The sequence below is a fragment of the Ambystoma mexicanum genome, chromosome 7p (genome assembly GCF_040938575.1).
Source record: "Ambystoma mexicanum isolate Mex_15411 chromosome 7p, UKY_AmexF1_1, whole genome shotgun sequence".
Taxonomy (NCBI): domain Eukaryota; kingdom Metazoa; phylum Chordata; class Amphibia; order Caudata; family Ambystomatidae; genus Ambystoma; species Ambystoma mexicanum.
The window spans coordinates 716,983,923-717,560,638 of record NC_090939.1 but is presented as its reverse complement, the minus strand read 5'-3'; positions in this window follow the sequence as shown (position 1 = coordinate 717,560,638).

The window sequence follows — 576,716 nt, the reverse complement described above, 5'->3', positions numbered from 1 at the left end:
TGCCCAAAACTCCCTGTGCTTAGACTCCTAGGAGACCTGAATGCACTCTGGCGTGATTGGCCGGCTAGCTGTCTGGCAAGGACAGCCACCCTGCTCTGTGAGTGACAGCCAGGATGGAATGAATGGGGGTAAACTGTTTAAAAGCAGATCGCACTCGTGGGAGTCCGTTAGAGTACTGCTTGGCTGCATATTCTTTGCTGTTCCTTGCTGTCTCCTGCTCCTTTGGAACCTTGGAGCATGATTCGTAAACTTTGGTGGACACTTGTATCACTTGGCAGTGAATTTGCCTGTTTGTGTTTTTATAGGGGCCGCTGTGGACACGCCCTTGATTTCCACGTCGCCAGGCTCACTCCCATATTATGCGCATGCACTCATGGGAGTACCGTTAGAGTACTGCTTGGCTGCTTAACCGAGCAGTCGTGCAGTCGCGGAGCTTAGCTTGGCTTTGCCGCACTTACTGCCTAGTCTTGCGGTTGGCTATTTCTTTTGGGCTCAAGGTACTTTTAATCTGCTGTTCCTTTTTTCATTTGGCTCTTGAATGGTGTATATGGTATAAAAACTGACCTCAAATATGCCTGCTAACGTCCCCCACATGCTCTCAATACCAAGCCATGATAGTCTCGCAATACCTTCCTCAACTTTTTACTCAGCCATCTCAATCATGCATATTTGTCCTTCATTATGACTTCGGTCAAAATTTCCTTTTGATGCATAACACAATGAGGTTGTTCTGTCTGTTCCCTCCCGGTCTCCGTCCACTATATCTAGCGGACGCACGTCCTCTCCCTTAGCCATTGGTAGTTCTCATGCTGCATTTCACACGCTGTTAGGTCGTGTGAATCCCCAGCCCCTTTCTGACCTCACTATCATAGCTTCTATTAAAAATTGCCCAGCGCTTCCTGAATTAGACATTGCCATCTCGCCAATTAGCTTCCCTCCCCTGAACCATGACTACTCTGGCCTATCCATTCATGCAAGCCAGTGTGAGTCGCCTATCTCTTTGAGGGAGGAGGAGGGCTCTCAGGGCCTGCAGACAATGTCTCTGCACTCTTCATCAGTTCACTCCAATCCAATGTTACAGTCCTTTATTCTCCCCACCCCTAGACCCATCAAATTACCTCCGTCTGATAACTCATTACATCCCTTGTTAATGATTCAACCTGCCCTAACAGCCATTAACACTACCATCACTAGTCTGTGTAAATTATTTGAATCACTTGACTCTAACCTAACCCAGCAAACCACTCAGTTTGATGAGTTAGTTAAATGGCTGCATTCTCACTATTTGCCTTTAATGGGCAACAGGAGACATGACACCTCTGCCTCTGATGTTCTGTGCCATTCTGTTGTGTGTATTGATGATCAAAATGTTCCTGAGCCTCTGTCACAGGCTCTATCACAGGCTTCTGCTGTAGAATGTGTTTCTGATACTGTTCCATGTTATTTACCGACCATCTCTGGCATCATTCACCCCATTAACCGCCTTGCTTCTTTGTAGGACTCAGCAAAAGGAACGCCAAGTATCATTCAGCCTGGTCCCAGTGGTCCGATGGAGGCCTCGGATGACTATGAGGCCATCGAATGCAAGGATTTATTATGCACTTGTAAAGGCCATTTACTATCGCTTAAGACCAGGAACCCCAAGTTTGCTCGAAAGAGACCACTTTCCCTTATAAAAAAACAAAGAATATGACGGGTGCCAAACACACCAAAAGCACACTTGACGCCTTTTTTAAGGCCCTTGGAAAGTCATCCACTTCTCACTTCGTTTCCGCCTCCTCGTCTGCTTCCATGCACACTCAAGCAGCCCCCTCTACGGTGGCAACGAATCTTTCACGATTAGTAAATCCTGCCATGCTTTCTCCTGATCCATCACAGCCAGGCGCTCCTCGTTCTCCTCTTACTCACCTGGTGCACTCCATCCAGCAGGCAAAGGACGCTGAACTAATGGCTAGACTGGCACCAGTGAATATAAAATCTCATGCCTCTACCCACCTTGCCCCCTCTCTCACCGCCTCAGACGAACTGCCCCACGGGCATGTAGGGCCCCCAAACCAGGAGGCGTAGAGGGCAACATCAGTGCTTTGTAAGGACCAAACAGCTAAAAGAACGGTCTCCTTTGGTCCTCAGGCCTCTTCAACTGCGCCCTTAGACTCCTCTATATCTCAAGTTACCTTGGCGGAATTGAAATTGAGAGTCGACGAATATCTGGCTGCGAGCCTGGCAAAGACTCTCATCAAGCCCGTAGATACTCAGGTTACACCCAGCGTTCCCTCTCGCTGTGTTTCTAATGCCATCTCCGAGCACACACCAGACACACTTTCTGGTGCCAAATTTAAGTCATGGGTAGAGGATAGTCGGGCGCATCCCATGTGAAGGATGCACTCAGAGTCATCTAGTCTGAAATGGACTCCACGTAAGCATGATGTGCACTCCTTTTCTAGACATTTGCATCCTCACCGATCCATCTTTCACTCTTTCATCTTGAAATGCAGGGAGGGTAACTTCCCATCTTATGACCTAAATTGTCAGAGTGCCTTGGATATTTTTGGTCATGCAGGGGAGCTGCAAGACATTTCTACAAATGATATTGATCAAATCGAGTTTGTTTCAGAATTTACACGCTCCATAGTCAGGCTATGGATTCCATCTGGGGTTGTGTGGAACACCATCTGGCGCTGCAAAATGCAGTTATTTAATATGGTCTTTCTCTTAGCTGAGGACCAAGAGCGCGAACCTGCCAGGGCTCAAATTTCTAAACCAAAACTCAATATCTATCAGGGCACACACACTAGAGAAGGCTGAGATGCACCTGTGAGTTCCATCCAGTGTAATTAACCATCAATCCATGATGAAACATCGATTTTAAAAATCGCACGCTGGAATGCCCGAGGTCATGCTTATTTACATTTATCCATCACAAATCTGCCCTGCCAAATCATGTCATAGCCTTACAAGAAACTTGGCTGACCACACCCCCGATATGGGACGGTTATGACCTTGTTTTGCTTCCAGCCATCCCTAGTGATGGAAGACCGTCCTCAGGCCTTCTTGTGGCTGTCAACACAAGAACGGGCTTCGCCATCTTGCCCTGGGCCTCTGTAGGTGCCTGCATTCAGCTAGTCAAAATCAGCAACAACGACCAGACAATACCTTTGGTTAATATATATCACAAAATCGCAGCCATGACAGATGATGCTTTCTATACTGGCCTAGCAACAATTCTTGACATGATATTAATGAACTCTGCAATTACACACACTGGGCCTCATTACAGGTTTGGCGGTAGCCGTGCCCTTATTAAGGACACGGCTACTGCCAAACTCGCTACCGGCCCGGCACCCACAAATGGGCCATTACCGGCCCATTATGAGATGAATGGGCCGGTAATTGCCCATTCGCGGATGCCGGTATGGCCTGCCTCCCAATCCCCATTAAGGCAGAATCGGGGTCAGGAGCATGGTTGCACTGGCACCGTTAATAACGGTGCCGGTGCAATCACGAGTTCTGCTCATGTGTGCCGGTCTGCACACCTGGTCAGACCACGCATGCAGTCTGGCACCGGCAAGCAGAACTCGTAATGTGGCGGAGAGGTAACAACGGCGCCGCTAGCACTGCCAGCGCCATTATTGCCTTTCCACCACATTCGTAATGAGGCCCACTGTCATTTTGTGGGATCTCAATTTAGATTGTTGGAACAAGAAGCGCAACAATCGAGATTTGTGCAAATGGACTGCCTTCATGGACGAGCGTAATTTCTATATGGTTAAAGGAGCAGTCGCAGGTGACTCTCCACCTCAACACACGTGGCATCATGGTTTAAGCTCGGGTATCATCGACTACATATATGTCAATCTCAGATTGTTTCAGAGTGTCAAACAATTGATTATTTGTGACCAAACTTTCAGTGATCATAGGCCCTACATCTCGTCTGGAATTTTTTTCCAGGTCAAAAAAACATTATTTTTATCTGAGCTTACTATCAATTCAGCAAGATCTCATCTGCGGTGGAATGGGACCTCGCTGGCCGCCTTCAAGAGCACATTACAGCAAAATGCCCTAATAGACTTTCCAGCACAGTATTCAGAATTATTACATCCCTTTGCTAAGATCATAACTATCCCTTGCCATAATAGATTACGACACCATCATAATTTTTTTGTTCCTGAAACTCAGCGCACTAGAGCTGAGTTCAAGAAAATAAAGAAGGACCTTTTAGCCTCCGATCACCTGTCTCGTTGGCAAGATCTCAAAACTGCTAAATGCAGGTATAAAAACTGGTTAAGATGTAGAAAAGCTTACTTAACCCAACAAGACAGTGAATCCATGGCAAGTGCATTGGCCAACAAAAACTCAGCAGGTATGTGTCACCTATTACACAACCACACCCGGATTTGTATGCCGATCCCGAATATGCTAAGCTTCAATACGATCCGGTGTCTACACTACCATGGCAGATTGATTTTTCACCTGGTTCTATCCAAGCTCTGATAATGAAGGCCAGCTCCTCAAGGGCCATGGGCCCAGATGGGTTATCAAACATCGTGTTCAAAGCAAATCCCTATGAATGGGCCTTCATCTTGGATAAACTCTTTTGTGAAATAGTAGGTCACGTGTAATTCCGCCTTCTTGGAAAATGTCCATTATCATCCCCATTTTCAAAAAGGGAGATCGCAGCATCCCTTCAAATTATTGTCCAATTGCAGTACTGGATGCACTGGGCAAGATATTTAGCAAAATGGTCTTGCGTGACTTTAATGCTTGGACTTTGAAATTCCATCTGCACGATCCCAATCAAACAGGCTTTGTGGCCAGCATGGGTACCAACATCAACCTGTTTGCCCTTAATGCCATCAAAGCACAATGTCAGATGCAAAAATAAGTTTTCTTTGCATTCGTGGACCTTCATGCTGCTTTTGACTCGGTTAGCCTCCTGATTCTACGGTCAAAGCTACACAGAGACCATTGTCTACCTGCGCTTTATGATGTGATCCATTCCCTGCACTTGAATACTTCCATCTGCATTCGTATTGCCATGGATGGCTTACTTTCAGATCATATCACCACTGCGCGAGGTCTGAAACACGGCTGCTTGTTGGCGTCCACCATGTCAGATGTTCCTTTGCTAGTGTTATGTCAGATTCCCCTAAATTCAACAATCACCCGTTTCAAACACTTATGTATGCAGACGACCTTGTTCTCATTTCTAAAACTCAGATGGGTCTTCGACGTTTATTGGATGCTTTTTATGGTTACAAGCTGAATGAACTGAAAATTAATATTGTAAAAACACAAATCATAGTCTACTCTCCTAGGCGATCTGGACCGTTAGCTAATGTATGGACCATCAACCAGTCTCTGGTGAAGGCAGTACCACACTATACCTACCTGGGGATGTTGTTTGAGGGCAACCTACAGTTGAGAGGCCACTTGGAGCGAGTGGAGGTTAGACTTGTCTCAGCTATTTCCCAAGCTTGTCTCATCATGTACAAGTATGGGAAATGCTCGGTCATGCCAATATGGCATTTCTGGAATATGAAGATAGTTCCATCATTGCTTTATGGTCTAGACACCCTGCATAGTGATTCTCCCTTTCAATTTGTGAAATGGGAAGCTAAATTCTGGTGGCAGCTATTACATTTGCCTCAATGCACGCCTGCTGCCTGGATCAGATATGAGCTGGGGCTAGTTTCCCTCCAGGCGCAGTATAATTGGCGAGTATGCGCTTTGTTTAGGAAATGTTTGCTCTCGACAGAGCTTGATGTTATTTTGAAAACACTAACCCATTACATGTTCTCAGTGAATCATGGTTTTGTAAACACTTGGCTTCTGAAAGTCTATCAAACTCTAGCCACTGCAGAGGTTTCCCTTGATTTATTGCTCAACAATCCTGATACAGCCAAGTTAAAAATATTTCAGGCTGACTGGATCAAAACAAGAGAAATATGCTTAACATATAGGGATGGAGATGTGACCCACTCCCCTCCTAAAAAAGTTCACACTTTGCCACCATATCTAGTGCGTTCGCCTTCACACAAGTATCGTGCTGGCATATTACATTTGCGTTTTAATCTATGGATCACCAATGATATCCAAGCCAAACTTAAACTCCTTCCTGCACATGGTAACTTTTGTCCATTTTGTTTGGATCATGTTACATGAGAAACCCTAGTTCATCTGATCACTGAATGTTGTGAACTTCGCCCTTTGAGAGAGACCCATTATGCAAGATACTGTAAATTCTTGGGTTCTCTAGAATCACATGAATGTTGGTCTATAATTCTAGGTTTGTTCAATATGTCATTACAAATTGCAACTATTAATTTCTTATGAAGCTTAAAATTGGAAGTTGTGGAAGATGAATTAGGTGCAAAACAGTTTAATTAAGAAATGTTTAATATTTTTTATCTGTTTTTGCCCATTATACCGTACATATCCATTCATTGACAATTTGGACACCACGTCATGCTGGCGCGATTCACTAAGAAGTTGAATCTAATCTGTCAGTTTCTTTCAATTATTAGCAAAGGTCTGATATGCCAGTTTTGTTGTGTAAATTTGTTACTTATGTCTTTACGTGGTTGTTTGTTTGTTTCGATATCTTTGTTTGTTTTAATAATTTTGTTTTAATATTTCTGTTGTAATATTTGTATATCAATATTTGGATTTTATGTACCTGTCAATTTGAAAGGTTGATTTAATTCAGCCAATACAATAAAGAAAATGTAAAAAGCCGGTCTCTGAGACTTGGAAAGCAGAGTCGACCACTGGAACGAAAGAACCGAAGAAAAGAGGAAGGAAGAGGATTGCTGCAGCTCCTGGATGACCGGTGAAGTCCTGCTGCAGGTCCGAATTGCCTGAAACTCCAATGACAGAGAAGCCCTTAAAGGTTAACTGCTTCCCTTGAGTTTTGTGGGAACAACCAACTCGCAAGCCACCTTGACACCATCCTATTCTGGTTGAATTTTCATCAGAGTGCTGTTGAAAACCAGATAGCCAGAGGGAAGGAAACCGGGGGGAATTTAAGCCACTCACACCTTAAACCAACGTCTTGCTACAGCTTTTGGCCTCTTTCCTGGGCAGTGCAGGAACCTCCCAACGCCCTCCATCTTGTCCCCATGACTGAAGCTCAGGAACAGCAAGATCTGCTCGAACTGCCAGGAACAACTGCCTCAGCTACAGCTTTCTTCATTGACAAGGTACTGTGAAAACGGGTCCGGAAATCTGTACGGCCATTGAGAAAGTGCGTGAAACTTTCCTCAACCACGAAGGCTTGTCCTTCCCTAAATATTCGTCAAACTATTCCCCTAGCCAAATCCTTTACAAATCTGTGGCAAAGACTTAACCGTCACTTACCAGAACTGTGCTATCCTATACAAAAGACTCTGAACCATTGACTTTGGGCCAAGCCTACTGAGAAGAATTGCTGGTTGTATTTAACTGAAACCCTTTGCCCTGCCTATGAATGTATTTGGACTGTCTATTTCTATAACCTTGTCTTTTCCCTCCTTTATTAAGTATCTGAAGTGCCATTTTGCTTCCACTTAATTTTGGAGCTGAACTTGTTCATTTACTTACCAGTTGGATGTTTGTGGTGTATTTGTATTTGTATTTGTATTTTATTTATTTGTATAGCGCACCAGGCCCAGGGGCAACCGGGCGCATCACTAAGTTACAACATAAGAAAAACAGACAGAACCATAATTACAAAGTTTACAAGTATAATACGGAATTTACAGGTATGATAATAGCAATGAGAGGACAAGCAGATTATATATACATGTACAAATTAAGCAGAGAACCCAGAGCTAAATGTCGTGGGCAGCCAGCCAGGTTTTCGTAAGGTGTTTGAATCTCAGGAATGAGGGTTCTGCTCTAAGCTCATTAGGAAACGTGTTCCAGAGTTTATCTGCCAAGATAGGGAAGCTAATTCCACCTGATCTTTGGAGATTGAAACGTGGAACCTCAAGGCAGTTTAAATGAGCCATTCTGCAGGGTCTAATGGAGTTGTGGAGGGCAAATCGGTTAGCCAGGTATCAGGGAGCTTGGTTATGAAGGCATTTGTGGGTAAGAGCCAGGGTTTTCAGGGAGATACGGTGTGGGACTGAGAGCCAGCGAATATTGCGCCTGGTGTCGGATATGTGTTGGCGCCTGGGAATGTTGAGGGCAGCTCTAATAGCATTGTTTTGGACAATTTGCAACTTGTTTAGGTTGCAGCAATTGGTGCGTAGGTACAGTGCATTGCAGTAATCAATCTTGGATAATACAAGAGTTCTAGCCAGGGTGACACAATTGGTTGCGGAGAGGAAAGGGCGACAGGCTGTAATAAGCTTGCAGGTATATGCCGCTGCGGAAGAGACTGAGTTAGTTTGTCTGGTCAGGGATAGGGTCGAGTCAATGTAGATCCCTAGGGTTTTTGAGTCCTTGGCGGTTGGGATAATATTCCCATCGATGATGAAGGACTTGAACGCAGGGTCGAGTTTGGTAAGTTTTTGTGGCGAACCAAGAATAAGGAGCTCAGTCTTTTCAGCATTAAGACAGAGTCCATGTTGAGCCATCCACGCCTGGATGACCTGGTAGATGACATTGATAGCGAGGGAGTCAGCCGTGTAGTCACCTGAGATAGGGATTAGTATCTGGGTGTCGTCGGCTTAGTTGGTGTAAGTGACACCCAGATAGTCCGAGATATCGAAGAGAGGTTTGGTGAACACGTTATACAATGTGGGTGAAACACAAAATCCTTGTGGCACACCACAGGAGACAGGTGCAGGTGGGGCGGCTGCTAGTGGAAAGAACACACGCATAGATCTATTGTCTAAAAAGGAGCTAATCCAGGTTGTAGCTTTATCAGAGAAGTGGGCAGCTGATTTAAGGTGGTGGCAGAGGATTTCATGATTGACGAGATCAAAGGCCGCCGAAAGGTCCAAGAGGAGTAAGAGAGCAAGTTTGCCTTTGTCTTTTAGATCTTCAATCTGTGTTTTTAAATCTATGAGGGCAGTTTCAGTGCCGTGACGTGGCCGGAACCCATATTGCCTAAGTCCCAAGAGTTTGTTAGATTCAAGGTAATCTTGAATTTGTAGATATGCTGCACTGTCGAGGATTTTTAGTAAAAACGGGGTCATGGCGATTGGCCTGTAATTTGTGGGTATACTAGCGTCCAGGGTAGGTTTTTTCAATAGGGGGATGACCCACGCGTCCTTTAGAATGTCAGGTACGATCCCAGAGCTAAAGGAAGAGTTGATGAGCGTAGTAATGAATGGCGCTAGGTCATGAGTTGCTTCCTTGATTATAGCTGCCGGGCAGAGGAAGCCTTGGCAATTGGTCGGTTTAAGGCTGGTGATGATCTTTTCCACTTCGGAAATGGAGAGTGGAGAGAAGCTAAAAGGAGTCGGAGAGTCTGGGATGGGGTGGTTTAGGGTGGGGATAGGGTTGGGTTGTGGGTTGGATTGTAGGCTTGATTGTTTATTATTGATTTTAATTTGGGTGGCAATCTTGCCGAGGAGAGCCTCTTGGATTTTGGTACACCAAGTGCTATCTTTGATGCAAGTGTCTGGTGCAGTGACAGGGGTTTCAAGTTCTTTTAGGATTCTAAACAATTCTTTGGTGTTGGATTTGGCCTGTTCGATACGTTTATTGTAAGTGTCTTTTTTAGCCTGGAATATGGCTTCCTTGTAGTTAAGGGTGGCCAGGAGGAGGCACGATTTGTTGGCTGCGGACTGGTTGCTTTTCCAATGTGATTCCGCAATTTGTTTTTCTTTGCGCAGGGTTCTGAGCTGGGGTGTGAACCAAGTGTTCAGGTGGGCTCGAGGTTTGGGTTTTCTGAATTTGGATGGGGCGATGATATCTAAGGCTTTTTGCTTTGCGAGGTTAAAGGTGTCAACCATACCCGTGGGGTCGGAGCATGAGCGAACCGGGTCATTGAGAGCCGGGAGGAGGAGGGGGAGGAGTCTGTCGCAAGTGATGTCACGTTTATTACGGGTGGCAGTAGCCGGTGCAATGGTAGGAGAGAGGCTGGCAGGTATGGACTGAATGTTAAATGTAATTAAGTTGTGGTCGGTCCATGCATACTGTTGGTTAGAGATGATATGCATAGGACAATTGTGGGAGGCTAGCCAGTCGAGGGTTCTGCCCTTAACGTGGGTAGGTTGGTTGATAAGCTGTATGAATCCTGCATTCATAAGCATATTATCAATAGTCATGGCAGCAGTGTCATTGGGATCAGTGAGGCCCAGGTTAAAGTCCCCTAATATCGAGGCTTGGGATTTGGTTTTGGTGTTATGAGTGATGATGTTGGAGAGGTCCTCAGCGAAGGTGGATAGCGGCCCAGGTGGCCGGTAAAGTAGATGGAAGGTGATAGAGTGGTTAGGAGTGACGGCTAGTTTGGCTGTCAGTGCTTCCATAGAGGAAAAGTGATGCACAGAGGAGAGGTGGAAGTTTAGAGCATTTTTATGGATGATGGCAATGCCACCACCTTTGTACTGGTTAGAGTTACGATCGTGTCTGATAATGTTGTAACCTGGAGGGATGGCAAGGGAGAGTAGTGGGCCAGAGGCTGCGTGAAGCCAAGTTTCGTTGATAGCCATAAAGTCGAGGTTGTGGGTAAGAATAAGGTCAGCCACTTCTAGAGCATGAGCCGTGAGTGATCTGACATTGATTAATGCACCCTTAATATTGCTAGTGTTAGGGAGGTTGGGGTGAGGTGTTGATGGGTTTATCAAGTGTCTGGTTGCGGTGGAGGTCAGAGGCTGTTTGTTAAGATGCACAGAGTGATGGGAGGCATGCGTGAGTCGCGAGCCAAGTCTGGTATTTCTCAGGGTGATGGAACATGTTATGTTTGGTGAAGGTCTGGAAGCAAAGTGTTGGAGCCATAAGGCTGGGTTGTTGAGGTAAGGGTTGGTGTGGTGAGCAGTGGACGGCATAGTCATGGTGTTGTGAAGATTGGGGTAGTGGAGGGAGGCGGTGGTGTAATTGGGTGCTGTGCCACCGGTGTGCCGTGTGAGGTAGAGTAGGGTGGGCAGTATTCTTGCAAACAGAGTAGTGAGGGTGGAGGGCATGTTGGCCTAATACAGTCTAGAAGCAGATGCCTGCCAGATCTACAAAAAGGGTGGTTGAGGTAGAGGTGCTGTTGTAGGCAATTGCACACAATGTTAAACAATAATAACAGTGACCACCGTAGATGCAGTGGCGTGCACAGAAAGTAAGGCAGCAGTAACCGCGGTAGCAGTGTATTAGGGTACATATACTTAGATCCCTAGATACCTAGATTCGATTTTAGCAGAGGGAGCCAAAAAGGTATTCGATTAAAATGCAGAAAGGCACAAGTTCAAATACATAATCCAAACATACCTAGATTCGATTTTAGCAGAGGGAGCCAAAAAGTAAGTCGATTAAAATGCAGAAATGCACAAGTTCAAATACATAATCCAAACATACCTAAATTCGAGTTTAGCAGAGGGAGGCAAAAATGCAGTCGATTAAGATGCAGAAGGCACAAGTTCAAATACATAATCCAAACATACCTAGATTCGATTCTAGCAGAGGGAGCCAAAAAGGCAGTCGATTAAAATGCAGAGAGGCACAAGTTCAAATGCATTAGTAACGAACACATAAATGTGATTTGTCTATGAGGAGAGTGGATAGTAGAGATGTCTACCAGAATGTAGAGTATATAGGTCCGACTAAAGGTGGCATACTGTTGCAAATGTTTTAAGCAACCTTATCGTCCAATGCACTGGCTGGGACACATAGCAGTTGCCGGTAAGGTAATAAAGGGAGCAGATTGAGTGGACAAGGTAAGGGGCGCAGGTGGAGTAGGTAAGACAAATATGGATTACTCACAACCTCATAAGGGCCTTTCCCGGAAGGGCCGGCTTGCGCCTCCCGGCGACTGATGGGTGGAGAAGTAGGGTGGGACCGCCAATCATCAGTCTTCTCAGGTCAGATGAAGGAAGCACAGTATTAGTGTGTGATATTGAGCTTCTTGTGCTAGTGTAATGTTTTATAACTGACTGAGTAAATAAATGTATATTCTTTTACCAAGAAACGTTGAGTAAGTGTTTACTTGAATCACTGTATTGGTTGGTCCTTTGTGTAATTTGTTCTACTGCTCACTCTTGAGATAAGTCTGGCTGCTCAGCCATCGCTACCACTTTACTGTGTAGTACAGGCTTGTACCAAAGGTGAAATTGTGCTTACACTTGTAGTCCTAATTGCCTGTAATGTTCCCAAAGGGTACTGCAGGTGATTGTGCCTAACAAAGGGACTCTCCCATTTATAGCGTGCAGGATATCAGGAGACATTGGGCAATGCCAGGCATTTTGAAACAGGTGGCAAAGCTCATTGCGGAGTAATTGGCCCCATCTACACGGAGGAGCTATGACCCAGCTTGGACTATATGGTCGGCCTGGTGCAGAGGAAAACATTTTCATCCTGTTTCTGCCCCTATAATAGCTGTCCTGAATGTCCTAGCGTCCCTTTAACAAAACGGTTAGGCCTTCAGGACCATTGGGGTCTATAGATCATCAATATCAGCAGGGCACCTACCCATTGAAGAGGTTCCGAAAGTAGAGAATCCAGCGGTTGTGTGCCTCAGAAGCCAGTTTCAGAGCTCCCCTGAACCAATATACTTACAACTGTGGTACGTAACGATAGTGTTGCCTATTCTGGCGAGTTGGCCAGTGAACAAGTACCTATCCTTGAAACAACTAGCAGGCAAATTAGCCATGCGATTATGTCTTGTGTGAGGCAGACGGGTTGCAGATGTCAGAGCACTAGAGGTGAACAGAATAACTTTCGGACCAGAAGGGGTGACTTTTACACTAGCCAAGAGAACAAAGACAAACTCCACATCTATACTTTACCCCTACTTACCTGAACACTCAAAATGGTGCATAGCAGCATGCATCACAGAGTAAGAGGGTAGGACAGCGGAGACAAAGCCAGCAGGCATCACCCAGCTCTCCTATTAGCGCATACAAAGCCTTATCAAGTGGTATCAACAGTCACCATTGCCAGATGGGTACGAGAGGTCATGCAATTAGCAGGTATTGACTTGAATAGATTTTGAGCGCATTCAATAAGAGGGGCAATGGCTTCGAAAGCATTCGTAGCAGGGGTCACACTGCAAGATATTCTGCAAGCAGCAGACTGGGCTACCGATAACGCGTTTAAAACCTTTTACTATAAGCAGATTCAAGGGATAGCGACAACAGTAATGGGAAGCTTTGAACAAGCATAATTCTAGCCTCCTGTCTTGACATAGAATGAAGTTTTATCCCTGCATACTAGCAGAGAGTCTTGATTCTATTAAAGACAAGGAGGCAAGCATTAATTTCCCACCCAGCACATGTACTGTACGAATCATAAAATGAGAAAGAGAATTATGACGTGAGAAACAGTACATTGACTCCACCCTAACACGGTTGCCTTCTATGTCACAGGGGAGATGACCAGAAGGCTACCTGAGCGACAAGGAAGACAGGTCGATGCAAGGCAGAGTGAGCAATAAGACACAGCAGATATGCAGCAGAACTACAGCAGTTGGAAGCCAGAAGTTTGTTGGGACTTTTGTTTGTTTAAAGTTACAGCGACGGATCAGTTCAGAGCATCCGAATAGGAGGAGGAGTTAGGGGACAGGAAGTGACATATGGGCTAATCAGGCACTGTCAAGGACTATAGTGACAGAGGGAAATGTAGTTTAAAAAGAAATAAATAATAAAATGATTAGTTGGAAATATTTCCAGTGTTTTTTCTCTTATTTTGTTGAATTTGCTGAAGAGTGGTATTAAAGAAGTTGAAGCATATTGCTCGCCTCCTTGTCTTTAATAGAATCAAGACTACCTGCACAGAATGCAGGGGTAATCTTCATTGTCCACCTTTGCTTTAATGTTGTTTGTGCTTGCAACCCAATCAGTCACAGTGTTACTGCTCCCACATACGGTGCTAACCAGATTAATGAAAATGTCCTCCCAAATCAAATCTGAGTCACCTTTATTCGGTGTAAGCAAAGCAAATAATGTGCTCGTAAGCTTGGGACCGAGACAGGCCAATGAGTTAGCGAGATCGTCTACCAGTTTATGACTCTCAACGTCACTTGATTTTGCTTAAAGGTACTCAGTAATTTTTGGTGGAGGAACCGTGGCAGAACTTGTACTTGTACCCTTATTTCCAGTCGTAGGAGTTTTTATTATTTTAGGAGGACATCTCTGTGGGTGTCTTAACATTTACACACCAGACAACTGTGTACAAGAAGGTTCAACACTAACAATGGATTCCTCAAAAATAAAAATGTCACTCACTAAGTTGTCTGCCGTTTTCAATTTCAAGCAGCACACCACAGCTTCCTCAACGATGGATTCACCAGACACCTTCATCATCTTTACACCTGATGGCGACCCGCTTAGTGTGCAACACGCGTTTCACATGCATCGTGGTGCACTACTGGCATGACACTACAGCGTCTGAAGCGCCTTATGAGCGGCTCAAATGTCACCGCTCAGGATTATGGTACCCGTAGTTCTTGGACAGCTTTCCGGATAGCAGATGATTCTGCACACCAGCCAGGTAAAGATCAAAACGCACTTCAACATCCAGAAGCATCTTATGAGTGGCTCAAAGGTCACAAGTGCCCCAGAGGCAATGCTCCGGATTGTTTTACCAGTAGTTCTTGAATAGCATTCCAGATAGTAGCAGATTCAGCACACCAGCCAGGTAAAGGTCAAAACCATACAACAGCCTCACAACACCTCCTCTTCTCTCTTCTGTGGTCCAACATTTATCTTCCCACCCCCAGACATCTTGCAAGTATTCTTCTTTCAAGCCATACCTGGTTTCTTTAATTTCTGGTTCTTCCTGTCCTGTACCTGACAACAGGGTTCCTTCAGCAGCTTGGCTGCCGGTCAACATCACGTTTGAGGCTTCCACTGTGGAATCTGGCAGTTCACGCATGGGACACCAATTGACTCAGTCAGGAACCGTGGAAAAAACCTATGGCGGAGCCACCATACCTATATTCTTGACTTCCAGCCTATTCATGACCTAGCTTCCACTCAAGCCTTATAAGTTGTGAAATTCGACAGTCTGATCTTCTCCTTCTTTGTATTCTCTATATTCTGAACTCTGGGGTCCCTGCTGTTTGGTTGCCGCTTGAAAGTTTCATCCTGAGTCCATTGTTCCTTCCATATAGCCAGGTTGACCCGTGAATGGGACTTTCAGGGAGTACCTCATTCTGCATGTCTGTTATTTTTTATTTCTATGGGTTATGGGCTCTCCTCAATTGCTCCTCTAACCCCCATCTTTAACACTAGGACTTCAACACATACCCTCCAAGTTCATTGTAGCTCCCCCTAGTTGCCAATTATTTTGAAGAGACCCATCCATTGACTTTTCCTTCTTCTCCTTCCATACTGTACTCCCTCCTGAGATCACCTCCATAACTTCTAACTACCAATTCCCTACCACATTCTCCACGGAACCTAATCAGTTGAGGACCCATCTAGACTCATTTATTTTCTCTGGTAGGGGAGGATTAGGATGTTCTTGTTCCTTGAAACATATTGTGCTACTTTCCCAGCTGAGATAAAGGGTCTCAAGATCTAGAGAACTAAGGGCATTCTAGCTCTTGAAGCCATTAAAACTATCAGACCTGTGCATCATCTCAAAAGATTTTCAGGATCATCCTGAGTGATTGGATAACTTTGAGAGGGGTTTAAAGGTGTTTATCTTGTCTGTGGATGGCAGTCCTCTCCTTCCACCACATTTAAGACTGAGTACAAACTTTAAATCTTTGCACTGAGTTTTTTGGGAGGGCGTAAAGCTGTTATCAGAAAATAAATGAGTATAGTAATATTTTCATGGTTGGGATCACTTTCGTTTTGACTTTTCACTGTTACTGGAATCGCTTGCCCCTGACTTTGTAGGGTATCCTAAACTGTGAGGTAAAACGTGTCAGGAACCATGGTTTTGTAGTGCAAATGGCCACCTCGTTCCCCAAGGTGGATTTCTATTGGAAGGTTTGGCAAATTTAGGGACAAAGAGATCAAACGACCTGGCTGTTCAGGATTTCACAGAAGCAATTGCACCTTATATCTCCCGAAATGATAAAGTAAAATCTTTTCTTTGCTGTGTAAAGTTTACTCTGGGGAATCACACAGATACCAGGGATTGCTCCGAGTTGGAACCAAAGCTGTAAAGTTAAAGGAAATGAAATCATGTGTCTCATGGTCCATTGACTAGACAAATCCTGCACTAACTCTGCATGAGGAAATCTGGTCATATCATGTGAACACAGGACGGTTGAGGAATCCTCAATCACAGCCTCATCCTTGTAAGTTCCCATCTTTGTTCCTAGAGGCAGTTCACTGGTCTTGAGTGTAAAAAGACTGATCTCTTTGGATGTGATTTATGGGAAGTAACCCTTTCACAATCTTTGGGTCTAACCTTCTCCTTGGTTCTGTGGGCCTCTCCTCCAGTTGTTCCTGTGACCCCTCTTTCAACAGGGACTTTTTCGCACTCCTCATTCACCTTTTTGTACAGTTTTCCTCAAAACATTGTTCCTTTGTAATTACAGATGCAGCTTCTGCCTGCTCAGTTTGGCGAACCTTCTCTACATTGAAGCTCTCCAGAGAGATGGAAGCACTGCAGGTAGAAGGCTTTTCGTTGATACCCAAAGGTCCATTTTATACATATGATTAACATTCTTGTACTTGGTGAACCTCAGGTTCATTACCAAGATTGTAGGTAGGTTCTAATCTGTTCTTCTTTCCTCACACAATGATGACATGGACATTCGTATTGTGGACTCCTTGCACCTCCACTCCATCCCCAAGACCATTTGGCTCCTGACCTTTCTCTCACTCCATTCTGCCATGCAGTTTCAATTACTTTTCCAGTGAGGGCAGCCAACTTCTTCGCGATAAAGAAATGAAACATGAATCATGTTAATCTCATAGGCCCGTGCAGATAGTAAAAACACCACAACACACAGTAGTGAACTCCCATGCAGTATAAAATCTTTCCAAAGAATATAGAAAACCAATGACACTCCACAAATGGGTGGAAGACAACACACACACTACTGTCCTCCATTTTGAAATCTTAAAGTGTCAATGGGCAATGTCTTAGTTTACTCTAGGGCAAACAACAAGATAGAGACACACCATACAGCACACTAATGTACCCTGGGCAATGAAGAGCACGTTGATCTACGTCAAAGGCGCTGACATTTTCTTGGGCATTGGGGGAACATTCTCCTTTGCCTTTTGAAGTCTCTTCCTTTCAATTTCAGGCACCTGAAACACTAGTCTGTTGATGATTGTGAACTATGCTCAAGTTGTGGTCCTCTTGCTTTTTAACAATGTATTTGTCTCCTTGTAGAGATTGGTGCTATCAACAGATTAGGTCTTGGTAAATATTGTGTTCAGACTTGAATCTGTGTGGCATCTTTATGTTGGTTTCTGACGCTGCAGACATCCTGTAACATCCACAGAAGGCCACTATACACATTCCTTGCGGGTTTCTGTTTGAAGTGCCACCATGCTATGCAAGTGGATCTCTTTGAGGGTATTGATTTACGCTTCGCAGGAAAGGCAATGTAGTTAAACTTGGGATACAACACAGTGCAACATACCCTATGTTACCCATGAAGGCCTGAAAACTGTTGCTCAGGGCAAACAGCTGCAGTAGGAAGGGTGCTTAAGAAGATAAGTAACTGCTGGTGTCACCTGTCCAGCTGTAGGGTCGGGTGGTTCATTGAGAAGGTCAGCCTCCTAGGGGTGAGGCTATAATTTGTCCCCAAAACTACTGTAGGACAATCAAGGGATTGACTTCTTCTGGATAATATTATACAACTGAAGTAAGACGCCACCAAATAACCATTTGCATTGCAGCTCTCATGCCATTGGCTATAAGCAGCCATGTTCACTATATCTGTAGGAGGTTAGTATTTAGTGGCATTCGGGCCTGTAATAGCTCCTATAGATCCTGTGGCTATTAGCAATGAAATGTTTCCACTTTCTCCTCTAACACAGTCTAATAAAGTCGAATCTACCATGCCTTTGCTGGAACCACATGCATCCAAAGTACCACAAACACAACCCCTTTCCCTTTCATCTTTTTCTGAACTCCTGCTGTTTGTCTTATCTGTAACCAGATCCCCTCTGTGACCTCTTTTCCCCTTTCCTCCACGGGCCACAGTTTCGACACCCCTGCTGGAGTCCCAATGCACTAATCTCTGGACAAGCCTTCGGACACCTACAGTAGTTAAGTGCACCATAAAATAAGTTTGTGTAGGTTTTCTTTTTTAAAACAGTGAATTCATATTTAACTACGGACACATGCATGACTCAGACGTTTAGATGTTAAATACTGTGCAAAGTGTGTGTAAATAGTCCCCTGCTGTGTATAAAACCCATGAAGCATGAGCTTGAAACGCACAGGTGACACAGTCAGTGGAATGGAGCCACGGTTTTACTTCTTATAGCCGGTCTGATAGCACAGCGAGTAGAGTGCTCGCTTAGACATCTGTGCAGAGCCTGCTGATGCAGGTTCCAATCCCAGCAGGGCCAAACTCAGCCTTTCATCCTCAAGCACATGAGCGTTCGTAGTGCTATATAAATGCTGAATTATTATTATTATTATCTTCTTGGGTTGCAAGAAAGAGTTGAATGCACCATAAAACGCCTCTGTGTAGTTAAAAAAGGGCACATTGGAATACTGTTTTCTGTGGGAAGGACTGGTAAAGGTTCCTGACCCCAAAAAGGTACAACATGAAAACAAAATGAGCTTAGTAAGGTCCACAGGGAAACAACTGCAGTGAAATGTAAGGATCATATCCCGGTTCCCTGTTGATTGAGGGGTTCAAACAGTTGATTGAGTGGTTCACTAACATCAAACCCTGCTTCCTAGTTGATTGAGAGATTTATAAAGCAAGCAGGTCCCCCAGCACTCTGAATATGACTCGTGCCAGAATGCCTATGTTCATGAATATGTCTATGTATTTATAATGAAAGCGCCAAAAATCGTGCAGGTTTGTGTTGCAAACAGGGCATTCAGGTGCGGGCGCTTTAACTCCTGTTGAATAGTGAATGAAAAGCAGGCACCTAGTGATGAAATGAAAGGCAGTGTTTTGCGTGGCTCTACTGGCTTTGCATCTGATAAGTGGCAAGATGTGTTCCTGAGATTGCCATTTTGGCCAATTAAAAAGAGCAATACGAATGCATAATTCAGGTATGGTAGGTAAAACACAGGAACAAGATATGGCATAGAAGGTGGAAAGAATATGTAGGAGGATTTATCAATTGTTCTGCTACTGCTAGCCTTTTTAGTCACAGGATTTACAGTCTCTCTCTGGAGGTCGAGCCATTTGGCCGCACACCTTCTATAATTCCTCAGAATTTTAAAGAATTTACATGTAATACTTAAGATGGGGCTTCATTTCCCATAACTATTGAAAATTAAATATCCAACTAGTGCATCTTATTTAATAATGACCTCTTTTATTCCATGTATCCCATACACAGCACCATAGCTGCTGTAGCTCTTGTACTTAACCTTGCCTGTGAATTCAATGATAATTTCACCTCAGAGACTTGACTGTTGCTTTCTGTCTACCTAACATTGCATATCTTATATTGAATGCTGCATCCCTTAGAGTGGCTGTTGCATCTCATTGATTGACTGCTGCATCCCATGTTTTCATTTCTCCATCCCATATGTTAGTTCTTGATTTTTGCAGACCAAAGAATTGATTGATACATCCTTTATACTGACTGGTATCAGACATGAACGAAAAAAACATTGAGTGATACAACCCATGTGCTGCCCCTCGACGATTACGCTTTTTTTCTGATCCCTGATCTCTTCACTCATGAATTCCTGATCGCTCTATAATCTGATGCTTCATCCATGGTGCTGTTGATTTCTGCCTCAAATATCAGGCTTGAGTAACAACTTGTCTAGTAATCCCACCTAGCATGCTTTCAAGTAATTCCTTCTCTTCTACCTACGTTTTATTTTTCAGGATAGCTTTGCACACCCTTAGACTCAGCCTCTCAAACAGCCTACACCACCATGATGAAGAACCATAAAGGCATCAGCACCTGATCAGTAGGGAAGCTCATTAAATCTGCCATCTCATAACAAACTAAGAGAATTTCTGATCTGATATGAGGCACCAATCAACTAACATATACGACTCACCAGCTCACACAGCTGAGACGCCCCTGCAAAACAACCCATCATGTACTTCTCAAGATACTGCATGAGATATGAGACACAACTTTGAGTAGAAAGACATTTGCCATGCCTTCACCCGTAGATGCAACACATCAGAAAAAAAAGACAGGATTCCTGTTCTAGGCACTCGACTCCCCACAATCTCATCACCAGAGTGCAATATAACATCCTAATCCTAGCAGACCCACATCCATGGGGCAAAGTGCCCCCAAGTAGCAGGCCTTTGTATGCACTATGACGTACTGCATATCATAATGTCCACACCTAAACACTGCACTCTTGTCAACTTATAATACAGCTAGGAAAACAATCAAAATCCTAAGGGGAACCTTTGTAGCCTATTGGAGGATGAATCCTATTCAAACGAGGCACCACACAAGGCCCAAATATCCATGCTAATAAACAATTCAGAACACCACCCCTAGACTCACCGACAGGACAGAAAAAACCACAGAACCAACTGTCTGCTCAATGCTTGCTCCATTTTTAAACCCAGCATGGTTATTTGTGACTATCTCCTTATGTGCAATACTTACTCTTCATTAGATGCTTGACAAAGAGACGATCTGTCAGAAGTCTTCATAGGGCCATCCAGTCAGACAAAAAGGTACATTTTATCAACCACACTACAGTAGAGGAGTAGAATCTCCCTCTTACACGGGGACTTTATTGACATCATGGCACCATTCCTGGTTGTGAACCTCTTAGTTGTGCTGTAAAGTGTCTCACATGTCTATGCTTACTTTTTGCCTAATCTTAAAACCATCTTTGGTGATTTTTTACTTGTGGCTGGAACAAACATTAAATATACAACCAAAATCCTTTCAGCAAACCTTGATCCCTTGCACCCCAAGCACTTATTGATGCACCCCCCACACAGCCAGGCACAGACTGGAAGGAATATTTTGCAATGTGAAGGGGGTGCCCACCTTGCGATTCCATTCGTCCTACTCACACCCTCCACCTTCAGCTACCAGACCATGAAAAGTCATCAAGATGGATGACTTCGTCTCAACCCTCAAAGCATCAAAATCTCATTCCAGCCCACCATTGGAACTCCAGGAACTTCACATGAGCCACATGAGATCATGAAGACGCAAAACGTTTTCCTAGATAAAGACCTGCAAATACTCCTAAGAAAAACACGCTGCTAGATGGCGCACCATCAACCTTGAAATTATCAGCAAAGAGTATAGAAGGGTGGCGGATATCTGAAGGAAAGTGGTTATGAATACGATGCATCTGATTCCTACTGTCAAATCCAGCTCTACAGGGCAGACATGGTCAAATCGATTAATAAATATGGGCTCCATTATAGAGTAGTGCTGTATGCTGAATACATTTTATGTGAGTATAAATGTACTACAAAAGCTTGCACTTGAATTTCAAATGGATACAAATGTTGATCGGCAGCCTCAGTAAAAGACACTAGCCAACAAGCAGTCCTTTCCTCTCATGTGTCCACATCAAAGGCACTGCTCATCTTTGAGCCGGATCCGGTATTGGAAGGTGCTCTCTTCTTTCACCTAGGTATTGTCAGCCAGAAGCTTCTTGGCATTTCATGTTGGGGTGTGGGAAGCAGAGACATTAACAGTATGGTGATAGAAAGGAATTTCTACTGGAGCCCTTCATCCTTGACTGCAGCTAAGGTATTATAGCAACGTGGGCTACAATTACTCCATCAGCTTCATAATGGCCAGCAGCAGTAGAAAATGTCAGTTTTCTGAGAGCTCTCTGCCCACCTGGCAACCCAAAGCTCCAGCATAGCGGATATGCAAGGACATAACCAGCATGACGGGTAACAAAAGTCAGCTGAGGACTCCCCCCAGAGCCCATCTGTAGATGATCTACTGCACAACTGGAAGAACGTACAAGGGAACCGTGCCAGACTGAAGGAAGTGGAGCACAACAAGATGAGGACGACTCCATCAGTAAAAAAAGAGGGGATGAACAATGGAAGCCATAGAACGAAACAGACAAAAAAGGGGGAATCCCAGAGACGTGGAAAGGAAAGCAGGCCCAGGGGGTTCTCAAACTGCATTTGGAACACATTGAATGATTATACCCAATCCCGGAAACTCTGATCAGAGCACTGTGACGAAAGGACTACTGTGCCACAGGAGTACAAGGATGTCTAGTGACTAAAGTGCTTAATCCTCCTCATGCGCCACTAACTCAGCAGTGATCCAGTTATCAAGATGAATAAGGCACAACACAGTAGTATAGCCCATTTACCACTTATGGTAGTGCAGCCCAAGGGCATGCTTTACTCTCAGAAGGGGAGTGAGCTGGCACAGTAGTGACCCAAACCACAATAGTACAATGGCCCAAAAAAAGATGCTCAATATAGAAACATAGAAACCTTTAATTGAACTGAACAAATAAAATATACTATTTTAGTAATAAAATTAAACTAGGTGCAGTCTGGGTCTTGTAGAATCAGTTGAGCAGGAATGTCTGAATGAAGAATATGTCTTTGGAAAAAGGTTGAGAGTGGGGTCTTTCAAGTCAATAGGACCCACGTTTTTGTGGTTCAATTGCATTAGTCCAGGCTTTAAGGTGCTTTCAGAGGCAGTGAATAATTGTTGAGTTGGTGGGCACTTTGGTCCAACACCCTACCGTTCACAAGCAGCAATGTCAGGTGGCACGAACAAGTTTGGGACAGGCAGGCAATGTCTCAGTCAATGTACCTCATGCACGGTTTAACATGGGGAGGCCCCAGGGCAGTTCCTTGACTTCTCGGTTGCTGGTACCCCCTGTCCAGAGCCTCAAGGTATAAGGTGAGGAATTATCTCTACTCTTCCGACCACTGCAGGCAAGTTGCTGAGTGCATCTGCAGGGCCCTTCACCTCCAAATACAGGTATCCCTGTTCCAGTGATAAGGTAAGAGAGGCCTTGGTTTATAGCCAGCATATCATCTCAAATAGCCGCTTCAGGGAGGTTGGGAAATAGCTTTCCACTTCCTCGGAAATCTCTGGTTTCAGCTTTCTGGCAGAGGACTTTAGAAAAGTCTGTACTCCCAAGCTTACAGTGAATCATATTTCATCTTCTGAGAGATGATTCAACTAAGAGGAGGGGGCTCCCACCCTCTTATATAGGCTAAATTCCACAGCTGATTGCCTCTATCAAGGATGCTGTAACACATGTTCTTTGTCCTGACATTTAATGCCTACAATGCTCAGTCTGCAGGAAGTGGGGAGTGCACAGTGAGGAGCCCAGCAATAATCAAGATGGTGAAACGTTTCTGTGGAATGTACCTCTCTCACAGGCTACTCAAAGTCTGCCTTCCTCCTCTCTCTGCCCACTTTAAATAGGCAACCTGGTGAGGATACCCATTGTGTCTGGTAGGTTGCCTTTGAATCCCAATTCCACACCTAACCCCCCCCCCCCAAGGAAACTGTTATCTAGAGGAAGGCAATAAACCCTCTCAAGGACGTCAAAGAAAAAACTTCCTGCAGCACCCAAATGGTTTATTATGGGTGAAACACATTCGAGGTGATCTGAACCCACAAATATCCCTGCCCTGGATGAGTAACTATTCACTAAGTTAATCATTAAAATACATCAAGGTCTTGTATCTGTATAACTTCATAATCTCAGAAGCCACCTTGTCAAACCAGAAGGCACTTATCTTTAGAGATGAATGTGCCACTAGGCCCCTAGAACACTCTCACCTAGATCCCCCTCCCCCTGTTGGTCCCCGGTGTGCATGTTTGATCCCCCTTCCCCCGTTGGTCCCCTGTGTTCATGTTTGATCCCCACCCCCTCGTTAGCCCCTGTGTGCATGATTGATCCCCCCCAAACCCCATTGTTCGCCCGTGTACATGTTTGATCCCCCACCCCCGTTAGCTCCTGTGTGCATGATTGATCCCCCACCCCTGTCGGTCCCCCGTGATCATGTTTGATCCCCCCACCCCCCATTAGCCCCTGTGTGCATGACTGATCCCCCCACCCCCGTTTGTCGCCTGTGTGCATGTTTGATCCCCCACCCACTCGTTGGTCCCTGTGTGCATGATTGATCCGCCCAACCCCCTTTGGTTGCCATGTGCATGCTTGTTCCCCCCACCCCCCATTAGCCCCTGTGTGCATGTTTGATTCCCCCACCCCGTTGGTTGCCTGTGTGGAGTGGTGTGTCCCCCATCGTTCTGTCCTCGTAACTGTGTGTCGCTGCCACCCTTAACTCGAGACTTGCACTACTTTACTGCCGCTGATCTGAACCATTGCACCTGTATGTACCTGCCACCATGTAATATGGGGTTGGCACCATGCTAATCCATGCAGATATGAACCATGTATTATTGTGCAGCCCACTTCCCTGTATTTTGTGGCTGGCACCATGCACTTACCCATGGATTTTGACTTTGCATCTGTGTGTAGCTGCCGCCATGCAACATGTAGCTGGCACCATGTATTTGCCTGCTGACTTTGACTATGCAATTGCATGTAGCTGCTGCCTTGCAACATGAAGCGGGCACCTTATACTTACCTTCTATTCCTCTGTATATATTGTAACTAATGCACTTAATGTAACTGTACCGTAACTGTATTCTTTGTCACAGCGGCTTGATACCCCAGGGTTATGGTGCGCTTTATAAATGTTAAATGTTAAAGGTATTTGTACCGCGCACCGTCACCAACGAAATTGGTCCCCAGGCGCTCTGGCGGATCTGCAAACGATAAGGTGGAATGGGTTAGTAAGGTGAAGAGGGAGTAGGATAGTGAGAGGAGTGGTGTTCTGTTGGCAGCTTCAACTCGGTATACACCAGGTGCTGAGCTTTGGTGCAGGTATTGGATCGGTGTCAGCCCACGTGTGCTGTTGCTCCGGCTTATGTGTTGTTGCAGTGTTGTGAAGTGCGTGCGGCTTGTGGTGCGAGAGATGGTTGTGTGAGTTTTTGGGTGAGATAGGTATGCAGAGTTTGAGGTTATATTGGTTAGTGGGTTACCTGACCTTTAGCATGCTAACATTCACAGTTTTGTCTAAGTGTGGCAATTGTTGGCCTTCACAATCCTGTCTAGATGCGGCGCCGGCTGGTGTTCACAGTTCTACGTGTGGCATATGTTAACATTCAAGTTTCATCTAGGTGTGGGCATGCTTTCCTTCAATAAAAGTCCTATCTAGCTGCGGCACAGGCTAATGTACAGACTTCACTCTAAGTGTGGACATGCCAATATTCACAATTCCATCTACATGCAACGCAGGCTAATGTTCACAATTCCACCTATGTGCGACGCAAGCTAATGTTCAGGATTCTATCTAAGTGTGGACATGCTAATATTTACAATTCTATCTAAGTGTGGACATGCTCATATTTACAATTCCATCTAAGTGTGGGCATGCTGAGATTTACAGTTCCATCTAGATGCGACGCAGGCTAATGTTCACAATTCTATCTAATAGTGGACATGCTAATGTTCACAATTCTATCTAAGTGTGGACATGCTAATATTTCAATTCTATCTAAGTGTGGACATGCTAATGTTCACAATTCTATCTAAGTGTGGACATGCTAATATTTCAATTAAATCTAAGTGTGGACATGCTAATATTTTCAATTCTATCTAAGTGTGGACAAGCTAAGATTTACAATTCCATCTAGATTCGATGCAGGCTAATGTTCACAATTCTATCTAAGTGTGGACATGCTAATGTTCACTGTTCCATCTACATGCGACGCAGGCTAATGTTCACAATTCTATCTAAGTGTGGACATGCTAATGTTCACTGTTCCATCTACATGCGACGCAGGATAAGGTTCACAATTCTATCTAAGTGTGGACATGCTAATGTTCACTGTTCCATCTACATGCGATGAAGGCTAATGTTCGCAATTCTATCTAAGTGTGGGCATGCTAATATTTACAATTCTATCTAAGTGTGGACATGCTAATATTTACAATTCTATCTAAGTGTGGACATGCTAAGATTTACAATTCCATCTAGATGCGACGCAGGCTAATCTTCACAATTCTATCTAAGTGTGGACATGCTAATGTTCACAATTCTATCTAAGTGTGGACATGCTAAGATTATGGCACTCTATGTTATTGGGAGGTAAGATAGAGTGGCAGTGGTTTTCTGGAGCCGAGTAATTGCTCTGCTCCCCACCCATGCCACACTCACAGTTTTTGTTGGTGTCTGTTAGCTGCTGGCTTCCTTGGCATCACATGCAGACATCTGCAGACACATCTTGGAGCCGCCAATGTTGGAGCGCCCTTGGCCTTGGAGCCCGTAGCCACAGGGGCTGCCGGGCAGAGGGCTGCCGTGAGATGTCCTTGATATATGGAATGTGGACCAATCCGGATGCAGTGGGCGGGTTGGGGGTGGGCAGAGTGACAACCAGGAAGCGGGTGGGCCGAGTGCGCAATGGTGCTTGTAAGCGCCATTTTTTTAAAAAAAATGGGCTTTTGGGAGGTAGGGGTCAGGAGACTCCTCACCTTGGTCTGTTAAATGTAAAAATAAAAAATAAAAATAAAAACACAAAGATATGACTTTGGCAGAGTACCTTCGATTACAAAGTCAACGACCCCCGCCCCTACCAGCTGGAACTTTGGGATCCAGCACACATGTTACATTTGGCCTGCCCTGTTGCCACTTCAAAGCTGTTGCTGGGGGTCGTGATGAAACCATACCTATCATGGTCATGTGTGTAAAATATTCTTTTTGGCAGGTAGCATTTCTGAAAAGGAATTTGATTAGGAAAGCTCCCTTTCAGAGGCAGAATTGCCAGTATTGTTTTATTAAAGAAAAATAAAATAGCTCAGGATATATTGCCCTAACAGATGGAATTCTGTCACAGTGATGCATTCCCAGAGGATGTCACAGGCCTGAACAGTGCATCCCAGACAGTTGGTGCTGGTGAGGGATAAGGGGCGGGAGGCCAGATGACGAGAAATTTAGCATATTCTTTCTGGAGGTGAGGAAGGAGGAAACAGGGTACACTTAGTTGAGCACCTATGGAGCTCAACTCTTTGCAGCTGATCACAACAACCATCAGCAATCATAAGGACACCGAACCGGACTAGTAAAAGAAGAGCACGGCAAGATGGTGGATGAGCTTCATAAGTTAACGGGATGGACATTGGAAGCCATTTGCTGAACTGACAACTGAGTGAGTTTCCCAGAGACAAGGCTAGAAATATGGGTCCAAAGGGTGCTAAAACTACATTCAGAGCACATTGAAAAGTTATACACAGTTTGCACCTGGCAACTCAGATCAGAGGTCGATACCCACAATATGTCCCACCTAGAATGGCGCATCTCTGACAGTAAGTGCTGGTGAGGGACGAGAGTCTGAGACCAGATGCTGAATAACTGAGGTGCTCCTGAGCTGAGGGTAGACCTCTGGGGAAATTGTGTAAAGCATTCAGGTCATGGTAAAGTATGTTGTGCCTCTTGCAAACAATAGCATACAAGCTGAAGCCGGGTTGGAGATGGTTTTGTACTACCTAAGGGTGAGTTAGGCACTAAATCCTGTACCACTGTACAACAGGAACACTAAACAGAGGGCCAGTGGCTAGAAGACCGTCCTACACAGGATGTCATTAGAGAAGAACCCTCCGGGATAAGCTTTATACTCACAATAGTAATAGGCTGGGCTACTGTTCATGCTCGATACACGCTTCCATATTCTGTGAGTTGCCTAAAGGACAGTGTATGCGCTGTGGGAAAATCTCAGTAACTACCATCTAATCTAAGGCACCATAGATGAGGAAACCAGTAAAGATAACACTACATGTGGTATGGACTTGTACCATTAATCACTTTGTCAACAGCCTAAACAACAACCGGAGATAGAGGTTGGTTCGACTGAGAAATTCTCTGACCATACCATAAATCACTTTTACTGAGGAAGAACATATCTCCTTTGTGAAGGAACTGTGCAACTCCTTGACAAACAAAGTTTCCTGCTTGAAGATAGAGGGGATGAAAAGCATTTGGTGAAATATGAGTGGACATCTGGTCTGACCAGGCATGCAGAGCGGCACCCGCAAGCAGAACTCGTAATGTGGCGGCATTGTAACAACAGCGCTGGTAGCGCTACCTGGGCTGTTGTTGTCTTGCTGCCACAATCGTAATGAGGCCCATTATACTATAAAGGACCATTCTCATCAAAAGGGAAATAAGCCTCAACAACATCCCATTCGTCATTTACAAAAAGTCAAATTTGTGAACCTGCAAAGTCGACCAAGCAAAATTGCAGTCCGCTTTGAAGAGATCGGCACCCAGCAGTGGACACATTCCTACATAAAGAACCAATTGAAACATTTGTATCACAGAATGAGTTCTGAAACTTGACGTCAGAGATTGACTTATTTTGGGATTTATCAGCATTATAGCCAAGTTATCTTGTGTGTTTTGGATCTGTACGTAGTGCACTGCCTTTTATAGTTTACTAATTTGGAGGCAGCTCCTCACCGGATGTATTCTACCTCATAGTTGCTGACTTGATCACAGATAGAGTAAATATGTTATACTTATTGATTATGGATTTCTAGGTAGGTAGTTTCTTCCAAGTAAGGGTAACTGGTGGGGGGGGGCAGGATGAGGACGGGCTGTTACAGACATCTTTTTTCTCCTGTATGGGTGCCTTACCTGCTCATACATATGTTTGAAGTGGTTTGAGCTGCACAATGAGGAATTTGCTTTCAATGTGATGATCCAGAAAAAGCAGAGAAGGAAACAAAAAGCCAATTAAGTTCAAAGTAGTCATGACAAAGATTAAAGTAATAACCATGAAAGTTAGAGGATTGAATTCTCCCAATAAACATTATTTTGTGTTAAGTTTTCTGAAAGCTGTAATTGCAGAAGTGTCGTTCATTAAAGATGTATCTTTTAAAGAAAGTTAAACATAGGCTAAAAAGGAAAGATTTTGCAATCTATGTTTTTGCCTCAGGACCTGCTGCGGTGGCAATCCTAAGTAAACAGCATTCAATGTTCAGTTAGAACAAACAATGGGGAGCAACCCTAGGCAATAGAAAAATTATCTTTTTTTAAATCACTTAAAAATAGCCACAGAACACTTTGCCATTGGTGGTGATACACGCCCAAAATGTTTCTTCCAACAAGGAGCTTTATTAAAGGTGGAAGACAATCAGACATTTTTAGTTGTATAACATCACTTCCAGTACCTTATATTCTCTTTTTAATTACCAATGTGGCAGACACTATATAATGCTGTTCAAATTTAGCTATCAAATTTGTTAAACATTAAGATTCAAAACACATATAGTTATAGTAACTTATTATTCAAAGTCATATTGCTTAAATGCATGGATAAATGCCTTTGATTCATATTGGAAACACATATTTGCCCTCCATGTTAGAATTTAGTGCATACACAGTTAACAATGCCACACTGAAAAAACTTTGATAGGGAAAACAATAAGGAAACCAGAATTCCAATTCATACAAAGAAAAATGAAGGAAAGAGCAAAGAGAGCAAAGAGAAACATTTTGGGCCTCTTTACGAGGTTGGAGGTAGTCATGGCGCTTTTAGCGCCATGACTACCTCCAATACCGGTACCATGTCCGCCTTCGTTCAATGAGGACTTACCAGTCTATTCCGACCTTTGCGGGACCGGTAAGTCCCCACTGAAAAAGCCATTCCCCATTCCCATTTCAGACCCCATAGGGCTCAATGGGAAGGCTCTAATAATTGTACCGCAAATTGCGGTACCGTTATTAGCTCTGAAGTCCCTTATCGGGCCCCATCCATAATGCCTGGTAAAACCAGGTGTTAAGGAAGGGACCCGCTAAGGGACCTCGGAATAGGGCGCAAAAGGATTACCGGCACCAATGTCCTTAACGGTGCCCGGTATCCCTTTGCGCCCACCTCGTAATGAGGCCCTTTATCTATACCTCTTATTCAAGTATATGCAAACCAGGATCTATGGGTTTTCATAGCCAGCTTTTTAAATGTGTGGCCTGGATGATGGTTGTATATTTGCAACTGGATTTTATATTTATTTTTAGTTTTGGGGAATTAGTCATGAGATATATATTTGTTTTGCCACTCAAAGGAAACTTTTTTAATATATATGTTTGACATAATGATTTGTGAAGATGTGTTGTACTTTTATGGCTTGTAGCCAAATAAAGTTATGAATAAATTACTTCTATAATAAGCTCCATGGACTGATGGTGAAAGAGGAGCTAAAACACTATGCAAATAAGCAGCACTGCCAAGAATTTCGGCTGAACAGAAAGAATTCCTAGAAACAGATCATGAGGAATTACTGAAGGCTATTACATTTTTTAAATTAAATCAATTTCAGTGTCCGGATTGGTTTCACGCCCCAATTATTTCAAGCACTTCACTGATGCATTGGTGGACCCTGTAGCAGAGATGATGAACTCTTTCCTAGGGTCAGGTAAGGTATTGCACTCTATGAACCAAGACAGTATTAATGTGATTGATAAGAAGGTAATGACCCCAACAACTGTGGTTTGTATAGATTCATCGTTAATTTAAACACAGACTATATATAGTTACTAAAATTGTGCTTTGTTTCCGGGTTTAATCTATCCAGTTGAGGCAGGATTTATTTTGGCCAGACAGACCTTTGATAATGTTAGGTGAATATTACACTTACTTGATCAAACAAATAGATTCCCCTGCCCATTCTATTGCTCTTAGACACTATACAAGCTTACAGGGCGATTGGGGTTTCCTCCAAGAATCCTTATGGTCCTATTTTCTTTTTAATTGGATTTCAGTTATATAGGGTGGCCCTTTGTTGAACGGGAGAATTAATAGGAACTGTTCAGTGATGATACCTTTCAAGAGGATAACGAGACTGGGTTGGCGCTATCTCTCCTTCTAATCATCATAATGATACTCTACTTGCAAAGGATTCTAAGAGCTAATACTGATAACCAGGGTATCCTATTGGAGGCTATTAAAACACACACTTTCAATGTTTTCAGACAACATCCTCATCCCCAATTCGAACCAAACCATTGTGTTTGCACACATTCTGAGAGAATTGGAAATGTACCATGTCTTGGCTTTTAAATCGAATTATGAGAAATCTAAAATACTCCCAATATCCCTTACAGAAATGGAGAGGACCTTGCTTCAATCCAAAGCATCTTTCAGATGGTAAAACATCATGCAACATTTCTGGGGATTAACCTTATCCCAAATATATCAAACCTGTACAAAGGCTAATTATCAAAGAATGTATGAATCGCTCCAAAAGGATTGCAACATCTAAGAAACATTATACAACTTCCAAGCACCCCTCCACTCCCTGCCACCTCCACACACACACAAGCCCCAGAGTTGACCTGGCTCAATTACAAAAAGAAGTTAAACATTTTATTTGGGTGGGTGGAAGTGCCAAGATTGTCCACAACATCCTTTTGGATTGCTAATAAATAAAGTAGAATCAATAAAAGATTGCTGTTCAATGGATGTGGAGGGGGGTGTCTTTGTAAGATTGTATGGTTGTCCAAATATTACGTCCCATCTTCTTACATATTAGCCCCAGGATAAAATCAGTTCTGGAATTTTGGGATAACTCACTATATCATTGGACCTTACATCCTTTCTATCACTGCACACTCCTATACATGGAAACTCTGAAGCCTTAGCAACCAATTACTTTCCAAAGTAGAGGGAAAACACGTTGGATACCAGATATGTTGAGACAAGGAGGGTCATTACGAGTTTGGAGGCAGCCATGGTGCTTATAGCACCATGGCTGCCAACCCGTGTCCGGGTCCGTGGTGTCGGAATGGGGACATACCGGGACATTCCGACCTTTGTGGACCCGGTAAGTCCCAATTCCGAAAACTATTCCCCATTCCCATTCGAGCCCCCATAGGGCTCAATGGGAATAGGGAAGAAGCTAATAACGGGCCTGCAAATAGCAGACCCGTTATTAGCTCCTTGGTCCCTTAGCGGCTCCAGCTAAGGGCGGCTGGTAAAACCAGCCACCCTTAGCGGGACCCGCTAAGGGACCTCGGAATGCGGTGGTAGGGGTTTAACGGCACAGGCATCCTTACTGGTGCTGTTAACCCCTTACCACCGCACTCGGAATGAGGCCCAAGGTCTTTCGAAGAATGCAAAATCGACTTTGACCTAATGGAAACAGATAGGTCCAAATACCTGCAAATAAGACACTGGGTACTACACTCTCCATTCAGAGAAGCAGCAAAACAGCACCTACACCCATTTGCGAGGTTTCCGGCAACAAACACTTTCCCCAAAGCCTCATGTCAGGAATTTCAAAGATCACAGGAGTGGCAAAGTGGAAAATATTGTGGATTTATATGGAGAAGTGGCAAGAAGACCTGACCGGTCAGGACTTCAAAAGTATATAGATTACAATTAATAATAGATGCTTTATGACCTCATTAGGGTAGGCAGAAATATTGCCACCAGCTCTGGGAATCTTATGTAGAGGATGTGGGGAACTAGGCCCTCTAAAACACACCTGGTGGTCATGTCCAAAGTAACATGTGTCCTGGCGGCGGTTATTGAGGTGAGCTCAGATGTGCTAGGTGTAGGTCTTCCAGGGGCCCCAAGCCTTGTTATTCTGGGATTACCAAGTAAACAAATATATCTGTTGCATTCCCTTTCTGCAAACATTAACATAGTGCATGCAGCAAGCTGTTGGTAGTCATTAGAGCTGCTTGACGTTAAGTAGACCCTCACCATTTTATCCTGTGATGGCATAACATTTGGTTTCTCTTAGCCATGGACTTCAAATATTCATGAGGTGCACATAGAATCTATGAACAATAGAAACTCACTATTGACATACTTAGTTAAAGACAACCGAGAGGTGCTGTGCCCAGTACCACTGAGTGCACTTAACCTTTTTAATTTGTATTAAATAGCACAGTGCAGTACATTTATTGGACCTTGGAGAATGCCTAATGACAACTTTGACATCTTTCATGTATTATGAATGCAGTTTCTATAAATTTGCTCATATCTCCCATGCCATTTGATATGCTCTTTCTAACAGAGTCGTGGTTTATCAATAGTTGTACTACTCATTTTCATCTTTTAGTACCTGATTTCTTCTTAAAAAATGGCATAATAGAGAGAATCAGAAAGGAGGTGGTGTGGCTATTTTGACCAGATCCTGCACCTACTATCCATCTCCTAATGAAGCCTATCGGCTGCTACTCTGTTACAGACCTCGTGGCCGAGCTGCCCTTTTTTGGATATCCTCAATGCTTATTTTTGGGTTAGAAGCATTCCATTACTCAAAAATGATTATTTTGGGAGATCTAATGATATGGTGCATTGTCTCTGAAGAAGGGAACTGCACATATCTTTATGGCAATCTGCAGACCCCTGACCTGCATCTTCTATCTATTTTACCGACCCACATTGGTGGCCACTGCTGGACCCTGTTTTTTTCAGGGGGGCAAAATTATGTCAGCATGAAAATACCCCAGTGTGTTGGTCAGATCACTTTTTGGTGAGTTTCTCAATACCTAACAGCCATGTATCTCGCAGTAACACTGTGAATACTACTGTGCAACTGCTTTGACGAAAGAAAGATCTAGATCTTATTTCAAGTACAGAGGTTTTGGGGGATTTAGCCCATTTTACGTCACATCTTCAAACCAACTGCAACAATATCACCCCTTTAAAAAGTGTAAAAAAATCCTTGAAGAAAATTAATCAGTGGTATAGTGAAAAACTAAAATACTTAAGAAAGGCAACCGGAAAAAATATGGCTTGAGACTAAAGAGATATCAGATCACCACAGGGCCAAACTGGCCTTGGAGGAATAGAAAAAGAGATTATACTTGCAAAATCCCCCTAATAGAAAAAGAGATTATACTTGCAAAATCCCCCTCCCTGCAAAAATAAATTAACCTCACAGATTACAGACCCAGAGCCCTTTTCATGGCTATTAGAAACTTCACTAACCCAGAATGTACCAATGTCAGCTTGCCAGCTTCAACTGAAGTGGCCAATGAGTTCAATATCTTTTTTTCTGGACAAATTTAAAATATCAGAGACGACATTGGCACTCAACTTATCATCCCTGATTCTAGTCCAGTCAATAAAAATACTCATCCTGGAATGGAAACTACTTGCCCCAAATTCATGTTCTCATCGGTAAGGATTGAGGATATTGAACATTTGCTGGGCAAACTAAAGCCCACCAATTTAGGAAATGATCCAATTCCAGCTTCTCTAGTCAAGCAGCATGCACATGCACCTGGTGAGGCTGTACACACCCTGGCCAAGGCCTCACTTGCTCAGCGTTGTGGTCCACCATATAAAAAAAAATCCTATCTCAAACCCTTGTCAAAAAAAAGAAGAAAACATTGGACAACAAAATCTTGTCTAATTATCACCGAATTGCTGGCCTTCTGTGGCCTGCTAACATTGTGGGAAAGACTGTAACCACTCAATGGCAGAGATTTTTGGAGGAACACAATCCCCTGGACTCCCATCTGTCAGGATTTAGACCAAGCCATGGTACCGAGACAGCACTTATGGCAGTCTGGGATGATCTGCTAGGGGCTGCCAATGAAGGGTTATCAGCATGTTGGTCATGCTGGACTTGTCGGCAGCCTTACATGGTTGATTCTGAGATTCTCATTTCCAGACTGTCATCAGTGGCACAGGTATCCGATGAAGGGCTGGAATGGTTTGTCTCCTTTCCGACCAACCAGAACCCAGCAGGTCAAAGTTGGTCAATATCTTGCAAACTCTTTGTCTGTTGACTGTGTGGTGCCTCAGGGATCTTCTTTGTCCCTGTTGTTGTTCAACGTTTATATTTGCCCACTGTTGAAGATCTTCTCTGAGTTTGGTTGGTGTTATCACTCATATGCTGATGACACCCACATTTATGTACGGCTCAAGCATCCATTGGAGGGAATGGATCAAGTACGAATACAATAAAAATCTGGATACATAATAATCTGCATGCTGGAAAGTAAGCTCTAACTAAACCCAATAAAAACTGAGATTATTGTATTCAGCACCAAAAGAAACTACTCCTTGTCCATCCTTGTTCGGGGCTCCTACAAAATGTTCTGATACAGTAAAGAATCTTGGTGTATCTGGCAGTCCTGCATGAACTGAACTCTACATGTCAATCAGACAATAAAATCTGTGTATTATCAACTTAAACTCATGAAGCCCCTACTGCCTCTTATTGCAGAAAAGAACCACTTGACAGTGCTGGGTATACTCACAAATTCAAAATTGGATTATTGCAACACCCTCCTCATGGGCGTCCAAAGGTTTCCAATACAAAGATTACAGGTTTGAAATCAGGTTAATCTTTGCACTACCAAGGAAGTCAGCTGTTTCACAGTATCTGAAAAATGTTCATTGGCTCCCAGTACAGCAGAGAATCCTGTTTAAGGTTCTGTGTCTGGTCGTCAAGTGTATCCATGGTCTAGCTCTGGAATATCTGAACTCAACAATCCCAACCCATCGTCCAAGTTGATCACTCCGATCTATGAGACAGAGCCTTTTGGTGGCCCCTTTAGTTAAAACTACAACATCGGGTGATAGACATTTTTCTTCATTTGGTCCTCACTCTTAGCACTCTTTACCAATGGCCCTCCAATGGATTGAATCTTTTTCCATCTTCAGGAAGCAACTAAAAACATACCCTTTCATGTAATTTGTTCTTACCAACCAATACAAGCATCGAGCTACAGCCCAGTAAAGCCTATGACTAGCTGCCAATTATTGACATAGAGATGTGATGGCGCACAGAAAGTTGTGCAGTTAGGCATGCCAGCACCTGGTGTATGCAGCGTGACGGTGTGGCCTGGGAGAAACCACCTACAATGTCAATGGTTCACTGGAAGGATCCAGTTGCCATGAAATGTAAGGCAGTGACCACTTTTTGTAGGAGGCTAAGGGCCTGGGAGCACATGGTGGGTTATGTTAGCCCATCTTCCCACTCCCTGACCAGGTCTTGGATGAAATGGGGAGGTCTGTAGTTGCCATAGACCTGGTCATCTGGCATTTCGAAAAGGGTGGTACAAAGGTTGAAGATCCGGGCCCTGGCCATCCTCCTCCTCCTGCGGTGTCCGTGCACGATCGCTCCAGCAAATGCTGGATTCATCGTGGCTGGATAAATTTGTTTGGTGTGTATAGCGTGCTTTATACGCATTTGTAAAGATGCTCGTTGACTTTTATGCCTGCTATTGGGTGGCGTGAATGTACTAGGATTTGCGTGTTCTTTTTCGTGACCCGATGTTCAGAGTTCAAATCCATGGATATGCACATATTTGCGCTAGTATGTTTGTGCGATTGCATGACTGGGGACCGTCCCTCAACACGTCCACATTTACACGTGGTATTCCTCATTCTGCATGTTCTGCCCCCTTTCTTGGTTGCTGCGTAGGCCAGGCCCACACTCTGCTTGGAGTCTCATGCAAGGCATTTCTCCATTTGCAGTGATGTGTCATCCCTGCATGGAATCCTCACAAGTCCTGGGTAAGCCTGCGCATTTGTTTCCATGAATCGCCAAAGGTGGACTTGCACAAGGTTTGGTGCGCAAGTCCCCGATTTTCCCTGCAAAAAATCCCATGAAGCGGGCTAATAATATTGAAGCATTAATTCAGATTCTTTCTGCACTAACTGGCTTTTTTAGATTCTTGACCAGTTCTTATAATTTAAAGTTTACTTTCCTCCAGTGAGTGGATACTTAAAGCATTCCGATATTACGACTCAGCTCACTTTTTTGCACCTTTATGTTTTTATCAAAACAGTTTTGTGAGGGTGCACTTTTGTAGATATTCCCTTGGTGGATTGCAGAAAATCTCCAAAGAACCCTGTAAAACTATTTGGAGACAATAAAGTTAGCAGGTCGAGGTGTGAATACCCTTTTATCAAGTAGGCCAAATGATCATTACAAATATTTACATTTCTGGGATTCCATGAAATACGATTTCCTCTGACACTTAGTTAGATGTTCTGCAATTGCCTCTAACTAGGCACTTTGGCTTTCATTATTTCCCTTTTAAGGCAAAGGGCAGAATGATCACTTCAATCTGTATGAATGACTAGTAAGGGCATGCAACTATCAATAGAAGAAGAAGCACACATGTAGTTAAGAACAGCTACCAATGTCCCCTTATGCCAAGTGTATTGTGAGGGGTCAACACTCTTGATATTTCCATTTAATTTTTCAAAACCCCAAGCATTCATTAGTTCTAACAATGACGTGCCACACTCAATTGAGCTTTTAATGTGGTAAGCAAAGCAACAAAGATTGCCATTGCGCCATCATTACAGATATAGTTCAAATCTCCTTATATAAACATACTGTTCCCTTGAAAAACTTCCCTACACTGCGACACTAGATTCAGAAGATCAAATAAAACTGAGCGAGGCATGAATTGTGGATTCTGGTACAGATTAATCAATAACAAATATTCTGTTAGAGGGTAAACTGAGTAGTCCCAGTCTACCTTAATGACTTGAACTTTAGATGAAGGTGCTGACGAATTAGCGGTTAAAAGACCTGTGTCATTACGGATAGCTACTAAGAGACCAACATAAGGTCTACCCTGCTGACATTTTAATGCCAGGTTTAGAATAACTGCATATTCATGTAACAGTGGTATATCTTTTAACCAAGCTTCATGAAATAGTAGTGTGTCAAAATTCTCCATCTGAAGTGGACCTGATTATTCTCTGAATAGGTAAGAAAACCCCATTGCATTCCATGATAGGATGGTTAAGTCTTGTTTTCCAAAGATGAGACCCAGAGCTAGGCTCAATAGCCGTAGGCCTATGCAATGCCTTAGCCAACCACTACCAGTCTTGGGATCCAGGTACCTTTATATTCTGAGTATTATTCATAAAGGTAACCTTACTCTGGGAAGCTGTATACATATCACAGCTTATTAATAAAGAAACAGTTGTTACGTGGGTATGTTCAAGTGTACTGATTTTCTTATCGAGTTGCTCATAAATCCCGATATGTTCTGTCCTTAATTTAAAACATGCCATAACCCATGGAAAGTAGAGTTGATACTGCTAACTGTAATGTATCGCCAATTATCCGGGACCACATATGCAAAATAACCCAATCAATTTTAACACTGTGAACAAACTCTATCTGGTCTATATCACTATACTTCAAAAATCTTAAACATGGGATGACATTGAATAACGATAACACGTTTGTCCCTGCTTAGAATTACCGCAGTATCCACCAGTATAATAAGTTCAAGACACAGATAGTTAGTCAGAATTTGAGAATTATGGTCTCGGTGAATATATGTGAAGGACCCTAAGAAAAAACGCCTAGAAGCCTTCACCAATTTCTCTCTCTTTTCTGGCAAAGTACAACATTCTTTTATATCTTTGGATCCAGAAATCATTATTTTATTTTCTGTGGGTTCATTCCTATTAGGTGGGAGTAAGATTTGATATCCTCTCTAGTGCAAGTTGAAAGGTCCTCAAGTATCTGGATTCAGTCAGACAGACCGCAACCTCCAGTTGTTTCCCTTGAGTAGTTGATTCTAAGGGTGATCTCATCGATATGGGAGAATTATGAGCCGCAAACACCATAGGATGCAATGCTGGGTTAGGTTCTTTCTTTTTCTTCTTGTCCTCAAGTTTCTTTTTCCTCGGTTGCAGCTGCTTTTCAGACACTAAGTTTGCTTCAAGAGATACAAACTGGATGTTACGCAAAAAATTCCTTGAACTGTTATTCTGATTTTGCAATGAGGTTTTCAAATTCTTAGTTGTGTTTTTAGTATGTGGCTGTGTTTGAGTTTGTCTCTTCTATTTTTTTGTCCAAAAATTGGGTAACTCTCTTTCGGCGGAAGATCTGACTGCACATTTGTACAATGACTAGCCTCCCTTTGCTCTAGGGAATGTGCTCAGTTTAGCAAAGTATTTCTGGATCTTTCAAACAGAGGAAAGCATGTTTTGTCAATCCCAACCTCAGCGGTCCTTTTCTGTTGGCGTAGAATCAATGAACAAGGAGCTATCTCTGCTCAACCCTCATCTTTAACCTCAGATATACATCTTGTCTACATCTTGTATGACTAAGTTTGCTTTGTGCTAACATAAATCCTTCTATAAAACAGATTTTTGAATGCATTGTAGATATCAATGACTTCTGTTCTTGCTGACTTTCATTCATGTCTTCGTTTATACTTACTAAAGAATTCTCCAAAGGAATTAAGGGCTGATAAAGTTGAGGGGCCTAGAGTGATTTGCTGTTAAAGGCATGGTCTAGTAAAAAATGTTATTGTCCTTACGGGTCGGCCATGTTTTTTTAAGCCTAAGTGGCTCGATTTTAGAAAACTTTCCTATGGACCTTACCCGAGTTTTCGTCCATTAAACGCACGCGAAAACAAGCACCAGGGAGCCGCCATTTTCTGATAATCCTATCTTTTCCCCCATCGCCCTGGCTGACCTGCTTTTGTGGCACTAAATCAATTCCCCCAACCCTGAGCCTGTCATCAGCAGACTCGTACCGCCCATTTCCCAACGCCAAAGCACGTCTTGTGTCAACATTTGCTGCGCTTCAGCTAATGACGTGTCGCCATGGAAATGGCAGGACGCCTCTTTCCTCAATAAGTATAAACAGACCGTTTCACAACACACAGCAGCAGATTTTCGATTCCATTCCTCTCCCTGTGTTACTTTGAGTATTCTGTGACTCGTTTCAGTGCTCTGGTCAGCTACCTTCGTCGCTTGTAGCCCGTGTGAACAGATACCAGTACCACCGCTATAAATAATTTTAGTTTGTTTAACACACAATGGCTACAATAATGCCCTACATGTACGAGCCCGAGTATACCGAGGAGGAACTACTGGAAAGGGAAGCAAGCGAAAACAATGGGGATTCGGACGGCAGTTGGCAGGACGAATCAACAGATGAAGAGCCTGGTCCTCGTCGAATGGACGGCGTCTCCACCTGGTGCACATGCAATCGGTGCAAGCTAATGCCAACTGAGGACGAGAACTGCTGCTGCCGAGAAAACTCGGGATGCCTGGCCTAGATTTCGGAAGGCGAGCTACGACCGCAATGCATCACCGAGCTGCCAGACTTCAGGGCAGCTTGCCTCACATGGGCCGTGTTGAGAATAATGATGGTGCTTATGCACGAACTTTGCGCAACTGTTCGTCCTCGTAATCCGAGTAACGAGTAAGTATACTCTGCTTGTCATGCCACTCCTATTTCATGTTCTTCTACTATATCCAAAATTACATCTACATATCATTGTAATGCATGTAAGTCATTAAATAGTGTGCATTGTCTAGATAGCATTTGTCCGTGCAGAATGCCATTAGTTACAAGAATTGTCATTGACAACAAACGTTTATTAAACTTATCTTGGTCATTTAAAAACAGTTTGTTTCATTCCTTTTCACAGGTGGTACAGGCTGGTGGCCTATCGTTCCTTTACATGGTGGCTCCACGGGAGGCTTGGGCACCGTGTTCGAAGAGTGATACCCGCCTGTGCCGTTCGTGCCATTAGAGAAACGTTCCCGAGTGACAGCGGTCAGTACAGGGGATTTTCTCTCGCTGTGCTGCAACCTGAACTGTACCATGTTTAAAGTCTTGTATTTTTGTGTTATCAAAATAAGATACAAAATAAAACACCACATATATTTTAACAACGGTTGTTTCGATTTTTTAAATGAATCAAGTGTGTCTCCATTCAAGGATGGATGTCAGACATCTGTGCTCCGAATGGGTGAAGGTCTGGTCGCTGTGAAGCAGGGTGGTCACTATCTATCTAAGCTAACATAACATATTCTCGATAATGCATGCACTAAATAACACTTGTTCAAAGTCTTTCAGTGGGTTATGTCTCTATAAAAGTCACACATATGTCTATACTAAGAATTACCATTGGATTATACAGGCCTTGGGTCTTCAACACTATAATACACCGGTTGAAGTGTGGGTCTGTGCTCACAAGAATCTCCGGTATGTGGCATTTGTTATTGATAAGCAACGATATAGTATCATTGATTTAAAGACGATATACTATATATTGATATAAAGGCGGTTCGCGCCAGTGGATGCGCGCTGGCATGGGGGGCTGTCAGGGGCGCGAAAGGCCAAGGTGCCAAACTACCTGTACACTTCAAAAGGTATCCCACGCCAAGGGGCCATCGGTCACATGGCCTCCTCAGACCCCATGTCTCCAGCCTGGCCTCCCCTTGAAGCAGGCCGCCCCCCTGCAATCCACATAAGTGTGTCTCCATTCAGCAGTCTTCCTGTGCCTTATCTGCACGCCCCAGGCCCATCCATCCCACCCCCCTGTATCAAAGGCGGTTCGCGCCGGTGGATGCGCGCTGGCATGGGGGGCTGTCAGGGGCGTGAAAGGCCAAGGTGCCAAACTACATGTACACTTCAAAAGGTATCCCACGCCAAGGGGCCATCGGTCACATGGCCTCCTCAGACCCCGTGTCTCCAGCCAGGCCTCCCCTTGAAGCAGGCCACCCCCCTGCAATCCACATAAGTGTGTCTCCATTCAGCAGTCTTCCTTTGCCTTATCTGCACGCCCCAGGCCCATTCATCCCACCCCCCTGTATCAAAGGCGGTTCGCGCCGGTGGATGCGCGCTGGCATGGGGGGCTGTCAGGGGCGCGAAAGGCCAAGGTGCCAAACTACATGTACACTTCAAAAGGTATCCCACGCCAAGGGGCCATCGGTCACATGGCCTCCTCAGACCCCGTGTCTCCAGCCAGCCCTCCCCTTGAAGCAGGCCGCCCCCCAAAACCACGACATACATACGTCATTCATTCACAAACACACCCCTGTTTCTAATACTTTATAAACCACTTGATATGTCTCATGAGAACATCTTTGTGCTTTGCAAGTCAACTCCTGAACGTGTTACTTGGCAACCACTGAGATCTACGCTAATCTGCTCGTCGTTGTGCTATCCGTGAACTTCTGTGACCGCTTAGAGCAAACCCATCAGTGTGCTACCTGTGGCCACCCTCCTATTCTCCTGCAACATACTGCTCTGCTTGCTGAATCCAACTGTTTGTTGGTCAAGGTAAGGCCATGTATCCTAGTCATATTTCGCAGATTTTTAAATTTCTATCTATTTGCGAGTTGAGTACACAATAGTGCTAGGTTCATTGGTCACATTGCTATTGACTTGAGTTTCCATTGCTATGCTATCAATAGATCTATTTATTTTCATCTGTGTCTATTGTCATCGAATTGCACCCTTCGGGGGTCCAGTCTATAATGTAAGCATGTTTCCTTCTCGTGCAATACAGAACATGTTCAGTTTTTAGTCACATCATTTATACATTTCTGCAACTTATGCAAATACTAAGCCGCACATAATGAACTGGTATAGTTCCTGCGACCAAAACAAACCTTGCATTGATCATTGTATGATTCATTTACTTTTGTATCAAATCTTTATTCTTGAAGATTGTATAATAATGTCGATATTTACTTTTCAGATTTATCAACAATGCCTGCCTGTTCGATTAGCGGTTGCCCTTCGAAGACCCATGCGCAATCTGAAGGCACTACAATGCATGTATTCCCGAAAACTGTTGATCGAATAAGAGAATGGGTCAGACATTGCGGATATCCACTGGATGAGCTGGAAAGTAGAGTCCAACAAGTCTTACAGGACAAGAGGGGTGATCGATACCGCATCTGCAGCCGACATGTACACAACATCTTGGGTAACAAAGAAGAATAAACGGCGAACGACACGGAAATTGCTCGAAAACGCTATTCCCACTTTATTCGTCCACATTCCACCACCGGTGAGTCAAGTGTCCGGATTTAGCTTAAGACCTTGCGGTAGTGTGTAGGTATCCGAACGGATTAATTGATATTGTAGGTGTTCTATCCCTTGTAATAATTTCGATATTGATATGAGTGTATAGTTTTTTGAATAATGACATTTACCAATATATTCTTTTTCGATTTCATAACCCACAAACACAATGTATATATATGGGAACAGGGAACTGTGCTGTATTGAGCATTTTACAAGTATTCTGTCGCCTTACATGGCTATTTTTAATATTGGCATTTCATTATCAATCATTAATTTACCTTTACAACTTCTTGACTATCCCTTGAATCTGAAGCAAGAACATTCTACATCCTTGACGTGGTCGCAGTTATCAACCACTTCTAGCGCGTATCAGGTAATCTTACTAGGCTAATCCGCTACAGACTTGTTTTATGCATGTCAAGTAATATTTTTATTTTATCGTGTAATCATTTTACCGAATGTTTGGTTAGTGCTTTCCAATTGATATACACCTTAGTTATCGTCCACTGGTGTTTGTTTTCAGTTATAATTAGTGTCATCCATACTAATGGAAGTACTGTCTTTCAGGGAGATGCTGAAGCGTCCGCCACATGTACAACATTTCTAGATGTTCTTCAACAGCAGGAGGTATGGATACTGACAGCTCCATCGAGCGTCATCATGAGAGCTGGAATTCTTGTCGTTTGATTGTTCTACACAATGTTTCATTTGTGGTTAGCCATTGATATGTACCTGTGCTGTCGACCCCAGGTGTGTTTTATGTTTTCACTATTGTAACCCTCACTAACGCAAGTACTATGTGTCAGGCAGTTGATGGAGCGTCAAGCCCTGCACTTGATGCAGAGCCTGACATTCAAGTAATTCCAGGGGAAGTGGAAGCGGGACCATGCGTATACGAATCGGCGCAACAGCTTTCGGAAGTGCGCACTACATTTGCAACATCCATAGATATTCTTCAGCAGCACGAGGTATGGATAATGACAGCTCCATCATGCGTGATCATATAACGTGATTCCATTTGCTATACTTTCTTCCCTATTAACGCAAGTGCTGTGTTTCAGGGAGATGACGAAGCTTCCACTACAATCACAACATCCAATTTAGATGATGCAGATGTAAATAAATCGGAGAAATAAGTTGATGAAATGTGATCATATTTAGATTTTCCTTGATTCTTTTGGACAATGCATCATTTGCGATTATCTCTTTATATGTACCTGTGCGTTCGACCCCAAGTGTGTGTTATGTTTCCAATATTGAAAACCATACTAATCCAAGTACTGTGTTTCAGGGAGACGATGGAGCTTCCACCACAATCACAACATCTCATTTAGATGATGCAGATGTAAGGAATCGTTGAAATAAGTCGATGAAATGTGATCATATTTGGATTTTCCTTGATTCTTTTGGACAATGCATCATTTGTGGTTATCTCTTTATATGTACCTGTGCCGTCGACCCCAAGTGTGTGTTGTGTTTCCAATATTTAAAAGCATACTAATGCAAGTACTGTGTTTCAGGGAGATGCGGATGCCTCCTCTCCAATACAACCATTCATGGCAGTCCTTGCAGAGCCAGAGGTATGGATACTGACAGTTCCATCTAAATAGATCATCACTGGTCGAATACTTGTCGTTTGATTGTTGCACACAATGTTTAAATCGTGTTTGGCTATTGAGATGTACCTGTGTGTTCGTCCTCACATGTGTTTTATGCTAACAATATTTTGATACATAGTAATGAAAGTACTATGTTTCAGGGAGACGATGGAGCCTCATTCCGTGCTGTCTATGCGGATACAGAAAATATAGTCGTTGCAGCGCAAGAGGAAGGGAGGACATGCGGAAACGAATCGGAGCTACAGTGTGCAGATGTTGAAGGTCGAGTCAAAAAAGTTGCAAAGAAAAAAAAACAAAAAAAGGTGTTACAAACAGTTCATAACTTTAAAAAAATGTTTGTGCTGGGGACTATTTTATGTTTTTTTCCAGTCAATTCTACTACACTCCATCTTGTTTTTAAACTGAACATCCCTTTTCCAATCTCTCCTCCAGTTACCCGTTGGTGTCAGAACTATACACACACAGACAGTGAAGCGAATGAGAGATGTGGCTTGCCAGACCGTGTACACTATGGAGGAACTATTAATTGAGGCGAGGCGTGTTGAGGCTCGAGATGCTCATGTCCAATGGCCAGAAAATGAATTAACTGTGTTTGGAGACTACAGCAAAGTTGCATTGGACCATAGCTACAGTGCGACCGCACCACCACAAGAAGATGTTATTGAATGTATTGAAGATAGCTCTGAAGTAGTTGCAGATCAATTTACACAATCTACACCCGCCAAAAATTTGCCACCAAAAAACCTGTCGACATTGTTGTGTTCTCCCATCAATGTTGAAGTAATAGATGTCGAAATGACAGAGAATGAACCAGCTGCAGCATCCATAGATGCATCAGAACTTGATATCAGCGATATTACTTTCCAATGTGTTGAAATCTCCACAACGTCACAGACCGAAACAACGTTGACGCAGGATGACAGTCTAATGAAAGAGAGCAAATGCATTGTATTCGACAGTTGTTTGATGGAAATTATAAGTATGCTGAAATGTGTGCATTCCATTAGAGGGAAAGTATGTGGAAAGCCATTGATTAATGTGACTCGTGAAATAAAAGGCAGTAATGTCAAAATAAATGCTGCCTGTAGATTAAATCATAGGTTTGGTAAAGTACAGGCCAAAGCGCTTGCATTTTAGCTTTCGGGGCATGAAACATCGCACTCTACTGGTGGTCTTGGTCCATAACAGCAATGTCGGACGTGAACAATCTAGGACTAGGGGTAAAGTAAGGATGCCTCGCTACACTAAGGTGTTTTCAAAAACGAAGTAAGCAATGGGTGATCAAACCAGTCTATGATGAAATGCAGTTCGACTTTGTGAAAGGCCTTATTGTTGCTGTGTTAGAGAAGCACAGATATGGAATTTTGGACGTTTCTATGCAGAGCAGTGATCCATTGCCACCGAACATTGCGACTGTGCCATGCCCACCCGAAGCACAGCTGATTGTGAAGTACAAATCCCGGTTTAAATAATTGCAATACGATTGTCTTTTTGTAAATAAATGGTATTGTACAGTGTACCTGTAAACCTAACCCCTACCTTCACCATCATGGGTGGCGAACAAACTGGGTGTCATCTTTGAATTCTCTCTATTCACCTCACATATGTGTATGTATATATTTTTCTCATGTCTCATCTCATGTAAATGTAAATGCTGCGCACTGTTTACGGAGGGGAGGCTTGCGTATTGCAAAAAATAAAACAAACAAACAAACAATAAATCTCACTTTTAACTCAACTCCTGTGGTACTTTATACTTTCCCTGACCTTCTGCCAAAAATTAAATGTCTCAATTTGGGCTGCAAAGCTCGCAGACAACGGGGACAAAGTTGGGGCACTTAGAACGCGCCAGCCAAGCGGGCCGTGGCATTTGGGAGAGAAGCCAGTTCGCATTTGCACATTGAGGCGCACTACATAGACGGATTCTAAACTTCAAGTTCTCACAGATGCCTATACTACGTGATGTTGCAAATAAAGAATGCGAAGGACAGCGCCCAGATGAGGCCCACAAGTCGCACTGGAAGTATAAGGGTCTATTGTTTTTTGACCTTGAAACAGGGACCATGCTGAAAGAACTACATTCGAAGGGGGTGCGCAATAACATAAGAGACGATAAGGCAGAAAATTCAGAAACTAGACCGAGTTTCATTTTAGTTCAGTATACGAAAAATCGTTGTCAAGAGCACGGTCCGTTTTACAGACTGCATTACGAAGAGACACAATGGAAATTTCAAATATAATGTAAGTAAATCTTTACACGTTTTTATACAGGAATGAAGATTTAATGAATGGATGCATGAATAAATGAATGAATGAAGAGCTAGGAAAAGCAAGTAAAACGTGTTCGTAGTGGGCACATGGGCATGCAGGTCCACTGGTCTCACCGATCTCGGTCCTTGGCCCAGCCACTTTTCCCTGCACTGCCTACCTGCACTACGGGACTGTCTCTGTATCCTTCAGATCCTTCTCCCGGCATTTACCTTGCACTTGCCACCAGCTGGCCCTATTATTTAATTTGTATTCAACTAACCATGTACAGCACTTTTACCCCCTCTGCCCCCCTCCCCATGCGCGATCAGAAAGACACCTGGCCTAGTAGGATCGTTGTCTGTCTGCCCTTGTTCCCCACCTGCCTCGTCGCGCCTAGAAACACTTGAGTGTAGGCGCGTTACAAATGCCATATCATATATCATATCATTCCTCACGCATGTAGACTAACTGCCATTTATCATTGTATGTTGGCCTCGATTTATTTCATTACTTTTCGCATTGATTTTAGAGCCGAACATACTCCATTGAACTATCCTTGCAAGCAAATAGTTTCTGATCGGCTGTAATAAATAACATAAGTAATATTAATGAAGATCGGCTGGCAAGACTAATTATAATTTTTTTGTTTTCATAACAGGTATTTGCTCCCCTTCTGCTACTGCCATCGGTTTGAGACACCAGCAGATGGCTTTTACAGTAGACACCTGCAGCTTCGTGTGACCAACTGGAGCACACTGACAATTTTATGGGACGATCGCCAAGGGCCCACATGCCCTTACGCTGTACAAGTGGCTAGAAGCAACATATCAACCTTTACGATGGACTAGTGCCTAGTTGATGGAACAGCCTTGCGGTTCACCGTGCTCCCAAAGAGCTTCTTTTAACGAAAAGCAACACCCTGTGTACTATGGCGGATACAGATAAAAGAAAATAAATGGCTTTCGGAGTTCATATGGCAATTGCTGAATATTCTCTAAACATTTAATGTAAAATAAATGTACTTTACCAAATGTACCGTGTTGCTGTTTGATTTTAAAGTACAGTTTCATATTCTGAATTGTGGCGCGCTGTGTTGTGAGATGGTCTGTGTTGGTTTCCGGGTTCTGTGTGGAGTCGCGTAGAAGACAACTAGGCGCGTTTGCCTACGCAGCACAGTAACGTCACGGAGAGAGGCGGGGAATATGAATGTTTTGATAATGTCAGGCTCAGGGGCGGGGGAATTGATTTAGTGCCGCAAAAGCAGGTCAGCCAGGGCGATCGGGGAAAAGATAGGATTATCAGAAAATGGCGGCTCCCTGGTGCTTGTTTTCGCGTGCGTTTAACGGACGAAAACTCGGGTAAGGTCCATAGGAAAGTTTTCTAAAATCGAGCTACTTATGCTTAAAAAAACATGGCCGACCCGTAGGGACAATAAACATTTTTACTAGACCATGCCTTTAAGGGAACTCAATCAAGTGGGGCAAAAAGAGTGGAGAAGGAGTAGGCTGATACAACAATCCCAAGTCATCCTCTTTAGAATCATTAAACATGTTTGGCGTTATTTTAAGAGATGCTTCGATATTAGCGAGCAAACAATTCTACTCTTGTCTATGGTGCTCAATTGATTTTTGTAATGTGCCAGGATCATTTAAAAGCAATTCTGTCATGTTTACATCTGATATTTCCGAATCTGGACCTTTACTTGTGAAAGGAGACAAAGCGGCTGGAGCAACAATTCCTGTGGAAACTTAATGGTATTAGCTTGCAACCTCTCCTTCTCCATGTTTGAATCCAAGTGAACATGAAGTGGAGCGTTAGTACATAGTGCTTCCCTCGATAGATTTACTTCACCATCAACAACCAAAGAAATAGGAGTCATGGGAGCACAAGGCAAAGACTGGACGTTACGCCAGCACACTAATTGCAAAACTCCTAATGTCATCTACGCAATCGAATGCCCTTGTGGCCTCCGTTACGTAGGCCAGACCAGCAGACCAATACACAAACGTATTGTGGAACATCGGTCCAGGATTAGATGCCGGACGCTCACAGCACCACTGGTCCCACACTTCCTAGAACTACAGCACAACCAGGACCAGCTCAAATGGTGGGTACTGGAAAAGATACAGAATTCGGGTAATGTAACCAGTGCCCTGAACTACAAAGAAGCGTGGTGGGTGTTCAAGTTACGTTCAATTGAAACAGGTCTCAATGAGGCAGCACCATTGGATAACCGGCACTACTAAGGGGCTGTCAAGGACTTTTTTGTCTCCCAACCCGCTTTATAACATGCCCACCCCGGTAGTCCTCCCATGCCGCATTTTGTTTTCTACCACCGCACCATCCTCCCTTCACTGTAGCTATTGAGGGGTTAGGCTGACCAAATGGTTCTCTGTCTCTCTGGTTGTGAATATATGTTTTTGACAATGTTTAATCTGTTTATAAATGTGTTTCACTTACCTAAATTGTTTTAGTTTTTTTCAATTGCATTTGTGTTGAGCCTATTATTTATTGTGAATTTATAGGTGCACCACTTCATCACACATTCACAGCTTACCATGTTTAGCTTTGTCGTTTCCTTCCCCTCCCCCCCTCCTCCTCCCTCAACCCCTTCTTTCGCTGGAAGCCCCTGTCTCCCTAGGACCCCTGGGTACCCGCCACCTCAGGCCCGTCTTTCATGAGCAGTTTTTCACACTGCTCACTGCCCTCTTCACCGACCACAAGCCTCCGGGACTGTTTGGGTCACTGACAGCATGGGCTTCATCTGTACTTCTGGGCGCTAGCACTGGCACTCATTCAGTACTTTATCTGCAGCACACATGCCTTGTTGCTCAGCCTGGCCTTCAACCTTCGTTTTTAGGAGAATTATTATTACTATTTTATTTATTTTTTAGGCTCCTCAATGCTTCTGGACCCCCATGCTCCCTTTACTTTACCTTACGACCGTGTCTCGCCAGGTAGCCTCCACTTGGTCCATTTCAATCCAGCTGCGACCTATGCACTAATTCAGGAGCAGCGTCATTTTGCGGTCCTGGACTGTGCATGTGCGCGGGAATAGTGCAGTTTCACACTATGCCAGTGCGCACGCACAGGGGATCAGTGCCAGTTTGCGCGATCCCTTCTACGCATGCGCACATGGGTAGTGTCTCATTGCACGGCTCGTACGTGCACTCTGCCCGTCAGCCTCACAGCTTTGACTACGGATAGCTGCTCGCAAACTTTGAGGTTAGAAGCCACCCCACAGGAGACCGCCCCCGCTCCTTTTTGCTCTCATGTACATTTTCCTGTGTGGATTCATTTTCCACACTAGCCCAGTACACAGGCTCGCTCCTTTATAATGGCATTATTTCTGCCTTTCTTTTCTGCCGTCCAATACAGGAATCACCGCCTGTCCATCTTTACAGGGGTTCTCTTTGGAACCACGGCCCCTCAACTCATCTGTGTTGGGTCTTCATTTCCTGCAGCCCTCTTCCTGCCCAGGGCACCAGTTGGGCCTCGATTTTTCTTGGTCCCTACTGAAAGGTTTTCAGTCAACACCATTTTCAGGTAGGAACTCAACACTCCTGCCTTTTTCTAATACAATTTTTTCAGGTTTTTTTGTCCTCAAGGGCCTTACCAGCTCTCACATACACACTGGTGTTTTTCAGAAATAAGGTGGGGACTTCTCCTCCACCCCACTGAGGGACCGCGGATCCCGCCGCCTTCTAGCCGATGATTTATTGCGGCTCTTCAAGACGGGAATGCTGTGCTCTCCCATCCGCCCTCTTCTTCTCCCTCCTCTTTTATACCCCCCCCCAGACTCAAGCTTCAGGTTGGCTATTTTCTTTGTTTTTAATGAGAGCCCCCTCTCTTTTAGGCATACAGGTTATCTATCTGTATGTAGCAAACTGTTACCACTTGCAGGTACAGGTTTTCTTTGTGAGTCACTAACACCTTTCCCCTCCCCGTGTTCTTGTTTATCACCTATAGGGAGATACAATCCTCTTTTGGCCCAGATGAAGGCACCCACACTGGAAGCCGAAACGCCCTAGGGTCCAGAACCACCGCTGTCGACCCAATATAGATCTTTGGGAATTTTTCTGTTTCCTGACATAGACCGACTGAGGATTGGTCAGTTATAGATCTGCATACTAGTGTACAACTATATAGGATCCACCATTGATATTTTGAGGAAAATTATTTCTCGCCTATATGTAAATGTACACTAATTTACCAACACTCACCACTCTGTCCTGCTTTATTTGTTTTACAGAGTTCCCCGATTGGGAAAACAATTTGTTTAACTTCTTTTCTAACTAAAACAAGTGTATCCCTATTGTTGCTGGTAAAGAATCCTACCATGCAAATAATGATGCTACAACCAACTCTGCTTTCTGGTTATTGTCTTTCTTTAGCATAAAGAACAGGTTTGAGACTTATGCTCTATTACTGTCTTAAATTTTGTTTGTTTCTCCATCACATCAGGGCACTGCATTTCTGTTTCTGTTGTTTTGATAAAGAAAATAGAGAGCAATACATTAAAAAAAACTGCACCATATAAAATTGGTTTCTTGTAATAGAATTTACCTATACAATACAATTCATATTGTCTTGTTCACCCCCCAGGGGATGTTAGATTACATCACTAGGATGAATCAAAGGTAAATCTCTGCATAGACCACCTATTTTTATAATATCTACCACATACACAAGTTATAGTATGGTGTAACTTTGTTAGGCGGCTACTCCCTTATGTGACACACAGCATATGGCACTTGGGCAGAGGGCCCAGCTTTGCATTCTTGATTTGGTTTTACTCTACTCTTCCTATTCCCTGGTCTAATCACTTTCTGGTACGACTCCTGGCTCCTCTGAAATCCTCTCTACCCATACCAACTTCTCTGACAGTTTTCAAGAGAAACTGGCAGAATGAGAATATTTCACATCTGGTATTAGTGCTCAGGATTAATTGTCTGCCCCAAGGTGCTATGGACCTGGTCGGCCTATCCCAGGCATTTCTCAAGGCTGCTGATCATTAGGTACCTCTTAAATTGGTAGAGCCATGCAACCGCCCCTCCCAACCCTGGTTCTCCACTGAACTTAGATTGGCCAAACTAGAGCTGCACAAGGTCGAACGCAAACGGAGCTTGACCTATTGTCCAGATGCTAAAGTGCTCTTTGTGTCCCAAGCCAAGCGATATCATCTGGCTATTAAAAGGGTGAGACAATGGTTCTTCACCTCCCAGATTGAAACTGCTCTCCATCGATCTAAAGAGCTTTTCTTAGTGGTTAATCCATTTGCATCCACTGCTCGCTTTCTTCATGTGGTGCCTGCCTCCCAGTTGCAGTGTGACGCTTTAGCCACCTTTTTCCACTCTAAAATTGAAAGCATTCGGGAGCACATCCAGCGTTCCCTGGTGTGCACAGTCCTACAGACCAAAGCCACTTCTGTGTCTGTTATGCCGGGCTGGTCTGCCTTTCCGGTGTTTACCGAGGAGGACATTTTGGCAACCACTTCCCGCTTAAAATCTGCTGCACTGTCTGATCCCATCCCTTTATTTGTTTTAAAGGATTTTACACCTGAGATTGCCCCTTTGGTGACCCAGGCTATTAATCTCTCTTGTAGTTATGGAGTTATTCCAATGGAATTTAAACAGACCATTGTAATCCCCCTCTTGAAGAAGCCATCACTGGATGTTCATGTCCTCTCCAGCTTTTGTCCTACCTCATTGCTACCTTTTCTCATGAAACTACTTGATTCTCTTATCTCACCTCTTCTATCTGCCTTTCTCGAGCACTCTGCTGTACTTGACCCCTTCCAGTATGGCTTCCGCCCCCGGGAGGGGAACCAAGAGTGTCTTAGTCTCCGTGATGGATGATTTGGCCAGTCTGGTTGATGGCGGGCGTGTTGGGGCCCTGGTTCTGCTGGATCTGTCTGCAGCTTTTTACACCGTGGACTACCCCCTGCTTCTCGCCCGCCTGGCCTCCATCAGCCTATCGGGCTCAGTCCTTGCATGGTTTACCTCCTTCCTGGCTGGCAGTGGCCAATCCGTCGCTCTCCGTTTCTCTCTGCTCTTCACTCACTTTTGTGTAGAGTCCCCTGCCCCTGATGTTATAAACATCTACTTTCAGCCATTGTTTGGCCTCATCCACTCCCTTGGTTTCAGGTGCTACTCATATGCCAACGATACGCAGATCCTGGTCCGCTTAGATCTCGACAGAGGAGGGGTATCAGTTTGTCTGCAAGAGTGCCTGCTGGCCGTGGGGGACTGGATGAGTGCCAACTGGCTGGCTAACGCTGAACGGGGACAATATGGAGGTTCTGGTGGTGGGTGCCACCTCTCGATCCTGCTCTTGGTCTCCTGACGTTTGGCCTCCCTCACTGGGTGACTTCCCGGTTCCAGTGATGGTAGTGAAGAACCTGTCTGTCTATTGGCATCTCTTTCTATGACTCCGCAAGTCATTGCTGTCTGCCAAACTGGACACTTTCTTCTGAGGGTTATACAGAAGGTTTTGCCCTTCCTACCCCCTCTTCTCCGGGCAAATGGTTGTTGCTTCTCTTATTTCCTGTAGGCTGGACTACTGCAATGCTCTCTATCTGTCCCAACCAGTTGGCCTAATCCATCGGCTTCAGCTGCTCCAAAATCTGGCTGCCTGGATAGCCACAGACACGCTGTGTGGCTCCCATATCAGCCTGGTATTACATTGTCTTCAATGGCTCCCGGTAAAATAGAGAATTGCTTTCAAATTCCTCTGCTTCGTGCATCGGGCCTACCATCAAGTTGGAGCGGATTTTCTCTAAGACAAATTTCAACCCTATAATCCTTTCTGTCTGTTGCGTTCTGGCAATGTTCTGTCGTTCAGGTCCCCAATTTTCACCTTCAGCCAACGGGTGGCCGGGCTTTTTCGGTGGCCACTAGTAAACTTTGGTATCTCCCCCTTCAACTCAGGCTAACTGAGAACCATCTGCTCTTTCGCCGTTTGTTAAAAACCAAACTTTTTGTTCAGTCTTGAAAGGCCGCTCATACTGTTCTGTTGTCTTCTACGCACCAAGATGCCCCTGGGTGAATGTGCGGGTTAAAAGTGATCATAACAGCAAATCAAATAATATGAAGGTCATATGATTGGTGAATGCACGTTAGCAGACAAATAACACGAGTGTCACAGAGTTTAATTGTACTCAACACAGCTGATCGAGGCAATAATTATATTTTTATTAATAATGATGTGTTATTTATATAGCACCTAAATCCAAAGCGCTTTACAGAGCACATATGTGCATACAATATCACCCAACCGAAATTGGTACTCATTTATAGACCTCAGAAGGATGAGTTGGCCTTGCCGGGATTTGAACCTGTGACCTGCAGATCACGCTCAGATCGCAGCAGCGAGTGCTCAACCTGCTGAGTTATCTTACCAGTTTACCATATTTCCACAGGCAGCAACAGGCAACAATTAGAGCTGTTAATCTTTCAGAACACAAAGCTTCCAGGAAAGTGCCCTGTGGGGCTTACAAATCCCCCGAGCAGCCGGCATCCATCTGTCACTGACTGTACTTGCCAGGACGAACTTCTGCACTGTGCTCCGCACTGGGAACCGTACTAGTTGGTGCTCCTCCTCCACCGGGTGCTCCTGCTTATGCAAGTCCTCCTGCAACAATCCTCTACAAGAAAGTGTCTGTGCAGATGAATGCACTTACCATGCCGCACTTCTTCTACTTTTGTTACTCCAATGTACACGGTTTATGGATAGAGTGAACAGACGGATCAACGTGTTCTTCTGTGTGGAATCCTTGTCTTCAATTGAACCACACCTGTGACTGTTAACAGACTGCAGTTGACTCCCGTACTTTACACTTGAATTTAGCAGTGGATTATGGTCACTGTGGTCTGGGCAAATAGTGGAGCTCAGGGGTGTTGCTAGGCCTGGAAAAGACCCGGCTATGCTGATGTCAGAACTGTCAGTACTAGGGGCTTGCTAGCCTTGCTAGCTATTCAAACTGTGGGTCGCGACCCCCTAGGGGTCCGCGGGTGCATCCCAGGGGGGCCCTGAGAGCTCAGCATGAAAAAAGATTTTTTTTTAATTTTTTTTAGATTGGAAGAAATGGGCAGGGGTGGCCCACATGGGCGGGCTGAAGCATGAAACTGTCTCAGGCAACAATGAAAAAGTGGCCCACAGTTGTAAATGGATATTCATTCCTTTAGTCACAGACTGGGCCTCATTACTACTATGGCGGACCAGTAACAACGGTGCTGGTAAGCTACCGGCACCGTTGCTACCGTTCCGCCATAGTAAGAGTTGTGCGCGTGGGTGCTTGACAGCCCCCGCCAGGTCTGACCTCAGCTCGTCGGATGCACCAGCACCGTTATTAACGGTGCCGGTGCATCCGAGCTCCCCATTCCCATTTGAGCCATATGGGGCTCAAATGGGAATGGGGATCTACCGGCACCTTCGAAAGGGCAATTATCATGTCCGCCTAACTCGGCATGACCTAGTAATTGCCCATTCGCGGGTGCCAGACCCGGATGCAACTCCAGTGGCAGACGTGCCGGTTTTACCGGCACAGCTACCGCCAGAGTAGTTATGAAGCCCACTGTTTCAATAGTACCCAAACGGGTGCTTTGTGTTAAAATGTAAGTAAATTGTGATATATTCAGCAACAATGGTCAACATTACTAACTGCATAGTTAAGTAACTCATCAAAATGGTCCACATTGGCCAAAATGGTGGCCCATTTTGATTGGCCCAAACTAGCATTTTACATTTTTGGTACAGGCATTGCCCTATAGGCCTGTCCGAGCCTGGCGGCTCATCCATACTGGCAAGAGGCGCCCACCCAGTGGCCCCTCACCCATTATGGTGGAGCTAAGGAGCCAGCCCAGTGAAACAGTGAGCACTCCCTCAGCTGCTTTATCCAGCTAATGGAGTGCTCCTGGGCTGGCTGAACTGTCAAAGGGAAACACTGTTTCCCTTTGACAGTTCAGTTTAGTTCCCCAGCCGCACATGCTCACTGAGCCATGCAAGTGCTGGGGAGTTTTGCTTTGCCAGCATTGCATAGCTCATTGGAAATGCTGGCTGGGGCACTGCATGTCTGTATGTCCGAGGGGGAGCTCCTGCGCCTCCTCGCACATACGGACAGAGCAGCTGGAGCAGGCCGTTTCAGCACCCACACACAGGCCAATGCAGAAGGTACGTTTATGTTCATTGTTTTTATTTAAACATGTGTATGGATGCGTTATGAGTGAGTGTATGGTGATGGATGCTCATGTGAATGATAGAGTGATTGCTGTATGAATGTGCAGCGCCTTGCATATACACATAATCATGTTCATTGTGTTAGGACCAGTGGGGCCCAGGGGACAGGGATGGTATCTTTTTACCGGACATCTATCATTCAAAACCCTCTGCCTTGTCCACAAGGCTTTCTGGGGCCTGGGTCCAAAATACCTTCAGCTATTCCTCCGCAAATACCTCCCCTCTCGAGCTCTTCACTCCTCTACCTCCAACTCCCTCAGGGTCAGTCGTTTATCAAAGAAACGAGCTGGGGGTAGATCTCCGTCTTCGGCTGGGGCCTCCCTCTGGAACAGCGCCCTGCCACTCTAAAACTTGAGGAGAACCATCTTTCTTCCTGCACTTATCAGACCTACCCTGTCTGCTGCCTTAAACGTAGCACTTCCAAATTGCTGGCTGCACTACCACTGTTTGTTGCCTTTATTATTTATTTATTGTTATTTATCTGTTTCTCCTCTGCTTCGCACTTTCCACTTCTCCCCCCTTCCATGCACTTTTCCCCTCACACTTGCGCGTTCTCAATGTCACTGGGCCTAGTAAGATCGCTGTTTTATTCTCCTCTGTTCCCCTCCCTTGCCTTGTCACGCTCTGAAACACTTGTGTACGAGCGCGATAGAAATAAAATATCAATGCCTGCCCCCTGGACTCCCAGCAACAATTGCAAACTGTTTGGCTATTTACCCATTTTTTGTTAAAAGTATGCTCTACAATGCAACATTTGAACCTATTATTTAAAAAAAAATTCACAGGGGGAAACCCCCCAGAACCTCCCCTTAATGCCCCTCCACTTAAAAAAGATTCACCAGCCGCCACTGGCCCTCAGACTGTGTTGGGAACGGGATGGGGGAACCGAGGGACTATGTTGGGAGCACAATGGGCGGGAACCATGGGATAGTGATGGGAGCAGAGTGGGGAGAGCCCTGGGTGTGTGATGGGGTGGGGAGAGACCAGCGACTGGGTAGGAGTGGGATGAGGGAGCCCGGCGACTTTGATGGGAGCAGGTGACGGCGCGCAATATATACTGTCCATTTGGCATTTCTGGGGGGTCCCGACCTGCCCAAATTTTGCTCAGGGGGGCCCTGGCCAAAAAAGTTTGAAGACCACTGGGTTATAGCCCCCTTAACCCCCCCCCCCCTCTCCCCTTAGCAACGCCTCTGGTGGAGCAGGAAAACTCTAAATGGTCCAACGCTGATAATCACAGACAAGCGTTCTCCAAGTGCCTGCTGCTGCTATGCTCGGAACAACTGGGCTCCACAAAGCTGCACCTCTCACTCGTCACAGGCCTGAACCAAACATCTTCCTCTGCCTCGGGCACCCCAAAAGGCGTTTGCGGTGTACGCACACGACTAGAAATTAACCAGAGGCAGCAGCTACGATGGCCGAAACAGTCACCAAGAATAACCCTATAGCCTGTGAAGGCCCACAGTCCCCAAAAAGGAGAACCTGAGGTGCTCAGCAGGGAAACAGCAGGGAACAGCCTGCACCAATAGCTGATCCGATCCCGTTTCAACATTCACGTTGCACAGTCTTTGGCATCCCCTATACCATCTCAACAAAGGGAAAGTAGCAGCATTTTCCAGATCTGAGTTGTGTTGCCTGGAGGGTGCAGCATATTGCCGCACCCATTTCAGAGCCACAATGCCCGCAGGTGAAAGCAAAAAAGAGATGTCAACATAAGTCTGTCTAGTCACTATACACTTTCATACCCACATGGCAGAAACACCTCTGTGACCAACAGTAAAGCTCAGGAGTATGCACAGTTGGCCAAAAGTGATCCCACTAAATTACTTCTAAGTATGTAAAAATAAAAATCTGTGACATTTCAAAATCATTTCTCCGTTTTGGAAGAAGTTGCTTTTACACTGGCACAGCCATTACAACGAGAGGCAGATTCAAATCTGAATAGGTTACACAAAACCACCCCTGTGTTTGCAAATCTTATTAATCACCAGAAGCAGAGCCACAAAAAGTTCCCCAAAATTAAAGGGGGCTCTGGTGAAGCGAAATAAGGAGCAAAAGCTGACAGAATTATGTGGACAGCATACCAAGGAGAATCTTGAAAGCGGACTAGCACTTGACAGAGGGCAACTAAAGCATACACAGGGGTTGAAGAAAATGACACCGGAGTGAGAAAGGAGAAAGCAACTGTGTGAATGCTTCAGATCAACTTTCCCAACGTATGCACCTCACAGAGACAATATTTATCACATTAGATCAACGTGTTTTATAGAAAAGGTTTTATTGGCTAATAAAAAAAACAGCCAACATTATTGGCAGAAGGGCACAATACGTAAGACTACTATACAGTACATTATGTAAAGCGCTCATTTGCTTCTCGGAGCTAGGTCTGCACTCAATAAATACAGTAAATACAACAATAATAATAATAATAATAATAAAGCTTACAACTACATCAGTCATGCATAATGAAATGCTGAAGTGGCTTTTGCTTTATGCAGAACGTTGCTTGACCACTTGGCCAATGGACAAGACCCGTTGAGACAGGTATAGACTACCATTGTATCAGTTTAATAACCGTTCAAGGATGAAATGATGCCCTTGGCAACATATGACATATATATGTGCCCTATGGCAAAAAAGCTAGGGGTAGCTAGTGAAGTGTCCTGCGACGCTTCTGCCCCTTACAAAAGGAGAATTACAAATTCTACAGGCAGTTTTCACAGGAGATCTCCATCTGAATACTAAGTGAATTTCTCCTTCCTGTCTCTTTTGCGCTTTACTTTCATTTATCTGTGCTTAAATCACATCCCACTGATGACTCCCATTGTAATTTCATTACTCTTCATTTTGTGGGTTGCTTAACGAGATTTAATTTCTTAAATGACTATTGAGAACTATAGCTCTATGCCCATCTGTCTTATGTTATCTGTATGCACCCCCAGCATACATGCATGGTAATAACCTCTGTGTGCGCATTTTAAAATAGGATTACAATTATTCTGCAGTGTGGACGTAATTTCAATTTTGATTTTACCTTTCTGTATTCCCTTGCTTAACATGTTTTTCTTTGAATACGCCCTTGCTACCAGAATGGAAATATATAAAGGGAATTATACTTATCAGAAAGTCAGGACTCGTATAATATTATTTTGTACAATGAATCATATCTGTGGTGATGAAGACGAAATAAATGTGGGTGCAGTTCCTCTCTGCGTGCACAGCCGACTTCATTTTGCCACTTGCTGATTCCTTCTTCACCTACAAGGTCATAACAAAGACAACATTTCGAAAAAAGAGCTGCCTACAACTTAAACATTCATTCATATGTATGTACGTATGTATGTATTTTGGTTTTGTATAGCGCCGGTAGCCCGCGGGCATCAGGGCGCTTTGTGACAAAAACACACAATGAACATAGCACAAACGCGGCCTAGCCTATCCCATGTGTAAAATGCGCCCTTAGCATCCTTACACGCTGTAAGAGAGGAGGTCCGAGAATTCCTACTGGACGATAAGTTAAGATAAGTATATGCAATAGATTATCCAGAATGTGCTGGTTCATGTGCAGTGAATAATTTAAAGTTATTCCTAAAATATTTATGCAAAATGGGCATTGATACTTAAAAACGCTAGGTAACACAAGCAGCCTCCTTTAAACATTGGTATTAGCAAAAACTGGCAAACAATTTGGGGTCTGTTTCGGTGTAAATTGCATGGACAAGAACGCCTCTGTGGAATCTTTTGTGTACGCAGTAACCTAGTGTTAGGGAGAATTCTCCAGAATGGCTAATTTCCCTTACCTTTTGAGTCCCTCAGCAGCTTTGCTTGATTTCTAGGGTTTGATAACTTTTACCTGGTAAGTGTGTGAGCCTTTTTTCACACTCTTAAATATGTTTTGCTGTGTGTTGTACATTTATATGCTCATGGACTATGGAGTCTCACCCACCTGATCTTTTTACTGTGTGTCACGCAGCACCCTTAGTGCAGTGACACAGGGTTGTCTTTTCAGACTTCCCACTTTAAACTCCATTTTCTGGGACTGACTACTGTCTCCCAGAAAATGTAAAGTTACCATTGACTTTGCTAGTCTTTTTATATTTAGTACACCCTATCTTCCAATAGAGTACTGGAGGTGTTAATAGTTATCCCCTTTTGTCTGATTCTCATGGAACATTGTTATGTTCCCCTTTCTCTAAGACTTGGCTGCTGGCAGTGTTATCTACCATTTTCCTTCTATCAGAGACTATGAAAATAGCCTTTGGTACCGTTAGAGGCTATGGTGGTAGCCTCAAACTCAAACCTGGTAGTCCACTTTTATTTTTTAGTTCCGGTCGAGTTTTTTTGCAATATCTTTTTGTAAAGGTCTTTTTAGTGTTTTACTCTGCGCGTAAAACCAGGTTTGGTTCCTTTGTTCACCGTCCTTTGGCTGGCTTCAACACAGAAGCCCTCCTTAGGCACCTGAGTGTCTGGGTGGACAGGATGTGAGGGAGGGGTTTGAGGTCCCCTGCACAGGGTCTCCTTGGAGACCCAAGTCGCACACTTCTTTGATTGGCTAGGTGGCTGCCCTGCCAGGACAGTCACCCTGCTGTGTGATTGACAGCCAGGCTGTGTGAATGGGGGATTTGGTGCATAAAAAGCCAGTCTCTGGGACTGGAAGGCAGAGTCGCCACTGGAACAAGAGAACCAAAGAGAAGCTGAAGGAAGACCACTGCTGCAACTACTGGACACCCGGTGAAGACCTGCTGCAGGTCCAAATCGCCTGAACTTTCACGACAGAGGAGATCTGCAAGGAATCTTCTTCCCTTGAGTTTGGTGGGACCAACCAGCTCGCCAAACACCAGACACCGGTGCTCACCCTGGTTGAATTTACTGTGCATCAAGGCAATAGATCGGATAGCCAGTGGGAAGAGAACCAGTTTGGGTTTTAAGGAGCAAACCTTTTATTCGTCGTTTTGCTCCGCTGCTGGCTTCTTCCCTGGGCAGTGCAGGGCCCTCCAGGTGTCCTCCTTCTTGTCACCATGACTGAAGCTTCAGGAATCTTGAGCCTGTAGGAACTAGGAACTGCCAGGGACAATTGCATCAGCTAAAGCATTCTTCGTCTTTAATGGTACTTTGCAAATGTGGTCGTTCTTTCCGTCCGACCGCGGTGAAAGTGCTGGAAATCTTTCGCCTCTCCGAAGGCTTGTCCTTCTCTTCTTTTTCAAATAACTTTTCCTACAACCAACTTCATTTTGAACTCTTGGCAAAGACTTAACCGCAAACTACTTTGAACTGTGTGTTCCTCTGCTAAACTCTGAACCATTAACATTGGCCCAGACCTATTGACTTGAATCCTAGTTGTAGTAGCCTTTTCTAGATTGCCCTGCATATAACTTGTTGGTGCTATTGATTTTGAATAACCTTGTCTTTTCTCCCTTTTAAATTGCTGGAGTGCCATTTTGCTCACACTTCATTTTTTAGCTTAACTTGTCCAGAATTGATTGGGTGTTATTGTAGTATATTAAGACTGTGATTTTCTGCTGCTTTATAATAGTGAACTGTTTTATAAATGATGGTGTAAATAAATGTATATTCTTGTACTCAGAAACTTTGAATCAGTGTTTGTTGGAACCATAGTAATTGTTGTCCTTTGTGTATCCTCTTGTACTGCTCACTTTACTCTTGAGTCTGGATGCTCAGCAACCGCTACCAAAAACTGTGTAGTTCAGGCTTGTACCAAAGGTGAATTTTTACTTGCACTTGTAGTATTAATTTTGTGTGGTGTTCCCAAAGGATACTGCATATGATTCTGCCAAAAACTTTGTGCAATTTTAATTGTGTGCTCTGTGAAGTGGAAACTGCGCGGAAATCTGGTAGGATCTGGGGTCTCTGCATGTTTACACATGCATGGCAGGGGGCATTAAGATGGGCTCCTGAAGTATATTTCGTTTTTTAGCAGCTGGTAAAAGGTGGTGGATTCCATAGGAATACAATGACTTTCCACTAGCATCAAAATCATACAGTGGCAGAAATGGGATTGGGAGGTTTCATCGCTGTAGATTTGGTTGCTAGTTGGACAGTGACCCATCTCTTGAACAGACGTCAAAAACGTTGTTTTGTGTTATATATGTTTTCCTTTGAAAGAGTCGGCTAAGAAGCTAAGGACAGTGTGCATGTTTTTGCTTTCCACTTAAGGCCTTGCCAGCAGAGAGGCTTAGATGGTGTCTGCTTTTCTAGCTGTTCAGAATAAAGGACCTGGGTAGGGCAGGAAGTGGGTGGTTTTCCGTTCAAGTTAGCTAGGCAGGAAGAGAAGCAAGGAACACAGTCCTCCTCTCTCTCCAGTTACCCAGGAAGAGACCAGGCAGGAAGGGTGATGAATGTGTCTGCCTTTTTTCGATGGAAGGACAAAGGCAGGCAGTTTAGGGCTCTATGGATTTCCTGGAGAAGGATGTATATGCAAAGTAAAGAAAGGCAGAGAAGGCAGATTCCCATATATTTTTGCTGCCCTGAGGATATAAAGTTGTGATATTCCATGCCTTTCTTCTTGCACAGAGTCTTAGCTTCAAGACCTTTCTTGTACAGCATTATTTGCACTTGGCTGAAGACATGCGCCATCTCTAGGTCCGCTGCTGGCGCACTAAATGCTTGTTTAAAGCTGCAAGAGAAACAGCATCTCATTGGCCAGCATCATTTTGAAAACGTGCATAAAATGTCCACTTGTTTTGTATTCTGCTGCAGCTTTGAATCATATGATGGACCCTGGTGAATGGCAAGCTATTTGAATCTACTCACATGGGGCCAGGGTATCATATAGTTACTCTTTCTTGGGACATCACCGTGGCAAACTTAAGACTTTGATTTTGTCCATTTGGACAGTTGTCCTTTTGCATTGTGGTCAAAGTCAGTGTTTGCCTCTTTGTTGTTGTGTGCTAGTAGGGCGAGCTGAGAATCCAAGGCAGAGCCCACGTCTTTGCTGAGCACATACGTTTGTCAGCTCAGATGTATGGTTTGTTTAGATGCTCAGAATAAGACTGCAAGGTTGTGAAAGAAGGAGAGAGTTCTCCTCTTGAGGTTGCCCAGCCAGGCGAAAGAGGCAGGCATAACGTCCTCTCCAGTTGCCCAGAATGTGACCAGACATGGAGGTTACTGAGTCTGCCTCTTTTTCCATGAAAGGGCAAGGACACGCAGCTCAGAACACTGTTGCTGTCCCAGAGAAGGACACCTATCTAAGGTAGACAAAGGCAGTCACATATCTTTGTGCTAACTATATGATGTAAATATTGTGATATTGCATGTCTTTCACTGCATTTTCTTCTTGTCCCAGGTCCTAGCTTCCAGACATTTCATGTGCAGCAATATTTCGCACTTGGTTGAGGAAATGCACCATTTCTACAGCTGCTGCGGGCATATCAACTATATGTTTAAAGCTGACAGGAAAACACAACGTCTCATTGGCCAGCATAATTTGAAACATGGCATGTCATTTTCTCCTTTCCTCCTCTGTGCTCTGCTGCTGTTATGAATCATCTGGTGGCCAACAGATGTTTAGCGAACTTTTGGGATCCACTTGTATGGGCTAAGCTAACCTAGTTACTCTTGATTGGAAGACAGCCTCGCTAACTTAGTTGATTGATTTTGTATAGCTGGACAGTGGCCCTTTTCATAATGAATCACAGGACAGTAGCTACATCAATATCTGGGGGAAAGTGAGAAAAGGTAGAGTACCTCTGAGGAGGAGAAGCTGATAGACTTTTTAGAGATGTATGAAATGTGAGAGGAGAAGGAGAGAGTGGAGTGAAAGATGGGTGCGGTGTGGTGTAGGGCCAAGGGAGGCCGGCCAGAGCGAAAGTGGGGAAGCGGAAGCTTATATAGATCTCGAGATGCCTAAACACCTTTTGTTTTCCCTATCTAAAATTAACATCCGCGGAATGGAAGACATCCTTTCTTCCATGAAGCCTACAGCCTGCTCAGACAATACTATTGCGCCCAAAATCATCTTGGAACATGCAGTGCTCTTCACCCCTTTTCTCACGAGGTTTGTTAATGCCTCCTTCCATGAAGGGAAGTGCCTAAATCCATAAAACCTGTCACTGTCACCCTGCTACCAAAAAAGCCCAACCTTGATCCAAAGGACCCCAATACCCTTAGACCTATCACTAATTGCAATTTCTTGCTCAAGGTCTTCGATAAGGCTGTCTATAAGCAGTTTCAAATCTTTAGTGAAGTAAGTAGTATTCTACACCCCAGCCAATCTGGCTTTAGACCACACTACATCACAGAGACTGCCCTAGTGGATCTTCAACCACACATGCCCCACATGTTAGAAGATGACAGAATAGGCATTCTGGCCTTGCTGAAGTTATCTGCGGCCTTCAATCTGCTGCATGATGGCACCTTGAAGCAGACTCTATGCCACCTTGGGAATGCTCAGACATCGCAGTCAAATGGTTTCTCTCCTTCTTATCAGACCGTGATTCTCGCATTCAGTGGGGCCAGCCATGCTCACCCACAAAATCTATCTGGTGTGGAGTACCGCAGGGAGGTAGCCGGTCACCTATTCTGTTCAATCTGTACATCTGGCCTCTTTGTACCCTTCTAAACAACCTGGGGGCATTTTTTACCAACTACCCAGCTGGTCCAAGAAGTTATGGGAGACTACCTGGCCGACTCCATAGCAGCACTGTCTACAATCTATCACCATATCGATGACTGGATGTCATCCAACTGGCTCTGTCTAAATTGTAACAAGACTGAATATGGTGTGGAGTTGTAAAGGGGATGACATTTGGAAGTATATTTGTGTGTTATCTGCATATTGGTGGAAACGTATGCTCTGTTTGCTAAGGGTCTGTCCAAGGGAGTCAACATATATGTTGAAAAGGAGTGGAGGCAGCCTTGCAAGATCTCATACTTGACAGAGGTGGGGTTTGATTGATAAGGGGGCATGGAGACAAAGTGAGTTCTGCCAGTGAGAAAGTATGTGAACCAGTCGAGTATGGTGCCAAAATAATTCATCCTGTGGGCTAGGATGTCTAATAGAATAATGTTGAAGACTGCAAAGGTTGAGGAGTCTCATTCATGTCTGTAATGCACAGCTGAGTCACCAAATATTATGCAAAGTCACACATGTTGGGTTACTTCTGCTGTATGCCAAGTCAGCCATCAAGTGCACCGCAATGCCACCTAATTACAGTTAATGCTTAATATGGACAACAGAGTGCTGACATCTAACATGCAGAATCACTCCTCCAATTTCTGCAATGATATGCCAAGTAATGCCATCCAATAGAAATTAATGCCTTGGACGCATCATACATTCGCCAAGTGAAGTGCAGCCTCAAATGTCCAGTTGCTGCCATAATATGCAACTGCAGTGTCAAGTCCCTCAGTAATTCAATGAATGTTAGGTTCTCTGTATTGTAATACAGACACTTTAATAGGCTGTGTAAACCAGCAGTAAATTCAGAACAACAGATATATCCAGCAGACATTTGCTAGTTGTGAATTTGTGCAGTGTCTACAAGGGTTCAGTCTACTCATTCTTTTCCGTAGGGATAAAGGATTATGAACATGTGTGCTGTATTTTCAGGCCTGCAGCCTGATTCATTTGAAAACATCATGGTGTCTGTCAAGCATTCATTTTGTATCAGACATTCTTTTTGAAAATGCCAATATAATCACATTTGTATTTTTTAAATTTACTATATCCCAGGGTTCGAAATTGAGAGGAGCTGGGAGCGATTTATCTCCTGTTTTTGGCGTAGTAGAGCTTATTTTGCTTGATACCACCAGCTACCAGGTGCTACTTTCGGCTCCTAGGGCCACTGGTGCCTTCCAAACATGTAAATGTTACATGAACTTTGAGTATTTGAGAATGTTAAAAAAAGAAGAATTAGAACACCTCTAATATACATTTAAACACAATGGCTCATACAAAATTGACAAAAAGTTAAAGGAGCATCTGTGGTAGCTCCTGGTTCCCCTGCGGTAGCTCCTGCTTACAGGGTGACGCCCGACACCCAGGTGCTGGTTTTAGCTCCTGTTCATTGAATCTCAAATTTTAACTCTGTATCTGGAATAGTCATTTAAACTGTACATGTTGGAATCCACCTGGCACAGTTCTGAGCACTCCTAGCTGCCATAATAAAAGTCCAGTTCATATTGTGTTCCAACAGCGGCAAACCACATATGTAATGTCGGCACTGCCAATTAATTGCAGGTTGTATACTAATTGACCTTTTCACAATTGACCTCGGGAGAATTGACCTCGGGAGAATCGACCTAATTTAGAAGGTCAATTAGGAGATACATGGGGGGGCACCCTGCAATCCCAGCACCCAATCAAAAACCCCCTGCAAACCCCCACCCAATACCCTTATATTATTTATAATCCAAAACCAACCCAACACTTATATAAAATAACTAAAATAACTAAAATAACTAAAATAATATAAGGTGAATTGTGCAGAAGGTCAAATAGGACAACTGTAATTAGGTCAATTGTGCAAAAGGTCAATTGTAAAAGGTAAATTTTGGTAATACCAAGTGCTCATTTTGATCTCAGCCATAAAGAACAGATGAATTCATATATTTGCCCCTCTGTGTGGTGTGATGTGGTGTGGAGCTCACAAATGAACTGTCTCTTCTACTTTTGAATTCAGCCCTTTTTCAGTCTACATTGGGAAAGGCATGTTTAGGCTTGATTTGTAGATGTAAGTGTATCACTATCAGACATAATCTCTGAATGCCCACTGGATATCACCTATGTCCAGGTTCATTGGACACTGTTGGCATGTTATCTGGTCCTGTGCAAGGCATGTGGTCTTGACTCTGGTACAGGACAAATAGAAACAGTGAACAATGGCATATGGCATGACTAACTTACACTCTGCATGGGTGAATGGCTTTCAGCCAAGCCCCAGGTAGTGTGAGCCTACATGTTGTGCCATCTGGGCATTGCATTCAACCACGCTCAGCAGCTATTTTGCCTCATTCATGGCATCCAGCAATACTCCAGGCCATCCACCCTACCTGGCAATGTCCCTTTTAAGTTTGATAACAATCTGTTCAGCAGATTGCACCACACTTTCACGGAACTGCACTTAGTGCAGTGCAAGTATAATCAAGGCATGGTAAGCATGTCTTCGGTCCATTCTTAGGGAGACTGAGGGGCATATGGTGAACGTAAAAAGAGTGTCCACTGGTTACGGCCATTGGGGACTGTTTATATGTTGACTGTACCCAGGGCGTAGGCAATGACCAGAGAACCATGTACTCAGGACAGGTTCTTCAGCTATGCTTGAGCCACTGTGGAGATGTGAACAGTTCCCACTGTGCTAGGCCTCGTGCCAAGCCCAAACGTCAATGCACCTTGGCTATGGCATTTAACCATGATCCATAACCTATGCACATGTCCATCAGGCACTGTTGGTATGTTCTCTTTTCCCAGGACAAAGAGGAACAGTGCCCAATGGGCATGGGGTGTTGGCATGCACAGAGAAAACTGTGCCTGGAAATGGACTGCAGCCATGCCCCAGCTACTGTGACCATAAGGGCCTCCATACACTGCCCACTGGCAATGGCATCCAGCCATGTCCAGTGTTCACTGTGGCTGAACCTTGCCAATTATCTATGATGTCAGCTTATGTGCAATGTTTGGTATCAATCGGTTCAGCGTTTCCATGCCATACGTCTGCAAAAAGTCTCTATGGACAATTGAAAGGGGCTTTTTATTTTGATCCCTCCATGGTTTGGCCCTCGCTGGATGGAACTTCAGGAGACCAAGAGTGCATGGGCACACACAATTTCATCCCTGATCCTCTCGTCATGGATGCAGTGTAACACATGCGACCCCACATCCTTCGTACTGCACTCAAAGTTCTCAAGGTTTCCAATGTGAGGCATGAGCAGTTCATGAATTCCTGGCTATTACTTGGCATTAGTACCCGGCGAGAGACAATCAGAGTGCAACAAGCATTCTGATTGACTCTCGCCGGGTCATCCAGCCGCCTTGTCCTCGGCGGGGGCGTGGCAGCCCCGCAGCCAATGAGGAGGCTCGAAGCGGGGCCATCCCCGCTCCGAGCCTCCACCACGACTGAGAAGCTGCCTTCGCCCCCTGCCGGGGACTCGGGTAAGCTTTTTCTTTTTCCTTCCCTCACTCCCTCCTCCCTACCCCACTTACCTTTTTGCTCCTGCGTCCCCGCTGGGCAACGATAGCAGGCTCCAGCAGTGTGGAGACTCGGAGCAGGCCATCCCCGCTCCACGCCTCCACACGGCTGGAGGCTTCCATCGTCCCCCAACGGGGATGCAGGTACCTTCCCCTCCCTCCCTTCCACCCTCCCAACCCCACTTACCTTCTGCTTCTTTTTTTTTCTTTTTTTTTGGGAGCAGACGCGCTGGGAACACTTGTGTTCCCAGCGCGTCTGCTCCCGATGGCTGCCATGGAAAGAGAAAACGGACTCTGTTTTCCCTTTCCCGGCGGCCATTTTTTTTTTTCTGTTTCGAAACGCGTCAAAACAGGAAAAAAAATGCCATTAGCACCCCGATCCAACGGGCCAGGGTGCTAATGGCAATAAGACCCTCGGCGGTGGGCCAATACCGCTGCAGGTAATGCCCGGGGCTTCGTTGCCTGGGGCTGTATTGGCCCGCCGCCTCGGGTTTTATTGCCACATTCCCGCACCCCCCCAATCTCACCTCTTGTGTGTGGGACATCCCTGCCACCCTGTAGCCCCCTCTATTCCAGCAACCTCCCAACTCCCTTCTCCTGTGTCTCCCCCGCAGTCCCCAATGCCTAACACTCCTGCTATTTCATGATAGATGCTATTAGCGGATAAAAGGACCCACAGGAAAAGGAGATTTGATTAACCCGCCCTGCAAACATTAATCATGGATCCCTGTAACACTCTGTGCTTAGTGTAGGATTGCTTCATTTTTGGGGGAAAAGTCTACACCCATTGGAGCTTTGATATGCCTCATGATCTAAGGAGTGTGACAAGGAAGAGCGACGTTGGGGTAATGCCTCTATTGCTTATGGGTAATCTGCATTATTCCTGCTTATCTTGTCCCAGTACACCCACTTGCCTCTCCTGGGGATTTATTTATTTCTTCCTAGTTGGTAGAATAACAGATGGGTTGTGGGAGCAAGGCTGGGCTGGGGGGGGCATTATGCCTCCAGAACTTGGAGGCGGGTATATATTTTTATATTTGTTAAGAAGAGAGTTTCTGGCTAAGAGTTGGAGAGCATCATGGTGAAAACACTGAGACAAGGAAGATTGAGGTGGTAGTAATGCCACCATTGAGGATACACAAAATGGCTGTTATCTGAATGTCAGCCACTTCCTGTTAACATCAGAATTTGTTGTTCATAAGAATATTAGGTCTTGTCTCAAAACAGCAACTACAGGTGTTATGTTTAATGTTGGTCTGTGCCATTTTGTCGTGACAAAAGAATCATGAAGTGACATATCATTAGGGAATGCATGCAGCTTTATTTTCATTCAGCTACTATTATAATGTACATTATCTGGTTTTGTATTCCATTCTAGTGGTCGACCTTCATGCTTTTCTGCAGCGAGCTTCAGTAAAGGACGGGCGTTGAGAGGTGTAAGGGGAGTACCTGTTAATTATGACAAGAATCTGACAAATGCAAAAGGACAAGTACAATTAAGCCCTAGAGCCAAGTATGTAAAGTCCTTCATAACGTCACAAGCAGTCAATTGACATCTTGCAAATATTCCCCTTCAAAGTGACTAATGATGACAGGCCATTCATAGAGGTTAAACGTAGTTGCCAATGGTTGATAAATGCATTGAAATAAACTATCATACACCATTTCTCGCAGAGGTCACACATAAGTATTCGTTGTAATGGGACTGATCTCCGGATGTGGAGATGAGGGAACCATGGAGCGATGTGTTCTATGCCCAAGCCTGGCTTTACTCTAAGGGGTGCATTTCGAGCAGCCTACGTGTGATTACTTGAGTGATGTGTAAGGAGCGGCCTAGGCAGTGATGTGAGATTCATTATGAAAACAATGGTGAACATTAGGCAGAGAGAATCATCTACTTAATTGACGTAAATGAGACTTTCTCTGCTACCGTATGACCTAAGTTGCGCATGTTAAAAACAGTGAGTTGTCAAAATGAACTTCTAAATATATCAGCACTGGTTCCAGTGACAGAGTTTGGTGCCTGCTCCCTGTTGCCTTAAAAGTGATTTCACCAAACATGAGATAATGTATTTGTCCCTTTCCTGGCTAGGGTCCCTAGTGCACCAAATATGTGCATGACACATTTTACCTTAATCTGGTGATTCAAAGTGCAGTATTTATCCAGTGTACGATATAGTATACTATAGGGTACTATAGTAAGTTGTATGTGTTGAACAAAGCCTAGAGGCATTTCACTCTATAGAGTAAACTTCATAAACGATCTCTCTCGCTGACTCACTTACTCACTGCCTCCCATTCACTTTGAAAATCTAATACGCCATTTGGCTGTTTCTTTTGACAGTATGGCATTAATTGCATTAGATATCCACTCTCTAACACAGTACATCAATTTCCAGTCACTTTGGAACTTTATATATCTTACAAATGTAAACAGATGAGGTGCACAGTGTGTAGCAGAAGCCCACTCCACACTGAGGGAAAGTACACACTGAATAAATTCGTGGCTCAATCAATCTGTGTGTGTCCGATTGTCCAAAAGGGCTGCGCTCAAATACTCCTGGGACAATTAGAAATTGATTTGTGATCCAATGTTGACGTCTTGGGTGGTCCAATTGGAATTACCTTCAGCTAGTGTTTACCTAATCTGCTGAGTGGCTGGCAGATTGTCTGGGGTGGGCCTGATCTGAGATTTCTGAGGGGACTGTCCTATCTTGGGGGGCAGTATGTGTATAAAGCCTGGATCCACTCTCCATATTACCCTGTGCAGGGAACATAGGATTTTGAAGTAGATTATCTGTTTCAGCAGGTGACTGTATGTCGGATTTCGCCGTCTTCAACACACTCTGTGGTTCCAATATGCCCTACACTGGAATCATCGTTAACCGTCTAGTGGTTGGACCGCTACCTGATACCCTGACATCAAGCATTGAGAACTAAGCTGGCTCTGGCAAAGTCAGTCCTCTGGTCACAACTTCCAGGTCAGCTGCTACAATGCTGTCCATAGTTCTGCAGTTCCTTGTTCTTTTCCCTTCATCTGCTTAACGCTCCATTTCTCCGATCTCACCTCCATTTTGTCCAATTCCTAGTCCCTAACATCCTTACTCTTTTCGGACCGTATCTTGCTACTGATGATTTAAGCATCCAGGAATCCTAGAAGAACTCTGCATGTTCCTCGGATCTTCCTTCTGCAAGCGGTTAATTCCCCAGAGGGTTCCCCTTGCACTCTGAGGACAGTACCACACGGAGGCAAACCAGCCACCTCATTTGTAAGGGGATGTAAGGCAGGCCTCTGCGAGGGACAGGCCTTGCTTGTCCGAACCACACCATCACCACAGACTTGGGATAAGCCCAGCAGAGCATTCAAAACGTGACAGCTTGCGACGCCTAACTATTCTGTCTCCTGATAAAGAAACCTACGTCTTGAGAATCAGATGCTATGACAAGTTATGGTGGCCCGGCAAGGTATTTATGTGGACGCACCTGGGAGCCATATCTCATCCAGAAAATTCGATGGTGCCCTGATGAAAATGAGGGAATTTATGCATTATTGCATGATGCAATTTTCTTTCTGCCCAAACCAGTTCCTGCCTGACAGCGCTGAGGTTGGTTACAATGTTACAAATATGGTGGGAAGTGCGCTGGCTTGGGCTATGCCTCTTGTAACCTTAAATAATCCAGCACTGGATAACTGCCCACATTTCTGGACATTCTTAGGAGCATAGTTGATATACCAGAGATGGACTAAACAGCCCAAGAAGAATTGCAGGATTTTTCTCAGTTTAACTCTGATGTCATGACTTGGATCTCTCGGTTCTGGCAACCAGCGAATGAGACCGATGGCAGAACGAAACAAGAGTTACCTTGTTTGGGAGCAGGCCCTCTGAGGAACTGAAGGACAATTTGGCCAGGGTTGCACGCCCTGATACTTTTCCTGACCTTGCAACCTTGATGCTACAGCTCGACTGCAGGTTACAGGAAAGGAACATGGAAAGAAAGAAACACTGAACCAGTCAGATTTTACCAACTTCTGTGATGTCCACTCCTGCCTCCGATACTGTGCCTGAACCGATGCAGATTGGCCAGGCCTGGGGATCGTTGACTGTTAAAGAAAGAAGGAGAAGGAGGATTCTAGACTTATGCGTGAACTGTGGAGCAAAAGGCCACTTGGTACATGAGTGTCCCTTTGCTCTGGGAAGGTGTAGGGAAATGCAAACTCCCGCTCCTAACCGGGGCACCGGATCAGGATAAAATGGCACATCACGCATTAATCTCTGGACTCAGGGCCGTAAATCAGGAGACCAAGTTGTTAGCTCTTAAGGTAAACCAGCATGTTGAAGAATGTGTGTTTACAGTACAAGCTTTGTTGGATTGTGGAGCTGCTGGGATTTTCTTGGAACAAGATTGCACAGTGAGAAACGACTTCCCCATCATACCTAAGCAATTGTCTCAACTAATAGAAGTCGTGGATGGGGTACCATTGAGATCAGGTCCTATAGTTTGGCAGACTCAAAAATTGAAATTTAGTATCAAAGCCCTCACCAAAAGCCTGTGTTTCGACCTGATAAAAGTAGTCAATTTCCCCATCATCTTGGGTTGCACAGGAATTCGCAGACATAACCATCGCATTGATTGGAGAGGCAGAACAGTGTCATTAGGCCCTGAAATCTGTGTGCATGAATGCTTGAAGGAAGACAACTTCAAGGGCTATTCTGAAACCCTGACTCTAGTCGAAGTAAACACACTTCCTCTCAAATATGACGACTTTTCAGATGTATTTCAGTAGGAAAAGGAGGCCACGTTACTTTCGCATAGAGCTGCAGATTGTGTCATATAACTAAACCCAAGCCAGACTATACATTTCAGATGCATGTTGGTATTATTAGAATACGAGAAGAGGGCCCTCAAAGAATACTTACCTAGGAACTTCCAGAATGGTCTCATCAATGACTCCAAAGCCCCCTGAGGACAGCCCTTTTCTTTGTGCCTAAGATGGAGACCACAGAATTGAGACTGTGTCTGGCTATCAGAGGTTTGAGTAAGAACACAGTGAAGGATTAATACCCTCTTCCTATGATAAAGGATATTCTGGAAGCAGTGCAGGGAGCCAAAGTATTATTAAACTCAATTTACACAGAGTATACCATCTGATCCAGTAAGTGGCGAATGGAAGGCGACCTTCCTAAAACCTTTTGTTACGTTTGAGTACTCCGTCATACCTTTCAGGTTGGCTAATGCTCCGCTGTGTTTCAACAATTTGTGGATTGTGTCTTCTGTGATTTATTGTACACCATTGTTATCGTCTTTCTAGACAACATTTTGTTTTTTTCCCCAAGACCCTTCCTTAAATGAACACTTCCGAAAAGTACTCTTACACTTCACGTCATTCACTTTAAGGCCATCTTGGAGGAATGCATCTTTAACGTTTCAGCAGTTGCCTACGTTATGTATACCTTTTCCAGAGAAGACATCGCTATGGATCCCTGAAAGATTGCAGCCATAAGGGAATGGGGTTCCCCCACAACTGTCAAACAAGTTCAAGAATTCCTTGGACTCACTAACATTTATCGTAAATTCATAGATCACTTCTCTGCACATGTTAAACCATTGACGGAACTCCGACGGAAGGAACATCGATTTGTATGAATAGCTCGGAGAGAAGAAGCCTTTCGGGACCTTACATCTGCCTTCACCCAAGTACCTATGCTGTGCCAACCTGATCCTGAGGTAGCTTTTGTGGTATAAGCTGATCCTTCCGAACATACCATAGGAACCATTCTATTATAGAATCAACTGAACGGAATGGAAAACCCCATTGCATATATGTCTCATTCTTTGATGTCCAGTGAACTCAATTATTCAGTCCTAGAAAAGGAACTTTTGTCTCTTAAGCATGTTTCCAAGGAATGGCAACGTCTTCTATTGAGCACTAAGCACCAGGTGGAATTTCCGACAGACCACAGCAACTAGCATGCCCTGCAGCAGTATGAATGCCATAAAAGTCGTCAGGTCCGCTGCACCTATTCTTTTGCCCAATATGACTTCTGGTTCACCTAAATCTGTGGTAATACCAACATCTTGTCCAGAAAATTAGAGAATAGCTGGCATTTTGAGATTCTACTGGAAAGGATACTGACCTACAAGACGTTTATCTTTCTTGTTAATCCTTTCTTTCAGTGGATAAGTCAGGAAAACTTTAAAAGCACCAGTAACCACGGACTTGATGGAGGCTTGTACTTCAGAGATGGCCTCCTGTAGAAGGAGAAGTGCACATAGAAGTGCACAGTCCGGTCATATAGCACAGCGAGCAGAGTGCTTGCTTTGACATCCGCACAGAGTCTGCCAATGCAGGTTCGTATCCCAGTATGGCGAAACTCAGCCTTTCATCCTTCCGAGGTCGATAAATGAGCACCATACACTGTGGGTAATAAGCAGCAATCACATGCATGAGGTTTCGTAGCGTTATATAAATGCAAAATAATTATTATTATATATGTTCCTACGTCCATACTGCTGCACCAGGTTTGACATCACCGGGCACTGTGGGCAATTGAAGTCTGCTACCTCTCGTCATTTTTGGTGGACCATATGGCAACTACGTCGGCTCAGTGCAAATGCTGCAATATTTGCCCTTATTGTGCTCTACAAACCATCTTGGTACCTACCAGACCGGGGAAGCTATCTATACAGACTTTATAACCAACTCACCTCTGTCTGAAAGAAGGCCGACAATCATGGTTATAGTGGACAATTTTTCCAAAAGGGTTCACTTCGTAGCCTTTTCCGGATTACCAACAGCCCTGGAGATGGCAAGGATTTTCTTGCAGGCAATGTTTCATTTGCATGGCCTGCCTTTATCTATTATTTTGGATTGAGGGTCACCATATGTCTCCACTTTCTGGAAACACATCTGTAAAACCTTGAGTATCGAGAGGTCACTCTCTTTTGGTCAACATCCTCAGCCGAATGGCCATACCGAATGGACCAATCCAGTCCTGGAGCAGTATCTTTGATGCTTCTCCACAGCCTCTAGTGCAACACTCCTCCTCATTACTGAACTTGCCTACAACACTGCCTTACACACTTCTATTGGAACCTCTCTGTTCTTTGTTTCTGGTGGTTATCACCCACAATATCTGCCTAATTTCCAACTGGACGAAACCCAGGTACCGACGATAGATCAGTGGATCAAAGAATTACAAGATACTCACATTGTAGCAAAGAAACAATTATATCTAACCCAAGAAAGCTTGAACAGGAATGCGAATAAACACAGGAGGGAAGCATCTTCTTTTTTCATGGGTGATATGGTTTGGTTGGCTGCAAGGCACTTCCCCAACACTCTGTGCCTTCCAAAATGACTCCACACTATTTCTGGCCATTGTGGAATCATTAAATGTATCAAACCTGTGGCATTTAATTTTCAACTACATGATGCCTGGAGGTGGACCCACCCAGTATTTCATGTGTCCTTGCTCTGATCTTGTGTACCGGATGCTTTTGGTTGACCACAAACTAATAAGTCCCCTCTCCATACCTGTGAATGGTTTGCAAAAATTTGAGGTGGCCAGCATTTGAGACTCACAATAGCACTTGGGCATTTTGTACTATTTGGTGGACTGGAGGGGGTATGCGCCCTTTGACAAGATGTGGGAACTGGCCCATCATGTGCATGCGCCAATGCTGATCTGAAGATTTCATAGGCTTCATCCATCTAAATCTTGTATCAAGTGCGTGAGAATGGGGTATATTGTCGGATCACCGTCTTCAACACATGCTGTGGTCCCGATATTCGATACGCTGGAATCATTGTTAACAGTCTAGTTGTTGGACAGCGATGTGATATCCTGATGTCACGCATCGAGAACTAAGCTGGCTGCGGAGAAGTCAGTCCTCGCGTCACAACTTCCTGGTAAGCTGCTATGATACAGTATGCAGTTCCTTCTTATCCACCTTTCCCTTCTTTTGCTTCCTGCTCCATTCCTCTGATCTCAGCCCCATTCTGTACTCTTCCTCGTCCACCCTGAATCTTTTCGAACCGTATCTTGCTACTGATGATTCAAGCACCCAGGAATCCTAGAAGGACTCTGCATCTTCCTTGGATCTATCTTCTGCAAGGGGTTTATTCACCAGAAGGTCCCCCTTGCACTCTGAGGACTTTACCCCTGGGAGGCAGACCAGCCACCGAGTTTATATGGGGGTCTGGGGCTGGCCTCCGCTAGGGACAGGCCTTACTTATTCGAACCACACCATCACCACAGACTGGGGTAAGTCCAGTAGATCATCCAAAATATGACAGTGAAATTTACTGTATGCCTGATATGGTTATACATATTTAAATTCAGGCTTAGTGTTGTGCTATTGATTGTCACCCCATGCAGCTGGAGCAGGTGTTTTTAGGAGAGTCTGGAATAGAATCAAATAGTCAATATGGGACATCATTTTGGACCGGGTTAACTTCACAAAGTGGTGGTTTGGATGAAGTGGTGAAGTAGAGTAGGGGTGGGAGAAGCAATTTCTGGAGAAACGTAAAAAGTGCCCTTAGCTTCCAATCATCAACAAATATTTAAAATATGCATGATGTTAGAGTTTCTTTTTCATGGTGCTACAACATTTTTCCGGGAATAGATAACTCATGCTACAATTTTCTATTAGTACCAATGGTATCATCCAAGCTGCTAAATATATTATGCAAGAAATAAAGGCCTTGAGCTACTATACACAGACCTTCATAGAAATGTATTCTGCTCAATTTCATGATGTCCAAGTTTGTACTCATGTTTAAGAAAGACGAGGATTCCGTATTTTGAACAATTACAATCATTAAATCTATCACTTCATAAATAACAAAGTGTCTTCAAATCACCCAGTACATGGTATTTGATCCTAAAAATGTACTATATTGTATTTGTTGCATATACATTTATATACACCTTTCACAGCGATATACGTGAAATTATTGTCATCTGTTCTCTGTAATTATATTTCATTCACAAATGCATTTCTTATACATTTACCACAACAATAGTGCATAACACATGAGAAATTCAGGTTAATGCTTATTTTGATGACAACTTTCTCTTTGTAGAATCATTATTTTACAATGTGTTTGATGCCAGTTTTCAAAATCTTGTTTTTTTTTGTGAGGGCGGTGGGGGGAGTTTAATCTCAAACCGACATGTTTCAACTATGCGGCTTTAATTACTCCATGTCTTCCTCCGGGTTTGTAAAATGGTTTCATCCTCATACAAGGGTCAATATTGTACAAATCTTGGTAATCGGCTGTAAAACAAATTAATATAGTATCTCTATATTCGCTTGATGTAACAGAAACTTGCATAGTTACCAAAGTTAGGTTTACATAGTTCCCGTCTTCTACTGCTTAAAATATGTATTCTTGTGACTGACACAAAAAGCATCTTTTCTCTGACGGAAACAGTTTGTAGTCTCTATGTTTGAAGCTGGTGACGCTAAGCATTGATCTGGGCTGGAATGCAATTGCTCTTCCATGCTAAGCCTCCAGATGTGTGTTATATTCTGGCCTGGCACATTCATGCAATGAGTGCAGACAAGGGGTACGTCTTAACTCGTTTATTCCTCCTACATACTGGCTTGCTTTCCGCTCTTTCCCTCCCTTCCCTCCTCCCCCACCTCTCCAGTTCCTAGTTTCACTTTCCCTTAAAGGGGCTTGTGCCCTTTACTTCACAACATCCCCTCCCTTACTTATCATGGAAGTTCAGGGCCTACATTTCTTCAATGAGGTGGGCAGCCTTCCTTGATAGTCACTCGGGTCGACTAGGCGGGTCGACGGGGCCACCGTCCAGCGCCTGTGGCGGAGGGTCCTCAGGCGTTCAGGGGGTGTCTCTGGGGTTTCCGGTTCTTCCTCTTCCAGGGGTGCACGTTCCCCCGGGATCTCCTGGACCATCTTTTGGACGAACAATGCATTCCTTTTTATTTCACCTTAGTCTCCCATGGCGGTGATCATCTGCCCTTTTACTTCTGTTACTACAAGGGGCTCCAGTCTGTACCGGGAATTGGTCTTTCTGTTCTGGGCTTGTCTGATGAGCACAATTTCACCTACGGGTATTTGTGGTTCTCTGACTCTCCGTTTCTGGTCGGCCCACTCTTTGGCTTTCTTTCTTTTCTCGGCTTTGCGCCTTCGCATTTCAGCATCTTCTGCTGGGGTGTAGTCTTCTAGCTGTGGCAGTCTGGTCCGTGGTTTGAATCGGATCATTAGTTCTGCTGGGGTCCGGCCAGTCACCTCGTGGTCAGCATTTGGGAGATGGCTTGGGGCATGGATGTTTGGTCCACTGCTGCTTTGTGGTGCATCCGCTTGAGGTTAGCCATAAAGCGCTTTACCATGCCATTCGCTTGCAGCCATAGTGGCGTGATCCTCTGGTGGTGGAACCCCAGGTGTGCTGCGAACCTCCCGAATGTCTGTCCTTGGAACGGGGGGCCATTGTCTGTTTTCACAATGTTGGGGACTCCCCATTTGCTGAACAGTTCGTCTGCCACCGCTACGACTTGATGGAATGCCGTTCATTGCACGTGCTTCACAAGGGGGAACCTTGTGTACTCGTCAATGGCTACTAGGATGACGCCTCCTTCTTCCAGTGGGCCGTAAAAGTCTAGTGCTACTCGTTGCCACTGTCCCTCGGGAAGGGGAACTGTCCGGAGTTGCTGTCTGGCACAGCATCCTATAGCTAGATTTTAGTGTGTGTGCTTTACTGTTTTTTTGGAATTGATATAATTTTCTTTTCTAGTTTTTCATTTGTTCCTGATTTGATCATTGAAATCAAACCTTTCTTTGGTTTTCTAGATTCAATATTGTTTGGATTGCGCTATTGATATATTTTCTACTGTTCATATATTTAGTCTGGTCAGAGCGATAGTAGGTTCCCCATCAGAGTGATCCCCTTCACTCGCTTGGGGCACCACTTACGGCATGCCCAGATTAATTTCTAGGATCTATGTGACCTATCTTTTTGTGACCTCTCGCAGCAGCAATATTTGAAACTAGCACTTTAAACAGTATGCACTTTTAGAGACAATTGTAAGATATATTTCTGTACACTGTACTAGAACTTTAGACAATTTAATACTCTCTTTTATGATTCTATTTGAAATAAATAAACATAATATTTTAGACTATTTCTTGTTTCATGTATGATGATCTGTGGGGCAGCCAAGGGGATTTTTTCATCTCTACATGGTTGAACGATGTCCTTTGAGTGAACTCTTTTTCTCTTTTCCGCTGGCTTGACCCCTGTTTATCATTGACCTGTCTGGAGTGGGCACGGGGGCGAGCTTGCCGCATTTATTTGGCATGGGTCACAGTGCTTCAGCGTGTCCTGCACTATGGTGTACATGTGTGGAAACCAGACCTGATTACGTAACACCTTTTTGGTGTTGGCTATGCCTCCGTGTCCCTCGTGCGTGATCATGACGAGGGTTTTCCTGAGGCTTTTAGGGACAAGTCTGTTTCCTCTCAGTAACTTTTGTGGCTTGTCGTGGCCAGTTCCCCATGTATCTTTGCCATTCTCAATAGCTCTCTCCTGTCTGCTTCCCCCCTCCTCCGGTTCAAAGTGTTCCGTGGCTACCTGTTACCACCTGTTGGTGTTTGTTAATTGAACAGCTGCCCTTGTTGTGGGGTCGGCATGGCTGCGTTCCATGAATTGTTTTGTTGTGACTGCTGGGGAAGGGCATTCAGGGACAGGTAGGCGATATATTCTTCAGCTTCATCTTGCATCTAGTTGTATGGTTTTTGTCTGGGTGTCTTGATAGGTAATCAGCCAGAATGGCTTCTCCTCCTAGTTTGTGGACGATGGTGTAGTCATATTTCTGGAGGCGAATGCCCCACCGTTCAATGCATGGCGGCATCTTGATTTTGGGGTTTCCGAACAGGGCCAGCAGGGCTTGGTGGTCGGTGACCAGCCCAAAGGTCCTGCCAATGACAAAATGGTGAAACTTTTCACACGCCCAGACTACTGCCAAGCTCTCACGTTCCGCCTGCGAGTAGGCCTGCTCTATGGGATTGAACGCTCGGCTGGCATATTCGACCACGTGCGTTTCCATGTTCTGTTGTAGATTGATCTGGGCCAAAAAGGCTCCTACGCCCACTGGGCTGGCGTCCACCGTTATTTCCGTGTCTCACTGTGGGTTGAAGTATGCCAGCTGGCGTTTGTTCGCTAGCTCTTGTTTGATCTTGGAGAATGCTTGTTGGCACTGTTCCTCTCATATGAATGTCAGGTCTTTCTTAAGTAGTTGTCGTAAAGGGTTGGTGAGTGTTGCGTAGTGGGGGAGATACCATGCGCAGTACCCTGCCATGCCCAAGAATGAGCGCAGTTCGGATACGTCTCTCGGGCTCGTTAGGTTAACAATGGCACTGATCTTGTCCGGGTCTGCTCTGATGCCTTGGTCCAAGAAGATGTGATCAAAGAAGCACAGACTGTGTTTGTTGACCTCACATTTGAGGCCGTTGTGTGCGAGGCCGGACTCCTGAAGAATGTGGCATACCTGCTTCAATGCTTCATCATGCTGGTCCTGTGTTACTCCAAAGACCAGGATGTTGTCACTGTAGTTAAAGGTGTTAGTCGCTGGGCTGATGAGTCTTCGAATGGTTTCCTGAAAGATTTTGATGAAATTCCGAAGTTTAACCTTTTGTAGCAGAAAAGGCCTTAATGCGTTGTGAATGTTGTTATCGGTCTGTACTCATGGTCAATCACCAACTGGTGATAGCCTTGGTTCAGGTCTAACTTCGCTTACCTGGTGGCCTGGTTGAGTCTCACCAGCATGTCCTCAATGTTTGGTCCCGGGTGTCTCTCTCGTTGGATGGCTGTGTTGGGGATTCTCATGTCCACGCAGAGGCGGAGGCGGCCATCCGCTTTGGGAACCACCACTAGTGGGGATACCAACAGGGTGGGTCCTTCTGCTCTCTCGATGATATTGTTGTCGAGTAATAGCTGCAGCTTGTGCGTTACCTTTGCTTGTAAGTGGAACCCGATTCTTCTGGGGTGTTGTGGAACGGGCCGTACCGAGGGGTCGATATGTAGTTTGATCACAGTGTCTTTCAACATGCCAACACCCTTGAACAAGCTGGGGAATGTGGCTCTCAATTCCTCAAGGTCAAGCACTTTCTGGGATATGGCCCGTATGGATTAGGCTGTTGGCAGGAATCCTTGGATTGTCTCCGACCGGTCTTAGCAGATGTCTATCAGGTGCAGCGCAACAGCTGTCTTGTAGCTTAGGAGGCATCTCCCTGATACCGGGCTGTGGATGACATGGATGGTCACTGATGCTCTTCTGCCCCTGTGTACTAGTTCACACAAGAACTGGCCTTAGGAAGTCAGCAGCATGTTTGCACCCCATTGGAAGATGTGAGCCTGGGATGGTCATAGTGGGTAGGCCTCGATGAGTGCCTCGTATGTTTTCTGATTCATTACATTGACCGTTGCACCTGTGTCAGTGAGAAATGATGTGTCGATCCCTCCCAGGTGGACTCTTACTTGGGGCGCCGTGCTGTCATCAGATAAATCAGCTATGAGTCGGACATACTCTCTGCTGTAGCGGTCATATTCCAGTTATTGTTCCGTCCCTGGCGGTTGCTCCTCAACCAGTGGTTTCTCGTATGGATCTCGGGCGTTGAATTCCCTTCTTGGATCTTCCTCAGGAGCAGACTGTACCTGGTATACTTGTTCCAGGTCATTGTATCCCTCGTTCGCTGGTTCCATTTCCAGGTTATCTACATCTCGGATGAATCCGGGGGGTGTGGTGTTTCTGGGGCCGTAGTTTCTGATGTTGTCCCTCTCAGGATATGGTCTTGCGTTGAATGACCTTTGAGGGTCATAGAATCTGTTTGGCGGAAGCTGGGCTGGGGGCCGGTAGGCTGGTAGTAAGGGTGCTCTCTCTCGACACATGCTCTGGAAATGGTTTTCCTGGCCGCATCTCATGCACATCTGGCCAATTGCCGGACATTGTCCTTTGTGGATGAATTCAAACTCGCAGCGGTAACATTGGCTTTCCGGTTGACTTCGATATGTCTGGTTCCACGAGTCTTGTTGGGGTGGGTTGCCTAGCGAGCGGGTCTGCCCGGGCGGGTTGTTGGCAATGGCTGCTACCGTGTCCAGTTTCTTCAGATTTTCGATGTTGGCAGCTTGGACATCGACATGCTCATATACCCTTGACAGTTCCACTATTTCCTGCAAGGGAAGGGGTTTCTTCAGCAGGTGTTTCCTGAACTGTGATGACAGGCACCCTTCTATTACTCTCAGCTGAATGGCTTGATCATCGTCGAAGTTTGAAAAGTCACAGTAGGTTATTTTCCTTTGAAGGCGTAATATGAACTGACCTATTGTTTCGTGGGGTGCCTGGGTGCACTGATTGAAGGTGTACTGTTCATAGTCTCTGTTGGGTACCACTACTAGACGTCCATTGATTGCTGTGATTAGAAGCGGGTAGGTCGTTCTCTCTTGGAGTGGAATGGTTTTTATGACGCTATTAATATCCTTGCCCACTAGGTTAGTGAAAATGTCCAGCTTGTTCGGTGCGTCTTGATTTCCAACAGCTCTCAGAATTCCTCGAATTTGTCCATCCATTCTTGCCATCTCTGGCATTGGTTTTCCTATGGCTCAAGTGTGAAGGGTGTCGGACGGCGTAGGAATGATATTGGGTTGGTGGGTGTTATCCCTGTAGCGGGTGGTGCTGCGTTGTCCGCTGGTGCACTTCCTGACTGTGATATTGTGAGGTTTGATCTGGTGTGCCACTGCTTTTGTGGTTGGTGGCGTCCGTGTCTTGAGCGTGCACTGGCGTGGAGGCTAGTGGCCTGTGGCGCCCTCTCAGCTTGTGCATGATCCTCGTGTTCCAGTGGTGGGTTCTCTTTGTCTCATGAACTGTGTCCTGTTCTGTGCTGGCACTCGTCCTTCCTCACTTTATGCTGTATTCTTTTATTCTTCGCTTTCAAGTGGCTTTCTTGGCACTTTATCACTGTGATCTCTCATTCCTCGCTTTCAAGTTGCCATATTAATGCTGTGGTCTTTTGTTCCTCGCTTTCAAGTGGCTTTATCAATATCTTATCACTGTGATCTCTCATTCCTCGCTTACAAGTGTCTTTATTGATATTTTATCACTGTGATCTTGCATTCCTTGCTTTCAAGTGGCGTATGACTCTCCTGGCCACTACTCTCTCCTCTCCGGTCACTGCCGTACCTCTTCCTGGTGGCCTGATGCTGCTCCACGTGGCTTTCGAGTTTCTCCACTGTTGCTTCGTGGGTCCACTGGGTGTCCTCCCCTCCGGGCTGGTCCTCTTCCTCCGGTGGGCATCTTCCTCCTCGTGGGCTGGTCGGTCCTCCATGCCTGTAGCTCCACAGGCCTCTTCTTGCTCCCCACGACGTGGTTCTCCTCACCGGCGGTTCTGCCGCGCACTCTGCTGGGCCTCTTCTTCTGCACGGGCTGGTCCGTCTTCGACGCTGGCAGCTCCGCTGGCTCCTCCTGGGTCACTTCAGCTGGTTCTCCTCACACGAGGCTCCTCTGATGCAGTCCGTCCTCCGACGCTGGTCGGTCTGCTTTGCTGGCTGCTATGCAGGGCTTCCTCCGTTCATTTGGGCGGCCTACTGGTGTGCTAGTCCTCCGCACCGGCAGCTCCGCAGGGCCTCCTCCCCTTCGGCAGGGCTGCGTTCTGCCTCCGCCACAAACTGCCTCCCGTGCTCCTCGTAGCATGCATCCTCTCCTCACAGGACACTGTCATTGGCCCTCCATCCTTCACGTCGTCAGTTGTTATATCTCTCCCTCCCCTCCCTAATTTCACTTTCCCTTAAAGGGGCAGGTGCCCTTTACTTCACAGCAATGTGCAACCCACCAAAGAACTCTATTCTTGCCTCTACGGAAACCGCAAACCAACTTGAGTAGTCTAAACCTTTCCTTAAAGCCTGCATTTTGAACCTCAAGAGATCCCTGTAGTGAGGAGGGAGGGGGAATTGGGAAGAGACAAATTACTTAATTGGATGAAGAGAGAACCCCTATGATCCTTGCTGAACATGATTGATGTCACTGATGAACCTGGGACTCTCTTTACCTCCTTCTTTATAGAGTTCACCTTGTCTCTGGGGATCCTCAATCTCGTTTTCACATTTCAGTAGAAATCACAGAAACTGCAGGATCTCTGATTTTCCACATGTCATGCTGAACTTCGGCAAATTGAAAGGGTCTACCATGAGATGAATGTCAACAGGCACTTCCACTTGACATTTGATCCATAAATAGAATTGTGTCCAAATAAACGAGCAGTCAAATCCCTCTTGCCCTCAGGAAGACAACCACAGAATGAATACGTTTTGTAAACACCAAGCAGCTGATGCCAGGCTGACAGTCAGAGCAGGACAGTGCTACAGACCTCCTTGCATTAAAAACGGAATACACCTTCGATAGTCTTTGTTGGGATCATTAAATTAACACCCTTCATGTCCAGTCATAGGAGCCAGTCGCCAGAATGCAACATGTCTATCAACTGAGCAACTGTCTCCATCTTGAAGTAGCTGGTAGTCGATAAATCTGCTGAGATCGCTGAGTTTCATCATTAGAGAGAACCCCTTGATATTACTGTCTACCAGTAATATACTGCTTACTATACCTACTCAATAAAAAGGTCTCCTCTGTATTTGTCGCCGTTTTCACTAGCAAAGCATTCATTTTTTGGGATGCCAGAAAACTGAGCTCTGAGGGAGCCCTGATGCCCCTTACAAAACCTTGCAATGTTTGTAAAACACATCTTGTGAAACATTGCACCAATTTTAAAAATATTTTCAAATCCTTCTCCTAAAAGGACGGTCTGTGTGAAACCATAGCCAAAATAATGGCCTGCGAGACATTTCTGCATCCTGCTTGTTCCTCTGAATCCGTTTTTGCATGTTTAACCCCTCTGGAGAAAAAGGTGGACTTGGGTGGTTGATACTCTTGTTGGCCACCCTGATGTCTGACGCTGATGCCTGATGCTCGGGTGGTTCATTCAGCCGAGTGACTGTTGCATAGTTCGCCTCTGGAAAAAACCCATAGCGAGAAGATTCTTTGTAATGATTTCTGGGCCTTGTTAATAGATGGGATTGTGGTCATGTATTTACACACACTTTTAACAAATACATTGCTTTTGTACTGCAAAGATTCTTTGGTACCTGCAAGAACCCTTTGTTTCGAACTGATATTAAGAAGAATGCCCTTTCATCTCATTCGCATCTCCAAGAAGCATAAAGCACTTTCGGCCTACTTACAAGTTTGGTCCTATTTCGGTGGTAAATCCACCAAAATACCTCAAAACAGATTTACTATTACCGCCACTTTGTCAGGTGGAACTATCACCAAGTTACAGGTGGAGGTAGGCTGTGTTAGTCCGCATTAATTGGAGTCCATTGAACTCCATAGGCATTTCGGTGGAATTACCGCCAGTGGTAACTCTGCCTATTCTGATTTTTTTCGGCAGTAAGGTAGAAGAACTTTTCGTCCACCTTTACTTATTTATTTATATATCACCAAAACCCACAGGCATCGAGGAGCACAAAAAGTCTAGAGACAAAACATGAAGCACAGGACAGTGCAGGGGACGCACGTTGTAATATTTGAGCAAACAGGATGGTCTTTTGTCGCTTGCGGAAGTGCAAGTGTTTGGCTTCCTGGTGAAGAGTAATGGGTAGCTTGTTCCAGACCTTGGGCGCTGTTGCAACAAAAGATCGTCCATTGCTTGGGTACGTCTTGCCTTGGTTCATGTGAGTAGTGTAGACCTGGTTGATCTTACGGTTCTACTAGGCTCGTATTTGATCAATTTCTCCATCAGATAAAATGGTCCCGTGCCATGTACACACTTGTGTGCCAGTGTGAGTATTTTGAAATGGATGCTGAAGGTAACTGGAAGCCAACACAGTTCTTTCCGTATTTCAGATACATAGTAGTGACCTGGCTGTTTTTTTACGATGCGAATGGCATCATTCTGGAGGACTTGTTGTTTTTTTAGACTAGATGCATCTGTGCCTCCCAGTAAGGCATTGCAGTAATCTGTTCTAGGAAGAATGGTGACATGTGCAAGGGAAAAACAATTTTCTTCTGAGAGAAACGGTCTTATCTGTCTCTATAAATTTAGGTGGTAATAGGTATTTTTTTTATGTCATTAACATGGGCCTCAACCCCTAAGGATGTTTCCAGGATGACTCTGAGGGTTTTGACCTTATTGAGGACTGAGATATCACAGTACTCCGTTTGAAAGGTGGAGTAGTCTGGTGCGAGCTTAGCCATGGCCTGATGTGAACCAAACATCAACAGCTCTGTCTTGTTGTTGTTAAGACAAATCCAGTTTCTCGACATCCACTGCTTGATACTGCCATGTATCGATTGGAGCTTATTACAGACTGTCTCGTATGTCCCTTCGGGTTCCCACAGTAGCTGTGTGTCATCAGCGTAGTATGCAAAAGTCACACCCTGCTTAGTAATCATATCGCAGAGAGGCTTAATGTAACAATTAAATAACATAATTGCGCCCTGTGGGACCCCGTAGACAATAGGGGCTGAGTTAGAAAAAGTCCCTCCCCCATCGCACCATTGACATGCTATTGCTCGGGAAGGATTGTATCCAGGACATTGCATTCTCTGAGCAATGAGCTGATGTAGCAAGGTTGTCTACTAATAGGTTGTGATCGAACAGATCGAAGGCAGCAGAAAGATCTAATAGGACAAGAAGTCCTGTTTTCCTTCAGTCCATGATATCCAACAGATTTGATTGTAGATCAATTAAAGCATTCTCTGTCCCATGATGTGAGTGGAGGCCAGGTTGCTTTGGGTGCAAAAGGTTGGCTTTTTCCCAGGTGTTCCTGGAACTGTAAGCAAGCAACGTTGTCAATTATTTTTAGTAGGAAGTGTGAATTAGTGAGTCCTGATTTTTTTTACAAGTGGTGCCACCGTAACTTCTTTAATACCATCAGGTATCAGAGCATGATGGAGAGATGAATGTGAAAACCTTGTGAACAAGGGGGAACAGATTGGTATGTTGTGCAAGATTATCTTAGTTGGAACGACATCCCTGAAACATGTGGTGGGTGGAGTTTCTTAAGCGTGGTTTCCATTTCCGATATATTAATCGGATGAAAGGAACATTTAGACGTATTAGATAGTTGTTTAATACTCAGGGGTCTCTCGTTACCATTTCCTATGTCATGATTAATGTGAAGAGCTAAGGATTGACGCCCCTTTTATTTTTTGTCTCGCCTTATGAGCTTTGTTCGAGAAGGCTTGCTGGGCCCTGATGCAATCTGCATAGGTAGGTACAAAAGGTACTACTTGTACTTTTGGTTTTTCCAGGGATATCATGATCTCAAAGAGGTTTTTTGAGTAATTGTCAGCGTTCGAGATTTGGATGTTAAAAAGATTTTCTTGGCCATACATGTAGCCACTTTATATGCTTTAGCAAGGTCTTTCCATTTAAACTTATTAGCTTCTGTTTTGGAACTAATCCAAACTCTTTCGGCTTGTCATCTTGCTTTCTTAATAGTTTCTTAGTGGCACCAGAAGGTCCCAGTTGTCTGTCAGGATGGTCCGATCTGAGGCAGCAGCTCGTCAGGGGCGTCTAAAACTTTGGTGGTATTGATAACAGCTTCCATGCATTTAGTAAGGTCAATGGTTTTCAACTTCTAGACATTTCTGCTAAGAATTCTTTTTGTATGATTTGCCCTTTTCTCAGCTCAGCTCTACAAAGGAGTGGTCTGAGCCTCCCTCGGGTTTACCCCCTGCCGCCTAACATGTAATGAGGCCCAATGTCTCTATATGTCTCCTCGATCAAAGATCGTTCCTCCGACCCGCTTCCTACCAACAACTGTCAAATTCGATTCTACCATGTACAGCCCTGTTCCCGCACCTAGCACCTGCCCCGGTGAAATCCCTAAAGCTAGTTTGCACTCTTGGCAACCACATCAAACCCCACCTACTGGCAAACACAACCACCTCCCACATCACCTCTAATGGCACAGAGAAATTACAACCTCCGTTCCTGAATAGGCCATGTCCGCAGAACACAACATCACAATAATAGACCTATACCTGGTGCTAACAGCTCACACTCCAACATTGCCCCTGCCAGCTTACTATGTACCTCTCAACAGTACAGCCCTCCTACTCACATTACCCCTCACCCGCCTTCAACGTCGCTAAGTAACATACATCTCTGCACACATACTCACTAGGCTTGGGCCCTTGCTAAACCCATGCTACCCACCAATAGCTTGATGGTGCTCGTGAAAGCACAAATGCACATGGCCACCCATTCTCTCCTATCAGCATCTACATCCTGCTTGCTAAATCTTTGCCTCCTCAGAGGATTCCTCTAATAATGTGTCTCCTTCCCTGTCTGGCCTTGACCCACCTCTTACATCTAGATTGCCTCCCAAGCTCCCCATATTGCCCACCACAGCACCAAGGATACCAGGGTAGTGCCTTGCAGTTGGATATGGCCACTACTCCAGCACTCTCCCTCAACTCACAGCAGAAACATGCGACTGGAAGCCTGCTCCAGTGTGCCCCGATCTGACTACCCTGGGAAACCCAATACCACCGATTTCATTCCAAAAGTGAGAACCAATGATACAAGTTGCCTCCTCAGCGGGAACCTTGAACTAGCCCACCATCACCCACTCAAAGGCGCACTAGTGAATGCTTGGTCAGTATATGCATATGCCTTAGACATTTGAGACCTAATTACAACACATGGCCTCGACTTCCGAGCCATCTCCCAGACCTGGTTACATGCAGTTTCTGGACCTTCCTTATCTATTGATCTTCCCCCTGGCTACACCATTGTTAGACGCCCCTCTGCACATCAGAACACTGCTGGCACCCCCACAACACCTTCCCCGGGTTCCCACACTACTCCCCCCAGGTTTCGAGACTTGCGTGATTTGGTTGCCCCACAGGACCGAAAGCTCCGTACCGGGTACAATGTACGTGCCCGGTTGCAGCCCTTCCTGCATTGGCAGTTGCCATGGAGAGCACACATCAGAAGGGGCGGCAGAACGCTTCCGCATCGAACAGTCATCCGCTCATGTGACCCGGAAGCGCCCATTACATAACGCTTGTTGCACGGAGCACTCACCGCTTCTCAGCTGTCTTTCGACTCTGTTTCAAGCTACGTCTGGACTTTGTTTTGCTGGTTTACCTTGACTCTGGATCACTCACCTGGACTCCCTCGGATTATCCTTGGTACCTTTGCTTGGAACTGTTGACTCATCGCTGAAACTCGGCCCGTCCCTCATTTGCCTTCGGATCATCCCTTTGAACTTTGTTTGTCTTCACTACGCCATTGCCCTTTGAGGGCTCCCGCTACGCCTCCAGCCCTTGGTTCAGGTGGGCTGCCCTGTACCCACCTGTGGCTTCGGTCCCCATTGTTCTGGGGACTACCTCTCATCTGAGTCTCGAACCTCCTTCACTAGGTCTCCCGGGTTTTCCAACCACCGGATAGGTAATATTATTCAGACCCTGTGATTATTGTATTCTATTGTATTTGCCTGGTACTTAACCCCGTTCTTTCTGCAGCAGCATGGGTGTTCCTGAGGTTCCGTGGATCCAGGAAGCAACATCTCCCCCCTGTGGCTCCAAAGGTCGCACAGCGGGGTTCTTTTAGGTTCCCCTGTGCGTCACTTGGGGATGGAGGTATCAACGGTCTACACGACACTCAAGTCAGAACAGACTGAGAAGCTGTATAGTTGTGTTGAACAATGCAGGGGTCCACGGAAGAACCCATAGCTGCTTTAGTACAGGCAATTACAATATTAAGGGCAGATATGGCCGCCGCAAACACCGTGATTCACCAAAGGTTAGATTCCATACAGAGTGTCCAGCAGTCCCTCTCTGCAGACTCTGAATTCGGGGATGCTGCCGGTCCAGCCACGCCTCATCCAGTGGCAAGTACCCCAGCCCCAACCCCGGTGGTCCTTCCAGCCCCTTCTCCCCTGGCTGCTCCGAACGTTACCAAGGCGACCCCAAGAAGTTCAGGACCTTCATCAATCAGTGCAAGTTGCACTTCCTGTGCAGACCTCTGGCCTTCCCCGACTCCACTGCTAAAGCAGCCTTTACCCTGTCTCACCTGGCCGGAACGGCTGCTGCTTGGGCTAACCCTTTACTGGAGAACAACAGTCCGGTTCTCTATGATTTTGACCTGTTAGTTACCAGGATGTCCCGAGTCTTCGACACCCGCCACAAGGCACAATCCAGGGATCTGGAGCTGTTAGAACTAACCCAGGTTAGAGGGGCCTTGATAGACTACATCACCCGCTTCAACCAATTGGTCGCCGAGACATCATGGCCAGAAAGCAAACGGGCGGTCATTTTCTATAGAGGGTTGAGTAATCCAATGAAGAATACCTTATCAGTAGTCCCCTCCGTGCCCACTCAGTATCAAGAACGAGTGGATCTTGCCCTTCAGGTAGATGCAAGTCGCTCAGAGCCCAGGGCTGAGTTGGGCTTCTCCCACCCTACAGCGGTCAATCCTTCCACCTCCAGCACAGAGGAAGCCATGCAAGTGGGAGGGTTACATAGTCCCATCACGACATCCGAGAGAGAACGTAGGAGGGTGGATAATGCATGCTTTTATTGTGGCACCACAGGACACTATGTTAAGGAATGCCCCCGACGTCCCAAGAAGTCCCAGGTTTTTCGGACAGCTCGACCCTAGACCCGGAGACCAGGTCGAGCTTCCAGTCCTCATCTCCGGGTGCCTCTCCTGCTTTTGCTCCTGTTCAACCCATCTTTGTACAGGCCACTCTTTGTCCCTCTGCGGGTATCTCCCACGCAGTCACAATCATCATCGACTCTGGTGCCACGGGGAACTACGTAGACATTGCCTTAGCCCATTCTCTCAATCTGCTTTCTGTGGTGAAAACCCGACCCGAAGCGGTCCAGGCTGTAGACGGCACTGCCCTAGTCTCTGGTCCCATTAGGCACCAAACTGCTCCCCTCTTATTGACTATACAAGACACTCACACAGAGACGCTAAGTTTTGACCTGATTACCACACCCCAGTTCGGTATCATATTAGGGATACCCTGGTTGCGTGAGCACAATCCTCTCATTAATTGGCAAACAGGCACGGTCCTCTTTGAGTCAGATATCTGCCAGAACTATTGTCTCCCAGCCCATCAGGAAGCTGATACTCCATCACGGGCCCTCGGAGCTCTCACTCATCTCACATTGAATGACGCTGGATCAATGGTTGTGGATTCCCATACTGTTGGAGGCGTGGTTAATGGAATTCCCCCTGAGTACAAGGCATTTGAATCAGTGTTCGATCGCGGTTCTTCCGAGGTGCTTCCCCCACACCAGCCATATGACTGCCCGATTGAACTAATCCCGGGTTCTGCCGTTCCTTCGGGCAGGATCTATTCTCTGTCCCCCTCGGAAGAACAGGCTCTGAAGCAGTATGTCCAGAACGCCCTACAACTAGGCCATATCCGCCCCTCTACTTCACCAGCTGCAAGCCCTATTTTCTTCGTTCCCAAGAAAGAGGGGGATCTACGCCCTTGCGTGGATTACCGGCACCTCAATGCCATCACTAAAAAAGACAAGTATCCAATCCCTTTAATCACCCCCCTCCTGGACCGCTTATCCCATGCCTCTGTTTTTACCAAACTGGACCTTCGGGGCGCGTACAACCTAGTGCGCGTCCGCGAGGGCGATGAGTGGAAAACTGCCGTTTGCACCCGTTACGGGTTGTATGAATACCTAGTCATGCCCTTCGGCTTATCCAACGCCCCGGCCACATTCCAGCGTTTTATGAATGACATATTCAGGGACATTCTGGACGTGTACATGGTTGTTTATCTGGGACACATCCTGATCTTTTCGCGGGATCTAGATGACCACGTGCAGCATGTCCGGGAGGTTTTATCCCGTTTAAGGAAACATTCGTTGTTTGCCAAACCCGAGAAATGTCAGTTCCATAAAACATCTGTTGAGTTTCTGGGCTTCCACATCACCCCTGGGGCCCTGTCCATGAACGAATCCAAGGTGAGGGCGGTCCTAGAATGGCCGATACCTCAGACGCTCAAGGCCTTGCAGGCCTTTTTGGGTTTTGCCAACTTCTACAGGCGCTTTATTTCTTCCTTTTCCACCATTGTGGCCCCACTCACGGCTCTGACTAGCCCTCAGGTACCCTATCAGTGGCGGAAGGAACATCAGGAATCCTTCAAGGCTCTGAAGACCGCTTTCACCACCGCACCGATCCTTCAGCACCCCAATCCCGAACTAGGCCACATCCGCCCCTCTACTTCACCAGCCGCAAGCCCTATTTTCTTCGTTCCCAAGAAAGAGGGGGATCTATGCCCTTGCGTGGATTACTGGCACCTCAATGCCATCACTAAAAAAGACATGTATCCAATCCCTTTGATCACCCCCCTCCTGGACCGCTTATCCCATGCCTCCGTTTTTACCAAACTGGACCTTCGGGGCGTGTACAACCTAGTGCGCGTCCGCGAGGGCGATGAGTGGAAAACTGCCTTTTGCACCCGTTACGGGTTGTACGAATACCTAGTCATGCCCTTCGGCTTATCCAATGCCCAGGCCACATTCCAGCATTTTTTGAATGACATATTCAGGGACATTCTGGACGTGTACATGGTTGTTTATCTGGAACACATCCTGATCTTTTCGCGGGATCTAGATGACCACGTGCAGCATGTCCGGGAGGTTTTATCCCGTTTAAGGAAACATTCGTTGTTTGCCAAACCCGAGAAATGTCAGTTCCATAAAACGTCTGTTGAGTTTCTGGGCTTCCACATCACCCCTGGGGCCCTGTCCATGAACGAATCCAAGGTGAGGGCGGTCCTAGAATGGCCGATACCTCAGACGCTCATGGCCTTGCAGGCTTTTTTGGGTTTCGCCAACTTCTGCAGGTGCTTTATTTCGTCCTTTTCCACCATTGTGGCCACACTCACTAGCCCTCAGGTGCCCTATCAGTGGCGGAAGGAACATCAGGAATCCTTCAAGGCTCTGAAGACCGCTTTCACCACCGCACTGATCCTTCAGCACCCCAATCCCGAACTCCCATTCATAGTCGAGGCGGACACCTCTTCCTTCGCCCTCGGTGCAGTGTTGTCTCAGACCTGTCCGACCACAGGCAAGTTGCACCCGGTGGCATACCATTCACGCAAGTTTTCCAGTACAGAGGCCCATTATACTGTGACGGAGAAGGAACTTCTGGCTGTCATGGATGCCTTTTGTGTCTGGCGCCATCATCTCCTGGGGGCTAGGCATCCAATCACTGTCTACTCCGATCATCAGAACTTGCAGGACTTGGCCTCCCTGAAGTGCATCAACAGCAGACAGGTCCGGTGGCATCTCTTCTTTTCCGCCTTTGACTTTCACATCACTCATCGTCCTGGGGACACTCACGGGAAAGCGGATGCCTTGTCACGCTCTCCCGGTGGGGTCTCGTTGCCAACCTTCCCTGATACTCTTCTAGGCAAGAGTCACGTGATCTGTCTCTGTACTCCCTCTTTCTCATTGTTGGATTCTGTGAGAGCATGGACCAGTAGTCACTCTGACCAACTGCGGGATTGGGATCCGGTGTATTGTGATGGCTTGCCTTTCGTGCATGATCGTTTGTTTCTTCCCACGCCCAACACCCGTAACCTGGCCCTTGAATGGTCTCATGATGCCCCCTTTAACGCCCATCCCAGCCAGGAGCGTACCATGGATCTCCTAAAGCGCTGGTGCTGGTGGCCCTATATGAAGTGCGACATAGAATGTTTTGTCAACTCCTGCTCTGTTTGCCCTCAAGCCAAACACCGAAGGGGCCGCCCAATTGGCCTGCTGCTTCCGCTAATGGTACCCCCGAGACCTTGGCACACACTGACTATGGATTTCGTGACCGATCTCCCCAGGATGCGGGGTTTTGATACCATCTGGGTGGTGGTGGATACATTCACCAAAATGGCTTGCTTTGTCCCCTGTAGGGGGATCCCTTCGGCCCCGGTCCTGACTGACTTGTTTTTTTAATCAGTTTTCTCGTTTGGGCTCCCTTCTGTCCTTATCTCTGACCGAGGGTCGCAATTCACGTCTCGTTTTTGGCGAGCTTTGACTAAGCTGCTTGGTATCGATACCAGGTACTCCTCGGCCTATCACCCCGAGACTGATGGGCAGACCGAAAGGAAGAACCAATCTTTGGAGCAGTATCTCTGGTGCCTTATCTTACAGCAGAAGTCCTCCTGGTTGAGTGTTTTACGGCTTGCCGAGTTCGCCTACAACATTGCGGCTCACTCTGCTACGGTGTCTCTCCTTTCTACGCCCTCTATGGCCAACACCCCAAGGTGTTGCCCGTCCCTGACGCTTCTGTCTCTTTGAATCCTGCTGCCACAGCTTGTCTTAGGGATCTGTCTGCTGTTCATGCTCGTACTTTGGTCCACCTTACTGAAGCAAAGGCCTCCATGAAGTCCCGTGCTGATGGCAAGCGCTTGGCTGCTCTTCCCCTTGCGGTGGGTTCCCGGGTGTGGTTGTCTTCCCGTCACCTTCGCCTGGTTGGTTGTCGGAAACTTCTGCCTCGCTTTGTTGGGCCGTATGTGATCTCCCAGGTTGTGAATCCAGTGGCTTTTCGCCTGGTTCTCCTGAGCTCTTGGTGCATCCATCCCGTTTTTCATGTCTCCCTTCTCAAGCCTTGCCCTGATTCCTCCCGTCTCCGTGCCCCAGTGGCCCCTGTGTCCCTGGCCTCCCCTGATGTCTTTGAGGTGTTGGCTATTCTGGGTTCCCGTTGGTTTAGGGGTAGGCTCCAGTATCTCGTGGACTGGGCGGGTTATGGCCCGGAGGAGCGCTCTTGAGTTTCCGCCCTGGACGTTAACGCTCCTCGGTTGGTGTCCCGGTTCCATCGGGATCACCCGTCCTGCCCATGGGGTCGTGGGCTGTTGGGGGGGCTATGTTAGACGCTCCTCTGCACATCAGAACACTGCTGGCACCCCCACAACACCTTCCCCGGGTTCCCACACTACTCCCCCCAGGTTTCGGGACTCACATGATTTGGTTGCCCCACAGGACCGAAAGCTCCGTACCGGGTACAATGTACATGCCCGGTTGTAGCCCTTCCTCCATTGGCAGTTGCCATGGAGAGCACACATCAGAAGGGGCGGCAGAACGCTTCCGCATCGAACAGTCGTCCGCTCACGTGACTCAGAGCGGCATTTCCCCCGTGACGATGGAGAGCATCACGTGACCCGGAAGTGCCCAGTACATAATGCGTGATGCACGGAGCACTCACCGCTTCTCAGATGTCTTTCGACTCTGTTTGGCGGTACGTCTGGACTTTGTTTTGCTGGTTTACCTTGACTGTGGATCACTCACCTGGACTCCCTCGGATTATCCTTGGTACCTTTGCTTGGAACTGTTGACTCATCGATGAACCTCAGCCCGTCCCTCACTTGCCTTCGGATCATCCCTTTGAACATTGTTTGTCTTCACTATGCCATTTCCCTTTGAGGGCTCCCGCTACGCCTCCAGCCCTTGGTTCAGGTGGGCTGTCCTGTACCCACATGTGGCTCCGGTCCCCGTTGTTCTGGGGACTACCTCTCATCTGAGTCTCAAACCTCCTTCACTAGGTCTCCCGGGTTTTCCAACCACCGGATAGGTAATATTATTCAGACCCTGTGATTCTTGTATTCTATTGTATTTGCCTGGTACTTAACCCTGTTCTTTCTGCAGCAGCATCGGTGTTCCTGAGGTTCCGTGGATCCGGGAAGCAACATCTCCCACCTGTGGCTCCAAAGGTCGCACAGCAGGGTTCTTTTAGGTTCCCCTGTGCGTCACTTGGGGACGGAGGTATCAACGGTCTACACGACACTCAAGTCAGAACCAACCATCCTCCGGAGTGACTGTCACAATGCCAGAGGTGGCAGAGTTACTCTGATAGCTAAAGACACCCTCCCATTCAGAGAAATCAATACAGACCACAATTTGAACTGCAACCTCCTCACAGCTAAATTCTATCTCATACACTGATACCTTCACAGTCCATGTCATAGAGCGCATCGAGGCCTAGTCCTTTCCTTTGAAGAGGACCTGCAACATACCTTGGGTTCTAATATTAAAGCAACCTCAAAATCCATCTTCTTAGGAGACCTTCATCTTGGCTTCAGTGATCCCAATGATCATCATGCTATTTCCGTAGCTAACTCATTCAGCACACTAGGGTTGAAACACTGCATCAATACCCCTACCCACTCCAAAGGACGTACCTTATATTGGATCGCTGATCTTAATTTCAAAGTGGACTTCTCCTCCAATACTCCTTGTCCATGGTCTGATCACAATGTATTGTCCTTCTCCATGGAACCTACAAGACATCTTAGGCACACCACCACGGCCATGCCTCGAGAGCTCACCCGCAACTCCAAGAACGTCACCAAAGAGAAAATCCTACAACTTCTCAGCTCACTCCAGTCAGTAGACCTTCTACGCATCTGACCCCAATGAGCTTGCCAGTGTCCACACAAAGACATGTTTTCTAGCCATTGACAACATAGTCCCATTGACACTATGAAACCCTAACCATCAGTACACTATAACTCATGGTTTACACAGGACCTCCAACTGCTCTGCACCAAAAAGCGGGAAGCTGAATCCAAATGGAAAAAAGTACCTTCTGACGCTCACAAACTACTGCCGAGCTCTACAAGCAGGCCACAATATGTGTTAAAGCCTCTACATATAATGTTCGACTCGAGAATGCTAAATCCGTAACTAGAGAGATTTTCTCCATTCTCAGAGAATTGGAAGCACCCTCCAACCCCCCCCCCTCTATAATCCTGAAAGATGAGGTCTGGTGCTCCAACATACAGAAAGCCCTCCTTCACAAACTCGACACCTTACACAACAAAATCCTCCTTAAACCTCCTTAATCAGTCTACCCTCAAACAACAACAACAGCATCCTGAAGCTTTCTCCACAGTACCGACAATTCCCTTTCTCAATACTCCTATCTTTCAGCTGAGGTGAATGCTTTACTAAAAAGCCTGAAACCATGGAAATGTAAAGGTAATATCAGAGCAGCCCTCATTAAGGACTGTTCTAAGGCCTTAGCCCCCTATATAGTCACCTTTATCAATGCCTCTTTCTCAACCAAGTTGGTCCCTTCATACCCCAAAGATGCATGGATACTCCTTCTGCTCAAAGAACCTACCTTAGGCCCGGCAACCCCGAACAATTAACATCTCATCACCACAGTCTCCTTCCTCTTGCATACCTCCAAATCCAGCTCTACCTAGAAACCTCCCATATTATGGGAATGCACTTGTCTGGCTTCAGGCCAGGCCATGGAACAGAATCTGCTTTGCTCGACCTGAAAAATCAGCTGGACAACATCAGGGATGAGGGAAAACTGCTGCTGCCTTCAACCTTGTTGGCCACAAGATCCTGTGTAATCACCACTCCTGAGGCCACGCCCTGGATTGCCTCCTTCCTGAAGGAAAGATCTGTCAGAGTCTTTGCTGACAATGTCTCTGGCCAGCCGACACTCATTTTCTGTGAGGTACTCAAGGCTCTTGTGTGTTCCCCACCCTTTAAACATTTTTACAAAGCCTTTGTTCGACCTCCTAGACTACATCAACATATTATACACCAACCTTGCCGAAGACACTCAAATCCTCCTTCTGCTCTCAGGTAACTAACTACCAACAGGATACAAAAACCCTAAACTCGGTCTAGCTGACAATCCAGGGTTGGATGGCCACTCACTGTTTGTGCCTGAAAGATGATAAGACTGAGATCCTCAATGTAGGGCCTGCAGCAGTGATCAAAAAACATAACACATGCTACTTTCCTTCATTATTGATGATATCTCTATCCCAGTCTCCACCACTGTGAAAACACTGGGTGTATACCTCGAAGCCACCCTCTCCTTCACCCGTCAAGTGAATGCTATTACCTTTTCCGCTGCCTACACGACAAATTTGATCAATGCCGCCAGACCCTTTCTCTCTGAGAAGAGTTGCCTGACTGTTGCACAAGCGGTCATTGGCTCAAGTCTTGACTATTGCAATGCATTGTTTGCAGGTACTTCAGCAACCAACACTCACAGAATGAAAATCATACAGAATAATGCACTCTGTGCAGCACTTAACATCTGTAGGACGGAACACATCTCAGTAGCCAGCAGATCTGTGCATTGGTTCCCAGTAAAATAATGAATTATGTTCAAAACCCTCTCTTATGCACACAGATGTTTATCCAATTTCAGCTCCTCCCTACCTTTCCTAGGGAATCAGAAAAGCCCAGTCCACTAGGCCAACCAGATTGGCCTATGCACGTCATCTAACTCTTTACAAAATCAAACGCACCAAGACTGGGGGGTCGCAATTCCCCTCTATGGCAACTAAACATTGGAAAACACTGCCGTCCTGCCTTATGGGCCAAGCCCTCATATTGGGTTTTCTGGAAAGAGCCCTCAAAACTTGGGTGTTTGTGTAATTTGTCTTGGACATTTTTTTCTTGCCTCAACCAGCAATTCCTTATGCATTCTAAGCACTGTGAGTAACATTTAAGTATCAGCACCTTAATACCCCTGCGCTTTATACATGTGAAAATAAATAAATAAATAATGTTGCCATTCTTGAAAACGTTGCCCTGAGGACACATTTGGGTAAAACACTAAGACCTATCTGTGCTCATCTAAACAATCTGCTCATCCATTCAGGTGTATTACATAACTCCTGCATTCTGCATAATGTAGTAACTTGGCTCGTAACCAATTAAGTAATGGGCATGTTGCTATTATACGTGTATGCTTACTAGAGCCATGACAATGACAAAACTGTCCATCTACACCTATATTTTTTATATTTTACCTGGAGTATAAAGCAACCCACACATTAAGAAAGAGGTGTCTGGAGGATTTAAACAATATATTAAAGAACCATTAAGTACACCTAAAATCTTCTTCTATGTCACTTTTCGTAAGAAAAAGGTCTTCCTCTTCGGTCCGCTTCTCAAAAACATACCTGATCTGAAATTTGATTTACAGAAATAACAATTCTATACACTTCCAAGAATAAATTAATCTGTCTGTTACTTTCCAAAAGTTCAGAGAACATAAATGGCGTAACATATAATGCTTATTTGCTTAATAATCCTATCTACCACTGTACAATGCAGGAAGTTAACATTCATTGGCTTCATATTCCTATACATTTTTACAATTATATTACATTGTTATCTTCCACCAATACTACTACAACATATGCAACTGTTATACACCAAATGGAATTTTTTTCATTCAACATTTGCAGTCATCTGATACAATCCCACAATTGTGATCTAATACTAACCCCTTCACATCCAAGCTTCACTTATCAAAGACTGTGCATCTGAACTGACACCTTTCATCACAAGGCTAATAAACCCTTCTTTTGAAAGTGGCTCTGTCCCAACCAATCTTAAAGATGCATGAGTCATTCCTCTACTGACAAAATCTACTCTAGACCCAAATATACCGAAAAACTATCGACCTACAACCACAATGCCTTTTGTAGAGATGTCGCGAGAGCCGTAACTCTCGCGAGATCTCGGCCCCGGCCACTAGGGCCGCCCCCGCGCGCCTGGCGCGCATTTCGGGAGCAGCAGAGGACGCGGGAAGACGTCCTCTCCCAGCTCCTCCGAGAAGTAGGCCCCGGCCTACATAAAGACATTACAGCCTCCCAGCTGCATCCATTTATCACCGAGGCAAGCTGCCCAAGAGGCCTTACCAATCATATATGCATATGTATGTTGAATGATGTCGCATGCTGATTAAAGGACATCGCTGTTACAAGAGGCCTCCTGTCATCCTTGCATGTATTATACTACATAAATTGGCGACGAGGATCACCACTACAACCCACGCGAACCATGCAAGGCGCAACACCACCTCCGCCCTTCCTACAAACTCCAGGTAAACCCGCCATCCCGTGGCCGCAATGGCAACCGTTATTTATGACATACGTAGAGGCAGTAGGCGGTGCAGGATTTTCAGCGGCACGGCGCAGGGCAATGTTACTTAACGCCCTAGGGGTAGAAGGACAGAGGGTGTTTGAAAGCCTCACCCCGGGCCAGGTGGTTGGTGACAACGATGACGTATTCAAGGAAGCAGTTAGAAGAATCGTAAAAAGGTTCGCCAGTAAGGAGAACATGGTTCTGCACAGAATACATTTTTATAGCCGCAGGCAAGAAGCCTCAGAACCTGTTGACGACTACGTCACAAAGCTACGCGAATTGGCAGCGCTGTGCAACTTTGGCGCCAATGCGGAGAGCCTCATCTGCGACATGCTGGTAGTTCACACCAACAGCAGGAAAGTGCAAGATAAATTCATTATGGAGAAGGAACTACTGCTAGAGAAAGCAATGGAGATTGCCAGAGCAGTCGAAGAAACAGCTGGGAGAAGAAAAGAACTCACGGGAAGCCTTAGCTCCACTGAAATACAAGCAGTGGCGTTTCGCCCGAAGAAAGAGAGACAAGCATCGAACATGAAAGAAGAAAAAGGCAGCACGAGAGAACCACTGAAATGCCACAGGTGTACCAGCACAAAACATCTGGCGTTCGACAGGGAGTGCCCGGCCAGAGATAAGGAGTGCTCTATCTGCAAACGCATTGGCCATTTCTCGATTGTGTGTCGCTGGAGAAACAAGAAAGTCACAAACGTCAACATGAGTTGCAACACGGAAAGAGAGTCGTCCTCGGAAGATGAAGGTAGGCCCACCGTCATCATGGTGAACAGCACACGGGCCAGGAGAGAAAAACCCCATTGCATAATCAAAATAGATGGGATGGAAACAAAAGTCATGGCGGACTCAGGGTCGGACCTCACCATAATTCCCATTCGCACATACAAAGAAATGATGGGGACGGAAAAGGTTCGAGTGCTCACCACACGGCACAAACCCACGGTTTTTGGAGGTGCGTCAGTTGACCTACTGGGCTACATCAATGGGAAAGTAGAGTTTAAAGGAAGGGAAACCACCACCAGAGTATATTTCAGCCAAGAGGGCCCAGCTGTATTAGGATGGGACGACCAAGACAAATTGAAAATCAAGCTGGATCCCAGTTCGGAAGACCAAGTACTCTCTGTCTGCGGGAGGAGCGTACCAATAGTCAAAAATGATTATCCCAAACTCTTCTCGGAGGGGCCGGGGCACATCAAAGGATTCGTCCACAAAATTATGCTTAAAAGGAATGCGGTTCCAATCAAACATCGTGTGAGGCCAGTACCAGCAACCGCGAGAGACACACTCAGGAGTCAATTGGACAAAATGAGGATGGATGGCGTCATCGAAGAAGTAGAAGCTTCAGAGTGGCTAAGCCCAGTCGTGCTCATAAAGAAACCCAACTCTCAAGAGCTAAGGGTTTGCATTGACCTTCGCAGTGTGAAACTTGGAAGTCATCACGGACAGCTACCCACTACCGAGCATAAATGAACTAATTCTTATGATGAAAGACGCCAAAATATTCTCAAAACTGGATATGAGAAACGCGTATCACCAAATACAATTGCACAAGGAATCCAAGCCCCTCACAGCATTCATCACTCCGTTTGGCACCTATCAGTTCACCAAGATGCCATTTGGCTTATCCTCGGCTGCATCGGCGTTTCAACGAATGATGGATGTCCTGCTACAGAAAGTCAAAAACGTGGCATACTTTCAGGATGACATCCTCGTCTACGCAAAAGACGAACAGACCCACGATACCATGTTGAGAACTGTCCTGACCAAGCTGCAAGAAGCGGGGGTGAGGTTACGCTACGAGAAATGTGTATTCAAGGCGAAGGAAGTTGAGTACTTAGGGTACAAAATATCCGAGCAAGGGATAAGTCCCAAACAAAATTTAATGCAGGCCATAATTAAGGCACCAGAACCCACCAACAAAGAAGAAGTACGGTCGTTCCTTGGACTGGCGGAGTACTACGCAAAGTTTATCCCTAAGTTCTCGGAAACTTCAGCACCTCTCCGCGAACTCCTCAAAAAAGGGTCGGAGTACTCGTGGCAAGAACCCCAAAAGAAAGCAGTGGAAAGTATAAAACGCCACATAATGGAAGCACCGTGTCTGCAACCATTTAACCCCGAGTGGGGTACTGTCATCACCACAGACGCCAGTGCATACGGATTAGGAGCAGTTCTAACACAGAAGAAAGGTGACACAGAACACGTGGTAGCCTTTGCCTCGAAAGCCTTATCCTCGGCCGAACAGAACTACTCCACCATAGAAAAAGAAATGTTAGCGTGTGCATGGGCCGTAGAACATTTCAGAACATATGTGTGGGGCACAAAATTTAGGTTGGTAACCGACCATAAACCCCTCATCCACATGCTCAGTCCAGGAGGCACCAAAGCGTCAACACCCAGGTTGGCACGCATAGCAGCCAAACTGCAAGAGTACACATTTGAGGTACAGCACAACTGCAGGATGGAAGAACTCGCAGGCAGACTGCATGTCGAGATTACCTGAGGGTAAAGACAAGGCCACCACGTTTTTGCAAGAGGAGTGCATATTGGCATCCATTACAGATCTCAAAGATCCGAACTACTTAGAACTCAGTGAGAAGCATTGGTTGGAAGAAGACGGAAAGGACCCGACCATGGCGAGAATACGAGAGTGGATCAGGAAAGGGTGGCCGAATGAAAAAGCGATTCCAGAAAGCATGAGGCCATATTGGAAGGTGGCAGATGAGATATCAGAAACAGAGGGAATAATATTGAAAACGGACCAGATAATCCCACCTGCAGGTATGAGAAGAACCATTCTCTGCAGAGCTCACGCGGGCCACCTAGGGAACACTATGACCCGTCGCAGAGTGAGAGAGGCCTACTGGTGGCCGTCCATGGACCAAGAGATTCGCATCATGATCGAGCGATGTCATGAATGCCTCAACAGCGACAACCGCTTAAAGATCAGACAGGCGCCGTTAATTCCCACAGAAGTACCAGAGGCTGTGTGGTCAAAAGTAGGTATAGACTTTATTGGACCCTTGGAGGCGATGGCGCCCGAACATCGCTATGGCATAGTACTAGTGGACTACTTATCAAAGTGGGTCTAGGCAGAGTTTGTCCCCAACATCATCACAGCGACAGTAATTGAAGTCCTCACAGAAATTTTCCAAAGGGAAGGACTCCCCGACGAAGTGGTAACGGACAATGGGGTACAACTAGTCTCGAGGGACATGGAACAATTCCTGAGGAAGCATCACATACGCCAGAAGAAAGCAGCGTTGTACCATCCTCAAGCAAATGGACTGGTGGAGAGAGCCAACAGGTTTATAAAAGGTGCCATCCAGTTAGCAACTGCTTCCGGAATGGACCCGCTCAAGACCACAAAGGAGGCCATAGCGGCCCACAGACTTACTCCCAACGGGATCACTCAAATATCCCCGTTTCGAATGTTAAGAGGGAGAAGAGCAGCTTCGACGCTTATACCACCATGGCTGACTAAAGTAAGAGAAGATGAAGAAGTAGACATGACAGAGGTGGTGTGGAGAATGGAGAACAGCAAGACACGCATGAAAACGTGGAGCGACAGAAGGAGAAGAACTAAACAAGCGTTAGACGTTAAGGAGGGAGATTGGATCAAAATACGACTGCCGACAAAGGATCAAATCACGGGCTCTCGATACAGCAGACCTATAAAAGTGATTCACAGAGGAACCAACCACGTCCGCACCGAAGACGGGCGCAATTGGAACTTGGAAAGAGTAGCCCTGTTCCAGAAGAGACAAGAGAGAGCAAAGACCCCGGAGAGATCAGAAGCAGAAGGAAGAATGGACTGCGAGAGAGAAGAAGAACGTGAGCTGGAGAATGATGGCGAAGAAAAGGAGGAAACAGAGATGGAACCGGAGGCACCTACAGCAGATCGAGAACCTGAACACCAGGATGCCCACAGCGAGAAAGAAGACCGACCAAGAAGAGAACACAGAAGACCGGTGAGATACAATGACTATGTATTGCAATGAACTGCCTTTGCATTATCAGGGGGAGGTGTGTAGAGATGTCACGAGAGCCGTAACTCTCGCGAGATCTCGGCCCCGGCCACTAGGGCCGCCCCCGCGCGCCTGGCGCGCATTTCGGGAGCAGCAGAGGACGCGGGAAGACGTCCTCTCCCAGCTCCTCCGAGAAGTAGGCCCCGGCCTGCATAAAGACATTACAGCCTCCCAGCTGCATCCATTTATCACCGAGGCAAGCTGCCCAAGAGGCCTTACCAATCATATATGCATATGTATGTTGAATGATGTCGCATGCTGATTAAAGGACATCGCTGTTACAAGAGGCCTCCTGTCATCCTTGCAAGTATTATACTACACCTTTCCTCCTTAAAATTTTGGACAGAGCAGCGTATATCCAGATCCAAAATTATCTGGAAACCAACAATCTTCTTGGCCTTCGACAATCTGGCTTCCACCCAAGACATGGGACTGAAACAGCACTACTTTTCCTGAAAATACAAATGGATGAGTTGAAAGACAATAGCAACTTAGCTCTCCTCCTCCTGCTAGACCTTTCTGCAGCACGTGACCTAGTCAATCATAACATACTCTGTAATCATCTAGCATCAGCAGTACACTTTTCACCGAAAGCATCCTCTGGATACAGTCCTTCCTCACAGATAGAACCATGAGAGTGTTCTCACCCTCCTCTGCAGCCTCACCAGCCCTGGTCACCTGCAGTGTTCCCTAAGGCTCTTGTGTCTCACCCACACTATAATATATTCACAAAACCACTATTCAACAGTCTCGACGAGTTGAGTGTCACCTACACTAATAATGCAAATGACACTCAAATCCTCATACTTATCTCCGGCTCTCATGACACTGACGCCGAATATCTCAACATAATCTATCAAACTATCCAGGCCTGGACGGCCCACCATGGTTCATGCCTAAATGATGAAAAAACAGAACTTGTTCTCATTGGATCACAATACTGTCTTAATAAACTTTCAGACCCCTTCAAATCCTTCAATATAGATGGCAACACTATTAAGGGGTCCTTGACTCAACCCTCACTTTTACTAGACAAGTTAACACCACTGCATCGGCTGCAGCCTACACATCCAAGCTCATTAATGCCGGCAGTCCTTTCCTGTCACCTGATAGCTGCAACACACAAGCTAGAGCCCTCATCTTGTCCAAACTTGATTATTTTAATGCTCTTTATGCTGGTACTAATAACTATAATATTAAAAAACTGCGGGTGATCCAAAACAACGCCCTGAGAGCAGTGATAAACATCCCTGAAAAGATCCACATCTCTTTGATTAGACGGGACACCCACTGGCTTCCCACCAAAGAGCGAATGCTCTTCAAAACACTTACTATGACCCACAAATGTCTACAAAAGGCAGCACCTAAATACCTGGCAGACACATTCAATACCAACCATTCAATTAGGCCTACACACTCAGCTTATGCACACTTACTCTTCACCCCTCGCCTCAAGGTTCAGAAAGCTGGAGGCAGTAGTTTCCCAGTGGTAGATGGAATACTTTACCAGGTGCATTAAAATCAGAAGCCTCCTTCTGGACCTTCTACAAACATTTGAAAACATGGCTCTTCACACAAGAACGACTAAGATAACTCTCAGCATTCTGCACCTTATCGACATCTAAATTAGCATCTCTACTTAATGTGAAGATTGTAAGGTAACTCTCTATGCATATGTGTAACCCCGTAACTATTGTACTTATTGTTGCCGAGAGCACTGGTGTAACCATGGAACCATGTAACGCGTTGCTTTCAATGTCAAGAACAGTGCCCAGATGCCTCTGGGTTGGGTGCACTATACACATTTAAAAATAAATAAATAAATATTTGTTATGATGCCTCGTCAGCTGTACAAACAAAGACTAGTAGTGTTGAAACCAATGTAACGGATCGTCCCTAAAACAGAATAGTTCAACATCAATCCTATTTTACAGCGTAGTGCTATCATTACTTTGACTAAATCTTCATTGTTTTGTCTACTCATTTAATTCTTAATAAAAAGGAACCTTTTCTACATCTCAGCTGTCCAATTCAATTGAATAATAACTTTATTTCGGGCAGATCCCATACAAGTGTGCTTACTTTCAAAACTGCGGTTGTGTGACAAAGTGCAAGTTGTGCAAAATTACTGAACATACTTGAAAACATGTAAAACGAGGGGAGGTAGGACATTCCTCTTAGGATGACTAAGTAAAAGAACAAATGCATGATGCAGACAAACTTTTAAAAAAGACAGGTATTCATTGAATATCAAGTTTCAAAACTACAGCACTTGCAGGGCTCCCTAAGCTAGGCAACAGAGCATGAAATTGCATTTGATCGGATGCGCTAAGCTCTCTGTAGGAAACTAAAAACAACAGAAACAACATTCTCGAATACTGTGGATTTGCATAAGGCTTATGTGTGTGATGTGCGGATTGTTTTTTATTTCAAAAAGATCGGATACAGCCAGGCTCTCCTGGACTTAGTGTAACCCGGGCAAAACAAAAGGACGTGTAAATCTGTTTCGATTTCTGAAGGGCAGTAAGGGCAAAGATTGTCCATTTATGGGAACATTTAATATATAGAACTTTTTGTGTGCTTGGGAACATAGATTTAGGATAAGGTTCCAGGTTTGGGTTAAACTAAAATGTTAATGTTAAAGGACATTTGTACCGTGCACTATCACCACCGGAGTGGTCCCCTGGCGCTCTGGTGGCTCTGAAAGAGGAGTGGAGGTTGAGTTAGTGGGAGTAAGCAGGAAAAGTGCAAGAGAGCAGTGATGTGCTATTGGCGGCCTCAGCCTGGTGGGATCGTTGGCTGGGCCTGGGGTGTTTGCGGCCGGTAGTCTTTGTGTACTGTTGTGCAAGACATGTGTGTTTTTGTTTTGTTGTTGCAATGTAGTGATGTTTGTGCGGTTTGTTGTGCTGTAGGTTTTGGTTTATTTTGGTTTGGAGTTAGAGAGGTGTATGCAGAAAGGGAAATTGTTAGTAGGGTTGGTTAGTTTGCGTCTCTATCCTGAATTGAGGCGCTCGGCTTGCACAGTCTCCCCTGATACGGCTCTGTCCTGATCTGGGTCCGACTGGTATACATAAAATATAACTGGTAAATATAAGGCAGCCCAGGAAACTAGTCATGTTAGGTGATTCAAAAATCAAGGTCTCCAGAAAGAATGTTTCAGGTTTTGCTTTTATGGCTCTCTTTTGCTCTTGCGTGATGGCAACCTTTTCGATCAGGAGAGTTAGCATCCCAATATTTGTCAGTGCGTTGCGCAAATGTATGCAAACTTTCCATGATATGCCATTTGTTGATTCCGCTACATCTCTAAATGCTTCACTGTGCAAAGTCAGTTCAGTCGAGGTGGTTAACTGTAGCCAGAAAAAGCAGGGCCTAGATGAGGTCACAAACCTAACGGCTCTAAAGCCAGTTTCCAACACTAAAGGAATAGTGGGGGTACTGTTCGGGAGTTTAAGAGATGTTCTAATGAATTTTGTTTCAATTGTGGATAAGGTGGCGGTAGCATCATAGCCCCAAATCTCGAAAGGTACAGGGAAGCTGGCTGTGCCAGGGTTGCCTGAACATCTAGGACTATTAGAGCCAGCCAATAACCTGTTCTCACTTTAGGTGCATGGACCATACCTGAGAGTCTTTTGAGGATTAGCTCACTCTTATTCACTTGGCCTAACCACTTAGCATTCTCTTCAAATCGCACACCCAGGTAGTCATAGGAGCACACCTGTTGGAGTCTATCTCCTTCTATTGAGATTTTGGTGCAAATTCTGTGAACAGCGTGACATATCATCACCATGGTTTTGGTACGATTTATTAAAAGTTGCCATTCTTTATAGAATTCAGTGAGTATGGTTAACTGTTTCAAGATGCCCATTTGTATTCTTCGAATTCAGAACCATGTCATCAACGTACATTAAAATGGCTATTTTTCTATTAGCCATGTGTGGAGCGTCACAATCTGAATTAATGATTCTTTAAATTAGGTTGTTTACATATAATAAAAACAACAAGGGATAGAGTACACATCCCTGTCGGACCCCACTTGTGACCCAAAATGGGTTGGTTCTTTCACTACCCTGACCGAACCTAACTATGGCTGAGTTATTGCGTAAATCTCTGCCGTCCGCTAAAATATCTTATTGGTTACCCCCACGTATGTATCTCACTCTTACCCATTTATTCAATGCAAACTATAGCTGTTCATGTTTCATATAAAACTTGATAATTGGTCCCCCAAATCTGAAAGCATCATTCTGGTATTTTAATTGCAAGAGTCCGAAAAAGAAACAAAAATTACTGTACAATTACCATTTTAATTCATGATAATCTGCCTAGAAATCTCTTCTAAACTTGGACTACGTTTCCAAATTCGTTTGGGTTTCCTGTATTAGTCTGTAATCATTTTCTACAAAGAGATCTTCCTGCCTAAGTGTGACTTGAACATGTAAGTATCTACATTGAAGTGCATTGCCTGTGTCTGTTCCACTTTACATCGCATGTAAATAATCTGTGGTATTCTTGATGTATATGTAGCCAGAAACAGCAGAAATGTCCAAACTCATTTTATCCTTTTGTTCTTTCCTTTAATCATGCAAAAGAATGACACGATCATCTGCATTAAACAATATTGTCCTTAACATTGTTCCATACTACCCTTTTTCTTTTTATATAGTATATTACTTTTTCAACAACACAACATATGATCATGGCATTATCAGAACGTCAGTACGGACATGAGTCAGAGTGCACACTGATACTTGATAAATTACCATTGTAATATCCCAGCTGCTAGCCAAGGTACAGTGAACAGATTTTAAAATAAAATCACCCCTTTTCTTTAAGCATATGTTCAGCAAATGGCTCCACTAACAGAGAGGAAAAAGAAAAGTAGAGCGAGGGCAACCCTCCTTTGTATTTTAAGCAATCTTACAGTTTTAGACATCATATCATGTACTACAAGTCTTGCATTTGGGGACTGATATAGATATTTTTTAATATTCTCAATATCTTAATATGGGAAACCAAACTGTTTTAAAACTTTCCAAAGAAACAACCACACAACCCTGTCAAATGATTTCTCCACATCCACATTAAGAAGAGATACTGGTATTGTTTAATTTCTTGAATTATCATGCACCATCATGTGGCAGCATATATGATGGGGTAAATCTCTACCTTGTATTAAGCCTGTAAAACCTGAAATCCATGTTGCCTATATTTTAGAATACATTATAAGATCCATATTGCACAGTGCAGTGGGCCGATATGATTCTCGAACGTAAGCATTATTACTTTCTCTTATACATAAGGAGTTAAAAGTAATGGGCCTCATTACGAGTTTGGCGGTAGCCATGAAGCCCCCAAACCGGGCTCCTTTACCGGGTTCCCAGTACTAGGAATGGCCCGGTAATTCCTCCTTCTGAGAACCCGGGCCCGGGCCTTCCCCTTTCCCATCTGAGCCCCCATAGGGCTCAATGGGAATGGGAGAGGGAGCTAACAACGGGCCGATTACGAGCGGCCTGTTGTTTGCTCCCTCTTCCCCTCACGGGACCCGGTAACGACGCCTGGTTTTACCAGGCGTCCTTATCGGGTCCCGTCAGGGGACCTCGTAATTTTGCAGGATGGGTTTAACGGGTCTGCCTCCATTAGCGGAGCCCGTTAACCCGTTCCGCGGAACCTCGTAATGAGGCCCAATGATTTAGGTTTCTTACGCATTTCCTGTGAAAAACCAAACATCCTCTTCAGTGCTTGTTACTGGATCCTGTAACTCTTTATACAGATCTGCAGGTAAATCATCTGTAGTTGCTTGCAAGTTTTAAGTAATGTCCTTGTCTAGTTCTTGAATTGCTATTTCTTTGTGTAATGCCTCGCTCTGTTCAACAGTAAGTGATGGTACATTTATTTCTGCTACTTATTTGTTCAGGTCATACTCTTCTCTTTTGTATAAAATATCATATAATTCTCTAAAATGGGGTTCAATCATTTTAATCCTACTTCTGCTCACTACACATGTCTTTTTTCAGCCTTCTCACTATTTGCCCCCGCCCCATTTGTTTCCCAAACCTGATATGCCAAAAATGTTTCTTACATTCTTGCAGCTTATTATAGATGTATAACTTCCTACAGAAATGTCTCCATCTTAGTTATACCTTGCTGTCTCCAACGGTATTGTTATAATACTAATGACTCTCACAAAATCTAAATCTGTTCCTCGCCGCTTCTCGTACACATCTTCCAATTTCGCAATATGTTGGTTCTTCAACTAACTGCTGTTTAGAATTTCTTTTCCTGCTTCATTGTTTTTTGATCCCAAAGGACCTAATCTCCCCTCTCTAACACTTGTGTATAGGAGCGTTACAAATGCCATATCATATCATATCATCTTAAGGGGATACATGTGAATCTCATTAGTGCACTTCTGAGTTGGTGTGATGGGAATTGAAGCAGCTAGGAAAGTTTTGTACCCAAGGTTTTATGTTATTTTCTGAAGTTGGTAAAAAGTTCATATTTTTTAATGCTTAGGTATGTCTCACACCAATCGATTTGCCAGAGAGTTTTTTGTAACATTCTATGTTTTGCATAACTTTATTGAATGCAAGACCCTTTGCGAGGACTCATTGTTCAGACATTGCTACGTATGAGTATATACCTCTCTGAGAATGCGAAGCAAAGATATCGGGCCTCATTACGACCCAGGCGGTAAGGGGTTTACGGCAGCGTTAACAGCGCCGACCCTTACCGCCTGAGTACGAGGTCCCTTAGCGCCATGGTGCTTTTAACACCTGCTTTTAGCAGGTGTTAAAATCCATGGCGCTAAGGGACCATGGAGTTAATTATGCCACCGTAATTTACGGTGGCGTAATTAACGCCTTCCCCACTCCCATTATGCCCTATGGGGCAAAAATGGGAATGGGGAAGGGTAAATGGGGATTGGGGACTTACCGCCCCGCCAAGGTCGGAATGGGGCGGTAAGTCCGCCAACCACCATGGCGTAAACGTAGTTTATGCCATGGTGGTAAAGTCACGGCCCAGGTGGTAAATTACCGCCTGGGTCATAATGAGGCCCATCGTATGAGTGTGAAGGAGGTTCTACATAGCAACAATCTCTTCCACAAAGTCTCATATTCAGAGAAACAAGACCTAACTCAAAATGAATGGTGGACGTGGGAATCCCATTGGGTAAAGATAACACATTTCTCCATACATAACCTTCAAGTGATGACAGGTCAAGATTGCGCAAAAGTTGGTATACTTCCAAACAATAGGTAAGAGCTGGTATCACTTTTCCTGAGTATCATTTAATTACTGGGAAGAGGGAAAATGTGCTGCATCTATTGCTGAAATACTTCATTTAAGCCATGAGTTGTGTTGCTTACTCTTTTAAATTATTCAATAATGGCTTTTTTGCTTGGTTTAGCCGTATTTGTGAAGCCTAGGCAATTCAAATCATTGCCTATCTCTAGCTTCTGGTTTTCTAACAACCAACGGGATCATAGACCTACCACCAGAGAAGTGTGCAACTTTTGTCTTCTTATTATTGATAACTAGATCATTAAGTGTGTGCGTACAAGTTTGGAAGGCAGGTAACATTGGTTGAAGTCCTATTTTTCTACAGTCAAGTAAGATCACATCATCTGCGTAAGAAGTCCAAGACCACTTGGTCCCATCCACTTTTGGAGAAGTAAATACGGTATTTCTAGTACCTCACCCATGTCTGCTAAATATAGGTTAAAGAGAGTCGGTGCAAAAATGCAGTCTTGTTTCAATCCTTTATGGGTACTCATGTTTCTTGTACAGTTACCTTCCATATAAAGTCACATTTTCAATGTTGTGTCTGTATGCATATGGGCTAGGATCTTCAAAATATGGTTTGGCAGACCCCATTTATTCCACTTAGCCCAGAGCAGGTTTCTATTTTCCTTGTCAAAGGCAAGAGAAAGATTTCTGCTGCCATAAAAACCGCAGGGGCATTCATTTTCCATGCTAGTCTTGATATATGATCAAGAAGTTATCCATATAAATGTGTGGCCACACCTCTATGAAACCTTGTTTTTTTAAATAAAATGTCCTGTTCCTTTGCCCACTGGCAAAGTTCTTTCAGAATAAGAGCAGAAAATATCTTTGCAACTGCGCCTGATAAGGCAATATGCCTATAGATCATAGGGTCAACATTTTCTATTTTTTAAGGTGGAACCACGTGCATGGTATTCCAAGAGTTCGGCATAGTCTTTTGATTCAATATTTTCCCAAATAATATGTATACATTATTTGCCCATATTATTTAAAAACGCTTTTGCACAGGCCATAGGTCCCAGGGACCTGAGAATTCCCACTCTTTTTAACAGTGGCAACAATGTCATCCACATCGTAGGTCAAAAGCCATGCCTCATCATTAGCATCCGTTGTCAGGGCATTGGGTGGTAGAGAAAATATGTCTGAATAATAATTTATCCAACCTGATTCCAAAATTGGATTTTCTTTGATAACTGGCTAGTACACACAGAGTGAAAATGTTTCGAATAATTAAGTCTGATTTATTTATAATAGAGTTCATCATTCATTCGCCAGTATTTTGGTGCAGTTATTTATGTAATAGATTCACTGCATTTTTCTATTTTGACAAATCGGGAAATTGATTCTTATTTATTCTCAGAATTATTATTACTTTTCAGAACAGGGTTTATCTGAGATGTCATCTCTCTGTTAGTTTTCAGAATATTTAGGTCAGAGTCTTGTGGGTGTTTTGATCGATTAGTAATGTATGCTTGTTAAGTTAGAATCAATGATCTTACCTATTAAAGTAGGATAACGGAGTGGTGTAAAGTTTTCACATTTCCACTCAACAGAAAATTGGTCAAAGATTAAGGATATTCTTTTATTAAATGCATCAATGTTGGGAGGATTTCATATCAAGCAATGTGTTACTGTATAAATGCTTAACACTTGTAAATGACCTTGTCTGACAACAGTACATAGATCATTGAAGATGGTGCGTAGCACCTTATGATCACTAGTTTGGACATCTAGGATAATAAAATGGGAACACCTCTCATACAAGGCCTCCGAGACAAACATATAATCTATACAGAATTCTAGAGAGCCACTATGTCAAGTAGTCCCACCTAAAATGTCTCTTGAAATGTTTCCATTTAATCTAAATATATCTTACAATCTTCACGAAAAGGGTTATGTTTGAATTGGTAAGCAGAGAGGGAGTTCCCAAGGTTACCATCGGTTACATGGTCCACCAAAAATTTGAATTAAAATCCCCCACAACCATAATATAGTTACTGTGGTTTTCATCATTCCATCTAATAAAAACATTGGCAAGATTTACAGTAAACATGTTTAAAGTAGATAAAACATCACTCCAATATACATTGACTAAAGGTAGCTCCCCATGGTTCACCATCGGTTTTATCATTTTATCGTCAAAGGTGGAGACTCGAGAGTCCAGCTGGAATTCATTGCAATTAAAAGACTGCCATGTGGTCTCCCCTAATACCTCAAGAAGCCTGTGGGATTAGATCACATTACCATCTAAGGTAATATCCTTTACGAGAAATGCTTCTTGTATTAATATAATGTCGCATTTTCTAAGATTGTTGCAAACAACAAGATCAATAAATAAGTTCAAATGACCTTCCACATGGGAAGAGCTGCTAAAATGTGGTCATGTAACTGAAGTTTGCGTAGTTGGGGTAGTTAAGGCTCTAGAGAGCTGGAAACCCTTGGAAAAAGAAAAGACATTAGCACCCGGGGTGGGCACCACAGCCAAGCACGTTGCTCGGATTGATCATGGCCTGAATCCCCCAATCCATGCCCGCGGTCCGAGCCGTCTGGAGGCTGCTTGCAACTGATCTGCCATTTTCCCCCACCACCCACTCCTTCCACCTCCCTTTCCCTCCCTAATGTCTCCGTCCCTTCACCCCCATCCTCCCTGCCCACTTACCTTATCCCTCGGATGGCGGAGCCGCACATCCCAGGTCACTATGGAAATGGAAGAGAGGATGCGCGTGGAGCCCCACCTTGCATCACCATGGTGGCCATCTTAGGTATTTTGTTTGTATGAATGTGATGCCACGATCAAGCCATGTTCATTCAAACAAAATGGATTGCTCTCATCACCCCAGGTTTTTGGCTTAAACACCTGGGGTGCTAAGAGCAATGAAACCTGATGCATATATTAGAAGATTTGCCTGTTGCAATTCCATTGTAGACAATATACTGCCAGAGGATTCTAATGGCTGGTATAATTCCTGTGTCCCAAAGTTCGAATGTTTCCGCTTTGTCTCTCCTAGTTTTAAACAGAACATTCTACCACCATTGCTCCATTTGGGCCTTTAACTTGGGTCAATGGCTGTTACCACTTGGTCATGCCCTTGAAATGTGGCATTATTGCTTAAAGAGAAGCCTTGAATGTAGACATTTAATGAAGTAAGCTCTAATGGGCGGGAGGTGGCAGTCACCCAAATTATTGGCAAAGGTCACCTACCACACATTAGATTCCTGCTAGTAAGGGCTCACACTTTTGGAGCATGCATGGAGGTTGAAAAGACAAACGTGTTTTGGAACAACTTAAATTGGATGGACAGGTCTGCATAACATATATGTCCAAGCTGGCGAACACGACTTGGACCCTAGTGAAGGGAGCAATGAGAGCAAAAAGGGCTCACTTCAGGGGCAGAAATACGGGGCAGAAATACTAACACAGAAAGTGCATAGCCAAAGTGGGCTAGGGGGGAGGATTATGTGGGGTGTGTGGCTATTCAATTGGTATTGCTAGGCATTTATGCCTGTGAACAGCCAGCAGTGGGGGCAAACAACCAAAGAAGAGACGAAGACTTACATCTACAGAGGAAAGCTAATGCTAGAAACCTGGAATGCAGGCCTATGCACGTGGTTAGAGGCTGCATTTCACGCTCCCTGGTTGGTTGAAGAGATGTATCACAAAAGGATTTGCAGAACAAAACTAAAAAAAGAACTCATATCTTGGGTGAGGTTGGCTAGTCAAATCATTAGTAGGACCACTGCATAGTGAACACAAACAATAAGAACATGCAATCCAAGACTGCTACCTCGCCCCTTTATCGACATGTCTCCATTCCCCTTTTCAGTAGATTGACTTCAATAGAACAAATGGAAGATTTCATGACATCACTTGGGAGGATTTCAGTCTTCCCAGTTAACACAATGGGCCTCATTACGACTTTGGAGGCAGCCATGCCCTTAATAAGGGCATGGCTGCCTCCAAAATCGGGTCCGGGTTTCCTGAGTGGGGAAATACCAGGCCATTCCGAGTATGGAGGGCCCGGTATTTCCTCCTTCAGGCAACCCGGCCCGGTCCTTCCCCGTTCCCATTCAAGCCGTCATAAGGGCTCAATGGGAATGGGGAGGGAGCTAACAACGGGCCCATTACGAACGGGCCCGTTGTTAGCTCCCTGGTCCCCTCGTGGGACCCGCTATGGACGTCTGGAAAAACCAGACGTCCAGAACGGGTCCCGCGAGGGGACCTCGTGATAGTGCGGAGTGGGATTAACGGCGCTGGCAGCATTACCAGCTCCGTTAAACCCATTCCGCACTTCTCGTAATGAGGCCCAATGTCTCACGTGCGCTAAAATCTCTTCTGTTTTAGTTTCGAGTTTCTCGCCTCTGCTCTGCCTGTTGGACATTCAGCGCCATTATAAATTTGGTGTGAGTGCACTCTCTAAATTAGCTAACATAACATAACATAACACTCTGTTGAGCCAGACAAACTAAGAACTCCAAGGTAATTTTCCAGTTTTAAGAATATAACCAATGAAGATGTCTATCTCTTATACAATAAAGCTTTTTATTTTACTAACAACATTCGCTAGGACTTAATATAGTTTTGGCAATAGAAGTACATTTCTAAATAAATTGCAAGGGCATCAGAATCTAAACCTGTGAGTAAATACATTGTTCGTGGCCAAGTGTCTCTTTTCCATCCCACCTACAGAAATGCATTTATTTCCTCAGCTATTTTAGGTGTAAAGTTAAATATGAAGGCTTAGCCTTTCTTGAATCAGCATGCTCTTTACACTTAAAGTTCATTTACAAATACATTTCCTATCAACATTCTTTAAACATTAATTTCCATATATTTGCATGTTCCTCCACAGTTTACAACATGCCCTGTTGGTGGTTTAGGGCATTCATTACACACTTTCTGACTGTCTAAAGAGATGAAAACTTATATTGTTGTGTGATTCTTTGCCTTTCTTCCCCCTCTTTTTGCAGGATTCGTCCAGCGCTTCATGTGCCCCAAGCGAATTCTACAAGACCTGTCCCTTTAGTCCGGTTTTAGTTTCCTCAATATTATTGTTGATGTCCATGAGAAATGCAAAGCTCCTGTATGTTGTGTTGGTCAGTTTTTCATGCTGTTTGTAGTATATGGTTCACTGGAAGAGTTATCCCAATAATGATTGATGATGGAATAAATGTCCTTAGTTGATACACATTTTTTCATTTTTAGATACAATTTCCTACTAAACCGACGCTGTGTGGGAGCATACTGTAATGCTTCGGCATCAGGTCCAGTAAAGTGCCTAGATTTGCATGGGCCAGTGTGGAATTTCCTTAGTGCAACTGTGGGGATGGGAACCAGTGTGGTGCACCTGAGAGCCTTGCAATGTGTGCTTGTGGTCATTGCGGCCCTGTTCTATGATGCATGATATTAGCATATGGAAGAGGACATTTTCTTTTGCAAAATGTCTGTCATGTTGTGAAACTGTTTCAAAATGGCAGGATATGGAATATAGTGACACGTTTTTCCCGCTTCAGTATGGCTTCATTGGCTGGCACTTATTAATTAATTTGCCAGTGAAGTGATGAAGTTGCATTGTAACCCTTGCATCGTCATAGTGATGCCCTTTGGCTGAGGAGTCCTCGATCCCGTCCTGTGCACCTCTACTTGCCCCTGATCTTCTGAGATTTGTTTAAAATGCAAGAGACTTTTATTTCCCATTGGAGACTTTCTCCTGTGGGTCCTCAATGCCTTCCATGGTGGATGGACTTCTTCGGGAAAGGTTGTTGTTTTCTCTCCAGATACAGGGAGGATGAAACCATTGAATATAGATGCTGACAGGTTCATACATTGTGACTGACCAGAACTGTATGTTACAGTATTTTGAAATGTTCTGGAATAATTCAGTGGTAAGGAGTTATAGAGGCAACAGCTCCACAGTTCATCTTGTTCTAAAGAAAGGCTATCATTATTACACACAATTTTTAAGTTGAAACATGTTGACCCTCTTCGCTGTGCTGAACAAATGAACTCACGTTTTGTGATGGGCCACAGGACGATTGCAGGTTCTTGTACTCAATTGTTATATTATGCGCACTAAACTGTATTTGACTATACACAACTTGTTCTGGATGGAAACCATTGATTTTTGGGACATATTTCCTTGGAATAGTGGAAGAATGTAGATGTGCTATGCTTATTTGTATACATGGTATCCCTTTTTTGTTTCTACCATTTACAGTTGTGAACAGGTAGGGGATTCTTATGTCAGTTTCCCTAAGCATAGTTTCTATCTAAATAGAGTCAGTGTACAAGCATGTCCCATTATGAAAGAAGCTAAAGCTACATTTTACAAATAAAATCAAATTGACATAGTACCTGATTAGAATGTTTTCTGAAAACCTTCAGGTAATTAAGTTGTTATCATTCAATATTTCTTGAGTACAACCTATGCGAAGGGACACAGAATGAACAAAGGGAACCCCGGTCTACGTCCTCCATCTTGTTAATATCCACTGTGTGTTTATGAATGTTACTCTAGAAATAACTTGGTGGCTGTAACAAACAGTGCTTTGAGTGGGGTAAGAAATTGAGGGAGGCTCCTATTTGGGGGTGTGGCTTGCGTGATGGTTGTGGGGTAAGAATTGGTGGGCGTGGTCTATGAATTGATGGGCGTGCCCTAAAGAAGCACTTGTAAGAGAATGCACAGGAGTGGTATGGTCTACATAACCAGTCTCTGTGGTACATTCCTTAAAGTAAAACAAATCAAAGCTCAAAGTCATTATTTCAACAAGCCGAAGAGGGGTTTGAAAGGTGGTTAGCCGCTAGAGTACTTTGGAGTTCAGAACTACCACCCTCAGTCTGAACACGTCTACAGTGCTCTGGGCTCCACTGTCCCATTGGTCTGCACTTTACAACCCTGAATACAAGCTAGAGCTGCGCACTCCAAACTTAGACTCAGCACTGCCAATGCTAGCTGCATTGTTGTGCACCCCTCAGTCTCTTCTAGAGCTAAAGTTCCTACAGTGCTGTGCAGCATACACCTGACCTTCAGACTGAGCACTGCCAGTGAAGCAGTACATTGCACTGCACAATCTTACCCTCGGGTTATGTGCTGCAAGTGTGGCAGTGCTGTGCAAACCCCAATCCAATCTTCATTCTGAATCCATTCAGTGGTGCAGTAGTATTCACTTTAAAACCCCACCCTCAGGCTGAGCAGTGTCAGTGCGAGAGCACTATCCACTCCACAACTATACCTTCAGATTGTGCCGCACCAGTGACTCAGTGCTGTGTATTACACAACATTCTTCTCTGACTGAGCAGTGACATTGTTAAAATGCTTATGGCATCACACTCCATCGTTACACTGATCATTATCATTGCAGCGCACCTTACAGCCCCCGTATTAAGGCTGCGTGCTGCCAGGGCAATAGTGCTGTGTACTTCACAATCCCATCTGCAGGCTAATCGATGTTGGTGTTGCTGTACTGTCCGCTCTACTACTTCAGACTGAGTCCTTACACTGCTACAGCGCTCTGCAATGTAAACCCGTCTTCAAATTGGTCGCTGCCTTTAGATTGCAGTGGATTTTACACTTCTATCCCCCAGATTGAGCACTGTCAGTGCTACAGTGCTGTGCACTCCTCGGTCGCATCTAGATGTTGAGTGTATACAGTGCTGTCCACCTTAAAGTCCAGTGCTATTGCTACAGTGCGACGATTGCAACCCTATTTTCGACCTGATCACTACCAGTGCTGTGCACTCCACAATCCCACCTCGAGATTAATTATATATATATATATATATATATATAATGCAACCCATCTAGCTGAACACTTCCTGTGCAACCCCAGACTAAGCATTGCCACTGCTTTAGTGGAGTGCACGTCACAGTCCCATGATCAGAGTGAACACTAGCATTCCTCCAGTGTTGGGGGCATGGATGTAGGCAAAGCACCTTCCGTGCAAAGGTGCTGTCCATTGCACTATCCTATTGTTTGTTTGTTTGTTTGTTTATTTGTGATGCGCACCGGACCCTGAGGTAGCAGGGCGCAAGAGACAAGGAAGTTTACAGCTTGGTTACAGAAGTTACAAGTTACAGAACAAGCAAGTTACAGAGTAGACATTTTTTTGGCTCTACAGGTGAGACAAGTGCAAGTGCAGATAGAGCGCCACCAAACAGTCAAATCAATGGCGAACAAAATAACAAGTCAGGTAAAGTACAAGTGGAGGTGCGAGAGGTAGAGTGCCATTTATGTTGCATTGTCGGTGAGCCATTTTATGGTATTCTTTCTGAAGTTGTTGAACGTTTGGTCGGATCTAAGTGCAAGAGGTAGGGCATTCCATAACTGAGCTGCCTTGACTGGGAAGCTGGATCCTCCAATAGTGGTAAGTTTAAATCTGGGCACTAGGAGGCAGTTAGGGCTGACTGTCCTTGTAGGTCTGGAGGGAGTTTTCCTATTGAAGCGTTCTGAAAGGTAGTTGGGGGCTTTGTTATTTAAACATTTGTGGATGATGGAGGCAGATTTAAGGTTAATTTTTTCTTGAGTAGAAAGCCATTTGTGTTTACGTCTTATTTCTGAGATATGTGCTCTTCTAGGGATGCTTAAGGCCGCTCTAAGTGGAGCACTTGAATTCTATTGATGATTTGTTTGGTTGTCCCTATGTAAAGGGCGTTACAATAATCTAATTTTGATAAGATGAGGGCTCTGGCTAGGATAAGACAACTGTCATCTGATAAGAAATGTTTCCCCGCTCGTATTAATTTACATGTATAGGCCGTGGATGAGGCCAGTGAGTTCACCTGTTTGGTTAAGGATAGTGTTGCATCAAGGTAGAAACCTAAGGTTTTTACTTCTCTGGCGACCTTGATAGTGTTGCCATAGATGATGAAGGCTGAGTAGTTTTGGTTGAGTTTGGAGATGCGGGCTGCAGTGCCCAGGATCTCCTATTGCCAGACGGAACTGCAGTTCAGTGCATGTCAGAATCCCATGCTCAAGCAGAGTATCTCTAATGCTACTGGGATATGCAACGCCAAACCCCATTTCATGCCTGACCAGTGCCAGCAGTACCCTGCTGTGCAGGGCACAATCCCATGCTCGGAAAGAACACTTCCGGTGTCATAGTGCTGTGCACGGCGAGAGTGCAATATTCAGGTGGAGCTCCTCCGGGGCTACAGTGCCGCGTTCCTTACCTCCTACAACTACAGTCTGATCATAGCCAGTGCTACAGTGTTGTGCCCCCACAGTCCCATATAGAGGAGGCGAAATGCCTGCAGTGTTGTCCACCTTACACCCCCTCCTACAGGCTATGCACCACCACATCCTCAATCTGAAGACCGCCAGTCCTTTCAGAGGTGTGTATTCCACAATCGTATCTTTGAAATGAGCACTTTCAGTGCCATAGCCCTGTGCATCTTACCATCTCACTTCCAGGCCCAGCAGAGACACGTTAATTATACTGTACACTCAACGGATGTATTTGTCTGTTGCAGGTTCAGCCGATCGAGTCGACTCCATGTTTGCCCCGACCAGTTGAAATTGCAACAGAAGTCAGTGGTAGGCGGGAAGTCACTTACTTTGCCATGACAGCGCCTTCTTGTCAAGCGTGGGGCATGGGACCCTTTCATCTCTGTGTTCATCGCAGGGAGACTCTGGTGCAGCAGGTGAGGCCAGACCAAAATAGCACGCTCTATTGTCAGGGCTGGCTGGGTTTGGGACTACAACTTTCTCTCGCAACCTCCCCCACCCCCACCACAAGGTTTCTAAACCGGCACTCCCTGATGCTGTGACTGACAGAAGTGCGAGCCACAGAGTCCCGCAAACTGCAACTTCCTCTCACGACCCACGAGAGGAAGTTGCAGTTTGCATGACACTGTGGCCGGCACTTTTGTCAGTCACAGCTGTTTCTCGGGGTTGGTCATGTTAAATGTTAAATGTTAAAGGTATTTGTACCGTGCACCGTCACCAACGGAATTGGTCCCCAGGCGCTCAGGCAGACCTGTAAATGATAAAGGTGGGATGGGTTAGTAAGGTGAAGAAGGGAGTAGGATAGTGAGAGGAGTGGTGTTCTGTTGGCAGCATCAACTCTGTATTTTCTCCGGGTGCTGAGCTTTGGTGCGGGTGTCAGAAAGGAGTCAGTCCGCGTGTGCTGTTGTTCCTGCTTGTGTGTTGTTGTAGTGTTGTGAAGTGCATGCGGCTTGTTGGCCGAGAGATGGTTGTGTGAGTTTTTGAGTGAGATAAGTATGCAGAGTTTGAGCTTATATTGGTTAGTGGGTTACCTGACCTTTACCATGCTAACATTCACAGCTCTGTCTGAGTGCGGCACCTGTCCGCCTCCACATTCCCATCCAGATGCAGCGCAGGCCAACACCCAGGGCTTCATCCAAGCGTAGTCATGCCAGCACTCACACTCCCACCCAGACGCGGCGCAGGCCAGTGTCCAGAGACCCGTCCAGTTGTGGACATGCTAACATTCACAACTCCATCCGAGTGCCACACAGGCCGCCATTCACAACTCTAGGTGTGGCACATGTATGCATTCATGTTTCTTCTAAGTGCGGGGATGTTATCCTTCAATCGATCCTGTCCAGATGCGACGCAGGCCAACGTCTATCTAGATGCGGCTGTTGGTCTGGGTATGTTCGCCTAGTACGTACCAGTGGGGGAGTCAATTGGGCTTTCGTGTGGGTCTAGGTATGTGGTCAGTCTCTGCAGCCTTCCTTTGTGGCTTTTTTCCATGATGTCTTATGCTCTGTCGAGTGGTTGGTTCTTTTGTTTGAGTGTTTGTCCAATTTGAGGATGGTCGAGGTTGGAGTTATTTCCATCATTGTTTGATGTCTGGGCATTCTAGTGCGTCTCCGTTGTTGTTATGCCTTGAAGAGCCATGATTTGAGGAGTTTCCTGAATTCTAAGTGGTTTGTTGTATTCCGTATAATCTTAGGTAGGTCATTCCAGGTTTGGGTGCCTAGTGAGAGAAAGACGATCCTACACGTCTTTTTTTGTTGTAGGGTTTTGGTTCCAGGCGTATGTCGCTGCTTGATCTCAGTGTTCTTGTCGGTCGGTGTAGGCGTAGTTTGTCACTTAGGAATTCTGCGCCTTGTTTGTGTATTGCTCTGTGCGTGATGCACATGGCCTTGAACTTTATTCACTGTTTCAGTGGTAGCCAGTGTAGTATTTTTAGCGCGGGTGTGATGTGTTCTCTTCTGGGTAGCTTGAGGAGGAGTCTGGCTGCTGTATTTTGTATGCGTTGCAGTTTTTTTAGAAGTCGTTCGGGTATGCCCAGGTATAGGCTATTGGCATAGTCCACTCTGGACATGATCAGAGCGATGATGGAAAGTGTTTTGTTGGCGAATGACAGGAGCAGTAGGATCCTTTTTGCTGCTCGCAGGTGGAAGAAACATTGCTTGATTACCGAGTTTACTTGTGGCTCCAGAGTGAGGTTGTTATGCATGAGGACCCCTAGGTTTTTTACAGTTGATGATGGTTCTGGTGTGCTGCCGAGCTCTCTTGGCCAGGGGATGTAGTTGATGTCTCCTCCCTTTTTTGAAACAATCATTATCTCTGTTTTTCATGGGTTGATTTTGAGATGGTTGAGGTTCATCCAGTTGAATATGTCACAAAGGCAGTTCTCTAGTGTGGTGCTTTCTTCTCGGGTGTCTTGTATGTTGAAGATTATTTGAGTATCGTCGGCGTAGTTGTAGCTTGTGAGGTTGTGTTTTTTGATGAGTTTGATTAGTAGGTACATGCAGATGTTGAATAGAAGCGGGGAGAAGGATGATCCTTGTGGTACTCCGCACGTGGAGACTCTGGGTCTGGATTTACAAGGTTTCATCCATATTGTTTCTGTTCTGTTTGTTAGGAAGGATTTGATCCATAGTAGGGCAGTGTCTGTTATCCCTAGTCCTTCTAATCTCTTTATGAGGATGGCGTGGTTGACAGTGTCGAAGGCTGCACACAAATCAAGGAGAATCAAGGCAGTGCTCTTGTCTGAGTCTGCGTTTGTTTTTAGGTCGTCCCATATTGAGAGGAGAGACGATTCTGTTCCTCTCATAGGTCTGAAGCCAACTTGTGCCTGGTCTAGTAGGCAGTGCTCTTCTATGAATTCTTGGGTTATTTGGTAGACATACGTTTCTAGTAGTTTGGCTAGGGTATGTTGGAGATGGGTCTGTAGTTAGATAAGTCTTCTACGTTTCCTGTTGTGTCTTTGAGTAGTGGTTTGATGTAAGCCGATTTGAAGGCCTGCGGTACTTTACCTGTTGAGATTGAGAGGTTGAGGAGGTTCCTGTGGTATTCCATGGGGGTTCCTTGTTTGAGAATTGTTTTGTATATGTCCGGGGGACAAGGGTCTTCTGGAGAGCCCGATTTGTTACTTTGGTTTACCAGTTTGACGAAAGCCTCAACTGATATTTCTGGGAGGTTTCGTAGCTTGTTTGTGTGTTCCTCGCCTGCGTTGGTGGGGTTTGAGCTGTGAACGCTTGGTCTGTTTTGTATGGTGTGTTGGATGGAGGTTATTTTGTTTTTGAAGTGGTCTCCGAGGTCCTTGCAAAGTTTTGTCGACGGAATTGGCGTGTTGTTGTAGGCCGGCGGGTTTTTTATTTCGTTTATGATTTTGAATAGTTCTTTTTGAGCGTTTGGTACTCTGAAGATTCGGTTGTCGTAGTATTTCCTCTTTGCTTTTTGTATTTCTTTTTTATATGCGTGGATCTGTTGTAGGTATTTCAATTTTTTTGCGGTGTTGTTGTTGTTTCTCCATTCAGATTCTAGTTTTCGGTTTTTCCTTTTCATGGCGTTGAGTAGTGGGGTGAACCATTTTGCTGTAGTTTTCTTGTGTGATAGGGTGAAGGGCTTTTCTTTGGCGATGTCATCAAGGGTTGTTGCGATCCAGGTATGAAGTAGGGCAACTTTTTTTGTCTAGGTCTGCTTCTTCCATGGTTGATGCTTGGGGTTTGCTGAGTTCTAGGAGCTCGGTTAGATTGGAGTTTGTTATGGTTCTCCAATTTCTTTTCATCATGATGGGTTGCTTTTCTTGTTGCTTTTTTGTCGGAGCGCCGTTGTGATTATGAACAGAATAATGAGGTGGTCGCCCCAAAGTATTTGAATCGGGGGTGCCGTGGTGATGAGATCCTTGTTGGCGAAGATTGCGTCAAGTGTGTGCCCTGCTGAGTGGGTTGCTCCCTTGACTAGTTGTTGTAGGTTCATGGCTGCTAGTTGGGCGGTTAAGGATTTTTGTGTGGTTGTGGTTTCTTCATTGAACCAGATGTTGAAGTCTCCGAGGATGATCAGCTGATTGTAGTTGATGGCTAGGGTAGTGATTGCTTCTGTAAAATCGTCTACGAAAGTCGCATCGTAGTTTGGCGGTCTGTATATCAGTACGAATTTCAGGTTGGTTCTGGGTTTTACTGAAAGTCGTAGTATTAAGGATTCGCATTTATCGATGTTTAGTGGATCTTCCATTTTGATGGCCAGTTGTTCCTTGTGGATGATTGCTAGCCCCCCCCGCTTTTGGATTTTCTGTTTGTTTGGATGCATTTGAAGTCTTCAGGCAGGCAGTTGTTGAGGGTGATCTTGTAGTTGTCGTCTAGCCACGTTTCGGTTACAAATAGGATGTCGATCCCTCCTTATGACAGGAGGTTGGATATTTCCGTTGAGTGTTTGGACATTGACCTTGCGTTTATTAGATTACAGTGGATTCTCTGGGTGAGGTTTTGTTTTGGGGTTATTTGTTGTTCGGGTTTGTAATTGTCTGTTCGTGGAGTTTCCGAATTGATGTCGGTAGGATGAAGAATGGCGACAGCTGCTTCTTCATTGAAGCGGTCTAGTAAGTTGATAACAGGGCTGATTAGTCTTGGTGTTTCTGCTGTGATGCTACTCGGATGAAGATCAGTGGTAGTTTCTTCATTGGGTCCGGTTGTTCGGTCGGGCGTGGCGTTGCTGGTTGTTGGTACTTCGCTGTATTGTGCGGGATGTAGTGGAAGTCGATGTTGCCCCTCTGTTCTTGTAATGTAAGGGGTAATGGGGTCGGAGCCCTCCCACTCTCTTGATGAGCGCCCCCCTCTTTTTACTGCATGTATCAGGAAATTGTTTGCATGTTTCAAGGTTTCTGTGTTGGTGTGTTGGTGTACCGTGGTTGTTGCGAGGTACGGTGTGAGGTATAAGGATGGTCTTGTTCTCTTTCTCTGCGTCCTTTTCTGCTATGGGCCATTTTCCAGTTTAGGTGCAGGCGTGGTATGGTAGTTGGTCCTTTGTGCTGTGCGTTCGCAGTGACCTCGGTTTTCCTTCTCTGAGTGCGCTGGCTCAGTGTTGTTTCCTATCGGAGGGTAGGGTATGTTTCCTCAGGGCGCACTGCTGACGGGGGATTCCGGGATTGTTAGAGTATTGAACTAAGCGTAGTTAGATTATTTGAAAGATCTGTATATTGGGTGGGGGGTCCTATCGGGGCAATCTAAACATCGCACAGTGCCATTCGGAGACCAGGCCCCTGCTAAGTTTGAGAGATCTGCACAGTGGGAGAGACGTCCACCAGCGCAATCTAAGCGCAGTTTGGAGACGGAGCCCCTGTTAAACTTGAGAGACCCGCGCAGTGGAGGAGAGGCCTGTCAGAGCAATCTAAACATCCTACACTGCAGTTTGGGGGGAGAGCCCCCGCTAAGTTTGAGAGACCTGTATAGTGGAAGAGAAGCCTATCAGTGCAACCTAGACATTATACAATGCAATTAGGAGATGGAACCCCTGCTACATTTGAGAGACCTGCATAGTGGGAGAGAGGCCTATCAGTGCAACCTAGACATCATACAATGCAATTAGGAGGCAGAACTCCTGCTAAGTTTGAGAGACCTGTATATAGTGCAGCATAGACATCATACAATGCAATTAGGAGACAGAACCCCTGCTAAATTTGAGAGACCTGTATAGTGGGAGAGAGGCCTATCAGTGCAACTTAGACATCATGCAATGCAATTAGGGGGCAGAACTCTTGCTAAGTTTGAGAGACCTGTATAGTGGGAGAGAGGCCTATCAGTGCATCTTAGACATCATACAATGCAATTAGGAGGCAGAACTCCTGTTAAGTTTGAGAGACCTGTATAGTGGGAGAGAGGCCTATCAGTGCAGCTTAGACATCATACAATGCAATTAGAAGACAGAACCCCTGCTAAGTTTGAGAGACCTGTATAGTGGGAGAGAGGCCTATCAGTGCAACCTAGACATCATACAATGCAATTAGGGGCAGAACCCCTGCTAAGTTTGAGAGACCTGTATAGTGGGAGAGAAGCCTATCAGTGCAACCTAGACATCATACAATGCAATTAGGGGGCAGAACCCCTGCTAAATTTGAGAGACCTGTATAGTGGGAGAGAGGCCTATCAGTGCAACCTAGACATCATACAATGCAATTAGGAGACAGAACTCCTGCTAAGTTTGAGAGACCTGTATCGTGGGAGAGAGGCATATCAGTGCAGCCTAGACATCATACAATGCAATTAGGAGGCAGAACTCCTGCTAGGTTTGAGGGACCAGTATAGTGGGAGAGAGGCCTATCAGTGCAACCTAGACATCATACAATGCAAATGGGAGACAGAACCCCTGCTAAGTTTGAGAGACCTGTATAGTGGGAGAGAGGCCTCTCAGTGCAGCTTAGACATCATATAATGCAATTAGGAGACAGAACTCCTGCTAAGTTTGAGAGACCTGTATAGTGGGAGAGAGGCCTATCCATGCAGCTTAGAAATCATACAATGCAATTAGGAGACAGAACCCCTGCTAAGTTTGAGAGACCTGTATAGTGGGAGAGAGGCCTATCAGTGCAACCTAGACATCATACAATGCAATTAGGAGGCAGAACCCCTGCTAAATTTGAGAGACCTGTATAGTGGGAGAGAGGCCTATCAGTGCAACCTAGACATCATACAATGCAATTAGGAGACAGAACCCCTGCTAAGTTTGAGAGACCTGTATCGTGGGAGAGAGGCCTATCAGTGCAACCTAGACATCATACAATGCAATTAGGAGACAGAACCCCTGCTAAGTTTGAGAGACCTGTATAGTGGGAGAGAGGCCTATCAGTGCAGCTTGGACATCATACAATGCAATTAGGAGACAGAACTCCTGCTAAATTTGAGAGACCTGTATAGTGGGAGAGAGGCCTATCAGTGCAGTGTGGGGTCACACAATGCAATTTGGGCGCAGAGGCCCTGCTAATAATGCTGTTTGCAGCAGTTGGCGGTGATTACATTGATCGACATTGGTTTTGCCTAGTGGTCCGGTATCTGGGGTAGAGTTGTACCTCTCCCCAACCCAAGCCACCCTACCTTGCGGGTCCTTGTAGTTGCTGGTTGACAGCTGGCCACTGGCTTCCCCTACGGACACCTGCTGACACTTCCCAGAGCCGTTTCTGTGGGAGCCGCCCTTGGCCTCGGGGCCCTTAGCCGAGGGCTGCACGGGCAGAGGGCTGCCCTGGGAGGACCAGTGATAAAGGTCGAGGGGCCTATCAGAGCGGGGTAGGCGGGAGGGAGGGGGATCCGGAAGAGGTTTTAGAGGTGGGGAAGGACGGAAGCCGGGGGGGCGGAGGGCCTGGGGGGGTATAACTTCTTGGGTGGCAAATAGGAGCAGGTGCAGAGAGCGGGTCGCTAGATCAACGCTGCCTCGGCCACACAGCCAATCCGGGGTGGTGGGCGGGATGGGAGGCGGGAGGGAGAGGAGGAGACCAGGAAGCAGGGGCTTGGAAGCTCGGGGGCACACGAGGGCCTGGGGGCACTTTGGTGTCGGAAAAACACCAGGAAAGGGTCACGCACGGCGGACTAACTCACCTGCTCCTATGATGGCAAATAGGAGCAGGTGCAGGGAGCGGGTCGCTAGACCAACGCTCCCTCGGCCACACAGCCAATCAGGGGTGGTGGGCGGGAGGGAGAGGAGAAGACCAGGAAGCGGGGGCTGGGAAGCTCGGGGGCACACAGGGGCCAGGGGGCACTTTGGTGTCGGAAAAACATCATGGCGGTGGCGTAATGTTCTGCTCAGAGCCGGCCTTAGGGGCGGGCGAGCCGGACGGCCGCCCGGGTCACCACGCCCCCCAGGGCGCAATTAGCCCCCAACACGCCAGCTCGGGGGAGTCTTTCAAGGGCTCCCCCGAGCTGGCGTTGTGGGAGAAGGCGCAGCAGGCGGCCTTTTACTGTGAAATGTGCCCATGGCGGTGGGTGCATTTAAATGCGCCCCTCCGCCACGGGCACTTTTCATAAGAAAAGGCGCCATCAGCCCCCCACCATGCCAGCTCGGGGGAGTCTTTCAAGGGCTCCCCCAAGCTGGCGTGGTGGTAGGCGCCTCATTGTCATGGAATGAACCCACGGCGGCGGGCTCATTCAATGACAATGGGGTGCTAACGGCACCTATTTAACCTCCTTGCCGGAGCGAGGAGGTTAAAAAAAAAAGTTGCCCATCCTAGCTCCGCCCCCTTTAGCCCCGCCCCCTGTTAACCAAGGGCGCGTAGTGGGCGAGGGGCGTGCCATTTTGCCAAGGGCGCTGCTGCCCTTAAGGCCGGCCCTGATTCCGCTGTGGCAATATCCCATCATGGTTTGGTGGGACATGGGAACCCCGGCAGAACCCTGGCTGGGCCCTACATTTTGGAGTGTGACTAGGCTAAGGCCCAGCTAGCACTGGCCCACATAAAGCCCTGGTAACAAAGCTTTCATGTGTATAGCATTTGAAGACATGCCTGCACTGGAAGGAGACAGCATATTGATGGGAGAAGAGATAAGAAACCTCCAAAGAACATGTCATATGATTTAGCAGGAGTTTGTAATATGGCCTCGCCAAGTTCACCAAACACACCAAGTAGATCTTTGGTTGGTTTATGTACGGTTCCATGTAATAATGTCCCCGCAAAAATGTTCCCTGACAAAAAAGTAACCGTTTTTTACCAGGGCATTATTACATTGAACATGCAGGGCACACCCCCGCAACCTCCAATTATTATTATTTTTTTAGCAATGGGTGCAGGGGACATGCCTGCAACCCATCCCCATACATAATGCCACTCGGCGACATTATGTATGGGGCCATTATTACCTGCCCCATTGTTACCTGATACTGTACACACATTGAATGAGGCGCAACAGATTGAAGTTACCACATGCAGAGCTGATAGTTTTGTGTCAGCACCAAAGCATTAGCCGAGAGGGCACATAGAAGTAGGCAGATCTCACCATTAACTGATCACACAGGCGATGTAGCTGCATCACGTTTACATCAGGGCTGCAGTGGGGGTGAGTCAGGCCATTTTCGTTGATGCATTGCAGAGTGGGAGGGGTGCCATCAGAAAGCCAAGGTGCACCATTATTCATCAAGCATGCAACCAAATAGGCCTCCAAATGGCGCAGCATTTTGAAAGTAGAGAAGTGCGAACAGTTTGCCTGCAGTACTGCAGTTCATGTTGTGCATGGTGACAAGCATCGAAACACCCACAGTTCCTGTGGTTGTTACCCTTCAGTCTCATTTCACCCACCACCTAACTCAACGATGCCCCAGAGGGTGGTGAGACTGCACTAGAGATGATTAAACAGCGACTGATGGCTTTCAAGGCTGTTGTTGTGTGTGGAACCCTTCTGGCACTTTGCATAGACGTTAAAAGGCATTTTGTAAAGCAGGGCATGCCACATGTTCACCCACTTCTGAGTTGTTTCTTAAATTGTGGATACAGTGAAAATGGATGTATTGGCTTCATGTTGATAGCGATTTTCTTACTGGCCACTGGTTTAAAGTTGAGCACCCAAAGGAGACCAGGGCAGTCCCAGGTTTGAGACTAGCATGCAATCCGTGAGCTATCGACCCAATGTACAACCACATGAATGAATACATGAATTACTTAATGAATTCATTAATTAATTACTTTATTTGTACAGACTACGCTTTCTGCTCCATAGAGGCATTTTGCCACTAAAAGATGGTGCATGACATGGCTAAAAAGAACAGATATCAGAGATGTCAAAGTGTGCACCACAGTGACGTCCAAAGTATCAGAAAAACATGGTGGGCTCTGTATGGGACTGGGGGAAGGGAATCAGAAGAGAAAACCAGTTAGATCCGGAACAGATACATGTCCAAAAAAACAGTTTATGGTCTGAACCACCTCACCCAGCCTATGAGAGACTCCTGAATCTGGGCCGCAGTGTGTTTGTCCTGAATGAATGGAAGGGATTATGCTAAAGCCTGCAGTGCTAAAACTGTCTCACAATATAATGAATCCAAATAATACATTGTATAATAAAAAACGGAACCAGTCATCCATTTTTAGGATGATGCGGAATAGCCGTGGCAGGTTTATTATGAGAGAACTAATTTTTCAATACTCTGTTCCTCATCCAGCAGACACAATCTCGCCATACATTGATCTAATGAAAAGTAAATTGCATTTCACACTATCAAACATTTATAACTGTCATCATGCACACCAGTCCCATATTGACATTCAGATTTGTTTAGATTTAATGTGAACCTCCATAATATGCTTTCTACTTTTTTTGAAAGGCCCATGATTCCAGCATGAGATTGTGTAAAGAACCATGACAGATACGCAAATTTCCGTTGGCATATGTATCGTACGACTGCTCCAAAAAGGACAAAGCAAGCAATTTCTAACACTAATGAGGATTTGTCACTTACAGTAGGAGAATCACTCACTGATAAGCAATTTAGATAATTACCTTTAATTTGGTTTAATTACCTATATTGAGATTAACCCAACTAGTTTATGTTCTGGTTTTGTTTACATTGTTTTAAAACACAATTGAAGTCCATTTGTTTAAGATCTGTTTAATCAAGAAGCAAAAGATATAGGTTTCTTAACACTGAACATTAACAAACTTAACAATTCAAAGAGACACGAAATTGCTATTACTGAAACAATTTAAATCCGCTAATAAAATAACACTAACCACTGAGATAATCACTGTGCTACCCAATTATAATGAAATGTAACTTGCAATGGCCCTCATTACGACCCTGGCGGATTTCGCGGTGCTAAATGCACCGCGAAGCACGGCGGAAAGCCGTCGATAGCGCCATGGGGGTTGGCGGATTTACCACCCCATGCCGACCTTGGCGGAGCGGTAAATCCCCAATCCCCATTCTGCCCTTCCCCATTCCCATTCTTGCCCCATAGGGTATAATGGGAGTGGGGAAGGAGTTAATTACGCCACCGTAAAATACGGTGGCGTAATTAACAACGAGGTCCCGTAGCGCCATGGTTTTCTCCGCCTGGTAAAACCAGGCGGAAAACGGCGCCATGGCGCTACGGGAACTCGTAGTAGGGCGGACGGGTCCGCCGCGAATACCGCTGGCGGAAACCCACTCCGCCAGGGTCCTAATGAGGGCCAATCTCTTTTTAGACATTTTAATGTCAGGATAAGAAGGCAATTACGCAGCCAAGAACCGTCTACAGCACTCAGCTTAGCTCACATTTAAAAGTCTGTTTTCCATTTCTTCTAGAAGCTCAGTAAGAACTCAGATTGCCTCTCTTACAACACACATCAACGAATTCCACAACTAATTGGTTAGACCCATGAGTCTTCAGAAAAGTGTTGTTTTCGATCAGCAGATTATCCAGTTTGAAGCTGAAAGTCTTTAACTTTTGTCTCTGGTGTGAGGCCCCAGAATTTATTTTTTTCCCTGTCTGGTTAACCTGGCCTTTCTCTGACGGGTCCTCATCTAAGGTCTCATCAAGGACACACATCCTGTAGATGGCCCAGTAAGACTATTGACTTCTCAAAATGAGGGATCCACAGTGATATCCTGCTCAAGTGTCATTGTTTAGAGGGTTTTGTGTGCCCAGTTGGTTGGTGGCAGACGATCATGTGCAGTTCTTTGGCATTAGAGCATGCTCTACTATGTGGGTGTAACTACTCAGAACCTTTTGTAATATGCAGTGCTGCACTCACCAACCACACTTTTTTGTGCTGCCAGAGTAATTTGGACAAGGATGTTGCCATATAAAGGCCTGGCTTCTACCTGCCTCGAATGAGTGAGGGATGCAGAGGCAGGGCCAGATCTGTCCAGATACCTGGAAGGCATATGGATGTCTTGTTGGAATACAGGTGTGATTGGAATCCAAAGAAGAAGCATGAGAAAGCGTTAGTGCCACGTTTTTAAGGGGCTACCAAAACATACAATTAATGCAAACCTCTGATTGGGAGCTGAGATGATGCTGACTTCCCAAAAGTCTTACTTAAACGGAGGGTCTGCACCCTTGCCCTGTCTATCACTGGTCGAATTAGGGGATGGATCTAGTAGTAGGGTAAGAAGAAGCCAAACCAATATGAATTGTGAAGAAACTGCCAGACTGCACCCCTCCAAGATTACTTTCTGAGGAGTTACTTTGCAGTTTATTTGTATACTAGCCTTCCAGTGACCAGAGAGAGGCCTAGTGAGGCGCTCTGCTATCTCAACCTGGTAGGAACAGCCAAGTCACAAACTCTCTAGATTGTCTGTCCCAAAACTCTGGCTCTGACATCTGTCTAGCTCCTTACCGGAAAAGGTGTGGGCCTTGGAGCGCTGAGAGCAATGACAGTCAGAAGCATAAGCAACCTGGGGCTGTGTCAATCATTGTGGGAGGTACCACAATAATCATCTGTGCTCCTCAGGGTGCAAATTCAAGCCCCTGAAACATTCATATAACCGGATACAGCATCACCTGACACCTGGACATTCTGCCAACTGCTACATAAACTGCACAAACTGTCAGTGAACACTCCAAAGGCTGCAAGCGGAAATCATGCTACCGCAGTAACAAGAACATTTTAATTTCTTGCATCTGGTCAGAAAATCTAAGGAAGACCTGATGTCAGGTTATGAAGTGGAGTGTTGGGTTGGTTCAACAAGAAGTAGCCCACACTGTGAAGTGCAGCACGGGGCATCACTGAAGAACTAGTCCATCTGCAAAACCGCTGCATATGGTACTCCTCCGATTATTGCTGTGGTACAATATAACCTCTGATCAAAGGTGTTATCTGAAACCATAGGGGAGACAGCCCCACAAGTTCAACCAAGGAACGGTAGACCACTTGCTGAAAAAAAGCACCATCTAAATAGTAGCAGAATTGTAAACAAGGGACTGCTGCTACAATCATTTATTTTTGGTGAAAGGTTGGTGGGCCAACAAAGCAGCACTTGTCATTCATCCCTCAAAGAAGCAAGCAGTGAATCTCATCAAAGGATTACTGCTGCTTTGTGAAAAAGCTTTAATCCGAACATGTGTCATCTTTGATGTAAACCTCAAATAGAAGAATTGTGGTTGACTATGCTATCCTTGTGTGCCTTTATTGCTGGTTAACCTCTGTTAATTTACACTGATTTGGAGACTGTTCCTGCACACCTATTTTCATTATTCAATTTGAAGCACTAACACACGTTTGTATATATTCATCGTAATGGTTAAAAGTAAAATGCTTTATTTGATTTTAGGTAAAAATGCTTACTTAATTATCTGGTCTAATTTACTTTGAAACTGAGCAAGAGAATGAGGACACAGAAGAATACAGGAAAATAGCAGAGAGGGATGACTGAGAAAGATCAAGTTCAAGTATACATAACCCAAGGACTTGAAGCCACATATTTGCTTTTGTAATGTTTTTTGATGGACCTGCTCCCACTTTTTTACACTCATTCTCGTTCTTTCCCAGTGATAACTGTACATTGCTCACAAAGGTTGATTGACTTGGTCTTGTCTACCTTGGCATGTGTAAATAATGTTTTCACATTGTTTTGACTTCTGTAACTCCAGGTTTCCTCCTGCACAAGTCAGTGGCCCGGCTTCTTCTGAATGTCAAAGAATCTCTAAGTGTCCAGTAGTTTTTTTAAAGGAGTTGAGTCACTTGCAAAGCATTATCTATTCTACACTTTGACTTCACTTGATTGTTTTTAACTGTAGATGTCTATGTAAAATGTTGAGTCAGTTTTGCAATGATATAGAGCGAAGAGCCCTGAGGACCAAAGAGCCGTCTTTCATCTCAAATGATTATACATATTCTCATTTTATTCTGTGTCCTTTTGTTGGGGTACAGTGTGGCTGAAACAGAGAGTAATACTGTTTTTTGTCATAGTTGTTGGGAATTAGGTGGTGTGTGTTAATTTTAGGAATATATTAGATATCTTTGTTTGTGGATATGGAGCTGGTTTGTACATCCAATGTAATAATATGTGTACCCGCTGTTTCTGCTTTTTGGTCACACAATATTGTTTTGGTAAAAAACAAAACGTGTTTCTGAGTGGTAACTTAATTCATCAATGAGCGTCTGGTCTTAGCCTTTTTTCTTGGCCATTGCTATGATGCCTTTAGATCTGATCTAACGTTTTATATATCCTTAAGAATTCAACAGGCAGAAGGTACACAATTGAGCCAGTTTCCTCTCATTCTGCTATGTATGCTCCGATCAGTAACTCTTTTTGTGGTTGTCCTCTGCATTTTCCCAGGTTGTTTTGAGGTTCTACGGATTTGCTCGCCTACTAGTGATACACTATTCTATCTGCATATACTTTCCGAAATGTTATTTAGTTTCTGATCTGTGTTTGTATAGGATGTCCTCAAGATCTTTGTTTGAGTCAAAATATACAAGGAGATATTCTCCGGTTTAGGTTATTCCAGATGAATTCGTTTTTTTAATGGCTGAAGTTTCTCATGTTTTTTTTCTTTGGTGCTCTTATTATGAGAACTTGGAGTACAAATAATACTTTTGTAATTATATAACTTTGCATCTTGGTTATTCTTCTTAGAATTGATACTGGTAAGTTAATCCAAAAGTTCATATCTTTTTTCCATTTCTGCTAATAGCTTTACAGAGTTTTGGTGGATAGTTATGTGTATTTGTTTTTAATTTGCACCCATATGTACTTGAATTAGTTGTGCCAATTTTAATATCTGATATTTGTACAAAAACGTGGATTACATTTTCCCTTTCGTTTACCTTTAAAGTATTACAGTTGAAAAAAGAAATGATATCATACATGAATGACTACTTTTATATTAAGGTTTTTCAAGTGGAATCATGTTATAGTTTTTAACACCAACAAGGGAGGTTTCAGCCAATACGGTGGGCAGGAACGTGTGAATAATTCACCAGAAACTGTCTGCATTCTCCCCTAGCCATGTCTGCCTACCTCGTGTGTGAGTTCCCAAACTACATTGCACCTGCCCCCAAACCCCTAAACTGTTACACCTGCCCCACGAAGTGCTGCACCACTCATGTCCCTTACTCCCAACCCACACACTTACCTATAAACCACCTGTTCTGGCGCCTCATGCCACATTCGGACTCCCACCTGCGTGTCCTGGTAATAGTGAAAAGAAATGTCCGTTTGCTTGTCTGCCTGTTGTAATTTTGCGTTATGTTTTTTTTTTATGGGAAATTGTCACCTGCAAAGCCAGTATCCCAGCCTAGCGTGTTAATAGCATTAACAACAGGGCACAGGGGGTAACAGTCCTGAGTCCTCCCCAGGCTTGATTTGCTTGTGCCTTATCTACCTCTAAATCTGTGATCTCCAGAGGTACTTCAGGAAACAATACAGTTTACATCACTGGTGTTCTTACATAGGTTGAGTCAAATAGACTTCTTCCTGGTGACATATCCCTAATACTCTGTTCCATAATATATTTTTTAATACAAGATTCAGAAATTTTGATAGTTTTCTGGAAAACATTGTTGCCTTTTAAAAATATTATTGTGATTCTTGAGTCTTGACAAGCTGATGGGGCTATGTTTCATTTTTTGGAGATTTTATTGAATGCATCCTTGAATGTTTTATATATCAATAGCAAAAGTACAGGTTCTCCAAATGGGTTCTGTAGACAGACATGATAACACTCTCCTCAATTGTTGAAAATCAATGATCCTGTAGGTTGCTGTTTCCTGATGCACTTATCGCTTGAAGTGCTTTGCAGCCTGAAGTAAACTGCACTGAGAATGGGCGTGTGTGGCTGGCTGACATACCCCGCAACAGATGTTGGGGGGAGGTAAGAGATGGTGTGCTGCTGCATACTGGGACCTTCTGTGCTCTCTCCCCACCTGTCTCCTCATCCTGGTGTGGTGCAGTTCATTGCGGTGGATTGTGGTGCAAATATCTCAGAAACTGTCCATCCTAGGTCCTTGAAACATGGCTTTCGAGGCCCAATAGGGACCTCAAGTTGTGTTCCTCGTGTCGGGACCGATCTTTCTACGATCACATTGATTTTTTGCCGATTTTTGTGGGAAGGTGCTGAAATCCAAGAAAAGGGGTGGGGTGCCCACATGTCATGTAGCCAGTAAGGTCCAGAGGGTCTTAACAGGTAACTATGCAAAATGTGGTGCGGATTGGTGAAACAGTGTGGAATTGTTTAACGAACAATGCTTCGCCCAAGCCACAAACTCACAAACAAATTCAGAGATTTGCTGAAACCCGGGAAAGGGGTGGGGTGTCCAAATGTCATGTAGCCAGTATTGTCCAGAGGGTCCTAACAAGTAACTATGCACAATTTGGTATAAATTGTTGAAACGGTGTGGAATTGTATAAGGAACAACGCTTCGCCATAAACCCCACGACAAACCAACACATTTTCAATATTATAACTATAGATTAGGGGTAATCCATCTGGGTTTGCAGCATGACCATTGGCCAGTGATGGTATACATGCATTCACTTATTCCAATATCTCTTTGTTCCATTGGCTTTGTTATTGAGGCAAAATAATCCTGAAAAGCAATGTATTTCCTATTTGTTTCTCTAGTTCTTTTGCACAAAATATGTTTTAAAAGGTTTCAAAGCATGCCCTTATTTCATGACCATCATTCTGGATCATATCTTGTGTCTGGTGGTTTATATCTTTGATTGATGTAGATACTTGTTCCCTTTTTTTGTTTTAAGCGAAGTATTCGCCCCTTTTATGTAGCATTTTTATGTCTTTGTTTACAAGCATTCTTTCTATCCTTTTTACAATCCTGCTATATGTTTGTTGCACCCTCCCTTACATGTTGCTCTTATTTTCACGAGCAGAAGATTTCATTTTTTTTCTTAAAGATTCTATAGCTCAATTAATAGGATAATCCCACATGTTTTTCTTGCTTTTGTTTGGTGATTGAAAGGAGGGGATTTCTTCTCTCAAGATTGCTTCAAATCCACTCCATAGCGTGGCTGAGTTTTGGAATCTACCATTAATCGTTGAAAGTCCCTGACTGTCCCTTTAATTTGTTCTTGAAATAATCTGTTGTTTAAAAGTGCCATGTCCACTCACAAACCTAGTTACTATCTTCTTTTTGCCTGGAATTGGAGATCACATGTGACCAATACATGGTATTTGAGGTGGAGTGGTTTAATTTCTGATACCCTGATTTTAGATTCTTTCGAGGGTCGATTCATGTCTCTCCGGGAAACTACTCTGCAATTGTGAGAGTAGAAGCTGGATGTTTTGATTTGTGGTGTAGTGTGCACTCAGCTCCTCGATTGTAAACATTGTTATCTAATTTTGTGTACATTATTTTGATTGCCTCATAAATGGCTGTATTTATGATTATGGGTACATTTCTTATCTAATCTTTACACACTGGGACGTTAAAGCCACTGCCCTCCCATTGCAATCATTACCGGTAGCGATACCAGTTCTTTCATAGCCATTAATGCCTCATGCTTGTCTGAATTGAGGCTATGAAACAATGCTACTGTTAATGATTCAATTTGTGTATTGATCATTTGTCTATAACTAGTTCCTCGTGTGGTCTGCGTTGCAGCTGCTGATAATCTCCCGTGTCCATCCACTTTTCATTCTATTCTATTTTGATTAACTTAGGTGGGTCTCTTGTTGGTTAAACATTGCCCCCCCTTCATGTTTTATGGATGCCTACACCTTATTTTTCTTTTACATGCATTTAACAGGCCATTCACTTTCAAGTGTCAAAAGCAATTGTATTTTTGATATTTTTTGCCCCCCTCTTTTTGTAATCTTTGAGTTTCCTTCATGTTCTTGTGTGTTCTAATTCCATGTTTCACTCTCTTTTGTTTTCAAAGGTGGTTTCTTATCTCCTGCTCTTCTCTCTTTTATCCATATCATATATGCTTTATTTTTTTTCTTTACCCTCCGTGGAAGTTGTCTTCCATTTTTCTCTTGTTCTTGTGTTCTGTTATTTTCCTTCTTTTTCCTTTGGTTTTCTCTGCCACATGCCTTTTTACCCCTTTCCGTCTAACCCTGCCTTAGCACCCTTTATTTTGCAGATAGTTTACAGAAAAATACAGCTACTGTCCGGAATTTGCTATGTTTCTATTTTTTGTTATTTTATTTTTTCTGGACTTACTGGTACCAACATTGTTCCCTGTTTGTTTTACTTTGTTTTTAGCCTGAGGTTTCAAGCCATAGTTTCGGTTTTCATTGTATGCATTTTAAGAGCTTATACTTGTGCAAAACATTGGATTAAACGTTACATGTTTACCATGCAGCTCTATAAATAAATAAACAATACAATCTGAAAATAAATGTTCACATAAGAATAGCAATACTTTTATATTCAAGTTTTTCTAGTGGCATCCTTTTATAATAATAATAATTAGGCATTTATATAGCGCTACGAACCCTCAGGTATCTGAGCGCTGCTTATTATTACCCACGGTGTGTGGTGCTCATTTATCGACCTCGGAAGGATGAAAGGCTGAGAGTTGGGCCCTGCCGGGATTCGAACCTGCGTTAACAGGCTCTGCACGGATGTCAAAGCGAGCGCTCTACTCGCTGTGCCACTTGACCACTTGACCATTATTGTTTATTCTAAGCACACAGTAAAAGAAACACAGAGAGAGATAGCAGACTTATTATGTGGCTCTTTTTATTTCAGTTTTTTTAATTGATAGTAGGGCTTGTACTGCCATTTTGAATTACTTAACAAAATCATTACATCCATTAAGGCCAATATGATGTCCTCACTTACCCTACAGCAAGATGTGTATGTCTCTAACTCTAAACCAGAGATACATTGTCCTTTGATCTTTAAGGGTTTGTTACTTTTTAATAGCCTGTGAACCTTCTGCTTTCAGATACTAGTACAATCCTGAAATATACCATTATAGGGCATGGTTCTTTCACCTTTGGTTTCAATCTAAATGAGAGATGGTAGACAGCACTCTGGATTTTAGTTGCAAAGTACCTTTTGTTCAGTTGTGTGATTATACATTTCAGAATTATGGAAACACATTCTTTAACATCAGGTACTTCATCTCACTACTTCATCCTGTATTCATTTATGTTGGATTTTCTTAATTTGCTTTCCATCATGTCAAGTTTCTTCCTTAGATGTATACGCTCCTCTTGTTGAGATTTCATTTGTCTATGATTTCATGCAGCTGTATCCTCAACTTTGCTGGTGCTTTCTTCCAGTTCTGATCATCTACACCTACATGCTTCTTGTTCTGGCCTATTTGAAATAAATGTGTTTATGCTGTGAACCTTTTCCGCCTATTTCCTCAATCCGAGGTGGCTGGCAGCCCACTGTTGCTACCGGCGGGTTGCTGACCTAAACCTTGTATTACCGTTACCGCCGCCTGACATCCTGGTGCTACCGGGATATGACAGACGGCGGTGGTACAGTAATGTACCATTCCCATGGAGTCCAAAAGGACTCCATGGGAAAGGTAACCTTTAAGAACTGGCACTGTGAGTAACGGTGCTGGTGCTTCAGTGAAAAACCTGCTGTTAGGGGCCTGAACTACTGGCACGTCAGGCCTACCGGATGTTCAGTGCCCCCACCAGCAGACTCGAAGTGAGCAGGTCCGGAAAATGTACCTTTATTTCCAGACCGGCTCACATATAATAAGGCCCGTTGTCTTTGTTTTTATTTTCTTCATTGTCTTTATTCCTCTCTGGCACAATATTCATATTGTAGACCTTTAATCATTCAGTACTGCTCCTCTTATTGAATGTTGTGGTGGATCTAGCCACTGACTCTTCAAGCTGACCTTTTTGTGGCCTTCCATTCCCACTCTGAACCTTCTTTTCCCCCATTTTTGCAGTTTTGTTTGCCACTGACAAGAGAGGTGGGCGTTCTATACTTGATGAGATGGAAGATTTGATGAATCATTTGCATGACATTTTGCCAGTTACAGTAAGTCTCCTTGGTTGAGGGAGAGTACTCTTGCTATAATGTCTCGCTGTTCCTCTTGCTTCACCTTTTGCTTGGTTTTGATTTCAAATTTGATTGTCTGGAGCATCTTTGTGGATCCATAGGTTCCCTGGTTCTCTAGGTTTATCGATTGTTTTCTTCCTGATTTCTGGTTGGAGTAAGTTGTAATTTGTTACAAAGCAGTGGAGTCTCCATGGGCAATCGCTCACTTCTATGCTTGATTGTTTTAAATTCCACATTGCCGCTTTATGTTATTTATTGTTTTCTTTGCTGGGTCTTGGGCATTTCTACTCATTCTTTTGGAACACCTTGTGGTTGTTGTTGATCTCATTTTCTGAAACATGTGAGATATTGAGTTAAGCAATTGTGTATACTTAGCTTCTTAATCAATCCTAGTTTCAACCTTCTTTAGAAATATACTATTAGATTTAAACCTAGAAATGCACTATGTCACAGAACTGTTGCTCCCTGAAGACACTGCCCATATACCAAGTGACATTCTCTCCAATAACTACAAAGCAATACGGCAGAACCAGCATTAAATGCATGGTCAAAGGAAATGGAAAATTACTCTATTCCTCATATTATTGCTGTGGTGTCACCTCTGCAATTCCTTAGAATTGTCTGAGGCCTCCCCTGTAATGAACTCTCAGTATTCTTTCATGTATTTGCTTCACCAGCATTTTCTTCATCAGAAGCCCTTACCGATCTGAAGCAACAAGTTTCTCCTATTATACCCATTCCTCTTGGCACCCTCATTAAAATATCAGTGCCCTCTCATAGGAGTACACGGAATAGGGGTCATTTTTTCTTTCCCACTTCGTTTGTAGTTCAGGTACTTATTTTTAGTTTTCTGGTGGGGCGGTTTGCAATGATGTGCAGGGTACTCTATGAAGAGCTGCAGTGTTCTGTATGATTCTCGAGTCATGTAAGCATGCAGAAAATAAGCTAAACAGACAGGAGGTCTAGTGAGATGTATGGTGGATAAGTGAATGGTTGGGTAGAGGAGATGGTCGATAGTGGGCATATCGGACCTGCATTTGGTATATGTTTTTATTCAGTCATTGCTCTCTGCTCATTACTTGTTGGTCCTGTTTGCACAGGAACGGGTGCAGCACTAGTCATTTCTACCTGGATATTGACTTGTGGGGTTTTCTGGAGTCATGAGTCAGGTCTTGGGTACTGCACACTGAGTGCAATGGGCACTCCTCCAAATCCTAATTTATTTCATCCATTAATTTTCTCATGTGCCAAGCAGATTCAAATGTGTTTGTTCAGTACTGTTTGGCTCATAATTCTGCTAAACTCTTTTCCATAGCTTCTTGTATGTTTTGTTTTCACTGTTTGTTCCACTTTATTCCACATTGTTACCTCTTAATTAAGTCTTAGTACCAAACTGCATTGACTCACCCAGGAAACCATTTTCGAACAACCCACATAACCTCCCAACAGTTGTGCATTGGCTACTTAACCACAGCTACCTTATTTGATTGAAGGACATTCACGGTGGATCAAAACCTATTTAACCTGCCAAGGGACCTGCCCAGATACAGAACACACTGGTGGCAAATGCAAGTTCAGTGTCAGAGCTCAGTCGACACTCTTCTGCAGCTAAACCATTGTGCCAAGAATTGCACACAAAAAATTAACCATATTCAAGTAGTTATGGACAGCGTCCCTACTGCCCTGAAAAATGGAGTGCTGAAAGAGCTCTATAGGGTAGGGAAAATTGGAAACGTGGCCAAAAGAAAGGGTACATTGATGACCACTCTGCCAGTATCAAGAGGAACGTCACTGAGTACCTTAGGATCCAAAGGAAGAAGGAAGTGATGAGTCAGGGCAACCCTTAGCAGCAATATTCTCCTGTGCCCCCTTTGACACAACAACTGCCAATCAATCAATGATATATCCTGACATAAGGCTCTCTGATTGAAGTCGCTGTGACTGGAGATTCAGTGGCAACAGCTGGCAGAACAAACAGCTGCATGAAAAACAAAAAGACAGACTTTTACCAGATGGAGATGAAGTATTTGGAGCTTCAAGCTGCATTGGCATGCAACCTGAGCAGGAGTGGGTAGGAATCTAAATGGGTTGTTTGTCCATGTTACCATGGCTAATTTCCTTATATTTGTTGTGGGCTATGCACAAGCTGAAGACTGTGGATAAAGAAGGATGTCTGACACGTTGCTTACATCAGGAAAGAAATGAGGTTATTCCAGAACAAAATGAGTCTGAACATAGAACGAATAGTAGCATGAGCAAGGAACGTATGTGAACATGGCTAGTTTAGCTCAGTGGCAAAGCACTCGTCTCAAAAGCAAGATGATTCAGTGCAACATAAGTTTGAATACCAGGTCCACGCTTAGAAACCTCTTCGGTATTAAGCGTGTTATAAATGACCAATTATAAATTATAATTATAAAGCTTATTTTTTAATTTCTTATGTACGAGTTTATAATCACTGAGGTGATTTTTACAAGTGTCTAGCAGTAGTGTCTAAAGCTTATTAGAACTCTGACTCGATATCTTAGAGGGCTTTAGAGATTCTCCTAAAAAAGAGTATGTGAGTTTGGAAACCTGGGTGACTGGTGCTCAGAGGAATTTAAATGGATGGATTATTGTATTGTGCACCAATCAGACACCCGTAATGGAATATGTAACTTGATGAAGTCACATTTTGGATGCTTAACCTACATATTTTCATCAATACTTGACCTAGCTCCAATATTGTCAACCTTAAGCTGTTACTTGAGGTTGACAGGGGTCTCCACCGAAATAGAAGCAAAAGACTAAACTATTAGCAAGCGAATGTTCCTTTCAGCAGGTACCCAAAGTAATGGCTTGAAAGTCACCAGTGGCTGGGTCTGAGAGGGTTGGCATGCCACAAGCCATGGGGAATTGTAAGAGCAATGGCCCCCACAGTATTGGAGGATATTGGGGTTGTGGGCCTCTTACAAACTGAAGAAGGCACACCTGCAGCCAGGGCAAGGCCTTTGAGGATGCAGACAGGCAGTCTGAACTTCAATCCTGAGGAGGAGCCCTGTGTTGTTCCTTGAGATATAGTGTTAGTAGCGAAAGGATTTTGAGATCGTCACATTAAGGTGTTGGATGAGATTCCAACAAACATATATTGCTACCTCTGGAGGGTCTTTATCAGCGACCAGTAGACCTCTACATTGATTGACATCTGAGCCGGTATCCCTGTATGAAAACTGGGTTCTCCTTTCACAGAGTCACATGTTATAGGTTTCTATAATTCCCACTCAGCTGTATCGTGGGGCCCCTAAATGATTGTCTACTGTCACTATCACATCCAGATAAAAGACAAGATTTTACAACTACCTGGAAGTTTACATGGCAATGTAGCTGATAAGGTACTGTTAGGGAAAAAACGAAAGGCCATGAATCTGGTGTGTGTGGATCCAGAAACGGCTAGGATGTGATATCCCAATCACAGTTCGAAAAGGTACAGTCTGATGATTTGTGCACATCTGGACCTGAAGGCCATCTAACATAAGGGACAGAAGAAAAATTGTGCTTGCCACTCAGCAGCCCAAAACAGAAACTCAAAAGGCTCATACCCTTTTGAGACCGGAGTCTCAGATCCCCATGGGCCCTGAAGTATCTGATTTAAGGAATTCTGCCTGAGTGTGAAAAATGTCTTTGAGAGGAGCGGTTTAGACAGAAACTTGACTGTGTAAGATGAAGAGGTCTCTCTCGTGAGAGTCTGTTCAGTCAGCAACTCTAAGCCAGATACTCACTGGAGGAAGATGGTGCCTGGAGTCAGCTCTCCTTCCTGCTGAAGTTAGTTCATGAGATAGCTTTGGCAGGCACTATTTACAGAGGACAATTTTGTACAAGTTACTTCTTCACTAACTTTTGTGAGTGAGGCTTTTAAGACTTCCATGAGTGGTGAGCAATTAACTGTAGAGCTGACGATAAATTCCAATATATCGAAACGTTGTTCCTAGCCTACAAATGGTGGAATAACACATGCCTTAAAAAAAGGACCCCGCAAACAAAACCTACTCAATAATAATGAAAGATATGGCTCTCACTAACGAGGTGTTATTATCAATTGCTACTGAAGACACATATAAGTAATTTGATTGAGTATAATTTCATATCTCTAGAATGTTTTGGAGACTTTGATTTCCCACTTCATGCCTTATTTTTGGATTTTCATGAACATTTTGGTAAGTATATAAGAAAGGAAATGAGACTGGTTTCATTTAACCAATCCATTACTGATAACACATATGTCATATTATTGGCAGTAACTTCCCATTACTAACAATGTGACATACACATTCATTCATATTGCCTATTCTTTTTATTTTGCTGATCATTGCAGGCAGAGTAATGCAGCAGTAAAGGGGTTAAATACTGACAAAGATATTAGTGTACATGGGTGGTGTATTAGCATTTATAAAACATTAAAGGGGGGAAGCAAAGATTTTTTTGAGTAGGTCGTATTTCCGTGTATAGTATCAAGAAGGACGAAACAACAAACATGTCATGGAACACAAACAGCGTAGATCCCTCTAATTTAAAGCACTTCAGATATTTGGGCATATTAATCACATTAGAACAGGAAGATCTGTTTGAATGAAATTATGGCACATTTTGGCAGGAGACTAAAAGAAACTGTTTGAGGAGATGCTCTAGTTTCACCATGAATCTCCTAGGAAGCATACAGATAATCAAAATGATGGCACTACCAAAGTTCTAATTTATTTTAAAAAGTTTAACTGCTTAAAATACCAAATTGGATTAAATGGAACTGTAAAACCATTTAATTACTTAACTAAAGCATTGAAAATGCAGCTTGGGTAACCAAGATTACTGCTAGCTTCATGTTTATTTTTGGCTAAGATCAGGATACATTTTATAGTTTTTGGTCGGGTTACAGTTAAGATTACAATCGTGGTCAGGGTTATATTGAAGTCAATGTTAGGATATGGTCAGGGAAAGGAGTTTGACCAAGGTAAGGTTTAGTTTAATGCTGAGAACAGAGGCATGACAAGGTTAAAGGTGCATTTAAAACATATATATATATATTACATGGCCTGCGACAGCGGGCGTGTAGTTATGGATAAGTTGCTCAATTTATAGAAAAAATACTTTTTGGGCAGCTTATAACTTTGCCCCTCCTGGACGAATACTCAACAAACTTTGCAAAATAAAAGTATATGGCCCCCTCAAAATGATTTTGTGAAGTACAGTGTGGTTTCGTCCAGGGTGTAAAAAGTTATAGGGGGTTCCCAAAATTGTTGAAATCCTCATAGACATAATAAACCTTGCTGGCACCTACAGCCCAAACAGCTGGACGATATTCACCAAACTTGTGCGAGGAGCGGCAGCTTGGTCCCAACAGCATGCTTTTGCAAATTTGGTGTAAATCCGTCAAGTTTTTTTTTTTAAATGGCCAAATACTAGATCAATACAAATTAGTGATATCTGAGTCTGATCTATAGACTTGTTTCCTTATTTGGAGTCTGTGGACAGCTGTGGACCAACTAGGAAGCAGCTGGGTGTCCACAGACACCAAAGACGCACCCTGATTGCATGTTGAAAAACATGAGCTGCATCATATTTTTTTAAACAGTTGCCATATTGGATCCACAGACACCGGCTGTGGTCCGCTAACAGCGTGGTGAGGAAAATGTCTGGAAAACACATTTGGGCTTATTTGATGGTCGAAAGGGGGCCTGGAAAGGATGGGGGAGTGGAATAAAGTTGATACAGAGCTGTTTTTATAGGTGAAAAAAGGAAAAAAAGAGTGCAGGTGCAGCTGAATCCGTGATCAAGTTAACTATCCGCAAACAGTGCAGGGAGAAAAAAGTCTGGAAAACACATTTGGGATTATTTGGTGGCCGAATGAGGGCCTGGAAAGGGTGGGGGAGTGGAATAAAGTTGTTATGGAGCTGCTTTTATCTGTGAAAAAAAGGTGAGCAGGTGCGGCCAAGTCCGCTGTCACTTTTACTGTCCGTGGACATCATTTGGATTGCGGGGTTTCTGAGTGAGTCTTTGTATTTGAAAGTGTATTGTACTTACTTGCTATATGGTTGTGGCCAGTGGCCATATTCTTGGGGGCATGGGCATAGGCCTTGCCCCAGGAATATGCCCACTGGACACACACACTATAGTATTATGTGTATAGTAATTATAGGTAACGTAGTTATATGGTTTAATTGTATTGTTGTAGTTGTAGCCACTGGCTACACACACTATAGTAATATGTGTACAGTAATAATAGGTACTATATGAGAGTATACAGTATTTGTAATATGGTGGACTGATATAATTGAAGTTCATATGGTATTTATGATTGTACAATTGAGGATACTGCTTATGGTGTATGTATTTGTTTCTTTGAAAATATAATAAATACAAACAGGTTATCATGTCTGTTCTTGCGAGAGAGGGGCGCCCGCTACCTTTATAAAACTATTTGTTAAGGAACCTGGGTTTGGTAACCCTAGGTCTCCTGGGGGCAACCAGACGTGGTCTCCCTCTCACTGTGCTTAGAGAGGCATCAGCTTCACCTCACTGATGATCCCCAACAAGGGTGAAACACGTGTATGGGGTTGCTGGTGGTACTCTCGTTCAGATTGGAATTGCCATTGCATTTCGGTGCTGGACTGCCCCTGGGCAGGACAAAGACTGATATGCAAATGGATATTTCCCATCTGTGAAAGGCACAGTGAGTAAAAGCAGTGGCTGCGAACTCTCAAGTGGTTAATAACCACTGAACAGGTTATCATGTCTGTTCTTGCGAGAGAGGGGCGCCCGCTACCTTTATAAAACTATTTGTTAAGGAACCTGGGTTTGGTAACCCTAGGTCTCCTGGGGGCAACCAGACGTGGTCTCCCTCTCACTGTGCTTAGAGAGGCATCAGCTTCACCTCACTGATGATCCCCAACAAGGGTGAAACACGTGTATGGGGTTGCTGGTGGTACTCTCGTTCAGATTGGAATTGCCATTGTATTTCGGTGCTGGACTGCCCCTGGGCAGGACAAAGACTGATATGCAAATGGATATTTCCCATCTGTGAAAGGCACAGTGAGTAAAAGCAGTGGCTGCGAACTCTCAAGTGGTTAATAACCACTGAACAGGTTATCATGTCTGTTCTTGCGAGAGAGGGGCGCCCGCTACCTTTATAAAACTATTTGTTAAGGAACCTGGGTTTGGTAACCCTAGGTCTCCTGGGGGCAACCAGACGTGGTCTCCCTCTCACTGTGCTTAGAGAGGCATCAGCTTCACCTCACTGATGATCCCCAACAAGGGTGAAACACGTGTATGGGGTTGCTGGTGGTACTCTCGTTCAGATTGGAATTGCCATTGTATTTCGGTGCTGGACTGCCCCTGGGCAGGACAAAGACTGATATGCAAATGGATATTTCCCATCTGTGAAAGGCACAGTGAGTAAAAGCAGTGGCTGCGAACTCTCAAGTGGTTAATAACCACTGAACAGGTTATCATGTCTGTTCTTGCGAGAGAGGGGCGCCCGCTACCTTTATAAAACTATTTGTTAAGGAACCTGGGTTTGGTAACCCTAGGTCTCCTGGGGGCAACCAGACGTGGTCTCCCTCTCACTGTGCTTAGAGAGGCATCAGCTTCACCTCACTGATGATCCCCAACAAGGGTGAAACACGTGTATGGGGTTGCTGGTGGTACTCTCGTTCAGATTGGAATTGCCATTGTATTTCGGTGCTGGACTGCCCCTGGGCAGGACAAAGACTGATATGCAAATGGATATTTCCCATCTGTGAAAGGCACAGTGAGTAAAAGCAGTGGCTGCGAACTCTCAAGTGGTTAATAACCACTGAACAGGTTATCATGTCTGTTCTTGCGAGAGAGGGGCGCCCGCTACCTTTATAAAACTATTTGTTAAGGAACCTGGGTTTGGTAACCCTAGGTCTCCTGGGGGCAACCAGACGTGGTCTCCCTCTCACTGTGCTTAGAGAGGCATCAGCTTCACCTCACTGATGATCCCCAACAAGGGTGAAACACGTGTATGGGGTTGCTGGTGGTACTCTCGTTCAGATTGGAATTGCCATTGTATTTCGGTGCTGGACTGCCCCTGGGCAGGACAAAGACTGATATGCAAATGGATATTTCCCATCTGTGAAAGGCACAGTGAGTAAAAGCAGTGGCTGCGAACTCTCAAGTGGTTAATAACCACTGAACAGGTTATCATGTCTGTTCTTGCGAGAGAGGGGCGCCCGCTACCTTTATAAAACTATTTGTTAAGGAACCTGGGTTTGGTAACCCTAGGTCTCCTGGGGGCAACCAGACGTGGTCTCCCTCTCACTGTGCTTAGAGAGGCATCAGCTTCACCTCACTGATGATCCCCAACAAGGGTGAAACACGTGTATGGGGTTGCTGGTGGTACTCTCGTTCAGATTGGAATTGCCATTGTATTTCGGTGCTGGACTGCCCCTGGGCGGGACAAAGACTGATATGCAAATGGATATTTCCCATCTGTGAAAGGCACAGTGAGTAAAAGCAGTGGCTGCGAACTCTCAAGTGGTTAATAACCACTGAACAGGTTATCATGTCTGTTCTTGCGAGAGAGGGGCGCCCGCTACCTTTATAAAACTACAAACATATTTTGTATGGTTACTTAGTTGCATATGGTAATAAAGTAGCATCATGTGTTAAGCACTATAGTACGAAATCTTTAATTGCATACAATTTTATAAAAATAGATTTACTTTTTTGACCCCCATAAATAGTACATTCTATGTACTATGTTTGGTGCAACATTAGTGTGTGCTACATTGTTATTGTATTGACTTAAAATAATCATTGGGTCATTGGGAAACAAATCCATAGTGGATTAAAAAAAAATACTGTAGTCACATACAGTTTTTGGCATTCACATAGTTTTAAAGACTTTACATGTTACAGAATAGTTGTGTGTGCTAGTATGGATCTATTATTTGAGTGTTAGTGTGACTGTATGTTTGTTTGTTTGAGGTGTGTTGAAATTAAGGGAATGTTGAAAGTAGTTAGAGACCTGTTTACGTATTCTAACTATTGGACTTTACAAGATGTTTTGTAGTAACAACAAGTGTGATGGTATATTTGAAGTGTATTACAATGAAGGGTGTTTTTAATGGCGATACCCATTGGTGTATTCTAACTGTCTATTGCACTATAAATTAGTAAGTAAATTTAGGGTGAAGGAATATTAAGTAGAGATGTTTTTGATTTGGCGCTAACATTGGCATATTATAATTATATTGGACTTTATAAGAAGTATTGCATTAAGAAGACATGTGATGGCATATTTGAAGTGTATTGCAATGAAGGGTATTTTTTAAGTAGTTAGATACCCATTTGCGTAGTCTAACTGTCTTGGGTTTTAAAAGAACTATTGCAGTATTATGGGTGTATTTAGATACCCATTGGTGAATTCTAACTGTTTATTGGGCTGTACTTTAGTGACTAAATTTGGGTTGAAGGAATATTAAATAGGCATTTGTTAGATTTGCTGGTAACCTATGTTTTGGAGTAACGGAAGTGTTGTTACATTCAAACCAACCACTTATTTTTTGGCATATGCCGTATAGTGGCCTGGCGTGGTTGTGGCACCAGTGTGATAGATCATGCCCACTGTTGGGAAGGTTTTCTTTCCAAGAGATACTCTACCGTGTGTGAAGCTACTAAGCGTACAGTTGTTTTTTGGTACCATCTACATTGTTCTGTAGAAGCATTAGTATCACATATTGGCCATGTGAGTTTATTTGTATGGTGCAACGAATGTCTGAATTACAAAAAGGGAATAATCTTATGATTTGCATTCTGCAGAAGCTGGTGAAATGGAATCGGATCACAATTTGTCATGGATACATACATGGTTGAAGAGAGTGCATGTATGTTTCCACATGCATGAAATCTGGAAGACTTCATTTATAGGGATGTTTTTTGTTTTTAGTACATTAGGAATTCCTGTGGCTCTTCCTGTGGATTTATGGAGAATTCTACAATTCATCTACAGTAGTCCAATTTTTGCCTTATAACTGAGACACTGTAAGTGCTGCCAGGGTTATTTGTAGCATTTCTATGAAGGACAAGCATTTGCAAACACAACTGGTCAGAGCCGTTTAAGTAAATGTTGTGAATAATTGTTGATATCACAACTATAAGAGACTAGAGGGAAAGGAAAATATTTTTTGTATTGGACCGCCTTGCATCAACCCTCTTTAGCACACAGCCAGCACCTTTGTAATATATGTGCAAGGTGTCCCTTGTTTTCTCATCCTCATCCGGTTTTGACCCTAATTGTATGTCATTACAATCATTAAATTCAAACATACCACATCTCGTTTTTATAACAAAAATAATATCAATTTTATTTTCATATATTAAACATGTCTTCTGATTCTTTTCTCTAAAACTTCATCAACAATCACTATATTTTATCTGATTTTCTCAATTTACTTTCAATGTAATTTATGATCCAGCAGTTTCTTTTTCTGACAAGCTATCTCATGGGCAATCTGTTGTGCAATACTTCTTTTTGATTTTCTATGCCAGTGTTATTAATCACAACAATCTTATCTGTCAGTCTGTTATAGGTTGCAGTACCGACTGATAGTCTTCAACTTTCTTTATCACTGGTGATTTTCACTTAGCCATCCATTCTTTCATCATTCACAATACACCCGACATGTTTCATTCCTCAACTCCACTTTCACACTACTAGCCAGGAAATTCTTCAGGGGGAAAAAACACAACAGTAATTTGTCTGCAAATATGCTTGTCCTCTACTTTCGCCTGGGATATAGCCTTCTTTTTCTGTCCCTTCTATTTTGATTCTTGGTCAGAATCCGGATGATGGTCTGTGAAAACAAGTTAGAAAGACGTCTCATTTAGTAACCAGTCTTCAGATGTAGTTCAATTTCTACATACTTAATATACCTTAATTATATTTCAGATGGGTTAGTTAATCACTATCTCGTTCCTATTTTCTATCTTGCATCCTTCTCATCTTGCTTAGGAACCAGTTATACTATGGTATTCCCGTGACTCTCTCTTGTAGCCCTCGTTAGCTTTTGGGAATAATGTTATTGTAATCTCCTCTTTGTCATATTTACCTTTGCAGTATCTTTAGTTGAATCTCATCTTCCCACTCTTGTTCACATCTGTTCTTAATGTTTAGGGATGATTTCTTCTATTGCGGTTCTCTTCCCTATTTTTTCTATTACCACCTTGCTGATCACCTATGCAGGCAGAGAGATAAAATTAAGCTATTACATGCCATTCTGTTCCATTTTTTTTAATACTGGCCAGCTTCCCTTTCTTTTCTGTTATTTTTCCCTTACCTCAATATATTCTGTTCTTTATCTCAGCACTTGATCCTGTTATTATATTAAGGATATTGCGTTTCACATCTGTCTTGTTATTCTTTTTGTTGCATATGCAATTTTGCAAATCTGCTTTTTTCACAACTTGTTTTTGCACTCAGTTGAATCAAATATCATAATTTTAGTTCCAAACATATGTTCTTGTCAATTCCTCATCTTATATCTAGCTCTACTAGAGCTTTCTGTCTACATTGACTTTTATCTTACCTTCACTCGGTGCATCCGTTGTTCTCGTCCGCCTCCAAACCAGCCTACCCCAGTAGTGGCTTTCTGCTCCCACGTTTGTTTCTCTTGCCGAGGTCTGTCCTCTGTTCAACCTTTCGTGTCCGCGGGGTTCCACGTCTGTGTTTGTGTCTCTCGCTGAAGTCCACCTTGTAAACGAGCCTCCACGTCCATGGCGTTCTCCTCCCACGTTTGTTTCTTTCACCTGCTGCAATCCGTCTGCTTCCTCTGATCTTGCAAACCTTTGTATGCTCAGCCCATATTCTCACGTATCTTCTACCTTAGTGACGTCATCCCATAGTCGTTACGGCTTCTTGGGTCCATTTCTCTAATTCCATTTCCGTAATCTTCATGTTGCCTCGATTACTTGCCAAGAATCATAATTTCTTCGTTGTTTCTATTAAGGCCATTTTGCATTTTCCAATATTTTAGATGTTTTCAGTTCACTTTACCTTTTGCAATCTTGTTTTGTATTATCCAATTTTGGAACTTATGCTGGTGGCTTCTTTCAATATTTGATATTCGCCACCCATTATAGATCAATTCATTTTTGCTCTATCAGTTTTTTATTTGTCCAATCTTTTAGTTTCACCCGAGAAAATAAGTTGATCAATGATTCCAAAGGCTCGTTAAATCCTATTTAGTCAGTATTTCAAGGAAGTTTGTTCATGCTGGTAGTGTCCGGGCTCTTTCTATTAATTTATTCAGGTCTTTCATTTAGACCTAATTCCATACTTCTTGTTAGGAAGATACATTCTTTTTCTTTCTTCAGTAGTTTCTTCCGGTCCAAGTTGATATCATTACTTACCTTAATTTGGAAGATGACAGACCATGTTAGTTCTTCTACTTTGTGTATCTTCTCTATAAAGTGCCCTACTAATGGTGCTGAATGGATACAGTTCTTTATACAGCTCTTATGTTCCTTTATCCTTGTTTTGACCTTTCTCTCTGTTTTGCCCACATAGAACTTTTTACATGGACACCAGTTGACATATATCACAAATTTTGAATCACAATTTGTCAGTTTCTCTTGTTTCAATTTTGATACCAGTCCCAGATCAATTTATGTTGTTTTCCTGATCTCCTGGCAACATGTACAATTTCCACAGGGTAATGTCCCAGTGGTGCCTTCTTTCCCCATTTTTCTGTTAATTTGGATTGTTTTCTTACTTGCATTGTGATATTGTTTCTCATAACCTGATCTTTAATGGTCTTACTTCTTCAAAATGCAATGAATGGTTTTTGTATGGGGACTTTCCCTTTTTCCGGAATCTTCCAGTTCCGGTAGATGATTTTTCTGATTCTGTTTGACAAGTTGCTGTATGTATTTGTAAAGACTATACTGTCTTTTTAAATTTTCATCGGTTTATGTTGATACTCGATTTAGAGCATCTCGGTTATTATTGTCTTTTCATCGCTTTTTTTGTCAGACTAGCTGGATATCCTCGATTTTGCTGATTTACTCTCAATTTCATTGCTCCCTCTCTGTAGTCTTCTCTGTTAGTGCTGTTACATTTGAGCCTTAAAAATTGCCCAAATGACAAGTTGTCACATATATGAACTGGAGGAAAGCTTTGGTAGTGGAGAATAGCATTCCGGTCTGTGGGTTTTTTGTATGGTTTCACAATCAGTACTCCATTTACTGTATCAGCTTTTATCGTGATGTTGAGATAATTGATTTCTTCCTTGCTGTGAACTTCAAATGCGGATTTTGCTGTTTTATCCAAGAAATAAACTGTAGGACTGTCTTCTCACCCCCCCCCCACACGAAAAGCACATCATCTATATACCTTCTCCACAATTGGATATTGTCTTTAAAGGGATTGGTTTCCACATAGATGATGCTTTTCTCGAATGCTTCCATATAGAGATTGGCTGTGTTTGGGGCTAAAGTAGCCCCCATTGCCATTCTGGTTATTTATTTGTAGGTTATTTATTTGTAATAGTTCCCGTTGAAATGGAAATAGCTCTCTGTGAGCGCTACTTCTGCGCACCACAGGACAAAGGACATGGCGGTCTTGGTGTCTCTTTCTTCCATCAATAGTCTTTCCTCCAATGCCTCTAACGATGCTCTCTGTGGTATGTTTGTATATAACGCTACCACGTCTAGGCACATTAGAATTTCTTCCACAGGGTGAATTGTCTTCCTTCCACCTCCTTTATTAGCTGAGTCATGTCCTTTACAAACTATGCCATCTTTCTAACTTTCTAATTGGTTGCATGATTATGTCTGCACATTTTGAAAGTGGTTCTAAAACTGAGTCGCATCCTGAAACAATCGGTCTCCCTGGTGGCCTAGCAAGGGATTTATGAATCTTCCAGAGGACATAAAATTGAGGTATCCTAGGTTTTTCTTGTTGTAGGAATTCGGCTTCTTTTTTTGTGATCCACTCTCTCTCCAATGCTTTCGATATCTTGAGGCCAATTGCTTTTTCTAATGTTTGGGTCAGATTTTCTTCCAATAGTTGGTAGCTATTCTCATCATTTATCTGACTCATACACTCTTCAATGTAGTCTTGAATAGTCTTGAATAATTGTTGGCAATTGGAAGAGAAGATGTATTTCCACATTTGCATAGCAATGTACTCCAGTTGTGTTGCTGGACCAGAGAGTTGTGCCTCTGTATCCTTTGATGGGCCTGCAGTTGTTTTTTGAGAAAAGACATTTGTCTCTTTGTCTTCTAATGGATGTGCAGTTTTATTTTGGACTAGACATTTTTTTGGTTGTATTATTTGATAGAGCAGCCATTGTTGTTTGTTTCTTTAGCAGTATTGCTGGGAGATCTACTATAGGTTCTGTTGGTATTAGTTTTCTTTCTGAAGGTTTTTCTTTTTGAGGTACAGGGTGCATATCTAGATGGGGTTGTACAGTGCAGGTAGCCAGTTGTATTCTAGGATGCAAGGAATGTCAGCGTTGACTTTATTTGCATCAAAGTTAACAAGGAGTAGACCATCAACTGTACCCAGACATGATAGTGCTACATAACCCTTATCTTCTTTAAAGACTGTGCTGCCAATGTCAATCAACTCGTGATCTAGGGTTTGATCTTGCAATTTGTGAATAGTGACAGAAAATGCAAGAGATAGAGAGAATTGTTCTCTGCGAACGTACATGTCTTTGAAAAGAAGGAAACATGCTATTGTGCAAGCAATTTGTTTAACTTCTGCAAGTTTGTCAAAATGGATATTGACAAACTGAATGTTATTGTCATGGGGATATGTTTGGAAGCCAACAACTGTACCAATTTCTCCAATGACTAAACCTTGCTCTACATCAAAGTTACGTTTTGGAATTACTCTGCAGTTTAGACACATATTTAATACTTTTTCTTATGGAGCTGTGTTGGAGATACATATTTAGTCATGCTGTTACTTGTCGACACCTTGGGAGTGTCATGCCTTGCACTTCTAGTTTGTCTGTGGAGCTGATATGCAGCATGGATTGTATTTCTTTTTTCAACATTGTATTGTTGAATTGACTACTGATTACAGACATGCATTTAATATTTTGTTGAGTCAATTGTTCCATGACATCAGGAGCAGATGTGTTTTGCCCATATAGCTAATGGATTAGTCTTGTATTTAGGATGAATTTTGCAACTTTAATAAGCAGACCAGTTCTAATGCTTTTGAAAATATTAGCATAGGTGAGATCTGCAGACTGACACATGTTTTGACTTAGTTCTCTGTAGTGAAAATGTTGCCAGAGATTTACATTTCTAATGCTGCTGAGTGTGTTACAGCATTGTTTGCGTCCTAATGTTTTGAAAATTGGTGGACTTTTTACTGGAGTCAACTGTAGGAGGTCTCTTAAAACAATAACGTGTTTTCCTCCAAACAGTTCTTTGTGGTCAGTTTTTAGGACTTCTTGCATTCTGAGATGAATTAAAGCCAACATGAGGTTTAAAACCATGCTTACTTCATCTATCAGCAGCAGAGAATTCTGCGTACTTCAGTAGCAGATTCTGCTGATAATTTGTAGTATTGTAATTTGTTTTGGTGTTCTACTGGGGGGAACAGTAGTCAGTGTAAATGTACACCTCATACGTTGTAGGCAACTAAACCTGTTGGTGTTGTTACAACAGCTGAAAGCTTGTTGTTTCTTAGGTCTTGTAGCAATTTGCTGATTATTTTAATCAAGAACATTTTACCTGAACCAGTTTCATCACTTACATATAGGAACAGAGGTTCAAGTCAGTAGAGAGAGAGAGAGAGAGATAGAGAGAGCGAGAGAGAGAGAGAGAGAGAGAGAGAGAGAGAGAGAGAGAGTCATAGGATGCATGTGAGCACCGGATATGTGTGCAGCAGGTGTGGTATTCGTGTGATAGCTGCTTCTTAGTGGTAGGTGTGGTGGTTAGGAGATCAAGAGAATCTGTTTGTTTGTTCTAGCAGGTTGTTATCCAGACCAATTGTGGCTGCATTAGGCCTGAGGAGAACACCTAGGCTGGAGGGTGTGCAACCAGCAGTGTTTAGTTAGGATGATGGGGAGTATGAGGTATGTGATTTTATGAGAACAGCTATACCAAACAGTTTCATAGTATCGCTCTGTTCTAGTTGAATGGTGGTGTAAAGATGAGATTCGCTGTGTTCTAGTTGAATGGTGGTGTAAAGATGAGAGTAAGCGTGAAGATGTGATATGGTGCTTGAGATCGGGCACACAACAATAGTTCTATGCTCTCCAAGCGTTACATGCATGCACTCCACCCGTTCCATGCATTCCGACCGTTTCAAGCACTCAAAACCGTTTCATGCGTTCCAAACTGTTCCATGCACTGCAAGCTGTTCCATTCACTCCAAACAGTTCCATTCACTATACAGCGTTCCATTCGCTCTACAGCATTCAATCCGCTCTACAGCGTTCCATTCACTCTGCAGCATTCCATTCACTCTGCAGCGTTCCGTTCACCCTACAGTGTTCCATCCGTTTTATGCATTCCACCCATTTTATGCACTCCAACCATTCATGCACTCCAACCATTCTATGTACTTCGATCGTTTTATGTACTCCAACTGATTTATACACTTCAGATCGTTCCATGCACTCTAATCATTTTTGTACACTGTCCATTCCATGCTCTCTATCTGTTCCATGCAGTCCCTCCATTGCATGTACTCGCTCAGTTCGATGCACACTATCAGTTCGATCAGTTCTATGAATTCCTTCTGATCAATGCACTTCATCCGATCTATGCATGTTGTCCTTCATCATCCAGTCTGTCTATATCATTAGTTCTCTATCTGCCATCCATCCACCTGCTTGACCCGTTCCATATACCCTGTTTCACCGGTTCCATTCACATACGCCATCCGCTCATACACCTACTTCAACCATTCCACCCACTTCCCCCATTTCATCCACTTCACTCGTTCCACCCACTTCACCGGTTGCACTTCACCCGTTTCACTCACTTGGCCGGTTCCCCCTCACTTCACTCGTTTCATCCACTTCACTAGTTCTATCCACATACTTCTTATGTTCATTCACCTACTTCGTCCGTTCCACCCTCTTCACCCGTTCCATCTACATACTTCAGCCGTTCCATCCACACACTTCATCTGTTCCATCCACACATTTCAGCCGTTTCATCCGCATATTTTTTGCCCGCTCCATCCAAAACTTCTCTCGTTCTATCCATCCGATTCTACTTCCATCCACATAGTTCACCCGTCCTCCACATACTTCAGCTGTCCTCCACATACTTCAGCAGTCCTTCCACATACTTCAGCCGTCCTTCCACATACTCCACCCGTTCCATCTGTCCATGTCACCCGTTCCATCCGTCCACTTCATCCGTTCCATCCATCCACTTCACCTTTTCCAACTTCATACTTGACCCGTTGCAACTACATACTTGACCCGTTCCGACTACATTCTTGACCCGTTTCATTCACATACTTGACCCGTTCCATCTTCATACTTGACCTGTTCCATCCTCATACTTGACCCGTTCCATCCACCTGCATCACCCGTTCAATCCTCCCACTTTCTCTGTTCCATCCACAAATTTCACCCGTTCCTTACATACTTCATCCGTTCCATTCATCCACATACTTCACCCGTTCCAGCTACATACATCCATTCTACCCAGTTCATCCATTCCACTCACATAGTTCATCCGTTCGAACCCCATACTTTGTACGTTCCAACCACATACTTCACTTGATTCTTCCACATCACCCGTTCCTTCCAACCACATACTTCACTTGATTCTTCCACTTCACCCATTCCTTCCACCCACTTCATCCGTTCCATCCACCCACTTCACCCGTTCCTTCTACATACATCACAGGTTCCTTCCACCTACATCACCCATTCTGTCCACATACATCACCCATTCTGTCCACATACATCACCCGTTTCGTCCACATACACCACCCGTTTCGTCCACATACATCACTTGTTTCATCCACATACATCACCCGTTTCGTCCACACTGTATACACCCGCTTAACACTCTCTACACCGCTCAACACCCTACACACCCGCTCCACACTCTACAAACCCGCTCCACACTCTACACACCCGCTCCACACTCTACATACCGGCTCCACACTCTACACACCGCTCCACACTGCTCATCATCTCTGCACCCTAAATCTGCTCAACACCGTACATCTGCTCCATGCTATCATTCATTCCACCCCCTGCATCCGCACCAGACCCTACATCCGCTCCACGCTCTCATCCGCTCCACGCTCTCATCCGCTCCATGCTCTCATTCATTCTATGCTCTCATCCGCTCTATACTCTCATCCACTCTATGCACTTCATCCGCTCCACCGACATTCATCCGTTCCACCACATTCATCCGTTCCACCGACATTCATCCGTTCAAGCGATTTCGTCTGTTCTACTCACTTCATCCATTCATCATGCATTATCGGATCAACTTATGTCACTTGCCACATGCATTAGATCCGTCCTATGCACTCCATCTGTCCCATGCACTACACTCGTCTCATGCACTTGAATCGTCGATTATATTATTTCCATTTATAAAATTGAAATAATACCTCTAACATTCCATGCCATCTATCAGTTCCAAGTGCTTTACCCACTCTGTGCACTCATTCATATCATGAAAATAACAAGGGGGGTCCTGGGAGACTCTCTGCCAGACATGAGTCCTGGTTACAAGAGCCTTACCCAGAGTCTTTAGCTCACTATCTTTCACAGAGGAGAAATATCCCAAACATGTCAGTCTTTGTCCTGCCCTGGAGCAGTCCAGTACAAACAGAGTACTATGACCCTCAAAAGGTATGGGTCAACAGCATCCTGTATGGTGTTCGAGGCATCCAACGGGATCCTCTGCCCCACAGGAGTAACCTGTGTGGTGACAGGAGCGGTCGAGGAAGATTTGGTTGAGGTCATCAGGAGCAGCTTTTCTAAGAGCACCCGGGTGTTATGATCTGGTGTGGTGGCACATGGAGGTGGTCCCGTAGGAGTACAGCCCAGGTTTTCCATTACTGAGTACGACATGGCACACAGTGCATCTCACCTTGGCTGCCCGAGCCTATGGTACACCTCGAACAGTGGTAAAAAAAACAGCAACACCCATGACTCACTCTGGGCGCTGGAGTTAGGCACTTCCTCTACCTCATCTTGCTCTTCCTCTTCATCCTTGTCTGCATTTCCGTGCCTGTTCCCTCTCCAGGCACTCCACGTTGTTGTGGTGGTGGCAGCCCCTGGGAAGATTTAGGGATGGCCACAGAAGATGTCTTTGCTGGAGGTGCTTTCAGATGCTTTCTCCTGGATAGCCAGATTAAGAATGACTAAAAGTAATGGGTGGGTCCCTTCAGAGGAATTATCCGCTGACTTCTGAGTCCAAAATAGGACTCGGAATGTTGCAAAAAGTTCAGAATTAACTAAGACTTCAGGAGCTCTGAAAGGGTAAACTTTCAACTTGAAACTCCCTAGATTGACTGAAAATGCAGTTTTAAACTGTCAGCGGTGACAGACACCGTCCATGACATGCCATCATGCCGCACGGTTGCCATCACATGATGACGTCAGGGTACATCCGCAGCGGGAGCGGTTGTCCGCAGATACCCTTTAAGTGGGAGATGATGGGCACATGCACATGGATGTGTGGAAACGGGGGCGCTGTCCACAGACCAATTAAAAGTGCATCATTCGAGACCGGACATGGTGCGATGTCCGCGGACGAGCCATTGCACAAACAGACACCCAGAAAAGTCAAACAGTAAATAGATTACTAATTGGGGTTTTAAAAAACAATTATGACAGGAAAATATACAAGATATTTATAGTATAAAAAATAAATGCATTTATGAAAGGTATGTTGTATCGGAATGGGAAACATAAATGGGAGAATTTTGAATTATTATACAGAGATCATCAGGGGAGCGAGAGACAGAAGTTTCATCTAAGCATTTTTCATTTATATTTTGGGAATTTGATGGGGGTGATTGCTGGGGGCAAGGCAGACAGGTACAAGAAGGACAGTGCTAATTAACATTTCTAATAACATGATTTTTACATAATTTAAACGTTCCTTAAAGTCATTACTAAGTTCATCCAATTTTGCAGACAAGATCATGATTGCATTATATACAGTTGGGGATAGGGATTGTCTTTGTGATTCTTGGGATTGTCCAAAATTAAATTGGGGTGTTGTTTCTTCATGTAAAGTATGTACTATAAGAAAAGAATACGTTATTATTTTAATGAGCTCTGTATAAATGTATTTGTTTATATTGAAAGATGTATTGTTTACCATTAGAGATGTCATCAATACTCATTTCTTCTTTTGGAAAGTGTTCTTTCAATCACTCAAGTGTGTTTGCCATGTCTGTTAAAATAAAAAAAATAATGATATTTCCTTATAAGAAATATTTATATAATGAATGGTAATAAAATAGAAATAAATACAGTGTACTCACTATTTAGTAAAAGGTTGTTTTGGAATGAGCTGCTGTTGTATTTGAGTCTGTATGAAGAGTTGTACTGAAGTGATAATATGAGGTGTGCAGATATGGTTTGTGCTTGGTGCATTGCATTATATTATGTGCTAAATGAAAAAAATAATGTTTACATTTTGAAATGATGATTATATAAAGGTATATTTAGGTTTAGTAAATATAAGTAATTTTGTTTTATGTATATGTTTTTGTTGGTTGAAGGGTACAACATTTTCTGTTGTCCCCTGTGCTTCTTGGTCTTGTTGATGGTTCCTGATGTCCGTGGACATTCGCACTGTCCCTGGACTCCACAGCTGCTACATTGCGAGTGAGTGTGATTTTTAGGTGTCATCATTATAAATACATATAAGGAACTTGTAGCAAATGAAGGGGGGTCTGGTGAAACCTATGAAATTCAGTGAAAAAACATTGTTAAAGGGATTTTATGGTTAAGTTGTTCTAATAGAAACCTATGAAATTCAGTGAAAATACTTTACTTACCACCATGTACTGCTAAGACTAACACCCAGGACATCAAAGATGACATCACAGATGTCCTCAATGACATCACTGATGACATCACCTATCAAATAAATTCTGAAAAAGTCTCTACAAGGGGTTGTGTTTACAATGTTGGTAGAAACATGTCAGAGATGACCGGGAGTGCTCTCATGAGGTACTTAATGTGTTCAAACATGTACTCATTGAAACAAAATGTTATATAGAGTGTACTTGCTAATAAAACAACCCTATGATGCATACACACAGGCAATGGGTGCACCATGCAACACAGATGTACAGTATTTTTTATCTGCTAATATTGGTCAGTAAAATAATGAATCTTGACTAATGTTAAACTTGGAATTAATAGCTAACAATACAAGACTTACTACACACTTGTGTTTGTACCGACAATACATATGAAGAACCATAATCCATAGTAATCTGAGGCACATATAGGGAAACTCCAGTAAGGAGTAAAGAAAGAACATCACTAGAACATTACAATACTTTCAATCTTTTAATTATAGTGTAAAATTATATTTTGTAAACTAATGCATATTAATAATATTTTCTTTTAAATAGCGGCCATGGTAAGCTATGTTAGGCCATACAAATTCACATTACTATTATTTTGTTTTAACTGTGTGCCATTTTAGGGCATGTTACATAGTAACTATGGTTGAAATATAGTAAGCCCACAAAAACTCGGCTGCATCTTTGCTGGCAGTTGTGGGGAAGGGAAAGAAGAGTGCTGAAGGCCACTGGTGTGTCAACAATGCTTTTTGACTAGATGCAGTTTGGGAAAACTGTTCCTATAGACAGCAGATGGTGACTTTTTATAATGGAAACATTTTCTTGATTACAGACACTCTCCCTAAATGCATCGTCAGACATTGCTCATTCGTTCCCTTCTCCAGACTGTGTACACTGAATTTGCATTTGAAGTGTGGGGAAGTAATGGCCAGTAGGCTCAAAGGTTTCAGGAAAGCCATGAAGGTCTATTAGTAATTTTAGGTGGGGATGGGGACAACGTTAACATTAACATAAGGGAGATGCATGGTTGTGAGTGTTACATCCAATGTATTTTATCAGGTAACCTTTTCTGTTGAGTCTGCCTTCATACATTCATTTGAAATGGTATTTCACCATGCACAGTTGCGTTTTATTAGTCTAAATTTATTGTTCAGTCTTATTTTATAGTGCATTCAATTCCTGCTCCAGGATATAAACAATCTTCATAATTGTGCGGCAAGCTGCTGCTCGTCTGTTTTTACACCACAGTGTGTATTTACATAATAGAATGTTGCCTTCTGCCGAACCTTAGGCATTTTATGAGCTTTTATAAGATATAAAATAAATGCTCAATTTCAGTGAATGTGTATATGGTAGGTTGTTCAAATCTGAACCATTAGATCAGGCAGGATGTCCACAGTTAAGGGGAATTACTCGTACATTTACCCACTACCCATGTTGATCCCTCCTCAGGGCCTAATACAGGCTGTTAAATTGGCAAATATGTTTATTGTAATCTCGCCAGAGATAAAAGCAGTCTTCTATTTTTTCATCATTTTCACCATACCCCACTTGCCAGAGAGTAACTTCAACCAGAGAGGCGGTCATAATACAAACATGGGTGGATGTGTGGAAGGTTTTGAAAAAGAGAATAGTGCTATACCAGTTGCAGGAATTTAGATAGATTTGTACCTATGTGCTTGACACAAAAGAAACCTCTATCCTTGAGCACCAGGCAGGTGTACTATTGGACAGAAATATGTATGTGGGCCTACCCCCCAAGTAACTAGGAACCAGTGTTTCTACCCATGTGTACATGATTAATGGTGGATGTCATCAATAACTTTCCTACACAGTTGTATAACTCAAACAACAATCATTTACACTTGCAATATAGTGCCTCTTTATACTGATAAATACAAACACATAAACAGCTCTTACTCTTTAATTTAACATTCATATGCACTTATTCTCTTTTACAAATAATATATGAGAACTAAAAACAATAAGCAGTCCCAGATATGATCAATAATATGGTTGAATAAAGTGCTAGTATCCTACTTTTCTCCTATTTACTTTTAAGAATTTAAAGCCTACAGTTCATCATTAATGGCCTTCAATACGCGGTTGCTATTACCATTACCGTCGCCTGACATCCCGGTGCAAACGGGATAACACAAGCAACGGTACAGTAAGTTCCCATTCCTGTGGAGTTAGTAATGGTGTGACAGGTGTGGTGCTTCAGTGAAAATCCTGTCAGTAGGTGCCAAAACTACTGGCAGGTCAGGCCTGCTGGTAGTTTTGGCCACTACCGTGCAGAATTGAAGTGAGCCGGTCCAGAAAAGTTGCTGGTACCTTGCTATCAGCAACTTTATTTCTGTAACTGGCTCACTTGTAATGAGGCACAATGTATGTAGCCACCTGAAATATAGGTCAGCAAAACTAAAGACAACCACTGTTAACTCTTAAATGGAAAGGTCTAAAATAAATGATCAAAAGGTTAAGGGCCATAACCTAAACAAATCGGAAGGACTCAATTAAAAATACAGATGAAATAGTTAAACTCCAACTTCTGTGCTCCGGTCTTTAATCCGTTAGTACGTATGTGTTTCTGCTCCTAGCTAGGGAATCTGCACAGAGCAGCAGAGTTTTGGAAAAACGCTTTGCCTAGACTTTCCGGCCACTATGGCTCAATGTTTCTCCACACACCAGAGGACAGTTAGCAGCTAGCCTAACAAAAACACATCAGAGCCCTCTTGATTTTCAAAGACCAATGAAAAGTAAGGGGTGTTTAAAAAAGGTATTAATGGTAAATGGGCTTAAAAGGCTCAATCTAAGCCCAAAATGTAGAAGAATAAAATGGGAATTTGGAAATTGGTTAAGAGACAATTTTCAGGGCCACAAAGCTGATTTATTATAATCTGGTAAATATATCATAATAACTGTCCCTTCTTCTCATTACACTTGTCAATAGATTCTTTAAGCTCTGTGGGTAAACTCTAGGTCCCAGTTCTGCACTGCATGGAAACTGATCACCAGGGAATTCAGGAAGCTCTGTTTAACAACTCTGCTTTACACTTTACTTTTGTGAATTTAGGCTTATGTACACACCATATGTTACCTGCTAGCCTATGCTGGTCTTGTATTGTCCCAGTATAAATGCCCTTATTTATTTATGTATTTATTTATTTATTTGTTTGTTTATTTTTACATTTGTAAAGCACTCAAACCCTGAGGCACCAGGTTGCTCTTGCAAGACCAGTTACATGATACAATCTTAGCAAACTAAATAGTAAATTTCTCATTAAAGGACAGAACAGCATGAATAGAAGATTAAGGACAGCAAACAGTGTTCAGAGACCAGAAGGCCAGGATGGGTGCTTATCAGTTAGGTGAAAAGCCATGTTTTTAGAGCTTTGCAAAATGTTCAGTAGGAACTCTCAGCTCTTAGTTCAGTGGGGAGAGCATTCCAGTGGTTGACTGCTATCGTTGGGAAGCTTGCCCCTCCTCCTTTTGCTCTTTTGGTTTTAGGTAGGGTGAGGTGGTGGGCATAGGTGGACATTACCGGTCTATTGGATTTAGATCTCTCACTTTTCTGGGCTATGTATTGCGGTCCTGAGTTGCTGAAACATTTGTGAGCCATTGATAGCGTTTTGGAAATGATCCTTTCTTTAATGGGGAGCCAATGCACCTTTCTTCTGGCAGCTGATATGTGGTCTCTCCTTGAGATGTTTAGGGCTGCTCTAAGCAAATTGTTTTGGATTATTTGGAGTTTATTAATGTTCTTTTTTGAAGTTCCTGAAAACAGAGCATTACAATAGTCTAGTGTTGCTCCTGTCGTTGCTCTGACAATGGTTAAGCAGATCTGTGGGGTTAAGAATTGTCTTGCAGCGTTGATATGTTTGGCTCTGTAGGCTGCTGAGGGGGTGATCGCATTAACTTGTTTGGTGAGGGAGAGCACAGAGTCTATGTAGACCCCCAGTCTTTTTACTGCAGCTGATACTGGGATCTGGTGTCCATCCATGGTGAAGATGGTGTATTGGGGAGCGAGTTTCTGCAGCATTGCAGGTGGGTCTGTGAGTAGGTTCTTGGTCTTGTCAAGGTTTAGGAATAGGTAGTTAGCTGCCCTCCATGATTGCATCATGGAATAGATTTTGTTAAGCAAGCATGTGTCTTCTTTGTAGCAGCCTGACAAGGGGAGGGGGACTTGGGTGTCATCGGCATAGTTGGTGTAGGATATCCTGATTTCATGCAGGATGTCAAACAAAAGTTTAGTGAATATGTTGTAGAGGGAAGGGGAGATGCAGGAACATTGGGGATGCCACAGGGAATGGGGATGGTGACTCTGGCAGTGTATGAGAAGACTCTCATGGTTATTTCTTCCAAGAAGGAGGCTATCCAACATGTGGCATCGGGGGAGAAATTGGCTGAGATGATGATGAGGTGACATAGAGTGGGGTGGTCTACAAGGTTGAACACAGCCGATAGGTCTAGCAGGAGAGGGATGGCTTGTTTGCCTTCATCTCTGATGGAATTGAGTTGGACTTTAAGATCTATTCGTGCTGTTTCGTTTCCATGGCTGGGACAAAGCCTGATTGCTGCACACCTAGGATGTGGTTAGATTCGAGATGGGATTGGATCTGGTTGCATGCTGCTATGTCTAGGATCTTCAGGAGGAAAGGTACTGTTGTTATGGGGCGGTAGTTATTTGGTGTTGCAGGGTCCAATGACGGTTTCTTAAGTAGTGGGTGGACCCACGATTCCTTGAGGCTCACTGTTGCTGAAGGAAGCATTAACACATTTGGTGATGAATGGCACTAGCTCTGAGCAGTCTTTGATAGTAGCTGCTGGGCAGATGTCACCCTTACAGTTGGAGGGTTTAAGGTTATTTAGGATTCTTTTGTTTTAGAAATGCTTATTACTGTTCGCCAATCCTGGTCTAATAGTGAAATTTTCTTTAGACAGGCAGACTGCATTTTTGCACTTAATATGGAAGAGTTATTATCCAGCCAGCCAGCCAGCTGCATATTTCATAAGATTCTTTCACATGTCTTAACATGGAAGTTTTGTTCAGGCAATTAAACGTTCTCCGCTCACAGCCAACCAAATCCAACCAGCTGCTTAGGTGTATGCTTAAAATAGAGAGTTATTCAATTTGTTTCAAAAGTCCCTACCGTAACCAGCAATAGCCAAATGCTACAAGTTTGATAGGGTTAACATTGAGTGTTATGTAAATAGGTAAATTAATGACATTGTAAGCAGGCTTGTTTGTTCCATATGCAATTTATGTTTTAAAAATAGCTGAAAGCCACAATACATTTCACATGCATCTTTATAATGGAGAAATACAACTGGCTTTCAAAGTGCACTGTGTTCATTGTTCAAGAACATGTACCATGTGAAATATTAACACATATCTTATCTCTGTGGTTTATTTGTCTATTTTATTTCCAGAGTGCCTTCACCAAGGCAACAAGGCTCTTTACACAATGAATGAGATGGTACAACAAATAGAAAAGATGGCATACATAAACAGCATACAAAAGAAAGAAAAGAAGAAACAAAGAACAACCAACAAGACAAAACATAATGATGAACCAGAGGGTATAGCAACATAATGCATTGTTGAAAGACAAAAACAGCCACCCCCAACCAAAAATATCTATCAGGGAGGAAAAACAAAGGGCTTAACAGGAAAAAGTTGTCAATACTCCAAGCAATAGCCCAACCTAGTAAGTCCAACTCAAACTCCCACCTCCAGGCTCAATGGGGGAGGCAGCAAAATGACACGCCAGCCCACCAAATCTACTGTGTCAAGTTAGTGGTGCAGACAACCAGACAACAGCCATCACGGGAGCTGCACCAACAGAGAATGTAAAAAAACCTGAACTGTCACGAGGAAACCAGGGCAGTAATCGGCAGCAACAATTGGGCCCAGAGACAGCAGAAGGAACTTGTCTGACAAGCAGCCTGCAGTACCACGACCCCAGCAGTGGCAGGCAAACCCTGGGAGCACCAAAGGACAGCAGCCACCAACACAGTCCTCCACAAGCCCCAGCTCCAGCCACCAAATAGACAACTTATGACAAAGCTAAGAGGACCCAGACAGACTCCGCCGGATCTGGCCCCACTGCTTTCGACTCTGTCCCATCACTGCCGTGCCCCATCTCAAGCGACGCTCTTGGTCTCAGGCCACTGCAGCAACATGGCCTATGGGAAACCACCCTCGAGTTACAACCCTTGGGCATCATTCAAAATATTGGCATCCATAACCGCACCTGTGGTGGCTCCTGCAGCAGTATCCCATCCGACAGCACCTGCCAAGCAGCACACAAAGTGCCATTGTGGAAGTGGGCAGATGATGATTTGTGGTATTTTGTTGTTGAAGACCATCTGGCCACAGCTGAATGATTTTTATTTACCAACACTTTGTGAAATCTTAAAGCAAAACCTTACATGTTTTGATCTGTTTTGTGAACAAGGCAATGCAGAGAAATGCCACTTTGCAGGCCTAGCGCTGCATCAACACATGACATTTGAAATAGATGGTACTTTTCAAAGCTTGTCCCATCTGTACACATTTGCAAATATAGTGTGTTTGTGGAGCATGTTAAATCCAACAGTAAACTATTTGTTAATGCTCAGAAAATCATGCATGTACGCATGCACAGACCTCCAGATACAGTGGCCCTCATTACGACCCTTGCGGAAATCGGAAAACGATGGCGGAAATGCAATACCGCCATCGAATAGCGCTCGGTGCGACTATGACCCGTCACCGCAAAGTACGAAGCCATTAGCGACACCGTAGTGAACGCCAACGCTAACTGCACCAAGCACGCGCGCGCGCGCCATGCCAAACCGCAAACACCACCATGGCGCAAGGGTACGCCAATTCCGACCCTAGCGGACATGTACCTAACGCCATCAAGCATGGCGGAATGTACCATTCCGCCATGGTGAGAAGTACGGCATCGCGAATCAACCGTAAACGGCCCCACTGAGTGCCTGTACACCGCTCCCTGCCCACAAAGTACAACTCCCCGTAGGTGCAATGAAGTCACAATGCAACCATTGAAATGTACAAGTCACCCATGCATGCCAACGAACAAAAGAAACACAACAGGGGCCAATGGGAGCTGCAGGGCACAGATGGCACGAATACAGAAGCCATCCCAATGGACATGACCACAGTCCCCCACCAAGAAACGCACGCAAACACAGGCACCTGTGACCAGCAATATTCCGAGAATCACATCATTCCACCAGTCCACCTGGCTGACCGGCATCTGTCACACAAAACCCAATCCCCCGCCCCTGAGCATGACAACATTCAAACTGTCATATTGGCAGCCCCCATCCCTGACCTCACGGGCTTCGTAGGCAAACGCGCCCAGTACAGTACCACGCAACTAAACTCCGAAGCTGGAACCCAATGCAGATCTCCCCACAATACATCGCCCCCCAAATAGGCATATGCCACATCACTTGCAAAGAAAAACGCTACACGGGCCAAATCAGAATGGAAATTTAATGCACATCAAAATCACCAAGCCCATACAGCCATCAGGCCATGAACTCCAAAACACTTTTCACCATTGTGGGCTGCATCCGCAAGAAATGACCAGCCACTACTTGTGTGACGCCCTGTTCCATCATGGTACACAGAGCCACATTCACGTACGAAAAGGCAACATGGAAGCGCACAGAACCGCAGGGCCGTCCCAATGGGGAGGCACTAGTCCAGCTGAAAGGCCAAAAAATGTTGCTCCAAGCCACCAGTACTGCGTAAGGGCATGTGGGCCATTGGCGATCGTCCCATAAGATCGTAATGCTGCTCCACTGATTAACACGAAGCAGCAGGTGTTGGGAGTAAAACCCATCTGCAGGAGTGGCATACAGATGGCAGTGGCAAAAGGGGAGGAGATACCTGTCAACCAAAAGAAAAGAAAAAGAACAGAATGGCCATCAGAACTACATTCGAACAACTCACTTCAATGATCACACTAAATCCACAGCCATATGCATGCTAGCCCACTCCAAAGGATCATCACCACCCCAAAACCACTTGCGACTCATAACCATCTATATCGAGGTGCAAACACCATCACAAACGAGTGTACCTGTGCATGCGTGTGTCAAAACAGAATCCATCAGATGGGAATGTTAACGTGCATGGACACAAGTGTCTGAGGGCGCGTCGAGACAGGGAGGGCTCAACAAGGCCAGATAGACGATGGTCCCACTATGGCAGCCCTGCATCACATAGCGTAGGGGAGGCGGATAGATCCCAAGAAGCCCTGTACATGGCAAACTCTGTATCAAATCACCTGCCCATGCATCCATCCATCATTCCCTCATCCCGGGATCAAAACGCCTGAATAATTACTCACATGACATTAGAAACATCCATTGAGTCTGTGCGTTATGCAGCCTGCAAAATCCACAGTGCCCCAGCCCGTAATTCCAGTGTCGTGAAGTAACATTTATTTGGGAACGGCCGGCCTCATCGCCGACGTAGCTATTGCGCATCCCAAACTATTCATATCAATCATTGCTTCCTCGCCATGGCCCCTGTCTCAAGGACATTGAACAATAGAACGTTATATTTGCAGTCAGACCTGTGGGCATCTCCTCGCCGCTAGCTGGAAACCGAAAGCGCCGCCCTTCGAATTCCTCATTTGCAACATCACGTCGAAAAGGCATCTGTGGCCGTTTGAAATCACTAATTATTCCATCGAGTGCGGCTGTGTGTGAAAATGGCAACTGCCTTCACCCACAAATGGGACGCCCCGCCCGTCGTTGCAACTCGGTACAGTGATGCATGAGGGCCCACCGTTACTCGAGTACTACGTTCCACTGACCCTTCACAAGTCTGTTCGCGACTGCACAGATAGTATGGGAAACAATGGGACCACAGCAGAATGAACATATCAACCAATCTTACACGGCCATCGGGTACAAATACATGATTGCAATAGCAAGATGCCATTCCCCGAATTGCAGCGTTGTGCGCGGGACGTGCCCGGCCAAAGGGGAGAGCAGTTTGCACAGGTGGAATGAATCACCACAGGTGGAGGCCATACAGCCTGAAAACACATAAATTGCACAGCCAGTCTCCTCCCACAACCACACCGAAATGCTACCGGCAGGACTCGCGATGTTGGCCCTGGGGGACCTGATAGCACTGCAAGTACTCCAACTCCAAGAAGAAGACGAACACCAACTACAACCGGCCGCACGGAGGAGACGCAGGAGGAGGAGGAGGCCAAGGCAGGGCCAGCAAGGGCCGCCAGCACAGCCACTACCACCACGCAGGCAGCCCGCAATCCCACGCCTCCGAGCACATCCGTTCAACCTCACTGATGAGCAGATCCACACCCTCTACCGTCTGGACCGGGACACCATAGCCGCCATTGTGGACATGACACAGGCTGACCTTGTCAGCATGATAGATAGCCCAACCGCCATCCCACCCCTACTGAAGGTGGTGTCTGTACTCCACTTCCTGGCCACAGGCACCTACCAGCACACAGTCGGACAGTTGCATGGCATTTCTCAGCCACTGTTCTCACGGACACTATTGCAAGTGCTCGATGCCCTCCTGCAGCACGCAGACGACTACATCTCTCTACCACGCTCGGAGCAGGAAATTACCAACACAAAAGTGGGATTCCATGCACTTGCCGGCATACCGGGTTGCATTGGTGCCATCGACTGCACCCATGTGGAATTGGTCGTCCCACATGCCATGGAGGCCCAGTACCGCAACCGAAAACAATTTCATTCCCTGAATGTACAAATGGTGTGTGACTCCAACAGGATCATTACACATTGTTGTGCCCGATTCCCTGGATCAACCCATGATTCTATGGTCTTGAGGAACTCTACAATACCACGCTACATGGAGCGACACGCAGGGAACAGATCCTGGCTACTCGGTGAGTCTCATTACATGCATGATTATGTGGGGTATGTGATTTGGCAATGACCTGGCAGGAAGGGGGGGGGGTGTGCGTACGTAGCAATGGCATTCCACATCATGCGTTTCTCGTCCACATACAGGTGATGCTGGATATCCACTGAAGAGATGGCTCCTCACACCAGTCCGGAACCCACGGGACCAGCATGAGGAGGACTACAACCATGCCCACTCACGTACCCGTGTAGTCATCGAACAGGCATTCGGCCTACTGAAGACTCGTTTCCGCTGCCTCAGCAGGTCTGGCGGGGCACTCCTGTACCGCCATGAGAAGGTTGCAAAGATGGTCATGGCATGTGTCATGCTCCACAACATGTGCGTACGTAGAAATGTGCCCATGCCCCCTGACGCAGAACTGCAAGCACCTGATGATGGTCATGATGAGGGTGGGGATGTGGCAGCACCTCATGGAGTCTGGGAGGCACCGGAGGCCCGTGACATTCGTCAGCATCTCATTGATGCATGCTTCTAGCACTCACGCCTGGTGGCTGATACATGGACACGGGACTCGTGGCACTGTGTGTGTCTGGGACATGCACAATATGGACTGTACGCCTATGATGGCCTAGTACACAAAGATCAATGTCCACACATCTCATTGGTTGATCGTGCACTGTTTATGGCATATGTGATATCATGTTGAACACCCTATCGACCCGCCACCCAAGTGAGCCCAACACACCCCCTCCACCCTCCTACCTCCCCCCCGAACACCAGTGTCCAAAGATGCTCATTGTCAGTGGGCAGTCGCTATTGCAAGGCCCCTCTGCGGGTATCAGGGGCACCCCTGCCTGTGGAGCGCAGGTTCCTCCCAGATCTACGTTGGGGGCTGCCCTGGACGGAACTTGCAACGGATGATGTGTCTGCCTGCTCACGTCCATGCATGTCCCTAAGGGTTTGCGAGAGCTCAGTGAGCACACGGCGCACTGCGGCAAGTTCGGCACATACGTCTTTGGACGTCGCATGCAGTTCCCCCCTCAGGCTCTCGGTGCTTCTCTCCATTTGGACTCTCAGGCTCTCGGTGCTACTCTCCATTTGTGCCCTTAGCGTCTCTGTACCTCTCTCCATTTCTGCCCTAAGTGTCTCAGTTGATGTTTCTATGTCTGCCTTAGTGCCCCCACATTCATCGGCATGGTCCTTGAGGAGCGTGGCCATTTGCTGCTGTTGCACGATTAACTGGTCGAGGGACTGTTGCCTCTGCTGGGCCATGGCCATTTGCGGGGGTGTCACAGAGGGGCTGTTGTCCTCATGTTGCCTTGCCACAGGGCTTGTGGGGGATGGCCAGTCGTCGTCTTGTGGGTGCCCCTGCGTGGTATCCTCATGTTGTACGGGATGGGACAGACAGGGGGATTGGGACAGGTCATGGATGGATCTGACTTCGACATCCCCGTCTTCGGTGTCCGAGCATGCTGCCATCAATGGGGTGTCACCTATGGTGCTGCTGCCACCAGAGGCAGTGCCTTCTGTGGCATCCATTGGGGGGACCTGTGGTGGTGGTGTTGTGGGCATGCTGGCTGCTGGGGTGCCTGTTGATGTTCCCTCCTCTGTGCTGCCACCTGATTTGTGCTGCTGCCGTGTCTTGATGCGTGCAGCTGAGGTGGAGGGTCTCTGGCCGTTGGTCTTGGCCCTCTTTGCATGTGTGCTGGTAGGGGTGTCCTGAAGCTCGTCGTTTGGATCGGACCCTGTGGTGGAGTAAAGGAGGGCGAGGGTTATTGATGGGTCTGTGGGAATTGGAATGGCATTGTATCACATGCATTGGAGTGGTACCTGAGGGTGATTTGGGTCGGGGCCTTGGAGGTGCTTTCATTTGTGTGTGGAGTGAGGGTGCAGTTGTTTGGCAGCCTGCAGTTAGGGTGTGCCTGCTGCACGTGTAGTGCGTGTTTTAGGGGTTTTTAATTATTTATGTATTTATTGTGGGTTTTGACGTGCGCTATCAGGCCGATGTGTGTGGACGTTCTCCTGGACATGTGTTTCTGTTGCACTATGTGGACGCATGGTACTTCACATGGATGGACTGTGTGGATTTGGCATTGTTTTATTTGGCCCACCTACCTGAATCTTCGGATGTCTGCACTCCTTTCTCCATCCCTCCGACTCCCTCTATGCTCTCCATTCCGATGGTGGAGGCACAGATTTCTTCCCAGGGGGTCAACTTGATGGGTGATTCAGGGCCTCCCCCGGTGGCTGTGGCAATGTTGCGGTTGGCAGAGAGTATGCTGCGGACGCGTATCCGCAGGTCGTCCCATCGCTTGCGGCATTGCTGTGGGGTGCGGGGTGCGGTCCCCACCGCACTTACCTGCTGTGCCACCAGAGCCCATATGGTCTTCTTGTTTGCAAGTGCCGTTCTGGTCATTTGCGTGGAGAAGACGACGGCAGCATTCTCCTGGAGGGTCTCTGTTAGCACGGTGAGTTCCTCACGGGAGAAGTGGACCTGCCGCTTGCGGTCGCACGCTTTCTTCGCTACTTTTCCCATTTTTCTTGGTTTCGCTAGGGTGGATGACGGGTTGGGGTGTGTTTCAGGGTAGTGATTTTAGTGGTTGTGTGGTTTTAGTGGTTTTATAGGTGTACGGCGGGATGTTTCCCGTTCCGGGGCCATGTTTTAACTTCCGTTTCCGTATATTTCCGGTCACCGTACTTTCCGGTAGGCGCACACTGCAGTGACCGCTAAGAGGGGTGGCGGTATTGCACCTAGGGCGCCGTACGGCGGCGGTGTGGGCCGTTTTGGAGTCATTTCCGCCATTGCGGACTTTGCACTTCCGCCATGGCGTGGTGCTCGTGCCCGATGGGTCGGAATGGGCCGCACTTTGCTCCTTCGTGCAATGGCGGAAACGCTATTTACGCTGTGGCGGTCCGGTCAGTCACTTTCCGCCAGGGTCGTAATGAGGGCCAGTGTGTATTAGGCCTTTTTATGCACTTAATTCTTGTGACTTTGACAGTGTGAAGTACTGAAGAAGGTAACTGAACAGTTGCTTTTCTTCAGAAGTATTCATTAAATGGATTCTCATAAATGCCCCCCTCCAATGCCAGGTTGGAACTGCCTAAGCTTCACATAGGAGCCCATCTATATACAACTTGTGCATTCTATTACATCATACTGCACCTGACTAAGCAGGATACACATACTGAAAGTAAACAACTTTGAAAGCAAACCAGATTCAATGCACAGCAACATGACACTGAACATAAAATACACCCCTGTTGTTTTAAAAACCCTGTTTTAACTAGAAAGGATTCTCAAGACAGAAAAGTAAAGTTCCACTCCTTTTTTACCTGCAACCCTGCCTTTGTTAAATTTCCTACCATCCTGCAACCTTATAGCATCACCAAGCTCTTTTTTAACAATAACTGTACCTTTAAATTTGCTGTCATTTGTTGGTACTAAACCAGCCTTTCCGTGTCCACACTCTGTCCCTTTCAAACACCCCAGTTAGTCTGGCTCTCTTGTAGACATCATACCTTCTCTTCATAAAGTCCCTTTTGCAATTCACTGTGTTCCTCAGAACACTCTCATCCCATTCCACAAATGTCGACCTTCCTAGCAACACTGGACACACAGCAGAAAAAGGTTTCCTCCTCCTGAGGACTCAAATGGTACTAGTCATGTGGTGGCATGTGAAGACAATCTGTATGCATACACTCTTTTCTCCACCTACTCCCAGACTCTCTCTTCCCTAACCGCCATGAGTATACCTTGCATTGTCATACCATTGAATCTATCAACCATACCATTGGTCTTGGGATGGGCAAGTGATGACCTGTGATGCTTAACACCTATCCCTACCAAAAACTGTTTTATGATGCGAGATGTAAATTCAACTATGTTATCTGTAAGGATTTTTCCAGGAAAACCCTCCCTCTGGAAACCCGATACATAAATGATACCACTGCCCTTGAGTCAGACTCCTGCATTACATCCATCTCAAACCATTTAGAGTACACATCCATCAAGACAAAAATATATTTCCTAACACCTTGAGCTCCTACCACCTGCCCCAATATGTCCATTGCCACATATTCCCAAGACATTTTAGGAAATTCTAAGGGTTTCAATGGCTGTACACTACACATAAGTACTTTGTCAGAGTCACCACACAAGGGACACTGAGACTCATCATAATACTGGTGGTTGGATGCACCAGCAGCATTCATGAATGGTGCCGGTGCATCCGACGAGTTGAGCTCGCAGGTACTGCTCTGCCTGCCAGGTCAGACCTGGCGGGCAGAAAGGCACCCGCTAGAACAACTCATAGTTTGCTGGTCCAGTAGTTACTGCCAGACTGGAAAACTTATAATGAGGCCCACTGTCTTACTACTTCTTCCACTTGACTTCCCAAATTAGGCCACCAATAGTCGACTCTTAACTGCCCTTTTGTTTTGGACATTCCAAGATGAGCCTCATGTCCAAGCTCCACAAGCTTATCTCAGACATCCTGCGGTGGAATAATGCGACCAGACCTTACAAGATGTCCTCCCTCTACACTGAGCTCCTCCTTAACTCTATGAAAAGCCCCAAGATCATCCTCACACTTCCAACCATCCAGATATTGAGAACAAAACCCTTCACCTTGCTCAACTGACAATCTCTAGATTTAGCTTCCCTCCAATCATTCTCAGAAATTGAAGATTCACATGTCAAGAAAATGTCTCCAAAGAACTTACCCTCAATATCTGGTTCACTCTCTACACAGCAGCTCTTATTGCTGGACAGAAAATATGTGACTACATTCTCCTTTCTACTAATATACTCCAAAACAAATTGATGTCCCCTTAACGTAGTGACCCGCCTGAGGATCCTTTGCGACACACCATCTAAACCTTTAGAATTGAAGATACTCACAACGGATTTGTGGTCTGTAAACACTGTGAAGCACCTTCTCCTTAAAAAAAAGCTTTGAATGTTTGCATGGACCAAAGTACAAACAAAACTTCTTTCTCTCTATCTGAGTATTTCTCTTCTGCACCTTTCAGCAAAAGCTGTGACTGTCACAATGCCATTTTGCTTCTGAAGTAGCATAGCACCTAGACCAGTATTGGTGGCATCTATCCTCACAAATGTTTCAAAGGCAGTATGACAGTTGCTTAACACAGGCACATTAACAATGCACTGCTTGATAAGTACAAACAGACCTCAGATGATACAAAAGGAACATCCTTTGTATATAATTGTCTAATATGCCTGCATGTGTCTGTGAAGCCTTCCACACATGTTGCATAGTCTTCTACTAATGATAAGTAGGACAGCGCACCTAGTTCGTCTCTCGGCGCTTGGACTCCAAAATTAGCATCAACTAGACTATCTTTTGGTGACAATCCCTGTACATTCAGCTTATGTCCTTGATGCTCAATTTCAGCTGCCCTGAGCTCACACTTGTTTCTTTGCAAAGTCATGGCCACTTCACTTAATATTTTTAACACATCTACCAACCTTTCATCATGTTCTTTCTCGGATCTACCAGTAATCAAAATATTGTCCTAAAAAAAAACATACACCATCAATATGGCCCAACAATGGGTTCATCATACACTGAAAGAACGCTGCCGCTGATACCAAACCGAAGGGCATCCGGTTATACCTAATTGTTCCCTCTGTGTAATATACGTAGCACAATTCATGGATGCTGGATGCAAATACATCCGGTGGTAACTTGAGGCAAGATCCAGGGTGCTAAAATACATAGCCCCAGCCATCATGCCTACCATCTCACAAATATTAGGTAAAGGAAATGTAGCCACTAAAACACGTGTTCAATGTTCTGAAATCAACACATAACCTAACATTGCCATTTCTCTTGCATACTACAACTGGGGAAACACACTCAGAAGCTTCCACTTCCTCTATTATATCCTGAACCAAATGTTTCTTGATCTCTTTGAAGACCTCCTTGCTAAGGGAACACAATGGATCTTGGGGTCCACAGGAACTGCACCCTGTTTCGCAATAATCCTGTAGGAAACCCCCCCTTAGACATCCAATCTCAGCCCCACAAAGACATCTAAAATCATCTTCTGGTTTAAGAAAACCCTGAGTAACTGTAGAGATGTGACGTGGAACTTCCAGATTGATAATAACACCCAGAGCTGATGGTTCAAACCACCCCAGGATACTGCCACCTGGACACATATACATCTGCTTCAGTATTACCACTGAGGCGCTTCATATTTGCCCTAAAGTTACCAAGAAACTTTATTCTTGCCCCCCGCCCACTCCCGCAATCCCTGTAAGCACTCGATTTGACTCAACTCTGGGGTTGCAATGTGTTTCTCCTTTGAAATGCCTTTTTCACATATTAAGAAATATATCCACATGTGGTTTCTCCCCATGTTTTGTTTCGATTTCTACTGCACTCACAGACCATGCAACAACCTCTTCATCTTCCTCTCCACAATTTCATCTCCACTTTCACCACCTTGGGTCATAGATAATTCTTTGACCCTGCCCTTTACAAAGGTCCTACAATATCATGCAAAATGGCCTTTCTTGTTGCATTGTAAACATATTACAGCTAGTGCTGGGAAATCAACAGAATTAGCATATATTTTGTATTTTTTATTTTGCATTTATTTATTTTATTTATTTATTTATACAGCGCGCAACAAAGGCCCTGAGGCATAGAAGCACTAGACAAAACAAAACACAACAATCAACAATATATCTGGTACATCGAGGGGAGTATTATTAAATAAATCAATTAAACAGTTAGCTAGAGCTGTATTCTAGCCCATATCAAGCATGAGTCTCAGATTGGACAACCCATTGGGAAAATCATTCAATCCACTCAAATAATGATGGGGATTATGGCCACCACAACCCACCAAAACACAGTTCCTATCGCTCTGAGAGCACCACTTGGGAATTTCTACCCTATGCAAAATCCTAAAGTCTGACAATCTCATAATGCATGGCCCAGTTTTTGCACGTAACCAGGCCATCACTTTGTTTTTGAGGGCTTCCTTTGATTCAAATTATGTTGGTTTTTCAACCTTCATGATCACAAAGTTTGTTCTGTCCATGACAAAGGTTGCTAGAGTCTTATCAGAAATCACAGGCATACAATCTTTGCACACTCGTAAATCTGTACAATGGCAGGATGTAAAGATGCTTGGGAGCGCCTGGTCAATGCCACCAGGAGTACTGTCGTCAGAGCAGAATCATCAGGGCATACCTCCACTGTGTTAACAGAGTTACCTACCAAAGGAGAAAAATCAGTCTGGCAAGATATATCCTCCGTAACTGTGGTAGCCTCGGCCCAGAACTCCATTAGTGTGTCCACATTGGCCGCAATACCAACCGTTTGACAGATTTTATCAGACTTTTCCAGCCGGAACTGTTGCACACAGTTATCTCATGAATAAACCCAAGCACAAAACTCAGTTAACATGATACATAAATTAAGATCTCGGATGATATTTGTTTTCACAGGAAGCCAATGCTTTAGACTAAGTTCCACAGGTTGCTCAGGTTGCATGTTGTCTGTATCAACTTAGCATAAATGAGAAGGTGAAGGGCATTCCGAGATAGCAGTATCGTCTATATCCATTAGAATTCCTACAGACATGGTGATGGAAATATCTGTGATATCCAAGTCAATGCAAGCCTTACATGGAGTCATACTCTGGCCAGGATCATTAGTATAGTTAATAACAACAGCGCTCAGATCCAGGAGATGCTGCCTCCTCCTGGTACGCAAAGCCAAAACATCCAATGTCCTATCCACCTGAGACCCAGGGGTGGTAGGTGAATAAGTATGCCCCAAAGGAGCGTGATTACAAATTGTCCGGGGGGATATTTGGCTTGTGCCTAGATCCCTATGTTTAGCTTGGACTGTGGTGTTGGAGACTTTTACTGCAGGCTTACATCCCATATTATTAACATAAGCTCTAGTAACAAGCATCATAACAAAAACAGTGACACTGATTCACAGATTCAATTTATCAGAAAATGTCGTACAGAATTATAAAACGGAGGATACACCATGGAATACGGCTGCAACACAAGTAAACCACAACTGGATGCAGGAAAAAGCAACTGCACATGCATTGGTTAACTAGTGGAGCACCGACATATGGCGGAATAGTACCAACACGAATACACCAAGTGTCAGTCTAACCCTGCCATCATAGTGAGAGAAGCAACCAATTCTAAAGCATTTCCTAGATTTTGATGACGTAGGCACACCCTCTGCTACCTTTTCATGACCAGCACTTATTCTGCTCTTTTTCTTGGCTCCAGATGGTTTCTTTTTCTTTATACTGCCAGTATTGCAACCAGTATTCACTACATTAATTGTGCTTGATATGTGAGTCTTAGCAACTTTCAATTATAGCTCCATTGCAAAAGCCATTGTATGTTCCATTCATTTTCGCAATGTCAAGGACTTTCTCTAATGAAGGATCACTTTTGGTCCATATTTCTTCACTTATTTTATTCTCCCGCACTTTGAGCATACATTGGTCTCTGAGACATTCATTATACGTCGCACCAAAATTGCATTTATTTGCAAGTTCACAAAGTGCTGTAATGAAGACCTCCACAGTCTTGCATTCAACATAGTCTCTAGTACTAAAATATTACTGTTCCAATATAATGCTTACTCTCTTATAATAGTGTTTATCCAATGTTTTAAGAACGGTCTTAAACATGTTAGGAGTGTCTGTAGATTCCCCACAACCAGCACCGGGTACCACCAAATCACGCAAACCTTTGCGTATAAGCTTGCCCTCAAAACCAAGACTGCACATAAGTAGGGCCTTGTGCCTCTTTATTGTGATGCATCTAGTGAGATCATCACTGAGACCCCGGTATGGGCTTCCTCTCATGTGGCCAGGGGGAAGGCAGCCACTACCTGATCTTGACACGGGTGGTGTTATTATATGGGAGGACTACATGGGTGGGGACTCATATCCGGGGGAATAAGTGACATCCCAAACTCATGCCTCCTCTATTCTTCCTGAAGCAGTGATGGTATATTGCAAAATAGAACAAACCAATATAAAAGCTATGCAATCCATTATGGACTTCAGGGCCCATAATGCATGTGGTACTGGAATGAGGAAGAAGGGCACAGAGTTAGTAAGGATCTAAGGTGCTATCAACCAGAATGTGTGGTCTAGTTGTGGCAGAGCAAGACTCCTGAGCATTTCAAAGAATGTAGCAGGCGCTCCTCTCCAGAAAGAACATGGCATGATAACCTGTTCTGAGATGAGAGTTTGCAGCACACGCTTGAGAGACACCTGAGCAGTACATTTAAACTCAGGTGAGATGCAGCTTAGAGAGAGGAGATATGGGGGTGAGGTAGCAGAGACAGAGGCAGAGACATTCTGGAGTGCAGTGAATGCTGTGGTGGAAGGAAGAAAAACAGCTGATCCTGATGCAGGGAGTGGAAGCGTGCAACATTGCAGAGTGCACACAGCAGGAAGCCGCTTTGAGAAGGGAAGTCCAGCCGAGTGGGAGACGTGCACCCAACCCAGCATGTGGCGTTTTGGTGTGCAAGAGGTCACGAAGGATCAACAGAGCTGTTGGAGCTCCAGAAAACAGCTGTGCAATCCTCCGAAGGTACGTGGGAGTTGGCAACAGAGCGGGCAGGTCCCAGGACTACAGCAAACAATTAACCAGAGAAGCCAAAGAAGACTGGTGAGTTGGCTTAAAGTTAAAGGTGACCGTGCAGTGCTCCGAGTAGGACAGTTGATTGTAAATAATATATTTGAATACCAAACAAATAGGATGAAGAAATGACAGGGGTGCAATTTTCCTTTTATAGGATACCAACTGGGGGAAACTTGCAACCCGCATTGTCAACAGTCAAGAGACTGTAAAGAAGTTAAGCCACAACTTGGCATAATTCGCCTTTCTTGAGTTTCTAGTTTGGGGGAACCTGGAACCCACGTTGCCAAGAGTCAAGAGACTGTAAAGAGAGAGCCATTGTTCCGCCCTCCTCATAAAGGATACTGGAGTGGAGAATCTTGGAACAAATATTGCCACTGAGTTCTGTTGTATTTGTAGGAGTTTTCTTTCTGGCAGGCGAGTTAACCAGCAAATGAATCATAGTAATTAGTCCTGGCAGGCAAGTATACAAGGAAAGAAGAAGATGATTTGAAGAAGTGTGTTTATGGCAAAAAGGTGTGGTGGAAAGAACCTGTTAAACATATTATCATTTTGACAAACTGTTGCATTACCAAAGGTGGTCACTGTGCTTTTCTGACAAAAGTATTGCATTGAAAGAAATGTGTGATATACTAATACTTGCTTTGCATCCTAACGAGAACAATTGTCGTGGTTTATGAACTTCAGTTTTGAGAGAAATAGACAATTGCTTTACCAAGATGTTTTGAAAGAAAGAGACATTTGCTTTCCCAAGACAAATATTGTGGGAAACAACAACTGCTTTGGTTTTTGAACAAGTGTTTGTGAAAGAAAACTTTACTTGGAAGGACACAGTCAATTGTGTTACACTGAACAGAACTTTACCCAAGGTTTTCTTGATTGATCCAAGGGAGGGGAGTCCAACCCCAGTCACAAGGATCACTTTATAAAATGTATACGTTTTAACTGTTATATTGTTTTGTTGAATTGAAGACAGAAAAATATTCCTTATAAAATTGTGTTGTGTGTATCAGTGTGTGGGTCAGAGACTTTTTGGACACTAGGTCCTTTTTCTTTATTTTTAGTTTGTAGGCAGGGACATTCTTGTTAGTATAGGGAAAGATAGGCATCTATCTCATCCCTTTTCATTTAGTAAATGCACACATTGAGAAAACTGTGCCTTTGTATCCGTCTCGCATTACTGATCCCTCACTCTATGCAGAACGTAGGATGATGCTCTGCCATAGTGTAGTCCAGAAAGTCCTCTTTCCAAATTTCTCCTTTGGTCACTGGCTCACCTGGCCTGGGAAGATATTGCACTGGAAGAGCTGGAATAACACTCATGGTGTGCGAGAGTGGAGCTCAAGAACCACATATTAATCCATCACCAGAGCAAGGGTTTACGGTAGGAGTCCCAATGTACAATAGAGAGAAATAAAGGGGAAAGAAATGTAGCACTATACCTGCAAGCACTGTCGATAATGGCAAGGAGCACCTAGTAACACCTGCTGAATCCCTGCTCTTAAATATAGCAATAGTGAGCAGAGCAGATACAATATGCAACCAAGAAGGAAAAACAACCATGAACCTTCCTTTTAGTCAATATGATCTAGCTGTCAATCCCCAAGCAAGTATAACAGGGAAAGAAGAAACACACCAGGATTCCACAGTGCCCTTGTCTCCGTGTAACGTATACGAAACTGCTTCCTTTCCTTCAACAAAGCTGTTGCCTGTTGCTAAGCAACAACGCACTCCACGTATCCAAACACCCATGCAGGAGGGTCCTCTTCTTGCGAGTGTGCTCCCCAAAGACGTAGCAGCCTCATGACATTGAAAACGGTGCAGGGGGCGCACAAACATATGGCCCTTGCAAGACTCCTAACCAGGAGAACAGCAGCGCTCGCTCAGGGTGCTTCCAACACAGAGGCTAGCAGGGCCAGCAGGGCTCAAACGGTAATCTGAGATGAAAGCTGCACCCGTACACACCGAGGCTCCCCTGTTGCAATGGGAGATGTATCTCCTGTATGAAAAGGTAGGAGCAGCCGACCAAGAGCAGCCAAGGGCAATGCACACGCTGTGGAAGACAGTGCAATACACACATTGACCTCAATTCAGGTCCAGAAGTTCCCAACGGTCAGCCAGAACAACATGCAGATATAGGGGCAATCCCATTGTTGTTGCCAAATGTGAAGTATATAAGAAGGTAAGTGAACATCTGCTTTTCTTTGGAAGAATTTATGAAATGCCCCCCTCCACTGCCAGGTTGGAACTGCCTGAACTTCATAGAGGAGCCCATCGTGGTACAACTTGTACATTCTATTACATCATAATGCAACTGACTAAGCTGGAGGCCCATACTGAAAGTAAACAAACAACTTTGAAAGATAACCAGATTCAATGCACAACAGGACACTGAACATACTGGGAAAAACAAATAAATTATATACAATATAACAGGCACCTTTCTTTTTCCTATGCCTAACCATTAAACAGGCTATTTTTGGCAGCATCGCCATAAGTCTTGAAGTTGACTGCTGACATCCAACTGGGATGAGCCATGCTCTGTTTATTTAACACTTTCCTCTGTTGGTTATTCGATCTAGCTAATACTTTTAGAGTTTGTAAAGGGTAACACTTGGAAATTAATTGATTTTCTGTGTTACAATGTTGTTTAAGAATTTGCATCCCTAATGTGCTTTGCACATTGCTTTGACACTTTAGGAAATATCACAAGAATTGACATTCTTATCGAGCCTGATTTGTAAGATTGGTGTATTACTGTGTAAAAGTGTGTTTTATCAAGGGCTGAATTTTTGTCACTGTTTTCATTGTTTTAATAGAAGTTGTTCTATCGTGCATCATGCAGTGATTTGCATAAGCATTTCCTATTGTGTTTTCTCTTTGTTTCACAAGCACATCAGTGGCATTTAATGGCTTGAGGTTTTCGATGCATTTTACTTTAATGAGAGCCACTGAGCATGCAGCTGTGTTTGGCAGTTCTCATTACTAAAGGCTTTTGATGCTAAAATCGAATATATGTTTTGTATAGCTTTAAAAGATTGCAAGTGTTTGTATGCGTGTGTCTGTGTGAGAGCATGCATGCATGAAAGGGAACATTCCATTGTTAGTCACAGCAGTGTGCTCATAGAATGGCTGGGCAATTTGTGGTCTGAACTTTACTTTTACTATTCCACCATCCCCTGCACTGAGCATGTGCAATTCAGACAGGTAGGCAGGTTGATAATCTACCAGAACGTCTTTGATGGGATTGTATCACTTTAATGGGACATTAGGAGCCCTTCCCTTCAGGACTAGCTATTTTGCTCATCAGTGCCAGAATACCCTTTTTAACTATTCGCAGTAGGGGTAAAGGGATAAAGCACATTCGGTGGCATCATAGGCAGATTTCTTAGTAGGACTGCCATGTTTTGGAATAGTACCTGAAATTCTCAACATTTTTGTTGTATTGAGACAGTACCAACATTCTTTGGTATATTCAGTAGGGAGCTCAAACACTGAGGAGTAACATTGTCTAAACTCTCCCCTCCATTCTCCTCAGATGGTGTTATGCACACCGGTGGACAGTGTGAGAGAAATCACATTGTTGTGGTAGGCTGCAAGCCATCATACTCTCAGCATTGCGTTTTTCCTAACTTCTGATTCTCCCATGTCTGACCGGTGTGTGATACTGCCAAAACTCTAGTACCTTATACAGCCACAAGCCTCAAATCTCCTCCTTCATGTGTAGGATAGTTAATTGACAGGGGCATGGAGCTTGGGCTGAGCCAGTTACGTGAGGTAAGTCATGCATGGGACTGCCGGTGCCCCAACCGTAGAAGCCTTTCAGAGTCAACAGCATGTCAGGAGATTTAGTTTGGTGGGCTGATAAACCTGCTGCACAGACCCTTGTTTAGCTAGTTCCAAATCTTTAATATCTCGGTGGGCTCATGCATCTGCAAGCAGCAATAAGTGTTTAAGATAGAGATTAAATGTTTGAATTGTAGCAGATGTCTCGTCATTGCTGCCATACTTTCCATACAGTGCAGGTAAAGCATCTGCATGGAAAAAAATTCAGTATCTTCTGATACGAAATGCTAAATCTGCAATTTGCAGCCTTACTGCCAAAAGCAGGTTTGCATACATTTACCACCCTCTAATTCTCAAGCCAAAATGTATTTGTAGATTGAAATTGCATTTTTGGCTTGTTGTATCATTTATTATTGCTATGCCAAATAAAAACAAGAGAGGAAGAGCAATTACAAACCTAGGCGATACAGGGCAACAAAGGGCTGACGGTGGGGCAGACAGAACAGAAAACGTAATGGAAAGGAGGGAGAGCCAGAGTAATACGATGTGCAAGATAAAGGAAGCATTAACACGAGTGAGAGGCACTGGAGCTACACCAATGGAGATAGCCAGACAGAGGAGAAAAGCAGCAATAATAGTATTCAGTAACTGGATATTCAGAGCGACACAGAGCAATAGACCACAACGACAGGCATGGAAACATTCAAAAGTGAGAGGCAGAGGAACAAAGTCAGAGACAGTCAAACAGTAGCATCAGGAAGGGTTGAGCAAAACCACGAGGAAGAGGCCATGAAACAGAGAGGCAGCAACAGTTACAGCTGAAAGGCATAGTAGTGAAGCTAGTAGAGAAAGGGACTTTATTTATGAATACCCAACTAGCTGATTTCTGGTTCTGTATCTATAGCAATTCTAAAGAGGTCATGTGTCCTAATGTCATGAAGATGCCACTGGATAGCATGAAACCTACATGTTATTGTGTGAGAGAATTTTCCAGAAGTGTAATAAATTATTTGAAGCCAGAAAACATGATATAAAACAGTTTTGTGTCTAGTATTTTCCAAATGTTTAATTTATTACACATATTGGGTGGATGTACAAGACCTTTTACACTCTTGCAAAGTGGAATACTAATTTTTAACTAGCTTGAATTTGGATTTAGCCTTTAGTTCTCAAAATAGGGACTAACATAACCCCACCTCCAAACCCTATCTGGAGCACTTTGTATCTAAATTTGAAATTAGCCTGCTTTTGCTTTTAAGCTATTAGGACATTGGTCTGCAACCTTTGATTCTCCAGATATTTTGGACCACAACACCCATCAGCCCATCCAGCCTTGTCAATTGCACAGGGTCATGGTAGTTGTTGTCCATAACATCTGTAGAACCGCAAGTTGCAGCCCTCTGCATTGGATCTGGCGTATATAAGATATGTGACACCCCCACAAATGGTGAAACACCCTTAGGAAAGGCATTATCTGTTTTAATGTTGTGGAATTGAGAGTACACTGTTACCAGGATGGCTATATCACTCATATAGTTATGTGTGTCATTGTAGTCCAATTACTGGACAAACCCTATCGGTATTTATCATGAATAGGGAAACTCAACTTTACATTGACTAAACGTTAGTTGGCATAATTTGACATAGAGATGTCAAAGGTTTGAGAGTTGTTATGGGAGGCCCAGACTCTCTACTGACGTATTCTGCTACCAAGCTATCATTTACTAAACTAATTGGACTGAATTGCTTATGATGCTATTAACCCTAAAGCATTTATTAAGTGACTTCTACCACTAAGCGTTGCATAATTTCTGTTCTCTGCATCCCAGAGCTGGCATTGTGTGGCTTCCCAGACTTGATTAAAAGATAGGATTTTATTGCCACAAATTGTGTTAAAATAGGGAAAAAAATTAAACCTACCTACAGGTTTACATTCTCAGCCCAGCTCCCATAAAACATTCTACAAAATATGACAGTGTTTGTAGTCCAATAGAAGTCATCATCATTCAGTGGTGCAGTGAAATTATATGTGTTTTCATCATTGCATAGATCCCTTTGATGGTGTCTCAGGGCCTCATCACAACTTTTGCGGTAACCCTTAAATCCGGCGGACGCGCTATTACCGCCGGATTTAAGGGTCTGCCAAATCAGGACTTCGGCGGATTTCTCCCCAGCGCTTGGCAAATGTTTCCCATTGAGCCCAATGGGGAATGGGGCATTCCCGAATGGGCTCAATGGGGAATGGGGAATTACATTACCGCTGAACTTGTGATCCGACGCTATTAGCGCCGGGGAGTTCAGCGGTAGGGCTAATACCGCCAAAGTTGTGATCAGGCCCTTCAGTGTTATATATTGAAGCTGTGAATTTAATTCAGGAGAATCTGGAAATTGTAATGCACAATGTTCACAGGGTTGTTGTATCTACTGTACTGGAGTGTGCATGTAAAACAGAAATCTGTCAAAATATATAACAAAACAAACAGGACGAGCCATGTCTTGCAAATCTTCATTCATGTCTTGCAAATCTCCTGTGTCATTTCAGGATTTAGCAAAGCCCCTTGCACAGATGTCTTAAGTCAAGCTCTTAATATGTCCTTATATGTTTCTGAAACAGGGATAATAGTGGAAAACCTCTTGATGCAGCTATCACTGATATCGTCCTTGCCTGATGTTGCATCGTAAGCACGCCATAGGTTCTGCACTATCTTATACATAACTGACCTAAAGGAAGTAGTTGAAGGCTTAGTTTCAGGGATTCTACCTGCACATCCTGTGCATTTAGTGTATGTGGGAAAGCTGATGATGTCAGATTTACTAGACTAATGGCAGGGCGAGTTATGCTCCTAGAGTCAAAAATGTTGCAGGGTCGAAAATATGCCCTTACACAAAATGATAAGGATCAATCACAGCAAAAAGTAAAACAAAGCTATAGTCTCAGAATCTATCTTCCATCTTCTATGTCATATACATTCTTGTGCATTTGTCTAATTCCGGAAAATCTCTGTTTTTTCTGTCTTTGAGACAGCCAAAAGTGCATTATTCTTCTATTCTCTCCACTATCAAAAATAGTATATCTTCCATTGCCTGCTATCCAGGTTGTTTAAGAGGAATAGTCCTCTCCCTTTGTTATAGTGGGGTGCAGAGCTGGATCTGGTTGCAGGTGATCCAATGAAACCTTTTGTGTTACTTTTTGGGGGCAGAGCTGATAGGAATACTGTTCTTGCACCCACAGATTGTTTAACTTGTATGTAGGGCCACATGTTTCTGATTCATGCAGCTTTTCCAATACCAAGGTATCCTCCTTTATTATACTCTCTGCAGAATCTCTGAGTAGGTTGGTGAGGAGCGGTTGATCTGGCCTTGGGAGGGAACTGGAGGGATAGTATGTCAGGCTTATACGTTGATGTACCATATAGCATTTGAGATGGCAATTTAACATCGGAGTGTGAATGGAATGGTACATTATTTATGCTTCTAATATCAAAAGTTAAGTGATCTACTCAGTTGCCGACAGAGACAATGGTTAATATCATCAGGGTGTGTTTTAATAATCCCATTCACTCTCTCAACAATCCCATTTGATTGAAGTCTGAACAGGTTTGAGAAATCCAAGCTACATCCCTAGCATTACAGGGCTTCTCGTATGAGTTTGATTGAAAAGATCCCTGCACATTTTCTGCTTGGAGTGTTTTGGTGCTGTTATAGCTATTAGAGATCACACATCCTTTATGAGTTTCTTACAATCAGATTTCCTCTATGGATTAATACAGGTGAATTTGCCACATGAGCCCACTTCAGTTAACAAGCCATGGCAATTGTGAAAAATCTGATAGCGTCCTCACATTTATTCCACTTGAGTCTTTTGCTCAGGTGGCCATGGAGCGCCAATGCTTTTCGATCCCCCTCCGGCGGCAGCCAAGTGACGGAGGATCACCTGATCACCTGATTAGGGGGTCCTTGGCGATTGGCGAGGAAACACTTGTTAGGGAGAATTCTCCAGAATGGCTAATTTCCCTTACCTACTGAGTCCCTCAGCAGCTTTGCTGGATTTCTAGGATTTTTTTTTTCACCTGGTGAGAGTGTGAGCCTTTTGTTCCCACTTTTACATGTGATGTGCTGTGTGTGTTTACATTTTTTTGTGTTCATAGACTGTGGAGCCTCACCTACTCCACAGGCATCATCCTTTTACTGTGTGTTACACAGCACCTTCAGTGCAGTGACACAAGGTTGTCTTTTAGATTTCTCAACTCAGACTCTATTTTCTGGGACTGACTACTGTCTCCCAGAACATATAAAGTTGCCATTAAATTTATTAGCCCCTGTAAAACCACAGGCCCAGTACATCCTATCTTACATAGAGTAATGGAAAGGGTTAATACTTATCCCTTTTTGTTTGTTTCTGTTGGAGCATTGTTTCGCTCCCTTTTCATCAAAACTTGGCTGGTGGCAGTGGTAACTACCCTATTTTTCCTACCGCGGTTATCTTAAATAACCTAGGTATTGTTTTAGGCTATCTAGGTAGCCTCAAACTGAAACCCGCTAGACCATCGGTTCCGGCTGGGTTTATTTGCCATTTCTTTTTGAAAATGTCTTTCTCATATTTTACTCTGCGCGCCAAATCAGGTTTGGTTTCTTTGTTCACCGTCTTTTTGCAGGCTTCTACGTAGAAGCGCTCCTTAGGCGCTTGTATGTCTAGGGGGGACAGGATGTGAGGGAGGGGTTTAGGACTCCCTGCACATGGTCTCTTGGAGACCCATGTCGCACTCTGAACTGATTGGCTGTGGTGACTGCCCCGGCGGGACAGCCACACTGCTCTGTGATTGACAGCCAAGCTGAATGAATGGGAGAAAACTGCATAAAAAGCAGGTCTCTGGGTCTGGAAAGGCAGAGTTTCCACTGGAATGAAAGAACCAATGAGGAGCGGAAGAGGACCCCTACCATGAATGAACCGCGCGGTGAAGCCCTGCTGCAGGTCCGAATCCTCGAACTCCAATGACAGAGAAGATCCACCAAGAATCTTCTTCCCCTGAGCTGGTGGGACCAACCAGTTCACCCAAACTGCAAGCCAGGACTCCCTCCTCTGGTCGAATTTGCTGTACAGAGCTACAATGGGCCGGATAGCCAGGAAGGTCGGACGCTGTTTGGGTTTTAAGGAGCGCACATTTTATTTGTTGCTTTGCTCTGCTGCTGGTTTCTTCCCTGGGCAGTGCAGGACCCTCCAGTCTTCTTACATCCTGTCAGTCCGACAGTCGCTTCAGGAACCGTGAGCCTGCAGGAACTGCCAGGAACGTCCGCCTCAGCTACAGCTTTTTCTCCATTTAAAGGTACTGTGCAAATCCGGTTGTTCGTTTCGTTCAGCCGTGGTGAAAGTGTGTGAAATCTTTCTCCAATTCGAGGGCTTGTCCTTCTCTACTCTTTAAACTAACTTTTCTGCCAACCAACTTCGTCCAGAACTCTTGGCAACGACTTAACCGCGAACTACCCTGAGCTGTGTGATCTTGAGCAAAAGACTTTTGTCCCATTGACTTTGGCCCTAAGCCTTTTTGATTTGATTCCATCACTGTAGTTGCTCTTTCTAGATTGCCCTGCTTACTTACCCGTTGGTGCTGGTCAATTTTTGCCTAACTTTGTCTTTCCCTCCCTTTTAAATTTATGGAGTGCCATTTTGCTCCCACTTCATTTGTGAGCTTAACTTGTCTGGAACCTATTGGGAATGGTGTGGTGTATTAAGAGTGTGATTTCTAAACTGCTTTACTTTAATGAAATGTTATACAACTGATGTGTAAATAAATGTATATTCTTTTACTCAGACACCTTGAGTCAATGTTTGTTTGAATCATAGTAATTGCTGTCCTTTGTGCTTTGTGTAACTATTGATAGTGCTCACTTGCTCTTGAGATAAGTCTGGCTGCTCAGCCATCGCTACCACTTTTTCTGTGTAGAACAGGCTTGTACCAAAGGTGAATTTGTACTGTCACTTGTAGTCTTAATTGTTTGTGGTGTTCCCAAAGGGTACTGCATATAATTATGCCTAACAGCACCCAGGGGTGAGACATGGAACCCCCCCTTTCCTTAGACCAACCTTCCATACCCTCCCTTATCCTTCATGGGCTATTGTCAATCCTGTCCTGTCTCCCTTTCTTCCAACCTACAGGACACTGAGGTTAGTAAAAGTCAAACGGAAAGACCATCCACCCACTACCATAAACCTCATGACAATACCGCAACCAGAAATAGACCCCCTGAGATTCCACCCACTTCTCTTACCAAACCCCATTCCTACAGGAGAGTGAGGAAATAACAAGCAGAGTCAAAAAGGACTTCATCTAATAAAGTTATTTCCCCTAAGATTACACCAAGTATGAGACGTGGAAGAAGCCTCATGGAGTAAAACATAACTCCCATAGGAAATACCACTATAGTACTGGAACGAAGAAGATGCAAATAGAGGCACACCAGCATACTTAAGGTCAGGAAATTGAAACTAAGTATGCCCACCTGCAACCCATTAACCAGTCACAGGTATATAAAAGGGAAGGAGAAAGCAGCAACAGCAGTAGCAGTCCTAGGAGTGACAGAAGCAGACATGGTCCTGAAACCAGAAGGGTCGCTGAAAGGAGGTGAGACTCTGAGGAGAGCCGGTGTATGTAGTGCTGTAGCCTGGAAACAGCCCACACCATAGGGACTAGGAAGGCTGTTGTGGTTCTGGCAGGTGTGGTTTAGGAGCTGGAGCTCCTTGGGACATAGGCGAGGCAGAGGAAGGAGGCCTGCTGAAGAGCCATTAATCAACCCAAGAGGGGTGCACACCCTCCTGCGGCACTGTGATAGTGCTGGAGTGCCTGAGGTGTAGAGGAAGAACCCCTAGAGGCATTTCATGAGGTTTGTGGCAAGAACAATAGAAAGGAAAATCTTTGAAGGAGAGCCTGTGAGTGTGAGATGCTGAAAAACCCTGTATGACTTTGATTGCGAGTGTATCAAAGTGGTTGCGTTCCTTCAAAGAAGGGAAGGGACATTTTCAAAAGTTTTCATGTGATATATATTTGAAAGTAAACAGCTTCTGTGTTAAGAAGGGATACCTTTAGAAAAGGGGAGCTGTTCGAAGTGTGAGCAAAAATGCATTAAGAGAAAAGGGGAGCTATACAAAGAGATGAAGTGCATGCACAATCCGCAAGAAAAAAAACTATAAAGAATAGTTAATCATTAGGGTTGTCCCAAGGATGGAGATTGATCCGGGAAGGCCACAGAGACCCATCATAAAAAAGTATAACAGGAGGGTTTCCAGGAAGGGGAGAGACTCAGGAAACCCAGAGATCCAGCAGAAAAATAATTAAGCATTGGGCTGGCCTCCAGGTGAGAGAGTGATCCAGGAGAATCCCAGAAGCCCAGTAAAGAAAATATGGAGAAACAGTAATTCATACAGAAAGCTAATGTTAAAGGAGAATCTTATTTTGGCTAATGAACTTTAACAAGAGGGTACAGCTAAATCCCAGGGCGCCCGGCTGCGTGACCTGTATGGGTGGACTGTGCAATCTGACAAATGTGCCACAACCAAGGGAGCCGCAATGAAGAAGTGAACTGCCTGACAAACTAAAGTGAAATAAGCAAAGAGGAGCTAGTGAGATGAGCAAGGAAACTCTGAAGGAAACCCATTGAATGTTCATGGTTTTGCAAGTGAAACTGTTATGTTAAACAAGTTGAACCATTGTGTTAAAGAAAGTGGAACTTAACCAGTTGAACATTGGCATTTTGAAAGTGAATTCTGTGGAATCTAAAGGGTCTTTGCTTGGGCAAGGGAAGCCTGGGAGACCCATTAAATAATGTAATCAAAGGGCTTTTGGGTTCAGGGAGAGGGAACTCGGAGAAGCCACATAAGGTACTGTGAACTTTTGACAAGGGAATCCAGAGAAGCCTGTGGAACATTCTGACCCTGAGTGCCTTCAACTTGGGGAAGGGAGTTACAGAAGAACCTCCTTGCAAACTATTTTTTATTTGATCACTATTGAGTTTACTAAGTACCATGCATATTGGTATTTCCAATAAGTGAACATTCCCACCTTAGAGCTAGGGCAAGATAGGTGCTACACCATCCTGAACGGTAAAATAAAGGTTTTTGAATTATCTTTCAGATTTTTGTGTCCTCTCTCGGTACCATGTCTGTCTCACACAAACCATGCATTGTTTCTCAAATTACTTTTCTGACTCTCCCCCAGTGGTCAGGAACTTGGGCTTGATCCATATTTTCCATCTTTGCTATGACCCCCACCCCCAGATTATGTCCCAGTGCATGAACGTACCCTTTATTAAATTTTAACTTTTTTCTTGCTCTGCCACTTTACTTATTTTCTAAATATTAACTATGTTTAGGCCTGTCTGTTTCATATCTCACCCTTCAGCTTTTTGTGTCTTGCTCCAGCAATTAATTTAATCTGATTTACCTTCACCTCATATCTTTACTCTGCTAGGTCAATTGCTATATGGAATGCATGTTCCATATGTACAAAAACATTCTATTCTGGATCTCTTTATTCATCATAACTTATATTTTCTATGTCTAACAGAAACTTGGTTCAGACTTGGTTCTCACCCTTAACTCAACAACTGCAGCTGCCTGTTCTTCCTCCAGTACCGGATTTAGCCACACTCCTTGCCTCACAGGGAGTTCGGACTATCTGGTATTCTAAATCATTCTTCTTAGCCTCTCCTTCCATTTCCTACTAGCCTTCCATGATTACATCCTTTGAATATCATTATTCCTCCTGCTGCAAATACCACTCTCTCACATTCCTCTTAATCTTCTGCCCACTGGTTCTTAGCTTTCCTTTTGTGGCAATCTCAAGTCTCTTATTTCCTTTATTGTTCCTGCTGACTGTCCCACTACTCTTCTAGGTGTCTTTGATCATCATCTTTCTACTACTTGGGATTTACTTTGTTTCTCTCTGTTGTTGGCTCATATTACTTTTATCAAGTTCCAACTCCACCTTCTGATATCTTTTTCCTCCTGGGATCTCATCATTTCTACTATTCTTTCAATCTCAGCAGTTTTCGCTCTTGATAACTATTCCTCAGATCATTCCTTAATTTCTTTGTCCATATCTTCTCACCACTGTGTCTTTGGGATCCTTGACAGCAATTTTCCTTCTCTGTAATCTGCAGCCTTTTGACTTGTCCACTTTTGTGTCTAATTTTCTTTCCTATCTTCCTCATCCTGATGTCTTTGCTTCATGGTCAGCAGATTCTGCTGCATTTATTTGTTACCTCAGTTCTGAATTCTGGATTCCCCAATCTTCTGAAACATTTTACTCTTTCACGGAAACCTGCCAGGAGGGCTGCATCCAGCTATTTGCGCTCTTCTTGCTCTATGCCATGCTGAACAATGTTGGAAAAATCCTGTCTCACTGATTTCATCAGCTTATTTTCATTTCATGCTTCCTACAGCGCTTCTTTACGCCTTGTTAAAAACAGTAATATCCTGACCTCTTCCTCACTCTTTCTCCTCACCCTCAATGGTTGTTCCAACTAATTAAATTCTCCCCCCACAAGTCTTGATCCTTCTCTTTTCCTTTCTCTTTCTCCTAACTGACTTTACCACCAAAGTCACACTTCTTCGTTCATCCTTCTCTGCTCTTTATTCTAGCTCTTCTTGTTTTTCTTCTGTCTCTGTCCCTATGGAGACTTTCTCTCCCCTTACTGAGTCAGATATTGCTGGCTTCCTGGCTCGTGGACATCCCACGTCATCTCACTATGATCCATTATGCTTCTATTTTATTCCCAAGGTTTAACCTCAATTATTTTCTTGCTTCACTATTTTGTATAATTTTTCCCCGTTCAATGCTACCTTTCCCTCTGAATTCAAGCACACTATTATTCAGATTGTTAAAGATTCATCGCATGATCATTATTCTACTTATAATTTCTGCCCCATTTCCCTTCTCCCTTTTATTTCTAAGGACCTTGAAAGTGTGGCATACACTCACATTTCATTCTATCTCAACCACCATTTGCTTCTACCTTTAAATCAATCAAGATTTAGTTATTTTCACTTTACAGAAGTAGCCTTGCTGTATGGTTCCAACTCTTCATTGTCTGCCCGATAGCCTAAGCATTCATCTCTTCATGTCTTACTTGATCTCTTTGCTGCTTTTGATATGGTTGACCACCCTAGTCTTCTCTCATCTTTTTCCTCTGTAGATCTCTGGCATCATTCATCAATGGTTTCATTCCAAACTACAAACTCCCAATTTGTACTTATATGCTGTATTGGTCTGGTAAATCTTGTTTCCTCGCTGTCCAGTACAGAGTCCCTCAACTCTGTTCTTGGGCCTCTTCTTTTCTCTTTTTGAGATGCTCCATTATCTGCTATTATTTTGTGATTTATTCTATCTTTTCTTTGTACGCTGTTGATTCTCAAATCTTTTTCTCATTCTCCTCATTTTCTGAGTCTCTTTATTTGACTCTCTGTGCCTATGTATTAGCTCTTCAGGATGTCTACTAATTGTCTTCATCCCAATCATTCCAAAACAGATGTTCATTTTTACCCTGCATCTTTGATTGGCCATCCTGATCCCTTAACATTTTTTTATTCCCTTCTTCTCGTCTTCCTCATTCACTTCTGAACGCTATCAAGAGATCAATGACAGTGCACTCTGCCCGGCTCCCAAGACAGGCCTGACTCAGCCTTTCCAGAATTAGGGTCGCCCTTTCCATCAATGCAATATATATTTCTATGGGGATCACCTCACAATTAACTATGATCGGTCACAGAAGGACCCTGCAATGGCTACCTCTACCATCCATCTGACCAAGAAATGCACTACTCTGCAAACCTTACAACCGACAATCAGTTCCACAAGACTACATCCAGAAGTTTATATCCACAACCCAGCTAATCGAGTAATATACTCAGAAATTTAAGATTGCCTTGATAAGGACCCACGATGGTTGAAACACGTGTCGGCTACAGAAGAAATATTGGTTAATTAGAACTACCAGAGTCTGCTTGCTGTTACGAATTCAGGCAGCCGTTTCTTAAATACTTAGCCTGTGCATTTGAGAAGGGCCCTCTCTTGTAGATTTGTGGAAACCTTATTTGGGATGGAAGGGCACCATCCCACCTGAAACCCTACACATGCAGCATTCTAGTGCCCTTACTTGTGGTTCTGATCATATTTGATACTTTTCTTTACTTTTCCTTACATATTTTTAGCTCTGCTTGGTCCTCTTGTTTTCATCTATGAAATGTACATATAGTTCAGTCACTTCTTTCATTCCATGCCACTAAACTACTTGTTTCCTTGTTAAGGTATTCCCGACTTGACTACTGCTCGGCCTTACTTCTCTATTCATCTACTTTGTTGTCTCTATTTCTTGTGCTCTGGCTTCTGTGCGTTGGATTTCTTTTGAATCTCTTAATTTCCTCTGTTTCTATTTTGTATGTGCCCATGGTTTGGCTCCTCCGTACCCCTCCTTTCTCATTTCTTTTCACACCCTTAGTCGTTCTCTTAGGTCTCAGTCTCTGTTTCTGCTGACAGTTCTTAGACTCCCCCACTGTCCAATTAAGTCTGTACCTTCTTTCTCTTTTTCACTAACAATTAAAATTGTATCTCCTGTGCTTTTTAAGAATCCTATACATTGTTATTCTCTTGAATGATAGTACAAAAAATATATGTTCAGCACTTTGGCAAAATCACCATAGAAAATGAACATAAAATATAAATACAACATAGAAATATATCTTTTTTGTAACTATGATCGATGTACATATTTTCAAATGGCACTGTTGCCCTTAGTAGAGAAGTTTGTTTGGGCCTGCTTGTATGGTCTACTGTGTCAGCAAACATTCTGAGCAATTTACTTCTGTAAATCTTTTCTCAGCTCTGGCTGCTAATACCTGTCCAACAAAAGCTGAGCTGTTACAAATATCTCAATGGTGGCAGTAACCATTCCTGTTGTGCTGGCGATTTTAATTTGAATAGGTCCTTCTTGAATGAAAGTAACCTTTGGCTAGAATCTCCAATATTTTTAGGAATTTGAATGTTACTGTAAAGTCTTTTAGACTGTATGTATATGTGTTAGGATATGCTTCTGGGCTCGAACAGCCTGCTTTTGGTAAGCTTCTATATCCTCATAGTGTATACAGTGGAGAATGTCAAAATTGCGACCAGAGATCTTGTAGTCAGCTTTTGAGTGCACACGTTTGCTAGCGAATTTGCGAGCATTGTGCACAGAATATGTTCTGTATGCTTTCGAATGTGTGACCCACAGATGGATATTTACCTGTTTGACCAAGTCTCCTCCAAAGTTGTTTAGATATAATTACTGTCCATTTTTAATAGTTAAAATAATTTTGTGTAAACCATTGCTGGTCCAAATTTTATCCGCTCACTACGTATTTTGAATAGGAGACAATAATTGTGGGCTTATGCGTACCAAGTTGTTGGGCTACCAGTAGAGGACCATGTTTCTCTGCTGTTTCTGCTTATGTGTCTCATAAATGCTTTTTATTTCTGTCCTGACATTCAAACACATTATTATGGTTGAATTGGTATTTTACAGAAGCACACATGTTTGAGTATTTAGAGCTTGTCCTAATGGCTGGAGTTGCTGAAATATCAGTGTCATGTACCTCTGCAAATACCCATATTAGTTTGACAGGCACCACTACCTCGGCTTCAGATTATGAGGCTCATTTATGATTGCACATCTGCTTTGACACTAGTTTCTAACAGCCAGAGCAGCCAGACGATGAGCGCTTTGATTTAATCTAGTGTGTAGTTCCTTAGTGCTCAAGAGGATTGAGCACATTCATGCATCCAGCTGAACTACTGCAATATACTGGACTGGTGTGTCGTTTTTTTGTCTTTCAAAGACTTTTCTTTTTATACTGAAACCTGTACTGCTATTAAGACTTCTATTCTGGAGAGGAAGTTTGTCCTGGATCCCATATAGATGTGAATGTATGCTATTTTATAATTTATAAAATGATTTATAATTGGATATTTATAATGCGCTTAATACCCAGAGGTTTCTAAGCACAGACCCGGGGATCGAACCTGTGTTGGTCCACTTAGTCTTGCTTTCAAGGCAAGCACGTTGCCCTGAGTTTGTTCTCACGAAAAATGTGTATGAAAATGAAAGTTAACAGCTTTCCAACTAGGAACTCTGCAACAGATATCATTTCAAACAGTCACCTGCTGAGTAGAGAAAGCGGCCAGTGCACCATGCAAACATCGTTCCAGAAAGCCACCCACCTACCTTCTCTCAGCTCCTCACTGTTTTATCAAATATTTTCTGTCTGGCACAATACCTTTATATATACTTCCATCAACCTCACATCAGCATCCTCTCAGAATCCTGCTCGAATTGTCATGCAGCTTAAAAATCTCCCTACTAACAGCCAACAGGTTTCCTGTCATTCTGTTGAACTTGATGAGTGACATTGAACAAAACTGCAATCCCTGTAAGTAACAACAAGCGTCAAGAAACAACACTACACCAATCCCTTTTATTTTCATATTAATCAAGATGGTAAAGTCCAGTTCTCTCCTTTTATTTTCTAGACTTTGCACAGCATGGTGGTCCTTCCGTGGCTGACCGCACAAGCCGTGATCTCTTAATATTGGCTGTATCTGCAATGTTGTTTTGACACTCTATCCACCAAGGATTTCCATGCCTGGTCTCGCCACCACCTTTGGTTGGGCCCTTGCCCTTCAGCTTTCTCATGTTCTCGGTTCACCCTTGCTTGGGCACACCATTTTGCAGAGGTACACAAGTGTGAAACTTGTGAGCTTCAGGGTCTCTCACTCTATCAGGCTGTACACAGCTTCTGGGATTCCCCAGCTGATGTACCTGGTTCTCTCTATTTTTGTCTTGAGTCATGTAGCTTGGGGCCTTTCCCAGCTGACGTGCATGGTTTTGCTCCCTCCTCCTCCAACTCATTTGTCTTTCAACGGGGTCACTTTTATCCACTTCTCAGAGGATTGGGCATACGATTTTAAAGCTATATGACCATTTCTCCTGTGATCACAAGACCCATTAGGAGTTTCTTCGTCCCAGTGTTGATTGTTCACATTTTCTGGTATTATGGCTTCTCTGTCCCAGTTTTGGTATTTCAATAGATTTGTTATTACAGCGTCCTCATCCCAGTGTTGGTCTTTCATAGAGTCTGTGGTCTGAAGCATCTCATGAAGGCCATAGTATGTCCCACTCGAGGGAGTTCCTCACAGGAATGCAAGTCTTTGTCCACCAAGGGGGAGTCTCTACCAGTGAGGTCCCACTTGCCTGTACACACACAGAGGGTATTGTGGAGTGGGCTCACCTCCCTGGCCTCACATTCTGAGCCTAATTTTACCTTTGACCCATGATCTCTTATTTCAACTGGCTCTTGCTTAGGACTGGAGCTATCTCTTTTAAGAAAGTTTGCTGTGTTGTGGTTGGTTCCATGAGCCCCATAATCTTCCTCTGCTATATTTGGCAGGATGGCATTACACAACCTTGCCTCTTTGCCTTGAGTCAGAAAGGTCGCTGTGACCCGATCAGATTTCCCATAGGATGTCATCCCTTTATCTTGTTTATTCTCTATTGGTTGTTTTTGAGATCCTTCTCTAGGACATCTACTCCGGTGATCTCTACTAGAAACACATGTGTGGCTAATACTATACCTCAAAATTGGAGTTTCCTTTCTTGTTTAATATGTAATAAAGACAATGTCCCAGCGACTTCTGGCCTGGCAGCTTCTCCTTTTATTAGTGCTATGATCTCTCCTGAACCATGGGATAGTTCCCACCCAGTTATTGCTAATCCTAAACTCATTGCTGCGGTACTCCTTGAGAGGTCATAATTGCCCCAGTCTACTTAGAGTTAGTTAATATTGTGATTGACAGAGCACCTATTAAGTATTCTCAACTGTAAAATGAAACCCAGCCACCACAATTTTGCACTGGTGGACCAATCCCTGCTGGCAAGTCCATTGCTAATGATATATGAATATGCTGTGAAGTGAAATACTGCCTCAAGTTGGCTAGATTTACTGGAATGCCACTGAGCTCTCTCCTCTTGCATTGATAGGCATGCATACAGCAGATCTTTAAGGGCATGGAATGGGAGTTCCCCTTGATCTCTTGCCAAGCCTGGATGTGGTGCTGGGGTATCTCCTAGAGCATCAAATGCCATAGTTTGCACTCTGACAGTGTGCAGGTGTCACTTTAAGATTACATAATGCCATCTAGTTTAGAGTAATTTTCCTCAGTATATGGATGAACACTTACTAGTTGTTCTAGAGGCAATCCTTCTAATGAGAAAGGCCCATGTCAGGTACCAGATGTGGGATTTGCCAAATTACCTCAAAACAAATTAAGATGATATATACGCTGAAAGGCTATTTCAGATTACCTGTAAGGTGACTATGGTACTTAATCTAAGTCCATTCCTATGAAAAGGGAATACCAATTTGTTGTGGTTGCTCCATTATCATATCTCTTTACCATTTATATAATACCCTTGTACTGTTAAGCTTAACAACCCTTTCAGCCTCAATCGTGTGGCCAAATAGGGTGATTTTTCAATACCACAAAAAATAAACTTTTCAAAAATGTATTGATAAGATGTACCTAATAGCAATCTAAAGCTATGCATAAATAATAATAATAATAATAATAATAATAATAATAATAATAATAATATCAATGTAAATGAGTTTAAATACACCTTATAATAGCCTCACACCTGCCACTATTGCATGTTTGGATTCCAATTAACATGACTAGGAGAACTGTAAGGAAGAGAAGAGGTTCTGAAATGTGCTTGGCCCATATTGGCCACACACCATGATTCAGTGTTTCTCCACATACAAGAGGACAGTCAGGATCTAGTCTAAGAAAAATGAATAATGGCTTCTCTTGCTTTGCAAGGACCATTGAAAGGAAAGGTGTGTTTGTTTGAAAAAGCTGTATGTGTATAATGGGCTAAAAATGCATAATTTGGGTCCCAATATGTAGAAGCAAGCATAAAACCTAAATTTTAAAAAAATGGCAAAGTGACAATTGTTAGGACCTGAAAGCAGATTTACATTGTTCTGGTCAATGTATTAGAATAGCTACTACTTATTTTTTACTAAATCCCATTAGTCCCTTAAGTTACGGGCGAGAAGGAATTCTACAGGGGGAAATTATCCCCTTGGGAACAAAGAAATTGTGTTGCAACATGGATTTAATACGTAGTCCAGCACTAAGAACATGAAGAAGTAAGCCTCTGCCAGGGAGTCACCAGAAGTTAAATCTCTGCAAGAGAGTCACCAGAAGTTAAATCAACAGATACAATATAATAGGGTCTGCGCAGAGCAGATAGTTACTCTACAAGAACAGATAAAGAAATTGGAAGAGGAAAATAACCAATTAATTATGAGAGACCTACACTCTCAAACAGAATTTGTTGAGGAGCGCCAGAAATCCAATGCCATCAAAAAACAAAGGGACGACCTGGCTGAACAGAGGGGCACCCACCCTAAGTCAGGAGAGAGACGCCTTAGGCCAGGAAGTAAGCCAATTAAAAAACTAGTTAGAGGGAAGAAATTTGGCCCTCCAGGAGCTCAATGAATTAAAGACAGATGGGAAGCTACTGGGGCACGCCAGACAGGTGGAGGATGCTCTGGAAGAGAGCACTGTGGAAATCTGGGTTCTTGTAGAATGACTCTGACATCATGGTATTGTGTGAGGCCGGGAAGCCCAGAAAGAAACACACCAACACAGGTTACAAAAAACATACAAGTGCTTTATACAAAAGCTACAACAGTTACCAAGTCAATTGACAAACGGATAGCTATTCGGCTCTCAGAGTAACATAACGAACTTCAACGAGGGTTCGCTGCGTTAGTGAGAGAGACCGTACATTGAAATACCTGGGTCTTTTATACAGTTTGTCCAGCCCTTGGCCAACCTTCTCGTGGGTTAACCATTCTATGAGCCGGGCCTATGGGTTCCTCGCCAGGTCAATCCTGTAATGTATGCATTTCGACTAGTTTCACTGATATAGTTGTACATTTACACATAGGTCAACGGTAGGACAAGGTCTCAGTTCGCGACCCCGACAAGTGGCCTGCAGGCATATTAATTATTCATGTGTACGGAGGTCACAACGGCCAGAATCTTACTCAGAATGTCATTTGGCCTCCATTTTGATGTTCAGGGTGACTTCTATATAACAAGAGAACCTAAAATGGCGGCTTAATCCAAGATGGTGACTTACATTACTTTCTCTAAGGTCAAGACCTTGCCGTGGAGTTTGTTCGCATATGATGTTTAGACAACTTGGCGTGGGCCGATACACATACAATTGTTACGATAGGAGGCATAATATTGTTTCAATTCCGACAAACCCTCCTTTTGGCCTATGCCAAGTGCTGATATCATTTCTAATATCGTTGTAAATAACTCCATGCATTGTCATCCATACATCCTGAATCATTGTCTGTAATATCTATAGCCATTAGGTCGTTCATCAGAACCTCTTGTAACACAAACTGTTTAGATGCTGTATCTGGGGCATACATTTTGTGCCCTATTGTGCTCACTGCCTGAGCACAACATCCTCCTACCATTGCACATATACTACGTAGACATTGGAAACAGCAACAAAGGAATAGCAAGATTCCCAAAATAACCAGTATAACAGAAAGCACCTTCCAACCCCAGAATCGTAGAGAATCCCAGAACCAAGCGCTAATATTCCAATCTCCCACAGGAACATGCACTTCAGAACTAAGGATGTGCAAGTTCTGTATTGCTTTGAAAATTGTCGGTGAGGAATCTGGTACGAAAACACAGCAAGCAGACCCCACTAACTTGCATACTCCACCACGTTCTGCCAGGATGACATCTAATGCCATCCGATTTTGGAGTGCTACCGATCTTATTGCTTTCTGTTCCAGTGTCATATTGTAGAGTATATCCGTGGTCTGGTTGATGGTTCTCTCCAGTACTCTTGCAAGCCCCCTAATATTTTCAGAATTTTCTATCTGTCCCCAAAATGGCACAACTGATTTTGCTATATCTCCCAATACTTGCCCAGGGGTATCTCCGTTCTCGTCCCGCCGTGGGCGAGCCTTAGAAACTTCCAATGTACTAGCTATGAATACCCCAGGTAACAGGATTCCTAAATAACAGGTTCCCTGCCAATCCTTGGGCAACCAGGGAAATGCTAAATTACCGCAAACGAAATAGACAGGCCCCCTACATACAGAGGCCTGTTCTCCCCGGTCAAATTTACAATGTTCACACAACCTTCAAAATCTCCCATTGACTGAGTGCCATTCCTTTGTACACAAAAGGGGACTGAATTGGGGCTATGATTAATAGAGTAGGAAGGAGGCACAGCGTCCTTATTGCCTATCGGAGCCATTTTAAAGGAAATTAGAGTTTGAAAAGGAAGCGATAGTTTATCAGATGGCCTAATAGACGCAACATTAGTTTTACTTCTATTTGCAAAAAGCGAGCATCGCAGGGGAGTCAATTCACGTTTCTCAAAATCATTTAAATTAGTTCCATCAAAGTTCCCTGAGATGCTATCATTCCAACGGCCAAAGAATAGTGCTCTAAGAGAGGCATAGCAAGCAGTCGTTAAAGGTAAAGGGTGAATATACCATCCTAGCCCCTTGTTCCCATGTTGCGGTAAATGGGTGCAAATCCAGCAATTACTCTTATTAAAAATGGCATGCGTTGAATTCATTATTATCATTAAAGTGTTATTATGGTACTTTCGTCTATGCTGGGAGTCTCTAGGTGACAAAGTGTGAAGGTGTACAGAGGGAGTCAAAGCAGTAGGTACAATTTCAATTGGCAGTAGAGGTTTTAGAGGGTAAATTTCTTCAAAGTACCAAAGTCCCACAGCAGTAATTATACAAATTCCAATTACTATTAACACAACAAAGCAATATGTTTTCGGGGCCCAGGCACATTGTTCGTTGTCCGAGTTGGTCACCCCCTTATTTACAAGTCCAATGCGAGCAGCAGCGGTGGAGGTGGCGTTCGCGCGACTTTCTTAGTATTTTCCCAACCCTAGCCAGCAGAATCCCTTTTTTCCTTTTGTCCAAAAAGAACTTTCTTTTACCAGAGAAAACTTTCAATCACTTTTTCTTTCCAGATGCACAGGAAAAACCTGTGCCGTAGTTCTATTTTCTTCGTCGAAGGTCGTACCTGGTGGTACCCAATACTGTTTGATCCGGAAATAGGGTAACGTCACTTCCTGAGGGAAGCAACGTATCGGAGGCGATGGAAGTCGCAGAACTTGAAACAGTTTTTTCCGGAAGTTACCTTTTTAAAGATTGCGGAGACGAAACGGACTGTTCCCCAAGCATCACGGGCTCAGAGAAATTCTCCGACACACTCACAGCGCTATTTGTTACTGCAGGATCAGAGATTGTAGCATCAGCGAGGGGTTCTGCTTCTTCTGTAACGTGTGGCATCGGGTGAGGAAGTTTCTTGACATGCGTCGCGTGGATCCAATGCTTCTTTCCAGCCACCCGCACTGCTGTCTGGGTGACCAACAGCACCTGGTAGGGTCCCTGCCAGCGAGGCGCGAGACTGGAAGACCTTTCATAGGCCTTCACTAGGACCCAACTTCCAGGCTGAATATCGTGTCCTGGGCCCGTAAACCGTACAGGTAAAGCTGATTGGACCTGATGGTAAATGAGATACAGATTTTTAGTCAACTGGTTACAGTAGTCTACAAGCAATACATTTTCGACCTCCCTCAGGGCTTTGGGCTTCGGAAGGCCCCAAATGTTAGTAGTCTCCCCATCACTACCTCAAATGGAGAGAGCCCAGTCTTAGTTTGAGGTGTGGTACGCATGGCTAACAATACAATAGGTAAGGTAAGGCATCTGGCCATTTCAGTTTGGTGCCGGCACATGTTTTGGCAAGCTTATTCTTTAGGATACCGTTATGTCTCTCTACCAACCCAGCACTTTGAGGATGCCTAGCTGAGTGAAATCGCTTTTCAATGTGTAACGCTGTGCATATCTGCAAAATTACTGCTGCAACAAAATGGGGACCGTTGTCCGACCAAATTACCCTTGGCAGCCCAAACCGTGGAAAGAATTCTTTTACCATAGTCTTTGCAGTGGTCATGGCAGTGGCATCCTTAACAGGGAAAGCCTCAACCCATTTACTAAAAGCACAAATAATCACAAGAACATATTTTAGATTTTTTCACCATTCCATCTCAATAAAATCAAAGTGGATGACCTCGAAGGGGACAGAAGGGGGCCCAAAGCTACCCCTTGGAGTTACTGTCCCCTTCCCCACATTGTGCTGTAAGCAAATCATACAATTCTGAACATGTCGCTGTGTAATCTTCAAAATGTTATCATTCACCCAGACTTGTTCTAACATTTTCGTGATCTGCTGAGCACACACATGCGTAGGACCATGTGCCATCGTAACCATCGCCAGCACATATGAATCAGGGAGCAACCATTTCCCTTCAGATGTATCCACCCAACACCCATCGTCATCTAGTTTCCCCATTCCTTCGGCCCACTTTTTAGATTCTTCTATTGTGGCATCAGTTTTGATATCTCGCACAGACCCGATACCCTCATCCATTACATAGGCATCTTTTGTTTCCCTTAGAGCGTACATGTCTGCGCTAAGGTCTGTGGCCGTTTGCCTGGCTATCTCGTCAGCAAAAGCGTTCCCTTTTCCCACATCATCTATGACCTTACGATGTGCTGCACATTTCATGATCGCTAACTGACTAGGGAGCGAGAGTGCCGAGAGCAATTGCACTATCAGGGGACCATGCTGAATCTTGGTCCCATGTGAGGTTAGGAACCCTCTGTCCGACCAGAGCCTCCCAAAGTTGTGAGCCACCCCAAAGGCGTACTGGCTATCAGTATATATGTTTACTGTATGCCCTTCGGAGAGTTCACAAGCTCGGGTCAATGCTATAATCTCTGCGGCCTGCGCGGAGTTATGCGGAATTCTCTTAGTTTCAACAACCGTACTCAATGTAGTAACTGCGTAGGCAGCTGTAGATGTACCATCGGGGAGTTTGAAGCAGGAGCCATCACAAAACAGCTCCCCTTCCGCATTGCCCAAAGGAGTATCTATAAGGTCTATCCTGCCCTTCGTTTCCTGTTCAGTAGTATACAGGCAGTCATGTAATTCTTCGTCACCGCAAACAGTATTTTGCGGGAAAGGTAGGAGTTCAGCCGGATTAAGAACACAACACCTCTTAATTTGAATGTGAGGGGCAAACAGAATTAATTCATACCTCGTCAGTCGTGCAGAGGTGAGGTGTTGCGTTTGGGTTTTATTCAATAGAACATCTACAGAGTGAGGTACCATCAAAATTAAATCATGGCCTAGGACTATTCCCTCACTCTGTTTTACAGACGCGGCAGCAGCAGCGACAGCTCGCAAACATCTTGGCAAAGCGCATGCGACAGGATCAAGGGCGGAAGAGTAGTAGCCGCACGGCCTATTCTTCCCTCCGTGTTCCTGTGTTAACACAGACAAAGCACATCCATCACATTCATGCACAAACAACACAAAGGCCTTGTCATAATTTGGAGTACCCAGAACCGGTGCAGAGCATAACGCAGTTTTGAGAAGCTCAAATGATCGTTGATGTTCCGATTTCCATGGCAGCGGCAAAGAAATGCCCTTCTTTGTCAAAGCCAACATCGGTTTTATCACTAGTGAGAAGTTCGGGATCCACAACCTACAGTAAGAAGCCATACCTATTAAGGCTCTGACTTCCTTCTGTGTATTTGGAACAGACATGCCAGAAATGTGTTTTATTCTTTCAGGTGTCAATCTTCTCCCCTCCTTTGACAGGATGTAGCCTAAATAGGCGACCTCCTGACAACAATATTGAAATTTCTTGAGCAAAGCTTTATGACCGTTTTCGGCCAGGTGAACAAGCAACAATACAGTGCCTTCTTTACAAGCACTTTCAGAATCTGCAGCTAAAAGTAAGTCATCGACATACTGAAGCAATGTACAAGTAGGTGGCAATTCGAGGGTATCAAGCTGCTCTTTCAAAGCCCTACTATAAATGCTTGGACTTTCAGTATACCCCTGAGGTGCACGAGTAAATGTGAACGAACGGCCCCCCAAGGTGAACGCGAACAAATATCTACTCTCCTTGTGGATAGGAATACTAAAGAAAGCATTCTGTAAATCCACAACACTAAAGTGCGTAGCTGTAGCAGGGATCATTGTTAGTATCGTTGTTATATCAGGCACAATTGGAAATTGTGGTGCGACAACTTTGTTAATAGCACGTAGATCAATTATAAAACGGTATGGGATTGCATTGTCACCCCTCTTGTATACAGGCAAAATCAGGCTGTTACATAAACTACCTGCAATCTCTTCAATCACTCCTCGATGCACAAAATCGGAGACAATGCACTTCAAAGCACGCTCGCCCTCAACTGATATTTTATATTACGGATTGCGTGGTAGTTTAACTCCATGTTTCAAAACTATTTTAACGGGTTCGATCTGTAACACCCCGACATCATTGTCGTCAACCGCCCACAAACATTCCGGAACAACGCTAAACTCAGGAGGCAGTGGTCGAGTCAGAAACTGAGAATTAGGAAGTTGCTGTGGTGAAACCGTCAGTCGCACTCCGTCAGAGGAACAATGAATTACTGCATTCAATTTCTTCAACAAATTTCACCCCAGCAAATTCTCTCCACAGTTCGAAGTCAGAAGGAAGGGACAATGGTCCGTGAAGGGACCCAAAGAAACAGACACCGGCGAAGAAACCGGGCAAGCAATTGGTATGCCAGAAAACCCTACAGAAACATTTTTTTTCCCTGACAGTGGAATGTTTGGAACCCGGGAATGATCAATGGAGCACCTCTGTGCTCCAGTGTCTATCAAAAACTGATGTTTCCTATTCCCCACTAACAATTCAACGTAGGGACCTTTCTGATTAACGGGAATAGGTGAAGGTTCCAAACCCTGCTTCGGGCAGTCCTAACGAAATAAAATGTCATCGGAAGGAAGCTCTTCAGAAAGATAGGCAGCAGAAGGGTGATCAAATATGTTTCTCGTGTCCACACTCGAAGTCTGATTTTCCCGTGAAAAAGGTTGCTGAGGATCTTGTGAGAACTGACCTCTATCAGGGCCCCCCGCTCCGGGGCGACCTCTAGGTCGTCTACCCATACTCCCAAATGCATTGTTTGACCTTTGGCGAAGGTCGGGGCACTGTGCTCGCCAATGACCTTCCTGGCGGCAATAGGCACATTGATTAACATTCACAGGACCCAAAGGAGCGTTTCCTTTCGGGACATACTGACCTCTGGTCTGTGAAATACCTCCTCTGGGATTTCTAACAACTTGTTGTAACAATACTTTAGTCTTCAAATCTCCTTTCCTCTTCTCTATTTTCTCTTTTTCATTATTAACACGGTTCTCATAATACTGAGCCATGTGCAAAACTTCAGATTGGGATTTCGCCTGCCAAGCGCTCTCAGAGGACATAATCTGTGACTGGATGTCGGGCAACATTCCACGTACAAATTTGTCCACAAACAACCTTTTCCCAGACTCTGTGCCCAAGTCCTGTCCACTGAAGTCAGAGAATACCTGTTCGAATCTATTAAAGAACTCGGTGGCACCTTCAGTTTTTTCCTTGAACACAGGCCGTAAGCTTGTCCCAAATAATTCTTTTCTCAGGAATTATGGTTTTCAATTTTGCGACAATTCTATCAAGCAAAGTAAGAATTACCTGAGGTGGTTTCTCACCAGCTGGTCTTTCCCCATCAGACCTAGTCATGTTAGCCCACATATCTCCCAACCCTGGCACATCGTTTATTGTTCGAACCTGCTTCCATAAATCTACGGGCAGGAGTACAGGGAATAGCAAGTCAATATCACTTAAGGTGAACACAGAGGACTGCAAAACGGACTCTATCTCTTTGTAGAATCCTGTCGGGTTTTTCCTAATATCGGGAATTGATTGTCTAATAGTGTTCACTTCCTGTCGTGAAAACGGGACGTGAACAAATTGCGATACATAATGTGCAGGGATGTCCACAGCGGGTGCACCAGTCCCAGCGTTAGCGGGAATCTCAACCTTTGGGACAAGTGTCGGAGGAACCTCTCTCATAGGCAACTGAGATATAGGCAACTCTGACCTCTTACTAAGCAACAGAGCCAGGTCGAGCGCTAAGGTAGCTGAAGAAGTGTCGGGCGAAAAAACCCTCTTACAAATACCCAATAACTCTATAGAACAACTAACCTTCTTCCTTACACATTCATCCTGTAGGTACTGTACCATTACCTGAATCACCTTCCTATGCATTTCTACTGTATACTGACTATATGTGTCATATACTTCATCTGGCGGTATCGATGAATCCGAGATCCATCGAATCGCATCTTTGGTACAAATTAATACTTCCTCAGATGCCGATCTACGACACGGAAGGAACCGTTTCTGTACATACATACTGTCGTCTTCACCATCCTCATCCCGAAATTTTTCAAAGTCCCTCCTATACTCAAACAATCTCTCAACATGACCATGTACTTTCTCCTCTGTGTCCCTCGAAAGTGCTAAAGTATTTAGATCCCTCACCCCTTGTGGGAGATCTGTATTATGTAATCTACCCCACATTACGCATGAATGAGTCCCCAAACCTTCGATAAAAACATTTTTCTCAGGAAAATTGCCCATATTTGATAATGTGGAAAAAACGTTAACTTGATCACCTCTCTACATACAGTGCATAGCCCATGCAAACAATTCCCGTTTCTTGTCTGCAGAAACAGTATTTCGAGTGACAATCTTTGACCCCGTACCCTGATCAACTTCAGTCAGTTCAGAACCACTCGGGAGCAGAGGTGCAGGCAAATTCAATGGGGGTGCAACTATCGGCGCAGGAGGAAGGGGTGGCGAGATAGGTGGAGGAACAACAAATAGAGGAATAGGAACAATAGGTTGTACAGGGGGAACAGGAATAACAGCAGGAATAACAGCAGGAATGGGCAGGGCACCCGGGAGAGGATCATACAGAGGTGGCACAGAGGCACCAGGCCTGCATTCGTTTAACAACTTTTCAATAAATTCGTCTGAAACATGGAAATCTTTAGAGGGATACATTTTCTGGATACCTAGTGAGAAAGCCCTATCCATATTTTTGACTGACTCCGAATGTTTTTCCTTATTATATAACAACGCCTTTTCGGCATTTGTTTTATGACGGCGTGCATGTTTATCCCTACTTTTAAGCTGCTGCAATGCTTCTTTTTTCAAATTCTGCAAAACATCGAATGCTGCAAGTCTGGCCTTCTTTTTTAGCAAGACCGATTCTAGGTATTCAATACGGGGGATCTCGAAACTACCATTGACTGGCCACTGAATTTCTGAGGCATGTCTGGTTTGTTTGTGCCAAATATCATTAAATACTATACTTCCAATGCCATACTTATAGTACATAGTACATGCCGGCGACCCCTCCTGTGGTGCCGGGCGGCTAAATTCCAAAGATTGTCGATTGCTGCGGGACATAGCCCTAAAGCAGCTAGACAATTTCCCAGGCATTTCACAAAAAATTGGTGTTACCTGGTCAATAATTGTGTCTGCAGATACAATACGCCAAATTCAAATTGTCAGGGTTAAATTAAGAGCCGGGTCACGACTGCACTTGACCAAACCTAAGGAGGACCGTACGGTTTACCAAAGAACTTACCTAACAAATTTTACCTTGTGTTTGGTGGTTTCGACAAATCTGCCCGCCTCAAAAATGGACCCTCGTCAAGATGCCGTGTCAGACCACACGACTATCGTCCAAGGATCGGATCGTGCAGCGCTGCCGAGGTATCGCGTCTCGTTCTGTCGGGCCCGCAGTATCACACCGTCTGATCCCGTTTCGATAGTCTGCGTCAACCTTCAATGATCCGGCATCAATCTTGAAGGTCCCTATTCGGGCGCCAACTGTGAAAACAGAAAAATAATATGAGGCCGGGAAGCCCAGAAAGAAACACACCAACACAGGTTACAAAGAACATACAAGTGCTTTATTCAAAAGCTACAACAGTTACCAAGTCAATTGACAAACGGATAGCTATTCGGCTCTCAGAGTAACATAACGAACTTCAACGAATATTCGCTGCGTTAGTGAGAGAGACCGTACATTGAAATACCTGGGTCTTTTATACAGTTTGTCCAGCCCTTGGCCAACCTTCTCGCGGGTTAACCATTCTATGATCCGGGCCTATGGGTTCCTCGCCAGGTCAATCCTGTAATGTATGCATTTCAATTAGTTTCACTGATATAGTTGTACATTTACACATAGGTCAACGGTAGGACAAGGTCTCAGTTCGCGACCCCGACAAGTGGCCTGCAGGCATATTAATTATTCATGTGTACGGAGGTCACAACGGCCAGAATCTTACTCAGAATGTCATTTGGCCTCCATTTTGATGTTCAAGGTGACTTCCATATAACAAGAGAACCTAAAATGGCGGCTTAATCCAAGATGGCAACTTACATTACTTTCTCTAAGGTCAAGACCTTGCCGTGGAGTTTGTTCGCGTATGATGTTTAGACAACTTGGCGTAGGCCAATACACATACAATTGTTACGATAGGAGGCATAATATTGTTTCAATTCCGACAGTATGGATGAGTAATTTCTTTAATCAGTTTCCAAGTGTAACATCCAGTTTTCATATTAATCAAGATGGTAAAGTCCAGTTTACATAGGCAAGTACCGGCATCCTCTCTCTCAGGCTTACATCTTCAACTGCCTTCTAGAGAACACCAGTCACACATAAACATTCTAATCTGTAACATTCCAATGTCAATCATAACACTCACTCCAGATTCCACTAGGTTGCAGGAGAAGACCAGATCCTTACATATCTCCCTTCCTTAGAGATATCAAAAACACGACCAGGTAACTCAAGCATGACAGCTATATAAAACACACACACAAACACCTACAAGTTTGATGCACCTGAATCATCTCACCAAACTAAGACATTCTGCCAACAAACTTCATAAATTCAATGAATGTCTAAACCGACGGGAAACACAATTACAACCAATGTCCCTTCCTCTTTCTACTAAGTGAAGAAGAGACATTCAACTACTGAAATATCATTACTAAACTTTTCACACATAGAGGCACCCATACCTCTCATCAAAATCTTAACTCCAACATTCCACAATAGGACACACACTCAACTCCCTCACACCCTTCAATCACAAGACCAAGATGTGCCTAAACACACACCACCTCCAACCAGGCTGAGTATATCTGATACTCGGGTATCCACTTCACTACCTCAGTGACTCCATTAGCTCTACTGTGCCTGTTTTGAAAGCATTCCTCACTCAACAACTCATTTTAGGGAGAACCACACTCCATACACCGCAAGGATCACACCAACAGCAATAGCTCTGCATAAAATCTTCATCTTATCATCATAAAATACTTTATGGTTTCTAAGCAAAATAACCACACAAAGAAAACTTTACTTAACAATCAGCACTGCTAACTTTAACATAACATAAGGCCTCAATACATTCCAGCATTACAAAAGTCCCACCTATGGAGAAAAACATTGGTGCAGAGAAACTCTACTTTAGTTTTCACTTACTAAACTCTAGCAATACCGACTACGCAACCTATACTTCAATACAAAGTCCATCTGTGGAAGAAAATGTGTGTTAGTTAAACATGCCAGTAACACTCTATTTATCATTATACCATATCACTACTAAGTATTTTTAACAGAGGCCACAGCTTTTACACTCCGTCCGTGCACATCAAATCAATGTACACTCCGTCCGTGCACCTCAAATAAATCTCATGCACCACCATTTGCAACAGGCCCCACATCACAAATGTTCCTAAAACACAAATACTGAGTAACATTTCAGAATATCACTAAAACTACTCATGTTTCAATCCCTTTCTTCAAGAATGTCACTTTAAACCTCCTTTAAAACCCTTTACATCAGGATAAAACACCCTTGAAACCTGAACTCAATTACAAAACATTGTAAACCTTGTTGTCTGCTCCTCAGCATTCAACCACTTTGATGGGGCACCCAATTCTCTGGACAAAATATCCAATAAGAAACCACAACCGTCAATATTCAGGCTCACACCCTCACACACGCTCGCTCTTTAAATGCTATAATAGGCCTCACATGACAATAGAAATTGCAATTAGCCATGACCTCAAAACAGCCCATCATACTCTTCCACAAACATATTTTTTTAATAATATGTCTCTTTTCTTCAGCCCCTTTTCAGAAATAATACCTCTGGCGTCACAGCCCCATCCATGCTGATCGCTGACAACTAAAAATGTCTCTTTTCTTCAGCCCTTTTTGCAGGAAAAAAATTATTCTGGGGTCACAGCCCCATCCATGCTGATCTTTGATAACAGCTTCAATTCCTGCATTCCTAGCCGCCGGTCCTACTCACATTTCCACAGTAAAGTAGCCCTTCTCCATTGTAGGCAAAAATTTGGAAATTAAGCTCTCCTCCGACCGCGGCTCTTTATACTCTTACCACCTGTCCCTCATGCTCTAACATTTCCGCAGCCAATTATCCCTTCACCTGTTTCATGCGAAACCTGACGCTACCAGGAAGTAATAGCGGAACGTCCTGACGTTTTGAAAAGCCGTAAGGTGCTTTACTCAACCCGGTTATAAGCTCCTGAGAGGACAACGCACAGTAACTCGCCGAATGCTGATACTTGTGCATTCTACTCAATCGCCGACTGCCTTTGTCTCCTGCATGACATCATCATTCCATGCATGCTGCCGGCAAGGACAGATCTCCCAACCCTAACGGTCGTGAACTTAGCTTGAACCTCGCCTTTCTCAGAGCCCTCGTAGCAGGCCCCATTCCCTCCTGCTAAACGCCACTGAGATCACTGCTGCACACCTCTCATACCCATTTGTGCAGCCTCACACCACATGGCCTCAGAACTCATAATCTCAACGGAAATCTTCTCCAGCACAACAACGCCGCCAGGAGCTGCTCCCAAAACGCTGCTCACAGCCCCACAGCAACATACCTTTCATGGATCCTGTAAGCCCCTTCAGGTAAGGCTTCCTCACACTGTGCTATTAATTAACTGTCAGAAAAGTCTCATACTGGACTGGCTCCAAGCCCCTGAAACTGTGTCATGGACTCCAAACTCCCAAGTGTATTCACGGGCACCTAATCCCAAGGTGCAGGTACGGGCTCCAAGCCCCCTTAAGCGCAGGAATGGCCCCCAGGACCCTCCTCTGCTCCAGGCGCTTTGCACATTAGACACAATCCCCTTAAACGCTGGAATGGCCCCCAGGAACCTCCTCTGCTCCAGGCATTTTGCACCTTAGCCACAAACTCCTTCAATCAACTTACTTTTTTACTTCTAGGTGCAGTTTAGGTTAACAACCTCTTCTGATACTGCTGCCCTGGGCTCCAAGCCCTAAGCTGCACAGCATGACTTCCTCATTACCCAGGCGTAACTTAGACCCCAGGCCTCTTCAAATTGCTACTGCCTTGGGCACCCAGCCCTCCATGGCAGAGCTTGGATTACTACACCCCTCAAAACAGTCTCTGGGCCCTCAGCCCTGCCAAAGTCTTTTGACTTTCTGTACGCTTAACCTGTCTAACTGCTGACAGGCCAGCTGGCCCCTGGCTCTGGCGCAGCTCCTTACTTTCTGTGCCTGTGCCCGTTGCTCTGGGCCACTCTGCGCCTACTGCATTAAGCGCCCCCCTACCTGAGAGAGACGGTCTTCCTTGTGTTGGGGGGTGGTGCTTGTCTCTTCTTCTGTGCTGTCACCCCAGCACAGCCAGCATCCTCATCGCTAATGTGGAGTTCTGTATTTTACAAAATGACTCTGACATCAAGGTGTGGAAGAGTATCTTCTTTAATCAGTTTCCAAGCATAACATCCTGTTTCTAGAGTCATATTAATCAAGATGGTAAAGTCCAGTTTACATAGGCAAGCACCAGCATTCTCTCTGTCAGGCTTACATCTTCAACTGCCTTCTAGAGAACACCATTCAAACATAAACATTCTAATCTGTAACATTCCAATGTCAATCATAACACTCACTCCAGATTCCACTAGGATGCAGGAGAAGACCAGATCCTTACAAACACCCAGCCCAAATATGCTAAAACTCAGGAGGTGAGTCTCCTGCAGCAGAAATCGTCCCAGTATTCCCAGACCATGCAGGAAGCGCAGAGAGACAATGAGGCTCTCTGTGAAAAGAATGATGGGCTCCACCAGCAAGTGGCCACGCAAGAGAGGATTATTGAGACCAGTAAGGCCTTGATAGATGAACAAAAGGCTTAGATCTTTGCTTATTACCAAGAAATAGGGGCTGAAAAAGAAAAGACAGCAAAGTTGGAGAAAGAAGGTGCTAGACTAAATCCTAACTGGAGAGGCCCTGAACAGGTAGAGAGGGACAGGGAAACCCCTGATCATAGCATAAGGATCTCTGTCCTCAGGGACTCCAACCTCTTCAATGCCATGAATACTGCCTACTTCATGTCTGCTGGCTCACATGAGCCGGGAGCCATAGGGCTGGCAGAGTCATTAGATTTGATAAGATGGGACTGACAGATCAGTGCCCCCCAGAAATGGATGGACGGGCGTCACTGTACAGATACCCCAATGTTAAGACTGATCTCTCTGACAAGGAAGACTCCTATGAGAGAAGGGTCAGGGAATCAGATTCACTGAAATGCCACCTTCCAAGGGATCAGTTGGTTAAATTTGATGGGGAACTAAATTAAATAAGGCCCAAAAAGAGTATCCTAAAGACCTCTACCCAGTTAGGGCAGTGGTGGGATACTCTACCAACCCTGGAAGCAGGGGAGGGTCAGAAGGCTCATCTGAGCACCACAGGAGTAGAGAAACTAAGCCCCAACATTCTGCAAGCCCTTCTCAAGCTCACAGAATCTGGGAGTGTCTAGAGGATCAAGAAGGGACCTCCAGGAGCAGTGCCTCTGAGTCTGAGGGCGAGTGGACTCGGGTGACTAAAACAAAGAAGGCAAACAAACTTAAGAGAGCTATGAACAAAGAGCCCATTAGGCAGATTAAGGCCATTAGGAGTGTCATAACTACATATCATAAAAAAGGGAAGTATTCTGTTTGGGAACACTTAGAACTATATGAGCAAATGATGGATACTTTTCATATGAAGGACAGCCAGAATTGCATAGAATATGTTAAATGGACCTTCTCCCCTGAATACTCCAGTTTCTTTGCGGACTGGAGGACCAGAACCACTCCAGATGGTCCACCTACAAGGCGGCCATCTTAAAACATTTTTCTGCTCACAGAACCTCTCAAGAGGCCCGCAAGGAGGCCTACAATCTGCAGTGCGGGGAAGATCAGGCCCACAAGAATTTGTGCAGGAGCTCAAACGCACCTTTGCACAGACCACCAGGAGGGTGTGCACAGATAGTTGGGAGTTCATCACCACCTTCTTCCATGCCCTCCTAAAATATATAATGACCCAGCTGGTGAAGGATTTTCATGAGAAAAGATTGCTGGACTGGGTCATAGAACAGGCGACCCCCATTTATGAGGTACAAAAACCGGCGGATAAAAAAATCCAAACAATAACCCTAAACCAGCCACCACCCCTGCTACTGCTAAGGTGGCAGAGGTGAAGGTTGCCCCCATTCTAAATCTGGAGATGGGGGGGGCTAAAAATATACCTGTACCAAATCCATCCAATCAAAGAACCAGAAGGCCCTCGGGCCAATCCCAGACAGGTGGTAGTCAGGGAGGTAATCCCACAAATGGGACCCCTAATCCCCTGATTACATGAGCCCCTGATAGAAGGGTAACAGACCAATCCTGGGGTATGTATGGACTCCCCCCACCCAAGGGGGGATCCAACCAGGTAAGTGCTGCCCCAGGAGACTTCCCTCCTAACGTTCCCCAAGAGGGCAGTAATTCCCCAAATGCTGGGTTGAATTTCTTTGTGCGATACCCACAAAACCCAAACCTGCAGGACAACCCTCCTTTCTTTCCCCGCTTTCAAGAGCCCAGACAGCCCAATCCGGGAGAGGGGAGGCCAAAGGTGGAAGGTTACCAAAATTCTCAATACCCAAGGTACTATGGGAGAAGGGATAGTTACCCTTCCCGTGATTCACCTAGGGTTGACCAGAGACCCCCGTACCAGCCAGAACGGTTGTTATAACTGGAGCGCCAGGTCCAGAGCCTATCCCAGGAGCTGGGTCGCATGTTGAGGGCTGAACAGAACCCTCAGATGAACATGGCGGCTCAGAACACCACGAACCAAGGGTCGGGTACTCCAGAACAATGACGGGGGAACACCCCGACAACTCACCGGTTCCAGAGGAGGAGGCATGGGGGGAAGGGAGGTTTAAAGTCCCACAGGAAGCTTCCTTCCTCACCCGTGAAAAGCCCCTGTACCCCAAGGAACCGGAACCAACATCTTCTGCCCCCAAAAACCTGACACCCAAGGAACAGAGTGCGGGTAGGAGAAATAAAGAACCCTAAAAGACCCATTTTGTGGAGGAGGTTTGTGTCCTCCCATTTGAAGGAGAGGAATACTCAGAGGATTCTGGGAAAACATTCTTCTCCTTCAGGGATGGGGGAAATCCTCCCAAAGAAAAATGGGTCCCAAGAGATCCAACTGAAGACTGGGGGAAGGTGGGGACTGAGTCAGAATCGCCTGTCATTGAACCCCAGAATGAGCATCCAGGAAACCACACTGTCCAAATCAAGTCTGGGGAATGCCTCCAAAAAGGGGGGGCGGACCAGAATCAGAAAAGGAGGAGCACGAGACTCCTCAAATCCCTGAGTGCAAAATGTTCCTTTCAGATTCCCAAACTACCCAACTCGGTTCAGGAGACTGCCTCTGAGAAGGAGGGGCAGCCCAGAACCAGCACAAGAGGATTCCCAAACGACCCAGCTGCATTCTGGGGACCACCTCCTAGAAGAGGGGGCAGTCCAGAACCAGCACAAGAGGAACCCCAAAGCTCACCAACCACTTCTATTGCCTGCCCCCAAAAAGAGTGGAGGCAGCCAAGAATCAGAAAAAGGGGAGCCCAAAACTCCCCAAATAGCGGTGTGTCAAACATTTCTGTCAGATTCCCCAACTCCAACACTGAATCATGACCAAACTATCACTGTGTCGGAGTCAGAAATAAGGAATTTGACCACCTGGCTTACCCAGAATGCCCATTACCTTTACCTCTTGGAGGAGAAAGAAGGTAGATTCGACACCTCCGTCCAAGTGCAGGGGCAATGTGCAATTCCAGCACTGGTGGACACTGGATCCCAAGCAACTCTTCTGTCAAAGAGGGCCTTTGAGTGGCTAAATTCAGGAAGTGGGGAGAGATACCAGATCCCTCTCACCCCTCTTCCTGGAGAACTCCAGAACTTCGACGGGAAGGAAATTCATGTCGAGGGGTCTGAAGAGCTGGAAATTAAAATAGGTTGAAAAAAGATGAAGCACCCGGTTATAGTCATGGTTCCAGAGGGAACCCCTTGTCTATTAGAGAATGACATCCTCTGTAGGTTGTCTCCCCTAATAGACTGTGTGAATAAGGTACTCTGGACCCAGACTCACATGCCAATCAAATTAAAACAGAGTGTCAACCATGTTAATCTAAATGGCACATGCCACATGGCTGAACAAAAACCAGATCAACTTAAGTTTCATCTTCAAAATAATGAAATACCCGACGTCACAATAATTGCTATGGGACAACAAACTGGTGATGGGAACTCCTCTCTATTTCTGATAATCAACCTTCCGTCCAGTTTCAAGTGGCATTCCACATTAGAAGGAAATTCTTTGGAATTCTATACCAATCCACAATCTGAAAATGCCAATTCCATAGCCCAAATTGATAACAAACCAGCACCAAGTGTAGCTGGCATTCAGATGAAGGGTGAACAGCTCTTCTTCACAATTCAGTTAAATGATGGGAAGGAGTCTGTCCTCGCCCGAGTGGACTTGAATAGCAAAGAAAGCTTCATCAGTGAGGTATTATTCAAGAAACTCCCAAAAGACCAGACCCTACCCGCTGTAGAGTCAGTTTATCAATGGGTATGGAGCCTGGAAATTCCCTGTTCCAAACATCTTCTGCTTAGCAGTTGTATGATCAAAATTTCTAGAGGTGACAAAAGCATAGAACATAATTGTTGGGTCTTGCAAGGTGTTCCTTCCGCCTTTTACATGGGCAGTCACATCCTCAACCGACTCGAGATTCATTTGGATCCCAGGTATTGCCAAGCCGGTTCCAACTGGACAGTAAATCACAGGGCCCTGGCAGTCCTAAAGAAAGCCATCCGGTCAGCCCCAGTGCTACGGTAGGAAATTGAAGTTCGGAAATGGAAGAGAGGTCACCATCCCAGGCCTCGCCTACAGAATTTGCATCCCCAAAGGTGACTTGACAGAAGAGAAGTGGGTCCACATCAATCAGCTAAAGAGCTGCCATCCCAGGACAAATAGAGGAGCCTACTGAACACCCAATGGGGGGATACATCTGAAAGATAGGAATATTTCAAATGTCATAGAATGCATGCGTATCCCACTGCTGTCACCCCAATTGGGGGCAGTTAGTGGGAAAATGGTAATAACCTGTTTTTGCTTCATTTCTAGATTTGCACTGATTGCACCATCATTACCAAGGAGTTCCTCCTCGGGGACCCGGAAGGAGAAACACAAGGAAATCCGGGGCGTCGCTTGACACCAGAAAAGAAAATCCTGAGAGAAGGCTGGGGGTATCGTTCCACGTTCCAACCAGAGGCAGTGAGGGGAGCGTGTCGCATCGTTCGCTGATGGAAGAAGGACTCATACCCGACTGAACCTGCTTTTTCAAGAAAGAAATCCCACTTGCCCGACTCCCCCATGACTAGAAGTCCAGAAGAAGTCGGGGGGATGTGTGGGATATATTGACCCAAACAGATGTGCTTTACCACATCACTTTGATGCATTGGTGCAAGAAACAGCAAAATGGCTGTGCTAACTCCTGTGCGTGCCGGGATTTCAAAATTGAATTTTTACAACTACCAAAGAAAATGGCTGCATCACCCTGCCACACACATTTCAGGTGGGGAGGAACAGAGTACACACCACAGGAGTGTACCAGTGTGCTCTGCAATGTTTGTTTAACATTGAATTAAGTGAAATATTAAACATTGCCTTGCTTAAAACCTCAACATTCCCTTTAAAATGACACCTTTTCCAACCTTTAAAAATGCTGTTTTGAGGCTAAATTCATCCATGTGCTATGAAACTGCTGTGATTAAAAAGGCCCGGCCATGCCCAGGAGAAGTCATTGTGCATTAGCAAAACCATGACTAGTTCCTGAAACACAGGCCCAGACATCTTAGCTTGGAAAGAAATCAACCAGGGGCTTGGTTTTCAATTTGCACAGGAAACACGTCTATTTGCTTTGCAAAAGTATGTAAAAATCAGCTGTTCAGAGAAAGACTCTAAATAACTGAGCCATGCCTGTTTAAATGTATCCATGCTGCAGAACAACTCCAGCATTCAAGAGAATAACCATAGCTGCATGGCAGTGTGTGAATTTACTGGAGATGAAAATCGAATTTAGAAGAAAGAAATGTTAGCAGTTTTTAAACACATGAGGTAAAATGGGCTTTGCTAACTGAAGAAAAATGGCCTATTTCAAAGTAAATTGTTGAATGAAGGCCTTCTTGCTTAGCAATGTAAAGGGATTATGTGGCTGGTGATAATACATGTATAGGCTATTTTTATTCCACAGATTTGTTAAATCAAGACTCAGAAATCAGAAAATAAAGACTTTTAAATCAACCGGGCTGAGTTGGCAAGCTCTAAAAAAACCTGGTCTTTCAGTTGTTCACGTTCCAGCCCTATAACTTCCTTTAGGAAGTGAGGCACACCATAAACTTCCAGGACACCAAAAGTGCTAATTGCCAGCTTGAAAAACTTTGTATGGGACAGGACAATGGGAGTTCACAAGCTCATCAGACATTCGTCTGTGCTCTTGGGACACTCACCTGTCAAGTGTGAAGGGCAGTACAACCTTCAATTAAGAGAGAGGCCCCCCTTCCTGCTTGGAGGAAACTGCCAGTTGGATGACTCCCATTTGTCTTAAGACTATTTTATAAAGAACTTTAAAAAGACTTATATCTCAGCTGTCAAAATTGGTAAAAATGTGGAATTTTCACAGCCTAAAATCAGAATTGTGGGCTGTGTTTGAAAACTTGGTAGAATGTAGTGACACACTCTGGAAAGAAATGGTGATATATGTTGTATTGCATCCATGTTGCAAATGTCAGAATTTGTACATACATCCCTGCGACAATTCACATCTTTGTATAAAATTGTGGAATTTTAGGCCAAACCTTGAATGTGTAAAATTACCAAAATGTGTCAGAAAGAAGAAACAAATTCACACAGACTGGAGGTTTGGACTAATCTGTGCTGCACAAAATATCTAACCTCTGTATCTGACTAACTGCAGAAGTATGTGTTTTTGGAAAAATCAGATTTTTAGTTCCAGTAACTCTGGGAGGTTTCTGAACACTGTAAAAAATCACCCCATAAACATGACATCATTTTTCTGAGATCCAACCGGTGAAGAGCTAGGCGGAGACTTCTACTCTTTCCCAATCCTACTGTTATAGGCGTGTGTAGTAAAGTTTGCCTCTGTCATATACTGTGATGATGTCACCTGGCATTATAAATAAGAGCGCCTGACAACACACAAGACACACACTGATTCCTGATTCCTACACCGGCGTCCTGTTGCTGTCTTCATCTTGCATCTAGCCATCTAAACTCTAGATCCCAACCACAAGACCAAGCATTTGCTGATCCTGCTTCAGCTAGGCCTCAATTCTAAAATAATCCCCATAACCAACGGAAATGCTGTGGTGTTTTGAGGAAGCATCTTGAATTTATCTGGCTTGCTGCCACTCACTGTCTGCTGCGGCTATCCTGCTATCCTGATGCCCTGTAGTATTCAGTAACCAGAACTGCCAGTCCAGAAGAACTATCCTTTGGTATCCAGTCCCTGCCCAGCTGACTCTGTCTCGCTGAATTAGTCAGGCTGCTCTGTGTTAGACCAGATCCGTGCGGTGATCCAGAGCGCTCACTGTCCAAAATCCAAACTAAAAGTGGACTGTATCAATAGGAACCATCGAAACATAGTAAACCTTGACTTGCTTTGTTCCATCCCAATCTCTAAGTCATCCTATCCTTATCCTGATAACTGTAATATTGTCACAATCATTCTTGAAACCCTGCCTTTGATTCCATGTGCCAGCACCAATATATTTAATAATTTTGTCTTGTGAAATCCTAAACAACTTGTCCTCCCGCGGGTAATCGGACTGGATCCCCCAGGGCGTGCACGGAGATGCTAGGGCTGATTCTGCTGATCAATCCTGGAGCTTAATGTGTCTCAAGCTGGTAGCCTAGCCTGAATGCCATAGTGTCGAGTAAAACTGTCCTTGCCAAAATTGATTTCTGTTGCTTTTTCACGCCTTCATTTTCACAAAAGTGCACCTCACTAGATCTTGCATAACTCACTCAATTTAACAACTAGTGACCTCATTTCACTTTCATATTGTACCTAAGGTCCATAGCTAACTCCCAACACAACCAGATTCACAATATTTCACCCATTTTCATTAAAAAAATATTTTGGTAAATTCAGGCGAGATTTGCAAAAGTGTGTAATTTTACAACGTGTCTTTTTGGTTATAAACGGTTTTCAATCTTCCATTCAATTTTGAATTGTATGCCTTTGCTCAATACATTGCTTGTGATTGCTAGTATTTTTCCAGTGTTGCTCCAGTAAAGAATTGTTTTTGTTTCACAAGTTTTAGACATATTCATTGTTTCTCCATCCACTCCGAGTGTCATGTTAGCATTGCCAGGGTTTAAATCCATTTTTCTCTCTTGTTTGGGGAGGGAAAGTTGGATTTCCATTCTGTTTTTTATTTGTCATTCCTGATTACCTGCTGCTTCTGTTCATCCACTTAAAAATTATTATTTGTGGGTTGAGGGAAATTGCAGGGGGAAATTCTAACTCCAGTGCTATCTTACCTAACATAAACAGTGCTCCTATGCCCTGGTGTTTTTGTAGTTGTATGAATATAAGGTTAAACTAAGTGCATTGCTTACATTCATATTGTTCTTATCACCCCATTGGTGATTGCTGCCCCATATTAAAAACTGTATGATTTCTTTTGAATTTTAAAATAAATAATTATATTTTATCAACCAGCCTGGTTCATGGTCCATTGTGACCCAGGGTATTTGAAAAGGGGGTGTGATATGAGTGGTGCATCATCTCAATATTGAATCAAATCTATAACATAAGCATTTCAATTGCGCGCTGCTTCCCGGGCTGAGACTAAGGTGTGTGTCGCCTGATTGAAATACTTAACAGGAGCAACCTTCATCATCATCCAACCACCACTCTTCACCACTGGGTGGTTCACTCTCCCATAAAAGACCCCCCAACCTGCCTCCTCAATTACTATTAGCTCATATCTCTTTCAGACTTTGTGCTCTACCACATCCAGCTACAGCAATTAAAGTATTAAGATCCATCCTCCATACTCAACAGTAATCTCAGTCCATTGCAAAAACTCACCTGGAACCTCCTCTTAGACCTTCCCAACCTCCTACAACCACTCCCATATAACCGGCTCAAATTACTCTCTGCCATCCTTCAACAACTCTCCTGCCAACTCCTCCAGTGACTCACAAATTCCTCCAAAAATTATTTTCCAACCTCCTCTAATGACTCTCCACACCTCCCAGCAACTTTCCTCCTCCCTCCTCCAATTATTTCCCACATGCAATTCCTCATTTTCTTACTCCCACCTCCAACACATACTTTACAATCTTCTTCTCTCCTTCTATCTCCTCGCCCTTCCTCCTCCATTACAATCCGCCCCTCCTCCAAACCCCCAGCAACCTTCGCCCTTCAGTGCTCACTGCTCCTTCTCACACTTTTCAGCGCTTACCTGTATTTCTACCCAGATCTTGGCCAAATAAGCTGGTCCCTTAGTCTTTTTATAGTTTTCTTCCCCCACCACTGGAGTGGCTTTCAGGTTGATTGCATTCACTAGAGACTGGAAACAGTGCATCCATGGAACCATGGCACTCGTTGCATGCTCCCAAGATCTCCAAACACAATTCCTTTGATTTTCCAGGTGAAATGGAAACAGTGACACTGCTCTCGCTACTCTGGTCAATCACATAGAAAGTGTTTGCCTTAAACTGAAAGCTTTTCTTTTCAGTGTTGTACATTTGGGTCTTATTAGGGCAGGGGGTTGCACTCTTTGATTTACCATATATTTTGGACTACAACTCGCATTAGGTCTATCGAGCACAAACCACTGGAGATCCATAGATTGCAGACCTCTGGACTAGGGAGAGCTTTCGGCTCACTCATTTGTGGAGACAGAGAACTTTTATTAGCTTGCCAATATTAAAAGGAGTTAGGTCAGTGTCTAATCCTCTAAGGCTGTTCTCCCCTGATGATCCACTGGAAGTGGCCTGAAGTGAGGCAATGTGACTGTCACCTGCCATGTGTCAGGGACCAGGCAAACGTGATAAATGGATGCTAATTCCCTCTTAAGCTCAACATCCACTGGAATGGGATGGCAGCTAGCCCCTTGAGTCACTGCGTTGGTGGTTTCCAAAGCCAAGCAGTGGACTACATCACACCAGGAACACTAAGCAGCAGGTATAAATTCATACATAGGTTTGTTTGGGCCTGAGATGCTAGGATGAGCACATGTGAAGATGGCACTTGAGTTAGGGTTGCCAAAGGTACACAAGATAAAATAATATATATGCACAATGGAGATAATGAAGGGTTTCAGTGACATTCATCAGTGTATGGCTTCACACTAGGAAGAATAGATGCAAAAGGCAAAGCAAATGTATAATGCAAAATAAGATAAAAGAGAGAGATGACTGCTTCCTGAATTGCAATGATCACGTAGTCCCATTCTTGCACACCCATATCTGCGGTGTTTGAAAAAGTGTCACTAGCGGTGGACCAACTCTGCATACCTATGCTGAATGACTGTGGTAGAGTTGGCTCAAACTAAGCTGCTATGTAGACATAACATTATAAGACCACAAAAAGGCTTTCAAATGTTCTTACACTGGTGAGCAGAAGAAATAGAGAACAAATAAGAAATATCCTAAATTGCCCCAGCACCCGAATGGGCAATGGAGATTTGTCACAGAAGAGGAATTTAAATGTGCCACAGGAAAAGAGAATTGTGGGAGGGATATCCTACTGAAGAGCATTACTGATAAAGTTGTTTTCTAAAATCTTTCAAGCTTTCAACTTTCGTTTTTTAAATATTTGAGTGGAGGGGGGGGGGACAATTATATTTGAAAGGTTAAGAGATGTAAGCATTTAGAGAGGGAATGTGCTCTCATGTTGATTTCAATCTTTCTTTGTTCTGTCAAAAATAATAGAATTCTATTTACAAAAAAAGTTTTTGTATTCCACTGCAGCGGAGGGCATTTAATTTGTTATTCATATTTTTGATGAGGCATAACCAGATTGCATGAGAATGAGCGATCGCTTTTATAGAGGATATAGTCTCGGGGCAACTGCTGACCTTGGAAGTAATATGAAATGGAGCACCACAGGTTCGATCCCCTGGTCCGCAGCTACAAACCTATGGGTATTAAACGCGTTATAAATAACCTATCATATCATATCATAGATGAGCTTACATCTTCCTTCAGCTTCAACACAGGTTAAGGCGATGATGGCAGTTAGAATCACAAGCCGGAAACAGAGGTCTAACAGTGGTTGAGACGAGTCACATAGAAGACAAGGCATGGTTGCTATGGCGTTCCCAATAAAATTGTTTAAAAATGAGCATATACATTACACAATGGACAATAACATCGTTGATATTAAAATCGATCAAGAAAAGACATGTAATCACCCTTGTTTTAAACTCCTGTGTGGATTGCGTACAATACGAAGCCCCCGGTACCCTAGGAAACAGAAGACAAGCCCAAAGATAAGGATAGGTGTGGCTACGCTAAGATGGAACGTTTACCTCAGTCCAAAACAGCACAGACAAGATTCAAGAGCGCTGAGGGTCATTAAGGGAGACAAAGAGCGCTGCCTCCAAAAAGAAGTGGTTTGAACTCCAATGACAGCAACAAGATAAGGGGAGTATTGTTTTCTTTATTTGGGTATCTAGGTTGAACAGCTGCACTGAAGTACTTGTAATAGGTTTAACTATTCCCGAGATCAACAACCTAACGGGTTGTGTTCTCCATTTGACATCCTACCATCAGCAGAGGCTTCAGTGATTCACGTGAACAAGTCCTGCTAAGAGTCGTTTGTTATGTTTACAGGCTTACAGCAGGAACCTACAATTCCTTTAACATATGTACCATGACCTATTTAATGGCAAAGGTTGCAAGAACGGATAGATAGATACCCAGGCATTACAGGACACCTGGCGTAGGCATGATGGAATGACATGTACAATGGTGGAGGTACTTCACCGTCAGTTTGAGTATATAATATTAAAACAGTGCACGTTAAGTAGATACAAAGGTGTACTGATTACCTGAAATGACCTGTGAATTGTCCAGTTTGATGGATATCCCAGATGAAGCAATGGCCCAAATGAATTATGAGTGGGAAAAGGAAAATTATAGTCATCAATGTGATACTTGGCCACTTTATGGTTGATTACAATCCCTGATGATATGATAATTGTACATACTGCTTTGCATGTTCTATTCACCATCACTTTGTCCCAGATCACGGTGCCAAATATGTCTAAATTTTTACCAAAAGTATAGCCGATGGATCTGGAGGTCTTGGTATGAAAGAAAGAAGGGGACTCTATTGACGAGACTGATCTCAGCAAACAAGTACATAATTTGAATTATGATGTGAAGCTTGGGGTTTATAAGCATTTGGGAGCTAACTACCTCAAGCATCAGGTGTATATTGTTGTAAATACATTCATAGGGTGTTCCCAGAATGTTCTTGAAATAGGCCAGATTACATGAAGCCCTTCTAGAAGGGAGTATAGAAAAAATAGCTCACTTAATTTTAAATTCACCATTCACTCTAGGCAGAGTGAAATATCAAACAGGCTGCTAAGTGCTTCCAGCAGGGAGGTTGATAAACTGTTGGATGTTGGATTCCTACAGAGGCGGCTTCACCAGAATGGCATCAGTGACTGTTGAGCAGATTTTGGCAGCGTTGTCAGCTGATGCTTTGAAAAACTCCTCAACATCAGGGGTGTATTACATTCCACAATGGGAAGGAAAACCTGAGACTCTGGTGATAGTATGGCACCTACGTTTCTGGAAAAGGCTCACCACCACTTTTTGGTGGCACCACCATGTAATGAAATGAGTAGGGGACTTTAGTCAGAGTTGTGTTTAATTGTGTCCATGTTCTTTGACATCACATCAGGAATGTCGGCAGAGTTATGTCCTGCTATCCAACACAATCCCTGGAAGTATTATAAGGCCCAGCAATGTGATTTATGTGCAGGGTTACGTTGAAGCTATAATTGTCAATGTGAATGTTGTGCACAATGATGCACCTGAAGCCTGGACAGATAATACAAATAGGGTACGTCCCATTTTAGGAATAGGAGTGTAAATAGGTAAATGTATGACCCAGTAGGTCCTCCCCACATTTTGACATTTTGTTTGCATTTAAGGACACCATAATTTAAGAAATACATAAGGCGATACTGACTGTTATGGCGGTCTGCCAAGTTACAAAAGCGCTGATTGAAGAAGCTGGATGACATTTGATTGAGCGTAATGAAATATATGAGTGAGTGGTGAAAAGTGCAACTGTAACTAGTGGAACTCTTTCTTCCGTCCTTTTTTCTCTATACATTGCAGCTGTTTTTAAAAAGGGACAATATTTGTTTTGCTATTTAAGCTTAGTGGTGAGCATTTTGTCTATTGTGTTGGCCCAAGACAGTTTGCTTTATTGCGGTGTAGGGATGAGAAGGCCTTGTTAACTATGATTGTCTTTCTTTAAGGCTGCAGTTTCATGTAAAGTGTGGGATTAGGAGTAACCGTCCTGCCCAAGGATTGATAAAGGCCTTATGAGTAATTAGTACCTGATGAAGGTCGTTGAGCTTGTACAAAGCAAGCTCATTGGGCCTCACCCGGGCCTCACCTCGTCGAGAAGTCTCTGAGCACTGCTGCTCCCGGGTTCTTTCTGCGAGTGGCCACTATGGAAAGGGAGACGGGACTAGGCATAGTCCCTTTGCCCCTTCCATGATGGCCATTTTCTTTGTTTATTTTTTTTTTACATTGATTTTAACGCCCGGCATGGAAAGGGAGAAGAGATTGCAGGTAGTCCCTTCTCCCGGATCATTATTTATTTAAATTTTTTCTCGAGTCGAGAAACGGTTGCAGTGGTATGTCTAAGTCAATATAACACTAGGAGGGGGCCTTAACTGGTCGAGTAAAGCACCGTGGGCTCAGTTAAAGCCCTCACTTTGCTCCCTACAGACCCGGGGGCATTACCTGACTGGTAATGCTCCCCTCCTTGGGTTATATTGCATAATTGTGGCATTATCTAAAAGACTGATTTAGAGTCCCTTGACTGTAATACATTGTGTTGTGCTCAATAAAAAATGAATAACACTGGTTAGGGAATAGTACTATTTGCTGCGTAATGTTGTATGTATGAAACAAAACCTTGAGGTGTAAACAATACTGACACCATGTTTGTATGCTAATTTTATCAGGACATGGAATATGACCGGTGGATTTTACTCCAGCACCAGATATCTTCTACCATATTTCCGGTGGAAAGACAGTACAGTGCAAAAAACACAGCAGATTTTACAATCCAGCACAATCTAAATCAGGCCCACTTAGTTTTTCCTCAAGATCACCACATTTGACACTAGACTACGACATGTAGAGTCCAAGAGGCAGTATATATGGCAGATGTGCATTTAACAAATACCAATAACATAACATATAGAGACAACTGAAGGAGAATCACATTCTGTTGCCAGTGGCACAAAGCAATATTGTATGACTGTGGAGTCAGAGCTAGCATAAATTTAACAAACAAACTTCTTGTTATCATTCATAGACCTTGCCCCATTAAGTTTGTGTGGCCAGCACCTTTTCACGGATCACTTGGGGTTCTTGAAAGCCACCATGAGATTATGGTGCGAATCCGAACTAGAAACAGATAAAGATAAAAATGTCAGCACTGACTTGCTATGAGTAGTATGTTTCTATTTCTAGTACAGGTTGTTACATTTGTTCGTCCTGCTCCCCCCGATACTAGTACTCATCTAGCTCCCTCACACCGTCCCAGGCATTCCAGGCACTCGGCACTCGGCACAAATAATACGCAGAGCCAGAAGTTTGGGTGTAAAAGCTGTAATGTTAACACACACACGAGGCTCTGGAGGGCTGCATCGACTCTACCCCCTCCCAAGCTTTGCTCATGTTTATGTACAATGCAAAGCTACATATTAATCTCCTCCCATTAGCCGTACGTATTCATAACAACAGGTCATTTCTACCGAAGAGAGGGAATCCAGTACATTTCAGATTGTCTTTGCAAAGCAGGCTCTTATCGACCTTGGAACTTCAGCCAGCAGCTTGAGCTTCAGCCTCGTGTACTTCTCAGAAGGGAGGGCTGTTGATGCCCATCTGCGAGGCCAGGCTGGCAGACATTCCACAGCTAGCTCGGCTGGGTGTGCTATGGTGGTTCTCTGCAACATCTGCTTTCATGGCTTAGATGTTTAGGCCAGTCCTTATGCCAAATCATTAGGCCAGTCTTCCTGCTTCAGACGTGATGTATCTCAAACCAAAAGAAAGCGCAGAATCAGAAATGTGCCAGGTAACAGAGGTGAGCACAGATTAAACGAAAAGGAACACAAATAGTACTTCAAACATGACGTTAGGGGAAGCCCATGCTGCAAATATTATATATTCAATTTCTAGTATCCCAAATTAGGAATTGTATTTTTTCTATTTGTAAAACTGGTCAAGATCAGCTCACTGAACCCAGGCTGGAAGTAGTAAAATCCCCTCCTGCCTTTAGCAAGAAAAAGAAAGGTCTGTGGGCTGAGAAATGTAAACTACCGTTCCATGCTGTTTTGCTTGATAGGTAAAGAAAAAGTTTGACTTTACATCTTATGCTATGAATGTGGAGTAAATCACCTGCCTTACCTGGGACGATGTCCTCTCTTTTTGACCCCATGTATGTTAAATATCAAACAGACCCAGAGCTTTAAAACATATGGGGCACATTGATTCCTTATTACAGGTCCTCATGTTCCAAGAAAGGCAGCCAGATTTAGTAGTATGCGGTCATGTCATCTACCAGTGAATATAATATGTTATCTTTCATTGAGATTGACCATGTGTTTTAATACCATGCAGTGAAGGCTGGAGTGTCTCTGCAGTTCCGATTTTTAAGTGAGGAGAGATGAAATCCCCTGGTGTACTATGTAGGAGATACACACTGGCTTCTGGTTTAAGCAACAACCAGTTCCCCATCACCTTGTCCAAAACCAATTCTCAATATGGGACTAGTTTTGGGCATTTCCACCAAACACATAGTTCTGGTTCCATGCTGGTTTGGGGAGTACAGAGATCCCAGCCTCCCCTGTAGTAGCTGTTACTTTCTTCTCCAATCTGATGGCATTACCAATATTAGTAAGGGACCCCAGGAGTGGTCTTTGCATTTTTTATGGAAGAGGCGACAAAAACACATTGGGCCCTGGCACCATCTCCAACTTTAAAGACAAAATAGAAGTGATCATCTCTTCTTTCATTATTAGCCTAGCCAATTCTACTCTTTCAAGAGAGGACATTCTTGGCAAGTGTATCTAAGAATACTGCAATCTCTCATCGCTCCCCTGTTTCACTGGTGTGTAACATTTCATCAAAACATTTCAATGGGCTATGTTTCTCAGATTCTCTATGGACCCTGACACCCCTTTTGCCTTGAAATGCTGCTATTCAATTAGCCCTAATGTGTGCCTTGCATTAAAAAACAAATTGCCTACTATGTGTGTTACTTACTTCAGAAATGTGTGAGTTGGGATTGTGAATAAGATTTTCCACTTTATTAGTCTGCAAAGATGATAGTTGGCACCTGGCCATCTGCATTTCTACGGGCCTGCTCTAGCTCTTTGGGTTTGTGTAGCATATTCCCCCCTTTTTCACTCTGAGTTTTTTAAGAGACAATGATTTTTTATAAGAAATCTCTGAATTGTTGCCTTTAGTGCTTTCCATTACTTAAGTGAGGCGGTCTGAGTGGAGGGATTGACCCAAAACACTTCCACATTTTCCTTCTCTAGATCAGAAAAGAAAATGCTATCCTGCAACAATCCTGGTAATAATTCCCAGGTTCTTGGTCTAGATTTGTCTTTGTCCTAAACCACTTCACAACAGACCATAGCATGGTCTGAGAGAGAAATTGTTTACAGGTGGATTCCTGGCGGGGGGATTGTCAAAACTTCATCCACAATGATATAAATAATGTAGCAGTAACTCCCAATAACATAGGAGGAAAACATATTATCTCACACCTAGTAGTTATCTTCCTAGTAGGAAGATAACTACTGGGTGTGGGATCACATAAACACATTTCTTCACATCTTTCAGTGCCTGATTGCTCCCTCATTTATCCCATCTAGATCTATCCTCATCTTTGTCCATCATCATATTGATACCACCCTTCAAACTTATGGGTCATTTTGCTACAGCCTGTAATATGGTAAGAAGGTTCTAATGTATTAATTCCAGCCTTCATTAGGTACACAATTTGCATGTTCACAACACCCATGTTTTGACAAAACCCGCCCTTGCCTGATGGCATATCAAACATATCACTTTTTGGATTCCCAATGGATGTTAAAATGCAGTTATGCCTAATGTGAACTGGCTTTGGCTAGGATCACTCTTCTGCCCAACCATTACTAGTGGTGCCAGTCTTATGTGAATCAATGCCACACTCCCCCAGGCCCACTTCGACAATAACAACTACCCGACGATGGCATTATTGAGTTTAGTTTGTCAGCCACCTATCTAATACCCTAGACTTTCTCCCATTGACAATACCCACTCCCAGTTTTGGCATTAGTGGGTTTAGTTGCTCAGCAGCCTTATAAGGCTTTGACATACACCTTACAATTATCCTGCCACCTACCACCCCAAAGGTAGACAGTTCTCGCAGGCATGTTTAGAGGTAAACATACATTTTGATGCATCTCCAGGGTGTAATCCCATTCATTTTTAACTAAACCCAACAGAGATGTCCATTTACCATTGCCCGTCTGGGTAAACAGTTTCAGTGTATGCCATGTGTAAAAGCACCATGCCGATGGGGCAAAATAGCTCCATTATTCTAAATGATCAGTCTTTAGGTCAAGGATTAATACTCCATTATTAATGTAAGGTATCCTAGTCCCACCGTGGGAGATCTCGGCGTGGGGTGTTGTATGTTCTCTTCTTAATCGGTAGTATTGAAAATAGAAGCTATTCTCCAGTCAGTTGGAGTAACTGCCTTAGAAAAGAACATTCAGTGGTGGTGGTGGTCGTGGTTTCTAGACATGCACCCTAGAAAGAGAGGTCACTCACTGCTGAATGTATCAAGACCACCAAAACAGTGTAATTACAGTTAACACCATGGGCGGTGCCAATAACGAATTAAAATGTTCGGAAGGTGGGCTATATTTACCAAGATAAGCCCATGCTCCAAGTATGTTTGTCCTCTCTCATTTCACACCTAACCCTAGTGTATAAGACATTAGGCTGCGTACCTCAGCCCAGCTCCATTACGATAAAAAAAAATGGTGGCAGAACACATTTGCAGAAACCTTACCTTAAAAACACTCTGAAAATGTCTCAAGCAGCAGCTTTCCTTCAAGCCTTGAAACTGAAATTTCTACCTACAAAATCCTCCACTCAACATCTGTCTCTTCACGACAAAGCAGAGAATAATTATATTGCCATGCCTATCATCATTACTATTGACGTACTGGGCAAAATTCCGTTTGAAACTTGGCTCAAAGAAGAAAGAAGCCAAGAGAATTCTACATTTTGTCCACCAGATGGCTCTCCACAGTCCATAAGGCATTGTGCTATGTCAGAAAATGAGCTTTCTGAACTTGAACAAGCTAAAAACAAAGGAGCCGATTCATGGAATTAATGTGCGCTGAAATTTTCAGCGCAAGCGTGTGAAAGCGTGCGAATCGCAGTGCCAGTGCGAAAATCGCAGCGAAACCTGCGCACAGTGATTCATGGAAGTCCGTGCGCGAGGAAATTCCAGGATGTGCGCCAAAATTCTGTGTGGCGCACGCTGGCGCACACGTCTCCAAACAGCGTGCACTAAGCGCACAGCGAAATCGCACATAGCGCGGCGCACACAACAAAAGTAGGAGGAACATGGGGCGTGACACGCAAAATGGGGAACAACTCGTGAAAATGTGGGCATCACGGGGGAAGTACAGGAGGCAAGTGCACGGAACGCCCACACGCTCGCCTACAACACATATTCATGGAATCGAATAGGGCAAACCAGCGCACGGGCAAAGACGCGCACAGACCTAAACACGTCAGCCACACAAAGGTAGCCGGTAGCGTCCCTGCGCATGAAAAAATGTGTGCTAACAAAAATCACGTACATACAGCTATGATGAATGTCCCATACTGTGTCCCTCTAGGACAAATGACGTGCAAAGGGGTACACGACAAACACGGACACCCGCTGTGTGAAAAATAGTGTGTGCGTGTATTTCGGGGGTGCGCAGGAAGTTTCACACGCGATAGGACTTGGGCGAGTGGGGTACATGTATAACTGGGGTTCGCGTGGAGTTTCATACGCGATTGGATCCAGGTACGTGTATGTCTCGGGGGCACGGGAAGTTTCACATGCGAAAGGGCCTGTGCGAGTGGGGTACGGGTATTTCTGGGGTGCGCGGGAAGTTTCACACGCGAAAGGGCCTGTGCGAGTGGGGTACGTGTATTTCTGGGGTACGCATGAAGTTACACAAGCGATAGGCCCTGTGCGAGTGGGGTATGTGTATTCCTGGGGTTCGGGGAAGTCTCACAAGCGATTTCAGCAGGGTACGTGTATTTCGGGGGTGCAGGGAATCCTACATGTGAATTGGCAGTGTGGGACCTCCTAGGTTTTCCCTCTACACCCTCCATGGCCCCTGCAGGCAGCCCACACCACAGGGGACTACCCTGCACCCCTGGTCATGTCCCGCAGGCAGCCCATCCTTGATGGGTATGCCCCCCAGCCAAGCCACATGTCACCTTGCACTACTGATCACCAAGCATGACCCCCTGCACCCCCACCCCCCAGCAGTGCAGGGCACCTGCCAGCAGGCCCCCACACATGTCCCCCAGCACCCCCACCCCCCAGCAGTCAGGGGCACCTGCCAGCAGGCCCCCACACATGTCCCCCTGCACCCCACCCCCCAGCAGTCACGGGCACCTGCCAGCAGGCCCCCAAACGTGCCCTCCTGCACCCCCACTCCCCAGCAGTCAGGGGCACCTGCCAGCAGGCCCTCACATGTGTCCCACACATGTCCCCCTGCACCCCCACCCCCCAGCAGTCAGGGGCACCTGCCAGCAGGACCCCACACATGTCCCCCAGCACCCCCACCCCCAGCAGTGAGGGTCACCTGCCAGCAGGCCTCCACTCATGTCCCACTCATGTCCCACAGCACCCCCACCCCCCAGCAGTCAGGGGCACCTGCCAGCAGGCCCCCATACATGTCCCCCTGCACCCCCACCCCCCAGCAGTCAGGGGCACCTGCCAGCAGGCCCCCACTCATGACACACACATGTCCCCCTGCACCCCCACCCCCCAGCAGTGCAGGGCACCTGCCAGCAGGCCCCCACACATGTCCCCCAGCACCCCCACCCCCCAGCAGTCAGGGGCACCTGCCAGCAGCCCCCCACACATGTCCCACTCATGTCCCCCTGCACCCCCGCCCCCAGCAGTGCAGGGCACCTGCCAGCAGGCCCCCACAGATGTCCCCCTGCACCCCCACACCCCGGCAGTCAGGGGCACCTGCCAGCAGGCCCCCACACATGTCTCCCAGCACCCCCACCCCCCAGCAATGCAGGGCACCTGCCAGCAGGCCCCCACTCATGTTCCACGCATGTCCCCCAGCACCCCCACCCCCCAGCAGTCAGGGGCACCTGCCAGCAGGCCCCCACACATGTCCCCCAGCACTCCCATCCCCCAGCAGTCAGGGGCACCTGCCAGCAGGCCCCCACACATGTCCCCCAGCACCCCCACCCCCCAGCAGTCAGGGGCACCTACCAGCAGGCCCCTACACATGTCCTCCAGCACCCCCACCCACCAGCAGTGCAGGGGACCTGCCAGCAGCCCCCCACTCATGTCCCACTCATGTCCCCCAGCACCTCCACCCCCAGCAGTCAGGGGCACTTGCCAGCAGGCCCCCAGACATGTCCCCCAGCACCCCCACCCCCCAGCAGTCAGGGGCACCTACCAGCAGGCCCCCACACATGTTCCCCAGCACCCCCACCCCCCTGCAGTGCAGGGCACCTGCCAGCAGGCCCCCACACATGACCCCTAGCACCCCCACCCCCTAGCAGTCAGGGGCACCTGCCAGCAGGCCCCCACTCATGTCCCACTCATGTCCCCCAGCACCCCCACCCCCCAGCAGTCAGGGGCACCTGCCAGCAGGCCCCCACACATGTCCCCCTACACCCCCACCCCCAGCAGTGCAGGGCACCTGCCAGCAGGCCCCCACACATGTCCCACTCATGTCCCCCAGCACCCCCACCCCCCAGCAGTCAGGGGCACCTGCCAGCAGGCCCCCACTTATGTCCCCCACATGTCCCCCTGCACCCCCACCCCCCAGCAGTCAGGGGCACCTACCAGCAGGCCCCCACACATGTCCCACACATGTCCCCCTGCACCCCCACCCCTCAGCAGTCAGAGGCACATGCCAGCAGGCCCCCACACATGTCCCCCTGCACCGCCACCCCTCAGCAGTCAGGGGCACCTGCCAGCAGGCCCCCACACATGTCCCCCAGTGCCCCCAACCCCCAGCAGTCGGGGGCACCTGCCAGCAGGCCCCCACACATGTCCCCCAGCACCCCACCCCCCACCAGTGCAGGGCACCTGCCAGCAGGCCTCCACGCATGTCCCCCAGCACCCCCAGCAGTCAGGGGCACCTGCCAGCAGGCCCCCACTCATGTCCCACTCATGTCCCCCAGCACCCCCACCACCCAGCAGTCAGGGGCACCTTCCAGCAGGCCCCCACACATGTCCCCCCGACAGGTCATCACACTCCAGACCCATGCCCCACATGGCCACCCAAATCCCACCCCAGTCCAAACACCCCACATTGAATTCCCAAAGTCATGATAGAAAATACATAACCAGCATGGCCATGAATCAATGTCCCTCAGACCCACTCAATGGTGACACATGACTGTGAAAAGATCAACATTGTGACATGCACAACACAAATGAGATAAGACCACATCAGTAAAGTATATAATAAATGTGTATTCAATAATTAACCAAATGAATAAAAAGAAATCACACAATAATGGAAAAAATGAAGAAAAAGCTGCATGTCCAAAATATTCAAAAAAAATGTGTGAAACCAGAATCCAAATCAATCCAAAAGCAAATGGGTCCAAATAGTCTGTCCGTCAAACCAAATCCAAAGTGTAAAAATAAGACAAGCATGCCCTCTTGGCTCACTCTCATCATGTTCCCTTTCTGTGTCCTGAACAACAATATACCTTGTAGCTCTAACAGCTACATATCACTTAACAATGGACTTGCCAAAATTGGCTGTCCAAGACACTACCCCATCCCATATCCCACACCTTTTCTGCCCACCCTACCACCTTTCCCCCTTGACGTCCACAGACTTCACACGATCACAACTAGCCTTACACTAGTCAGTACCTCTCTTAACACTCCTAGCCCTCCAAAAAATGACTGCACGGTCACCAACACTAACCAGTCCAAACTACCAGGCTACTGGCCAGCAGCCCACCCAGACCTCTTAACCCGCAATAACAGACTTGGCTCGAGACTCAACATTACACCCAGCAAATTGCCCACAAAACCCAAGGTTAAGGAGACCAATAAGAACGGTACTAATACTACCAATATTGCATCTCTGAAAGGAGCTCTACTGAATGTCAGATCCCTTGTCGCTCATCCCACTGAAATCGTTGACACTATCCTCTCAACGAACCTCGACTTGCTGGCTATTACAGAAACATGGCTACACGAGGCAGCAGGACCCCACTTATCACTTGCTGTACCCAACAACTACTCTATCCTTAGAGTGGATAGACCCAATGCGCGTGGAGGAGGTGTAGCATTCATCTTCAAGTCCACACTTGACCTCAGATCTATCACTTCCCCTCCTCTAGAATCATGCGAGCATCTCACCATCAAAATACAAACCACCCCTAAGAGTACAATTACCTTGCAACTAATATATAGACCCCCGGGTCCCACAGGTACCTTTGAGGAAGATATTACTTCACTTATAGCTGAGAATTCCAAACCTCTCTCACAAAATATCATTCTAGGAGACTTTAACCTTGGGTTCAATGACCCTAATGACACTCCTGCCTCATCCCTCGCTAACGCCCTATCTGAGCATAACTATACCCAAATCAACACACTGCCGACCCATCAGAAGGGCAGAACCATCGACTGGGTCGCGGCCCATAATTGTGACATTACCTGCAAAATACCCCAACCTCTTGCATGGACTGACCACTTCCTCATACCTTTTGACATCGGCATCAACAACCCTAATCCTAAACACTGCCCTCTCGCACCCGCCTGTCTAACTAGAAACAAGCACAACATTTCGGCGGACACCATCACACCACTAGTTCTCCCCATCCTCAACTCGCTCCCTGTCACTGCGGACCTCAGCCTCCTAGTCAACACCTACAATGACGCCATGACTAACGCCATTGACGCCGTGGCCCCCCTAAAGTTACGCAAAGGCAAACCTAGAGCGCATCTAAATTCCTGGTTCACCCCCGAACTTAAAATCCTCAGAAAGAAGAAGGCCAAACTGGAAACTATATGGAAAACTACACCCTCAGTCGAAAACAAAACCAATCTCCTGACTATCTCCTCCCTTTACAAAAAAGAGATAATCCGCACTAAGAAGGAAGTCTATAATGTGAGAATTGACAAAGCAGAATCCTCTGCTAAAGAACTCTTCACCATCCTGAAGGAATTAGAAAACCCCAACCCTCCAATAGACACTTGCATGAAAGACCAGCCCTGGTGCGCCAGCGTCCAATCGGCCCTTGTCAACAAAATTAGCAGCCTTCAAACCAAAATTGAGGCTAAACGACTACAACTATCTAACAGCAACCCATCCACCCCCAGCACATCCACCCCTACTAACACCACCACTGGCTTCACATTCAGAAAGGTCACCATACCAGAAGTCCAAAAAATTATAGCATCCCTCAAGCCTTCTAATTGCAAAAGGGACAGCTGCCCTGCCCAGATCATCAAAGACGCAGCAAGAGACCTCTCACCCTTCATCTCCAAACTCATTAACCTATACTTCTCCACCAACTCTATACCCGACAATTTGAAACAGTCATGGGTCCTCCCCCTCCTAAAAAAACAATCCCTAGACCCGGCCATTCCCACAAACTACAGGCCTATCACTACAGTCCCGTTCTTACTAAAAATCCTTGATAGAGTTGCCTACCTGCAAATTCAGGACTACTTAGAATCTAATCAACTGCTTGGGTTGCGTCAGTCTGGCTTTCGACCACAACACGGAACAGAAACTGCCCTTGTTGACCTCAAGAGTCAGATTGATGACATCAAAGACAAAGGAAAAGTGGCCATCCTACTCCTCTTAGACCTCTCAGCAGCCTTTGACCTGGTCGATCATAAAATAATCTGCAACCACCTCTTATCTGCTGCCCACTTCTCCCCTTCGGCCGTCATGTGGATACAATCCTTCTTAGCCAATAGAACTATGAGAGTCTTCTCACTCACGGCTGCAGCAGACCCCATCCCCATCACTTGTGGTGTCCCACAAGGATCTTGCGTCTCCCCCACCCTTTATAACATCTTCACAAATCCTCTTTTTGATAAACTGGACCATCTGGGTGTCACCTACACAAATTACGCAGATGATACCCAGATCCTCCTGACCATCTCTGGCAACTACCAGGTGGACGCCACTAGGATTAACGATATTTTCTCCATTATTCAGGCATGGATGGCCACACATGGCCTCTGCCTGAATGATGAGAAGACAGAACTCCTCCTGGTCGGCTCCCCCAATAACTTACACAAACTCAGCCTAGACTATTCCAACTTCACCATTGATGGCAACATCATCCCCATCGCTAATAACGTGAAAACCTTAGGCTTCTATCTTGACGCCAACACCAACCTCTCAAAACAAGTCAGCATGACTGCCTCTACCACCGCCTACACCGGGAAACTTATCAGAGCCTGCAAGCCGTTTCTGTCCACTAATAGCTGCCTTACCCTGGCTAGGGCGCTCATACAATCTAAGTTGGACTATTGCAACAGCCTCTACCTAGGAGCCAACCAAGGGATAATTAACAAACTCCAGGTCCTCCAAAACAACGCGCTGCAAGCAGCTTTAAATATCCCAAGGGGAGAGCACATCTCCCCCTTCAGAATTTCTTGCAAATGGCTCTCCATTCAACCAAAAATTGAGCTAAAAACACTTTGCCTTACTTACAAAGCCCTAAACCACCCTGCCCCCCAATATCTCACCAACAAACTGGCTTTGAAGCCAAACACTAGAATCACCAGATCTTCTAACACTCTCTGCCTCACTGTGCCTAGATTCACCTCTAAAAGAGCTGGCGGCGCAAGCTTCACGGTCCTCGCCCCTCAACTTTGGAACTCCCTGCCATTGAATATCAAATCGGCCGCCTCATTCCCTCTGTTCAGGAAGTTTGTCATTGGGTGGCTACTAGACAAAACTAAATCCAATCCAATACCCAACTAAGACCTCAACCATTGTATATTTTGTACATACTATCCTAATGTCCTAACTGCATGATCTAATTTTCGCTGTTTGCATAGTTTGCACACCTTCTCTGCATAATGTATAGCTGCTTCTTCTTTATATTTTGTACCTCTGTAACCTGTCTTTAAGCGCCCTTATAATCCAGGGTCTGGTGCGCTATATAAATAAAATAAACAAACAAACAAACAAACATCCATTGATCCATGGTAAAAAAGAAACTTAAATGAAGTGAAATCCAGTGTAGAACTATATACAAAGTACAAATCCAGGGTCCATGAGCTCAACCATTGAAAGGAAACCTACAAAAACCCTACCTAATGAACAACTATATTCAAAAAGGTGGGGCATTGTCCAAGCACCCCAAATGAAATGAAAACCAAAAGGAAACCTAACACTAATTAACTATATACAATGGCAGCAGGCTAGTCCGACGGCTCACTTCCTGATTTCCCGGGCCAGGGCATCATCGAACTCCTGCTCGAATTCCCGGAGGCGGTCCTCTTCTAAGGCCCCGAGGGTTTGCAGGGACGATGACATCCGGACTTCCAGGTCCCTGCGAATTGCCTCGAGGCACACGGCCCACCTCAGAGCCCTTTGCATGGAGTTCTCCGCCCTGACCATCGTGAGCCATGCCTCTTCCGCCCACTGCTGCTCCACATCTATAGCATGGCCTAACCGCTGCCACACGGAAGACACTTCCCATCCTGGGTCCTCCTGCCCTCCGGCTGATGCCTGCCCCTCCGATGTCGAAGGCCCCGAGCCATCATGGCTCCCACCTTGTTGTTGCTGCTGCTGTGCCTGTGCCCATGCCCTGGTTCCTGCTGCCTGCACATCCTCCTCTGGCTGGGGTGCAGTTGTTGAGGTGGCCACCCCTGCTGGACGTCCGAGTCCCGACTGTGGCAGGGATGTGTCCTCCACCAGCCTGGCCGCACGGTCAGTGGCAGCTCCACAGGTTACCCAGGTGATACATGGGTGGGAAGATGGCACGGAGAACGACTGGCGCATAGGGGGTTCAGGTGAGGAGGGGGTCGAAGCAAGGTTCAGCAAACGGAGGAATCCGGCCTGGGTGACCTGTCCCAGTAGTCTGACGTGGTCAACGAGCCATTCGAGATGACGTGCAGTCTCCCCATGAAAAGACTGCAGGTCACCTCGCGTGTCCCGTTGACATAACGCCACCCCACCCAGGACAGGCTCAACCCGGTCCCGGATAGCCACGTCTGCAGGGAGAGGAAGGCAGTTGTTGTAAGCGGATCTCCTCCCTGAAAACGGGTCTGGACGTAGGCATCCCTGCTGGTGCGGGATGATGCAGTCACAGGATCGGGGACAGGATTACACACAGGCACCTCTGTGGCGGCCTGTGCTGCCTCCTGTCCCTGACCCTGCACTGCACCTCTGGCACCAGTGGAATCCCCACCTCCAGACCCCATCTCTGTCCCTTGCGCTGCCTCCTCCTCCACCAAACCCCCCACCAACCTGGATGACTCCGTGCCATCTTTCTTCGTCGGACCCTGTGGGGTCTCACCTGCCCCTTCTGTTACCGAGGAGTCCAACTCTGACCTCTGCCTCTTGGACCTACCCTCGGCAGCTGCGGCCTGGTACGCGGCATCAGACTCCTCACTCCCTGACGAGATCACAACCTGGGAGGGGAGCCGGGCCTTGTGTCTCCGGCTGGTTGTGTGATCCCGCCGCTGTGCTCCACAGCACCCTCTCCGCCCTCTTCATCAGTTGACTCTGCAGACAGGGAGAGATAGGAGACAGGCATCAGGACACTGTACAATGAACTGATACACACATGCCAGTTGCACATGAGTGGTAGTGTCAAACTTCAGACATGGCATCACAATCCCCAACACACATGGCATGTCAACTCACACACCTGAGCAATTCCAGAGCCGTATGGCAACAGCCAGCACCATCCATACACATACAACAGCATGAGCAGCCAAAGGTGAGCCAGACATGACATGAAACACAGGGAGTGCACTAGACATGCACACACGCCACCACACTTACATGCATGTGTACACCTCCACCAACTGTCGCAGTGATGAGATCGGCATCCATGTCACATCTGGCAATCAGTCTTCTACATATTAGTGTCCCAAGCATCCATGATGCATCACTGTTGCACCCTTGTGAAATACACACACATGCACATGTACACGGTGCAGATACATGCAGCTGGAACCGACATCCATGTGTGACACTACAACCATGCCAACTTACATACACAGTCATTCAAGCATGTGTGCTCACATATCTGCATTTGGCATGCAAGCTTACACAAACATGCACCATCCATGTGTCTCACACATGAGAGGACTCGCATGTGTCAGCCTCACGGCCCTGTACATACACATCCATACATGGCCCTACAAAACCACATGTGCAACCTGCACACTACTGGCACACCACCACACGCACAGTTTACAATCAGTATGCATGTACACTTACCGCTCGACTCCAGACGGGTCTGCCTCTAAAGGACCTGGACGTGGAGCGCTGGAGATATGCGTTCCAGGACCCTCATTTGATGTTCCGACAGGTGGCCCCGGTGCCCCTTAGCATCCGCTGCCTTCAAGAGGTGCTGGGCCTTGTTGAGGGTCCTGGACCTGAAGTCCTCCCAGCGCTTCTTGACATGTTGGAATCTTCGGACTGCCACCCCCTCCGCATTGATGGCAGTCACGATGTCCGTCCAGATCCTGGTCCGTCCTTCCTTGTCGGCGCACAAACTTCCGAAGAGGGCATCATACTGCCCCAGGACTTGCTCCACCAGGACACCAACTTTGGTGGCAGTGAAGCTGGTGGCCCTCTGCCTCTCTGGGTGGGGGTTGCCAGTGGTCTCAGATGGTGGTGTGCCCGACATGGCAACCCCAGAGGCAGGCGTGGGTGGGCAACTGGGTCCTGGGGCTGGGTTGTGGAGCGATGGTATCCCAGTCGGGAGTCTTCAGTTCCAGCAGGGGTGGTCACAGCAACTGCACCCCTACAGATGGCTGATGTGCAGGCAGCAAATAGCAGGGCACGTGGGCAGCAGGCAGGCAGGCAGCAGCAGATGGCAGGTGGGAGCGTGCTCGGGGCTCTTGGGGGCAGGAAAATGGCCTTCAGGGCAGGAGCGTGGTCTTCCGTGTGTTTTCGCGTGGCCAGCTTGATACGGAGTGATTTGGCACGTGAAAAAATTGCACGTCAGCGTGTAATTCGAGGAAATGCCCTTAGCGCGTGAGCGCATCAGCGCACGCACGCGATTCCATTGGACAAAAGGAGCTTCCTTGTCCATTGGACCAAAGGCCTGCTGGCAGGTGCCCCTGACTGCTGGGGGGGTGGGGGTGCAGGGTGACATGTGTGGGACATGTGTGGGGGCCTGCTGGCAGGTGCCCCTGACTGCTGGGGGGTGGGGGTGCAGGGGGACATGTGTGGACATGTGTGGGGGCCTGCTGGCAGGTGCCCCTGACTGCTGGGGGGTGGGGGTGCAGGGGGACATGTGTGGGACATGCGTGGGGGCCTGCTGGCAGGTGCCCCTGACTGCTGGGGGGTGGGGGTGCAGGGGGACATGTGTGGGACATGTGTGGGGGCCTGCTTGCCAGTGCCCCCGACTGCTGGGGGGTGGGGCTGCAGGGGGACATGTGTGGGGGCCTGCTGGCAGGTGCCCCTGACTGCTGGGGGGTGGGGGTGCTGGGGGACATGTGTGAGGGACTGCTGGCAGGTGCCCTGCACTGCTGGGGGGTGGGGGTGCTGGGGGACATGTGTGGGGGCCTGCTTGCAGGTGCCCCTGATTGCTGGGGGGTGGAGGTACAGGGGGACATGTGTGGGACATGTGAGGGGGCCTGCTGGCAGGTGCCCCTGACTGCTGGGGGGTGGGGGTGCTGGGGGACATGTGTGGGGGCCTGTTGGCAGGTGCCCCTGACTGCTGGGGGGTGGGGGTGCTGGGGGACATGTGTGGGGGCCTGCTGAAAGGTGTCCTGCACTGCTGGGGGTGGGGGTGCAGGGGGACATTTGTGGGGGCCTGCTGGCCGGTGCCCCTGACTGCTGGGGCGAGGGGGTTCAGGGGGACATGTGTGGGGGCCTGCTGGCAGGTGCCCCTGACTGCTGGGGGGTGGGGGTGCTGGGGGACATGTGCGGGGGCCTGATGGCAGGTGCCCTGCACTGCTGGGGGGTGGGGGTGAAGGGGGACATGTGTGGGTGCCTGCTGGCAGGTGCCCCCGACTGCTGGGGGGTGGGGATGCAGGGGGACATGTATGGGGCCTGCTGGCAGGTGTCCCTGACTGCTGGGGGGTGGGGGTGCAGGGGGACATGTGTGGGTGCCTGCAGGCAGGTGCCCCTGACTGCTGGGGTGGGGGGTGGGGGTGCAGTGGGACATGTGTGGGGGCCTGCTGGCAGGTGCCCCTGACTGCTGGGGGGTGGGGGTGCTGGGGGACATGAGTGGGGGCCTACTGGCAGGTGCCCCTGACTGCTGGGGGGTGGGGGTGCAGGGGGAGATGTGTGGGGGCCTGCTTGCAGGTGCCCCTGACTGCTGGGGGTGGGGGTGCAGGGGGACATGTGTGGGACATGTGTGGGGGCCTGCTGGCAGGTGCCCCGGACTGCTGGGGGGTGGGGGTGCAGGCGGACATGTGTGGGACATATGTGGGGGCCTGCTGGCAGGTGCCCCTGACTGCTGGGGGGCGGGGGTGCAGGGGGACATGTGTGGGACATGTGTGGGGGCCTGCTGGCAGGTGCCCCTGACTGCTGAGGGGTGGGGGTGCAGGGGGACATGTGTGGGGGCCTGCTGGCAGGTGCCCCTGACTTCTGGGGGGTGGGGGTGCAGGGGGACATGTGTGGGGGCCTGCTGGCAGGTGCCCCTGACTGCTGGGGGGTGGGGGTGCAGGGGGACATGTGTGGGGCCTGCTGGCAGGTGCCCCTGACGGCTGGGGGGTGGGGGTGCAGGGGGACATGTGTGGGGGCCTGCTGGCAGGTGCCCCTGACTGCTGGGGGGTGGGGGTGCTGGGAGACATGAGTTGGTGATCATATTGATATATATATGAAATACACGTACCCAGGCCAATTGCATGTGAAACTTCCCGCGCACCCCTGAAATACACGTACCCAGGCCAATTGCGTGTGAAACTTCCCGTGCACCCCTGAAATACACGTACCCAGCCCAATCGCGTGTGAAACTTCCCGCGCACCCCTGAAATACACGTACCCAGGCCAATCGCGTGTGAAACTTCCCGCGCACCCCTGAAATACACGTACCCAGCCCAATTGGGGGTGAAACTTCCCGCGCACCCCTGAAATACACGTACCTAGGCCAATCGCGTGTGAAACTTCCCACGCACCCCTGAAATACACGTACCCAGGCCAATCGCGTGTGAAACTTCCCACGCACCCCGTAATACATGTACCCTGATGAAATCGTGTGTGAAACTTCCCACGCACCCCAGTAATACACATTCCCCGCTTGGCGTTCGCTGTTTGGCAGCCCTGTAAACTGGTCCACGGTTAGCGTAGCCCTTTGCACTGAATTGGGAATTTTGATTGCTTTTCCTTGCGCGAGGGCGTTCTTGGGGGCGTAACTGTTGCTGCTGCAGGGTCGCTGCGCCACTCTGCGCCACGGCTGGTTTTGGAGGGTAAAATCCATAAATACGCAGTGCGCAGAAATCGATTTTAGCGCACACAGCTGGCGTGGACATTCGCACGCGCACACTGTGCGCCAGCCGCGTGCGCCACTTTTGTTCGAAATTCTATGAATTACCCTGTAAATTACAACACAAAATGTCACAAAATGGGCAACAAACATTTTAAAATCTTGGCTTGCAGAAAGAAACATAAGCACTACATTTGAAGATGTTGAAGAATCCCAGTTGGCATATCTGCAACAACAAAAAAAGTCCGCAAAAAAAAAAAAAAAAAAAGATGAACAGAATATCACCTCCAAAGCATAATATCAATTTTCTCTGGCATCAAAAGCAATTTTACACAGTCTACCCCACTTCTGCAACATCAACATAATACACAATTCATCTTTTCAAAATGCAAACATCTTTCTTTCAAAATTCAAAATCACCTCACTCAATATGGCTGCTGCTATTACAGCTCACCAACTCTACAATTCACAGTGCAACCTTTGCAAAGGCTCACGTGCAGCTTTTCCACATCACCTCTACTCTAAACAGGACGTTGCATTAACAAAAAGGAAAGACTTCTTCAGAGAGGCACAATGCTCCTTACACCAAGACGGGAACCATTACAAGGTATGCCGCAAAACCATGTTTAGCTTCATTAGCACCTGTACCATCACCATAATGATGACACAGGTGTTAATGGTGATATGTCCTTCTGCAGCTGGTGGTCCCTGTCGGTAATGGCACTGCCGCTCTCGTTAAAGGACCCTCACTTCATTCGTGCCCTTAACGTGGGCAGCGGGTTACCGACAGCGTTGACCCGCGACCTCTGGGCATATCACCTCATTAAGACAACAGCATTTTCATGCTCCCTTTTTCTTTGTCCCTTTGCCTCATGGCTTCCGGAGTCTTTCTTCATTTCGAGTGAGGGGTTGCTCATTGAGTGGTTTCCATCTTCATGCTCAATTATTAAAGATCGCATATACCCGTCCTGTGTTAACCAATTGACCCTGAAAAGATATCTGATGCAAGTATTTGGCTTTATTCACAAGACTCTCCTTTAGTCTAAAACATTGGAACTTCATGGCAATGCTTTTTTACCATGCTGGGTTACATTGCGCACCCTGTCTAGCACAATGTAAGTGGCATGTGTCTAAGGGTCTAAAGACTGGAATAGCTGTTGTATCCTCAATTCTCAGGTTATTTACCATCCCTTCAATCTGCCTCTTTCAAATGCAGTTTGTCCTACCTGTGGAAATGTTCCAGTTCCTCGATGGAATGTAAGGCCTTGTCGTTAAGTGCCATATATTGTTTCTTACGTGCTGCCATATTGGGGAGTTCATCCTTCTGCTCACAGGTAGCTGTTTCATTAGCTTCTATACTCAATGTATAAGCCACCAGTTGATGATTGAGGCCCCCCACTGTTGTATTAATAGCTTTAGAGGTAGCTTCAGGTTCCTCCATGATTTTGTTTTCTAAGTCGTCTCATGACTATGCCATGCATGCAAGCAGGCCCTGTTGTGTAAGTCGCTGGGAGTCGGCAGGGTGAACTGAGCTGCTGTGGTGGGTAATGTTGGGGCAGGGCTCTTCTTCCTTGTGACATCTCCCCTTTACTTACCATTTTGTCTACTCTTTTGGGCTGAGTGAACCACCAGCTAATGAGGGCGGAATTCTTGCTTGGAGCATTTCTCATTCTAGACTTCCACCTATGCTGAATAGACTTGGAGACTCTTCACTTCAGGATAATCACAGGTTATTGTGGCAGCTACTGCACAGCCCCAATATATCGATGATTTCTTCACTATTGCGGCTTGTCAGGTATTGTGATCTTGGGTCAGTCTCTTATGTTAGCATTATTAGGAGAGTAGAATGAACCCACCTCTGGTCTACATACTGACGGGCAGGCCTCCACTTACCCCGTTCTCACTCATTTTCTGAGTGCCAAGCTACATTCAGGCAGTCCTCTCTCCTTCTTTGTGTTCTCAGTCTGTTCACCCATTGCCGCCTTCAGGTCTTGGAGCATGATGCGCGGATCCCAAGCACTCCGCACTTAGTGGACACTCCTTCACAGTACGACGCATTTCCTGTTCTGTCAACTCAGCGTTTACTGCTATAACGGTTCTCCAGCCAAAGCATACAAGACCAATTCTTCTGCTAATCGAGAAAGCTCAGGTCTGATCTCATCCAGCACATGGCCTGCTCATGCCCCCCAAAGCCATAGACCTGTCAGATTCCAGAGTTCCCTTTTGCAGCTCCCCTGTGTCCGCCATCTTGAAAGGAATGTTGTACTGGTGCGCTGGCACCAAATATTTCCCTTTGTCTGACCACGCTCTTCTCTGGGGTGATTGACCCTCACCACAGGGCAGCTATGGTGCAGCATCTCAGTTTTGGAGGGTCAGGATCATTCTCCATGCCGAGGCTCCATTGCCAGTTCTGGCTTGCTGGAGAACAGACCTAAGTAGTGATTGTAAGCCTAACTGGACTATTTAAACTAAATGGCCGCATGCTTGCCATTTTGTACTAAATATTTCTGCATGCCATTAAGTCAAGTGGGTTTTCTGTGCCTCTGACAGTTAATTATTTTCACCCATATTTTGGAGGCAATTACAGAAATAAGGAAAAAAGTCCAGCATAGTCACAGCATGAAGTACTGGGATAGCACCATAGTTGGATTTAAAATCACTATGTCAGGAGTTTAACATCAGTAGATTCAGACATACATAAAATATAATATAACTGACACAACATGGATAGAGTATAAGGTCACACAACAATGTAATTCATCAGGAGGAGTACATGTGGTACCTGCTCTTGAAAAGAAAAAGGAAGCACATTAGGACAATCAGGCTGCAAAGTCCAGACCTTGATCAATCCTGCAATTGTCCCAGTCTTTCCACGTTGGGCACAATGTTTATGCCCATGGCTCTTCTGGTTTTCAAAGAAATGTGTTTCTCAGAGAGTGTGGGGGGCGGTCGGCCCCAGGTTAAACCACCAGCTACACGATATCAGCAGCATGAGCTTTACAAGAAACAGATTGAAAAGAAAAATAGTGTTAGGGAAGCATTGGGACTGGGCAGAAAGGTACGAAGTGACTTGCAAAAATGCCAATTACTCTAAATGAGGTTGAAAGGAGGGAAGGAGTGTGATCTTCAACACTAGACAGTCAAACTGATGGACATGATCTGATCACTCATGAAGGTTGCTCAAAACGCAGCATGCATAATGGACGAATGAGCAGTGATCGCCATCTGCTGGTCCATGTGTGAAATCGGTGGACTAAGTATAAATGAAATATAGAATTAAAAGGAAAAAAAAATTGTCAAATATTGACCCTCACTACAGTTTCGCTGGTATCCCGCCTGAATTACCGGCGGGATACTGACAAAACTGCCTTACCGTCTCGGCCGCCCGATATCCCTGTATTACGGGGCTATTATGGGCGGCAGAGATGCCAGTAAGTTCCCATTCAGTGGAGTCCAATGTGATTGCCGGATTGACCGGTACCTGTAGTGCATTTATTTGCCAGAAGGGTCCTAAACTCCCAGAAGGTCAGGACTGCCGGCAGTTCACTGCCCCTAGCGGCAAACTTGTGTTTCCCTGGACTGGAAAAGATGCTGGTGCCAGTGTTAGTGGCATTTTTCTGGCATTTTTTCCAGCCTTGGGAACCTTGTGATGAAGCCCATTGTCATGAGTATTAATTATATTTACATCTAATAAAGTTGTTTCCTTTAAAATATGACAACTGTTAGGAATTAGCAGGACTGGATTCCTACTGAAGGGACTGGCAAGAGAAGGCGTGTCAAATCTCTTTCCTCAGAGAAACAGACATGAAAAGAACGCACTAAAATAGACTATTCAGGGTTAGGAAAGACAATCTCAGAAGAGCAGAGGGAAATGGATGGGATTGATCACTGTAACTACTCCCTTGAACAGTGCGGGTAAAGATTCAAATAGAACGATAAAAAAAACACTGTATTTAAGACTCGAAAACGCCTTAATGAGTACTGGTAATTCAACAGAAATTGGCAATTTCCATATTTTCTATGTTACCTAAACAGGATGTCTCTCACATTTATAAAATTGCAGAGAACATGCTTGTAGACGAAGGACACACATATAGCAAAGAGAAACAAAAGGAAAATAAGGCTATGTGGAAATGTAGCCAATAGAAAATGTGGCTGCCTAGACGTGTTTTTTTCTTTTTAGAAAGTGTGCACCCCTGCCAAAAGGAATCATATATTATTTAAGTATATATGTTATACCATTTGTCAAAATGGCATAATTGAAAATGTTCAAAGTTATGTTGCTTGATTTAAAAGCATTGGGCCTCATTACACGGAAGGTGGTAACCATGGCGCTATCAGCGCCATGGTTGCCGCCGGTAATTTACCGATCCCGCCATGGTGAATGGCGGAATTACCGCCCCATTCCAGGGTTGGCGGGGGCCGTAATTCCCCATTCACCATTGGCCCTTCCCCATTCCCATTTGAGCCCCCATAGGGCTCAAATGGGAATGGGGAAGGAGGCAATTACGGTACCGCAAATTGCGGTACCGTAATTGCCTCCAAGGTCCCTTTGCTGGTCCCTACCTTAACGGCTGGTAAAACCAGCCGTTAAGGTAGGGACCAGTAAAGGGACCTCGTAGTCGGGCGGTAAAGGATTACCGCCACCAGTGCCCTTACCGGTGCCGGTAATCCCTTACCGCCATCCATGTAATGAGGCCCATAGTGTCTGCATGCCATAACGGATACGAGTAATCCTTTATTTGAAATGCAAATACAAACTAGAATGAAAAGGTCAATATAAATGATGACTTCTGCCTTTGATTTCAAATGATGATGTGTTTTCCAATCAACGTGAGTTAGGAAAAGCAAAGTGAATTAGATAATAACCTGTAAGATGGTACTGTTGATGCAAGAATGTCCATCAGCTGCAACTTATAATCAGCTTGATGGTGAGTAGTAGACCCAATGTCCTGGCCATTTTTACTTTCAGTAACATGCACTTTATGGTATATAATGCTTTCATATGCACCACCTAAAGTATATGTTAGGAGCAGAAGTACATCATCAAATATGCTTTGCAGCTTTTGTGATATAGTGGTAAGAGCTCACCATTATATGAAGTTCTCTTGGCATAACTTGTAGGTCTGATCCCTTCGACAGTAAACGCTGATAGAATGATGGATGGCATTTGTGTTGTGGGTGCTGCCAAGAAAATTGAAGTTAATTTGCCATTGCAAGGTGGTTGATCTTTCTGTCAGAAAATCGATACCAACTCAATGTATGTTGTAAGTGCTGGGCAAGGGAACTGCCAAATGTATTGTTTATTTTATTTTAATTTGCCATGCTTCAGATACCGAGCTCCATTAAATAAGCACTTTATCATGTGGCCACCATGCTGTAAGTCTTTGCATGCACTGTACTTGCTCTTCTGTCTTGTAAAGATAAATGTAATGTGTTGTAGCCTGCATTTGCTCAGATACCGTCCTTAAATGTCCAGTGTTTGTCGGTTTCCCATTAATATTGCTGGCAGGATTTTAATTTCTCTACTTTGTACATTATAAAAACCTTTTTATCTCACTTGCATGATTGTCGCTTATGTGGATTTGTACAGTTTAGGGCAATTCATGTAACACTGAGGCCTTAACGATCATTGACCACGCGATTAGAGGAGTAATGTACTTTTCACATACTGCAGCCGGCTGGGCTGTGTGCACCCAAAACCTTCAAATTAATTTGTAGCATCCTCCATCTGTGCAATGTAGTATGTAGAATTTAGAATGGGAATGTAGAGAGTGTGTGTGGATTCCAGGTCAGTTGGAAGGAGCTGAATGACAGGGCCAGTGGGGGTATACATATGATCGGAAGGAAATTAAATAAATACGTTTTTATGCACTTACCTGTGTGGAGGAATCTTTCACTGGCGACGAGGAGCACCACAGCAACCCCACACAGTAGCCGTGGTGCCAGAGTCCACGTATAGCTCACTAATCATCATTAATTCACGGAAGGAATGAGGAGGATGTAAAGACAATAAGGTGAGAGCGCCAAGGCTGCCAATCGCTTCCCCAGTCCCAGAGACACAACCTTCAAAAAGAGGGAGACAGGGGAGGCCCAACTCCACAGCCACAGCGCAAACACTTCACCTCAGACAGAGGAGGCCCAACACCACAACCACAGCATGAACACTTCACCCCGGTGCGAGCGCACATATCCAAAATAAACACAGCTGAATCCAGCACCAGGGCTAGAGCGCGTGCCAAGGATAAAGGAAAGGACCTAATGTTGCATGTTTGTATGACGCCATCTTGGTTCTCCAGGCAACCCACCATAAACATAATCAACCTCCACGTGAGAACACGGAAAGGAATTGAGATTTCGGTGCATCCTGCCATCTTTGTTGCTGAGGCAACCAATACTACATATTCAAACAGAGCCAGGGTGAACATGCAGATTCTAACAATAACAATAGCCGCCGCTTACCATGCGCTAACAATAATAGTAAGCTGCCGCTTACAGCGTACGTATTACATTCATCAGGCATCATAAAAGGAATGTATAATACGTAATACAAACTACAATGAAGACAGCTGACAGAATAAATATGAAACAATAACCAGACAGCTTCCAACATTCCAACAATTCACCGGCGTGCAGTGTAAATGTTGTGTAAATAAAGAAGTTAATGCACTTATCCATTTGCTTGCAACCCTGAATAAATAGCATGATTGATGAATACATTCCATTGAGAAATGACTAATTAAGATAGTGAGAGCCAACAACAACAACAACAATGGCTGCACATAGAGTTCCACCTCCCAGTTACTTTTTAGATGTCCAAGGGGAGCCAAACATATTTTGGAAAAGGTGGAAGAAAAGATTTGATCCTTACGTGCTAGCCGTACATGGAGTACATTTCTCAGGTGAAAGGAAGACATGTTTATGATGCACTGTCTTGGCAATTATGGTCAGGAACAATTTTAAAACCTACCACCATTTTCAGAAGAAGAATCTACAGGTTTATCTCAATATGAGAAATGTGTAAAGATGCTGGATAAGCACTACGAGAAATGCATAAGCATTATTCTGGAGAGATACCTCTTTGGAAAAAGGAAGCAATCAATGGAAGAATTTGTAGAGCAATGTATCACAGCCTTAAGAGGACTGGCAGCCTCATGTGAATTTGGGCGCATGTTGAATGAAAGATTAAGGGATCAATTCATGTTTGAGTGCAGCAATGAAAATGTGAGAGAAGCATTATGGACCAAATGTAATCCCACTATTGATGAAGTCATAAGAGTGGCAAAGGAGGCCCAACATACAAACAAGTATGTTAAAGAATTGAAAAAAAGATCTGAACAAGATGAAAAAAAAAATGGATGAAGCACAAGTTATGGAAATATCCGCAGTACAAATGAAGACATTTGACAAAAAGAAACAGAACTTCAAGAAAGAAACTGGAAAGAAGAAATGTGTAAAGTACAAAGACAAAAAGTCAGAAAGCGACAAGAAAAGATATTTTCGCTGTGATAGTCCCAACCACATTGCCAACAGTGATAAATGTCCAGCAATCAAGGCTGTGTGCAAAAGGCGCTGACCTTTAGCATCATGTTGTAAGAGCAAGAGTGAAAATATAGATTACTTTGACGAACTGTGTGAGGAAATGGAAGATTGCATGTGTCTCATTGACTTCACTTCTGATGATATTGTCACCATTCAAGATGATGAATCAGATAATGAAAAACCAATGTCTATTATCAAGATTGAGGGGATACAATTGGGCATGGTAATAGATTCGGGAGCTAAATATACTTTGTTACCGAAACATATTTTCGATAGCAAAATACAAAAGAATGTACTACTCAATGTGGTTGAGATAAGACCAGTAGCATATTGGGGAATGAGACTCGACCTTGAAGGTTGGTTCTGGGCTATTATGAAATGTAAGGATAAATCAGCTAAAGGCAAAGTTTACGTCTTCAAGAACCAAAGAAGGCTTCAGATAAAGCTAAATCCCAATGGTGAGGAGAGTGTATATGCCATTGAAAATATGAATATGAATGAATTGCCACAACAATCCGTGTTTCGTGAGGAGCTAGGAAGTCTCAGAGGATTCTGCATACAATCAGAATGAAAGAATGTTCGGTCCCAGTGGTACACAAACTAAGAAGTGTTCCATTGGCTATTAGAACTGCAGTAAAGGAAGAATTATTAACAATGGAAAGGCAAGGGGTGATTGAAAGGATAGAAGCCACTGAGTGGGGTTCTCCTTTGGTTGTATTACATAAACCCAATGGCAAACTCAGATTGTGTATTGATTTTAGATCTGTCAACAGGTGTGTAATACCAACCAGACATCCTTTACCCAATATCACTGAGATATTCTCCAAGTATACAAGAATTTGTGAAGGTCTGCAGGAGAGGAAGGAAGGGAATGATCAGAGAATGAAAGAATATGATCTAATGATGCACAAGAAACCCTGTAAAGGAAATGACCAAATGGTGTATAAGGAAAGTTGTAAAGTACATAAAAGGGAGCTTCCTGTTAGGAACTGTGGGAAGCCATCTTTTCTTAGAGATCATGTTGAGTAATAAAAGTGTTTCTGTTTAGACTTTAAATCATTTGACATGTAAATAGTTGTTTTTACTTCATAACTATAGTATTGTCTCTATTTAGCCATTAATTCCTTTTGACATGTATTTAGTTGTTTTTCTATAACAATTAATTCAGTTACAATGTTTCTCCAATCATTTGTATTGTGTTAATTCTGCTAGAGTCAAATGTTGTCTTTCATTATTTTCATTGTGTTTATTCTAGTACCAACAAATGTTGTTCTGTTTATCACTGTTGTTTCACCTTTGTAGAGAAAGGGAGATGTGTAGCATCCTCCATCTGTGGAATGTAGTATGTAGAATTTAGAATGGGAATGTAGAGAGTGTGGGGAGATTCCAGGTCAGTTGGAAGAAGCTCAGTGACAGGACCGGTGGGGTATACATATGATCCAGAAGGAAACTAAATAAATATGTTTTAATGCACTTACCTGTGTGGAGGAATCTTTCAGAATTGTAAACAAACATCAATACTTTGTTGGCGATGGGTGTGGTTTGGCAATGTCTGGCTTCACAGAGCCCATGATCGCCAAATCATTATAACATTTCCACCCTTGCGTCCGGCGTTTAAATATGTGAAATGGTATCCTGTTTTATATATATATATATATATATATCAGTAAAAACTAATTTGTTAAAGGGACATTATGGTTAAGTTGCACTACTAAAAACCTATGAAATTCACTAAAAAAACTTTGTTAACGGGACGTTATGGTTGGAAGTAAAACCGAAAAACCCTTGAAATTCGCCAGTTATGGTAAGCTAAGCAACCATAACTCGCGCCACCACTGTGCACTGCTAATGCTAACACCCAGGACATCAAAGATGACATCACAAATGTCATTGATGACATCACTGATGACATCACATGTGGATGTACTTTTCATGAAAAGTCTGTACAAGGGATTCTTATTATAATGTTGACAAATAAGTGTTAAAGATCATTGGAATAGATGTCATGAGCTATGTAGTGCATTAAGCAATGCATTGATATAATTAGCATTCTATTATGAAGTTCTTTACAATATAATAATGTACTCATGTATAAACATAAGCATTGTGTGCAGGATACATGGAGGTGCAATATTCATAATCTTCCCATGTTAAATAGCGAAATGCTAATTGCTTTCTTATTAGAGGTTTGTGTACTGTGCAACAAGTTATAAGTAGCTAATAAAACCCACATACTACATTATTGCATTACTGCACACAAAAAACAAACAGACAACAACACATACAAATAGAGCATATACATGGAAAGTGAAGTAAACAAAAAAACTGCAGTATTAACCCACAATCTTCATAACCTAACTGATTATCTTCATGCACAGAAATGATTGCTCTGCTTCAAAGCTACTACTTTCCTATGTATAACTATCACATATTGTAACTAGACCCTAATGAAAGTAGTGTACGTGCAATGTGTACAAATATGAGCATATCCAGGGAAAGTACAGTAATAAAAAAACAACAGAACTATAAAGCAGTGTTGATAACCGTACTAATCATCTTCATACATAGAAAGCATTGCTGTCTTCCAAGTCTGTGTTTTCCCCTTGTATATGTTACATATGCTTTGAGTGGACCCTAAGGGAATTACTGTAAGAACATATTTGAAGTATAAGTCTACAAATATAGTACTTTGTACTATAGTATAGTACATTTTTAGTTCCTGACTGTTACTGGCCTAGATATATCAGTAAAGGAAAAAAGAGGTAGCCAGACATGTGATGCCATCAGTGTTGTCATCAATGACATTTGTGATGTCATCTTTGATGTCGTGGGTGTTAGTCTTAGCAATGCATGGTGATGGCACAAGTTATGGTTGCTTAGCTTACCATAACTGGCGAATTTCAGGGGTTTTTCGGTTTAACTTGGAACCATAACGTCCCTTTAACAAAGTTTTTTTTACTGAATTTCATAGGTTTTTAAAGCCGACTTAACCATAATGTCCCTTTAACAAAGTTTTTTTACTGAATTTCATAGGTTTTTAGTAGCACAACTTAACCATAACGTCCCTTTAACAAAGTTTTTTTACTGAATATACATTTTCATTGTGTGAATTTGATAGATGTTTACTAGGATCCCTTACTTTATATACATGTAACATAGAACATACTGTATCCCCCGCTAATGATTTTGATGTCCGTGTACTGTGCTTATGTCCACGGACGGTTGCGGACGACATCTACACTACCCAAACACTCAGGGGGTATCTTAAATTGTTCTATCATACCATATAAACACTGCACAAGTTTGAAAATCAGCACATAAACACATTATATGTAATAATAAATAAACAGTGAAACCTATATACCTAACACATCAACCATCCATTTAAATACCATATGTAGTAAAATAGAATATACCAAAACAAAAAAGATATGCCTCCAACATAATTACCTCACAGAAACTGCAGAGCTAGAATCAACAGTAGACCTACACAACAGTACACATACAATTTACCAGAAACTAATAAGTAAACTTCCTTTTTCATATATATTTCTAAACGTTTTGTATTAGGTACACTACATTCAATATATTTTTGTTTTTCACACAGAAATGTGCAGTACTTTGGAATGGCTTGTGGAGAATTTTCCACGTGAGAAAATGTCTGAAGACAGTGATAATAATGGTACACACTTCCCTTTATAAGCAAATTAATAATCATTACTTTATGTGTACTTAACATATATATATATATTTATTTTGAACAGACCATACAAACCTTGAAAATAATACACCAAAAGACAAATTGGAAATGACTCTGCAACGGATGGAACAGAAAATGGACATGCTCAAGGAAAATTTCAATGTTTGGAAAGAGTTAGTGGAGGACCACATACAAGAAAAAATTAAATACCATTGTCCCACATATAGCTGTTCCCCCTCACCATGTCCCAGTCAACTATCCCCAAACCCTCAACACCAAGAAAAATGTTTTGATGAGACTTCTATCCCTTCATCCCCTCCCATCAATCCTCTCCAAACCCCTAATTCCCCTGTATTTGTATCAGTTTCTACCCCCCCTCTCTTTCATAAAGTGTATATATGTATATAATAAAAAAATATCATATTTCTTTTGAGGAAATTCTTTGTATCTTATTTTTTTTCAAAAGCAGCTAGAATGTCCGTGGACAGCGTGCCTGTCAGGGCTGTCCATAATTAACAAAATGGGGATGTCCTAAGGACACTACACCTGTCCGTACCATTCGCAACCAAGATGGAAATGTTTTTAGAACACACCCGGTGTCCGGGATGTCCGTAAATGAACAAAATGGACGAATCCTAAGGACACTATAGCTGTCCTTACATCCGCAGCCAAGTAGAAACTGTCCTAAGAACACAAACCATGTCCGGAATGTCTGTAGTCAAACAAAATGGAGGTGTCCTAAGGACACTATACCTGTCCGTACAGTCTGCAGAACATCTATGCACATGCGCACCACACCCGTAAGTCCTGCGAACATCGCGCCTGTCCGTAACTGTCAGTCTCACTTGTGTTGCACTTTTAATTAGTTTCAGGACCCGAACACTGTCCGTAGTACACCTCTGCACATGCGCACGGCCGTTCCCATGCATTTGGTGTCCTGCGGACACCCATTCCCTTCGAAGACTTCGAAGACGTGTTCCCGATGTCATCATGTGACCACACCCACGCTGAGCATGTGTCCTAATTTACGGACACTGTCCGGTTCCCCAACATTTTAAAAGAACTTATTCAGACAATCCAAATTATTTTACAGTAAAAATTCACCATTGCACATGTCCCAGACAATGACCCTGGCTTTACACAAACTTTTTGTAACTTTTTGAACCTTTTTGGGTGTTCGATCTGTTCGCGAAGCACACCCCTCCACCCCTATAATAGGCCACACCCCAGAGCTGATCTTCATAGTACTTCTGGCTATTGCAGATTGACTTTTGCTGCCTTTGCTGCTCTTGCTGAGATTATCTCATCAACCCTGATGGCATCCATGGCTGCTGTTGCTACATCTGCCTCAGCACCACGCCCAAACCCTCCACCACCACCACCTCCCCAAGGGCCTGCAGAGGGGAACATGCGTGAGGATGTAGAGAACAAGGATTGAAGAGGATGAAGAGAATGAGGTTGAGGAACTCCCTATTACCAGCACTCGCCGGGAGTCTTGGGTGTGGCGGTTGTTTACCATTCATGGTAACGTATCAAAAGCATGTGTGAACAAGGTCACCTGTAACCAGTACAAAATGGTGCTGAGTTGTGGTTCGTACAGCTTTGGTACGACATCCATGAAGCGACACCTAACGGCATTTCACAGTGCAGACATTCGCAAGGTTGTACCTTGTGATAAACGTAGTAGGTTGAGTTCCACTACAGCATCCTCCGTTTCTGCTCCTCTCACCACAAGAGACACTCCTGTGGGAGAGCGCATCCCTCCAGATGCTTCACAAGCCATTCACAATGCTGTTGATCCTTCCCCTTCGAGGGTCACAATATTGAGAGTCTTAGAAGTACTTTCGAGACTATGGTCACGGAGCACCAGAAGACCTGCTACCTACCTAAGTAAGGCCCACCCTACATCTTCCTCTCTCCACCTGCCCTTTCTTATCCCCCTGATTGGTGTCCCTTCCTTACGCTCCTTTCCCCTCCTCTCCTAGTGTGTCGTGTGTAAAAAAAAACAAAAAAATAAAACAACATAAATCCCCAAAAAAGGCACTTTTCAGAGCCGCCTTTCACAGTTTAAAAATAGAAGTGGCAAATGAACAGTGCAGGGCTCTGTGCATTTTTTGGAAGTCCGCTTACAGTCCTAGGACATATAAAATGTTAGGGTGCTTCCCTAGAAAAAAACAATGCACTTTTCTCTGGTAAGAAGTGGTGGCTCTGAAAAGAGCCTTTTGGTGGTGTTTTTGTATGTTTGAAAAACTTTAAATCGTCAACATGTACTGCAAAATAGATGACTATAATTTCAAAAAAGGTTGCAATGCATTTTGCACATTTCTCAGAAAAATCTGATTGCCAGCATAAGTAAGATGGACTCCATCTCTGCGAAAAATGTATGTGCTACAAAACATAATATTTTCATTGTAAAAAGAGGACATGCCAACATCTCTTAGAAAGGCACAAACAGCCTTATTGACATTGCGCCTTGCTTTCTCCATTTGTGGACCAAATGAAGAAGAACGCAGCCACATTTGTCTTTGTGCAATACGAGAAAAAATTATTTGGGAATTTGGAAACATGTCCATGACCTTCTCAAGTCCTTCTTTCATTGGAAATTTCAAAGAAATTCCAGACACATGTCCTAAACTGTTCCCTCCACAATGAATTATAATTATGTCTGGATGATGCTCTGTCTCTAAAGTAGCACAGAGAGGTACCAAGTCCAGCCACTTCATTGCACACACTCCATGCCAGTGCACTTCCACATGAGGAAATCCAAGATCTGCAGCTACTCCACAGCGGACATATCGAAAATCTGAGCATGGTGAACGTACATTTAAATAGTGTGCCCAGTTTCCCCTTTGAGGTGGGCTCTGAAAAGAGCGTTTTATTTGGTTTTTTGCAGATGCCTGACAGACACCTGTTATTTTGTATTGTTTGGGTTTTTTTTCTTCTTACTTTACAACTAAAATCTTCACATAACCTTCTCCAAAGCAGCCCTTACATTCCAAAACAGCATGACATTTCCCAAAAAAGATAAAGAAATGCCATCTTCTTCAAAATAAACAGCATCACTCGAATCAATATTCTCATTATTACAGAAAAACATGCAAGCTCTAACCATGAAAGCACACATGCCTCGATGTATTGCACATCTAGCAATGTTTTGCTGAGGACAAAAAACAGAACTATTGTCCCATATTGCCCTAGGTAGTAAACCAGAAAAAATGACTTTCGCTTTTGGAAGGATGTTCATTACTGCTTGAACCAATTGTTCCAAATCTGCCAACAAAGTAGGGGCACTGACGTAGCCCAAATGGAAAGCACCATAGTGCAAAATTACCAGATGGGGACTGTTCATCCTGCGCATATCTTCACACACTTGCAGAATTCCCTCTACATTGCAATCAGGCGCAGTACTCCACACCACCTCCACTCCTTTAACATCGAAATTGTTTGCCACATGCCTGCATTGAGCATACTGCTGTAAACCATGGACAAACATATCTCCGAACACCAACACCCTGACTTTCTGCACCTCTGCCATCTTCACTACACACACTCTCTTTCTACACAAATCCACAATGTCAACATCTGATTGGCTGATCCCTACAGCCCCCTCTTCATACTGGATTTGCTGGAAACCCCGTGATGTGGCACGCCCTACCCGCGGACAGCCACGGGGTCCGTGCGGCACGTAACTCTTAGCCAGCCCTTCTACCCTTTCCACATCACTCTCGGTTCCATTCCCTTATTGGATACAGTTAAGCAGTCATACAACCATCAACCATTCACATCCAAGACCTCTACATCTAACTCCATCATCAGAGTTCTGCACTCCATATGTACTGTTGATCACTCTGAGTACAAGTCTCATATCATTGGAAAGCACCTACTACAAAAACGACTCTACAAGTCTCCAAGATTTCTACTTACATCTGCATTCATATCCACATGTATGAATACAAACTACAGGTATGCATATTTTATTCACAGTACATGTACAACTGTTATGAATCCATATAAACAGAGTAATGCCACTAAACCTGCATAGCCTATACATACATGCCAACCCTTCCGATTTAAGCGCGTGACTCCCTCATTTTTCATTGAAAATTCACACTATTTTTTACTGTCTCCCGCCTAAATTAATGCTAATCCAATGCAATCCTATGGGAAAAATAAATGCTCCCGATTGCTGTGGTGAAATCTCCCTCTGAGGTGCACCCGATTGTTGGCATGTCTACCTATAAAATGAACTTATTGAAATATTTCCCATCTACTATAATCAACTGTCACTTCCAAACCTGTCTGCTATCTACAACACACTTTAAAAAACCAAGTGACTTTCATGCACTTAAAATTCTACTCATTTGCAAAGCATGTTGAACAAACATATTGTAAATAAAATATAAAGGCTGCACATAGTCAAATGAAATGCATGCATACACTATGTTCAGATATCAAAGAAGAATACTACCACAAAAACATAAAAATCAACGTCTACATTAACATCAGTGTTATAAACACACACAATTACTAACTTCTTTCTTTTACAATTGCAGTGAAGACCACTCTCTTGGAAAGCAGCAGCATCTGAACTACAAACAACATATCCGAAGAAACCTGCTGATTCCTCAAAAAAAGAGTAAGTACAATACTACCTTAATATTCTTACTGTTCCTCAAACACACTGTATGGTTCATTCATGTAATTTACGCACCAAAAAAACAGTGATTTCTGAACCATTCTGCCCACAAATCCCCATTTATTAAACAGAGATTAGCAGGCAGAATGGCACACAAATCCCAGTTTTTTTGGAACACAAATAACATACTCAACCCTTAGAATGTTAGTATTACAAAACAAAGAACTGTTTTAATTTTATACCATTAGATTTACAGTTAATGTTTCTCCTTACCACTAGCTCACTTTCTACTCTCAACTGAACCGCAGTTTAGTAACACACAAATAGAAAAATAGCCTTCCCAACTAATTGTAACTGCCCAATGCACAATCACACACCATCACATACATCTTTCCCATCATACTCAGACACTCATGCACACAGCACACATACATTGCAGAACGGCCCAACCCATACCTTCTTTTTTTTTATCAGACCCCAAAGAATGCTTACCAAAAAGCAAGTCCGTAGAAAGCAACTCAGAAATAGAGCAAATAAAAATAAAAGTGTCCAAAATAAGCATCCATCTCTACCACAGTTTGTACAAAACATTCAAACAAAACAGCTAATACAGTCATTTAGCGAAACAAAACAAGCTTCCAGTACAGAAACTTTGCCTCCTCTATCAAAATATAAACTGAAACAAAAAATGCTTAACAAGAATTCGGCTACCACTACTGCTAAAACTGCTTCTATAAATCCTGATATACTAGCAAGTAACCATACCAAAAAAAGTATTTTAGCATTTAGTTTTAAGATTGGTGCAGAGATAAATTTAGTCTTCAAATCCTGGAAAGCTTGTTCCGCCTCGGTAGACCATTCAAAACGTTTGTTTTTCTTTAACAAGGCAGTGATGGGCTGGACTATTCGAGAGAATTCGGGGATAAACCTGCGGTAAAAGTTAGCGAAGCCTAACATGCTTTGCACACCTTTTACGGAGGATGGTGATGGCCATTTGAGAACTGCATCGACCTTCTTTGAATCCATACGCACTCCGCCAGGTGATAATATGAATCCCAAGAATTCAACTTCAGTCACGTTGAAAACACATTTTTCCAACTTAGCGAAAAGTTTGTGTTGACGCAATCTTTCGAGGACCATTTTCACGTGTTTCCAATGTTCAGATTCCGATGAAGAATAAACGAGGATGTCGTCAATGTAAACAACAACGCACACATCTATGAGCTCTCTGAGGACATCGTTCATAAAATATTGAAAGGCGGCCGGGGCATTGCAAAGTCCGAAGGGCATGACCTGATATTCAAATAGCCCATACTTGGTGCGGAAGGCCGTCTTCCATTCATCGCCCTCTTTTACTCGTACCAAGTGGTAAGCTCCTCTAAGATCCAGCTTTGTATATATGCATGCTTTTCTGACTTGGTCCAGGAGTTCAGGGATCAAAGGTAACGGATATCTATTCTTAACGGTGATCTGGTTCAGGGAGCGATAATCTATACAAGTTCTAAGGTCTCCTTCCTTTTTTGGAACGAAGAACAAAGCTGAAGAAGCAGGGGACTTGGAAGGACGAATAAACCCATTTGCCAGGTATTGATCCAGGTATTGTCGAAGGTGAAGGTTCTCAGGCTCGGTGAGGGCATAAATTCTACTACAAGGAGGAGTAGATCCAGGTATCAGGTCTATCTGGCAGTCATAAGACCTATGAGTAGGTAGAGAGTTAGCCTGATCCTTCCGGAAAACATCTTGGTATTCTAGGTATTCGGGAGGTAACTGGGGAGTCTCTGAAGAAATTGCTGCCAGTGCAACACCAGGTGGAGGGTGACAAGTAGAGACACATTCTGGAAACTGGACCGTTCTTGCTCGCCAATCGATCAGAGGATTGTGTTTCTCTAACCAAGGTATTCCTAGAATAATCTGAAACTGAGGGGCCTTGATCACATCGAACACGATCTTCTCATGGTGTCCATCTTGACTTACTAGCGTCACCTCTTGAGTGGTATGCGTTACTGGCCCGGAGGCTATCTCCGTACCATCCACCGTAGTAATGACGTCCTTTACAGCCTTGGGACAAAGAGTTAGATTCATCCTCAAAACCATTTCATGATCCACATAATTGCCGATGGCACCGCTGTCGACGTAAGCTTCAATTACATGTAATCGATCCGGATTATCAGGGCTAATGAGGACCATAGGTATCACGAAATGCGAGGTCACGGAACTGGTTTTCACGCTCGGCAAGAGGACCTCTATTCTTGTCGGGCGAGGTCGTTTCCCTGCTCAGAGTTTGTAACTTTGGTAACTGCAGCTCCTACTGCCTTCTTGGCAGGTTTCACCGGACAGTCTCGAAGAAAGTGCCCTGAGTTTCCGCAATAGAGGCATAATTGCAACTGTTTTCTCCTTTCCCGCTCCTTTTGTGTTAGAGGACAAAAATGTTCTGCCATAGAGTCCTTCAGAATCTTATAAAAACAGGAGACAAATCATGCAAAACCCTTAGAGGACATTCATTAGTCTGCATTTCAGGACCTATTTGCAAAAGCACCTTCCATCATATTACAATTATATCAAAACATCATTCAACTATATGAAATCTAGTTTATAAACTGTACTATGCTAAAAGTCCTGCTTTAGCACTAGCCAATTTAAATAACACTCTTCTACATGGTAAACCCAAAGACCTACTCGAAGAAATCGACCATATCCAGAAAAAATATTTTGGAAGTGAAAGCCACTTACAAAATGCAATAGCTTTACAACAGACTAGCAACAATTCTGCACATGGCAACCTTCTCCTACACACATACAAAAAAGACATACTAAAATGTAAAAGTACATTCGCTGAAGTACCAAACCATGTGTGTGTGTGTTGCCGCACAACTTTTTATAAAAGTAACACAAAAACTATAGATGTAACATACAAAATAGAAGACAATGAAGATTCCAAATGGTTTGAATTAGCTCTCTACCTTATAGCAGAAAACAAATACGAAATAACTGACCCCTCAATGCTTTGCAGTTACTGCACTACAAAACTTAACAACAATCAAACTCCTTCACATGCTATCACAAATAACTTGGAATTATTCTCACTACCAAAACCCCTGCAACAATTCAATGTATACGAGAGCATCATAATTCAAACAGTGCACCCATTTCAAACAATAATACGCCTTCAACCAAAAATAGCAAAATTACCTCCCTCTGAATTGCTGAAAGGCAATTGTGGCAAAGTAGTTTATTTACCATTAGATCTGAAAGAAAATGTGCACACTCTGGGAGTGCAACATCCAATAGAGCAATCTTTAATTGTCTTAGTAAATGGTGTACCAACAAAAGACAAAAGAATTTCGCAAAAACTCGTAGATTTACAGAAAGTTAGACAAGCCTTGCAATATCTAAAAGACAATAATGAATACTACAAAGAAATAAATATTGAAGAAAACTTAAGGGAAACAACTGAAATAATTCAAGAGTAACCAGAAACTGGTCAATCTGAACTTCTAGATCCTGCTACAGTATCTAATATTTTAGACCATTATGCAATTTATCCATTACACTCTAATGACACCATAGATGATGCACTAGAAATCTACCAAATGAGACAAACCAAAGGATCACCAATCAGCATATGGGAAAAAAGTATAGAAGCATGTGCTTTTCCTCTACTCTTTCCTACTGGCAAAGGAGGAAGGTACAATGATAGACCCACTCAGATAACAGCATCAGAATACCGCTCGTTACGAATGTATTCTAAAGGTCCCAGATTTAGGCAAAATTAGGAATACATATTCCACCTACTCTTTGAAAGTGAACTAGCAACTCTATGTTACGGAGTTGCACACATATTGAAATCAGGAACCCACTTTCAAAATATGTCATCTATGCAATTAATACAAAAAGTGCAAGAAAAAGATGAAGTTTTACAATCAAGCATTACAAATCTGTTAGCGAACATGCGTGGTACGAAAGAGTACTGGTTCTGACATCACGGAGATGTACGTTGTATGATAAAAAACCTTGGCCCACCCACTTTGTTACATTAAGTTGTGCAGAATATGCATGGGAGGATTTACATGATTTCCTACGCATATCAAACAAAAACAAAACAAACATAGGTATACTAACACCTGGAGAACTTTGCTCTCTAGATCCTGTTAATGTTTCAAGATATTTCATCATGCTTCATTGCTATGCTACACTTTATTTGTAATAAAACTGTTCCTCCCCTCAGAGAAGTGCAACACTTCTTTTGGAGAAAAGAATAGCAAGCCAGAGGAGCACCACATATCCACATGCTTTTATGGATTAAAGATGCATCTAAATTTGGTGAAGACAGTGATTCCACTGTTTTACAATTTATCGGAAAATATGTCACGTGTGAAATTCCATAAAAAGCAACAAATAGTGATCTTCATGCACAAATTGTACAATTTCAAAGACACAAATGGGGCAAATATTGTCGTCGCAAATACAAAAACAAAGGGAAATACTACACCAAATGCTGCTTTGGTTTCCCTAGACCAGTTACAGAAACAGGTAAAGTGAACAACTTCATGTCTTCAGTTAGACATAGTGTTAAAGGTAAATCACCTAAGAATAAATAGTACATAAAAAGAACAGAAGAATCAAAATACATCAATGAATACAATGCAATCATTGCCCTCTTATGGAATGCAAACATAGATGTGCAGTAGATTGCAGCCAATTCCACTGCAGTTGCACAATATGTTACAGCCTACTTAACAAAAGCAGAAAAACCAGAGCTTCAAGACCTCTGGAATGACCTATCATCAGACAAAACACTATCTCAGAAATTGTACAGCTTAGGCATAAAAATGCTCTCTCATAGAGAATGTGGCTCCTATGAAGCTGCAGATCATTTAACTGGCGCTGCCTTGTATGGAAAATCTGAAAATATAGTATGGCTAAGTCTTGGTCCTGCTAAAGCTAGAAAAAGAGCTCTCAAATCATATGAAGACATAGAAAAAATAGCCACAAATGATCCCTACAGCCAAGACATTTGAAAAACAATTTACTAGACACATACTACCCGAACAGGAGTACAACTTTGGAAACCATGTGTCTATACCACAAAGCCCAAAACTTCACATACAAAAATAATATAAAACCAGATGAAAAAAAAGGTAGATATAGAGTGACTGATTGTGAGGGCAGCTTAGTGAAACTTACCAAACAAAGCTTAATTAATTATATCAAATTGTCATTAAAAACTCCTCAACAGAAATAACTATATTACATGTCCCTGCTACAACTTTTTAAACCATGGAGAAAAGAAGAAGAGATACTAGAAAACTATGACTCCTATGAAGACTCTTTCAAAGCAAATGAAAGCACAATCACTGATATAAACGTTATGCAGTACTAAAAAATGTTGCACACGAAGAAGAACTCCAGGCCCAACTAGATAAGGACACTCCTGACAGTAGTCAACCTTCTGTACCAGGAAGTCAAGAACCACTGGGACAGCCACTAATAGCAAATGAGGCAGAATTAGCTATGACAGAAGTAGAGAACACCATTTGTCACTATGAAGAAGATACAGCAGACTTAACTGTACTACAATCAAAACTGAACAAAGAGCAGCGCACCATTTTTCAAGAAGTAACAAAAGAAATTGCACATGGTGTACAGTATGAAAACAAAGAATGTACCTGCCAAAATTACAAACCTATACTACTGTACGTCAGTGGTGAAGCTGTTTCAGGAAAAACATTCTTAATCAAAATCATCAGCAAGTTCCTTCAACAATTGACAAACAACAAACTGTCAGATGTTCTAACTGCCCCCACAGGTTTAGCTGCCCACAACATAGGCAGTGTCACTTTACACCGATTACTACTCCTTCCAGTAGGACACCAAAATAAATTAGAATATTACAAACTTTATACAGAAGCTGCAATGGAACTACGCAGAGTGTTAAAACAAATGAAAATGCTACTAATAGATGAAGTGAGCATTGTCTCCAACCTAATGTTGGCTTTAATTCACCTCAGATTGCAAGAAGTACTTAAAACAAACTATGAAGAGCTCTTTGGAGGAAAACACATTATTGTTTTCATAGATCTTCATCAATTGACACCAGTGAAAGGTGAACCTATTTTTTAAAAACTTAGGAGACAAACTCTGCCATAAAACTGTTGGCAGCATAGGAAATGTCAACCTTTGGCAACATTTTCAATACAGAGAATTAACAGAAAACATGTGCCAATCTGCAGACCTCACTTACGCCAACATTTTAACAAGTATTAGAGTTGGTGTACTATCTCAAGAAGCACAATCAATATTTAAAACCTGGCACATCCTTGCACTTTATGGCCATAACTCATGTGCTACTGATGTTATGGAACAATTAGTGCACAAAAAATGTCAGTTGTATGTCCTTAATGCCAACTCTTGCAAGCTGTTCCAAATTCAATTAAACAATGTTAAAAAAGGAAATTCAACCAATAATTGAAATTTGCTTCACAGACAAACTGGACGTACATGGTATGACACTACCCATGTGTCAACAAGCCACAACCAGACTAAATACCTTAGAAAATTCTATCTCCAACACAGCTGGTTTGGAGAAAATATTAAAATTATCCTTAAACTGTAGAGTAATGCTTAAACGTAACCTTGACGTGGAGCAAGGACTAGTTAATTGAGCACTGGGTACAGTTGTTGGCTTTGGAACTTACCCACGTGACAACAACATTCAGTTTGTCAATATTCTCTTTGACAAACTTTCAGAAGTAAAAAGGATAGGGCGCTCAGCAGCTCGATTCCTTCTCTTCAAAGACATGTATGTATGCAGAGAACAATCTTTTCTAACTCTACCATACGCAGTCACCATTCATAAATCACAAGTTCTTACCCTAGACAAAGCATTGATAGAAATTGGTAACACCGTCTTTAAAGAAGGCATGAGCTACTTAGCACTATCACGCTTACGTACACTTGATGGTCTATTTCTAATCAACTTTGATGCAAATAAAGTAAACGCTGATATTTCTTGCATTTTAGAATACAATAGACTACGTTCACTATATACCCCGCATCTAAAAACATATCCTGTTCCACAAAAAGGAAAACGTTGTAAAAGAAAACTAATTCAAACAGAAATGCAACAGGATCTGACTGCAAATCCTCCAAAGAGAGTAAAATAAGCTAATTCTTCATCAATTACCACAACCAAAGAAGAACCTATTACTCAAAGTAACTCAGGTACTTCTTCAAAGAAGAAACAGACACTCCGAAAAAATTACTTGGACACAGAACTATCTGGTCCATTCAAATGTTCAAATATAACTGGTGTAAGTTGCTACGCAAATGTAGCAATGAATTTTCTATTTCAATTGCCACCAATTGTTGACAACATTTTCTTACACAGTACAGACCAATTGTGTTTGCCAATGTTAGTACTTCATAGAAGCGCAACAAACATTCCTGACAACACATATAGTGTTCATGGAATAAGACAAGAATTGGACTACTGTGCTGGAATGGAGAAATTCACTATAAACTCACAAGAAGATCCACATGAATTTCTAATGTACTTACTACAAGAACTAGAAAACAAAAACATACCTATAAATGAAATCTTCCAGATTTCATACACGTGGAAACATACATGCACTCTCTGCAACAATTTGACGCAGGAACAAATCCCTAGTGGGCGCTTTGTGTATGTATCCACACCTAATTGTGAATCCGTTTCATGTCAGCAACTTGTACAAAATGCAAACCATGGTAGACTATGTACTACCTGCAATTCAGATAATTGCTCCACCTCACTAATACACACACATAGTAAATATGTAATACTAATGCTTCTACGTTACAGTGCAGATGGTACCAAAAACAACTGCAAGTTGACTGGATTCACATATGATCAAGTATCACTTGGTAAGAAAACCTTCACAAAAATAGGTATAATCTACCACGCAGGAGCCACAACCAATGCAGGTCACTACACTGCATATATAAAAAAGCAATGTGGATGGTTTGAATGTAATGATAGTACCATTACTCTAAAGCAGAGATTACCAGCAAATCTTACAAACGCTTATTTAATCTTCTTCAAACCAAAACTTTATAACTAATCTGTACTTAAACATTAACAAAACTTCAATTAAAAAACTATAAACTGTTAGAATACACCAACAGGTATCTAACTGCCCCAAGATTCTATAAGAACCAAACAGATAAATGAATACCACTAAATTATAACACGAAATAAACAGAATACGCCAACAGGTATCTAACTGCCCCAAGGTTTTACAACAACCAAACAGATAAATCAATACCACTAAATTATAACAACAAATAGACAGAATATGCCAACAGGTATCTAACTGCTCCAAAAATCTGCAACAAGCCAACAGATAGAACATTAACCAAAAACAGCTAGTGAACACTGAAAACAAAAAAACAAATACACTGTAGCATAACAAAAAAAGTTTTTTTTTAATCTGACATGGATTTTCTTTCCCACATACCCAATTATTTGAAAAACAAACACAGAAACTGAGCAAATTGCACAGTACACTGTTTTGCAAACGACTAAATATGAAGGTTGAAAAAAAGCTGAAATGCCTATTATGCAAGTCTTTATAAAATACATACACTAACATGCTCTTTTCTTTTATCACAGAAATTGAAACAGAATATGTGCTCCAGTTACCTAACTCATGAAAAAAAATATATCCAATCTCAAAAAATCAAACAGTAAGTATATTCTAATAGAACGCATAAATACTGCTGCATAACAGAACCATTGAAGCAAACATCTAACCATACACCACAATACAAAATGTTCACTTCCATTGATGTGTTATACTACAATGCTTGTTACCAAACTCTACAATCTTAATGACATGACGTTGCCAAAACTTCACATACAAACTATACAAATCAAATAGTACACACACTTTAGATTTGCAAACATTTGATAGATATTCGATTCTATGGGTGTGATCTATGGGTATGATATGCTGCAGTGGTTGTGGCCAGGGCCTAGAATCTTGGGTGTATGGCCTACGGCCTATGGCCTATGGCCATGCACCCAAGACTCTAGGCCCTGGCCACAACCCCCGCAGCATATCACACCCATAGATCACACCCATAGAATCAAACATTTTAACTGTCTATATGGGCCTACCCATATCACACTTTCTGCAACGTTTGGTGAGAATTCATCCAGGGAAAGCGAAGTTATAAGCCACCCATGTTGGCTTAAAACTTCAGTGCATATAACTTCAGTCTTGGGTGCATGGCCATAGGCCATGCACCCAAGACTCTAGGCCCTGGCCACAACCACCGCAGCATATCACACCCACACCCACCGCAGCATATCACACCCATGGTGACTTATAACTTCAGTACTCATATGTTCGGTCTTGGGTGCATGGCCTTTGGCCTTTGGCCATGCACCCAAGACTCTAGGCCCTGCCCACAACCACCGCAGCATATCACACCCATGGTGACTTATAACTTCAGTGCTTATAACGTCGGTCTTTGGTGCATGGCCTTCGAACAGGGAAGGGTGTCCGTGGCGCGGACATAGACATCACTAATTTTTTAACACCTGCTTTTTGATCTTTTTTTTTTTAAAACTACTGGGCGGATTTTCACCAAATTTACAAAAGCACGCTTTCGGGACCAAGCCGCTGCTCCTGCCGCAAATTTTTGAAAATCCGTCCAGCGGTTTGGGCTGTAGGTGTGCGCAAAGTTTTTTCCCCATTCAGTCTATGGGAAAAAAAGACATTTTGGTTGGTACCCCCCCTATAACTTTGCCCCCCCTGGACCAAATCTCACCAATCTTTTCACAAAAATTCAGAGTGGGCCATATACTTATTTTGCAAAGTTTGGTGAGGATTTGTCCAGGGAAAGCGAAGTTATAACCCACCCAAAAAGTGGTCTTCCAATGGGATTAGTGGGATTAGCAATTTAACCATAACTCCTTAATTACACGGCCACAGTATTATATATATATATATATATATATATATATATATATATATATATATATATATATATATATATATATATATATATATATATATATATACACATATATATATATATATGTGATATATATATATATATATATATATATATATATATATATATATATATATATATATATCACATATATATATGCTACCAGTCCCCAATAGTCCCTTGACTGATTGGATTGGCCACATCCTAATCTATCCCAACCCTCTAATACATGGTTCCCCAATTCCAGCTATTGGATTGATGAATTACATGGAATATAACCGGCAACATTGGCCAAGTCAAATGGTGAGCACCTGGTCATTAGAATAAGCTCAGTGGACAACTATGAGGTCAAATTGGCCCTTTGAAGTAATAGTGTGATTCTCTTCATACCAGACATGCAGGTGCCCCAGTCATGCCTCCCCAGCTTTGGACTAGATTTGTTGGCATCATCTATTTCTCTTCGTATCACAAATCCTGGGATGTTCTGCTCCTTGCTCCCCCCTTGTCAGTTGCCCACCCGCGGTACTCCTCCTTGCTGTCTCTCTGGAGGACCACATTAATTTGCCCAATTCTGATGGATTTACGTATTCTATTTCCCAGCCGCTTGGCAGGTCAGATAGGATAGCCATTGTCCCAGGGGTGCTAGTACCTTAAATCTACACCAGGCATTTTGGCAGCCCCATACCTCTAACTTGGCTCCCATGGGTCTTTAGGGATGGGCGCAGCCCTACCTCGCTCTGCCGTTCACATTCCAATCTTGTTCCACAGGCCTACAGATTGATACAATTAAACAATGCTGCTATTCTCAGTTTCACACCTGGGGCTTGGGAGAGGGAAATGATTCAAATTCTTCATTATACCATGCTACTTCACCTCCAACCGTGAATACAAAATGCTTCCAATAGAACAATGCTTCTTTTTCCCAGATCCAAGCCTGTTTATACATCATCATCGTTATACATAATATTTTACAACTGCTACACAATATCAACTGTGCCATATACCTTGGTCCACCTAAGCCTCTATAACGATATTAAAAATACATGTGTTCCTCCCAACTGCACTCCCCACAGCCCTACAGCCACACACTTTCACTTTCTCTTGCACTAATAGATTTTTCTCAGTCTGAATCGTTTGGCCATTTATGGGAGCTTTACGTGCATCCCAACACTAGAGTGACATCTTGGTGCAGCCAGTTTGCACATATATTGTGGCATGGCATTTTTAATGGCAAAGTCGAACTGGAGCATGTGCTTATCTGGTGATACTGCCATATATTGGCAGAACCAGTAAGGACATTATCATATCATTACTGTCATTATGTACAAAGAAAACATGAGTATGCTTTACATGGAAAAACGTGCATATACTTATGCAGCCAGCATGGAAATATATGAGTACAACCAGCCTGTAGATGTTTTTATAAATGCATATATTGTGTGCAGAGTTACCGTACAAAACTGATTGCAAACTGTCAGCTTTTTACCCAATTTTTCACTTAAAGTGTGCTTGTTTGGCACTGCAGCAACTGCTGGCACAGGCTGGTAGTGGGATGGATGGGGAAGGGTACACATGGGTTGAGGAAGTATAATGTTTGACTTGCCTTCAACAATGCAGAGGGAAAGAAGGGGGTAGAGTGACACCCTTTGCAGTTGCAGTCAGGGTGAGATTACATTATTTGCCCGGGATCAGACACTTATGCTGAACAGCGAAGCAGGTATTTTAACCCACTCTGCAATTTGGGAACAGAACAGCCACCTTCTTCCACGCTTTACATGGAACAAATATTTAAGTTTTGGGTGTCAACAAGACCTACAATAATACTGTCTTATAGAGTTTATTTGCAAAATACACAAATTGCATAAAAGCTTCATGACAACATGTAAACCCTTATAGTAGCAGGTTGGGCCAAAATAATATCAGTGTACCTTTATTTTCCATATCCTGAATGGAAAACTATAAGATGCAAAAAGCAAACTTTTTAGCATGTCAAGCTATTAGACGTTACTTATAATCAACGGGTTGGACATTTTCAAAGCAAGGGTGCTTTATTGTGTTGCTCGCTTTAACTGTCACAGATTTGCAAGGTGACTTCTAAGTGTGCCACTGCATCACCCATGATCATCAGCAGCATCAGCCGCTAGGCGTCATGAGGGAAACTCCTCTGTAGATCTAAGAAAGAGCAAAGCAGGGGAGGGGTGTTCAGAAACACATTCGATGCAACTCTGGCTTACCGAAAATATCTCTGATAGAGGGCCCATAACACTATGGATGGAGAGAAAGGTAGGGCCAGCACCCCTAAGACAGGGTGCTCAAGTTCATCACAGGCCTGTTTTCACATGGTATGATATGATATGGCATTTATAACGCGCCTATACACAAGTGTATGGAACGAGGAGGCCTGTCTGCCTGCCTCAGTGTCACCTACCCCCTCCCCACCACACACACACCTTTTTCTGGGTGGGGGGCTGTGATGGTGACAAAGAAAGCTTAATGGTTTTTCTTGAGTGACTGTTATGTTTGTTTCCCCCGCGCAGCCTTTCTTTGTTCTACAGTGGTCACTACATCTTTCCCTCCACACCGCACGCCCCCGAATGGCTTTGTTGAGGGCACTCACTGACACACGCCCAGGCACACATATGTGACTGTGGGATTACCATAGTTCCTAAGGAAACCATATTAGAATTATACTGATCTAAGAAACCTGTAATCCTACAACAAAAGGAGTTTTTAAAAAAAAAGTTGTGACGTGTGAGGAACATTCATTTTTTCCCACCAATAATTATTCCCATTCCTTATTATATATTGTATGATCAGATTAATGATTCGGAATGCACAACAGCACCAATTGAAAATCCCATAGTCTGGATTTCCACTGCCCTTTTCCATTGAAAACAGTTAGGCCGCACACCCCATCAATGAGGATTTATGAATGCAAGTGGGAAATGGGCCCCCGTGCAGCTGGGCCTGGCTTCACCTGCGTTATTGCAGATGCCCGAGCTGATGACTGTCCCGTTGTCCTGCGAGGGAGCAAGGGCCCCTTTGCACATCAGAACGCAGATTATGAAATCTGGGACTGGAAGCCTCAGTGAGAGTTTAGGGGCAGCATTTATCTTCAACGCTGGTCCTTCCTCTCTACTCTGCAGATCAGTAGGTTTGAGAGGGGTGGTTGGCTGAGTGCTGCACGTTCCATTTCTCAGACATTGCTTTGGAAACTCTCCCTTAATAACGCAGGGATGGTGACCTCTCTCTGCTGACTTCACCACCTGAGAAGGCAGCGGCCTGAATAGCTATGGAAAGGCGTGTCAGTGTGCGCCACTTTCAGGGCTGAGCCCGAGACCAGGGGAAAAAAGTATGGTGTGTTCTATTGCGAATATATCCTTCGTAGAGATTATTCTTGTATTAATAAGAGCAGGAGGGTCCCACACTGCTGGAGCAGTTGCCCCCCATCCCCCACTGTATCCATAGCCCCCTGCTACAAGGTAGGCCTTGGGGAATGTTGTACCCTACGTGATGTGAATGGAAGCCCCCTCGAAGAGTGAGCCGAGATCTCACTGCAACAGCAGAATTTAGAGCAGTGAATGCACCGCCCTACCCATTTGGGTCAAATTGCCATATTTGCCGTAATTTGTAGGTATTTGCCCACTGCCAGCATACCTGCACGCGAGGAAGCCGATTCCAAGATGGCCGACAGCTTCCCTGGTGTCTTTGCCTGACCTGCCTGCCTGGCCCAAGCGCCCCTCGATCCCGATTAGCCCACAGTGCTTTTTTGCCACCCAATCCATCGCTGGTAGGCGATCGCCGGTCCCACCCACGAAAAAACCACACTCCAAGGACTGTTTCCTGTCCTACAACTGTCCATATGCCTGTCCCTGCCTCCTGCCAGCCACTCTGCCCGATGCCGGTGCCGAAGCTCTTGCTAGCCCAAGGTACTGCTATCCATTGCCAGTCTATATAATAAAGCTCTCCCAGGCACCATAACTCTGTTCGAGTGCCGCCCGCCCTAGGCAACCGCTGCTACCTGCCCCCTAAACGCCCAGTGATCCACACACCGCCCACCCACACGAACTGTGAGTAACAGAAAAACTGGCTTCACTCGTAAAACTTGCGATGCCACCATCGGTATTCCGGATGGATTCTTAATGAACCCTCATTTGACTTGATCACCATTGACGCATTGTAAACCTACATATTAATGTCGGTGCCATACTTACACTGCTAGCTGGCTATCTCCCTCATCCCGTCCCTTCTGCATCATTATGCCTCAAAAATAGAAATATTAGTGTCTTTGCATGTTGATCCACTGCATTTTAGGTAAATGTATTACTCCGAATCGAGGTGTTGCCCCACTACACTTTAGCTAAATGTTTTATTCTAAATATAGCTGTTGCATTTTAGCCAAATGTATCATCCTGAACCTAGGTACTGCCCCAATGCTTCTTAGCTAAATGTATTACTCGGAGTCTAGGTGCTGCCCCATTGCATTTTAGCCAAATGCATTATCCTGAACCTAGGTGTTGCCCCACTGCTTCTTAGCTAAATGTATCACTCCGAATCTAGGTGTTGCGCCACTACATTTTAGCTAAATGTTTTATTCTGTATCTAGGTGTTGCATTTTAGCCAAATGTATTATTCTGAACCTAGGTGCTGCCCCATTGCATTTTAGCCAAATGTATTATCCTGAACCTAGGTGTTGCCCCACTGCATTTTAGCCAAATGTATTATTCTGAATTTAGGTGTTGCCCCATTGCATTTTAGCCAAATGTATTATCCTGAACCTAGGTGTTGCCCCACTGCATTTTAGCCAAATGTATTATTCTGAACCTAGGTGTTGCCCCATTGCATTTTAGCCAAATGTATTATCCTGAACCTAGGTGTTGCCCCATTGCATTTTAGCCAAATGTATTATCCTGAACCTAGGTGTTGCCCCAATGCTTCTTAGCTAAATGTATTACTCCGAATCTAGGTGTTGCCCCACTGCATTTTATCTTAGGTGTTCTACCTGAATCTAGGTGTTGCCCCACTACACTTTAGCTAAATGTTTTATTCTGAATCTAGGTGTTGCATTTTAGCCAAATGTATTATTCTGAACCTAGGTGTTGCCCCACTGTATTTTAGCTCAAGTGTTCTACCTGAATCTAGGCTTTGCCCCACTACACTTTCGCTAAATATTTTATTCTGAATCTAGGTGTTGCATTTTAGCCAAATGTATTATTCTGAACCTAGGTGTTGCCCCACTGCATCTTAGCTTAAGTGTTCTACCTGGATCTAGGTGTTGCCCCACTACACTTTAGCTAAATGTTTTATTCTGAATCTAGGTGGTGCATTTTAGCCAAATGTATTATTCTAAATCTAGGTGCTGCCCCATCGCATTTTAGCTAAATGTATTATTCTAAATCTAGGTGCTGCCCCATCGCACTTAAGCTAAATGTACTATTCTGAACCTAGATGTTACTCCACTGCATTTTAGCTTAAGTGTTCTACCTGAACCTAGGTGCTACCCCACTGCATTTTAGCTTAAGCGTATTATCTGAATCTAGGTGCTGCCCTATAGGCTTGCCCCTACCCAAATCAAAATAGCTATCTGCAAGCCATAGCCTATGATGCTCATCCAGCTCCAAAACTCAGCCCACCAGCGCTGCATACCTTCGTAGTCAGACCATGATCACCTGGTTCGTTCTTATCATGTTCCCCTTCTGCGTCGCGCTGGACAATGTACCTTGCAGCAGTAATAGTTACATAACCTACAAGGACAGCCTAGCCAAACTTGGATGTCCAAGACATTACCCCATCCCCTGCCCCACACCCTTCCTAACACCTTTGCCCCCCTTCCCACCCACTCACAACCTGCCCTCTACTTCCCCCATAAACATTGGCCTCACAGCCAACGCTGACATAACCTACAGCCGCCTTAGACCGAGTGCTCTAGGCAGCGCCTCACCCATTACTAAGCCTAACCACACCAAACTGAGCACTAAGCCCCTCGCCCCACCGAAGCCCCCTGGACCGACCCCCTCTATCACTCCTAACCTCACAGCCTGCAACAATAGACTAGGCACTAGGCTCCCCACCACAACTAGTAGGCCAAATGCCAAATCCAACACCAAAACCAACAAGAAGCACAAGGCACCCATTAAACCCAAACCACTCCCACTAAAAGGAGCCTTACTTAATGTCAGATCCCTTGCTGCCCACCCTACAGAAATCGCTGACATCATTCTAACCAATGATCTTGACTTCCTAGCCTTAACAGAAACCCGGCTTCATGAAGCATCCAGACCATTCTTATCGCTAGCCATCCCTGACAAATGATCCATCCTCAGAGCTGATAGACCCAACACCAGGGGAGGAGGCGTAGCGATCATCTCTAAATCTTCCTTAGACTTCAGATCAGTCTCCTCAGTGTCACTGAAATCCTGTGAGCTACTTACAGTCAAGTTGCACACCTCCCCCACAAGCATGATCACCTTTCACCTCATATATAGACCCCCATACCCCCCTGGGGTCTTTGAAGAAGACATCACATCTCTCATTGCTGAAAACTCCAAGCCATCAGCACAAATTATTATCCTCGGAGACCTTAACCTTGGCTACCGCGAGCCTAATGACGCACCTGCTGCATCCTTAGCCAATGCCCTAACAGAACATGGCTTTGCACAACTTAATGTCCTCCCCACTCACCAGAAAGGCAGAATTATCGATTGGGTAGCGACCTACAACTGCAACACAATCTGTAAGGACCCCCAACCTCTGGCATGGACGTATCACTACCTCATCCTTCTTGAGGTTAACATTAATCATGTAGTACCCAAAATATGCCCCATGGCACCAGGCTGCGCTACCAGAAACAAATGCAACATTACTGCTGAGGCCCTACTACCCCTGGTCCTACCCACCCTCAACGCAACTCCAGCCAATGCTGATCTTAACCTACTGATTGACACCTTCAATGACTCCATGGCCAAGGCGATGGACACCATTGCCCCTCTGAAATTGCGCAAAGATAAACCAAGAGCTCATCTGAACTCGTGGTACACCCCTGAACTCAAGTTACTCAGAAAAAAGAAAGCTAAGGCACAACTCACATGGAAAACCAATCCCTCTGCGGAAAATAAATCAAATCTCATGAATACATCTTCTTTATATAAAAGTGAGATAATTCGATCCAAAAAAGATACATACAACGTTAGGATTGACCAAGCAGGGTCCTCCACCAAAGAATTATTTAAAATTCTAAAAGAACTTGAAAATCCCAACCCACCCACAGACACCTGCTTAAAAGACAAACCTTGGTGCACCAGCATCCAAAACACCCTTAACAACAAAATCATAGGACTCCAAACCAAAATTGAAGACAAACGCCAACAACTCTCCAACAACAAGTCTACCAATCCTGTCTCACCAACGTCCCTCGATACCAAATCGGGCTTCACATTCAAGAAAGTAACTACGGTAGAAGTTCAAAAAATCATCACCTCCTTAAAACCCTCGAACTGCAAAGGGGATAGCTCTCCTGCCCAGATCATAAAAGAGGCAGACAGAGATCTATTCCCCTTCATCACTAAACTTATTAACCTATCGTTTATCAATAACTCAGTTCCCAGCAACCTAAAACAATCATGGGTCCTCCCACTCTTGAAAAAAACAATCACTAGACCCAGACATACCCACCAATTACAGACCCATCACCACAGTCCCATTCCTATTAAAAATCCTGGACAGAGTCGCCTACCTCCAAATTCAGGAATATCTGGAATCCAACCAACTGCTAGGATTACATCAATCTGGCTTCAGACTTCAACATGGAACAGAAACTGCCCTTTTTGATATCAAAAGTCAGATTGATGAAATCAAAGACAAAGGCAATGCTGCGATCCTACTCCTTTTAGACTTCTCAGCGGCCTTCGACCTGATCGACCACAAAATCCTCTGTAGCCACTTAGCCACCGCAGCACACTTCTCCTCCTCTGGCAAACAGACCATGCGGGTTTTCTCTACAACAGCTGCAGCAGACCCTATTACCATCTCATGCAGGGTCCCACAAGGATCCTGTGTCTCCCCCTCTTTGTATAATATATTTACAAAGCCACTTTTTGACGAACTGGACCATCAGGGTGTCACCTACACAAATTATGCAGATGACACCCAGATACTCCTCACCATCACAGGCAACTACCATGCAAACGTCACCCGGATTAATGAAATATTCTCATTCATTCAGGCATGGATGGCCTCTCATGGCCTCTGCCTGAATGATGAGAAGACGGAGCTCCTCCTTGTCGGCTCTCCCATTAACCTATCTAAACTTAATCGTAATTACAACAACATCATTATCGATGGTCACACCATCCCTATTGCCAAAAGCGTGAAACTCTTGGTTTTTATCTTGATGCCAACTCTAGCCTCTCCAAACAAACCAACATGATCGCCTCAGCCTCCGCCTACACCGGCAAGCTTATTAGGGCCAGTAGACCCTTCCTATCATCCAATAGCTGCCTCACTCTTGCCAGAGCCCTTATACAGTCCAAACTGGACTATTGCAATAGCCTGTACTTAGGTGCCAACCAATCTGTAATTAACAAATTACAGGTACTTCAAAACAACGCATCACGTGCAGCACTCAACATCCCTAGGCGAGAGCACATTTCCACTGTCAGGAAATCGTGCAAATGGCTCTCCATACCACAAAAAATTGATCTGAAAACTATTTGCCTCACACACAAGGCATTAAACCACCTAGCCCCACCATATCTCACTAATAAATTTACCATGAAACCCGCCACCAGAACCACTAGATCCTCCAACACCTTATGCTTGACAGTGCCTAGATTCTCCTTAAAAAGAGCTGGAGGGGCCAGCTTCACAGTACTCGCCTCCCAACTCTGGAACACCTTACCACTCAACATTAAAACTATTGAGTCCTTGCAGATCTTCAGGAAGCATGTTATCGGTTGGCTCCTAAACAAAGAGTAGCTCCACAGACATGTGGGTACACCTCCTTCTGTTTAACTATGTCTGTGAATTTTGTAAACTGTTGTATTTTGAAACTGCAGGACCCCTCACTGCTTAACTATGTTTGTATACTTTGTAAATTGCTGTATATTGAATTTGTATATATCACATTATGTAACCACCTTCTTTAAGCGCCCTTCTACCTCTGGGTTTGGAGCGCTATACAAATAAAACAAACAAACAATATAATTTATGTGTTTCAAATAAAGACGTCAGCGTCCACATATACGAAAAATCCAGTTACATTTCTGTATTATTTTAAGTCGCGCTGGCACTGCCTTTCCACACACATCAAAGAGTTCCCACCCATTGACCAGCTTGCGACTTGGTAAACCCATTACCCACATCAAAATCAGATGGAAAGTTTGGACTGCAATGCATGCCGGGCCGTGGCCCGTCACTCAAGCACTGTAAGCTAAAAGCATCTAACGGCAGGTGTCACGTGTTCGAGTGCTCTTCAAGAGGTGTACTGCTTGGCATGGTCAGGCTAGTATAAGTGCTCTGGCGAGTAAGAGAGCAAAGTGCTAATCCCGCAGAGGAAGCCTGCCCTAAGAAACACATGTAGCCACAAAGATTACAAAACAGCATAGAATGTCATGAGCTAAGGACACACACATAGAGAAACGCGGGAGCCTTAACCAAGGTCTTACAACACAGCATATAGGGTCATAAATATACTAGTGTAGGGGCGCCACCAAAATGATATCACAGTATACAGGGTGAAAGGAGCTTTCCACCAAGAGGCTGGGGCAGGGCATTCACCACTGCTGCCATGATCTTTTGTGATAGAAATGCGGGCATCAGCCATTTTAAGTCAGTTATCCGGTATCTTTTTTTGCAGCCAGGATTTCGGCTAGTGTAAGGATTTTGAGTTCTACATAAAGGAATAACATCTAAAGAAAATGTCCTTCATCATCCTCTGAAATAAAAGAACACCAGGACTGAGCAATGCCAGCGCAATCTTTGGGCAGTTGCGTAGGCACAGTGGCCTGGTCTTAGGGCTGGCTTCCAAAAGTAATGTTTGTGGGCATGTTCTACCATGCCAGCCTGACCATAGGTGCCCGATTACAATCAGAGAAACACAAGCCCGGGTCAGAAAGGAAAGGACAGTGGTAAGGCATGTGTAAGGCCCACTAATACTGACTGTACTGTCGTCTGCTGCCATCCGAGACCTGGGTTCATCCCGCAGTCGCGGGTTCAAATCCCAGCAGTGCCAGCAGGCTGCATCGTTCAGCCTTCCAAGTTTAATCAACTTAAGTACTATTAAATTGGGTAATAAGAACTCTGATTACTATCATGCTTAGCAGCCGGAGGATGCGTCATTTAAAAACGTTCAATTATTAATCAGATCGATTTGTATTTTCAAGTTAAAACTTAAAGCGTAGTAGTAAAGCTGATAGCGACAAAGCTGTTTCTTCTGAAAAAGCTAATCAGATGCTTGACATCACCCCCCAAACCACCCATTCCATCCCTCCCAATTTCAAGCACAAGTACAGGACTTTGGTGTGCATTGTGCAAGAACTTTCTGGTTGCTGGTGCTTCGACAGTACCTCATGTACACAGTGACTATGAAAGAGTGAACACAAAACGGTCCTTTGTACACGACAATCCCTTTCTAAATATTCCTAGCTAATGTTTTCCTGACACTTCTGCATTTCGGAAGCTCACAAAGCTTAAACAATTATTGAACAGCAGTAGGTGTATACGTTTATGTATGAGCCAGTTTGGGCGAGAGTGCTAATTGCTAAGTGTACCAAAAAAGTAGTGGAAGACTTGCGGCCCTCGGCGGAGTCATCGGACCATCAATGTCTGACTCTGCCTGGTCACAGAATTGTTGGTGTGGACAGTCAGAGTCAGCAGGTCACAAAGAGACAGACAGCCAGAGCCCAGGACACCTGAATCAGCGGCATTTTCACACATATCACAGACTCACTTACCTCCTGCTTTGGAGTCGGCGGAGAGTCTCCTATTAGGGACTTGAGGGTGGCGATAGCACAACACCCTGGCACACTCACAAATGAAAAATAAGCAGGGCCCCGGCTGAAGCCACTAGGCCGCACCACACGAGTTGCCTGGGCAGGCAGGCAGGCTCTCTCACAACACGATGGCAGCCCTGAGCCACACCTTAACAAGTTAACAGTAACTTGTGAGGTGAAGGTGGCGCTGCGCTGCCTACCCACCCCCACACACACATCACCATGTCATTTCACTGGCTTAGAAGAACAGCCAATGAAAAGTGTACATTCTGTGTTACTATACAGAATGTATCAAATACTGCATAGTAACAACAGAATGTTAGTTTTCATTGACTGTTTGTTGCTATAGCTGAAGTCCCAGTCCCAGCCAGCCATTGCCTGCAACTGCAAGCAGAGGGGATAGAGATCACAAATCACAATGATTTATGATCGAAGTGTGGAACTCAAACAAACCAAACAATTATAAGTGCACAGGCCGTTGCATCAATTAGTTCTGGTGCCCCAAAAAAGTGCCGGTGTTGCCCACCGGCAAACACCAGCACAAATTAAGCACTGCATGATGGTTGATTATTTCTCTGTTACTTTACAGTTTGGTTAAATGCAATAGCTGGTATCGTTGTCTTTGGATGCAATGTGCACTCCTTTATCAGCTTCCAGTTGGTTGAAAGAAATGTACAAAATCATTTTAAATTTTCATATGTCTTGATGTGCTGCAGTGCTCAACTTAAATATTTTAAAACGTGCAGATATGAATAGAGTACAGCTAAATCGTTGCTGCTTGGAATAATGGTTTCCCATGAAGGTTTTTTGATGAAACACTATTTAGTGACAAACCTTGTGCTGATACTGTCTTTATTGAATTGGGTTTTTGGCTAGATAGACTACATTACTAAAACGTACATTGAGTTCCCTTGGAACACGTTATGTACAATGCAGAAATGAAATGAAAAGCTAACATTATGCAATATATTTCTGTCTGCTGGAGGATTGCTCTGATTCTATCGACAGGCAAAATCCATGGGGATTTTTGCAAGGAGATACGTTTTATTGTGATTTAAATGCTTTTACAAAACATTCATTTTATTCTCAGGAAACTTATAAATTCTTCATATAGAAACAAGATATCAACCAAAAACGGTGTTTTTGCAACCATTTTAAATACATATTCCTGTTTTTTTTTTTTTTCTTTCCCATGCACTAAAACATTCTCGGGTTGTATAGACAATTCTTATCTAAACTGCTTTTGACCATATTGTCAAACCCCATTGTCACTGTTCGATCTCATTCCACAATCTAATGTGGCTTTCCCTCTAAAGACTGTTTCCATTTGCTTTTCTCTCAAAATTCAGAATAGCACATACATAAAAATGCAATAGGTATGCCCAATGCAATGCAGGCGGTATTGTCCTACGACTGCTACGTTAATGTAGTCATTAGTGTTTTGGCAAACCAGTTCACACCTCTGAGCCATACAATTTGCAGTAAGTTTTCCATTCAGCCAAGTTTGTGGTCGTTCTTGAAAAGTTTGGAGAAGATTCCAGAATGGCCAAGTAGATTCTGCCTCAGTTCCACTCAGAGTGCCCTGCAGAGGAGGGATGTAGTCTGACAGCAGACTTAACGGTTCCTTCAATAGAGGCGTGGGGCGGAGGGTATAATAAAGGGACGTGTATTTCTTAACAAGAGGGGCCCCACTCGTCACTCTCTCAGCCTCCTATAACTGTCCCTCTGGGAGTCCCTTTTCATTTTCAATCCACCTGCCCACAGCCAACATATCATGGAATACACAGAGCACAGATGCAACAAGTGCTACAATAACCCGAGGTGTAGACAGGGTAGGGCCGCCGCCTGAGCGTTCAAGGCCCACCCAAAATCTGTAAATGCCCACTCGGCAGCACTGTGCGGGCATTTACAGATGTTAATGTGAGTGCACTGGGCCCAACTACATTAGCTTCAGGCCCCACTTGTTAGAAAATCCTGGCTACGACTTAGACAATAACCACTAACGCATTCGCTAGACCGGTTCGCTTCCATTGGTAATGGTCCATCTTTCCACGAAAGAAGGTGTAATTCAAGTCACCACTAGGAGCAGTGTACTTCGAATTGGTAGGCCAAGTATCCTCCAATATGGGAATAACAGCAATCAAATTCATGTGTTGGGCCGCTTAGGTGAAGTGCAACTTGGTATACTAAGCCCTGCCACAGGCCTGCCAAGCATGGACCTCACATATACACACAGGCATACACATACACACACAACCACACACACACACCACAATTAACAGTATCAACGATTATGAAGGTATGCTTGGGAAGAATTACTTTTTGAGATGCATGTTTTCAGTAGATAGACTTACCTGAGGCATGTGTAGGAGTGCTCATGCAATGTCAGGGTTGCAAGAGAATTGAAATGCTGCAGAGTAAGATTTCACACATTCACTACCTTACTGCATCAGCAACATGCCCATGTTAGATTGAAAGACAAATGTTCAGCAAGCTCTACCTCTGAACAATGAAGCAGGCTTCAGTGTCACTCTGGTAAGAGTGCCACCATTGGTACCAAATTAAGTACACATTGCTATGTTCGCACATGGACTGCACCCCGATTGTCAGATTTTAATGACATTACTGGACCAACGACCGCACCGTTTTAATCAGTGCTGACTACCAGTGAAATCGAGTGTCTGAAAATGTAGTTTTGAAACGCAACAAAATGAAACTGAGTTGGACACCTGTGTAATTAATGCATATTTTAGAGCTATAAATGAGAGAATTCGGATGCAGCGCACAACACAAATACACAGTACTTTGTCTTATTGTCTTAACATTTTTAATATTGAGTGACATGCGATGCTCACTTTTCCCAATACAGGACCCTTTGTCTGCTGATGAACTTAATCCTTTTGTATGCATTGCTAATGGAATAAAAGAGAAATTAACAGCCCCTCTACACTCTTTGCATGGTGTGGCTCTAGGAGGAAACTTCACTTCTCATGCGAAAGATTTCAGCCAAGTCAACAGTATTGTGACATATGACATCAACCCCTTGCATTTGTACAAAGTACAAGAATCAGATCAGGAAATTTAGCCCAATGAAGAATGACATCATGGACATTGGCATTACAGGGATTTCTTGTTGAAGTGAGATATGGGCGGAATAAAAGAAGTCCATTGGCCCAGGGGCTTGCAGAATTACATGATAGTGCTTTTGTAGAAATCACAGACAGTACAGTGTTGGAAACTCATTTGGTTGAATTAGACCTTTCACCGCACAAAGCATTTGATGAAAACAAAATGTAGAAATCTCCGAACCGTATATGTGGATGGGTGTGCATATCATGTGAGTAATGACCTAAAAAAGGAATTAGTGTCAGTAATCTGAAATGTGTGGGTCAAATGTGAAATGATGCCATCATTGAGCATGAAGATAGGTCCCAGGAGTAGTCGGGTAGCAGAGTTGGCTGCAATATACAAGGCAATATCCAAAGCAGTAGAAAACACAATTAAAATAAATAGTGATGGTCTAAGACTATGCCCAGAATAGCTTTTTGGAATATCAACTGGGATGGAAACTGAGGGGTATGGTCAATTGTAACAAAGCAAATTCAAGCATGGTATGCTGATTCAGGCCATCGACAATCTTGGTTCAGAAAATGAGATGAAAATTCATTGACAGAAAACAAAGGGTATTTCCAAAACACCAGGAGAAGATAAGGAAGGGCATGATAAGGCTGATCAGTTGTCCAAAATTGGGGCGGGAATGGGTTACCTTTTTCCCATTGAACATTTGCTCTGCGAGATACAGACAGACGTAGTGACACGTTCCAAATCTCAAAGGGCAGACAATCGACCAGTAGTTCAATGGGGCTTAGACACACTTGATCAGGATTTGATAAGGCACAAAAGGAAGACCCCATCATAGGGATGTTCTCCAGTCATACAGTAGATGCCGAAAATAATTCATTTACAGAGAAGGACTGGAAGGGAAGAGAGGAGTTGAGGGTGATTATGAAGAGTAAAAATCAGTTTAAGCTACAAGATAGACTGTTGGTCCGAAAATCCATTCCATGTCATATTCAGTGGGTGGTCCCTATCTTGTTTTGAGGGCTAATGTTATATCATGTCCATGATGAGATAACAGTGGGTCACAGAGGTACTCAGAAAACTTTGAAATATTAAAGGAATATGCTTATTGGCTGCATATGCTCCAAGTTGTGGAGCTATCTACATGGGGGTGCTTGGTTTGTGCACAGTTCCAGCCTACTTCCCCAACACACAGTGAACCATCAATGAAGAGAGGCTTGGCCCTTCAATGGTAAGATTTGCAAATAGATGCCATTGGTCCAGTCCAAAGATCATTACTGAGAAACAAGTATATACTGACAGTTAACTGTTTAATCTCAAAATGTTTGGAATGTATACTTGCTCCTGATTACAGTGCACAGACCACGGCTACCTTGTTGGTGAATCAGATATTTTCAAGGTTTTGCTTGCCCCAGAGAATAGAGTCAGACAGTGGGAATCATTTTACCAGTGCATTAATGACCAAGATGTGCAGACTTTAGGGGTGAAAAGGAAGTTGTATGTTTCATATTGGCTATCCTCCAATGGAGGAGTGAAGAGATGCAATATATAAATAATTAATGTACTAAAAAGGTTTGTGGGTGAAGCAGGGTCTAGTTGGGATTTATGACTCACTTAGTGCTAATGGCTGCAATCGCCCCCTCTTACTATATGTTGCATTCACTCCTTCGCAACTTAGGCTGTGTGCACTCCCACACAACTCTAGAACATGTGCGCCCCCTCTTACTGTAGGTTGCATTCACTCCCTTGCAACTTAGGCTGCATGCACTCCTACAGAACTGTAGACCCTGTGCACACCTGCTCATTCTTTAGGTCGCTTGCGCTCTCTCTCTATTCGGATGTGTGCACCGCTTCCTTCTCTCTGCCGCTGCGCTCCCTGCACATTCCCTGTGGGCTTTTTCCTCCCCTCTTCGTGCTCCCTCCCCTGATCTTCTTGTGTATTGTTCTTGACGTTTTGGTCTCCACGGTTGTTGGTTCACATTGTACTGCCTGCATTCCTACTGTGTTTGTTCCTTACTTCTAGGTTCCTTGGTAATTGCTCTGTTCTTTGTAATTTTTGTTTCTCCAGGGTTGTTTGCTTATATTGTTCTGCCTGTATTCCTGCTGTGTTCATTTCTTACTTATAGGTTCCTTTGGTGATTGTTTTGTCCCTTGTCATTTTTGTTTCACTATGGTTGTTTGCTTACATAATACTGCTTGCATTTCTGCTGTGCTCATTTCCTTACATCTAGGTTCCTTTGGTGACTGAGTTTGTCTATGCATTGTATCTGATATTATGTCTGTGTTCTGGCCTCTGTGTGCCCCCTGTACTCACCACCCTCTGTGTCCCCCTCAAGTGTTTCCCCGTGCACACCTGTCTCCCAGTACTACCACCTGCCTCCCTGCTTAGCCTCACCTTTTGTCCTGTAAGGATATTTAGCAAACAGCACAGAGTACAGCACTGCTGCACAGGTAGCAATTTGCATTGTTTAAAAATCTCCCCTCATCATCAGCACTGTATTGGTAAATACAAGACACACCACCCGTCTGCTTTCAAATATTTTTCTGTATTATAAAAGTTGCATTTAAACACGATCTCACTCTTTACAGAAATAAATAAAACAGCACATTAACAGCATTGTCTGTAATACACTGAAAAAAAACTGGCGGAGAACAGAACACAATTTGCAACATTAACGTGTGATTAAGGCACCGGAATCTCCTTTCCTACTCTGACTGAACATTCTCGTCTCGTACACACTCAGCTCCCACACTTATGTAATTACCTTATCTGTTCAGTCAAGTTTTCTTTAGCTGTTCTCTTTCAGAATGTGGCTCCATTGAAGATTAACCCCAGTAAAAAGGATCGCCTTTCCTTCTCAAACCGGGGTCATTGCCTGGAATTCTCAGCTTTTGCAGATAGGAATGCTCCAACCAGGAAAAAATAGGTCCTTCTCCCAGCTCTGCCAAATCTTGACTGCCCTTCTCTCTCCTCAAACTCCCCCCAGCAAAACTCTGATCACTCCCTCTAGCATGATACTTGCTATGACATTGCTCCAATCAGAATCAATCATGCCATCTCCTCCTTCTCTACACAATGGCTCATTTTTATAGTAATACTTTGTAACCAACTGATTTCCTGTTCTTTCGAGCTCTTTTGCTTCCTGTAATTATGTGGACAGGGCAGCAGAGAGGAGAAAAAAAAATGGATGTGCGTTTAAAAGTTCACTTTCAGAATAGGCCTAATTCTGCAGTGGAGACACATTTTTATTAGTGGATTATGTTTCATTAGTCAGGTTAGTTATAAGTAATGTTAGTTATTATTTTCAAATGTGTCTCTCGCACCATAGGCATTTCAGGTGAAAAATAGTGTGCATTTTTGAATGTGCACGTGTGCTTTTAAGTGTAAAAATAGATTTGCATCTTATATGTTAAAATCGTTTTTGACTGAATAGCCTGTCTTTCCTTGTTAATCTGGTAACACATATAGCAATGCACCGCACCCTTGTGGAGGTGCTGCAAAAAAAAAATTGCTACCTGTGCAGCAGTGCTGTACTCTGTGCTGTTTGCTAAATATCCTTACAGTCCCCCCCTCTTCCTCTCTGCACCCTCTATGGTGCTCTCTGTCTCACCTATCTTCTCTCACTGCTTTTATATCGACTCTCCTGTCCCTCTCAGTAAGTCTGGCATTAAGAACTTCAAAAGGGACATCCTGGTCTCCAACCCAGACCTGCCTATCATTGATATCTACACCAGTGCTTCCTCCAGACAGACCTTTGCTGACATCCTCTTTGTCGTTCCCTCTCCAGGCTTATGGACCCCCTGTATGGTCTCTGTTCTCTCTCATTTTCTTCTTCTCCCATTAATGGTGGAACCCAGTGGGATGCCCTCCTTGCCCCCTTCCACTCCTCCAAGATCATCATTAATGTTTACCTAAATGGCACTGTCTTGATCCAAGGCCCTCAGGCCAACCTCCTCCTTTTTTATAGATATTTCCTGCGCATTATCAACTTCCTTTCTTCCCCAGCTGTGCCTTCTTTCCCCTATCTGGCTCCTCTGCTGCCTCCATCCTCTATGGCTGCCTCTGCTGCTTCTCCGGCCACCCTGTTGCTTCCTTCCTCCACCACCCCTCTGACACCAACCTCCTCCTCCCTGGCTACCTTGCCTTCTCCTCCTCCTTCCTCTGCCCATCCTCGGGCTCCTGAAACACTTATGCAGGGCATACCTCTGACCTGCACCCCTCCACCAAGTACTTCAAAGGAGGCAACCTGCTCCACATTGCAACACACAACTCTAGCTCAGCTGTCAAACACTCCTCTCACGTCTGACGTCTCCTGGAAGAACTCAATTTGGATCTACTTGGTCAGACCAAGACTTGGTTCATGGTCAGCTCTGTCATGAGCTTTGACACTCTCCTTCCTGATGGCTACAAGATCCTCTCTGAACCCAGAACCAACCGTCCTAGTGGGAGTGTATCCTTGATCTTACTGGAGTTGATCCCTGCTTCTATCTTCCTATGCAGGACTACCCCTTCTTTGAATGCCTGGTCTGCATTCTCTCTATCTCGCCTGGCCTTTCTCTCACTGTGGCCACCATCTACAGTCCGCCTGGCCAGGTTTCCCCCTTCCTGTCTGAGTGGGCGGACCTCTCCTCCTCTCTCCTCGCCTCTACCTCTCCATTTCTCCTACTGAAGTCCTTAACATCTACCTGGATGCCACCTGCCCTTCTTCAGGACTCTTTCGCAATCTCTGTGACTCTCTCTCTCTATTCTTCCCTCTGGCACAAATCACTCTGCAGGGTACACCTTGGATGTTCTGATCTCCTCAGACCTCCACCTCTCCAACTCTCACACCACTCTTTTCTCCTGTAGTGATTACTTTCTCCTTTCCTCCCACCTTCTCTTTCTACCCCTCAGGCCAAGCTGTCTCCAACACTGCCACCTACCTTCTTGGTCATCCGACCCATGAAGCATTAGTCAGCTGACGCATTCACTGCTACCTTCTCTCCTACTTCTGCATCTTTGGCTGACTCACACCCTGACCTTCATCTTTCTTTCTCTAATACTCTTGATGTACTTACCCCTCTCGGGAGTATCCACTTGAAGCCCAAATCCAAGTGCAACTCTTGGTACGACTCTGACCTCGTCACCCTGAAACACAAGTGCAGGGTGACTGAGAGGAAGTGGAGGGCATCAGGTGCAGCCTCTAACAAACTGGCCTGCCGCCTGCTCCAATACTGACTCTCTGTCCTTGCCAACAAGAGAGCCCACATTCAAGCCTGTGTCCCTGTGGCATCTAACAACTCAGCTGAACTCTTCAAAATATGTAAGGAACTGGCTAATCCTGCTGCAGTCTCTACCTCTCCTGTTCCCTACCAGGCCCTCTGTTCGACCCTGGCTTCTCATTTCATCACTAAAACTCAGGGCATCATGTCCACCCTCTCTTGCTCTTCCTCCTCCTCTCCCCTCCTCCCTTCTCTTCCTTTCCCTTGTTCACCCCTGACAATGTTTTCTAGACAAGTCCGATCTTTGAAAGTCTCATCAAAACAGGTTCTCCCCTGTTCATTCAGAACCATGAAGGACCGCATTGACATCCTTGCTCCAGCCATGGCCATTTTCTGCAATCACTCCTTTGCCACTGGTACCTTCCCTTTGCCCTTTAGCGCTCCTTTGTGCACCCCCTGCTTAAGAGCCCTCTGCAGATGCTTCCTCCCCGGCTAACTATCGCCTGATCTCCATCGCTCCTTTCCTGGGCAAACTCTTGGAAAAGCTGGCCATCTCCCTCCTTAATCTACAAACTGAATTGCTCTGTTGTCTCCATGATCACCCATTTGGCTTCAGAGCTGTCAGAAGCACAAAGACTTCTCTCCTGAACACCTGTGAAGATCTGCTCTCCAACCTTGGTTCTAACCTTCCTTCTGTCCTTATTCTCTTTGATATTTCTTCTCCCTTTGATATGGTCAACCATGCCATCCTGCTCAATCACCTCTGTGCTAACCTGGATATCACTGATCAGGCCCTGGCCTGGCTGGCCTCCCACTGACCGACCCTCCCAAGTTCAACTGCGGTCATTCTATTTCTCTCTCTACTTGTGGTGTTTCCCAGGGGTCTAACCTCTCTCCTTGGCTTTTCAACCAATACCTAGCAGCTCTTGCCCACTGCATTGCCTCCTTCTGCTCCAACTTTCAGTGTTATGCGGATGACACCCAGCTCTCCTTCAGGTTCCCCTCAGCCACCTCTTCTCCTTCTCTCATTCCAGATTGTCTGAATGCAATACAGGATTTGCGTGCCACCTATGATCTCTGTATTACTGCAAGTAAGACTGAGATTCTCCTCATCGGAACACCAGCTCCTTCCTTTCCTCTCTCTCTCTGGCTGCCCACTCTGGGCCCTCTTCCTGCTCCTACCATCTTTGATTCCACCTTCTCCTTCTCTTTTCACATCTCTGACGTCTCTACGAAGTCAAAGTATCAGCTGAACCTCCTCAGAGGTAATGCTCCTTTCCTCACTTTCCCCCAGAAGCTCACTGTCTCAGGAGCCCTGGTCCTCTCTAGACTGGACAACTGCAACAGCCTCTTTCTAAATCTTCGTGCCTATAGTCTTCGACCTCTACAACTTATCCAGAACAGGATTTCAAGACTTGTTCTTTGCCTCAAGCCCAGGGATCATATCTCTCTCCAGGGCTGAAATCTCTTGACTGGCTCCCAGTGGTGGCAAGGATCAAGAGCCTCTGCATCGTCCACAAGGCTTTCTGGGACCTGGGACCACACTACTTCCAACTCTCTCTTCCTGAACATCTCCCTTCTCGAGCTCTCCGCTCATCCACTTCCAGCTCTCTGAGGGTCATTCACTTTTCCAAGCAGAGAGTTGGGAGTAGATCTCTATCTTTGGCAGGGGCTTCCCTCTGGAACAGCCTCCCTGCCTCTCTCAAACTTCAGCAGAACCACCTCCAGTTCCAGAAGCAACTCAAGACCTTCCTCTTCGGATCCACTTCTCTCTTCCTCTCCCCTGCAGATGTCCTGACTGCACCATACACTGGTCACCTGGCTACCCTCTGAACTTAGGCCCAGGCTCCTGCTTGTCAAGTAGCACTTTGCACTGCCTCCTGGCTCCCCTAGCACTTGTGGTCTGTATCTGCATCCCTACAGTACCTTCTCTCTGCACTCATGTGCCACCCGTTGGCCGCACCTGTTCTTGAGTTACTTGCACTGAGCCACGCTGGTTGCACTTTTGAGTTACCTGCTCTTCTCCCTCCCCCGGCACTTCTCCCCTTCGTCTTCCTTGCACTTGGGTGATATGAAGGACACAGGGATTAGTGAGATTGTTGTTTTGTCCTCCCTATGTTCCCTCCTCATTGTCTTGTCACACCTAGAAATACTTTTGTGCAGGTGTGTTATACATGCCATATCATATAATATCATATCACGGCCATTACAGCAACACCATCAAAATCTCCAAATCTCAGTCAACATGAGATAATTACAGGCAGGAAAATTACCCAACTATTTGTGGTACAGTACCAATGACCAGGTCTTGCTAAATGGATGCGCAATTCATGAGTATGTGGAGGAGTTGAGAAAGCATTCGCAACACGCATTTACATACGTGCAGCGAAATCTAGAAAAAGCAGCTGAGGGTGCCAGCTCATTCTGTGACAGAAAGTCATCTGCTAGCGAGTATGAGATAGGCAACCAGGTATATAAATTCAATTTTGTGAAAGGAAAAAGCAAGCATTCTAAGTTCATGGTGTCCTGCCATGGCCAATTCAAAATTGTGGACATCATTTTACCTGTGGTGTATAGAATACTGATGAAGGAAGTTTGATCTGGCTGTAGAAAACCCAAAACATGAGATACGAAGAATAGAACAACCGGGTGGAATGGACAAGGATTGAAGGAAGTAATTGTTCTATTCGAAATAAGAATGCACCCTGACATAGGTGAGTAAATTGGTTTCCAATGGTCCACAATGGACAGGATATGGAGTTGAGAGGAAAAGGTTTCATCATAGAAAGTAACTAGGTTTGTTTAGTGTACTTGAAGACAGGTGTTTTGCTAGATCTGGAAAAGATGCAGGGCTATGCTAATGACGGGACTGTTGGAACTCCGGCTAGCTAGCCTTTTGGTTGTAGCCCCTGAGCTTCTATCGACCTGGGACTATACCCACCCCCAGCCCTCCCCTAGCAACACCTCTGCTTGAAGGAATGGATTAAAGCATGAGGTTGAAAAAAGGAACAATCGTAATTAACCTTTCTGTCTCTCTCTGTTATAAAAATGGTTAACTCGTTTCCACCCAAAAAGTTTCGCTGCAGCCCGATGCCCATGGAGGAGGCCCCAGGAAGAGGAAGGGAGGAGTCTCTGGGATGAGAAAAGGAGTACTAAAGGCAGAAGAGGACTGGTGGATGCAGAGGAGAAGACCAGATGACAACACAGTGGTTAGTGCTATATGAGAAAAAGAAGAAAGCTAAGAACTACAGTGAATTATTTTAAAGTGTTTTTCGTTATAGCATGCCTTAGTTACATGGTCACAGGCTACACTGGCAAAGGGACAAGTTTTACTCCAGTCAGGCCCAGCATAACACATTGTTGTAGAAGATGACCCTGGATTCATATTAGGGAATAGATGTCTTGTGAACCAATATATTTATACTAGTGTAAATCCGGATTTAACGTTGGAAAGAAGTTTCAATTTTACAGAGGTGAAATCGGCTCAAGTGAAATAGTGGATTCAAATACTTAGGGAAGGAGTTCAAAGTGTGGTGAAAGAAATGTTGATTCAGCTGGTGAAGACTTTTATGAGCACATCAAGCATTAAGAGAAAAAGGGAATCTAGAACAGCAGGTTTTCTGATTGCGGCAATTGTGGTCACAATAATCAGAACCATTGCTGGGATAACTGTGTCAACAGCAAACGCGGTATCAGCGAGCACGTTGAATGACACGGCCCGAGAGTTAGGCCAATATTTGAAGATGATACAACAAAGACTAGACAAGATTAGAGTGGAACAGAAGAAACTGGTTCAGTATATAAATCAAACTATAGTAACCCTGAAAGATCAGTCAGTGTTCTTAGAGCATCGTATATGTGTAATGGTCAAGACGGGTGGGCTATTAGGAAGTATGATGAATTTTGTGGATTGGATGGCAATGCTACTAACCAAATTTGAACTCAAAGTTCAAGATGTGGTTTCTCAGTTGGTACATGGTCACATTCCACTGTATTTCATGTCGTCTGATATCGACCAGGAAATGATGGCACAGATAACCTGAAGAGAAATAGAAACAATTCAAGAAATAAATCACCTTTGAGATTGGAAGTGCGATTCCGCTGTCCATAGATAGAGCAGATGGAGTTTGAGTTTCTTTTGAGTAAACCATTGATGCAACAAATGCACTATGTGGGTTGCAGGCAGATCAGAGTGTTACAGAGCGATGTGCGGTATCAATAAGTAATCCAAAGTCTGTTAAGTATGCACATTCTAAATTATTACGCGCAGGTGGTAGGTCGGTACATGTGCACTGTTTTATGCAGTCACACACCTCAGTCACGGGTCATTTGTTGTCAGGCCATTGCAGTACAATATGTTCTTTTTAACAGTACCTAGGGATACTGTGGTAACAGCTGAAGGTTTAACATTGTTTCATGTAGATGGTGATCTATGGGAAGGAAAAGTAGAAAACATTGAGCTATTCCAAAGAAACACATTTCCTATGGTTCCTTATATAGAGTATCTCCTGAAACACAAGCTAGAACACACAATCACTTTGAATATACACAAGGATAATATCAAAGTGAGTGATCTGAGTTTGACAGACAGAGATGCACACACATGGGAGACATTGCAGTGGACAGAGACGGGATTGATAATTGGAGGTTTGTCTATAGTTGCCATCATAATATGGTTAGTGGCGCTTGTGATAAAGTTACATAACAATTCAACTGGGTTGACAGCCATGGAAAAGAAGAGAATGCGGGTGAATGGGGTGCATGATTTCTATTATTATAACACATGAGTAACAGGAGGATAATTATTACAAAGTTATTCCTGGAGCTGGGTCCCTGGTGACAATTACTTAGCCCTATATGTGAGGAACTTCCTACACAGTCGATACCAGCCCTAGTTGGTGCTGGTGTGCCGCATACAAATGGGGTGTAGAGGTCCTGACCCTATCCTCTCTCACTACTTTCCTAGTTTCTAAAAGTAAGTGCACACATAGTGGGGGTCGGTCTAAGTCTTTAATGTTGCCGCCTCCAGTGTGTGTGTCTTATTGCACAAAAAGGTTTCTATGACCAGGGGTTAAAGAATGTTAAAAATCAAAAAAGCTAATTTTCTGTTCGCCTAACAATGAGTTAGAGAAAAGTAGCAATGATAGTTGCTTTATACGAGCCCTTTCATCTATGTATGTGGGGTATCGGAGTCTGGGTTATCAATCCAGTACTACTTAGGGAAAAGTCAACCGGTTTCAGCGGGATTAGTTAGTAGCCGCTTTCTTCAGGACAAATACTTGTGGATGCATTATTCTATGTACGTTCTTCAATTCTATGAAGGTTGTGAGGATATCTTCGGGTGTCCAATGGGCTTGTTGGATCAATCCCTAAATCCTAGAGGGTAAAAAGACCAGAAAGACAAGTGGAACTGTCATAAGTCTATGGGTGCTTCTAACATAGGGTATCTGCTCTTAATATGTGGGATGATTCACCCACATACTCTAAGGGTAAGTGATTTCTTACCTGCGTTTAGCAGTGTCCCTTCTTACTGCCTGTTATATGGTGAGCAGTTCTTAGGTTCAACTAGATGTGCTCCTTACTGGAATCTGAAAATAGATGGGTGACCAATGCTGATATCCCATTCTCTTATATTCTGTTTGTTGCCCCCAACGGGGAAAATATATAGTTCAACAGGACATAAGGGCTCAAGCAACTTATTCAAATGTCTTCACTACTTGGTCTTGTTTGATGGAAGATGCAGGATCAGTTCCTCTGTCCTTGGGGTTTTCTCCTGTAATCAAAACAACAGGGTCCCTTAGATAGTTACCTTTATTATGAATATGCAATATTGTTTCTTGTGCGGATGTGAGGTCCCTCTATCATTTTTATTTTGGTATTAGTGGTATCTGTCCTTTGCTGGGTATATTGAGATGTGGGTGTACAACCCACTGGACAGTTCAATCTTGTGTCTCAGCTCATTTTAGCTTGCACGTTAATGTCTATTATACAGCCAGTCTTGCATCTTCAACTGTGACCATCATATGGTGTTTGAGCCTGGCTCACGGTTACTAAGCACCACTATCGTGCTGTTGGTGTACAACCCAATGGACAGTTAAATCATGTGTATCAACACATTCTAGTTCACACATAAGTATCTACTATACTGTTCATACTCCATAATCGACCACCGTCATCATATAATGTTTTGGCATGATTCGAGTTCACTAGACTGCTAAACCGTCAATGCAAGCTCATTCAGGCTGACATTTTTTGTCTACTGTGCAGGCAGTCTTACGCAATCAATGCCTATCGAGCAATGTTTCAGCATATTTCGTGATTACTGGCCTGTGGGTGCCCAGGGTTATTAAGGCTCACCTTTATTTCTTTTTGGTGCCACGTCTCGTCTATCCGTTGCCACATATCCTTTTTCGGTTGCTGTGGGTGCCATTTTAGATAGCTATTTGTTTTTATAGTTACGTCGTGCTCACATGACCTTGTCCCTGATGTGTTTTTTTCTCCTCCGCAGAGTTGTAATTCGAGTAAAGTTTAAAAGTTGTTCCCGGACATACGTATTGTTGGATGTATGTTCCCTTGTATCTACTAATATGTACTAATACTAAAAAACAATGACTACCAATCTATCCCACAGGATGCTGGGAGATGTGGTCCATGTTCGCATTACTTTATAAGGAGCGATTTCTGTTTTCATTTGGCGGAACCATAACTTCGAGTGGAGTATGTGGTTGTACCCACTTGTCTGTATTGATGGATGCGTTTTCCCTTATGTCTGCTATTCTCACGATATATACTTTGACTATAATTCTGAAAAATGGGAGTGCTGGGAAATGTAGTCCGGTGCTCAAATGTAGGTGGACCTAATGTCTCTCCATAGGCACCTGAGTGACTTGGAATACACAAAGACGGCATCTCTTGCAGCCTAAAGGCTCACACGTATTAGGTGCCTCTTTCCTGTGCCTGCTACTATCGCAGTTTCCACAGTGATTACTAGTAAGCCCCAATAAATACCGGAAAACGTGGTTCGGTGCTCCATTCTCTGTTTTTCTAAAATACAAGTATATATATATTCAGTGAAAAAACTTTGTTAAAGTGACGTTATGGATAAGTTGCGCGACTAAAAACCTATGAAATTCAGTGAAAAAACTTTGTTAAAGGGACGTTATGGTTCCAAGTAAAACCGAAAAACCCTTGAAATTCGCCAGTTATGGTAAGCTAAGCAACCATAACTCGCACCACCACCGTGCACTGCTAAGCCTAACACCCAGGACATCAAAGATGACATCACTGATGACATCACATGTCTGATGCCCCCTTTTTTCCTTTCCTGATGGCCACATGATTTTCTTCAGTGACAGTCAGGAACTCAAAATTGTAAATGTACTATATTTGTAGACTTATCCTTCAAGTATGTTCTTACAATAATTCCCTTATGGTCCAGTCATATCATATGAAACATATACATAGGGGAAGACACAACCTTGAAAGACAGCAATCCTTTTTGTGCATTAAAATTATCAGTAGCGTTATCAGCACTTTCTGATAGTTTTGATGTTTTTTTATTACTGTACCTTTCTTGTATATGTTCATATTTTTATATGTTGTACTCACAGTATTTTCCTTAGGGTCCAGACACATCATGTGATATATATAGATAGGGTAAGTAACAGCTTTGAAATAGAGCAATCATTTCTCTGCATAAAGGTAATCAGTTAGGTTATGAACACTTTCTGCTACTATTGCTGTTTTTTTTCTTCCTTCAATTCCCTTGTATATATTGATATTTGTATGTGGTATTGTCTCTTTGTGATTTGTCTATAATAATGCAATTATGTAGTAAGTGGGTTTTATTACCTACTTATCACAAGTTTCACTGTACGCAAAACTCTAATATGAAAACAGTTATCATTTCACTATTCAACATGGCACGTTTATGAATATTGCACCTCCATCATGTATGCTGCACACAATGCCTATGTTTCTACATGAGTACCTTACTATACTGGATTGAAGTTAATAATAGAATGCTATTTATATCAATACATAGCTTAATGCACTGATTAGCACTTGATATTTATTCCAATAATCTTTGACACTTTTTTGTATTAACATTACACTAAGAATCCCTTGTACAGACTTTTCATGAAAAGTAAATGCACATGTGATGTCATCAGTGATGTCATCAATGACATTTGTGATGTCATCCTTGATGTCCTGGGTGTTAGGCTTAGCAGTGCACGGCGGTGGCGCGAGTTATGGTTGCTTAGCTTACCATAACTGTCGAATTTCAAGGGTTTTTCGGTTTTACTTGGAACCATAACGTCCCTTTAACAAAGTTTTTTCACTGAATTTCATAGGTTTTTAGTAGCGCAACTTAACCATAACGTCCCTTTTACAACGTTTTTTCACTGAATTTCATATGTTTTTAGTAGCGCAATTAACCATAACGTCCCTTTAGCAACGTTTTTTCACAGAATTTCATAGGTTTTTAAAAGCGCAACTACCATAACGTCCCTTTAAAAAAGTTTTTTCACTGAATTTCATTGGTTTCTATTAGTGCAACTTTACCATAACGTCCCTTTAACAAAGTTTTTTCATTGATTTTCATAGGTTTTTATTAGTGCAACTTAACCATAACTTCCCTTTAACAACGTATTTTCATTGAATTTCATAGTTTTTAATTAGTTCAACGTAACCATAACGTCCTCTTCAATGGATGAAGACCACTAGCATCCTAGGTTCTCAAAGTGGGAGCCCGGGGTGGCAAAAAAAAGATTTTTCTTCCCACACCGGAATGCCTGCGGCATCCCGGTGTAGGAAGGAAAATCTTTTACCAAGATGGACACCATGGAAAGGGAAGGCGGGGTGTATAAAGAGAACACAACAGGGCATGGGTAGGGGGGACCAGGAGGGAGACACGGGGCATGAGCGGGGGTGGGGGGTAACAGGAGAGAGACACGGGGCATGAACGGGGGTGGGGGGTAACAGGAGGGAGACACGGGGCATGAGCGGGGTGGGGGCAACAGCAGGGAGACACAGGGCATGACCGGGGGTGGGGGGCAACAGGAGAGAGACACGGGGCATGAGCGTGGGGTGGGGGGTAACAGGAGAGAGACACAGGACATGAGCGGGGGGTGGGGGGAAAACGAGGGAGACACGGGGCAAGAGAGGGGCGTGGGGGTAACAGAAGAGAGACATGGGGCATGAGCTGGGGGTGGGGGGCAACAGGAGGGAGACACGGGGCATGACCAGGGGGTGGGGGGCAACAGGAGAGAGACACGGGGCATGACCAGGGGTATGGGGCAACAGGAGAGAGACATGGGGCATGAGAGGGGTGTGGGGGGTAACAGGAGAGAGACACGGGGCATGAGCGGGGGGGAGCAACCTGAGAGAGACACGGGGCATGAGCGGGTGGTAATAGGAGAGAGACACGGGGCATGAGCAGGGGGGGCAACAGCAGGGAGACATGGGCCATGATCGGGGGTGGGGGGCAACAGAAGAGAGACATGGGGCATGAAAGGGGGTGAGGGGTAACAGGAGAGAGACACGGGGCATTAGAGGGGGTGGGGGGTAACAGGAGAGAGACACGGGGCATGAGCGTGGGTGGGGGGCAACAGCAGGGAGACACAGGGCATGACCGGGGTGGGGGGCAACAGGAGAGAGACACGGGTCATGAGAGGGGGGTGGGGGGTAACAGGAGAGAGACACAGGACATGAGCGGGGGTGGGGGGAAAAATGAGCGAGACACAGGGCAAGAGAGGGGCGTGGGGGTAACAGAAGAGAGACACGGGGCATGAGCGGGGGGTGGGGGGCAACAGGAGGGAGACACGGGGCATGACCGGGGGTATGGGGCAACAGGAGAGAGACATGGGGCATGAGAGGGAGGTGGGGGGTAACAGGAGAGAGACACGGGGCATGAGCGGGGGTTGGGGGGCAACCTGAGAGAGATACGGGGCATGAGCGGGGGTGGGGGGCAACAGCAGGGAGACACGGGGCATGACCGGGGGTGGGGGGAAACAGGAGAGAGACACAGGACATGAGCGGGGGGTGGGGGGAAAACGAGGGAGACACGGGGCAAGAGAGGGGCGTGGGGGTAACAGAAGAGAGACATGGGGCATGAGCTGGGGGTGGGGGGCAACAGGAGGGAGACACGGGGCATGACCAGGGGGTGGGGGGCAACAGGAGAGAGACACGGGGCATGACCAGGGGTATGGGGCAACAGGAGAGAGACATGGGGCATGAGAGGGGTGTGGGGGGTAACAGGAGAGAGACACGGGGCATGAGCGGGGGGGAGCAACCTGAGAGAGACACGGGGCATGAGCGGGTGGTAATAGGAGAGAGACACGGGGCATGAGCAGAGGGGGCAACAGCAGGGAGACATGGGCCATGATCGGGGGTGGGGGGCAACAGAAGAGAGACATGGGGCATGAAAGGGGGTGAGGGGTAACAGGAGAGAGACACGGGGCATTAGAGGGGGTGGGGGGTAACAGGAGAGAGACACGGGGCATGAGCGTGGGTGGGGGGCAACAGCAGGGAGACACAGGGCATGACCGGGGTGGGGGGCAACAGGAGAGAGACACGGGTCATGAGAGGGGGGTGGGGGGTAACAGGAGAGAGACACAGGACATGAGCGGGGGGTGGGGGGAAAAATGAGCGAGACACAGGGCAAGAGAGGGGCGTGGGGGTAACAGAAGAGAGACACGGGGCATGAGCGGGGGGTGGGGGGCAACAGGAGGGAGACACGGGGCATGACCGGGGGTATGGGGCAACAGGAGAGAGACATGGGGCATGAGAGGGAGGTGGGGGGTAACAGGAGAGAGACACGGGGCATGAGCGGGGGTTGGGGGGCAACCTGAGAGAGATACGGGGCATGAGCGGGGGTGGGGGGCAACAGCAGGGAGACACGGGGCATGACCGGGGGTGGGGGGAAACAGGAAAGAGACACGGAGCAATAGTGGGGACAACAGCAGGGAGACACGGGGAATGACCAGGGGGTGGGGGGCAATAGGAGAGAGACACAGGGCATGACCGGGGGTATGGGGCAACAGGTGAGAGACACGGGGCATGAGCGGGTGGTGGGGGGTAACAGGAGAGAGACACGGGACATGAGCGGGTGGTGGGGGGAAAAACGAGGGAGACACGGGGCAAGAGAGGGGCGTGGGGGTAACAGAAGAGAGACACGGGGCATGAGCGGGGGGTGGGGGGCAACAGGAGGGAGACACGGGGCATGACCGGGGGTATGGGGCAACAGGAGAGAGACATGGGGCATGAGAGGGAGGTGGGGGGTAACAGGAGAGAGACACGGGGCATGAGCGGGGGTTGGGGGGCAACCTGAGAGAGATACGGGGCATGAGCGGGGGTGGGGGGCAACAGCAGGGAGGCACGGGGCATGACCGGGGGTGGGGGGAAACAGGAAAGAGACACGGAGCAACAGTGGGGACAACAGCAGGGAGACACGGGGAATGACCAGGGGGTGGGGGGCAACAGGAGAGAGACACAGGGCATGACCGGGGGTATGGGGCAACAGGTGAGAGACACGGGGCATGAGCGGGTGGTGGGGGGTAACAGGAGAGAGACACGGGACATGAGCGGGGGGTGGGGGAAAAACGAGGGAGACACGGGGCAAGAGAGGGGCGTGGGGGTAACATAAGAGAGACACGGGGCATGAGCGGGGGGTGGGGGGCAACAGGAGGGAGACACGGGGCATGACCGGGGGTATGGGGCAACAGGAGAGAGACATGGGGCATGAGAGGGAGGTGGGGGGTAACAGGAGAGAGACACGGGGCATGAGCGGGGGTTGGGGGGCAACCTGAGAGAGACACGGGGCATGAGTGGGGTGTGGGGGGCAAAAGCAGGGAGACACCGGGCATGAGCGGAGGGTGGGGGGAACACGAGGGAGACACGGGGCATGAGAGGGGGGTGGGGGTAACAGGAGAGAGACACGGGGCATGAGCAGGGGTGGGGGGCAACAGAAGGGAGACAAGGGGCATGACCGGAGGGTGGGGGGCAACAGGAGAGAGACACAGGGCATGAGAGGAGGGTGGGGGCAACAAGAGAAAGACACGGGGCATGAGCGGGGGTGGGGGACAACAGCAGGGAGACACGGGGAATGACCGGGAGGGTGGGGGGTAACAGGAGAGAGACACGGGGCATGAGAGGGGTTGGGGGTAACAGGAGAGAGACACGGGGCATGAGCGGGGGGTGGGGGGCAACATGAGAGAGACACAGGGCATGAGCGGGGGGTGGGCGGTAACAGGAGAGAGACACGGGGCAAGAGAGAGGGGTGGGGGGAACAGGGGAGACACGAGGCATGAGCGGGGGTTGGGGGAACAGGAGAGAGACACGGGGCATGAGCGGGGGTGGGGGGCAACAGCAGGGAGACACGGGGCATGACCAGGGGGTGGGGGGTAACAGGAGAGAGACATGGGGCATGAGCAGGGGGTGGGGGGCAACAACAGGGAGACACGGGGCATGACCGGGGGGTGGGGAGCAACAGGAGAGAGACAAGGGGCATGAGAGGGGGGTGGGGGTAACAGTAGAGAGACACGGGGCATGAGCAGGGGGTGGGGGGAACAGCAGGGAGACACGGGGCATGACTGGGGGGTGGGGGGTAACAGAAGAGAGACACGGAGCATGAGCGGGGGTGGGGGGTAACAGCAAGGAGACACGAGGCATGACCAGGGGGTGGGGGGCAACAGGAGAGAGACACGGGGCATGAGAGGGGGGTGGGGGGTAACAGGAGAGAGACACGGGGCAAGAGAGGGGGTGGGGGGCAACAGCAGGGAGACACGGTGCATGAGCGGGGGTGGCGGGAACACGAGGGAGACACGGGGCATGAGAGGGGGTGGGGGTAACAGGAGAGAGACACAGAGCATGAGCAGGAGGTGGGGGCAACAGCAGGGAGACACGAGGCATGAGAGGGGGGTGGGGGCAACAGCAGGGAGACATGGGGCATGAGAGGGGGGGCAACAGCAGGGAGACACGGGGCATGAGCGGGGTGGGGTTAACAAGGAGAGACACGGGGCATGAGCGGGGGGTGGGGGGCAACAGCAGGGAGACACGTGGCATGACCAGGGAGTGGGGGGCAACAGGAGAGAGACACGGGGCATGAGAGGGGGTGGGGGGTAACAGGAGAGAGACACAGGGCATGAGCGGGGGTGGGGGGCAACAGCAGAGAGACACGGGGCATGTCTGGGGGTGGAGGATAACAGGAGACACGGGGCATGAGCGCGGGGTAGGGGGCAACAGCAGGGAGACACGGGGCATGAACGGGGTGGTGGCAACAGGAGAGAGACACGGGGCATGAGAGGGGGTGGGGGGTAACAGGAGAGAGGCACGGGGCATGAGTGGGGGGTGGAGGGCATCAGCAGGGAGACACGGGGCATGACCGGGGGTTGGGGGTAACAGGAGAGAGACACGGGCATGAGCGGGGGGTGGGGAGCAACAGCAGGGAGACACGGGGCATGAGCGGGGGGTGGGGGGCAAAAGGAGAGAGACACAGGCCATGAGCGGGAGGTTGGGGGAACAGGAGAGAGACACGGGGCATGAGCAGGGGGTGGGGGGCAACAGCAGGGAGACACGGGGCATGACCGGGGGTGGGGGGTAACAGGAGAGAGACACGGGGCATGAGTGGGGAGGTGGGGGGGCAACAGCAGGGAGACACAGGGCATGACCGGGGGGTGGGGGGCAACAGGAGAGAGACACGGGGCATGAGAGGGGGGTGGGGGGTAACAGGAGAGAGACACGGGGCATGAGCGGGGGTGGGGGGGCAACAGCAGGGAGACACGGGGCATGAGCGGGGGGTGGGGGGTAACAGGAGAGAGACACAGGGCATGAGCGGGGGTGGGGGGCAAAGCAGGGAGACAGGGGGCATGACTGGGGGGTGGGGGGAACAGGAGAGAGACACGGGGCATGAGATGGGGGTGGGGGGGCAACAGCAGGGAGACACAGGGCATGAGCGGGGGGTGGGGGGCAATAGGAGAGAGACACGGGGCATGAGAGAGGGGTGGGGGATAACAGGAGAAAGACGAGGGGCATGAACGGGGGTGGGGGCAACAGCAGGCAGACACAGGGCATGACCGGGGGGCAACAGGAGAGAGACACGGGGCATGAGCAGGGGGTGGGGGGTAACAGGAGAGAGACACGGGGCATGAGCGGGGGGTGGGGGAAAACGAGGGAGACACGGGGCATGAGAGGGGGTGGGGTGTAACAGAAGAGAGACACGGGGCATGAGCGGGGTGGGGGCAACAGGAGGGAGACACAGGGCATGACTGGGGGGTGGGGGGCAACAGGAGAGAGACACGAGGCATGACAGGCGGTGAGGGGCAACAGGAGAGAGACACAGGGCCTAGAGGGGGTGGGGGGTAACAGGAAATTGACATGGGGCATGAGCAGGGGTGGCGGGCAACATGAGAAAGACACGGGGCATGAGCCGGGGGTGGGGGGGCAACAGCAGGGAGACATGGGGCATGAGCGGGTCGTGGGGGGAACACGAGGGAGACACAGGGCATGAGAGGGGTGTGGGGGGTAACAGGAGAGGGACACGGGGCATGAGCGGGGGGTGGGGGACAACAGCAGAGAGACATGGGGCATGACCAGGGGGTGGGGGGCAACAGAAGGGAGACACGGGGCATGACCGGGGGGTAGGGGGCAACAGGAGAGAGACACAGGGCATGAGAAGGGGTGGGGGGTAACATGAGGGAGACATGGGGCATGAGAGGGGGGTGGGGCTAACAGAGAGACACGGGGCATGAGAGGGGGTGGGGGGCAACAGGAGAGAGACATGGGGAATGAGAGGGGGGTGCGGGGTAACAGGAGAGAGACACGGGGCATGAGCAGGGGATGGGGCAACAGCAGGGAGACACAGGGCATGACCGGGGGGTAACAGGAGAGAGACACTGGGCATGAGCGGGGGGTGAGGGGCAACAACAGGGAGACACGGGGCATGAGCGGGGGGGCAACAGGAGAAAGACACGGAGCATGAGCAGGGGGTGGGGGGTAACAGGAGAGACATGAGGCATAAGCGGGGGTTGGGGGGAACAGGAGAGAGACACGGGGCATAAGCTGGGGGTGGGGGGCAACAGCAGGGAGACACGGGGCATGAATGGGGGGGCAACAGGAGAGAGACACGGAGCAATAGCGGGGGCAACAGCAGGGAGACACGGGGCATGAGCGGGGGGTTGGGGGGTAACAGGAGAGAGACACGGGGCATGAGCGGGGGGTGGGGGGCAACAGCAGGGAGACACGGGACATGAGCGGGTGGTGGGGGCAACAGGAGAGAGACACGGCATGAGCAGGGGGTGGGGGGCAACAGCAGGGAGACACGGGCCATGACCGGGGGTGGGGGTAACAGGAGAGAGACGCGGGGCATGAGAGCGGGGTGGGGGCAACAGCAGGGAAACACAGGGCATGACCGGGGGGTGGGGGCAACAGGAGAGAGACACGGGGCATGAGAGGGGGTGGGGGTAACAGGAGAGAGACACGGTGCATGAGCGTGGGGTGGGGGGCAACAGCACGGAGACACGGGGCATGAGCAGGGGGTGGGGGGCAAAAGGAGAGAGACACGGGGCATGAGCGGGCGGTGGGGGGAACAGGAGAGAGACATGGGGCATGAGATGAGAGGGGGTGGGTGGCAACAGCAGGGAGACACGGGGCATGAGCGCGGATGGGAGAAATACGAGGGAGACACGGGGCATGAGAGGGTGTGGGGGGCAACAGCAGGGAGACATGGGGCATGACCGGGCAGTGGGGGGAACAGGGGAGACACGAGGCATGAGCAGGGAGTGGGGGGAACTGGAGAGAGACACGGGGCATGAGCGGGGAGTGGGGGGCAACAGCAGGTAGACACGGGGCATGACCGGGGGTTGGGGGGTAACAGGAGAGACACGGGGCATGAGCCGGGGGTGGGGGGCAAAACGGGGAGACACAGGGCATGACCGGGGGTGGGGAGCAACAGGAGCGAGACACGGGGCATGAGAGGGGGGTGGGGATAACAGGAGAGAGACACGGGGCATGAGCAGGGGGCAGGGGGAACACGAGGGAGACATGGGGCATGAGAGGGGGGTGAGGGGCAACAGCAGGGAGACACGGGGCATGACCGGGGGGTGGGGGGCAACAGGATGGAGACACGGGGCATGACCGGGGGGTGGGGGGCAACAGAAGAGAGACACGGGGCATGAGAGGGGTTGGGGGTAACAGGAAAGAGACACGGGGCATGAGAGGGGGGTGGGGGTAACAGAAGAGAGAAACGGGGCATGAGCGGGGGGTGGGGACAACAGCAGGGAGAAACAGGGCATGAACGGAGGGTGGGGGGCAACAGCAGGGAGACACGGGGCATGACCGGGGGGTGGGGGGAACAGGGGAGACACGAGGCATAAGCGGGGAGTGGGGGGAACTGGAGAGAGACACGGGGCATGAGCGTGGCGTGGGGTGCAACAGCCGGTAAACACGGGGCATGACCAGGGGTTGGGGGGTAACAGGAGAGACAGGGGGCATGAGCCGGGGGTGGGGGCGAAACAGGGAGACACAGGGCATGACCGGGGGTGGGGGGCAACAGGAGTGAGACAGCGGGCATGAGAGGGAGGTGAGGGGGCAACAGGAGGGAGACACGGAGCATGACAGGGGGCTGGGGGGTAACAGGAGAGAGACACGGGACATGAGCGGGTGGTGGGGGGAAAAACGAGGGAGACACGGGGCAAGAGAGGGGCGTGGGGGTAACAGAAGAGAGACACGGGGCATGAGCGGGGGGTGGGGGGCAACAGGAGGGAGACACGGGGCATGACCGGGGGTATGGGGCAACAGGAGAGAGACATGGGGCATGAGAGGGAGGTGGGGGGTAACAGGAGAGAGACACGGGGCATGAGCGGGGGTTGGGGGGCAACCTGAGAGAGATACGGGGCATGAGCGGGGGTGGGGGGCAACAGCAGGGAGACACGGGGCATGACCGGGGGTGGGGGGAAACAGGAAAGAGACACGGAGCAACAGTGGGGACAACAGCAGGGAGACACGGGGAATGACCAGGGGGTGGGGGGCAACAGGAGAGAGACACAGGGCATGACCGGGGGTATGGGGCAACAGGTGAGAGACACGGGGCATGAGCGGGTGGTGGGGGGTAACAGGAGAGAGACACGGGACATGAGCGGGGGGTGGGGGGAAAAACGAGGGAGACACGGGGCAAGAGAGGGGCGTGGGGGTAACATAAGAGAGACACGGGGCATGAGCGGGGGGTGGGGGGCAACAGGAGGGAGACACGGGGCATGACCGGGGGTATGGGGCAACAGGAGAGAGACATGGGGCATGAGAGGGAGGTGGGGGGTAACAGGAGAGAGACACGGGGCATGAGCGGGGGTTGGGGGGCAACCTGAGAGAGACACGGGGCATGAGTGGGGTGTGGGGGGCAAAAGCAGGGAGACACCGGGCATGAGCGGAGGGTGGGGGGAACACGAGGGAGACACAGGGCATGAGAGGGGGGTGGGGGTAACAGGAGAGAGACACGGGGCATGAGCAGGGGGTGGGGGGCAACAGAAGGGAGACAAGGGGCATGACCGGAGGGTGGGGGGCAACAGGAGAGAGACACAGGGCATGAGAGGAGGGTGGGGGCAACAAGAGAAAGACACGGGGCATGAGCGGGGGTGGGGGACAACAGCAGGGAGACACGGGGAATGACCGGGAGGGTGGGGGGTAACAGGAGAGAGACACGGGGCATGAGAGGGGTTGGGGGTAACAGGAGAGAGACACGGGGCATGAGCGGGGGGTGGGGGGCAACATGAGAGAGACACAGGGCATGAGCGGGGGGTGGGCGGTAACAGGAGAGAGACACGGGGCAAGAGAGAGGGGTGGGGGGAACAGGGGAGACACGCGGCATGAGCGGGGGTTGGGGGAACAGGAGAGAGACACGGGGCATGAGCGGGGGTGGGGGGCAACAGCAGGGAGACACGGGGCATGACCAGGGGGTTGGGGGTAACAGGAGAGAGACATGGGGCATGAGCAGGGGGTGGGGGGCAACAACAGGGAGACACGGGGCATGACCGGGGGGTGGGGAGCAACAGGAGAGAGACAAGGGGCATGAGAGGGGGGTGGGGGTAACAGTAGAGAGACACGGGGCATGAGCAGGGGGTGGGGGGAACAGCAGGGAGACACGGGGCATGACTGGGGGGTGGGGGGTAACAGAAGAGAGACACGGAGCATGAGCGGGGGTGGGGGGTAACAGCAGGGAGACACGAGGCATGACCAGGGGGTGGGGGGCAACAGGAGAGAGACACGGGGCATGAGAGGGGGGTGGGGGGTAACAGGAGAGAGACACGGGGCAAGAGAGGGGGTGGGGGGCAACAGCAGGGAGACACGGTGCATGAGCGGGGGTGGCGGGAACACGAGGGAGACACGGGGCATGAGAGGGGGTGGGGGTAACAGGAGAGAGACACAGAGCATGAGCAGGAGGTGGGGGCAACAGCAGGGAGACACGAGGCATGAGAGGGGGGTGGGGGCAACAGCAGGGAGACATGGGGCATGAGAGGGGGGGCAACAGCAGGGAGACACGGGGCATGAGCGGGGTGGGGTTAACAAGGAGAGACACGGGGCATGAGCGGGGGGTGGGGGGCAACAGCAGGGAGACACGTGGCATGACCAGGGAGTGGGGGGCAACAGGAGAGAGACACGGGGCATGAGAGGGGGTGGGGGGTAACAGGAGAGAGACACAGGGCATGAGCGGGGGTGGGGGGCAACAGCAGAGAGACACGGGGCATGTCTGGGGGTGGAGGATAACAGGAGACACGGGGCATGAGCGCGGGGTAGGGGGCAACAGCAGGGAGACACGGGGCATGAACGGGGTGGTGGCAACAGGAGAGAGACACGGGGCATGAGAGGGGGTGGGGGGTAACAGGAGAGAGGCACGGGGCATGAGTGGGGGGTGGAGGGCATCAGCAGGGAGACACGGGGCATGACCGGCGGTTGGGGGTAACAGGAGAGAGACACGGGCATGAGCGGGGGGTGGGGAGCAACAGCAGGGAGACACGGGGCATGAGCGGGGGGTGGGGGGCAAAAGGAGAGAGACACAGGCCATGAGCGGGAGGTTGGGGGAACAGGAGAGAGACACGGGGCATGAGCAGGGGGTGGGGGGCAACAGCAGGGAGACACGGGGCATGACCGGGGGTGGGGGGTAACAGGAGAGAGACACGGGGCATGAGTGGGGAGGTGGGGGGGCAACAGCAGGGAGACACAGGGCATGACCGGGGGGTGGGGGGCAACAGGAGAGAGACACGGGGCATGAGAGGGGGGTGGGGGGTAACAGGAGAGAGACACGGGGCATGAGCGGGGGTGGGGGGGCAACAGCAGGGAGACACGGGGCATGAGCGGGGGGTGGGGGGTAACAGGAGAGAGACACAGGGCATGAGCGGGGGTGGGGGGGCAAAGCAGGGAGACAGGGGGCATGACTGGGGGGTGGGGGGAACAGGAGAGAGACACGGGGCATGAGATGGGGGTGGGGGGCAACAGCAGGGAGACACAGGGCATGAGCGGGGGGTGGGGGGCAATAGGAGAGAGACACGGGGCATGAGAGAGGGGTGGGGGATAACAGGAGAAAGACGAGGGGCATGAACGGGGGTGGGGGCAACAGCAGGCAGACACAGGGCATGACCGGGGGGCAACAGGAGAGAGACACGGGGCATGAGCAGGGGGTGGGGGGTAACAGGAGAGAGACACGGGGCATGAGCGGGGGGTGGGGGAAAACGAGGGAGACACGGGGCATGAGAGGGGGTGGGGTGTAACAGAAGAGAGACACGGGGCATGAGCGGGGTGGGGGGCAACAGGAGGGAGACACAGGGCATGACTGGGGGGTGGGGGGCAACAGGAGAGAGACACGAGGCATGACAGGCGGTGAGGGGCAACAGGAGAGAGACACAGGGCCTAGAGGGGGTGGGGGGTAACAGGAAATTGACATGGGGCATGAGCAGGGGTGGCGGGCAACATGAGAAAGACACGGGGCATGAGCCGGGGGTGGGGGGGCAACAGCAGGGAGACATGGGGCATGAGCGGGTCGTGGGGGGAACACGAGGGAGACACAGGGCATGAGAGGGGTGTGGGGGGTAACAGGAGAGGGACACGGGGCATGAGCGGGGGGTGGGGGACAACAGCAGAGAGACATGGGGCATGACCAGGGGGTGGGGGGCAACAGAAGGGAGACACGGGGCATGACCGGGGGGTAGGGGGCAACAGGAGAGAGACATAGGGCATGAGAAGGGGTGGGGGGTAACATGAGGGAGACATGGGGCATGAGAGGGGGGTGGGGCTAACAGAGAGACACGGGGCATGAGAGGGGGTGGGGGGCAACAGGAGAGAGACATGGGGAATGAGAGGGGGGTGCGGGGTAACAGGAGAGAGACACGGGGCATGAGCAGGGGATGGGGCAACAGCAGGGAGACACAGGGCATGACCGGGGGGTAACAGGAGAGAGACACTGGGCATGAGCGGGGAGTGAGGGGCAACAACAGGGAGACACGGGGCATGAGCGGGGGGGCAACAGGAGAAAGACACGGAGCATGAGCAGGGGGTGGGGGGTAACAGGAGAGACATGAGGCATAAGCGGGGGTTGGGGGGAACAGGAGAGAGACACGGGGCATAAGCTGGGGGTGGGGGGCAACAGCAGGGAGACACGGGGCATGAATGGGGGGCAACAGGAGAGAGACACGGAGCAATAGCGGGGGCAACAGCAGGGAGACACGGGGCATGAGCGGGGGGTTGGGGGGTAACAGGAGAGAGACACGGGGCATGAGCGGGGGGTGGGGGGCAACAGCAGGGAGACACGGGACATGAGCGGGTGGTGGGGGCAACAGGAGAGAGACACGGCATGAGCAGGGGGTGGGGGGCAACAGCAGGGAGACACGGGCCATGACCGGGGGTGGGGGTAACAGGAGAGAGACGCGGGGCATGAGAGCGGGGTGGGGGCAACAGCAGGGAAACACAGGGCATGACCGGGGGGTGGGGGCAACAGGAGAGAGACACGGGGCATGAGAGGGGGTGGGGGTAACAGGAGAGAGACACGGTGCATGAGCGGGGGGTGGGGGGCAACAGCACGGAGACACGGGGCATGAGCAGGGGGTGGGGGGCAACAGGAGAGAGACACGGGGCATGAGCGGGCGGTGGGGGGAACAGGAGAGAGACACGGGGCATGAGATGAGAGGGGGTGGGTGGCAACAGCAGGGAGACACGGGGCATGAGCGCGGATGGGAGAAATACGAGGGAGACACGGGGCATGAGAGGGTGTGGGGGGCAACAGCAGGGAGACATGGGGCATGACCGGGCAGTGGGGGGAACAGGGGAGACACGAGGCATGAGCAGGGAGTGGGGGGAACTGGAGAGAGACACGGGGCATGAGCGGGGAGTGGGGGGCAACAGCAGGTAGACACGGGGCATGACCGGGGGTTGGGGGGTAACAGGAGAGACACGGGGCATGAGCCGGGGGTGGGGGGCAAAACAGGGAGACACAGGGCATGACCGGGGGTGGGGAGCAACAGGAGCGAGACACAGGGCATGAGAGGGGGGTGGGGATAACAGGAGAGAGACACGGGGCATGAGCAGGGGGCAGGGGGAACACGAGGGAGACATGGGGCATGAGAGGGGGGTGAGGGGCAACAGCAGGGAGACACGGGGCATGACCGGGGGGTGGGGGGCAACAGGATGGAGACACGGGGCATGACCGGGGGGTGGGGGGCAACAGAAGAGAGACACGGGGCATGAGAGGGGTTGGGGGTAACAGGAAAGAGACACGGGGCATGAGAGGGGGGTGGGGGTAACAGGAGAGAGAAACGGGGCATGAGCGGGGGGTGGGGACAACAGCAGGGAGAAACAGGGCATGAACGGAGGGTGGGGGGCAACAGCAGGGAGACACGGGGCATGACCGGGGGGTGGGGGGAACAGGGGAGACACGAGGCATAAGCGGGGAGTGGGGGGAACTGGAGAGAGACACGGGGCATGAGCGTGGCGTGGGGTGCAACAGCCGGTAAACACGGGGCATGACCAGGGGTTGGGGGGTAACAGGAGAGACAGGGGGCATGAGCCGGGGGTGGGGGCGAAACAGGGAGACACAGGGCATGACCGGGGGTGGGGGGCAACAGGAGTGAGACAGCGGGCATGAGAGGGAGGTGAGGGGGCAACAGGAGGGAGACACGGAGCATGACAGGGGGCTGGGGGGTAACAGGAGAGAGACACGGTGCATGAGAGGGGTGTGGGGGCAACAGCAGGGAGACACAGGGCATGAGCAGGGGACCGGGGGAACACGAGGGAGACACGGGGCATGAGAGGGGGGTGGGGGGCAACAGCAGGGAGACACGGGGCATGACCAGGGGATGGGGGCAACAGGAGAGAGACATGGGGCATGACCGGGGGGGGGCAACAGAAGAGAGACACGGGGCATGAGAGGGGGTGGGGGTAACAGGAAAGAGACACAGGGCATGAGAGGGGGGTGGGGGGTAACAGGAGAGAGAAACGGGGCATGAGCTGGGGTGGGAGCAACAGCAGGGAGACACAGGGCATGAGCGGAGGGTGGGGGGCAAAAGCAGGGAGACATGGGGCATGAGAGGGGGTGGGGCAACAGGAGAGATACGGGGCATGAGCGGTGGGTGCGGGGCAACAGGAGAGCAACACAGGGCATGAGCTGGGGGCGGGGGGCAACAGCAGGGAGACACGGGGCATGAGCAGGGGGTGAGGGGCAACAGCAGGGAGACACGGGGCATGACCGGAGGGTGGGGGAACAGGAGAGAGACACGGGGCATGAGCAGGGGGTGGGGGGCAACAGCAGGGAGACACGGGGCATGACCGGGGGTTGGGGCAACAGGAGAGAGACACGGGGCATGAGCAGGGGGTGGGGGGAAACAGCAGAGAGACACGGGGCATGACCGGGGGTTGGGGCAACAGGAGAGAGACACGGGGCATGAGAGGGGGGTGGGGCTAACAGGAGAGAGATACGGGGCATGAGTGGGGGCTGGGGGGCAACAGCAGGGAGACACAGGGAATGACCGTGGGGTGGGGGGTAACAGGAGAGAGACAAGGGGCATGAGCGGGGATTGGGGGGCAACAGCAGGGAGACACAGGGCATGATCGAGCGGTGTGGGGTAACAGGAGAGAGACACGGGGCATGAGAGGGGGTGGGGGTAACAGGAGAGAGACACGTGGCATGAGAAGGGGGTGGAGGGGTAACAGGAGAGAGACACTGGGCATGAGTGGGGGGTGGGGGGCAACAGCAGGGAGACACGGGGCATGAGAGGAGGGTGGGGGGCAACAGCAGGGAGACACGGGGCATGAGATGGGTGTGGGGGGAAACAGGAGAGAGACACGAGGCATGAGCAGGAGTGTGGGGTAACAGGAGAGAGACACGGGGCATGCGCAGGCGTGGGGAGCAACTAGAGGGAGACACAGGCATGACTGGGGGTGAGGGGCAACAGGAGGGAGACACGGGGCATGACCGGGGGGTGGGGTGCAACAGTAGGGAGACACGGGGCATGACTGGGGGTTGGGTGGCAACAGGAGAGAGACACAGGGCATGAGCGAGGGGTGGGGGGCAACAGCAGGGAGATACAGGGCATGAGCAGGGGGTGGGGGAACAGAGGGAGACACGGGGCATGAGGGGCAACAAGAGGGAGACACGGGGCATGAGCGGGGGGTGGGGGACAACAGCAGAGAGACATGGGGCATGACCGGGGGGTTGGGGGCAACAGAAGGGAGACACGGGGCATGACCGGGGGGTAGGGGGCAACAGGAGAGAGACACAGGGCATGAGAAGGGGTGGGGGGTAACATGAGGGAGACACGGGGCATGAGATGGGGGTGGGGCTAACAGAGAGACACGGGGCATGAGAGGGGGTGGGGGGTAACAGGAGAGAGACATGGGGAATGAGAGGGGGGTGCGGGGTAACAGGAGAGAGACACGGGGCATGAGCAGGGGATGGGGCAACAGCAGGGAGACACAGGGCATGACCGGGGGGTAACAGGAGAGAGACACTGGGCATGAGCGGGGGGTGAGGGGCAACAACAGGGAGACACGGGGCATGAGCGGGGGGTGGGGGGTAACAGGAGAGACATCAGGCATAAGCGGGGGTTGGGGGGAACAGGAGAGAGACACGGGGCATAAGCTGGGGGTGGGGGGCAACAGCAGGGAGACACGGGGCATGAATGGGGGGGCAACAGGAGAGAGACACGGAGCAATAGCGGGGGCAACAGCAGGGAGACACGGGGCATGAGCGGGGGGTTGGGGGGTAACAGGAGAGAGACACGGGGCATGAGCGGGGGGTGGGGGGCAACAGCAGGGAGAGACGGGACATGAGCGGGTGGTAGGGGCAACAGGAGAGAGACACAGCATGAGCAGGGGGTGGGGGGCAACAGCAGGGAGACACGGGGCATGACCGGGGGTGGGGGTAACAGGAGAGAGACACGGGGCATGAGAGCGGGGTGGGGGAATAGGAGAGAGACACGGGGCATGAGCGGGGGGTGGGGGCAACAGCAGGGGAAACACAGGGCATGACCGGGGGGTGGAGGGCAACAGGAGAGAGACACGGGGCATGAGAGGGGGTGGGGGTAACAGGAGAGAGACACGGTGCATGAGCGGGGGGTGGGGGGCATCAGCACGGAGACACAGGGCATGAGCGGGGGGTGGGGGGCAACAGGAGAGAGACACGGGGCATGAGCAGGCGGTGGGGGGAACAGGAGAGAGACACGGGGCATGAGATGAGAGGGGGGTGGGTGGCAACAGCAGGGAGACACGGGGCATGAGCGCGGATGGGAGAAATACGAGGGAGACACAGGGCATGAGAGGGTGTGGGGGGCAACAGCAGGGAGACATGGGGCATGACCAGGCAGTGGGGGGAACAGGGGAGACACGAGGCATGAGCAGGGAGTGGGGGGAACTGGAGAGAGACACGGGGCATGAGCGGGGTGTGGGGGGCAACAGCAGGTAGACACAGGGCATGACCGGGGGTTGGGGGGTAACAGGAGAGACACGGGGCATGAGCCGGGGGTGGGGGGCAAAACGGGGAGACACAGGGCATGACCGGGGGTGGGGAGCAACAGGAGCGAGACACGGGGCATGAGAGGGGGGTGGGGATAACAGGAGAGAGACACGGGGCATGAGCAGGGGGCAGGGGGAACACGAGGGAGACATGGGGCATGAGAGGGGGGTGAGGGGCAACAGCAGGGAGACACGTGGCATGACCGGGGGGTGGGGGGCAACAGGAGGGAGACACGGGGCATGACCGGGGGGTGGGGTGCAACAGTAGGGAGACACGGGGCATGACTGGGGGTTGGGTGGCAACAGGAGAGAGACACAGGGCATGAGCGAGGGGTGGGGGGCAACAGCAGGGAGATACAGGGCATGAGCAGGGGGTGGGGGAACAGAGGGAGACACGGGGCATGAGGGGCAACAAGAGGGAGACACGGGGCATGAGCGGGGGGTGGGGGACAACAGCAGAGAGACATGGGGCATGACCGGGGGTGGGGGGCAACAGAAGGGAGACACGGGGCATGACCGGGGGGTAGGGGGCAACAGGAGAGAGACACAGGGCATGAGAAGGGGTGGGGGGTAACATGAGGGAGACAAGGGGCATGAGAGGGGGGTGGGGCTAACAGAGAGACACGGGGCATGAGAGGGGGTGGGGGGTAACAGGAGAGAGACATGGGGAATGAGAGGGGGGTGCGGGGTAACAGGAGAGAGACACGGGGCATGAGCAGGGGATGGGGCAACAGCAGGGAGACACAGGGCATGACCGGGGGGTAACAGGAGAGAGACACTGGGCATGAGCGGGGGGTTAGGGGCAACAACAGGGAGACACGGGGCATGAGCGGGGGGGAAACAGGAGAAAGACACGGAGCATGAGCGGGGGGTGGGGGGTAACAGGAGAGACATGAGGCATAAGCGGGGGTTGGGGGGAACAGGAGAGAGACACGGGGCATAAGCTGGGGGTGGGGGGCAACAGCAGGGAGACACGGGGCATGAATGGGGGGGCAACAGGAGAGAGACACGGAGCAATAGCGGGGGCAACAGCAGGGAGACACGGGGCATGAGCGGGGGGTTGGGGGGTAACAGGAGAGAGACACGGGGCATGAGCGGGGGGTGGGGGGCAACAGCAGGGAGACACGGGACATGAGCAGGTGGTGGGGGCAACAGGAGAGAGACACGGCATGAGCAGGGGGTGGGGCGCAAAAGCAGGGAGACACGGGGCATGACCGCGGGTGGGGGTAACAGGAGAGAGACACGGGGCATGAGAGCAGGGTGGGGGAATAGGAGAGAGACACGGGGCATGAGCGGGGGGTGGGGGCAACAGCAGGGAAACACAGGGCATGACCGGGGGGTGGGGGGCAACAGGAGAGAGACACGGGGCATGAGAGGGGGTGGGGGTAACAGGAGAGAGACACGGTGCATGAGCGGGGGGTGGGGGGCAACAGCTCGGAGACACGGGGCATGAGCGGGGGTGGGGGGCAACAGGAGAGAGACACGGGGCATGAGCGGGTGGTGGGGGGAACAGGAGAGAGACACGGGGCATGAGATGAGAGGGGGGTGGGTGGCAACAGCAGGGAGACACGGGGCATGAGCGCGGATGGGAGAAATACGAGGGAGACACGGGGCATGAGAGGGTGTGGGGGGCAACAGCAGGGAGACATGGGGCATGACCGGGCAGTGGGGTGAACAGGGGAGACACGAGGCATGAGCAGGGAGTGGGGGGAACTGGAGAGAGACACGGGGCATGAGCGGGGTGTGGGGGGCAACAGCAGGTAGACACGGGGCATGACCGGGGGTTGGGGGGTAACAGGAGAGACACGGGGCATGAGCCGGGGGTGGGGGGCAAAACGGGGAGACACAGGGCATGACCGGGGGTGGGGAGCAACAGGAGCGAGACACGGGGCATGAGAGGGGGGTGGGGATAACAGGAGAGAGACACGGGGCATGAGCAGGGGGCAGGGGGAACACAAGGGAGACATGGGGCATGAGAGGGGGGTGAGGGGCAACAGCAGGGAGATACGGGGCATGACCGGGGGGTGGGGGGCAACAGGAGGGAGACACGGGGCATGACCGGGGGGTGGGGGGCAACAGAAGAGAGACACGGGGCATGAGAGGGGTTGGGGGTAACAGGAAAGAGACACGGGGCATGAGAGGGGAGTGGGGGTAACAGGAGAGAGAAACAGGGCATGAGCGGGGGGTGGGGGGCAACAGCAGGGAGACACGGGGCATGACCGGGGGGTGGGGGGAACAGGGGAGACACGAGGCATAAGCGGGGAGTGGGGGGAACTGGAGAGAGACACGGGGCATGAGCGTGGCGTGGGGTGCAACAGCCGGTAAACACGGGGCATGACCAGGGGTTGGAGGGTAACAGGAGAGACAGGGGGCATGAGCCGGGGGTGGGGGCAAAACAGGGAGACACAGGGCATGACCGGGGGTGGGGGGCAACAGGAGCGAGACACGGGGCATGAGACGGAGGTGAGGGGGCAACAGGAGGGAGACACGGGGCATGACAGGGGGCTGGGGGGTAACAGGAGAGAGACACGGTGCATGAGAGGGGTGTGGGGGCAACAGCAGAGAGACACAGGGCATGAGCAGGGGACGGGGGAACACGAGGGAGACACGGGGCATGAGAGGGGGGTGGGGGGCAACAGCAGGGAGACACGGCGCATGACCAGGGGATGGGGGGCAACAGGAGGGAGACATGGGGCATGACCGGGGGGTGGGGGGCAACAGAAGAGAGACACGGGGCATGAGAGGGGGGTGGGGGTAACAGGAAAGAGACACAGGGCATGAGAGGGGGGTGGGGGGTAACAGGAGAGAGAAACGGGGCATGAGCTGGGGTGGGGGCAACAGCAGGGAGACACAGGGCATGAGCGGAGGGTGGGGGGCAAAAGCAGGGAGACATGGGGCATGAGAGGGGGTGGGGCAACAGGAGAGAGACACGGGGCATGAGCGGTGGGTGCGGGGCAACAGGAGAGCAACACTGGGCATGAGCTGGGGGCGGGGGGCAACAGCAGGGAGACACGGGGCATGAGCGGGGGGTGGGGGGAACAGGAGAGAGACACGGGGCATGAGCAGGGGGTGGGGGGCAACAGCAGGGAGACACGGGGCATGACCGGGGGTTGGGGCAACAGGAGAGAGACACGGGGCATGAGCAGGGGGTGGGGGGAAACAGCAGGGAGACACGGGGCATGACCGGGGGTTGGGGCAACAGGAGAGAGACACGGGGCATGAGAGGGGGGTGGGTCTAACAGGAGAGAGATACGGGGCATGAGTGGGGGCTGGGGGGCAACAGCAGGGAGACACAGGGAATGACCGTGGGGTGGGGGGTAACAGGAGAGAGACAAGGGCCATGAGCAGGGATTGGGGGGCAACAGCAGGGAGACACAGGGCATGATCGGGCGGTGTGGGGTAACAGGAGAGAGACACGGGGCATGAGAGGGGGTGGGGGTAACAGGAGAGAGACACGTGGCATGAGAAGGGGGTGGAGGGGTAACAGGAGAGAGACACTGGGCATGAGTGGGGGTGGGGGCAACAGCAGGGAGACACGGGGCATGAGAGGAGGGTGGGGGGCAACAGCAGGGAGACACGGGGCATGAGATGGGTGTGGGGGGAAACAGGAGAGAGACACGAGGCATGAGCAGGAGTGTGGGGTAACAGGAGAGAGACACGGGGCATGCGCGGGCGTGGGGAGCAACTAGAGGGAGACACAGGCATGACTGGGGGTGAGGGGCAACAGGAGGGAGACACGGGGCATGACCGGGGGCTGGGGTGCAACAGTAGGGAGACACGGGGCATGACTGGGGGTTGGGTGGCAACAGGAGAGAGACACAGGGCATGAGCGAGGGGTGGGGGGCAACAGCAGGGAGATACGGGGCATGAGCAGGGGGTGGGGGAACAGAGGGAGACACGGGGCATGAGGGGTAACAAGAGGGAGACACAGGGCATGAGCGGGGAGTGGGGGTAACAGGAGAGAGACACAGGGCATGATCGGGAGTGGGGGGCAACAGGACGGAGAAACAGGGCATGAGCAGAGGTTGGGGCACACGAGGGAGACACGAGGCATGAGGGGCAACAAGAGGGATACACAGGGCATGAGCGGGGGTTGGGGGTTACAGGATGGAGACACAGGGCATGAAAGGGGGGTGGGGGGAACACCAGGGAGACACGGGGCATGAGCAGGGGGTGGGGGAACACGAGGGAGACACGGGGCATGAGCGGGGGTGGGGGGTGACAAGAGAGAGACACAGGGCATGAGCAGGGGTGGGGGGCAACAGGAGGGAGACACGGGCATGAGTGGGAGGTGGGGGGAACAGGAAGGAGACACGGGGCATGAGCGGGGGTGGGGGGAACAGGAGGGAGACACGGGGTATGAGCCGGGGGTGGGCGGGAACAGGTTAGATACGGGGCATGAGCGGGGGATCGGGGGGAACATGAGGGTGACACGGGGCATGAGCGGGGGTGGGGGGAATGGGAAGGAGACACGGGGCATGAGCAGGGGGTGGGGGGAACAGGGGAGACACGGGGCATGAGTGGGGGAACAGGAGGGAGACACGGGCATGAGCGGGGGGTGGGGGGAACAGGGGAGACATGGGGCATGAGCGGGGGGTGGGCAGAAACAAGATAGAGACACGGGCATGAACGGGGGTGGGGGGTACAGGAGGGAGACACGGTAATGAGCTGGGGGGTGGGAGGAAACAAGAGAGAGACAAGGGTAATGAGCGGAGGGAACACAAGGGAGACACGGGCATGAGCGGGGGGTGGGGGTAGAGGAGGGAGACACGGGTAATGAGCGGGGTGGGGGAATACAGGAGGGAGACACGGGTAATGAGCGGGGGTGGGGGGGAACGGGATATCCACTCCTCGGTCCTCCGCTAGTCACCGTGTACCGATGGCGTGTCTCCTGCAAGTCTGCAGCAGCCTGGGACGTTCAGGAAGTGTAATCCACATGAGCCTCACACAGCCCCATTGGAGGCCCCGCTGTCCTCTGATCTTATCGCATCTGAATTTTCGCTTGTTAAGTTGTGATAATCACTTATGAAGTCTGAAGTCACCGCAGAGCTTGCCACAGATGCCAATATACGAACAATAAACTAAGATGGCGGGCGTCTCTGAAAATAAGACGCACTGCACGCTTTACTACAGCCAATGGGAGAGTACGTCAGATGTCCACGGACATCACGCAAGTCGCTTGCCCAATCCCCGTCCTGTCCGTGGAGCGAACAGGGAAGTGTGTCCGCGAAGCGGACATGGATATCACTAATTTTTTTCACTTACATTTTTGTCTTTTTGTTAAAACCTACTGGACGGATTTACACCAAATGAAAGAAAGCACGCTTTCGGGACCAAGCTGCCACTCCTGCTGCAAGTTTGGTGTAAATCCGTCCAGCGGTTTGGGCTGCAGGCGTGAGAAAAGTTTTTTCCCATTATGTCTATGGGAAAAAAAATGTTTTGGGACCCCCTATAACTTTGCCCCCACTCGACCAAACCTCACCAAACTTTGCAAAACAAAATTCATAGTGGGCCATATACTTTTTTTGCAAAGTTTGGTGAGGATTTGTCCAGGGGGAGCGAAGTTATAAGCCGCCCAAAAAGTGCTCTTCCTATGGAAACAGCAACTTAACCATAACTACATGGCCACTACCGTGGCCATGTAAATATATATATATATATATATATATATATATATATATATATATATATATATATATATATATATACATATATATATATATATCTTCGAAGCACTGAAAGACGTCAGGCTGGGTGAGTAGCACTCTTCATAGTTTCAGAAATAAACAAAGTCCGGACATCCAGGTTGAAATAAATGTATTCTTTATTAATGCCTTGCAAGTGGAAAAATTCAATTTAAAAAGCCATAAAGGTAAGGCTCTCCCAAAGTGCAAATATCCGTGCGCGTTTGGAACGTTAACACGTTTCGCGGCTTGCCTCGCCGCTTGGTCACAACAATTCGTTCCTAGTAAACCGTAGAGTTTTAAACCATTAGGCAGAGCAGACGGCAACCTTTTGTGCCGACACAGAAAAAGGGACTCCACTTCAAAACTCAGCCCATTCGAAACTAACTCATGGCGGCCATCTTGGTGTTGTTAGTGCCGCACTAATAGCATGCTTATGCGTACCACTTCCACCTAATTGGAGTGGCACCCTCCTTGAGAGTGTGTGGTCTGGGTTTGAAACTGATTATGATTCAAACTCAATATTGATCCGCCATGGTCTGCCTCGAAGAGTAAAAGTTTCCCCGTGGAGCCCCATTATATGCCGAATGAGTGTTAGAAATACAGTACATGCATTGGCTGGCCTTAGTTATATAAGATCTTATAATTGAAGTACCTCTATGAAATACAGAATCACTGTAAAGTGCATAGTGCAAACAACTTAGTAAAGTGCACCAGTCTTTGAAGGTGCAATGGTCGCTGTAAAGTGCAAAGTGCAAATATGTTCAATGATAAAACAACATCAATTGGCAATCTAATCATTTTTAACTCGAATGGTTATATATTAGATCTCATCACTAAGATATCTCAGTGAGATGCCAGGATCGTTATAAAGTGCATAGTGCCAGCAACATATTGGAATACAACAAACTCTTTAAAGTGCAGCGATCACTAAGAATTGCAACAGTCTTTTTGGAGTTCAACAGTCAATATCAGGTGCATTATGCGAAAATACTTGCTAATGCAGAATCTCATTCACTGCCTGGCTTAGACTCATCTGATTTATCTGAGGTCCTACCATATTATCTTTTCGGCATATTAACTTGACAATTATTGGTTCAAGCTCTGCCTTGACAGTTATATATCAAACTCTGGTTTATAAAAACAAGGGGGAGGGCACAGTTACATGTAACACATGTGTAAACAAATAGATAAAAAGACAACCACCTAAAATTAAAATCGTATCCTGTACGAGTTAAAACAATATGAAATTCCTAGCTGTATAAAAATGTCGAGAATCCTACAATTTTTCTTCATTATGCAATATTAGAAAACTAACATGGACTTCTTTGACTAGTTGTTCGTATGCTCTACAACTTTTTTTGGAGACATAGAAACCGGTTGAACAGGAAAAGGAGCAAGAAGGAGAAAAGGGGGGGGGGGTTTAGAAGGAGAGAGAGAAGAAAGGAAAGAAAATAGGAAAAGATAAGAGAAAATAAAAGAAAAGAAAAGAAGATAAGAATGAATAAGAGAAAATGAGAAAAAATAAGTAAGAATGAAAAAGAATGAAAGACAGACATCAACATTCCGAAAGTGTAAAATTTAATGCATTTTTTCTAGCAATTCATCACTGGCCTAAAAATGTGTACAATTCCTCGTCTATATTGTGTCCATTGGGGATTTTACTCTCAAAGTCCAATATGTAGCAGGTCTCTTTCTGTCTCAGGATTTTCTCTTTATCGCCTCCTCTGGGTCCTGTCTCAATTCTGTGTACCCCAAAAAACCCAAAGCTATCCATATTTTTATCATGAAATTCTGCAAAATGTTTGGCCATTGGGTAGTTCGCATCATTATTGATGATGGCCCGTACATGCTGTTGTATACGTGTCTTTAATTTACATTTAGTGCTTCCTATATATATATATATATTTTCAGTGAGAAAAACTTTGTTAAAGGGACGTTATGGTTAAGTTGTGCTACTAAAAAACCTATGAAATTCAGTGAAAAAACGTTGTTAAAGGGACGTTATGGTTCCAAGTAAAACCGAAAAACCCTTGAAATTCACCAGTTATGGTAAGCTAAGCAACCATAACTCACGCCACTACCGTGCACAAAATAGAAGTGAAAATAAATGAAGCAGGGACCTTTGTATTTTTGAGAAGTCCGCGGACAGTTCGCGGACATCAAAAAAATTGGGTTGGTACCCTATCATAACCATTGCAATTTTCTCTGGTAGGAAGCGGTGGCTCTTAAAAGAGCCTTTGGGAGGTGTTTGTATGTCAAAAATTATAAATACTTAACACCTACTTCAAAATAGATGCTGTAAATCTAAAAAAGGTCGTAATGCATTTTGTATATTTCTCAAAAAATCTGATTGCCATCATAAGTAAGATGGACTCCATCTCTCCGAAAAATGTATGTACTATGAAACATAATATTTTCATTATGAGAATAAGACATGCCAAAATCTCTTAGAAAGGCACAAACAGCCTTATTAACATTGCGCCTTGCTTTTTCCATTTGTGGACCAAATGAAGACGGACGAAGCCACATTTGTCTCTGTGCAATCCGTAAAATATTACTTGAGAATTAGGAAACATGCCATGACCTTCCCACATCCTTCCTTCATAGAAAACTGCAAAGAAATTCCAGACACATGTCCTAAACTATTCCCTCCACAATGAATTACACTTATGTCTGGATGTTGCTCTGTCTCCAAAGTAGCACAAAGAGGTAGCAAGTCCAACCACTTCATTCCACGTACTCCATGCCAGTGTACTTCCACATGTGGAAATCCAAGATCTACAGCTACTCCACAGCTTTCTGCATGCACCTTCAACCAATGTATCCATGAATCGCCCAAAATCCAATCAATCTGTTTTCTGAAACACACAGCCGTAGCTATCTGTTGTTCTCTCAACAAAAAGAGTATCTGAGAAACTCTCTCCTGGCACAACAAAAAAAGGATAGGACGCTCAACAGCTCGATTCCTTCTCTTCAAAGACATGTATGTACGCAGAGAACAATTTACTCTAATTCTTGCATACGCAGTCACCATTCATAAATCACAGGGTCTTACCCTAGACAAAGCAATGATAGACATTGGTAACACAGTCTTTAAAGAAGGCATGTGCTAAGTAGCACTATCACTCTTACGTACACTTGACGGTCTATTTCTAATCAACTTTAATGCAAGTAAAATAAACGCTGATATTCCTTGCATTTTAGAATACAATAGACTTCGTTCACTATACACCCCCCATCTAGAAACATATCCTGTTCCACAAAAAGGAAAATGTTCTAAAAGAAAATGAAATCAAACAGAAATGCAACAGGATGTCACTGCAAATCCTCCAAAGAGAGTGAAAGAAACTAAAACTTCATCAAGTACCACAAGCAAAAAAGGACCAATTAGGGAAAGTAAACCAGGTACTTTGTCAAAGAAGGAAGACAAACTAAAAATAAATCACTCAGATACAGAACTACCTGGTCCATTTAAACTCTCAAATATAGTTGGTGTAAGTTGCTACGCAAATGTAGCAAATAATATTCTATTTCAATTACCACCAATTGTTGACAACATTTTCTTACACAGTACAGACCCATTGTGTATGCAAATGTTAGTACTTCACAGAAATGCAGTAAATAATCCTGACAACACGTATACTGTTTATGGAATAAGACAACAATTGGACTACTGTGCTGGAATGGTGAAATTCACTATAAACTCACAGGAAGATCCACAAGAATTTCTAATGTACTAACTACAAGTACTGGAAAGCAAAAACATACCTATAAATGAAATATTCCAGATTTCATACATGTGGAAACATACGTGCACTCTCTGCAACAATGTGACACAAGAAGAAATCCCCAATGAACGCTTCATATATATATCAATACCTAATTGTGAATCCATTCCATTTCAGCAACTTGTACAAAATGCAAACCACGGTAGATTATGTTGTACCTGCAATTCAGATAATCGCTCCACGTTAGTAATACACACACATAGTAAATACGTAATACTAATGCTTCTACGTTACAATGCAGATGGTACCAAAATTAACTGCAAGCTGACTGGATTCACACATGGTCAAATATCACTTGGTAAGAAGACCTTCACAACAATAGGTATAATAAAAAAGAAATGTGGATGGTTTGAATGTAATGATAGTACCATTACTCTAAAGTAGAGATTATCAGCAAATCTTACAAACGCTTATTTAATGCTCTTAAAACCAAAATTTGATAACTAAACTGTACTTAAACCTCAAGTAAACTTGTAGTGAAAAATATAAACTGTTAGAATATTCCAAAAGCTATCTAACTGCCCAAAGATTCTACAACAATTAATCAGATAAATGAATACCACTAAATTAGAGCAAAAGATAGACAGTTAGAATGCGCCAATTGGTATCTAACTGTTCCAAAATGTAACAATATCCAAACAGATAAATCAATACCACTAAAATATATAAAAAAAAATAGACAGTTAGAATACACCTACTGGTATCTAACTGCTCCAAAATTTCATAATATCCAAACAAATAAATAATATGTTACTGCTCCCAAAAAAATGCAACAACCCAATTTATAAAGCACTAGCCAGAAACAACAAATGAACACTGAAAACAAACAAACAAATAAACTGTAGCATAACAGAAAACGTTTTTTTTTTAATCCAACATGGATTTTTTTTTCTCCCACAGACCCAATGATTTTAGCAACAAACACAGAAACTGAGCAAATTGCACAGTACTCTGGTTTGTAATCTACTAAATATGAGGGTCCAAAAAAAACAAACATTTGATTATACAATGTAATAAGTCATTACAGATTACTAATACTAACATGCTATTTTCTTTTATCACAGAAATTAACAAGAAATACATGTACTCCAGTTACTAAACCAAACAGTAAGTATATTATACACGCTATGCCATGGCCAAAACCGTCACAGCATATCACACCCATAATATCTTATAACTTTGTTCCTTATAAATTTGTTTTTGACCCAAAGTTATAAGCAACTATAAGTGTGATATGCTGCGGTGGTTGTGGCCAGGGCATAGAGTTTTGGGTGCATGACCAAATGATCATGCACCCAACACTCTATGACCTGGCCACAACCACCGCAGCATATCACACCCATAGAGTCAAAAATTTCAACTGTAGCCTATGGAAACGTTTAATGTCCGCGGACATTACCAGTGTTCTTAGAACACTTTCAATTTGCCAGCGAACAATACGGACAGCGTCTTCAGAACACCCCCTACGAACATTTCAGGACAACGCGAGAGTTCTTAGAACACTTTCAACTTGCCATCGAACAATACGGACAGCGTCTTCAGGCCACCCCCTACGAACATTTCAGGACACCGCAAGAGTTCTTAGAACACTTTCAACTTGACAACGAACAATTCGGACAGCGTCCTCAGAACACCCCCATTTTGTTTATTTGCGAACATTTCAGGTAACCCCAAGTGTTGTTAGAACACATTCAACTTGCCACAGAACATTACGGACAGCGTCCCCAGAACACCCCCATTTTGTTTATTTGCAAACATTTCAGGACACCGCGAGTGTTCTCAGAACAGTTTCAGCTTGCTTGTGAACAAAACGGACACATATTGAGTCCTCAGAACACCCCCCATTCAGTTTATTTTGAACATTTCAGAACACCCGTGATGTCCGCAGACAAATGGAACACAAAAAGAACGTCTACCACATAAAAAAGCACAACATTTAACTTATCTCATACCCTCCCATTCTCCGCAAACACTTCTACACACCAACACACTCTACAAAATACACATTTTGAACAAACTTTCACCGCGCTGTCCGTGGACATCCGCGAATCCAAGATGGCGGGCGCTACCGAAAATCTGACACGCTTCACGCTTAACACCGTCCAATCAGCGAACACGCCATATGTCCGTGGACATGACGTAAGCCACTCGGCCAATCAGGACACTGTCCGCGGAGCGAACAGGGAAGTGTGTCGGCGGACCGAACACAGATATCACTAATTTCTTTTGACCTACTTTTTGGTCATTTTAAAAAAAACTACTGGACAGATTTTCACCAAATTTGCAAAAGCACGCTGCTTTCTGGACCAAGCCGCTGCTCCTGGTCCAAGTTTGGTCGAAATCCGTCCAGCGGTTTGGGCTGTAGGCACGAGCAAACATTTTTTCCCATTCAGTCTGTGGGAAAAAAAAGAAACTTTGGGACCCCCCTATAACTTTTCCCCCCTGGACGAATCTTCACCAAACTTTGTCAAAAAATTCAGAGTGGGCCATATACTTTTTTTGCAAAGTGTGGTGTGGATTCGTCCAGGGGGAGCGAAATTATAAGCCGCACAAAAAGTGCTCTTCCTATGGAAACACCAACTTAACATATATATATATGTGTATCCACCTAGCACTCAGTTCGTTTTATGTGATGTTTCATGCTTGTTCCTCCTGTCAATTATGTTGCAACTTGCATGATATTTAGTGGTTGCATGTTTTATAAACGTCCGATATGTTCCACGATTGCTTTGTCTGGTAGAGCCTTTGGATATTTACGGGTGGTCCTATTGTAAGTTAGAGTAACAGAGAGGGTGTCTTCCACTTGAATACAGTTGTGGTGTGGTGGATGTTTTTTTGGTTTTTGAGTACCCCTAGTTGAATGCATCTTATATCTACCTGTTCTTAGTATGGTGTCCTAAGGGTGCAGTGTTAGGCAATCACTGGACCGCCAAGGATTGCCAACAGATTTCTTCACTTAGGCCAGATAGGTGGCTACGTAGCCTAAAAATCCATTGTTGCTCTCTTCTCAGTAGGAGAGCTGCTATGTTACCACCTCTCTTTGGTATTCTCACCTTTTCTAGTATTGTCCATATGAGGTCATTCTCTGTGTGTTTCATTTCAATATAGTGTTCGACCAGTGGGGCAGTTCTTTTTTTGGTCCTATTATTGGACCTGTGTTCACCAATGCATATTTTAATGGCCCTCGTCGTCATTCCAATGTATTTTTTATTACATGGACACTGGATCAAATACACCACGTTGGTGGTATTACAGTTTGTAAGATTCATCTGTTTCCACAGATATTTCCAACCTATGTCTATGGATGTGGTTCACTGAGTGAATTTGCAAACTGTGCAATTCCCACACGGTGTGTGGCCCAGTGGTCTAGGTGTATTCCAGAGTGTTGTTGTGTTGGTAAGAGGTGTTGCCTCTCTGTAGGTGTGCACCAGGGAATCCCTTGGGTTTTTCTCCTTCTTATTGCAAAAAGAGATTCCAGTAGTGTGTTTTCCTCTACATTCAGTATTTGCCAGGCTTTTCGAATTTCTTTTTTCAAGCGATTAGTGACTGATGAATGACTGAATACTGCTGTAATTGTATTTTCATCTCTCTTTCTTTTGCCACATTGGTTGAGAGTTGTTTCTCTCGGTATATTTCTTGCCCTCTTTCTAGCTTGTTTGATTATTCTGTGTGGATAATTTCTATCCTTCAAGTTATTTGAGAGTCTTTCCGCTTGTCGATCATACTCAGGTCTAGTTGTAGAGTTCTTCCTGAACCGTAGAAACTGACCAAAAGGTACATTTTCTTTTAGTGACCTTTGGTGGAAACTGGTGTAGTCGAGAAGAGAGTTTCAATCTGTCGGTTTTTGAAAGACGGTGGTCTCAAATTGGTGTCCTGTCCTCATGATTTTTAGTTCAAGAAAAGTGGCTTTGGTTTTACTTGCCTCATGTGTGAATCTGAGAAATGGGTTTAGTTAATTGATCCATCCGATAACGTTTTTCAATGTGGCACTATCTCCATCGAACAACAAGAGTATGTCGTTGATGTAATGATGCCAACTCACAATATTGCTGGCAAAAGGGTTAGTCTCGGGATATATATCTTTTTCCTCGTGATTTCTAGTCTTGGAAGTTGGTAGTTGCAGAGTCCCATGTTTTGATCAGTGTCCTCCACACAAAAGGGGGGAGATGTTAGAGTATTTATGAGCTGAAGGATTTGTGCAGCATTTTCAGCGTGTAGTTTACCATTTGACATTAATACTTAATAATGGGGGGTAAACAGAGTGGGTCAGATTTGCTTAGGCCACTAAAATGCTGCAACTGTAGGAACATAGCCAGCCCAAGAAAATAGTGCAAACTTAAAAGCTGAACATGAAGGAAAGATTAATGGCATGCAGAGCAATGTAACAGCAGGATAGGCCTTAAGAATAAACACACCTTGTCAGTGAAAAGCAGGGAAAGGGAATGAAGAATACAAGCAAGAAACGCAACAATAATAGAAGTTTGTGCTAAGTGGAATGCTGCTCGAAGGTTGCAAATCAGGTGCTGGAAGGTTCTAGCACATGACATGGGCAGAGGTGACATCACGAAAAAAGGCTGGGAAATGTTGATGAAATGTACAGAAACATACAGAGGAGGCAGTGTTGAATGAGGGGGTTGAAATGGAGGGAGAACATAGGGGGCTGGGCTTTTTTGCATGGCTGGAGCTTTGTTCAGTATCGTCTGCTGGGCTGCTGTTCCATGTAGCTGGGTGTGGGAACTGCAGAGGGAGTTTGTTGAAGGCTGTGATTCGACTTCGGGGCAGTGCCCTGGCAAAGATGGGCAGAGGCAGACCTAGCTGCAGGAAGGGGATCATGAGCCAAGAGCGATACAGTCTTTCTGAAAAACAGTTCAAGACAGGGCTCAATTGCATGGTGAGCATAAAAAGGCAGACAAACAAGCAAGATCCCTCTGCAGGGTAATTGGCAGGGTGTCAGACTGGACAGGAAAAACAACACTTGCTTAATTTTTTAGGTACCAAAAGATTAATGGAGTAACATGGGTTCAAAGTCTTGGCAGGGGGATTTTCCTTTCACGCAGAGGGGACCATAATTTGATGAGACCTCCAATTATAAGTGAGAGAGGGAGAATATCAGTGCACTAGAACCTTGATGATTTTAGATTTGTTTTTAGTAACTTTAAGCTTAAAAACAAAAACACATATGCCTGATATCCCATGCGAAATTAAAATGCATTCTTGCTCATGTGCCTAATGATAATTATTTTATTGTACTTATATCCATGTTTAACAAGTGACATGATTGAGTTGTCTGTTTCTTGCTGGTGAGATTGAATATATAAAGTGGCTAGCTGTGAAAGTGTGTAGTGGTCCTTATTGTGTCTCGAGCCTGTTGTTTTTTTCTGCCATCTAGAGGTTGATGGGCATTATAAATAAAAGGTACAGGAATAAGCCTGACGATGCATAGCTAAGGTCCTGAGGTATATAATAAGAGTGGCAGAAAGGAAGAATCAGGCTATTTCTCCCTACAGACTGTTCTCCCAATGTTTTTGACTCCGCATCCGATCAGCCTTCTCCGGCATAGTCAATGGGGCAATTGTGGGTGTTGTTGTCAGAAATATCTCAAGAGCTGCAGGTTGTGGACCCTTCCCTAACTTCCCTTTGTATGCTTATGCCAGCAAATGTACCCTTTGATGCTTAGTTATGTTTAACCGTGTCAATTGTTAGGACCACTTTTGATTTTCAATGTGCCTGCAAGCCACTCGCATTATGATATGCAGTGCCCTTATTCTGAATCTGGGACAAGCCATTGTGTGTGTGTGTGCCTAGCCATTATAGCCAATTGGGAGGGTACATAGGAGTTGTAGTCCATCTCTTTGCTCCATTTGTGTAACCGCGACAAGGCTATTAAACCAGCGTGCACAGGAGAGAGGCAGGCCTAGGTGGGACACTGAATAACCAGGTGACACCCAATGAGAATGCCCCTTCAAGCAACCACCATACATTACATTTACAATTCTGAGCCACACTTATCTGTCTCCACTGTTCCCCACCGGCCAGTGTCCAGGATCGGCTCCGGTCATGGCCAATGGGTCAGAAGGGGAGAAGAGTGGTGAATAAAGGCATTGGGTAAGAAACACGCTGGACACTGAGCTCTGGTACAATTATTTTTAGTATAATGTTTGTCTTGCGATATCCAGCTTAGAGGACTTCAGGTCCCAGTATGCATGTACGTCCAGGCAACCTACTGCATGTACGTCCAGATAACCTACTATATATAGATGTGTATTTACCCTAACTCTATACTAATGTTGCTGCAGGAATATAAAAACATCACTAAAGTGCTCAGTTTAAATTAAAAACAATATAAATATACATATAAAAATGAGGGCTTACAGTTCCCAAGACAACATGCCCTCCAGCTAATGGGGCATACACCACCAAGAGTCATTCCTGAGCAATTCCATGCCACCATTAGTTGGGTTGTGCAGCCCCACCCTCAATGGGTAAGCTACCCAAGAGGTTCCTGTAACCTAACTAACTTCAGGCCAGCGCCAGCCTCATCAGGGCTTTCCTCTGATATTATCAGGCCACATCAGGAAAAGAAGAGGTGCCGGAACCAATGGTAAAGACCGGTCTACGGCTCTGGTGAAAGCGCTTTCACTGGGCATGTGGGCATGGCTGCAGAACATGAGCAGGGCTGCATTGGCACTGGGTGAAATATAGTGCTTCCAATTCAGTTTCTCCGGTGATTGCTGTGAGCAAAGGGGCAGCCACAGGGGCGACAGAGGATGCTGTCAGGATCACCCGGTATTTACCAGATACTTTAAGTCAGAACTAATTCCTGTACAGCCTAGGGGGTGGGGGGATCTGTGCTCCCCCGACATACATAATTATGAATTCAATGGTTGTGCTAGGAGCAAAATAAAATATTCATGTACATAGCTTGTTGCATTTACTTAATTTTACACCTGTTATTTCTGTATTTTGGAAAATCAGTGTATGGGTGTCCCCATGGATTGCAACCTTAACAATTGAATTGATAACGCCAATTTGCACCCTGCGATTACATATGCCACCATGCCATGTTCATATACCTCTGATGATTAGTAATGTGTAGTAATGTCAATTCACATGACCTTTTATTGATTTCTCCACAGGGATGCCCCAGACACTCAATGACAGAAATGTAAAGTTCAGTTGTTTTTTCTTAATTATTTGTAGGTATTTATTCAACAGGAATGCATGGATAGAATATATAAATATATGAATAAGAGAATACATTAGACCAAATGATTAGGTAGTGAGTATTGTAGCATGTCATGGAGAGTCAGTGTGTGCTGTCCAAGCTGGATGAGAGATAGACTTGCCTGACTAATCAGTCAGGGGACAGTCAAAGGCGAATGGGGACAATAGTCTCAGGAGGATAGCTCGTGGGCGTGGCGCTCACCTTGGAAGCCAGACGATGCAGAGCAACACAGGTTCTGTGCCCTGGTCTGCGCTTAGAAACCTCTGGTTATTAAGCGCATTTTAAATAACCAATTCGAATTATAAACAGTGGCACTGAGTGCAACAAAACATCTGCAATGCAAGTCTTTATCTTGTCCTTAACGTGCAGGGTGTATCGTGCTTGGACAAAGTACCGAGTCATGGTCCTCGATGAAGAGGCAGAGATGGCTTCTTGTTTGACCATCAAAAGTCACTTGTTTAATCCAACAATGTTACTGTTCAAAGGTGACCAGATGTTGGAAAAGAATGTGGGTCATCTCACTCAGGAAAGTTTCTAGATGCTAACAATGGCCTTGCCATTAAATGGAGTAATGGTTTGCAATGGGTGGTTGGGCAATGAGACATAAGGCGTCCTTCTCCTTGGAACCATTTAATAGGTGTGAGATATCCATAATAGCATGAGGGGCAAGGCGTTGCAAGGAGGGATCAAGGTTACTGTAGTGGTGTGGAGGAAGCAGCAATGGCCAATGCATTCAAAGAGATTGGAGCCATGAGGGTTGTCATGTGTGCTTGCATTAGGGGAGCAACCATCAGGTCGGGTGAGCAGAGAGTCAGTGAGAGGATGGGGCATTTTGATGATTGGTAAAGGGTAGGATAGATGGCAGTCCCAAGAGTGCGTTCAATGCCATTTGGGTGTGTTCTTTGTTGGAGTTCAAGTCATGGAATGCTGGGGTAAACATCACAGACTCTTCATGCTAGCATTGTTCCTCAGCCATACATTGTAAATCTATAGTAGATAGTACGTCCAGAACCCCATGATCCTTTGGCACCATCACTTCTGCTTCTGACTGCACAGCTCAGAGACAGTTCTCTGAATCCAGGAACCCGGGGTACAGGGGAATCATGTAGGTGGTAGGTTACTTTGCTGGACACATGTAAGTCCCTCTGATTCAAGTGTTGGAATTCCTACTGAATATCAGCCTCATCATCTAAACCCAAGACAGGTTCTGACCCATGATCAAGACAGCTTTTTTGGTGAACTCTGGGCGTTTTGTAGCCTACGGCAATGACATTTGGGGTTTGGATGTAGCATGTAACATGATTGCCTTGACTGAAAGGAGTTTTGGGAAAAGGATGTTACTCCGGAATAAAGAATTTCCAAATGTTGTGCTAGAAGATAATATTCATGCCCTTACAGCCTCAGCTAGGGCAGCGAAATACCAGCTTCCTATGCCTGGAAAAAAGCAACGTCAATGAATAATAATAACCTGCTAGGCATTGCCTGGGAAGAACATCTTGCTATGACTGTTGCTTCACAAGGTACAATTGCCCTGAAATCAGAATTGCAGAGCTAGGGTTTGGAGAGTTTGTTAGCACCAAATTGCTTGCCTGAAGCATCAGTACTAATAGTCTGCTATATCTTAAGGAGAGAACGAACTACATATGCGTTATTGAAATAGCATTAGAAAAGATTGCTTATCTCGCTTGATCTAATATTTACAGTAGATACGTTTTCCAATAGTCATAATTCCTATACAAGGCTAAATCCCAACAGAGACATTTGTTTGTGCTGGCCAGATGTGATAAACGGCTGCTGGCCAGCAGTTTGAAGACGTGGACATTGTAAGCAGCTGCAGAGTGTCCCAACATCCAAGGAGACTTGGAAGATCTTCTGCATGTTTTCTTGTTCCGCCACAAACAGGGAACTGGGGGCACTGTGACTAGATCATTGGTTGGTTACTGAGGGTCTGGTGGTGGACCCACATGGCTTGAATGTTCTCCCCTTTCTCCTTGGTGACTTACATGCAGAAAACACTCCACAGACTGTACCACCTTCGTATCCCAAATTAGAACAAATATTATAAAGAACAGGCAGATTCATTGAGATGTTTGGACGATAGTGGCCAAACTGGCTCATATTGAGACTTGGTCTTACTCCCTTATAGTGGTTCTGATTGATTGATTTAACCATGTTGTTATTTAGGGCCTGATTCATAGGAGCGTTTCCTAATGGCATAATCCCATTAGAAACCACTATTTGAATTAGGCCTCAAGTCTTCTTTATGTGGTTTTAATCCGTGAATTCCGAATATGATGATATTGGATGGCATTTTAAATTGTCTCAATATTATTGTACTTTTCTGTGACAAAAGTCTCTCGGTGCCGAAAGTGTTAAATACAAATTTCAATGTTCACATTTCTGACCCCCTGCCTTCACAGGACTCACAGAAGATGGGTTTTTTTAAGGCACAGCCCACAAGCAACCGTGTGCGCAAGCCATCTTCAATGCAGAGAGATTGGGCAGCAACAGCGTTTGGAGGCCTTTAGTACGAATGCTGGGTAAATGAAACGGTCCCCAGTTAAAGGGCAATATGTATGTTCTGTCTTTTATGCCAGCTTAGAGAGAGCTTCAGACTCTTTTCATTTGAAAGGGGGTTCATTCATTGTGCTTTTGAAATTGTTTGCTGTGACGTACCAGGACCAAAGGCAGGTGACCAGGAGATCCTCCCCATACCTTCACTGGGGCAATTATTCCACTGTCTTGAGCAGGAATCCAGACCCCTGAGCCACAATTTTAGCAGTCATTGGAGCTAGGAAGGGGACCACAACACACCTTGTTTTAGAGATAAATTGTGCACAATATACTTGTGAGATGAGCGGATAAGAGGGAAAGTATGGGCAATAAAAACAGTGTCATATACAAATGTTGTGTATGCGTTCAATTATAGAGTATGACACATTTGTATTGCTTTGTCTACATGACAAATATAAGTGACAAGATGTGAGGGAGGGTCTCTGAAGGGGAGAATGGATGATGCATTGCTGGTGGGAGAGGCATGCAAATGTTTATTTTTACATGCACTTGGATACATGTCTGGAAAAACATGTAAAAGGAAGTGTCAACGAATGATGAAATAAAGAATTATAACATGTGTACCTGAAAATTATCTCCATTTTTTAGTGTGTCTTGCTTTGCACACGGATGTAGGTGAGTCGCTTTTGTTAAATCTATGATTCACAAAAGTTTGAGTTCTGATCACTTTAATTGGATTGACTTAAAATATTATGCTGCGATGGAACACTACTTTACCTTTCAAAGTTACAAAAGCTTCTCCACACAAAAGAAGTACAACGGCCTCTGGCCATGTAAAACAAGGTTTTCAACAAAAGTAATCTTTCAATGTGTATAAAAACAGAAAATGCTTGATCAAAAACAACAAAGAATTCAGAATAACATACGTAATTCACCCAACACACAAGTTTTTCCAATACTAATTGGCAATGCAGATTTGACACTGCTAACCTACCGTTTATCAAACACACCTACTGCTTTCACACCACTCTTACATGCCACACACAAACATGACATAACCAATAATAGACAAAAAAGAACACAAGTTAAAATAATATAAAGTTGTACATTACTGAACAAACCGGATGCATAGAACCATTACGTTTTTCATACAAATGTCCACATTTCTTTCAATATTTTTGTGTTACTATATATGAGTTGTATATTATTTATGAAATCTCTACTTCTTAGAAATAGATATGAATCCAGGGTCTTTGTCGACTCGAGTTTCGGCATTACCAAGGATCCTCAAGATGCTTTACAGACCAGCCTCATCAGGACGAAGTGGATGGAAGGTGGTGAAATGGCTGATGTGTACTGGAAGCAGATGCTGCCAGTATAAGGTTGCTGTTGGCAATTCTTGATAGATGATACTATTGTCTTTATCGCCAATTTTGGATGTGGTTCTGTGGAGCAAGGTATCCCATTGGGCTGTGTGTGACGATCCACATCAAGGCCGACTGGGTTGAAGAGAGCCGCATTACTTGGGTCATTTCCGCTGCGCATGTGTATGCATCCTCAATTTATGTTCACAAATACTCCAGTAAAATATCCCATTCGGCTGTGTGCAATAATTCACAGCAATAGAGGGAAAGTGAAAGTTTACTGCGTCGCTGATGGCACTGCTGCCGCGCGTGTGTATAGAACGTCGATTTGTTTCTTCCAGGCTCCTGTTGGAAAGTGCAAATGTACTTTCAGCCACCTCATACTCGCAGTTAGTGGAGCTTCTCCGTCAGATGGTAAATGGCACAATTGAGGGGAAAGAAACTGTTCTGAGAGTTTTACATTCAAGGCTGGCATGCAAGAAGATCATTGCTGTGATTGTGTTATCTAGCAGTTTTAGCTCTACACCACAGAGCCACTAGCTTCCAGATGGAACAGTCACACGGTCACAGAGCCACTAGCTTCCAGATGGAGCTGTCACACGGTCACAGAGCCACTAGCTTCCAGATGGAGCTGTCACACGGTTACAGAGCCACTAGCTTCCAGATGGAGCTGTCACACGGTCACAGAGCAGAGCCACAGGTTTGCACTGTTTGAAAACATGTTGGCAATTACATAGTTAAAACATCTCAGCCTTTTGCGAGTTTCCACACATGTGAGAAAAATGAATTTGTAAATATGGATATTTCTATTCATGGTAAAAATGTCTCGGAATTCAATGTTTAAAATAGCAGAGGAAATAAGTGTAATAGTTAATCCTCTGCAAATCCTGGGTGTTTATTCTGGAGACCCAATATTGACATTACGCTTCAATGTATAGTGAACTGTCAGTATAACAAGGCAGAGGAAGCATGCATTAGAGTGTATCAATTTCACAGGTAAAACTCTATTGCTGAAAACATGTCACAAGTCTGTTAACTTTGCAGCAGGAAGTCACCTGGTTATTATGTTGAATAACCAAATAATGTAGTGTGTGCTCCTTCTCTGTGTGTGAAGTAGTTAATCACTACTGTTTTTTTGTTCCTAACGGGGGACGTCCTCAGAAGCTTTGTCATTCAGGCAACTCTCCTCGGTTCCATGGCAGCAGCCTGCTTTGCTTCTCTGGTGCTTCTCCGAATCAATATATAACGTGGTAAAGAAACAGAATGGAAGAAAATGCTAAATATGGCAGTAAAAAAAAAAAAATCCTAAAAATGCTGATCAAGGAGAGCAGGTGTTGCAGGGGTGTCTGCTCCCCTTGATTGACACTCCAGGACCCGCTTCCATAAAAAGGAAAGTGGGGGACAGGCAAAGTAAAAAAATGAAGGAAAGGACCCTGTGGTGCAGAGAGATGGCAGAGGTGGCGGCAAACTTCCCCTTTGTGCCGATGGAAGGTAAGTAGGGAGTTGGTAGGAGCGGGTTGCAAGAAATGTCCAGGTGAGATAAAACCAAAAGTTATTTTTGGTAAAATAACTTTTGTTTTTTTCTTCCCCAGACATTTCGTATTCAATGTACTCATAACAACCATGTTTCTCTTTATGCCTTTCTTGACTTCTTCATATCTTCCTGGCCTCTCACTTAATGACCGGATGTCTGCGGTCTTGCTTCTGCTGATGGTCTCGGCAACGGTTTGTGGATGGGTTTTCCACCACACTTGCCTGTACATGGTCTCGCCACCTCCTCTCGGCAGGCTCCTGTCTTGCTGGTTTCTCTCCCTTCGGCTTCTGACTGTCTCAAGAATCCCACACTGCTTTCTCTGGCAAATTCGAAACTCACAGGCTTCCAAGTTTCTGTATTTCCCAGGTATGATGTAGCAGGGGATTTCTGCAGATCTCTCTGGCTTCTCACGGAGGACTCATTAATCAACCTCCTTGTCTTAGTAGATTGGTCACTTCTACTTAAAGGGGTATGCTCATCTCACATTAGATAATAGCATTGGTTCGGTGCTTCTTTGTCCCAGTCTGGATACTTTATATCTTCTGTTTCCTTTGACCATTCCTTGTAGGCAACAATATGTTCAACCTGAGGGAGTTTTTTATGGTAATGGGAGTCCTTGTCCCCAAAGGGGGAGTCTCTCCCTGTAAAGTCCCACTTGCCTCTACCCCAAGGGAGGGTGTTTACGGAGCAGGCTCACCTCCCTAGCCTCACAGGAAGGGGCTCCCCCTTGGGGAGAAGGGACACATTCCCTCAATTCGTCACACTCCCTTCCCTTCATCTCTGTGCCTTCCCCTTCTATATTAATTGAAAAGTGGCTTAAGAGCTCGACTTTCCCTTGTTCTTTACCCTTCTGATGTTCAACTGAAAAATAGAACTGTTGTAAGTCCAAGAACCATCTCATTACTCTGCCATTGGTGTCCTTTCGCAAACACATCCAGGTCAGGGGAGAGTAGTCACTGATTAACCTAATTTTTCATCCAATTGGTTAGTATTGTAAGTGTGTGACAGCCACTTCACAGCAAAGGGTTCCAATTTCACGCTAGGATAGAACTGCTGCCTGGAGAAATGTTTCCTGTTGGTATACAATATGGAATGTTCGATTCCATTGCATTCTTGGGAGAGAATGTCACCGAGCCCAACCTTAGAGGCATCTGTCGGTGACAAGAACTCTTTGTTAAAATCCGGCATCTTAAGGATGGTATCTTTGCAAAGGATGTTTTTTATACCCATGCAACTTTCTTGATCTTCTTGACTCCAGAGTAGTTTCTGTGGTTGACAATTATTCAAAGTATCCATCAGATTAGCGGAAAGAGTGGAATAACTAGGTATGCATTGTTTGTAGTAACCCATCAACCCGAATAAGGCACAAACATCTCTCTTGTTCTGTGAAGTAGGTGTTCTACCTTCACTTTTTTTACTTTGGGGTTGGAGCAGGCTATTCCCTACAATAAAACCCAAATATTTTACTGCTGACTGTCCGAAATGGTATTTTCGTGGTTTGGCCATGAGGCCTGCTTTCCTTAGGGCTCAGATGATTTCATATAGGTTGTTTAGATGTTCCGACCAGCGACCAAAGTGGATCACAATGTCATCTAGGTAAGCCCTGCAGAAGTTTGAATATTGTTTCAATTCTCTGTCCATTAACTGCTGAAATGTGTCTGGAGCTCCATGAAGGCCAAAGGCAAGAATTTGAAGTGAAATTGGCCATTAGGTGTTGAAAAGGTTGTTTTTTCACGATCTGCCAGATTCAAAGGTGCTTGTCTATCCTTGGCATGGGGTAGTTTACAAACAATAATATTCAATTTAACTTCCTGAAGTGAATACAAAAATGCCAGGACTGAGGTTTGGTGATGAGAACTATAGGAGAACACCAGGGACTTTCTGATGGTTCAATTATATCTGCCAGAGCATGTCCTCTATTTCTTGCTCTATCACTTACTTTCTGGCTTCAAGAATCCTTTAAGGCCTCCGATTTATGTTTTTCACTGAAGGTAATCAATTAAAAATGACATACGTTGATAACTCTCCCTGGTTGCTGCGAGAAGACTCGGGAATCTGGTGTAACAAATCTTGAATATTGGTCTGTTGGGATGTTGACAACTTAGGGAAAATCAAGGTATTGTCCTTATCTCCATCAGCGAGGAGGGCCACCATGGTGACGGTTGTCATCTCACAATTAGCTACTTTCCACTCTTTGAATAGGCTTATGTGATGAACTTGTGTCATTTTGTTTTCTGACATGGGTAGAAGGACTAGTACAGACTGTCTAGCTGAAAGAGTTTAGGTGACTGCATGTCTATTATAGACAGTCTGTTGTTGGTCTTGGCCCTATCGAGATGTTTCTTGACAATGTCTTTCATATGTGACTTCAGTTTCTGCCCCTTTTGTGAAATGGGAAATAGGGCTTCTTCTCTCTACTCCCAAGTCCCTTTGAGCATGTCTAAGATATTGAAGGGTTCTCTTCCATACAAAAGCTCAAATGGAGAATATCCCAAAGTAGCTTGAGGAATTTGTCTGACTGCAAAAAGGGTCCAAGATATCATCACGTCCTAGTTCTAAGCATTGGTCTCTACCAGCTTTTTAATATTCGTTTCAACGTCTGGTTGAAACGTTCTATGAGGGCCATCTGTTTGGGGATGATATATAGAGGTCCTTTGAGTTTTGATATTTATCATCATTTTGACATTTTGCATCAGATGGGACCTAAAGTGTGTAACCTGATCTGTAAGTATTTCTTTAGGAAGCCGAACTTGGAGAGGAAAGGCAACAGGTGCTTTAAAATGTGTTGCATTATATTATTATGCAGGGAAAAGGCTTCTGAATATCAAGACCATAATCAAGGATTAGTAGGATTAATCGATTCTCCAGTTTGGAGGTTTCTAGGGGTCCCACAATATTGATACCAATCCTGGAGGACTGTAAAGGAGCAGGTGAAATGGCTTCTCGCGGAGGACTCATTAATCAACCTCATCGTCTCAGTAGAATGGTCACTTTTATTTAAAGGAGTATGTTCATCTCCCATAATATAATAGTATTGGTTAGGTGTGTCTTTGTCCCAGTTTGGAAACTTTATATCTTCTAGTTCTTTTCAGCATCCCATGTAGGCTACAATATGTCCAACCTGAGGGAGTTCCTTATGGGAGAAGGGGTCCCTGTCCCCAAAGGGGAGTCTCTCCCGATGAGGTCCCATTTGACTCTAGGCCTAGGGAGGGTATTGCCAAGTGGGCTCAACTACCTAGCCTCACACTCACAGGAAGGGACTCCTCATTAGGGAGATGGGACAACATTCCTTGATTCCCCATAGTAGCAATACGAAGTTGTAAAGAAAAAGTCTTATATTTCTTAAAAGGAAGGAGATTATATTCAGTGGCTGTTAGTGACTGCCCTTTTTAGTGTCAATGCCAAATACCAGATGCAGAAACAATTTATTATATTACTTCATAGGTAGGATGCTCTTATGTTCAGTGGTTGCATGTGACTGAATCACCTCGTAGTGAACAGATACAATACTAATTGCAAATATAGATATTTTTTTTTTTTTTTTTTTATTTACTTGTATATAATCAAAAAAATAGATTTTTACAAGGGCTGATAGATATATTTATTGGTAAGCTTGAGGAGATAACAATCAGTGCCTGCAACTGTGTGTTTCTTTTAGCAGCCATAACAAATACTAGTTGCAAAAGAAATTTCTTATATTTCATGGTAGGCGGGATAAGATCATATTGAATGGTTCTAATTGAATGCCCCATCTTTAAATGGCCAGACCAAATAATAGTTACAGAAAATAATTGATTATAGATATGGTAGGCCAGAGATTATATTCAGGGCCTGTAAGCGTGTATGATGCTTTATATTGGCCATAGCAAATACTAGAAAACATATATGTATTGAAAGACAAGTGGCTATTCAATTTAGAGGCTGTAAGTGGCTCTCCAATGTGTTATTGTCCAGACCAAATACTAGTGGAAAAGAAAAAATAGGATATTTCTTGGTAGGACTGGGGAGATTATACTCAGTGGCTGTAGCTTGACGGTGCTGTCTTTTCGACTCTGTATGAAATACTAGTTGCAGAGAGAATATACACATTATTAGCAGGTAAAATGATATTATACACTGTCACTATAAGTGCCTGCACCATATAGTATTATTGTAACAAAATCTTAACTGCAGACAGTCTTTTATTTCTTTGTAGGCAAGAGGAGATTGATTTTGTGGCTGTAAGTGAGTGTAGTATCTTTTAGTAGCCAGACCAAATGCTAGCTGAAAAGAAAAAGGACTCACATTTCTTGGTAGGCAGGAAAATATAGTATTCAATGTCTGTACCAAGTACACAGTTTTGTGATGGCCATAACTAGTTTCAGAAAAAAATACATATTTCTTGCAAGAGGAATCATATTTTCCGTATCTCTATGTGACTATCAGTTGCCTCAGCAAATATATACTGCAGAGGAGCTTTCTTATATGTCTTAGTATTTAGAAAGGTATATTATGCTCTGTCTTTAACTGAGTGTTCTATTTATTAGTGGCCATACTCTGATGGATTGCCATTTGGCAAAGGTGTAGAAGCCCTGACTTTTTTAATTTGATTTATTTAATAAAATTATATGCGTAATTCCATCTCTGCAAGGGTAATCTACTAATAAGATAACACCCACACCAGAGATACGACCACTTCACAGAAAGCTGGCCTAGGGACAGCAATCAAAGGGCACACCCAGTCACAAAAGTCATGGCCTCACACCAGCTTGCTTAATATCAAAAGGTCGTTGATTCTATTGAGAAGGGGAGAGGGTGGGTTTAGTGTAGACAGATGGAGCTCTTTACAATTGGAGGATGGTTCCACCATCTTGTTTCCCTCTGGCTCAATCTTTGCTTCCTGTCGCCTACATTTCCTGTAGCACAAAGCCTGTTGGGTGTGATGTCAGAAGGCAAAGTCCACTTCTTCTCAGAACAGGGACTGGACCACTAAAGCAGTCTTGCTTTAGTTCAATTGCCTTTGAAAAACGGATATCCCACTCTTTCTTTTATTCACTCTGGGCTGGACCACTAAAGCAGGTAGCTTTAATCCAAATGCCTTTGAAAGAAGGGGTCTCCAACTCTGTTTTTGATTCGCTTGGGAAAAAACACCTGAGAAGGATTGCTTTGGGCCTCTTTTGGGAGAGTTGTACTTTGCAAAGCTCTCAACCAGTGAGGGAAGAAGGAGCAGCCCAAGGCAGTGGAACCTGCTGCCCCCCTAACCACTCCCAGGACAGATTGGGGATGAATCTTGCTGTGGACCAGGACCTGCCATTCTGCACCAGAATCTTCCATGGCTGGGAAGGCAGAACCTGAAATATTGTCCTAAAGTCCCTGGAGCATGTCTCACAGCATCTGGAGGACAGGATCAGCTAAAACCTCCTGTTCTGCTGGATTGAACTGGTTGGCCTACCAACGTGCTGTGTTCACTGCCATTGAAGCAGAGGGATACGGCTGGTGCTGCCATCGGCACTCCTCAGAACATTAGAACATTAGAACTACAGTGTCTGCATCTAGAACCAGCTCAATGCTGCATCGTGGCCTTGCATAGCCCATCAACTGCTTGTCACTTGGACCTAACTTGAACCACTGGCGTGTCACTAGCTGTCTCAAACCAGGGATTACACCACGACTCATCCCGACTCACCTTCAAACCAACTCAAACCTCTGGAGCATCACTCATCGACCCTTCCCAGTGGTTACAACCTGACCTGACCAAGCTCAACTTCAAAACAGATCCTGTGAGTGCCCTGACCTGCATTGTCAAACTCTGCCTTCAACCCACACGGAGATACTGCATTCAAACCTGATTGATGCCTGCTTGATGTATGTGCCTACACGATCCAACATGCCCAAACAGAGCTTGATTGGGTGACACCACTACTCAAAGCCAGGTTTGACATTGCCAACCCGCCAAGAACCACAAGAAGTTACTATTGACTATTAACTGCCCCCTTGGTCCAGTTGTGGGCCATAGAGACTATTAGGACATTAATTCAATGTTTGTATCCACAAAACATATCCTTGTGGTTATTACTTGCCTGATATCCTTTATGTATTACTCAGAGTGCTGCATTACGCTGTCTTTGCTTATTCTCTGTTCTTTTCTTGGGGTCGGTTTTGTTTAGTGGTTTTCTATTTAATACTATACACCAGCTGCAAAAATCACTAACGTATATCTGTTTTTACAGAACCTTTATTGGACATTCACTTTATTTTGGACTGTTATGCTTTGCTGTTTTGGTCGCTACTGAATCACATTTACACCCCTCTTAAGAGCACCCCTCCAGGGCACACGTTACCAAAAAGGTTAATGAGGTATATCTCTTAACTGTGTCTGTTTTACCTCTATGATTGTATCAGCTCTTGGTTTGTAGAATTGTGAGGGCTGAGAGGGAATTTTAGGCTCTACTCACCATTGTACTCTTGCATGGCAGATGTCAATTTGTCACAATGGTGACAGCGGTACTGGGATTTGAGACAGATTGCCCCTACAGCTTAGTCAGTAAACATGAAAGTGTGCAGCTAACGTAAGATTCACTACCAAAATATTTAGTAACTACTACAATGTGGCTCTCCATGAACATGGAGCATGGCCTGGCGCAACGTGTTTGTCTTGGAAGCAAGGCATGGTATAGCAACACAGATTCAAATCCCGGTCTCCTGCTTCAAAACTGGCCTCTCGTATTAAGCGTGTTATAAAAGAAAAATTATAATTATAAGAAGCTGTTGTTACAAGGTCTGTGAGAGGTTGGGTCTCCCACATGGTGCTAATGTTAGAAAAACTGAATTTCTGAGAAATGTCTAAGCATTACCAGGTGCTGAGGGAATTTCGGTTGAATGGGAAACACATAAAACTAGTGTGGAAGGAAGTGGTTCAAGTGGTGGCACTCAAGGACAGCATAGGCACCTTATCCCCAATTTACATAGTCCAACCTTCTGAGGTGGGGAATAAACCTTTTGAGGCATTTACACATCAGTCCTCAGAGGCTTGTTGTGGATGGATCACAGGTAACAATGTTGAAACAACTCAGGGCATATCTAATTTGGACGCATGTGAGAATATCCTTGAAAAGGGTGACATGGAGTTACGCTAGTGTTTAGGGGACATGTGTGACACTGCATAAGTGCATGCAGCCTTCTCAGGCTTCACAGGATTCAACATTTAGGTCTACAAAAAAAGGCTAAGGTGCATGCACCCCAATCAATGGCAATTGATCATGGAAAAAGCATGGACGTAAAAAGCACAAGTTCTTATCCTTCTTCCAAGTAAGGTCCTCAAAAACCCAAAGAGAGATGTCAAACGCGTGGTAAGTCACCTCCCACCATAAATCAGAGCGTGGGAACCTCTAGCACTGAGGCACCCAAACACTCAACAACCAGGAGTTGTTTTTGGTGTGGAGATTTCACACATAGGAAGAGAAATCCTGCCTGCAAAGGAAAATTGAAGCAGGTCATTGTGAATGTTTTTCTGGGGAGGAGGAGGCCACAGTCAACTTGGGCATCTTAACAGATGAAGTCGCACTAGGGAATGGTGTGGCTGAATGTTCCCTCATTCCGAGTGGGAACAGGACCTCGTCCATTGAGGGAAGCCCAGTTCTCACCAGTACCCTGATTTTTCTGGACTGGGTGTCCATAATTGGGGACAAATCTCCCAGTTTTCATGATACTGTTGTGAGTATCAGAGCTGTTAGACAATGGGTGGAAAAAGGGCAATATACCCCAGGACCAAAACAACTGGTAAGAGGCTTTTATGATCTTACATACTGTTCCATGGCAATAGTGACTTTTAGTTGGAGGGGAGACACCTGACTGCACAGTGCTGCAGTCAAAGACTCCACTCCAATAGGATGTTTGTTGGATAATGTGCTCCCTGATCCAGACAGTCGAGGCAGTCACTAGAGTGCAAGCTCTGAGAGCAGCACAGAAGGAAGTACTTGAGGACGACACCCTGCATTTTCCTTAGATGGAGGGTGCAAGAGACCGGTCTCACTGGTAACTCCCAGTCTAGACCTTTAAGGGCCCTTCAAAGTGTAATATGCTGGTAGCCTGTAGGACATTAGTGTTGGGAGAGCAATCCTATAAGGTGTGCATAATGGAACTAGATAAGGTGCTTATCAATCATCAGTGAAGGTCTATAAATGAAATCGTATACCGTTCGACTCTAACCAATCTGGCCCTACCACTATTTTATCAACTCAAAGTCAGGAGAATGTCTCTCTTCTCCTGAGGCTTGTTGGCTTGTCTCTCAACTAATTTTCAATAGATGATCTTTAGATAGTCTCGAGTGACCACTTTCATTCATTATTATCTTGGACTTTTGTTTCTTCTATTTATTTCCTTTAGGGAATGATCCTTTTCTCCTTCTCTGGTGAACTTATCCAATTAGTATCTTTTTCTTCTGGACTATTTCTTAGTTTCATGGATAGCTTGTAGTCTTTGATTTACCTTTGGTTTGCGTCTGGAGATATATTTACAATGTCCAGATTTGTCTCAGATGTCCCTTTTATATTTTTACCTTCTATTTTACTTAGGGGTTCCTTGGTATAGTTGCTAGGGATCGGTCATGCCCAGAATATTTCTGATTCACCTCTCTTTGTACTGACTTCACAATATTTCCCTCTGGACTGAGACAAGGATGAGCATTCCAATAATGATTCTCATTCACTCTCCTTTCTGGTATTGTTGTATTATCTTTCTATTGTCTGAGACGAGTATGGGAATTCCAATAATGATCATCATCCACTTTCTTTTTGTTTTCTTGAATGTGACTAGTATGAACATTCCAATAATGATTCTCATTCACTCCTCTTTCTGGTCTTGTGATTTTATCTTTTTCATAACTGTAACAAGTATGATTGTTGCAATAATACTTATCATTCACTCATCTTTCTGGTCTTGTGACATTATCTTTCTTGTAACTGCGGTGAGTATGAGTGTTCCAATAATGATTCTAATTCACTCCCCTGGGTCTCCCGTTATACCTATTACCTGCTTTTCCTAGCGCTTACGTCACTGGGGTTTTCATTGGTTGAAGATTGGCTTCTTCTCCTTCTAATCTGGTGTCTTGTATCTTTTTGTCAGCTTTTCCTCCCTCTGTTCATCTTGGATGGCTTTCTGCTAGCCTGTGTGCTGGCTTGTCCCGAATCTGCCATGTCAGAATGGTTTTGGTGTTGTTGCAGGACCTGTGGTCCACCAAAAACCTCAGATGGTCGTTCCACTAGTCCCGGATTCCTTCTCTTTCTTGGCTTCAGGGTGCCATGTGTCCAGCTTCACTTCCCCCAGCTTCCTCGCTTCCGAGTGTAGCACAACGGTCACCTCTCTGTCTCTCACTACTGCAGGACGCTGCACATCTCACCTCTGCTTCCCCCTGAAGTCAGTCTCTGTGCCTTTTTGAATCTCACAGAACTTTCTTCACTTTCCCAGGCTTCTCCTTTTCTTGGACTGACGTATCCATGGGGCGTCATTGTTCTCTTTCCCTTGTCGAATGTGAGCTTAGATGGAGGATTTCTATTTCGTGTTGGCAATAACATATATTGGTTTTCTTTTCACAGATATCGTCCAAGGAAAGGTTAAAAGATGCTATCTTCGAAGGTCCTCTAGGGAGTTCCTCCTTGTCCTTGTCTCCAAAGGTGGAGTCTCTCCAGATGAGGTCCCACTTGCCTCTACCCATCAGGCAGGGTATTGTGGAACAGACTCATCTCTCTAGCCTCACAAGGGGAGGGTGTTCCCCCATGGGGAGAAGGGACGAATGTCCACAATTCATCATACTGCCTTTTTTGAAAAATATGAGATATTTTCTCTGCGACTGGAATTTGTCAAAAGATAACACAATTAGGTTTGAGACACGGAATATAATGTCAACCAATGAATAGAAGATGTTTTTCTCTAAAACTAGTATAGTATATAGTCCGGCTACTACATTTTCTTCAGTTACTTATGCTCACTGAGCTTAATCTACTGATTCCTACAAAGACAAATAAAGGTTTTCTCTTCAAAAAGTATTTGGTCTTGGCTAGAAAGGATGGCTCAGTCATCCACAGCCACTGACTAGAATATCCTACCGATTCCTAATAATTCAAGGCATTTTTTTACAACTAAAGTTTGCTATGGTCACTGTCATGGAGGACCAAGTGGGGTACACACATCAATGGACTCAAAAAATATTATTTTACCCAGGTGTGGTCTCTCCTGGGTTCCATATCTTTTTTTTTTGGTTAGTTACATTTCAACCTTAAACATTACTTCAACCTTAGTTCCTTACAAATATGTTCCAAAAAAACATTGTCCATATCACCCTGCAAACATCACTTGGTCCTCACATTTCTGATTTAATTCTAAGGATTCCACTAGTTGAAGAGACGCCAGTGTCAATCCCAGCGTTTCTACTGCCAGTATCCGTTCCCAACAATCATTGTCCATTTTTTAATCGAAGAAGCTTCTAAATTTGTTCAAGAAGAGCGTTCGTCTTTCGCTCAACTTCCAACAGTTCAATACCATGGGCCTCATTACGAGGAGGGTGGTAAGGGGTTAACGATGCCGGTAAAGGTGCCTGTGCCGTTAACCCTGTACCACCCTATTACGAGGTCCCCTAGCAGGACCCGCTCTGGATGCCTGGTATTACCAGACGTCCTTTGCAGGTCCCGCGAGTTGACAAGCATGCTAACAACGGGCCCGTTGTTAACGGGCCCGTTGTTAGCATCATCCCCATTCCCATTGAGCCCTACAGGGCTCAAATGGGAATGAGGATGCATTTTTACCAGGTCCATGGAATCGGCAATTACCGGGACAGCCAAGGTTGGCATGACCCAGTAATTGCCCATTCAATGGACCCGGTAAAAATTAATTACCGGCGGCAGCCGTGCCCTTAATAAGGGCACAGCTACCGCCAGGGTCCCAATGAGGCCCTATATGTTTCAGTGTCTCTGGGGCATCTTGGTTGTTTCAGAATCAGCAGAAAGCTTTGTCCGAGGAGATCTGCTTTCTCGACAATTGAAATTCCCTCGTGTGCAAAATATTCAATCGGCATCTCAACAGCAAATCCCGGAAAAAGGGAGATGGAAATTTTGCAAAGTATTTGGGTAATTAATTCAGTGCGTTCCATTCCCAACGTGGGACAAAACCGGTCTTACTTTGTTCCCTCAGTGCGAGAGTCTCTATCCAATCCCTCCTTTGTAGGTTCGTTTTCACTTTGGTTGGGTTGTCCGTCAGCATTTTTGTGTCCATCTCCTTCACAGTCAAATATTCGGTACAGCATAATCCCCAGGCTTGTAGTAGTTCATCCTTTGGGATTCCCTGAACACTTAAGATCTCAAATGGAATTGCTGAAGTGGGGCTTGTACATTTCTCAAACAGGCAGAGGGTTCTCCACATAGCTATGGATTTTAGCGATTCTAGAGGTAGTTCGTATCTGATCATATACGCCTGAACTGAGTTGGGCAATCTCAGAACCTTTTTCCAGAAGTATGCTTCCATAGTTTACCATACCTTCCAGGAGAGATTCAAAAGTGATTATGAGCCATACACCAGGACTGCCACCACCTTTTGCTTATAGAAGGTCCATATCGGGCTTATTGAAAACTTCCTGTGACGTAAGTGAATGGCTTACCCTTGGTTAGTCAATTTTTTTAATTGATCTTTCAATAAGTTTAGCTGACCTTGTTCGTTAATACTTTTGTTAATTAGAACTCCCAGATAAATAATGGGGTTCACGTTTTCCAATCTTTTACCATTAATGAACCATCGTGGTGTATTCCCTTTTCTGATTTTCTTCTGAGCTGCTTGCATTATCATAACTTTGGACTTGTTCTTATTTGCCCGCATATCATTTTCATCAAGGTATCGCTTGAAGGCATCCAATCGTCTCTGTAGACCAATTGCCTTCTGGTCTACGAAGACCAGGTCGTCAGCATACAAGATCCAGGGTATTAGCCCTTCGTTTAACTTCGGAGGGAAAGCACGGTCCTACCGTTGTGAAACCCCCAGGTCTGCCATATATAATACAAAGAGGAATGGTGCTAGGGCATATCCTTGCTTTATTCCTCTATGTAATTATTTTTTTTCCGTGAGGGCACCGTCTCTGGTTAATCGTACTTGGATAGATGTATTTGTATACAAACTTTGGATGGCTTCCACCAGATCCGACAGGCAGGTCCACTTTTTTAATTTGGCCCAAAGATACTCTCGATTTACAGTATTGAATGCTTGGGCCAAGTCCATAAATCCCAAGTGTAGCTTGCTGTTGGATTTAAGTGTTCATAGTTTTAGTAGATTCAGGAGAAAAGGGTTTAGCGAAGTTCCCACTCTCGCTGTAAAAGCGGTTTGTCACTTATTGAGAATCCCTGATGAACTTGCCCATTTTTTAAGGTCTCGCAGCAGCAGTGAGGCAAATACCTTCCCTATTGAATCAAGAAGGGCTATTGGCTGGTAATTTGTAGGGTTACTTCGATCTCCCTTTTTAAAGATCGGACGATCAACGCTTCTTTCCAGGATGAGGGAACTTTTTTAAATTTACATCACTTGGGAGAATAGTGGCATTATTAAATCCACCCAATGATCTTCATTTGCCTTTAATGTGTAATTCGAGATACCGTCTGGTCCAGCCGCCCTCGATTGGCTCATCCTCTTGATCATTATTAAGATGTCCCCACGGTCGTAGACGATCTTCCAGGGGTTATTAATTTTCTCCTTCCCGGCTAATTACGGCTCAACTGATTGCAGCGATGCTTTACTTTCAAAGAGTGCAGTGAAATGATCAACCCATTGTTCCTCAGAAACTTGCGTTATACATACCGCTGCTTGAAAAGTGTTCCCGTTATTTATAATGTCCCAAAGGTTTCTGCTGTTGTTAGTCGATATCGCCACTAAGAATTATTCCACATAATACTGGCCACGTTTTGCTTGCTTGGCTTTTCTCCAGTTTTTATATTTTTGTTTCAATTTCCACACCAGAAATTCTTTGTCCATCATCTCTGACTTTTTTCAATTTATTCAAATTTTTTCTGTATTCTTTTCTTTTTAGCACTAATTCAGGATTGTAGACATGGTTCTTTGTGATGAAGAGTGTCTTATTTGCTCCCTTTTTTATTACAAATTCATTTATCAGCCATCGATAGTCTGGGTTCTCAAGGAAACAATTATCAAAATTCTTAACCAACTTGGGCAGGACCTTCTGGTGAATTCGTAGTCTATTCATACCCCAGGTTACTTCCACTTTATTTGAGATCCGATCCGGGAGAGGGCTCTTTAGTTAATATAGAGAGTTCTGTTTTCAGCAGTTCATGATCACTCTTACTTGTTTTTATGATCTCAAAGGATTTTACCTACTGCCGTAGTTTATCGGAGATGAAACAGTAATCAAGACATGCTCCGCTGGATCCTCTGTGCCAGGTTTAAGATCACAAGAAGTTTGGGCATTTAGTATATTCATGTCTCTTATTTCCATTTCATTTCTCCAGCGAAGGGCCCTATCATTGAGTTGAGAGATGGTTTTGACTTCTCCTTTAGGTAGCAATTTGATATTTAGATATCCACAGATCTTTATTGGATTGTCACTTTCCTTTAGCATTGCTTCATCCAAAGTTTCCATGATGGCCGTTAGATAGCTCTCTGAATTAGGGATGTTTTCACTCCAGTATGTGTTTATTAGTAGGAGATTTATTTGGCTATCCTTTAGTTGTTTCTGGATTTCCAGAATTTGGACGTAGGGATTGGGGATGGGATGGACCAGGACCTTAAAACTAATCCCTATTTAACTAGGGTTAGCAGACCAGCACATGGTCTTCCCAGTAATCCCCTCCTTGCAGGATTGATAAACACCTCTTAGTTCTCACATACCGGTTTCGTCCTAATCCAGACAGACAATTTCATACTCATCTAAGAAATTGGCCTCTCCCTAATATAGGTTTTGAAAGCCACAGGTGTTCCATGAGGCACAAAGGAGACTCTTATCCATTCCATACTTCTCATTCTATGTTGATTTGTCTGCCGCTAGTGCTCCAGCAATCCACGCCCAATCCTGGTACAGTTCACTCATCGGTTTCCTTGATTTCAGGATCTTAATTTGTTTTCTTGAATTATTCTGTGAATTTAGGCATTGCAGCTAGTTTCTACCAGTTCTTTATATCTGCATTGACAGAAGACTCTACATCTATTGCCTTGAACTTCACAGCTGGATTAAACTTCCTTCCATCTGTTTTTTGAGCATTGTTCTTTTCTTTATGTTTTTCTCCATTGCGGTCATCGTTGGTGTTTGGCTCCTTGGGGTTTACATTCCATATTGATTTGTGGTGGCTTGATTTCTCCTTGATGCCACTTATTCTTATGCTATAATTGTAGTTTGACAGCTCGTAGCCCCTACCCTCCAGTTCCTTTCTCGCTGCTAGGAGTCGGTTTTTAATTTCCGTTGAGACCAGATGTAATATTACTGCGTCCATCCTCTGTTCACTTTCAGATTCGACTACTTTGATGTCATTTGAAGATAGATTTCTTAGTTTAGATGTTTCCCATAGTAGATTTACCACTTTTTCTCTATTTAAGATCGTTAATTTTGAGTGCTTAGCCCTGTTGACTAAATGGACTTTCAGCGACTCTTCCTCTCTAGGTGAGTACGCTCTCCCAGGCTTCATGGGGGACCTTTGGGCATGGGTTTCTTTAGTTCTTTTGTCTTCATTTTTTCTTCGTGCTTTCTCCCCTAATTGTTCTGTTCGGAATTGAGTCCGACCTCGGGCGGGCATTATTTTCAAGTTGGGCATATTTCTTCTGTTTTTCTTCCAGGGTAGCAAACTCCATAAACCTATTGTCCTTCTCCTTCAATCGCCCTTCTCTTGGCTTAGGCTCTTGTTTTCTGTCACCCATTAGGTTTTTCATCTGGGTGTTGTTTTCTCTTTAGCTTGAGGTTTTGCCAGCTCTTTCCGGATATTACCTTCGATTTCTTCCCATTCATCTGGGTTTAGATCATTCCATTCCTCCTCCTGATTGTTTTTGATGGCTTCCAGTAGGTCACTCAGGTCTCTTCGGTAGGGTCAATGTCGTGGTTTACATCCAATATTTCTATTGAATTCTCTTTTTTGTTGACCAGAGCTGAGTCGCTTCCAATGACAATTTCTCGTCTAGCCTTCTTCGCACATTGAATCGAATCCAGTTTAGGCAGAGTTCTTATATTCCTAAGGAATGCACGCGAGCCATTAGACTTTTATTTAAATGTTCATATTCCTCTCTTTCTTTTTCACTTCCTTTGTATTTTTTAACTCTAGTTGTTTACTTCCTGGGCCCACTTTTATTTTCCTAGTTACTGCCAGTATCTCAGGGCCGGTGGCACCTTGAAAAATGGGAAAGTTTGTATTTGTGTTCTTTTTCACCTCCCGTAACTTAGGTCGAACAACTGGATCGACCCCACTGGGGACAATATCATTCTCATCCATGTCTAGCTGAATCAAATCCTGTTCGTCTGGCACTTTCATTACTGAGGATTGGGCTTTCATATGGCTCGATGATTTCCTCGAGCCTTGATCCTTCCATTGGAGGTCTAATCTTGCAGCGATCACCCATTCCTCCGTGATAGAGCTTAAAACTGGTCTATCATTGGATTCCTTTGCAGAGCTGGTGGTACTCTCAGTTTTATTCAGACTTTGTCTCTTACTTTTGTAATCTTCAATAATAAATTCCATAAATTGTGACTTGTCGTTTGTCTCCCGCAGTAGCAATTCTGATAGACGGCTTTGCCAGTTGTTAGCCAATCTTGGTTTCATCATTTAGTGTCTTCAAGTCTCTCTGTGAAATGCTCCAAACTCTGTAGTTGGTGGTTGATCTTATCGTTGCTGGTTTGTAAATCTTGCAGTGAGGTATTTAATGTCTCGTACAGTTTTGCGAACGGTGACAGTGAGATGGTCATGGCCGCTATTGCGGTGTTCTGTATATGGGCTAGATGCCCCTGAGTATCATTTGTATTGGCCAGCAGCCTGTCTGACAGCGTCGCCATAGAACCAATGGTTCAATATCCCTGGACTTCGGCTTCCCAGCCAGGAACTTTCCCTTGTTCGCATACAGGAGCATCCTGCAGGTCAGGCAAGACTTGACTGCTCTTATGGTGCTGAGTATTTCCATTCACTCTTTGGCGTCCTGCTGGCAGTTCAGACTTTTTTGCCTACTTCTGGAGTACTAGATGGTCCATGGGGGCAATTTGTTCGGTTATGAAAGACAGGCTCTTTAGCTTTTCTCTAGCGATTCTCCCTATTAGCACTGTTATAACTTGGGATTGTTTCTCAGCTAGAGCAGAGTTTAAGTAAGATTTCGCCTCTTTGATCTTTATGGGCCGATTGGATTTTCCTTTGAGATTTTCAGCCATCTGTGGGAGATCATTAGACGATGACTCAAAAGAGTCCCACAGCTTTTTTTTTCCAACTCCGAAACAAACTTATTAGGATTTTTTCTAACCATAACTCTTCTGCGTCCTCTTCCCAGTTGTCTAGGTCTTCCCAATTGGAGTTATTATTTCCATTGCTTCCACATATCTTTGGATTGAGGTTTTTGGTGCTTAAGGTAGGAGCCAGAGTTGGATGGAGCTCCACCAGTAGGAGCCCCGTTTGAGCAACATTTGTCTGCATCCCTTGGAGCTCGCATTCATGCAAAAAATCTGCGTGTTGTTTATCCATAATATCTAAGCTACCCTGCAGGCCCATCAGGTTTGTATGCCAGTCCTTATGAGGGCCAATGTTAGTAGGCCCCTTCAAGTTTTTCAAATTGGGCTGCGTGCATTCGCCCACCAATATGACCCCTTCCGTGGCGGGCTGTTAGCAGCTTCTCAGTTTGTAATGGAATCCTCAGTTAGATCAATGTTTGGCCCCTGTCTTGGGTGGTCATCCTCAGATATAGGGACTGGCATCATTGATGGTAGGGGGGCTGGACTGTCCATTACTGGTAGGGTACTCACAGTTCCTTTGCCTCCTTCAGCTCCTGACATCCCCACCACATCCCCTCCTTCTGCTCCCGGCAATCCCACCTTCAGTTCGTCAATGTCCACCGGCAGGGCAGTCCGCAGAGTTTCTATGTTGGGAACAGACCACGGCCCCCTCTTGCATAATGAGTTGGCACTTGGGGGGGCGGTCATTTGATCCGACAGCCCATCTGGGTTGCCAGTTTTCTCAATACTTTTCGGTGACAACAGCTGTTGGCAATCGGCTGACTTTGCCCCAGCCGGCACGGTCAAGCCTCAGTTCCCTGGCTTGCCAGCTGCAGACTCGACTCTCCTGTTAAATCATTCACTTTCAAGTCAGCAAAAGCAGCCTCCGCTTGTTCCGCTTGCGTCACTGGGGCGGCATTAATGTCTGCACTGTGCCTCACAGATTCTTGCCATAGTCATCTATTTTCTCTTGTCGCTACTGCGGCGACCTCTCCCCCCCCATCCTCGTTTTGTGTGAGATGTAAATGTGCATGGCTATAGGAGGAGCAGGATAATGGGGATACGCCTGATTGTGAGAGAGAGGTCAGCCGTTTTCTCACCTCATTGTGCGTTCTTGCTGGCTTTGGTTTGCCGACACTTGTCTTTGTTTTTGACAAAAGTTGTTTTTTCATTTGCGCTCCCCAGAGACCTTCACTCTGGGTGCGCAACATAGTGCACCTACTCTCGTCCCAATGGACATTGTGGACATTGTGCAGCTCCTCTGGTAAAGAATAGCTCCCCCAGCGAACACCAGCAAACACCACTTGCTACCACTTTTGCTCTGCTTTTGCGGGATGAAGTGGTTTTATGTGGTGAACAGGATGTGGTGCAGGGCTCTGCCTTCAGGGGAGTTTAAAGGTCCAGTAACAGCAATTGCAGCAAAAATCTTCCTACAGCACGAGCAAACACCATGTGCTACGACTTCCCCTCCGCTTTCGTGGGAGGAAGTGGTTTTATGTGGTGAACAGGATGTGGTGCAGGGCTCCACCTTCAGGAGAGTTTAAAGGTCCAGTAACAGCAATTGCAGCAAAAATCTTCCTCCAGCACCATTTAACACCACTTGCCACCACTTTTGCAGTAAGACTTCCCACAAATCAGAGTACAATTTAGCACCTTTGGATCTCTGAGGGATACACCCCTCTGTTGCAGCCAACAGCTGGAGGCATAGCTGATGCTTCTAAAGTTTTGGAATTGCAGAAAGGAACCATGCTAGCATGCCCTAACGCCATACCTCTCATCCACCTCCAGACTTGCAAATATGGTAGCCTCTCCCACCTTCTTCTCTACTCTGATCTCCCTGCCTGAGTTCCTTACCTCCTGTTAGGCAGAATCCCGTGCAGTGCCCTTAGGGACCACTACACACAATTAAGACTACAGGTGGTGATACAAGTGTTACCTTTGGTACAAGCCTGTACTACTATGTCATAGTGGTAGCAGTGGGGGAGCAGCCAGGCTTATCTCAAGAGTATATGAGCAGTAGCAGAGATTACACAAAGGGACAACAATTACTGTGACTCAAGCAAACACTGACTCAAGGTTTCAGGTAGAAAAATAGAAAAATATAAGTACATTTATTTTTAAACCATTCGTTATAAACACAATACTTCTATGAAACTTCAATAAAAACCACACGTTAAAGATACTACAACTAACCAATTCACTTTGTACAGTAAGTCTCAAGGTAAGTACCCTGTGTTGGAATGAACCGGTGTTAGGCACAAGACACGTTACCGCAAATACGATTGCGATCACTTTTTGACAGTTCGGTCTACTAAACAAAAGTGTATCCGTGACATGAAATGCTACCGGGGCAAAAACACACTTAGCACCTGAGATACCCGGAGGGAGTTGGAGGCAAAAATCACAGGCAATATTTTGGTTAGGCAGGCAGAATCAAGAAAGACTCAGAGACAGGAGTTCAAAAGTCAAAGGGCCGGAGCCAGGGTCAAAAGACACCGGAGCCAGTTGCCGAAGATCACATGGTCAGACAGTTCACAATTCAACACAGCCAAAAGTACTTCGATATTGTCAATGTTCAGAAGGAAAAGTTATAAGAAGGAGGGAAGACAAGGGCAAGCCTTGAAGAATGAAGAAAATGGATTCACACAGTTTCCTCAACAGAACACAGTACCTTGTTCCAATGGTGCAGCTGGTGCCCTGGCAGTTGTTCCTGTTGGTTTCCCGCAGACCCACTATTCCTGGAGCTTCGTTCAGAAGGAAGGACGTCTGAAGGGGGTCTGCACCACACATGGATGAGGCTGGCAGCAGCGACACGGAATAAAAGGTGCGCTCCTTAAAAAAACAGAAGAGGCTCTTCAGGTGGCTATCCGGACCACTACAGCAGTGTGCAGCGATTTCGACCACATAAGAGGATCCTCTGGCCGAAGAAGATGAGCTGGTTATCCCCACCAAGCTCAAAGGAAGAAGACTCCGGACTGGATCTTCTCTGAGTCGTTGAAGGGCAGATAGTTCAGGACTTCAGCAGGGCTTCACCGGGACGGGCTAGTTGCAGCAGCCGTAGTTCTCTCTGCTTCTCTTCGGTTTCTTGTAGTTACAGTGGTGACTCTCTGACTTCTAGCCCAAGAGACCTGCCTTTTATGCGAAAAACCCCCATTCACGCAGCCTGGCTGTCAATCACCCAGCAGGGGGGTTGTCCAGCCCAGACAACTACCCTGGCCAATCATGACAAAGTGCGACTAGGGTTTCCTAGGATACCCTGTGCAGGGGGTGACTACACCCCTCCCTCACATTCAGCCCACCTAGACACCCAGGCACCTTGAGAAGGGCTTCTGGGCAGAAGCCCGCCAAAAGACAGTGGGCCTCATTACGACCCTGGCGGAAGACCATGGTGCTTTTAGCACCATGGTCCATGCCGGTAAGTTACCGACTCTGCCATGGAGAAAGGGGGAATTACCACCTCATTACAAGGTTGGCGGGGCGGTAATTCCCCCTTCCTCCATGGCCCTTCCTCATTCCCATTTTTGCCCCATAGGGCTCAATGGGAATGGGGAAGGCGCTAAGTACGGTGCCGCAAATTGCGGCACCGTAATTAGCACCAAGGTCCCTTTGCGGATCCCTACTTTAACGCTGGTCTACACCAGCCGTTAAGGTCGGGTCCCGCAAAGGGACCTCGTAATTAGGCGCTAATAGGTTAACGGCGCTGCAGCCTTTTACGGCACCGTTAACCCATTAGCGCCTGGGTCGTAATGAGGCCCAGTGAACAAAGAAGGCGAACCTGGTTTGCCGCGCAAAGTAAAACACAAGAAGGACTTTAACAAAAAGAAATCGTGAATAAACCCAACCAGAGCCAAAAGAAAGACTATTTGGTCAAGCGGGTTTATGTTCGAGGCTAATATAATAGCCAAGAACAGTACCACGTTTATCTAATATAATAGTGTTAGAAAAGTTAGGGTAGATACCACTGCCACCAGCCAAGTCTAAATGTTAAAAGAGCAAAACAATGCTCTAGGAGGTACAGATAAAAAGGGATACAAGTTAACCCTTTCCAGTACTCCATGGAAGATGGGGTGTACTGGATCTGTGGTAGATTGACTAAGTAAAGTTAATGGTAACTTTACCCTTTTCTGGGGGACAGTAGTCGCCTCAGAAATGGAGTCGAGGGAAGTCTCAAAGACAACCCGGTGCCATGGCACTGAAGGTGCTGTGTGACACAAACAAAGAAGGGGGCTACTGAAGTGGTGTACTTCAGAGACCACACTTACAAAAACAGATGAAAACACATAGCAAAACACAGGTAAGAGTGGGGGAAAAGCTCTCACTCTTACCAAGTGGAAAAAAATTAACTCCAGAAGTCCAGCAAAGCTGCTGGGGGCCACACTAGAAGAGGGGAATTAACCATAAATGAGAATTCTCCCTAACACCTCCTTGCACCTTTTTGTCAACAGCTGGTAGGGATACCCCATACTGGACGGTTGGGTGCCGTGGCCGTACCCACCTGCTACCCTGGTGTTCCAACACCAGTCAAACCTCTGCTTGCTGCAACACTTAGGGAGCAGATGAGCTGGAAGCAGGCAGGCAGGGGCTACAGAGAAGAGAAAAAGAAAGAAGTGTCAGTATCTATAATGTTTGTTTTCGCAACATCCACCCACACACGCAATTTACCTGTCCTCTGTTAAGCTCAGTTCTTTCCCAGGACAGGTCCAAAAGGTAGAAAAAGCAATCTACAGAACTCAAACAAGGAGTGCACCACTTGCAGGACAAAACCACACATGTATTCAAACATCAAGGGTGGGAAGATGAATTGAACATAGCCAACTTCAACATGCCCCTTGCAGGCTGAAAGTTCTATAGCCACAAAATAAAAAATAAGTATATTACAGAAGAAATGAAACAAAATCATCATCCAGACAATATCATTGGTAGGTTGTCACCAGTCCCCTAACCAATCCTATGCATTGTTCAAACACTATTGGCAGTTACCATCTCGTCCTAAAAAAGAACACACACAACATGATCACACCTCCCTCTGTCAGCAAAAAATGCACAAATCCCATCTCTGAGAAACAGTTCGATAAATAGCTTCATTCTGATTAGATCATGCCACCTCAAACAATTGGGGCCGCAACATCCCACTGGGATGGACCAATGAGCAATAAACCAACATGGCACACACCTTGATTATTAATTTCCCAGTTACCCTGTCTGCACCTGCTAACTATTTAGCTCCCTGTTTCGATACATGTTGTCAATCCTGGTACACCATCTTCTAGTAACCTCCCTGCAATGAATGGCCTTCTAGAAAAATGTTGACAGGTCTTCTGCTGGACACCAATCTTGAACCATCATTTCTGGTAATTTCTCCATACTATTCAGCCCATTTCACACTGTGGCTGGCTAAGAACCAATCCCATCCCTCACTGTGGCCTTCACAAACATGATGTATTCTTTCCCTATCTGACGGAAATGAGCATTCATCACTTGAGAAATGCTTCCCTTGCAATAATAAGCTGGCAATTCCGTCATGCTCCTCCCCACCTGTCCTTTTCAGCCTGTTTGCAGGACAGGATGAAATTCAATCAAGTGTTTCCAACTAACAACTATGGCCTAATACACGATAGTTGCAGCTCTGCCCCTCTGAGTGATGCCGACTGAAAAATTGCAGAGCTCTTGTTCATTATAAATAATATCCCTACAGGCACAATGCACACTAATGCAGTGCTGTGTGTTCCACACTATGTACTCTAAACCGTGCAGAGAGCAGACATGTATACCTTGGTGAGCTCTATGTGTATTTGTGTCAGATGGTGAGTGTGCAACTGTGTGTGCTATTCACCTTCTATCCAGCTGTTATGTAACCTGAGAATGTTGTGCCATGAGCTTGATTGTGGGGAGGTGTGCTATGCAATGTGCTGTGTGTTTTTGTGAAGTGTGATGCATGTGGGAATACAGTGCCATGCACCATGTGTTTCCTGCAATCATGTTGTGCATGCAAAATTTAATAAGTATGGTGCCATGCAGTGTGTTGCATGTCATTCACAAATGTGAGGCAATGTGTTACATTAAAACAAAATAATATAATGCATCCTCGCTGTGAGGTGCAGTGCATGCAAGAAATTCAATGTTATGTGCTGCAATGCTGGCAAGAAGCAAAGCAAGGCTACAATGCATCAGTTGCCTGTGTCGTGTAAAAACAAAATGTACTACTGCATGCTGCTAACTTAAAGTTATCAGTACTGCTACTGCCCCCATGGCACGTGGCCATTATGTCACTGCTGGATACTAATTCCCTATTAAAAGACCTTCTACAGATGATATCTGTGCTCACATTGTGTTCGGTGCACCTGAATCTGAGCCCTTCCCACTTTTGTTAGGTCATTAACAAACAGCTCCTCCCTCTTCCCACCTTTCTCTTCCTTCTTTTTCACCCATATCTTCCAAACATCCTTCAAGCTGTACCCTTCCTCTGCACATTCCTTTGGGGCCTCAGGAAGGATAACATAGTCTTTTTCCCCAAAGCAACTCACCCAGTGCATACCATAGTTCTCAGGATCCAGCGGTTCTGAAAATTCTACCTCTGGGAGAGCAGTAACTTTTGCCACACCTCCTACTCCTTTTTATTCTGACCTCCATTGCCCACTTCCTTGACCACCCTGTTTTCCAATCGCTTCATCTGGGGAGTGAACATTGTTCCCCTATCTTTCCCTAATCTCCTCCCTACTTTGTTTCCCCATTTCCCACCAGCCCAGGCACAACCACCCAACGCTACTTGGGTGGTACAAAGACGATGAGCACGACTACGACAACAGGGACCAATACTTTTAGGATCTGAGCCAATCACATGGGCAGTCATGAACAAAACACATTGCACAATACCAATATTTTTTGATGACCCTGCTAGATTCTTCTTCCATCTTCATATGTAATTTATGTAAGGTTTTTATAGCTGCGGTCAAGCTACCAATCTGTTCATTGTAAGCTGGTTTTCAGGAGCAGCAGCTTGCACCAACCTTCATGCAAATACCCCCCTTCCATAGCTGTTGAGTCCAAGATTAACCTGTTTTGCAGGGTCATCAATCTTATCCCCCTAAGCTCCTCTCGTTTGGAATTCAATACCCACTCCATTGCATTAGCTAGCTGCAATTGCTCCTGGTGGGCTATTTAGAGCCATTTTGCATTCAAGGCTGCCTGAAAACCTGGTGCTAAAAGAGATGCAAATAAAGTAGCATTTGGAGAATACAATTTGTATTCTGTCAGAATCTCAATTAACAATTCTGATGATTTCTGAGATCTGTAATTATTATCTCTCCTTCTCCTTCTTTTACTCACTTTTACCATTCTAGTACAAGCAGAGCTATAGTTCCAAAAGTTATTGACAAGTTGCCTAGGATGGGAGTTTCCATACCTAGCAATTGAAAGTCCTTCAATAGTACGCCTAGGTCGCGAAAGTCTGATAGTCTAGTGGGAGGGAGAACAAGCCTTATTTGAATGTTCAGCAAAATAACATGCATATTTTGACTGTTCAGCAACAGTAAGAGGGGGAACGTCTGTGCCAAGGCTGGTGTGTGTACAATGCTATGTGGGAGCATGAGCTGGTCCAACATGGAGGCAACTGTAGATTGCATTGGGTCCACAGGACATCCAGGAATACATAATGGTAGAGGTCCTATATCGCATACCGGGTAGCTCCATCATATTGGTGCAGTCTTCATTCTATACTATCTTAATGGTGGCTTGTGATCTGAAACACAAAGAAGGACGTATGAGTGGTTCTATCATCACAGGTTTTCTGTTGTCAGTTATCCAGGTGAGGGCTTGTACATTTCCCCCCTAAATCTACAAACAGGATGGGCAATTGTTGGCTGCCACTTCGTACCCAAACCACGCCAAACACATTGCCCTGTAACTCATGATCACCTCGACCAATTCATCTGTAAAGATAACCGCCCCTTCTACTTGTGTTTGTGGCCTCATCCAACACCAAGGTATGGAGTGGTGTAATTCATTCAGACATGTAATGGTATGGTGCATTGTAAATATGACCTGCCCCTTTGTGGTCCCTCCTTCTTGCAGTGCAGCACTATGTCCCTTGTGTTGGGATCCTCTGCCATCATTTTTATCTTTATATAGTTATTATCATGTACTATGTCCCCTTCCTGCACCCACTGCCCGTCTCTGAAAAACACCTGTAAAAAACAGGACTAGATCCTAAGGAACCTGGGAACATGAGACCAATCACCAACTGCAACTTTGTTCTAAAAGTGCAGGACAAAGTTACAACAGCACAATTACAAAAGCACGTGGAAGGAAACCATACACTACATCAACAACAATCTGGTTTCCGAGCCGCACAAGGACTGAAACGACAATGCTAGACCTCCAGACGCATATGCTGAGTCTACTGGACAGGGGGAAAGGCAGGGCTTCTAGCCCTGCTAGATCTAAGTGCAGATTTCGATTTAGTTGACCACCAGCTATTGCAAAGGGCTCTAGAAAAAGTGGTGCATTGCTCCAAAGGGGCCAGCACATGGGTGGCATCTTTCTTAGCTGACAGAGAGGCTAAGATACACTGGGAGAGAAATTCTCCATTCCTGCACTTTTAAGGTATGGAGTCCTGTAGAGGGCTAGGTTATCACCTCTGTTATTCAATTTATATATGAGATGCCTATGTGAGGTACTGGAAGGTATCGATGCATTTTTTCGCCAACTACGCTCACGATACCCAGCTGGTGGTGGAGCTGGATGGTAATCACGCTGAAGATAGTGCAAAAATTGCAAGGTTCTACATTGTCATCGAAAATTGGATGGAGGAAAATTGGATGTGCCTCAATGGCAGTAAAACGGAGCTGATGGTTTTTGGTACCCATTAAGCCTGAGCCAAATTAGGGCCAGAATACAAGGCCTTTCATATTAAGGATACCTGTATCCAGGTGTCCGGGAAGGTAAAAACTCTAGGGCTTGTACTGGAAGCCTCAATGGGAGCTGAGGCTCAGGTGCAACATCTCCACAAGAGTAACCTATACCATTTACGCCTTCTCAGAGTCATTCAACCTTTTTTGAATGAAGAAAACTGTGCCACGATCGTGAGCGCCACTATTCTGTCTTGCTTAGACTATGGAAATGCGCTTATGCTAGGGGCAAACAAGGCCTGCGCAGCTAAATGGCAGGTGATGGAAAACAATGCGGTCAGAATAATAAAAAGGAAGAAGAAAAGCGACCACATCACTAGTGATACAAAGACACTCCATTGGTTGAAAGTGGAGGATAGAATCACCTGTACAATACTTACACAGGTCCATAGGTTCCTGCATGGCAACGCACCCGCCTTTCTCCAGGTGGAAATTGCCTGATATGCACCGAAACGTGTCCTGAGGTCGGAGGTGCTAGGCAGAATTGCAGTTCCCATGCACAAAAGAGCTAATGGACTGGGAAGGGCCTTCCTGGTGCTGGCTGCAAGAACATGGAACGACCTCCCATTAACCCTCCGGCTGGAACCCAGTTATACAGCTTTTAGGAAGAGCCTAAAAACATTTCTGTTCAAGTGATGGGAACCTTCCCACACATGAACGTCCATTAGGTTAGTCTTGCTGTCCTGTATTTTTACAAGTTGCTAGTTGTGTTCCAGTTTGTCTTTAAGCGCCCCGATGCCCGCAGGATTTTGGCGCTTTACAAGCCTATACATAAATAAAATAAAAAAATGAATAAATGTCACACAACAGCATATGAAGTAAGCACTGTGCCTTTTGTGCCTGTACCTCTTTTGTAATAAATGTTGTGGGTGCTCCCGTTGCATGCACTATCAGGGAGCACACATAAGATTTTCCATTAACTCTCTCCCCAGTGCTGACATGCGGACCTACCACATATTACCAGAATCGGTATGAGGCCGCCCATACGGACCAAAAACAGATCCGAGCGTGAAACATTGTTCTTACATCTTGCCACATTATGGGCAGTGGCTGGGGTTGCACGATAGCCCTCCCCCTGCTATCTACAAAAACTAAAGTCCAGTTTATTAAAAGGAGAAGAAGTGAAGAAAGGAAAAAAAAAAGAACAAAGAAAGCAAAAGCAACACAGTACATCCTGTATCTCAACATTTTTCACCCTTTATGCTGCAACCACCCAGCAAGATAGTCTGACCACCTGAAGATGCAAAACAAAGACCAAAAAGAAATACTAAAATGACAGGTGCTCCCATTTTGTTGGCTTCCCTGTCTTCTCCTGCAGGTCGAGCGCTGCTTTTGTCCAGTTGAACATCTGTTAAATGAATCCATTGGTGGCATCTCTCAACCTTGACCACTTTAGGAGTCACATATTTAATGGTATAGGGCCCCAAAAAACGTGGTTCACTCCACTCTTTCCTGGTGAAGTTCTTGACCAACACCTTCTCCCCTGAACTCAATTGCTGCATGGTCATTAAGTCCTGTTCTGCTTGCTCTGGTGAGGTCTCCATGAATGGTGGTACCAGCATGTGTTTTCAGGGCCGAGTCTGTAGGGATATAAATCTGAGGGATCGAGTAAGCTCCCTAGGCTACCCTCTAAACTACTTCCCCAAAATGTCAGCCAAACTGTGAGCCTCAGAAACAGAGCAAGCAAAATTGCGAGCATGAGCATGTAGTGTTAGCATCTGCCTGACGGTCAAACTCTCATGAGACATGAGATGGTGGTCAGACCCAGGCTGATTGCGCAAAGCAGAGACGGCAAGCAGCAAGCAGTGGAGCCAGCTCTTGCAAAGTGTGTCACACAACTTCGCAAAGCGGTCCTTGAGCAACCGTTGAGTCATTCAACTAGACCATTGGTTTATGGAGGATAAACAGAACAAAGCTTGTTGTAGATACCGAATAGGGAAGTCATTTCCTTAAAGATCTCATTGGAGAAGTGTGCACAATTATACAATCATAGTGCCTCTCACACTTTCCAACATGGGAAAACCTTGTGCACAATGAACTTAGTACATGATTTAGCATCACAGTGGGAACACGGTCCAGCCTCAAGCCAACGGGAGAATGGAAAATCCACAAATATTAGATAGTGATAGTGCACCTGTTTCGCATATCAATGTAATCAATATGCAAATGGCAGAAGTGCCCTGATGGGCGAGGTAAAGTTGCTTTAATCATTTTCAGTCTGTGTTCTGCTGTAAAACACTGTCATGTCACACAGTTGACAATGAACTCGGCCACATGCTCATGCAAGTTTGGGATGAACCACTCTGCCTGTAGATTAGCTAAAATACTTTCTTTCACTGTATGTGCTGGGTGATGTAGCTGTTCAAGAGCCTCCTTAAGTAAATCTACAGGCAGAGTGGTTTTGGCTTCCCTGAGATGTTCTGACACCAAATTAAATCAGTGGGAGACAAAGAACACCCCCTCTTTTTCCATAATTCATGTTCGCATTGGGAGGCTATGCCCTGCAATTTTGTTATCTGTGTTACAGGTACCACGTTATAGCAGTCTGCTAGCGGCGCCTGGTGTTTGCCATGCTTGTAAACATGGGAGGCTAATTGGTAACATATAACACATAGGCAGCTTGTTTGGCTGCCAGGTCTGGAGCCTCATTGCCATGTGATACCAAGTATGTATGCCCATTTGGGTGGCACACTTAACTACTACTAGAACTGAAGACAAGGGAAGCACCTCTATAAAGCTTAATAGCAACTGCGCATGTTCAAGCCATTTTCCATTCTCTTCCATCTAGACAATTGTGAATGCACCGTGGAGGTAACATAGGCCAAACCAGAATAAATAGTGGCACAGAATTCTTGGCACATGTCTATTGATGATATCATTGCCACTAACTCAGCAGCCTGTGCTGTATAATGTGATGTGATCTCATCTGTGATGCCACTTTAAAGTCCTTGCCTTCAAAACACACTACTTCTGACCCAGTGTGGCGGCATCTCGTGATCTGGTCAATCATCGATGACCCATCAACACACATATCTCTCCCTCCTCCAAGGCTTCCTCTCTAACTGTATGTAACCCTCTAGTCCTTCTTGGTACATGGTAAAATCATGAACGTCATCACCTGCCTGTACAGACTGAGCAACAAAGGTTGCTTTATTGGCAACATGGCACCTCACAATGTGAATTGCTGGATTTGAAAGTATAACTTTATGCCCTGACACTCGTTGGGTAGTGAGGGTCGACTTTGATTTTTCCGGGATAGTAAACACTGCATGCTCTTCATAGAGCATCACTTGGCAGCTCACTTGGCAGCTCATCATTATGACAGATGGTTTTTCAATAGCGAAAGCAGCTGCTGGAAGTGCCTGCTTGTATGGAAAATTACCCTGTATCACTGCACCTAAAATACCACTGTAGTAAGACAGGGTCTTGTGTCCAAGTGGCTTTTTCTGGTTGAGGACGGCTGTCATCACTTTCCCATTGGAATGAGAAAACAGAACAAATGCTTTGTTATCATCTGGAGTGGCTAGCACTGGTGCATTGGTATATGCACCTTTTAGTTACTTAAATGCTTCTATAATCTCAGTCGTCCAGGTAATGAGACCCTTCATCTTCTGTGCTGCCTCCAGCCCCTGCGTGATGTAGCTGTAATAGTTAAAGATCCAGTCCTGACAGTAATTGCATAAGCCCAGGAACTAATGTATCTTTTTGACTGTGTTTGGCTGGGGTGTATTATGTACCCTGCTGTCCTATCAGGTGTTAATCTCCTCCCTTCTGATGATACAATCTGTCCTTGGTATACTACCACCTTTAGACAATACTGCAGCTTCTTTCTGTCCACCTTGTACCACTTACCTGCTAATAACATCAAGTGTCTTACTGAATCTTCCCTGCATTGCTTATCTGTGGTGCTGCACACTAGGAGGTCATCCACGTATTGTATCACTGTGCTCTGTGTCTGTAAATTTCCCAAGTCCACCTGCAGTACTCTACTAAAGATACTCTGAGACTCACAGTACCCTTATGGTATTCTGTTGTGTTGGAATCGCTTACTGTGGTAAGTAAACACTATGAGGTACTGGGAATCTGGGTGTAATGGTATCGTAAAGAATGCATTCTCAAGATCAATCACCGGGAAGTAAGTCGCCCCCGTGGAACATTACATAAATTGGCGGGGATGGGCACCACCGGGAACTCTGCCTTCACTATGTCATTCAGTGGGCAGAGGTCCTGCATTATCCTCCAAGACCCCCCTTTGCTTTTTTTCACAGGGTACACTGCTGTGTTACAAAGGGAGTCTGAGTGCTATGTTATGCCTTGTTGCCATAATGCTGCAATTGTGGTACATATTCCTTCATCTGCCTCCCTGGACAGGGGGTACTGTTTGCCCCAGGGCAATTGGATCCCTTCCTTTAATTTGATGCAAACTGCCCTTCTCTCTTTTAAGAGACCAATGTCATGGGGCCCGCTGGTCCAAATCTCTGCAGGCACCTTGAGCAAGTCCTCCTGGCAGTACTTCCTTGCGTGCTGTTGATCTGAACAAACATTCTGTGGGTAACTGGAAGGCTTGGTTTCTTATGCTTGGTACCCATCCTAAAAGCACCTGCACACCACAGAGGAATAACTGATGGTATAGTGTGACCCCTCACAGTGTGCTGTGGGTGCAGAGTTGTTGAAGCACTGCGTATGCTTGGTTGTAGTACACCCCAGGAGTGGAAAGCACTATGCCTTTGTCATTGAACAAAATCATCATGTTCAATTTGCTCATAATGTCTCTGCTCAATATAACTGGTGCATTTATGCAGCACAATAGGGGCGCAACTATTTCCTGATTGCCAATGGTCTTCAGTAAGTCTTTGGTGAAAGGAACCATTGAAACCTCCTGTTACAGATGCTGTTCAACCCTAGAATTTAGTCTAAATTACATATCATCTGTTCATTGATCCCTTTTTCTAAATCGGCACAGTTTGGCTGTGAGCCTGAGTTTTCTCACATAGCATCAGTCTTTCATTAATCCTTACATCTTGAACTTGTACAGCTGGGAAAGTAGACCACGCTTCCAATTGTAGTTTCCTTTTCCTTGCTTTCCCTACTTAACATGGAGGGAAATTACGGTTTGACCTTTCTGTTTCCAGTCTATGACTTCCTTGGGTCTCTGCTGTTTGTCGGTGGTGTCTAGTGCTGTGATTTTCTTGCTTGCAGCTCCATGATTGTCTATCTTTTTCTCTTTTTTCTATTATGCCCTGCTCCCACATCGCTCTATGTCTAGCATTTGCATGTATTAAATCCACCACCCTTTGTTGTTTCAGCCTTCCTGTGTGATCACCAGTATGAGTGGCTACAGTTGTCAGCCCAAATGATGTTTTGTATCCTTCACTATGAATATTGACCTTAACTTACCATTCATAACATCTCTGAAGCTGTCACCATCTCAAAACCTGTCTGTGCGTGTCCTAAAAGTGGACTTTGCATACACAACGTGTGTAAAATCAGTTATGGTTGAGAACTCTCTGAACTTAACTGTAGGTTAAAGGAGCATCGGATTGCTGACCCTGCAACCATTTTTTTTCTGCAGCATGCTGCACAGCCTCTGATCTGTTTTGCTTTCTTTGTTCATGCTATTGATGAATGCTGACTCCGTTTGTGATCCTGAGCAACTCTTTGAAGCTACTGTTCTTTGCTTGATGTATCTCTTCGAGACATCCTCAAAAGCTCTTCTGTTGAACAACACCTGCCTCCCTACATCCAGTACTGGTGAGAATGTCTCTCCGCCTATGGTCCCAGAGATGTGAAATTATCTTCCATCCCACACACATTGCTTCCAGGACAATAGAAGTTTCAGAAAACATCTGAAAACCTGGTTGCTCACTAGGAACATCCTGCTCATCCACGTAGTCATTTTCATGAGGCCCTTTGTGGCGAAAGTGTGTTCCATACTTTCAATTAAAAAGAAGAACATGACATTAGTATAAATGTTGAGATGCAGACAATATTCAAAGGCAGTGTGAGAAGAGCATGGACTGATGAGTTGGATTGCAAAAAGTACGCATATGTACGGTACATCCACTGTAACTAGCATGAAGCAGTAACACATTCTGTATTTTCGTTACCAGATAAAACAGTTAGAAGCCACTCTGGATTTCTGTTTGATCCTGTTGGGACTAACAATACCGCACTTTGTGGGCGAGGAGAATTTATTTTCTGCTCATCACTTGTATGTGTGCACAAATATTGTTGGGAGTGCTGGCGTAGCCCTCATCTGCGGCGGAAACATGTAATTTAGTTCCACACTGCCGGTTTTGCAGGCCAGGAAATGTGTGTGGGAGTTGAAAAATACTAAACAGCAGAAGCTGCCTCGGCATCATTTCCAGGGTTTGTCACATTTCATCTCGTTAGTGCTTCCCTTCCCAGCATGCAACAGGAGCAGTGCTACCTCTGACAGGCCGTGGGCTTTCAGAGGAGTTTTAAATAGAAGTTTGATTTTAATTTTCGCCTGTCTCCCCTTTTGCAATAAAGTGCTCCTTTCTTTCCTTTTTTTTAATTGAGAAACTACATTTTAGTCACAGTAATTTTCTCTATTTTTTAAAATATGTTGAATATTGAAATGAACTAGTTTCTGAAGAAGAATACGTACGTGTGTATAATATTTTCGCTTTTCCACATTTATACAAGCATTTGAGTTTCAAGATTTAAACTAACATGTACAACAACATGCGATTATTGTACATGCATCTGTTTTCTTCATCAGCATTCAGGTTTTCATTTAATCAACACGTTCAATTGAACATTTGTGAGCTTGCAGGTACATACTTTCGTCTGTGATTCATCCTGTGAAGCACAGATGGCAGTAACGTTGCTTTAGACGAGTATGCGTGACCTTTTTGCATAGACTTGCACAATAGCCTGGCAGTTAAGGGGTTAGATGTGTTTCCTTCCACAGCAATCAGTAACCTGCCACCCATACTCCGCAATATCTCGCCCCATTTCATTTAAACTGCAGTCATAGTTATTGTTACAGTGCTTAATGAAAAGAAGATACAGATGATCAATTCCACTATCTAACAGTTAACCTTTAAATAGCTATTACCTATCAGCCATCACTATTTTTCAACAGCAGGGTAAACGGCTGGCTATTATCCATTTGCTAGCAATGCCTCACTGTCCATTTTCCAAGTTCTAGATAAAAGAGAATATGTCACCCTCCTCTGGGCACTTAACCAAACAGGTAGTTCACAGCGTAGTTCAGAACACTACGGCCTCTGTCTGCTGATGTACATGCCCATGTTCTGAGTTGCCCGTTGGCTACCTACCACCCTCTTCCATCTTCAATTTCAATCCAACCTTCAAATTAATTTTCAAATTCATTGATGTTTAATTTCCCTCTTTGTGCGCTGTTAGAGAGAATTCTCATAAATGTGCTAATTCCCTTCACCTTAGAGACCCCCAGCAACTTTGCTGGATTGTGAGGACTTGATTTTTTTACATGGAAAGAGTGTCAGCCTTTTTCCCCCACTCCTTCATGTATTTTGATGTGTGTTTTACTCGTGTGGTCTTTGATTGTGGAGTTTTAAGATAATTCCATAGGCCTCTTTTCATGTGTGTTACACAGGACCCTCAGTGCAGTGACACAGGGATCTCTTTTTAGACTTCAAAGGTTTAAATACCTTCTCTGGGATAAACTACTGTTCCCCAGAGAATTTAAGGTTAAATTGGGCTTTACTATTCTTTTATTCCTAGACCCAGCACACACTATCTTCCTATAGAGTGCGGGAGGGGTTACCTAGTATCCCCTCTGTCTAAAAACTCATGTAGCAGTCAAATTCTACCCTTTTCTATCGAAATGGCTGGTGGCAGTGGTTTTAGAACAAACTACCATGATTTTTCCCAACCGCGAACACCGGTAGCTAAAAATCACAGCAGCCATGTTTTTCAAGATGGCGCCTTAAGCTCCTTTGTTAAACAGGTCCCGGTCTTCTTTTTTCGCTATTTCATTTTGAAAAGGTCCGTCTAGTGTTTGTCTCTGCACGCCAAACCAGGTTTGGTCCCTTTGTTTCCATGCCTTTGGCAGACTTCAGTACTGAAGACCGCCTCTGGCGTCTGAGTGTCTGGGGTGGGTAGGAAGTGATGGACGTACCCGAAACTCCCTGTGCTTACTCTCTTACGAGACTCAAATGCTCTCTGGCATGAATGGCTGGCTGACTGTCCAGGAAGGACAGCCCCATACTGGGTGAGTGGCAGCTAGGCTGGAATAAATGGGAGAAAACTGTTCAAAAGGCAAGTCTCCAGAACTGGAAAGCAGAGTCGACCAATGGAATGAAAGAACCGAAGACGAGCTGGAAGAGGACGGCTTCTGCAACTCCTGGACCGGACCGTTGGTTTGCCCGGTGAAGCCCTGCTGCAGGTCCGGATTGCCAAGCTTCTTTCGACAGAGAAGCCCCTTCAAGGACGACTTCTTCCTTTGAGTTGGTAGGACCAATCAACTCGTAAGCCACATGGATACCATCCTGCAAGCTGGTTAGGATTAACCAGGGGGAAGGACACCAGCTTGTGTGCTTGAAGAACAGCTACTCGAACTGAAGTGACTCCATTTTGTCATTGTTTCTGATGGACCTGTGCAGTGCAGGAGTCCTCTGACGTCCTCCCTCTTGTCCCCACGACTGAGGCTCAGGAACAGTGAGATCGGCAGGAACTGCCGGGAACCAACGTCTTCCGGTGCATCTTTTGCTTCATACTAAGGTACTGTGCCAACCCGATTGAGAGAACGCCTCTCTCGTGGTTAAAGTTCGTGAAACTTTCCCAACTTGCAGGCCTAATCAGCTTGCGACCCAACATATGATTCTTTTTCTTACAAACTACTTCTGAGAACTTTCGCAAAGACTTTACCATTTACTTCAAGAACTGCTCTTTCCTATCCAAGACACTAGCCCATTGACTTTGGCCTAGACCTATTGAACTGAATCAAGTCCTGTAGTGAACTATAACTATTTGCACTGCCTATGAAAGTATTAACTTGTGCCTTTGCCTTCCCATTCAAAGTGACTGAAATGCCCTTTGGCTCCTATTTCAGGGGAGCTTACATTGTTCAGAAACATATTGGTTTTGTGCTGAAGTATATTTATGTATAATATTAAGTTGCCTCCTTCTAGTGAATGTTTTCTAAATGATTGTGTAATAAATGTATACGTGTTTTACCAAGAAACTTTGAGTGTGAGTGTATACTTGAACCACTGTGATTGTAAACCTCTGTGTAACCTCTTGTACTGCTCACATTCCCTCTTGAGATAAGCCTCGCTACTCAGCTCGCTCACACAAAACTGTAGTTCAGACTTATACCAAAGGTTGGTGTTTGCTTACACATGTAGTCCTAATTGAAAGTGGTGGTCCCAGAGGGTACTGCATGCAATCTGCCCTACATGCACCTTGGGTCTCGCCATGTCTTTGTCTTCCAAACTCTGCTCCTTGTCGGCCTCTCCTTCCCATGCTATGGAAATGGACTCTTTGTTTAAACTTTCACTTTCCCATGGCTGCCATATTTATTTTTTTTTTTTGTTGAACATGAAGAGTCCACCGAAGAGAAAGCAATGCAATCCGGGGGTGCTATACTCGCATAAGCCTCTTTGACATATACTCTACTGTCTGATGCTGATACTGCAGCCCTTGTTTACTCGGGCTGTGTGGCAGTTGCCATTTACTGCAGCCTACGAAATCCATAGTTTATTAATTTGTAAAATGCATGTAAACCATTGCAAACTTAAAGTTTCACTTGAGGCTGGGAAACCCCTCTTAGAGATAGGGCAAGAGAGGGTTTTCTTTTCATGTTCTTACTTCAATAAAGGTTTATACCAACCACAATGTCCCCTCTGTGTCAGAGTCTTACTTCTGCACTCTTATATATGGTGTCAATAGAGGCATTTGACTTGGTTGCTACAAACGAATGGACCCCAGTGTTGTACGATCGGACTGAAAAAAAAGGTCTGACCATACAATACGACCAGAAAATGCTACCACCAAAGGTTTGAACACCAAAAATTCGAACCTTTGGTGGTAGCATTGCAGATAAGTAAAAAAAAAAAATAGACTGCGGCGGCTGCGGGGGTGTCCCCCGCAACACCCTACTCACTATAATGTGTGGTATAGTGAGCGTGGTGTTGTGGGGTACAACCCTGCAGCACACCCGAGGAAAAAAAACAAAAACAGGGGCTGCTGTGGTGTCCCCCGCAACACCCGCTCACTATATTTTACAGTACAGAATAGTTAGCGGGGGTTCGGGGGAAACCTCTGCAGCCCCCGTAGTATGTAAGTGTGTTCGCATGAGAAAGGTGCAAACTTTTGGTAGTTCGCACCTTTCTCATGTGATATTTCCGGCCGCGGCAAAATCATCCGCGGTCGGATCACTTAGAACCGGGACCCCAGGTTATGAACTCTCCCTCAAAAGAAAATATTCCCAATGTTGAGGTGGTCGAAGATAGCTCCACCTTACCTTTTGACACAGGGGAAGAGACACCTTTTAATTCCACCTTACCAGATAGTTCAGGAAGTGATGAAGGGATGGAAGACGTTCCAAAGTCAAAACCAGAGTCCCTATTCTTAGAGAATACATACCCCCCTTCCCTAGGTTTGCATACTTCGGAAAACCTCAAAGCAAGGGACGAGGTAGAATCTGGGGGTGGGTTCAGGAGACTGGCAAACCCTATCGGGAGAATCTCAATATTGCGACTCCAAACAGAGGATCTCCCCTCTGTTAAGTGGGTTGGAAACAAAAGAGAGATCTCGCCCAGAGATAGTAGGTAGACCAGAGAGCACGCTGGAAGACAAGGGAAGCTCAGCGGATTGGGAAGGAACCTATTTCAAAATATCCAGCGATCTCGAGTCTGAGGTGGGAAAGGAGGCCCCAGGCATAACTGAGACCAGACCCCTCAGAGGAAACATGAATCCCGCAGAGACCCTGATAGAATGCTTAGTGAAACATCAGTTTCTGACTTACCTAAGACACCAGGAGGGATTGGATAGACTAACTGTCCATCAACAAAGTCCCATCCTCCCACATGGTGTACTACAGCCCTATCAGGAGGGAGAAGACCTAAGCAGCTTTTTCCCAAACTTGGAAAAATTATCCCACCAATTTCAGTGTAATGAGGTCCTTCAAATATGCTATCTGGCCCTCCTGTTAAAGAGAGAACTACAGGCCTTTTATCACACCCTGAATCCCGTAGGTACTATGCCCTTTGAAGATATTAAGAGGGGATTATTACACCAGTTTGGGCAGACAGAACCTTTTTACCATCAAAATTTCAGGGAAATAAAACTGAACAAGAACAAGTCCCCGGTAGAGTTGGCAGCACAAATCCAAAATATGTTTTCTCTTTGGCTAGGGAACAACACCCTCTGTGAAATGATGCAAACCTTATCACTAGCACAACTGTTCAATAGTCTATCCCCCTCCTTACAGAGTGCAGTCCTACTACTGAATGAACCCTCCTTTTCTGCTGCTGTTGATGCTGCTCAAGTCCATGCCGAAGCAGCAAAGCATCGAAGTACCCTCCACCGAAGTGAGGCGGAATAGAAGAAACTAAAAACCACTCAACCAACATCAACTAAAGATCACAGGGCAATAAGTAGAGATGCATCCAGGGGGAAGTATAGAAACATAGAGAAAGGAGCTTTGATAGAAAGTGGACAGATAAAAGATCAGTGATACATCCTGGTTGGAGAAAAAGTAAAACCTCGAAAGAAAATAACTAGTAGCCACCATAATACCTTGTTTCCCCTTTATAGAAAAAGGTAACATGGTTAGAAACTGTTAGAAAAACCAGAGCGAAGAACCCATGAAGGTTGGGTGGATGGTATCAGAGCAGTATGAGATTATCCATGACGATGATGAGGAAAATGAGACCATAAATAATTGCACCTGTGTCGCAGATCCTTTTCAAACACATGAGACAGTCAGGATAAATGGCAGTCCTTCATATGCATTAATTTATTATAGAAGTAAGCAAATGTCCATTCTAGCTGACCTTCTACAAGCAGAAGACACAAAAAAGGGCAACCTGGTTAGGGTGACTTGTGTGCATGGAGACCAAGAGAGATACAGCAGGACTCCATTCTCAATTTCAATCCCGGATAAGGAAGTCCTCATGAACTCTGCCATCATTCCTGGTCTCTCGGAAGAAGTCATCATGGGAAACGATTTCCCAAATTTTGGTCAAATAATAACTGACATTAACAGCCTTACCAGAAAATATTCCCCTATATGGAGGAAGGATAGCTCAGGGGCAGTGTGTTTGTCTTGGAAGCAACACAATGCAGCACAACACAGGTTTGAATCCCAATCCCGCACTTAGAAACGACTCACTGGTATTAAGCGTGTTATAAAAGAGCTACTATAACTAACTATAACTATAACTATAACTATAGACACCTGGGAGGAAGAAGAGATAGTTGAACAGCTACCCATCTGGGATTGGAAAATCCAGAGAGTAAAAGAATCCCAAGACAATAGCCCAATTCCTCAAAACCTTACAAGGAACCCCAGTGGGAGAAGCCACAGAAAAGGGGAAGGGTATGTGACAAATCCCAAGATGTAATCACTGCTACTGTAGGGGAGCCGCTTCCCATGAGGCCTGGGAGGTGAGGCTGCTACCCGATAGTCCCCCTGTTACGCTCACCTGATCTCCACAGGGGCGTTGGGGCACGGTTGGAGCCCTCCCTTGACTTGACTCCTCAGAATCGCCTTCCCTTCCAGATAGTGGTTGGACCTGCGGCTCGGGAGATGGGTGTTGCCCCTGTAGTTTTGTAATGTTGAGCTATCCGTCCTGCTTATCCTAGCAGGGGTGCATAGAACGGACCAAGTTGCTTTACTGGTCCGTGGGAGTGTTGATCCAGACCAGCTGCGACCAATCCACTTTGAAGGTAAGTTTTTTGTTATAACTATTAATAATAATAATAATAATATATTGTTCGATTAGACTGTCTGTAATTCGTCTAATAATTATTTTTGCAATGTCTCATTCCATTTCCATAGGTACGGAGAAGTGAATCGGGACCGAAGAGAGTCGGGAAGACCTTAGAGGCCGATGGAGTTTCAACAGTGACAGGTAAGTTGGTCTTTACAAAGGAACTCTAGTCTTTTATATGATGTGGCCGTGCGTTCGATATGCACATGAGTTCTAACCTGTTGTGTTCTTATTTCCTCGTAGGTGCAGGCCGACTATGAAGAATGGCGACCGGATTCTCCATGAAGATTCGCGGTTGCAGGATGAAGACTCCGACTTTGACAGTGATGGAATGCCGGTTAGAAAGAAGACTTTGGCTCTGACCGTGATGGAATGCAGGTAAGAGGAAGAGTCTGACTCCGGCCGCGATGAGTTGCAGGTAAGAAGCGCTCTCAGCGATGTAGCGGCTCGCAGCAGGTAAGGAGCGCCCTCAGCGATGGAGCAGTTGGGGTGGGAGGCGCGCGCGGCGATGTAGCGGTAGACTGCAGGTAAGGAGCGCTCTCAGGAATATCTTCAGGATGGGGCTGCAGGAATCCACTGATGCGCAGGAAAGCACAGCAGAGAGCGTTACGCTGCTGAAAGCAGAATAACGCGAAGCCAAGGCACGTAGATGGGCTGGCTTTATATAGGCTGGCTCAGGTTCGCCTACTGGCTCCACCTTGCCCTTCTTTGGGACTGTAGCACGTGCCTTCCAGTTATGTTCTATGGCCACACCTGGCCAAGCTGCACACGCCCTTGGCATAGAGTGTGCAGAGCACACTTTTACATGAGCCTGGCGCCAGAGGTGCCAGGACTGGGTCCAATGGGACCCTGGGGATGAGGAAAGACTGGCCCCTTGACTAGGTGCCATGACACCCCCTGGGGGTGGTACACAGCGGGTAGATGTCATGGGAGGGGAATCCCCCTATGGGACCAGTGATGACTATTCTGGGAGAACGCAGGATCTGCCTAACACCTACACCTCTCCTTCACCCCTACTCTCTCCAATCCTACTCTCCCTTTCCATATACTGTTATAAGATACAAGAAGTAGAACAGACTGAGATGAGGAAGACTGGAGGTAGCTATCATGAAGATCCAAGTCAAGAAACTGTGACGAGGAAGATGTGCACATCCACAGGGATTCATCAGAGGAACTTGCATGAACAGTCTAGTTTCCAACCACAGAAATTACTGGATACCAACATAAAACTGACAACAGACTCAACCAGCAGGCAGATCTCCCTGGAGGAACCGAGACTGTGGCAGATGCTTGCCGCAGAAACCCACAGAGGCAGACCGGAACGCCTGAAGGCGAGAAGCACGGTGCCTAGGGGACATGAGAAGAGATGCAGACCCAAAAGAATGGTTGGGGAGAGTGCCTACAGCACAGTAGCGCAAGACCACGTGGTCTTGTAGAGAGAGACACCCAGAACAGGGTCAAAAATGGCAGAGACAATGCAGCATGCCGGAAAGAACCCCAGACCGCTGCCGAGCAAGGGAGAGATACGAGGAAGATTGCGACTGCTGAGAGAGGGCTACAGCCAAGATTGTAAGGGTATTTGGGTGGCTGAGCCTATGGTTGGGGTCCTTAGAGGGTACAAGGAACCCTAAAGACAACAGTGCATGGAAAGTGGGGCAATGAGGATGACCCCCAAGGTACATTAAATATTAAGATACTATAACAAAGAGAACAGGGTCTGGGATGTTTACAGGAGAAGGACATGGGTTACCCAACCTTCTTTGTGACAGTACTTGGAGAGAAGGCAACCCAGGGTTGTCAAATATCAGAAGAGGGAGGGAAGAAATGTGGGAGAGTAATTACTATAAATGTGGTAATTGGCAGGGAAACTAAGTCTGCATATGAGAATAAGAGACTGTGAAAGTAAGTCATCAGGACCCACTACAGTTTGGAGAAGCAACCAAACCACCCTTCTTCGTCACAGTGCCTGGAACAGAGGAGGACAAGGTCTGCCTAGCAGGGCCAGGGACCTACTACAGATAGGAGAAGCATCCAAACTACTCTTCTTTGTTGCAGTGCCTTCTAGAGAGGAGAACCAGGTCTGCCAACTGGGGTCAGGGAACCCACCTCAGTTTGGAGGTGCATCCAAACCACTCTTATTCGTAGCAGCACCTGGTAGCAAAAGAAACTTGTATGCAGTGATTATATCGAACAAACAAATAACTAACACAATAATAACGAATTGTAAATATTGAATGTCTTTAATTACTAATTTTAAAATAACTAATCCAATGTTATAATAACAAAACATTTCAAATTATGCATTGGGGGTCATTCCGAGTAGGGCACAAAGGGATACCGTGCACCGTTAAGGACATCGGTGCCGGTAAACCCTTTGCACCTAACTACGAGGTCCCTAGCGCCATGACTAGTACCAACCTCGGAATGAGGCCCATTGTCTTTAAATAATTATATAATGTCATTTTTTGGTCCTTTTGCATTTGTCCATTTGGTGTTGCTCGCATCTATGGGCTTTTTCATTGTGACGTAAACATAACGTCAACGGAAGTTGTTATCGGAAGTTGTCAGTTCTTCGGATCTGATCAGATTTGCTGATGTACTTTCCTGGATTTGCTGATGTACTTTCCTGGATTTTTTATGTTTTTCATTTTTGGGATGCCAATGGATTAATTTTTTCTGGATTTTTTGGGCTTCTCTGCTGGACTTTTGACATTGGGCCTCATTACATGGTAGGCGGTAAGGGATTACCGGCACCGGTAAGGGCACCGGCGCCGGTTCCCTTACCGCCCTACTACGAGGACCCTTAGCGGGTCCCTCCCCTAACGCCTGGTTTTACCGCTAAGGGACCCGCTAAGGGACTTCAGAGCTAATGACGGTACCGCAAATTGCGGTACCGTTATTAGCTCCTTCCCCATTCCCATTGAGCCCTAAGGGGGCTCAAATGGGAATGGGGAATGGTTGCCGGAATGGGGACTTACCGGGTCCTCCAGGGTCGGAGTGACCCGATAAGTCCCTATTTCGGGAACACGGACCTGGAATGTGGTAAGGGGGTAGCCATGGCGCTAATAGCACTATGGCTACCGCCTACCATCTAATGAGGCCCATTTTCTTTCTGGATCATGCATGGTTTCTTTGACTTTTCTGGATTCCATTCTTTTTTTTTTGATGGATTGGATTGCTATATGTTATTTCCTTCATTTCTATGGATGCGATTGGTTGTGCTCGTGGATTTTTCTGGATTTCTAATAGTTTACGTTTTTTGGCATGCCAATGGATTATTTCTGGATTTTTTGGGCTTCTTTCTTCGACTTTGGACTTTTTTTCACAATTGGGCAGTTTCTTTGACTTTCCTGGATTGCATTCTCATTTTGTCCTTTTGGATTTGATTATCTATTCACAAATATTTCACAATGGATATGTTCAGCTGTGGGATGTATTTACCCATGCATCCGGGCCCTACCTCAAAACTGTGCAGTACTGGCATTGAAAACATCATAATGGCCAGAGCTCCCCAGAATGCACAGGAAAATCCCAGTTCGCCTATATTGTGAGCTCAGAGAGGCAATGCTGATTGCCAAAAGCAAACCCATACTGTTGGGAATTCATTTTTCTTGAATGTCAAATATGGCAAAATCATGGGCACAGAATTACTTTACTTCAGAAACACACCAATGCCATGTCCTGAACATGGACAATATACTCCATATAATATCACTTGCTGAAATGAAAAAAATCCCAAGGATGGATGCAGTAACCACAAAATCCTGATGGTGGCGCTAGCGGTCTAAACTCTGACAGGAGAGCTGTTTTGCAAGACTGTCTAAATGCAAAGAAAGGGGTCTTATTTCATCAAAGGTTCAAAGGGGTTGCCTGTCCTGAGAACTCTTGACACTTCAGAACTCAACACAAGAAGCCAGGAAATAACAGGGTTCTGTTAATTAAATGCAAAGTGGCCCCCTGGCCTCCTGATGTGAGCTTGCCAGACACCACACAAAGGACCCTTTCCTCTGAAAGGAATATGTTAATTCTGAATGTTTGCTGTCAACAAAGATCTGCCAGCCAGCAGAGATCTGTGACTGACCCACCCAAGTCTTGGAGGCGGACCTCAACACTCTGAGGACTGAATTGAAAGTAAAATATATAGTTTACAAAAACACTGATAACTCTTTGTAATCAAATGACAGAAATGTATAACTTTGAGAGCCTTACTTTAAAAAATGTACCTTTAATTCAAGCCCAAACTCGAATTTGTGTGATGTTCTGGGGCAAAACCCCATTGTTTATTAATATTACAGACTCCCTGTTTCAGCTAGACAAACGAAAATGCATTGGTATGTGGGTAGATATGTGAGGAACAGTTGTATAAAATTTAATGAAGATCCAATGTTGTTCAGCACATGAAAAAGTGCTAGAAGTTGCCATTTTTGAATGCAAGCTCCTAGAAAGAGCAGATTTGGACAGAGACATGGCTAAATTCAGCCACACCATGTATATGTAATTTCAAACAACTGTGTAACTGTGAAATATGGATTTTGATCATATATAGATTTGGGTGCACAGATGATAGGGGAGTGTCCTATCTGCAAGCCATAAAATGACATCACTCTGACTCACAGTTCCTTACCCCATCAAGTGAGGAATGGAAATTTGACCAATGACAAGTGAGAGGGGCGAGTTTAGTTATGACCAAACACACACACCCACTTGCAGAACATATAAATGGACCACTGAAACTTAGGTAGAGACCTTCAAATCCATTTGCAGCTGGAAGCTCTGCCGGGAAAATCCATACTTTACCTCCATCAACCTTCAGAGAGCAGACATAGAGACTTCCATCTATCCAGAACCAGAAACCCAGACCAGACCAGCAGAGTAGAGCTGACCTGTTAGCAGAACCAGAGAGAGCTGACCCAGATCACTGTGAAGTGCAGAGACCAGAGGCGAGTCTAAAACCTGACCAGATCCATGGCGAGGCCCATTTCACTCAAGAATATAGTGTGAGTACCTAGAAAACTGTGCAGATCCAATCTCCTAGTTAAAATAATATAATTCAACCTATTTAACCTAAGTAGAACTGCCTGATAGCTCCAAATCTGTCACCTGTCATTCTAGCTGCAAAATCTGTCACTTGTCATTTTGAGCTTTTAAAATTTGCAAAACCAAAAACGACCTCTATTAAATCGGTCATAACTCTGTAACCGTTTGGGCTAGAGACTTGCAGTAACTTTTATCTGAAAGCTTAGAATCGTGGCTTTCCTATGAACCTAGAACCGCATTCCTACCCCTTATAGTTTTACCGCAATCGCGGAACACGCATTCGCGAATTTTACCGCGATTTGCAAATTTCTTCACATGTAAAAACTGCTGCTGCTTGCCTTCCATTTGCCAGAAATTCGTTTAACCTGCTAACTATCCCTGCATCATTGCTAGTGTGAGCCTGGACTAATATTAACTAGATACCACTCATCCTGAACCTCTGAAAGGGAATTAAAAGCATTTCCAGCATATTTCTCATCCATTGCTAGCACATATCAAAGCATTTGGGCCTGTGTTTTCAAAACTCCTATCTGTTTTCTGTAAGCTTGCTGGGATTGAACTGAATCACATTTGATTGCATTTCTGAGAACTGTGTGCTTCCTTCCATTTCCTTGCATTGCATCAAGGGGGGGAGGGGATTGCCAGAGAAAAGTGATTACCTTGTTTGTTGAAATCATATTGACTATTTTCTGTATTGCATTTTCATTCAACATTACATCCAGTTGAACTCTGTAAAGCATTCTCTACCACATTATACTTCTGTACCTATTTACCAGTGTGCTATCTTATCCATTTCATGTCAACTCATTAGTGATTATAAAGAAGTGTGCTAGTGCCAGATTCTCCATTGTTAATCTTTATCATATCAGATTAAGGGTGATATTCAATTATTAATTTATTATAAAGTGGGATATATATACCTATTGTTTAAATTATCAAATAAACCTTTTAACTTGCAAAACAGAACTACTTCTTGGCTCAGTGGGGTCAGGGGGATTCCAAGAGAGGGGTGTGATATAGGGGTAGTCATCCAGAACGCATGAACTGGACATAAAGGTATATCAATAAGGGTTTTCTTTCAGTACTATAAACTAGGCGCTGACTTAGCTGTAGTGTTGAATTGAATCCTCTTACACAGCGTGAAGTGTACATTGGTTTTCACTTTTGTATTTTTTCTTGGTGCATGGTATCTGTACATTTTTAGCATGAAGTAGTTTCTTGGTCAATGAATCTGCTTCCGTTTTGGGTTCTTTTTCTAGCTAACTGCTAACCATCTCTTATGGTCCGTGTTCGTTGTTTTGCATTCGTTGGTTTTTCACCTTCACATTGGCACCCATGTAATTTGTCATTATTTTATTGGTTATTTTGTATTCATTATATTTTCCATTTGTTATTTTAGTTTTGATTAAATCACATGTAACCAAAGGAACCAGGTTGATCACACAGGGTTTGGGACCCCCAGAGACAGAAGAGAAGCCTGAGAAAAGATGGTTGAGGATGGAGACTTTCCCCCACCAATTTGTGAACTTTGTCATAAGCCTGAGGAAAGATGGGGAAGGGAGACATTCCCCCAAGAGTTGATGAACTGTGCCAGAAGCCTGAGGAAGGCTGGGGAAGAGAGGCATTCTCCCAGCAGTGGAAACTGAACTTTGAAAACTTTCAAACCAAGAACTGTCTGTTATCCAGGGGAAGGCAGCCATTCATCTGAATTGGGAAAATATCCTTTTGATTTAGTTCAGCATAAAGTGTGAGGGACAGAGATAGGATTCTGATATAGGACTGTGTACTTCTACTTTTGACATCCCGAATAATTCTGACATAGGACTGTGGACATCCTGAATGTGACAATAGTATTTCGGATGAGACAGCGAAACCCCTCTTCGAGATAGGGCAAGATAGGGTTTATACCAACCACGATGACCCCTCTGTGTCAGAGTCTTACTTCTGCACCCGTAAAGAAACAAAATCACTTCATGGCTGATGGCTTTTAGAGAGCTTCTCCCTCCACAACACCTGATTCAAGGAGGTGACCCATTATTGCCGGGTGACAAACCACTTACAAAAAGTACCCACACAATACACAATACAAAGGCAAACAGATAATTATTAGCACCTTGTGGTTAACTGTTTACAGCAAACACAATGAAGGACAGATTCCAAGAAAGGAGAAGGGGCAGACCACTTACAGCAAGTCTCTACACTGTGACCAATTCCAAGAAGGAGATGGCACAATTAGAGGAGAGTTGCAGATTGTTCAAAGATAGATATTTATTACTAATGTTTGGGGAAGAAACATTGCTTCACAAGGAGGGTATGGAAACTACCATGTTTCGTAGGTCACCTAGTCTGACAACAGTTATAACTTAGGTGTACTTGGTTACATCACATCACTGATCCTGCATGTATTTCCTCTATCAGATGCTAAATTAACATATGCACCCAATGGTCTATTTGTTAGTGGTCTCAAAAATCTTGACTGTTATATCTCTCCATACTAATACACTGTAATCCATGAGAGAACAAGACCTCTTTAAAAAAAATGCACCTCTCTGCTTAGCTTTATTGGTCTTTTAATTCAATGCACATATTGACAATAGGCAGCCCCTGACCAGGATACAACAATAACATTCATTTTGTCACTAAAATTGTGTGGACACCAGCTTGATGGACAATAAAATCCCACCACAAAAAAAGTTCTCATTGTATATATATATCCCCTGACATAATCAGATTACCCCAAACCCAAAGTGCTCAGATAAGAAACCTAGTATGTGGCAACCCTAATTTGCAACCATTCTCCATCAGCTTTCATATTTCTGTCAAACCATTTAATTACCGGTAGAAATTTACCCTTAACTGTCAGCCAGAAAGAAAAGAAAATATCTGCCGTATTCGGGGTCGGACACTGTGGGCGATTTGATATTTTATCAGCATTTTTGTGAGATTTCCCAGAAGCCCTGTTGTCAGGGTCTTTAGGTATATCTTCCTGACTTAGGTACTGCTAGTGAATACCTCAAGCTCCCCAGGTTTTCCAAGTGGTATTCAGGACAGAGCATCAGAGGCCTAATTCCCGGGAGGTGGAGTGGATCGGTTAAACATACTTTTCATTTATATCCGAGGAGAGAATCTGTGATCTTTATATATGAAAAGGCAAAGAAAAATATTACTACAATTAAAGATAAGTACACTTTGTAGAATAAAAGATACTGCAGTGTAACAAGTAAGTAAAACAGTTTCAGGAGCAATTTTCATAGTTCAGTAAAACAGTCTTCCCTAGTATTGAGAGTGCAGTGAAAGGCAAGTAACACACATTTCCAGATAGACATTTTCTAACTATACCAGAAAGTTAGAAAAGACCAAGGGAGACCAGTTATACAGATTTGTGGCAGTCTTTGGTGGTAGAGATCTACCTTTTGCGAACATAGCCCAAAAGTAAATTTCTGAAGTTCCAGTGGAGTGAGACCCATGGAATTGCAATGATGATGAAGAAGGAGCCCAGGGATCAAGAAATAGTTGAAGAAGAAGCTCACCAGCAATGCTGGAGTGTTAGGAGGGCAATACCTTAGGACAGAAAAAGCAGTGCTGCTGTAGGCGGTTGGAGTTTTCAGAGGCAGTCACTTTGCATGACATTTGGTGACCACCTAAGGTTCCACTGATGACACAAGTGCAGGAGAGACCCAAAGACCCTTGAGAAGAGTGATTGCTCATGATTTAATGATTCCCAGGGTGTGGGTCAGAGCCACAGGAGCAGAAATACAGAGCGGGTGTGACTGGTGATTGCATTTCATTGTGGTCTCCCACATAACCCTTGGGCACATGATTGAGCTTCTGAGGTGGAAACCAGCTTTTCAAGACCCCCAAGGAAGAATGAATGTTCCAGATTTGCTAGTAAAGTCACACTGGATAGGAGTCAGTCACTGAAGAAGGATTGGAAGGCAGGATCAGCATTGTGGTTGCAAGATCGGAGGCTTAACAGGCTCCTTGAGGATCCTTGAAGGGGAGATGGAACCAGGTTCCGAGCTTGATATCCTGGGATGAATAGTCTCTGGTCAGCTAGGCACATAGCCTTCGAGCATGTGGTTTGATCCAGCTGTCCCCACCACATCAGGGGAAAGGTTGCTTCTGTTCATCCTGGAGAGGCAGAGCTTTGCTGTCAGATTCTTTGGAGTATCAAAGGATTCAGATACCGAGCTTCAGTCTTTTCTCAAACATCAGGACTTCCATAATGTGGGCACAGATTTCCAGTAGAAGACACAGTGACTGGATAAATAGGTCTCCTTTTATCTCCAGCAAGAGGAGGTAAGTGAACACAGTGAACGGTCACACACCAAGAATCATTCAAACAGAGGGTTGGTCAGACACATCCATGCATTTGGGATGGATGTATCACACAAACGAATTAATCCACACTAAACCAGAAAGGCATGTACCAGTCTTAACTGTTTTCAGGCTGACTACAGTCCCCAGACCTGGGATACAGGTATCCTCTCACACAAATATGAAGAAGGACAAAGTCATGGGGTCCCTCTGGTCTTTAAGCAAATAAAGACAACCTCCATTTAGTGAAATGGAGAAGAGGTCAAAAAGGAACCAGCCAGATAACCTATCATATCATATCATCGAGTGGAACTATTTTACACAAGGGAAGGTTTAACAACCAGCCTAGCCACCTGATTAACAGAGATGGGGTACCTTCTATGGGACATTATGGGGTAACTCTGGGGTACCCCTGCCTTGGAAATTAAAATAACTCTTAATGCAGAGCACAGGAAACAGAGCCACGCGCTCAGAAAGGTTTTACATTAAGCCTGATTGTGAGAGAAATAAGTTCCTAAACCGGAGAAGCCAGCAAAGCGTGCACAGGGCTAGCACATGTGTTAAAAAGTGGGCTTTCTCCCTAACATAGCGGAACACAAAAGTAAAGGAAATGTGTCTCACACATACATGCTGCCTGAATTTCCCAATTCTCCAAACATTTGCTGTTTGCAATTTTCCACAATCGTATTTTAGGCTTTTTGAAAAGCACCATCAGTGGCCAGATTTCAGAACCATTGCACCAGTGCAAGTGTAAAGTTTCACTAGGGCATAATTTTGTCTATTTCTAAGAACACTAGGACATAACAGAAAAGCATTGTACCATGACAAGTGTAGTTTGGCATGGTACACACATTGGGCAAAAATAGCCCAAGTGCAAAAGGAAATACATGTTTAATATATTTTTGCACCAGGGCAATGTTTGCCCTCGTGTTAATACAATTCCATGTTAGCACTAGGGCAAACAGTGCCCTGGTGCAAAAATGCAGATGAGGAAGTAATTAATGGTGGACAACGGGCACTGGGGCAGGCTGTGGGTCTTGTGCAATGGAAGTGAAACCACTTGGTTGGCCAAGCACTCCTGTGTACACTTTGCTAGGTCAATGGGCAGTCCTGCAGGTTTGAGGCACCATTGTTGTCTCACTTCTGGCCCAACAACTGCAGAGCCCTGGCTGCTAGCATGACACAGTGGTGACCTGTGTGCTCTACATTAGGCCAAGTGGTGAGACATCATAACACATATGCAAGCAGAGACTTGGTTGTGAGGGTGAAATTCATGCCTCTTGAAGAGCAAGGGGCACTATGGAGCATTACATAGGGTAATGTTCCATGTCTGCATAAAAGGTTTGATCTCGAATGTATTGGGGAGAAATCCTAGGCTTTACCGTGAGTAGAACATATGAAGTGGTTGATTAAATCCTACCATTATTTTGAAACAAATACACAACTTTTAATCTAAGAGACATGGATTAAAAGTCAAACCCTAGCAACTCCTCTAGTGAATCTCTTGAAGTATCATTTACTTTGCCACATAAATACTGCTCATCAGCGCTTGCTGGCCATAGGGTATGAGCGGTTGTGCACAAACACCTCTGTAGCTCTGCGTAGTGCGTGATAGAGATTAAGCCATATCAATTTTGTTTATAGTGTGTCAGGCCTGGTTTCTCCCGATTCAATGCTAAGTGCTCTAACAATTGCTGTTGTTGTTATCCATTTTACTGATAAATCAGAGATAGGGGACGTACACATGGACATGTTCAAATGGGATGTTGTATTTTCAACTGTAAGAAAACATTCTCTAATCCCTAATGTTACGATGAATTACCTATTCTAGAAAATAATAAACAGGTGCTCGTCAGGTTGTCACTTTGCATTGGGTTTTTCTCACTCCCTTCTGGGGTACTCTGATGTTCGGCCCATCATGGACAATGGGCCTGTTCAACTCTGTTTCTGTTGTGTTTTTTCGTACTTCTGTCTGGGGTTTCTGGTTGTCAGCATGGCTTGGGCTACGGCCTCGCTCAGGCATGGTTTGCATGAGGTTTCAAGTGCCCCCTTCAGGGGTCTTCTAGTAATCTGCTCTATGCGGGCTATGGGCCCATTAGGCCCTGATATGGTTGCAGTTCTGCTTACCCCCTTCAGTGCTCTTTGGTTTATCAGCTTGGCATGGACTTCTGCATGGCCTCTCCGCCCTCTACCCGTCACTCATACAAGGCTGTGCACCTTCTCTCCAGGGGCTTTGCTTGAACGGGGAGGTGGTCTCTCGGGCATTTGAGCATCTGTGTACTCGTTCTGGTGGAAAACTGCTTCTGACTGTGTGGCTTTCATCACAAGTTCCTCCTTCAAGGGAGGGACTTCTTCCTCTGCGCTCCGGTGCAAACTGGTCTCACAGCATGTGATCTGTGATGTCATCATTGTGGTCAAAGGCTGCGCAACAGAGGGCACAAAGTTAAGGTGGATTTGGCTGAATTTCAGGGGTTTAGTTACTTTACGTTCTCACTTTAATGTCCCTGCAACTGAACATTTTCCTTGAAGTTCAAAGGTTTTGTTACAATGAATTGCTCATGTTAACGTCTCTGCAACTAAAGGTTTTTCCTTAAAAAAGTTTTGTTATTCCATAGATTTTTAGAACACTTCCAGATGACTAGTATGGTCTTCGGCCATTCTCAGTGGGTATGGCCTTTGGCCTGGCCCACTGTTCGTTTTAAAACACTGACAAACCACTAGCCATGGCCTTTGGCCTTTGGCCATGGCCTCTCTATATTTTAAAACACTTATAAAAAGCAACCCATGTAAAGAGCAACTCATCGCTCAAAGATGTTCATCAATCAGAAACTGATTCTCTCCTGTTTTGATAGTGGTATTGTTATGTATAAAAGATTGGAGGCTTTGCGAACTCACAATCAGACCTTCCAGGATTTTGCGGCATTAAATGGCAAATTTTGCGGCATGAAATGGCAAATTTTGCGGCACAAACCTTTATTTACTGCAGCATTTTGCGGGACATTTTGTATTAACTGGAGGGTGTAAGATTGCCACATTGCAGGAAATAGGCAGAGTGCAAGGCTACAAGAGAGCCAGGGTATCATTATTATGTATTGTTTGTATTAATTTAATAGGAAGAGTCCCAGATGTCTCTGGCTTGGCAGAACAGTGTTTGATTTGGCTACATTTCTGGTTTAATGTTCATGCCTATTTAATACTATTTCAAAAAAGGTAGCAGGCGCTCCTCTCCAGAAAGAACATGGCATGATAACCTGTTCTGAGATGAGAGTTTGCAGCACATGCTTTTTGGTCACTGTACCTTTCACAGATGGGAAATATCCATTTGCATATCAGTCTTTGTCCCGCCCACATGGGCAGTCCAGCACCGAAACGCTATGGCAATTCCTCTCTGAACAAGAGTACCAAAAGCAACCCCATACACGTGTTATCATGCCATGTTCTTTCTGGAGAGGAGCTCCTGCTACCTTCTTTGAACTATTTAATAATATTAACTAAATTGTTCATTATCAATTGTCATGCTGAAAATATTCCCCTTCTATGTTCTATAATCCCCCAAACACCCACACACCTCTCTCACCAACACACATCTCACCATCTCTCCATCACAACTTACATTCCTTAACCTCTCACTCTGTCATACAAATACTCACGTGCTATGTCACACTGTCAAGTCACAATTTGCACTGCCCAGCCCCTGCCACACTCCAAATCATACTCCCAACTCACACCTTACACTCTACAATTCCTCCCGCAATATACAGTCTTTCATTCGTTTGTGCTGCTTCTGCATCTTGCATCCTTTCTCCCATTCTATCACACTCTTCCCTCATCCTTTTTCCCAATCTGCAGCTCACTGCCTCTTTCTGGCCAACCGCTTCCTCTCTGCTTTCTGGCTCACTGACCACACGCTCCCTCTACTTTCTGTACCTCTGCTCGCTCTCAGATTTCTGGCCCACCGCATCACTGCTTCCTCTGCTCTCTTGTGCAGCGCTTCCTCCTCTGACCCACTGCTCTCCCTTTGCTTTCTTGCCTATCACTTCACATCTCACGCATCACTCTCCCTCTTTCATAGTGTAACCTTATTTTATTTTTTTTAAATGTAGATTTTGACCCAGTTCCTCAAATAATGGGGCATTTAAAAAAAGAACAGAGGATATGCTATTTTTAGACAACCCATTTTTGGAAATTAGCAGGTCACCTTATTCTCAAAAGGTGACCGGCGCATTTCCACAGGCTTGAGCTGTAGCGCAAATTGTGCGCTGGCCAGCTGCCATGAATGGTGTTCTGGGTTGTTTGACCGAAGTGTAATTATTTGCGGCAGAATTGACCGTAGTCAATTTCGCTGCGAATTGATTTGCACTTCAGCCAAACAACCCAAAATGTACCTTTCACCACCACCCCACCCACTCCCCTACTTAACTGCTTGGTCGCTGCCACTTCCCCTGCAACCCTGCGGTGCCAGATCCGTCCCTCTAACGCGGGTCGGATTCGACTCCGCAGGGTCCCTTTTTCGTTATTTTCTTTTTTTTTGTCCCCGGCTCCAATTTTGAGGAAAAAGAGGAAAACACTTCTGCAACCACCCTAGACCAAAAATACTGAACATGGGGAGCGGGTGACACCCCCGCAACACATGTTCAGTATTTATAAAAATTGATTGAATAGTACTGGACGAAATAGGTCAAATTGTAACATTCGATAGATTTTTGTCATCAAAATGGGCAGTACTTTGAATAGAATCGCTCTCCCAACAGTGTTCTGCAAGCTCCTAGCGCCTTTTACAGGGACAGGCCCTCCAGGTGCCTGCCGCTGTAAAATGCGACCCAAAAAATGCATTTTTATCCTGTTTGAGGAACAGAAATGCAAGCGGCACAGCAGCGGTTCATACCTTAAAAGAAATGCATGACAGGGTCAGGGAAGACCCTGTCATGCAGTGGCAGCCCCGCATCCCATGCGCATTTGGTTGCCTACAATTTCTGCACATTTAAAAGTGCATCTTGCTTGTAAATGAGGGATGCGCTTTTAAATTGACAGAAACGCCACTTTAATTGATCAAGGAGGTGAAAAAGGCCATCTGAATGGGCGCGCATATAAAATGTGCCCATTCATGTGTCCCTTGTGGATTGGGCTGCACTTTTCTGGTGCGCAAGTGATTAGATGTGTAAGCGCGTTTCATTACTTTTGTAAAAAAAAAGTTGAGGACCTGTCACCCTGAGTATTATTTTTTTAAAACAGTAATTTTTGAAGATTACTTTAAAAAAAAAATGTAAAAAAACTTTTTTTTTTTAAAGATGCAATTTTTGCACAAAACGGCCGTTTTCGCGGCATTTTGCGCAAAACGGCCGTTTTCGCAGCATTTTGCGGGATCGCAAAATCGCTACAAGCTGGAGGGTCTGCACAATGTGTTTGGGCAATGTGCAGTGAGAGTACATTATTTTCCATGGACCACACACTTTGGTTAAGCAGCATGCTCCAAGCCCCTTTGTGGGCGGTCTCTTGTTGACTGTTGTGATACATCGCACAGCCCCAACTAAACAGATTTAAGCAACACGGAAACAGGAAAAAAATGCCCGGTTGAAAGAATAACACAAGCCCAGGAACTTTCTGCACCCATAGGGAAAATCAAAAGCTGGCACCCATGAATATAAACACAGTAACTGAACATATATCTTAAAGTGAAATATACAAATGTAGTTCATTTGACCGTCCCCTTAGAAGAAAGCGTGCAAGACAAAATAGCATTGGACTTTTAAAAAAAGTATCCAACACCAGAAAAATAACCAGAGAGAGGAAATGTTTCCGAAAAATATGCTGGCAAAGTATAAAAGGTGCTCACACTTTAAAGCCAGCAATCTGTGGTGAAATATTCCCTGGTAAACAAAATCCCAATATGAAACAAGTGCTTGTGGTCTTGTGGGTAAGCATCTTCACTGGGAACATGACAACCTGAGTAAAATCCTGGTAGCCATATACTTGAGCAAGTTTGCCAACCTCAAAAACCCCATGCATTGCTTCTGCCCTCTGAAAGAACCCCACATGTGTCCTTTACTTGTGCTCTGAAAAGCAGCCACAATCAGGGGAACATCACTGCATCAGTGTCCAGGATTACAAACTCTCTAGCCACATTGTGGGCAAATACTCATGACTTGCTTGCCCTCTCATCATTTCCCCTCTCCACACCCATTTCTGGCTTTCAACAGTTCTCTGCTTTATAAAGCTAACTTGAAAAGTACACATACCATAGTTACACTCAAATATATACATCCTCATAGAACTTTGTTAGGCAGAAACTGTGCAATTATGGCATTATTCTCCCCATCTGGCTGTGAGACTACAAATACCAGAATGCAATTCAGCAAAAGGCAAGAAAATGGTCTATAAATGCAAAACTTTCAAGGACTGACAGTAACACGGTTTAAAAAAAAATGCAAATGCCGTCTTATGAGATATTCAAAACTAAGAAAACACACAGCATTCAGAACTGTGGACGTCTCCCATACATTCAGTAACCAGGACCAACCTGGCTTTGTTTCAAAGCAAGGAAAGATCTAGCCCCTTTAAGCCATATTTCTCTAAGTGGTCTTGTAAGGTGGGCTCATTTATTAAGCAACATGGCCTTAGTGGGCTGACCTCTTCCTCGCTTTGAAGATAAGCAGGGTTCGTCCCAGTTATTGCTGGGATGGGAAACTGTCAACTTTTATGGCTATGGCGTCACTGACTTGACTCCACTCTTCCTCCCACTCCTCCTCACCTGAGAGATGGTGGACACAGTCTTCAGGACTGATGGACCTTCGGGTTCTGTAATCCTTTTCCTTTCTTGTTTGGCGTCTGAGTCTCCCACAAGAGGAAGCCACAGTGGAGGCCAGACAAAGCACTCCACTGGGACTCCGTTCCCGGGAGGGACAAATTAGGGGAAAAAGCCGTAAGCGGCGGAAAAAACCCCTGCTGATGGCACCGGAGTCCTCGTGGAAGCTAGCCTCCGATTGGAGATGGAAGGGCTGGAGGCTAGGAGCCACAATGAGAATAGTACGGATAAGGGAAAAGTAGAGTACTAGACCAAGGGAAAGGAAATAGGAGCGGGGAGCCGTGGAGAGGCACGGCGGAGAAGGAGGCACGGGAGGCGGGAGCAAAAACAGGGAAAAGGGCAGCAAGAGGAGAAAGAACGTAAACTAGCGTTCGCAACGGGCGGCAGCGAGGGGAACAGCTGACTGCGAGGTTGCAACGCGCTACGCTGACTGGGAGGCGGGGCTAAATAGGCCTGCAGAACCACACAGAAAGACTAGACCGCGTGAACGCATTTTGCAGCATACATGTAGCGCTTCCCTGTATTTAGTTGAAACTTCGGCCACACACGCCAAGAAAGGATACGGCGTGTGACAGAAACTCACTGTTGCAGTAAACATATCTATTTGTTTTTATTATTGACTGGGAGACTACAAATACCAGAATGCAATTCAGAAAAAGGCAAAAATGGTCTCTGAGTGCAAAACTTTCAAGAACTGGCAGTAGCACAGTTTAAAAAAAATGTATTTGCCCATCCATGCAGTAATGGGGACTGACGCTGCTTAGCTTCAATACAAGGAAAGGGCCGGTCCATTTCTCTCAGTGGTCTTAAAACTTTGGCTCATTTTTTGGGCACCATGCCCTAAGGAGGCTTGCCCCTTCATCACTTTTAAGCTACACAGGGTCTGTCCTGGTTACTGCATGAATGGGAGACCTGAATGGCAATCAGACACGGCCAGTGATTTTTCTCCGCAACGTCACTAAAGCTGTAAAAATATATGCAGTTTGCTTTGAGATGCTGGTATTGTAAACTCAGTCCCTAGACCCCCTTCAACTCCCAAATTTCACTTTGTGCCCTCTAGCCACCCCCACCTCTAGCCTGATGGCATTTGTATGTTTTTTGACCTGCAAATAATTTTTTCCTGCATTTCATTTTCCCATACCCACGGTTATCTCTCGCATCGAGAGAAAAACAAGATGGCAGTCATTTAATTTCTAAAAAAAACCCAGTTTCGGTTAAATACCCAAGATATAGTTATCTTTTTTTGAGAAGGGGACCATTTGCTCCATCAAAAATGTAAATAACTACTGCACGGAATAACCCCAAACCATGCATGAATCGTGAGACACCGCTTCATGTGCAAATTGTTTCGGATGTGGTCCAAATGTGTTCAACGGTTTGTGCTGTGCGCTTTGATTGATTGATTGATTGATTTATTAAAATGTATCTTGTTTCTCTATGGGAAAATGAATGGGAAGTAGGCCGCACATTTGGAAAAACATTTTTTCTCTTTTTAATAATGTTTTGATTTTTTAATGAATCTTTACAAAACTTTGCAGTCTGGAGAGTGGGGCTGGGGGTGCGTGACTGCTTAATCACTTTTGACATTTTGGTCAAATCAGTTACTCAAATCAAAAGTTATTAATAATAGAATTTTGAGGGGTTCCTATGGGAGTCCGACTCACCTTAGCTATAGGGAGGCTATTGCCACACTATAATATTTATAGAACCTTGACTGGATTTTCCCATTATTTTGAGCTGTGATACTTTGCTGTTTGGGTCACTACTGAATCACATTCACATCCCTTTCAAGAGGTTAGCCTTCCCGTGTACCATGTAACCACAAAAGGTCGAATCGCCTCTACACTCCTGCAGAGCAGAAGTAATTTCATCACAAGCACAGATATCTCTGCCAAGTATTTAATTTGATGAGCTCAGCTCAGTTATTTGCTCTTATGAAGCTGAAAATGCTCAAAAGCAGAGATCGAAATGTCGACCTCTGCCATCTGCAAAATGATGTCCATATACGATGTCAAATCTTGATTTTGAAAGCTTATGCATTATACCATCTTAGCACAATATACTTCTTGGGAGTCATATAAAAGTTTTCAAGAGTGAGAGAGAGAGGCATGAGGGAGAGGAAAGAGAGAGAGCGAGAGAGAATGAAAAAGAGCGAGAGCGAGAGTACGAGGCAGCATACATTTCTGGGTAGTAAATATTTTGAAACAGTGGGCCTCATTATAAGTATGGTGGTTCAGAATTAACGTACGGATAATTACATTTACCAGCATGATTCCAGGCCGGCATACTGTAAATTTGCCTGTGGGGGTTGCTGACTTAGCTCCAGCCATGAGCTGGAGGTAAATTAGGCCCCCGCTGGCAAAAAACAGCCGGTATTTTCCCTCATGGATGAGGAATGACCGCCGTTGCCGGCACCTGTAATATCCCAGCAATAACGGGATATCCGGCACCAGTAATGGTAGGTTTGTTTCCCGGTATCCCGCCAAAATTATTTGGCGGAATACCAGGAAACTTCTAATGACCCCCAGTATATCCGCTCCTCTCTGTTGGATCACCTCAATTACTTGGTTAACATGTGTGGACCTTTTCTCTACATTTCCATATGATAATTGATGTGTTTGCATATTGCATCTGGGAAAGAACCTGCTAACACATATTTTTGGAGCAGGTGTAGTAACCTGCTCAGCTGTGCTATCCACAATTTACACAAAGATCTGTACGTCCATGGAATCAATAGACGTAGCATAATGGGATGGGAATGTATGATCTGCAGGGTGCAAAGCTCTCTCTAGAACAAGTGTTGCAGTCCATTATTCCTACATGTAAAATAATGCATGACCTTCTCTTTATACGCAGATTCCTGAAGATGATACATTGACCTGCGAATGGGTTAGAGTCATAACTCCAACAGCGTGTACACAGAGTCAACAACAGAAACATTCCCCAATCAACTTTATTATTGTGACTGTTTCCTTCAACGTTCACCTTTTGCAAAGCACTGCTTTAATGTAACCCTTGTGCAATATTGCTGGCATGCACCTTGTTCACAATTAACTTCATCCTTCTGTCATCCCTAATTCCTGATATCCCTTCATCCACCTCACCACTTCTGCCGCTTTTCACACTTTGGGGCCTTATTTGACCCTATCCTTTTCTCTGTCCCCCGTTCTACCCTTTTTCTGTTCCCTTCTGTCACTGTGCCACCACACTCCTCCTTTTCCAATATCTGTCAAGTCTCACAATCAGCCCGTTTCTCTGAACACATACTTTCATTTCTGGTTTAAAATGTTTTATTATTTCATGTACCAAAAGCAAACAACAATAAGAGCTGACAAAAGTAATACAGTAAAACATAAACAGTAGAAGCAGTGCTGGTGAGCAATAGAACAATCAGGTATTAGCAAGCTGGAGAAACATGATGCCAAGGTGTAAGAAAAAAAAAACAAATAAATAAAAACACAAGATAAATCATAAAACCATGCACGTAACATTTACAGTAGGACTCCAATTTAATAATAACAGTGCAATCAAAATGATATGGATGAGAGCGTATCCGGAAACACATCTCAAAGGCATATCAACCATATACATCGAGGAATAGTCCCCATATGTCAGTACATTTATCAGTGTCTCCAGATACTTTCATTTCTAATCCTCATATTTAAGCCCTGACTACACAACATGTCTCCCTTTCTACCCCACCCTCCATCTCTCCCCCTAATAAGCTCTGAGTGGTCAAATAGCACTTCTATAAGAGGCCATACTGATTTTTATAAACAAAGGCACATACCCATTTAAAAATGAATGTAGAATGTGTTTTCTCAACATATAAACCAACGGCCAGCTATCGCCGGAGAGGCAATGGATTTTATGTGGCCAGACACTTACCACATGGGCCTCATACTTTTGGCAAATAGCTCCAACTACATTATTTGAAATTAACACTGTAGGCATTTAATTTAAAGAGCTTCATTTTTAGAGTATTGTTTGTCAATTGCATTACTATTCCTGTAGCTCAAACCTTTAAAGCCAAGGAATGACACTGTGTGGCGTGGGCAAGCATTTAAAATAAAATACAGGGCGCATCGTATTGATATTTCATTAGGCCAACATTGCTTTAAAGATCGCTAACACAGAAGTATAAAGACCCAGTCATCTGCACCTAGGACAAAAGACAGGAAACGCTATTTCAAAATAGATCACATAAATATTTTGTGCTCGTAACGTTTGTGTTTTGGTCAAGCATTTCCATACTCACCCATTCTGTGTTTTGCACCGGTGCTAGCTGGGAGTTTGAGGATCTCTGGGTGGCACAAATGAGTGCTCTGCTCGGGGAGAGATGGATAGAATTCCGGCGCCATGCAGCACCAAAGACCAGCAGCAGTCATTCTTCCTGCCGGTCCTTCTTTTGATTTGTAACCTAAACTGCAATACGTCGCATGTCTCACACACGCAGTAAAGCGGGTAGCAGGCTTTGTGGCAGAGAGCTTCTAATATGGCGTTAATCCCCCATCCCAAGAGGTGGGAGCTGTGGGGGGGTTGACGGACCAGCAGCTCAAGTTATCGGCCGAGAAAAGGCTGAATCTTCTTAATGTAATGTACTTTTTCTATCTTACTCCACTGTATTTCATCTTACTGCTAAGCACATGAAATAGCAAGATTTGGCAAAGCCAACAGGTCTGTCTTTTTAAACTGTGTTAATAGTTATTTATGGGCTGATGGACGGTTGAATGGGTGAGTTTGATTGCGTAAATGGAGGATAAATGAGTGGGTTGATCACTGTGACTGTTTAGATGGATGTTGGATGTCACAAGGGGAATGGATTACATTGAGTGAATGTGCTGGTGTATTTTTGCCCTGCACCTGGCAGCGACTACACAGGGCCTGATTGTGCGGGGGAGACTTAGACAAGCTGTACAGTTGGTGTGTGTGTGGGGAAGGACAAGCCAAACAGGTTTGTTGTGTGGTTAGGGGCACAGGGAAAACCTGCCTATGATTGGTGTGCCAGGAGTGATGATCACATGGCAGAGGGTTTAGTATGTACGTGCGTGGAAGAGAAGGGGGGTTGATGTTGGGAGGCCATGACACTGGTGGTTGGACATTGCAGGGTTCATGCCTCTTGAGTATGTATGTCTGCACATGTGTGAGCGACTGGAGAAGAGGGCAAGCTGCAGAAGAGACCAGCACCGCAGCTAGTGATTTCACAGACACTGGGAATCATGTGAACTGAATTTGCCCTCCAGAGTCACCTTAACTTTAATGTTTAGGAAGCCATATATGCTCGCATCTGAAGTCTTGCGACTTTATGTACCTGCAATCCACAATACATTAACATCAACCTACCTGCCTTTAATATAATATAACATATATTTACTCTACCACTACTGTCGACTTTCCTTGAATGTGCTAAGGGGCATTTCTCTCAAACCTGCTTTGCCTTGATTGCATGGTTTCTGGTGCATGCTTTGGATCCAAGTCAAAACGAAAGAACCCATGACCTACATATCCAAGTAGAGAACACACAGGTCAGAAGGACTCAGTCCACCCCTAAGCATATCATTATTATTTTTGAATTTTGAGAAGGGGACAGGGGATAAATTAGTTTGTGTGACCCATGTGTTTCTGTTTATACCCTGCGGGGCACGTTCAGCAAAGCACTTGTTACCCCCGGGTATGATGGGCATTATAAATAATAAACCAAACCAAACTATCTTGTTTAATGGAGTGTGGTCCCTTTAACTTGAAATGAATCATCAATATAGGTAGTAGCCACATTGATTCTCCAATAGAGGGGCATGGCAAGCTCCTGTCAGTTACATGCCATTGCTAGGATCAATGTGCAGATACGCCCTGTGGTCCACCTCTTTCCATGGAACTTTAATTGCACGGAGACCTATGAAGATAGCTGATGCTGTCACCAACTCGGTTAGCTTGTTTCTTTATAGCATTTAGTTCAACAAAGAGTATTCTATCCAAGTGGTGAGTAGCGTTTAGTCCACATTCACAAAAAGGGAACTAGTATGTTTGTATAGCAAATATAGACTGAACCAACACCCTTCCCGGTCACTTCATACTCCACTCACGCTATACCACATGTGTCATGCTTGCACTAACTCTATGCATGCAGCACACTTTTTTAATGGAGATTCCTGTAACCACTATCTCATCTACTATACAACTGCACTTTGTTGTTATAGTTGTATGTTGCAGTCAGAACTCGGACAGACCTTTAAGAAAATAGATGTGAACCTTTTAAAACATGCCAAAATCGCAAACATGACATTTATAAGGTGAACAGATTTTAGTAAACAGATTGTTCACTCAAATTGTGTAGAAAAAGAAATATTTTACTAGCGATGTACATCATGTGTTTTGTGGTTTACAAAATCTTCAAAAACATTTTAAACCCTACATTTACTATGGTTTATGAACATACAAAATATAGTAAACATAAGGTGTGCATATTGTTTATATCTTCGTAAACATTTTGTAAATAAAATGTTCACCCTACGAAATGTTGTGTAAACACTGAGTAAACAATACGTTTGCAAAACGCAAAACATTTGTACCAATATTGTAAACAGTTGTAAATCCATAGTTTTGCTATGGGTTACAAATTCACGAAAATGTGGAAACCATTGTTTACATGCAGTGATTAATGTATACAAGGCAGATGGCCAGTGTATCATTTGTGCTGCAGCTCAGCCCCTTAGAAATGCGCAGGCCACCTTTGAGAATTAGATGACCTGCTAATTTCCCAAAATCAGGCATGTAAAAACAGCACACTCTATTCTCTATTTTACGATGCTCCATTTTTTGAGTATCTGCCCCAAAAACATGAAATGAAAAAATAGTCACAATATGAGGGGAAAGGAGAGAGAGGGAGAACAAGGGGCCAGCTAGGGAGTGAAGGGCAAGAACACAGAGGGGTTATAGTGCGCCAGAGGTGAAGCAGTGTACCAGAAGGCAGAGAGTAATTGGAGGTCCAGAAAGCAGAGACCACAGTGTGCTAAAGGGGTAGCAGTTGACCCGAAAGATGCAGCAAGCTGTAGATTTGGAACAAAGGAGCAGGAATTAATGCAATTGACTGGGAGAAAGGATACACGATTCAGAAGGAGCTAGAAAGAATGAAGTACTGTAGACTGCATGAGGAACTAGGGAGCGTAAGGTGTGAGTTGGGAGCATGGTTTGGAGTGTGGCAGGGACTGGGGAGTGCAAGTTCTGACTTGGCAGTGTGACAGAGCACGTTAGTATGCGCATATCAAGCAGAGACAGAGGTTAAAGAGTGTAAATTGTGGTGGAAAACTGGTGAATGTGAGGGCTGTTGGTGAGTGTGGTTTGTGGGAGCTTGGTGAACATAGAAGGTGAATTTGTTCATGATTGGAAAAGATAATGATCAATAACCAATAAAGTTAATAATATTATATAGGCATGCATATTACCAAAGATGTAGAGTAAAATAAACACTGTTCTGTCAATCCTGGGGCATCTGGGAATCATCATATTAAATTGATATAAAAAGGTGCAATTAATGACAACTTGCCTTTTTTTAACTCGCACACTGCCTCTTTCCTGCGACCTCCGAATCGTAGACCCAGCAGTCCATAAATCTGCTGCAAAATTACTGCAATAAAACATGCTGTGGTGCAAAATTTGCTTTTTTTATACTGCAAAATTTTCAATTTCAGACTGCAATATACTGGAGAGTCTGTTAGATATGACTGGGACATCTGACAGCTAGGCAAATCATGTGTACAATGGTTTAAAATGGAAACTGTGTGCTCAGTCACTTCCTCCAGAGACACTGACAGGACAGGAGAGCCACACCAGACCCCTTTAATCCTCAACCAGTGGCTGGGTGGTATTCAGTAGCGGCCTGTCAATATTGTTTTTACTAGTGGGGTGCACATATTTCCAGCATGGTTTCGGGGGTATCCCGCAAATAATTGTTTAATCGATAAAAAGCCATGGAATTTACAAGCAGTTTGATAGGAAAACACATACAAATCGGATAGATTCCAGGTCACCAAATGTACGCAGGAGTATTTTGATGGTGACTTTGCATACAATCTGTACCATTATTCTGCCAGTGCAAAATAACATTTTAATGCTGATCGGGCCAACAGGATCTGCCAAAATTCTGCTTGTTTATATACTGGCTGTGTTGTGTAAATAGATGCAAATATTCCTATGCAAGCACACATTCAAATTTCCCTTGCCCTCAGTACCTGTAAGAATGTCTTAACATTTAAAAATAAATGCAGGTTCTGGCTGTGGCAATTGTGTCCAGAGGCCCATTTTCAGAACACGCACATTTGCTTTGCCTGTATTGCCAGAAATAATGTCATACTACTGCATGAGACATGTCCATGCTGTATTTGCCAATATGGGCCCATAACCCTATGTCAGAGCCATAATGTCAGTGTAATAATATATGCCAGTATTCCCACCCACAATTGGCCCTAACATTTGTGGGCCTTTGGCGGCAAAAGATGTGTGGGGCCCCTTTATTTGTATCACAGAAAATTATGTCACAAAATTAGTCATTAATATCTGTCGGGATCAAATGAACTGATGTTCAATATCTGAATTTTTACTGTTAATATTAAAGTTGCAGCAATATCAGGAGTGAGGCTTATTTTGGAGTAGCCAATCAATAAAGTACTGTGACTAGGAAGAGCAGGACAAAGAGTAATGAAGATCACCTGTAAGTAATCGAAACATACTTAATGTTACTGCACATTCCAAGGATGTAAGGGCAGGGATTGGCCCTGGGCAAGGCAGGGCAAAGTGTTTTTGCTGCAGGATAGTGCAATAGTAAACAAATTAACCTTTTTACCGGAAAGGTACTGAAGCAGTCAGAATAAGCAATTCTGCAGGTCTTCAAATGTCATTAATAGGGCTCAAGTTCAGAAAAAGGTGAGGGGGATCATAAACATACACACAGGGAATAAACGTATCCTAAAGTTCCTGGAAATGAGTTCCGACGGCCTAGAGAAGGAGTTGTACATTTAGGCATTCATGTATCTAGGGATATCACTCAAATGCTGGGAAATAACATATGTCTGAAACTCAGGGACATGATTTCAGACTGTAAAAGATGGTCTAGAATCAACCTTACAAAATGGGGGAAAATTGCCACGATTAAGATGACCATGCTTCCTAAGCTTTTATATCTGTTCAGAATGTTGCCTCTTGCTCTTTCACAATCTTTGTTGGGAGAAATTAAGAAAGGTATTTAGAGACGTTTTATGGGGTATTGGAATTCACCTGAAAATTCCAATGTCAGTTCCACTGCGCTCTGATGAGGAAGGGGACTTTGGTTTTCCAGATGTCAGGAAATATCACACTGCTCTCTTTTGAGGAATCTACATCACTGGGTTAATGATGATTCTGAGTCAGCTCCTATGTGGGTAGGCATGGAAAAGGAGTCTGTGGGCCTCATTATGACCCGTGCGGAATGGGTTAACGGGATCCGCTAACGGATGCGGACCCGTTAACGACCATTCCGCTCGATTACGAGGTCCCCTCACGGGACTCGGTAAGGACGCCTGGTAAAACCAGGCTTTGTTACCGGGTCAGGCGAGGGGAAGAGGGAGCTAACTACGGGCCGGTCGTAAATGGGGAAGGTCCGGGTTTCCAGAGGGAGGAATTACCGGGCCCTCCAAACTCAGAATGGCCCGGTAATTCCCCATTAAGGGAACCCAGTAAAGGAGCCCGGCTCCATGGCTGCCGCCAAACTCGTAATCTGGCCCCGTGTCACCTATTCCCTTGGATTGTCTTTTTACAATGGATTATCGACTTTGTCTTGACAAAGCTTTCCCTACAGTGCGAAATATGGTTTCTGAATGGAAACGTGCAAATCGCATAACTGAGTCAAAATCCTGCTATCTCTGGAGTCTTGTATCTGGAAGAATTCAACAATTACAGCTGACAATAAGATGCTGAATTGGCGCAGCACATTATCAGACTTTGGCTTCTGTAAATTTAAATATAAATTACGGAATTCTGAAAGATCAAAGGATATAGTGCTGCGAGGACATCCCCTTTCTCTCCATTAAATGCCAAGATTCATGAACCTCCTGACCTATATGTCATGTTGAACAACTGCCCTCTCTCTGCATCTGTGGTCCTGCGCCTACTCTCAGTGACCTCTAAAGTGACCTTGGAATGGCCAGAGCAAAACATTTGGGAGTCTGAAATGCATGTGCAGATATCTGATTCAAACTGGTCGATAATATGTAAAAGCCTGAAGAAATTCAAACTGGACCTGGATTCACGAAATAGACAACAGAGGGTTATAGCCTGTGCATATTCGTTGTTGTGGAGGTTGAACATATGTAAACCTTCCCAATCTGATATTTGCTGGAACTGCAAATACCCATATGTTTTGGTCTTGTGTGCAAGTATCTCAATACTGGAAACAAGTCCACTCCCGAATGGAGTTTGCAGCCCAGTCAGTACGGCCAGGCACTCCACTATGCTGTGTTCTGGGCTTATTCCTAAATGGTTTGAAGTTATCAGCTTGAGTTCAAAATTGGACATACAAAGCCTTTGTAACTGGCTAAGAAACAGATTTTGAGGAAATGGAAGTAAAATGGGAAACCCCATCTTGAGGACTGGTTTCAGAGTATGTTGATATTGGCTGCTAGGAAAAATGTTGTATATGCTAAAGAAAATGTGGTTGAAGACTATCAATTAATTTGGGGTATGTTAATTGTCTTATTTGCTTATATGCTTAAATATCACAGTTATGGAATCTTATAATGTGTATATGAATAATGATCTGCTGGTTTGGCTCACCCTCGTCCCTTTTTCCACCTAGTGCCTGCTCAGGTTGTTTGTCCTGTCTTTTCTTGTGTTGTGCGTTTGTGTATTGTTGTGTTCAGGGACAAGAGTGTAAAGTCGGGTTGGGACATGCTGTATTATTACAATAATATGAGATGTTTTGATTTGTTTGCTATGTTCTACTTTTGCAAGATCTCTCATTGAATTACACACATTCCCCTTTCTGTTTTTTTACTTGTAAGATATTTTGTCAGCACTGTTGTATACTGCTTATAGTTGATGGATTGAAAATGATAAAATATAAATTTGAAAAAAAGGAGGAAAAAAATAAATATTCTATGAAAAGCAAAATACCACTACAAGTCGTGTGCTTTGAAGAAACTTTCATGTGGTTTGTGGGTTGAAATCCTGGTGGGTGAAAACTTGATCAAACAAGCGCTTTTGCATGCTGGCCGCAAAAACCCCCAAAAGGGATGGAGTCAGCACTGTGAAAAAAAGAAAAAAAGTGGGCGGATGCTGTCAACCCACATGTAATCGCAACTTGTACCATGAAAATCAGCATTGGGCCAGGTAGAACATCTTCAGTCCATCCACCTCTCTTCCCACATCCATGGACCTGGTCAATTCCTTTGTATCGCTGAAATCTGGTTTCCAACTATTAATACCGCTATGCCTGTATCATTATCTACTTCTTCTATGTTTTTCTGCCATACTCCGTGTGTTTCTTCCTGCGGGGGAGACACTAGTATTTTATATCACTCTTCTTTACTCTTATTTCCCATACATTGACTTTGCCCTAATGTTCTTCCCTTGAATTCTCATATTCTTTTTCACCACTCATTCTTCTAGCTCCTCTATCTCATTTTAACTGATCTACTGATCTTCTGATCTACTGCCCACCTGGACCTGTAGTCTCATGTTGTGAGGACACTGATACCCTGTTGTCCTTTTTCCTTCCTACTTCTATTTCACTCATAGTTCTTTGTGACTTTTATCTCCACCTTTTAACAACAAACTCTGCTCTTCCATTTCTTTCTATTCTTGATTCTTACTTCCTGGTTCCTCTCTCCACTCCTCCTTCTCATATCTCCGGTTCTTGTTCAGATCTTATATTGACGTCTTCTCTTATTACATCCCCTGTATCTTCTCTCCTGGGTCAACTTGTCAGACCATCATCTTCTCTCGTTATCTATCGTATTAACATTTCCTTCTCGCATTGCATCTCTCCCAACTTCTTCTTCTTACTCTCGGTGCGATCTGTGCAATTTCAATAGTACACTCTATATGTCTAATTGCATTCTTAACCTGGCTTCTTCTGCATCCTTTTCCATTCTGACAGCTGATGAGGCTGCATCCGTTCTGTTTTCCTTACTTTCCTCGTCTCTTGACTCCCTCTACCCATCCTCAGCTTTTTATCCCACACGAAAACCTCCTCAACCATGGCTGTCTCCCCACCTCAACGCCATGAAACGTGCTCTTCGGTGACAAGAAAGATGCTGGTTAAAGCTAAAAACTGTGGGAAACCACAGTTCCTATGCCTCTTACCATACTGTGTACGACAACTGTCTCCACTCTGCCAAACAAACTTATTTCTCTGATCTTTTACACTCACAGTCTTCTCATCCCAGATGGCTCTTTCAAACTGTTTCCCATCTCCTTTCTCCCCCTACCCCCGATCACTCAATCAATTCACTCTTACTGGGAGATCTTTGCTGAGTTCATCCCTATTACTAAAAAGCACACTTCTTTCCTTCTTGCTCGAGCTCGTCCTACCTCTTCCCCAACGGACCCGTTTCCATCTGCACTTATTCCTAAAGTCTACCCTTTACTTGTTCCGTACCTTGCAATCCTGTTTAACTCCTGTCTGTCCACTTTTATTTTTCCATCCTCATTTAAGCACGCCACTATCATTCAGATTCTGAACAAACCTTCTGTTGATGTATCCTCTGCTTCTAACTTCTGTCCTATTTTACTCTTACCGTATCTCTCTAAAATTCTTGAACACATTGTTTATTCTCAGGTCTCCACTTTTTTCCCTCGAAATTCCATTCTTCCTTGTTTTCAGTCTGGGTTTGGTCCTGATTATTCCATATAGACTGCTCTCCTTTCTGTATTGGACTCCCTACACTCTGCGTGTCATTCTAAACAATCTTCTCTTCTCTGCTCTTTCATTTTGATTTTTCTGCAACTTTCGACACTGTTGACCACATGCTCCTATTGTCAAGCTCTCTCTTCCTTCATTTTTTCTGACCCTATTGTATCTTGGTTTGAGTCAGATCTGTCGCAGAGGACTTTCTCAGTCGCTTGGGAGGGGTTTCCTCCAAAATATGTATGTTTACCTATGTTCCTCAAGGCTATGTCCTTGGTTCTTTCCTCTTTTTACTCTATACGTCCTCACTTGCTTGTGTTATTTATTACTGTGGCATATCTCACCATTTTCACACTGATGACACTCAACTCTTTCTATCCTTTCCACACTTCACTGATGATATCCACCTTAAACTTAGTGCCTGTCTCCTTACTCTTCAATCTTGGATGATGGGCCACTTCGTTGGTACTCAATGCTACTAAATTACCCAGCACAATTACCTACTTCTTCTGTGGCCCGTAATCTGGTTCTTTATTTAGACTCAGATCTCTCCTTTAGTCATCACACCTCTCTATCTTCCCGTGCCTGTCGATTCCATTTACACAATAGTCAGAAAGCCTGTCCTTTCATGACTTTTAAGGCCACTCAACTACTCGTGTCTGCTTTAATCGTTATGCAGTGTTTCTATTGTTTCTTGATCGTCTTTGGACTTCCTTTATCTGGTCTTGCTCCCTTGAGATCTGTGTTCAGTGCTTCCATTGGGTTCTATTTTTCTTTGCTCCTCGTGACTCCATCTCATCCTCTCTGATTTTCCTGGTATGGCTCTCTTTTTATCACTGATTAAAATTACATTTTTTGTGTCTCGTTTTAAATCTTTCCATGGCCTTACACCCACTTATCTCTCCTCTTTCATCTCATTGTATACTCCTTCTCACTCACTTCGCTCTTCTTTCCATTTTCTTCTCATTGTCCCTCATACTCCTTGTGCTCAATCTGGTTTTCTTTCCTTCTCTCTTCTTGTGCTTTTACACTTGAATGCTCTCCCACTCTCTCTGTGTTGTTTCTCACTCTATTCTTCTTTCCAGGTCTCTTTGAGATCTTGTCTTCGTTCTACTGGTTAATGAAGGTTAATGTAACCACCGAATTCTGCTGTGTTTCAAATATTTTCTTTCCATTTTAAATGTACAGTTCCTTTTATTATATACAGCGCTTTGGTGTAAAGCGCTATATAAAAAGTAATTAAATATAAATACAAAATACAAATAAAAATAAATCATCACCACACATTTGCACTCTGATCATTTCCCCTCCTCATTCCGGATGTGGCTTTCAACAATACTCTGTTTTATAAATCAGACTTGAAAAGTCCTCACATCATAATTAAAGTACTCCAGCAATATAGGAATCCTTATAGAAATTTGTTAAACAAAAAGAGTACAAATGTTGCATTATTTTCACCCTACCCCACCGAGACATGGTTCACAGCCAGCTCTGTCACAAGCTTTGACAATCTCCTCCCTGATGGCTATAAGATCCTATCCATGCCCAGAACCAACCGTTCCGGAGGGGGTGTAGCCTTGATCATCCTGGAGTCCTCCTCTTTCAAATGCCTTGTTTGCAGGCTCTCTCTCCTGACCATTCCCTCACTGTGGCTACCATCTATAGGCCACCTGGTCAGATCAACCCCTTCCTCTGTGAGTGGGCGGACCTCTCCTCTTCCCTCCTGGTCTCCACCACTCAACTCCTCCTTCTCGGAGACTTTAACATCCACCTGGATGCTTCCAGTCTATCCTCTGTACTTTTTCGCAACCTCTGCGACTCTCTCTCCCTCTCCATTCTCCCCCCTGGCCCGACTCACTCTGCAGGGCACACTCTGGATGTTCTGATCTCTTCAGACCTTCCCCTTTCTATCCCTCTCTCCACTCCTCTCTCCTGTAGTGATCACTTTCTCCTTTCCTCCCAGCTCACCCTCTCTACCCCTCAGGCCAAGCCACATCCAACACTGCCACCTACCTTCTCAATTATCCAACCCATTAAGCGTGTGTCGGTCGAGGCTTTTGCCACCACTTTCACATCCCTCTACCCCATTTGGGTGTCTCGCACCCAGACAAAGCCCTCTCTATGCTCCACTTTGCTATATCCGATACCCTTGATGCTCTTGCCCCTGTCATGAGGATCCGCTTGAAGCCCAAAGCCAAGCTTAACTCTTGGTACGACTCAGACCTCGTCACCCTCACACACAAGTCAAGGTGGCTGAGAGGAAATGGCTTGCTTCTAGTACATCCTCTGACAAACTGGCCTGCCACATGCTCCAAAGGCAATACCAGTTCTATGTCCACACCAAGAAGAGAGCTCACAACCAAGCCTGTGTATCTGTGGCATCTAATAACTTGGCCGTACTCTTTAAAATCTGCAAGGAACTGGCCAATCCTGCTGCAGTCTCTACCTCTCCTGTCCCCTCCCAGGCACTCTGCAGGGCTCTGGCTTCTCATTTCAGCTCTAAAATTCCTCTTCCTCTCCACCTCCTCCCTCTATTCCCTCTACTTCCTGCTCTTTCTCTGGCCCTTCTACGGCCATCTCTCCTCCCTCCTTCTCTGCTTTTCCCTTGTTCTCCCCAGACGAGATTTCTAGACAAGTCAGATCTATGAAAGTCTCATCAAAACAGGTTCACCCCTGTTTCTCCAAAACCATCAAGGACCATATTGATACCCTGGCCCCTGCTGTGGCTGACTTCTGCAACCACTCCTTTGCCATGAGGGTCTTCCCCTCCCCCCTGAAGCACTCCCTTGTGCACCCTCTTCTTAAGAAACCGTCTGCCGACCCGTCCTGCTCGGCTAACTATTGCTCAAACTCCATCACTCCTTTCCTGGGTAAACTCCTGGAAAAGCTGGCCATCTCCCAGCTTAATCTTCACACTGAATCTGTTGGTTGTCTCCATGACCATCAGTCTGGTTTCAGAGCTGCAGAAGCACGGAAAGTTCTCTCCTGAAAATCCATGTGTTAAGCAGAATTGCATGCAGTACCCTCTGGAACCACCACATACAATTAGGACTACAGGTGTAAACCAAACCGATCTTTGGCATAAGTCTGTACCACACAGTTTTTGATAGTGAGCTGACCAGCCAGGCTTATCTCAAGAGTGTATGTGAGCAGTACAAGAGGTTACACAGAGGTCTTTCAAACACAGTGGTTCAAGTAGACACTTAAACTCAAGGTTTCTTGGTAAAAAATGTATTAATTTATTACACAATCATATCGAAAACATTTACTAGAAGGAGGAAATTTAATATTATACACAAACACACTTCAGTACTGAACCAATACGTTTCTGAACAAGTTAGGCTCCCCTGAAGTAGGAGCAAAATGGCACTTCAGTTACTTTCAATGGTAGTAAAGGCACACGTTAAGTAGAGATGATCACAAATACTTTCTTAGGCAGTGCAAATAGTTTCAGTTCACAAGAGGACTCAATTCAGTTCAATAGGCCTTGGCCAAAGTCAACAGACTAGTGTCTTGAATAGCATAAGAACAGTTCTTGTAGTAAACAGTAAAGTCTTTTCAAAAGTTCTCAGAAGTAGTTTAGAAGAAAAAGGATCATGTGTTGGGTCACAAGTTGATTAGGCCTACAAGTGCTTTCGCCCTAAACACTCCCCAGAGACTGCCCTCACCCAGGTCCTTAACTCCCTCCTCACTGCTCGCTACTCTAAGCAATCCTCTGTCCTAATCCTCCTTGATCTCTCTGCAGTCTTTTACACTGTTGATCACCCCTTACTGCTCAACACTCTTTCCTCTTTAGGTTTCAAAGGCTCCGTCCTCAACTGGCTCTCTTCTTACCTCTGCCTCCACTCTTTTACTGTCTCCTGGGGCGGTCATACCTCTTCTACGCTCCCCCTGGACTACGATGTACCCCAAGGCTCTGTCCTTGGCCCTTTTCTTTTCTCTCTTTACACCTCCCTTCTCGGCCCTATCATCTCTTCCTTCGGTATTTCTCACCACTTCTACTCTGATGACACCCAGCTTTTCCTCTCATTCTCTTCCTTCACTCCTGACATTCATCTTAAGCTCTCTTCTTGTCTTACTGCCATTAAAAACTGGATTTCATCCCACTTTCTCTCTCTCAATACAGACAAGACTGAAGTCTTATTCTTTCCCTCCAACACTATTCCTCCTCCTTCTCCCCCTCCTTCTATTCACTTTCCTCAGGCTAATCTTCCACTCTCTGCCCATGCTCGTATCTAGGCATTTACTTTGACTCCTCCCTCTCCTTCACCCACCATATCTCTCTCACTTTTCGCGCATGTCGCTACCACCTTTTCAATATTCGCAAAGTACGTTCCTCTCTAACCTTCCACGCCACTAAACTCTTAATTTCCTCCCTTCTCTTCTCTTGTCTTTTCTACTGTTCTTCTCTCCTCTTCGGACTCCCTGCTTCTCATCTTGCCCCCCTCAAATCCCTCTACAACTCTGCCATTCGTACCCTCTGTCTTCTCTCTCCTCACGACTCCATCTCCTCCTCGCTCTCAAAGCTTGGCTGGCTTTGCTTTCATTCCCAACTCAAATTCCACTTCCTCTGTCTGGTCTTTAAATCTCTTCATGAACTTGCTCCCCTAAATCTCTCCTCTCTCATCTCATTGTAGACTCCCTCCCGTTCCCTCAGATCTGCAGATCACTTCCTTCTCCTTGTTCCCCGGTCCCCATGTGCCTCCTCTCTTTTTCACTCCTTTCAGCTCCTTGCTCCCCTCCACTGGAACTCCCCCTCTCTATCCGTTCCATCCCCACTTATTCCTCCTTTCGTGTCTCCTTAAAATCTCTTCTTCTCCACTCCCCTCCCTGATACTCTGATCCTCCTCCGCCCTTCCCTCTCCCCAACCCCTCTTTTATCCTCCTCATCTTGCCTCTCTCCCCCGCCTTGTCTTCTCTTATGTCCCCTCTCCCCCGCTCTCGCCTTCAGCTTATCTCACTTCCAGTTCCCCACTCCATTCCCCACTCCACCCCTTCTTCCCTCATTTATCTCCACTGGCAAATTGTTCTAGTTGCTATATTACTGGTTTGACTCATACCTTGTAATTGCTTCTACTGTTATTGTATTCTTGTTGTTATAATGTACAGCGCTTTGGTGTAAAGCGCTATATAAACACAATAAACATAAACATAAATTGGTAAAGTTACACAAACTTTCACTGCAAGAGTGGCGTTCTCAAAATCGGGTTGGCACAGTACCTCAATACGAAGAACAAAATGCAGCTGAAGACGTTGGTTCCTGGCAGGTCCTACAGATCTCACTGTTCCTGAGCCTCATTCGTGGGGACAAGAGGGAGGACGTCGGGGGACTCCTGTGCTGCACCTGATCATTGGAAAACGCTGACAAGATGGAGTCACTTCAGTTCCAGTAGCTGTAATTCAAGCACACAAGCTGGTGTACCCTCTCCCTGGTGAATCCTAACCAGCCTTGAGAATGGTATCCAGGTGGCTTACGAGTTGATTGGTCCCACCAACTCAAAGGAAGAAGTCGTCCTTAAAGGGGCTTCTCTGTCGACATGAACTTTGCAATTCAGACCTGCAGCAGGGCTTCACCGGGCAAACCAACGGTCCAGGAGTTGCAGCAGCAGTCCTCTTCCAGCTCTTCTTCGGTCCTTTCATTCCAGTTGTTGACTCTGCTTTCCAGTCCAAGAGACTCGCCTTTTAAACAGTTCTCTCCCTTTCATTCAGGCCGAGCTGTCACTCACCCAGCAGGGTGGCTGTCCTTGCCAGACAGTCAGCCAGCCAATCACGCTAGAGTGCATTTGGGTGTCCTAGGAGACTAAGTACATGGAGTTTCGGGCACCTACCTCACTTCCTGCCCACCTCAGACACTCGGATTCCAGAGGCGGTCTTCAGTCCTGAAGCCCGCCAAAGGCACACAAACAAAGGGACCAAACCTGGTTTGGCGCACAGAGACAAACTCTAGAAGGACCTTTCCAAAAAGCAACAACAAAAAAAGAAGACCGTGACCTGTTTAAACAAAGCGGCTTAAGGAGCCATCTTGAAAAACATGGCTCCCGTGATTTTAAGCTAACGGTGCTCGCGGTCAGGAAAAATCATGGTAGTTTGTTGTAAAACCACTGGCACCAGCCTTCCCAATAGGAAAGGGTAGCATTTGACTGCTACATGAGTATTTAACCACAGGGGATACTATGTAACCCTCCAGCACTCCATTGTCAGATGCTGTGTGCTGGGTCTAGGAATTTGGAAAGACTAGTAAAGTTGATTTCACTTTACAATCTCTGGGGAACAGCATTTCATCCAAGAGAAGGTATTTAAACCTTTGGGAAGTCTAAAAGACATCCCAGTTTCACTGCACTGAAGGTGCTGTGAAACACACATGAAAAGATGATGCCTATGGAGTTGTCTAAAATTCCATAATCAAAGAACACAAGTTTAAAACACACATCAAAATACATAAATGAGGGGGACAAAAAGGCTCACACTCTTTCCAGGTAAACATAATCAAGTCCTCAAAATCCAGCAAAGTTGCTGGGGGTCTCTAAGGTGAAGGGAATTAGCACATTGATGAGAATTTTCCCTAAAACTCGTCCCCCCAGACTAAGGGACAGGAGGATTTAATCCACCCCTGGATGAATCTCCTTATTTCAGTCAGTTAAACATTATGGAGATACCATCAGCATTTTGGTGATTACACCCTGACCTGTGTTCAATGGAAAAATCAAACCCCTGTAGGCTGATTGACCATCTTAACAATTTTGGATTTTCCCCCTTCATCTGCATTAACCATCTCAAGAGTTGGTGGTCTGTCTGATTCACAAAAGTAGATCCATACAAGTATGATCTAAACGTCTTCAGCGACCACACAATAGCAAAACATTCTCTTTCAATGGTTGCACACCTTGTTTCTGGTTCCTTCAGAATTCTGCTGATGAAGAAGATGGGGTGCTCCCTACCTTTCTCATCCAGCTGACTCAGAACTGCACCTATACCTGCATTGGAAGCATCTGTTTGCACAATGAAGGTTTGGCTGTAGTCAAGAGCTCGTAAGACTGGGGCTTGAAAATGGCTTTCTTAAGGCCTTCAAATGCCTTGGTGTACTCCTCATGCCATCTGACCTTTTTAGGAAATTTGGGTGAGGAGATCACATTCAAGGGAGAAGCTATGGACCCATAGTTCTCTATGAAGTTCCTATAATAACCAGTGAGACCTAGGAAGGCTCTCAATTGGGTTTGAGTAGTAGGGGTGGCCCATTCTTGTACTGCTTGTACTTTGCTAGGCAATGGCCTTATTTCACCTCCTATTCATGTGCAAGGTAGACCACTTTGCTCTGATAAATTTGACATTTACTTGCCTTTATGGTCAGATGGGGCCGCTCAAGAGCCTGCAACACATATCCTAAGTGGTCAACATGTTCTTTCCAAGTAGGGCTGAACACTGCAATGCCATGCCATGCATAAATCCTCCGCCCCATTCAAAACTTGATTAGCCATCCTTTGGAATGTTGCAGGTGCATTCTTTAATCCAAAAGGCATTACCTTAAACTGGGGTTGAACATGCCGTTTTCTCCTTGGCATGGTCTGTCAGGGCTATTTGCCCATAGCCTGACGTTAGGTCAAATGTACTGAGGTACTTGGCTGAACCAAGTTTGTCCACCAGCTCATCTGTCCTAGGTAAAGGATGGGCATCAGTCTTAGTGACAGGACTTAGAGCTCTATAGTCCACACAGAATCTCAACTCCTTGGATCCTGCCTTTGGTACTAGTACAACTAGACTAGACCATGGACTGGTAGAGGGTTCTATTACCCCGAGATCAAGCATCTTGTTGACCTCTTCCTTTATGTGGGTTCTTACTGTGATGCTGGAAATGCATCGGAGGGACAGTGCCTCCGTATCCTTGTCCTTTACTGCTTTTTATCGTGTGTTCTGTCGTGTTTTCCACGCAGGAGTTCATGTGGGACTCCTGGAGGCGCAGCTCTCGCTCTTGGTTTGGTGAACAGACCCATGGGATACCCTTATGGCACCCATGGGTAGGGGTGCAACCCTGTGCCCCTAGTCTATGTTTTTGGGCACCTTTGTTTGACCCACAGAGCAGGGTACGGGCTGGTGGCAGCTACGTGCTGAATTGACTGGTGCCCTGAGCGTCCTCCATTTTGGGATGCCCAGGCCCTGTCATTGGAATCAGTAGATTCCTGATGGAGACAAAATGGCCCCCATGGCCTCTTGCCTTCCATCGCCTGTTAGCTTGATCTTCCTGAAGTCCCGGGAAGCCCTGACTCTGTCCCTTCCCCCTGACTGTCTGTTGTGTGGAAGTTCCATATATGGTAGTGTGGGGAAGTGCTGACCAGACTGGCTGGAGCCTTCTCAACGACCGTATGTTGTGGGTACGCCTGTGGGTGGGACCTAGGTGAACGGAGTGTGTGACAAATACGCATTCTGTGTTGTGGGTGTCCAGTATCTAGTGGTTGACACAATGACTGAGACAGCCCTGCCCGAAACCGTTATGAATGCAGTGTGGAGTGTTGAATGCCTGGGTACTTGTCCCAATACACATAACTTGTTGTGAGTGTCTGGAGAGAAGTGAATGGCCTAAATGCACCGTGTGCCTGATTGGCTGCCTGCCTGCCTGAATGCCCTTAGTCATGATTGGATGCTTGAGTGTGACCCAGTGGAATGAATGGGAGATCAACAGTATATCTGGTGACCTCTCACTGCTAGAAATCATGTTCAGAAGCTGAAGTCCACTACGACGAGTAACTGGAGTAACTGAAGCTTAACCTTGAAGCCCTACTGGACGAGAAGAATTGCTGTTGCTCTCCTTCACAATCTGAAAGCTGCTGCGCCTCCAAGGACTGACCCAGAGAGGACCTGGTAAGGCGCCCTCTTCCCGAGCTACGAGGGACCATCGTGCACAAGCAGATATTTGCCAAATCTCCCTGGTAGACAGACCTTCGACAGGGTGCCGACCCGAGTCGGGACCGCCGCAGAATCACAAGGAGAAGCGCCCGACTGTTGTCCACCACTGTCGACGACCGCCGTCACCTACTGGAGCCACCGTGCTCCCGTTTGCCTAAGAACTTCATTGATCCAAGGACGCTCTCGTCTGCATCATTGCCGCTGTATCCTTCTGGAGAAGGTCTGACCGTCGACGCGCCGAGGGGCATCTGCCGGTGGGTTTCCCGCCACCCAAAGACCACAGAGATGCGGACGACTCGACGCCCTTGCTGGGCCACAGTTCTTCAAACTCTTTGCGGTCCAGAACTATCGACATCGAGGTGCCCCACACGCCTCTTCCTTGCAGGATGTTTACGCTTCCCCATCAACGAGCACTGCTAGAAACGAAGCTGCCACTTCACCATCATTGCTCACCCTGTTCTCCGTCGGACATTTGACGACCCGTGACTCCTGCCTTAAAGGGAGGGCACTCAAGAAGGGCCGTTGATTCCCCGACGAGGAATGCTACAACGCCATGTACTTTGGGGTTGCAGAACTATTGGGAAGTCTAGTGTGAACAAGATATGTACTGGGCTTGTATCATTAATCTACAGGTTGCCCAGGTGGGGGGATCTCCACCCAGAGCTGTGTTTAACGGTAGTGACCAGTATTCTGCCAATTGTTCAACCATCTTGCTGTCCTTCCTCTCTCTACTGCTGGTTTCCTCTTTATTGATCTGTGTGACATTTTGACAATAGTTGATGCACTGTAATGAGATCTAATAATATTTGTGGTACCACTGTAGAACTGCATATATTTACCATTGTTGATTGTCTGAGCACAAAGTGAGTTATTGTGATAGTGTACATAACCGTGAATATTAATTATATAAAGACTGTGTTTTAAACGATACAGTGTGTGGACTTTCCTTTATGGGTGCTTGAGGACTACACTGTACTTAAGAACCAGCCTGCATCACCTCCTGAGGAGCTAGGCCTTGATTGCTCGACCACGTACCAATAATAGAGAATCTTGGCTGGGGTCCTCTGTGCCTCTCCTCTACCATATAGAGAGCAGAAGTACAGACACCCCCTCCGGCGTCTTTACACTTACATGGTCTGACATCCTATAAACTCTGCTTTTAACAGGTAAACAGCCAGCAGTGAGAATATCATGCTGGCCCCAAGCGGTCAAGTCTGGTGTTAGTGAAAACAGGGAGGCAAGCTGATTTGATAGAAACTTGCACTTCTCCTGTTGTTCAGTGTCAGATTAGAAGAGAGATTAACAACTTCAATTTTATCATCTAAAGGTTGTCCCCTGAGGAGATCAGGTAGAGGTTCACTCTCTTCCTCCTCTTGAGCTGTAGCTAGAAGCAAAGCCCCCACTTCTGGTCTGGTGACATAGGCCTTTAGACGGTTGGTGGGAAAGACCCTAGGGGGCTCCTTAGGGTTTCCTAAATCCACCAGATAGTTGACCTCTCCAAGTTTTCCCACAACCTTGAAGGGTCCTATCCATTTGTCCTGTAAGGCCCTCTGCCTTGTAGATACCATAACTAAAATTTGCTGGTCTTGAGTAAACTCAACCATGATGGCTGTCTGGTCATGCCAATGCTTCACCAGAGCCAGACTTGCTTTGAAGGTATCAGATGCTTCTGTCATCATGTGTGCCATTCTCCTCCAGAGACCTAACACATAGTCAGTGACTCTCACTGGCTTGGGAGAAGGAACACTCTCCAACCCCTCCTTAATTGCACCCAATGGGCTTCTAACTGGATGACCATAGAGAGGTTCAAAGGGACTAAATCCAACTCCCTCCTGAGGGACTTCTCTATAAGCAAATAGAAGGCATGGCAGTAGAAGGTCCCACTTTCTTCTAAGGGGTTCCTCTAAAGCACCTATCATGCTCTTCATAGTACGGTTAAACAACTCTACCAACCCATTTGTCTGTGGATGGTAGGCAGTTGAGAACTTGTAAGTCACTCCACAGTTTTTTCCACATGGCCTGCATGTAGTAGGGCATACAATTTTATCCCCTATCAGAGATGACTTCCTTAGGAAAATCTACCCTGGTAAAAATACCAAGTAGGGCCTTAGCAACAGCCTGATCTGTAATAGTCCTCATAGGAATGGCTTCAGGATGCCCAGTAGCATGGTCTACTACAACCAATATACATTGATTGCCGGAAGAGGTTGGAGGGACTAAGGGACCAACAATGTCTATTCCTACCCTCTCAAAAGGGACTCCCACCACTGGGTGAGGCACCAAAGGTGCCACATTCTTGGCTGCACTCTTGCCAGATGTCTGACAAGTATGACAGCTCCTACAGAATTTATCTACATCAGACCCCAATTTAGGCCAGTAGAAATATAGAGAAAGCCTTTCCTTGGTCTTCTTGAAGCACACGTGACCAGCCAAAGGAATCTCATGGGTTAACTCTAAGAACTGGTGTCTTATCTCTAGAGGCACTACAAGTCTTCTGTAGTCCCCTGGGATAGACTCAGTTGGTTCACTGTAGAAGAGGCTATCTTCCCAGTATAACCAATGCTTCCTTGGCTCTTGCCCATCCAGCTGGGAAGCTGCCTGTTGGTGAAGTCCTTCAAGAGTAGAACACTCTCTCTGGTCTCTGTAGAAGTCTGCCTTACATGGGCCACCTTCTGCCAGTAAACACTGCAGCTCAGGAGGGTCTTTAGGATCCAGATTTCCAACAAGGGAAGGGTCTTCTTCCAGCTCTGAATCCTCAGCAGCTGATTCAACCTTTCCTGGTTGTTCCTCACACTGAATCCTAAGTACTGGTAATACAATACATGTTCAAAAAAATGTCAACAAAATATACACTGATAAGCTATACAATGTAAGCCCTGTAACTCTTGGGGTACAGCTTGGCGGTGCACATGTCTTAAGCTCAACCCTTTTCGGGGTGTATACCCCTTCTTCAGGAGCAGACAATTCTGAAAAAATATACAAAAGCATAATCAAAGATCAATTAATTACAGGCTCGCCATAATTTGACATCAAGGTTCACATTAATTTAAATATACACAACAGGCACTCATATTTACTTCTTTGTATCCAAAAAGAATGGATGTTCCAATTCCCAAACAAATCAAAGTTCCATTTATGTAGACCTAGACTCAATTAAACATAGATGTTATCCACTGTGTACATGTGTGCTTCAAGCCTCTCATTCATTCACATCCAAACAAGGATTGAAGCACACATGTACACAAAAACATGTTGTTGAACATGTGTGGTATAACAAGTACCTGGGATAGCAGGCCTATTTGTTAAAATCATTAGTAAAGATTCATATATTTTTTCTAAAATGTTTTGACTGTGTTATTCAATTTATATGGTGTGCAAGGGATGGAAGTGTCTCAAGTTGTAGACACTTGTTTCTTTACTGTATGTTTATCAGACCCCGTATCAGAGTCTGTATTCCTCCCCTGCACCCTAAGTGGTATATCGATTGCTTGAAGTTTAGAGTTATCTTACATTATACTGGTGTGCGCATATACAAAGATTTAGTTTGTTCCTCACACTCAGCCTCAGCTGGTGGAGAAGTCACAGGTGTGACTTTGGACTGTCCTCTCAAGGATGTCCCTGTTGGTAGCACAGGAGTGCTTTCTGGCTTTTTCCTTGTGACTTTGGGTTTCCCCTTTGTCTCATCCTTCTTAACAATAGCAGTTAGTAATTCCTATGGGCTGGGTGTTATAGATCCTTCTGTAACATACTCTGGAGAGCCATCTAAGGTGCTCTCCCTGGCTCTCCTTGTCTGTTCCTGTTTCCTCTTACTGGGAGGCCTGGGGGTGCTTGATACAACTCCAGGAGCTTTTAAGTCATTCTGCAACAGGACTCTCCCAAGAACATCACTTTGCACACTAACAGGTATCTTGACAGTCATGTTGTTGCACTGGATGAGAGCTGGTAGTCTAGGAAGCCTTTGGACAGGGCCTCCAACAAGTTTAGTGAGGCTTTTGGGTGCCTAAGCAACATCCTCAGCCTTGAAAAAAGATTCATCCATTACTGTAATGCTGGCCCCAGTGTCTCTAATGGCAAGCGTCTCCTGACCATTTACTAGTACACTGTCCTTGTAATATTATTTTGTGTTATCTGGAATTTAATTATAGACATCTACATTCTGCTGTTCCCACAGACCCAGGGACATTAAGGAAACACTGGCAGAGACTCCAATGGGGTCTTCAGACAGTACTTGAAAGTTACCACTTGTCATACGTACATCTTCCTCTGGGGAGAAGGCTAAGGAGACAGTGTGGACCCCTGAAGGTTTACCCTTGCATCTGGGATCCCCTTTCACATGGTCAGTAGACCCACAAGCATAACAGTTTCCAAATGTTTTGACAGATGGGGCTTTCTGCTGACCTCCCACTGGTTTGGCACCAGAGGTTTCACAAGCCTGATTTGGTTTCCCTTGTGGCTTACCCTTCTTATGTTTGGGGCCCTCTTTTGGATTGGAGGTATTATAACTCTCTTTGCCATCTTTCTTTTGCTGCTTCCCATCATCCTTCTTCTGAGTTGCCCCAGAATCTTAGTGAGTAGCCCTGTTGGCAACCCACAAGTCAGCAGCCTTTGCTAACTTTTTGGGATCAAGTTCCAGAGTCAGACAAGTGCTGTCTCAGCTCAGGAGAGCAGGCATCATACTCTAACATAAACAGATTTCTCATGCCTTCAAAAGTGTTAACTCTGTAACCTTTTACCCAACCATCTGAGTTTTTCAAACATTCACATACCCAGGTAGACCAAGGGGTACCATCATGCCTTTTGAAGGTCCTAAACCTCTTAAGGTACTGGGAATTTGGAAAGACTAGTAATGTCAATTTCGCTTTACATTCTCTGGGAAACAGTATTTCATCCGGAGAAGGTATTTAAACATTTGGGAAGTCTAAAAGACATCCTGTGTCACTGCACTGAAGGTGTAACACATAAAAAGAAGATGTCTATGGAGTTGTCTAATACTCCATAATCAAAGAACACAAGTGTAAAACACACATCAAAATACATAAAAGAGTGGGAAAAAATGCTCACACTATTTCCAGGTAATAAAAAAAAATCAAGTCCTCAAAATCCAGCAAAGTTGCTGGGGGTCTCCAAGGTGAGGGGAAATTAGCACATTTATGAGAACTCTCCCTAACACTGTGACGATCTGCTCTCTAACCTTGATTTCAACACCCCCTGTGTCCTCATCTTACTTGATCTCTCCTCTGCCTTTGACATGGTCAACAATGCCATTCTGGTCAACCGTCTCCGTGATTACCTGGATATCACCGATCAGGCCCTGGCTTGGCTGACTTCTTTTCTCTCCGATTGACACTCCCAGGTCCAACTTGGTTCCTTCCTCTCCTCTATCTCTATCTCTACCTGTGGTGTTCCCCAGGGGTCTAACCTATCTCCCTGGCTGTTCAACCAATACCTGGCACTTCTTGCCCACTGCATTGCCGCTCTCTGCCCAAACTTTCAGTGCTATGCGGATTACACTCATCTCATTTTCAGGCGCCTTCAGCCACCTCTTCTCCTTCTCTCATCTCTGACTGTCTGATATCCAGTAGTGGTGTGCCGCAAATTATCTCTGCCTTAATGCCAGTAAGACAGAGATTCTCCTCTTCGGCACACCCGTTCCCTCCTTTCCTGTCACTCTCTGGCTGGCCTCTCCTGGCCCTCTTCCTGCTCCCACCGGTGAGGCTAAAAACCTCTGAGTCATCTTCGACTTCACACTCTCCTTCTCTCCTTACATCTCCGACATGTCTAAGAAGTCACAATAGCAGCTGCACCTCCTCAGAGGTATTTGTCCTTTCCTCTCCTTCCCCCAGAAGCTCACTGTCTCCAGAGCTCTGGTTCATCTTTCTAGGATGGATTACTGCAACAGCCTCTTTCTAAATCTGCCTGCCTCTACTCTCTACCCTGTGCAACCCACTCAAAACAGGACTGCAAGACTTATCCTTGGCCTCTAGCCCAGGGATCGTATCTCTCCAGGACTGAAATCTCTGCACTGGCTCACAGTGGCTGCGAGCATCAAGTTCAAAACCCTCTGCATTGTCCACAAGGCCTTCCTAAATATCTTCCTTCTTGTGCTCTTTGCTCCTCCACATCCGATTCTCTCAGGGTAGTCACTTCTCCAAGCAACGAGTTGGTGGTAGATCTTTTTCTGCAGCTGGGGCATCTCTCTGGAACAGCCTCCCTGCCTCTCTGAAAATTGAGGGGAACCATCTCCGGTTCCGGAAGCACCTCAAGACCATCCTCTTTGCTTCTGCTTTCTCTCCTCCTCTCCCCTGCTGAACTCCTGGCTTACACAAAAACCGGAAAAAAACTATGGGGAGATCCCAAAAAAAAACACTCACAGGTGGACTCCTACCTTGATTTTGGGATACAGGGAACTTTCACAATATATAGAAAGGTAGGAGAATGGAATGTCACCAGCTACTCCTTTTATCAAGAACTAGATATCATTCGGTAGTATGTAAACTTTATTAGTAATTTCATGATAAAATTTCTCATTGGTATGAGAGACACAGTACATAAAAAATACATATTCAGACACTAAAAATTACACAAATGTGACCATGACAAAACAGTTTCAAAACACAGTTATTCTAAAAATAGAAATGTGTGTTAATACAACCATCTAAATTCAAACCTTGTGCTATGAATTCCTATATGTTTTTTAAGCTTTCTGTTCCTCTTTGGATCTCTAAATGGTTATGCACAATCTAATTTTTCTACTAGATTGTCAACTCGACATGTTTCAGTCCTCTATAACAAATGGTGGGACTTTCTTCAGGAGTTGTCATAATCATAAATAGAGTGGTAAAGCAATTGGTCTGTGATCTTCTCTGGATGAAGAATCTTTTGTATAAAATTGTAGTAGCTGTTGACAAAACCAGAAAATGACCAGAATCAGTATTCTTATTAGTATTCTAGTATCACAATATTAGTGTTGAGGAAAAATCAGGATAAAACCTGAAAATCCTAGTGTAGTTGCTCCCTTGATAGGACGAAAAAAGTCCAAATTAGGTGGGTGTATTTCCTTCCGGGGTGTTAGAAATCCTGCTCTGGTTCCTATAGTTAAAAATGTCAAACAGGGAGTCATTAGATCTGCCTTTCCTCTGTGGGTCAGGGTTCTGAATGGTAAAAGGTTTACAGTATTTCAAAGAGCTGGAGTGTTCATCAGGTTGACTGTTAGGAGGCTAAGTCATTATAAACTAGGTGGAGTAATGTAGCCCAATTATGTTGAAATTTGAAAAACATGGAGGCTAAATGGATATTACCTACCTTAATGTAAAGGTAGTTCAGGAGGGGGTTTTCGGCATCAGGTGGACCGGTGTTACACGGGCGCATTAGGTGCTCAAGGCTACAGTCTTGGTGTGGAAGCAAGGTAAATCTTGCAACTAGGAAAAAGAAAAGCAGAGAATCGGTTTGTTAATTCGTAACTATCTTATTCAGGATAATGGTCGAGAAGCTGAGTAAGTATCATCACGAAGTAGTAGCATATGTAGTTTTAAATTAAAAGTAAATCTATTTGTTCCGTTTATGTCTGTAAGGTAATATGTAGTTTTAAAAGGGAGTTATATTCTACGATAAAATTCTTCTGTTCCTAAAGTCTTTTTACCTTGTTGTTGGGGCTTGACTCGCGTTAGTAAGGAGTCGCGTGTGCTTTCTTCCGGGACAGAGATTCTCCTGGTCCTTGGAAACGAGGTGTAGATCAGGGGCGTTGCTAGGGGGGGGCTAAGGGGGCTATAGGCCCTGATCTTTTGGTTGTAGCCCCGGATAGAATCTCAGGAGCTAAAGCCAAAAGACTAGCTAGCCCCCAGTCCAAACAGTTCCGACATCAGCTTAGCCCCGGGTCTTTTCCAGACCTAGCAACTCCCCTGGTGTAGATCATTGCTCTTAATGGGGGTCCGTGTTCATGTGTGCATCCGTGTTAATGGGTGCAGTTGTCTTCCATGGTAGAAAAGAAAAAAAGCCATATTCAACTCATGTGCTCCACAATATTCAAAAAGACATCAATCTACCATATTGCCTTTGCTCATTTTAACATTAATGACGGTATGATAAAAAGAAATAGAATACACAACGGATATAAACTTGGGCACACTTGTTTTTTGGCCAGCATAATTACTGGAAGAAGTGAACTGACACATGAACGCACAGGTGTGATTAATAATGGATAACCAAAAATGCTTGAAACAAGATCAGTGACATTGTGCTTATAAGTGTGACTGAAATCATGGCACTAGTCGCTATACATTTCTAGCAGAGCATCTTAATGGGGAGCAATAGGAAAAGGCACACGTTTTCCTACAATAGAGATGCCCCCTTCCTTTAATTGAAAATGAGTAGACAATTCACACAGGCACACTCACATATACGCACTAAAAACCTGACAGACACCAGTCATGCTCACAGACATGCATTACTTAAATACTTGACAAACCGACATAAAACCATACCAAAAAATGGTTTTCTTACCTGGACGCATCATCTCAGCTTTCACACTGATACACGCTGACCCGGATGGCCCACCTCTTGCCTTTCCAAGTCTCCCTCCAGCTGTCAATCAGATCCAGCCGCACAGTTGACGTAGATCAAGAGTCAGGGTGCCAAAGTACTGGCGCCCCGCTGGCCTCTCTATAGAAAGCGCTACAGCATTTGCGTAGAGACGTGCAGGCTCCTTAATAGAATCAAAAAGCAAAGCACATAACGTGGGATGCGCCCCTAATCAACTCCACCAGAAACCTTGGTTTGCCTGCATCAGAAACGGATCTGTATAGAGGAAAGATATAAGTTTCAAGTTTTTTTACTTTAAACTCATACCTTTCTTATTCTTTTCCACTCAAACAAGGGGGTTGTCACCCTTGTGCCCTACAATATCAGAAACTACTGGGGGTCTTGTGAGAGAAAAGGTAACTTCTCTCAGGTGGGCTCCCCCAAAGAAGTCATAGCTGACAGGGGGCCCCATGTCATATCTCTGGCTGTGAAGACACCAGGGAAAAATCAGCAGTCCTCTACCTGCTAAACCACTTTCTAGCACTGGAAAGCTGGCTAAGCTGGGCCTAAGTTCTAGAACCCACAGTCTATGGGTAAGGAAATAAAAGCTGGACAGGCACTGTGAAACTGGAATTGGAGAATGCTCAGGGTAGCTGAGCTTCGAAGTTGCCGATCAGCACATTACATACAATCACAGATGGATGATGGGGTCAGAGAAAAACTGGTCAATGGCTGATGAGAATCCAGAGCTTGGGCATTGGGCCATCTCTCTACAGAGAGTAAAAATGGAAGTGCTGTCCAAGACTAGATCTCAACACGTGAGTGCAGATGACAACTGGTTATTTTCTCGAGCTTGTTCTATCAGTGGTACAAAGCAGGTTCAGAGGTCACATGTGCCCATTTGACAGCGGCAGCGACTGCATTTAAGACATGCACCGCTTTACCAAAACCCAATAATCAGGAGTCTACCCTTCTGCTGGCAGATACATCTTTAAATATAAGCCATACCTGAGTTATGGTATGGTGGATGGTATTTCCGCTGCATATTACTGCCACAGCAATTTGATATCACAAATGTGTCAGCCTTTTGATCCCAGTTTAGCTGTGAAGGGATTATGTACGTTCTCCCCAGACAGGCGGGACCTTGCTGCTGCTGGCAGTAAGGTAGCCTGGGGGATTTCCTCTCTTTGATTCCAACTCTCAGACCAGCTTCCTGTGGAGTGCCAGTCTCTCTGTGGAAGGGTTATCTGCTTTCAAAAAGGACCAAACGGCATACCCATTCCTAAAAGTAGTACCCTCACACCAGCGTGATGCATATCTAAAGGCCTTTGTCTACACTAATGTAAAAAAGTGAGAAAAAGAGGATCCAAAATGGGACCCTCCCGTCCCCTGCACACCTTTAAATTGCGTTGATATGACGCCTAAACATTGATTCAAAACAACTTGTACATTGTTCAAAGTAAACATTTACAATTCGAAAGCACGTGTGGCTCTTTCTAATAATACAATCAGATGCATAAATATTACAACAAGTGTTGTTTATTCCAAACGCAAACAGTAGAGAAGATTGAATTCATTGTAGATGGCTGACGCGTTTCAAGATACCAATTCTCTTCTTCTTGAGCCATAAATCATACATATGAACTAAAATGCAAAGAAAGCAAGGGAAATATAATCAGGGCTGTAACGCTCTCAAGTCAAGTCCGCAGTATGTATCTAGTGCACATTTACTCATTCATCATAGACTGTAAGTCACCATTTGTATAAAGTAACATAGCCCCAAGGCAGCAACCAGCTTCTGTGTGGACATTTCTAATAGTATATGGTGATTTATCCAAAGCCACAAACAATGCAACCTACGCATAGCCGCCATGATCAATTTAGATGGAAAGAAAAAAATGGAGTAGTCCATGTAGAGTAAGATAATACCCTGTGGGCTAGATATAAGCTCACCATCAATGGGAGGTTCCTTAGTCCTATTGCGTTTGATGATGTAAAAGGGTAGTGAGGGTTCAATCAGTCAACGGAGACTCCATCGGGCCTCAATTACACGGGCGCCCCAGGTCCTACAATAAGTGGTGTAGGGAATTAATGATATTTAAAATAGCACAGAGCAGCAGCTTATTCATTGTGGACAAATCAGATAGTTAATGATGTGCAAAGAATGTGCTCAGGGCCAGGGTCGGACTGGGACAAGAAATAGGCCCGGACACCAAAAAAAAAGTGGCCCACCCCTCATCTCAGAAAAGTGGCCCACCCCTCGCCTCAGAAAAGTGGCCCTCTACAACTCTGCCATTCATACCCTCTGTCTTCTCTCTCCTCACGACTCCATCTCCTCCTCGCTCTCACAGCTTGGCTGGCTTTGTTTTCATTCCCAACTCAAATTCCACTTCCTCTGTCTGGCCTTTAAATCTCTTCATGAACTTGCTCCCCTAAATCTCTCCTCTCTCATCTCATTGTAGACTCCCTCCCGTTCCCTCAGATCTGCAGATCACTTCCTTCTCCTTGTTCCCCGGTCCCCATGTGCCTCCTCTCGTTTTCACTCCTTTCAGCTCCTTGCTCCCCTCCACTGGAACTCCCTTCCCCTCTCTATCCGTTCCATCCCCATTTATTCCTCCTTTCGTGTCTCCTTAAAATCTCTTCTTCTCCACTCCCCTCCCTGATACTCTGATCCTCCTCCGCCCTTCCCTCTCCCCAACCCCTCTTTTATCCTCCTCATCTTGCCTCTCTCCCCCGCCTTGTCTTCTCTTATGTCCCCTCTCCCCCGCTCTCGCCTTCAGCTTATCTCACTTCCAGTTCCCCACTCCATTCCCCACTCCACCCCTTCTTCCCTCATTTATCTCCACTGGCAAATTGTTCTAGTTGCTATATTACTGGTTTAACTCATACCTTGTAATTGCTTCTACTGTTATTGTATTCTTGTTGTTATAATGTACAGCGCTTTGGTGTAAAGCGCTATATAAACACAATAAACATAAACATAAATTGGTAAAGTTACACAAACTTTCACTGCAAGAGTGGCGTTCTCAAAATCGGGTTGGCACAGTACCTCAATACGAAGAACAAAATGCAGCTGAAGACGTTGGTTCCTGGCAGGTCCTACAGATCTCACTGTTCCTGAGCCTCATTCGCGGGGACAAGAGGGAGGACGTCGGGGGACTCCTGTGCTGCACCTGATCATTGGAAAACGCTGACAAGATGGAGTCACTTCAGTTCCAGTAGCTGTAATTCAAGCACACAAGCTGGTGTACCCTCTCCCTGGTGAATCCTAACCAGCCTTGAGAATGGTATCCAGGTGGCTTACGAGTTGATTGGTCCCACCAACTCAAAGGAAGAAGTCGTCCTTAAAGGGGCTTCTCTGTCGACATGAACTTTGCAATTTGGACCTGCAGCAGGGCTTCACCGGGCAAACCAACGGTCCAGGAGTTGCAGCAGCAGTCCTCTTCCAGCTCTTCTTCGGTCCTTTCATTCCAGTTGTTGACTCTGCTTTCCAGTCCAAGAGACTCGCCTTTTAAACAGTTCTCTCCCTTTCATTCCAGCCGAGCTGTCACTCACCCAGCAGGGTGGCTGTCCTTGCCAGACAGTCAGCCAGCCAATCACGCTAGAGAGCATTTGGGTGTCCTAGGAGACTAAGTACATGGAGTTTCGGGCACCTACCTCACTTCCTGCCCACCCCAGACACTCGGATTCCAGAGGCGGTCTTCAGTCCTGAAGCCCGCCAAAGGCACACAAACAAAGGGACCAAACCTGGTTTGGCGCACAGAGACAAACTCTAGAAGGACCTTTCCAAAAAGCAACAACAAAAAAAGAAGACCGTGACCTGTTTAAACAAAGCGGCTTAAGGAGCCATCTTGAAAAACATGGCTCCTGTGATTTTAAGCTAACGGTGTTCGCGGTCAGGAAAAATCATGGTAGTTTGTTGTAAAACCACTGGCACCAGCCTTCCCAATAGGAAAGGGTAGCATTTGACTGCTACATGAGTATTTAAACACAAGGGATACTATGTAACCCTCCAGCACTCCATTGTCAGATGCTGTGTGCTGGGTCTAGGAATTTGGAAAGACTAGTAAAGTCGATTTCACTTTACAATCTCTGGGGAACAGCATTTCATCCAAGAGAAGGTATTTAATCCTTTGGGAAGTCTAAAAGACATCCCAGTTTCACTGCACTGAAGGTGCTGTGTAACACACATGAAAAGATGATGCCTATGGAGTTGTCTAAAATTCCATAATCAAAGAACACAAGTGTAAAACACACATCAAAATACATAAATGAGTGGGACAAAAAGGCTCACACTCTTTCCAGGTAAACATAATCAAGTCCTCAAAATCCAGCAAAGTTGCTGGGGGTCTCTAAGGTGAATAGAATTAGCACATTGATGAGAATTTTCCCTAACACTCGTCCCCCCAGACTAAGGGACAGGAGGATTTAATCCACCCCTGGATGAATCTCCTTATTTCAGTCAGTTAAACATTATGGAGATACCATCAGCATTTTGGTGATTACACCCTGACCTGTGTTCAATGGAAAAACAAACCCCTGTAGGCTGATTGACCATCTTAACAATTTTGGATTTTCCCCCTTCATCTGCATTAACCATTTCAAGAGTTGGTGGTCAGTCTGATTCACAAAAGTAGATCCATACAAGTATGATCTAAACGTCTTCAGCGACCACACAATAGCAAAACATTCTCTATCAATGGTTGCCCACCTTGTTTCTGGTTCCTTCAGAATTCTGCTGATGAAGAAGATGGGGTGCTCCCTACCTTTCTCATCCAGCTGACTCAGAACTGCACCTATACCTGCATTGGAAGCATCTGTTTGCACAATGAAGGTTTGGCTGTAGTCAAGAGCTCTTAAGACTGGGGCTTGAAAATGGCTTTCTTAAGGCCTTCAAATGCCTTGGTGCACTCCTCATTCCATCTGACCTTTTTAGGAAATTTGGGTGAGGAGATCACATTCAAGGGAGAAGCTATGGACCCATAGTTCTCTATGAAGTTCCTATAATAACCAGTGAGACCTAGGAAGGCTCTCACTTGGGTTTGAGTAGTAGGGGTGGCCCATTCTTGTACTGCTTGTACTTTGCTAGGCAATGGCCTTATTTCACCTCCTATTCATGTGCAAGGTAGACCACTTTGCTCTGATAAATTTGACATTTACTTGCCTTTATGGTCAGATGGGGCCGCTCAAGAGCCTGCAACACATATCCTAAGTGGTCAACATGTTCTTTCCAAGTAGGGCTGAACACTGCAATGCCATGCCATGCAGAAGTCCTCCACCCCATTCAAAACTTGATTAGCCATCCTTTGGAATGTTGCAGGTGCATTCTTTAATCCAAAAGGCATTACCTTAAACTGGGGTTGAACATGCCGTTTTCTCCTTGGCATGGTCTGTCAGGGCTATTTGCCCATAGCCTGACGTTAGGTCAAATGTACTGAGGTACTTGGCTGAACCAAGTTTGTCCACCAGCTCATCTGTCCTAGGTAAAGGATGGGCATCAGTCTTAGTGACAGGATTTAAAGCTCTATAGTCCACACAGAATCTCAACTCCTTGGAGCCTGCCTTTGGTACTAGTACAACTAGACTAGACCATGGACTGGTAGAGGGTTCTATTACCCCGAGATCAAGCATCTTGTTGACCTCTTCCTTTATGTGGGTTCTTACTGTGATGCTGGAAATGCATCGGAGGGACAGGGCCTCCGTATCCTTGTCCTTTACTGCTTTTTATCGTGTGTTCTGTCGTGTTTTCCACGCAGGAGTTCATGTGGGACTCCTGGCGGTGCAGCTCTCTCTCTTGGTTTGGCGAAGAGACCCATGGGATACCCTTATGGCACCCATGGGTAGGGGTGCAACCCTGTGCCCCTAGTCTATGTTTTTGGGCACCTTTGTTTGACCCACAGAGCAGGGTACGGGCTGGTGGCAGCTACGTGCTGAATTGACTGGTGCCCTGAGCGTCCTCCATTTTGGGATGCCCAGGCCCTGTCATTGGAATCAGTAGATTCCTGATGGAGACAAAATGGCCCCCATGGCCTCTTGCCTTCCATCGCCTGTTAGCTTGATCTTCCTGAAGTCCCGGGAAGCCCTGACTCTGTCCCTTCCCCCTGACTGTCTGTTGTGTGGAAGTTCCATATATGGTAGTGTGGGGAAGTGCTGACCAGACTGGCTGGAGCCTTCTCAACGACCGTATGTTGTGGGTACGCCTGTGGGTGGGACCTAGGTGAACGGAGTGTGTGACAAATACGCATTCTGTGTTGTGGGTGTCCAGTATCTAGTGGTTGACACAATGACTGAGACAGCCCTGCCCGAAACCGGTATGAATGCAGTGTGGAGTGTTGAATGCCTGGGTACTTGTCCCAATACACATAACTTGAGTGTCTGGAGAGAAGTGAATGGCCTAAATGCACCGTGTGCCTGATTGGCTGCCTGCCTGCCTGCCTGAATGCCCTTAGTCATGATTGGATGCTTGAGTGTGACCCAGTGGAATGAATGGGAGATCAACAGTATATCTGGTGACCTCTCACTGCTAGAAATCATGTTCAGAAGCTGAAGTCCACTACGACGAGTAACTGGAGTAACTGAAGCTTAACCTTGAAGCCCTACTGGACGAGAAGAATTGCTGTTGCTCTCCTTCACAATCTGAAAAGCTGCTGCGCCTCCAAGGACTGACCCAGAGAGGACCTGGTAAGGCGCCCTCTTCCCGAGCTACGAGGGACCATCGTGCACAAGCAGATATTACCAAATCTCCCTGGTAGACAGACCTTCGACAGGGTGCCGACCCGAGTCGGGACCGCCGCAGAATCACAAGGAGAAGCGCCCGACTGTTGTCCACTACTGTCGACGACCGCCATCACCGACTGGAGCCACCGTGCTCCCGTTTGCCTAAGAACTTCATTGATCCAAGATGGCTCTCGTCTGCATCGTTGCCGCTGTATCCTTCTGGAGAAGGCCTGACCGTCGACGCGTCGAGGGGCATCTGCCGGTGGGTTTCCCGCCACCCAAAGACCACAGAGATGCTGACGACTCGACGCCCTTGCTGGGCCACAGTTCTTCAAACTCTTTGCGGTCCAGAACTATCGACATCGAGGTGCCCCACATGCCTCTTCCTTGCAGGATGTTTACGCTTCCCCATCAACGAGCACCGCTAGAAACGAAGCTGCCACTTCACCATCATTGCTCACCCTGTTCTCCGTCGGACATTTGACGACCCGTGACTCCTGACTTAAAGGGAGGGCACTCAAGAAGGGCCGTCGATTCCCCGACGAGGAATGCTACAACGCCATGTACTTTGGGGTTGCAGAACTATTGGGAAGTCTAGTGTGAACAAGATATGTACTGGGCTTGTATCTTTAATCTACAGGTTGCCCAGGTGGGGGGATCTCCACCCAGAGCTGTGTTTAACGGTAGTGACCAGTATTCTGCCAATTGTTCAACCATCTTGCTGTCCTTCCTCTCTCTACTGCTGGTTTCCTCTTTATTGATCTGTGTGACATTTTGACAATAGTTGATGCACTGTAATGAGATCTAATAATATTTGTGGTACCACTGTAGAACTGCATATATTTACCATTGTTGATTGTCTGAGCACAAAGTGAGTTATTGTGATAGTGTACATAACCATGAATATTAATTATATAAAGACTGTGTTTTAAACGATACAGTGTGTGGACTTTCCTTTATGGGTGCTTGAGGACTACACTGTACTTAAGAACTAGCCTGCATCACCTCCTGAGAAGCTAGGCCTTGATTGCTCGACCACGTACCAATAATAGAGAATCTTGGCTGGGGTCCTCTGTGCCTCTCCTCTACCATATAGAGAGCAGAAGTACAGACACCCCCTCCGGCGTCTTTACACTTACATGGTCTGACATCCTATACACTCTGCTTTTAACCGGTAAACAGCCAGCAGTGAGAATATCATGCTGGCCCCAAGCGGTCAAGTCTGGTGTTAGTGAAAACAGGGAGGCAAGCTGATTTGATAGAAACTTGCACTTCTCCTGTTGTTCAGTGTCAGATTAGAAGAGAGATTAACAACTTCAATTTTATCATCTAAAGGTTGTCCCCTGAGGAGATCAGGTAGAGGTTCACTCTCTTCCTCCTCTTGAGCTGTAGCTAGAAGCAAAGTCCCCACTTCTGGTCTGGTGACATAGGCCTTTAGACAGTTGGTGGGAAAGACCCTAGGGGGCTCCTTAGGGTTTCCTAAATCCACCAGATAGTTGACCTCTCCAAGTTTTCCCACAACCTTGAAGGGTCCTATCCATTTGTCCTGTAAGGCCCTCTGCCTTGTAGGTACCATAACTAAAATTTGCTGGTCTTGAGTAAACTCAACCATGATGGCTGTCTGGGGATGCCAATGCTTCACCAGAGCCAGACTTGCTTTGAAGGTATCAGATGCTTCTGTCATCATGTGTGCCATTCTCCTCCAGAGACCTAACACATAGTCAGTGACTCTCACTGGCTTGGGAGAAGGAACACTCTCCAACCCCTCCTTAATTGCACCCAATGGGCTTCTAACTGGATGACCATAGAGAGGTTCAAAGGGACTAAATCCAACTCCCTCCTGAGGGACTTCTCTATAAGCAAATAGAAGGCATGGCAGTAGAAGGTCCCACTTTCTTCTAAGGGGTTCCTCTAAAGCACCTATCATGCTCTTCATAGTACGGTTAAACAACTCTACCAACCCATTTGTCTGTGGATGGTAGGCAGTTGAGAACTTGTACGTCACTCCACAGTTTTTTCCACATGGCCTGCATGTAGTAGGGCATACAATTTTATCCCCTATCAGAGATGACTTCCTTAGGAAAATCTACCCTGGTAAAAATACCAAGTAGGGCCTTAGCAACAGCCTGATCTGTAATAGTCCTCATAGGAATGGCTTCAGGATGCCCAGTAGCATGGTCTACTACAACCAATATACATTGATTGCCGGAAGAGGTTGGAGGGACTAAGGGACCAACAATGTCTATTCCTACCCTCTCAAAAGGGACTCCCACCACTGGGTGAGGCACCAAAGGTGCCACATTCTTGGCTGCACTCTTGCCAGATGTCTGACAAGTATGACAGCTCCTACAGAATTTATCTACATCAGACCCCAATTTAGGCCAGTAGAAATATAGAGAAAGCCTTTCCTTGGTCTTCTTGAAGCACACGTGACCAGCCAAAGGAATCTCATGGGTTAACTCTAAGAACTGGTGTCTTATCTCTAGAGGCACTACAAGTCTTCTGTAGTCCCCTGGGATAGACTCAGTTGGTTCACTGTAGAAGAGGCTATCTTCCCAGTATAACCAATGCTTCCCTGGCTCTTGCCCATCCAGCTGGGAAGCTGCCTGTTGGTGAAGACCTTCAAGAGTAGAACACTCTCTCTGGTCTCTGTAGAAGTCTGCCTTACATGGGCCACCTTCTGCCAGTAAACACTGCAGCTCAGGAGGGTCTTTAGGATCCAGATTTCCAACAAGGGAAGGGTCTTCTTCCAGCTCTGAATCCTCAGCAGCTGATTTAACCTTTCCTGGTTGTTCCTCACACTCAATCCTAAGTACTGGTAATACAATACATGTTCAAAAAAATGTCAACAAAATATACACTGATAAGCTATACAATGTAAGCCCTGTAACTCTTGGGGTACAGCTTGGTGGTGCACATGTCTTAAGCTCAACCCTTTTCGGGGTGTAGACCCCTTCTTCAGGAGCAGACAATTCTGAAAAAATATACAAAAGCATAATCAAGGATCAATTATTTACAGGCTCGCCATAATTTGACATCAAGGTTCACAGTATTTAAATATACACAACAGGCACTCATATTTACTTCTTTGTATCCAAAAAGAATGGATGTTCCAATTCCCAAACAAATCAAAGTTCCATTTATGTAGACCTAGACTCAATTAAACATAGATGTTATCCACTGTGTACATGTGTGCTTCAAGCCTCTCATTCATTCACATCCAAACAAGGATTGAAGCACACATGTACACAAAAACATGTTGTTGAACATGTGTGGTATAACAAGTACCTGGGATAGCAGGCCTATTTGTTAAAATCATTAGTAAAGATTCATATATTTTTTCTAAAATGTTTTGACTGTGTTGTTCAATTTATATGGTGTGCAAGGGATGGAAGTGTCTCAAGTTGTAGACACTTGTTTCTTTACTGTATGTTTATCAGACCCCGTATCAGAGTCTGTATTCCTCCCCTGCACCCTAAGTGGTATATCGATTGCTTGAAGTTTAGAGTTATCTTACATTATACTGGTGTGCGCATATACAAAGATTTAGTTTGTTCCTCACACTCAGCCTCAGCTGGTGGAGCAGTCACAGGTGTGACTTTGGACTGTCCTCTCAAGGATGTCCCTGTTGGTAGCACAGGAGTGCTTTCTGGCTTTTTCCTTGTGACTTTGGGTTTCCCCTTTGTCTCATCCTTCTTAACAATAGCAGTTAGTAATTCCTGTGGGCTGGGTGTTACAGATCCTTCTGTAACATACTCTGGAGAGCCATCTAAGGTGCTCTCCCTGGCCCTCCTTGTCTGTTCCTGTGTCCTCTTACTGGGAGGCCTGGGGGTGCTTGATACAACTCCAGGAGCTTTTAAGTCATTCTGCAACAGGACTCTCCCAAGAACATCACTTTGCACACTAACAGGTATCTTGACAGTCATGTTGTTGCACTGGATGAGAGCTGGTAGTCTAGGAAGCCTTTGGACAGGGCCTCCAACAGGTTTAGTGAGGCTTTTTGGTGCCTAAGCAACATCCTCAGCCTTGAAAAAAGATTCATCCATTACTGTAATGCTGGCCACAGTGTCTCTAATGGCAAGCGTCTCCTGACCATTTACTAGTACACTGTCCTTGTAATATTATTTTGTGTTATCTGGATTTGAATTATAGACATCTACATTCTGCTGTTCCCACAGACCCAGGGACATTAAGGAAACACTGGCAGAGACTCCAATGGGGTCTTCAGACAGTACTTGAAAGTTACCACTTGTCATACGTACATCTTCCTCTGGGGAGAAGGCTAAGGAGACAGTGTGGACCCCTGAAGGTTTACCCTTGCATCTGGGATCCCCTTTCACATGGTCAGTAGACCCACAAGCATAACAGTTTCCAAATGTTTTGACAGATGGGGCTTTCTGCTGACCTCCCACTGGTTTGGCATCAGAGGTTTCACAAGCCTGATTTGGTTTCCCTTGTGGCTTACCCTTCTTATGTTTGGGGCCCTCTTTTGGATTGGAGGTATTATAATTCTCTTTGCCATCTTTCTTTTGCTGCTTCCCATCATCCTTCTTCTGAGTTGCCCCAGAATCTTAGTGAGTAGCCCTGTTGGCAACCCACAAGTCAGCAGCCTTTGCTAACTTTTTGGGATCAAGTTCCAGAGTCAGACAAGTGCTGTCTCAGCTCAGGAGAGCAGGCATCATACTCTAACATAAACAGATTTCTCATGCCTTCAAAAGTGTTAACTCTGTAACCTTTTACCCAACCATCTGCGTTTTTCAAACATTCACATACCCAGGTAGACCAAGGGGTACCATCATGCTTTTTGAAGGGCCTAAACCTCTTAAGGTACTGGGAATTTGGAAAGACTAGTAATGTCAATTTCGCTTTACATTCTCTGGGAAACAGTATTTCATCCGGAGAAGGTATTTAAACGTTTGGGAAGTCTAAAAGACATCCTGTGTCACTGCACTGAAGGTGTAACAGATAAAAAGAAGATGTCTATGGAGTTGTCTAATACTCCATAATCAAAGAACACAAGTGTAAAACACACATCAAAATACATAAAAGAGTGGGAAAAAATGCTCACACTATTTCCAGGTAATAAAAAAAAATCAAGTCCTCAAAATCCAGCAAAGTTGCTGGGGGTCTCCAAGGTGAGGGGAAATTAGCACATTTATGAGAACTCTCCCTAACACTGTGACGATCTGCTCTCTAACCTTGATTTCAACACCCCCTGTGTCCTCATCTTACTTGATCTCTCCTCTGCCTTTGACATGGTCAACAATGCCATTCTGGTCAACCATCTCCGTGATTACCTGGATATCACCGATCAGGCCCTGGCTTGGCTGACTTCTTTTCTCTCCGATTGACACTCCCAGGTCCAACTTGGTTCCTTCCTCTCCTCTATCTCTATCTCTACCTGTGGTGTTCCCCAGGGGTCTAACCTATCTCCCTGGCTGTTCAACCAATACCTGGCACTTCTTGCCCACTGCATTGCCGCTCTCTGCCCAAACTTTCAGTGCTATGCAGATTACACTCATCTCATTTTCAGGCTCCTTCAGCCACCTCTTCTCCTTCTCTCATCTCTGACTGTCTGATATCCAGTAGTGGTGTGCCGCAAATTATCTCTGCCTTAATGCCAGTAAGACAGAGATTCTCCTCTTCGGCACACCCGTTCCCTCCTTTCCTGTCACTCTCTGGCTGGCCTCTCCTGGCCCTCTTCCTGCTCCCACCGGTGAGGCTAAAAACCTCTGAGTCATCTTCGACTTCACACTCTCCTTCTCTCCTTACATCTCCGACATGTCTAAGAAGTCACAATAGCAGCTGCACCTCCTCAGAGGTATTTGTCCTTTCCTCTCCTTCCCCCAGAAGCTCACTGTCTCCAGAGCTCTGGTTCGTCTTTCTAGGATGGATTACTGCAACAGCCTCTTTCTAAATCTGCCTGCCTCTACTCTCTACCCTGTGCAACTCACTCAAAACAGGACTGCAAGACTTATCCTTGGCCTCTAGCCCAGGGATCGTATCTCTCCAGGACTGAAATCTCTGCACTGGCTCACAGTGGCAGCGAGCATCAAGTTCAAAACCCTCTGCATTGTCCACAAGGCCTTCCTAAATATCTTCCTTCTTGTGCTCTTTGCTCCTCCACATCCGATTATCTCAGGGTAGTCACTTCTCCAAGCATCGAGTTGGTGGTAGATCTCTTTCTGCATCTGGGGCATCTCTCTGGAACAGCCTCCCTGCCTCTCTGAAAATTGAGGGGAACCATCTCCGGTTCCGGAAGCACCTCAAGACCATCCTCTTTGCTTCTGCTTTCTCTCCTCCTCTCCCCTGCTGAACTCCTGGCTTACACAAAAACCGGAAAAAAACTATGGGGAGATCCCAAAAAAAACACTCACAGGTGGACTCCTACCTTGATTTTGGGATACAGGGAACTTTCACAATATAAAGAAAGGTAGGAGAATGGAATGTCACCAGCTACTCCTTTTATCAAGAACTAGATATCATTCGGTAGTATGTAAACTTTATTAGTAATTTCATGATAAAATTTCTCATTGGTATGAGAGACACAGTACATAAAAAATACATATTCAGACACTAAAAATTACACAAATGTGATCATGACAAAACAGTTTCAAAACACAGTTATTCTAAAAATAGAAACGTGTGTTAATACAACCATCTAAATTCAAACCTTGTGCTATGAATCCCTATATGTTTTTTAAGCTTTCTGTTCCTCTTTGGATCTCTAAATGGTTATGCACAATCTAATTTTTCTACTAGATTGTCAACTCGACATGTTTCAGTCCTCTATAACAAATGGTGGGACTTTCTTCAGGAGTAGTCATAATCATAAATAGAGTGGTAAAGCAATTGGTCTGTGATCTTCTCTGGATGAAGAATCTTTTGTATAAAATTGTAGTAGCTGTTGACAAAACCAGAAAATGACCAGAATCAGTATTCTTATTAGTATTCTAGTATCACAATATTAGTGTTGAGGAAAAATCAGGATAAAACCTGAAAATCCTAGTGTAGTTGCTCCCTTGATAGGACGAAAAAAGTCCAAATTAGTTGGGTGTATTTCCTTCCGGGGTGTTAGAAATCCTGCTCTGGTTCCTATAGTTAAAAATGTCAAACAGGGAGTCATTAGATCTGCCTTTCCTCTGTGGGTCAGGGTTCTGAATGGTAAAAGGTTTACAGTATTTCAAAGAGCTGGAGTGTTCATCAGGTTGTCTGTTAGGAGGCTAAGTCATTATAAACTAGGTGGAGTAATGTAGCCCAATTATGTTGAAATTTGAAAAACATGGAGGCTAAATGGATATTACCTACCTTAATGTAAAGGTAGTTCAGGAGTGGGTTTTCGGCATCAGGTGGACCGGTGTTACACGGGCGCATTAGGTGCTCAAGGCTCCAGTCTTGGTGTGGAAGCAAGGTAAATCTTGCAACTAGGAAAAAGAAAAGCAGAGAATCGGTTTGTTAATTCGTAACTATCTTATTCAGGATAATGGTCGAGAAGCTGAGTAAGTATCATCACGAAGTAGTAGCATATTTAGTTTTAAATTAAAAGTAAATCTATTTGTTCCGTTTATGTCTGTAAGGTAATATGTAGTTTTAAAAGGGAGTTATATTCTACGATAAAATTCTTCTGTTCCTAAAGTCTTTTTACCTTGTTGTTGGGGCTTGACTCGCGTTAGTAAGGGGTCGCGTGCGCTTTCTTCCGGGACAGAGATTCTCCTGGTCCTTGGAAACGAGGTGTAGATCATTGCTCTTAATGGGGGTCCGTGTTCATGTGTGCATCCGTGTTAATGGGTGCAGTTGTCTTCCATGGTAGAAAAGAAAAAAAAGCCATATTCAACTCATGTGCTCCACAATATTCAAAAAGACATCAATCTACCATATTGCCTTTGCTCATTTTAACATTAATGACGGTATGATAAAAAGAAATAGAATACACAACGGATATAAACTTGGGCACACTTGTTTTTTGACCAGCATAATTACTGGAAGAAGTGAACTGACACATGAACGCACAGGTGTGATTAATAATGGATAACCAAAAATGCTTGAAACAAGATCAGTGACATTGTGCTTATAAGTGTGACTGAAATCATGGCACTAGTCGCTATACATTTCTAGCAGAGCATCTTAATGGGGAGCAATAGGAAAAGGCACACGTTTTCCAACAATAGAGATGCCCCCTTCCTTTAATTGAAAATGAGTAGACAATTCACACAGGCACACTCACATATACGCACTAAAAACCTGACAGACACCAGTCATGCTCACAGACATGCATTACTTAAATACTTGACAAACCGACATAAAACCATACCAAAAAATGGTTTTCTTACCTGGACGCATCATCTCAGCTTTCACACTGATACACGCTGACCCGGATGGCCCACCTCTTGCCTTTCCAAGTCTCCCTCCAGGTGTCAATCAGATCCAGCCGCACAGTTGACGGAGATTAAGAGTCAGGGTGCCAAAGTACTGGCGCCCCGCTGGCCTCTCTATAGAAAGCGCTACAGCATTTGCGTAGAGACGTGCAGGCTCCTTAATAGAATCAAAAAGCAAAGCACATAACGTGGGATGCGCCCCTAATCAACTCCACCAGAAACCTTGGTTTGCCTGCATCAGAAACGGATCTGTATAGAGGAAAGATATAAGTTTCAAGTTGTTTTACTTTAAACTTATACCTTTCTTATTCTTTTCCACTCAAACAAGGGGGTTGTCACCCTTGTGCCCTACAATATCAGAAACTACTGGGGGTCTTGTGAGAGAAAAGGTAACTTCTCTCAGGTGGGATCCCCCAAAGAAGTCATAGCTGACAGGGGACCCCATGTCATATCTCTGGGTGTGAAGACACCAGGGAAAAATCAGCAGGCATCTACCTGCTAAACCACTTTCTAGCACTGGAAAGCTGGCTAAGCTGGGCCTAAGTTCTAGAACCCACAGTCTATGGGTAAGGAAATAAAAGCTGGACAGGCACTGTGAAACTGGAATTGGAGAATGCTCAGGGTAGCTGAGCTTCGAAGTTGCCGATCAGCACATTACATACAATCACAGATGGATGATGGGGTCAGAGAAAAACTGGTCAATGGCTGATGAGAATCCAGAGCTTGGGCATTGGGCCATCTCTCTACAGAGAGTAAACATGGAAGTGCTGTCCAAGACTAGATCTCAACACGTGAGTGCAGATGACAACTGGTTATTTTCTCGAGCTTGTTCTATCAGTGGTACAAAGCAGGTTCAGAGGTCACATGTGCCCATTTGACAGCGGCAGCGACTGCATTTAAGACATGCACCGCTTTACCAAAACCCAATAATCAGGAGTCTACCCTTCTGCTGGCAGATACATCTTTAAATATAAGCCATACCTGAGTTATGGTATGGTGGATGGTATTTCCGCTGCATATTACTGCCACAGCAATTTGATATCACAAATGTGTCAGCCTTTTGATCCCAGTTTAGCTGTGAAGGGATTATGTACGTTCTCCCCAGACAGGCGGGACCTTGCTGCTGCTGGCAGTAAGGTAGCCTGGGGGATTTCCTCTCTTTGATTCCAACTCTCAGACCAGCTTCCTGTGGAGTGCCAGTCTCTCTGTGGAAGGGTTATCTGCTTTCAAAAAGGACCAAACGGCATACCCATTCCTAAAAGTAGTACCCTCACACCAGCGTGATGCATATCTAAAGGCCTTTGTCTACACTAATGTAAAAAAGTGAGAAAAAGAGGATCCAAAATGGGACCCTCCCGTCCCCTGCACACCTTTAAATTGCGTTGATATGACGCCTAAACATTGATTCAAAACAACTTGTACATTGTTCAAAGTAAACATTTACAATTCGAAAGCACGTGTGGCTCTTTCTAATAATACAATCAGATGCATAAATATTACAACAAGTGTTGTTTATTCCAAACGCAAACAGTAGAGAAGATTGAATTCATTGTAGATGGCTGACGCGTTTCAAGATACCAATTCTCTTCTTCTTGAGCCATAAATCATACATATGAACTAAAATGCAAAGAAAGCAAGGGAAATATAATCAGGGCTGTAACGCTCTCAAGTCAAGTCCGCAGTATGTATCTAGTGCACATTTACTCATTCATCATAGACTGTAAGTCACCATTTGTATAAAGTAACATAGCCCCAAGGCAGCAACCAGCTTCTGTGTGGACATTTCTAATAGTATATGGTGATTTATCCAAAGCCACAAACAATGCAACCTACGCATAGCCGCCATGATCAATTTAGATGGAAAGAAAAAAATGGAGTAGTCCATGTAGAGTAAGATAATACCCTGTGGGCTAGATATAAGCTCACCATCAATGGGAGGTTCCTTAGTCCTATTGCGTTTGATGATGTAAAAGGGTAGTGAGGGTTCAATCAGTCAACGGAGACTCCATCGGGCCTCAATTACACGGGCGCCCCAGGTCCTACAATAAGTGGTGTAGGGAATTAATGATATTTAAAATAGCACAGAGCAGCAGCTTATTCATTGTGGACAAATCAGATAGTTAATGATGTGCAAAGAATGTGCTCAGGGCCAGGGTCGGACTGGGACAAGAAATAGGCCCAGACACCAAAAAAAAAGTGGCCCACCCCTCATCTCAGAAAAGTGGCCCACCCCTCGCCTCAGAAAAGTGGCCCACCCCTCACCTCAAAAAAAAGTGGCCCTCAAACCATCATCAGTGAATCGCATCAATTCGCAACTTTACAGAAAATGCTACTTATGGAGGGTTCATGTGTCTGTTGCATGTTGTTATGTTTTGTGTAAATGCTTGAGAAAGTGATAACATTCCTTTTGTTCTTGTTTAAAAAAAAAACATCATCACATAGTAAAATACTTATTTTGCAGAACCAGACTCAAATCATGTCCACTCGTTGCCACCAGTAATGAAAATAGAGTTGTATTTAATAATGATGACACAATAACAACACAACTCATAAAAACTTTGCATACAGTTCTGTGACAGGGTCCACTGCTCCTGGAAATCCTGCTTCCAGCTTCATGAAAATCCTGGAAATCACTCAATCAAGAGTTCCTGCAACAATGCACTTTTATGTGCAACCAGGTCGATTATGTCCGGATTTTGCAATTGGACAAGCACATTCCGCTCCACAGACATGACCATAAAGGCTTCGAGGTTGTCCTGGCAGAGGTGGTTTCTTAGGCGGGTTTTAATATTCTTCAATTTCGAAAAACTTCTTTCAGGTGCTACCTGCGTGCAAGATAAGGTCAAGATGAACTTGTATGCCAAATACAATTGCCGGTAAGCACTACTAAAAAGTTCATACCTTTTTAGAATTGCATAGCAACATATTGCACAGTTACGGCATGTATTGCATTTCTGTACTAAAGGTAGCTCTCCAAAATCTTGAAGTGCTGGATCTTCACTATGTAGGGCTTCAAAGACATACTCTTCTGGTAGTGTCCTCCTCAGTTTAGTCCACTTACTTGCAAAGTCTGAGAGTTCTTCCCTTAACCCCTGTAGCATTATGGAGTCATCCAGTCTTTCAAGCAAGACGCAAATATTTGTAAGAGCATTGTCGGGTAAACTTTCATTGACATTTTTGGGATCCAGGCATGCTATATCTGCAGCAAGAGATGAGTGGGTTTTAAAACGACTAGTTAGGCTTTGAAGAATGTTGTCCATAATGGCATTATGCACAGTAACTCTAAACCGGTCTTTAGCCAAGGTGATTGGCTCATCCCTTGAACTCATTCCAGGCATCCTCTTTTTATGGGACACTCTCCCCTCTGGAAGTGCAGTTTCCACTCCTTTATCATAGCCTCTCTCTTCCAAGCCCACATTGGCCCATTCTGCAAATTTTTCAGCTGTAGAATAGACAGAATCAAAATTTCTTGACTGTGCAGCAAGTACTTTTGTAGTGTCCGAGACCATTCTTTGTGCCTGGAGGATGTCCATTCCACTTGTCTGGAGGTACTTAGATAATGGGGTTGTCGAATTAAATATTCTGAGATATAACTGGGCTGTGAGCACTGTTTGGAATTTGCACAGAGTCTAAGAAAAGTTTAAAGCTTGGTAACGGACATTTGCATTGAATTTATCTGTATTTGAGCCAATATTATTGAGTGCAACAACCACATCAATGAACATTGCTTTGTTTGGGTTATTAAAGGAGCCAGAAACTTTCCGTAGTGCTGCATCCTTTGCCCACCACCTTGTTTCTCCTATTATTTGGATTGTGCGGCCTTCCACAGACAGCTCACGCCACACATCCATCCTTTTGTAGGACTCCCTGAAAAAAACGGCACAGGAGTTTAACAGGCCAAACAAAGACGTGGATTCATTTGATGCTTGTGTCCCTTCTACAAGTACAAGATTTAATACATGTGCATAGCACCAGACATGTATTTGACCTAGGGATTCCTTACTGAGCCAGGATGTGAGACCATTGTACTGCCCCTGCATATTGGATGCACCATCGGTTGAATTTCCAATGCACTTGCGTAGGTCCAGACCATAATCTTTTATAACACTCTGCACCAACTCAAACAGCCCCTTTCCAGTTGGTTACTGCTAGCAGGCATTCATGTACAGTGTCAGTAACATATCTAATAATTATAGAGCACTGATCAGTAACACTCACATCTTGGGTTGAGTCTATCTGAATGGAAAATATTCCTGCTTCCTTTATTTCTTGACAGATTACCATTTTGATCAGTTTGGAAATGGCTTCAATCACATACCCAACTGTAGTCTTTGACATGAAGGTCACAGAAGCACCCCGTCCTTGCCCAGTTTTCTTTTTGGATTTGGTTTGAATGTCCTCAATATGTTCCTTTAGAGGTCTGTCATATTTACTTAGGAGCAGAAGGATTTCAAGGAAGTTGCCATGATCCAGCTCTTCGTTATCCAGCTCGGCCATGGACTCTGATTTTCCACGAAAACTGAGCCCCCTTTTCCCAATGACTTTTACAACGTCAATAACGCGCTCCAACATGTCTCTCCTTTTCTGATTTGCTCACTTCAAGCTAATTTCTGTCGGTGAAAGAGTAAACCGCCTATGTCGACCCCTGAAAAGGTCAACATATATGAATCTGTGCACCTCCGATGACCTTGGCCTGTCTCATGTTCTGCAATGCGCTGATAAAGACGCCTCCAGTTTTTCATCCCGTTGATGAAAAGACCCCTCTCTCCACGTTTAGTAAATGCTAAACGAACTGTGCAAAAAAGGGCCTTTTGTATTTCAGAGTAACTTAACCAATACCGTTTTCCCCCATCTTTCCGCCAAAAGGCTAAGCTTGCTTTAATGTGTCTATGTTTGGGAGGTTGAATTGGATGGTGCTGAAAGAAATAGTAAAGTTGATCTGGTTTTGGACTTTGAAACAAATAGTCTGCCACCTGTAGATCGTCTTTTCGTGCTCTGTGCTTCACACCCCCGTTCCCTGAGTCTTCAGTATGTTGTAAAGCAGACAAAGATTCTTCCGAATGACTAGTGCCTGCCACTTCCTCTGGGGGGATGATGTTGTCTCCACTTATTTCTGGCAGACTAGTTTCCAACACTTCCCCCTTGGGAGAATCTTCAATTGTTTGTGACAGACTGGGACCACCACCGGCTGCCACTTCCTCGAGACGGACACCCTCAATTATTTCTGTCAGACTTGTTTCAGACACTTCTTCCTTGGGGGAATCTTCAATTGTTTGTGATAGACTGGTACCACCACCGGCTGCCACTTCCCCGAGATAGATACCCTCAATCATTTCAGGCACACTGGGTTCCGACACTTCCTCTGGGGGGGCACCTTCAATGATTGCTGTCATTGTAGTTGCTGCTGCATCTGCCTCTGTTGAGATGTCCCCAATAACTGCAGAGACTCTGGCTTCTGTCACTTTCGCACCTGAAGAAGATGCCTGGTCACTTTCCTCCACTTTTCTCCCAGCAATGCCACGTGACATTTTGGTGGTCTGACCTGTAAATAGATCTTCAATTGTTTTGTTTTTCCAGATTTCCTCTTCAATCCGCTTTTTCTTCTTTTCTTGTAGTTTTTCTGCTCCTCCCTTTCTTTTTTTTTAATCCATTTCTCTCCTAAAAAATAAAATTACCTTAAATGGGCATCAGATTCCTGCCTTTATCACAGTAGGTCTAAGTAACCTGACTGCCAACATCCAAACCAGCATTTCATAAGAAGAAACAAGTGCTTTCCATTAGATCAAAACAACGCATTTCGAGGCAACGCGAGAGATTCGGGAGGGATAAGGAAAGAAGTATGGGATCTAACCCAATATAAATAGATTCGAACAACACATTGAGTGAATATTTTTTGAAATCTTGGAAATGAGATTTAATGGTATTCATCATCAATAAAAGTTTGTTCAAATAGCCCAGATTTGAGAAAGGCTCTGCTGAGCCGAAACACGTGTTATACAGGGCTTTGCAATTCAATAAAATATACCCAAGACAAGAAAATTAATTGGCTCAGAAGTTACGGAGGTGTTTTCTATTTTTAATTCCATTAGATCAATGTCAGCATTTCCAGATTTGACTGTTCCCCAGCCTCACCATAACCTCCCTCCAGAAAAAAAAAAGAGAACAATATCCAGCTGGGTCTATAAAATGCTGAATCTAACAGTAATCCAGCCTCATGCCATTGCATGTTAAATTAACTGGATGCATGCATGTTCTTACTTCTGGCCAGTGGCCTGTCTGGTGTCTCAGAAAAAATAGTAACCAAAAAGGAAAGCTGTCTCAGCCTTTTCATTAACTTATGAAAAACACAAAGGGCTATGCAGCAATACATACATAAATCGGGATGCAAATTCACGACAAAATTTGGCCAGATTGAAAGAGGATGGAGACTGGTTCTCTAACTCTAATTTGGGTGTGGAGGAATAAGATAGGAGTTCTGCCTGGTCACTGTTGCTTATAGGCTGAACTGGAGCCTTGTGGGGCCGGGCTCATAGAGGGTGACAAAAGGTGTGCATAATAAAGGCTGCCAAAGTGGCTGAAGTGTGCTATACAGGACCACCTTACATTACACAGCTTTGAAGATATACAATCACTAGTGGTTACTTACCCACAGCAGGGATGGGCTCGCCTGGCTGTCTGTTGGTAGCCTGGCTAGGGTGGATACTTGAACAGCGACCTGCCTGCAAAAGCAAAGTAAAGATGTTCAAATAGACAGCAAGGGGTTGTAAAAAACTCTGTGTGAGAGAGAGAAAGAGAAAGAGAAAGAGAAAGAGAAAGAGAAAGAGAGAGAGAGGCAGATGGGGTGCTTTGAAACATAATTTACTTGATGTATAAGCGCCTTACAAATGCACAACAAATAAATAAATAAAATACAGGGAATGAGAGTGCAAGAGAGAGGAGTATTTGTAGATTCACATTTTCGTTAGAAGGAAAGTTACACTACTTCTCCGGAGCAGACGGGGTGAGCTTGGGTGAAGGAGGGAATCACCTGGACTTGTGGGAACTTTGTGGTGCAAATGAGCAAGTCCTGGTATGGTGCATATAAAACACACAGCCCAACATGCTAGAAATAAATTAATGCACAGCACAGTAAAACAGATGATTACATTTAAAGTTAGGGGGTATGTGCACGTGTGTGCAAAATGAAAGCATGCCAACCCTTATGCTATGCTGCCTGCAGACACAGCTCTCTAGTACCCACTCCCCACCAGAATATGACATTGATAAGCCTACAAAGTAAAACGTGTTGACTTTTCTGCAGGGCATGCTGGCTGCCTGCTATTCTATAGCAGCCCTCGGATGCACATGGACATGGCGCTCAACCAGAGTAAATCTGCACCACCTCTGCTATTCCAGTGCTGTGTGGCTGACGGTGTTATGGGCAGTTGAGTTTGGATAGATGCATCCTAATTGAGCGGTAGAGGGGCAGTAGAACCCCATGTAGACCCTTCAAAATATATTAGTAAAAAAGGTAATTGTTAAGGTTAGTTTAAAAATTCATGGGTGGGACCTTATATCTGAAATGTGAATAGAAATGCAATTTCAGGTGAAAAAGCCACACGTGTGTGATTTGTTTTAAAATATAGGCTCATTACTGAAACCACCAGACCCACCACAAAGCACCAGCCAATAATGTACTAACGGACAGAGCTCCAAAGACATGCCCACGCCACGCTTGAAGCCAAACACTAGCACACAAGCCCATCGAAGCTTACATTCGCTTCCATTTTGCAACTCCATTCAACTGGACATCGCTACCTTGGCCCAAAGTTCATCAATTAACTTGAGAATGCACAATACTGAATATATGAATGGACTCAAGTCACCCACACTAATCCTCTGCCAGTGGAGAGTACATGACAGTACAGGGACAACAAGAGGGTAATAATGTGAAAAGAGACGGGCCCACTGAGAGAGTGCAGAGAGGCCCCGAGGGAGGGCAGGCAAGAGAAGACAGACGCGGCCTAGTGGGGGTCTGGGTCCAGAGGAACTCCAGACAGCAAGAGCCTCGTTCGGTAAAGGGGCCCAGAGGGATGATGGATCATTGCAATGCAATCAGAGCAGACTAGTGCTCCGTGACAGACATGCAACAGCATTCCGTGCTGCATGTACTCTTTTTCAAAACATTACGTGAGTAATGACACACACACAAACACTACAAGCATATCCGGACATCTCCTCAGCCTTGTACTGTCTCGGTGATAATAGAAAAGGTTCGCCTGTGCAACCAATTAGTCACACAGAAAAAAAATGACTAGCACCCAAGGTGCAAGGCAGGTTGCATCTCCCTTTACAAACAAGCATTGGCAATGCCAACAGTTTGGGCTTTTGTGTAGGAAGGAAAAGGCACTTACCAGGCACAGCCATAGTGGTATTAACTGGACATTGATGGTGCAAGTGCCTGTACATCCAATAGTGCCTGGTAAATGCCTAATACTTATGCACAAGCCAACCTTGTTGGCTTTGCCAATGCTTGTTCTTAACAGGACTTCGGGCAAGGACACGCCTAGTTCTTATAAATCGAGTGGCTGAAGGCAGACTTGCTAAGACATTTTTATTACACCAGTAGCGGGTTTACAACTGCAATGAGTTCTTAACTCTCAGACAACTGCTCTGAATAAACACTTGCAGGCAGTGCAACGTTTGGTGGTAAGGCTTGAAAAAGCTAGCTCAAAGATCCCAGGAGGGCGTGTTTTGCACGGGAAGGGCAGGAAGTGGGTGACAATGGCCATAGGAATTAGCATGGCCATAGGCAAACAATAGGTGGCCAAAAAAAAAAAAATAACACAATAAAGAACACCTTCAGGCTGTGTTTGTCCCTCCTCATATGCAATTCCTCCCTACCTGTACTCTAATGCAATAGTGCCGGTTTATGTGTGGCCCAAGCACCACCAAATAGTTCAAACTAAGAAGTACATAGAAATCAAATTTCTGTGACTGAATAGGTCTTCCATAGGCAAGAAGTGAACACTGAGCAATCAGAAATGTGTTTCGCTCATTCGTCACACAAATGGTGCCGGCTATTAATGACGACGCCCTGAGCAGAGCATGCAAGTGAAGCATAATCACGTGGTTAAATCAGTCATAAGTAGGTCCATGCAGCAAGTTAGAGGTAAGTGGATTTTGAGCACGAGAACCAGGCAAAGGGACCCTGAGCTTACCATGACCAACAGGTGAACCGCATGACCCAGAAACACAGCCAGCATTGCCTGACAGGCCGCACCTCATGAGTATAAAGGGCACTGCCCCATGATAAAGGCATGCAGTCGCGATCACACATGGCCAGGAAATCCAGTGTCTCCCCATCACCCCTCCAAATGAGCAGGCACCCCCCCTTCCCTCACACGTGGCCTGCAAGCACAACTGTTCTTAACATAATCCAAGTGGCCTCCGGGTGGTCTGCCTCTAGCCGCATGGGTAGCTGGTTTCAGAGCCGAGGGCCTTGCACTCTAACCCCTTGTTTGCCTCAGCCTGGTCGCTCTAGCCGAATGGGTAGCGGGAACCATGTAACACGATAGGGCATTCACTCAGAGGCGAGTGGCCCTGCGCGGAGCATTACAGGACGGTGACTTGATCAACCGGCCACAGAGTGTGACATAAGGCACAGACGCTGCAAGGCGCACAGACGTTTACATAATGTTGCTCTCAGCTCAGGCGCCAGTAATTCATCCCACCATGTGAGGACCATAGCAGCAGCAACCCCTGAACAGTCTGTAGGGCGGCCAGTCGCCGGCAGCTCACAGCCACAGCTCATCATTTCCCCTCCTAGAGCCCACTTTAACAGTCAGTGCAGCACCAACTGGTAACCAATTATGCTAAATGCCACTAGAAACGATTTTCAATAGAGAGCGTTTTAATGCACTGATGCACTGTCTGTATGTAACCAAACCAATTACGTTGGGAAGGAAATGGACATCCAGGCAACTGCAGACAGAGGACCTCAAAGACCAAGCGCAGAAAACCAAAATATTATGCACACAAATGCTTGCGCCTTCTAACCACTGTGGATCCGTCTGGGTAGATTTCTTGTGTAATTGGCAAGCAAGCATTAGCAAAACGCTCGTGACCCCACCACCAAACGGAACAGTGCAGACTAAATGCAAAGCCACCGTCCATCTGAACGAGGGAAGCAACCCCGCCTGACACCCGGACCAGCAGCGGCCACACACCAGTGCCACACATCCACCACAGTGAGTGTGACATGACACACATGATTCTTACCTGTTGTCCAGGCTCAGCTGAGAGTCTCTACAACTTCTTCTCGTTCTCCGGCTGGCCTGGACCGGACTTTGGGCCGGGGCTGGCGCTGCTGGACTGTCTGCGGTGTGGTGTGCGTGGTGGCCGTGGGTCTGTGCTGGCTGTTGCTTCAGACTGAAGTGCGGACTCTGTGGTGTTGTGCCGTCTGCCGACGCCGTGTGTCCAAAATGCCCAGGATGGGTCAAAAAAGGCCCAACTATATATCCTACTAGAGGCTACAGCACAGTCACGTCACCTGACCTGGACCAGTCCATCCATCATCCATGGCGACACGGAGTCTGTGAGCGGCCCAGCCCCAGGCACAACAAGTTGCTTTTCAACTGTGTTGTATTTCCTGCAGTTGAAAGCAACTGTTGTGAGAGAGTGAACTGCCTGGGGTCGAGCCCGCCCCCAGCCCTGCAGGAGGCAGCCCCATGCCAGGCCAGCCCTGAGCCCAGCCTGCTGCAGGTGTTATTATATTAGCACACGGAAGCACGGCACGCCCTCGCCACTTACCAAGCCGGGCGGGGCGGCCTGGCGGCGAGCACGAAGCACCAGGCACTGGGCGGGCAGCACTACAAAGTGGCTGCAGTGCACGGCCGCCGCCGCGGCGGCCCCAGGCCATATGCATGCAAAATAATTATTGATGCATGCAAATGAAATCATCAAAGCAAGGTAACAACGTGTATGTGTTGTTACCTTGCTTTGATGAATAATGAATGCTGCACAGAATAGCGCGGCCGCAGGCCCGCCCGCAACGCCGGAGGCAGGCAGCACGGCTGCGCGAGCACGGCTCCAGCCTTGACACTGACAGCTGAGCAGTCTGACGAACAACAAGTTACATGAAAAAAATGGCCCAGTTTGACCACCAGCCAGGCCCTGGCCGCAGCACTGTCCACACACAGTTACATTAAAAAGAAGAAATGGCCCAGCTTGGGCGGGCCTGCCTGCCGCGGCAGCAGCACTGACACTAGTTACTGCTGGCTCTGTGGCTCAGCTGCCTGCAGCAGAGCCACGCCGGCGCCGCAGCAAATTATGTTATAAAAAACCGGCCCAGGGTGGCTTCAAGGAAAACCGGCCCCCAGGTCCTCAAAGTCCATCGGCCACGGGCCGATCGACCGATACAGCCAGTCCGACCCTGCTCAGGGCTGTAACATAATCAGTACAAATTTGGAGCGGTAAAGAAATGAAGGGAGGTACTCACCCTGGCAAGGTGAGTATGTATGCTTTTTGCCAATTGCCAGTGGAGTCCGGTAACTTGCGTCCAAAGGACAATGTGGAAGCTCTAGATAGTGCTGAAAGATACATGGTCTGTGAATATAAGAGATAGCACAAAGGAGCTATGGATAAGTAAAGGAAAGTCTTAGAGTCGAATACAAAGCCGGCACAATGCCATGTGTGGATGCAGGAACTTACTAGTGTAAACACAATACGCGATTGTGTGTTGGAATCTTCGTCCGTCGTGGAGCCGATCTCAGAGTGGCACACTAAAAAGCCGGGAGTGGATAGAAACTGTTGCTAAGCAGGGGACGCTCCATCTGGAATGAAGGACCCTCGTGCACGCATAAGACTGTGTGTGTAGTTCATGTTATGTAGAGGTAGAGAACGGACTCATGTTGCAATACCTAGATTGAAGAACGTTCCTAAGTTTCTGTCCTTAACGGCGGCCATATTTGAATATACTTGTAAGGGATAAACTAATGATATGACTCGAAGCTCTAAGGAGTATGGAAGAAAAAGGAAAATGACTAAAGGAACTATAGATGCAGATATATGCAAATTAGAGTTGGTTGGCTTTGGATTTACAAATTGCACAATGAAGATTATGTTTTATTTTTTGAACAGATAAGAGCACTGTGGGTATACCATAACAAGGTCTGATGTATAAAGTTCAATCAACAGTAATTCAAAGTAAACAAGGTCTGCATGTTAACATAGTTCTACAGTGCATTGTAAAGAGTGGAAACATTAGATGACCAGCCAATTAGATTAAATAATACTGTCTACTAGGCAGAATGGGCTATCCATAGAGAGCACCTGATTATGTTTTCAAAATTAGAGGACTCATTATAAGTGTCTAATTAAATGAAGCATTTCAGCGAGAACTCATCATTGAGGCCCTTAGGGAGTAGTGTGTTCAAGGTGTGAATCCAGTATTTCTCTCTGTGAGAAAGTATTGACTGATAGCTGCCACCTCTGTAGGGTTTTTTAACTACTTCTAGGACCTGATATTTGACTTGAGCTACAGTGTGGTCATTTTCCAAAAAGTGTCTCGAGAGAGGTGATTTCATGTTTTTACACCTAATATTAGATTTGTGCTCTGTGAGCCTCTCTTTAACTGACCTTGTTGTTTGACCAATGTAAAGTTTGCCACATGGGCACTTGATCGCGTAAATCACACCGGTGGACATACAGGTGGCAAAAAGTCGTAGTTTGATCTTTTTACCAGTGTATGGGTGAGTGATACTGTCCCCCTTAGTGACATTGTTGCCGTGTGAACAACAAAGGCATGGGAAAGTTCCCATTTTTCTTGTTTGTAGAACCATTAGTTTATCCTTTGGAGGTACTTCCGCTCTGACGAGTTTGTCTCTAAGGTTCTTACCGCGCCTGAAGGCCACCATGGGTGCCTTAGGAAATAACTCTTTCAGTGTCTGGTCGTTATGGAGAATGCTCCAATGTTTCCTGATGGTTTTACCTATCTGGAAGCTTTGTCTTGAGTATTTGGTGATGTGTAAGAGTGGTGTTTCTTTAGTTTTTGCTTTTGGGATCAGCAGATCTTCTTTGCTGATGGGATCAGATCTTTCTTTGGCTGCATCGAGAATAGTTTCAGGATATCCTCTGGCTTCAAACTTTTCAAAAAGTTTAGTGCTCTCTGTGTCGAGACCTGCAGGATCTGAGATTATGCGTTTAAGCCTCAAGATTTGGCTATATGGCAAACTTTCTAGCATAGATTTAGGGTGATGGCTTGTAAAATGTAACAAATTGTTTGTATCAGTGGGTTTGTGCTACACAGTAGTGCTGATGTGGTTATCTTGAATTTCCATATCGACGCCCAGGAAGTGTAAGCGTGGTGTTCCTACCTCCATGGTAAATTTGATGTTATCATGGATGGTGTTCATGTAGTTGAAAAATGAGTCCAGTTCATCTCGTGTCCCACACCAAATCCCGAAAATATCATCGATGTAGCGTTTCCACATCACAATTTCATGTGACCATTCAGGATGATCCAGTACATGTTGGTGTTCCAATTTATAAATAAATGTATTGGCATATACTGGGGCCATGGAGGATCCCAATGATGTGCCAGTAGTCTGTAGATAAAATTTGCCCAGGAATCTAAAGTAGCTGTTGAAAAGTATGAGGTCCAAGAATTTCAAAATTAAGTTGTTATTCCCTTCATTGGTTGTGGAGTTAGATATTAGCCATTGTACTGCTCTTATGCCTTCTTCATGCGGGATAGATGTGTATAGACTACATACGTCCATACTGAAAATTATGCAGTCGGACCTCAATGGCCTGATATCTTGGACGCAATTCAAAAAATCTGTCGTGTCTCTCAGGTAAGTGGGGGTGTTTTGAACTAGTTGTTGGAGTGATCTGTCCACATAGACAGCTAAAGGATCAAAGATACTGTCTGTACCGGCAATTATTGGTCTTAATTGGGGGTTGGAAGGATTCTTGTGAATTTTCGGGAGACCGAAAAATACCGGTGTAATCGGGTATTGATTTATTCGGAATTCGCTGGTCTTGACATCAATCCAGTTATGCTCCAACGCTTGTTCAATCATGTTCTCGATCAGCAGCTTGATTTTCTGTATGGGGTCTCCATCTAATCTAGTATAGGTATTGGTGTCATTGAGTAGAGTAAGACATTTAGATGTATAGTCTTTGGTGTCCATGAGTATAATTGCTCCACCTTTGTCCGCCGGTTTGATCGTTACTTCTTCGTCTTTGGCTAATGCTTCAATATGTTCAAGTTGGCATTTTTTTATGTTAGTTGGTGTGGTCTTTTGATAGTTGATTCTCTCTAGATCTTTAATCACCATTTTCTCAAATAGATTGAGCATTGAGTTTTGTGTGTATGGATCGAAGATACTTTTTGGCCGAAATTCAAGGGTGTTGGTTGTAGTAGTCGGTTGTTCCAAATCCATATCTGTGTTGAAAAAGAGTTTAAGTCTTAGTTTCCTCAATAATCTATGGAAGCATACTTTTTCCTCAAAGAGTGTGCTATTGCTTGTTGGTACAAATGATAATCCGTGGTTAAGCATGTCTAGTTGACCACTAGTCAAATTCTTGCTGGATGGATTGACAACCAAATTTTCTATCATTTGTTTTTTCTTTTGTTTTGAGTTTTGGCCTCTCCTCGTTTTTCTCTTGATTTGTCTCTTATTCCTAAAAAAGCCCCAGATGTCCGTGGGCTGGTTGGTGGTGGAATAGTAGTTGGGTTCGAAGGAGTGGAGCCTCTAGGTTCAGCTGCGGTTTCTCTATCAGCGGGATCTCATCTATCCTCAGGTTGAATCGGTGTCAGACTTCGGCTCCACCTCCCCCTTCTCCTCACCTGAATCTGCTGAAACAGAGTCCTTTACCGTAACCCGAGTTTGGGGACGTTCCTTCTTCTTTGTAGAGATAAGATCCTTAGGTGTTCTAACCTTCTTATCGTGCAAGTAAGGTCTGGCCCCTCCGGAGGCCACCTTGGCAGTTATGGAAACCTGCCGTGGGGGGCTCCCAGTGGGCCAGCCTTGGTCCCCAAAGGAAAAAGCAGAAAAAACCCTTGAATAAAGATCTGCAGGTGAGATGAGGAGTGGTTCCAAAAGGTAAGTATATGGCAGATTCTCCCAGGCTGAATGAATGAAGATGCAGGTCAGAGAAACGAAGGCTATCTCTAACGTCAGGAAACTGTTAAGGACCGGGGGATCCAAAGGCTCCGGACACAGAAACTGAGAGGAGTCGTGAACGGAGAAAAAGGTAAACAGGAAGGTAAAGCGAGGAGCTGAGCGCGAAAGGGTTCGCGGGCGGAGAAAAGGTAAACAGGAAGGTAAAGCGAGGAGCGGAGCGGAAAAGGGTTCGCGAGCGGAGAAAAGGTAAATAGGAAGGTAAAGCGAGGAGCGGAGCGCGAAAGGGTTCGCGAGCGGAGAAAAGGTAAACAGGAAGGCTAAGCAAGGAGCAGAGTGTGAAAGGTATCGCGAGCAGGAAAGGCAAAACACAGGTAAAGAGGAAAGGAACGGCAAGTATGTAAGCAAGGCAAAAATAAGTAGAGTACTAAAAGAAAGAACTTCGAGCACGAAATACACACAGAGCTAACACAGAGCGGACAGAAGGGGAGAGGGACACGGAAAGATACACCTGCTCACAATGAAGCCGAGAGCGAGAAGGAAAAAACTAGCGAAGAAAGTTACGAGCAACTCGGAGCGTTGATAGAAGTGAAAGAAATACACAGATACAACGCGCCGAGCTGGGGGCGGAGCCTAGACTTATAGTGGAGGCAGCCATGATGGATGAGGACTAGAGCATCCAGCAATCCCACAGCTTCCACCCTCGATTCCTGACAGTCTACCCCCTCTTCCTTGGGGGTCCCCTCGGCTTGCCTGTGTGAAAACGATGGAACCTCTTCACAAGATGAGGAGCATGTATGTGGTAGTCTGGCTCCCAGGTCCTCTCCTCCTTGGGATAGCCCTTCCAATGTACCAGGTACTGTAGCCTGCCCTCGCGATACCGGGAATCAATCAAACGAGCCACTTCGTACTCGTCCGGGGCAGGATCCACCTTGGGGAGTCCTTTATTTACAGGCCTCTGAAATGGGTCTTCCTTGTACGCTTTTAGAACGGAGACGTGAAAGACAGGGTGAATTCTCTTGAGGGAATCTGGGAGTTTGAGTTTGAAAGCCACCGGATTGATCAGTTGGGCGATGGGAAAGGGTCCTAGAAATCTAGAGGAAAACTTCCCCTTGTGAATCCGTCTGGGAAGAAATCTGGTTGACAGCCATGCCAATTGTCCCACCTTCCAGTCGGGGTTGGAGTGTCTGCTCCTGTCTGCCCACTTCTTCTGGGAACCCTGGCTGGCTAGATGAGCCTTCTTGGCTGTCTCCTGTACCTCGTGCAGATCTCTGAGAGCCTCATCTAAGGCCGGAACCTTGGTAGATGGTGTATTAACCCAGGGTAGATGGTGTGGGTTGAATCCGTAAGTACAAAAGAACGGACTCATCTGTATGGTGGTATGAATAGCATTGTTATAGGCAAACTCAGCCTGGGAGAGAAAGTCAAACCACCTTTCTTGCTGTGGACTACAAAAGCACCTTAGGTACTGTTCTAAGCTGGCTTTGATACTTTCCGTCTGGCCATTGCTTTGGGGGTGATAGCCCGAGGAGAGAGCCCTATGGATTCCCAGAACATGACAGAGAGTGGCCCAGAACTTTGAGGTAAACTGGGAACCACGGTCAGAGACTATAGTCCTAGGCAAACCATGCAGGCGGACTATGTCACGAAGGAAGACGGTAGCTGTCTCTGAAGCCGAAGGCAGTTGTCAAAAGGCTGAAAAGTGTGCCAACTTGCTATAGGAGTCACAAGTGACCATGAATACCGTCATACCAGAAGACAATGGGAGATCCACAATGTAATCCATTGAAATGTGTTCCCAGGGGCGTTCAGCTAGAGAAGGCTGTTGCAACAAACCAATTGGCCTACCCGTCTGATACTTGTTAGCGACACAAACAGAACAAGTAGAGACGTACTGCTTCACATCCCTTCTGAGCGTTGGCCACCAAAAACCCCTGCTCAATAGGTTGTATGTCTTTCTTATGCCCAGGAAAGAACCATTCTTTGAAGCTTCTTGGTGGGAACATAAAGCGCCTCTTCATGGTAATACAATCCATCCTTCACTTGGGTGATAGCAGGTGGGATCTCTGGGCAGCTCTGATACAGGGGTACAAGCTCCTTGAGAAAAGTGGTCATGGAAGCTAGAATCCTGAGCTTGGGAAATACTAAGACATGTCCTTGATATAATCCCGACACTTCCCCCTTACTTCGGGACAAGGCGTCAGCCTTCTTGTTTTCAGTACCAGGGATGTACGTTATCTCAAAGTCATACTGTAGAAAGAAATAAGCCCATCGGGCATGACGGGCATTTGTGCATTCCATCTGCTGGAGTACACTGAGATTCCTGTGATCAGTATGAATCAAGAAGCTATGATCAGCTCCCTGTAGGAGATGACGCCATTCCTGACAGGCTGATTTCATGGCTAACAGCTCTCTTTCCAATACGAAGTAGTTCCGTTCGCTGCATGTTAAGGTCTTGGAAAAATAAGCTACAGGATGCTCATGACCGTCTTCAGATTCTTGGAGAAGTATGGCTCCCACTGCTCCAATGGACGCATCGGTTTCCATGATAAACCGCCTTGTCTGGTCAGGTTGGATTAGGATGGGAGCCGTGGAGAATCTTTCCTTAAGGAGTTGCAAAGCCTTCTGAGGTTCTCCTTCAAAAGAAAACTGTACCCCCTTCTTAAGTAGAGAGGTAAGGGGGAGCACAGTTTGTGAGAAGTTGGGGATAAAGCGCTAATAAAGTTGGCTAAACCCAGAAAGCTCTGTAGCTCCCTTATGTTTCCGGGTTCCTTCCAATCATGAATGGCCTTTACCTTTCTTGGGTCCATTTCAATACCTTCTTGAGAAAGGATGAATCCAAGGTAGGACACAGAAGTAGCTTCAAACTGACATTTTTCGGGCTTGACCAACAACCGATGGTCAAGGAGTCTTTTCAACACCTTCTTGACCTGAGATCTGTGTTCGACAAGAGATTTGGAATATACGAGGATGTCGTCTAAGTAGATCACCACAGATAGGTATAACATGTCAGCAAACACCTTGTCCATATACCTCTGGAAAACCGCCGGGGCATTCACAAGACCGAATGGCATGACCCTATATTCGTTCAAGCCGAACGGAGTGCGAAAAGCAGTCTTCCATTCGTCCCCCTCCTTGATCCTAAAGAGGTGATAGGCCCCTCTTAGATCCAACTTGATGAAATACCCGGCCCCTTGAACCGCCTCCAGGATGTCTCATATAAGGGGTATGGGGTACCTATCCCTTATGGTGATCTTATTGAGTCCTCTGAAGTCTATCCATGGGCGCAACTCTTCCGAATCCTTCTTGGGGATAAAAAACAGTGAAGCACCGCAGGATGACTTGGATTCCTGAATCAGCCCGTTCTTAAGATTAGCGTCCATAAAAAAAAAAAAAAAAAAAAAAAAAAAAAAAAAAAAAAAAAAAAAAGATTAGCGTCCAGATATTCTCTGAGGGCCTTTCTTTCAGGAATGGACAAGGGATGCATCCTTCCGAAAGGCACGATAGAATCAGGCACCAGGTCGATACAGCAGTGCTCTGCCTGGTGTGGGGGTAGCTGCTTGGGGAGAATATCCAGGAAGACTTCGGAATATTCTTGGTATTGGAGCGGAACAGCAGCTACCGTTAAGGAGTTGGGAGCTTCGAAGCCTTCTCCAGTCACCACCTTAGCCGCGGCTGTAATCAGACAGTTAGATCTGCAGAACTGAGAGTCGAAGTACACCTTGTTGGCTGACCTATCGATAAGAGGATTATGCCTCCTCAACCAAGGTATTCCCAGAACTAAAGGAAAATGTGCTGCACATATCTGGTCGAATACCAGGAGTTATTGGTGATTGCCCACTCTCATCTGCAATGGAATCGTCTCCCTCAGGATGGGACCTGAAGAAAGAGGTTCACCGTCAACTCCCTCAACAGGAATGGGTCTGGACTTGGGTCTTGTAGAGACTAAGTTCTCCTTAGCCCAGTTTAGGTCCATAAAGTCGCCAGCGGCACCACAATCCAACATAGCCAATACCTCTTCTGATTTCGCTTCAGTCAACATCAAGAGGACCTTGAATACCATTAAGCTATTGTCTTCGCCATCTTCTAGGATTCTTGAGTGGTTGCAAGGGTAACAGGCATGTCCCCCGAGACTTCCCTTACAGCAGCCCGGGGGTGGAAGTTTTCCTTCTTCCTAGGAGAAACCTCTGGACAGTTTCTCAACAGGTGTTTAGAGGATCCACAATACATGCACAGTCCCGCCTCTCGGCGCCGTTTCCTTTCTTCAGGAGTGAGAAGTCCGCAAGCTGCTCCAACCTGCATTGGCTCTTTTGTGGAAGAAACAGGTCTCTGAACTGGAGTCTGGGAGGGCAGGCCAATAGTCTCTGAGGTTCCCCGTGGGCGTCTCCTTTCTTGTCGGCGTTCATGCAGCCTGAACTCTATCTGGAGAGACAAGGTCATCAGGTCTCGAAATGACGGTGGTCTGGCTATCCTAACAAGCTCGTCCTTGATCTCGTCCTGAAGTCCTCTTCGGAAGATTGTCTGTTGAGCCGAATCCGTCCAGTCTGCCTTTGCAGCCAATCTGAGGAAGCGTGTGATATATGTCTGCACGTCCGTATTTCCTTGACGGACATCAAGTATGGCTTCTAATGAGGAGTACAGAACCTCAGGTCTATCAAATCGATCCTTAAAGGCTGTCACAAACTGATCGTAGTTATTCAGAGATGGATCCTCATTGGAGACCAGTGGTGTTGCCCATGATAAGGCATTCCCCGAGAGGTTGGCAATTATGAATCCGACCTTAGAACGACTGGTCTGATATCCATGAGGTCTGAATGTGAAGTATACCTTACAGGCATCTAGGAAATCCTTGAGACCTTCTGGATGACCATCGTACTTGCCGAACGAGAGAGGCATCGTGGGTAGATCTCCGTGGTCATCTCGACGCAATAATACTTGTTGGTGAAGGACTATGTTTTCAGCTCTTAGGAATTGCACCTCAGCAGTCAGGTTCTGCATAGCTGCAACCAGTTCCTGGTATTGTTCCAAGGATGCCATGTTTGTAATCTGGCGTTGTATGCTGTCAGACTTCGGCTCCACCTCCCCCTTCTCCTCACCTGAATCTTCTGAAACAGAGTCCTTTACCGTAACCCGAGTTCGGGGACGTTCCTTCTTCTTTGTAGAGATAAGACCCTTAGGTGTTCTAACCTTCTTATCGTGCAAGTAAGGTCTGGCCCCTTTGGAGGCCACCTTGGCAGTTATGGAAACCTGCCGTGGGGGGCTCCCAGTAGGCCAGCCTTGGTCCCCAAGGGAAAAAGCCGGAACGGCAGAAAAAACCCTTGGATAAAGATCTGCAGGCGAGATGAGGAGTGGTTCCAAAAGGTAAGTATATGGCAGGTTCTAACAGGCTGAATGAATGAAGTTGCAGGTCAGAGAAACGAAGGCTATCTCTAACGTCAGGAAACTGTTAAGGACCGGGGGATCCAAAGGCTCCGGACACAGAAACTGAGAGGAGTCGTGAACAGAGAAAAAGGTAAACAGGAAGGTGAAGCGAGGAGCTGAGCGCGAAAGGGTTCGCGGGCGGAGAAAAGGTAAACAGGAAGGTAAAGCGAGGAGCGGAGCGCGAAAGGGTCCGCGAGCGGGGAAAAGGTAAATAGGCAGGTAAAGCGAGGAGCGGAGCGCGAAAGGGTTCGCGAGTGGAGAAAAGTTAAACAGGAAGGCTAAGCAAGGAGCAGAGTGCGAAAGGTATCGCGAGCAGGAAAGGCAAAACACAGGTAAAGAGGAAATGAACTGCAAGTACGTAAGCAAGGCAAAAATAAGTAGAGTACTAAAAGAAAGAACTTCGAGCACGAAATACACACAGAGCTAACACAGAGCGGACAGAAGGGGAGAGGGACACGGAAAGATACACCAGCTCACAATGAAGCCGAGAGCGAGAAGGAAAAATCTAGCAAAGAAAGTTGCGAGCAACTCGGAGCGTTGCTAGACGTGAAAGAAATACACAGATACAACGCGCCGAGCTGGGGGCGGAGCCTAGACTTATAGTGGAGGCAGCCATGATGGATGAGGACTAGAGCGTCCAGCGATCCCACAGCTTCCACCCTCGATTCCTGACAATCGGGTCCCCAATGCTACTGCTGCTGCTTTCACTGCCAGATTTGTTTTGTTTGGATGATTGAATTTGTGTTGTTGATCCCGGTGATGGTAATACTCTTGCCACGTGTACACAATATCATTAAGGTAATCGAATGTGTCTCTTTTGAAGTTCCTCAATTTCCGCTGTTCTATATCTTGTTTGTATCTTGAAAGTTTCGAGTTGATGTCGATTAGAAGTTCAGCAAGTTCTTCAGATGTTTTAAATTCACTTAATTGAGTGTCAGAATTTCTGTATCAATAGATGTCAGAGATTTGGAACATTTTTTTCTTTCCATCTAAATTGATCATGGCGGCTATGCGTAGGTTGGGTTGTTTGTGGCTTTGGATAAATCACCATATACTATTAGAAATGTCCACACAGAAACTGGTTGCTGTCTTGGGGCTATGTTACTTTATACAAATGGTGACTTACAGTCTATGATGAATGACTAAATGTGCACTAGATACAGACTGCAGACTTGACTTGAGAGCGTTACAACCCTGATCATATTTCCTTTGTATTCTTTACATTTTTGTTCATATGTATGATTTATGGCTCAAGAAGAAGAGAATTGGTATCTCGAAACGCGTCCGCCATCTACAATGAATTCAATCTTCTCTACTGTTTGCGTTTGGAATAAACAACACTTGTTGTAATATTTATACATCTGATTGTATTATTAGAAAGAGCCACACCTGCTTTCGAATTGTACATTTTTACTTTGAACAATGTACAAGTTGTTTTGAATCAATGTTTAGGCGTCTTATCGACGCAATTTAAAGGTGTGCAGGGGACGGGAGGGTTCCATTTTGGATCCTCTTTTTTCTCACTTTTTAACATTTTTGTGGCCCTGTGCCAGGACCGCTTTTCCTCCCCCGCACCCAAAAATCCTTAACCTTTGATCCTTAAATTTATATCTATTCAAACTGTAAAATCTAGAGTGTGCACCTTCATCCCCTTTTTCCTTTGTCTACACTAACCACAGCCCCTTTCCATCTCAGTAGAATCAGAGGGAACTCTTTACAGCTGGAAGAATGTTCCATCATCTTGTTTCTCTCTGCCTCTATCTTTCCTTCCTGTCTCCTCCACTTCCTGTAGCACAAAGTACTTTGCGTTCTGACATCACACCCAAAGTCCACTTGTTTCAAGACTAGGGATTGGACCCCAAAAGCACGCTAGCTTAAGGCCATTCAACTAATGGCTTTTGCCTTTAACAGAAGGGGTTTCTATACATCTTTTGGACTTCAACCCTTGATGAAAACTTCATTGGACCCTTTTGGGAGAGCAGTCCTTTCCACCATCCTCCACATGTTAGGTGAAGGCAGATTTTTCAAGGCAGATGCAAGCTCTGTCCCCTAACCAGCCCCAGGGAACATGGGGTGAACCTTCTGCTTGAGCAAGACCTGCACCTCTCCCTTCATCACTGCTGCCAGGACCTCACTGTGTTGAAGGACCACCTGAAAGGTGTGTGCTAGCGTCCCACATGTTTGGGAGCCTGAGCAAAGGACGCATCTTGTTCCTGAGACCCTGGATTGGGACACACAGCTCCTTAGAATCAACACAGCCAGGATTCCTGCAATTTCACTGTCAAACAGCCGGGGACTGCCATTCAAGTGTATTTGATCCAGTTTCAACCACAAGAACATTCTGGAGCTACCTTTGGCAAACAAGTTTGCTGCTTCACCACCTAAAGTGCATTGTTGTTTCGGCGTGAACAGAGAAGTGCTGCTGCATCTGCATTGCTCAAACCTCTGTTCATACCGCCAACCTTTTTATTACTGATTGAGTCAGTGACTGAACTGCTGCTGGTGCTCTTCCCAGATCGCATGCTTTGTGCCACATAAGACACCTCGTCTGTGCATGCCTTCATCAGCCCATCTGCCATCAGACCTCAACCATCGAACCGAACCTGGTGACACCTCCACAATCCACAATGCATTTGCTGCTTCATAATGCAGCCTTCTTCCAGTTTGACCCTGCTTCGACACCCAATCAGTGCTGGACCACCATGACTGATGGATCTTGAACTACCAACAGCTTTGGGAAGCCTGGTTTGCTGTTGTCGAACCACTATGACACTGCAAAAGGTATTTTTGACGGCTAACTGTCCCCTTTTACAATTTGGGCCATAGAGATTGGCTAGGTCCGAAAGAATACCTTTTTGCAACTCAAGAACATATACTTTGAACATTCTGCTTTTTATTGCCTTTTCTCCCCTTGTCTCATTACTCAGAGTGCTGCATCATGCTATCTTACATAGTCTGCATTCTTTCTACATAGGTGGGTTTTTACAGTGTTTTCTATTTCAGTATTAATGTACATGGTGTGTTTAGTAATTAAAGTATATATTGTTATAGAACCTTGATTGGACATTCCTTTATTTAGGAATGTTACACTTCACTATTTGGGTTGCTACTGAACCACATTGACACCCCTCTTGAGAGTATAGTCTTCCCTTGGCCCACATTACAAGAAAAGGCAAAGGAGTTATATCTGTTAACTGTTAGTTACTGCTACATGTCTCATGTGCATGTCCCTAGTCAATGAGTTTACATGTGTTCTTAGCTGGTAGTCAGAAAAAAGTCAGAACTAACAGTTCGTTTGATGGAAAATTCCATTTAACAAGGGTATGGCTGTTTCGTTTTCACAATTATTATTTTAATTCCATTTGTCATAAATCCTGGATGTACTCTATTGGTACAGATGCCCAGGTGCAAACATGTGTTTCGACTGTTTGGAGAAGGAGGCAATAGTCAGTGTGGGCATCATAAATAATGAATTCCCAACAGGGCAGAGGTTGGCTGAATGGCCCTTAATATCGCTCTGTAGTAATATCACGGTGTGTGTCCCCACCAAGAACCTCGTTCCTGCCAATACAGAACTATTTCTGGACGTGTAGTCACATAAACAGGAACAATGCACCAGCACTTTTTCATACTGCTCTGAATAGCACAACTCTCCAACGACAGTGGGTGCGTGAGGACCAGAAACTTGAAGGTCTTACCAAGGTCTTACCAAGGTCTTACCAAGTTAGTCAGGGGATTTGACTGCCTCAACATAAAAATAAAGTTTAGCTGGAGGGATGAAACCTCTCAGCATCATCTCACTATATAGGCGGCAATTCCAGTGGATTTTAATTGCCCCGATCACAAGATCTAGTGCCAAAGAAGCAGCACGGTTAGCAACCCTAGAGGCTATAGGTCCAGGGCGGTACAGAAGAAGATGACGAAAGACCAGCAACATTGGTGCTACTCAATCCAGCTCCAGAGTCTACTGAGGGGCCCACTGAAGTGGCATCCGATTCAGTGACCCCAGGGTTGCCTACAGGCACATAACCACAATCTGGAGTGGAGGACACAGTAGTCTCAGACCTCAAGGGCCTGCCAGAACTAAGTGTTCCAACTCTGACAGATCTGCATGAACAGGCAGGGAAACAGGCTCAGCAGGGAGCCCCTGGGGCGTTCAAGGTATACCGGGATAAGGGTCTCCTGCACTCTGAGCTCACAAATCCTATAGCAGGGGCCAACCAGAGGTTGGTGGTTCCCCAATGTCATAGGAGGTTCATACTGGACATAGCTCATGACATTCATTTGGCAGGTTACTTGGGAGTGGCCAAGACAGCTGACCGGTTGTCCACCCCCTTTTTTACTGGCCCCAGATGTGTGTAAAAATAAAGCAATTTGTAAGGTCCGGTAAGTCTGGTGTGGTGACAAATGCAGCATTGATTCCACTACCCATGGTTGGGTGGCCTTTCATAAGAATTGGCATGAACATTGTGGGTCCTTTGGATCCCAAGGAAACCTGTACATTTGGTTGTGGTAGACCATGCCACCCGGTACCCAGAGGCTGTACCCTTGAGAAGCATCAAAGCCCCATTGGTGGCAAAATATTTGATAGGGTTATTAATGCGTGAAGGATTACCCAAGGAAGTCTTTTCTGACTAGAGCTTAACTTTATATATTAAGGCTATGTAGAATGAATGCGGAGTTACTTATAAGTTCTCCACAGTCTTTCACCCACAAACCAATGGTCTTGTTAAGTGGTTCAACAAGACCCTGAAAGACATGATAGGTGGCTTCGAAGAACACTGGAGGAGAAAATTAGATATTCTTCAGATATGCCTTTGCTTTGCCTACTGGAAGGTGCCCTTGAGAGGTGTAGGATTCAGCCCATTGGAGCTCCTCTTTGGTCATCCTGTTAGGGGTCAATTACGCCTGGTGCGGGAAAGTACCAGAGGGCAATGCTTGAACTCCTTGCTATAACATGGTTGGTTATGTGCTTGGTGTTAAATCCTAGCTGTCCAAGTACAGAGTACTCAAAATCAGAAGGTCAGCCTGGAGCTCATGAATCACTGACATGACCAGAAGACCACATTGACAGGATTTACTCCAGGACATATGGTCTGGTTTATTGAACCTGTCAAGCCCATTGCCCTTCATGATAAGGGGACTGGGCCCTATGTGGTATTTGAGAAGATCTGGGAAGTTCACTACCTTATTGATACAAAGACCACAAGGAAGATGCACAGGTCCTTTCATGTGAACCGGCAGAAGCCTCATAACAGCCAATATGACTTGGTGATGCCACTCATGTCTGACAATGAGACTGAGAAGGAGACAGATCCCCTCCCAGACTTGTTGCATGTAGAGTCCACTGATGCATCTCTGGAGGGACTCCAGATCTCCCCAGGCCTAACCAAACAGCAATTGCAGGACTGCCAGTAGCTACGAGGCTAGAACACAAGTTTGTTTTCATGGACCTTAGGTAATATTGATTGGTGCATCCATAATATTGACACTGGAGACAGTAAGCCGGTAATGAGCAGAATTTACCAGATGGTTGATGAGGTAAAGAAAACTGTCAAGGAAGAGGTCCCAAAGATGATGGACTTAGGGGAGATTAAGCTTTCCCACAGCCCCTGGGATAGCCTAGTTGTACTGGTCCCCAAATAATTCAGTAGTTGGAAAACTGAAGTCCACTTTTATGTGACTACCTGGGGCTCACGTCGGTCACCAAGACAGATGCACACCCCATACGAGAAAGGCGAACAGGTAGTATAGAATATTATATCAGAATTGTATCACTTAATTATGTTCAATACATTTGCGCAAAATACGCACATTTGTAAATGATGCAGACTTGAGCAGGGAAAGGTCTGCAATTCCAACACTGGCATATGTTGATCATACGTAACAGAGGTGATGAAAAAGAAGAAATCCAGATAAAATCAATTTTGATAATACACAAATATAACAAGGATGCTTTAGGCAAAGTGGGCAAATCCAGGAAAGAAGCTAGGAGGTAAGCCTATGCTGAACTGACCAGCCATGTCCTGCCTAATACAGCCTTAAATATCCTTCAACATCAATGGCTCACTTAGCGTGGGTTTTGCCGGCCGCAGGCATATGATGTGAAGTTGGTCACCTGGTTCCCCTGCCATTGCTGCTGCAGCGTCCTAGGGTGCCAGCACACCCTCACAGCCTTCAACAGTGGGCGATTCTTTACAGGAACTTTAACTGAGTGTGTTGTATTTTAGTGGCCATTCCAAATACTAGGTGCTGAAAAATAATGTATATTCCTTTAAAGGAAGGAGTAGACTATATTGAGTGGCTGCATATGACTGCACAGTCTTCATACAAACGATACTTGAATGGAAAAGGCATTTCATTTATTTTTAGGAATTAGGCTATATTTTGTGTCGGCAACTGACTGCACCATCATTGGTCTGACCAAATGTTAGTTGCAGAGAAAATGTCTGACATGTGTTCGTAATCAGGATGAGATTTTGTCCAGTGGCGTTAATTTACTCTGCCATATTTTACTGGACTCATCAAATAACATTTTCAGAAAAAAAATATTTCTTGGCGGGCGTGAGGGCATTATATCCAGTTACTCTAATAGACTGCACCATCTATTAGCATCCAGACCAAATACTTGTAGGTAAAAAGGTTTGACAGGCAGGAACAGATAACATTCAGTGCCTTTAACAAAATGTGCAATTATGATCTATTCATCTATGTGTGGCCTGAATAAATAATATTTGCAGAGAAAATATCCTATATTTTCGGGTTGGAATGAGGACGTTATTTTTAGTTGCTGTACATACATGTGGGAGTTTCAAGTGATCAGACCAAATACTAACACTAATTTCAAGGACATAATATTGTAGAACCTGGTCACAACACCGTCATCTCTCTCTGGCCCATTGCTCACTCAGAAAAAAAGAGGTTACATTAGTGAGGTGGCATATAACCCTCAGAGGCATCGGAAACTCTTGTGGTGCTCAGCTCCCTCCGCCTAATGGCTATCTGGCAATGCAGGCAATGCTTTCCTTCATGACACATCAGTTGGTTCCTTTCTGCCTGCCTTAATAGCGGCACAGCCACAGGAATATCAACAATACATTGCAGTAGTGGTGGCATGCTGGTTTTGGGAACAGGACCCTACTGGGAGATGGTGCCAATGGCACCATATTGAGGGATGGCAGGGGTACTTGGGTAGGCCAAGAGCACAGCGGGACTGAGGGTTACTGTTGCACTGTGTCTGGGACCAGCTAAAGCGTCCTCCTGTGAGGGCACACCCTCATTACTGTTCCCACTGCTGGCCGGTGTGAGGAAGATGATCTGGGGACTACTCTGGGTATGCTTCCAATCCATGCTCTTGTGCATTGCCTGTTTCCCAAAGAAACAACACTTCTTTTGTGTACCGCACTACACTGATATGATATGATATGGCATTTATATTGCGCCTATACACAAGTGTTTCACTGGTGTGTTTGTATATTTTTAATCTACCCCAACCTACCTAGAATACACCACCCCAACCTTTACCAAACCTAAACATTCACTCAAACAAGCACAATCCCTCTCCTTTGGAACAACTCAACCGGTCATTATGTAACCTACGCCTCAGACCAGGCATTCAGATATCAGTACCCTTAAAGTCATCACCAACCTCCTCAATCTCAATAACCTCCAGGCCCCAAGAGCTGAGACAGTACTTCAGTGCTTGTAACAAAGTTGCCCCATGGGTTACACTTCACTCACTTGTTCTACATACAAGACCCACCACATAAAACTCAAAATAACAAACAAATAACTTTTCATGTTAGAGGAAGTTGGAGTTGACTTTTCTGGATACCAATGTTATATAGATCCTGCTGAGCTTTTTGTAAAACTGATGATGAATTCAAATGCCTATTGCAATTATTCTTGAAATTTGGAAAGTGAGCTGGCTTAAATAATTCCCTAGATGAGACATCTTAAAAACGAATTGGAATTGGTAACTCTTTGAAGCAGGTGGATCATTTTTCATATTTCAGAAATGTGACTAAGATCACTGTGAGTAGAAAGAAAAGACACTGATGGGACACCATCTTCCCTCAAGGGAGTGCAAGGAATCTTCCAAAATGTCGACTAGCTCTCATGAAAAATGATTAGCTGCTAGCGCATTGTCTTATCTTAACTATTTACACACTGGCAGCTGGTTACTAGGTTACGTTTCATTTACTTGCATTACATTCTGTCATTGCCAGATGGCAGAGACATTCAGGGAGTTGTGTGTGTCCCCCTTTTTGCCCTGGGGAAGTGGACTCTAGAATTCACTCCTTTTACCCAGCTTTACAGTTCGTTACGGCCGAATTCTGCATAATACACCTGGAAATATAACCACTTTGTGCAGATTGTGCTACAGGATACTAATGGCAATAAACCCCTCCGAGCGGGGGCATTACCGGGGCAGGTAATACCCCGGGTTAACGTTAAAGCCCTTGCTTTGCTCAGTCTGACGGTTTATTGCTTTAGTATTGATGTCAATATCCAACCACTGTTCACTGACCCTGAAATCCCCACACAGAACAAGCACTGCCCTCAAACCGAAGATTAGTTTTAATTAATCGACTCTTAGTGGCTCATAAAAACCGCTGCAACATTTCCGTCTTGTGGTTTCAACTTCTCCTAAAGCCATTTGTTTAATTTTCCGCAGCCAGTCCGGGCTGCATTTCCATTTAAACCGCCCGGCAGTCATTTCGATTGCAGTCTCTGAATCTCTTTCGTTGCTGCTTTGTTTGCACTAACAAGCTTTTTCTCGGCAACTTGCCATGGAAAGAGCACTTAGTTGAAGTCCAAAGGCAGTGCAACAAATTGTATTTGGAATGCTAATGATCCTAATCGCTATTCTTCATTGAACATTGCAATTTGTTTATAGTTCTAAAGATCCTGAATATTCCTGGGGACATGCATCTTCTGTTGTGGAGTTGAATGTAATGATCAATTGGAAATCCCAAATCAACTCTTTAGCCTTGTACTTCAACCACACGCAGAGGGGCTCATTACTAAATCCACACAACTAAAACGGTGAATATTTACATGTCATTCAGGGCTAATGCTGGGCCCAGCCTCTCTCGCTGCTCAAACCGCTCTCGATATTTGCGGGATCCTTGAGGCATATGGGAAGCCCATACTGGTGCCTGAACCCCATTAGAAGGTCAGGCGGAAGGGATTCCGTTTGGTGCTCCAATCAGAATCATGGAATCCCTCTGTGACATTAACGGCCTGATTCACAGAAGCGTTTAATAATGTTGCAGTTCCATTGGAAAACGCTCTGTGAATCAGGCTCTTAGTGTACTGTAGGTGGTTTTGGGCATTGGAAAGGGTCCATTCACTTTCACTTTCACATTTCGGTTTTCTTAGACTGAAGGTGTAGTAGTTTACAGAGCAAGCCCACAAGTTGTGATTTAGAGGAAGTTTGGTCGATTTTGGAGAAGTTTGGTGATTTATTTATTTATTTATTGGTCACTTATTAGGCGCTTATACAATTAGCAAAACAGTTTCAAAGTGCCCACAGCACAAACAGGGTGGGGACAGTGGAAGGTAGACTGTGAGTTACAGCAAGGATAAATAATTGCATTGATAGTACAAGCAAATAATGAAAATAAAGGGAAGGGGGGACAAACCTACTATGCCTTGCGAGTGTTCAGAAAGTGCAAGTTCAGAGGGAGAGGGGTAAGGGATAAGAAGCTTGGATACTAATGGAGAAGTGCTCAGGGTAAGTGCGAGAGGAGAAGAAGAACTAAAGTGCAATCACTGATCAGTGAGTGAACCAACTAAGTGCAGTAGAAAGACAAAGGCTGTGATGAGAGATGTGGGGGATCAGGGCACTGAGGACACATGAGGGCCCTGCACATCGGTCAGTAAGATTAGCAGGGAAGAGAGGAGGAGAAGGAGGAGGTAAAGAGAAAGGCCTTGAGGCTTTTTCAGAATTTAAGGAGGTCTTGCTCAAGAGGGAGAGGGAGGCTGTTTCACAGGAGCGAGCCAACCGAGGAAAGTGATCGCCCACCAGCTCTGTGTTCATTCCGTGCTGAAATCGGGAGCCAGTAAAGGCTTTGAAGGGCAGGAGAGATGCAGTTCCTGGGATTGAGGCCAAGGATAAGTCTTGCTGCCCTATAACGAGGAGGCTATTGCAATAGTCTAGCCTGGAGAGAACCAGAGCACCGGTAACAATGAGTCTCTGCAGGACGGCAAGCTAGGGAAGGGTCCCTTTGAGAAGGAATAGCTGAAAGTGGGACTTCCTGACAATGTCCTGAATGTGAAAGGGCAGGGAGGAGTCAAAGATGACTCAGAGATTCATAGCTACAGTGGAGGGGGCAAGGGGAGATCATTAACATTGCCTTACACCTGAGACACCGGTTGTCTTTCATCTACATCAGTACTTTCTCACTCCAAAATGTTTCCCTTTCCTTTCCTTTGATCCTTCACCCCATTGTGTTGCTGCAAAAAGTTTAATAGAGCAAGCAAAGCCTTTTTCCATCATGAAGTCCTAATCCCATTTGGCTATGGCCTTTTTTGGTAGGCCTTGCATGACTTGGTCCCTCTCATTCCCTTACCTTGCCTTTAACCCACTCCCGAAAGAAATATAACATCTTTTACCTTTCGCATTAGGCCTGTATGCTTTTTGTGAAGCTTAAAAAAACGTACTATTTGTAAGGGAACTAGAGAAACCTTCTTGCTTGTGTCACGTTCCTCTGTGAGTTTTTGTTTACACTAGTCAGTCACTTCTCTTTGTCATATTGTGTGCTAGTAATTGTTAAGAAGAAAGAAATTGAAATACTGAAGTGGGGCAGGGATTTTGAGAAGGACGTGGAGATTTACTTCTTAAGGGATGAGGATATTAATTTCCAGCTTGAGGCTGAGGGCCTCAGAGGAGAAGGGTGCGCTTCTTGTGCACTCTGCAGGTGCAACATACCCACAGACAGAGCAGGTGTGGCGTGAGGTGTAATAATCATTGGTGGATGGATCAGAAAGAGGAGGAAGCAGGGCTGAGAACAATGGAAGGGTTATCACTGGCACAGGAAGGGATAGGGCAGGGGAAGTGGAGGGACAGGTAAAGGGAGTCTTTGCCCCAGAGCTGTTGGATATGACTCGGAAGGACTAGCAGGCAGTAATAGACTTAATGCAGGACAGGGGCATTTTAGTTATGGAAGCACTGGTGTTGTTCTTGATATATGCCTTTAACAACTTTGAAGTTGTAGTGGAGGTGGTCCACTGCGGATGTCATAGTAGGAGGAAGAGGCTGAGGCATCTGCACTTGCATCAGTTCTTGCAGTGGTGCGAGGCAGGCACAGGAGTACATTGTCAAGTGTCAGGTAAGTCCTGGGACATCTTCAGCCTTGGAAGTCCGCAATTCGCCATTGCCCCTGGGAGCACTTCAGGGTAATGGAGGGGAAGAGAGTGAGGGGGAAGGAAGGAACTTTGGCCCATTCTGGTAGAGGGTCTATTGCTGATGCAATAAGGAACTTGATACATATAGACATTCTGAAGAGGCGTGGGGAGAGTGACTTCAATGTACCACATATGTCCCCGAAGCAAGGTTCATTAGTAATACCTGTCCTGCGCCTTAGTTTCCCATGTAAGTGGAAACAGAGGTAGAAGTGAGACATGGCCTGGAAACTCTTCGAGGCCAGCAAATATGGCTCTTCGGCATTGGCATATCCACATTCTACAGCATCCCCATTCACATCTTGGACACAGCGGCGAATGAAGAACCAGAGTCGCTCTATTGTGTGCCCTTTAAGAAGGCTACAACACCACATAACCACGGTGCACAGGTAAGGAAGTCTCAGTAAGTAGCTTCCTGAGTTTTGGAGCACCACTGTGGTGCAACAACAGCAGAAGTCAGTAGCGGTAGTGGACAGCCACTGCTTCCTAAAATGCTGCACACAGCGGCCTATAGTTCACCACCCAGAGATTCTGTTTCTTGACAAAACCTTAAGTTGACACAACAGACATGTACTAGACATAAGCAGGTACAAAGCACGCTGCTCCGCAGTGCAGGGGCATTAACAGAAACACTAGCTTGCAGACACAGCAGAGTACTCATCACCGATGAAGAATGGAAGCTTTTCGGGGGCTCTGGGTGCACTAAATTTCACCGGTGCCCTCCTCCGCAGTCCTCTTGGGGTTCGACTGAAAGAGAAGAGCAATGACAGTATTGAACTCAAGGCAGTTTTCTCCAAAAGGAAAGAAGGCAGCAGGTACAAACTATGTCACTTTATTGATACACCAGTTAAGGGTTATTTGAACATGTAGACAATGGAGCACACCCAACGGTACAGCTACAGGCATACCACCTCAGAAACAACTGACATTCATCGACACAGCACACTCGCTCAACATTCACTGAGCTGCCATTCACACCCAGGCACCAACATTCTATGCACATGGATGGAGGAAAAGCTAGACAAACACACGTGACTTCTCATCTATACATCCCACTTAGAGTGCAAGACCCAACATGCACCTTAATGATTCAATAGCATCTGCCACAAAAGCTGCAGGTCGGATGAATGACTGGAAGTACCAGTACTGTACTGGGGCCTTATCCATTTCCACAGGTGAAATAGATACTCATCAAGCATCTGTGAAGCTGAAGGTCAGATGTTTCTTCTTGGTGATAACCAGTCTGTATTCAAGAAGATGGGCCACAGCATCTCCTCCTTGCAGGCTGCACCCTGGATGCTCACAAAGCTTTCAGCGCGTGTCAGTGATGAACTGCCCATTGATGCAAGCCTTCGTATTCTTAATACTCCTGTAGTAGTGGGCACAATTCGAGCTGGACGATGTTCTTCCAGCTGCCTTAATTTTGTCTACAATGGATGTTTCAAGCACTGCAGTAGAGCAAACCTGCACATTTGCAAAGTTCCTTATCCTTGTGGTGTTTGCTGTGAGTCGCCGCTCCCCAGGCATTAAACACACGCTTTAAAAGCAGCTACTTTTACATTGAAACTCAAATCCATAAATGTTACCTCTAAATCCAACTACCTGCTTTCCAAGACAAGGTTGAAAGCAGGTCCCTTACCAGCCGTGCCACATCCACTCCATCCCCTGCAAAGGCACAGATCCCCACCATTTGGCCAGGCTCTCCTGAAGCAGGTAAACAAGAGGCAGAACCTCACCGAGGAGTGTATTGTGATGGCTAACCCACTTGGCGGCATCCTTGAAAGATCATAGCAAAGTGCAGATATGAGACAGCAGCTGCTACTGCGTGGTGTAAGACATTCTAAATCTAGAGCTCTCCTGAGAGTGTTTAAGTAATCTGTGATGGCATCACATGGCTCACATAGACTGTCCAATATATGCAAATTAGACTGTACAATACATGCATATGTGAGGTTTGATGGGTGGCTACTGAGATCTTCATGTTGTATAGTGGAAACGTGTGGCACACCAGCAATTTGCGCGGTGCATCTTTGGTATTGTAAAACCTGCTGAATTGTAAACTGATAATCTGGGCCAAAGTGACCATTTCTTTCACAGGGTGACAATTGGTAATTAAGTGTGTGGCTATTAGGTGACGCACATGCACAAAGCAGGGTGTGAATTGGCTTGCCGATTCATAAGGCAGCAAGAAGATTGGGTCCAATATCTGCCTTAACATCGCCCAAATGCAAATTACAAGGCCTTAACCACTCCCCCAGCTTCTGCCAGATGTTCACTCCACTGTGGCCTCTACCTTGAAATGCTTGCATGCACAATGTTTCAAGATGTCACTCCCTTGCATTTCTCCAGAACATTTCTGGGTTAATATAGGGGGGAACGGCCACCTAAGGCGCGGCAATGGCCATGTTGTTAAGACTCTGAATCTGGGCAACATGTCTGGGCTGAAGTGGGGGTTTTTGTCCCATGAACTGCTGCAGTGACTGTCCTGCCATGGCTATAACCTCATTGTCCAATGTTGGTACTGCCTTCTGGAGAAATAACAGCATCTGGTAACTTCCCAGGGGTGATCTGCTTTTCCCATAAACTTTCAGACTACAGGGTTTTCCTCAAATGAGTATGTGTATAGGACTCTTTTCAGCATTATATCCAGCTTATCGTTGTGCACACTATCTGTCATGTGACTGGTGATATGTTTCTCCCTGTTCAAACAATTCCACAAGACTGGCCTAGGGCTTGGTGTCCCAAACAATGACACAGCTGCAGTATTTTCAGTAATATTTGTGCGGACTGGTGGTGGTATGCTGCATGTATGTATGGAGAGGATTGCATTTCTGAACTTTTTTCCCCTGCCCATACTTGCTATTGAGGCCACAGAGTATGAGACCACATAGACGTGCTATCGAAGTTGCTTCATGCCTTTCCGTGGCACTCCATTTATCAGCAGAATATGCAAGTGGTCAGATTCAGTTGCTGTTTATTCTGTGTAAAATACTATCAGATGGTTGATTTTCACTTTGGACTTACAACACAAATGTTGGCCTCATCTGTGCATGATGGAGCCGTTGTGGGTGGTGGTGTTCTAGATGATGTAATCATGTGTTGTAGTTTCTTATCTGTGACAGGAAGGCTGTTTCTCAAAGAGACTGTTCACAGGTTGGTGAGAGCCTCTAATACAGCCTCTATATTTGTGTTGGCATTCTCCTCCTCCTAAGCATTAATGCTTTCCAGCAGTAGCAAACATTCCTGCCTGGACTCTGGTGGATAATAATCCTGATCGTCATCTATATCATCGTCATCATCAGTATTGTCTGACTTTGGGGTCGGAGGACATAGAGACTTGGAATTGTCAATCTCCTCCTACTGTTCAAGTACAGGGCATGTATTCTTTCCTGATCTATGGTAGATCAGATTTGCACTGCTTCTCCTTCTGCCCTTGAGATAGTGGATGGAACTGAATGTGCAACCTCCAGCTAGTCTAGGTGGATGGATGCTCATAGTCATGGGGCATTACTCATACACGTACTTGTAGTGGTGCATGAACTGCCTGGCGACGTGCATTGGTTGTGTGGAATGTGAGTATGTTGATATCTTCAATGTAACAACATGCAATTCTAGCATCCACAGTGAACACACCAAGTGCTGCAGCAATTGTAAAATGACCACAAACAGCAAGTCTCCCCTGCCTTTGGCTTGTTTGAATGCTCCAAACACGTTGTCCAAATGTGTTGGTCACGCCATGAATGGCATCTCTTCTAGTGTCTCCCACAAAAACCACACATTCATGAGTCTTGCACAAGCTGCCCTCGTGGATAATATGCTCCTCCTTCGAATTGTCTGCTGATAGCACATGTGACATTCACTCACCACAACAGACAGACCCTGGATGGTTTGGCCCACCTGCCTGCATTTCTGCTACTTTGTCTCACCAATATCATGCATGAATCTCACACACGTTGCCACAACGGATCCTCTGCTGCTCTTGCTGCTACTCCCAAGTGTTACCTGGTGGCACATGTGTCATTCACTCATTTCAAAAGATGGATGGAATCGCCTGCCTTCCTTAATGCCTGCTAAACTCCCCCACATAAATCACCCAAGCTTCCCTCAGGGATTCTCTGTCCCTTATGTTCCTCCTTCCAAATGTCACCTGATGGCATGTGTGTTGTTCACTGACTTGATTGATTGATTGATTATTTTATTTCTATTGCGCTCGTACACAAGTGTTTCAAGCGCGACAAGGCAAGGGAGGGGAACATAGGAGAACAAAACAGCTATCTTACTGGGCCCAGTGACATTGAGAACGCACAAGTGCATGGGAGAAGGGAAGGGGAAAAGTGCATCGGAGGAGGGAGAAGTGGAAAGTGTGAAGCAAAGGAGAAACAGATAAATAACAATAAATAAATAATAAAGGAAACAAACAGTGGTAATCCAGCAAGGAATTTGCAAGGGCTAGGTTTAAGGCAGCAGACAGGGTAGGTCTGATAAGTGCAGGAAGAAAAATGGGAGGGGGTGTATGGATACAGATACAGACCCCAGTGCAAGGGGTGGCCCGGAGGCACTGCGGGAGGGTGGCAGGGTGGGCAGGTACCTTGGCCCGAAGGACAGAGGGTGGCCAGGTGCACAGTGCCAAGAGAGAACAGATCATCAGGGGAGAGTGGGTGCAAAGGCAGAAGAAAAGAGGAAGGTCTTGAGGTGCTTCCGGAACCGGAGATGGTTCTCCTCAAGTTTTACAGTGGCAGGGAGGCTGTTCCAGAGGGATGCCCCAGCTGAAGACAGAGATCTACCCCCAGCTTGTTTCTTTGAAAAACGACTGACCCTGAGGGAGTTGGAGGTAGAGGAGCGAAGAGCTCGAGAGGGGAGGTATTTGCAGAGGGATAGCTGAAGGTATTTTGGACCGAGGCCCCAGAAAGCCTTGTGGACAATGCAGAGGGTTTTAAATTTAATCCTTGCATCCACTGGGAGCCAGCGGAGAGATTTCAGAGCTGGATAGATACGATCCCAGGGCTTGAGGCCAAGGACAAGTCTTGCAGTCCTGTTTTGGATTAGTTGCAGAGGGCGGAGAGTAGAGGCAGGTAGACCTCATGTGATGGGCACAGAATGGTATCTCTTGCATACCTATATCTTTTCCACTTTCTCCCACACCCACGTGCGGGCTATTCTCGCATGAGTTGCATCATGGATAACATTCCTCTTCTGTGCCTCCCAAGTGTAAAGCACAGATTGGACACTGTTTCCTTGTAGCAGATGGGTCACATCCAATCACTCAAAGACACAATACCTGGTATCACGTTCTGCTTTCAGCCATCACTTGTATTTTCTCCAGGCTACTATATGTGGTACACACAATCAAAGTCATGTATGTGGAAGTTTTCCATGGTGACGCAGGCTACTCTCGCTCTCGGGTATTCCCTCTTCTTTGGGTAAACACTGACCAGGTGGCACTTATTTTTTTCCATTCAGTGATTTGAAGTGAGTGAATAAAATGATTTAAACAGCAATTACTCTAAACCCTCAGAGCCTCTAGGGACTCAATTCATATATCTACTAAACTTCTCTAATTCCATTTCAGTGCATTAGCACTTTTCTTAATATCCTCTGCCTGCCTTAAGCAACACACTCCTTCCTATAAGAAATCTGCCCTAGACTGAAAATGAACTTCAATTGTGCCACTTTTTTTTACTATACGAAAACCACAAAAAAATTATTCGTCCCTTTGGTTTTCGGTCCTATTACCTCCACCCTTTGGTGTCGAACCTTTGACTGGACACCGTGTGAGACAACTAGGATGGGAGGGTGGGGGTCCAGAGGGTGTCCCCCTGAAAGGGTTTGTTTCATTGATTTTAATGGTTATTAAGCGCAATGCTGCATACTTTATTTCACTGGCCTGAAACTGAGCATTTCATGCAAATTAACCTCTTCCTACCTTTGGAAATGTGGCTATAAAGCTCTCTGTCGTAGTGGGCCTCAGTGATCGGACATCTCCCTTCCTAGAGCGCTAAGTTACTTTTATTTGGCCTCTTTTATTAATTATCCTTTGCGATTCAAGCCCATGTCATGCATGTATACATTTACACCTAGAAAAGGTAGACTGGTTTATGCTTCCAAAAGCTTTGCAGATCTGCCCCCTTGTTTACTGCAGTGACACCTTCAATAGAACTTAGTTATTTTAAACCCATACCAATGGAAACAATGTTACTTAAAGTGCATTGTTACAGGAGAAATCCCTATTCGTTTTATCTACCTGAAACCACATTAACCACTCTGCTCTATTAGCTATAAATTGCTTAGAACAAATGGAAATAACATAGTGAATCTTTTCTTCTTCAAATTGACTTTAACATTAATGCAGACCTAATCTTAGCTTTCTAGGTTTCTCTAACAATGTCCTGGGCTTTATCTCGTTCTTTAGATAAACTCACATTACAGCCTTTCCTTGTGTCCCAGTGATATATACACTGGCCATGGATCGGAAATCAAATTGTTGCAAGATTCAAGTCAGCATTTTCAATACCTTAAAATGAATGTCCTGTAAAATGCACTATTGAGAAACATCCATTTTGACTGTAGCAAAAAGAGGACTTTAGCTGTGTCGCGACAGGAATGTCTCCATGTTTATGCATTTATTTATTTATTTTAATTCTTGTAGGGTAGGGCGCTACATGCCGTATGCCTCAGAGCGCTGCACGAAAGGGACAGAGGAGCATAACCATAGACAAGAAAGAATTCTATTCAGGTAGATTGAAAATAAGTGTCTTAAGATGTTTCTTGAAGATAGATAATGATAGAGATCTTTTGATATTCATGTACAGGGCATTCGAATTCACGAGGAGCATTACATTCGCATCTACATGGTACCAGTAATTGGAATGTTTGATGATTGAGCAGATGTACACCAAAAACATTATGTATATCTTCAGCAATCTTTAGAAGAGCTCATCTAACGATTTGAGTAAGGGAAACATAAGTCTTTTTTTATGGTATTAAGTCTTATAATTCCCTTCTAGGAGAGCACTAGACCTGTTGGCAAATGAAAATATAGGCACTTAGGAGTTTAGACTGATGTTTACTGTTGCATAACATATCGTGCTGGCAGGCCCCACACTCACAACATCAAAGGAATCCCTCTACCAAGTAAAGATAACTGTGGTAAGGTTGCAATGGCACTGAAGCAACTTGGGGGGGGGGTCCCCGGCATCAATGGCTGGGCATTTAGTACTTTATGGTTTTGTGGGACCCCACATACTGGGTGTGTTGGAGGGCAGCTGGGGTTTACATATGAAGAATATGAGTGATCATTGCCTGGGACCAAGCAAGATCCTCACTCCCACTTTAGCCCACATTTGATTCGGGAGGGCCATCTGGGCATAGGTTACGGCAGTCACAGTGCTGTTTTAAGATTCATGCCATAATGTGCAGCTCAAAGCACGCGGTGTCTAGGGGAGATACATATCAGAGCATATTGAAAAGGGAAATGGAAGTTATCATTCACTCATGATCATTAATTCAGAATCAATACCACAGGCTGATTCACAGAAGCATTTTACAATGGTCAAACCCCATTGGAAAATGCTCTGCGAATCAGGCCCTAAGAACTAGGTTGTGCAAGGTGAAAAAAAATCCACAGAATACTAAAAGGAATGTGAAGTAACACTTTAGAAGTGCCTGATGATTATACTGAAACTCTGTAAGCTCCCAAAGACAATTGCTGGTAGAGTTGTTGTCTTCGCTCCGCGAATAGGACAATTAATGGCATAGCCTGTGAAGCTGACAACTTGGTCGTACTATATGCAGTAACTTGAAAACAATACTCTCAACAAAATAAGAACCAACTGGGATGGCAGCTGTGGCCACATATGGGGGCCAATGACACAGGAAAATGAAAAGTCTGCAACAACAACACATTTTGACTTTATTACATGGCACCGCAAATAGGAAGCATGGTAGGCACGCTCCAGAACAGAAGGGAAGGGACAAATCTAGGCAATTAAACAGTTGCAGGTATAAAAAAACTATTCAGAACACCACCACATGAACAAAAGATAATCTAGCAACAACGTGCAGGGAAAACCCAAGCAAACTTCAGTACCTGGCACAGTCCACCCAATAATAGTTAAGCATTTATATAGTGCTACGAAACCTCAGGCATTTGACTGCTGCTTATTATTACCCACTGTGTGTGGTGCTCATTTATCAACTTCGGAAGAATGAAAGGCTGAGTTTGGCCCTGCCGGGATGCAAAGTGCGTCAGCAGGCTCTGCACAGATGTCTAAGCGAGCGCTCGACTTGCTGTGCTATCGGACCGGCTAGAAGGAAAAAGGAGAGGAAGTGTAACTGGAAGCATGCAAACAAAGGGAAGCTGAAGAAATAGGGTTCATGAACAAATAATGCTTACAAAAGTGGAATATAAAAGCCGAGTCAATGCTACAGTCCTAAAATGTATCTGAATTAGAATAACATGTTTTAAATGCAATTAGTAACCCGGCGAGAGACAATCTGAATGCAACAAGCATTCTGATTGGCTCTCGCCGGGTCCCTACCCGGCCGGGAATCCCTCCGTCGGGATTACACGGTCTTTGTCCCCGGCGGGGGGTGTGGCAACCCCTCAGCCAATGAGGAGGCTCGAAGCGGGGCCATCCCCGCTCCGAGCCTCCCCGCGGCTGAGAGGCTGCCTTCGCCCCCCGCTGGGGACTCGGGTACGTTTTTTTTTTCTTCAAATTCCCTTCCCCGTCTCCCACCCACCCCACCAACTTACCTTCTTGGTCCTGCATCCCCAGCGGGGGACGAGGGACGCCTCCAGCTGTGTGGAGACTCGGAGTGGGGCCATCCCCGCTCTGCGCCTCCACACGGCTGGGGCTTCCCTCGTCCCCCGCCGGGGACGCAGTTACGTTTTTTTTTGTTGTTTTTTTTCCCCTCTTGCCCCGTCCCACTCCCGCCCTCCCAACCCCAGTTACCTTCTTTTTGATACTTTTTCGGGAGCGGACGCGCTGGGAACACGTCGCAGCGTTTCGGGACAAAAAAAAAAGCTTTTAGTGCCCCGGGCACACAATTTTTGCGGGCCGGGGTACTAATAGCAATAGAACCCTCACGTCGGGGGCATTACCGACTCTGGTAATGCCCGGGGCCCATAGGTAAGGGCCCGAGCGACGCTCGGGTTCTATTGCTTAATTGTATACCTTCCGGAACACTACAGACATATGCCACAAGGTCTTGTTGTCTTCTCATGGGAAAGTGAGGGAATGGTAAAGATCCTAACAGGCATTTCACTTATGAAAGGAACAGACTGGTTCTGCTTTCCTTGCACAGCTGCGTCACACTTGGCGGCCATATGCGGGGATGTGCCTTGGAGACAGAAGATTCCTGTCTTTGCCATTCTTTTCTCCGTTCACCATGCCGAGGCCAGGTGAGTGCAAACAGTTGCATAGGCTGTGGGCCAGTGCTGCTCACCCCATCAATATACCTTCACCCTCATGGTGTGTATGTGTGTGTGTAAATGCTTGCTGCACTTTGATTGGGTACTCATTTTAGACCCCCTTCATACAGACGGCGAAGGCTTGTGCTAATAGTCCGATTGTTGTGCTATTTGTGATAGAGTGCGTATATGTGTGAGGCAGTTAAGCGTTTCTCACTTCCTAAATGTCTCTCAAAAGCAGACTAACACACAATGCATAAGAGACACAGTGTGTGTGTGAATGTGACAGTTTGTGACGATTAAGTGATTTAGTATGTGGGAAACAATGAGAGGGATTGTGGGAGATTGACGGTGTGTGCAGGATAATATTTGTGACTGCGAGATGGTCTGTTGGGAAAACACTGCACATGTGGCAATGTGAGAGAGCACGTACTGACGATTGGGTATTTGGCGATGCTTGTACTTCCTCTTCTTTCGCCCATAATAAAGCGGTCTTGGTGAACCTTTGATGCACTATTTTTGACCGCGCCTGGCTACACATATCGGTGGCAGGAGGCTGTTCTATGTACCACAGCCAAAGTTGAGGTGCCGGTGGCAGAAGAAACAGAGAAGGATAAATATGCCAAAAAAAAGAAAGAAAAATATGAGGTGAGGAACGATATGTGAATGGAATAGAGAATGAAAGTGGGAAGGACGAAAAAGAATGTAGAGAGAACCAATTTATTTATTTATTTTATTTATTTTAAGCTTTTTAGACACTTATACAGCAAGTAAAATACTGTTTCGAGCACCCTTAGTGGGTGGGAGGGAGCAAGGGAGGGAAACACATTACAAACACAATATTTAAAGCAGTGGAGGAAAAAAAAAGAACACACCTACTATGCCTTGTGAGTGTTCAGAACTTGCAAATGCAGCAAGGAAGAGGGTAGAGGAGGTAAGTGTTGGGGAGTCCGCGCTCATGGGTGAGCCACAGCTGAAGTGCTCGAATGTTGAGTGCTACATGGCCTGGAGCAATGTTAGGTGTAAGTGTGAACCTCCAGGGCAGAGGGTGTGCCAAGGCAAGTGCTGAGGGTAGACGGGAGCTGGGTGATTGGGTTTGGAAGGTCAGAGGCCCCATCATATTTGTATTCTTCAATGGATGACAGCCAGTGAAATATGTTTTATTCTAAGGTTTATGCCATATATAAACAGGAAGGAGACAAGGCCACCAGATTCTCTGAATCCATTGATTTAACAGTAGATGTTCCTCAACCATGCACATGATGTAAAAACAAAGACTAGCTAGGCTTGCACCGTTTAAAACCCCTGTACAGACATACATGTTGCGAAGAAATCACGGGGGAAGTGGGGTTGAAACGTAGCATGCTCTGATCTACACCAACTCTTGGCAGTGGAACAGTTCATGCAAGCACCAACATTTAGCTGAGAGGCGATGGATGGAGTCTGTGTTCATGATCCTAAAATATTAAATTCCACCATGACATGACGATTATTGTATTATGGTGTGTGGAAACAGTGAAGGCGTTTCATAAATGCTACGCTTTTGATAGTAATCTGGGATCACTGTAATACTAAAGACCAAACACAGCGCCCACCCTACCCATGCATGCTGAAGTGTGCCATCAACACCAGGTTTTACAGTCCTTTCTCTTTGGTGGTTCCAAAATCACCTAGTGCAAATAACCTTAAAGTACACCTACTTACTGAATTGAAGCATATACCTTCTGAGGCTGAAATATCTAGCCTCGCTGCAGCGCCAGAATAAATAGCTTGTGTGAGCTCTTTCATTTTGGTATTATTAAAAATAATGGATGTGCGTCTTTGAAAGTGTAAATGTTGTGTGCGTTTTAGCAGTTTTTATGGTCATTAACAAAACTGTGTAGCATGGGCACAAATCACTAGCGCATAATCTTAGATGCCCCAGATGTCCAATAGGGTGTTCAAATGCTGTTTTATTTAAAGTTATTTTGATCCCATTAATACGGTTTGACGAAGACTAAGAGGAACAATTTTGCTACATTGCCAGGAAAACTGCATTCATGAATTATTCAATGTGATGTTTATTGCAATACACATATATTTCCAAAACACTGTTCTGTATTGCGGAGTGAATATTAAATCATCGATGTGCTTGAATCCATGCGTGTCCACTTAGCGCACACATGATAATTCACTCATGCTTGTGCACACGGTCTTCAAAGCATGATAAAAAGAGGGTCAGATAATCAAAAGGTCTGGGCCTAGTGCACATTACAAATTATCTTTCTCACTGTTGTAACACGTGTGTGGGTAACCCTGTGCCTTTCGTATTGTCTGTTTTCAAGACAGTGGGCCTCATTAGGTACTGTTCATTCTGGGCCGCCACATTACCTGTTTCCTCACGTGTGGTGGAATGCTCGTCTGGTCCAGACCAGGCGGGCATACCGCCACCCGCGAGTTATCCAGGATGCTAACAACGGACCCGTCATTAACGGGTCTGTTGTTAGCATCCTCCCCATTCCCATTGAGCCCTATGTAGGCTCAAATGGGAATGGGGATTCACGGGGTCCGGGTCCCGAGAATGGGAATTACCAGGCCGGCTAAAGTCGGCATAGCCCTGTAATTCTCTATTTTTGGGACCCGGACCCAGTACCCGGTTTGGGGGTAGCCATGCCGGTAAGAACGGCATGGTTACCTCCAAACTCCTAATGAGGCCCAGTGTGCAGTTCTAATGTGAGTGAATCATCGTGTGTGCAGTATGTGGACCCACAGACGATAAATCACACAACTGTTTAACTCGTTTTAAAAATCCCTCACCAATGCAGAAACGTGTTTTAGATGTATATTCTTATTTTAATAAATATCGCATTGAACAATGTGTGTTGCTCATCACTTATACTGCCTTTTCCCCCAGGAATCTAGCACAGCTGTTCCTCTCATTATGTGTCAAAATAATTATTTATTTATTTTAAACTTTGGATAAAGCAGGATTTGAAACCTCAGCACATGGAGGTCAAACGAGCATTCCACCATTAGCTTAGGCTGTGATATCCTTCCCGTGTATCTTATTGTATCCGTTTGTCTATACTTTGTTTAAGTTGTGCCTCTGAAACTATTTAGGCCACTAATAGAGAAAATCTAAATGCAGTGTGTCAGTGCAGCCAGTCAGTGCGGCCATTGCTCTAGCAACACGGTCCTCGGCATGGCAGTTTTAGTTAAGTGAACTACATTTTTTAATATAATAGCAACAAAAGGGGTGTACTATGCACGCACTATCCTGCAAGTAACACAAAGGCTTTTGCACATAAAGCCATCATACTATTAGCGTGACGTACAGGAAGCTGCTTGGGACAACCAGGTACGTCATTTCACCCATATGCCAGGGGTAGCGGAAGTGACATTACACGACCCTTGTCCTCTGATGACATAACAGGAAGTGATGTCAGTTGACCCCACCCCGAAGTGACATCACGGGAAGCGATGGAACACAACCTTTCACCCCACAACAAAACAGGAAGTGTCATCACATAGCATTGTTTCTGAGTAGACTATGAAAAATATGGTTATGATATCACTATAAAGTGATATACATTTCATACAAGAATGGATCACCATATGTATCGTTAATATCAGTGGCTATAGGCTCATATTACCAAATCACTGTGAATGCAAGCAGACGTCCAAGGCCAAATGATAATGGCGAGTAATTATATAGCACTTACTCTTAAGCTCTTCGTATAAAAAAAATATACATACAATATCATCCAACCTGTGTTGGTACTCATTTATCAATCTCAGCAGGATGAAAGGATGAGTTGACCTTGCTGGGAGTCGAACCTGCAACCTGCAGATCACACACACCTTGCAGCAGCCAGCGCTCAACCGACTCAGCTGTCTTACCGGCTATAGCCATCAGAAATCCAGCCACTCCAGAAACAAAGTTTTCTTTGGGGGGTTTTGTTTTTAGGGGTAGCAAGGTAGACCACAGGGGTAGCACGGGGGACCTCAGGGGTCGCAGTTGCAACCCCTAGTGACCCCTAAATGATGTCCATGGGAACAATGCTTTCAAAGACTCCATAGGTTTGAATCCAACATGTCAAATATATGCATTTAGATAAATGGTGTCCTATTTCTACACACATGATCTGAGAGGAACGCGTGTAAATGTTCATCTCATTACCTGACCCTCCTTATAACGAGTCTATCGGCCTGATTTACAAGGCGTTTTTCAGTGGGTGCTTACCATTGAAAAAACGTGTTGTAAATCAGGATGTATGGGTTAATCCTTGAACGTGTTACTGGTTGCGCAACCAGCAGTCACTCACTTTAGGGGATGAAGCACTTTGTCAATGCTTTTCAGGGAAGTCCATTCAGTGAAACACTTTCTTGCAGCACCCTCACCCAGTCAACAGCAATCCCACCCCTTCGCTAGCTCTCTTTATCGCCCCAGCAAAGGCTTTACATGACATCCAACAACATGTTCATGTAGTCTGCGCATATGCCACGCAGCTTTTGCAATGCCGATCAACGTTGCTAAAGAATAAAGACGCACATTATGCGCTTTCAAAGAAGCGCTCACTTTGTTTTCAGTAACACTAAAATGAGGTTGGATAAATAATGCAGCCCCAGGGCACCTTGGAATGCGCTCTGTGGTCTGTGCCCATACCTTTGGATAACGAGGGTCTCGCTGTGCGATGAATACAGCTCCCAGAAATAATCCCTCACATCGGTGAAGATCTAGGCAGCGTCTGGGCCTGAAAATGACAGGCAGTCACCGGCAGGGAGAGAAGCATTCAGCGCACTCATGGAGCCATGTATTCTTACCAAAGTGGAAAGCTCATATACCACGCATTGCACATGGGGACTTGAGGAGGAAGCAGCTTCATTGGCTGAAGCAGCGCAGCATGTGCAGTCGAGTGCTGCCTGCAGCCAATCACATTTAAACCATTTTGTCCTCAGCTTGCGATTGGCTCAGTGCATACTGATGAAGGGAGGGCAGGCAAAAGCATGCACAGTGATTAAATGTATTTGCGCGCCTCAGAATCAAAAGTGGGCGGGCGCGCAGCCGTACAGTTTACAGGGAATATTGGTTCCAGCCCAAAGGTGTTCCTATTGAGATATTCATTGTATGCTGTGAATTCCTCTTGGGTCCCGTCCCATATCAGGAATAAGTCATCAATATAATTATGCCATTTTTTAACATGCCTGTAAAGTGTGATCTGTTCCTGTTCATATTGGGCCAAGAAAAGGTTTGCCAACGGAGGAGCATATGCCTCTCCCATGACCCCTCCTCTTATGGGCTGATGATATTCATTGTTAAATACGAACACATTGTTTTTCATTGAAAATAGTAGCATCTTGATAATGGCAGTCAGGTGGAGATAGAAATGTGCTGACAGGCAGGCAAAGTGGTAATACAATGAGTTCAAGGCTATATCATGGTTGATTGATCTGTACAGTGCTTTCACGTCAAATGTGGCAAGTAGAACTTGTTCTACCATTTGACATGGCTTAGAAATTCGATATAACAACAAACAGGGTCAACTAATGTCAAAACGAAAAAACACACGGACAAGCCGTTGAAATCCTTTTAACCGTTAACAGGATGAACGTGGTATCACAAAAACAACGGTTTTGTAGGAAAAAGTGACTCAAATGGTTCTGCACGTGGAAGAGCAAGTGTCTAGAACACTCAACCAGAGTGGAGAGGGGACGGGGAGAGGAGGAGGGAGGGGTGTTGGGCCAGGGAGGTAAAAGCAACTCAAAGTACCTGTCCATAAGGAAGGGTATCCTGTCCTTAACGGGAGTGCCTGTCGCTAGGTAGTGTGTGTGCTGGCACCTGTCTTAACAGAAAAAGAGAAGAGGGCTAGCCCTAGTCTACCAAACTGGTGACCTATGGGTTATAACAAAGCACCACTAAACGCACAAAGAGTTAAGATTTTTTATTCCATCTTCAATCTTTTGGACAATCTTCAATATTGTAGGCAATTCAAATTCCGTTTTTTTGTTCAGCAATGTCCAGAACTGTGGATTAGATTCTGTGGCTAGCTGGATGTAGTTGAAAAGACCTGGGAACAGGTCAACTGTATGTATTCCTTCTCTTGTATCAATTTTTAATATTTGCCCATAGGTCGCATGAGAAGGAATTCCTAGCGGTTCGAAAGTTGAAAAAGCCTGGGAGCAGGTAAAGATAAAAGGGCCATGAGGCATCCACTTATGCCATTGAAACCGGTCAACCCCAGAGGTCATGAGGGCTCTCATGACCTATAACAAATATCCCCAATAAGAAGAGAAGGATATTGCTACATACAATTGTTTTCACGCACACTTATGGTGAAAGTGGTTATTTTTATAAGAGCCGTTTCTACATCTCAAGGCCTCATGGCCCTTTTATCTTTACCTGCTCCCAGGCTTTTTCAACTTTCGAACTGCTAGGAATTCCTCTTCCTGCGACCTATGGGCAAATATTAAAAATTGATACAAGAGAAGGAATACATACAGTTGACCTGTTCCCAGGTCTTTTCAACTACATCCAGCTAGCCACAGAATCTAATCCACAGTTCTGGACATTGCTGAACAAAAAAATGAAATTGGAATTGCCTACAATATTGAAGATTGTCCACAAGATTGAAGATGGAATAAAACATCTTAACTCTTTGTGCGTTTAGTGGTGCTCTGTTATAACCCGTAGGTCACCAGTTTGGTAGACTAGGGCTAGCCCTCTTCTCTTTTTCTGTTAAAACAGGCACCAGCACACACGCTACCTAGGGACAGGCACTCCCGTTTATAAATTCGATTACATATGTTAAATCTCTAATATAGGTTTCTAATTTTAATACCATAGGTTGTAGGAATTGGTCAACGTATTTGTATGCATCTTCAGTGATCCAGCCCATTCCACTGAATATTGGTCTGACTTCTGGTAGGTATTCAAAGGGTTAGTGGATCTTGGGCAAGAACTATATGGTGGGTAATGTTGGCGTTTCTTGATAATGGAAAGCTCTGTCATCATCCAACAGAATGCCATTCCTGTGCCATTTAGTCACTATTTGATTGTAGTCTTGCATTATAGTGATCATTGGGTTTTGTTTTAGTTTGATGTAGCAGTCTGCTGTTTGTAGGTGTTTAAGGCCCATTGAAATGTAATATTGTCTGTCTAAGATCACTACATTCTTTCCTTTGCCCGCTTCCTGGATGAAAGATTCAGTTAGTCAGTCATTTTAACTTTATTTCAGCCAACAAACCTTAAAAGTATTGGAAATATAAATACAAAACAAACACATTCAAAGTGAACCCTTATGGTCCTTTGATTGAGGTAAAACATCATACGATGGAGGGGATGTAGAATAACTCTTAAACCAAATACCAAGACCAACTGTTATATTTTCAATTATCTAAAACAGGAAGTTACAACGGGCATCAATGGACGTCGCACAGCATAGTCTCAAGGAATTTCATAAAAAAGCATTCTTATATAGCAAAAACTCATCAAACAGGATGCCATACTACGTGGCAAACAAGAAAAACCTACAAGGAAATGTGGTTGGCTTAAGGGGAACATATAAGTATACTTTCTATATAGGGACAGGTTGTGATTGGGTCTCAACAGTCAGGTGGACAACTTATGCAAAGCCCTAGCGCTAGTGCAAGTCATCTTCAACAATTATTAAGTACACAGAATGCTATTGATTCTTAAAATATAAAGCCATTTGTTATATGGTCCTCTACAATTGGTTGGCACGCTTGTACCCTTCTGGAACATTCAATTCACTAGCAGCATGTACGCTGGTACCCCAGGTGCTGGTGGGTGCACTTGACCGTGACTACCCACCCAATTAGCCCCATATCTTTCATCGTTCATGCCTTCTGCCATGCAATTTGCCTTTGAACTTGGCCTTGTAGTATCTTCACATCTCTAGGAATATAAAGGAGTATAGGCACATCTTTATCGTAGGTCAGGTCTGCACATCCACTCCTATTTTCATCCTCAGCCCTGTACAGCATTTAATTGTCTTGAATAAAGAAACTTGGCACTCATGGTGTTCTCTCTTTGCAACTTAACAAGGGATGCCTTGGCATCTCACATTCACTGTTCTTCAAGTACTGATAACCAGTTTTGGCTGCTTCAGCTTTTGACACCAGGCCAGACAGCCTTCTTGGTCTTGCTTCGAGCTTGAGCTAAATCTTTGCTGCAACACATGCTTTCTCCATTGGTTGAGCTTACTAAAATTGTGATATCGAATATCCAGATCCTATATAATGGCGGCACCGCCTGCAATCTATTCACTACGTATAGCCAGCCCTATGATTACTTAGTCTGCTTGCGTAAAAGCATCTGACTGTTATAAAATGGCTTTCATTTTCTTCAGTGCTTCTTCACTCATGCAATCTTCAATCAGCATATATAAGTCTTCTTGATTCTTAACCTCTTCATCAGATTCTATAAGGTCTATGCATTCTGTTCTTTAGCCACTTTTCTTAGCGCGTCATGCTCATTTCTTGTGACGTCACCCGCTGCTCTTTCTCTCATTTTCATATTTCTTCTGGGATCTCCTCCAGGAGATTGTCAGTTCTCAGAGGAAACGTCATATAGGGTTTTCTTAATGGATCCATTGTCTCGAAGACTCTTCTTGGAATACTCACAATCACTGGTGTTCTGCATTCCGCAACTTCTGGTTTTCAGCATACAGGTAGCATGGGGCCGGACTTCCCGTAGAGGCATTTGGCTGCTCCTCTACAATAGTAAATCAACAGAAGCAGTTTTCAGAATATATTTCTCACATTTACAATTTTGAAAACAACATTGGTTAAAAGACATCATAGTATTTCATTTATTTCCCATGACATTTCTGAAACACAAATTTAAAAAGTGCATGCTATTAAAAAGTGCATATTATTATGCCCAATAAAGGAAATGAGGCTGGTGGACTGATGGGCTCTTAAATGCAGAAAAGCTAATGAGTTTGAAACACCAAGTTGTCACCCCTATTCCTAAACAGATTGATAGATTTAAGTAATACGATATGATTATGCCCTCCATGCACTCGTTAAATAATTTAACACTGAATGCACTTCTAAAATATCATTTGAGTTAACAAACAATGCAAGGGCTTTGCTCACAGTTCTAACTGATCTGCACCTGAATAATGGCATAAGATAGCTATTCCTGAAATCAAAATATGTAGAGCAAAATAAAAGAAAGTGTGTTGCATTCTCAATTTAATTTGCAACAACAGAAACTTTTTTTGTTTTTTGAGTATTCACAGTTCCATCTATTTCGAAATTCGGGTAAAGGTAACACACCTAGTCGACGCTTAAGATAGAGAGCCCTGGAGAATTCTGGGCACCCAACGTCCAGATAACTTTGATATCCAAGGCTCTGTTTTAAATCCCATCATTTCCTTCCTCTGTCACTAATTAAGTTGTTGACCAGATTTCCACTCACTTCACTATACATGAGGGCTTCCTTATTCAATTTCTTTACCCCATTAGCAATCAGTTGGGGTTGTTGTCAGCACTCACTAACACCCAATCAATTAAAGGCATTCCTGAGGTATCTGATCCATGCCAGAGAACAAAATACCCCCTAAGAAAGAATGTCTTTGAGTGCTGATCTATATGCAACGAGCCCTGGAGAAGACCATACCTAACCCAATAGAGTACGGGTTTTGACTTACATAATCAATATATCCACTCATCTACCTCTAGGAAGCCAGGTATGTTAACAGTGCTGCTAGGAAGTCCTAGCACGTTTTTAATATGTTTATTTTCATTTATGGTTAGTCTGCTACACTGTGTTTCTCCCCATAACTCGGCCCCATAAAGTGTTGCTTGTCTAGCCTGGGTAGAATATGCTTCCAAGCATACTTTTACTGCCCCATTTCCGTAGTCCCGGGCAAACTTTGCAATGTCAACACAATAGGGGTTAAGTAGGTCCAATTGCATTTATCTACAAATTAAACACGCAAATAATCTTGTTCATTTACTGCTCAACATGTTCTCCTTTAAGAGTTAGATTAAGTCTATTCACCCCCTTAGTTTTGTTTTTCCTAAAAATCATTGTCCTTGTCTATTTCGCATTCATGGAAAGCCTGTTTATATCACAAAACTCATCAATCGCCATTAATTGTCTTCCCACACCTTTGCAGAGTCAAAGCTAAAAGTACTGTGTCATTTGCGAACATTAAAAGTGGACATTTTTCCCCAGCCAAGGTTGGTGCATCACATGGTAAATTCATCAATACATCACAAATGTTATTTAAAAAATGACAAAACTGCTTAGGGGCCAATACGCATCCTTGGTGGACACCCATTTGGATTGGTATTTTCTTGGTAATCCTCCCATCAGCACTCTGCCTCACTACAGCTTTGTTCCCTGTGTATAAACTTTGTGTTGCCTTGAGAAGGGGAGCAGGGATCCCCATGTCTCGCAAGGTGCTCCACAGCAGCACAATGGGCACCTTGATGAAAGCAGTTTTTAGGTCAATAAATGTAACATATAGTCAATTTTTTCTTACAGTTGCATATTTATCACATAATAGACCCAGCCTTAGGCATTGATCAATTGAGCTAATATTTTCCCAAAAAACAAGTTTCAAATTATGTAAAATATTCCCTTCCTCCATCCAAGCCTCCAAGTGAACCAGTAGTGCTTTAGCAAATATCTCCCCCGCGTCGAGCAATGATATTGGGTGGTAGTTCCCCGGGTCCTTTCTACCACCCTTTTCATATAACGACACAATTTCAGCCTGTGTCCACATCTGGGGGACAAGATTCTCTGCCAGGGCTGTGTTGAAAATCTTAGTAAGATATGGGGCCCATAACATGGGTTCTGATTTATAAAAGTCACCCTGCACCTTGTCTAGGCCTGGAGCTTTTTTCTGCTTTTTGACCATGAAGAGCAATGGTGACCTCCTCCACTGATAAACTAAGCACGGACAGATCATCCTCACTACCAGCTATCATAGGGTGGTTCATATCCATGATCTCTCTTGCTTCCGCACACAACAATGTAAAGTTCTAACACCAGACTTAATCTGGGAAATTGCACTGGAAATGCTTTTGCCCCTCACTGCTTCCCTACCCTATAATACTCCTGCATCTTTTTGACTCTTTATCAGTAAGGGCATTGAGAAGAGCATTCCACGTGTTTATACAATGTTTCTCTTCTTACTCCTTCACAAGGTTTTTATAAACAGAACCACCTTCTGTTATTGTCTCCTTGCCCCCACAGTGACATTTTTCACACTTTGGACGAGTCTTCTTGGCCTTCCTACAGTCTCGATCATACCAAGGGTTAGTTTTTATCGTATGCCTACAGTTCAGTCTGGCATTAACCGTAAATGCTAGTCTTACATTGTCCACAAGTATTGCATGCAATTCCAATAAATGATGGGGAGCTCCACCCTCGTCCAATAACACATTGTCTGGTTTTGGAAGGATAGACTCATACATTAAATTACAGCCACTTTCTCAGTTGTCTTAATTTTTGACCACTTAACCCTTTTTCAGACATTTCCTGCTAGCCTCACTGCTACACTATCCAGCAGTTCACTCGCTTCCATCCAACCAAAGGATTGAGGAGCAATCCTCACGATCAATGGGCGAAGGTCACTCTCTACCTTTTCATGTACTGTAAACCCCATGATCTGCTAACACATTTCCAGATTAACCACAATATAATCAATCAGTGAAACAAGGGCGGACATTCACATATGTATGTTTAGCTGATGATTCACTGGGAAACCTTCCATTACATGCTTGTATATTTAGAAACATGAAAATGCTAGCTATATCAACGAGATTCTCTTTAGGCCATCTGGGGAGGGTGCAACATTGGGGCTCTCCATGTTCCAGAAACTATCTTTGTCTTCGCAAATACCCTTTGTTAGTGTGATAGGCTTGTACTGCAGATTAAGATCCCCAGTGATAATTATCTTTGGGTAAGTTTGGTGTTTCATTCTCCAATAATTAACTCTATCCTTAAAATGTCCAAACAATTCAAGTTCTTTTCCCTTCCCTGGTCTATTATACACATTTAATAATAACATTCAGATGGATCTCTAAAAACTCATCACATATATTGTCGATTTGATGTGCTTTGGCATCTAGGGAGGCTTCTATCCATATCAAGAGTCCCCCACTAGGGCTTCCCTTAACAGCTACTGCTTCAAAGTCTGTAAAGTAAAGCCCTGAGGGCGAATTGCCTCTGTTGCCCAGGTCTCCTGAACACAAATGATTTTGTTCCCTCTCATGAAATACAGCCACTGGCTATCCACCAGATTCCTGGCCAATCCGGCGATGTTCCAGGATAAAATGTGCACCACAGACTCCCCTGGGCCAGCCTGATCATTCCCCTGGGCGTGTGTGTCGGGGAGACAAAAGGGGGGTCGTGTCATGCATGATCTCATGCCCTAGGTCCTCTTGCCCCATTGATCGACTGGGGGAACCCTCTCCCATTGGTGTCATTAACCTTGTGCCACAGTTTCTTGGACCGTTACTTTAAACTCAGGGAGTTCCTTGACACGCCTCCACCCCCAATCGAGGTGTCGCACAACAAATCACTTAGCAGATTCACATTTGGTTAGGCCTCAAATCTGTATAACACCATTCAGCAGATACCCTCTGTACCACCAATAAGCTAAGAACCAGGCCGCTGTGTAGAAATAATGTGTATATTTATTTAAATTTTAACAATGAATAATAAACAAATCACAATAACACCATCCACCAACTCTGTAGCACAACATAATAAGCACAAATGCAAATTAATTGCATCAATTGACTTACATGTATTCCTTAATAGACTTTCAGTTACCACAGCAAACACAGGTTGAAGTTTAAGTCAAAACACACGTAGGAATGTTTTGCACATTAACAGAGAGGAAACTTTAAAAACACAGTGATTGCTTGGTTTATCACAGTGCACTTTTCTTCCAGCAATCTCCCACCCCCAGGCATCAGTTATAAATGACCCTCAGTTTGAAGGCAAGGTACCGGGAGTGGGAATATAATGGGAATTTCGTTGGGCTTTTTATTAATGGCTGTAACACACTGCACATGAAATTTGTTAGTTTTGAATGCTATCAAAAATCATTCTGTGATCTTTTCTATGTGGGAATTAATTGAATTAACTTTAATTAGATGTGCTAAGGGTCTAAACCACTTTACCCCCTCACCCACAATTAAATGGAAATGATTAAGGCAGGTAGTTCCCAACACAATGGAAGGCTTTGGGGATATATCTACTTACATAGGAGGTCTCTATTCTCAGTTCAGGACGTCAGCCAGATTTCAGACCATCTTTTGGGAATAGCTAGGCAGCACACACCTCTGGTCTGTATTGATATGATATGATATGGTATTTGTAACGCGCCTATACACAGGTGTTTCAAGGCGCGACGAGGCAGGGAGGGGAGGAACAAGGGGAGACAAAACAAACGATCCTACTAGGCCAGGTGTCATTCAGATCGCGCAAGTGCAGGGGTGGGGGAGGGGGGAAAAGTGCAAAGGGAAGGGGAGGGGGGAAGTGCAGTAAAGGTAAGTGGCGTAAGTAATAAATAAAAAAGGGCCAGCTAGTGGCAAGTGCAAGGTAAGTGCAGAACAAGTGCTGGGGAAGGGGGGGGCTGTAGGGATACAGAGACAGTCCCGTAGTGCAGAGGGGTTCCAGGGGATCAGTGACTGGGACCAGGACCGAAGGCAGTTTAGAGTGGTCCAGTTGCAGGATCAGTGCAGTTTAGTGAAGAATTAATTATCTGTTCAGCAGGGGAGAGGGAGAGAGAAAGCAGAAGCAAAGAGGAAGGTTTTGAGGTGCTTCCGGAACCGGAGGTGGTTCTCCTCAAGTTTCAGGGAGGCAGGAAGGCTGTTCCAGAGGGAGGCCCCTGCCGCGGAGAGAGATCTACCCCCAGCTCGTTGCTTCGAGAAGCGGCTGACCATGAGGGAGTTGGAGGCGGATGAGCGAAGGGCTCGGGGAGGAAGATATTTGGGAAGAGAGAGTTGAAGGTATTTAGGACCCAGGCCCCAGAAGGCCTTGTGGACAATGCAGAGGGTTTTGAACTTTATCCTCGCAGCCACTGGGAGCCAGTGTAGAGATTTCAGTCCTGGGGAGATACGGTCCCTGGGCTTGAGGCCAAGGACAAGTCTCGCAGTTCTGTTCTGGATGAGTTGCAGAGGGCGGAGAGTGGAGGCAGGCAGATTAAGATAGAGGCTGTTACAGTAATCCAGCTTCGAGAGAACCAGGGCTCGGGAGACAGTGAGCTTCTGGGGGAAGCAGAGGAAGGGAAGAATACCTCTGAGGAGGTGCAGCTGGTAGTGTGACCTCTTGGCGACGTCAGAAATATGAGGAGAGAAGGAGAGTGTGGAGTCGAAGATGACCCCAAGGTTTTTTGCCTTGCAGATAGGAGCAGGGAGGGGGCCAAGGGAGGCAGGCCAGAGAGCTGCAGGGAAGGAGGGAGTGGGAGTACCGATGAGTAGAATCTCAGTCTTACTGGCATTAAGGCAGAGGTCATTGGCGGCACACCATTCTTGGATAGCAGACAGACAGTCAGAGATGAGGGAAGGAGAGGGGGAGGCTGAGGGTAGCCTGAAAATGAGCTGGGTATCGTCCGCATAGCACTGGAAATTAGGGCAGAGAGCGGCGATGCGGTGGGCAAGGAGAGCCAGATACTGGTTGAACAGCCAGGGAGAGAGATTAGATCCCTGGGGGACACCACAGGTGGAGAAAAAGATGTCGGAGAGGAAGGACCCCAGTTGGACCTGGGAGGGTCGATTTGAAAGGAAAGAGGTCAGCCACGCCAGAGCCTGACCAGTGATACCCAGGTTTTCCTGGAGACGGTTGAGCAGGATGGCATGGTTGACAGTGTCAAAGGCAGAGGAGAGATCGAGCAGAATGAGAACACACGGAGTGTTGGAATCGAGGTTCAGGAGCAGGTCTTCACGGATGTTCAGAAGAGCAGTTTCCGTGCTTCTGGCAGCTCTGAAGCTAGATTGATGGTCATGGAGACTACCAACAGATTCAGCATGGAGGTTAAGCTGGGAGATGGCCAGTTTCTCCAGGAGCTTGCCCAGGAAGGGAGTGATGGAGATAGGGCGATAGTTAGCCGGGCGGGAGGGGTCGGAAGAGGGTTTCTTGAGAAGAGGGTGCACAAGGGAGTGCTTGAGGGGGGAAGGGAAGACTCCAGAGGCGAAGGAGTGGTTGCAAAAGTCAGCCAGGGCAGGAGCCAGGGAGTCGATGTGGTCCTTGATAGTTTTGGAGGAACAGGGGTGAACCTGTTTAGACAAGACTTTCATTGATCAGACTTGTCTGGAAACCTCGTCAGCAGAGAAGGGTGGAAAGGCAGAGAAAGACGGAGGAGGGTTGACCGCAGAAGGGCCAGAGGAAGAGCCGGGTAGGGAGGGAGGGAGGTGAGAGGAGGAGAGCGAGGACAGGATGTCCTGAGTTTTAGAGATGAAGTGAGAGGCCAGTGCAGTGCAGAGGGCCTGGGAGGGGACAGGAGAGGTAGAGACTGCAACAGGGTTGGCCAGCTCCTTGCAGATTTTAAAGAGTTCGGCAGAGTTGTTTGATGCCGCAGAGATGCGAGCTTGGATAAGGGCTCTCTTCTTGGTGAGAACGGAGAGCCGGTACTGCCTTTGAAGCAGGCGGCAGGCCAGTTTGTCAGAGGATGAACATGAAGCACGCCATTTCCTCTCAGCAACCCTGCACTTGCGTTTTAGGGTGACGAGATCCGAGTCATACCAGGAGTTACATTTGGCTTTGGGCTTCAGGCGGATTCTCATGACGGGGGCAAGGATATCAAGAGTAGCAGATATAGCAGAGTGGAGCATGGAGAGGGCTGTGTCAGGGTGGGAGTCAGCCGAAGGGGCAGGGGGGGGGATGGAAGGTAGCAGCAAAAGCCTCAACTGACACACGCTTCATGGGTCGGATGACCGAGAAGGTGGGTGGCAGTGAAGAGGGTGGCTTTGCCTGAGGGGTAGGGAGGGTGAGGTGGGAGGATAGGAGAAAGTGATTGCTCCAGGAGAGAGGAGTGGAGAAAGGGACGGAGAGGGGAAGGTCAGAAGAGATCAGAGCATCAAGAGTGTGCCCAGCAGAGTGAGTAGGCCCAGACGGGAGAATAGAGAGTGAGAGAGAGTCGCAGAGGTCACAAAAGAGACAAGTGGGGGGACTGGAGGCATCAAGGTGGATGTTGAAGTCACCAAGAAGGAGGAGTTGAGTGGTTGAGGACAGGAGTGAGGAGGAGAGGTCAGCCCACTCAGAGAGGAAGGAGGAAATTTGACCAGGTGGCCGATAGATAGTAGCCACGGTAAGGGAATGGCAAGGAGAGAGAGAGAGTCGGCAGACAAGACATTCAAAAGAGGAGTAGGTCTGAGTGGGAGTGACAGTGGCAGGAATCCACTCAGGGAAGATAAGGGCAACACCACCCCCTGCACGGTTAGGCCTGGGCATGGAGAGGATCTTGTAACCGTCAGGTAGGAGTGTGTCAAAGCTGGTGGCAGAGCAGGCTGTGAACCAAGTCTCAGTGAGACAGAGGACGTCGAGGTCCAGTTCCTCAAGAAGGTGACAGATATCGGAGGAGTGCTTGATGGCAGAGCGAGTGTTTAGAGTGGCAATGTGGAGAAGGCTGCCTTCCTTGAAGAACGTCCGGGGAGGGGTACAGATCAGAGGTACACCCTGCGGAGGTATTGAGGAAGGAGGTGAAGAAGGAGCACGAGAGCGGGCAGGGAGGGAGGGTAGAGGCAAGGTAGCCAAGGATAGAGGAGGGGGGACAGCAGGAGAGGGGAGGAAGTTGATGAGGTGTGGGAAGCGTCTATCGAAGAGGTGAAGGTTGGCCTGGGGGCCTTGGACCAAGATGGTCCCATTAGCGCAGACATTAATGATGGCCTTAGAGGAGCGGAAGGGGGCCAATAGGACATCCCAACGGGTGCCACCATTAATGGGAGAGGAGGAGAAAGGAGAGAGCACAGAGACCATATGAAGGGTCCATAGGTTGGGCGAAGGCACGAAAAAGAGGATGTCAGTGAGAGTTTCCTTAGAGCAGGCATTAGTGTAGGTGTCAGCGATAGGGAGGCCTGGGTTGGAGACCAGGATGTCCTTTTTAAACTTTTTCCTACCAGATTTAGTGAGGAGAGCAGGATAGTCGATGGAGAAGCAGTTAGAGAAGATAGGTGAGACAGAGAGCACCATGGAGTAGGAGGGAGGGGGGGGGACAGACGAAACGAGAGCACGCAGACAGGAAGTGAGCGGCAAGCACACGTTACCACAATTAGAGCAAACAAACAGTAAAGCGTAATAGGTACCGGGCCACCTAAATTTGAGAATCCTGCGAGGGGAGAAAAAGCACCCTAGTATGCCACAGTTCAGAGCAAACAGTAAAGTGTATTAGGTACCGGGCCACCTAAGTTTGAGAATCCTGCGAGGGGAGAAAAAAGCACCCTAGTATGCCACAGTTCAGAGCAAACAGTAAAGCGTATTAGGTACCGGGCCACCTAAATTTGAGAATCCTGCGAGGGGAGAAAAAGCACCCTAGTATGCCACAGTTCAGAGCAAACAGCAAAGCGTATTAGGTACCCAGCCACCTAAATTTGAGAATCCTGCGAGGGGAGAAAAAGCACCCTAGTATGCCACAGTTCAGAGCAAACAGTAAAGCGTATTAGGTACCGGGCCACCTAAGTTTGAGAATCCTGCGAGGGGAGAAAAAAGCACCCTAGTATGCCACAGTTCAGAGCAAACAGTAAAGCGTATTAGGTACCGGGCCACCTAAATTTGAGAATCCTGCGAGGGGAGAAAAAGCGCCCTAGTATGCCACAGTTCAGGGCAAACAGTAAAGCGTATTAGGTACCGGGCCACCTAAGTTTGAGAATCCTGCGAGCGGAGAAATAGCACCATAGTTTACCTCAACTGTGTGTACGGTGAGGCAAGGCCCCGTGTGCGGATGTAACCAGGAGTGGAGGGGTGGGCCGGGGAGCAGGAACAGGTGGAACTGGCGACTGGCGTCCCCTGCGGACACCTGCAGACACACAGGGAGCCGCACTATAGGAGTCGCCCTTGGCCTGGGGCCCTTAGCTGCGGGGGCTGCCGGGCAGAGGGCTGCCCAGGAGGGGGGGGGTTATAGGCAGAGGGAGAGGAAGGGGGGGTGTGGGCGGGCAGGGAGGCGGGGAGGGAGAGGAAGAACCAGGAAGTGGGAGGGGGAGCAGGAGCAGGCCCAAACAACGCGCTAGGAGCGCGACTACAATTTAAACAAAAATAAAAATAAAATAAAATTCACAGCAAGGTCCCTCCAGCCACAGGTCTCTCTCAGATAGGACTCCCAGCTTCCAGGCAGATGTCCCCAGCAGGTGTCCCAGGGTCTCCTGTCTATCTGCTCTCCTGGGTGTCAGCCTTCCTTTTTGTCTGTTCTTTTCTGTTGTCAGTTTCAATTTATCTGCCAGCTCTCTGCTTTTTGTCCATCTCTCCTTCTTTTGATTGAAAACAGATATAATATAGTGCTGATGTCACTTATATATTATTGAATATTCCCACACTACAGATTGAACATCTCTCTTTCTCCCCCTCCCACTAATCTGCCCACTGCCGGCTGATAGTGCAAGGAGTTAGGATGTCTGTATTATGGATATTGGGGAAGGGGAAAACTGCAAAATTTCAAAATGACATGTTTTTAAAAACAATGTGGTTTCCTCAGAATTGCACTGTACGGCAACTGCCACCACTTTTCAGGTAACTGCATACACATATATATTTTTTAATTCTACAATGTATGATTAATTGGGGAATAATAATTTTATTTCGGCACAACCTTCCTGGTATGAGCTGTCGTTGTTCCTTGTTTATTCATGAGCTGAAATAGTTATAGCTATCAATATTTACAAAACACGCATACATTTTTCTTTCGATTACCTCACCAACTTTCAATTCCTCTGAATTATGATATGACCAGGATCATGGTTTTCTTAATAACTCAAATTCTATACATCACATACAATTAGGAGATACATAGAACTGACAGGCTTTTGATGATCTTCGAAATAAATGAGTCCTGAATGAACCCATCACAGTGTACAGTTCTCCTGTTATGAATGAAACAGCATACCATGTGATTTCAATGGCCATCCATTCATATGGAAAGCTGTAGTTTCATATTCATATTCCATGTTCATATTCCAAGCAAATCCACCCAGTTCTGTTTTCCTCAGAAACATGTGACCTGGACATCTGCTTATCAGTAGTGTCTGTTTCTAACACAGTCTTTGAAGGCCCATTAGGATTCTCTGAAAGGCATTTTATTGGGCTATGGCAGTCTAAGAGGTCAGTGCTGTTGGCTGGCTTATTTGACCCTTCCACACATTTGATCTAAAACGGTTGTATTTCTTTGTAAAACAGACCTGCTTTTCCTGGTGGGCCCTCAGATGAAGCTCTTTGAGGTCAGAGTTCCAGGGACACCGGCTTTAGTTCAATGGAGAAAAACAAACTACATCCGTAATTCTAAAAGAATAGCATTTTAAATTGAGAAAATGTGTTTTACACATTACATTTTGTATGGCATCTGTGCCGGCTCTACATGATTAAAGTCTTTCTTTAATATACTAGTGGGAAAGGCATGAGTGTCCTTTTATGCATTGTTCACACAAAGGTCAAATTTTACCATGGGAAACCAGTGTTAATTTTTAAACAAGTAGGCTTCTCCTTTTAAATTATGTCATTTTGAATGCTGAAAAGTAAGGATTTTTATTTGTGACAGATGCAATGTGCTTGGCTTCACTTTAGATTTCGGGATCACAATCTTGCTGCCATCTGTCTGTTTAAGTAAAATTGTAGCTTTTCATATTTTATCAAAACAGAATTTTCAGCCCAACTGTCTTTTCGCAATGTATTGGGCACATCCAGCAGTTTTCAGTTCTCAGGCACATTTTCCTTCACTTGAGCACCTGTCCATTTGGATGAAGTTGAAAGAGGTACATTTTTGTTTATTAAGGCCTTATGTTGGAAAATAATGTTTTGAAGTGACCTGCATATTCCAATGGGTCTCAACATCAGCCAGCTTCATTCTCACCATACAGGCTTGCATTGCCTCTCAGTTTATGTCACACTGGGGCTGTATTTGCACCCCACAGTAGCAGTCGTCAGTGCATGAACCCAGCGACCAGTAGTATGCTGTGGCACCACTGGGCATCTTAGTGCTTTATTCCATGGGGCATTGTATGAATATTCATCCCCTGTTTGTGGGACTGAAGCCCTTAGAACAATCTGCAACCCTATTAGTGGATATGCCCGCAACTCTATTGATCACAGTCCGTGGACAAGCTCCGCCCTTGTCAAAAACACCTGGATGTAGTCATAGGAACCATTAGGCATTTTTTTTAGAGGCATTTAACAATGTCATCACTCATGATAGAAAGGCAACCTGTGTATGCCTAATTCAATGTAGTGTTTTATTAATTCGGGCCTCCAGGTTTTCAAATGAGCCCTCAGCAAGTATTGATACATTGCACATTACTATACAACTATTTGTAGGAAAAAGTTCTAAGGGCCTCCTCACTGGAGCCAGGCCACCAGGGCATCTAAAGTGATTACCATCTAGGTGTGGACAATCCTCTCTTTCAACTCTTGGCAGGGGGGCAACATCAGACATTCTACCGGCCATGTTTTGTCTGTTATGGCCAAATCCAGATCTGACCTCCTCATATCTGTTGATAACATCCACATTCGGGTTGGCCCACCTCGTCTTATCATTTCATTTTACGGCCTCTCCTTCATGGTCTCCTGTTTCCTGCCCATTGTGTTTAACATCCACTTGGGCCCTATTGTCACTGTTACCTACTCCTTGTCCCCTTTCAGTTAATTTCACTCCATTCTTAGCCGGTGAGTTTATTCCTAAAAACATATCATAGAAAGTCCCCACCTCCTTCTTCAGCTCACAGATACTGGCCATTAACTGCTGCATTAGTTTGCTAAGGATTCTTAATTCCCCAGAAGGATCGAAAGTGATAGACGCTTCTGCACAATCATCTCTACGACATATTCTCATCCTTTTAGTTTTAGCTTTGCCTTTTAGGTTTAGCTGTGCCTGACGTGACTAGGATGCCCTTTCTCCTACTTTTCTGAACTAATTTCTTAGAACATGCTCATATTTGGTCTACAGACTTACTCCCTCTGATGGCAAGAGTGCCTTCAGGGGTCTGGCATGACCTTAAATCCTCTAACAGTGTTAATCTCGTTAGGATTTGTCTCAAGGGAGAAATTGATATTTGATTGCACAGAGATGTTTTTAAATCATTCAAAAAGTTACTGTCTGGAGGAACTACCAGCAGAGCAGCCCCACTTGCGGTTGCCATGTAAAGATCTATCACGCATGGAATACTACTAGACTCCACATTCATACCCCCCCCCCCCATAGGAGATAATCCCCCCTACCCTTGATCTGGGCTTTTGTGAGTTTCGTAGACATCCAAGGATTCCTTGAGTAATCCCAATGGCTTCCCTTGAGTCGCACCCACCCCAACCTACTTAATTCTACCCAAGGGGGTCTCAGTGGAATTGCTAGATCTACATTAGAGACAATACAATTAGATTTTGTGACTTTTTATGGTGGTGTTTCCCCTGCCCTCAATATCAAGTAAGAGGTCTTTTATTTCTGTGATAAAAACATCGACTTCATTGACAGGCTGAAACATTTTTTAAATGTTCTTCGAGTCTCCTCCCAGAAATATTTCCGTTGTTGCTTTTCTTTTAGACATTATGTGATCACTTCAAAAAATGTTCACTAACATAGAAGTCGAAAGAAGACTTGTTGAAGTTTAACAGGGCTTGATTTTTAACAAGCAGTGCATCCACCCCTAGAAAATTCTAAATGTCTAGCGCTCTTACAGGAATCGATTCAGCGTTTCTGAATAGGAAGATAAGGATTACAACAGCGCTGACAAAATAAACAGCAAAGTAAATCTGTCGGGAGATCCCACAGTTAATCATCCTGGTTGTAGCAAAAGTAATTCAAATGAGACTACCCGTATTTCAACCTTATAAACACATTAATAATATAGCACTCAGGCATCTAATACCATAAAGTGCAAAAATGCAAATAAGGTACAAAATATAACATGCGCAAATATGCAGGGTGCAAACGTCCAAATATAAGGTGACCAGGTGCTAAGGTGCTAAGGTGCGAGAACATAATAATAATAATTGTGAATACTCACACTATGTGGTACACACTATGCACAATACGGCAAGTGCAAATATGCAAAAAGTAAAAGTACAAGGTATAAAATGACAAAGTGCTGAGATGCTAGAATACAATGCTAATAGTTGCAAATATTTGAACAATATACCATGCACTATACACACTCTAACATGTGGATTCGTGGCTCTAGCGGTCAATAAAAGTATTTGAACAAATTGGTAAAAAATCAGTGTGTACTAAAAAACTGTAATAAATAGGCGCACAGAATAAAAGTGAATTGAGATAAAAATAGAATATTTGCAACTGCCTGCAAGACTTCACATACAACTGCCAAGTGTGCATAAGACAATAAAAACAATGTATGTTCATGTGCAATAAAAATAATGTCCTAGCTAATAAACACCAAAAAGAAAAACTGACTGTAAACCTTAAAAGAAAAATAATTCAAAAGCTTAATCCATGTCAACAATTAGCAGTACCAAAAGTTAGTTTATTTAAAATCCTTAACAATCTGCTAACATTGTTCACAAACTTCATGCCAGGGAATGCCGACAGCTCAGGGTGAGACCAGAGTCCAACTCCCCCGCCCCTTATGCCAAACCTTCCTCTGCCTCCAATCAGGTGTTTAAAGGATAGTTCCGGGACTTTTTTTTTATTGTCCCTACGGGTCGGCCATGTGTTTGTAAGCATAAATCGGTAGATCGTAGGAAACTTTCCTATGGACCTTACCCGACTTTTCGCCCATTATCGCACTCGAAATCAGCCTCCATTTTGTGATAATCCTATCATTTCGCCCCATCGACCTGGCTCACCTGCCTTTGCGGCACTAAATCAAATCCCCCGCCCCTGAGCCTGACATCAGCAGACGCGTACTGCCCATTTCAAGCACGTCTCGTGTCAACAATCGCTGCGCCTCAGCTATTGACGTGTTGCCATGGAAATGGCAGGACGCCTCTTTCCACAATAAGTATAAACAGACCGTTTCACAACATACAGCAGCAGATTTTCGATTCCATTCCTCTCTCTGTGTTACTTTGAGTATTCTGTGACTCGTTTCAGTGCTCTGGTCAGCTACCTTCGCCGCTTGTAGCCCGTGTGAACACCTGTACCATCTCTGTAAATTATTTTACTATCTTTACCGCACAATGGCCACAATAATGCCGTATATGTACGAGCCCGAGTACACCGAGGAGGAACTACTGGAAAGGCAAGCACGCGAAAACGATGGGGATTCGGACGGCAGTTGGGAGGACCAGTCAACGGATGAAGAGCCTGGACCATGTCGCATGGACGGCGTCTCCACCTGGTGCACGTGCAATCGGTGCGAGCTAATGCCAACTGAGGAGGAGAACTGCTGCTGCCGTGAAAATTCCGGGTGCTTGGCCTACATTTCGGAAAGCGAGCAAAGTCTGCAGGAAGGCGAGCAAAGTCCGCAATGCATCACCGAGCTGCCAGAGTTCAGGGAAGCCTGCCTCTCACGGACAGTGTTGAGGATGATGATGGTGCTTATGCACGAACTTCGTGGCACTGTTCGTCCGCGTAATCCGAGTAACGAGTAAGTATACTCTGTTTGTGATGTCAGTGATGCCACCACTATTTCATGGTCGTCTCCCACATATAAAATTACATTTACATTTCATTCGAACGCATGTAAATTGGTTCCATATAGTGCATTTTCTAGATATAATTTTTTTCTAAGAAAAATGACATGTGTTACCTGAATCGACATTGATAAGAAAGTTTGGTCAGTTTAATACAGTTTGCATCTTTTTTTTTCACAGGTGGTACAGGCTGGTGGCCTATCGTTGCTTCACTTGGTGGCTTCACGGGAGGCTCGGACACCGCGTTCGGAGAGTAATACCTGCCTGTGCGGTACTTGCCATTAGACAACATTTCCCCAGTGACAGTGGACAATACCGTGGATTTTCCCTCGATGTGCTGCAACCTCAACTTTACAATGTGTAATGTTTATTATTTATGTTTAATTAAAATCTAAAATAAAGCCCAACATATATTTTAACAATGGTTGTTTTGATTTTTTAAATGAATCTAGTGTGTCTCCGTTGAATAGCCTTCCAGTGCCTTGTCTTGTCACACCACATGTCTCCGGCCAGCATCCTCCCTCACGCTGGCCGCACACCTTCAATCCACATAACCGTTGAACCCATATATGCAGCAGTCATACATATATTATTTTGTGGGTTGGCATCAAGCGTTGGCAATAAAAAGCTGTTGGATTTTATTGATACAAAACATGTTATAGGTAAATAATAAATATGGTTGATCATAATAAATCCTCTTTTTGGGCACCGGGTACAGAGATGACCGCCATATATTCTCCTGGGAGGGTGAGGTATTTATAAACTCACCCCCCTGCCTTCCATGTAGTAGATCCTGCAGCCATCCTCTTACATTCAGTTAGATGGCCTCTCCTTGCAATCCACATAAGTGTGTCTCCATTCACAAGTCTTCCTGTGTCTTGTCTGCACGACCACCGCCCCGATCCACCCCCCGCCCTCTCAAAGGCAGTTCGCACCAGGGTACTTGCGCTGCTGGCAAGTGGAGCTGTCAGGGAGCGATAAAGGCCAAGAGGTGCCAAAGACCATGTACACTTCAAAGTGGTCTATAGAGCATGGGTTGTTGTTCCCATGTCTACCTCCAGACCCCGTGTCTCCTGCCAAGCATCCCCCTCACGATGGACGCCCCCCTGCAATCCACATAAGTGTGTCTCCATTCACAAGTCTTCCTGTGTCTTGTCTGCACGACCACCGCCCCGATCCACCCCCCGCCCTATCAAAGGCAGTTCGCACCAGGGTACTTGCGCTGCTGGCAAGTGGAGCTGTCAGGGAGCGATAAAGGCCAAGAGGTGCCAAAGACCATGTACACTTCAAAGTGGTCTATAGAGCATGGGTTGTTGTTCCCATGTCTACCTCCAGACCCCGTGTCTCCTGCCAAGCATCCCCCTCACGATGGACGCCCCCCTGCAATCCACATAAGTGTGTCTCCATTCACAAGTCTTCCTGTGTCTTGTCTGCACGACCACCGCCCCGATCCACCCCCCGCCCTATCAAAGGCAGTTCGCACCAGGGTACTTGCGCTGCTGGCAAGTGGAGCTGTCAGGGAGCGATAAAGGCCAAGAGGTGCCAAAGACCATGTACACTTCAAAGTGGTCTATAGAGCATGGGTTGTTGTTCCCATGTCTACCTCCAGACCCCGTGTCTCCTGCCAAGCATCCCCCCTCACGCTGGACGCCCCCCTGCAATCCGCATAATGCCACGACATATACACGTCATTCATTCACAAACACACCCCTGTTTCGAATTCTTTATAACCCACTTCATATTTCTAATGAGAACTTCTTTGCGCTTTGCTAGTCAACCCGTGAAGGTGCTGGTTATCTGCTCTTCGTCTCTGTGAACTTCCGTGACCACTTTGAGCAAACTCGTCAGTTTGCAACCTGTGAACTGCTCCCTGTTCTACGACAAGAAACTACTCTGATCCCTGCATCTAACTGTTTGTTCGTCAAGGTAAGTCCATGTACCATAATCATTTTGCGTCCAATTTTTTAATTTATATCTATTTGCTAGTAGTCATCAAATTGCATCCATGTTTTCTTTTCGTTCACGACAGTACATGCAAGGAACTAGTCACATGTTCTGAGTTTAGTCAAATTACTTTTTCTATTTTTTGAAAGTTATTGAAATACTTATCCGCATGTGAATAACGTGTATAGTTCCAAGAACCAAAACGGACCTTGCATTGAACCTTTTATGTGTCATTTAATGTTTTAACACATTGGTATTCATAGAGAATTGTTGATCTTTACTTTTCAGAACTTTCCATAATGCCTGCCTGTTCCATTGGCGGTTGCCCTTCGAAGACCCATAACAAATCTGAAGATACTATAATGCATGTTTTCCCTAAGACAATAGATCAGATAAGAGAATGGGTCCGATATTGCGGATATCCAGCCTCTGAGCTAGAAAGTAGAGTCCTAGAAGTCTTTGCGGACAAGAGGGGTGATCGATACCGCATCTGCAGCAGGCACTTTAGCCCAGACATGTACTCCACATCATTGCTAATAAAGAAGAAAACACCGCGAGCGAGGCGAAAATTGCTCTCAACCGCTATTCCCACTCTATTCGTCCACATCCCTCCACTGGTGAGTCAAGTTTACGTATTTGTCTCTCGGCCTTGCGGTAGTGTGTAGCATTAGCTAACAATAATTTCCCCATTTATGTATCCACTCAATATGAAGGCGGAAGATTCTCCATCCGTGTCGTTATTGCAGTCATCAGCCACTTCAAGCGCCTATCGGGTAATCTTACTTAGCTACTCTGACACTGACTTGTTTTAGGCATGTAAATCAATAGTTTTAATTGATCGTGTAATTATTTTACCTAATGGTACACCACAGTACTCGTCCTCTAGTCTTTGTTTTCAGTTATAATTATTGTTATCCAAAATAATGCAAGTACTGTCTTTCAGGGAGATGCTGAGGAGTCCAACGCATTGACGACAACCGTAGATGTCACTCAGATGCTCGAGGTACGTTTCCGGACAGTTCCATCGATGGAGATCATCAGATCTTGCATTCTTGTAGCGTGATTGTTACACACAATGTTTCTTTCGTTTTTAGCCATTGGTATGTCCTTCTGTCGTCGCCCTCCTATGTGTCTTCTTTTTTCAATATTGTGTTCATTACTAATGAAAGTCCTATGTTTCAGGGAGTCGATGGAGCATTAATCCAAGAAGAAGGGGGAGCATGCAGTTACGGGTCGGCGCAACAGCTTGCAGAAGTGTGCACCGCAGTTACAGCGTCCCTTGATGTTCTTATGCATTTCGAGGTATGGATACTGACAGATCAATCATGCGAGATCAAATGACGTGATTACATCCGCTATACTTCCTTCTTTATTAACGCAAGTACTATGTTTCAGGGAGCTGACGGAGCTTCTTCAACAAGAACATCACCCCTAGTAGTTGATGCAGATCTCTGGGTGGTGACACTTCCAACGATGGAGCAAATCGAATCATATTTAGATATCCATTATTTATTTTAGACAACTGATCATTTGTGCAGGTCTATTTAGATGAGCCGTTGACGCCTGCAGAAAGTTTATGTTCTTTTAAACAAAATAGAAAACCATACTAATGCAATTACTGTGTTTCAGGGAGTTGCTGAAGCGTCATCTTCAATAATATCATCAATGGAAGTCTATGCGGAGCCCGAGGTATGGATCTTGACAGTTCAATCTAACTAGATCAACAATGCGTGAACTATTGTCGTTTGAATGTTCTACACAATGCGTTCATTCGTGTTTTGCTATTGAGATGTACGTATGGGTATTGGTCCCCAAGTACATTTTGTGTTTTCAATATTATTATACATACTAATGAAAGTTCTATGTTTCAGGGAGTCGATGGAGCCTCAGTGAGTGATGGATGTGCTTATCATGAAAATATAGTCGTTGCAGCGCGAGAGGAAGTGGAGACATGCACACACGAGTCGGAGCAACAGCGTCCAGATGTTGAAGTTCGAGGCAAGAAAGTTTCAAAGAAAAGAAAGCAAAAGAAGGTTAGTGTCCTGTTCACTATATTATGTTGTCTTTCACTGTCAATAGTTCAATACTGTAAGTTGTGTTTAAACTGAACATCCCTTTTCTAATCTGTCCTCTAGTTGCGAGTGGGTGTAAGAACTAGATCTACACAGACAGTGAAGCGAACGAGAGATGTTGCTTGTCAAACCTTTTGGCAGGGACTTGAGACTGGAGATGCATCGTGCCAATGGGAAGAATATGAAGTGATTGACAACGGAGCTATACCACCACCAGCCATTGATAGTGAATGTCCTCCTGGTAGTTTGGATGCAGTCGGAGATCAATTCACAGAATCCACACCCGCAAAAAATAAGAGCGCGCGAAAGTTGAAGACATTGTTTTTTTCTCCCATCTCCGGACAAGGAACAGATGTTGCAATGGAAGAGAATGAAGTGGACGACAATGAAACACCATCAATATCACTCAGCATAGAGGAAGACGATATCAGAGATTGTACCTTTCATGCGAGTGACATGTCCTCAACGTTACAGGCCGAACCAGCTGGGATGCAGAGTGACAGTATAAGGAAAGAGGCCAAATTCATTGTATTCGATAGCTGTTTGATGGATATTATTATGATGATGAAATGTGGGCATTGGGTTGGTGGGGAAGTATGTGGGGAGCCATTGATTAATGTGACTCGTGCAATTCGAGGCACTAACCTTAAAATACATGCCACCTGTACACAATATCATCCGTTCGCATGGTCTGCACAACCCATGCTGGGGCAACTGCCAGCAGGCAATCTACTTTGTGCAGCGGCCGCACTTTTTAGTGGTTCAAGTTTTAAAAAGTTACAGTATTTCTTTCAGTTTGTGGGAATCCATTTCATTGTGAAAAGTCAGTTCTACAAATACCAAACCGATTATCTATTTCCAGCCATCAGCGAAGCTTGGAGAATGGAAAAAATGTCAATGGAAAGTACATTCGCGGGCAAACGCTTCAGGCTAGCCGGTGATGGACAGTGCGACAGCCCAGGATTTTCAGCCAAGTACTGCACCTACCACTTTCAGGACATGGAAAGTAAGAAAATTGTGAGTTCGGTGGTCGTGCAGGTGTCACAAAGTACATCCTCAGTGGCCATGGAGAAAGTTGGCTTTGTAGCATCATTGCAAGAACTACAATCGCGGGGAATGGTGATCGACCTGATAGCCACGGACAGACACGTTTCAATTGCCAAGACAATGAGAGAAGAGTACAAAAATATAAATCACCAATTTGACGTTTGGCATCTTGCAAAATCAATCAATAAAAAATTGTCGGCTGCAGGTAAAAAAAAAGAATTGCAAGGTATTTCACAGTGGTCCAAGTCAATCAGCAACCATCTTTGGTGGAGCTCAAAAACATGTGAAGGGTCGTTGGAAATTCTACTGGAAAAATGGCGGTCAGTAATGTTGCACTGTAGCAACGTACATCGATGGTCGACAAATGAACATTTCCACAAATATGAACATGGCCATTTGTCCACAGAGGAGGCACGGAAGAAGAAGTGGTTGATTCCTTCATCACCCACTCACAAAGCCATTGAAAAGATTGTATTTGATAAAACTATAACAAAAGCTTTGAGGGGACTCACGGAATTCTGCCACACAGGAGATTTGGAGGTGTTCCACAATATGTGCCTCAAGTACAGGCCCAAAAGATTGCATTTTGGCATGGAAGGCATGATAAATCGGACTCTTTTAGCGGTCTTGGCACATAACCATAATGTTGGCCGTCAACAAAGTAGGACGACCGGAACTTTAGGGACGCTTCGCTACAATAAGGCCTTCACTAAAAGAAGTAAACAATGGGTGATCAAACCAGTGTTTGAGGATATGCAATATGAGTTTATTGAGAGACTTATCGTAGATGTCCTCGATAGGCACATACATGGAGTGGTGAACGAACCTATGCAGGGGACAACTGCATTGCCACCCAACATTGCCTCTGTTCCATGTCCACCTAAAGCAGAGCTCATTGAGAAATACACATCACGGTTTAAATGATTGTAATTTGATTGTCTGTTCTCTCGAGTCTCCTCATGTTGCAGGCCCATTGCAATTAAACCAAACAGTAATATAAATCATTTTTACAAAAATTATAGAATGTTTCCATATTACAAACACATGGCCGACCCATAGGGACAATAAAAAAAAAGGCACGCAGACAAGATGTCCCTAAAACTAACTGCAGCTAACTAGAAATGTGTGCTCGCTCAAAGTGAAGGTCAGCTGCTTTGATGTTTTGCTCGGGTGGCGGAACGGCCCACGACCCAATATAAGGTTCTATTGTGATTTGACCTTGACAGGCCGGGACCATCCTGAAAGACTAAGAAAAGATAATGAATAAAATTTCAGAAACGAAACGATGAGCCACGTTCATTAGAAGAAGTAACGTCGGCAAAGAAGGAGTGGTGTTTCGGGTCTGCCCTACACAGAGACACAATGGAAAATGCAAATATAATGTAAGTAACTTTTGATGAGTTTATACCGCAATTTCATTACTATACAGTGGCTTTAAAGACGGGTTCAGTTGTACTTGTTCGTTCTATGTGGCATATTGTTTTCTACCGCGCACTATCTTGAGGAGAAACATCTGCTTTTACTGAAGCACCTCAAAACCTTCCTCTTTGCTTCTGCTTTCTCTCTCCCTCTCCCCTGCTACAACTGGTCCACTGTCTGCGACCTCAGTCCTGGGCCCTTCCACTCTCCACCTGCACTGCCTCCCTATCAACCCCTGCACTGGGGGACTGTCTCAGTATCCTACAGCCCCCCCTTCCCAGCACTTGTTCTGCACTTACCTTGCACTTGCCACCAGCTGCCCTATTTATTTATTATTTTATGCTACTTACCTTGTACTCCACTCCCCCCCCCTCCATGCCTCGCCACGCCTTTAAACACTTGTGTACACCCAGTAGCGCTGTCCTCGCTATGAAATGAATAATTTTAATAAGGATCTGATGGTGAGACTAATTTCATTTTTTATGTTTTTAGGTACATCATTCACTACTGTCTGTGTCACGAGTACCAGACACCGGCGGACGGCTTCTACAGCCGCCAGTTGCTTCTCCGCGTGAACAACGTTACCACCCTGACCATTTTATGGGACGATCGCCAAGTACAAGTATGCCCTTACGCGGTACTAACGGTTAGATGCAACATACCTACCGTTGTGGTGGCCTAGTGCCTCGTTGTTGGAACAGCCATGCGATTATCAGTGCGACCGAAGAGCTTATTTTTATCGTAAACCAACACCCTGTGTACTGCACACGAACATCGCTTCCCTCAAGACGAACTAATTTGGATCGAGAGCAAAGAAAAATGCAAATCGCTGAATATTCTCTAAACATTTGATGTCCAATAAACGTACTTTGCCAAATGTACAATCTTGCCGTTTGCTTTTAAACCACGGTTTCACATTCCGAATTGTGGCGCTGTATTGTGAGATGCTCTAAGACCCTGTGTACAGCAAAGGACCATCGCGTTCCTCAATACGAACTTTTTGGAACGTGAGCAAATAAAAATGCAAATCGCTGAATATTCTCTAAACATTTGATGTCAAATAAATGTACTTTACCACATTTACAATCTTGCGGTTTGATTTCAAAGTACAGTTTCATATTCCGAATTGTGGCGCGCTGTATTGTGAGCTGATCTGTGTTGATTTCCGGGGTCTGTGTGGAGTCGCGTAGAAGACGCCTGGGCGCGTTTGCCTACGCAGCTCAGTCACGTCACGGATAGAGGCGGGGAATATGAATGTTTTGATAAAGTCTGTTTCAGGGGCGGGGGATTTGATTTAGTGCCGCAAAGGCAGGTGAGCCAGGTCGATGGGGCGAAATGATAGGATTATCACAAAATGGAGGCTGATTTCGAGTGCGATAATGGGCGAAAAGTCGGGTAAGGTCCATAGGAAAGTTTCCTACGATCTACCGATTTATGCTTACAAACACATGGCCGACCCGTAGGGACAATAAAAAAAAAGTCCCGGAACTATCCTTTAAATCGCTATTATTAACTGCAGGTTGTTACCACTGCTCACAACTTGTTCTCTATAAATGACTCTGTGCCGTGAATATAGAGTGATAGTTCTTTCATTCATAGTCGTATTTGTTTAATCACTTTGGTACACAGCAGTAGATATCTTTTATCATTCTCATTCAGCTTTTGATCGCTGCTTTGGGAGGAAAAATACAACAGTTTCCATCCTTTCAGGCATTGGCAGACATGGTTGTTTAATTACTTTGGTGCAAAGTTGTCATTAATCAATTAATGTAGGCGTTCGGTTTTGTTCACAGGCTAGTGCGAAAAGAAAGCAATTTCTAGATTCGAACCTTTCAGCCTTGGGGGACATGATTATATAATTACTTTGGTCCAGGGCAATGGTTGATGTTTGTTGATTGTAATACACGTTCAGTTATTTTTGCAGTGCTCGCAACGGGGAAACAAAAAGGAAAATATGTTTCCAAGTTTTTCAAACGTCGGCAGGCACTACCATTTATTAATTTTATTTATTACACTCCCAAACCCTTAGGTATCATGGCGAGGTTACAGACAATTTGTTAAAATATTAGTCAATGACAATTACAGGAAGGGTTACAGTCAAAACAATCTTACAAAGTATTTACACTAAGATGAATAATACAAAAGCGGATGCATCATATTTACAGTTTCTCGGGAGGCAGTTTTATTCGTATTGGTTAAATAACCAAGTTTTCAGCAGTTTTTTGAAGCCCAAGAAAGATCCCTCTTTTTTGATACTGAGAGGGAGGGAGTTCCAGTGTTTGGGGGCTAGGTATTGAAAACTGCTGCCCCCTGCTTTGGTATTCCTGTAGCGGGGTGTGGCTAGCAGTAGGGAGTAATTGGATCTTAGGGTTCTTGTAACTTCTTTTTTGGCTATTGCCTTCTTTCGGTAGATGGGGGCTTTTTGCTGTTGACATTTGAAAGTTATACATAGGTTTTGAAAATAACTCTAGCTGCGACAGGCAACCAATGGTGATCTCTTCTGGTCTTGGATATGTGGTCCGATTTTCTAATTCCTAGAGCGGCCCTTAGAGCTTTGTTTTGTATCAGTTGTAGTTTTTTTAGATTGGTGTTGGAGGTGTCTAGTAGTAAGACATTGCAATAGTCGAGTCGTGAAAAAATCAGGGCTCTGGCCAGTGTGATGCAATTAGTGGGGGTAAGGAATTGTCTGCTTAGAGCAATTCGTTTGGCGGTGTATGCGGTGGAAGATAAGAGGCTGCCGATGTGCTTAGTGATTGAAAGGTTCGCATCCACATACTCTCCTAAGGTTTTTACTTGCTTCAGGACAGGTATCATGGTGCCGTCAATGTTAATAGAGACATAGTCAGAATGGAGGGCATCAATTTTGGACTGGTATCCCACGAAGAGAAACTCTGTCTTCTCATCATTGAGGCAGAGACTATTTAGTGCCATCCAATTTTGTATGATGGCATAGATTTTGTTATTAATCAGTGTGTCTTGGGTGTAGTTCTCTATGAGTGGGATGATGATCTGGGTGTCATCCGCAAAATTCGTGTAGACGACACCCATATCATCTAAGGCTGAGAAGAGAAGCTTAGTATAGGCGTTATAGAGTGTGGGTGAGAGGCACAAACCTTGGGCTACTCCAATGGGGACTGGGATGGGGTCTGCAGCTTCTTTGCCTAGCGAGACTCTAGAGGTTTGTTCATCTAGAAAAGATTTGATCCACATCGTGGCATTGGTGGAGAAGTTAAAGTCTTTAGCTAGGGTGGAGTAGAGTTTGTCGTGGTCCTCAAGGTCAAAAGCTGCAGAGAGATCTAACAAATTGAGGATGCAGAGTGTGTCTGAGTCTCCAATGGTATCCATCTGGATTTTGAGGTCCAGTAGGGCTGTTTCCGTGCTGTGGTTAGTCCTGAAGCCGGATTGTCTCGTACCAAGGAGCTGGTCGTGTTCCTGGTGGGCTTGGACTTGATTATGAGCTATTTTGTCGATGATTTTAAGTAAAAAGGGGACTGCTGTTATTTGCCGGTAATAGGTGGGTACAGTCGGATCTAGAGAGGGTTTCGTTAGTAGGGGAGAAACCCAAGCTTCTTTAATGCTGGCTGGGACCAGTTTAGCATTAAATGAAGCATTCACAAAATTGGTTATGATGGGTGTGAGTATGTGGGCGCATGATTTGACTATTTGTGCTGGGACGGAATCTCCTTTACAGTTTGAGGCTTTAAGTTTGGAAATAGTGTCTAAAACTAATTCTTGGGAGACTGGGGTGAAAATTAAGGATTGGCTGGTGTTAACATTAGTATTCAAGAAGTGGTTATCACTGGATGATTTGCTAGCTAGCAATTGCTTTGTAGTTGCAATTTTAGTTTGTAGGAGATTAATTTTGGCAGCCAGGGCATCTTGGATGGTGGTGCACCATTCTTTACTAGACTTGGTGGAATTAGTAGCCGGACTGGGGTTTTCCAACTCTCTCAGGATTGAGAAGAGTTCTTTGGAGTCAGAGATGGCGTTGCTGATCCGGGTGTTATCGGCATTAGCTTTAAACATGATAATGGCTGAATTGTAGTTTTTGTTCGCCATCTGAAAGGCCTTATCTGACTCTGGGGTGGGGTGTTTTCTATGTGCATGTTCAAGGCCGCGTTTCTTTCTCCTAAGAGCAACAAGCTCGTCATTAAACCAAAAGCATGATCGTTTGTCAGTGCATTTGGTTTTGTTGGTTAGAGGGGCTACGGCATTAATGGTGGAGGTGAAACAGTTTTGGTATGTGTATGCTAGGAGACAGGGGTTATCAATGGAGATCGACATGGTGTCTAGAACTTTGCTCAGTATCAGGCTAAGGTTTTCAAGAATGAGTTTACGAAGATTTCTGGCTTTGTAGGTATTTGTTAATTTGGTTTGATGGGGCGGTTCATCAGAGATGATGGTAAATTGGATGTTATGGTGATCCGTCCAATTAAGTGGAGAGATAAAGTCAATGGTGATGGTGGTGTTGAGCATAAGCATCCAATCTAAAGTTCTACCCTTAATGTGGGTAAGGGCGTTCACTAGTTGTGTAAAACTCATGTCCTTAAGGGAGGAGTGTAGGGCTTCTGCTTTGGTGTCTAGGCTGTCATTAAATGCTAGATTAACATCTTAATATTGGGTTTGATGAGTGGGGCAAGCAACAGTGGGATGTCTATTTCTGGATGACTATTGGAATTAGGAGCTCTGTAGATTACTACAATGTTGATGGTGGTTTTGTCATTAATGGTGAGTTTAGCTAGAAGAAGTTCATACCCAGCAACTCTTTCAATGGGGCAGGGTCTCAGTTGGAATTTGGTCTTGGCTATGATGGCTACTCCGCCTCCATGAGAGTGGGGCCTGTCAGTGCTGAGAATGGTGTAGTCAGGTGGGATTGCGAGTGTCAAGAGAGGACCCAAGGCTTGGTGGAGCCAGGATTCTGTAATTACAAGCAGGTCTAGTTGTAATTCTGTGATAAGGTTGTGTATTTCAATGGCATGAGCTCCTAGAGAGTGGGCATTAATGAGGGCACCTTGAAGGTTAGTAATAGGTTTCTGCTTAGTGGTAGTTGTCGTGTAGTGGTTTTAGGGCGTAAGGTGGAATGGGTTTGTTTGGTGGTGGTTTTTGGCTTGTGGAGGCATCGGGACCCTATAGGAAGGGTCAGTTTGGGTTATTTAGGGTCAGGTGTAGCTCCATGTGTGTGATATAATGCACATGATCTTAGGCGATAGCGTCTAGTCTTGCCCAAGATAGCATGGGAATGGTTGTTTCCAATGTTAGAGTGCAACTGAGAGTGTGCTACTATATGTGAAATGGTGCGGATTTTAGTATCATGAATGATATCATTTAGGCTGGTGTTGTGAGAGTGGTTGGTGTCAGGTGGAAAGGGTAACATGGAGGGCAGGAATTGTGTGGGACAGATGATGGGATGATGCCGGGGGCAGGCCACCTTGGAGAGTCCATTTTCGTAAGCTACATAGTGGTTACCAAGGCAGGGTACACCCTCTTGGATAATCCAAAAAGGGATCATGATGAAGGTTAACCAATTTTGCATGGTTAGCGAAAGCAGCAATGAAAGGGGGTGCCTTGCATGGTGCGCTGCGACACCAATGTGGTACTGGATACGCTGGAGATGGAGTGGAGTGTGTAGGCTTAAAGAAGCTAGTGGACGCTATGAATGGCTGCTTACAAGGAGACGTGGCATAGCGTGGGCATTCAAGATGAATAAAACGACTTCTGGCAGTTATATGTTATAACAAATTATAAGCAGTTATTAGACAAATAGTTACGCTAAGGGGGGCATTATGCCAACACATAATATGTAAACATAGTCATACCTGATTACAAGTTGATTTGAAATGCTAAGCTATGGTTAGCAGACATATGTATGTGCTATGTTTGTGCAGTAGGCAGTGGAACATCCAACTCATTATGCAGTTCGCGAACAAACAATGCTAAACATAACACTAGTTGTGCCGTTATACATTTCTGTAAATAACTATTACCTGTGGCAACCATGGTTAACTTGGTGTGGACAGAGTGCAATAATCACTGATAAGCAGAGTAGTTCGAGAGTGGGCTGCGGAACATGACTCTGTTAGTGCATTAACAACATTCTTACACAGTAGGCTGGTTATATTAATACGGGTTTAGGTATGAGTAGGGAAAAAAGGCAAAGTGCAACACATGTAAGTAGGGGCAGTGAATGAGCAGAGGGGGTGGTTACAACACTTGAACCGGATACAGATGGGTGCCGATGAACGGCAATGTCTCAGAAGGAGATTATCCCAGACTATTGCTGCCGCGATCAGATAGGGCCGGTTAGGCAGACTACTGAATTCCACACATGCGGCGGGATATGAGACAAATGTCGCTTGGCTTGGCTTCACTTTAGATTTCTGGATCACAATCTTGCTGCCATCTGTCTGTTTAAGTAAAATTGTAGCTTTTCATATTTTATCAAAACAGAATTTTCAGCCCAACTGTCTTTTCGCAATGTATTGGGCACATCCAGCAGTTTTCAGTTCTCAGGCACATTTTCCTTCACTTGAGCACCTGTCCATTTGGATGAAGTTGAAAGAGGTACATTTTTGTTTATTAAGACCTTATATTGGAAAATAATGTTTTGAACTGACCTGCATATTCCAATGGGTCTCAACATCAGCCAGCTTCATTCTCACCATACAGGCTTGCATTGCCTCTCAGTTTATGTCACACTGGGGCTGTATTTGCACCCCACAGTAGCAGTCGTCAGTGCATGAACCCAGCGACCAGTAGTATGCTGTGGCACCACTGGGCATCTTAGTGCTTTATTCCATGGGGCATTGTATGAATATTCATCCCCTGTTTGTGGGACTGAAGCCCTTAGAACAATCTGCAACCCTATTAGTGAATATGCCCGCAACTCTATTGATTACAGACCGTGGACAAGCTCTGCCCTCGTCAAAACACCTGGATGTAGTCATAGGAACCATTAGGCATTGTTTTTAGAGGCATTTAACAATGTCATCACTCATGATAGAAAGGCAACCTGTGTATGCCTAATTCAATGTAGTGTTTTATTAATGTGGGCCTCCAGGTTTTCAAATGAGCCCTCAGCAAGTATTGATACATTGTACATTACTATACAACTATTTGTAGGAAAAAGTTCTAAGGGCCTCCTCACTGGAGCCAGGCCACCAGGGCATCGAAAGTGATTACCATCTAGGTGTAACTCTTGGCAGGGGGGCAACATCAGACATTCTACCGGCCATGTTTTGTCTGTTATGGCCAAATCCAGATCTGACCTCCTCATATCTGTTGATAACATCCACATTCGGGTTGGCCCACCTCGTCTTATCATTTCATTTTACGGCCTCTCCTTCATGGTCTCGTGTTTCCTGCCCATTGTGTTTAACATCCACTTGGGCCCTATTGTCACTGTTACCTACTCCTTGTCCCCTTTCAGTTAATTTCACTCCATTCTTAGCCGGTGAGTTTATTCCTAAAAACATATCATAGAAAGTCCCCACCTCCTTCTTCAGCTCACAGATACTGGCCATTAACTGCTGCATTAGTTTGCTAAGGATTCTTAATTCCCCAGAAGGATCGAAAGTGATAGACGCTTCTGCACAATCATCTCTACGACATATTCTCATCCTTTTAGTTTTAGCTTTGCCTTTTAGGTTTAGCTGTGCCTGACGTGACTAGGATGCCCTTTCTCCTACTTTTCTGAACTAATTTCTTAGAACATGCTCATATTTGGTCTACAGACTTACTCCCTCTGATGGCAAGAGTGCCTTCAGGGGTCTGGCATGACCTTAAATCCTCTAACAGTGTTAATCTCGTTAGGATTTGTCTCAAGGGAGAAATTGATATTTGATTGCACAGAGATGTTTTAAAATCATTCAAAAAGTTACTGTCTGGAGGAACTACCAGCAGAGCAGCCCCACTTGCGGTTGCCATGTAAAGATCTATCACGCATGGAATACTACTAGACTCCACATTCATACCCCCCCCATAGGAGATAATCCCCCCTACCCTTGATCTGGGCTTTTGTGAGTTTCGTAGACATCCAAGGATTCCTTGAGTAATCCCAATGGCTTCCCTTGAGTCACACCCACCCCAACCTACTTAATGCTACCCAAGGGGGTCTCAGTGGAATTGCTAGATCTACATTAGAGACAATACAATTAGATTTTGTGACTTTTTATGGTGGTGTTTCCCCTGCCCTCAATATCAAGTAAGAGGTCTTTTATTTCTGTGATAAAAACATCGACTTCATTGACAGGCTGAAACATTTTTTAAATGTTCTTCGAGTCTCCTCCCAGAAATATTTCCGTTGTTGCTTTTCTTTTAGACATTATGTGATCACTTCAAAAAATGTTCACTAACATAGAAGTCGAAAGAAGACCTGTTGAAGTTTAACAGGGCTTGATTTTTAACAAGCAGTGCATCCACCCCTAGAAAATTCTAAATGTCTAGCGCTCTTAAAGGAATCGATTCAGCGTTTCTGAATAGGAAGATAAGGATTACAACAGCGCTGACAAAATAAACAGCAAAGTAAATCTGTCGGGAGATCCCACAGTTAATCATCCTGGTTGTAGCAAAAGTAATTCAAATGAGACTACCCGTATTTCAACCTTATAAACACATTATAAAAACACATCTAATACCATAAAGTGCAAAAATGCAAATAAGGTACAAAATATAACATGCGCAAATATGCAGGGTGCAAACGTCCAAATATAAGGTGACCAGGTGCTAAGGTGCTAAGGTGCGAGAACATAATAATAATAATTGTGAATACTCACACTATGTGGTACACACTATGCACAATACGGCAAGTGCAAATATGCAAAAAGCAAAAGTACAAGGTATAAAATGACAAAGTGCTGAGATGCTAGAATACAATGCTAATAGTTGCAAATATTTGAACAATATACCATGCACTATACACACTCTAACATGTGGATTCGTGGCTCTAGCGGTCAATAAAAGTATTTGAACAAATTGGTAAAAAATCAGTGTGTACTAAAAAACTGTAATAAATAGGCGCACAGAATAAAAGTGAATTGAGATAAAAATAGAATATTTGCAACTGCCTGCAAGACTTCACATACAACTGCCAAGTGTGCATAAGACAATAAAAAGAATGTATGTTCATGTGCAATAAAAAATAATGTCCTAGCTAATAAACACCAAAAAGAAAAACTGACTGTAAACCTTAAAGGAAAAATAATTCAAAAGCTTAATTCATGTCAACAATTAGCAGTACCAAAAGTTAGTTTATTTAAAATCCTTAACAATCTGCTAACATTGTTCACAAACTTCATGCCAGGGAATGCCGACAGCTCAGGGTGAGACCAGAGTCCAACTCCCCCGCCCCCTTATGCCAAACCTTCCTCTGCCTCCAATCAGGTGTTTAATTCGCTATTATTAACTGCAGGTTGTTACCACTGTTCACAACTCGTTCTCTATAAATGACTCTGTGCCGTGAATATAGAGTGATAGTTCTTTCATTCATAGTCGTATTTGTTTAATCACTTTGGTACACAGCAGTAGATATCTTTTATCATTCTCATTCAGCTTTTGATCGCTGCTTTGGGAGGAAAAATACAACAGTTTCCATCCTTTCAGGCATTGGCAGACATGGTTGTTTAATTACTTTGGTGCAAAGTTGTCATTAATCAATTAATGTAGGCGTTCGGTTTTGTTCACAGGCTAGTGCGAAAAGAAAGCAATTTCTAGATTCGAACCTTTCAGCCTTGGGGGACATGATTATATAATTACTTTGGTCCAAGGCAATGGTTGATGTTTGTTGATTGTAATACACGTTCAGTTATTTTTGCAGTGCTCGCAATGGGGAAACAAAAAGGAAAATATGTTTCCAAGTTTTTCAAACGTCGGCAGGCACTACCATTTATTTATTACATTTATTACACTCCCAAACCCTTAGGTATCATGGCGAGGTTACAGACAATTTGTTAAAATATTAGTCAATGACAATTACAGGAAGGGTTACAGTCAAAACAATCTTACAAAGTATTTACACTAAGATGAATAATACAAAAGCGGATGCATCATATTTACAGTTTCTCGGGAGGCAGTTTTATTCGTATTGGTTAAATAACCAGGTTTTCAGCAGTTTTTTGAAGCCCAAGAAAGATCCCTCTTTTTTGATACTGAGAGGGAGGGAGTTCCAGTGTTTGGGGGCTAGGTATTGAAAACTGCTGCCCCCTGCTTTGGTATTCCTGTAGCGGGGTGTGGCTAGCAGTAGGGGGTAATTGGATCTTAGGGTTCTTGTAACTTCTTTTTTGGCTAATGCCTTCTTTCGGTAGATGGGGGCTTTTTCCTGTTGACATGTGAAAGTTATACATAGGTTTTGAAAATAACTCTAGCTGCGACAGGCAACCAATGGTGATCTCTTCTGGTCTTGGATATGTGGTCCGATTTTCTAATTCCTAGAGCGGCCCTTAGAGCTTTGTTTTGTATCAGTTGTAGTTTTTTTAGATTGGTGTTGGAGGTGTCTAGTAGTAAGACATTGCAATAGTCGAGTCGTGAAAAAATCAGGGCTCTGGCCAGTGTGATGCAATTTGTGGGGGTAAGGAATTGTCTGCTTAGAGCAATTCGTTTGGTGGTGTATGCGGTGGAAGATAAGAGGCTGCCGATGTGCTTAGTGATTGAAAGCTTCGCATCCACATACTCTCCTAAGGTTTTTACTTGCTTCAGGACAGGTATCATGGTGCCGTCAATGTTAATAGAGACATAGTCAGAATGGAGGGCATCAATTTTGGACAGGTATCCCACGAAGAGACACTCTGTCTTCTCATCATTGAGGCAGAGACTATTTAGTGCCATCCAATTTTGTATGATGGCGTAGATTTTGTTATTAATCAGTGTGTCTTGGGTGTAGTTCTCTATGAGTGGGATGAGGATCTGGGTGTCATCCGCAAAATTCGTGTAGATGACACCCATATCATCTAAGGCTGAGAAGAGAAGCTTAGTATAGGCGTTATAGAGTGTGGGTGAGAGGCACGAACCTTGGGCTACTCCAATGGGGACTGGGATGGGGTCTGCAGCTTCTTTGCCAGCCCTAGAGAGATTCTAGAGGTTCGTTCATCTAGAAAAGATTTGACCCACATGGTGGCATTGGTGGAGAAGTTAAAGTCTTTAGCTAGGGTGGAGCAGAGTTTGTCGTGGTCCTCAAGGTCAAAAGCTGCAGAGAGATCTAACAAGTTGAGGATGCAGAGTGTGTCTGAATCTCCAATGGTATCCATCTGGATTTTGAGGTCCAGTAGGGCTGTTTCCGTGCTGCGGTTAGGCCTGAAGCCGGATTGTCTCGTACCAAGGAGCTGGTTGTGTTCCTGGTGGGCTTGGACTTGATTATGAGCTATTTTGTCGATGATTTTAAGTAAAAAGGGGACTGCTGTTATTTGCCGGTAATAGGTGGGTACAGTCGGATCTAGAGAGGGTTTCTTTAGTAGGGGAGTAACCCAAGCTTCTTTAATGCTGGCTGGGACCAGTTTAGCATTAAATGAAGCATTCACAAAATTGTTTATGATGGGTGTGAGTATGTGGGCGCATGATTTGACTATTTGTGCTGGGACGGAATCTCCTTTACAGTTTGAGGCTTTAAGTTTGGAAATAGTGTCTAACACTAATTCTTGGGAGACTGGGGTGAAAATTAAGGATTGGCTGGTGTTAACATTAGTATTCAAGAAGTGGTTATCACTGGATGATTTGCTAGCTAGCAATTGCTTTTTAGTTGCAATTTTAGTTTGTAGGAGATTAATTTTGGCAGCCAGGGCATCTTGGATGGTGGTGCACCATTCTTTACTAGACTTGGTGGAATTAGTAGCCGGACTGGGGTTTTCCAACTCTCTCAGGATTGAGAAGAGTTCTTTGGAGTCAGAGATGGCGTTGCTGATCCGGGTGTTATCGGCATTAGCTTTAAACATGATAATGGCTGATTTGTAGTTTTTGTTCGCCATCTGAAAGGCCTTATCTGACTCTGGGGTGCGGTGTTTTCTATGTGCATGTTCAAGGCCGAGTTTCTTTCTCCTAAGAGCAACAAGCTCTTCATTAAACCAAAAGCATGATCGTTTGTCAGTGCATTTGGTTTTGGTGGTTAGAGGGGCTACGGCATTAATGGTGGAGGTGAAACAGTTTTGGTATGTGTCTGCTAGGAGACAGGGGTTATCAATGGAGATCGAAATGGTGTCTAGAACTTTGCTCAGTATCAGGCTAAGGTTTTCAAGAATGAGTTTACGAAGATTTCTGGCTTTGTAGGTATTTGTTAATTTGGTTTGATAGGGGGGTTCATCAGAGATGATGGTAAATTGGATGTTATGGTGATCCATCCAATTAAGTGGAGAGATAAAGTCAATGGTGATGGTGGTGTTGTGCATAAGCATCCAATCTAAAGTTCTTCCCTTAATGTGGGTAAGGGCGTTCACTAGTTGTGTAAAACTCATGTCCTTGAGGGAGGAGTGTAGGGCTTCTGCTTTGGTGTCTAGGCTGTCATTAAATCCTAGATTAACATCTTAATATTGGGTTTGATGAGTGGGGCAAGCAACAGTGGGATGTCTATTTCTGGATGACTATTGGAATTAGGAGCTCTGTAGATTACTACAATGTTGATGGTGGTTTTGTCATTGATGGTGAGTTTAGCTAGAAGAAGTTCATACCCAGGAACTCTTTCAATGGGGCAGGGTCTCAGTTGGAATTTGGTCTTGGCTATGATGGCTACTCCGCCTCCATGAGAGTGGGGCCTGTCGGTGCTGAGAATGGTGTAGTCAGGTGGGATTGCGAGTGTCAAGAGAGGACCCAAGGCTTGGTGGAGCCAGGATTCTGTAATTACAAGGAGGTTTAGTTGTAATTCTGTGATAAGGTTGTGTATTTCAATGGCATGAGCTCCTAGAGAGTGGGCATTAATGAGGGCACCTTGAAGGTTAGTAATAGGTTTCTGCTTAGTGGTAGTTGTCGTGTAGTGGTGTTAGGGCGTAAGGTGGAATGGGTTTGTTTGGTGGTGGTTTTTGGCTTGTGGAGGCATAGGGACCCTATAGGTAGGGTCAGTTTGGGTGATTTAGGGTCAGGTGTAGCTCCATGTGTGTGATATAATGTACATGATCTTAGGCGATAGCGTCTAGTCTTGCCCAAGATAGCATGGGAATGATTGTTTCCAATGTTAGAGTGCAACTGAGAGTGCGCTACTATATGTGAAATGGTGCGGATTTTAGTATCATGAATATCATTTAGGCTGGTGGTGTGAGAGTGGTTGGTGTCAGGTGGAAAGGGTGACATGGATGGCAGGAATTGTGTGGGACAGGTGATGGGATGATGCCGGGGGCAGGCCACCTTGGAGAGTACATTTTCGTAAGCTACATAGTGGTTACCAAGGCAGGGTACACCCTCTTGGATAATCCAAAAAGGGATCATGATGAAGGTTAACCGATTTTGCATGGTTAGCGAAAGCAGCAATGAAAGGGGGTTGCCTTGCATGGTGCGCTGCGACACCGATGTGGTACTGGATACGCTGGAGATGGAGTGGAGTGTGTAGGCTTAAAGAAGCTAGTGGACGCTATGAATGGCTGCTTACAAGGAGACGTGGTATAGCGTGGGCATTCAAGATGAATAAAACGCCTTCTGGCAGTTATATGTTATAACAAATTATAAGCAGTTATTAGACAAATAGTTACGCTAAGGGGGGCATTATGCCAACACATAATATGTAAACATAGTCATACCTGATTACAAGTTGATTTGAAATGCTAAGCTATGGTTAGCAGACATATTTATGTGCTATGTTTGTGCAGTAGGCAGTGGAACATCCAACTCATTATGCAGTTCGCGAACAGACAATGCTAAACATGACACTAGTTGTGCCGTTATACATTTCTGTAAATAACTATTACCTGTGGCAACCATGGTTAACTTGGTGTGGACAGAGTGCAATAATCACTGATAAGCAGAGTAGTTCGAGAGTGGGCTGCGGAACATGACCCTGTTAGTGCATTAACAACATTCTTACACAGTAGGCTGGTTATATTAATACGGGTACAGGTATGAGTAGGGAAAAAAGGCAAAGTGCAACACATGTAAGTAGGGGCAGTGAATGAGCAGAGGGGGTGGTTACAAAACTTGAACCGGATACAGATGGGTGCCGATGAACGGCAATGTCTCAGAAGGAGATTATCCCAGACTATTGCTGCCACGATCAGATAGGGCCGGTTAGGCAGACTACTGAATTCCACACATGCGGCGGGATGTGAGACAAATGTCGGTAATGACAATAGGTGCTTAATGCCATAGGATAAAAGGGAGTTGCTGTGCTGGGATACCTTAGAGTTTGTCTGGAGTTGACGTGGATGCCAAAGTTCGAGAATGTTCTGACGACTGAAGACTCGTTGCAGTAGATGAGATTGTGTTATGATAAGGGTGGCTGGTAGGGTCGAGGGGCCTTGGCACAGCACACAGCACGGACTAGCCACGGACAGGCTACAGATAGACAGATAGCCTTATAGACCGGGCCTTGGATGACCAGGCCAGCTTCCACTTCCGTTTCCGGCGGGGGTGCTGAAGTACGGCTGTAGGGCCAATAAATTTAAAGATATTCAAACACACGTTGCTAAACAGCTTGTAAACAAAGTATGGCGGCGGCCATCTTCGCTTACCCCCGCATCGAGATCTTATTGCAAGCGATGACCACAGATGCAGCAATGAGGCAAATAATCGGAAAGATCTTGTATCAGCTGTGGATGGATGCTTGTAGTGGATGGCGGGCTCACGCAGGATGGGTGAAAGTGTACAGACTGTGGCCCTGTACCATGTACCGTCCGTAGCCCATGTACAGGCTGTAGCCCGTTCGTAGCAAAGTGGAGAGCAAGAATAAAATGACTGCAGTAAGCAGGGGGCAATGCTGAAGAATGTGAACGGCAGCAGCAGCAATAATACCAGAAGTGATGGCAGTCAACACCAACACTTGCTATCCGCAGCTTCTTGTATCAGTAGTCACTTTGTCTTCTTACTGCATTGATCAAAGTTCCTTTCTTGTTAATGGAACACAAACCCCCACTTTGTCAAACACCTCACAGAGGCAAACACCGCCCTTACACCTGCACCAGGCTACTCGTCTAACAGGCCAAAAGTCTGCTATTTAAAGCCTGGATGCAGCTCACTCAGGCATGGGGCATGTTGCTGAGAGAACAACTCGAGCACCTCACAGAGTCAAACACTGCCCTTCCGCCTGCACCGAATCTGTGTTTTGTGACAGCTTGTGGCCAATAAAGTAGAGTTAATTTCAGTGGGTTTAAGGTATGTTCAGGTGTGTATGTGGTCATCCCCAATGTAAATAGTTAAGTCTAGAAAAGGGATCTTCATATTGCTAATGTGACCATATAGTTCTAGCTCAAAGGTCCTATTGAGATATTGATTTTATGCTGTGAATTCCTCTTGGGTCCTGTCCCATATCAGGAATGTGCCATCGATATAACAATGCCATTTTTGAAAATACTCGGAAAATGTGGCGTGTTCTGTAGTGTGTTCCTGTCGATGTTGTACCATGAAGAGGTTTGGCAATGAAGGACCATATTCTGCTCCCATGACCCTTCCTCTTACTTGCTGATAATACTCATTGTTAAATATGAACACATTGTTTTTCATTGAAAATAGTGACAACTCCTAAATGGCAGTCAGGAGGAGTTAGAAAGTTGTGATCAGGACGGCAAAGTGGTAATCCAATCATTTAATGGCTAAATCATGGTCGATTGACGTGAACAGTACTTTCATGTCAAATGTGGCCATGTAGATATTGTTCTGCAATTTGTCATGGCTTAGTAATTCGATTATTTGTGTTGAATCTCTAGTATAGGTTTCCAATTTTAATACCATAGGCTGTAGAAATTGGTCAATGGGCCTCATTACAAGGTTGCCGGTCCGGAAACAATGGTGCCAGTAAGCTTGCTGGTACCATTGTTTCCGCACCGGCAAACTACGAGTTCTGCGAGCGGGGGCCTTTTCGCACGCCAGGTCTGACTTGGCGGGTGGAAAGGCACCTGCTCACAGACCTTGACGGATGCACCGGCACCATTCCTGAATGGTGCCGGTGCATCCGTCCTCCCCATTCCCATTGAGTTCAATGGGACTTGAATTGGGATGGGGAATTATATTTTCCGGCACCCGGTAATGGGCAATACCGGAAAGCGCCGGGGACGTAATGCCCAGGTAGGGCCCCATTGCTGGACGCCGGAAAAAAATTACTCAGCCGGACTCATAATGAGGCCCAATGTATTTGCATGCCCTGTCAGTGATCCAGCCTCTCACACTGATTATTGGTCTAACTTCTGGTAGGTATTCAAAGAATTTATGGATCTCAGGCAAGAAGTATACAGTGGGTAATGTTGGTACTTCTAGAAAAAGGAAGGTTCTTTCATCGTCCAATAGAATGCCATTACGGTTCCATCTAATAACTATTTGATTATAGTGATCATTGGGTTTTGTTTTAGTTTGATGTAGCAGCCTGCTGTTTGTAGCTGCTTAAGGCCCATTGAAATATACTCTTGTCTGTCTAAGATCACTATATTTCCTTATTTGTCAGTTTCTTTGATGATAATAGATTCATCCGTAGATAGATTGTCTAGAGCGCTATCCTTTTGCTTGGTAAGATTACCGTGTTGTAGGTGGCCGCTTTTGATGGTGCTTTTGTCCAGGTGTTTATGCAAATCAAAGAGTACAGCATTATGGAATGTCTCAAAGCTGATTTCTTGCGAACTAGCTGGTATAAAATTGTATTTTATTTTCAACTTGGAGTCCACCAAATTGTCAGACCAAATTTCTAAATCTTCGACAATCTGCGGACCGCTGAATGAGTTCCTGTCTTCTAGTGATAGTAGCTATTTGGTATCTTCAATCTCTTGTACCGTAAATGTGCTTGCAGTGATGCTCTCAGTCGGTCTTCTACTGCTAATACTCTATGATGGAAGTTTTTTTTTATTTGAGTTTTCTGATGAATTTAAAGGTGTCAATTTCAGTCTCAACATAGTCAGTACTCATGGTCGGAGCGAATGATAATCCGTTGTTCAAGACTCTAATTTCAGCAGGTTCTAAGGTCCTGTGAGATAAATTGGTAACTAATTGTACCTTAATTGGGTCTACCGTGGGTGGGTCTGTTGTTGCTTGTACCGCGCTCTTGTTCTTGATCTTGTTTGATGGGGCCCTTTTCTCTCTTATTCCTCTATTTCTCCCTCTCCGTCCCCTATATCTTGATGGGGTGTGCTCATACCTTTTCGGAGTAGTTCTGCAAAACATACATGTTTGGTTGTATCCTGCTGGTTGCCTCTTTTGAACCTTCTTATCTGGTCTAAAAGCGTTGTCTTTTTGGCTGATATTCCCGCAGTGTTAGTGCCTATGGTGTCCGGGACTGAAGTTGATGGGGTCAGATTAGGTCACTTTCATTTTCTTTTTAAATTTTATTTTATTTTGGATTTTCACAGTCAAAGATCAGAAAACATTTGTGAACATATCAACAAGGAAATCCTCTTTTCCGCAGTCCCCTTCCCACCCTCGCCCCCGGCAACGGGATCTTCTCAATTGAAAGAAATATTAACAAGAAACCCTTTGGTTGTCTAACGTGGGGTAAAAATACAGTAGAAATTTCGCACATGTCCATGGCCGCCTTTGTGCCTTTCTTAGATCTTTGGCCGTAGTCCAATGGAACAGGAAATCCCCTGATGGGTCGCCAGTCACCTTACATCCATTGTGCTCAACCCAATCCCTCATTTCCTGATCCTCATATTAAGCACCCCTTTGCTTTAATTATTCAGATGTTTGGCCATGAAATCCCCCGACATGGTCTCATGAGATGATGCCCTCCCATGAAGTGCTGCTGCGATCCTTTCCATCGTACATATGTTCAGAGACACATTGGCCCATTGCCTCTTACCTGGGGTCTGAGCACATTTCCATTACATAACCAGGCAGGCCCATGCTGCGAGCAGCAGGGGCGGTACCAGCCCCCCAATCTTGCCGACAATTTCCTCACCCTGTTTTAGTACATTGAAAACCATCAATTTCTTTTATCCAGCACAATACTTTGTCCCAAAACATCTGTACCCGTGGGCATACCCACCACATATGCCTATAGTCGGCCCCTGCCCCACACCGATGCCAAGAGTTTAATGGCATGCATCTTATATTGGCTGCAAATCGATGTCTGAGAGGCCCCTCTACACAATTTCAGCCACAACGCGGGGTCTAACTTCCTCTCCAGATCACTATCCTATTTCCGTCTCAGCTTTTCAGTTGACCCCTTCCCCGCAATCACCAGTTCTCTATACATGACCAAGATCAGGCGTTCGTGTCCATTCTCTTATCTAAGAGCTGTTTGAAAGGAATAAAGTTCCTCTGTATCTTGTCTCTCCATTTTCCACTCATGAGCATCCCTTTCAATCAGAGATATGAGAAGACGGAAAGTGTACCCAAGCCCAGCTCCGCCTTAAGTTCACCTTTAGTAACAAATGTACCGTTCCTCCATAGGTGACCCACTCTCTCAAGCCCTGTCTTATACCAGGCCTGAAATCTCCCTGGATCCGGGATGGTATCCTGTATTCCTGGCACCCACAAATGGCTCAACGGGGAGGGCCAGGTCGTCATCCTTTCCATATACGCAGCCTGTCTCCACACATCCCATATTGTGCCCGTGGATTCTGCAGGAGAGCCTGTTTCTAGTGACCCACAGCCATTGCCCAACTGAGGCGGGGGACAGATGTAGATTGTCCAGTCCTACCCACCGCTATTCTCTCTGCGTGCTGAGGTGTGGGACAAGAACCTGCAGCTGTGAGGCTTGGTAGTTCAGTTTCATATTGGCGAGCCCCACCCCTCCCCTGTCCTTCGGTAGGGTAAGGACATCAAAGGATGTTCTCTGATTTTTCCCCTGCCAAAGGAATTTTAACATTGTGACTCTTATTTCATTGAAAAATGCCTCAGGGATACAAATCGGGAGCATTTGAAATGCATAGAGGAATCTCGGTAAACACACCAATTTAAGGGCGTTAAGGCATCTGAGCCACAAAATGTTTAGTTTTCCCCATCTCTCTAGATCCGCCTGAAATCCATAGTAGCGTGGGGAAGTTAGCCTGGAATAGGTCTTTCAAGACCCTTGTGAGGTTAATTCCCAAATATTTCAACGTGTCCTGGCTGACGACTATTCCCAGTGGAGTGAAACATCCTATATCCCTGTCCCCTTTCCTTTCCTGCGGAAGCATTATTGATTTCTACTTGTTGATCTTAAACCACAAGAGATCTCTGTATTCTTCCATAGGCCCAATTACCCTGGGTATGGAGGTTAGGGGGTTCTTTATGTGCAGGAGCATGTCATCTGCATATAATGCAACCTTATATTCCTCTCCCCCACCGTGAATCCCCCTACTTCTGGATCATCCCTTCATTCTCTGTGCTAGAGAATAAAGAGAGCGCAAATAAAATCGGGGAGAGGGGGCAGCCCTGCACCGTACCTCTTCTCAAAGCAAACCATCAGGAAAAACCTCCATTGACCGCCACGCATGCCTGGGCGACCCGTAAAATGCCATTATGCCTCGCCTGAACCTTGGAAACAGGCCCACTTTGCCCAGAACCTCCTCAAGAAAGCCCCACTCAACCCTGACGAAGGCTTTTCATGCGTCCACAGATAGGAGAACGGGGTCCGCCCCATGTCCCTCACCTTGTGTATAAAATTCACGCTTTTCCAAGCTGTGTCGTCCCCCTGGCATTCCCTTATAAAGCCCACTTGATCCGAGTGAATCAATTGGGGCATATGTGTCTCTAGTCTTGCTGCCAGCACACAGTTGTAGATTTTAGCATCGATATTGAGGAGTTAGATGAGGCTATATGACCCACATTTTTGGGGTCCATGTCCTCCTTAGGTATAACTGTGATCATTACTCGGTTGAAGGTCTCTGGGGCTTAGCCCCTCTCCAGGATATCATTGAACAATTCTACCATAAATGGGATAAGGGGGTAAGAAAAGATTTATAAAAGCCCACATAGAATCCATCTTCTCCCGGGGCCTTCCCATTGGAATCCTTGATACCACCCTCCTTACGTTGTCAACCTTTATCGGGGCTTCAAATGCCTCAACATCCTCCCGGGAGAGCTTGGGCATAAAAAGTACAGGGTTATCCCTGCAGTATCTGTGTCAACGCCTGTTTTATACATGTCCTTGTAGAATTATGCAAACATCTCTCAAATTCCTTTGCCTCACCTTGGTCTCCTGTTTTTCCCACCCCCTCTATGACCTTAACCAACCCGTCGGCTCGCTGTCCCCCAAGTCTCGCAGCTAACAATGCATCCGCCTTGGCTCTCTTCTCATAAAACGTTTGTTTCAGGAACTGCAGTTTCATAATCACCTGTCCTTTCTCAAGAAGTTGCAATTCCTCCCTTTTCCCTCTCGCCTCCAAGACCCTTTCTTCCCTCCCCTCTATAGTGTTCCTAACCCTCCTGTCTAGCAGGGCAATTTCGGCCCGTAACTTGTTTTCTATTAATGTCCGCTCTCGTTTTTTCCGGGACCACTTCCTGATCAGGATCTCCCTCCATGTTGCCTTCTCCGCTTCCCACACCGTTCTCCTAGAAACCACCCCTGTATTATTTGCTTTGATACGCCACAATCTTCGTGGATAGTTCCTCATGGAACACAGGGTCTTTCCATAGGGAATTGTTGCATCTCCATTTAGACCCCTTGGGCACCATCCCTAGCCAATTAAGGTTGGTCACTGTGCAGTACCACAGGTACTGCTCTGTAATCTATTGTCTATCTCCCTTTTTCGGGCCTCCTTCTCCACGTGTGTATCCCACAGAGGGGGCCAGACCATGCTGTAGCCAGCAGACATGTGCTCATGGCCCCCGCTGGCCCCAAGAAAACCTCTCTGTGCTCCCCAGCCGATCCATGGGCTGGAGATCAGCAGCAGGAGGAAGAGGGCAGACCAAAGAGAGAGGGCGACCACCACCCACCTCCCGCGGTCCGGATGATGCTCCTCTGCTTTTCATCTTCTGGGCTGTCCCTCACGGGACACTGTTTCTCGGCTTACAGGTATTCTCCCCCCTCTGGAGTCTTCACAAAGGGGACGGGGGTGCCCAGCTCCGAACAGACCTCTGAACAGACCTGCGATGGGAAAGGGCACGAAGTCCATCCCGCCGCTACACCGACTGCTTCCTTAGCGTGGCCACTGTTCAAGGCTGCATGTACCGGGCTTCTTCAAAAAAGGCTCCTCCCCTCCACACTGTGTTTCTCGCCATGTCCTGTTCTCCTCTTTTCAGGGGGCCCACGCTCTAATTTTCTGCATGGGTGGTCCGTGGGTGTTCCCCAACTAGTCCGCTGACGCCTTTCTTCTCGGTGAGGTCTGATAGGGGGGCTTCAGTGCCTTTAATGGCCCATTGAAGCGGGAGCTCAGCACTCAGGCTGCCATCGCCTGCGCGCCCCCTGGTGGCCTCCCGTCACTTTCATTTTCAGTGTCAGAGCTTGCTGGGATGTGCTGGGTGTGCTCTCCTATGATCGGGGAGACCTTGCAATGACATCATATTTGGGTTGAAAGGTGTAGGCCCTGTCATACCTGTAGTCTCTTTCGTCCCGGAAAACCTTCCTGAATGGCGCAACATGAACAGGAACACACTACAGAACAAGCCACACTTTTCAAGCATGTTCATGAAATGCATTGTTATATTGACGCCTTATTCCTGACATGGGGCAGGACCCAAGAGGAATTGAAAACATACAATGAATATGTCAATAGGAACACATTTTGACTAGAACTATCTGGTCACATTAGCAATATGGAGATCCCTTTTCTAGACTTAACTATATACATTAAGGATGACAATATACACACCTGAACATACCAGACACCAACTGAAGTTAACTCTACTTCATTGGCCACAAGCTGTCACAAAACACAGGTCATTAAGAATATTCCAGTTGCTGAACTAATTCCAGCAAGACATAATTGTAGTGAAGCTCACATAGTGGAAGCAGATATGGCAACTGTTATCGGGAGATTCAAACAAAGAGGTTATATAGACTAAGACTTGGAGAATGCAATGAAGAAGGCTAAGACTAAACCCAGAAAAGGACTAATTATGACAAAGGAACAAAAATGCAAGAGGCATGCCTCTCAAGACAGATGTCAGGAGTCTGGCCGGAGAGCACAGGGCAAAAGCTATATCTCACAGTATGCACGGTAGATTAGGGGAGATTCCTGAGGCAATGTTAGCATATAGCAGAAACGTGGTACATGCCAAGCTGATCTGAGTTGAGACAGGTAGTCACAGGAACTGCAGGGACAGGAGTGGACTGTAAGTAAAGAGACAGAGAGAAAGCAAAGACAAGGAAATATATTGGGTAACACGGATTGATCCGAATAAAGGATGTACTGGAATATGATAAGGGGTCTACAGGGATTAGGGAAAACCCTTGGGATTTGTACCAGCAGATTACACTAAACAAATGTCATACAGCAGCGTCATGAATTAGGCTTCCCGTTTTACTCAGTGCAAGGGTAAAACTGGAGACCATATACAGAGGTAGGTAAGACTTCAACGGACTAGGCGAAGGCAACAGAATTCTTTCCCTTATCTGATCAGAACGGAGACCAACCCAGTGGTCAAGCTGTAAACGGGTTCAAAGCGGAGGCACAACAGTGCACCAAGATGTAATACAGGTAGAAAGCAGCAATGAAAGAAATAACCAGGTACAGGGCAGGATAGAGAATCAAAGTACTAAGCAGAGACTGGAATATCAGAATACACAAGCAAAAGACTCATGTCAGATAGGTTGCTGCCACACAGTGAATACAAGGAATTCAGGAAACTCAGAGTACTTAAGAACAGGCACTAGAATTGTGAACAGAAGTTGGGTAATTTCACAGGCAAGGAACACACAGAAACTTCTAAGGGCTGCAATTGCAGAGAGAAAGAGAGAAAAACATGCAAGAAATAGGACAAGTCTGTGAAACAGACATACTTACAGAAAACAGCATGCTTACAGAAAGTCAGAAAGGCAGAACAGATATCAGTAAAGAATTGATTGTCTTTAACAGCAAAATAGGACAAGGTTACAGATGTCAAAAGCTGGATTTCAAGGAAGGGTTCAAAAACAATCAGACTGTAAAGGGTGCTGCAAAGCAGCAACAGCATACAGAATTCAAAAGCCAAAATCAGGATATTCATGAAAGATTCAAATACTGGTCATGGGAGCCCAAGTACAAACTGCCAGTGGAAGCAGTTGACTGACAACTGACAACTGCTTCCATTCAAAGTGAACTTATAAAGGCCCTCCCAGCCAACAACCCAACTGGGTGGAGCTGATTGCAGTCTCAGTCAGCTGTGTTCAGTTAAGCCCAGCCCTGGCTTCAGTAGCCTGCAGCAGTGGTTTGCAATGGTTAATCCCCCTCACTAACGTGACAGGGGCTTTAGATTCTATTAAAGACAGGAGGCAAGTATTATGCATTACAATCTTTACTTCTGAACCACAGCAGCAAAGAAAAAACGTTTACAAAGTTTAAATAACAGAACTAAATACAGTTCGCTGTCAATGTAAGGGGAGCTCCCCAATCCAACATGGAGGACAGGTCATGCCCTGCAGGTGACCAATGGGCAGCGACCCTCCTCTATATATGTCCTTTACTTTAAACCCAACTCCCATTTCTGCAGCTTTCTTCAGCTGTCTTGCACCAGACGTCCACTGCAACGATCCAACTGTGAAGCACAGAGAAAAAGGATCCATAGAAACTGGAGGGATCTGAACCTCTGCGCAACCGGACACTATGGCAAACTCTTCTGGATAGGACCTCTTACCCAAAAGCTGAAACAATATGAAACAGAACATGGTGGGTGGGTGGAATAAAAAACAGTCAAGAGGGTGGGATAATACTCACCTCCTGTCTTTAATAGAATCTAAACCCCCTGTCACGTTAGTGAGGGGGATTAACCATTCTATGGCATGACAGGAGGCTTCATATTATGCAAGTTTGAAGCCCTTGCATCACATTAACCCCAACATGATCAATACACTTGTGATAAATGCAATTATTCCCTTGACCAATCAGCTGCTTTGATAATTCGACGCCCCCCCACACCCACACCCAGAGAACGTCCTAAACACCATAGCACCTTTAACTGGAGAATCAAAGGAGTAATTAACTCCCTCTTTCCGCATAATCGTACTTAATCCATTTGGTCAAAGGGGGCAAGGGACCCCACAAAAGTGTTCCCACAGGAATAGCAGCTGAGAAGTATTAGGAGACTAAAAGCCTCTGTATTCCACTGAAACATTTTAAAACACTTAATAACTCATACATTAAAATGTTCTGGAAAAAACCTGGATAATAGAAGGAGAAAACCCTAGGCTAACCCTTCTGGCAATAAAGAAAATGACCCTCCCCCTCGGGGAGAAACATTAAACTGTCCATATCTAATGGTCTGATATCGGAAAAACATTTCAACAGGAAGAAATATACCACCTGGATAACTTGGAAAAAAAAACTGTTGTAGCCCAGGCAACCCTTCCTTAGAAAATAAAAACAATAATCCAATACAATGTAAACGTCCCTAGAAGAAAAAAACACCTAGCTTAGGTGTAACCCCAATGCCAATGGACCTGAAGGGCCTGCACACCAAGCACTGCATAACCACTGTTTAACCCCTAAATGACACTGTGTCTTGTTGAGATAATGACAGTTAAATATATTCATGGACATGTAATGTTATGGAAATATTGAGTCACACACCTACTAACCCAGCGGTTGAAAGCTGAAAGGTACCTGTAGGGATTTGGTATTATCCTGCATCCTAATGGAACCTTTGGTCAGTGTATTGATTGACAATGGAGTGTTAAGGGTTAGAATGTTTATGTGTGACTGGGGTTCTAAGTGGTCAGTTGGGAGATGTAAGCCTACCTGGGAGGATGCAGGTGTATGTTGCCTTGAACCCAGATGTACCTGACATTATATGACCATCATAATGTACTGGAACTAAATAAAGAAGTTACTGGAACTTCACCTGAGGTCATGGTCATCTGTGGGGAACAAGGAGTTCTACATTGGCGACGAGGATGCTGGCTGTGCTGGGGGGACAGCATTGAAGATGGCACATACACCTCCCCCCAACCCAAGAAGAAGACCTCCCAGGTAGGGCGAGCGCTTGAAACTGTAGGCGCAGAAGGGCCCAGCGCATGGAGCTCAGGGGCAGAAAGTAAGGGGCTGCGCCAGAGCCAGGGGCCAGCTGGCCTGTCACTAGAAGGACAGGTCAGGGAAAGAGGAAAGCAAGAGACTGAGGAGGGGCTGAGGGCCCAGAGACTGATTGCTTAAGGGGTCTGGGACCACTAGCTGCAGCATGGAGGGCTTGGTGCCCATGGCAGTAGCAATTTAAAGAGGCCTGGGGTCTAGTTACGCCTGGAAATTATGAGGAAGCCATGCTGGGCAGCTGAGGGATGTAGCCCAAGGCAGTAGCAACAGGAGAGGCTTGGAGCCTAAGCTGCGCCTGGAAATTAAGCAATGAGGAGGCATGCTGTGCAACTGAGGACTATAAGCCCAAGGCAGTAGCAACAGGATAGGCTTGGAGCCTAAGCTGCGCCGGGAAAAGAAACAATGAGGAGTGATGTTGTACAGCTTGAGGCCTGGAGTTGGGGCAGCAGCAATAGAAGAGGTTGGGAACCTAAGCTGCGCCTATATGTTAAATAGAAGATTGGTGGCGAATGGGAAAAGCGCCTGGAGCAGAGGAGGGTCCTGGGGGGCCATTCCAGCGTTTGAGGGGGCTTGGAGCCCATACCTGCACCTAAGAGACTTGTAGCCCGTGGCTGCACCTTAGGGGCTTAGAGCCCATGTGCAGAGATGAAAGAATATTGCTCAAGACAACATGTGTAGTGCCTGGAGGGGCAAGGGCCCATTTGCAGCAGCGCTAAGGAGGTGCCTGAGGAGCTATCACTCATATGAGGTGATGAGGAACTTTGAGGGCATGTTGTCAGTAGTTCCTGAGGGGCTTGGAGCCTACTTAAGAACTGAGAGATGCGGTAGGAGGCAAAGGGAGTACAATTTTTATAGCAGGCGGCTGGCAGCAATGAAAAGCAGCATTATGAACATACCAGGAAAGGAACGCTTCGGGAGGTGATATTTACAAAAGGAAGTGTGGCAGATGGATTGGTAAATCCATTTCTGTTGCGGGCGACTGCATTTCCGCCCGTTGGAATTTTTTTCAAAAAGCTTAAGTTGTGAATGATCTTAATTGCCGGAATGAATAACAGAGGTACTTTTAAGTTAAGAGATGATGCTTTCACGATCATAAGTAAAGGAAGCAATTTGGTCTTGCCTTCATTGAATTGGTTAAGTAGTTATAATTAGTTATTGATTCAGAATCTGTTGTCATGTGAGGCCTGAATGGCATTTGGACAGCGTGAGTGCATGAGAGCGTGAACCTGTATGTTGTCAGGTGTAGTTTCTTGTGGGATAGGTTGTCCTGTAATAGGGGTACTTCATGGAAGTTGTTGAAGCTTAAGAGCAGAGAACAAAGTTTATAGTTTTTAGATTGGATTTAGGTCTCAAGGGTGTTTGTAATTAGTCAACCAAGGGATTAAGTGATCCAAATGTGAGGTTTTATTAAGTAGGTTAAAATTGCATATTAGTAGAAAGAGATTGAGATATGCGTAGTAATAGTGTTTTCTGAAATGCTATTTGGTATTTATGTTGTAGGTACATTGGTATGAGAGGTATCTTGCAAGTGGTAGTAAGCATGTTTGATAGGTGTGCACGGGGGGTGTGTAAACGTCTTGGCCTCTGTTACCTCTGTCAACAAATACTTGGTAATGTTATGATGCAAAGGCAAAAAATTGTGGTACGGTCATGTTTAACTAACACGCTTTTCCTTCCACAGATGGACATTTAATGAAATATAGGTTGCATTGACAACATTGCTAGAGTTTGGTATGTGGAATCTGAAGTATAGTTATGTGCACTAATGTTTTATTTCCACAGGTGGGACTTTTGTAATGCAGATGTATTAACCATATTAGTGCCCATTGGAAAACACTCAGTGCCATGCTATTTTCTCTGATTCTTAGCTGTTTCATCTCAAATTGCTGTAGCTCACTAGAAATCGATAATACTATAGGATAACCATACATTTTTTGTTTCAGTATATTTTTCTCTATAAAATGAGCCAAAAAGCACACGTTTGTATCACACCCTGAGGTCACATGACATGATTCAATATGGTGGACACATATCACTGTAAAGAGTATATATCACTGACGACAAAGGTAGCACTTTCAGAAAACTATTTTTTTCAGTAGGTAGATGGACAAATTTCAAGTATATTATGTTTGCTGCTCAGACAAAAAACTGAAGTTTCATGTTTTATTTTATTTATTTATTTTTTGGGGTTTAGCGTAAGTGCATCCCATGAGTGTCAAATGTGAACTTTTTTTCCAATCCACAAATATAATGAAAAAAGTGAAAGGAAAAGACCAATAATTTAGAAGCATCATTAGGGAAATCAGGTTTTACTTAGTAGCAATATGATGCAAAGGAAAATAAATATTCTCAAACATTCTGGGTAGTCTTACATATACTTCAAAATGGCTGACATTGTTTATTTCCCTTGTTGTTTTCCCTGCAAGAATCTCTATTGCAGAACTGGGACTCAATAAAGTCTAGTAAATGGTTTGTTCTGGTATGTATGTTTAGTCATCAGACAATTTTCGAACGTGTTATCTCTGTATGTGAGCCAATGGGTCACAGTGTCTTTATATCTGACCTTTGACCTTAAAATTCACTACATTAAATGTGTTTGTCATCATATCTTTGTAACCCTAGATCTGTTTATCTTAATTGCAGTGTCTTTTGAAAGTTAATGACATGTTCTCCATAATCCATTGTCTAATATGTTGAGAGGTTATGACATTTGACCTTTGACCTCTGAATAATCAAGTGCAAAGTGTTTTTTTAGTAATTGTTATACAACCGTGGGACTGATTTTGACAAATGAGGTGTCTCTTCGAAAGTCCTGAATTGTGCTTCTTAATTTATGGATCAGATTAGGCCTCAGGATTTGTTATTTGACCTTTGACCTTAGAATCTCTCACCCAAAAGTGTTTCTTTGTTGTTGCTCTACTACCATTTAGCACATTTATATAAAAGAGGTGTTATTGGAACAGTCATGTTGGGTACTTTGACTTGGAGGCATCAGGTAGGGTCTAGGGGGGGTATGACATTTGACCTTTGACCTTAGAATGAGCACTTCCAAAGTGTTTTTGTAATTTCTCAGCAACCATTCATTTGATTTAGCTGTGTGGGGTATCACTGTAATGGACATGGTATGTGCTACTCATCAATGGGGTAGATACCCAAAGTGGCCTTTTTATTTGACCCTTGACCTCAGAAAAAAGGATTGTAAATATGATTTATTTGTGATATTATGACAATTCTTGAACAGTTTTAGAAAAGGGTGAAGCCAACACGAATGTATTGGTATGTACTATCACATCTATTGGATATATAAGTCAAGTGGAAATTATCGTTGACCTTTGACCCTTAGAATAATTATTCTCAATGTGTGTTTTGCTATTGCTTTGGAACTGGGTGCGATATAGACAAATGTGGTGTCATCTCAATCCCGTGGTACATTCTTTCGTATAAAAGGTACAGATAGTTTGAGATGCTTTGGGATTTGACCTTTGACCTCTAAATCATTCAACTAAAACTTTTTTTTGTTCTGCTACCATGTAGAACATTTATACAAGCGAGGTGTTGTTGGAATGGTCATGTCATGTACTTTGTCTTCTATGCATCAAGTAGGGCATGGGGGTAGGAAATGTGACCTTTGACCTTGACATTTGCATTTGCAAAATGTTTTTTTGTAATTTCTCAGCAACCATTTGTTTGATTTCGATGAGTGGGGTATCACTGTAAAGGTTATGGTATGTGCTATCTCATAAATGTTGTAGCTAGTCAGAGTGGCCATTTAATTTGACATTTGATCTCAGAATATTCTAAATATGACTTTTGATTATATTTTCACAACTCTTGAGCAGATTTATAAAATGTGAAGCCATGAGTAATGTGTTGGTACGCACTATCCCAGGATTTGGATATCTAAGTGAAGTGGCAATTATTGTTGAGCTTTGATCTTAGAACAATCATTCTTAATGGGTTTTTGGCAATTGTTTTGAAACCGTGGAACCAGTACAGACAGGTGTGATGTCATCTCAAAGCCATGGTACATACATTCCTATTTTGTTCAAAAACCACGGACCAGACATACATTACAGAAATGTGACTGTAATATGGAAACAACACCTGATCCGGCAGGCCACATTGCGGGGCGATGGCCCTGAGCCCACATTATAGGCCCGAGCACAGCGAGGACCTCAGTAATGGGCCCAGCTGCCATTACCCCATGATCTGGCCTGCCGGATCTGGTGCTATTGCTAGTAGTGTCTCAGGTTTCCAATCCGGAAACCTGGGTTCTAATAACAATTTATTTTGTTGGAATAAATGGTATGTTTCCCATTCAAGCAAAATATTAACTTAAGATGGGGGCCGTGGAGATGGAAGGTGTGGCTCCATGCTGAGTCCCTCTTCTATTTCCACGTCGGCCCATGATGGAGGCTGGAATGGCGGCTTGCAGCCAAAAGAATAAGCTGAGTGGGTTAAAAGGGTCTGGAGGGGAGGAAACGATGACCGGAGGGACAGGGGAGCATGGAAGTAAGATGGGTTGGAGAATGATTTGTTCTTTGAACATTGACCTCTTGAATTTGCCAATGGCCATTTCCTGAAAATGGGAGAGCCAGCAAAAAGCATGACTAGCCATTTAGCATTAGAGTCTTATAAAAAAACATATAGGAAAAAACAAGGAATTTGGTCTCTTAGAAAAAACTGGAGGTTGGAACTAGAATGCATGTTTATGACATTGCCTGAACTTATGTGATCTTTGGAACATCCCTTACAATAGCTTTTCTCAAGGGGTAGAGGCAAGCGGGACCTCACTGGGTGAGACTCCCCCCTATAACCCACCATTAACAGCTATAATCAAAAAGAAGACAAGAAGACCAAGCTACTGTTTGTTACTGTGGTATAAAACCATTGTTTCACCATACGGAGAAGTATTCTTGTAATACTGAGAAGAAGAGTGCCCGAGTAATTGAGAAAACTCAGGAAACAGATACAAATGACTATGAGGCTCCGCTCTGGAAGTCCCAGCAACATGTCATACCGAACCTTAGGTGGTGGCGTGAACGAGCGTCAGTAGACTGTTAAGTCCAACAATGACGCAGAAACCACAGACCCGCTCACATCAAAGAGCGGACACTGAGCGAGAGAAAGAGAAGCAGAGAAGCCTGAAGCCAACCTGACAACATGAGAAAAGTTCTTCTTCCTGAATACAGGCCCGGTGATAGTGGTAGGGACAGAATAGATTAGTTTTGGATGGAGAACAGATCTTCAATTTGGACTGACTATTACTGACGACCACCCTAGTTAGTTTTGTGTAAGGCATAGAAAACCCATAGTTTTGGGAGAGTTAGGAGTTTACACCTTTTCTTGTAATTGATAAAATACTTGATACTGGAAGATATCAGTCTCTGTCCTTCTTCAGACCATCCACATTACCAATGCAAATGTGGGTCAGCTTGGACAAGGGAATACATTCAGCCTTGAAAAGAGGTATCATGTTACGCTACATATAAAAAAATGTCTATGTTGAACAAAGTGTTGCACATAAATTCATAGTGCTCTGTACAGTGCTTGCTGACAGCGAACATGTTTTACATACCATACTCAATAACCCTAGCTAATATGAAATAACAACACACACTCTCTAACACGCTCTCCAAATGGGTGTGCAAAATGGACACAATCCTTTTGTGGACCTTAACCACAGCACATTGGGAGGCTAGTGGGTGCCTGCACATGTTTTCTAGTCTCTAGGGGAGTATGCACAGTTAAAGTAGCTGTGTATGTTAAAACAAGTGGAACAGAGTAATTAGTTTGGTTTGGTTGTTTATTTGTATAGCGCGCATCGCCCTTAGGCATCTCGGCGCTTAGCGCACACACCAATCAATCCCCAAACCCATTCCCACCTCCCTCAATCCCCCTCATCCATGCCCTCCGACCTCCCTCAATCCCCAACACAAAACTATTTTAAAAAAAATAAAAATTGAAACATAGAGGCTGAAAATCAAACTAAGATTACTCCCTTGCTTGCTGTGTCTTCCTCCTCCTCTGCACAGGCTCCCTTGCCTGCTGTGCACTCGCTAACTTCAATCTCTCTATCTCTAACACCCTTGATACTCTAGCCCCTGTCATGTGGGTCGGACTGAAGCCTTCCAAAAAGAGCAATTCTTGGTACGACTCTGATCTGGCTGCCCTTAAACACATGTGTTGGGCAGCTGAGTGGAAATGGAATGCGTCAGGTGGACCGCCCCTCTGACAAACCGGCCTGCCGCCTTCTTCAAAGGCAATATCGACTCTGCATCCACTCTAAGATAAGAGTCTTTATTCAAGCACGCATCTCTGCGGCATCAAACAACATGGCCGATCTTTTCAAAGTCTGTAAGGAACTGGCCAATCCTGCAGCAGCCTCCTCTTCTGTGACACCCACCAAGGACTTTTGTGTGATCTACAGCCTGGGTGAAGAGTACCAGTACTTAGAAAACTGTGGCCCTCATTCATGGCATTCAAATGCACTCCTAGCAGATAATGGAGTGGAGTGTACCCAGGGTACACATCAGGGTTTGAAATTGAGGGGAGCTGGGTGCTAGTTATCTCCTGCTTCTAGCATAGTAGAGCCTGGTTAGCTTAAAACCAACATCTACCAGGAGCTACCATTGGCTCATATGGCCAACTGGTGCCTTCCAACCACGGAAATGTGACATTAACTTTGAGTATTTGGGAATGTTAATACAGAAGAATTAGAACACATCTAATAAACATTTAAGCACAATGGTTCATACAAAATGAACAAAAAGGAGCATTTCTGCTGGCTCCTGGTTCCCCTGTGGTAGCTCCTGCCCACAGTGGGATGCCCAACACTCAGGAGCTGGATTTAGCTCTTGCTCATTGAATCTCAATTCCAAACCCTGCACATGTATGGTGTCTAAACAGGAATCTGTAGTGTTCATCGTGGAGTGGGTCATTCTCCCCTTTGTCGCACTTGCAGCCTGCCAAGCTTGCCCATGGGCACAAAGCTCTCTCTCAAAAGGGTCATTCATTTCAACCAGCTGAGACGCTCGCCTGTCACTTTAGGCCTGCATTTTGGGTAAAACGTGTTCCCCGTGCAGGCGGTAGGCTATGCCATCAAGAACTAAGCTGGGATGCCCCTTTTTCGTTACTTGGTTTTGTTTGTGCACTCCCATGTATGGCTGCTCTGGACAGGGCAGGCCGTTGTATGGAGAGGGATCAGTCTCCAATGTATGTTAGCTACAGCCTGGGAGAAGTGTGCTAGTGCTGAAAGTAACACTGGCCTTCTACATGGCTTGAACAATGCTCTCCTGGCTGTCACAGCACTGGAATCTACACAGTATCCTCACATACTGTGTCTGATGAGGACTGCACAGTGCTCATCATGGCTTAGGGTCAGTCTCGCAGTTGTCACACTTGCAGCCTGTCTGTGGGCACAAGGCTTTCCATCAAAAGGGTCATGCATTTCAACCAGCTGAGACGCTTGCCTGTCACTTTAGGCCTGCATTTTGGGTAAAACGTGTTCCCCGTGCAGGGGGTAGGCTCTTCCATCAAGAAGTAAGCTGCGATGCCCCCTGTTTGTCACTCTGTTTTGCTGGTGCACTCCCACGTACGCCTACCCCGGACAGAGCAGGCTATGATATGATATTTTATTTGTATTGCGCTCATACACAAGTGTTTCAGAGCGGGACGAGGCAAGTGAGGGGAACAAGGGAGGACAAAACAACAATCTTACTAGGCCCAGTGACATTGAGAACGCGCAGGTGCATGGGAAAGGGAAGGGGGAAGGTGCAAGGGAGAGGGGAGGAGTGGAAAGTGCAGAGCAAGGGATAAAACAACAACAACTGGTAGTGCAGCCAGCAATGTGGCAAGTGCAAGGTTAAAGCGCAGACAAGGGGGGTCTGATAAGTGCAGGTAAGGGGAATGTAGGGTTACAGATACAGACCCAAGTGCCAGGGTTGCCAGGAGGCAGTGCGGGTGTGTGGCTGGGTGGGCAGGGACCTGGGCCCGAAAATCAGAGGGTAACCAGGTGCCCGGTGCCGAAGCAGACAGATCAGCAGGGGAATGGAATGGAGATGGGTCAGAGTCCAATTTGTGTCATCGACATGCCTATTTGTTAATTATTTTTACGTGTATATTATTTCTAGGGACTGGGCACTTTTTGAAGGGTTGTTAGTGTTAATTTTATAACATGTATTATATTTTTCCAGAATATATGTACAATGAAATATATTTATTAAAATAGGGAGGGAAAATTATTTGACAAAAAAAATGGTAAACATATTTTTTTCACTTTATATTTTTTTGAGTATTTTTTACTTGTTATCCGAGTTAAACCTTTTTAAACATTTTTAAAAAAAGAAGCCCCCAAACTGCTTAATCTATCCCCTCCCCCACATGGAAAACCTGATCAGTTTTATAATGGGAGGTAAAGTACATATAGGTGTTTGTGTAGACAATATTTTGCAGTGTCTTTCATGTGTATCACCCTACACTTGAATCATCCGGGTCTATGTTGCATGGGGTGCTATGGACAAGAAGCGGGTAGCATCTTTCACGGATGCCAACATTGCAGCCTGGGCACCAGTGGCGTGATCTTTTTGGTCCACCAGGCTTACTTCTGTCAGAACATATGGCACAGTCCCTTTCTTTCTTTGCCGGCAAAATGGCAAAACCATGCTCCTTTGATGATGGGGCGAGCAGTGGGGTTGCTGCTGAGTGTTCAGAGGACGTTCCCTCCTGAGACAAGCAGAGAGCCTCTATGATATCAACTACAAAGCTGTGCCTGCTAAGGAGTTTGCTGTGTTCAGTATTAATTTTGTAAAGCTCATAGGCGTTCATTATGGAAACGTCTATGAAGTTACGCCATATCTTCGACCAATACCTATGTGTTGGTCTCTCTGCAGCAAACTCATATATTTTTCTGTCGCTTACATCAACCCCACCCATTCCTTTGTTATAGTCAAGAATGATTTGGGGCTTGATGGCTGACTGGCCACATCTAGTATGCACGAGTACATCACTTGCCAGACTGGCAGTGGACAGCAGCAGCACAGGCTTGCGATGGCTTTTTTTTTCTCTAAAGGCACATGCCAACAACCCACCTTTTCTCAAATATTTTGATCCACCCGGCTGTAACTTGGCCCTGGTTATCTCGGGTGGCAAACCCTTAGAGTTGACCCTCACTGTGCCTGTTAGAAGGGTTGTGGTCAATAAGAGATCCTCAGCAAGGCCGACACTGGTGTAATAATTGTCGGTCATTAAGTGATATCCCTTATTAAGTAAGTCACAAGACTTTAAGAGGCTCATGACCTTGTTATATACCTTTTCACACCCTGTTGTTTTATCCCTGCCTGCATACAGGTCAACGTGCAAAATATAGCTGTTGCTGCTGTCACAGACCTCAAATTTTTTAATCCCAAACCTGGCATGTCTTTTGTTGGGCATGTACTGAATATAGGCGACCCTATTCTTCATGCCAATCATGGACTCATCAATGGAGAGCACCTGCCGTGGCACATAGTATTTTTTAAATGCACGGTTCAGGGAGTCCAAAACTGGACGCACCTTATGCCAGGGATCAAACCCTTCCTCTCCTCGTGCCTTTGCAGTGGCGTTGTCATTTAAGTGGATCATCCGTGTGACAATGAGATATTGCCACAACGGCATGACTTGGCCAAAGAAAGGTGTGGCCTGAGAAGGGTGCGTAAGGTCCCAGTACATTTTTACATTTTTCTTGCGAATAATTCCCATATTTATAGAAAGGCCAATCCATTTTTTGAGAAGTGCCACAGTCAGCCCTCCATTCATCCACCGGCGCAGCCGTGAATGAGGATGAATTTGGATCCACTCTGCCTTTGCTGCTAGTAGATCCCTTGCATATTTGTTTGTCTCCCTCACTATGTGGATTAGCAGGTCCATTGTGAGGAACAAGTTAAAATACACAATAGCAGGGGAATTTCGGAGTGGAAGACTGCAACCCCCTGGGTTCCTGACGCTGAACTCCACTCCATTGCTGTATGGATCTGCGCCAGGCAAAACCTCATCCCAATAGGCTTCACAAACATCTTCCTGTGACAGTCCCTCCTCCCCAGAGTCGTCATTGCACTCATCCTCAGAGGGACTATCCTCTCCACTGCTTGTCTCTGGCAACCCCTCAGGCTCAAACTCAATATCACTCTCCCCTTCTGAGCTAATGTCTGGTGCCTCTGCCATCAGCTCAAATAAAGCATCTTGATTGTCAATTCTAAATCTTTTTGCTGCCATTTCTTTCACCTAAAATATCCTGTCAAAATGTTTTCTAAATTAATTGATCCTTTTCACAATCTTTTAACCCTCTCAGAAAAAAAAGTCTAATGACAGGATGGAGACAAAGAAACTTCAGCCAATAAAAAACAAAACAAAAACACACAGGGATGGTATCCTGTGTCCTAGAAAGACTCAGGAAGGGGTAAAAAAAAATGTCCTTCCCAGTAAAGCTACACGAAGTAGAATTTACCAAAACACAATCACCTAGTCACCCAAACTTCCAAATTCACCTTTGAAATCAATCTCCTTGACAAAGAATTGGTTTCACACGAGCAGTAAAAACACAACCTCTCTCCTTCACACACAAAGCCCTCAAAGAGAGATTCCAGTCAGTCAGAGGCTAAATGTACCTTTTTTTTCCCCTTTCACTGCCGCAAGGCTGAACTTTATTAGCAAAGGTCACACACAATGGACATGTCTGGGCACTGTAGCACCCCCTGCTGCCTGGTCATGCCCCATAGCTAACATGTGTTATACACATGAACCCCTTTGAGGAGCCTTTCTGAGAATACTTGACATGTTTTATAATGTGGTCAAATGTGGGGACTGTGGGTGGATTTGGTTATTTTATTGAAGAATATCAGTTCTTTCTTAGAGAAGAGAGAAAAAAGAGCTGAATGGGTTGTGTGTGACTGTCTTGTCAGAAAATGTTTTTGGAGAGCCTTTTTCTTGAACAGTCCCTACAATCTATTACTGTAAAGTGTGTGGTAAAATTATAATTTAACACCAAAAAGCACTTATAAACCAAGAAATAGATCTACATTTTCTGTCACAAACATTGGAGAAAAAAAAGTCTACTTCGCCTCACACAGAGAGCCCTGTCAGAAGGCCTGCTGACAGAAAGCAGGTAAATGTATCTATTTCAGCTCTCCATGGCTGCAAGCTCAGCCCCTTTTGCAAGCAGCACCCAGTGCACATGAATAAGAGTAACCACATCACATTGGTCATTTATATTGCATGCTTTTTAAATGGAGAAATGGTAGATGTTGTTAGTAATCATGAATGTCAGTAAAAACATGAAATTAATGCACTTCCTCCTCTTTTAAAACACCCACTTCACTATGGGCAAAGCCTGCTTGGAAAAATGCTGTAGTGCAATCAAAGTGTGGCATGAAAAAGAAAGGGTTCCAGGGGAGTACAAACTTTCAAACTGCAGATCGTGTGGGCTGCAAAATCCTCCCACCACGACACATATTGATTATATTGAGGAATTATGGGTGTTGTAGTAAAATAAGTACGATCTCGAGAGCCACATGTTGCAGACCCCTGCTGTGGGCTTAGTTACCTCCTAATTATAAACACATTTCATGCTTTTAAATGCCTTCCATTTCGGTAATAAGCACCACAAACAATAATTTTAAGAGAGCCTGGCCAACCATAGACACAGCTGGGATCACTGATGCGGGCAAAACCTCCTATGGTGGTAATTTCTGCTTCTCTAACTTCAACATAAAAAAAAAATTATGGCACCAGCCCTAAGACCGAACATGTTGGGAAGATCATTAAGCACATTTTGCACACAGAAAATGTAAACGAGAATAAAAGGTATGCACTTTTATTCAACATATTCCATGTGGCCACATTTGGTATAAACTAGCAACACCTGAACAGACTGCCTTCCTGAAGATTACAAGAGACATGAAAGCGCTTGGAGCAGAAGATCAACTGGACTATGGAAGGTATACTAAGCTGGGAACCAGAGTGCGCCCCGCACCTCCTAGTTTTGAGATATATATATATATATATATATATATATATATATATATATATATATATATATATATATATATTAATTCACCTACAAAAAGAACCAGAGCAATAGAGAAGCAAGATCAATAGTGTTGCATGCAACATGTCAGGCCGCTCAAACTACTACAGTGTAAAGTCTCCTAAAACAGGATGACTTTCCTCCTGAGAGCACGGCGTTCGTGATAAGATATCACACACGGCAACCAGGCGGCTCAGGCAGAAAGGGAGGTGAAGGTGGTTGGTGCAGTGCTCACTCCCATGCTGCAAAGAAAACACACAAAGAATTGGTTGTCACCCACAATAAGACTAAAATACTCCCCCACAAACTTATCAATAGACGATCGCGATGTCCAAATGGTGGTGAAAGTAGGGCAAAATCGTTTTGCGAACCTTAACCACAGGACATTGGAAGGCCAGTGGGAGACTGCATATGTTGTTCTAGTCTCTAGAGGAGTATGCACACTTTAAGTAACAGTGTATGGTAAAACAAGTGAGAAACTGAGTAATTAGCCCTCACACACCCATCAATCCCCCACACTCATTCCCTCCCACCTCCCTCAACTCCCCCACACCATGCCATCCCACCTCACCCATGCCCTCCCACCTCCCTCATAACCCAACACCAAATTATTTTAAGAAATTACAAATTGAAACATAGATGCTGAAAATCAAACTAAGATTACTGCGAGCAACCAGTAGTTTACTGACATATTTAGAAATGCATTAATTAAAATACTGCTGAGGCCTAGTCTAGTGGCAATCCCTGGTCTACTGTGCTGGGTGTAGAGAAGACGATGCCCGGATCCACCTGCAAAAAAAAGACGGATACAGAGATTTTGCCGTCAACCAGCTGCCCAGGGGAGCGCAAGGAGGGAGAACTCACTGCCCGTCAGGTGCTCCGATGGGCAGGTTGGATAGACGCAAACTGCATGGGCCTAATCTAGTGGTGATCCCTGGTCTACTGTGTTGGGTGTAGAGAAGACGATGGCCGGATCCACCTGCAAAAAAAAGACGGATGCAGAGATTTTGCCGTCAACCAGCTGCCCAGGGGAGCGCAAGGCGGGAGAACTAACTCCCCATCAGGTGCTCCGATTGGCAGGTTGGATAGACGCAAACTGCATGGGCCTAATCTAGTGGTGATCCCTGGTCTACTGTGTTGGGTGTAGAGAAGACGATGCCCGGATCCACCTGCAAAAAAAAGACAGATGCAGAGATTTTGCCGTCAACCAGCTGCCCAGGGGAGCGCAAGGAGGGAGAACTCACTGCCCATCAGGTGCTCCGATGGGCCGGTTGGATAGACGCAAACTGCATGGGCCTAATCTAGTGGCGATCCCCGGTATACTGTGTTGGGTGCAGAGAAGACGATGCCCGGATCCACCTGCAAAAAAAAGACGGATGCAGAGATTTTGCCGTCAACCAGCTGCCCAGGGGAGCGCAAGGCGGGAGAGCTCACTGCCCGTCAGGTGCTCCGATGGGCAGGTTGGATAGATGCAAACTGCATGGGCCTAATCTAGTGGTGATCCCTGGTATACTGTGTTGGGTGTAGAGAAGACGATGCCCGGATCCACCTGCAAAAAAAAGACGGATGCAGAGATTTTGCCGTCAACCAGCTGCCCAGGGGAGCGCAAGGCGGGAGAACTAACTCCCCATCAGGTGCTCCGATTGGCAGGTTGGATAGACGCAAACTGCATGGGCCTAATCTAGTGGCAATCCCTGGTCTACTGTGTTGGGTGTAGAGAAGACGATGCCCGGGTCCACCTGCAAAAAAAAGAGAGATGCAGAGATTGCCATCAACCAGCTGCCCAGGAGAGCGCAAGGGATAGGACTCACTGCACGTCAGCTGCTCTGATGGGCGGGTTGGATAGATGCAAACTGCAAGGGCCTATTCTATTAGCAAGCCCATGTGTACATTTACAAATCACATGGAGGAGATAAACCTGACAAAATCATTTACATTTATAGAACAAGAAGAGTGTAATAAACTTGGATTCCTAGTAAACATACCATGCTGCTTGGAAAATCACCACACAGTGCCCACAGCGTAGGTATACCCAGCTAGTCACCGATTTACCTGGAAGTTGATTTCAATGATCTGCAACACTTGCCTGCACATTCATCTGGTAGTGTGCGTAGACATCCGTAGCCACCGTTCTCGATGACATAATTCCAAAAACATAGAATGAAAAGAAGTCAGTCATGCAAAAGAGGCACAGTCCCTCCCCCCACCCATTACAGCCGACTTCAGTTGTCAAATTTCCATGTCTCAGCAGGCTTACAGCTCAACCTCTTGCAAAGAAACATCAGCAGGAGTCCTCACTATTCCAGACATTTGCATCAGACACCCATTTTACCAGAAGAATTAAGACCCATTCTCCTGCACCAGACCAGAGAAGACTAGATGGTGGAGTCACACGCATGTTGCAGAGTAGCAAGAAGGCAATGGAGGGGAAACAGAGTACACAGGTGCAGGCGATGTACCCAGGGGTAAATATTCCCAATTAACACAACTATAAGACATCCTAAGGCACACACCCCCATCAGAGACTCACTTAGGCCATTAGTCCCACTGTCACCACATCCAGCACTCGCATATCACATTGCCTCATCAGATGCTCATCACAGGCAAACAAATCATATCCGACCATTCCTGCAGTCAATCCTATTAGTCAGTAACTCTCTAATCTGGCCTCAAACACTCCCTTGCTTCTGATACTCCTCGATCTTTCTTCTGCCTTTGACACAGTCAACCACTACATCCTCATAAACCGTCTCCATGATACCCTAGGATTCCCGGACAGGGAACTTACCTCCTTCCTTTCAAACAGACCATCTCAAGTGCAAATGGGTCCTTTTCTCTCCTCCACCTCACTCTCTGCCTTTGGCGTCCCTCAGGGCTCTATCCTATCACCATGGCTTTTCAACATCTACCTGGCCCCTGTGGCCCACCTGATCTCCAACTTCTCCACTAATTTCCAGTGTTATGCAGACGACACACAGCTTTCTTTGAAGCTGCCATCCTCTACATCCTCCTCCCTCATACCCGACTGCCTGGCCGCTATTCAGGCATGGTGCTCTGCCAATGAGCTCTGCCCTAATGACAGTAAGACAGAGATCATTCTCATTGGGATGCATGCTCCTTTTTTGTTCCCCACTCTCTCGCCAGACGCCTTGTGTCCCCTTCATCCACTTGTGCGGCAAAAAACCTTGGGATCATCTTTGATTCCTCTCTCTCCTTCTATCCACTCATCACAGACCTTGTCAAGAAATCCAACCTTCAGCTGCACCTCCTTCGGGGCATTGTACCTTTCCTCAACTTCCCCCAGAAGCCCAACATCTCCAGAGCCCGGGTTCTCTCTAGGCTGGACCACTGAGCCTGGGTTCTCTCTAGGCTGGACTACTGCAACAGCCTTTTCCTCTTTCCTCCCTTTCGACACCCCTTCAACTAATACAGAATATAACTGCAAGACTTATCCATGGCCTCAAGCCCAGGGACCACATCTCTCTAGCCCTAGAATCTCTCCAGTGGCTCTTGGTGACTGCAAGGATCAAATTGAAGACCCTTTGCATCATCCACAAGGCTGTCTGTGGCCTGGGACCGCTATACATCCAGCTTTCCCTCCATAAATACCACCCGACCACCTGCAAAAGAAATGAACGCTGGGACCACGAGGCCACCTGGTAATAGAACCACGCCCAGGTTTGTAAACACACTGCGGGAACATTAATTAATATTTTAGAGGACTCCCACACTAACATGCAGTATAAAATCTGAAGATGGCCGACAGGGGAGGAGCAAAGGGAGTGTTTCCTACTGGCTATGCCAGTATGACCCAAAACGACAACTATAGAGCACTAAAGTGCCTGAAATTTGTTGAACTGGCATGGAAACGAGGGGAAGATCCCTCCATGATTAGACTGAGTCACAGCCCCAGCGCTGGCAGAGCGCCTAATGCCATGACATCAATGACTGTTGCGTGGTTGCCCTAAATATTTAAAACATATTTCTAAGCACAGTTTATAATCTACTGTTTAGTGGGAGAACAAACGTTTTTCCAAAGCGTGCCAATGTGTGCACGAAATGCAACTCCCTGTGCACTGCACTGCCAGCTGTCATGTATGCATCCGTTAAGGGCAAAAGCCTTAAGAAAACAAGTGTGGAACCCTATAAAACATGCAAGTGAGCAGATCGTAAATGGACATCTTTATACATTCAATTGGTCTTTCCCCAATCAAAGAAAGTGCACAAGGCAAATAATCATGTGCCTTTAAACATCAACACCAGACAAATAATCAGGTAATGACAAGGGCAACTAATAAGCATTTTTAACACATCTGTCATTTTGAAAAATAAATACATCACTGATTAGCCAAAGGTTTGCTAACATCTGAACATTATTGTTATCTATCAGCACTCCACGGGACACCGTGCAGCCAGTAAGGTCAACTGCCCTTACTTAGCATATCAAAGAGGTTCTAAGTTTACCAGTTATCAAACCAGCACTTAGCGCCTCTTTGATAATTGCAGCTCTCTTGTGGATTTAATGATGATGACTGATTTAGCATTTCTATAGTGCTACAAACCCTCATGTATCTGTGCGCTGCTTATTACCACCCACGGTGTGTGGTGCTAATTTATCGACCTCGGAAGGATGAAAGGCTGAGTTTGGCAGTTTTGGGATTCGAACCTGCGTCAGCGGGCTCTGCACTAATGTCAAGGCGAGCGCTCTACTCGCTGTGCTATCGGACCGGCTATATTAATGCGCTTCAATACAGCACATGTCACGAAAATAGCAACAAGGGACTGCTTTGAAATCAGCACATCCACCAGAATGCATGCACCAGTCTACCTGGCACATCCCTGCACCCACTGCAGGCCTCAGCTGCCACCTGGGCCCACTGCACTCTCTTGCACCTTCCACTCCCACACTCCATGGCACACCCGTAGGGGCACCCTCTTACCTGGCTGTACTTGAAATCCTGGTCCAAAGGGGTCTTCTCGAAGTGGACAAGGAGGTGCTGAAAATTGCACATGCTCATGGTGCTCCATTCCTCCAGCTTTGCACTGTGATACGGGGAAGCCTTGTTCACTGCCGGAGCAAAGAAAGAGCAAAGGTCAGTGGTTTGGAGACATGGGTGTAACACATGCACAAACATGTCACATGTTAAAGGACACACCTGGGTGAATGCCCCCCAAACCCGAATCCTCTGAATGCATGCACTACCTGGTGCATCCCCCCACCAACTGCAGGCCTCTACTCCCACCTTCCACTGCACACTTCTTGGCACACTGCTGTCACCACACTGGGCCATAGGGGTGCTCCCTTACCCAGCTGTCATTGGTCTCCTGGTCTCCCCCAGTGTCTCCCAACCCTTAGCATGCCATGCACGCCACACCTATGAGCACTGTTACTCAGCAAAAAACATGGCATGAGCAGGAAAGACAAATTCCACAGAAAGTCCCACAAACTAGAAGAGCCCCTAAGCCTGAGAGCCTTCAGATAAGCACATTTGACACTCATCACCACAGCAAAAGCAAACCACAACATAATTCTTGTGGAAGCCCCCAATAAGAGCGGAGCGATCTTCCAAGCTATGAAGCATGTCATCAGCCTGTTGCCAAACCCTGCAACACCACAATTCACCTACAAGTGCAATACCAGCAACAGCTTCTTCAGAGACAAGATAGGGGAACACATTAACAGCTTCAGACACACCAGAGACATGCTAGCCCAAAACAGATAAATATTAACTGAATTCAACATAATACATACATACACACATTCAAGATACTCAGATGTTTAGAATGGCCATTGTCTTTCAGATGCTTCGGTTTAGAAATATCACTGTTAGACCATATATTAGTGGCTTATTTCCTATTCTGTTGTATCCAGTGCTTTCTTGTCTACTAAAAAAAGTCAATGTGGTGTTACTCCTGAACTGGATTTAAATGGTGGGGATACAATTCACACATGCCCCCTACACCAGGGTCACTCATGATGTCTCCACGACACAACCCATCTGAAAAAACAGTAGGGTTTAACTGAACACACACAGGTCACGTGCTCAAGGACACACCTGAGAACAAGTGGGTCGGGGAATGACATCCAAAAGCACAGTGTCCCCCAATCCCAATCCTTCAAATGCACCCACAAGCCTACCTTGCGCATGCCCCCCACCCACTGCAGGTCTCTGCTGCCACCTTGGCCCACTGCACTCTTCTTGCACCTTCCACCCCACATTCCATGGCACACCCGTCGGGGCGCTTGCTTACCTGGCTGTACTTGGACTCCTGGTCCAGAGGGATCTTCTTGAGGTCGACAAGGAGGTTCTGGAAGCTGCTCCTGCTCATGGTGCTCCTCTCCTCCAGCTTTCAACTGTAATAAGGGGAAGACTCGTTCACTGCAGGGACAGAGATAAGATAACGGTCAGTAGTTTAGAGGCATGGGTGGTACCCCTGAATGCCTGCCCTTAGCCACAAGTTTGCCATTTCTTTTCAAGAAGTCCCCACACATTGATGAAGTGAAAGGCAGGTTACACTTGGTGTGATTGAGCAGATGACATTGGAGCGCTGATGACATAGGTGAGGGAAAGCTGTTGACATGGATTAAGAAGGCATGGACATGGGGAAAAGGAACAGGGAAAGAAGAGGTTAGAGTCATTGAGGAGAAGGGACAGCTAACATGGGTGGGGCAGTAGCTGTGACTCGGGATAAGAAGGAACAGGTGTTAGTAGAAGGGAGAAGAAGGGGCAGTTAACAGACAGGAGAGCATGATGACAGGTGGCAGAGGAGATAACACAGGGCAGAAGGGGCAGATGACATGGGGAGAAAGGGCAGATGACAGGCAGAACGGGCATGTTGTAGGAAGAAGGGGTAAGTGACAGAGGACGAAGGAGCAAGTGACAGAGGAAGAAGGGGGCAATTGTGAGGGGGAGAAGGGGCATGGAACAGAAGGGGCTGGGAACACAGAATGGGCAGACAACACTGAGAGGAGGGCAAAGGCAGTTGGCATAGGGGAGATGGAGTAGATTACACGAGGGAACCTCCAGGGACTGTGTCACGGCATTTCAACCTTTTCAAATGACAGGCACCACGAGCCTCAGAAAGGAGGCCCCCAGCAACTGCCCCTTATTGCCAGTCATCAGTCTAATAACACAGCAAAATAATACTTCATATATAACTTTTGTTCTGGGGCTTACAGTGTGCACTTAGTGGCAATCTCTTTACAAGCTGCGTTTGCCAAGCCTGTATGGCTGTCACTTCAACTGGGGAAAAGAGAAGTGCAATCACTGCCCCTTTCAAGACTGGTTCCTCCACATCAGCCACTTGCTCACAAAGAAGGATTCATAGATTGAAAGGCCCTGGCGCCTAGAGATGGCACCAGGGCATTTCAATTACCATACCACATTATAAGGATTAAATGATCGCACTTGCCATTCAAGGCACAGTAATAAGTCTTTTATTGGAGGATCCGCCTTGCCAGGCCTGGACATGTGGTGAATATGAGGATCTGTTCCAAGCACTACAGCATCAAAAACATTGACATTGTTTGTTATTGGTGAACATTTTTCGCTGATCATTTTATGTCCATCAGTCAGAATGTCGACTTTTAATAGTGGATCAATATATATTCATCCAAAACAAACCAGTCCTGCACCCTTTTGAATTCCGTAATACCATGTGCAAGGTTAACCAGAATTAAACCCTCTCCTTGCAAACCTGGATGTCGATAAAATGGCCTGCGCTGTAAAATGCAAGATCCAGACAGATGGGCACCTAACCACGTGGCCTGCTCTCTCGTTGATGAAAACATCCATAGTATACGATACAGTTGCCTGAACTTTCTGCATGCATTCACTCAGACACATGCGCACTAACACATTTAACATGCAAAACAGATATCTGCAGCCACAGTCCCTCCCTAAACTTTGATATACATATCAGACACTCATCACATAACATACAAAACACACATAAACGCACAAGCACTCCCCGCCATGAATAAGCATAACTAATGCTGTTTACCTTCCCGTTCTTCTGAAGAATCCTCTCACTCGTCGGTTCACTTTTAAAATAAAAAAACGAATGCACGGTAGAGCAGCACCTTTCACAGTGCTGCTCTGCCGTGCATTCGTTTTTTTTTATTTTGAAAGTATATCGAACTAACTTTGCACACAGGGTTCTGATTAGCCCTGCGGGGCAGATAAGCAGAACCCTGTGTGCAAAGTCAGTTCGGTATACTTTCAAAATAAAAAAAAATGAATGCACGGCAGAGCAGCACTGTGAAAGGAGGGGAAGATAAGCAGAACCCTGTGCCAGCAGGCAGCAAAACTGCACTAGAGGTTAGCAGCCACAGATTTGAAGAAAACGACGAATGCATGGTGCGGAGGACACACGCTGACTGCACGTATAGAACCTAGGAGAAAAGGGGCTGGACAGGGAGGGAGGTGCTATTTGATTGACAGTGGGAGCAGGAAAGACTGAAAATGAAGCAGGGGTGTACAACAAATGAACTGGTCCAAGTGCAGGGGAAACCATTTGTATAACTGTTTATTTTTAATAAGAACACTAATAAAAGTTGTACATTGGAGACAGAAAACAAATGAAGTAAAATATTAATCACAGAGGAGCAAAATGTAATTGAATTAATTGGTTTAGGAGAGGTATAGACAACAGAACACCCCTCCTTTTGAAAGGTATAGCTTCTGTCCGATGAAATCGGCCCGAACATTTGACAATTCCGAGCAGGGCCGATTAGAACGGCCCGTAGCACTTCTTGGGTTAAGACCTTATTTAATGCTAAAGTTTAGAGTGCTAAGTGTCAAAAAAGTTTTTTGTTTGGTTGTTTGGTTTAGAAACCATTCAGAGTTTCATGATGATACAGCAAAGACTATAGTAGAGTCATTGATGTTGGTATGATGCTGGTGTGAATGAAGTGTGGTTTCCCTAATAGGAGCTGTATTGTATTTAGGAATACTTTCAACATGGGCAATTTAGGGGTAATGGTGTCACAAGAAGTGAAGTAGTTACCCGGGTATCTGGGATACTCAGTCTAGTTGGAGGTGGTGTGTATTTAGGTACATACCGGTTTGCATTGTTGGGTGTGAGGGAGATGTGTGTGTGTTCTTTTGTGGGACGATGGAGTCAAGTTTAGGAAGAGAGGTATGGGTGCCTCTATTTGTAAAAGTTTTAGTAAGGTTGTTTGAGCAGTTGGGTGCCTTTTCCTCACTTGGTAGAAAGAGGAAGGGGCATTGATTGTAATTGTGTCCCACGGCTGTGTGGACTATTTTGGAATATGTAATGAGACTAGCAGAATGTTCTCAGTTAGGAGTGATGAGGCAAGTGCATTGAACGTGGGGTTGTTTGTGTGCGTGTTGTTATTAGCCATTATGGTTAAGTTATCTACTTGTGTTTTTATGTCCCTAAGGAAGGGAGATATGTAGGGATTTGGTATTATCCTGCATCCTAATGGAACCTTTGGTCAGTGTATTGATTGACAATGGAGTGTTAAGGGTTAGAATGTATATGTGTGACTGGGGTTCTATGTGGTCAGTTGGGAGATGTAAGCCTACCTGGGAGGATGCAGGTGTATGTTGCCCTGAACCCAGATGTACCTGACATTATATGACCATCATAATGTACTGGAACTAAATAAAGAAGTTACTGGAACTTCACCTGAGGTCATGGTCATCTGTGGGGAAAAAGGAGTTCTACAGTACCCTGACTATTAAAGCCTGCCCCGAAGTCCTTGATGACACAGATAGAGACCTGTGAAGGCCCTCGGAAGCATCAGGAAGAGATTAAAGAGTTCTAATAAATAAGAGAGAGAGGGGTCCCTGAAGGACCAGAAAAAATTATCGGAACAGAGATAGGCCATGGGTGGAGAGGAACTATACTAGTAAAATCCACTGTATATTCCTATAAGGCTGGGAACCACCCCCGCGAAGGCCCACATTAGCTATGTCAACTGCATGCGCAGCTGAACCAGAAACTCTTGCTATCATGGCAAAGGAGGAGAACCATACCACAAGGAACCGACCAATCCCAGAGAACACAGTCTGAAGGTAGTGCACTGGGATCCAAATTCTAACCGCAGAGCCGGGGGACCTAACATATAAGAGACAAGGGAAAGAGAACCACTAAATTGTAACCCAAACATGCACCATCTTGCCAAGAGTATCTTGTCTAACATTATGTTGTTCCTGTCCTAGAGATGTCTGGCATTGAACCTAGAGAAACATTATTGACTGCAAGAGAGTTTGCTAACAAGTCCAGACTGCTGACATGCAATTTTTTTCCTAAAGTGGACCACCTCTGCCTATTAAAAAAATCTATCCTGACACCCTCAGCCCAATCTGCTGGTATCTGGCCCCAGAAAGACACCTCAAGAGGGAACAGAAAAACGAGAACCATGCCATTCTAGGCATTCATGAGCCTGAGCCAGTATAGGAGCACCAGTGTGACCTCAGGGAACAGAAACCTAACTGTGAGATAGACAAATTCTTACGAGGATGTTTGGAACTATGACTTGGATGGAACTGACCATCTGCCCATCCATGTTAGCTGAGGGAAACCCTCCCTTTCAAGGGAAGAAGATGGATTACTTCCTTAGGAAGGAGAGTCTGTCATACGAAAGGATGAAGATATAGAGCTTTAATCTCTTGTATTTATAACAAAAACAACCCAATGATTGTAGAAGGGACATCGCTAACTGCCAAAGAAAATTATCCGAAAAGCCCCTTGGAACTGAGGGGACTTATCACCAGCTTCATTAACCTGGTGAAGCACCAGGGGGCTGATGGGAAAAGGCCAAACTGAAAGTGAGGGACATTGTTAAGTGTGAACCCATCAGTGTAACTAAAGATGAAACTCCTGATGAAGAGAAGAAACAGGAACCACCTAGCCCTCATCCCTGAGGTCTAATGTTATCATACAATTCGCCAGGAGAAGGGCACCAATAACTATAATAAAATCTCCCATTTTGAAGATGTAACAAACAGATGTTAGAACTTGCAAGTTAATTATTATGCAGAACCCCTCCCCCATCCCCCATGTAGCGGGAGCGTAGTTATTGTATTCACAATTGATAAACTATGAGGTCATTGGCTTCCACACTATCATATTCCACTTGCCTTACTGAACACTGGGGGGAGGCATGGGAAAACGGACAAAGAGAGGAATAACTCAAAAATGAACCCTCTTTAAATTACTGTGACCCCTGGGGATTTTAAGGTGAACACCCGCCAAGAAAAACTCTGGCCAGCACATGAGGTATTACAGGGGATACCTTAGATCTAGCAGGACCCCTGCCGGCACAATCTTTCCAAAGAAGCCAAAAATGTGTGTTCAAGCCCCTCGAGCAGAGGAGTAATAGTGCGCACCTCTTGATGCGCTTTGTCGAGGATGGGTACAGTCCTGAGAGAAAAAACAGTGGAAGGAGTGGGCTCTATTCCCCTGAGGGGCAAATATTCCAATGAAAGCAACCTTGCCTAATGGCCAATTGGGAAGAAGTCACATGAGAAAGGACTTACTCCATTCTGTAGAAATAAAGGCGTTAGTGATGCAGAGCAGGCAAACTGTCCCTAGAGTCCAGCTCCGCAGGACTCGCACATCAACAGGCAAAGCCAGTACCAAAGGCTCGGTGATCTGACCCAACACATTCAACAACCTGCCTAGACAATCCTCAAGGCCTTATTTAGCCCATTTTTTGGGACCTGTCACCTTTATTTGAGACCAAAAGGATACCATGAAGCGGTTGAATCTGGGAAGAGGGCCACCCTTATAAAGAAAAACAGATGAACAATGTTACACAAAATCCACTCTCTCCAGTCTCCAAAATACTGCATCATAATTTGGGGCTTAGCGATTATACTGCAAGGAGACACTGGCCATCCCTTGCAAAGAGTGCAGCAGAAAAGCGCAATACACAATGTGTCAATGCCACAATTTGTCTCGAGAGCATAGCTCAAGGGCAATGTGCTCGCTTTGGAACCAAGACGACACAAAGCAATACAGGTTCAATCCCCGGCCCGCACTTAGAAACCTCTGGGTATTAAGTGCTTTATACATAACCTATCATATCAAATGCCTCGTGGCAGTCAGTCCGCTACCTTGGGTTCCCACCCTCCTGACCCGTTTTTCCATCCATATTTATAGGCGTGCAGACAACAATCGCTGTCCGTTTTTGCAGTGTTTTGGCCTCTTCCCAAATGCTTCCAGGGCTGCCACTCTCTACTACAGCGGAACGCAGTTGGTACGCCCTTTCAAACCTTTGTCATTTTAAATGGACGTCCTGTTAAGCTAGGCCAACAAATATAGTATTCATAGCGTTCTGATTGGCCTCCACATTGCTTTATTTCCCTGCTGCACCGTCCCTTTGAATGGGAACGTGTGCTCACGAGTTCATACAAAAGTGGGGGCAGATGCAGGGGAGCCTTCGGAGGGCCTTTACGGGTGTCTTTAGTTTTACTTTCGCAATTGAGTGTGCGATGCAGCTGGAGCATGGTGCAGGCTTTGCAATACTAACATGTGGTCCCTTCTTGCTCAGGTTTTTAATGTCTTCAGTGCGCGCACACCCTTGGATTTGACTCTGTGTTACCCACTCCCCTCTCCACTGCTGCTGACTGCTGAATGCAACATCTGTCAGTCACTCACGAGTAAATACAGCAATTGGTGCACAATTTTGGAAATCAGAAATACACCCCTGACCCTCGCCAGAGCGGTATCCCTCAGAGGGAGGCCCAGAAAACAAGATATTTATGAAGCATGAAGTATTAATGAAGCATGGAGAAGGTATTAATGAAGCATGGAGAAGATATGAATGAAGCATGGAGAAGGTATTAATGAAGCATGGAGAAACTATTAATGAAGTATGGAGAAGATATTAATGGAGCATGGAGAAGATATTAATGAAGCATGGAGAAGATATGAATGAAGCATGGAGAAGATATTCATGGAGCATGGAGAAGATATTAATGGAGCATGGAGAAGATATTAATGAAGCATGGAGAATATATTAGTGAAGCATGTATTAATGGGGCATGGAGAAGGTATTAATGAAGCATGGAGAAGATATTATGAAGTATGGAGAAGATATTAATGGAGCATGGAGAAGATATTAATGGAGCATGGAGAAGATACTAATGAAGCATGGAAAAGATATAAATGGAGCATGGAGAAGATATTAATGAAGCCTGGAGAAGATATTAGTGAAGCATGTATTAATGGAGCATGGAGAAGATATTAATGAAGCATGGAGCAGAAAAGAATGAAGCATGGAGAAGATATGAATGAAGCATGGAGAAGATATGAATGAAGCATGGCTAATGAGGCAGTACACACTCACGTGAGGACACATTCCTGCAATATTTACAAGGGCAAACATTTGATTTTATTTAGAATGTCAAAAGTGCTGAGGTACGCTCTGTAGACTGTGTAACATGATGTCACAGAACACATTTATTTATTTATTGTTTGCTTGTTAGGCGCTTATACAATACGAGTATACTGTTTCAAAGCACCCACAGGGCAGGTAGGGTGGGAAATACATTACAACATAATATTTATGAGCATAGGAGGAAGAGGGAGCGGGATAAACCTACTATACCTTGTGAGTATTCAGAACGTGAAAGTGCACAAAGGAAATGGACGAAGGGGTATGTGCTGGGGAGTCCAAGCTCGTGGGTGAGCCATGGACGAAGTGCTAGGAGTGTTGAGTGCTACACGGCCTGGGCCGCAGAAAGTGTAAATGCGAGTCTCCAGAGCAGAGGGTGTACAGATGCAAAGTGCCGTGGTAATTTCAAAACTATTATTTCAGTTTCCACCATGACAGGCTAATCCTCTCCTTATTGCGTCTAGCAACTGATGACATTATGACACGCGGAAAACCGATGATAGAAATATTGAAACTGGCTGTCACCAGCTTCTTTGACTGACCTTTTGGCTTTCTACAAAAGCTGCTTTTATTAATCTGTCAACTGCGGGGCCATTAGATATTCATTCCGACTCATTTGTTAGATATATTTGGATAAGAATACAAGTCTGGAGCAAGTCGTGTAAGAGCTATAACCAGACAAACAAAACATAACCGCAGAAACTATTGTTTTGAAACGGTGCATGCAGTGTCCTAATTTAAACCGGATTTGCCAGGCACTTTCGCTCGTCCGTATACCTGAGTGAAGCCGAGTAACCTCCCACATTGTACCCACCTGTGACTTGGCTGCCTGCTCCAATTGTGGGTTCGCAAATAGAAGAGTAGGGGGCTGCTTCTTTGGCGCAGCGAGCTGGGCCAAAATGTTCCCCAGGGACTTCCCCGTGCGCAATACATCTTAATTAATCACCCATTATGTTTGAAACGTGAGATTGTACACGGAGCAACATGCCTTTTCTTAATTGTAGAGGTCTGTTGTGTGTGCTTCCTACTGTTCCTCTGGTGGGGGTTGGGCGTTGTAGTAGGACCGGCAGACAGAGTGATTGACATTTTGACCGTGCCCATTGCCAATGCATTTCACAGACTGCGGCGGGGCCCGCAGCCCAGATCCGACCTCAGCCTATGAGAGTCATAGGCAGTGGGAGGGGTCAAGTCTGTTTATAAACACAGGGGCACATGAAGCTATCCTCAAACTGGGACCCATTCCCAGCACTTTGAAAAGTCTCCATAATCCCAGTTGCACATCAGCACTATGCATGTGTGGCAGAAGCTGTCCGGAAAAGTGCCCCACATATGTACAATTCAGACAGGAAATGCTAATCAAATATTGAGAGTCCTTGTATCAACAGTGGGAGAGGCTCAGATTAGGGAGGGCACCGCCCTCTGCCCCAATAGACGAGCCACCACTGCCACTATTGTGTCCAACAAGCCATATTAGGTTTTTTCTGGATAAAGCTGTAGGTTCTTGTTAGGAATAATTTCTCTTTTAGCAACTTTCCCTCCATATTGTATGGGCCCTCAAACGTTTTGCTTTTGTTTTTCATCCTGGCCAGACGTTTTACAGTGAGGTTTTCACTCCGCTGGGCTTTTGATCACATGTTACGGGGAAACTGACTAGTCCTTCAGGCTGTCAGTACTGAGAAACCATGTTTCCTTTGCTCTTTTTACTTTGTTACTTTTTTTGGTAACTTGCAGTGCATTGGGGTTTCTTTTGTATGGCCCTAGGTTTTCTGGTTACCTAAGGTGTGCTAAAACACGGGTAGCAGCAGTTACTTTTTCTTACTTCTACTGTACTTTTTGTTAACACCCCTGCTTATCGTGTTTACTGTGCTTGGCTACGAAAAGTGGCTAGTGTCCAAACATTGCCGTGCCACAAGGTCTTTCTTAGCCAAATTGCCTTTCTGCCTTCTTCCTGACCTGCCAGGTCAGGGAAATCCTTTTATGGCCATGCACTGCCTGGGAAAAGCATTGCTTTTCTGGGGCTAGTGCAGGGGTTGGGTGTGGATCCCAGGAAAACAGTGTGGACTGTCTGGCCCCATTCCACATTTTGCATAGGTGGGCTCCCAACATCTGTAGTAGTATTCAAACAATGTCACAATGTATAACAGTGAGTAAATCAAAGAATTGTCAAGAATACATAACTAAAGAAGAAGGACAACATGTTCTTTGTGATACCAAAAAAGCCTTACAATCTTAATCCCATTGCACATACCGATGCCTGAATGTCTGGCGTACATGCTTGCATGAGACCCACAGTGGTCCCTCATTGGACCACTGCTGGTGTGCATTTGTTGGGTAGAGCTTGTCATAGGGACACTTGTGGCACTGAGATACATGCAACAAGTGGCCAAAGCGGAGGCGGTACGATGAGAGCACCACCACTAAGCAACCCACTAATAACAAAATTAAAAAAAACATCCCTCTGCCTACACCTCTCAAACTCTAACAAAAACACAACCATACATATATATAGCACAACAAACCTCACACACTTCTCTACACTGCAAAAATGAAACACACCACACATAGCTCCCCACAACAGCAAATGACTGGCGACCGAAAAATCACACCTACACTCAGGGAGCGGGGTAAACCAAACTAAAGCTGCCAACGGCACCTCACAGCTCTCATGCACTTTTTCCAACTGAGTCCTACTAACTTACCCTACCCTCTTGCCTTTCAGATCTGTCAGAGCACCAGGGTACCACTCAGGTGGTGATAGTGCGCGGTATAAATATCCTTTAACATAATATAACATAACATAACATTGAAGGACTGAGTCTGATCACTCACCTGACTTTGGGATAAGAAGAGGAGACCTGCAGCCATTCCTGCCATTCCAGCAGATCAGAAGAGGAGCCGGGTACCTGTGCAACTGTGAAGACAGTGAAGCCCTGTCGAGTTGCTGATCCCAGAAGACCCTTGTTGGTGCTTTGACCCTCTGGACCAATGGGAATAACTGGTCCAGACATCTTCTGGTGCCCAAGCCAATCAAAGTTTCCGGAATTGTCCCTGGGCCATCCAGTGGGCTGATGAACTATGAAATTGGGCTACCGCAATAGGAGCGTCGTTGTTCCACATTTCGGTTTGGATCTTTGGGGACTGCCAGCTTGTCCCACCAAGGTCTTCTCTGCCGAATTTTGGTGTTCCAACATCCAAGGCACCCAAGGTACAAGGCTGACTTTAACCAAAAAAACTGTGTCCTCTTCTGTCATCCTGCAAAGGTAACTGTTGCCAGAAACTGTTTTCTCACATCCTGTCATGTGCTGAGAGGAGGCCAGCACATGAGTGAGCTGCATTCTTTAACTGGAACACATTTCATGAGCATATGTGGCCGACCAGGGACTCACTCGAACCTGAAATTCCTGGGCACCGAGGTCTGGAAGAAACAGCAGAAAACGTGACCTCTGATGACCCTCTGAAGACCTGCCAAGTCCCAGAAGAAACCAGAGTATGGGGGTTGAGTTACAGTTGTACTTAAGGCGAGATAGGTGTTCAGTTTACCCGCCTTTTAAGAGTTGTCCTAACTTTTGAAACATTTGCATTAGTTTGGCTTTGCCAGAGCTTGCTTGCGCACACACTGTGAAAGCTGGGGACTGTTTTATTCGCTAAAATACCATCTTATCTGACTTTTGCACCCATCGCAATGTCCCCAGGAATCTTCTCCTAACTTTCTCCCAACTTACAAACAGTGTAGAACTTTGTGAACTTTGGGCACAAGACGATACAACTTAGGGTTGGACATACAAAGTTAGGATTGTAAATTCTGTGGACTATTGGTACTATATCTAACCTTTTGCCTTTCCTTTCAGGTTTTGGGGGGTTTATTGGATTGTTCTCTGCCAACTGCAGTGACTTTATATATGTTGTATAGTATTTTAGTATTGTCTGATAATATTACTTGCTAGTAGTCATTTTTCATGTGTTTTCTGGGCCTAAAAGAAATGTGTAACTTTTATTAAACTGTCCAAGTATAATCCTTGGTATTTCACTGTGTGAACTCATTGAGGAGCTCTGACTCTACTCACCTTTCATGAGATTTAGCCATGGCCTCTCTCATGATACTTTGATTGGTTTGGCTAAATTCCCAGAAGTTGCTCCCTGTTTACAATAATAAGGGTGGCCTCCTAAACATCTGTCGAACGGGCCAGAGTCCATTTTAACAGTTCTCACATACCTATTGCAGACCAATGTCAAAACCATTGTGTTCTGAATCCGCAACCCTCAGAAGCATAGGAGCCTTTTGATTGGTCCATTAAATACGTTCTGCATTGGGATGTGGGAGCACTGCTTCCTGGCCCACTGAGGACATGATTTTAGGGAGCCAGAAGACTGCCGCTTCCGTTTTTTTTTTTGTGACCATTATTTATATTGTATCATATGCATTTAGCATTATGTATCTATCTGATCCATACTTCCGAGGCACCTTTGTAAAGACAAATATGCATCCATCCTTCCGAGGCACCTTTGTAAAGACAAATATGTATCCCTTAAATAGTTGATCAAACGATCAAAGTGATAATACACATTATACAAGGGATTTTACCCCAACAAGATGTGTATCTGAATCCCAGTTCTGTAAAATAAATAAACATTCCTGTGTCAAGACAATTGTACAGTGATACCATCTTTATTACAATCCCCTTCTTTTAAAAATAGAAATGTAAGTTTCATACTAATCAGTACAAAAGCCTCTCTTAGAAAATTATAGATCCTCTTAAAATTGTATTTGTATTCGCTTTTCATCCTAATCTTCCATGCTTGAACAACATCATTTGTGACAGCATATCAAACGTTCTTTGGGATCTGCGTGCCTGTCATACACAAGGGTTGATTACGGCTGTTTGTTCTTTAATAGTTTGTGCCCGACATAAATAAAGAAAATGTGCTACAATTTGTCTGTAATTAAACTCCAAACGCAATGCACCATATTATTATTATTATTATTAGTTGCATTATTATTATTATTATTATTATTAGTTGCATTATTATTATTATTATTATTATTATTATTATTATTGTTATTATTGTTATTATTATTATTATGGAATTGGCATGCCCTTGTAGATACGTGCAATGCTTTGAATATAATACTGGCACAGGTGAGTAACATGTAAAAGGGTTTCATTTCAGCAATACAATAGAAAATATGATTCACTGCTCAGCTGCATCAGGTTTGCGAAATACTGCAAGGTTAAGCTAGTTGTACTAATCAGCTACCCCCTTTTTTTTAACTGATTCGCATGGTTTACAAAATGAAACATCTCATGCAAACAAACACATACAATACACTACATCCAACTGTCTCTTCATAAGCATCTTCCTTCTCAAGCCCTCTACTCCTCCTCCAACTCTCTGAGGGTTCGCCACTTCTCCAGACATTGGATGGGAGGTAGATCTCTTTCCTCGACTGGGTCCTCCCTCTGGAAGAGCCTTCCTGCTTCTCTCAGACTTGAGCAGGATCACCTACAGTTCCGGAAGCAACTCCAAACCTTTCTTTTCGCTTTTGCTTTCTCTCTCCCTCTCCCTTGCTGATGTCCCTGTCTGCTGTGCATACTGCTTACCTGGCCACCCTCTGAACTTACAGGACAAGGCTCCTGCATGACCAGTTGCCTTTGCACTGCCTCCTGACCTCCCAACCACTTAAGGGACTGTATCTGCAACCGTTCAGTCCCCTGACTCTCTGCACTTATGAACCAACTCCCGGCAGCACTTACGAGTTACTTGCCTTCTCCCTTCACCCCTCGATCCCTGGCACTTCACCCCCTACGCCCCCTGCAACTGCGCGATCTGAATGACACAAGGCCTGCTAAGATCATTGTTTTGTCCTCCTTCTGTCCTCCCTTCCTTGTCTTTGTCGCGCCTAGAAACATTTGTGTACAGGCGCGTTATAAATGACTTATCATATCATATCATGTCAATAAATATTACATTTGGTTAATACCTTCTAAAGAGACATTCAATTTGCGAAAGAGGTTACAGCACCTATATTACATTGCAGTGTATTTTCAGAATTTAACAATGACAACACACAACGAACATTCTTCTTCCATTAATTTCACCCAGAAATTCCCTGTATCAATCCCCTGCATCAAATGATCACATTTCCCAAGCTAAAATGATCTGCCCATCATATTTTACTGATGACACCTCCATACCAGCTATTAATCGTCTTGATTCAGCCACATTTGCTTTTTTGTCCATATATCAGCAATAAGTCCTTTGGCTTGTAAAACATAAGCCAGCCAACTGTACTCTAGCTAAGTTGGCACAGCAAACTATGCTTAGTTCCTCCCTAATTTGTTGGGTCAATATCCCCTTGTAAAGCCTCAATGTTGGCTTTCATAGCGCACCCCCAACTTTCCTAACCAAGCTAGCTCCTCTATTGCCCATACGTCTGCCATGTACAGTATTTAAGGAGAGATTGTTTGGTCTATGTACAGATAGTAAAGATATTACACTACATTATTCATGTTTATGATTGAATCATCGTACTGCCACCATTTCATGGTGTACACTATTTCATATGGACATATGATGTTTTTTCTATCTAATCTGCTATTCAGATATAGGCCCCAAATATCTGAAGTCCCTCACTTCTATGGTCCTGGCTTCCCATAAAACAAATCCTCAAACAATCTTTTCTATATACAAGAAACACATTATTTTAAGGTTTTGCAAAGTTCACAGTACCTACTTATTCCATTAATCCACCACTGCAGCTCAATATTTGTTTTCTCCAATAATACTAGGTCATCTTCGTAGGACAATCAGGGAATGTGCACAGCTCCTAATATTAAGGGAAGCTTCTTTTTCCTTGTTATATATTTAGCAAGATCAGTTATTTCTTATCCCCCTATTGGTATAAAATACATCTGAGATTGCTCTTGCTTCCTTTAATCTTACTCTTATCTTGATGATCAAGTATAAAAGACCCCCCTTTGTTCCTAAGGGTCTCAATTATTTACATCATCAGCCTGTGTTTACCTGGTGAAATGCAGTGGCGTAGTCATGGAAGACTGCATCTAGTGCAATATAGTTTCTGCTAACAAGGTTAGTGTAAGACAAGTGGCCAATTGAATAATGTTTGGAATGCAGATATTGGGCCTCATTAGAACCCTGGCGGTAGCCGTGCTCTTATTAAGGGCACAGCTGCCGCCGGTAATTCATTTTTACCGTGTCCATGTAATGGGTAATTACCGGGTCACGCCGATCCCGGTAATTGCCCTTTTCTTGGACCTGGTAAAAATTAATCCCCATTCCAATTTGAGCCCCATAGGGCTGAAAGGGAAAGGGGATGATGCTAACAACGGGCCCGTTAATAACTGGCCCGTGGTTAGCATCCTGGTCTGCTCGCGGGACCCGCTAAGGACGTCTTGTTTTACCAGGCGTCCTTACCGGTTCCCGCGAGGAGAACTCGTAAAAGGGCGGTACGGGGTTAACGACACCGGCACATTTACCGGCGCTGTTAACCCCTTACTGGCCACTTCGTAATGAGGCCCATTATCTTTTTAGAGCGAATCTACTAGGTGCGTTGTTTTACCAGAATTTTTTCAAATATTTTCCATGTGACATCTAGTAGCTATTTATCTCTTGTTACGCAGGTCTGTTCTACACTCTTTCTTGTAGTAAGGGATCAGAATACTTTCTATCCACAAGTCTGGAATTTTCCCTAACTATAAGATCAGTTCCATTATTTCAAGCAATAGTAAGCCCCAAACATTTGGAGATTATTTTAAGATACCAATTGTTCAATCCATTTGCATCCAAAGAGACTTATATGAGTTTGTTGATATTTGACAAAGATCGGAGATCAGAAGTAGGTGTCTTTGCATCTTCCTTTGAAATTCAGGTTTGCAGGAATAAAATGGGCATGCCTTTAATTATATTATGTAATAATGATAGAGAGAAAATAGAATTACATTTCGATCATCTGGCACCAATGGGGACCAATTCTAACAGACAATGAAATAAGCAGCATAACCGATTGTTGTTGGTCATCTGGGTGGCAGAGAGCCGTAAAGCAGAGGATAATCACAAAGACTTCTTGGGTCTTTGCACTTATTACTAGCATTCCATCATCTGAAGTCTCTGTTATTTGGCCTCTAAAGCTTGCTATCCAACATTTTCTTAAACATAATCATACTACTAGTCATACCGGTGAGTAGCATGTTCTGATTAATGGGGTGCCAGCTAAAGTTTCTATTGTATTGGTTTTCATACAAATATGTATGGCTGCATGCACATAGCTTTGTTTATTGTTCATAGTAAAAGTGTTATTTTTTTCAAATATAACTACCTACAACTACACCTTCTGCCCACAACTACAACATACAGATATTGTTGTGCACAACACAAACAAACAGTGGGAAATAGAGTGTTTACTCCTAAAAACATTTCAGTTAAAGGGGATATTGCAATAGTTCCCCCATTCTGCCACCAGATGAACAGTAGAGGCTAAAGCTTAACAATTACCTTTAAAAAGTTGAAGTGCAGCTAATCACTGATAGATACGGCGGCTGAACACTGATATAAGTTGGCAATACACCATGGGGGTCATTATGAGTTGGGCGGTAATCCTTTACAGCCCAATTCCGAGGTCCCTTAGCGGGAACCGTAAGGAACGTGTGCTCTGACCACACGTCCCTTATGGGTCCCGCTAAAAGAACAGGGCGCTAATAATGGGCTAATAATCTGCCCTATAGGGGCTCAAATGGGGAATGGTTTGTTCAATGGGGACTTACCGGTCCCTCCAGGGTCCCTCCAGGGTCCCTCCAGGGTCGGACTGCACCGGTAAGTCCCCATTGAACAAGACCAGTGCCGGACCCAGTATTGGAGGCAGCCATGGCGCAAATAGCGCCATGGCTACCTCCAATCTCGGAATGAGGCCCCATATTTCCTAAACCATGTAATAGCTCACAACATATAACATAAGTTTGCACACGGAAAGAGAGATGAGAATGGCACCAAACATATGCAAGGCATGTACTGGGCTGTTGCAAAGGTCTGTGAAACATGCTTTAGGATTTACAGGGTACCCATAAAGACAATTCATACAAGAGAGAAGGGAACAGGTATCTCTGGGTCACAGCCAAACTACTGACAGTGCTCAACAAATGTGAATTAAAAAAGGTAAAGCAAAGATTGCCCCTAATATTAAGGAATATATGTATTGTTTGGAACACATTTGTTTTATGATATTGTGATATGCTGCTATTGTTGTGTTTATGTATTTGTTCAAATGTTTTTTTATGAAAATTGAGTAACTTTATTGTATTTTACATGATCATCTGTTGTGCTATTTGCGGGTCATTTCATTTGTTCATATTTTTCATTTTTTGTATAATAAATTATATATTTTTGGATCTTTTTTGTACTCAGTCTATTTTTTCAAGATACGAGTACGCGGATTCCAGTTAGAAATACATGTTGGTTCCCAGTATTACACTTGTAGTTGATTATTTTGTTTTCCTATCTCTTTGTTGTGAATATATAGTGCTCAACAAATGGCATCACAACAAGGTTTTTATATATTTTCCCTTAGCAGAATATGCAAATATTTTTAGAGCAACATAGACAGACACACACACAGGCACACACAGGTATACCTCTCAACCTTTTAATTCCCCAGCATGGTTGAAAAGGGAGAATTTTGTTTTGGGTGAGTGAAGGTCCATTGAAATGATTACACGGGTAAGAGGCTTGGTGGGTAAATGTAGGTGGCTTAAACTGTGTGAGTTGAGGGGTGTGCACAGACACACACACACATACACGTTTGACCTAACTAATGGGGGCTATGGGCCTCATCACGAGCTTGGCAGTAACCCTTAAATGCGGCGGTAATGCTATTAGTGCAGCATTTAAGGGTCTGCCAAATCATGGCTTTGTTGGGGGGAAATCTGCCGATTTTCGGCGCTATTACTGCCGGCGGGAAATCCGTCGGCAGTAATAGTGCGAAAATTCCTCATTGGGCCCAATGGGGAATGAGGAATTCCCGAATGGGCCCAATGGGGAATGGGCACTAACTGTTCAGCCAAACCCGTGATCCAGCGCTAATAGCGCCGGGTGGTTGGCGGTAGGGCTAAAAGCACCAGTGGTAAAACCACTGGCGTTACCACCCAACTTGTGATGAAGCCCTATGTGTGGAAACCTTCCTTGTGGGGACAAACCCTTCCCAATGTTTTAAAAATGGGCTAATAGCAGAACAATGTTCAGAAAAAAAAATCATAATACAGGATCCAACATCATATTTGCAAACACCCTTATTTGTACTAGCATGTACAGCACCATATTTGCAGAAACTTGAACATGTGTTACTGTCCTTGTGGGGACTTACTTCATTACTCTTTTTTGGGATGGAATGTATCATAAGCAAATGGAAAAACACTTTTTTATAGTACTCAATATACATTATACAATATTATGTTTACATGTGAGTACCTGCCTGCATTGTAGGTATCACAATAAATGTATTTTGAAGGTTTTACATTTCCCACAAGATTTCTAATTTGCATGTGAAACTTCAAAAACTGCACTTGGTGTCTGATAATAAACACTATTATAAATACTCAAAGTGTTCCATAAAAGAGAACTGAGAAACAGGGGTGACTTGATTAACCCAGGCTGACACACTGTCCACAAAACGGAATCAGGATTTCAAATTCAGATTTAAATCTTTCACAGGCATCGTCTTCGCTGCTAACTCATATCTCCTCTTTAGAAATTGTGTAATGGAAATTATGTTGCTTTTTTCTTTTGTATTTTGCATAATAATAGTGAAGTTAACTTTCCTATTGGGATCATGTTTCATTAAGGAAAAATGTAATTCTCCATTGTGTGCGATAATCATGATAAAGTCCCCACAGAGATGGTGTGTGCTTGCAATCATGTTAAGGTCCCCATAAAAATGATGTGTAATTATAATGATGCTAAGCGCTTTGGCATGAGCCGTTATATAAATCTAAATAAAATACAACAAAATACAAATACAAAATAAGGTTCGCAGAGATATGGTATGTGATTATGATAACATGAAAGTCCCCACAGAGATGGTGTGTAATTTCAATGATGTTCAGGTCCCCACAGAGATGGTATGTGATTATGAAAACACTAAAGTCCCCACAGAGATGGTGATGTTTAGGTTCCCACAGAGATGGTGTGTGATACAAATATTGTTAAAATCCACCCAGAGGCCACTCAGAGATCAACAAAGAAATAAACTGAAAAATTTGAGTCTAGTACTAAACTCCTCAATGATTATGCTAATTAATTATCTCCCATTCCCCATCTAAAATTACATACCCCTCCTTCTGCCACCACCTCAGGCTACACACACATATTCCACCCCACACATGTCAGCCTTATGCCTATTAATACCAAATTAACTTGATGGAGCATTGCCAAAGTTCTCATCTCTATTTATTTAACTCAACCCCTAGGCCACTGAATAATCAAGTTTCACAGCACTGTCATTTAATAGATTGTGGGCTCTCCCCTGTGGATAAAGGAGAATTCTGAATGCCATTGTCACAAACCACATAGAACAATACTGGCATTGAGGACTCAGGTACTTCCTCTGCTCTCCACTCATCAACACTGCTGGTTTTGAATATGATTGCTCCTCTTACCCACTAAAATGCCAAGCCCAACTTTTTTCTAGTAAATTTAAATGCAATAAAACAACAAAAATGCCAGCAGATCACTATGGAAGACCAACTTTCTGTTCATGGTTTGAGTGTGATAATGATGTTCAAGTCCCTGTAGAGATGATGTGTGATGTAATGATGCTTAAATCCACACATAGATGGTGTGTGATTATAATGTCTTCAAGGTCCTCACAGAGATTTGGTGTGTATTAATGGTGATGATTAAGTCCCCCACAGAGATAGTGTGCGATCATAATGTTGTTCAATGCCCCCTAAACAGGTGTGTGATAAAAATGAGGTTGAAGACCCTATAGATATGGTGTTTGACTAGAGTGATGTTAAGGTCCCCACAGCAATGGTGTGTGTTTACAATGGTTTTAAAGTCCCCACAACAATGGTATGTGTTTATAGTGGTGTTAAAGACCCCACAGAGATGGAGTGTGACTATATTTATGGTTAAGTCCATACAGAGATGTTGTTTGATAAGGGTGCTATTAAAGTCTTCACAGATGTAGAGTGGAATAGTAATGACATTACTGTCCACTGTGTGACAATGTTAAAGTCAGAGATGGTATGTCACATGGGCCTCATTACAAGTACGGTGGTGTGGGAAGAAATGGTGGTAATGCAGTGTTAACTACATTACCACTGCATTGCTGCTGCATTACGGCACCATCGTACTACAACTTTGGCAGTGAGGTGAAGGTAATTATGGCAAATCCCCATGGAGGCCTATGAAGTCAAATAAATGGGGACTAACACTGCTTACCACCACTTGTAATCTGGCAGTAATTCCACCAGATCAAGAGGCGATAACTGTAAATCTGTTTGGTGGTATTTTGGTGGATTTACCACCAAAATACAACCAAACTAGTATTGAGGCCCATTTTTGGGTAAATGGATCTTGTCAGAAATGGCTTCTGCTATTATGGCAGCTTCTTGGCATTATTTTTCTGCAATAGCAGGAGGTGGGGATTGGTGGGATCAGAGCAAATGTGAGCTGCAAATCCTGAAGTGCTGATTAGTACAGATGTGTATGAACCGGCCTTGCTTTCTGTGAACTGATGAGATACAGGGTGAGATGGACATGTTTTGCTTTGTCATATGGGTCCCAGGTGTGTTGTATGATGAAATACTTACAGGATTAATCTTATGAACATGGGTAAATGGGGCAATGCAACATGGGGGAATCACAGAACAGATAAGGGTGGTTTCCCCTGTTGGGGTTATGAGTGGCCATGCCACTGTGAGGGGAGTTTTAGTTGGTTGATATACAGAGTGTAAGAGGAATGAGGGACGTGAAGGTCAATAACATCACAATAATGATTTTAAAGACCCAGCAGAAATGTTGTGTTATGGTGATAAGGTTATTATCCCTGCAGAGATGGTGGTTGATGATGGGAATGTCAAAATCAATAGACACCTGTTTGAAGATGAAATTATTAATGTTATATGTTCCACTCATTGTGTAATGATGGTTTTGTTCCATTCCACATTGTCAAGTTTTGAGAGATGATGGTGATTTATTTGGTCCCAGAAAGGTGTTGTGTGATGGCAGGAACAGAAGAAGCTGAATTGTAAGGCAGGTGTCATTGATCCATAGTAACCACGTTAGCATGTAGACCGCATCTCCTCAAGCCAATAGACATCTTCTCCACAGCCCTTGTGTGATGATAGTGATGCTTTCATCCACATTGCCTTGTGAATGTTGAGCCTTCATTTAATGTCTCCAAAGATAAAAAAGACTTCATTATGAGTTTAATGAAATTCTCTTTGATAACTCTGTTCAACTAATTTATTGTTATTTCGCAGTAATATAATTACCATCTGAGACTGGAAACACATTCTACAAGTTCTGAATTGGTGCTAATCCCCATTAGTCTTTCCTATTAAAGTAAAATGGGGTATGGAAGATAAGCAAAGGACCATCATTTTTCAGTTGGTGAATCCTCGGTTTTTGCATTGCGCAAAACTATTTTTCTGAGTTCCTGCGTTGTGTGCATTTATTATCAAGCTGCATCTATGTGTTGTGCTCATACACGTGTTGGATAAGGCTTTCCACAAATGTTATGCATTGTTTGAAGCTAGATATCTTTGCTATACAACTGTATTCTTTCTAACTTGTTCTATTAATTTTCAAGTTAAGTCACGTTTTGGTTGCCAGTCGCACATATTACATTCTTTTGCTGGCAAATCACTTTTACTATTACAATTTAATTTACAATCGAATTATAAATAAAATACTCCCGCCTCAAACCCTTATCAGAAGCATGGGTGAGTATGGAATGTTTAGTTTAAACATCCACCAACCTCAACTTGAAGCCAATGTGGGCATTGTGCAATAAATGGTCAGCGGCAGCAAGGCCCTTGCTCAAGTTTGAGTGATTGCCATTACATCAATCACAGGGTTCACAATCTCGTTCAGATCTTCAACACTACAAATCAGAAATTCAAACTCTGACCCTGCAAGGTGTGCGAGCGCTGTGCAAGACTAACAAAAATGATGGTTCCATTTGTAAATGGAATAGAAACTAAGCAGGACATGTCCTTGTAGTGGTAATCCAGACAGGTATTTAACTTTATGTAATGGTTCATGGAGACTTCCTTCACCTTCTAAGCACAGTGAGTGATATGTCTCAGTCTATAATGTACCGATAATGTATTCTGGAAGGATGCAAGGCTAACTGCCCAGCCAGCATTTGACCATGAGATTGTTTACATGCAAGGGAATCTCAGAGTGTTAGTTCACATCTGTTCCATTAGTGAGAGGGTGCTTGTGCTACTGCACTCTGTGCTTTATCTATTAACTGCTTTTCTGTCACAGTGTGGACTGGTGTCTCGTGAGAATGATTTCCATACAGTTAACTTTTTGCACGCGTGGTCTTTATGACATATACGTTGTACTCTCTTGCAAAGGTGAAAACTTATTTTTAATTGAATTTATCGTGAGCCTTGCCCTTTCTTAAAGATGGAAACGATTATGGCTTCATGCCAAGTCAGAGGAAAGGTGCAGGTTTCTACTATGCAGTGAAATTGGTGAAAATGTATTTCCACCCAGGCCTCCAGTGAGATTTTAAAGAGGGAGTTTGGCACGCCAGCAGGGCCAGCAGCTCTTGAGTTATTGGACAGAGTAATAAGGTTGTATATCTGGTGGAAATTGAATCGAAAGAGATTATGTCATTAAGGTGAGGAGGGCCGTAAACCTTGGACAAATTATAAATATGATTACAGACCAGCTGTGCTGGATTTTACAATCATCTGGCATCATCAATGTAAAGACATTAATATCTTACCTCATGTCTGTTTGGTATTTTAACATCCTTATATGTCAACTCTGTGCGTACTGCATATCTTGTTTATAATTATTTATTATAATTGTATATTAGTTAAAAAATTTAACTTTTACAATAATAATTTTAAACAACCTTTAAAAATACTAAAAACAGATAAAAAACAATTCATTATAAACATAAAATATCTTCCATATAAAATAAAACATCATATTAGACAAAGGAAGACATGGATCATTCTCAAGACCTTAGCCATCTTAAATTTCAACCCTAGGACAGACATATGATTATTCAACACCCCACGTAAGTTGATAGTAGTCTTATTAAAAGTCAATATCAATCAGTTCCAACAACTTCTCCAACGATCCCCATACTCCGTAAAGAGCATAGGTGGAGTTGTGACAGAATGACCAAAAATCATCACTTTTAATATAGTCTAGATTATAAACTAGTTGCCCCAAAGACACCATGTATAAAGGACCAAGGGAAGGACATTCCGTCAGTACATGCCTACGTGTTTCAAGGTTAGAAGGAATTTGACAGATCGTACAGAATCTAGACTCACTGGGTATTGCTCTCCAGGCTCCATAAATAGCCAGAACCAGGAGTTGATTCACCCGGAGATGTAGGCAAAAGGCTTTAACTCGTGGATCAGGGCAAACTTCAAGATAGCTTTCAGGTTTCAAATATTGATGGACTGCAAGTGCCACATATGGATAGCATTTTAGGGTTTGAAGGTGCTTGTAATTACATACCCAGTCATATTCCTTAATTTTTCTCTTTACGGCACCTTTCAGGATTTCATAGTTGGAACAAAGATGCATATCATAACTGCATTTCACAACGCAATATCCCTGTGGAAATGTTGATATCTTGACACCCCAACTAGGTGGACTTAAACATAATGATATATGTGACAAATCCAAGGGATGTGTTCCTTCTCCCCATGGGAGAGCCACCTCATGTGGGACTAGGGTGGTGAACCCATTATGCTTAACACTTGCTTTGGGACAGGGCAAGTGGGATCCCACTGGGGAAGAGCACCCCCCTTAGGGGACACACAATCCCCAAATAAGGGCTTTACTCCACCTCCCTTTAATACCAAGTGTGTGTTGGTAACATTGGAATTGAGTAGAGGAGTAATGGGCCCTTTAAATGTGGATGGTTTGGTTTCTGACCTGTATTTGTTGCCGCCCAGGCACAATAAATGGAACCAATGTATTCTCCCATCTCCTTCCACAGAGGCACATAAAGTTGCCTGGGACCGAGACACAGGAAGAGAGAGGCAGCCAAACGTTGGGAGAAGCAGCCGTGCATAGCCAAGCAGAGGAGGCAACACCTTCTTCTCAGGAGGAGCCTGGATGCACAGCTTTGCAGACAGCATGGTGGGTGGATGAACAGGGAAGCTAGCAGAATGCTGCTAGTATCGGGAAGGAGGAGAGCCCGATGAGCTTGGAGCCGACTGGAGATGTAACCTGATGCTATGCCACAGCACACACCAGGCTGAGAACCAAACACCTCACAAGTGGGTGAGAACATAATATCCAAAGGAGGGCTGAAAATCCATATAGCTCATGCAGGGCTGAGAAGCAAGACACCACACAAGGGGTAAGAAAACCGAACAAAGATATGTTGAAGAGCCAGATAGACCAAGCCAGGCTTACTCACAAGATACTCAGTGAGGGGCTGAGAGATCCCACAACCCAAGCAAGGTGGACAAGGGAAATGCCAGAGAAGCAGCAAGGAACCTGAGACCCTGAGCTAAGGTGAAAGAATATTTTCAGTTACATGAATACAGACAACTAAGGTCACTAGGGCCTATTG